At 42.7% G+C, this 484223-nt stretch overlaps 7 protein-coding genes across 16 annotated transcripts; 4 read left to right on the plus strand and 3 right to left on the minus strand.

Annotated features, from left to right (window-relative positions):
* Nucleotides 1-88206: 88206 nt before the first annotated feature.
* LOC118790244 (transmembrane protein 121) lies at nt 88207-90060 on the minus strand. Its single transcript, XM_036547147.1, has 2 exons — nt 89714-90060; nt 88207-89400 (listed from the first exon to the last, which is right to left on the minus strand). The coding sequence occupies exon 2, from the start codon at nt 89257-89259 to the stop codon at nt 88309-88311; it is 951 nt and encodes a 316-aa protein (XP_036403040.1). The 5' UTR covers nt 89260-89400; nt 89714-90060; the 3' UTR covers nt 88207-88308.
* A 94926-nt stretch (nt 90061-184986) lies between these two features.
* LOC118790188 (phosphofurin acidic cluster sorting protein 2-like) lies at nt 184987-259155 on the plus strand. Of its 4 annotated transcripts, none has more exons than XM_036547061.1 (24): nt 184987-185288; nt 223766-223853; nt 233170-233259; nt 233814-233939; nt 236819-236981; nt 237996-238087; nt 238255-238335; nt 239298-239357; nt 244161-244312; nt 244660-244753; nt 245958-246044; nt 246923-247047; nt 247697-247829; nt 248450-248554; nt 248803-248909; nt 249693-249847; nt 251283-251393; nt 251715-251817; nt 254484-254526; nt 255316-255358; nt 256992-257130; nt 257616-257839; nt 258509-258622; nt 258970-259155. In XM_036547061.1, exons 1-24 carry the CDS (start codon nt 185068-185070, stop codon nt 259083-259085), a joined length of 2772 nt encoding a protein of 923 aa, XP_036402954.1. In that variant the 5' UTR covers nt 184987-185067; the 3' UTR covers nt 259086-259155. The 4 variants fall into 4 exon arrangements, with proteins under 4 accessions (XP_036402954.1, XP_036402956.1, XP_036402955.1 ...); XM_036547063.1 differs by having other exon boundaries at nt 247700-247829; XM_036547062.1 differs by having other exon boundaries at nt 245961-246044.
* Nucleotides 259156-264218: 5063 nt separating this feature from the next.
* Nucleotides 264219-267670, minus strand: mrpl2 (mitochondrial ribosomal protein L2). Its single transcript, XM_036547111.1, has 8 exons — nt 267595-267670; nt 267016-267143; nt 266718-266922; nt 265979-266120; nt 265633-265748; nt 265031-265141; nt 264859-264932; nt 264219-264608 (listed from the first exon to the last, which is right to left on the minus strand). Exons 2-8 carry the CDS (start codon nt 267115-267117, stop codon nt 264396-264398), a joined length of 963 nt encoding a protein of 320 aa, XP_036403004.1. The 5' UTR covers nt 267118-267143; nt 267595-267670; the 3' UTR covers nt 264219-264395.
* Nucleotides 267671-269008: 1338 nt separating this feature from the next.
* On the plus strand, nt 269009-309300 carry klc1b (kinesin light chain 1b). Of its 4 annotated transcripts, none has more exons than XM_036546115.1 (17): nt 269009-269078; nt 284221-284486; nt 285012-285242; nt 286889-286967; nt 287509-287737; nt 288324-288411; nt 289038-289139; nt 290604-290777; nt 291680-291779; nt 293758-293810; nt 293973-294040; nt 294514-294622; nt 295104-295112; nt 295477-295617; nt 306733-306857; nt 307914-307971; nt 308472-309300. In XM_036546115.1, exons 2-17 carry the CDS (start codon nt 284238-284240, stop codon nt 308544-308546), a joined length of 1890 nt encoding a protein of 629 aa, XP_036402008.1. In that variant the 5' UTR covers nt 269009-269078; nt 284221-284237; the 3' UTR covers nt 308547-309300. The 4 variants fall into 4 exon arrangements, with proteins under 4 accessions (XP_036402008.1, XP_036402007.1, XP_036402009.1 ...); XM_036546114.1 differs by lacking the exon at nt 269009-269078 and adding an exon at nt 269086-269410; XM_036546116.1 differs by lacking the exons at nt 269009-269078; nt 295104-295112 and adding an exon at nt 269086-269410.
* Nucleotides 309301-315901: 6601 nt separating this feature from the next.
* Nucleotides 315902-406089, plus strand: ptk7b (protein tyrosine kinase 7b). The gene is made up of 20 exons (XM_036547411.1): nt 315902-316443; nt 374155-374451; nt 382553-382655; nt 382804-382988; nt 385194-385341; nt 389692-389822; nt 391525-391791; nt 392062-392198; nt 393253-393388; nt 393999-394118; nt 394605-394754; nt 396069-396213; nt 396693-396820; nt 398586-398786; nt 400070-400225; nt 400661-400893; nt 401377-401457; nt 401980-402131; nt 402550-402728; nt 404656-406089. Exons 1-20 carry the CDS (start codon nt 316311-316313, stop codon nt 404814-404816), a joined length of 3243 nt encoding a protein of 1080 aa, XP_036403304.1. The 5' UTR covers nt 315902-316310; the 3' UTR covers nt 404817-406089.
* An 8822-nt stretch (nt 406090-414911) lies between these two features.
* On the plus strand, nt 414912-444665 carry LOC118789951 (serum response factor-like). Of its 2 annotated transcripts, XM_036546702.1 has the most exons (8): nt 414912-415902; nt 426285-426551; nt 436815-437064; nt 438554-438718; nt 439485-439601; nt 441977-442168; nt 442748-442824; nt 443139-444665. In XM_036546702.1, exons 1-8 carry the CDS (start codon nt 415249-415251, stop codon nt 443235-443237), a joined length of 1821 nt encoding a protein of 606 aa, XP_036402595.1. In that variant the 5' UTR covers nt 414912-415248; the 3' UTR covers nt 443238-444665. The 2 variants fall into 2 exon arrangements, with proteins under 2 accessions (XP_036402595.1, XP_036402594.1); XM_036546701.1 differs by lacking the exon at nt 443139-444665 and having other exon boundaries at nt 442748-442970.
* A 3964-nt stretch (nt 444666-448629) lies between these two features.
* On the minus strand, nt 448630-469306 carry atl2 (atlastin GTPase 2). Of its 3 annotated transcripts, XM_036546557.1 has the most exons (14): nt 469221-469306; nt 459640-459917; nt 456589-456723; nt 455816-455920; nt 455261-455311; nt 454621-454677; nt 453945-454037; nt 453390-453528; nt 452907-453034; nt 452744-452800; nt 451428-451499; nt 450636-451067; nt 450355-450369; nt 449651-450242 (listed from the first exon to the last, which is right to left on the minus strand). In XM_036546557.1, the coding sequence occupies exons 1-14, from the start codon at nt 469291-469293 to the stop codon at nt 450132-450134; spliced, it is 1746 nt and encodes a 581-aa protein (XP_036402450.1). In that variant the 5' UTR covers nt 469294-469306; the 3' UTR covers nt 449651-450131. The 3 variants fall into 3 exon arrangements, with proteins under 3 accessions (XP_036402451.1, XP_036402450.1, XP_036402452.1); XM_036546558.1 differs by lacking the exon at nt 450355-450369 and having other exon boundaries at nt 448630-449731; XM_036546559.1 differs by lacking the exon at nt 450355-450369.
* Between the last annotated feature and the right edge of the window lie 14917 nt (nt 469307-484223).

Below are 484223 nucleotides of genomic sequence, written 5' to 3' on the forward strand. Positions count from 1 at the left end.
CAAACTTGTATGCCAGCTGAATATATTTAGCCATTAAGTATTGTATTTTGTAGTATTTTTTACTTACTGTGTTGTGTTTATCTGTACTGATGTTGTATGCTTCATTTATAGATGTTTATAAATTGGAACTAATCCACACTATCACTGAATTTTATGTATTACATGCTGAATATCCAATAGCTACTACTGAGCGCTTAGTCTGATGTGCTGCTTTAAGTAAAGCTATAAAAGACTACTTCTTAAACTACAACTCAAGACAGCAAATTCTTTGGGTTAACATTACAGGAAATATCAACTAAAACAATCACCTACCTCTTTGACACATTTAGTATCTTAAAAACGAATCCACTATGTTGCATATTTCTTTATTGTGAGCATTGTGTTTATTTATTAAAGTAATTTACTGTGTTGACTGTATGTCTTTGTGAAGACTTTATCATTTGTGCCTTTTTGGACACATCTCTCCTTTGGAATAAGAATAATCGCCCTGCTGTTGGCAATAACAAAACTGGGCAGTGTTCTCTCTACTCCAACAACAGATTTTGGTTTTTAAAAATGATTGTGGCCAAAAGTGTACGTCTCCCATGGTTAGATGTATGTAGAAACTATAGTATTATTTTGTAAATATTTTGTATCCTATTTTGTATTTTTCTATACAAAAAAATAAAATCAACTGGGAATAAACTGAATTTTTTGTCAAGACCATTATTATAAAATTGCATAAATAAACTCAACACATATCAAGTTACATATAATATTACAGCGCATAAGGCTTGAATAGAGTTAATTGAAGCAATTACTGGTGTATGGAAAGATATTATCAATGATCAAGATGTATTCTGAAATTTATAATTTGTATTTTTTCCTCAAATAGGCATTAAAGGACTATAGAGCGCCGTATGAATTTTCTCTTTAGAGCAGCGCCACCTCGTGGTTTAGTTATTTAATACTATGTGTGCTGTGGCATGAAGCTATAAATACAACTGGGTTTAAAAATAAATACATAAAATCTTAAATTTTTTCCATTATCTTTCATGTCAGTCACACTTAGTGAACTCAGTTTGCTCGCTGAACCCTCAGCCTTGCAATCTACAGTTATAAACATCTGGTGAAACACAGAAGTCTTCATACAGCAAACTGGGGGTTGTCGCATGAAATGCCGGAGTGTGAGGAATTGCACGTCTTCAAAAAATATATAAATTACCCTCTTTAAAGTCTTTATGAATTTTTATCTAGCCTGCCTTTGTTCCATCAACTTCGAGGGCTGGTTGCGTGAATAAACAGCCCCATGTTACAAAGCCCATGGGAGGGAGATCAGAAGTGAAGAACAGCCGTCAGAGTCGGTGTACAGAGAAGAAGAAGGTGGAGAGACTGAGGATAGAGAGAGAGGAAGAGGAGTGGATGGTAAAGCGGGTGGGGATAAAGGCAGATGGTGCTGAATATAGAAGGGGGAGGGGGGGGAGTCCCAGTTACCTGAAAACTGCAGAGGAAAGAGAGGAAAAGCTTAGGAGAAGAGAGGCTTTTGAGTTAGTTTAAAGACAGGGTTGTGGGGGAAACAAACACCGGTAAGGGAACAGAAACGGCTGCCAGATTTTATGAATGACGTTTTACAAGTTCAGTGTATTGCAGCTTAATTTGTAGTTTGCCACCAATCTCTTCCAATTAAGTGGGTATGATTATTTCAGCTTGGCATGGCTCACTCTAAATGCATTTCTGCAATCAGCAAGAATACTAATGAGAGGCATTACTGGAGACACATTTGGCCAATATATTAGTACTGTAGAAAAGCATACTGAGTGTGGACACAGTACATTTTCCACCAGTCTAAAGTCAGTGAGTGGCAGGTCAAGTGTGGATTCATGGATGGTGCTATTGGATGCTACTGCACTGGTCAGTAAAGCTACATGCTGTAGTTAAGTATTCTGCTCCAGTACAAAAAATTAAAGTGGTAAGAAAATGTTACCTTCTTCAAAGCTTCATCTTATGAAAGCCTCATCACAAAATCATGATTTAATGGATACTCAGCTCAGCAAACACATATGAGAGCAAAATTAAGCACAAAGCTGTGGGATTTCTCCTGGCTTCTTTGCAGTGTCTTCAGTGCAATGGTTGGTCTGACCTGTTACTGGAACCCTGTTAAAAAGAATATCTAAACTGAAGTGGAGTTCAGTTAGAACCAGCGGGCATCTGAGGCAAGTGTGAGCACAGATGCAACAGCATCCCAGAAACTGGAATGCATGAAGTGTAGCAAGAGGGAAACAAGAAAGCTGTGGCATTTTTAACCTCACGGTCTTACGCTCCGAGTCTCTTTGCAGTCAATTAGTTTTATTGTTGCTCTGTATATTTCCCTCATGTCCGGAGAGAACTTAAAGCCGGCAGAAGGGTTATGCAAGGTCAACGCTGCGCCTGTCAAACCTCTATAGGGAATTTATTAATTTTCGCACTCTGAGGTTAAACTCCGAATCCAATATAATTTCAAGGCTAGTGAAAACTGCTTGATATATCTCTCTGGACACACACGTACACACGTACAGTCCAGAATGGTGCAGAAGAATGTTATTATTTCTGCCCCAAACAATTCAAGTGCAAATGTATACCAGTATGAATGTGAAGTAGCAAATGACTGCAGTGAGTCAGGAGTGGACTGTAAAAATATAGTAATCATCTCATTGACAATATGTTGCCAGGAATACTATTTAAACCATTGGGTATTTATTTTGTACAGTATTTTGTACAGATAATATTATTATCCTGATATGTGCATGTGTCTAAACATTTTTGCATGGGACAATTGAACATGTTTATGGTCTATCTTGAAAACAAAATCAAAAATGCAAGCAAAACAAAAACAGCAACAGCTGCAACAGTAAACTATATATTCTCTATGTATTCTTGTCTTGCTGAATCTTCATCTACCTGGCTGACTAATTTCACTGGATTTAACTGCCTTTGTTGTATAGAAGCACCACGCTACTGTAGTAAGCAACAAAACATCCAGTCGAATTGCTTCTGTGTTTCACGCGGTCACATCTTGTGAACGTGAATTCTTCTTCTGACAATGCCCCTCCAGCGAATTGATCGCTTTAACATAATGAAACAGGCTCCCCAGCGGTGTTGGGACCATGTATTCATAACAGTACATTCTCTTCAAATCACTGCAACAGCTTGGGCACAACACCCTTTGCACTCTGGCTTTATCTAAAGTCGGTGAAAACGTGTCATATAACAAGGCACAGAATATGAGGCTGTTCAGTGCAGTATTGATTTTCACATATTACCTTCACGGAGAGAGCAGGGACCCGTAAAAGCCTGTAAGGGGCAGTTCTTGATTTTCTCTTGAAACAGAATTTCTGGGGATGAACGTGCGGGCACATGGATAGCCCCGAGCCTTACCAGGTACAAGTGAAGTACACCTTTGCATTTTTAAATTGCCTGGTGCTTTTACTGGGGTGTCTAATCTTGAGGTCAGGATATTAGAAAGCAAGGACGTAGGTAGTATCGCAACACAGGCTGGACCTGTAGGAGGAAGCAGCGGGTCTCCAACAACTCGAGAGAGCGATACAGCTCTTCCACCAGATGGGGCAATAGGCTAAATCTGTGGGGATTTTGTTTTCAGCAACAGCCGGTGTATATGGCAAACGAACATGGTAAAGACAGTTTTAAAGTTTGAAAGTTCGTAGGTATTTTTAGAAACGGTACGGATGATGTTTATTCGTTGGTATCACATATGTTTGGTAAGTGGATGCATTTACATCAATTAATTGAAATCATGCAGGCTATACTACTGTCTGGCAGCGGCGCCAGAAACGTGGTCTTGAAAACCTGTGCTATGGCTGCAGAGTTTATAGTATTTTTCAGCATTAATGTAACCTCTGCGGATGAATCGGACCATCTCTCAAAGGAAAAGTGCGTGAGACAGCACCGGTAATGAGTTTTCAGCTACACCCTAAATGGGGATCTGTATTGATTTTAAAGTAGCTTTAAATTACTCAGGTTAACTGCTACAACGCAACTTGGCCGGGGGGGAGGTGGGGGGGATTCGGTTTTGGAGTATGAAGGATGCTGTAACCCCATGTATCAAAGGCTGTATATCCCGGCACATCCTCCGTCTAAAACTCAAACTTTTATATGGTAGTTGTTGTTACATGCTGCTCGATTATAACGTCTTTGGATCGATTGATGTGTAATTCACGTGTTGAATTACTGACAGGAGCTGGGCCAAAATCATATAAGGCAGAGGGCTCAGTTTATACCGCCGAAGTTGGGAATCGCTTAAAGTGGTAGTAAATTACTTAGCGATTCGGAGTTTCTGAATTCCGCCCACCCTAAACGAAACAGGGGCAGTGATTTAGAGAGGAAAGATGGAACTCCAAATAATGATGATATTAACCAGAACGTTTTGATGGCTAACTTATGGATATAATTTATACTAAGGTGGCAAAATATAGGGGTTTAATTAGGAATCATAATCGCTAAGGGTGGAAACTGTAAGTAAGACGTCTGGCATCTTCTCGGCGATAAATCAGTTGAAGCAGCTGTTGCACTGAAATCTGAAAAATCTCCGGCTGTCGCCCGTAGTAGCGATAATTTCCCCGGGGTGCAGCCACAGACAGTGACAAATCCATCAACTGAGGGAAGGGATCAGGGTGTTCGTAATTGTTTGCATGCAGAGCTTTCGGACTTAATTGAAAGCAGCGGTGCTAACCTGAGGGCTGCATTCCCCCTAATTGGCTGGTGTTATCTCCCAAGTGGTCGGTTCAGCAGCGCAGCAGGTCAGCAACATAAGTAATGATACATGCGGACTCTTGGGTTCCTCGGTAACACTCGTAGGGTCTGGCCTCCATACCAGCAACATCACACAAATACGTACTCAGCTGGCTGTACAACGCCCTGTTACTCAGAGTTGTTATTTTATGCTCAACCACACCATGTGTGAAACATAAATTCTATAATGAGGCAATGAAATAAACTTTGTTTCTCTATAGGATTTTCCCTGAGTGAATGAGAAAAGGGAAGTGATGAAGGATGCACCTTGTATTAGATTAGAAAAGGCCCCTAGACTTCCAAAGGATCATCTACATAATTATATATGATTGAGTAGTTGGCAGCTTGACCATATAGAGAATGTATAGAGAATGTAACTCTCAAAATATGTTAAAAATATGGACATTTTGAATTTAAGAGGTGTATTCTTTTTACTGCCACTTTTGGCTAGTTTGGTCTCAGCATGAAAGCAAGAGTCTATGAAATCCAATCTGCACTATACTGAACAAGGAAACAAGTACATCAGCTAATGAGCTTATATTAGTGATACTGTATGAAGTATTAATAATATTGCTGTGTCTGGGCATTCTGAGTTGCGGAGTCAGGCAAAAGACATTGTCTTGTAGGAAGATATATTTTGTGTCATGTGAGAAGGCAAGCCCGGGTTTTAGTTAAAGCTGAAAAACCTCTCCTCTGTCACTTTCTCTTCTGGCTTTTCCTCCTTCACCTCTGTCAAATGCTTGTGAGTGCAGCACATGTTCACTCTATTCTTTCGCCTTATTTGCCCATCACCCACGTGAAATCAGTATGTGTGCTCTCTGCCTTCTCTTCCTGTGTTATGTTGTCCATGTAAATTACAACACAAGACACAAACTTGCTGTGCTGAAACGTGATAATTGTGTTTTCAGGGTCTTCAAAACAGAAACATTCATGTGCCATTTCCAATTTACTTCACTCAGATTACATTTTCTGTGTCCTCTTGTTGATTATTCCCACATTATAGCTAGATTTTAGCTGCCAGCATCCTTCTTTGCATACAAAATGGTTTTAATGTACGCTCATGTTTGTATGCCCTTGCATGAACTACTCCATATTGAATTATGATTTGTAAATAATGACAAGTTTTGCAAGTGAATAATCTTTAAAAACATCCTGAAATGTGTCAATCCAAGTAAAGCAGCCTTATATATTTATTCTGTCGATATGAAATTTGCAAGATGATAGGCTTCATGTCACATTTACCCCCTTTATTTATGATTAGTTGAAAACAGACCTGTAGTATATGAGTAAGTTTAAACTTATGGACACCCTTCCATTTCTTGGATTCTGATTGCAGGGAATAAGCGTATCTGTTAATTCATTCCCTACCCATACATGCTGCTCGGAAGAGATGAAACTGTAATAACCAAACAGAAGCTGTCATTAGCATCGTCCAGTTAAAATGAGTGCATTAGGTTTGCTTGAGTGTGAATATGTGAATAAGCTTTCTGTGGTTGCCATAACCCCACTGTGTAGAGTACAATCAGGGCTGAACCCAAAAGGGCATTTTAAAAGAATCCCCTCACACTCGCTTACCTTTTTTCTGACAGTGTTCTTTTACAAAAAATTGCTGGAAGGTAATATCTGAAGGAAAAGATGGCATCAGTGAAATTAAACCAAGCCCCTCTCTCCCTCACCTGCTCAGCTCAAGAGAGCCAGATTGAGTCTTCGATATTCAGTCATATGGTGGTATTTTTTTTTTCTTTTCAGAAAATCCTTTTTTTGTTAGCGCAAGAAAGTATTTGAAATTGAATTGGATATTACCGATTTGAGACAGTAGGGCCTCAGGTGTGAGTGCAGTGTTTTCGTTTTTTATTATTTGGACAATTTATTCCTGACGTATGAGATCGTGTGCGGTTTTCCCAGTGTTTTTGTGGGGTGAACTTTGAAGAAGGTGAGGCGTCCCGTAGGTATTGAGTTCTGTATTCATTTATTTATTTGTTCTCCAAATAGAAGGAAGACAGGTCCACCTGCAAGGAAATGATGGTTAACCTCAAAGACACTCATTCCTGAACATTCCTGTGAAGAGATCTGCATGTTGCTTTGCTCCATTCCGTATGCTGTTTCCCTTTAAACTCTACCAAATGATCTCTGTGCTGGGATTCAGGGCTCATTGTCTCTGTTAATGATGAGCCTTTGTTTTGAAGGGATCATATTTTCCTGCTGAAATGTGCATTTGTGTCCCAGATTGTAAAAAAGGCAGCGCCTTATGCTCACAGCATAATTGGGTTACACAAACAGACCTAAAATAGACAAACCCCTTCTTTCAAAACTCTCCAGAAAGGCTTGTCAATTTTGCAGCCAGCTCTGATTCCATATTGAATTAGTCATGCTGTTACTCTTGCAGAAATGGTTTGGGAACGAATGCAAATGATGATCTTCGGGTCTGCAAGAGAAGCTGAAGTGCATCTAATTTGAGAATTTCCTTTTTGTTTCTTTTGCCACTTTCCTGCAGTTAAGGTTCCCGGCAATGATGTAACCTACAAATTGTTGCGAAGTCCCTGCCATGACAATGCAATAATTTATAACTTTGCAAGTCTTACTGTATATGGAGATATAACACACGGTTGGAAATGCGTACCTTTTCAACCACAGTTTGAAGGGCTTTGAAATGTTATGCTTTGTCAACACCTTAGATCCTTACATTTTACTCAGTCAGTATTGCGCAATTCAATATGCTGTTTCATACTTGCCTCCCTGTGTTCATAATTGTTTCTCTGACTGACTGGTTTCACAGCCATTCTCTTCACAAGTACACACTGAATGACATCTGCTGGGTTGAAAGGGATTTTTTTTGTATTAGGCAGGAATAGTTTGTGTTTTTTTCTGTTTGGTGGAACCTTAACTATGGTGGAGTGTCTACATGTTTGTATGTTACACTTAGGGGTACTGAATCTGTTTCTGTTGTACTAATATGTTACGTAAGTAGAGGATGGTTACTGTGTAAAATTTGAAGAGCCTTTTTGAACATTCTCTGCTCAAAGATGGACTCAAGGGAGTCAAACGTATGAGTAATTGTAGCACTAGCTGCCTTGATAATTGTGATTGACTTACATGACTCTGCCTTAATCGGGCCGCCCCACCAGCAAACAATCACATACTGTAGATAAGCACACTTGAAACAACACTTGAACACGTGTAAAACTTTTTGTTACAAACATTATAAGACCTGGTTTTCTCATAAAGTCGAGTGGTGACCAGCCTTTCTTAAACAGATCTCTAGACTTCTCGTTCCAATTAAGATCAGCAAGGACTCCCAGGTATTTGTGAGAATTCATTGCCTCAGTCTCTATTTTCTTGATCTAAGAAGGTTTGACTACCTCCTCCTTCCATCTAAAATCAAACGATGATGCTGTATATATTAAGTCATCCCCTTCAGATATATGACTGACTGTAGTGGTGTCATCTGAGAGCCTTTTAAGATGGCTTCACTCCTGACTGTAGAGGTTAAAAGGAAAGGAGACAGTACTACCCTGAGGTACACTAGTCTGAGTAAGGGTAACTCTTGTGGCAGGCTGGCTTTTCAATGTAACAGAGACCTCCTGGTGACACAGCACCTGATCCATCTAATAACCAGAGAGGGGACATTCATATCTATAAGTTTGTAAATTGAAATGATATTGCATAAGAGCTCTAAAGAAATTGGAACAAAGAAAATAAAGTGTTCCTCCAGATCTCCAGGGTACTTGTGTAATGTATACACTAATGCGGGATCAACCCCTAGATTAGGCTGGTTGGCAAACTTATCTAGTGTTCAACAGCTAGATTTCTCAGGTACTGCTCTACAACTTTCATACTCTGAAAAAATGAGAGCAACGAAGATGAAAACCATCATGTCTTTTGCCCCAGGCTTTTTTTTTTTTGGGACAGATACAATCCCAGAGGCTTTCTGTTTAGCTGGAATCGGGGAGGTGGATATGGGCATCGAAAAGAGGAGGCATAAGATAAAGCTCAGCTGGTCAGTCTCTGATTTGAGAACGTGTGGTCTAATGCCAACTGGCCCGGAAGCTTTACTAGGGCTGATACCCTTCCACTGCGCATTGCTTCATCAGTGTCTGGGAGATTATTACATACCTCAAGGCATTCAGAACAGAAACCATATTTATCAAAACAAGTTAAAACAAAAAAAATGGTTGACTTCATCTGGACACTCAGTACCCTCACCTGAAAATGTCCACTGCCCTAGTTGTAATTATTTTAATAAAATAATTTATGATAATAATCATTTTCTTAATTTTTACTTGTTACTTTGTAGCTGCTGCTCAATTCTCTGTTCATATTTATATTTCTCTAATTAACATTTTAGGCTCTTTCTGGACAACTTTCAAGGATTCTCTGTCACTCCCCTGACATGGCCATTTCTTGCTGTTCAAGGCCTCTTTGCTTTCCTTTGTTACCCAGCTTAGTCTTTTTGGGCACTGCATTGTCTAAACAGAAACTGTCATAGCTCGTCACACAGTCAGACAGGCTGTTGAAGTCATTTCCCCACTCACTGATAAACAGAATCTAGTCCATACATTTCAAGCAACCCCTCTCTTCCTCATATGCTTAGGATGGTAATTCCTGTACTGTTGATTGGGTGGGACATTGACATTGTACGAGGGGGCAGTACCTAGGTGACAGGTGAATGAGAATGTGATTGGATTGGCTCAGGGGAGGCCAAGCAGAAGATGCGTGGGCATCCTTAATGTTGGAGTACAGTAAATCAATAGTTTTCTCATTCCGGGGAGGGCATTTCACATATTGATGAAATGTGGGTAGAACAGACAAGAGGGAGCAATTGTTGAAATCCCCAGAGGTAATGGTAAATGTCTCTGCGATTAGTCACCTTGCATATTGTTTCGGTAGTGGATTTAGCGTTTGCTGAAGGAGGGACATAAACTAAAATCACCAATAACCTGGAAAATTGTTGGAGAGGTAGTAGGCCCTACACCCACCAGCTCGATGTGAGGAGAGCATATTCTTACTTCACAGAAGTATGGCTGGCATGATCACTGTTAATTATTCATTTAAAAGCAAAGTTTCACATGTTGCTCATAATTCCTGTCCAGTCTATCCAGTAAGAATGCTGCACTGGAGGTATAAGATTTTGGCATGATACTGTGTAATGTTTCCATGCAACAGAATAGGCTACATTGACAAAAGGATATGGTGTATTTGACAGCTGCTGGTATCGGCTTTGTTACAGAGTGAATGAACATTACCCGACAATGAGGATTGATAGATCGACTGTGGCACTCTGTAATTTGTTTTGCTGTGTCCCACTACCTCCGCAGCCCCTTCTGTGTGACTTCATCTTGGGCGGTAAGTCCAGGGTTGTTCGGATCACCTGACTCAGTCAAAGGTCATCGAGTTCATTGTGTAAGTGCGAACGGCAGAGCCAGGGGGAAGCTGAGAGATTGTGACAGTCCCCAAGCGCAGAAAGGCCAATGTGAGAATAAAGAATTTATTCTTGTCACTGTTCGTACTGCTTTCACACCACGGTGCATGAATGTCAATGCAGCGCACAAAAATAATATTATAATATTGTTATCTTATTTGTAATTAGTCTGGCTTTCAGCTAAAATTTATTTGTAGTGAATGCTTGGACATCAATTGCTTAACAAACTTTGGATGCATAATAAGTCTGCATAAGGCAAGCATAAGTCTGTTTTGTGGTGCAGTTGACAAAGCGTTGTCTTTGCAATCACAAGATCGACAGCACAAATCCATGTTGAATTTTAAGTGTTTTCAATTGTGGCATAATGTAGTATAAGAATACATGGAAATATAGGCCCATGTGTGTTTCTTTTTTTTTTCTTGTGCTTGGTCCCCATGATAGCTGCTTGATGTTATATTTTATCATTATCAGTGGCTTGGAATCTTGACTGCTTTATTTAATGAACTATCTATCACAACAGTCTTCTGCAATTTTCATTTTTAATTGTCGAGTTGGTGGAAGACATTTGACTGAAAAATGGTATGTTTTTATTAAATACATTGTCATAATTTTTTTTAATCAAACCAACAGTAGGAGATGGACTGTTTATCCAGCCCATTTCTGCCTTGTGCACTTAAAATCTCAGGCTAGTTTGTGTTTTCCTTGAGAAACACAAGTGCCAGCTCACAGAAAATCAATACATTAGACTAATATTCCAATACAAGGAAGTGGACTGCAGAGCTTCTGTAGAAAACAAGTTTGATTTATGAAACCGGGATTTGAGAGAATGATTACAGTAATAATCAATGGATTCCATTGACATGGCTTTCAGCATTTTCTTTATTAAAGAGAAGGGGCAGATTTTTGTATTGTTATGACCAACAACAATTAAGTGAGACAGATCTGCATTTATGATGGGTGCTAAGCCAGCACATCCACTGGAATGACACAATGAGTTCCAGCCAAAAAAATTACCATTCCACCCATAAAAGGCATTTATGATTTGTTTGAACCTCTGAGAGTATGGTTATGGTCTTTTATGTGACTAAATTCCCAGTGTTGGATACTTTATAGCTTTGGCCGCTTTATTATTGATCTTAATAATGTCTGTCTTTATGAGTGTAATTTATCTGAATGGATTTTGTGACATCACTGGACATCATAGAATGTTTTTGTGTCTCCCCCATTTTTTAAATGGAATAAACAATATAGTTAACAGAGTAAATATCATTTAAAACATACTCTCAAGGGCCAAATCTAGAAGATGGGAGTGATTTTCTGTGATGATTTAAGATTTTGACTCTATTCAAAGAATAATCTAGCATTAAATTCTTAGTTGAATTTTACAGATTGTTTCTATGTGCAATTTTCCATATGTTCAAACATGGTCAAATAAATCATCCTTCAGAAAAAATATGATAAATAATTTCATATTCATTATAAATTATTAATGAATTCATAATATTCCTTGAAATTGGAGCATCCTGTTTATTCTCCTTTGAGAAATCCAGAAATAATCCTATGTAAGTTTTACAGTGATTACGTGTGTATGTAGGTCCATTAATATGTACAGCACTATTCTAGTTGTCCTTGAATTGATATACATGTCATTTCTGTTTGGGGATGGCAGTGTAGCGTGGTGGTAAGGAGCAGGACTCATAACCGAAAGGTTGCCGGTTCGAGTCCCCACTAGGGCACTGCTGCTGTATGAATATCCAGCTGTATGAATGGATAACATGTAAAAATTGTAACCTATGTAAGTTGTTCTGGATAAGTGCATCTGCTAAATGGCGATAATGTAATGTAATAATGCAAGCGCTTCCAAATTCATGGATCGCTTCCAGTATTAACCACACCCACACCCCACCCATGGTTTAACAGATAAGTAAATGAATACAAATAATACACTGGCAGGGACAGATACAGATACAGATAATGTATCCTGTAAAGACACCTGCTTGCTACAACATGAATCTGACTGGGATGTAAGGGGAGTCATGAATAGTCAATACACCGTCACCATCATCCATGAAGCTATTGTGTAGACCGATGACAAGGGGGCTTGCTTGTGAAATAAGATCATCTTGAATATGTCACCTCAGCGGCAATGTGTGTTTAAAATGGCTCCCGATATTGTGAGCCGCTCTGCCCTTTCATAATTTCTATTGCTTCGCTTTACTGCCATCAATAATCCTGACAGGGCGCACCCTTTAAAAGAGCTCGAAACCCTGGCTCATGCATTTAAGATCCTCCCATTTAAAAGTTTTCGCTCTGAAGTTCACAGATGTGTTCCGGGCCGTTAGTGACCCTGCTGAAGAACAGGCTCTGTATTCACAGTGCTATTTCCAAAATGTCCTTGCTCTCACAACTGGAAGACTCCAAGAGCACAACCATCCATAATAACAGGGGGGGGGGATCTTTTGCCCTGTCCGCAAGGCCACTGTTTTTAACTCTCAAAGAATGCTTCCCTTTTTTTTTTTAAGTTGCCTCATGTGGCCCGAAAAGCCCAGCATAGCAGAAGCGTTTTGCACAGAGTGATCAATCCCCTGCCTGTTGTGACCGTCTGCCCTGTCTGAGGTGCAGTAGCAATGTGCAAACCTCTGTGCATAGGCAGTGCCACCCCAAAGGGGATTAAATGCAGCAGGGGCATTATTACCTGAAAGCAAAAACTATACAGATCAGCGCTTGTGGGTGTGGCGGGCAGTTTGGGAGTGTCCCTTGGCACATGTGGATGGTGGCTGAAAGAACAATAACCTTTTTAACTAGTGTAAGGAAAGTTTTGTTAAAATTCATTGTGTGCCATTTTTTTATTCTGTTCATAGTAAAATGTTATTTATGGTTGTTCCATGAGCTGGTTTTATACCTGGATGCACACTGTTATTTTTCATCTCTCTGAGGACGCTGTGGTGCATTATTGTAAAGGCAAAGTGCTAGAGCAATCATTTCCTGTAGCGAGTATACAAATATTTCCACCTCATAGACCAGGTATCTGCTTGAAGTGGGGTCTGTGCACTAAACCACTTGTCTTTGTTGAAGAGGTCCCAGAAGGGTTAGGGATTTTCTGTTTGTTGTAAGTAAGCACAAGATATAAAAAGGGACCTTGCTGAAGAAATTACAGAATAAAACGTGATAGACTTACTATGTTGGAAATGTCACAATGTAATGAATGAAGTCTTGTGATTGCTGAACTCCAGTTCTGCTGTTACAAGCACCCCCCACCTATTTCAGTACATGTTCCTCTCCCTTTGATTGAATAACAACCACAACTCTACTCAAGATGACCATAACCTTTAGATTGGGTGGCTGGTTAGGGTTTTGTCTGTTCCTGCCTATCTTCACTCATTGTTCATGTTTTATACAGCCTGCTTCAGCCTGCCTCAGATGCCTTGTGATAGAGAGAGGGGCAGATGACCAATTATCCACTGTACTGCCGGAGCTGGGAACCCTTGATACATGCAGTCCTTCAGAGTTAGTTATGCAAAACACTGCTTCAAAAGGCTTTATGTCCCATCAGAAATGGAATTACAGTGTAATGACTAATACTCACATTGAAGCTGTATTTTTATTTTGTTTTACATGAAATTTAAAAGATGTCCTAGTTGTCTGGGTTTCTCCATAGAATTAGTCACCAAGTTCAGTCATCAGAACGATCTTATGAAATTTTAATGGAGCAGTGAACATGAATTGGCTAAACATGTCAGTTGTTGTTCTGCTCACAAAATTAGGGTATTTTTGCATGGCGTTAAAAATGAACTCTACACTCACAGTAGTTTGAGAACAGTCAAATGTCAGGGCAACAGAGCTGTATCCCAGTCCGATCTTTCAGCCCGAATTTAGTGGAGAAACAGACATGCGAAAAAAGCTAGAGGATTATGGGATGTAACTTTGGGAACTTAAGTATAAAGGCACACATACAGTGCTGGTCAAAAGTGTGGACACACCTGATTAAGGTAATGGGAAATATGCATTTGAAGACACTTTGATCTAAGGACTTATGGTTAAATGCTTGAATTTTTTTCTTAGACAAAATTATTTCGTCAAGTTGATGCCCATGTACGTATTTCTTTCCAAAACAAAATTCTTTTTTTTGGGCTATTTTGAAGAATCTAAAATTCTTCAATCTAAGAGTTTTGGTTTGGTTCTAAGAGTTTTGATTTGGTTCTAACACTTTTTGGTAATTGCATAATTCCATTTGTTTTGTTTCATAGTTTTGTTCTTCACTATTATTCTAAGATGTTGAAAATGGTAAAAATATAGAAAGAAAGGTATGTCCAAACCTTTGACCGGTACTGTATACATATATATGTTATGTTCTGTTAAGTGAATGACTAAAAATGCCTGTGACATAATGGAGGGCTCAGTTAGCAGCAAGAGCATCTTTTGCCATGTAATTACATTACATTACATTACTTTTGCAAACACTTTTATCCAGAGCGATTTCCAGCACAATAGAACATAAGTGCATCCATTCAAGTTGAATGAACAACAGCAAACGGCAATTACTTCATGGGATTTTGCATAAAACTCTTGCGACCAACACCGTGGTGAACCGCTTGAAAGGAGCTGTTTATGAAAGGTTCTATAGGAGTTGTCTATTTTCAACGTCTCCCTTCCCTACATCCCATGCCTTTAAATAGAGTTTGAATGTGAACACAGGCTGGTGAAAGAGGTCACCTCAGACAGGCAGTGTCTGAATTTTAGTAGTATTTCTGTGGGTGGCATAGCCCTTGCAGTGAAGACAGCTGAATTCCGGCACAGCCCTAGGCTAATAAAACTAGGGGTGTTCCAGCTGATTGCTGTTGACAGTGCAACCATTTATTTATGTAATGAGCAAATGAATCATCACTGTTGTGCTGGTTTTATAGCCTTTTAAATTTGGGGGGCACTTTTTTTGGGCCCTTCCACTGGGAATGAATGTGATGGCCACTGGGCAGCGAGATGAGGAAGATTTATTGTTACGTAGTCGCACAGTGCAGCCCCTCACACCGCGTAGCCCACTGTACGATCTCTCAAACGCCTCTCATTAGCATGCAGTGACACACCTGGCCCGGCGGTGAGTCATATGCCGCTAATGAAGCAGAACGTCACTGCTGGGGGAAATGTATGCATTTTCCTTTGAGTATCCACGTGCAATGCAAAGCAGCTTGCTCTTTTTCCCTTACACATAGTACAGTCACCATCCCAACCCCTTGCGTGCTGTAGGTGGCAAAGTTTTAGTGTTTAATCCTGGCGTTAGCATCCTCGAACTGCTGGAGGAATGAGGAATAATGCTGTAAAATAATGAAAAGAAAGATCCCCTGGACATCTGAGATGCAGCTTCATTTACTGCTGCCCTGCAGTGTCATTCTCCCAGGTTTATCTGCAGGGAGTTGCAGAGACAGTGTCTAATGCTCATGAATTTGCATAATAACCAATAGCCAGTCAAAGACTCAGCCCCTTTAGCCCTTCAACATGAATACATTTAACCCCCCAATGCTTCGAATTAGTACAATCCTATTAAATTTCAGTCCAGGGTCTTTACATTGCTAAGAGAAGACCTTTGGGAATTCAAAAATACATTATGCGTTTGAGGATTACATTTGAACAAAACGAAAGCGTTTTAGCCTCTAATTTTCTTGTTTTGCAATTCTTTTTTTCATAGTGTCTTGTGTCTTTAGGGAACAGTTCACCCTAGTGATGTATAAGGCACTCTGTGATGAAGTTATTGAGTACTGTTGCAAAATGCTGAACATTTCTGTTGGGACACACTGCAGTATCTCAGATATTGTCACTGTTTGAGTTATTTTAGACACAAAAGTGGTGTACTTTTTTAGGAAGTCTTGGAACTCGTTGCCTCTTTGCCTTTTTTTGAACTGCTTTATGGCCACTTGGGGGAATGAATTAATGCACATTTTTTTTCTCCCTGTCTTGAAGCACAGGAACATTCATCTTCTGTCCTCATGATCCCCCAATATTGCAATTGGGGACTAGTGAATGACACTGTCAAAATATGATGAGAAACGCTGCTTGGAATCCCTGAGCTCCTCAGTTCCTCAGTTCAAGCTCCAGATAATTTTGGGATTGATACAGCTCGTCTTGTAGCTAACTTTGTTAGGAAGTGGGAGGGTCTGGTGGCCCTCGGTGCCGAAGACCACAGAGAGGGGGAGGAGGGCGGTCACTGAGGACTAGGGCTGCTGCGAGTGCTGTGTGGAGCGCATCAGTCACTGAAGGTAGGGCTGTCACCGAGCAGTGAGCAATGTGAATTCCAAATTCACGTGAGTCTAGAAGGAGACAGTTGTTGAAATGGTTGTTTATGAATACCGCATTCAAGTTTTTTTTTTTTTTTTGGGAGAAAGGAGAGTAGAGATTGAGTGGTGATTTTAGGACAGTTCTTGGTCTGTGGTTGCAGTGTTGAGAATATTTTATGCTGGAGATGCGATTGTTTGCTTCTTGATTTTATTTGTGCACCTTTGTATCTTAACTGCTGGTTTTTTCAAAAAATAAATGGCTCTTGGGTATTCACTTATTGCTGGGTAGTTTTTAACAACAAAACATTTCTTTGTTGTTTTGTCTGTTTACTCGCCTGGTAGATGGATAATGCCTGTGTTGGAAAAGTGCCACATACAGCTGTATTTTCACTGACAGTGAACCTGAGAGTAAGGCTGGTCTCAGAATTACACTTTGGCTGTTTGTTTTGGCGAAGTATCTAGAAAACTACTCTTTTTCCATTCAGAATGACTGGGCATGACCTTTAAAGCTCCAACTTTGTTGACAGGGAAGCAAAAGTTCTGGTCATAAATTCTGTTTGTATAGCACTATTCGTGGGTCTGAGCCTAACAGTGCGGGAGTGTGACACCTCTTCCAGCCCCAGTGTATCACACCCACATGAGCCATTTTGGACTAGAGCCCCCATTGCATGTCATCAGAGGTGCAGAGGAACAGCTTTACCTGGCCAGTTTACATGGGGTATGATTACATGGTCAGATTGAGAGATCCAGTAAAGTTAGCCATGAGAGAGACAAGCTGCCTGTATCAGATGCCTTACCCACACAGACTCTTCAGAGATCCTGCCACGCTGCTCGCTCTGTGAGACACGTGTATGAGAATTTCCACTGAGGTGTGCTGGAATTAGGAGAGAAAATGGCAGGGGTAGAGACTCAGGGGAAATGACAGTGATCATTAAAAATGGCAATGCATGAAAGAATTCCAGTGTGTGTAATTCGTTACATTAGCCGCTTGCTGTGATGGAGTGCCAGCTTTGTGCATTAGTACACCTGAAGCCAGGGAGCAAATACCCACTCAGTTCTTGACCAATGCCAGCCCTCACGACATGCACCAGTCACCTTTTAGCTTTGCAGGGTATGGTTTAACTGCCAAGTAGCGTTTTGCTGAGTGTAGGACTTTAATGTATTAGCAAGTTATTAAGTCGGTTAAAATGGAAATCCTGCCTCTTGAATTCAAATGAGGTGAGAGAGCTGTAAGGTGATAATGGGAGACCATTATTCTTGTTTTTAATAATAGCATTTCATTCCACACTTCACAATGATCACATGTTTTTGATCCCCTTTAACGGCCTTGGCGGATTTTTGCTGAAGTAAATGAGCTTAAATGAGCAGTGTCCTGCAATTTTGGATTGAGAATACAATATCTCAATGCCTTTATCTTATTTTTTAAAGTCCTCCTGATTTAAAACTGCTCTTTCATGACAACGGCTCACAAAATCAGTGTAATATAGGCCCTATAATAGGGTGTGCAATTTGTTTTGTCTCTTTTTTTTTTGCTCAGGTTTTCGTCAGTTGTCAGAATGGGTCAAACAGAGGTTATGGTCAGGTTTTACGCATGGGAATTAAAATTAGGTTTATCATCTTGGTAGTAATGTTTATCACCTGTTGGTATATAATTGCCTAATTATTATTATAATTACTCAGCGATTACTCAGTAATTGTGGTTGAGGAAAGCATCAGTTATTCAAATGTTAAGCTGTGATAATCATGTAATGCCATGTTTGACCTTATTAAAAATGAAAACAGATTTCAGGCTTGTAGCCCGTCTTCATTTTATTTCAGTCTAGCAACAGATTGACTGGTTCCACCCTTGATTCAGACTGGACCTGTTATTGTCTCTGTCTTTAATTGTGCTTTGTGATGTGTTTCCTTTCCTTTCTTTTCTCCCTCTTCTCATCCCCCTTCTTCCTACATGGAGATCAAAGACTCATACATGTACCCAGCAGAATGGCAGCCTTCCTGTAAAAGTGGTGGTGAAAAATGACTATGTTCTCAAAATGTTGTACCGTGTGTGTGTGTATGTGTATGTATATGTGTGTGTGTGTGTGTGTGTGTGTGTGTGTGTGTGTGTGTGTGTGTCCTCCTTTTTACAGTGCTATTTTTAATGTCTGAGCATTAGTCAAACCCGCAAGTGTAGAAAAGGAGATAGTAGTATTGTTGTGGAGTTTTGTGCTTTTTAATCCGTCCTTTCCATGGCATGTTTCTCCATCAGGCAGCATGTTTCTCTTTTTGTTGAAGCTGGAGCCACTGGGATATGTCATTTTACAAAATTTAAAGTGAGGGGATGAGGGTGAATTGCCTGGACAGGTAAAGTGCTGTTCTGCCTGTGCTTATGTACTTTTTTAGAGGGGTTCAAAAATTTCCATTGACAGATCCACTTTCCTGAAGCAGTCTTTTGAGGTCAGACAAATGTTGAGGCACCAGTGCTGATCCGGGATCAGGTTAAGCTTGATGGTTAGTGGTTAGAATTTTTATTGAGAAAGGGAAAACAGATCCCAGAACAGTGTTATTGCAGACTGCTGGTGTGGTGGTTGCACTGATGTCACCACTGTACCAGACTATGTCAGCTTGCAGTTTGTGGTATTTACATAAACACACTCCCTGAAGTGTGGGTACTTTTCTTTAGAAGCCTGTGTTATCCTAAAAGTAACTTCTTATCAAAAGCGCAACTCATCCACTTGATCTGAGGTTCATATGTCATAGATCAGCCTGTGCATCCTGTAGGTTTAGGGTTATATCATAGTGTGCATCACTAATTGTGCTGTAGGATGTAAAAATACTGGTATCAACCACAGGTGAAAGGATAGCTAAGGTGAGCACAAAAATATGTACCTGGACAAAAAGACAACACAAAAGCACCGTAATTATATTAGAGGAGAATTGTGGGATAGGGATGGGGGTTGAGGATCTGAAAGAGAGGCCTGGGATATCGAATTTCATCTCCCCTGCAACAGATGACGATGTGTGAAAAGATTAATCAAGCTCATGTAAAATCAATGCAACTGTGACTTGAATTAAGCTCTCCTTTTTGGCATAAATTGACTCTAAACAATGACATGGGTACAAGCACATAATTAACCATTGTAAACTTGTTGTGTAAATGAGAAAAAAATGTGTCAACACTATTTCACATTGAATCTGCAATTTGACCATTGGCAAATGAAGTGTGTGAACATTACAAGGCAGAGAATAAACAATCAGTGTTGATTAACAGTGACAGACTCAACAAAAGAGAAATAATTGCAGGATATGTTGTCCTCCCACTGTGTGTGGTATTGTGGGGATCTGGATTGCTGAAAACTCTTAAATCCTCAATGGGTCTTACCCTTATACCTAGCATTAAAACCTGCTTTTGTTGCCTGGCTTTGTAGAAAGCTAGAGAGCTAAAACATCAGGATACAAATTACAGAAGGCCGCTCTGTATTTTGCAATATCCATGTTTTTATTGGTTGGTTGTCCCACTTCTATACCAGTAAGGGTGTGTCAGGTTTCTGGAGTGATTGTATTTCATGGAGTGGTTCTCCATTTCTTGATGACTCTCACGGATCTTTTCAATGTGAGGCGAGTTGCCGAAAGAGCAGGCTCCGCTTTTTGTTCGGCTGGAAAATGAAATGGTCACCATTCACAACCTGTACATTGATACGCTCACAAGATAATTTTCTCCACCATTCTTGGTGCCTTTAAATGACTGCACATGTTGTCTATGGATATATGCAAGCGGATCGTGTTTCCCTATTCACTCAAATGGAAAGCTCTTTCTTATGTTGACGGCACAATGAGGGCTGGCTTGTACCTTTGTAGGAGGAAGTTACAAATGCTGAATTATGCATGTAAATGCTTGGTTCATATGAATTCTGAAAAAAAAAAGCCTAAATTACATTTTTTAGTCTTTTTCCTGAAGAGGATTTGTATTATTCGTGACATTGATTGTCATTGTCAGTCACTGACCTGCTGCAGTACTGTTGTGTAGCATGCAGGGGCTACAAAGGTAATCTGCTCTCCCTTTGGCACAGACTCTTCCCTAGAAAAGTGCTCTTACCTTTGCTTTGTTTTGCTGTCATGCTTCCTGTGTCCCTTCTCTTCACTTGCCATGTTCACTCCGGGCACTGCAGCTCGCCTCCTATGAGACTGTCTTTCCAAGTAGCACTTCAGGGCTGGATTTATGTCTGCTTTTTCCCCCCAGTAGCTTCTCTTTGTACCTACGCTTTTAGACTCTTAAGGGGTAATTTAATGAAAATACACAGTGGTTTTGTATGAGACCGTATGCTTGGGTGCTTTACATTAGAACAATATTAATACTTATCAATAATTCATTTCCTAAACTTTGTCTTGTTGGAAACCATGAACATTAATTTAATAAAATAACATCTTGCTGCAGTCAAGCAGTCCTTGATATTCTACAATGGCAGTTGTGTCTGTAAACTTCCTTCTGAAATGGATTTGATGGAGTGAATTTGTTTATTAATATTTATTATTTGATCATTTATTCTGTCTCTTTGTGGTGAGTTGCCAAGGGAACGCTGTGTGAGGAAATCGTTTCAGTATCCCAAGTTTCTCACTTCTGTTCTATCTCTTGAAATCTGCATTGTCGATCTGCTGCAAAGCTGTGTGACAGACACATCGTTTATCGACTGTTCTTGGTTTGTGGAGGTGGAGTGGAAGTGTGCTGGAGCTTTTAAATGAATGAAGCAGTGTTACCTTTATTGGTGCTAACACTCAGGGTGACATAAAATGAAATTTTCCTAAGTCATAACAAAAAAAGGCCCTGCTTTATCTGCTTAACGCAGATTGCATTTGTGATTGTAAGTTCCAGGAAAACTGCTTTCCCATTTCATTGAATAGCCTACCTTATTCCCAGTAAACTTTTACAAGCCCCCTATGAATCCTGCTCTGAGCAGGAGAATCTGACCTGCGGCACATGTTGCCGGGGGGGGGGGGGGGGGGGGGGGGGGGTTGATGGCCACATCAGTGCCTTAGTGACTCCTCTCATTAATTTTGTATTGTCCTCCCTGAAGGAAACTGCAGTTTGCAGGACCAGTGATAATCACTGAAATGATCATTTTCAATGATTGCCTGTTTTTTGTGTAAAACATAATGAAACATGATTATGAAATGATTGGATATATGTATACAAAATTACTTGCTATTGTGTCTTTTTATGACAGTTGTAAGCCAAGTTAATTGCAGGTGAGCAAGACTTAAAGGCTTTGTAAATCAGTTAACTGCAATTAACTGGAAGGACAATTGATGCACTTGATCTTGCTGACCTTTTTCTCCATGCTGAATTACAACACTAATGGTTCATTCTAGACGAAACTGATGTCTTCCTGCTGCACATAAATATATGTGCATATGCCACATCTAATGCGTAAATTGCATCCAGAATGTTATTGGTAATACTATTGCACATGGCAAGATTTGGCTATTTGCTGGAGCATTACAACTGTATCACTGCCAAGTCTGCTCAAAGAACAAAGTGTTCTCACATGTGGCAGCAAAGAGTACCAACCTATAACTGTTTCTTTAATGATGCTTCCTGTCTGTGGGTGAGTGTAGCTGATCTTTGCTACTCACATGTGAACAAAAATGCCAAGCTAATTTTATTGCTCAGAGCTCTCAAAAAAGGTGAAATCATGCTTCTGTCTTAGTGGCATTCTTCAGCACCCATGATTGAATTTCAATTTCTATCTGTGCTGGATGGAACGCTCTGCCTTTTGCCAGTTGACGGTGAGAGGTTTCCGTTGGCGGTTCAGATAGCCTTGATATGAAGGATTCATTTCCTGTGCCTTTTTGGGTGGTGGAAAGAAGGAGATTGCAGTGTGAGTGGCTGGATTATAGGGAGGGAAGTGGGGCTCAGCTCCACCTGCAGTATTGGAATTCTGAAGCAGAAGTCTGTTTTGGGCAAATATTTATTCGCCCTGCAGACTGTGGTCATGTTGAAAGTTGAGCCACAAAAGGGAAGATTTAGTTACCCGCTACCATTCTTGCCAGACTATCATAACACTGGACCAATGAGTCAGTGGCCAGCAGCAGGCAAGGATTTGGCTCCAGTGTGCCTTGTGCCAGCCTTGTGTTTTTGGACATGTGAATTTGAAGTTTACTATAACATTTACAGTGGGGGGGGAAAGGTTTAAATGGACACTTTCAGCCATATGAGTGATATGCTGTGGAGATTTGCTGCTGTAGACAGCACTGGTCTTGCTGAATATGTTTGTTAATCCAATTATGTTAGCTATACTGGAATGGTGATTAGTATACCTCTCTGGCATACTGCATGTACATAAAGGCCATAGGCATTTACATAATAACATTTACATTACAATGGTCATGTGACTCTATAATTACATATTATGGTGCTATGGCAGCATGGTTGTAGTATTAACTGACTGTATGGAAAACTAGTCTTGGGCCATAACTGAAGTTTGACACAGAAAAATAACAAACAAATCAAAATAACCTTGATTGACAGCGTAACCGGGAATGGGAGGTCAAACATGGATCTTGCATATCAGTTTGACATCAGCGATATGCAACCATGATGGTTTTGTGTCAATTAATATAAATGTCTGACAGCCAAAACGGTCGCTATGGCAGTTAACGTCAGTTGACACCCATGTCATTTGGCATTAATGATAATGTCACGCTGACATGGAAAGTGACACTCTGCGCGACACACTCAGTGAATCTCTGAGGCCTTATGACAAATGGAAGGAATTTTGACGAATGGCAGTGGATGTTTGTCAAATGTCATGCAGTTTATCAGTGTAAGACTTATTTAGACCTTAAGCACATGCTACCCCTGATACAGTCCTTGCAGATAAAATTTGAAAGCCAATGTAATATTAAGTGCAACCAAATATTCAAATTGAAATTTTTTATTCAGTTTCATCCCTATCATTTCATGAATGACAGATGAAGCAAGCTTGCTGCATCAGGACAAGCTGACTTAGATGAAGGGTCATTTCTTCTCATTAAATTATTTCACTGGGAGTCACGTAGAACATTTTAGTTTTTGATGTTGTTATTATTCAGTGTAATGTGACAGGGCACTTCACCAGTCAGTGTCGTTCCATAGTAAGACAAAGTCAAAGTCAAAATGTTAGATGACATTATCCGATATTTTTCCCCAAACCCTCATCCAAAAATGCAGGTGGTGGAGAGGAAGCATTCATCAAATACCGTATAGCATTAAATTGGAAGGAAAGAGAAAAGTTTCCGGCTGCATTTGCACCCCCCACCATTTTTCACTGTGTGCAGCACTGCCTCATACTCTCTGAATATTAAAACATTCCCCTGATTAAATTGTCTTGGCTTTGTGCACTCGAATCTCCGCATGAGAGCTGCGAACGATATTAAGCAGTGACCTTTGGCATTCCTGAAATATTGCTTACATCCATCTGCCTCTCTCTAACATAACTGCTATAGCTGATTTACCAGCCCAATATGAGGGTGAGTATACAGGGTTATTTGGAATAGCCCTACCCCGGCTGAGAAGAGGCGGTGATCACACACCCTTCACATTGTTCACTTTATCTGCCACTTTCAGACTCCGTTGTGGTAACTTAACGCTGTAGCTGTGTGTGCTTGGTAAAACATGCACAGTCTCATGTCACAGGGAAGCACAGTGAAGCACAGACATATGCACATGCATAAAGACAAGCAGGCATGTACATAAAGACAAACCCATAAAAAAAACACTTTGTCAAGACAAAACCCTCACAAACACACTAATGCAAACAAGACGACAGCTGTCCTCCCCCACACTCAAACAGCAATGCAGATAAACAGGCACACGCACACACACGCACGCATGTGCACACACACACACACACACACACACACACACACACACACAGTCCTCTGACCCTCAGACAGTGCTGCAGATTGAAGAGCCGTAAGGTTACAGGGGCAATACAGAGAGTAATCACATGGGCCTCCTGGATGCACACACATGTCTCAAGGACAGCCGAGGGCTTTCACTTGGGGAAAAATGCCCCGACTTAAATAGATGAAAAAAGAAAGTGGAGCATATGCCTGCTGGTACCTTGAGCACCTTAATGCCAATAACAAATCAAGCCAGCTGGAAGGAATTAAATATCTACAGTTCATATTAGCTGTAATGAACAGGAATTTTTCAGAAAGTTTTTATGTCCTGAAATTGCTTTATAAGTTTGTAGCATGCTTTTTTCTGTAGCTGAAAGCTATTTCAACAAAATACTGTAGATCGACCTATTGTAGCAGATGATGTGTTTAAGATAAGCCATACATTATATGGAGGACATTGTGATAAAAAGAACAGCAAAAGTTTTATGTTATTTTAAAACACATCATTTGAAAAATCTGAACACCCCCCCCCCCCAAAAAAAAAACACTTTATGAATATATACAGTTGCAAGAAAAAGTATGTGAACCCTTTGGGATTACTTGGATTTCTGCATAAATTGGTCATAAAATATGTTCTGATCTTCATCTAAGTCACATCACTGCACCGTGCACCGTCCACCCTGCACTGTGAATGTTTACATGTTGTGTTCAATAAAAACATGGAAACTTATAATTTTTTGTGCGGTATTAGTTTAAGCAGACTGTGTTTGTCTAGTGATGTGACTTAGATGAAGATCAGAACATATTTTATGACCAATTTATGCAGAAATCCAAGTAATCCCAAAGGGTTCACATACTTTTTCTTGCAACTGTAGTTACATTAAATTACATTATTTTCATTTAACACTCAAAGGAACAGCAGCAGTTCCCTAGCAGGGAATCAAACCTGAAACCTTTCAGTTATGAAACCTGCTTCTTGCTCTTTGCCACTGTGCTACACTGCTGCCACATATATTTATATATCTTTTGGTGTAAATGTTACATTGTAAAAGGAGACTAGTTGGCAACTTAAAAATTTGTGAATAGTTACATATGGGCAATATAAAATGGAAAAAAAGAATTGCAAAGTGAACAAAAACAAATGAATTAATTTTATGCAAAGTAGCCTATGGCCTATTGTACAAGTGACGTACTTATGTACTTCCACTGTGCATTTACCACAGAATTGTCTTGTTCATTTGCATGTTTGCTTTTTAAGTGGCGCAATGGAGTTAAATATACACATTTATGAAAATTCACACACAGTCATCGTAGTGGCTGATTTGTGGCCAAGATCACCATTGACACTGAGGCCAGTTTCTGTGGGGCAGTCTCCTCCTCATTTGCATAATTTAGAAAATAATTTCTGGAATAGTTAGTATTTTATTTTGCAAGGTAGAAGCTTTTAGGCAGTGTATTATTGGCTAGAATATGGTGATTTTAGATTTTTATCCACTCATCTACAATTAAATCTTTTCAATCTTTTTTTTAAAATCAATTTCCAAATAAAATGGATTGCCACTCAAAGCTTAATGTTACTAATAGATTGAGTACTAAAAGCCATTTTTGTAAAATATTTGTAATTTTTCACTGGCAGTTCTGTCTGAAAAGCATAGCAGCATACTTTTCTTTGTGCCATTACTGCTTTCAGAATTTGCTCTACCAACTGTTACTTCACTAACACTTCTGTGCGCTCTGTGCTTCTGGGTGTGCCCAGGCAGTGCTGATCAAAGGCTCTGTCCCATCTTCCCTTGCAGCAGGTCTTCTGAGGCAGGCATTCATCCAACCAGCAGCCTTTTCATCACCGCTGGCCATAACTTTTCACACATTTCCCCAACTCACCAAGTGCAGAGAGGTCTGTTCTGACAGAAAACTTGATGTATCAATTGATGGCAGGCTGGACTTTAAGCAAAAGGCATTGTAAACTGGAAGAAGTAGCATGTAGTAATGTTTCCGTGTGGCTTTGGAATCTGTAGCCTTGGAAAATCACTCTATCTGTGAGACGTATTTCATTATGAACTGTAGCAAAATACCCCTATCTCTGTGTAAACTCCCTCAGGATGGAACTCGAAGGAATTGCTAAGATAAGAACACAAAGTACAGGTTAAATCCTGCTTTATAAACTAAAATCTCCAGAGAGAGTGAAACATATTTACAAGCACTGTTTGCCATATAAAATGTGTGCATGCCTAAAAATAAAAAATCAAATGTGGTTGGCAACCCACGGCACGCTCTGCAGGAAACCAGAAGCGTTTGAAATGGTGCCTGTATCTCGTAAATGCCAGCTCAGTGACTCTCTCTGGATCGGTTGCATTGGCACCAAAAGCAACCTTATTAAGGTTCAGCCTGAATATTTTCTGCATAAAATCAGGCTGAATGTGTCTTGACTTATATTCTTGTGCGTTGAATACTGGTGTGCCTTGCTTGTCGCACAGCCACACACATTTCTCTGCATGTTTATACAGGCAGGATTATTTCCTCTGGACTGTACTAAAACATAGTATGTTGTGGGAAGTGGTGATTTTTTATGTTAAGCATGTACCTGTTTCACTTTGATAGCAGTTTCATTTTTTGTGCGCATGCATGTGTGAGTTCTTTATTTCCAGCTTTTAAAAGCTGCAATCCTCCATCCATTGATGGGCATCTAATAATCATCTGTGTATAAAGTAGTGCTCAGAATGTGAAGTGTCTGCTTTCACACATCCATAAATACATTAGTATTTGGTTAACAATCGATACCCTGCAGACAGACCTAGCTGTCAGCTGTGGCTGGGGTAATAATACAAGGCTGTAATCGTCTCCCTCACAAATTAAAATTCTGAACTTTTCACCTCCTGATCAGTAGCTGACCTTACAATTATTAGACATTCAGAGGAGAAATAGGATTCGAACCACTCCACGCTACAAGAACCACAATCACTGCAGGGTTTGACTCAGGCTTACAGAAAAGAATGTTGATAAACAAAATCAATGGTGCTTTAAGATTCAGTGTCTAAATTCATTGCCTGTATGGGTGGATATCATTAAACACTTTAGGGAAAAAACATTTTGATCTTGATTTAATCAAGGGGTTTCATCATAGATTCATAAACTTAAAAAGCACTGATTTTCTTGTTTTAAAATAGAAAAAGCATTCATTAAGCAAAGCCATGAATCACGCGGTTACTTGTTCTGTCTGATGCTGCTTTTTGATTGTCTGTTTATTTCTTGATTACTAAACCACTTTATAGTCTGTATGTAATGAAATCAAATGTGAATTAGTCGCAAATGCACCTCAGTTTGAGGGCTACAGAGTCCTTTTCAGTCAAATGATAATTATAGTTTTTTTCTTCCCTTATTTGCTATATTACCTTCTATGGTCAACGAGCACACAGCAGCAATTCAAAGTTGAGAAATCAGCTTTGCTAGCAGTCCTCTCCACTTATTTATCCATTGCATCTGAAGTCAGTATTGAGAGGCAGCGCTTGGGTGTCATGGAAATGACAATATGAAATGAAAAAAAAAATCTGCAGTGACAATTTCCTCTTCAGCTGTGAGCAAACAAATTGGATGAATTGATACTACAGAGAGGGCTGTGAAATGTCAGAAAATAATTGCAGCAAGTTCAAGCCATCTACATTAACTCCCTGTGGCATTTAATTTCCAGTAAAGAGCGGCAGCCACCAAGCCAAAGCATACTGTTCTGACTGCGTTTCTGGAACAAAGCCTGCACGATTTTAGCAGCGGGAAAGATACTGTAGCAGCAGTACAGCATGAATCAGTTAGGTAGGCCCTCGGTGGGATGTGTCAGAGGTCTCTGTGTACACATGCATTCTAAGCAGCTTGGGACCATGGAGACCTGGCAGCATTCTCTGCCAAGTTTGACACTGTTATTCTGGGAATCAACAGTAACATGGAACAGAAGAGGGCAATCTATCTGACAGGGGTATCGTGCATTACACAGCCCTTAAAGTATGAGACGGCTATGCCAAGACTGAAGCAGGTGGTCTGGATTAGTGTTTACTTATTTATTTATTTAGTCGCTAACATGACAGATCGAAAGTGACTTACAAAGCCAACATGACTGTATACATTAAGTGCATACTGCAGGCCAGAACAGAACAATGTCATTGAATGAACAATTTGAAAAGTGAACTGTCAAACCGAAAAACAACACCGAGTATAAATGTATGACAGTAACTGCTGTAGCGAACAGAAAATGGCAAGCGATTATCCTTAAGAGCAGCATACACCTTTTAAAGAACTTGTATTTGATGCTTGCAGACATTTTCTTGATGAGCTGGGACTCATTGTGCTCTGTCATTGTACCCTCTAGCAAGGAGAGGTTTTACCTTTACATCTTCTGTAGATATTGTTGCTTATTTGCTCAGAGGAGTCCTTTATCCAGAACAACGCATATTGATTGCATTCTTACATATTATCCATGTTATTATATTATCCAGCTGGATATTTACTGCAGCAATTTAAGTTCAGCGGCTTGCCCAAGGTTACACAACTCTGTCTCACCTTGCAGCTGAACTTGCAGCTTCCATGCAAGAATCCCAGGCAAGCCTAACTAGTCACACACACTTTCTCCATGAGGCTCTGTGTAAATACACTGCACAGGGTTTAAATGGTATGGTCTGTAAACCGAAGAAACAATATTGTGACCCTCTTATCACATGGAATATCCCTATCTCTGGACCATCAGAATTTATCTTAGAAGAGCAAATGAGAGTTTTTTTTTTTTGTCTCAATAAGGGAGGGGGTTGGGGTTGGTGAGTAGAATCACCTGGCCTAAATTGCACACTCTAATGGTTCTGCTGGCAGCCCTGAGCACACGGGAGAGATGGTGGAGTGCAATCAGGATTATGTGCCGTTAATGAACTCAAACTGCACATTCTCTGCTGGGAGACTGATGGAAGGGGGGGCCGGCATGCTGTGACGGATACTCCTCGGCAGGGCTCTATTTTAAGCAGGGCTGTGAGTGAGTGCTGCTTCAAGGGGCTTCATCAATCCTCCCTGTACAATGCTACATCCATTAGCCATCTATTTTGCACACTTAGGAACATGGGGGTGGAAAAAAAGCTCAGTGAAAAGATCAAATATCGAGTAAGGGAAGACCGAGCCATAAGTGTCCAGAGCTCTGCTGGCAGGCCAAGATGGAGAAAACAAAATCGAGATATGACAAACCTGCCTACCGTAAGTAGGCGGCAGCACGCAGTTACATCTTTGAAGGTTGAACCTGCTCGCTTGCTTTTGGCTTCCTTCAGCATAGAGATATCACATATATCAGAATGTAAGAATAAATGGTAACAGGATTGCATTCTGGATTGGCAGGATTGAATTGCATTGGACTGAAATGGCAGCATCACATCAGTTGCTCTGCAGTAGCATTGAGTAATTGTATTTTTTTAATGAAGGAAAACAGGTCAAGCCATGAGAATCTAAAATGTCTTCTTTATTTTGTTCCTCAAGTGAAACCTTTTGGGATGTGCTACAGTGAAATATGCCCTGTATAAAATTGTTACTTTGTTATGTGCTGCAGTATGTAGGAGGCAAATTCATAATCATTAGAGTACTTCCTTCTGTGCAGGGGCTCTGGATCATGAGAAAAATAACAATGTTTGCAAGCATGCATGTGTGTTTGTTGTTGTAGTAGTAGTAGTGTGGCATACCATACCAGCCTTTCATAATATATAACTTGTACCAAAATGACTTCCCTAACACTGTTTATTAATTTTACGCTGGCTGTGTCAGGCAGAGGACTGCATAAATATTCATAGAGGTTGGAAGATAAAAACCAACCACAGTGGGGTTTAAGGTAAGAGAAGCCATGAAAATTGCTCATATATGAAGATGAATCTTCAGAACTCTTCATAAGGTGGGTCTGAGTGCTTGCCGTAAGCCTCTGGTGAAGGACGGCAGAGTTGGGATGTTCTGACACAAATGGTGGATATTATTAATGGCTCCATAATGGTTCCATTTTCGTAGCACCGAAGCAGTTAGTAACATTGGTTAGAATGCTAAGCAAATTCCTCTGAATTAATATGTATGTATTGCTTTTTTGCCATTATATTGTGCTTTGCACTTGCTCCATGAAATGTGGAATAGTTGCAAGCAGCTTACATTTGATGTAAGGGAAATGGATTCACCAATATTCAGTCACTGGTTTTCAAATAACTGCCAGCACATTTTCCATATCTTGTCATTGCATGTAAATTAAATGACAGGGACAAATTTTGCTTACATTCCAACATTTAGTAGTTTCGGTTTGTCTGAAACTCTGTTGAATGATTCCTGTAGCCTTTTTTCCCCAATTACTTAATATTTATTCTATTTGTTCATCTTTATTATATTTTCATATATTTTTTTCTATTATATTTATTATCTTGTGTGCTTGTGTGTACATGTCTGGAATGTTAATGTACTGTCTCAGGGGCTGCACAGCAAATTTCGTTGTACATTAATGTGCAGTGACAATAAAGGCATTCTATTCTATTCTATTTTCTTTCCTTAATAGAAACTATTTGTGTACACCTTATAATAAGGAAGCAAAAGTATGCATTTTGTAGGAGTAAACTAAGTAAATACAGAAGTAAGAAAGTGTAAACAACTAGATTATCATGTAACTAAAAGGATAGCTATGTGAAAGGATGGCATTGATATAGGGTTTGGCCGCTGATTCTCAGTTTAACAGTTGTGCTTTATGTTGAGGAGAGATTTGAGATTTATAAAAGGGGTTGTCACAGTGTTATACCTGTAAATTGCCTCAAAACAGGATTTTTGTACAGTTTTTTTTCACAAGCCTGAATTTAAAAAGGAGCTTCAGCTTTAGAAGACTATGTATTTAAAATGTTTTGATCTCCCCAAAGTGGTTATAATGTACAGCATTCCACAGGCGGTTCTGTGCAGATTGACCTTCCACATTGGAATGTCTTTAGAACACATTAGTCTGATTTATTTTGCTAGTGTGAAATGATAAAAGATATATATATACGTATACATAATAAAGTTGATCATTTTCCGTGATTCTGATCTCTGCCTGGAGATGAAGGGTTTATAATGGCTACGCTTATGAGAAAGCTCCTTTTCTCCAGGCATTTGAGGTGCCTGTGTCACTATTACATAATTGCAGTGGCAGGCATGGGTTCATCCTGTTAGATTTTTTCCCCAGTGTTCAGTGCAAATGAGGACATTCTCTGTGAGGTTGATGAGAACTGGTGACCACAGATGAATTTGTTGTCTAAACTGTTCTTTGACTAATGTGCCTTGAGCTTTTACTCATCTGTTTACTGGTTGTTGAAATTCTTTTCACAATGATGCAGTTGTTTTGCCTTTTTGATTAAATTTTTAAAGATTAAATAATTTATTGGATTGCTTATTTCAAAACAAAAAGCGTTGCATGGCTTGAAGGCATTTGCTGCTAGATTGGATGATTTTATGTTTTATGCCAAAAAACGAGCATGTCATGTAAAAAGTGTGGTAGTTTAGTCCTTCTAAACACATCTGTACGTAGACCAAATAATCATGTATGTTAAGAGAATCTGCATTCTTTTTCACTTCCAATATTTCCAGCTAATGATCCACTTTTAATTCCCCTCAAAGAAACACAAGAAATGAAGTATTACCTTTGCATTTCTGGCACTTTTTTTTTCCAAATCCATGAATGGATTCTTGGAATACTGTTGGATATATAAATGTATTACCCTGAAAGGTAATTTAAGCTGAATTGCAAAATGAATCTGGAAGACTCTTCACTTTCTGTTCAGTCAGCGTAAGTCTTTCAAGCACCTGTTCATATGGTTAACTGTAGAAGATGAAACCATATGTCCTGGGGGAGAAGGGAGCTCTGTGTGAGGAAGCACCTCCAGCCCCAGTTTGTGGCTCCTACTTCCTAATAAGTTAGTGCAGCATATCCTGGATCTCTCTAAGCCTCTTAATATTTAGGGCTGATTCTGGGAGTAGTCCATTCCCTGCACCCCTTATTTTAATGCCTGCAATTTGACTCTGTGTCCTCAGTGTCCTGTGACCTTACATTATTTCTCCTGTCAGGCCAGCCACAGTGTTTTTTGTTGCATGACCTTGTCTGTGAAGCCAAATGAATTGCATATATCACACACCGGAGGGGACAGCCAGGAGACTTGTTAAAATGTCGTCTCACCCACAGTGACAAGAAGCTCAGTGAAGCATCCGTCGAATACCCATAGGGCTTTTGAGATTCTTTTTTTTGTCTTTGGGAAGAACCAATTTGGGGTAAGTGAAGTTATCAATTCATGTATAAACACAAGATAAAGGGGTGAGCTGAGGGAGCCATTTGGGGGCAAGAATCTCACCAAATTGTCAGTTTTCTTTTCCAGTCTGTTTTCCCCTGCCACATTTCTGCAGGGTCTCATCCTATGGAACTGCCTGAGACTAAGGCATCCCTTAGTCTCCTACCCGGAGCTCTCCGTGGTGCTGAACCCCTCTATTATAGATTAAATAAAACCTAATTTGCCAAATGCTGCTGGGCCCTAATTCAATACAAGATAAATTACCCCAGTAATAGAAAATGCAGTTATGCAGTTATGCAGTTATGCTTATCTGCTGACATGCTACGTGGCATGAACAACAACGGTGTCCACAACAGGATAGCCACACTTATGGCTAAATGGGGAAGTGCTTCACAGTGGACACCTCAGTTTTAAGTCTCTGGGAGACTGCTTTTAGAGCACATCTGTGTTTTTAATATACCCTGTATTTTTCATGTATACAGCTCAGATTCTGTGTCCTGTGTTCTTTCGTCTGTCTGGAGAGTACACTGTAATTGTATGTCTAATTGTGCATGATTACGGTCCGTGGTGTTGCTGCCTCTTTTTGAGGAAGATTATGGGACATTGGATCACACTCAAGGAGCACTGTAACTGCTCTCCCACTGAAATGAATACTGCTTTTATTCTGAGTGTGCCTGCAAAACCTGTCAGGTTTTTTTTTGGCAAATTTGTTTTGCAAAGTGCTCTACTGTGTCTGAGAGGTCTTTCATATTATTTCATGTGTAAAGGAACAACTTGTGCTGAGGTCAGAGGCACCTAGAAAAAGTAAAGTAAAGTTAGAAATCACAGTTATTGAATACACACGTATTAACAATGTTGCGTCTGGAATTGGCCTTTGGCTTCCTTCTACATCCAGGAGTGCTGGGTGACTCTAAAACCTGGCTGATTTTTTTTTGGGGGGGGGGCTTGGGTTCAGTGCAAAGCCTCTTGGATGACTGTAAACAGAGATGATCAATAGCAGTGACACAGTTTGCCTGGCAAACCAATGAGTTGTGTATTGCTCATATTGGTAATGCACAGAACATGGGAGTCCATGTATAGAGCACATACAATGTCTACTCCTGCTTCTTAGGTGAATATTTTTTTGAGGAAAAGTTAATACAGAGAATAATACTTCTCTGCACTAAAGGTCACCCTTGTGTTAACAACATACCCAACCAATTACCTTGTAGACTGTATGTATAAGATCCAAATTCCTCTTGGACCCTCAGATAGTCATAGTGGAGGCATCATTCCGTATATAATGCATGAGTGCTTTCAGGGAAGCGTGTGGAAACAGGCCTGCAATGAAATAAAATGAGCTCCCCTTCCACCCAGAGATTGCTCATGGGTCCACTCAACCAAGGAAAGCTGCTCTTCTGCTTATTAGCTCCCTTTGTAGTGCTCATTCCACTGCAGGCAGGTATCCCAGAGGGAATCCCTGACCCCTGATTGGTCATGGTAATGCATATGACTGTGTCATTCAGCTGCTCAGTCTTAGCCCACATCTGCCTGTCCCAGACTGCCCCCATTGAGTGACACGCCCACAAGTGACATCACTGCTGGAAGACCACGCTCAGGCACCCAGGAGAAAAACACCCACATAATCATCTCCAGTTTTATTCACCATTTTGTATTTATAGGCTGCCTCTATCTGATGCACCATTTTGCTGCTATGCGTCTACATGACATTTACTTTAAAAAGCTGTCCTTAATTGCATTACAACTCAAAATCCTGATCTGTACAGCTAAAATCTCCAACTTATGTTAGCAACAAGATGCAAACATTCACACCATTTTAAAAAGAAATGCAAATAGTATTTGATGCCACTCCCCTTAATCAGTACATGTAGATTTAAATGCATCAGCTTTTAAAGTTACAGTGTTGATGCCAAGGAAAGCTTTCTTGTATGTATATAGATAATGAAAAATGAATTTTAATGTCCTTGGTGGAGGATTTTTGTACAAAATCTCAGAACTTAATTCTGAATATTGCCTGAGTTCCAATTGAGATTCTCTTTTTAATTTGATGGGAATTAAGCCTTTGAAGAAGAGCTTTACAGGAAAATGGTTGGCAACCTCTCTTACTTTTTGCGCATAGATAGCTTGCCTTTGTTTCTCCTTACTCACTCACTTACTGTTGTATTGGAACCTTCTTTCATAATATGCAGGCAAGTGACAAATTTTGTATATAAATAAAAGTAAATAAATGCACCATCATTGATATGACTCTTCCTTAGCAGAGCTGAAAGCGACAGCGTCATGGAATATAATGGTAAACAATGACATCTTTTGGACTCTTACGCTGAAGTGGTGACTGAATTGAATTATTGTAAGCAATTCTGCCTGTCATTTTGCTGCATCTCCTGACACAGCGATGCTGATTAAGGCTGTTGGAGGGGTGGGGCCCAGGAACTCTCCGTGCTGAAGCCACCTATTGGCTGCCATCTGTATCTTTGGAATTAGAAACGTGTCAGCTTAATATGACAGGCCATTTATTAAAGGAAACGTGCGACCCGCTGGACTGCTTCCAGCAGCACTTTTACACCACGCCTCCCTTTGCTGATACACGCTAGCTAAATGGCAGAGTTTTACTGCCTAAATGACAGTTTCCGATGCAAATAATTCCACTGCAATAAACGTTAAAGGACTGTAGTGTTACGATTGTAGTAAAATAAAATCCATTTTACGTTAATTGAAGGCGCTTGGTTATCGACGACAAATCTGTATACTCCCGCAATCACTTGTGCTGTCGACCCGGCTGGTTATTATGCAGATTCAGTAATGTGGCGTGAAGAGCGTGGGCTTAGAAAGGGCATTACTAACGTTACATTACAGTGTAACATAACCAATGTGACATGACTAGGAGGAGGGCATCATCTTTCTCCCTGCTTGGGCTGTGTTAGGTCCTCTGAGAGGATTGCAGGGCAGGTGCTGAGCTGGTGGATGAGATTATGCTGGTGGAACTGCTCAGCTGCACTGAGAGTGAGGCTGAGCACGGGCTTTGTTTTAGCCAAGCTCCTGTATCTCGGCTACTCCCCCAGACCCTCGGCCACATTGTCCTTTAGAGTGGGCTGTCAGCACCGAAAGACCCCATCCTCTCTGTCTTTTCTCACCATTTCTAATTGTATGAAAAAAGTGCATTTTTTCTGCCTCCCTCCACCACCTGCTCGCTCTTCACTGTATGAGATATCACACTGTTGCAAAATTTTCCCATTAAACAGTGTTGTTGTCCTGGAAAAATGAGTGTGAAGGGCATAGGAAAGATAATGGTGATGGAGGATGCCTCCGCTTAGTATTATGAGTACATTATGAGGCGTCCACTGTTTTTATTAAATTAGAGTGCAAATTTGTTTTTCTCCCTTCTGATACCTCACACAGCATCTTTGAAATATGCTTCTGTGTGTTAATAAGCATCATTTCAAGACAGAGTGGAAGTTGAATGTTATCCAGCTCTCCATATTTATTCATTTGTATCTATTTTATGCTCTAGTGGGGAACTGGTTCCTGATAATAACAGAAAGTGTAAGTGATCTGAAGATAATTCTACACAATAAAAGCAGAATGTTGTAATGTTGTTTCATACATATATATATATATATATATATATATATATATATATATATATATATATATATATATACGTGTGTATAAATGGTATACATACAATACACACAATATTGTGTACATACCATAGTAATAAGAGAGGTAGTCATTAGCACGGTGAAGCAAAATCTCATTTTACAGTGAAGCAGAAATATTGACTGTTTTGCACAAGGCTTCAGAAAAAAATAAGAAAAACTTCAGAAAATTCAGAAAAACTCAGGGAAAATTATAATAAAAATTATAATTTAGTCTTGTAAGGTACATTTATACTGCATATGTGTGTGTGTGTGTGTGTTTATATATATATATATATATATATATATATATATATATATATATATAATATGTAATATTTATATTTATATATGTGTGTGTGTTTCCCCCTGGTTTAATATAAAATCATTTCATTCAGGTATGTGTATTGAACTGTTCCCCCGAGCAATCCAAGCCATTCAAATCTGATTCCCCAGGAAAGAGTTCTCTGTAGTTCTAGCTCATTAATGGTGGAGTTAGGCGATCGCAGGTCTGCCAGACCAGAAATCCCCTTGCTTCCTTGCTTTTTCATTTGCTTTTGTTTATTCATCAGGTTAATCAGTCATATCTTTGAGAAGTAGAGATAGATAATTCTTGGTTCTCTCACTTGCAAAAGAGGTTTTCTCTGATTAATTCTCTGTAATTCTGCATTCTGCCAAGTGTACAAATGAGGCCGTTTGGTGGCTTTCATAGTGTTTTCCTCAGAGTGTCCTTATTTTTTCTCCCTCCATTTTCTGAGGGATTGCTCGTTTGGTGCTTTTGGGACTAAGTATGTTCCATGATGAATATTGTAGCACCAGCTTCTTTATATTATTATGACTATACTATTACTAATATTTATTTTGTTTCTTGGAAAAATGTTTTCTGAATATATAAGAAAAGCAGCTAATTGTACCTTTGTGACCATGCATTTGAAAAGCAAAGTTGCAAGAATTAGTAAAATGTTTCCCACTACAAGGCAAAGTCCTCAGTCAAAAATGCAAAGCATGAGTTTGTGTGCCAGAAATGTGTCTTCAATGTGTTCATTTCAATGGGAAAGGAAGTTTGAACGTTTGATGCAGATGCAGATACTCTCTATAACATGTTCCGCCATATTTACCTTCTCAGCAGAGAGAAACCTTGTTATGTAATATCATGTTGGAGTTCAAAACTCTATTTTGCATGTTACCTGTTCATAAACAGCACGCTATCATTTTAAATGTAAATAAAATATAAATAATTTGCAATAGCACTTAACACTGAAGATTTGTATAGGTTGCATTATTGTTCTGGTAGGGGAGTTTGATGCAGATGCAGATACTCTCTATAACATGTTCTGTTTTATTAGTCAAAATTCTGCCATATTTACCTTCTCAGCAGACAGAAACCTTGTTATGTAATATCATGTTGGAGTTCAAAACTCTATTGACGTAACATCTCTATTGACAAAGGTTAGTCTGTAGACACCCGACATTTGTACATTGTCTTCCAGCTCATAAGAGAAAGGTAAGAAATTAATTTGGTGTTCAAAATAGCCAAAACAAATATTAACAATGTCATAATTATGTGTTCTTAGTGTTTGGTTTACCACACAAAGCCTGAGTGTGATGAAATGCAGGGATAAATACCTGCATTATAATTGGATTCTGTAACCTTTTTCACCAGCTTGTGAGTCCGCAAAGCAAATAAGATTTGCCCTCGCTGAAAGGTAAAGAGTTTAGAATTTGATTAAATGTCATCCTTCAGAGGTTTGTTTCATAAATTTTAATTATGAAAGACAGAATTTACAGCATGTCAGGGGGTGGAGTGAGGGGGACACACCATGCTTGTTAGAAAAAAACAAAACAGGGTGCAGGAAAAACAGCACCAAGCAAATGGGAAAATGTCACCCTGCAATGTAGGTTTCCACTTTTAATTTCTACAGCTGAGTGCAAACAAGAAGTGACAAGGTGCCAGGCTCTTTATTGACCGGCTGACATTTAAACCAGTAGTGGAATTCTTGTTGTATCAAATCATGCTATGCACAAATTAATGCAGTACAATGCAGTTTTTGACAGTGACACTGCACCTCTGTAACAGGCATGAGTACAAATTAGCCTGTATCACCACACTGTATGGACAGTGAATTTTTGCTCCTAAAACTTAATCTCTAAAGGCAAGTGCAACCATTCAATATATTGTTCTTTACCATTTTAAGTGTATTTAATAGTATGAGATCTTGCCATTTTATACTATTTGAGGAGAGTTCAATGACCAAAGAGCATAGGAACAAAAGGACCTTTTTTCATAATATATCTGTTTTGTCTACTGAAAAGGGTAAAGTAGGCTGAGAACAAAGATTGTGTCCACTTTTATATCTCGTTAAAATGGAACTCAAGTAAATTTGCACTTTCCCAATAATAGTCTTGTATACCACAGTGAACCACTTCTTAATCCTACAGGGAAGCAAGAGATGTTCACTCTATAAAAGCTGTATAAAATTTGCAGTGGTATATCAATGTTTTTTAATTTGTGATAAACCTAGTTGCTGGAAATCTGATACCCTCAAAGTGAAAGTAATGAGGCTTGCATATAGATTACATCCCCAAAGCACAAAACAGATAAAAATTGTTTGAGCCATGGAGTTTTGATTGGTTGATTTGGCAAGGAGTTCGTTTTGAGTGCAAGTGGGAGCCCTATGGCCCGAGTGTGAAATTGGCTGTGTCAAAAATGACAAGGGTCCTACAGCGATGGATAGGGGTTGGCTTCGTTGTGTCACTGCTCTGAGGAACCTTGCAGTTCTTCAAGCGCCTACAAGTTGCTGGGATGTCGTCAGTGGAGTGCTGCCTATCCTCCAATGAGCATCCACTTCTCTCTTGTAGTTTTGAAGGAGTATTGAAATTTTCAGTGTTTCGCTTTGATATATAGATTTCATTTCATATTTTGTAATTAACAAGGTAACACTTTGCTAGTAGATGGACTGCTTTCAGGTGCCTTATAAATCAGAGTTGGATTTCCTAGCCTTTTCCCCATTACATTTCTGTTTCTTATGACTTCTTGCAGTACATATATCAACCAAGAATTGACCCTCCCTTTAATTGGGCCAATTATGTGTCCATCAACAATATTTGCAAAGACATCAGGTGTTATGTATTTATGAGGGGTATTTGTTAAAATTAAATCAATTAATGTGTGTTTTAGCAGACACGTTGAATCATGTATTACCTTTAATGATCTGGAACAGACTGGGGAATTACATAGCTCCTTGAGTTGATCTGACCCAGAGGATTGCCAGCCCCAGTTTAAATCACCCAATATCAATAAATGAGATTGCTTAAGCCTGGGTGCTGAATTCAATGCAATTTACATTTCTGGTCTTTAATATAAATTGAAAAACCTGCATCCTTCCTAACATGTTCTGTACAGAAAACATCATAACCTTCTATACAAATACATTCATCAGTAACAGTATTTTTTCAGCTAGGTGTCTGTAAACATAATTGTGTCAGAGTCTGCTGTTTTCACCAATGCCTTGATAAAATCAAGTTTAATCCATGGCCTGATCCGAAAGCTAATGGAGAAGTAATATCTTGAGGCTCTGCTAAGGGACCAGGATTAGGTTGGATATTCCCAGAAAGTAGTAACAGAATAACAATTAAGACTATTGATTTTATATTTCTGTTTTTTTTTTCATTCTTGTTAGCATGTTATCTGTTCATAAACAGCACACTATCATTTTAAATGTAAATAAAATATAAATAATTTGCAATAGCACTTAAGACTGAAGATGTGTATAGGTTACATTATTGTTCTGTTGGGGGAGTGTACATGGAAGAACAATGCGATGGATTTCCATTGCCTAAAAAGGACTGAGAAAAGTGTTGTAAAGAAGTCATGTTTGTTTACAAAGGACAATGTCTTCAAATGTAATAGTCAGTTTTTATTGTTTTTTGGGAGTAGGAGTATATGACATATTATAACATTGTCCAGACCAATTGAAGGTGAATCTGACTATAATTCAAACATCTCCATGGCCGTTGTGCCCTAATCCACACACATTCCTTCATTTTGCCCTTAGAAGTTAGCATCACGGGAGCTTTCTCTCTGTGAACCGATTTCAAGGAAAGGACGATGAGTCATCCAAGCAAATGAACAGCCAGACGAGGTCACCTGTGTCCGCGACGGTGAGAGGAGCTCGAGCAAATTCCAAATCAATCCACCCTCGACTCGGGCTTATGGGAAAAACAGACCGTAAAGGCGCGGCAGGGAGTTCTCTCTGCCCCACATCGGGTTCTCTCATGCTGATAGCTTTCTTTGCAGAGCGAACAGGTGCTCCTCACTGCAGATTAGTGGCTGCCTGCACACACCCCTATGCTTAATATCCAAGACAGGGAAAAAAATTCCTTCAGTTGCAACCTTGGATTATACAAAGTCTACAATTTTGATGTATCCAACAGGGAATTAATCTTCTTCACAATTTAGATTTATAATCTGCAAAAGTAAAGCACAAAAGGTAAGCTTTTAAAATGATCAGGACCATGTTAAACATGTAACTGTTGTTCAGCGAGTAGTGGCATCTTGGATGTCAAAAAAGAAATGGCATATGTAACCCTCATGTACAAACTGCAAATTGAGACTATATACTCAGAAGGAGTTTTCTGCATAATTCTTCATACTGGTCTGAAACGCTCAATGAAATGCCAAAAAGTACACATAGGCAGATGTTCTGTGGAATGAAAATGATTTGCATTGGATGATGGGACTTGATAGGAGACAGTCTGTGATTAGTGCCACTTTGAGCTGATTGGAACGAGCCACTTATGTACAAGTTCTAATCAGTGAGTGCAAAGTCAGCTTTGTTCAGTGCAAAAATTTCCCCTGACTAATTGTTTGCACTTCAGTTGGAACAAACTTCCAACTTCCTCTGAAGGAGTTTGCAGTTTAATGACCCTGAAGAAGAGTCAAGTGCCGTGTCCTCAGAATAATAACCCTTTTAAATTGAAATAAATGTGCAACATGTGTTTATCTTCCTTGGTTTCAGGCTGTTCACAGAACAGTGAGACCCATCGAATCAGCTGGGACCTAATCAGCCCTGAACAGGCAGATGCTTTTTATTGTTAATGAACATTCAGAGAGAGAAATCTTAATTGGTATCTACCAAATTGCTCTTTCCGTTTCTTACACAATATTATGCTGTTTGAATATGTAAAAATGGCAATCCATGTTGCTAATGTCTGATTGTAATAGTACCTCTGCAAAAGGGTCCGGTAGATGTACCTGAACTCATTTTGTACCTGGTGACTGAAAAGGGTTTAGCCAGCGTTCTGTAATGCTGTCCTAATCCTTCATTCTAATGTGAAGGTAGAGTTTATTATTCTCAGTCACACTGGAAGTTTTTACATCATTTTGTCACTTTTTCAATGGAAAAAAAATAACAAAACCAAAAAAAACAAGCCTAGAGGCATTAATTGTGAAAGTATTTTTGTATGCAATTATCATTTAACATGTATGTTTCTTCTGACTTTAATCATAATTTTTCATTTTTCAGGAAAAAAGTCAGAATTGCATTAATGTAGTTCCTTTCAAAGATCTCCGTATGTCTCACAGTGAGTTGGTTGTGTAGCACCCATCTGGGTGATGTGCAGCAGCCATTTTGCACCAGAGCACTTACCAAAATCAGCTTTGGTAGAGAGGAGGGGAATTATTTACTTTGGGTAGGAAATGATTCAGAATTATTGGCTGCATTTCTCAGCAGCTGACACTTTAGCCCAGGAGAAAACAATTTGTGTCCCCACACATAGTTGGTTTGTTGTCATGGAGGCTCATGCTGCTCTTGTCTAACAAAATACAGCTGGATGCGGATAAATTTGTCAGTTTAGTGTACATATTTACTTATTCAGACATTTTTTTTGGTGTGCTGTTCAAAGAGAAGTCTGTAAGATGATGCAATGAATTGGACCTCAGAGAGCAGTGATGGAGAAGCTGGATTCAAAGGGGAAATGAACAAAACCACAACAACAAAAATACTAATAAACCAATTGGGGCAACAAATAAGAATGTTTAACTTTACCCCTGAGCAACATGTCCTTGAAGGATTCCAGCTTTGCCTTTCCTTGCACCAGAGTCTTTGACAGACAAAGGAGAGGTAAAAGGGAGAACAGGCAGTGTGCTGGCCTCTGGCTTCCCCTTATCAAGTGCTTTAAAAAAAAAAAAACACTGCAGATATGAGCGATCTTCCCAGCAACATTCACATTGAGCAAGTCAGCCCCCCCCAAAATGGGTCTGTACTGGCCAGGAGCAGAAAAAAACTTGTCTTGTCTATGTCGTGTGGCACATACATTACCTGCACTGCGACTTCTCGTGCAGCTGCTGTCACACAGAGTGCCCTTGAGAATTAGATGTGCTGGAAATCTCTGATTTTTTTTTTTTTTTTTTATCATCCACAGAATGGGGGGGGCAGGGGGGGGGTCCACCTCAACTTCTGTCAGTTGTACACATAACGTTGGGGAAGGAAATTACTGTCGCATAGCTAAGCTCAATAAATATGCTGTACTTTTTTTTTTTTTTCATCAGCCTCATTCCTTTTGCGTCAACCATTAAAAAAAAAAAAAAAAAACCATGCCTCCCACTGCTTCCTCTGGCTCAGGCTGCTTTAACCATGAATGATCAAACATCCTTGTCCCAAAATCCACAGCTGAAACTGAAAGAGGGCTCTCTCTCCTGTTCCCAGTTAGTGCAAGGCTGAGTTCATTTTGTTGAAGTGAAAACCTTCAGCCAGCAGTTCTCTGTGATTTAACACCATAAACCCAGTCTGTGTACAGCCCCACCTTTGTAATAAATAAGCGGTGTTACATATAAAACCTGCGGGTAACATAAAGACTACAGGGACACAACATATAACAGAGCCATAAAGAGGAGCACATTTTGCAGTACACTTAATAGGGAGGAGGGCGACTGTGAATATTGGGAGTTGGCGTGTGTCAGACCAGCTGATGACCTGGGCAGTCCTGACAGCCCCGGGCCTCTGGTTCATCCTGTACCTTCTGTCACAGATAAACCCTGCATTTTGTACCCCAGCAGTGGTCAGCTTTATGCAGACCGTCAAGCCCTTTCTGCTCTGAGAAAACAATCTCACTGCTCTGTAGAACTCATTGCTGGTGGATAAGGAGAGAAAGTTTAAGTGTTTCATTATTTATTTTGATCTTGGTTTTTTCCTTTTTTTGTTACCATTCCTCTTCACTCCCACAGAGTACAAGAAAGAAAAAAGCATATACCCATATCTCTTTCTATCTATTTAATAATGAATAATATGCTCCCTATATATAAGATTGAATAATATATTCATAATGTAGTTAAGATAATATATTTCTTATCCTCTTGTCTCAGGGTATTAGGAATGCATTTTCTCATCTTTTTTTCTTTTTAGTGAATTGTCACAATCCCGATATTTGAGATTTTTTCCAATAGTCACATTTAGATGCATTAATGATTACATTATCTCTGGGGACGGAATGAAATACACAAGCATTCCCTACTATCATCTTTCTCCAAAATTTCTCTTCATTATTGCCATTATGGTAATGGTGCTGTTAATAGTTATAAAACAGTGTAGCTGGCTCCCACATTCAGCTCTAATTTTTTCTGTTACACAGCTGTATTTGTAATGACCAGAGAGGGTGGAGGAAGAGGTTTTTCAAATTATTTTAATATTTCACTTCTTTAGGAAACATTGCTGAGCGTCAGGGATTTCATGTGTAGTTTGTGGGTAGCCAATCCTGTGCTTTTATTTGGCTTCCAAGCAGAATTAACCAGCTCCAAAATGGTGCATAATGCCGCATTCAAGGCCTCCATCGAAAGGCCATAACAATGACCCTGATCACATGAGGTGAATGTGTTTAGAATCTTCTGCATGGGGGATGGTGGTACACATTCAATGTGCTTTGTTTGTCTTGTCATTGGCTTTCGTTTACTTTACTGCTCCTGGTAAACTGCCACAAGAACAATTTAATCCGTGTGGACAGATAGTGATTTAAACAGATGGATGCTAGCATTTGTATCACCAACAGGCTGTCATTTCTCTGCTCTGAAGTTCCAGCCATGATCAGTCCCCCCACCCAGTCTGGTCAAAAACCACTGATTCATGCTGGCCCACATTGCCCTGGTTTCAGTTTCACCTTTTCTCTCCTTTGTGAGAAAAATGGCCACATCATGAGGTTGTTTCTGCCGTCGGCTACTGGCCCCACCATCTGTCAAATCCAGCAGAGGCATCACTCTGTGTAAAAACGTTTGACACGAACATGGATAATCCAATCTAACAATCTGGCTTGCAGAGGGAACTGCTACATCATTATTCAAACTGGTTCTGACAAATTTCATTTCCCATGCATTGAATTCTCTGATCAAGGCAATGTAGCCACGGTGCAAAAGCTTAGCATAAGGGGAGTGTGTTGTAGGTGTTTCTTTTTGTGGCTGGTGTTCTTTTATTGATGGTTCACTCTGTTTGCAAATACTGTCTATTTCCAAACCTGTTGTCATTTGGTGTGGAAGGAGAGACTGATGGCATGCATTTTCAGCTCTTGTTGAGTTGTCATCGCTCACAGTAACCGGGAGACTCTACTGACTCAGAATCGCTCAGCCAGGGAATCAATCTAACTCTGCACCATATTTTTTTTTATTGTTCAAAGAAATGTTATAACGACAGCTGCAAGGTGGGATATATCAGTCATATCTACGTAAACTGCCTTTTCCTCAGCCTAAAATTATAAGAAAATGTGACCATGTCGTAAGCTTTCAAGGAACTGTTCCTTTTATTTTACCTCCTACCAACCAGTCCCATTCTTTTCTGTCTCTCCTCTTGAGCACATGATTGGCCTGAGGCTAGCACAGAACAGTATGTATTATATGTAGAGAGTCTATAGTTTTGCAAATACATAAAATAGCTGGACTTGTCTCCGTGCGACATTTTCCACTTTTGTTGATGGGTTTTGAAATCAGTGGCTAGGTATTTCCAGTTTTTGTGGTCTGAAAGGACACCTCTTGGTTGAAAATGAACAGAACAAGAAAAAATGAGGAGAATGTGGAAAGAGCACATTACAATTATAGTATGTGAGTATGAAACTGTACGTTTTTGTAATCATTTCATCACAGTGCTTCAGGTTCAGAGCTTTGATTACAGTGCTATGGTAGATTGTAATCTTTTACTGTCTGTAAAAGATTTCAATATATAGTGTGGGGTCAGAATAGCTCTTGTCTGAGGAGGCAATAGTACCTGTGTCCTTCAGATGTGTTTGCATGTAATGCCATCCCTTTCAAATCAAGGTCCAGAGGATATGAGGCAGAAGTGCACAGCAGAGAAGTGTCTCTGGGTAGCCAAGTGTTCTTTATATGAGATTGACAGTCTAACTGGAACAGAAGCTACCCTGTGGAGCATGTTTGAATTTAGTGTTTTTCCCCTACTTTTTGTTCCAAACACTTGCATTGTTTGCAAGACCTGTCTCATCCTACCGTGATCACAAAGAGGGACCTTAAGAGGGCGTGGCCCATCGGGACTACCATGTACTGGCACACCTCATGCTTTAAAGCATATCTTGTGATTCTCATACACAGATGTGTATTGGGCTGTCAGCCGTTCTTTTTAATGTACCCAGATGCACAGTGGAAAGTGCAGAAATAAGTCAAGACACAACTTGGGCTAATTATTTTGACATTGCAGGGTGCCGCAAAAATAAGACCTGAAAGTTTGTGTGTAACTTTGTACTTTCATTTTTTTTAACACAGAAACTGTCATATCTGGAGATGGTGCTATTTCAGTTGCAGGCAAACTTATCTGGGACAGGTAATAGCATTAACTTTCTAAGGCACCTCGTTTCTCTCACATTATTTATGCCTATACTATTATATAAATAGTTGCATTTGTTTAACCATAGGCCTAGTTGTTTGCTGACAGGAGCAATCTAGGTTTAGTACAGATGTGGGATACTGTATATCCACTTTTTGTTAAGAAGACCGAATCAGCACATGTCAAGGGCCCAAACCTTACAACTGCAGAACTCACTGATATAAAAATATTTTCACTGAAATCTTACTTGGATCTGAATATTGCAGGGGTATATTGCATGACTGCATCCTGAATCACTTTTATTCACTTTCATCTAGGAGAAGACTTTTTTCCCCCTTTTTTATACTTTAAATACACAGGCCCCATTACAGGCAATGGAAATGTCTGATTTTTTGTTTGCCTGAAGGTTATAGTTGCTCTGGTCTGTCGCTGAAATATGAATGACTGCTCCAGTTAAGTGTTAATATAAAAGCTCCATGAAACTAATTTGATGTGTTGTGAATAATGAAACATACATGGGTATCAGGCAGAACCATAAAAATGTTTAAGTAAGTGTTACCTTAGCCATTTGTAATGGAGCTTCTTTATTTAATATGTGAAAAGGAAGCAGCCCTGAAGAGGCTTGAAAAATGTCCATGAGAGTGCTAAGAACTGAGGAACTAAAGTGAAACAGAAGATGTACTATAATGTGACATTTTAAAGCTTGCGAAGTTTTATTCTCAGCGTAAAAGTTTACAAGGTTAAAAATTCAGTTTGACTGTTTCGAAATGCCTTCATGAATAAAACAAGGAGCTGAGAATTGAGATCAGATGGAGCATTCTTAGAGTTCCAGCTCTGAGCTTCAGCTCAGCCTGCAAGAGCTTTCGCTCTCCTGCATCCCCTTCTGTGCGTTGTGTCCAGAGAGCTCTACTCCTCTAGATTAAAAAGATGATGATGTCATGAGCATGATTAAGAGGGCGCATGGTGTGCCTCTGAGGGAACAGGAGCCCCCTGCAGACCAGGCGGGATTGATTAAACATGCTGCCTCAGCTTGAGGAATGGAGCAAGTCACTATGGCAGTTAGGACCCTTGTCATATCCTAAAGTGACTCTGTGTGACTTGGGTATACCTGTGCAAGGTCGTAACCTTCTGGACTCATTAGGGTGAAAACGAGAATATCAATCACTCCATTTGTCAGCCACCCAGGGCTGTTTTTTGTTTCATACTCAGTTTTTACATAGATATTATTTTTCCCCAGTGATTTCAATTGACCACAACTGTGTGATCAGAGGAGTTAGTCCATTTAAAACACCTGGGGGTTGAATTTACTAATATATTTCATGATGTTTAATGATTCATTTTGCTTTCCTCTCACTCTTTGACCTATATACTCATTCCCTCACCTGTGTGTACTTATATGTGTCTGTCTGTGTTTGTGTATGTTCATGCATGCGTACATGTCTTGTTCTTTATAAACTAATATTTTTCATTTCATGATTTCATGATCATTTCTATAAAATTGTCTTCAGTGGGTCTAATCTATTTATGGTACATTTCTGTTAATTTTTAGAGGAGATTTATTCACATCGGTTTCTGACCAGCGTTACTGAATTAAATATAATACACCACTTTCATGCCCTGAAATTCCTGGTTCTCACCCTCCTTTTGGGCACTATTTCATGCAGAGTCTCTCTATCAGACAGAATTCTGCAAGTACATTCTTGTTCTCTTCACCTGCAGTTTCTGGGAGATAAGTCAGCCATGGCCTCTCAGAGAACTCTCTTACCTGGAATCCACATGAGGGGGATGGAAGGGATGTTGCCATGGGAGCAAGGCTCAATAAGAAGAAAAAAATTAAATATGCTAATTTTCCCAAGAACTACCCTTGGTGCACTTTATCTTAGATTCAGCCTATGCTTATGATAAATGCTAATTTTTTTGAACAGCGTGAAACTCAGGGAAGGTGTTTGTTCAGATGTACCAAGTTCACCTTCTCACAAGCTTGCATTTTTATTTTTATATGAAGTATATGCCCTTACACATTTGAAGCTAGTGTTTCCTTTTTAGAACAGTCCTAGATGTCCTTGAAGTTTTACAATGATAAGAAGCCAGGGATTACTTTAAGACATAGCATTGTGCCCTGGTGCAAGGGAAGTAATTACTAATAAATGAAATGTTACACAGCCATACAGGAGAAATGGTTGTGGTCCCCATGGTTGTGACAGAAATTAATTTGACCAAGATAAGTATGTTCTTGGTCATAGAAAGACTGGTCTATATAAATAACAGCAATATAGCTGATGCTAACGTGCACATGTGTGTGCAATCACAACAAGGTGTCACAAATCCTATAAAGGACTCTGCACACACAAGTATTCCTTGTTTGCTTCTCACGTTGCTCTGTGTCTGATTAATCTACAGAATATGTAGCAAAATGACAAATCCCTCAGTTTCTCTTATGATGCCTTCGATTTTTGCTGTTACAGTGCACAGTTCTACAGTAGCTGAAGTGCAGGTCTGTTGGACTAAAGGTAATAGGTTCACTGTGGGAGGGGGCTCTGGCGTCAGGAGTCCATTCTGGGGCACCTGTGTCCTGCCCAGTCTAGATTACTCTGTGGATAAGGTGGCTCTGATGGCTTCCCTGCAGAGACACTCTGGGAAGAATTCAAACAAACTGGGACAAGCGTTCCCCTAAGGAAGGACTCCCCTTTGGCACCAGGCTGATTGGAAACAGGTGAACTCATGGAGGAAGCCCAGGGACCCCATATTATTTCCTTTGCATACTTATTAATTATAACTACAATGAGCTCTGATGTCATTAAGATATTTTAGTATAATAAAGAGATAATAGACCATTGATTCCCTGTCTCTCCTGTAGCTCATAGTCGGTCACTGATTTGGCTGAGTTGGGTTGTGTATGTAAGCATGTGAAGAATAAGTTTATATTTTCTTTGTCATTCTTTTCTTCTGTGGTGATGACTGTCTGTGTTTCATTATTTGTTCCTCATTAAAACAGATGGTATTTACCTGTTCCTTACTTCACAGTGGAGGTACTGTACAGTACAGTTATTTTCTGGCAATTACAATGGAACAGCTTTTATCTTTTTAACTACAGCTGATGAACACACCTCGGCCTGAATGTTAAGAGGGCTCATCAAGACCAAAAACAGTGATTTGCCATCTCCCAGACAGAGAGCTGTGTGTTTGGTAATCATACAGGAATGGAATGAAAAAGTGGCAATTCAAAAAGGTGTTTTATAATCAAAAATGGATTTATTTTATTTTCACTCACCTAGATTTTCTACAAATATATTAAATCTGGCTTCTCTGGTGATATATTTTGAATATTTTCATTTTCAAAATGGAGGAACGATCCTCCATAACGATCCTCTGTTGTTGTCTTGACAAAGATAATGATAAAGATAATGGTGATTTACATAGTACTTTTACTAGTAGGCACTTGTGCCTTAGATATACTGTGACATGATTGGCATGGCTCTCAGTGCAGTTAAGGAAAGTGAAAATGGTATGCAGAATAATTTCATTACAGCTTCACTGGAAAAATAATTCATTTCAAAACGTACATTGAAAACCCATTCTGTCAGGACCAAATTTATATAAATGTGAAGGTGCAGCCATTTGATTTAAAGGGACTATCTTAACAAGCATCGATTCTATTCTGATTCCAGTCTCTGTCCTCCCTCCTCATTGAAGGTCATTAGTGGGGGCTCTGATCATGATGCTGAGCACAGATTATCAAGGGAGGCTGGGTAATTAGCGCTAATCAGGCTATCTGACCTGAGGTCAATGATTTCAATACCGAACATTTGTTTAATAAGCTGTCATTTAGCTCTCAATTGACCTTAAATATAACATGTAATTCAGAAGTTGATTGGTAAGGAGGAGTGGCACTCCATCTTTGCTCCCACAACATTGAGTCTAATAAAAAATGTGCCTCGTCAGTCTCATTTCTTCCCAGTCTCCTGCTGTAAGGTATTATTTATTGCACATTGCATATCTGTGGACTTTTAATTTACAAGAAAACGGCTGTTGATTTATGGAATAATTAAATCTCCATATTACTCTTGTTTACTCTGCTCAAAAGAAAGCATACACCTATTGTCTTTTAGCTGGCAGTTACATGGGAGTGGCAGATAATAAATAAAGACTGAATTAAGGTATGAAAACTGCAGTCTCATGGGTAGTGATGGACTGCCAATGAGAGCAAGACTAAGAAGAAGTAAAAACTACTATGAAACTCAATCTTGCCGGTAGTGGCTTGGAGCCCTGTAACTGAACTTACCTTAGAATTGATGTTAATTTCAAACTGGGGAGTTGCTGAATCAAGGCATGCTAATCCCTCAAAGCAGATTTAGTTTTATAGTGGCAATGTTTCCTTTGGCGGTATCTACATGAACAGACTTGGGGAAAAAAACAAGCTCTGTAAAAACAGGTATAGTTTACTTTTTAACCTGAGAACAACAATCTAAATTCTAGTCGCCAACAGTAATTAGACAGACAAAATGCTGAAGGAATGCACATTTGCGTGCTTCCATGAGTAATTTGTATAGTGGAAACATTGCCAACAAGGGACTGTTTGGGCATATATATGATGTAGGTGAGGTGTAGACTACAGATTTGTGGGGTAAGGTTTTTCCATTTGAACAAGAAACTCCACCTTAATTTGCTCAGTGAAAACCCAGAGGTAAAACTGACTTCATCTTACAGTTTTATATCCTAAACATTCTCCATCCAAGTTTCACTGGGTAAGAGCCACCGCTAAGCTAATAAATAATAATGATGCTTCCGGCACATGTGTGGGTGCGTACCATATATATACATCAAAGAGCCCTAAGCCAATTAGGAAAACTGATCATTATGGAGAACACAGCCTCGTGAGGGAGAAAACATGCCTTCTCCTCTTCTGTTCAGAGCAAGTCTTGAACATTTAGAACCCCCCACACCGGAGCTGGAGGAATCGATTCTGCTCGGTGTGGCCCGAGAGAACCTCCCTCCCACCTCGCCCCTACAACGCCAGCTCCCTTAATTTAATGAAAAGGACAACATGATTTCATTACGGAACGAAATGCCATAAGTTATCTGCTCCGCTTATTCATGAGCTTTATCCCGTTCTCATTGCAGCCGCCCTTGTGTTAAGAGCGGGGGGGGGGGTCATAAATAACCCATTTCTTTTTGGGTCTGTACACTGAACGTAGCAATTTATTTTTGATCTTTTGCAATTGTGTTATTGACCTTTAAGCGACGGGTTTCAGCCCAGGCTTTGCCACGCAGCAGAATTGTTCCTTTGCTTTTCTGTCCCCTCTGGCTGTTGTTAACGCCGTTGCTTTGTGTGTGTGTGTGTGTGTGTGTGTGTGTGTGTGTGTGTGTGTGTGTGTGTGTGGTTGTGTGTGTATGTGTGTGTGTGTGTGTGTGCGCGCGTGTGTGTGTGTGCGCGCGTGTGTGTGTGTGCGCGCGTGTGTGTGTGTGTGTGCGCGCGTGTGTGTGCTCGCACGCACGTGGGGTACAGGGATAGGGATTTAAATTGAATATGTTGAATACCTCTAGTTGCCATATATTTTATGATCCTTTTTTGCTCTTTTATGTAAAGGTTTGGTAGAATCTAGCCTCAGAAACAGAATCAAGAAGTGTAACCCCTGTGGCCTTAGCCTTGAGCAGCACATATAAATAAAAAGGGTTAAATTTTTTTCAGCACTTATGCAATAATGTTGATATGTTTCAGAGATAACCAAACATGATTAATCAGAGAAGTAAGAATCAGAGAAATGTAATACTCATTTAAATTCATTGATCAAAATTTTAAAAAGCGCAGTTGTGGTTATATTGAATGTCTCCTTAATATACAAACAAGAGAAGCACAATAATTGGTTAAAACTGTATCCATCTAAAATCAGAGATGACATGCACATCAAGAAAACAAACAGAAGAAAAGATTTCCTCTTCTACATCTTTAATGTAAGAAACAAGATGACAAATGGAATGAGGCTCTTTCAGGCAGGGAGCTTTGAGTTGCATTGTCACTCTTGGCTGATTGCCTATCCTTCCGATGGCATGAAGTCAAGCATTTCTATATTCCAGTGGGACTATATGGCGGCCTGTTTAAATAGATCAAAATAAATACACCAAGCTAGGTAAACACCAAGGTGATCTAGCAGGACACATCACTGAATGCTGTGTGTCCATGGGAGAGTGGGAGCAGAGGGGGCTGCTTCGATGTATACAACATAACCCAACAGACCAGGAGTGCTGTGGTATGCTGGCTAAGTCACCCTTATTCATAGAAGTGTTACAGGACCCTGGCCACTGCCAGCCCTTCTCACAGGATTGTTGCAGGACCCTGGATAGGGCCAGTCCTTCATACAGGCATAGCAGTAGCTGCAGCTCATCAGTAACCACAGCAGGTTTGCTTGTTGCCCGATTTATGGGTTTATATGAAAGCCATTGTTCTCCCTTTGAGGGACAGCAGTTGATAGTATATGTTGTAACGGCCAAATCATTTGCTTGTAGTGTTAAAATGCCCATGTGGAATTTTCTTCTTTACGTGTAGTGTCATTACTTACTGGTTAGTTGAGTAGATTTTTGTGTTGAAAAACTTGCTTGATGAAGTTGCCCAGACAAAAGCCTCAGCAACTGCACTGAAAACAGGCTTTCCTTTGCTTGGCCTGGTTTCTCCTCTCTTCTGCCCACAGACTGACCACACCTGGCACTCCGTGACAGACCATCTCGTAGGAGGGCATGATTCATACAGTATCGAATCCCTCCGAGAGAGCATCTTAGAAGTTGAGTTACAGCAGCAATATAACTTTCTCAATTCTTTTCAGTAGAGACCGGTGAGGCATGTTATTGACTGCTGCTCTGTTGTGCGCTTTATAAATTCTCAAGTATATTTATAAGAAAGAAATCTTTCAGTTGGTTGCTGTACTCTTTCCTTAAAAAAGCCAAAATCCAAGTTTCTTCTCTCTCATTAACTGCCAGAGACAAAGTGTGTTCTTAAGTGTACCTGTTTATACAAGCGAAAAAGAGAACCTGGCACACACAGTGCTAGACTCCTAAAGTTGTCTAATGTGTTATGTCAGTTTTTGATTATGTATTTATATGGTAAATTGTTGCTTACAGCAAAATAAAGCATTCAGCAACTACGTGTACACTAATAGGGAAAAATGGTATTGAAATGTCTGCGTGGAGGAGAATTTTTTAACAGATAATGAAGACTTTTTTTTGGACTGAGGAGCAGAGAGAGAGTGAACTTCTTTTTAAGAAGACATGCAAAGGGTTTTTCTGAGGATTAAGCCATGTCTACTAAAAGGACACAAAGGCACTTTGATTTAGATCCATGTGCTAAAATTACATCGTTATAGATAAATCATTAATTTTAAGGATTCAGATAGTTGTACTTCCTTTTCATCTGTTGTGCCACCACAAATACAGAACTAAAGCTATAATCCAAGGCAGGATCATTGCTTATGTCACTGAACTTTTCACATGATTTATGTTCCTTTTTCTTTTTTAGTTTTCCTCTGAAATGAAAAAATGCCACTGTTTGACATTAGAAATTCTGCCTGGCTTAAGGCTGCAGTAATGTTACTAGCAGTACCTGGTTGGCTGTTCAATATCATGTTTGCCACTGCTTGAGTAGGCACACAGTAAATTGTGATTATGTGAAGATTGGTTTCACACAAAGCAATGGTCCAGATATAACCTGACTGAGGCAATCACTTCAGGTCCATTTAAGGGAGGATTTTTATTTCCCTTCCCTCTTAGACTTGTTACGTTTTCCGTTTTATAGAAACATACAGTTAATAAGGAGATTTAAGTCAATTGCTATTAAATATGGTTGGTTTCCACTGATATGAATGAGATGTTCATGCCATTTAGACATTTTTTGCATGGGGTGATGAATGTGTCTGCGGAAAGCATGGGGCATGGTGTTTCATTCCCCAGTGATGTGGCGTTAAATGAAATTCCACTGCTTATTAAAGGGACATGTGAGGTCATAATGCGGCAGAATTTGTTTTCTTATTGGAGGCAAATCTGCGCACTTGTATAGATTTCCTCCTCAGGCATAACCACACGCATACACCTTGCAAACAAGCACACGTACACATACACACACACACACACAGATAGAGCTTAAGGGAGGTACAATCCCTGGGAGCAGAAAGCACCTGATGATGTGTTTTTGCGCGTTGAATGGAGGAAACAAATTATGTGTTTGGGGATGTGCCTCCAAAATTGACTTTGAGCTATAGGGACCATTGTTACTCCCCAGGGTTTGTAAATGGTCGTCATAATGCAATGCATTCAGGGAGGAGAGGATCACCTGGCAGCCATTTGATTGATAGCAGCTCTGCAGGCTGTATTATATCAGTGTGATGGATTTATCCATCACTTATATTTGGATTTCCTAAGCTGGTTTGTATGAAAAAGCCATTATGACCTTCATGGCTGCGGCTTGGGTGGCACGTTGAGGGGAGGGAGCGGAAAATGAAAAGGGGAAAAAAAAAAAACTTAAATGAGGTGGGAGGTTTATTAAGAATGGCTGAAATTAATAACGTTTCAGGTGGGAGAGAGAGGAAGTGAGGACACCTGTGCTGCCGAGGGTAAAACGTTCTGAGTGTGTGGCCGCTGAAGACCTGTTACCGGAGCAGGGTAGCAGGGTAAAAAAAAGAAGAAAAGGCTTTATTTCGCTCAGTTTATTCAGCCCCCCCCCCCCCCCCCCTTTAGACTCATAGTGTCGATTGCAAGTTCCTTTTCAGCTTGAATCAGGTTGAGATGCAATTCTTGGCTCTACCAGAGTGAACATGACAGGCATGTTCCTCAGTCATATTCTCAGATTGTGTTGCAACATTGACAGAAGTCTGCTTTGTTTACAGAAAGCTGTTGAGTTTACCTGGCAAGGAGTCCGTTCACTTGGAAGGGAGACCATGTAAACATCTTCTTTTCTCTTGATAGCGGACCTGACAAAGCTGATATATCACATTCAGCTGCTTTCCTGGTCAGAATCCCTTTTTAGGAATGTTTTTTTTTCTTTGTTGAGGGGATTGAAGGGTATTAGTTTGTTGTTTTTGTGTGGGCCATTGTTTGTGTTTGTCCAGATTTTCAGTTTTACTCACATTTCAGAGCATACTCTGCTGCCCCAAGCTTGTATTGTTGTGTTGTGTTACTGGTTATTGAGCAGCCCAGCTAGTGGAAAACTCAAGTGCTGTGATGATGAACTACACACAAACACTTCTGAAGTGCTAAAGAAATAAAGATGGCTTGAAACATTCTCTGCAGTTTTGGCTAAATTTCAAATGATTGAATTAATTTTCCTGTCAGTATCAACCACAGTGCTGATAACATTAACCACAAATCATTTCACTTTTCTTTCAAACCCATCACTGGGAAGGGGGCACAAAGGGAGATGGTTTCGGCAGCTGTACACTCATGGGGGAACACCAGACCGCAGTTGTGACAGATATCCCTGTCTGCATCCACCTATTAGGTAGCATACACTAGTATTTGGGACTCATTAACATATCAGATACTCCAGTGTGGCTCTGCCTGGTTCTGGGAGTCCACCCCCTATGCTGGCTTTAGTTCCAATTGAGTTCTTAATAAAGTTTGACTGAGCTGTTTAACCAGGTATTGACCTTTGACATCTCTAGATTTAAACTGCTCTTTAGTGGTGTCCCCAGGATTTCCCTTCAGGGTATTCATTGATGGTGCAAAGACTCATTTAGCTGAGGCAGAGAATGGGTGTAACTTACCTGTGCCTCATTTCCCAACAGTATTTTAAGGCTAAGCTCATCATTAAAAAACTTCCCACAAATAATCTTTCATTTACGTAGTGTTTGCCAGAAGGATCTTAAATAACAATGTTCTTCAGGGATGATATTCATAGATTAATGAGCGCGTTGTTAGGCAATAAATTCTTCCTACCATGTCACAGAGCACCTGGAGGAGTCATCGCAAACTACAGATTCAACGCTTTAGTCTTGTAATGACTGCTGATATTCAGTGCTTGAAATGATCGTGAGTGTTTCTATTCCCTTTACAGTCATTTTTCATTGTTTGTTTTTGACCGAGGGTGGCTAAGCATAAACAATAGACCACCAATAGATATTTTTTTCCTCATATCAGTTAGCCAGCACTCATTTTTACCTAAAATTAAATAACTAAGATGCAAAATCAGTCGAGTTTCAGTTCGTGGTTCTAGAGAAGGTATACCTGGGTATTCATTAAACTAAAGGTGCTTTGTAGACCACACAAAAGGTAAAGTTGCTATAATGTTCCCAGTTCTCTCATTTCAATGATCTGGGTTCAAGGCATTCGTTGTGTGTGTACCTGTGTGTATTGACTATACATATGGATGTGAATGTGACTTGTATGGGCATATCCATAAAGAAGATTACAAGAAAAATACAGCTATACTCTGTATATTCTGCTGCGTTAGTCTTCTTCAGGCTACAGTTGGTCTACCAGTGTTCTAGAGTGTTCTATTTGTATATACTGTAGCTGTACGCTCCCAGAAATAGAAACGACTTTGACACCCATTAATACAATTATCAAAGTGGGGAAAAGTAAAATATGAGCAAACAAGATGGAGGATAACATAATTAATAATTTATTTCCTGTGGAAAAAAATCTCAGTGAGTGTGTATTATCTCTGAGTGGTTATTCCATGTAATTAAGTTGTCGTAAGAATAGTGAAAAATGTATTTCTGCATTTAAGATTGGATAAATGTAAAAATGCTTTAATCCACTATTTTTACAGATTAATGAATTCAATTGAAATCTGTTTTCACATGGAATTCATAGAAGGGTCACATGCAGTGGCTCCTACACTAAGCAGGAGTGCTTTGTTCATTTTTATCCTCCGTGGATGTAAATCTGGTTATCGGTATCAGTCTGAGTCACGCAGGAAGCGACACTTAAAATAGCTGCTCCCGTGGTGACATTCATAGTTTCTTATTAAACATTGAAGCTGGTGCCAAAGCGAGTTCACGGACCACGCGTACCTGGAAGTGACGCTCGTCACAATACAGTAATTTTTCATCCATCGCCAGCACCCGCAAAAGAAGACATTAATAAAAGAATAAGGTTGGGGGAGAAAAGTCAGGGAAGAGAAACGGAAAAATAAAAGTTTCACTTTGAGCAGAATGCCAGAGGACAGGCAGTCGCAGTCTCCATATTCCAGGGGAGTCAGGGCTGACAGCAGAGTTCACACTCTCTTACATGACAAATCAGGCAGGGTTCAGCTGCCAGCAGAGAAACTCTGTGCCTGTTGTGCTGCCTCTTTGCAATTTTCCTAAATCTCTTACTATTCAGGTCAAATACATTTTACTGCCCTCCCCTGGCATCTGGGTTAACCCGTTAGCTCCCCTTGGAAGAACAGTGTTAGGGGAAACTGAATATGTAGAAGAGCTACACTAAATAATAAATTACTATTTCTTGCATGCATGTATGAAATAACTATAGTGCGGTATATGAGTGAGGCATAAGCAATTCCACATAGTCATGCATTTCCTATGCATATGTTATGTAGTCCCCCCTGTACTGTACTTCTTCAGCAGCTCTCCTCACTGTCTGTTTCATTTTATTCTCCTAAATAGAGAGAGAATTCAGTCTTTAGTTGTAGCTTTAAGAATCCATATACAAAATAGATTGTTTTTTTAACATGTTTTTGGGATTCTGGTCAGCATATAAGACTAATAATCCACTGGCAGAGTTATTGCTTCTCCAGTCAAATGATTCATGATAATCCATATCCATAGTAGAATTAATACATTTTCAAAAGTTCATTAATTATTCAAACTGAATTGGACAGGGAAATAACAGTCATACCATCTCATTAGGTAAAGAAGAATGATCATTCTGTTGTCTGACCTGTATGTACCTGGGCACATTCTCCATTGTAACTGCAGTGCTTCCACCTGACTTCCTCTCTCTGTCTACTTTCTTTCCAAAATAAAAGTGTGTGTGTGTGTGTGTGTGTGTGTGTGTGTGTGTGTGTGTGTGTGTGTGTGTGGTGGGGGGAGGGTCATATAATCTTTTTAAGGGCATCAGAATCAAAGGTGCCTTCTGTGCACTAGGCAAGCTGCTACTTCATACGAGGGAAAAAATAACAAACCCTGTATTTCAAAGTTCAATCGTGAAGCAATTTCATGAAGTAATCGTGATGTAATTGGAATCTTTCTTCTTCATTTTCTTGGGAAGCAAAAGGTTGATTCTTTTCCCTGGGTCTAGGGCAGGGGAATGCATTTATTAATTTTTTTCTGAGGGCATGTCCAGATAACCAGTATTGTCCCCAGATTAATGTTGTGCTGCAGATCATTCCCCTTTTTTGGTACTTCCAATATTATTTCTATCATCAGCTCCTGGTCTCTGCTTTCAACAAGGCCAGATACGTGCAATGACTAGTATTATCCCATAATCACTTCTGATTCAGCAAAGTCATCAGCAGTCTGATGACAAGCTCCATATTAAACACAAGATTTCGACATGTTATCAATTATTACGTGCAGCATTAATATTTTTGGTGATAATTTTATGTTAGTCCTGCCTCAAGAAAATGTATTTTTTTCCTTTTGGAACTTCTGTGAAGCAACATGTGCATAAAATATATGTTATGTAATGTATATATTTTTTTTAACATTGTCAATGTAAGAAACCGTCAGGACAGCAGAGCAGCAAAGGCCCAAATAATGCATTTCTTATCATGAACCTCCAGAGTCATAGGAGCCCTTTGCAGTTATCTAGTCAATCCTATCTGATCCTGCTACCTGCTCTCCTGGCTGGCCTGTGGTATTAATTATTCAGGTTAGCTGTGTTATTTAATAAATCTATGCCAAACTAAGTGGAAACTTCAGAAAGGCTTATGTGGTTTAATGAATGAAGGTATGGATTTTATATGCAGGCGGTGACAGCTGAGAGCCAGCCTCACGTATCGCGAGGCATTAATTATTCTGATCTGACTGCTTTTAAAGTACATTAGTGGGCTTTATTACCATACTCAATTTTAATGGCACTCCGAATTTAAAAAACGTATACATCGAATGCACTTCCGCCGCGAGCCAGCGCACACTTGAGGCCACTTTTAAGGTTTAATTTAGACGGCGGAATTGTTTTTTTTTTTTTTCTCTTTTTTTATGTACATCAAAGGGTGGAGAAGGTGCCGTGCAATTAACATTATTACGTATTGCGAGTGTTGGAGGTGTCCAATTTTCCAAGAGGAGCCAGGGAGCCCAGGGTGGCCCTAGGGTAGTCTTCCTGAGTGCTCGGCACACATCCCAAATTAATTCTCGCTGGCAAATTATCTGTAGATAACGCAGCTTAACAGCTCTGTGCCTTCGAGCTGTCTCTCACGCCGTTGTTCCTCTCGGATGCATCTCCTCACCTGCCCGTAAGACCTCAGGGTAAAGTATTTGTGCATATGAGCAGCTGTCACAGCAATTCACAACTCCGAACTTGTGAATGAAATTATTTTAAAAATAAATGAAATAAAATTTTGTTTGTTTTTGTTTAATTACATAATGGTGCTTTACTGATACTGTTTTAGCATTATTTATGTGGAAGAAGTGGTGTTAAAAAAAAAGTGTGGACAGTGTTGCATTGGTTACTGTAAAAGGGCTTTTTCACCCAGCATGCATTACTGTTATGCTCTTATAAGAATTTTACAGGTATTCGGTTTCCCCTCCACTGGTTTTGAGCAGGGACAGAGACGTACTGTATAATACAGTGCATTAGCATGAGGCAAAGCTGTGAAAATAAGTCTATTACTTTTTGAAAGGAAGAATGTCGAATGTTGAAAATGAGAGTGTTCTTGTTGGGAGGATCTGCCTTGGGAACGAACTGAAGGACCCTGCGTGAAGGATTTATCCTCCTTTGTGCTGTTCATCATAATGGGATAATGTTGAGAAAGAGAAATGGCCCTCTGCCGAACGGCCATCATAATTAGCGATGCTCCGCTCCTTTGCAGCGTAGAGACTCGAAATGGGGGTGAGGTCAAAGCGCTCCTTTCACTCATTCATTCAGAGTGACGCCCAACCTGACAGATAACAAATTCCGCTCCCTCCTACATTTCGGTCTGCTCAGAGCTGAGCTGCTCAATCAAGATATCGCCCACTTTTGATGTGCCAGTGGATCTGCTATGCCGAGAGACAAACATTTTTGTTTTTTTTCCCCTTTGAAATTGACCCTTTTCTTGCCAGGGAATTGATTCCTTTGAAAATCTGTTTTTGTTTTTTTTTTTTTTCCCCCCACATTGGGAGAATCTCTTGGGAGACTCAGCTTTGTAAAATACATGAAGGAATGCCTCAAATGAAATGGCTACATTTTCTATGAAAGGTCTTTTTAAAATGATTTATTTCTTTTTTTAAGTCTTGGCTGGTAAGCTCTCCTGCTCTCTGTGCACACTGGGAAAGTGTGTACAAGAAAGACAAAACATTAAACAACTACAATACAACAATGCACAAAACACATCAAGGTGCAAGTAAGATTTGTCTCCAGGTGATGCCATTTTAGCCTGTGCCTAGCATTCTAGCATTCTAACCATCCCTGGGCCCCTGCCTCTCCCCGGCGGGGGTCAGAATGTCAGACTGTGCTTCAGCAAGTGTTCTTGTTTAATCTGACCCTCGCTGCAAGGCCTGTTTGACAACCTGGAACACGCCACAGACCGAATCCCAAAAGGATGCCTCAAACATTGCAACCTTTCAGGTTGATGTATTCCAGCGAGGAGACGTGGCGCTGAGGGGTGTATTTGGTTAGAGCCCTGCTGAGTCTCACCAAGGCTGCTCACAATGCAGGCCCACGTGTTATGTTTAGCAGGGGGTTTTTTGGGCAGTTACTCCGCCAGAACCACATTCTTACCATTTACACCAATTCAAGCTAATACAGTGCATCCGATTCAGTGCAGAATCACCCTGTGGTGTGTACTGGGCTGTTTGTATGCAGTACACATAAGAACATAATATTTGTATATTACATTATAATCCCCAGTAGCATGTACATTTTTATGCTTAATTAATTCATCCCTGATTTTCAGAGTTGCCGGTATAATGCATCTGAGAAATAACATGGAATTATGTATTCTTTTATTAATTCATGAATCCTGACTGCATCCATCCTGCATTACACTTATTGCATGGGTGCTTGGCATTTATAATTTGTTCACATTTTTTACAGGGCATGATCCAGGAATTTTGGAATCATATGTTGTAAATGGTGATATTCCTTTTGTTCTGTAACACCCATGCATTTGGAGAAAGGGGCAGGGGGCCTCGTGCCCTCTGGAATCCTTGGAGCCTGGCTGTTCAATGGCAGTTGCCACTATATAGCGCATCAAAGTTTGCTCTGCCACTGGCATCATCATTTCATAAGCATATACAGCACTGAAGGTAACATGGCAAGTGTCCTGCATTTTTAATGGAGTTACTTAAAAGTACATTTTCCTTTAATGTTCTTTTATACTTTCAGGAAGTTCTGAGAAGAAAAAAAAATCAGCAATGCCATTCCTGGAAAAGCGCCATTGTCATTTGATATATCTCAGTTCACCCCTCGCTGTGAGTTTCAGTAGACTTGGCAGTATTTTGATGAGAATGAACAATGGGCTAAATAAATCTGCAGAAAGTAGGGGGAAGCAGCCGTATATGTAAAGGCTGTATTTTCCGGAAAAAGGGTTTATTTAAACCTGTTGTTATCGAAGTACAATGCAGTCATTTTTCTGCACCCTCTTGCCTCTGTATCATCTAAACTCCAATCTTTTTTTTTTTTTTTTAAATAAATAAAAATCCCAGCAGCAATTAAATTGCAGTTACATTCATTGTGCAGTGCTGACAAGCTAATGCTGTCCACTAGCTGCAGGTCTGTACTGTGGAGCACTTGTAGAAACAGGGATTTAAATATTCTTCTCAAAATTAATTACAGACTCAACCTGCTAGAAAGAGAATTTCTGAAAAAGCAGATGCACAATATCAAATGCATATCTGCATCAACATTGCTAAATCATCTGAGATTTGTGAACTGCATAAATTTTCAAACCAGGAAGCTGCAACAAACACTATCATCGAACACTAAACCATTGTAAAAACATTATTAGTTGTTGTAGTCATTTAAGCTGTTCTAATGCTTGGCACACAGTGGGATAGATGTTTTCTTTTTCTGCATAACGAAAGCAAAAGGAGCATCAGCCATGCATTCCTCTAATGTTTCTTTTGCCGCCAGTTCAGCCCGCGGTGTAATTATGAAATATATTCTGCAGTTTCAGTGCTTCGCTGCTGGGGCCTGATGGTATTTGACATCACATTATTTATAGGCTTGGTAATGGAAATATTCTTTATTTATTTGTTTGCGTTGGTTTCCTCAGACTCACTGGATGATGTAATTAATACCACTGTGAAGTGTAAAAGGATACAAAAAAAAAAAACAGAACAGCTAAGCTGCAGGCAATTCTTGAAGGAGAGATGCGCCAAGAGACAAATGTTCCGGTGTTTGTCTCTGTCAGAGGTCTGTTGGCTGGAGCCATTGAGTGAGGATGTACAACCTGGAAAAGAGCCGGCGTCATCAGCCAGGTGCGAACAACCTCATTTGCCTCTGTCGGGACTGCAGATTATCCAGCTGATATCCCTGGCGGCTGACGGGGGAAGGGAGCAGAATGCTGACACACAGGGTAATGAGGTGCTTTGGCCCACACGCCTGTTTTTCACACATTGCAGCCTCGCCAGGAACAAGGCCACACAGCAGCCCTATAACCCCTTCACTGTGGGAGACCTTGTGCCTACTGCAGCCTCACCAGGTCAGATGGACTGCAACACAACTAGCCACTATGTAAACTTCACCAGTATTACTAAGCATTACTATATGTTGTGTAAAACTGCAAAACTTTTTGTCTAGTTAGAGGCAAAACTGTGTTTCCACTTTTTTAATTGGTTTGACACAAATTGCTGTATCCTGGATGGGGAATGGGAATGAGGAAATCCATTTTGCTGCTTTCCACAGGGAATTTCCACATTTGTTATTTTAGCTCACTGTTATTATTTACCATTACAATCAGTTTTTGCTTTGTCATTTATGCATTTAAACAAAGACAGATTTGGTGATGCTTCTTATATGGACATGATGCAGGTCAGTAGTTATGGTCGGTAATCATTGTTTGTGTTTTCACCAATCTTAAGAGAGCTCTCTCTGTTTTTTTGTGACACTTTTTTTCCACCATCTGGGGAAAAATCTTTTCTTATAAACTTTTAATGAAATAACCAGAATACATTCTGATTCCATCAGATTTGCAAACAGTTCGTCACCACACTCATGTTTTATTCATCAGTGCTCCCTGTCAGCTGTCAGCTTCCGTTCTCCACTTTTCTGACATCTTTTATTGAAGGCATCTCTCCCTTGAAGCGCCTCCAAAACCGCCATCCACAGAGCAATAGAGCTTTTCCTGGAAAGTGGAAAGCGGGGGAAGTTCCATAGGCAACTGAAATCAATCTCGTAATTCTGCAAACAACAGGTGGCATTGTTGATCCTTCGAACCATGCAACCTGTTGAGTATTGTCCCGAATCTTTGATCAATAAAACACAAACAGTCTGCGCCTTCCAGGGCTGTTTCGTGGCCTTCAGCTGCACTCTGCTGTTTTAATAGTTAATGGCTTGGCTCTGTCTCCATCAGTTCTGGATATGGATTGTTTTGCTTTGCAGAAACTGAACATAAATGGACCTTATTGACTCATTAATTTCCATATCGTCACCCACAATGCTCTGGGATATAGCTGCAATAATGTACTCGTAACACAGACAGTTTAGGAAGTGTCTGTATTTGTATTCATTGGATATTTATAGTCATTCTTGGGACAACACATGCCAATAGCCCACAGTGATAATTATATCCTGCAGTAATCAGTGTTTTTTCCCATATTGTACAGCAGACACATTAACAGAATGCAAAAGTAATTGTTTTTCTAATATGTCTAAGACACTGTCCTATTCTACTGCTTTGAATAGCTTTATTGCACAATAGTCCCTTAAGTAAATGCATTGGTTTACTCCTAATAATCACCTTTTTGTGAAATTACATTTATGTAACTCTAGAATGCATCAAGATGTTCTCCTCCTGAAATCATTCTTGCTATCTCTGGCTCCGTTCATTACTTGTGTGCGCACAGTGGGTGCTGGCTTTCATTCCAGCCAGATCCACAGTTAATTACCTTTAATTGAGCTGTTAATTGAAAGCAGATTTTTATTTGACATTTCTGTAAATTCATTGTGATAGAAATATATGGTTAGAGGTGCGCTTGTGCTCATATAAAATATTTATTTTTGATATATTTGTCAATTTCTACCCCTTCATTCAGCACAGCTGTCTCAAGCTTAATGAATGGTTAAATTACTTGTTCTATTCTCCACTAAAGAAATAATTACTCCTAATAAAGTTAAAGGATAAAATCAAACAAAAATAACTGAGAAACACCTTGTACCCCTGTGTTTCCAAACATGTTTCCAACATACAGTTTTTATTTTTGTTGTGAATATCTTATTGTTGTATTTTGATACTGTCTGCAACTGCTGTTAACTTTTAGCTACTTCTTCAACCAAGCCTCTTTTGTAAAAGCTAAATCATAGCAGTTAATGAACAACTGATTCAAAGTAGTTAAGTGCCTAACTGGAAAAAAAACCAGCATACAGAATGTACCATGATGACTGAGAGTGTCACTTCACTAGCTGTCTATTCCGTCTATACTGGGCTCCCTGTGGGGTGGTAAATAGAGTCAAAGGGATTAAGCTTTGAGGACCTTTATCTCCAGCCATTCAAAATTAAAAAGGAATCTCAAACACAGTCTTGGAGGAGCAGGGAGATTCTTTCTGCTACTCTTAGCATACAGTACAAGAAATACAGGCATTAATAAAATATGAACAAATGGTAGTGTGTACGAAAGTGCTGTCTCTCTCTCATAGGTTTGAATCATGTTTCAGTCATTAATAATGCAGTGTGTAGTTATAAGAAAATAATTACTCCGTGACAGGACGCTGTGTTTGACATCGTGTTTTGCTTTAGTTCGCAATACATCAGAATTAAACCCCACAGAGTGCTCCACAATGCAGCCTACACACATGTGGTCAGAGTGCGGAGGACAGGGTCCACCTCTCTGCCAGGCTGGCTCTGGCCAGACTCTGCAGGCTCGGAGGGTCTGAGGCTCCCCTGGGCACCAGCAGGACATGATCCATCCCAGGACCCCTCCTCACCACTGTCTGCCTAGCCCTGGCATACGTGCAAGGATTCACTACCATGGGCATTTTTTTCCTGTGGAGGCTTCACAGCAGCTGCCATTTACAATGTCCCACTCAGGCAGCAGATCAGAAGAGGCCTTTTCCCAAGGCATGTCATGAAGGCACCAGAGATCTGGTCTGACTCACTTCTGCCATTTGGGCATGTTTGAGCTTCTGGACATCCGGCTGGAAGTCAGGAGTAAGAAGCTGGTGGAGGCTGCTGTTTCCTTACCAGTCCTGGACTGGACCCCCTTAGGCTCTTGCTTATGACATCCAAATCAACAGTCTGCATGCCAGACGATAAATGAGGGTGGGCATAATGTCTGACAATTTGCTTATGTAGAATTATTTTTTACAATGATGTGTTTAGCCTTACAGTATGAGGGGGTGGTGTTGACAGTTATAATTCTGTGACACTGTGAGCATGAACAGAAGTTGTACCTGAATGCAGGGAATGTTAACAGTAGAATATTGTAACAATGAGTGGCATCTCTGTGATGCAATAAGGTATCCCAAGTTTGGAGAAAAAGGGGAAAAAGTCATTGGCCGTTCCAAAATTTTAAAAAGGAGTAAAGTAAGATGTTGAGTGCATGATAAATGGAAATGACTGTGAGCATGAGGAATGTTAACCTTAGATGACTATCAATATAAGGAATGTGAAGCGTAGGTGACTATCATTGTGAGGGATGTGAACCGCAGATGACCATCAGTGTGAAAAATGTTACCTGTGGATGTGTGAGGAATATAAATGGTAGATGAACACATGCCCTGAATGTCCTCACAAAAGAACTGCCTGTACAAAGAAGAGTTGAGGATTACTCCTTAAAAAAAAACACTCCTCAATCCTCAAATTTTACATTTTTCCTCATTTTCTTATGATTGAATCAGTCTTTGAGATGTCAGTGGTAACGTGGGGTCACATATTTAGCCACAAACAGGGCCATCCATTTTACAATCTTTTTTTTTAGTTTATATCCTTTTTTCATTTGTTTTGGGTTTGTTTGGGTTTTTCCAGGCTATGATGTATTCATTTCTGCTTTTAACTGAAATAACAATTCAAATTATCTGTGCTTTCCATGGTGTCCATTTATCACTTATTTTCTCCTAATGGAACAACTGCATTGTATTGACAGAGACACAGTCTGACTGAATGTCTATCAGCTTAGCTGCAATGTAAGTGCTCTCAAAAGCAATCTGGGAAAGCAATCATTGTATATCAGCTTGTTCAGCTTGATATGCCTCAGAGACTGGGTTAACACAGTTTACTCCATAGGAAGCAAACCATATCAAGACAGACTTGAAAACATGAAGCCTTCTTTTCAAGTCATTACAATATTGACACTTTTTTTGAGAAATTATGGAGATGGAGATCCCATTATGTACCAACAGCTCAAACTGAATTATGTTTTTGAAAATAATAATGAAGAAGGCTTTACAGAGGCATTTGATTAAATATTGAGGGATTTTATGCCCATTTTGAAAATACCAAGTGATAAAGTCACTCATCTTGGGCCCAACCTGTTTTGATCCATCTGTCTGCCCCTCCATCTATCTTTGACTAAGAGACAACCATGTCTAACACATGATATATGTCAAAAGAAAAAGTACCTTGCACTTTACAGCTCAGAGTAAAAGGGTAACAGTATAAAAATACGGTTGAATTGCAATGTTAACTTGCAAGTACCTGAACGTACTCAGTGTATGTGAAGTAGCAATGAAGACTGACACTAAGTGGTGTCAGACCTGTAAAGAGCTGCTGTAAGGTCTATCGTGTGGAAGTAAAAGCATTTCCTTCTCTGATCTCGGTGGAAGACACTACACAACATCTCCACAACCTTCCCATTGGATGCATTTGTTTATTGTTGTGGTCACTGGCGAATAATGGATCATTGTGACATACCTGAATTATGTTCAATGACCAGATTTGTCCAGTACAGTAGCAGTACAATATAGTTGCGTGTATAGTTGCGAAATGAAATTTGATGGGAATTCAAATACCTGTGTTCAGTGCTGATCAGTTCAAACACCTTGACTGCATATTGCGGTGATGGATTCATGGACCCAGTAGCTTTTTGCTATATTACTAAAACACAAAGCTCTACTCCATTACAGCTAGCTGGCAAAGAATCCTGTTAAGAATACTAAAACACCAAAAAAAACTATACGGTGGCTTTTTTTTTTTCTTCAATCCCTTATTTTACTGTCATCATCATTCCTGCCCATCAGAGACAAGGTGACTCCTTCCCACAGAGATGTTTTAATAATAGTGTGTGTCCTCAGCTTACAGATGTGGAATAAAGGACCCTTTATTCCTTCACTTCTGATGTGTTTGCTCTTGAAAAGGCAAAGTTTGCTCACATCAAAACCACCTCCGCTCGTCTCCATACACAGGTGACATTTTAAACAAACCGTGAAACCAGCAGCAGGTCACAACACTGCTAAGGGGCTGGGCTGCCTAACTGAAGGTTGCAGGTTTGATTCCTGGATGTGGCACAGGCATTGCATCCTTCAGCAGGGCAATCAGTCTGGAATTTCATCAGAAAATCCCCAGAAGTAAAAGCACTTGCTCCATGGTCAGGCTGAGCCCTACATAGCCGTATGGGCCAAGGCCATGTCATTTATCAGCAATGACCAATGCCTTAGTTCCACCAGGGATAGAGTGTAATGTAAGAAAAATGCATATATAATATGTAGAGGCACTAGTCATAACTTAAAAATATTTGATAAAGCTCACTGACAAGCCACATCAGAGTGATTCTGAGGATTAAAAGTCCATAGCAAAAACCATAAAAAGTGACACCTACGGTGCAGTTACGTTAAAAATGGATGTGATGAGCAAAGGTTGCAGTTTTGGTATTGACAGAGTCAGAGCTGTGAGGAAGTTCCCGCTGAGTTAATAGCTTTCAAGCTAGCTTCAGATGTCCTTATGTGATCTGTCACATCTGTGTGAGTGACCCTCCCGTCAGGTCGAATGACTTCTTCACCAGAGAACTGAATTAATCTGTTTGTATTGAAACGTCACTCCTTTGCTTCCTGGCAGTGAGTCAGTACTACAGGACTATCTACCACTCTGCTGTCTGAGAGAGATATGCTAAACTCAGTGTCTCAAAAAAAAAGTTCATTTCTGAGGCTTTAAAATATTCAAACCTTCTTTTAATGTAGTTGATACATCACAGAGATCTGGGATATAAATATGTCTTAATTAAACACTTTCCTAAAAATACTATAACTCTGTAAGGCTCTCAGATGTATTGGCATGAGCATGATGCCAGATTGCACGGAATATACTCGAAGGGGCATCAAACCAACACCCTGCATGTGTGATGGGTAAATATGGATGTCAGGTCGCAGCTTCTCTGCCCAGCTAAATGAATGACTGAGATTAGGGTGAGCCAGAGGGTGTGATTAGTTTGGTGTATTTGTACAGTTATGTGGAGTGATTTGTACAGAGATTGAAATGAACCTGGCAAAGTGCGGTCACATCCATAGTGCCAGCCCCTCCTCCCACAAAGATCCAAGCCACTCACACCTCGGGGCCCCTGCTACAGCCTAAAGCTGTCTAATGGTGTTGTGGGGATTGTGAGTTGAACATGTGACTCACGTTTCTGGTGCCCTACCAACTTCTGTTCAGAGTGACAGCCTCCTGTTCTTCAGTGTCTTCCCTTTGCTCCCTCACTATTTTAAGCCACATATTACTCCCGTGAATACACGACTCAGTGTGATAGCAAATGAATGTTCTGCCTTTTAGCTATTTGGAGGCAGGGCTGTGGTGTGATGTTTTCTCTCCAAGTTCTTATAAAGTGTGCCTGCCTTAGGTGCGTGACGGCGTGCTGGAGAATTGGTTTGAAGTTGCGGGGGCAGGAAGGATAGCTTCATGAGTCATGGTTTAAATTTTACGACAATGGAAATCTTCTTCTGTTGGCTGCACATATAATTGATTCTTATGACGTCAGAGGAAAGCAGTTGCACTGAGGAACCAGTAATTATGAAGTTTCTTGATTCTCTGTGCTTCATAGCATTTAAGCACATAAATGTGTTTCATTTTAGTTGAAAGAGCAGCACGTCTCAAAATAAAAACAGAACTGTTTTATGTTTTCATTTGGGTTTTATTAAAATTTTATGGCTAGAAAATGCTAGTCTGTTTTTGGAGGGGTAAATGTTTAATTCAAACAGTGAGGAATGGATGGGCATACATGTGATCTAGATAGTGTCAGTAAATTGTGTCAAGTCAATGTACCTCATAAATTACAAAATGATTAATGATTTGACCATTCATTATATTCATTTTTTTGGCAAGTGGGCTGAATATTGGAGCTGTTCCTACTCTTGATATTCAATAATTGTTAAAAAAAAATCATTTTATTTCAGAGAAGCCAGTCATCATTATTATAAGCCTGGTGTCTGCATATCAGTGCATATCAGTGGATATCAGTGCATATCAGTGGATATTTCAAACCAGCTTTGAGCCATACTAATTGGAGGTCTGAGTTCCTGTTGCCCTCTTGCTTTGGAAATGGGTCAGGTGTGTCCAGGAAAGAGAAAGGGTGTCACCTTAGCTAAAGCGCTGAGGAAACTGTGGGCATACAGATAGACTGGCAGCTTAAACTGCGAACCAGACGTTTACAAGCGGCACACAAGGACCAAGGCTTTGAAAAGAAAATGGGGACACAGACAGAAATCTCCAAAGACTTAATTGCAGCAGGAGAAGAAATCAAAATGCAGTTTTTCTAGGCTCCCTTCCCCAATCATACAGTTTATTAGTCAAGGGAGTGTTTGTTTGGTTCAGGCAGTAAACCTTTAGTGATAGCTGACCTACTGCTAGTACAGGTGTCCAAGAATGTAACCTTTCTTAAATTGAGCAAGTGTTCACAATGTCAGTGTATGTTATTTTGAAAATATTTTTTATTTTTAGATTAGGAAAGATTGTTATTGCTTTTCTGGCCACTGCTCTTTGATCCATGAAACTATGGCAACTCTAATGAATTACTAGGTTACATGATGGGCAACTGTTTGAAGGTAACTGTCTATTGAGGTTTAAATGAACACAAAAATGATTTCAACAAAAATCCTGCATCTCACAAGTCTGTTGTTAGGGAAGCAGACGACCGGTCGACAAATACAACAATGAGAGCAATAATGAAAACAATGATGAAAAGCCTGAGAGCTTGGATGCCATGAATCGATAAATTGCATTTCAGAGCAAGATGTGTGTATCACAGTTGATGGTATTTAATGTTCTCTGAAGCTTACTGTATCAGTGTAGATTATTGCTTATATAGAGTTCATCAGTCCGTGGACCACTAACTGTCTTTGGCTACTTTTCTGGAACACTTGGTTTAAGAAAATGGCATAAGTTCGCTTGCTTCTTCACCTCAGCTTGGCATCCCAGAGCGCCTTTTGCCCTGACTCACTGAAACTCTGTGCAGGATCCAGGTTACTGAAAGCAGGATATAGACATAGACATCATAGAGACGTTAAAGTTCAAAGTGAAGATGAAAGTGATTATTCATTTATTCATACTGTCAGTAGTATTTCAAACTTTTTGCCCTTCCACATAAAATGTGTCAGTATTTTTGAATGAGATGGGACGAGAGATGAACACCATAGAATATGACTCCGGCGTCTTCAGTGTGTCAGCCAACAGCTTTGTGTGTCAGTCAACAGCATACTGTGTCAGCCAATAGCGCAGTGTGTCAGCCAACAGCTCTGTGTGTCAGCCCAAAGCTCAGTGTGTCAGCCAACAGTTCACCGTGTCAGCTAACAGCTCAGTATGTCAGTCAACAGCTCACATTGTCAGCCAACAGCTTACTGTGTCAGCCAATGGCTGACTGTGGCAGCCAACAACTCGGTGTGTCAGTTGACAGCACAGTGTCTCAGTCAACAGCTCAGTGTGTCCACATGTCAGTTTTAGATTACCATTATATATGTAATGGGAACTGAAACAGTTACAGAAACTGAAAAAAATGCAAGCATATACTTCATCACTGTCTTCCCGCCAGTGCGAGATAGTGGCTCTTTTGTATCCTTCTCTCTTCCATTGCTCATATACAGTTTCAAACTGTTGATCTCAGAGGGTCTTGGAGTGAGCATCACCTGCAACTCTTGACTCACACAAAATCATATCTTGGTAACACTGAGTCAGCTGTTTCAGTTCCTCAAGGGCTTAGCTAGGCAAGGGTATGCTTTAGATGTTAACTGTATCCTGGTAATTGTATCCAGAATGGTACAGGTTCAATTCCCATTTGAACTTCTTTTAGGGGGTTACTAATAGGATTTGATTGATTACATACCAAAATAGAATGTAGGATAACCACCTGCCTCAATTGAAATAGAATGATATTGGACTAGTAGAAATGGGGTTGATGTATAACAGGCTTCTCTGAAGCACTGAGACGTATGTTGCCTCATTTTGTTACTGTATTTGTGAAAATTAATGTGTCTTCATGCTCCTTTATTTGGAGTTTCCATGGGTGTTTGCTCCAGAAAAAAAATTGACCCTAATAATGAGAGCGTTAGAGGAATGAGTAATTGTAATTGCTCTTGGAAACAATTTTGTACTATTTGGATATATTCAACATTTATATGATTGTACTTTGTGTAAAATATGAATGCCTCACACCATCCTCCAGTGTGTCAGAATTGCATTTTATGGATTTTAGTAGCAGCTCAATAAGAGTACAAAAATTGAATTTGAACAAGTCTTCTGTAACACCCAAAGGAAAAGAAATTCTTGTAAGAAAAATGTATCTCATGCTGAAAAACCAGCATGAGATACACTGTATCTTCTAAATGCTTCGTGTGCAGTATTGTTGGTGTTAGTAGCCTGTCTTCTGTTAGATTTAACAAATTGCACAGTATTTTGAAAACCATCTAATAGATGTCCTGTTTATTTACACCAGACAGGAATATTAATAGCCCATATGCTTGTTTTGAAATGGCTGGGATGAGAAATAATACACCTGGTGTAAAAATCAATAACTAAAAGCAAATGTGCATACATCATGCTTTAACCAGAAAGGCAAGTATGTCTCAACAATCCTGAAAGCAAAGGTCATCCTCTAATGAATTTCAGGCTGCAGGGTTCTCGCTGCTGTCATGATCAAATTATCTACCTAGCCTTTTACTTCTACATTCAGCCTTATTGTCACGGTTTATTTTTCAGAAACATCCTCACACACTAGCTGGTTAATCTACTGATCAGCAAGTTTTATGTTAGTTTGCACCTCAGATAGATATATTTTGCTCACTCAAGCACCCAGATTAAATATAGTAGCTGCTATACTAAGTATAGTAAGTACAGTAGCTAACTAGCGAACAAGATAGCATTCTGTGATTGCAGTGGCCACTGATAACTAGCACAGCTAGTTAAACATTCTTTCTATCAATGTTGCTGGCTTACCTTAATTAGAAACTATTAGAATTATGTACTTAGTGTACATAAGGTGTTCATAATTTATGTATACACTTGTCCCTTCATGTATCTTTTTAGGAATGCATAATGATTATAGTTATGAGTTGTGATGAATATTGATATTGTTGATCTGAAAGAGTATGACAGCTTCTTGTGAGACTGCCAATTCTAGAATTCTGGGGGAAACGCTAAAACATCACCATAGCAACAGACTCTGTTGGGTGGTTCAAATCCAATTGTTATGCATCCCAGGCAAGTCTTGAAACAGACTGGTTTTGCATGACAGTCTCACCTCCACTCAGTACCTAGAGGCCACGTAATATATCCATGTTTAAGGGTCCCTCTGAAGTGTATGACAGAGTGCTTTCTGTAATCTCACTGAGAAGGTGGCAGGGACAAGGTCAATGAGAAGGTCATCCGCTATAAAACCTAAATATCATGGCCTTCCTGGGTCACAGTTTTTTTAATAAGGGTTGATTTTTGTTCTGTTTTGACACATATTTGAATTATTTCATATGTGTTTTCCCCACTGATGCCACTTTCCCCAGGTCTTTCCCTCTGAACAAAATGCTCTTTATAAAACAGCACAGGGTGTCTGGAGTAAATTGTACCCAGGCTATAATTACCAAGTGTCATGTCTGATCATTTTTTATATGCCTGATCATTTCAGATCATAAAATACAGCAGATTAGAACAAGCACAATGGATGAGTGTTGCATCAACCCTGTTGTCATTTGATGGTTAAGTAACACACAGTCACAGTAAGTCATCATTTGATGGATCACATAGCTCTTGCTAAAGCATGTACTGCATTCTGATGTACAGATGATTCCTCTACACATGTGTTCTCAGTCTACAGTTAAAAGCCAAATTGACACATTTTTCAAACAAAATCATTTTGATTGAAGCACATCATAGGAATGTTCAAGTCAAGCCCACACAGTTTCTCTCTCTCTAATTTACACTTGTCAGACACATGTTCCATGTTATTTCACCAAATAAGTAGACTTGATTCCCATGATTTCTTTCCCACAGTTAAGTGGTTTTTCTGTCTTTAAAGTAGTGTTTCATCACTATTTCCGTACAACAGCCAGTGGGAATTTACAACTTTGAGAGCTAGGCAGAGATTTTACCAAATCCCCAGCGGTACGAAAAAAGGATGTAGGCACTGCTGGGGGTAACAGTTGACACAGTACAGTATGACTTTCTTTGTTGGTGGTTCTGTAATGCAAGGCACTGCTTAGAGATCAGTGCCTTACATTACAGTCAGTTTAGTGTTGATCACTGTGGTATCTCTCTACCAAATAATTTTCCAGTTTTTTCCAATGGGCCAGAGTTGTGCCAGAGACGTTTTTTCATTCCCTCTGGAATATGCACTATGCTGTATGTATAGCACTCTGTGAAAATCTTGACTGTAAAAATGCTGTATAACACATAAAATTTGATTGATTAAATGATTGATTAATATTTAATGACCCCTTCCTGATGGTCTATCATTGTAATAGCAGCCGACGCCTTGTACTTCCTTCTGGGGCCACAGCTCTAGATCAAAGTCTCCAATCTGTTACACCCCCCCCCCCCCCCCCCCCCCCCCCCACCCCCTGTGAGAGATTCCCCTCACCAACCATCCGCTTCCCATAATGCATTGCACTCTTGCTCAATACCACACTGTGCCTCTCCCCAGGAAATATTTTGTCTGCTAAGGAACAGAGCAGAAGCCCAGCACTATATATTACCCACATTTACAACATGCTGATGCATCTTTTGCCATTATGCTTTATATTAATAAAGGTTGTAATGGTCTCTTGGGGCCTCTTGAAAGATAACTGTTAGGGGTCAGAAGTGTTCCATGCAATTGATCGTCTCTGAAGCATGTTTAACCCTTTCTGGGTTTTTGATTCTGCTTTGTCTTTGTCTGGCAGGAAATGAAGCCTTGTCTAGCAATGCAGCAGGGAAGCAAGGGCACCTACTTTTCTTTCCTAGTAGATTAAAGCTCAGGTCTCGCCAAGGAGAATGTGTTACATATTTTGAGTAAAAAAAAATGACCCTGATAATGAATGTGATTTTTAGAATAATGTAGTAGGAAAAAATGGTAAGCATACATATGCACAGACTGACGACCCACCTCTTCAGACTGCATCTCACTTCCACCTCAGTCCCTGTGCTGTATAATACATGCTCTTGTTGTATTTGCTGATTATTTGCTGTGTAGTATTGTGATTTTTGGATTCTGTAATCTAGTTACTGATGTATGGTAGTATACCTGGCTTTCCTTATCTGGTCAGATTGCAGAAGTTAACTTATGGTAGGGTTTTAACAGTGCTCACACTCGCTCGTCTAGGAGTGTTGTCTGACAGTGTCACTCATTCAACTTGAATGGATATACTTCTGTTCTTTTGTGCTGGAAGTCGCTGTAGATAAGATTGTCTGCTAAATGAATGTAATGTAATATAATATAGTTTTACGGTTTTATTCCTGTGATGAGAATTAAATACATCCAGAAAATGCAACAAATGCAACAAATTAGGCAATCATTCCTTACACTGCATTCCAGCTGTTCAGAGCCACATAGGTTCATTACATTGATATTTGTTGTACTGTGTCAGGTGTTTACTACATGTGGGTGGTATTTAAAATGTGGGTTTATCTGAAGAAAATGAGTTTTTGTGAGGTATTGCAGGAAGCAACTAGCTAATGTATAACAATGGCCACAGACCCAATTAGGTAACTGACAAAAGCGAGGAAGATGGAAAAGCAAGGTAAAAATATATTTAAGGGCTGCTACTGGACATTTCACACTGTCTCTGCATTCCTATAGGCTGTTTACCTCATCATAAGGATTTGTAATATTAGAGATATGATGGATCAAAGCTGAAATTGTCCTGTCGCATGCAACATCCCCGGGGTTGAGGAGGGAGATTTTAGTGGGTGTAGAGTGTCCCTGTGAACAAACTATTCAAACCCATCACAGCATTTACTGTGTCCCTGTGAAATGGCCTCTGGCAGACTGTCTGAGAGCTTTCCTGGAGTATTTACCGAAGGGCTCTCAAACACTTTGGCAGGAGAGGGCAGGACTCTTTGTGTTAAGGCAACACACCTCAATGTGTCACTTTAGTGCTGACAGAACTGGCCTCATTCGAGCCCTGCTGGAAGCATCTGCCGATAAAGATAATTAACACTGAGGAAGGTCTCTGAGGAAAAAAGTACTGTGGTTTACAGCTATTTTTGTAGCTTGAGAAACATTACCACTAAGGGCATGTATGCGTACATACTTCAACATGTTTAATTCAGAGACACATATGGATGCCATGGATATATTATGTGGCTTCTGGCTAAGGAATTACTGTGATACTAAGTATCAGAAGTTACAGGCCTAATGCGGTTTGCTTAAATGCACCTCATTTTAAACTGTGCGTCAAAACAGTACTGTATGTCATTAATTCAGTGAAAAGGCCACTCATTGCTGCAGTTGCATATATTCATACATTTGTTCATTTCCACCGGAGAAACTGCCACTGGTCTAAAAATAAATATAAAAGATTAATGTCCCTCCATCTCTTCTGGTAGCTAAGCAATAATAGGCTGAGTGCTGGCTGGGTAGCTCACCTTCACTAGACCTGCTGGGCTTCTCCACAGCATGCAATCTACAGCGCACAAATGCTGGAGCTGCACTGCCTGAAGTGATTCCAACCCAGCACATAACTTTAACAGACAAAAAGGAGGTACACAACCCCCCCCCCCCCACCCCCCACCCCCCCCCCACACACACACACACACACACACACACACACATACACACACACGTGTGCACACACACACTATATATATATATGCATAGCAAACAAAACTAGAAATTGCACTTTCTGTGTCTATATCATTTTCATTTTGGTTGGAACAGAGTAGAAAATTTGGAGGCTTGTTTGCTGCACAGCAGGAAGTCCTTTTTTCCCCACAGTGGCACACATCGAGTGGGTGCCGTGATTTTGTGCAGGTCGGACACAGTGTTCCAAAGAAAACATCAGCAGGAATCAAAGTCAAGGCAGAGCTCATGGTATACAGAGTAGCTCACTGGTGTTCACAGCTTGCATCAGGTGACATCGATCCTGTATGCTAATCCCCCATTGTAATCAAACAGAAATATTTAGTGTTGCTGTTTGCTTTTGGCTTTTTTGGCTATAGCTGTGGTGCAGAGATGGGATTATACAGTATAGCTTTAACATACAGAATCGTTGTGTCAAGAAAAATTTAGAGAAACATTTTCATAATTTTGATGAGAATTTAAAATAAGACGTGTGTAGTTAACAGCTGAGTTGAACACACTATTTTTCTGTTTCAGTAAATAATCAGCTGTTATAAACATTTTGTGATTTGAGTATATATGTAATGCTTATTACAAGGAGTAGAGCTGCCCAAGTAAGTAAAACCACAAGATTTGAAATTGATTTCTGTCTTATGGTGTGCAGAGGTGTCTGACCTTGTTCCATCCTTGTTTTTTGCCCACTTTAGACTGAGAGAAATTAAGAGGCATGATTGCTTTTTATCTCATTATATCAATGTCTATATTAATTTGGGCTGTTTCTCTATGATGGCCAATTTAAGAAACCCATACATTTCCACTGTCTTACTTTTCATTTTGCATAAACAGCAAATTAAAAGCATTTTTGTTTAATTTGCATATGCTGTAAGAGAAAAGGGAAAGGGAAAAGGACCTTGGACAGCAGAAATCAATGGCTTTAAGCAATTAGTAGAGCCAGCGAGATGGTTAGCTAGGCAACAGCAGTGTGCTGGCAGGCTGTCCCATGCCTGGATCTCCATTGATGTATGGCTTATTTCTTTTTACTTTAATTCTATAAATCTGCTGGGTTTGGGCTTGTTACAAATGATAAATTCTTTCCCTTGTATTTATCATTTATCCAGAGTTGTCTTAATGCCACGGTCCCCATCTAGTGCTGGCCTTTTTCGGCTGTTAATGCAGGGCTTTTTTATAAACCTGAGTTGGGTTCACAACGAATACCGTTGTCTCTCTGTACAGACATAAAGCAACTGGTGAACCTTGGATGAGTGGTCATATCCATTTAGCGGACTGCGCTGAAGAGTCTGACCGATTTAAAAAATATAAACATGCTCTTGTACATTGTGTGATTATTCCAAATGGGATTTTCATGGATTTGTTGTGTGGATGCTCTGCTTTAAAGTGTACTCACAGATTATTGATAAGTTGAGCAACATGCCCGCTATGAGCTAGCCATTTTGTGAAATGTTTATTGTATAACATGAAAATATTACTCCTATTTATGAAGTAGGCTCTATTTCCTGATTTTCTTCTTCAACATACTGAACAAAATGTCCTGTACCTAATTGCAGCTACTTACAGACTTTTTTTTCAGTCTATGGGTTAAAACAGGTGTATAGATCATTTAAGTATATTAGGGTGACCATACGTCCTCTTTTTCCCAGACATGTCCTCGTTTTGGGACCTAAAACATGTGTCTTTATACAAGGACATGTCCGGGAAAAAGAGGATGTATGGTCACCCTAAAGTAAATACACTCATTAAAGTTACACGCTTTTTCAGAAAAAATTAGGCAGAATATTCAAGTGTTTCAGCATACTGACTCATTCAGTGAAATGGTTTTATTCTGCTGACAAAATCTTCACACCTAAATCTAAAATGTACAGTATAATTGGACAGGAATTGCCAATCAGTGCCTCTCTTCAGTAAGGCTATTAACGTGTCACCACATCAGGACCTGGTACTAATCACTGATGCTGCCCTGTAAGCTTGTAATCTCGTATCATAACTCCAGGACACACATAGTTAGTGTTTCTATTCTGCTACATGGTTATTTCTCTTTGCTCACTGGGCCTTCCATTACTTTCATTTGTACCTGTTAGTGAAAGTATTAAATAAACCCATATTTTCTCATCACAGCTTGAAGTGTAATTTTAAATGTATAATTTTATAATTGTCATGTATGCTTTTAGCTCCTAAGGGGAGCTTATTTCAATAAGCTTATTTCAGTGTGAGTTCCATAGCCCAGGTCTGAGCTCAGCTGTGTCATTAGCCCACAGTGACTGTGAGCCCACAGTGGCCCTGCCCAAAGGTATCCTGCAACTTGTCAGCATCTTTGAGCTGCTCAAATGCTGTCATTTGGGGATGGGCCTATCCTTCAATTGGCATTTGCTTCACTGGGGTGCATGGCGACATAGTATGAAAAATAGCTGCTGCGCGCTTATAAGTGTATTGGAGCATTGTGTTCAATATCCCCAATTTTCTTGTGCTAGAGCAGAGGCTGTCACAGTCAGATGAGCCTAATATGCAATCGCCATTTCCAAAATGGCAGTAAAAAAGAGGAGCAAATGTATGTGCATGAGGTACAACGTAGGTGGAATACACCCAGAAAAGGCGATGCTTTCTTATAAAGGAGCAAAACAGGCTAATTTGAAATTCTCATCTGTTTCCATAAATAACTCTGCTGCTATCAAAGTCTCAGACTGGTCTGAGAATTCAGTTTTCCATCTCTCTCTCTCTCCCTGACTCTTTGAACTGAGCAACCTCACTGTGCAGTGTTGAATGCTGGAGGGGTACTTGGAGGCACTGTTTGTTTCAACTCAAATCTTGGGGAATGATTGCATCCCCTCAAAATATATACATTGATTAATACGCCCAGTCAGCGACATTCACATTTTCGGTGCTCACGGTGAGATGGTGAAAATGACTGGTTTATTTCAGGCAGTCTAAGATCAAGTATTCACTCGCAAGTGTGTAATTCACTAGGGAAGGGTGATGCAGTAGTGTCAGAGTGAGTCAGTTTGAGAAATGAAAGGGCAAGTTCTCTGTCAATGATATGGTTTTGTCCACTTCATTTGGATCCCCACTAAATTGTAAGGTTGGGAACAATTTAATGCATTTGTTTGGAAGTTTAGTGGTGCTTTAATAACATTCTTATCTTCTGTGTGTATTGACTTCCAGCTGCTGTCTCTCTCTCTGTATTTTATGTCTCTCACTAGTTAATTTTTCTGGGATTCAACAGCAGACATCAACAGCTTATGGAAAATGGTTAGTTTTTGCCACCTTCTGTTACTGAATGGATATTTTTCATTGGCTGTGGGCAGTTATGCACTGCTACTGAGATCCTGCAGGAAGAGGAATCAGTTAAAATATCAAGGCTGATTGATATCTGCTCGCAGCTTGTGAGTTGCGCAGAAGAGCAATTATCATCACTCTTATGACCTGACACACCACACAGTCATGGGTATGAAGAAACAACAGCATCTCCATGCAATGGTCATTTGAACCTGCTAGGAAAAACAAGTTTAAACAAATGTAGCACCATGTATGGCTATAACACCTTTGATTAAGCTGATGTATGGGGAGGCATCAACAAACATACTACTACATAAACAACATAATGGTTAAATATATTGAAAGAAAATAACGACTTTCTATATATTAATAAATAACATACATGTAAGTTACCATGCCACCTAACTAGTTAAAAATGTATACCTTTTATTGTTCTCAAAACTACAGGATAGGCTTATAGCTTCAAACCTGCCTGTCCTCAGTGTTACATGGAAAGAGGGACATGAATGCGGAATAGGTGGAGCTGAACTGTGCTATACATAACCACACTCCTAATGTTATAATATTACAGTGCAATACATAACCACACTCCTAATGTTAGAATATCACAGTGCAATATATAACCACACTCCTAATGTTCTAATATTACAGTGCAATACATAACCATCCTCCTAATGTTAGAATGTCACAGAAGGTAAAGCCTTAAAAATCTAAAGATGAAACACAAGTAACCAAGACAACACTGCAGTGTCTAAAAGCAAGTGTGTTATTGGAATGGAGCAGCACTCAAAAAAAAAAAGAATTACACTAACGCTTTTTAATCTGCAAGCACTTATATTTAATGCTGTCTTTGAAAAGAAGAAAGAGCTGCTGGAGCACTGGATAATATCATTAGAAGTAGATGTAGAAATAATAAATATATTATTTAAATATGTATTATTTTTCGATGAAGTTATTGTTGGCTTTTTTCTAGCAAACAACCAAATCATGAGCAAATCTTCAAAAGGCATAGGATTTTAAATAATAAAAATGAAATGATCCTCATCATTTTGCTGTGTGAATAGTTGAATATTGTAATATTGTTGAATATATGTAATTCACAATGGTCTGTTTGTGAAAAGGTAAACTTAAAGATAACCTTTATAATTGCATTGTTTTGGGAAGGGAATGACATGTAGCCCCATTACTTTTAGACAAGTTTTGCAAAGATTCTAACATCACTTGCAATCTTTGTGACAACCCACCAAGATCTTTATCTACAGGTATAGAGCTTCTCTTGATAAGTCTTGCCAGAAAAAGTATTTGTAACCTTTATGATTCATATATAGGAGACAACCTAGCTACTGAAGGAAAATAAGTAAGTATATTTTTTTCTCTGTGGCTCTTTGCAGAAGTCTAGCACAAACTGGCACATATCACCACAACTCACATTTACGGTCACCGTATATGAACATCTGTCCAATGCAACGGTTCCTTCAGGAAACGAGGAGGTGTAGAAGTATGTTTCACACATAAATCCTCGTGCTGGTAAGAGTGTGTTCCCACCGTGGTTCGCCATGATATTTATTCAATAGAACGCAATACGGTGCACAATTTCTCCGTGTGACCGTTTCCACGTTGGATGTGAAATTTTACGTAATTACTTACATGCAAATGCAAAATTTAGAAGGGCCTTGCCAGGCAAGAAGTGTAAAATTATTTAAAGGTGTTGTGAATAATTCACATTTTCACCCGGATAAACTGGGATTAAAGCACCAAGTGGTGAGAGAAGAACTGCAGTGAAAGTGCAATATTGCAGTGGGGTTGGAACAGTGCCAAGTGCTAATGTAGAAAAATTTAACAAAAAGCTGTTCAGGGAGGTTTTGTAGATTTGAAGCAGTCTTTGAAAAGTATACATGCACATTGCTTGCTGCTTAGCCTGTAAAAAAAAAATGTTCAGAATCAATTTCAGGGTGAAGAAATTTTTTAAACAGTACTTTGAGCAGGTGAGGCTGTGTTTTCAAGTCACCGTTCTGAAAGCCATTTCCTGTACAGAGCTTTTTTCTTCCCTAAGAATGGCTTCCCTATTGACACACACATAAAAATCCATCCTTTAACTCAGTGAGTAGGAGTCACATTCATCCTGGTGTAGAATTAAAGATTGAATCTAGCTGCAGACCTACAGTTATCTGGGGTCAGGGGGGCCAGGCACCCATTTAATTTGACTCAATGTGTTCTATCTCCAGGAAATACAAATGGGGATTTTACATCACCAAAGAGATTTATTAAAGGAGAGTACAGTGTTGACGCCCCGGTGCGTTCTTTTGTTGCTGCCTGTGGCATCTTATTGTTCCCACCATGTGATAGCCTGCCTTTGATTGGTATGTTTCGTTTCAGTCTTTCCTGTGAAAATTTATACTGGCTCAATGAAACTCCAATTTAATTTAACAACCACGTAATGCCTGAGATGCTCTTTCTGGTCTACAAGCGCGCCTGTGCACATTTAGAGACTCTTCCTGTTTAATTTTTTAAAATGTGACCTGCAAAGAAAACTATAAAACTGTTACTGTCTTAAGATCCGTGTCAGCCCATGTGCAGAAAATAGGGGACCCCAATGCCCTAGTGCAGTTTACAGGACACCATGTTTCAGATTTAATGTTAAACGAATATCTAGACTTACTGTAGTCTTAAAAGATCCATTAAAGAGCAAATGGAAAACTGTAGGGGATTCCTTGGTGTCCTGCTAAAATTCCTGTTCCGGGTCCTTCAATCTGACCATCTAATCAGTCCCCAGTTTAATTGCCTAAATCAAACCCTGCCTCAGCACCTCACCTGATGTGTGGTGTGTGTGTACGTCACCTCAATGAGTGCTACATTGGTGTTAGCCCCACTTCCACCTTACGGTAAAGTGCCTCTGAGGTGCATCAAAGGCACTATGAAAGCATTCCATTGTTATCATTACCATCGTTTCCCATTGCCAGTCCTTACACCTATTAAAATATATCTGTAGCCTGGCCTGCCATCAGGAGAGTACTGCAAAGGTCAGATCTTGAATTTACAATGGGGCAGTTATCTAGCTCTTTGGCTCTCGCACTTTGTTAATGCCTTAAGTGCCTTAAGTGAGGTGAATTGAAACTGTATTCCTTATTGGCATAACGGTAAAAGGAGAATAACTCCTTTTGGTTGTATGGTAAATGGAGTGTATGTGGTGTTTACTGTGCCCTGATTCCTGTAGCCTTCTCTGAGCTGTGAGCAGCAGGGAAAGGGCCTGCTTCCAGTGCCCTTATTGTACCATTGATCTCAATCAGATCTGCTTTAATAATGGAGGAGCCCAGGAGGGACAAAGAGGGGAATCTTTGGCAATCGGCACGCAGAGGGGACAAGAACGCAATCAGCAATGTGCTGACAGACGCAATTTCCTACCTCCTCACCAAGCCGTGCATGTGTGTGAGTATGTATGTGTGTGCTTGTGTATATGTGCAATGTCCCATCTTTTTATCAAGCTTTGCATGCGTGTGTGTGTGTGTGTGTGTGTGTGTGTGTGTGTGTGTGTGTGTGTGTGTGTGTGTGTGCGTGCGTGCGTGTGCTTGCACATGTACATGTATGTGTATGTGTTTTTGTGTTAGCATTTGTGTATAATTTTCCTCCTCTTTACCAAACCTTGCTCAGGTGTGTGTGTGTGTGTGTGTGTGGGTGCGTACATGTACATGTATGTGTATGTGTTTTTGTGTTAGCATTTGTGTATAATTTTCCTCCTCTTTACCAAGCCTTGCTCAGGTGTGTGTGTGTGTGTGTGTGTGTGTGTGTGTGTGTGTGTGTGGGCGCGCACATGCTCATGCGTACATGTGTACAGTGTGTGTGTGTGTTCGTCTTTAAATTTTGGTGCAGTAGCTGGGAAGATAATTGCTTTTCCCAATGCGTTTGTCTGTCTCCTTTTGGAACTCCATGTTCAGAACCCATTGCATTCTAAAACTCAAGATCATTAGCAAGATTATGGAGTCGCATGGTATTGGTAAACCGATAAGGATGTACACATAATGCTTGCAGAACTAATTCCAAAATAATGATACTTCACATGACATTAAATTACCTGGAGTAACACAGTGAAAGTTATATTCTGATTTAAATGACAATGACAATCACAGTGATGACATTTACTATATTCACCAGATACTGTATATTAAACAGATTTTCTGACATTTTGACATGAGATGGTGTGTGTGATTCGTTCATGCTTATGAATAATTCTAAAGAATATAAACTTCCTCTCGCAAGTGGTTGGTATGATTGTGTTATCCTTTGAAAACAGTTTTAAAACAGACTTTAATTCCATGTTACAGTAAAAGTTTCACATGAAAAGTACAACTTTCAACATCTCAGTTGCAGAATTAAAAGAAAAAAAAACAGTCCCCACTGAGCAACAGGCAGAAAAATATTTCATTCATATTCATATATCATCATATATGATTTCATCGTTCATCATGTCAATATAACTCTCTGATCTCAGAGGCAGTCATTTTATAAAATTTCATCCAAATTCATAGATTTATTCTTACTTTAAGCTGTTTACAGGCATACAGACAGCCATGTGGGCAGGGAAGATCACATAATCTCCTCTTGTGCTGTCAATTGCTGAAATAACCATAAAAGATGGAAAAAAATGGAATTGCTTGTCTTTATACAACACACCTGTAATCTTTTTCTCAAATGGCTTCTTTTATTGGTCCATTGCAATCAAACTATAAGCAGTTGCAGATCCTTCCTTTGTGGTATTTTTACATTCAGGTTTAAGTTCTATGTTTTAATGTCCTCTGAATCACAGGAATTTTGACATGCTCATTTTTGCTCATGTCCTCTGTTTTTTTTCACAGTGTGTTATTAAAGTACACTTGCTGATGTCAAATTTTCTCGATGTACTTCTACACAGCACTAGTTTGTTTTGAAGTTCTGGATGTCTTGGTAATATACCTCTATGTGTGTGTCTTGAATTACTTTAAGGTGTCAAACCATTTTCAGATAGTGCTGACATGTTGACCCCAAATGAGAGTGGCAACCCGTATGTCTGTGCCTGCTAGTGTTATTTTATTGCACTGCAAGGACAGCCATTAACTGCATCTAATGAGCAGCACACTCAGTTCAAACAAGCTGCTATACAGCAGAGTTATTACAAGGTGTCGATTTCTTTGGCTAAGGTGTCACTTTGGCTATGGCCAAAAAAAGAATGTGAAGTTGAGCTCACCTCGACACCTGATGTTATTGACTTTGACAACAAGACAAATGTGTTGTCCATGCATCACTGGATAGTGCCTTCCAGTGCCATAGTTACAAGCACTATGACGACCAGCCTGCGTGACAGCCAGCGCCAGAGTCCTCCTCTGACCACTGCGACTTTCTGCTTTATTCTCAGTCATGCTAACGTTTTCTCAAAAGCTCTCTGGAATTGCTGTAACTCCTTTTTTAAAATATTAAAAATTGACATTGAAGTGACACCAAATTTCAGTCATATAAGATAAGTAAGGCTCAAAAAAGCCAAAGAACTTCATAAGAAGAACTACATACGGCTGGATAAAAAGGTCATGGGCAATGTATGTACGACTGCATGATCCTTAGATATCTAAATCATTACTTACCATCACCTTATGAAATAGTGATTATAAAAAATATAGCTTTCAGTTTTGCCGTAGGCAAAGGATGCCTGATGGGAGCAACGATGATCACAGTAATCCATCCAGTGAAATTCAGCATGTAAAGGATGGTCAGTGGTAAATGCTGTAACATGAGTAACAGTGCTCGTATGGGATGTTTACTAGCACGTCTTACCCCCTAGCTTCATTAAAGCAGCAGTGACAGACATCCAGACAAGCCACAACAGTATTGTCGTTTTTTGCTTTGTTTATGATCATTTTCATGTTGTTTTATTTCAAATATTAATCATCCATCTTCAACGCAGTTGCAATCAGTAAACGTGCAACTCCTGTTCAGATGTGGCAAATGATATATTTATTACAGGCACTACAGACTTCCCATGTGCTTAAGGCTAGGCATTGCCAAGGGTGAAATTTTAATTGTAATAGCATGGTAGTGTTGTTTTCTGTGTTACTTTAAGTATGTGCATTTTTGTTAGGTATATTGATATGCCTGTCTTTGTCTTTAATGCAACTTTTCCGAAGCAGCCAGCAAAACTCCTGAAATATGTTTCCATTGCTCACTAAACAGTGATATCTGTATTTTTATACAACTTAGCACCATTGTAATTTTTTATGTGTATATCCCATTATCTTCTAAGGAAAGAAAAATGGAATATATTAGTTATGGTAAACAAAGTTGCTTTTGATGATGCAAAAGCGGGCAATGCACAGAAAGATTGGCTGGAAACAGAGTAACTCTTGTTATCACTTAGTCAACATGTTAAAATCATTCATAAAAATTAGAAGTATAATTTCAGAATTCAAAAATGGATCAATCAAACTTCAGAATCTACTTTGATTTGATGTTGGATTTTACATTAACGCTACGAACTTATGAGCAACTCATGATGTAGTTCATCAAATTAAAGAGGTTTATTAAAAATTACAAAACAAAGAGCAGTTGTCTAAGAATTTAAAATCTTTTGCCCTCAAAATCATTTTTGAGCTGTGGGCTATCTGTATTTAAAATAAAATATAGTAATGATAATTGAAAGATTTAAAAATGAATTAGATTCATTAGAGTGGGATGATTTCACCACAGCAGAAGATGATGTATACCTAGTGAAATGAACCCAGTTGGCCAGTGTAAAAAAATACATAGTAACATTCAGCCAAAAATATAGGTTGAAAGGCATCACATATACATAGGTGTTGTTCTTAGCAATCTAGCATTCCCATCTCTTTGTACAGCCATCTTTTCCCATAGTTTCATGGAACTAACAGAAAAAGAGTAATGAAAAGCTGTTTTTGTAGGGGGAATTACTTAACCACATGCATGGAAGTAGTGATGCGATGTTGCTAAAGGGAGGAAGGTAGAAAAAGCCTTAAATTTTAATCAGATCTTGCATTATTTTGCTGTTCCTACATGGCAATTGACTTTAATACACTTCGGTAAAAGCAGCCAGCTAACCCCAATGTGCAAGAAAGTCATTTACATTGTAATGTAATGACCAATAACTGCCCAACATATATATGTGTGTGTGTTTGTGTGCGTACATACATGTGTGTATGTTTATCTAGTTCCTGGGGAAGTTTTTTTCATGTTTTTCATGTTCCATTTTGTTTAAATCCATTTTTTTCCTGCATCCTTCTTAAGCCAATGCATGAGTTTGATGGCTCTTTCCTAAGCATTTGATCTTGAGCAGGAAATGTATCTGTTTACATACTCCAAGGCCCTCTTAACACAAACCTACTTGATGCAAAGTGTGTATAGTTCTGCCAGTGAAAAAGAAAAGAAAGTGGGCAGTTAAAGCTGGATTCACTTTGAGTTTTTGCAACAGTGTTTAGCAGTGAAACCCTTCACTGCTGATATGCAGTAGAATTCAGCCCTGTGGGAAAATGAGTAGCTCTACTCTTCAAAAGCCTCCCTTGTGCAGGACCCCTGTGGAATTCACCAGACAGTGGGTTGCGGGTTTGAGTCTGACCTGTGCCACTGTGTGATCAAGGAAACCTTGCTGTGCTGCAGGCGGTGTCAGGGCAGAGCTGGCAAGTCAGTCGGCTGCAGGATTGCTCTGTTCGCTGTGTGTGTCTGGCTGGCAGTTCCCTGGTATCACTCTCCCTTATGCAAACATCATCCACAATATTTAGCAATGCTTCAAATTGATCTCAGAGATGCCTTTCCTTTCTTTTGACATTCATCGAACTACAAATTAGTCAGGCTGGACAGGATGTTTGAAGATCACACTTGAGATTAATACTGGTATAAAGGGCTGCATTCACAATTAAATAGCTGCTAACTGGAGATTAAAACAGGGCGAAAAAACACTGGCTATTTTCTTTTGATATTGGTTAATTAGACGCCCACAGCTGAATTCTAATTAGAACATAAAACACTGTCTGTCTGTTGAATAATCAGTAAATTAACATGTATGAGAAAGACCCAGTAACTCATAGTACACACAAACACATTCAAACAAACAATCTGATATGTACACAATACTTTATCTAAGAATTACATATGAAACACTCTCATTTAAAAAAGCCTTATTTTAGTCAGATATTCATTTTGATTTTATGATAAGCTGTCTTACTTTATTCTTCCAGTTACAGAAACAGAACTTTTAGTCACATAAAATAGAAAATCTGAGAAAAGTAAAATTACACTACAGCACTACAATCCATTTTGTTTTGTTTGCAATGTCATAATGCACCACACACTGTTTAAAAATATATTTATATACCTGTTTGCATTTTTTTCACAGTATAGTTTAAAAAAAATACATTGTTCGCTCCGAATTGCAGAAAAGCTGCCCTGTTACAACGGCCCTTAACAGACATATTTGGCGCCATACTAGGTTGAGACACATCACCCTCCGAACTGGTTTACTAAGGGTGCAAATCGCAACTTGTTGATGTCATGTGTGCTCACACGCAGTCACCTCCGGCAGGGGTGTCTGGTCCTGAATCATCACCTGGGGAGGGGTGGGCATGGGTCGGGCGTGGGGGACCGAGTTCTTCTGGAGCTCCATGCCGAAGGCAGGAGGGGCGTTTTGCAACTGCCTCCTGTACTGCACGAAGCTGCATGTCTTTAGAATGATGGCCAGGACGTTTTTTCCCATCAGGATCCCGGACACTCTGACGTCCTTGTAGAAGATCAGGTTTCCGCCCCTGATGAAGAGGGTGATGATGTTGATGGTGACCAGGCTGAGGATGGGGTACAGCATCATTTTGTGGGGCACGATGTTGATGCCCTGCATGCTGATCTCGCTCAGGGACACACAGGGCAGCACGAGCAGCAGGATGTAGCAGTAGAAGAACATCAGGCCCTCCGCCCACAGGGGGAGCCCTTTCTTCTGTGGCTCCCACAGGTTAGCCTGGATGTCCAGGATGTCCAGGAGGTCCACCACCACCCAGAACAGCCGGTTGCGGATCTCCTCCCTCTTCTTGAAGGCGCGCACGTACTCCATGTGGTCGATGGCCACCAGGATGATGAAGAGCACGGGCAGGCAGATGGACAGCAGCAACGTGAGGGCCTTGCGGGCGATGGTGTCCAGGCTGGAGCGGTCCGCCTTGTAGTTCTGGTAGATGAAGTAGACCTTGATCTCCAGCACAAAGACGTAGAGGAACCAGAGGATCATGGCATAGCCGCGCTTGGCCGTGCGCACCTCGGCGCCCACCCACACCGCCACGTAGCGCAGAATTATGAGGAAGCAGATGTCCCCCACCATTACCATGATGCAGATTCCGATCTTGCGCGGGCCGTGGTTCTGCTCCACCAGGTAGGCGTCCATCAGCGCCATGCTGCTCATGATCAGGATGGTGGACAGGCACACGTGGGGCTTGTTAGTCGGAGGGGGCGGAACCATTCTGACCCGGAGGGGAGAGCCGCAATAAAGAACGGTCTGAAGGGGATGGTTAGATGGAAGTCTCTCTCACGGTTGCCCTCATGGCTGGTCACCGGTTCTTACAGGAGGCACAAGGAGAGCCCTCTCGATCACACAAAGCCGCTGAAAAGCAAAAAAAAAAAAAAAAAAAAAAGCAAAATGCGCTGAGAGGAACACGGATTTAGTGATTGAACTGCACGGATGGGGAAGCACAACCTGCACAAAGCACCTCCAAACGCAAAAGCTATGACTGAGTACTCGTGGATTCAAAGTGCATCCATTTCATCCAGTCAATTAAATTTAAAGTAGTATTAATCACAGACAGTGATGTAAATGTTTAATATTCCAGACAAGTCGCTGCATCTCATATTCTTATGCATTACACATGGAACTGAAGAGCATGAAGAAAAACCGGAGATGCCACTCGTGTACTTACTTTTTTCCTCTCTTTGTAATTTAACATTATGATTGGCAGTGCACAATTTCCCATGAGCCGTTAATCTTAAACTGTAAAGCCCAGATGTAATCCATTAGAGGGAACTTGGAGAAATTGCAAAGGATCCTTCTCTGTGTGGGGGTGTTAAATCCAAGAATGAAAATTTATTCATGCCGCAAAAAAACACCATAGACCATAATCCACTTACGGTCCAGACAGCACTGGAAAAAAAGTGTTAGTGATTAGTTAGGCTGGTTCAGATATTCTTACAGGGAGAATATGAGTTTTCTTCCTCATCAGACTGAAGCAGTCCCTTGCTGTCCTTAACACTGGAACAAAGAAAGGAACTCAGCTCAAACTGAGAACAACAACAGAAAAAAAAAGTGAAGTGCAATTCCAGCAGATCGAAGAGCCTTTTGCTTCAAAGACCTGCTCGCCTCAGACAACAAGGACCATTATCCATGTGGAAACAGGGGTGTGTGTGTGTGCGTCTGTGTGTGCGGATATATCCTATGAATGCAGATGCCAGCGGAGTTTTGTGTGTGTGCGTGTGTGTGTGCGTGTGCTCCCCTGAGGTCCCCTCAGTGCCGAGCGAGGTGCTGTCCGCTGTCTCCGTAGCTCCCTCTCTCTGAGGATCGGCCTCCCATGACAAACATCACCGGCGTGGCTGGCGGCGGGGGCACCGTGCGGCTGGAGCGCTGGCTCCTCTCCCCGCTCAGCATCCTCTGCTGGAGTCAGTCGGACCGCAGTGTGAGCCTTACCCTCCCCTGTGCGCTTGTGGCTCTGGGCATGCCCCGCTGGGAAAGAGAGAAGGGGAGAGAGAGAGAGAGAGAGGGGCTGCCTGTGGGGTTTCAACTGAGTCTCTCTTATTTAACTCTCCTCCTCTTCCCTCTCCTCCTCTCTCCGCTCCCGTGTGCCGAGCAGTCCACAGCTGCAGAGAGAGTGAGAGAGAGAAAGAGAGAGTGAGAGAGAGAAAGAGAGAGGGAGAGGGAGAGGGAGAGCAAGAGAGGGAGAGAGAGAAAGAGAGAGAGGGGGAGAGAGAGAGAGAGAGAGGGAGAGAGAGAGAGAGAGAGAGAGAGAGAGAGGGAGAGAGAGAGAGAGAGAGGGAGGCTGGTGCGAACACTTGTGCGGGAAGCAGAGAAGAAAAACAGCCAGCCTTGTGTGGCTTTCAATGAATGCACAACTTCAGCCTCTTTCTCCTTCTCTCTTTGTAAATCAGCTTTCTTATTTCCCTCTGCCTGATTTGTGAATGTTTTGATTTCCTTTTTTCTTGGGAACGCCTTGGTAATGCTTAATCTTTTTTTTGTTTCTGTTTCTTATGTGCAGCCTGAACAGACTTCAGAGGTACAAATAAATTTAAAAAAAAAAGATCTTGAAAGAAAAGGAACTCCAGAGTAGAGGAGAAATGAAGCGTTCCAACAGGCTGGCTTGTGCACCGTCCTGCAGTCCAGGGAGGAATGGGGGTGAGGCACTTTGCTTCTGCCGGAGCCTCCGTATTGATTGTGTGACAGAGCAGTGAATCAGGATACTGAGAAAGCTTTGGAGAGAGGGAGCAACAGAGGAGGAGAAAGAGCAATGGAAAGAGGGGGGGGGGGGGTAAAAAAAAAAAAAAAGGGGGGAGGGCAGTTTCCTCACTGGCTGTTGCTGCAGGAGAGAAAGTTAATTAGTGCAGGGGTCTCTGGAAGGGAACCAACCAAAGTAGCACATCTAGGAGAAGCTTTGTTGGTGCATCACATCAGGCGAGTATTAGCACATGTTTGAAGTGGCATTTGGCACCAGTAAATATGACAATAAGTTTTTTCTATTTTTCTCAGATGAAAAAAGGTGACTCTATTGTATAAATTGAATTTAATCTAGTATTTTTTAAAAACCCAGCTGTAATCCAAAGGATATTGATTTAGGCTTGCTGCCTTGATAGTTTTTCATTAACTGAAATGAAGAATAAAGATCAGGTTGCGATGGACATGTTGTTTTAGATCTTGCCTTTTTTCTTCATTTACGTTCTGATACCATCTTACAGTTATTCTATTAAAAATCAACCCCCCCCTTTATATACACACACAATTAAGTGTTGGCTATTTGTGAGGGGAAAAAACATACAAGTAAAACACTTTTAGAGTACAGCATGTTAAGAGAAGATTAATGCTCATCTGCTTCAGTTCAATTTCCTTGCAGCCAGTGGGAGAGTTTGGATGGTAAGTTAATGATTTTGGAATGTGGCATTGACATTATCCTAAGCTCCTCAGGCAGTCAAGGCACTCTTATGTAGAATGCAGTTTACTCTGCTAGCACAATTTGAGGTCATTTGAAATATTGGGCAATGATATGTGCATACTTATGATATGTGCATATATTTTTTAGTAAATTGCTTTTAGACTTGACATACTAGGCTGTTTTCATTGTTAGAACAGTCTCTGTAGATATTATGGGTCTGATTGAGACTTAAGGGGGCTGAATATTTTTTGTGCACACCGATTACTCATTTTTTAGTTTTTGGGATTCAGACCTAACCTACACACTCACATATCTCTTAAAATGAGTGGTACAAAGTTATGTGAATAAATATAAATTCCCCAGAAAAACCACACCTTCATGCTTGGAACCTGGTGGCCAATTAGTTATTGGTCCTTATTGGTCCTTATTGCAAAATGCAGTTGCAAGGCACTCACTTTAATTATGGAAGCTAAGCAGATACTTCCAAGAAAATAAATCAGGTCTGGAACTGAAATCAGCTTTTTCAATATTTCTGCATAAAAAAGTTAAAAACATCAGTAGGCTGTCATATATTTCTAATGTTAAAAAGGAATGCCACTGCTTACTTTCTTTGAAGTTCTCACATTAGTCATCAGGTAGATAACACAGGAAAAGCAACAGACAATGTAATTTTCCAGCTGTATGAATTACAATATTTCTATTCTCAAATTAACATTGAGCATAGGGGAATTTTACAATAGTATCTGTGAGCCGTACTGTCCCACACAGGAACTGGTTGAAGCATCTGGACACTGATGGAGAGGAGGTTGTCTGAACTAGAGAGTAGTTCAGACTAGCTAGCTAGCTTGCAAAGCGGTCCTCAATGCTTGCTTTTGTAGGACAGTTCATTGCACTGTCATGGTACTGTGTACTGTCTGGTAGCCATTTTTGTTTGTTTGTTTGCAAAAGTAATTATATGGTGGTCCTGTTACGATCTTCAGCGTGAATAAACATAGAAAATTCATTGAAATCAAAAATTCATCAAGTGTAAAGAAACTGGTAACCCTGTCACAGGCCCTGTCTATTGAAAAGGAATCACATGCTAATGTGTGTTTCTTATTGGAATGCTTGTTAATCAAGAAAAACAATCAAAATGGCTATCACTGTATTTACAGACACTAGAGCACGATTGGGTTGCTGCTCAGCGTACACTTCAAAGCAACATATTTTCTGTGGATGCTGGGATTTACCAGGGAGACAGAAGAAATCACTCTTGTATTTCACAATATCTAAAGATCATGCAGGGCTTATGGGGTTAGTTCATTTTTATCTCTATGGCTACAGTGCTGTCATTTTAATAAGGGCTTCATCTTAAATGTAATTTTTCCTGAGACTTAGACACTGGAAGGTGATTATGTGTGTATTTGTGTATGGTAAAGTTCTTTTCACACGTATAAGAAAATGTGGCTTTCGGAACACTCATTTCCTCATTGCAAGCTGTTCAGGAAGGAAGAATTATGTAGTTAAAATAACACATTTATTTTTCAGTTGATTTATTTTTTGTGTGTTTTTTATCATTAATTATAATCATAATGTGCACCTAAGAGAGCTGCTTAAAAGGTCAATACATTGTAGAATTCAGAAGAAGAAAGATGCTGTTTTTTTCAGCCACACTGCTGAGATGGGTAGGTGTTGTTGCTGCTAGGTAGCCACATAAACAGCCACCAAGTCTTTAAAATGTATTTTTTTCAGAATTATTCACTTTTATTAGGGTTCTTTCATTTGCTTTGAAAGCTAGGATGACTGTGCATGGTCTGCAGTGGGTGCAATCAGAGGGATGTATATCCCTGACACTCTGTCTTTATGCAAACCAACCAAGCCACACCAGTTAATATGCAGGGGCTTTCATTTAAAAAGGGGGTTAAAAGACACTGTGGTCATATAGACAGAATCTTCTCCATATGTTAAGGTTGATATGAAGTGTTTTCAGCAATGGGTGTGAGAGGTAAATGAATGTGCTCATTTTGCTGATTTGAATTCATAAGACTTCACTGGCTAGGGGAAACGGCAGTCCCTCTCAATGAAGTATTAATGACTCTATCCCGTTTCAATCTTGGTAATGATAAATTAGACATGTCATAATTCCCAGTCAAGAAAACTAGTGTGTGTGAGAGCAGACTTGTTTGAATGAAATGGAAATCAAAGTGGTGGCCAAGAACACGTCATAATTAATTAAAAGGTTAACATACCTTAGAATACATTAATACAATAAAATATGTAATGTAACCTATTAATTATGAATAAAGAAACATTCTGTAGGAGGAATAAAAGATGAGGGTTAAATGAATATGGTTTATAAGCGATTTTCAAGTGCAAACATTTTCTGAATGTTTTAATGAAGAATAATATTTCTTGATACACCATCTCAATATTTATCCAAATAAAGATCTATCATAAATAAATGGAGTACAGTTTTGTGGATTATGTGTCATATTACTATTTTGGTATTCATTGCGCTCAAACCTTTTCTTTCAAATAGTGTGTGTGTCTGCCAGGTTTTGGTTGCTTCCTATCCAAAATGCATGTAATCCAGAATAATCTGCCATTGAATAACTGTAGTGATGATTAAAAACCTGCAGTGTCTACGTGTTACAGGTTGTTGGAGTTAAAGGGGGTGCACTTATTAATTTTGCCCATGGTATCTAAATTAAATAAAATGTACTTTCAAAGTATGGGCAAATTTCATCCCTCTAGTTTTAATTACAGTTTGATTTAAAATTGCTTGGGTAAAAACAATGAAATTCACATAACAAATGTATAAATGAATATTTGATGTCCGTTTGCACAGCCACTGAAGACCGCCCCAAACCCCATGACGTGGTCCTGTAGTCTAATTATTTTTCAGGTAGAGTCTTCATTTCTGAGTCTTCATTTTATACATCTAAAGCATATGAATGCAAATTATAGTAACTCATCTAGTTAACTTTAATAGGCAGCATTATTAATCATGTCTGTCTTGTGCTTGTTCACAGAATTTGTGTATCGATTCAAACTGTGTTGTTGTTTTACCCAGATGTGAAGCAGGAGGTTATGTGACTAAGGCACCACAGCCAAAGCTACTGGCTTGGGTTCATTGGTTCATTGTTTTATGAGATCTTATCGTATGTGCAAAGATACCGTAACCAGATAGGAGATGCTAAGAGAGAGAAAACTGGGAGAGAGAGAGTCAGCATCTAGCTGTTTTTTTTTTTTTGTAAAGCTCTGCAGTTTACTAACATGCATATCATATGTATTCATGTCAAATTATAATGTTCTGATGAAGTGTTCCTTTCAAGCAGCTAGAAGTTTCCCTTATATAATAAACATCATTCCTAATGCATGTAGTTTCCTGGTGTTACATCATGAGGCTGGGTATGCTCAATAACATCCTTTACTGTAGTCATGCTCATCATCATCTGTTTAAATTGTGCTTGCTACAGCATTTATCCGCTTAGCTAAAATATTTCAATAGAATGTGGCACACAATGCAACACATAAAGATTTCATTTTTTGTCCTATGCATGTTCATTTGTATTGAGAGTTTGAATAGGACCATGATCTGGTGTAGTCTTTAATTTCTATTGCCTATGTGAATGTTCAGCCTGTGTTTGTAGTGAAATTGAGATGTGGAGGGCAGTTTCGGTGGAAAAGGTGATTTTCCGTTCTGAGTCCAGGCTCCAAAAGCCTCGAATGAGAGCCTACCAGGACTGGCTGAAGACATGGTGGGGGACACATTAATCTGACCTCTCCTCATGTTTATTTCTGTGTGAATGTGATGCCTCATGTGTCACACAGACTGCAGTCGAATGGAACCGCAGTCCGGCACATGTGCTCTTGAAAAGGATGAGCTGAGAATTCACACCTTGGTGTTAACTTCAGTGTCCAAGAGTGGTGGTAGATTTTTGTATGAACCGGAGGCAACAAACTGTCTCATCAACATGACAGCTCCTTTGAGTAGCGCTCAGAGTTCTGTTGTTTTTGTTTTTGTTGTTATTATTATTGTTATTGCTTTATTAAAGATGTTTTCAAGGTTATTGTGGTAGGATATATACAGTGCATTAAAAATCTAATTTATTTAGATTAGGGTTTCGGCTGATGTCTGAAAAATCAAACAAGGAAAGAAAGAACTGAATAGTAATTTATTTTAGGGTTATACATATACATGAATATTATTTATAAATATACATAAATATTAATTGAGAGTAGAGCACACAGTCCAGCGAATGGGTTTCAATGTTTTGTTGTTGTATATCACATAGTTTCACACAAGCAGGGTAAAAGAGAATTGCGAATCAATATTTTAAATGGAGAACTGTTGATTTTCTAAATGGAAGTGGCAGTGGCTGCATCGTAAAATATGAAATGGGAACAGGGGAGGCATTTACTTATTGAGAGTAAGGTGTATGTGAATCATTGACTGGTTGGCTGTCCAGAGTGGAGGGAAAGAGGCCTCTAGCTGGAGATGAAAGGGCAAATCACAGCGTGATAATCTCAGCCAGCCAATGATGTGCTGTCATTTGACGGCCAGTGGCAGTGCAACTGGATTACAAGGGATTCCTGAGGCAGTCAGAGGTGGGATGCCCAGCTGTTCTCCCCGGGGGGGGGGTTAATGACAGTTAATGAGTCAATCATGCAGTCTTCATTCATAGAATTGGTTAGAGTGGACCCCAGTCTTTCTTTCATTTCCACTGTCTGTAAGCATTTGTCATAGCCACAACCTGTTGATTAATGAATCAAATTTTATTTGTTATAGCACATGGAATACACAATGTAAATGATCACAACACACTGAATATAGTACATTTTCCAAAGGTAATCAAAAAATGCCAAAATCTGCTGGCCAATTGGGGGAAAAAAATCCCCTTGATGCTGGGAAAAGGCATTCGAGTGACTCCTGGAAAAGAGTGAAACATTGATTTCTCACCTCATTCTACCATTAATCAGTTAATTTCAGCCCTGAGTAAATTTGGCAGCTGAGGGATGGCATGATGGGCTCCGATGAACCATGAGGGGGTCCTTCTAGTGGCCAGAGTAGGGACATCAGCAGTTTTACAATGCAGTGACAGTTCAGGCATATTGTCTGTTGACATAAATACCAACCAACAGGGAGCAGGAGCGCTTGTGGCTTGGATGGCATGAGGGCCAGAGAGAGGAGAGTGGCATGACACTTTGGCACACTCAGCAGGGTAAACTGTGGCAACATACCAAAAAAAAGAGGTGAGCAGTAAGGTGAGGACCAGTGGCCGTGAAGGTGATCCAAGACCCATTCATTGACTCAGAGTCTCTGATCCATGTCCTGTTCCATTGTCGAGTGAGTCGAAGTCCTAAGCTCTTTTGTCTTGTTCAGGATAAGTTGTAAAGATTTTGGACGTGTGGCAAGTATGTCAGTAGCATCTGTTTATTACTGTAAGGTTACTGGTATTTAATCTTCCCCCTCTTATGTCAACAATGCCTCTTAAGACATATTAGGTGTGGATGTTAGTATAGACATGGAGAGAGGACACATCCTTGTCAGATTCCACATTTGGTTTTGTCGACAGTTCCTGGCTGTGTGTTCCCAATACAAATTATTGTCTCTACCATATAGGTCAAACTTGTGCATATTCTACAGTATGCAAAGGTTGTGTTTGCCCTGTCTTTCCATAGTGTATGCAAGATGTTTATATTTCTTTGTCTTATTTCATGTATCTTTCACAATGTGTTCACATGATAATGAGAGCTTCTTTGATTGTGCAATTAGGTCTTAATTCACATTTTTTTTTCCACTCCAACCTCTTTGTTCATTTTATGTCGGATTTTTTGATGAATAATGTGCAGGCCTTTTTGCAACATGAGGACTCTTTGTAACATGATGACAAGACTGATGGTTCTGAAAACCGGCCATTCATCTGCTTTTGAATTGGTATGAAAAAGGATTATTTGAAATCAGTTGGAATGTTGCCAGCGTTGTATATTATAATGCATAATTCCTAAAGAACTTCAATGTTATGAGAAAATAGAGGGAGAATGAAGATAAAGTAAACTGTCTCTTAGCATCCGACTTGGTTTGATTTGCAGACGTCTGGAGTGAAAATAGTCTCTTGGGGAGGGGGGGAGGGGGGAATGGGGGATGAAGGGGGGTTGGGGGGGTTGAAAACATAAATAAATTACATCAGTTTTGTGGACCAGATTTCGAGTCAGCAAGTCGCGAAAAGATGGCGAGTTTACATCACCAAAGACAATTTGTACGTGAAGCATAACAGAGGAAATAGGACGCATAAATCACATTAGCTGTAACCCTGAGCCTCCATCGATTACCCACAGGAAAATGAATGGGGACATTAAAGCCTCCAGTCCCTGAGCAATTCACAACGAGGGCCTAACAACCGTGGGGAGGAATGTAGGAGCAGGATGGCATTGTTTCCCTAGGGGAGAGGCCGCATCTAGAGGACAGCCCAGAGGCCACACTTCCAGACCATTCACAAAACAGGAACAGCCAAGAAAAGGCCCAGAAGCAGTTCCCAGCCGCTGGCTCTGTGGGGCTGATACACATTGTGAATGGGACATTTTCAGTATGAAGTGCCCCTTTTCCCCCCTCTCCTCACCTTCTGCAGTTCACTAAAACTACATAACGAAACATTTGTTTCCATCAGATGTAGCAGGCGGGAGGCATGGATATAGGCAGTCCGTGAAGCAGGTAGATGTCACTGGGAATACGTGCGTTGTTACATAATTCAGAAATGAGTTATTAACCAGCCAGCAGGGAGTGTATTTTTTAAATAAGTTTTTTGCAGTACATTTGACATGCACAACTTCATCTGTCTTGGGGACTGCAGATGCAGTGTGTATTTTATTGTCTGTTTGTTTATGGCTAACTGTGGTACTCAGTGGAGCTCATTTGCCATGAAAGCACGACTAACTGGGGAGAGTATGAAATTTGGTAGGCTTACTTTATTTCTTTCGACTCCAGAGTGTTGCATTTCCAACCCTCAGAACTTTACTGTCTCGTTTGGCCATGGAAAGTACGCTGAAAAACTGACCTCCAGGCAACCCTAAGACCAACAAACAAAGAAAATGAACACATTGGAGGTTATTACTGTGTCTATTACTGTGGTACTTCAAAGTATCTCATGCTGAACAGTGTGAGGTTTACGGCAGTGGCGAGTCCTCTGTTTGCAAAGACCTCCTTATGTGTTCCCGTAATTTTCAAATCTGCGCCAGTGTCTGATTTGTTCAATGCAACACAGTGACGATCTGGCCATTAACACTTAAAACATTAACATGGCCCTGGAGAAGAATAATTTGCTCAGAGATGCACAGCGTTAATTAAAAAGCATTAAATTATCACTGAAGTAACTATAAAAATATGAGTTGCTCCAACAGACATTTTTTATTAAGCACTGCTCACTCTAAGAACAACAATAACAAAAATAGATGACTTTAGCTGCTTCATTTTTATTTTAAATGAATAGAGCTGGTTGTACTATGATCGTAACTATTAAAAGGACTCTGAATAATAACAATAGCTACTGTATGATTGGGAACACTTTCAGATAAAGTATCATTGTTGTAGTTGTAATTAAAGGAATAAAAAAGATTATGATTACAAATAAACAAATCCATTTGGGCCCTGGCTTCAAGTATTACTAAAGAAGTCAATCCACCCACCTCCTTAAAAGACAATTATAATTTATTACGAGGGTCTAATTGAGAATAACATCAATTATTAAAAGCCATTGAGTATGTTAATGCCATGAAAAACTTATAGCTCTGAGTGTTTCAAGCTTCATAATGTGCCAGAAGCCATTCCACAAATAATGTGATGGCACTCTGTACAAATATCAATAATCTTCAACAGGAAAAGAATCAAAGTCATTAAATGTCACCACAGCCATTTTATTGCACCATTTTATACACAAGGAACAATAATCCAATGCAATGCTAAAGGAACTTTCTGAATAGTAAGTATGTTCATTCTTTTTCTGTGCAGGTTCAGAGGACGTGTAATGCAAATTTCAGTGGCACTCTTCCAAATACCATCTCTTAAGGGGCGGGTCAATTTAAGTGCAGTAGTTAATATAAGGAACTGAGACGTCCCACATACTCCCTTTTTTTTACCACAATCACACAGTAATTCTAATGACACTGTGGAGAGATTCAGCATTTGCTTCCAGAAGACAGGGAGTGGAAATTGCTTTTGTAGGTATTTTTCATTGGTGCTGTTTTTTCTTTTAAAATCCTATAGATAAGTAATGAAGAAAGAAGAATGCATTTCTTTTTTCCCCTCTCTGAACAATAATTGATAGCATTTGTCAGTTGGCAGAAAAATAAACTATGGCAAATAACTTTCCTTTATTTCTATGTCAATTTACATTTCTGCCAACCGGGATGCCTTTGTTGGTGCCTGTCATCATATGATGAGTAGAATTTTCATTTCTGATTTACTTAATATGTTCTCCGACATTTTTTTTCTTTTTCACTGTTGTCATCAGTTTGTATTTGCTGACAGCATGCTGACTGAACTCTGAATATGCAAACTGGATTCCTACACTATCAGTTGATGGTGCCTTCAAAGGTTTCCTCAGTCCCATTTTAAAATTACTTTTCCCAAGGTTTTTCACCCACTGATGATTAGAGTCCCGTGGCATTTATTTGCTGCCTCTCACATTCTGGTGGTAAATGTTCAAATAAATGGGATTGACGCTGCCTCACCTTGTGTGCACCCAAACCTTGTTCTTTTAGAACTAACAAGCTTGTGTAACATGCTAATGTAACTGCCAAGCACAGCACCACAGGGAAAGTGATGATGGCGATGCACAGTACCTGACAATGAACATTTATCAGCTGCCAGCAGGAAACAGACTGCTTGTACAATGACTGCTCTTAATGTCTCATTAGAAACAGTATGCCGGATAATAAATACATCCAGTAATAAATAATAAACCGAAATGGTTATGTGCTGTAAATCATCTCCAATGCTAAAATCTGAGATTGTCACCTAAGCTTTGCCATCTGTACAATACACACACCTTTCTGTGATTATCATTGTCGTAAATAATTATGTAAACCTGATTTTTACTTTCCTCAATATGATTACGAGACCCATCACACTGAAGAGAAGTGTACTATGCCTATTCTGTGCCTCTGTAAGAACAGGACCTAGCTTCATAGGTTGCATTCCTAGGTGGGGAACTACTGTTGTACCCCCGAGAACGGTGCTTAGCCTAAATCGCTGCATTAAATATCCAGTTGTATAAAAGAGTAGCATAAAAATCTAGTTATTTAAGCCACCCTGGAGAACACCATCTCCCAATCAAATGAATAATAAAGAATAATAAAATGAACACAAAATAGGAGACAAGAATCCTCCCAGTGGTGGTATTTTGTTTCAGATATGGATGGAAGTCCTGGGCTTTAGCATAATTTCTCGCTCTCTAAAGCAAGAGACTTCAAAATGTGTTAGCAGACAGACCCGCAGAGATGGCCGAATTAATAAAGGGAAAAAGGTGCAGATAAGGTATTATTTATTTTTTTTTTTTATTTTAACATAAAATTGAGGCCCTAGATATCTGCACTCCCTGTCCTCTGTCATTTCAGTCAACATCCCACAACGCAGGGAACAGGCAGAGCCAGTGCAGAAACTCTGTTCGTAAAGACTTCACTAATCAAGTGCTTTAATAAAACATCTCTACCAAACTAAATGTCTTACAGACCATTACTGCCTCAAATTAGGAGTATGAGCTCTGTCTCCCAGTACAGTATGTAGGTCAGGGCCCTCTTGGTCGTCCTCTGAAAAAAAAATTCTCTGCAAAAAAAAAGTAGAAACACTTGGCTGGTTGTACCCTGAAGATTTTACATTTTTCCCAAATGCTTTTACCAGCTGGGACTCATCAGCTTCACTTATTGTCAAAGTCCTGGTGACAAGACATGGGAATATTAATACACCAGGAGAATATAATTATCAGCATTACATCAGAATACTCAAATGTGAAAACTTTATTAAATGGCGAAACCAAGCACCGTTTCCACTATGGAGGTCTTTGTCTTCCCATCTTAAAAAAAAGACCTGTGTAGGACACATGAGCATCAGTTTGGGAATCAATAAGTAAAAAACAAAAACTCATTCAGTTATGAATAATTATTCGATCATTTATAGGGTTATCCTATTTGTCATGAATACACTTAAAATACTCAGAAATTATATCTCATATAATTTCATATATAAGTATCTCATCATTTCTTGACTATGGAAGGCTTTTACCCACCAGTAGAACATCTGTAAATTGTTGGTATGGATAAATGCAGCATTAAAAACTGATTTTATGTCAGGAACTTCAGGACACTAAAATGAAAACAATTCCAGGGATAACATTATCGTTATTGTACTGTATATGCGGTTTTCTCACTTATCCAGACGGTCTTGTAAAACAAGGGTACCAAAGTGCATCTAATAAAGTCAGAAGAACAACAGCACATACAGAAAATAACAGCCCACACTAAGGGAAAGCTTGATAACTATATAGAATAACCATTCACAGTGACAACTGGGGGACAGTCTGCACTTTTCTTACTGGAGCTAAAATTGCATGGAGCTGCTGTTAGATGGCATTTGATTGCTATGTGATGTTTGATAGCTATAGCTGTGCATAGAGAGCAACTCCAGTTGTAATGATTTTCAGATCAATGGCATATACAGCATTTATTATTTATTAATGTTTCACTTATTTTCATATTCATTTGGGGTAGATGGGAACATTCCTCAATAAGTCAGTGTAGACTGTGAAACTCCCAAAGATCAATTTACAAACTGAAAATTTAGTGAAAAGGATTGGGAACAAGATCATAACGAGTGAATAGGATCTATTGCAATGCAGTAGACCATACAACATGAAGAGTGTGCTGGAATGATAATCCTTATTCATCCATAACCTTTTTTTTTCCTTTATTCACTTACTGTATGTGATGTGTTGTCTTTGCAAAAAAGAATCAAATGCAAGTTGATGAATGTTTGGAGAAGGAAATAAATTTCATTCGTGCCCCACCTGACCTGTCCAAAGGTCTGTATTATGAGTATTTAACGCTAGCCCCTTGCAGTGTCCCTAATGGTCACACTGCCGTAACACCCAGTTAGCACAAGCGCTCAGAAAAGCAAGGTGAAAAATAGCAAATATGGGGTGGCTGACATTTTTCACATTCACACGGTCCCATAGTAACAATATAGTGCTAGCCTGGTGCTTTAGGTTATTGCACTAGCTGTTACCACCCTTTAGGTAGACACCAGTGCATTAAACGTGCAGATCCAATATGCCAGGACATGGCTCAACTTCGCACGCTTGCCTCCGGGGCTGGTGCCGGAGGCGTCTGCAGATTGGCTGTGAGGAGCGGTCGGTGGAAATAAATGCAGCAGAACACGCAGCCATTAGCCAATAGCTCAATCCAGAGAGAAGCTCAGCGGTCCTGCATCACACACGGCCAGAGCTGGGGATCAGTTCCCTGGAATCACTGAGAAATTGATCAGTTAGTCAAATTTTTATTTTATAAACCGTTCTTTGCAAGGGCATTGTCACAGAGCATTCATGTCATAGCAAATATAATGTGTATTGTATGCTTGGGTGTGTGAAAAAGGAAAATAAATTAAAGGGAAGAAATATCCTGCTCATTTCATGTTAGGTGTAATGATGTGTTAAAAAAATGTCCTAGTCTGTGGTTAGAGATGTCATGATGAAACAAATGGAACTTATGGTTGCACGTCGTAAGGTATTGTGTTTTCAGTTTGCTCTTGAAAGAAGACAAAAATCTAGAATTTGTTAGAGAGGAGAACGGTAAAAGAGTTATCCTTGGGGAAATGTGAGAGGGGTGAGCCTGAGCAGAGACTGAATCCACTGTCAATACCAAGTTTCTCAAGGTTCCCAATCCAATATATGTCTTGATTATGACAGCTGCAGTTTCTTGCATAAAAATTATGTGTCCATACCAGAAATGGGCAGAGCAACTGATTTTGGGGTAGCCAGGAGGCCATAGATGGATTTTTACCCCAGGTGTGATGAGACAGAAATGAAACAAAGCTGGACAATTTTGCTGTGGGAAAACTACCATTCACTGTAATGTAATTCAAACCTATTGAAGAACTGCCCTTGGTGTGGTGGCATGCACCGACCTATAGACAGACCACGGGGCTGATCCGTTTTCACAGCCATTTGTTCCCAAATGACACCTGCATGTAAGAGAGGCATCTTACATGATCTGGGTGAAGTATTTAATCCCAGTGTGTTGCGGTGGACGATACAATTTTCCACACTGTACAAGCTGTGTAAACGCACATATACCCATGTGTAACGGGTTCAACAAAGCGCTGTGAGAGTCCTTTGGACTTGGCAAAAAAAAAAAGCTTTAAAAACATCCAACATCTTCAGAGAGTGATTCTTGTATCTCCAAGCCAGATTGAAGGCAGACAGCAGCAAACAGAACATTTGAAGTATTCCATTACTGTCTCCTCATCCACAAAATTCCAATTATAGTGGCAATTAAAACTGCCTGAACTAATTCAGGCTACTTGAGTGTTTTAATTAAACACCCTTTCGTGCAATTATAGTATGTGATTGTTTCTAGCTATAAATTAGCTAAATGAAGCTATCACGGGGTAGATTTCAGAATCCCAGAGATATTTTACTCATCTGAAGTGATTTCAATCTATGGTGAAACATGAAATCCAAAACAGAGCAAATATATTTTTTTTAGTATGCCAGAATGCCTTTTGCATATGCAGAACACATTTTTCAATATTTGCCACTTCATTGTACATTATGTAATATTAACATAAACAAACATGACATTTCGAAAACGACAAGTGATAGAACTGTGTACTTTGTTCACAAGAATTACTGAGGTAAGACTAAACCTCATATAATGATCATACAACATGTAATACAGTACTCAGTCGAGTGCAAAGGCACATAATAAGCCATTTGGAATTAGAATACAGATATGCTGTCTCACATAATTATCTTAGAACCTAGCACAGAAAATGTTTTGAGAAACAATGATGTGCAATTTAGCTGTGCCTGAATGCCATTGCATTGACATGGCTGGAAAACCAGACACTGTCTAGTGGTGATAAACTTTACCTTCCTCAGTCTGACGGTAGTCCTCTTAAGACCAACCAATGAGATGCAGATGAAACATTGGGCATTGTACAATATGCACTGTCTGCGATCCTTCTGAAAGTGTCTAGAGAAAAAAAGAAGATAATGAATGAATATGAACCCCTGATACTAATGACTGAGGCCATGCTATCAATTTGCATAGTGAGACTCCAAAGTAATTAACACCAGTCATATTATCATTATTATATTATTGTTATAATATACAGATGCTGTACATACATTCAAGCATGCTTTAGTTAATGTTTGAAGAATTTTTCATTTCATTCTTTTATTTATAATTTCTTTCTTTTATTTGTAATTTCTTTCTTTTATTTGTAATTCTTCTTTTCGAATGAACTACTTACAAGGATCAAATGAACTTGGATGGATGTAATTCTTACTAGTGGAGTGAACAGTATTTTCAAATATATGTGTTCCATTTTGTCATGCATTAAAGAAGTGCCTTACATTTTGGAATTTCTGTTTATGGTGCATTACATTACAGTTGCTGGATTACATTACATTACAGCTGGATATTCACGGAGACACTTCTGATTAAGCAGATTGCCTAAGGGTGCGACAGGACTGCTGCATCAGGGAATTAATCCAGCCACCTTAGGGTTACAAGCCCTGCTCCTTACCACTACACCACACATGACTTTTTTGAATAGACAGGGGGGATTACAGCTTGCTCTGTCCTCCAGAAAGGTTTCCATTTGTAAGAATATATTTAAGATGAAGAACACTGAATATCTGTTTGAAAACAGCGCGCATGAAGAGAATGACATGAACTAGCTTTAGTGCGTAGTACTGCATTTCTCGACAGAAGACATCAAAAGTTCCTACACAATATTTGTCCATCTCTTCTTAGAATGGCACAATCTCAAGGAAGATGATTGTATTGAGTGAGCGTTTCACTATTGTGAAATTTCAGATGAAACAGATGATGACCTGGAGAGTCTTTTCAATTTCTGATAATACTGATAAAACCAGTGCCTGGTCTGAGGCCTTTTCTCATATTGTTTAACACCTTTACAGATTCCATTCTGTAAAATGTCTCTGCTATTCTGTGCCAATTTCATAATTCCATGCAAGGTGAAGAAAGGGTAAATTTACCCGTACAAGACAAACTTGATCACTGCAGCCCTTTGCTGAATCTGATTGTAGTGAGGTTTGTCCTGTACTTGGACTAACAAATTCAGACTTTTGTTTTTTAAATCAATACAACAGGCAAAAAATGGTGGGCAGTTAAAAAAAAAAAGCTGTTCATAATGTTGCTGAAAGTTAAGGTCAAAAGATATTGCAGTGAAGCTGAATCTTTGCTCTTGTGTTTTTGTTTTTGTAAAAGCACTTGTTAAGATGTCAGATACTGTCAGGGACTGTGTGTGTAAGATTTTGAAACACCCTTATGTGGGTAGTGTGAAAGTTCTCAGCTGTGTCTCACCCTTTGCACTCCCTCTTGGTATTTGGGTTGTAATAAAAAGAAAATAATTTACATTGAAAAAAACATATTTGCAGCTTCATATGACACAGTGCTACTTTGGGTAGTAATGAGATAGAAGACTGGCCATTAGGGCCATTGGGCAGGGCTATCATGTGTTTTTAATAATTGACCAATGAACCAATGAGATGATATTGCTCTCCATAGCAAAACACTGTGATCTGATGTTTAAATGAGCCATTGAGAGCATATGATGACTATCCATTTTGGAGTTCAAGCAGCTTCACATACTATCGTGTCTGCTCTTTGCAGTGGTAACTTTTGGTTGAGCTTCACACCAAAGGAAGTGTGACAAAGTGATTCTGGACAGAGCTCAAAGGTTAGGCTGATCCACAGTAGATGAACTGCGCCCCCATGCCAGCATACCCTCAACGATCTCCATGTGTATTTTAAACTTGCACTAAAAGGCTGACCTCCCATAGTCTGGTACCAGCCATATCAGCCGCTAAGCCGCTCTGTCTCCGGTACTCCAACCTCTCCTCCTGCTGTTACTGTAGTTGATTTGGTACAGTACAATCAACATGTCTATCCAGGGCTCCCAAAGCTTTAAGTCTCCTCTGCCCAGTGTGTCTTTCTGTTACTAGCTAACAGCTCATTTACAGAGCTGTTTGGCCCCACAACAAATATCAGATTGAAAGCTCCACAGAAAAGGCAAGTCGGAGCTCTTACCTTTGCAGCATACAGATAACTATGAGAACTTCAGTATACTCTAGTTCTCTGACACAATTTCTCTTTCTATTTATGACTGTTTCCACAAACTACTATGCTACTTTACGAATTATATTGCATTTAAAAATTGTGCTATTGAAACTATGTTGCTAAGAAGGTTGCATGAAAGGTTCAAATATTTTTATTCCATTTTTTTGTCTTTATTTTTCAAAAGCATTGTCATAAAATAATATGTTGAATGCTTTGTATTTGTAAAGTACTGCCAGTACATATTAGTACAAATATGTGTATTCAAAATTTATCATAGGTGTGAAGTTTAACATGTTGAGAGCATGATATTTGCTTCTCCCTTTTTCTGTGGAAAATTAAATTCTTCAAGAAAAACATTGTGTTATTGGACCGAATGTGGAGATTCTTTGGTTTTCTCAAGTATAAGTTAGTCGTTTGTTTGCATTTGGAGCAATAGTATCTGCTAAATCTTGCTGGTTATGAGGAAAATGTAATAGTTTCTTGTGTTATTTCTTAAAGTGTTAGATAGGAGAACTGACATTATTAAAATTTTTGCACCTGCAATAACATTTTATTCTGCACAATAAAACACCATCCGATTATGCCATTATATCTCTAATCAGGTATATATAAATCACATTTATGTCTTTGTTGAGCTTTCAAAAATCTTCACGCCAAACTATCGGCTTTCACTCAAATGTTACATTTTTATGCATTATCATCTTTGGCAAACTAGCATTTTCTGAAACCATAATCTATTTTAATCTGTTCATTTTATGCCAGGGGCTATGTGGTGAGGGCACAGTCCACTGTCCTCATTAGAGGTATGACCTATTATGATAAATAGGCACATCTGTGGGTATGATTGGTTTTAAGACTGACTTAATCAGTAATATTGTAGTAACACTGACAAATGAAAGGGAGAAAAGACTGACATTTTGAGTCAAGGACCTGTAGTGCCTCTGTATAGAGAATGTTGCTGTGCAACGGAGGAATGTTAACTCTTAACAAGAAAACCATGAAACCAGATGAATAGTGATAGCTGATTTCATACTGAGGATGACTTTGATACACACGGATGCTTTGAAATGCTATTGCCTGCAAACCTGATCTGAATCGGATTGTAAGCATTCTGCAGGTTCCAGTTGCCTGTGTCCTGAGGAATTTTGAGAGCTGTAAGTATGTTATTCTTACTTGCAAATCTGTCAATCAGTGTGTAATGACACCATTATACACTAGAGCAGGAAGATGTGACGTTTCATTTTATTAAATAATAAAAAAAGCTTTTACATTTCAGTATACCTGCACATAAATAGAGGTAGGTACATGAAATGTCACATGAAATTGTGGAATAGGGCCTGTTTTGAACCAGATATGTAAGGGGAGTCTGAGAGTGGGTACTGTAAATAAGGGCCATTTTCTGTCCAGATACTGTGACCTACTTTCATGCCAGTGGGAACAGTTTTTTTGGTGTCGTCTTTAGTGTCTTTCTTAAACAGTTTAGGATGGATGATGATCCCTTTTGCATGTTTATTTTGTATGTTGTTTTTAATGCTTGTTCCTTTCAATCCAACAGTGTTTGAAATGACTAATTTCACATAAGATATGTCTCACTGCGACAACATATCTGCAGCCATATAGGAGCACTGAAGGGAGACAAATGCAATCACCAAGCATCCAATTTGACATCTTTGATTCTGCAAGTACCCACAGTGCACCAAAGTGAAGCTGGGGCTAATTGGATGATAGGAGGCACTCCACTGACCTCATCCGGGCAATGTTGAATTACAGTGCAATCTGGGAATGCTGAATTCCAGGGTGCCTAAGATCAATGAGACAAGGAAACCATGGCCAACCTCCCCACACTTATCTCTTGTGCAATGAAGTCAGTTTGTTCCACCAGTGTGGGCAACTCTGAGTTATCTTCGGCTGATGACACATATGGAGCCAGTGATTTTTCAAATGCATTGCTCCTGAAATTTTCTAAAGCTGTGAAATAAAAAAACATGTTGTAAGGACATGGAATCTCAAAGGAAATTAATGACACAAACACACCATAAGGTGTTAAATTCTGCAGTGTTTTTAATACAGTACCCTGTATACAGTAACAAACCCTAAGCGATTTTTGTATTCCAAACACACTGTCCAATAAACAATTACAGCACTTATATCCATATCCTTGTACTCTTAGATAAGATGCTCTGGATAAGGTGCTTATCCAAAGTGCACATAGATGCAGTTGGATATGTTTTAGACTTGAGTTCCCCCTGAAAAAGGAGTGTTTGAATGGAAGTAAATTTAGCTATGCTGCTTCTGCTGAGATGGATGACTTACAGTAGGTTTTTAAAAAAAATGAATACTAAACATGAAAAGGGCCTAACACAAAGGGTAGATGGAAACAAGGGTCAAAGCTAAGCATTAACATTTTCAAGAATTTTAAGCCTTTTCACTGAGGGAAATGTAATGTGAAGAGAGCTGTTTCTCTGTGGAGAAACTTCACCAAGTACAAAATACAAGAATATGTCTCCAGTAAGCAAAAATCTATCTCTCTCTCTCTTTATCTGTATACTGTTATACTGTTTTTATACTATCACTGTTTGAACTGATGATCACAATGTTATTAAGTGATGCCCAGCCTCATCATTTTTTCATCATCATAATGTCTTCAGCATTCATGATCTCTATTTTGATGACCTGTCACAGAAAAATCAATAATGATCATCTGTGTATCTTACAATGTACACATGTTCTCTATTGCCTTACACCACTGCATTTGTGTGATTCGCTTAGGAATCTAAGAAAACAACCTCTTTAGATGATTGGTGTTACCAGGATGACCAATTATATCATTCCCAATTAGAGCTTATTTTAGATCTTTGCTTATGTAATGACTGAAATGAGTCCCAACAGAATTGGTGCTCACGAAAAAATAGTCCCTGTTTCCATGGAAAGTTTAATTAATCATGTTTAGACAGTTGCTTCGATTCAGCACAAACGTGGGTCCTTTTCAAAGACGTGGCTCAGTAAATTCCCCTCAGTGAATTCTAAGTAGATGCAAGAGCATCAAGACAAAACACAATAAACACTCCCAGCAGAGAGTGACTTTATCCCAAAGCCCGTAAATGTTTCAAGCCGTTAAGTCTACAGTATTTTTAGCATGGTTAGTGCGCTCACTCCCTAAGCCAGACACCCAAATGCATTGATTCCAAAAAGGGGTCAGAAGGCGGGGCCACTAGCGCTCCCAAAATCCCCATGGCCCCAGCCTCCTTATTCCACCTCTCTGTATAGCAGGAAGCTGTCTGCATGAAGCTTTGACTCTGGAATCAATTTCTCAACTAGCGGTGGGTCGATCTACATTTTCCAATTCATTTATACTCAATACCAAGAGAGCAGCAGGCACAGCAGCTGTGGATATTCCTGGAATTCAAAAATAATTTTCCCCCAGGGGTTTCTGTTTAAGTGGGTAATCAAAGCAAAACCTGTTTCTTCAGTAGCATCACAGCCCAAAACCCCTTTCCCAGTGACGCTTAATTGATCCTTTATTATGTCCATTTGTTTAATTCATAACAGGAATCAGATCTTAATTTCACGAAGGGGGCTGAGGCGACTGTAGGGCTGGAGAAATTCTGACCCCATTTCTGAATCGATGCATTTGGGTGTCTGGCTTAGAGAGCAAGCACGCTAACCGCACTAAAAATACTGCGGATTTAAAGGCCTGATACATTTACACGCTTTGGGATAAAACCACTTTTTCTGCAAGGAGTGTTTATTTCATTTTGTCACCGTAGTTTTTCCGTGCATCAGCAGCTGCCTTTACAAAGAAAGACTCCAGAGGTGAGAATCGGAGGTCAGCTTGTCATTAATGTGATGGGAAGAGTGACACAGGAAAAGTTACTTATCTCTCTAATGAGGGATCCTGGTTAAAATTTGCGAGGTCTGACTTTTTTCAGAGGGATAGATGACTCACATTCATTTTCTGTGTTGTGCTTAGCTGAGCTACATTCACACGGCAAAGCCACCCAGGCGCCTCTGACAATAAAAGCCATTACCACCAGTGATTGGCACAGGCTTTATTTGGGTTTATCTGACTGATGTATCTGCCACTGCAGATATAATTATTTTCGACTCGAATCAATAGGTTCCTCTCTGATGCAGCAACCTAAATCGAGCTTATTGACGATAGATGTTAAAGACAGCCTTTAGAGTGTATGTGTGTGAGGGAACAGGGTATTTTGAGATAACGAATAGCAGGCTTCTGAATTGGGGATGGAAGAAATTAAACAGGAAAGATGAGAGTAAAGCAAGAAAAGAAGGAAAAAACACATTGTGATGGAAGATTAGTTGCGAAGCCGAAAGCAGCAACCTGTCAACTGAGTGCGGGAATGTTGACGATGATTAGAGAAAGTTTTCTAATGCTGGCTTTTCTTTCTCCTCCAAAGAGCTCTGCAGAGACAATGTTCCTGTTTTCTCATTCCCTCATTAGCGGGTGAGAAAGTGACCTCACTTGACTGCAGTCCTGGCATCTCAAGGCTGGAATGGTGTTTAAACTCTCACCCACCCAGTTATCACTAATAGTGTCTAACCATATGATTAACATTAGGAGAGTACAGTGGTGAGCTGTGCCTACCAGAACTGGACCTTCTGTACCTCCCCAAAAGATAAATCACTAATGAAAAATACGGGGTGTCACTGGCCATTTTTCCACTTTAGACAAAATATAATTTTACTGCTCTTTGAAAATTGCATTGTTCTAGTTACGCGCGCACGCACACACACACACACACACACACACACACACACACACACACACACACATTTAAGTTTTCATTTAATCTGGCATCAAGTCTGATCGCTCCCTTCTGTTAAAACCAGGCCCAGTTAACCAGTATGAATTTCATGTTATTTTCATTTATTTAAAACATGTCAGTCTTTGCTATGTCCTGATCTTCCTTCACTGGCTACTGGTGACAGCTTGCACCTGCTTCAAACTGCTGTTGTTAGCCTACCAAGCAGTGAAGGGAATGGCTTCCTCTTATATTCAATGGCTCGGTCAACCATACATATTGGCCAAACCACTCCACTTAGTTTCTTCAGGACTCTTGGCTATTCTCTCTCATGTAACTTTTCATCATGGTTGCACCCACTGCTTGCCTCTGTCCCTATATGTTGGGGAAAGCTTCCTGTTATAATCAGAACAGTTGGAACACTAGCCATCTTTCATCACAGAATGAAGACCTCTTCAGGCTACTCCTCAACCCCCCCGTCCCCCAAATACCCAACACCCAATTATGTTCTTTTGTCCCTCTAATGTGCAATTATGTGTGTGAAAGTGTATTTGTGGTGATATGTAATTGGGTATGCAAAGGTTTACTTTCATGCACGTGGTATTTATAGAATTATAATTGGAATGGTCTAGCCCTTACTTTACACTTAGATTGCTGCACACTCATATCTCTAGGTTCTGTGTTTGGCACTGACACCCATTCATGTGTGGTTACTGGTGTCCTGTCTGTGGAACTTTTCATGGCACTTTATTAGACACACTGTGTAAGTTGCTCTGGATAAGAGCTTCTGCTAAATGATAATATTGTAGGGTAATGTGATGTAATGCCGTTTGAATTGCAAGAAGTCCCTCTATTGTGGCCTTGATTCCCTGCAGGAAGGGAAATACTTAAAAGAAACTCCATGAGAGCCCGCAATTCTTGTTCTGTTATCTTCGACAACAGCAGCACATCCTATAAATGGTAGCTATTTATCAGGCAATTTGTGAATGTGTTCCTTGCAGCAAAATCACCCTGAAAGCTGGATGCTATTACACCATTCAAGTCAAAATTCATTGACAAACTGGGCTCTACAAATCCCCTTCATATTCACCACAACAGAAACAAAAGTCAGGCGAGCGTGCATTATAAAATGATCAGAGGCTCAAATGCACAGTGTATTGTGTCTTTTTTTCCCACCAAGTTTCCCTTTCTGTCAAAAATGCGCTGCCACAGATGAAACGAAGAAGATAAGAAGCCTTCCCTTTGATCTGCTCCGCCTGCCTTCCGCTTCAACTAATATCAGAGCTCTGCATGAAAGCGTCCATGGAAGCAACCTCCTTGGCCATTGTCATTGCCAGTTACTTTTAATTGATAACGGATATTCATCAATTGAGGTTTAATTCATTCATTTTCGCCTTCGCTTGAAAGTCGGTTCTGTGATGGAGCTCGCAGCTGTAATCTCCTGGAACTGAACCGATAAAGGAGCCGGGGAGAAACGGAGAAGAAGACAAGTATTTAATCTGTCTCAGCTCCAGGTGCTCTTTAACACCAAACACTGCTGCTATACTTTGAAGGTGAAAAATGTTTTGGGCTGTTTGCTAAACTGAATGATAGCCCGCTTCACTTTTCTGTTACAGGTAAAAGAACCAGTTTCTGTAAATAACTCAAATGTGTGTGTACCCATCTTGCCTGTTACTGCAGCATCTGCCATGCATATTTTTTTCACAGATCTACGGTAATTTTTTAAAAAAATGGATGTTTGTTTGTTCGTTTTGTTTGTTTGGCATTGGATGTCCTTTACCTCATTACGTAACGATTTTCTACTAAACAGGGAGGACTCGTGGTACAGCTCAATTATATAATGCGCAGAAGTTTTTCAGCATCTTCTTGCGGGGAGGATCAAAGCTGTAACTGCGCATGCCATGTGTGGCACTGGAGATTGCGTAATAAGAGCTGCATTGGTTTGCAGGTTATCTAATGTGCACACTGTTGTACCTTTGCCTTAGGAAGCAGGGGCGTATCCTTTAATATTAGCTCTGCCCTATTTCTTCCTCGCTCTGGTACATCCGTCCCCTGGCAAGAAACCTGTTTTCAGCGCCTCGGTACTCGTCACTGTGGCTTAGTCTTAGCCCCCAGCCAAAAAACACATTTTCTCGCTGATAATAATCCAGAATGGCTACTCAGTAGGCACTGCATTGCAGATAATAGCCATTGTCATGGTCCGTCAGGCAGCAGGTAATGCCCTATGCCATGGAAACAGCTTGCACTAGATGTGGTGTACACATGCAAATGAATTTCTTGTGTGTGTGTGTGTAGCGGGGGTGGGGGGTGCTAAACATTTTTTTAACAGGCTGTAATGGGAAAATCATAAGTATTTATGACCAAAGTAAAGCCTTTGTTTTTCTCTTTTGGACAAAAACTGAATGTGTAATAGTGAGGAGTTTACTATAATTTTTTTCTCCATAGCAGGACAAGATATTGTATTTAGGGCAGGTCAGATTTCACTTTCTCCTCTCAACTCACAAGCTTCTTACTAGACCGCAGTGGGAATTTGTCTGTAATGTTAGCTTCCTATATACTACAAGCCTGGTGATACTAGTTGGGCTCAGGTGCCCCAAGCTATAGCAATGACAGCCCCAACAAGCTATATGGCTCAAATACTTTTTCACCTCAAGTAACCTCAAATTCATGTAAGCACCGGTCTGAAAGTGGAAAGCGAAAATTGTACATGTATTTTGTGAGAGGGGCAGCAAGGAGTTCACAGCTGACCTATTGTTCACACAATTGCTTTCTGTACAGACAGGGTAAGTGTATATTGTTTGTTTGCCGGCGGGCTGTAGTTATTCTCTGGTTGATGCAGCACCATGTGTCTGCATCCTGTTGCGCAGGACTGCGCAGACCCTGGCATATGCAGCTGGTTGCTTTCTTGTGGGTCATACTGTATGTGAGAGCAGATCAGGCAGGGTAGCACGTGTCTCCTATACAATCACTGCTGTCACCCCTCCAAGCAAGTAATCCAGCAAGTAACAGTGTCTTGTGTTTTGCTGTTTTGATCTTCAACTCTAACAGTGACAGTAAGGTAAAAAAAGGCCGCCTTTGGGCTCCTTGTGACAATGTAGTGGCTACCTGAATGCATAAACATGCCCATGTGCTATGCTTCTGTTGAAACGGCCTTTTTGAAGGTGAGGGCTGAGGTGACTTTCACTCTGATTGTAGCTTTGCAGTGGTTTAAAAGGTTTGGCAATGCTTTACAATCAAATGCAACAATCTGTATGTCACTGCAGAACGTCTGTGCATTATTCCTAAACCATCACCCCTGTGACTCATCACTTCTCAAACACCAATCAGATCAGCCAGTATCTTTTTCGCATTCTTCGAGTGGGAAAGTGAACTAACATATGAAGACATAATACGCATCTGCTTCCCCTGTGGTTATATGTGTAGCTTGTTGGAAGGGCAACAAAGTGAGGAAAATCTGTTCACCTCACGATGAGATATGACAGCAGCTCTGACAGCACACGACAAACCCAGAGAGTGTGATTTTGGCCCATTCTGCGGGGCTGCAGGGAAAATGCCAGCAGCCAGCCTGCGCTCCCCTGAGGGGAAGGGGGAATATCCCCTGCTGGAGTGAAAAGGTCAATTTTCACCGCCTCTTTCCATCCAACTCTAATTCTCTCACCGATGATGAGGTGTCATAAATGGGATTTCATTATATGTGTATTATTTGTAAAAAAACGGCAACCTGCCTGTATTTTTTTTATCCTGCCCGGTACCACTCTGAGTTGAGCTAAATGACTGGCAGAAGTGGTTCAGAATTTAAATTGGGTCAATTAAATATTGTGCACCCTAAGGGACAAGGGGAAGTAAAACTTAATTTATGTGCTAGCGAGGAGTCATATTTACCCTGTTTCAAAAAATTTCACTTGGGTGAGCCTTTATTGGAAATATTGATTGCAAATGGCCATGTTTTTATGGGGGGGACACTCAGAGTCATGGTTAATCATCAGTCACACACACATGAAAATGTGATACAGAATATGTTGACCCTATAATATATGCAATCTAAGGTTTCTTAATAGTTCATACATCCCTCATATATGTAGAAATTCATTCCATGTATTAGAAAGCATATAGATTAGTGTCATGTAGCTTCAGAGAGAGCTACAGAGAATGTTAGGGTAATATTTGGGTCATTTTGGGACAGTCAGCAGATTTCAGACGTTCAGCACAAAGCAGAATTCTTCCGTATCGCTTCTAAATAACTGGGCATATTTTAGACTCCTACTCAAATAACAGCTTTTTTCAAGGAGTTACATAAGCTGTTTTAATTACTTTTCCAAGTGCCACAAAATATTTTGTGCGTTTTTCTATCCAACTCTTTAGAATTCACTATACTTCCATATGTCAGATCAAGTATAAAAATTGAATTATTTCAGTGGGGCTGACAGTGGGCATGCAGAGGCCAATCTATAAAGCAAAGTCATTACCATTTATATATCTAGTGGAATTAAACGTCAGAACACTAATAAGCAGGCCCACTTGCCCCAACCACTCACTGTCAATAGCTGATGTGTTCTATGCTATTGTGTTCCAAACTATTAAATCCTTTCATGCTTCCAGTGACACTAAGAACTTTGATGAAATTCTTACACATGCTTCACCAAAAAAAAAAAAAAAAACACTGAGCAGAGCGATGGCCCTGTTTTTATCTAAACAGTTTCATTACAGTCTTCATTTGCTATCGACCGCCTCGTAATGACAGGCCTGCAAGCAGGCCAGACTCCCCGGTGTGGAGTGCGGGGTTTCGATTGACGTGAGACGAAGGCAGATAATGCATTCCCGCGCAGTGCTTTGGCTGGCCCGGAATCCGGCAGGTTCAATTTGAAAGCCTGATTTGATTTCATTCTGTTTGGCATGGCCCTTCAGTCGCAGCAAAATGTATTAAAGGTAAATTTACGGCAGCTGCAATAAAGCGGGAGCGCAAGTGCTCCATTCGTCCGTATGGAGTTTTATTTCAGGAAGACACAACCAGACGAGGAAAGAGAACATGTCTATTAAGAATAAACAATATGTTTCCTTACTATTCAAAACAGTGACATTATATTTTTTTTCCTGACATTTTTCATTTGCCACTGCTTTGTAAACTCTGTGCTGTAAGATTCTTGACTTGTTCCAGGGAAATTTTGTAGCCATTCTCCAAGTGCTTTACACAAAGGTTCTGCGTGTAACTGCCAGAGGATATTCAAGACTGCTTTCATCCGTCTTTTACCTTCCAGTATGAGTGTAAGGTTTCCTCAAAGCAATCCGACCTGGGTCAAAGAGAAACCTAAGTTTATAGCCAAAATCATTACAAATTGACCATATGAGAGTAGTCACCTTTCTTTACGTGTGATGTCTTCCACCAGAGCAGCTGCCTAAAGATTTATTTGATAGAGACAGCATACAGTTTGGCGTTTTGAAGCAGGATTTCCATAGGGGTAGCTGAAGTGAGGCAGAGATGAGTATGGAGGTAGGGCTTTAACTGTCAGAGGGCAGAGCGCCTCAAAAGAGGGTCCATCATTAAAAACCTTGTTTGTTTTCCATTATTAACCCCATTTATCAATTTGTCGTCTTCCTGTGAGGGGCTTATACTTTTTTAACAGGGGTTTTAGTAAACCTAACAGAGACTTGTGTGGCCCCAATGAGGAAGGCCCCAGGGTCTCATAAAGCTGCCACAGAAGCATGACATCTTTCAGCTCCATGTGAGCTAGATGCCAGATCACTGTATTCTATATGTCACATAGTGCCAAGCTCTTTCCTTTATTAAATGAACAAATCCAAGTGAAGATTTACTGAGGAGTGTGTAACGGGGGATCATGTGGATTTGTAAAAGAACAATATATGATTTAAAAACAAATCCCACTCCAGAGCATAAAACGAACAAGGTTTGTTAATGTGAGTGATTCTCAGTGCACTGCACATGGCCACAGAACAAAGCAGAGTTATCTCTGAATGCACTTAGTTGTAACTCTCTGCTGAAGCAGTTAAGGCAAGGTTACTTATTTGTATCTCAAGTCTGAATCGGCCCAAAAGCGTAGGACAATCTACTGGTAAAAAAAAAATCGGAGCAGAAAATAGCTATTTTTTGGAAAACATCTGTTCTTCAGTGGATGATAGTTAGGAGCATCCCCTGATTCATTCTTCAGCCAGCTGTCACTTAGCTAGAAGGCTAGCTATCCCCATCCAGCCAGACCACCCACCATTCTGCATTGCAGGTACTTACTTAAACTTTTATCTCCTGCCATAGTGACTATAGTGCCATTTTAGCCAAGTTATGGGTAAAGAGTTTTTTAAATTAGATCTTCAAAGTGTGTGTGTTTGATATAATTTATTGAAAAAATGAAAAATTATTTGAAAATAAGTTCAGAATGATAGCAATAATAGGCACATTGTTCAATATGCTAAATTGATATTCTAAAATCCCAGTAACAAAATGTCAAAATTGATAAATGGAGCAGTTTTATATCTGTTTCAGAACATTTTTTTCATTAGAGAGCTCAAAAATGTTTTCAAATAGTGTCCTGTGTACAGCACTACAGCACTAAGGAATATGCAATGGTCTGATAGCTAGTGCTGCCAATAAATATACAATTTTAAAATATGCATACATCTCAGCACGAAAAAATTGTTTAACAACATTTTGTTTGGGTCAAAGTGGGGTCAGTGATTACTGTTACACTTTCCATGCCATCCTGCCAGTGTTAAAATTATATTAAAAATAATCGTCTTTCAGAACATAGTTCTCAGGCAGTTTAGCTGAATTTGCATATGCTGCTGAGTGGGTGGTTGCTGTCAAATGCATAATTTCCTGAAATTTGCATATTACCCAGCATAGGCTGCTGGAGGGTGTTTAGTTTTATGTAATATGTTAATTCCAGCATGTTTAAATTTTTGGTTAAATAGCCATCATTGTAGCTGTATCACAGTTTTTGAGCGAGGAATGCCATGAATATACTTGCTTTGCTTTCATTCTGATGTTATTACATCTAATCAACAAAATATTCCCCCCAAAACAATATATTGATAAAATTCAGTCTCATTTATCATTATTATTAAAATTTAACATCACAATAAAACACTCAATGGAAAGTGTATATGAAAGCAAGATTATTGCTGTTCAAACCAAGTAGAAAGTACTTATCATGAGCTTTTTCACTTTCTTTTTAGTAATAAATTCTTGTATCTCTTTTTTCTATATAGAAGTGCTTGTCTGGCAATGTGCTGACTTTCAAAGTATTCAGCTTTTAACAAAGTATCATCAGAATAGTATGCATCTGAAACATATGCAGATCTGCAGACCCTGATAAGTGTTTCTGGTATGCCCTACTCTGATTTCATTTTCATTTGTGCTCAAGTTTTTCAATACTTTATCAAAGATATACACTTTCTTTAAACACTTTCCTGAGTTCCACAGTGATAATACTTTTTCATGTGTGTTTTAGATTCAGACATAAAACCTCAAAAGGTCTGATTTAAGATGTTTTTCTTAGAAATTGTACAAAATGCTTATTGTGTATCATCTTTGTCGTCAGAAGTGCATTATCATTAGGCTTTTAAGCCATAATGGCTGAAAGCACATTTGCTTCTGTTTTTTTTTTCTTCCTCTTTATTCTTCTATTCTTTCCTCCTGTTTTTATTGCACACTGTAACTGAAATGAAACCATAACCTGATCTCACTCAACTTTGGCACACTTATACTTGTCAACCAGTTGTCCATAGAAATACTTTCTAGTTCACTAGTCTACGGCCATCAAAATAAAATTTTCACACAACAAAAGTGTTTGACAGCATTCACTCATTCATCTCACGTTCAACAGGCATGGGCTTTTGTTCTGTAGCTATTTACAGCTTGTCCTTGGCCATGCATTATGTCTGATTGTAAAATGTATGTTTTATATGTACATAGCTAATATGTTACAAATGCTCTCAGGATGGTCACAGACTTTCCACATGTCAACAGCTTCTTACAGCATTCATTTATTCATCTCACACTTTGGACACTCACCAAGCTTTGCCTGTAGATGTATGCAAACTGCCCACCATGGCTCTAGGTCACATGGCATGCCAATAATGGCAAATGCAAGTCTCAGGATGTGAAATCTTTAAACTATATCTAACATTAGCTCACCAAAGCTCACCATTCACTATAGCTCAAAGTCAGTAACCTTTTGTCTCAACAGCCTTGTGGTTGCCTGTTTCATTTAATAATTCTAAGAGAAAGCCAAGCACAGAGACAGAAGTGATGATTAATTTGCACCAGTCAACTCTTCATTTGCAAAAGTGCAGAACTAGACAAACACATAATCATGCTATAAATCAGAACAGCACCAGAGCAAAAGTGTGGGTATGGGAGTAAATAGAGGGATGGTTATAAATTGCTTAAATGGCAGTTATGTTTTTTACTGGAACACATCTGTCCCGATGATTTAACCTCAGTAGGTTTTCATTACACTATGTGAGTTGCCATTAGAAATATAAGGAGTTTATGTTCAACGCTGTAAGTGGTGGAGGTTTATGAATCACGATTTGGGGCTGTGTAAACAGCATGTTCCAATGGAACTGAACTTTTTTAAGTGACAAAAGAAGAATTTTCTGTGATGTGTCTTCTGTTTTCTCAGGGTTGGCCCACGGCACAACCACTTTACTGGAATGGCCACAGTAACTCCTATAAGTTCTCTAAAAATGCTGCAGTGCTACAATAATGAGTCTCAGCATGGTGGATATGGCTTCCCTTCGCTTTGTAAGTCATTAGCTCCGATTATAAATCTGCTTATAGCTCCTCTGACACACTGACTGCTGTGTGGTTCTGGCCCTCCAGCTTGTTACCCCAGTATACCTCTATTCTCACTTTTTTCTGCTCTTCCTCCCTCCCTCCCTCTCCAGCTTCTCTGGTGGTTCTTTCGCCCACCTGCTTTGAGCTACAGCTTGAGAGTGTCTCTCATGCTGTTTATCTGTTCAGTTGCACAGAGCTCTCACTGCTGTTTCTACTCTTTGGTCCTCAGCAAGGGAACAGATTTCCACACATTCTGAACAAACAGGGGCTAAAACAGAATGTGTATGAAATTCAGTTCATACTTTTCAACCAACTCCGAACTCTGAAGAAGTGGTTTTATGCATTTACTTTAGCTTTGTCGGTGGCTCCTTTAAAGTGTGTATAAAATGTTTGCGGTTTCCAGTTTGGTGACATGATAAATGTCACTGATGAGAGAAGGGAGAGAAGGACAGGATTTTGTTTGTTTAATTTACCATAGCCAGGGTAGGGCAGCTGCACTTTATAGGGCAATTCATCCATATCTCAGAAATGATTTTAAAAACATCTCAGTTTGAGTAACCAATTAAGTACTATTTAAAGTAATTTCCATCGGCAGGAAGGAGCACATAATACAGTATGTCTATTTTCAAATATTGTCTGAGGCAGATTCTTGACCTTGATATGAAATAATTGGGGGATTGATGGCCAGTTGTAAATGGTAGCTCACATACCTACAGACAGCAGTAGCAAAGTAGGTTCCTGAATAAACCTAAAAACTGTGTGGCGATTTCTCAAATATTTCTGTTTTTTGTTTTCTTTTGTTTGAATGCTATTGAAATTTAAATTGTATGATTCAATTCATTGCCACCTGCTTCACAGTATATAGTGCTCGCGAACATTTGTTGAACCAGTTTAAAGTGTGAGGCTAAAATCTGTGTATCTAGCTTTCTGCCATACATTCCTTGGCTCTAATCTAAAATGTACACTGTGTGCTTGTGTGTCATAGATTATTTTGCCTCTTGCTCTAAACATATACAGGTCATGAACTACATATGCTGGGCCGGTACAGATACCTGAAATTGCTGAGACTGCAAGGGGGACATGATAAGGGACAATAAAGTTTAATCCTATTAAAGTGCAAAGCTAACACATTGGTGGGGAAAGAAATTTGAAGCCCTTCAGCCGGGTGCCCAGGAACTGGCTGCATGATCACGTGATTAAGCCATTTTTATCAGGCTGAAGAGTGACCTTCAAATACTGCCATGGGATTTACAGAGGTTGGACCGAGATATCGGAATAAATTACAACCCAGTCAAAGCAACTGTTGTTGGGGGCAGAGGAATGGGAAGCCACAGCATAAACAGCATTCATGCACAAGAACTACATATAAATAGAAGGCATAATCTAGGTGTAAATATGACTGAGTGATACCAGTTTCATTCTTTTGTACACACAAATGATTGAGGGAGGAAAATCCATGTGAAGATATCCCAATAGGCCAATCGGCATATCCGGCATCACCGCAATTTTATGTACCTTGGAGCCAGTGTCTTGCTGAATATGATTGTAGAAATGTCAGGGCAAATCAAACGTTTGGGGCTGTAGGATTTATTAATATGTAAGTACACAGAGGCCTGGAGGAGCCAGAAAATAGGAAAATGTCTTAAGTGTGTTCGAAAGGTTCTTAGACTTATGGCAGCAATTAGCAGCAATGATTGTCACTCTTGGCCATATGCTCAAGCCAGTTTATTTTTTAATGGTAAGTATAGACACTTTATTTTATAGAATGTTAATATTTTCTTTCTTAAAGATCACCTTAAATTTATTGCTGATGACAACCATACTGTTATGCAAAGAAATAATTTTCTCTTCTGCTTTATTGAATGTTGTTTATATTATAATAAGAGTGCATTTTTCCAAATAAATACAAAATAAAAGTGCATGCATGTTTCCAGAACATCTCGTACCACTGGAACACTGGAGGTGGTCATTTTCTCCTTGCTTTGCCCATTCACTCCAGGGAGGAAAGTTGGCATACTGTCACTAATTTAATAGAACATTTCAGTGCTTTTTAAAATTCTCTCCCAGCTACTGTTTTGAATTTAATACACATCACTTTATTCACATCACTGTGGCATAATAATGCTTGGCTATCTAATCCAAGGAAGCTTGGTGTTCAATTCAATTTCATTTGAAGCAGCAGTGGGTTTAAGATATTGGTGTGTGTGTGTGTGTGTGCGTGTGTGTGTGTGTGTGTGTGTGTGTGTGTGTGTGTTTATGTTTGTGTACTTGGCTTGGAAATGTAACAGATTGCTTCACTGACCTCAATATCCATGCTCAGATTCAGGGCAGGTTATCTGTCAAAGGCTGAGGTACTTTTTTTTCTTTGTCCTCTATATGAGAGATCATCTGTGGACATTACTGAAACACCTTCAAAGGGGAGGCTCTTCTGGAAAAAAAAAATGGGGGTCTGTTTGGATTGACCTCATAAAAGCATCATAGGTATTAAATAAATAGAACAGAAAATAATCCTGCTGGCTATAAATTAAAACTCCATATATGCTTTACATTGTGTTATCTTGTATTCACGCTATGTGATATTCCTAGCACAAAGAGTACTCATTGAGAGAAATGTATTTTTGAAAATGTAGATGACTCCATCATTTTAGTATACACATGGCTGCCCATTCATAAACATATGGAACACATCTGCTGACGCTATAGTAATTGTATTTTGTACCAAAAGTGTTAAAGGTATCATTAATCAATGTACATGTTTGAATTCTAAACTTTTTTTTATTGCAGCACACATTTCATGCTTATGTTATTGAAGAAAATGGTCATAGTATCTCATCTCTCATAGGCACCTGCTTTGATGGACAGATGGAGAGAAGCGGAAGGGTGGCTGGCTAGATGTTTATCTTTCCATGTTCTGAGTTTGTCTGACTCCCAGCAAGCAATGGCAGTAGAGCTCTGTAAACGGCATCTCTATAAACACTGCCTTACCATTTACACAGAAGGAAAGCAAGCCGTTTTTTTACAAAGCCTTAATAATGTAGGCTTGTTCTTGTTGGTTCTGGTATAATTTCTCTCATCCATATTTATTTCAGGAGACACTGATTACACCACGTAGAGGTTGGCTAGTGAATATCCACATGTAGCTGGATGGTGTTTAGACAAAATATAATCACCTCAAAAGCACTTTAAATTGGATCTCAGCCTTTGAATGTTTCCTGTATAGAGTGAGAGGCAGCAAGCAAAAAAATAATGCAGGTCTGATAAAACCAACAAGCAGCACCTGGGTTGATGAACAGCGGAGTTCAGTCTGACACCAGGCTTTGTTACTCCTGAAACAGTCTGGGAAAAATGGGAGGCAGCACCCAAACTGCTCAAAAACGGTCATTGAAACCAGACTGTTAGGCTGTTGCAGCCATAAAGATTTTGGTGACACTGCACTGAGTTTTACAGCCACTCTCTGTCACTGATATCCTTAGGGAAAAAAAAAATCACTTGCAGTTGAGTTGCAGTTTTCACCCTCAGCTTTATTAAGAGTGTCTATTTTTTTCAAGTGTAGGTTTGCTTAGCTGCAGACCAGGAAAAGAAAATTGCATAATTCATTAAGAAACAACCTCAAGTTTGTGTTCTTAGTCCACTTGATGCTTTCAAGAACTCAGCTGGTTTCACATTAGTACTTTTCAAACAAGTTCTGCCAGCCTGCCCATGACCTGAAGCAGAAGTTCTCTGGCATGCTGTGCTGTTGCTTTCCCTCTGTGTTATTCAGTGCTTTTACCAATGAACTGCAGTCGACATGAAACACGGTGAAAAAAGATGAGGTCTGTCTGCGGAAGACCCAGGTCCTTTTGGAAATAAAATAAAATCAGCATCATGTGAAGCAGGCGATTGAAGTGCAAACAAGGGCATCACTTCTGGAGACCACAGCGTGGTACTCTTTTTGAGCCCTTTGTTTCCATTTGACCAAAATCACAGTGCGCCCAACCTGTTTCCAAAGTGCCCGCGACCACCACTTTGACTTGCGTCGCTGCCCGGTTTTCACATGCGGCTTCAAAGGAGGTGAACCCACGCTTCTCTTGGAATCAGTCAATCAAGCGAACGAGGTGTGAAGGTACCCCGTGGCTCCTCTGCCGCTGTGGCTGCGGCATGCTGATGAGCCGGCAGGCTGCAGCTGCAGCCGAGGCGCCCGCTGACTGACGTGCGCCCGGCAGCTGTCCGTGGTGCTGAGGGGGGCTCGGCGCCGCTCATGATCCGGGGCTGACAGCCATTGCCACCTCTCCCAAGCGCCACGCATCTTCCCTGAACCTTTACTCGATCTTCAGTTTAGTTTGCATAGCCTGTTGCTTGCGATTCAGAACAAGTTTCTATAACAAGACAGATTCACAGCCTCATTTTGTGCCTTTAGATATTTGTCTGCAGGAAATTGTCTGAGACTGTCAAATTCCTCAGTGCAGAAGGAAACCAAATGTGAACATTCATTCACCCATATTACACCATGTGTGATATAATAATAATAATAATAATAAGGTAAGATAATCTCAAAGTAGTACATGTCTACAAGGTACTGCCTATTAAACTAAGCTCAGATATTCATCTGTAAGAGGTACTCTGCCACCTCATTAACTTCACTTGATTTCCTCTTTAAAAAATGATTGTAGTGCATTTCTGTCACAAACAACTACTGTCATGAATTATCTTGAATTGCTAAAAAAAACAGTAGAAGAAACTCTGACAGAGAGCTTGTGATAAGGGTATTTATTAAGACATGATACAAAAATCAGGGCGAGTGTTGCATTAGGATAATCTTCTCAGGTAGGAACTGGGAGAAGAATGGAGATGTGTGGGGTTTTATACATATACAAAAATAAAACAGTTTAGCCAACCAAGGTTCATTGCTGAGGTATTGTTCTTGCTCTTCAAAACTGCAAATGCTTTGATTGCTATTTGCAATTATGTAGCACATATATGTTTTTTATATGTAAATTATAAATTCTGATTATATTTCTTCAACACTTGCAGTGAGCCAAATATGGATTTGAGATTTAGAGATGCTCAGGATGTTGAGGCTTTTGGGTTTTTATCAGGTCGAATCTTCAGAGGTCACCTGCAACCCTCGCCATAGCAACGCTCAGCCTGAGGCGGCTGTCTTTCCTCCAGAATGGGATCAAGTGTGTCCTGGGGCTCCTCTCAGCTGAGCACAAAGTGCACTGTTGAAACCATTTTACCCAAGTGCAGTGCTTCCAGAATAACAAACCTTTCACTTTTGAGCACGGCGCTGTAAGTGGTTAATATATTATGTCAAGGCCTCTCCATAGCCGTGGACCCTGCAGACAGGGCCATGGGATAACTCTTGAGGAGAACATAGCGTCGTCCAGCAGGACCTGCAGACTTTTTCGGTTTAAAGCTAGAGGAACTCAGACCTTTCATATTACTGCCTACTACCTAGTACCATTTATAAATATTTGCCTCTACTGATCTTGCACTGGCTACAGGCAGCATCTCAGACTTGTTTCAATATGCAGGCACTGGCCTACCAGGCAGCAAGGAGAAGGGTTCCTCCATATCCACAAACAGTTATCAGAACATACCGGCAAGAATCTGCTTTTCAACCTCTGGTTACCTGGACATGCCACCCCTGTATAATCACCATTAAGTCTTGCTTCTTTGTATTGCATTTTAGGGGTATTATGACACAGCAGTATATTAGCACTTAAGTAATATTAATGAAATTTCATTGTGGCAAGTGGATGGGTCTGTTTCAATTGTTTCACTGTGTTGCATTGACACCATGTGTTTACTAATGCCATGTTTACTGTTCTTCACATGGCTATATTATGTGCACTTATGTACATTGCCTTGTAAGTCACCTTGTATAAGAGGGTCTGCCAAATGAATACCTAGTTTAGTGTATTCAGTGTAAATAATCAAATTGTTCTGAGCAGCTGCAGAGATCATTTTTGTCAAAAGAGTCTCTCTTGACTCTTGCCATTTATTTTTTCTGAGTTCTTTGCTCCTGTGTACAACCTGCAGACATTTCTCACAGCTGAGAGCTATTTAGCACGCAATAAGCCGAGAGCCGTGTGCAGAGCTATTACGAGACAAGTGATGATTTACGCAAAAGGTGTGGATCAAGCAATCAGAAAAACAAGTCCAGCGTGTCTCAAGGACTGGGTTTATTGGCTAGCATCCCTCTTAAGCAGAAATACTTCCTGCAGCTGCACTGGTGTAAATCTGTTCACCCGAATCTTTAAAGTCTGTAGGCTTCTCTCTGCTGTCATTTCCTCTCTTGTCACCCCTTCAGATAATGTCCCTGTTGAATGACATTTGAAGGCCTTGTTGGTAGATCTTGGCCAAGTGCAAATCCCTTTCAAGATGTTATTTTCTCATTTAAGATATTTTGCTCAAGTCCTGGAATATACAGTGCTTGCATCCCAGGAGAAGCAAAAAAAAAAAAATCTTTGTGTTAACGTCTCTTTGATGGTCTTTTTATCTTCTTCTGATATAAATGTCAGTAATGTGAAAGAAACACGAGTGAAAAAGTTGCATTTTCTCTGAGATAAAAGGGAGTCAGAATCTCTGTTTGTATATGCTTTCATACAGATGAAATCAAAGATATCATGGTTATGTATCTGTTTTTTATTGATCTTGTTTTGGACATAATGCTTATAAGGTGACCAAAAGGATAGGTAGCATGGGAAAGCCATCTAATTCCCTTGTTCCAGGCTTAGGAATCTAACACCTTGGTGTGTGTCTGTTTATGTTAAGCTGAGGCTCAACTTCCTCTATAGTCTTCTCTTCAGCAGCAGCTCCAGTAATGGCATAGAGTACGCTGAATATGCATTTCACATTGTGGGCTTTTAATTGCTTGCACAATATATTTATTTCTTCAATTTTGCTGATGGCAGATGAAAACAGATGTAATTACTCATTCAGATGACATGCAGTGGTCTAATTTGCAGGACAGCCAAGGGGCAAGAGGCAAATGAAAGGCCACTTCATTGTATTGGGAAATAAAAAGGCAATATGGCTCTCTGTTATGAACCTGTGAATCATAACCTTGGGAGGAAATCATTTAAACAACAGCAACAACAGAACGAATCGTGTTGTCTTTTTTTGTCACAAGTTAATTGACTCAGTTTGCCATTTGTTGTTTCCAATGGCTTGCTCACCACCGAGAAAAAGAAACCTGACTGTAAGTGCATTTGAACCGATCAACTCTTTCAGTGCCATTGATTCAGTCTTGTGAAGGATGCACTATGCCGCCGATTCATGTACATGGAACTCATGCATATTTCATAGCTGAGCCGGTGACCCCTACAGACCTTAACGGTAGAGTGTACAGCAAGTGTGAGTGTTTCTCCATGCGCATATACATGTCATTAAAAGGTAATGTGAGGTAATCCTCCATGGCTTTTAATGATGGAAAGACCTAAATGGCTAACCCCTTGTTGCTCTCATGAGCTCCGAAATAAGAGTGGTATTGAATTTTCTTCAATAGGTCCCAGGCTTGGTATTTGTCTTTCTTTCCCTGTAAACCCCTCAGGGACCCGCTGAAGCCTCCCAGCTGTGAGGGCCCTGGAGGTTTTCCTTTCACTGCTCAGTGGAGGAGAGTCATTCCCAAGGTGCACATTAAAGAGCTCTTTCTCTCAGTGTTCACAATCATTACTGAAAGGGTTTAATGGCACGGTGCTTATGGGGGCCCTCTGGTTCAAAATTGGATGAGTTGCAAGTATAGTGACAGAATGGAATGTGAGTATTCCAGTCTTGGAATTGAATATGCAGGTGTGTGATATTCACAGCATGTGTTTATTTCTATGTGTGTGTTGGGGGTGTGAGGGTGTGGTTTTGCCTGTGTATACATGACTATGAGTATGAGTTTGAGTATGAGTACAGTCACAGACACTGACACAGTCACTAGGTTTTTGGTTGACCGTGACACTACTCATATTTGTAGTCACGTGCAGTTTATCTTAGTGTAAGTTAAAGATTCTGTAAATTAATAACATTCCAACAAGATTCTAAATTGTGATTACAGTGAGAAGTCAGATAACAAGATGATAAACTGTCAGAACAGCCCTTGCAGATAGGAGGGAAAAGACAGAGTCAGTCCAGGAAACAGACGGCCTTATTATGCCAAGTTTATTTTGTTAACATGAGACCAGGTGCACCCAGCTACAGATTTACTGAAGCTTGCTACATTTTGTTGTAGAGTATGTTGTAGAAATGTTTTATGGGCACTTTCAATGTTGCATTCTTGTTGGCTAGAACAGTATCAGTCACAGTAGCTAGTTAAATAATTTTTTTTAGTTTATGTCAAAGGTTGCTAGTTTAATTAGAGATCAAAATTAACTTCAAATCTAAAGCAGCAATTAATCATTTCTCTACATATTTACTATGTACCATATCCATCAATGTGTATTAGCTACTGTATTTATTGCTAGCTAGGTATAAGTGTACTTTTTAGTTCACTCTTTCTGAAATGTTTTCAGAACATCTATCCTATATGCAAATTCTTACGTGGTGTTATGTCCCAGATGTGTAATGGAGTCCAGGGGTATGGGTGAGCAACGCTCAGAGCAACAGAAAATGATCCGAAAATGAAGCAAAGTCAAACACGGTACAGGCAAGTTTGTAAATAGTAAATTGCAAAACCACGAATGATCAAAATAGTGAGATCTCCACTCTGGCATCTTTAAAAAGGGGTGCTCCGTCTCTGGTTGGCCGGGCCAGAACAAAGAGGCGGGACGCAGCGCAGCGGGATACCTGCGTCAGGAGAGTAGCAAGAGAGGAAAGATAGAGGAAAACCAAGGCGCAGGTGGCCCAGACCCCACAAACGCACAGCACGCTGCACGTAACGTGATAAAATAAACATGTATGTATAAACAAAATTAATGTTAGGTTAGGTTGTCTGTGACACTCCCCATTGATTACCCTTGTCTTATAATCATATAATATAATGCTCACAGGTATAATATATTTCTACTCTTTACTTCCAGGAGAATTTAAGTCACTAGAGTTCAGTTGTTTGTAGCTGTTGTTATTGTTGTTGTTTCAATGGATGTCAAAGACAATCTGAACAAATCGCTGCAGAGGTACAGAGCTGAACTTATCAGCTGTAGATAAGCGATTATGTGTGTCTTTCACTGAAGCAGGTAATCCTTCACCCAAAGGGGGTGTTGTAATTTAGTGTTCTGCTTCGATGTAGGAACCATTTCTCAAGGGCAGAAGTGTAGGGGTGTACCTTCTAAGATCTTCAGCAGCCCCTGCAAACACAAACATCATGAACAATGCCTCGCTTTCATCGACAAACATATCTGCAAAGTGATACGATCAGTGCATCTGTCAGCAACAAAGCAAAGAGTTCACCACACTGTAAAAACAGATAGCCTGGGGTAAACAAGCAGATCATCGAGAACTGCAAAAAAAAAAATGAATAAAGAATTACTGTTGACAATCCTGGGAGCTATAGCAATAATAGGGATTTGTTACCAACTCCAATGTGACGTTGATGTGTGTATTTATTTCCACATTGCTTCAAAGCTCAAAGCATCCTCCTTTTTAAATACATTCATATTTTCATCATGTAGAGGGAGGCCAAAGTCTGTTTCTTGCTTGTGGTGATAATGTAGGCTACAGACATTTCATGCAAAAATCTGTTAACAAACAGTGTTTGGTTTATTCTTCCTGAGTACATTTTGTGCTTTTGTGTGAGATGAACACTTTTTTAAACACTGTATTTGTTATGGGGGCTGGGAGGCCTGCAAGTTTCAAAGCAGTTTTACAGGAGTGCAACAAATAGCGCAAATTGCAGATAAATATCCACAGCACTGATAGTGTATATCAATAATAAAAAGAGGCTTGTTAATATTTAACATTAACTCATCATAGGGGATTTCTGTCTCTTGCACTTATTTAAAAAATCATTAACTTCGACTTAGGACACTTTCTATAGACTTAAAGTAAATTCCTGTAAGTTGTGGGCATGTGTTTCTTACATGTGGGAGGACCAGCGAGATCTTCATGCGCAAAAAAGTTATTCTTCATGCAAGCTTGCAATGCCTGTTCTCTGGTGATCGGAGATGAGCCATATAGCCCCTGCCCTCAGGGCTGTGTGGGAGTTGAATCACAGATAGTGTATTTACTGAACAGATGTTCAGCTCTGTATGCTTAACGGTGAGAATTCTTTACCTACCTCATAGTTGAAGCTAAAAGTCCCTAGTTGCTCTCAAGTCATGAATAGTCATAAAGGAGCTCGGCGAAAAAAAAAAAAAAAACAGACCATAGCTAAAATTATGCTTACAGAACCGCATGGCACACTCATTTATGCTCTTCTCTGGGTGCATGTCTGCTGAATACAGTACATTATTTCAAGGTGTCAGACCATCAATACTGCCAGATGCAATCTAGATAAGTGATACTGTACATGTATAAAAAATAGGGGTGGAATTTATCTTATGCAAGTTCATCTGCCTCCGATGATTTTTTCATTCTGATATTCTTTTCTTCATCAATTTTCATGGCCTCTGGGCTTTTAAAATGTGGTTCTGTTCAGAATTGTATAAGATTGTGGATTTCCTGCAGATATATATGTTCATCAGCATGTATCAGAGGGAACTGTTGAAATGAAGCCAAGGTCTTACAATTCATCCTGCTGATTTCATGCTGTCATCATTATACAGGTTTGATGAGAATCTAAAATGAAAAGCTCTGTGGGATCATTTGTGCGTAGTATACTAATGTAAAATGTGTATACTAAATTGATATGTTTGTTAACGTTAATATGGTCCAGTTAGTGCGTGATTTTGACTTTGCATTGCTTAGGTACAGTATTACTTGTGTTACTATAAATTTTTTCAACAGATGTGCAAATAGTGGTACTGTGGATAGTGCTACTTAGACTTAAGAAAGTAAAAATACCCATCAAATTTCTCAAACTGTGGCCTAAACTTCCTGTTTTATATTGAAACGGATGAACAGTTTCAGAGGTGAGATGTCTTCTGGAAGGACCTGGGGAGATATCAGTACCAGTAAAAGCCTGATGTAATGTGGCATTTTATCACATCTTTCTCATCATCTTGGAGAATTACAACACAGCACATAATAAAAAAATGAAATGAAAGCTTGTCCTCAGCCACTGTGCCTCCAGTTCAAGCTTGGAAAACACATCCAGTGAGCAGATAACTAACACAGGCAGATTTTCATGGGAGGAGTGGGGCAAGTCCTCTGAGCTGACCTCATAAGAAGAGGAGTGTTTACAATCTACAGCCAGTTCACCATTATGCTTGTTATAGTAATATTAATAATACATAAATAATGCAAGGGTCAACATATCAACAATATATATTTGCTTGGCGGGTGCTTTTGTCCAAGGTGATCTGCGCTACATATATTTTTTTAACACATTATTCATTCACACAGCTTAAAATTTACTGAATCAATTGAAGTGTAATTAGCTCACTTAAGGGTACAACAGTGGTGTCCCACCTGGGAGTCATACATGCAAGCCTTCAGTGTTGTAAGCAACATTTATTAACTGCCTCATAACATAGCCACCATATCCATCTAGTAGAGTCTGGCACTGTGAGATATCTACTGCTGAATGAACCCAAAATGACTGATCATTTTGTGAATGTATTTATATATAATGCCACAGGCAAAGTGGTGGAGAGGCATACAGTAGTCTGCTCAACGATTGGCGAAAGAGTCACAAACCAGAGAGAAGAGACGTGATATTTGTATGAATAATTGGCAATTATTATTAAATTCAATAGCAGCACTCAAAACAGTCTGACAAGGAAACTACTACAGACTACTATTTGTAGTCTGAGAATTATGTAGCAGTGGGTTTCAGCAGGTCAGGTCTTAATCAAGCAATACAGATACTGTTCATGTTCAGCCATTTGGTTTTATTTTGAAAAAAAAACTGTGTTAATTCATGTCACATTGGGTTTTTAGATGACTGAGAGGACAGTGTGCATTGCATGTGAAGAGAAACATGCCCATTTGCTGCATGCTTTTATTACCAATATCTGTGATGTGAACCGTTTCAAATTTCCGTGGCAGCACGTGAACTGAGAACAGTATAAGGTACTGTGTTTGGAGCCCAAGTTGATTGTCAGTTCCTGTCCTCCTGCTTATGCATCACATGGTGTTAAGACTGACATCTGGCCTAGTCTGGGCCCCTGTGGGATTTCTGCTGACATTTTCATGGAAAGCAGGGCGAACCTTTCTTATAACCTGGGATTACTTTAGACACGTCGGCTGCCGAAAGCAGTCAGTCTATCTCCTGTCTATCTCCCTGGAGCTCACTCGCCGTAAATGGGCACACGGGGCCGGTGATGTTTTTCCAGACTGAACTGACCAGCCATTTTTTATTTCTTTCTACACTTCGTAGGGGTTGTGACAAGGGTACTAGAAGGCCCCCTTGAGGTATTCTAGTACCCTCATGATAAACACGGAATAAACATATTGGGTAAGGCAGCACACCTGAGTTCTTGACTGCTCAGACTGCCTCCTTTCAATCCTGTGCCTTTCACGGCTCTACCTGCAACATAATGAGTCTCTAAACTAGGAGGGCGAATCTCTCAGTCTGAACCTTTTGACGGCTGAGCTACATTTCACTATGAAAGAGACATGTCCAGGAGGAAAGGGGGGCTTTGATAAGGCACAGAGGAACTGAGCGGACATCTCTATTTCCACAGTGACCTTGAATCACACATTCTTTTCATTTTCAAGATTGCCCAATTTATACAGAACGAAAAAAGAAACGGTTTCACATTTTCCAACTCCATGGGGTAGTCATTTAGGAAGATATTGTTTCTCATTACTGAGCATTAGTATCGCTGAAAGAACTGTCTGAGGCACTTACCTTGTGCATTTAAATGTGTAACCAAAAAGGTCATTACTTTCTCACCAAGTTTTTTCTCCCATTCTTTGTGGTTTAATTGTGCATGAAAGTGAATGAGAAAATGTATCCCTATTAAAATATGTAAGTCTTAATCCCTTGAGAGTTGGTCAAGAGTTTTCTTTTACATTTCGCAGATGCAACTGATGCCTGATTATGACAGCTTCAAGTTGATACAGCTGTTAGTGCTAGAATTAGTTCTAAAAGGTGCACTTTAAAGCAACACGTAGTTACAAAATGGTTGCCTAAGCAGCAGCTGAGGTGCTGTGATGTGATATGTGTGACTGTTGCATCAGACATCACTTTACACTCGATGTCACATTTCCTTGAAAAAAAAAAGATTTTTTTTTTTATTTTGCACCTTGATTCACATACCATGCTTGTCAGTCAGCTCTGACATATTGATTTGTTTTATTTATCTGTTGACTCAAGACAAAGTAGGTATTTTACCCATCATGCATTTCTGCATTCACACAACTTCACTTTCTCATGAATGGTGCCTGGGTGCGGTTTGCTTTTTATTTGTAAAATACCTTTTTCTCCTGCCTTAATTTCTTTGCCAGTTGTGGCAGCTGATAACAAGCGGGCACAATGGTTTAAAACAGTCCTACCCACAGGCCTTAAATAATATGAAGATATATTGAGCTGCCTTTGCCTCCATATGGTAGGGGTGCTGGATAATTGCTGTGTAATTGCCACAAATGTTTGCACTCTAGACCGTTTACACCGGCAGCTGTCAGCGCCAGTTTCTGTGCCGCCTCGTCGCTCACCAGAGCGCTTTTCCTGTCAGACGCTCCGTGGTCTCCGCTCTGTCTGCTCCTCCTGCTGCCGCAGGGAGGCCTCCCCTCATTAAATAATGTTTACAGCAGCAAAATAACTCGCCAGCCTTTGGAATGCTCTCCTGTCAGCAGTTGGCTTGCTCACTTCCCGACCTGAGGGGGGTCTATGTGAAAATGACACGTATTTATTTTGAAATGAAATCTTTTGTCCCACTTTAATACCACACGCACAGACATACACGCACACACACACACACACACACACACATCCTAGTGCATTTGCTCTGATAGGCAACAAGATTTGTCTTCACTCAAGAAGGCTGAGACACACAGAGCACAGACAAAGGTACAGACTTAGATTTTGTTGTAGGAAGGGAGCACAGGTGCCAGTGGCAGAGGTATGGGCACAAGTCTGACCCATCATGCTCCCCTTTTCCCCTAAAATCAGTGACACATACTCACACATGCAGACATGCGGATACACACACACACACACACACACACTCATGATCACTGACCTAGTTCTAACTGTTCAGTCTCCTCTAGTGTGAAGGCATGATCTCCCTATTGAAGAGATGAGCCCTAGAAACAGGATGCAGGATGCTGCCCTTATAGTTTATTTAAATGTGCTATTGGTTCCTTCATAATGCCTGTCTAGAGTATGCTTGATCAAATTTTTCACTTGAAATGTGAGGATTTAATGCAACTGAGAGCAATAGATATTATTTGGTTTTGAATTTTCACCCTCAGGAATTGACAAAGAGGCAAAATCTACTTTATCACCATGATTTTCTATATTTACGGTGATAAAAAAAAATGGATCTCTGGGAAACCTGTAGCAACAGCTCTCTTGTTTTATAGAATTTTGGTAAATTGTGTCACTGCTGGTCTTGTGAAGTTTCAGACTGTTCTTATTCGATGAAACATTTTAGTGACCATATTTGCATGCACGTTAATAATAAGATTTTAATGAATTTAGGCAATACTCTAAGTTATGCAGAAGTCATATAGACACTTTACTCAGATTATTTTAATGCGATTATTTTAATGCGCTTAAGCTCTCTGTAAATATAATTGGCAGTAATACATGTGGAGTCCAGTCTTATTTGAACACGTAAATACCTTAATCACACTTCTTGGTTTCTTTTAAAAGGTGTGATGTCTGAGAGAAGAGAAAGGATATATTTTTGGTTAACAAAGTTACTGATGGTGTTACTGATGCTAGCTAGCAAGTAAGCTACACCTATGAGAAAGGTTAATAACAAAAACCAACACTCTTAGAGTGGTCAAGAGATGGATTTCATGTTACATGTCTTGAACTACATGAACATAACGAGACATGTTCTAATGATGCAGCTGCTCCTTGTGGCTATAACTAGCTAATTTACCTTAATGAATGTAGTTTGACAGGACAGGGAACAGAAGCAAGCCAGTTTGCAGTGTTACCTGGAGACAAATGCCTCTGGCCCTTTTTGGACTCTTTAATCAAATTATCTATTATAATATGTAAATGAGAATATTTGAGAAATACCCCTCTTTTAAGAGACATATAAGTGGAACTATTGTGGAATTAATGTGACAATAGTCACATTATTCTGTGCATGTAAACATATTCATTTTTTTCTGAAGGGGCAAATTGGTAGACATTTACATTTAAGACATGAGGGAGAGCTCAACTGAAAGGCAATTAAGATGTCTATTCTGTTTTTATTACATTTTTTTAAAGTCACATCTCTCCATTTAGCTTCCGGGATCAACCATCTACTGACATAAAAGGACATCTGACAAAAGAGGAATAAAATATTCTGCTTGGGATCTGCAGAAAGAGCTTTCCCTCAGTGACTTCTAAAGTAATTGCCTGCATTGAAATATATCCAAGGGAATGGTAAGAAATAAGGGCTGCAAATACCAAAGCACGGTTTTTTATTTATACAGGAAAAAATATTCTGCTTTGTCAAAACATGAATACCGCATTCCGTACATTAAATATTTAATTCTGCAGGCAGTCACACCCTAACTATGGTTGTGAGATTATATCCGGTATCAATACTTTTGCCCTCACTTGCTGAATAGGTGTCACAATAAAAATTTCATACTTGATGGCGTGGATTTGGATTGTATAAAACAGATCTGTTGACAAGGGAGGAAATCAGTCATTACAAGCTAAGCTTGTAATGGGCTTTTCTTCAAAGAGACCCTCCCTCTTCACTTTCTCTCTGTCTCTTTCTGTCTCTCTCTGTACACAATCTGTCTTGTTATGCTCCAGACCACACCACAAAGAAAGAAGTACAGTCACCAAGCCATCTCAGCAGAAGATTTCTTGGTCAGGGGAAATAGGGTAAAAGACCAGGAAACAAATAGAATTGTTGACACTGCAGCGATTTTCTAAAATATAAGTTGTCATAACAAATGTTTTTAGTCCCCACTTTTGCTAGCATTTTTACCTTTCCCACCTCTCCCAAAAGACTTTGCATTGTTTGAACAGTTTCTAGACATTTTTGCATTCAGCAAGCATTCACATTGTCCACAGTGATGGCTGTCAACATTTGCCTTTCACACTACCCATTTCCCCGCTGAAGGTGCTATCTTAAAGTCATTGTGTTTTTTTCAATGCTCATGCCACTCAGGTCAGATAATTAAGGTTTCATAATTCATAGTCATCATTATTACTATAATCACTAATAGAAAGATTGGGTAAAGATTTTAGCTCAGAGAAGGCACCCCTGTCCTCTAAAATAACCTTTTAAATCTAATAGTGCTTTGTATAAACCAATTATCTGCTCTTTAAAGGAAAGGAGACAATGAAGAATTTAATAGTTATAAACTTTTTTGCACTGACTTTTGCACTTGCTTGTTCTCAACAAGCAAGTGAGGGAGTTATATAATCTTTCTGTTTTCAGGCTTGTCTACAAATTGTCTACCTTGATGACAAATTTAATGAACTGTTATTTTCTTGTTATGAGCACAACAAAAGTTCAGCACACGTGGACATTAACAAAGAAGTTGTATAAGTAATTTAAAAAGTAATACTATCTTAAATCTGTTACAGACAAACTGCAGCATAAAGTGGGAGGATTTAATAGCCTCCTGAGATTCACTGGTAATTGTTTTGAACAGCTTTATTAATCACTTTAAATTACAGTCCAAACAAGAAGACGAGAACATTCTTTTTGTAATTATGATTTGTAATTATTGTTTTCACAGTTAGAATTGTTTTGTTTTTTAATTGTTCCAGAATATCTGAAGGAAATAATACAGCTTTATTAATTGTTCTGATTGCATGTCCAAAATGATTTGCATGTGCTTTGTGTTATTGTATTCCAGAAAGGTTGACATTGTCATATTCCCATGTTACCATTCAGCTTTCCGTCAAAAGACCAAATGCAACTGAAAATACACAATTAGTTATGTAACAGTTAGTTATGTAACAAATACACAATTAGTTGTTGATTACTTAAATAACAAAATAACATGTAAAATAGGAGCATTCAAACAATCAGCAAACAATGGTATCAATGGCTCATTCATATCCATCCTGTTTTCTGTGAGCTAAGTGACAGAGGGCCCTCATGCTTATACTATCAGTCAAATGATTATAGCATCATGTCATCCATAGCTCCCTTCTAATGAGGAAAAGGCCATTCAGTCCCTATCCCTTCCCTTCTGCATGCATATCAGATGGTAAGTGTTGCCCAGGGAATAGAGGGGATTCTCTGACACACATATTAGGGCACTGAATTGAGAAAATAGCCTATGATGGGCACATGAGATCAGTGTTTACACTGGTGCAAAATCAAATTTAACACCTAAATAGCATTCAGCAGGATGCATTATTCGAGGCAGGTGGCAAAGGGCTTACTGAGAAAATGACTATTTAGGACAGTCTGGCATTAAATCAGCCAGATCTGGCAGCAGAGTCTGTCCGTCAGGAGCCTTTCTTTCAAGATGAGTCATTCACTGGTGTTGCCTGGTTCTATAATTTCCATTTCTGTAATAGTCTGGGAGACACACATTCCTGTATTCATATGATGTCCACCAACTCTAAGGTGTACATCTGATCTGTACACTACAATAGTGTGACACATTGTATTCTGTCGCAGCTCCTGTGTTCTCCAGAAAAATCGCTCAGTTGCCAAAAAACTGGCAGCTTAACTTTACCTCTGTAGCCCCAAGCACTACATCCAAACAAATAGCTGCAAGTCTGAGCATTTTCCAGTGTGTTCGTAATCGATTTGGAGCAGAGTTCCTTTAGTGGTAGTGGAATGTAAACCACTAGTGGCACTGTTTATGCCCACATCCTTCACAGAGCTGCTGATAAAAAGTGTACCTCCAAGGTTTAGGGTAGAGCGCTGTATTGCACTCAGTGGAACCCTCATGTGTACTGTGCTGCAGTAGAAAGCTTTTAGAAAGCTATTCATGCCTCTAGGACCACAGTCTGTTTTCCTCCACTCCCTCCAAACTAATGTTTTCCGTTTTGCTGTGTGGGTGTGTGGGGAATGAGCTTTCAGATGAGGGTACAGTTCATGACTCTCGTGTGCCATGACACTCTGTACTGTTAAATATGCATCTTCACCACCATGATTTCGACTCCTTCTTGTCCTTCATTTCCTTCTTGTCTGAACATCTTCTGTTAGAGCGTACTGTGCTAAGCCTTTTCTGATTAATACTTATGAACAGCTATTTTTATGTATTCATCGACTTACCTCAAGAGAGCCTTGAAAAGTACTTTTATTCAGTACCAAAAAAAGGTCATTCTCTTCTTATGTATTGCACCTCAACCCAACCCAGATTCTGTCCTGAGACAAAGCTTAGATGAGTCTTTGTGGTATATTTGATTTTAAGGGTGAAATTAAAATTCTAAAGCAAACTTACTGTGATAACACTTTATAGCAGGGCCACATTAATTAACCATTAGCAAAATTATTGGCATTAATTAACAGTTTCATATTGCCTTGTCTAGTCTAGGCACTACCCCTCTCTAATAACAGTTCCTCATGAATGTTAATTGGAAGTCAATCAACACTTTAAAGCATGACTTGCTTTGTAGTACACGTCCCAGACTCATTTGTAAGGGGTGAGCGATGTTTACTTCAGCCATGCACTGCAATAAATATGAATAATTTAAAAAAAATAATGCGTTAATTCATGGTTAATTAATGGGATCTTTATGTGAAGCTTTACTGTGACTGTCATTCGCCATGACCTCTCAAGGAAACAGGCTACGTGGAGATGTTATTGGGACTCTGCAAAATGAGTAATTATTGCTGCAATCAGCATTTTTCTGCCATTGATTAATACTTTCATAGAGTGAAACTGCATTCATGCATTTTGATCACAACTCTGCCCACACTGTAAGAAAACACGGGCAATTTCTTAAATTCCTAATATATGTTAATGATGGCTTTATAATGGGATTTGGGGAAATGAAGGATTTTATGAGGGTGAAATGAGGGTATTTATTTTCGGTATCTGATTTAAAAAAGAAAAACATGCCTCTTAATCTCTGCAGGATAATTTGTTTTATTAGTACATATTTATTTTTAATTAACAGCTCTGCCTGTAATCAAGCACACATACCACTAATTAATGGTTACATTTGTCACCTGTACACCTGGCTCGTATTCCTTCCGGAAACGTTTATTATAACAATCCTCCAGCAGATGTATTCTGTCCCTAAAGGTCAAACTCTCCACAAGTCATTGTCAGCCTTACTTAAAAGCCATTAGGATAGGCATTCTGAACATTATCATATTTTTGCATGCCCATTAATAAGGACAGTTGGTGATTTAAGTGATTTTCATTCAGAGATGGGAGAGGCCATAGGAGTGGTCTACACTTTGCCTTGACTTTGCTTTGTTTAAACAGGCTGCTCCCCTGTTTCCAGAAGACCCTGATTTAAGCTGTCTTCTGTGAAGGACCACACAGGACTGTATATTACCACACAGTTCATTCAGCTAGCAACTCAACTGTTTTGGTCTGGGTTCATTCTTTTCATTTCATTTGTACAGGTATCATACTGATTTCACTCTTACATTATTTTCAATAAAAGTATCTATATGAGCCAGTAATTGTTCTTTGTACTGTGATATTCTGTTTGACCAAAACATTAGCTAGTTTTCCAGGAAAAAACATTGATGTCTCTTGCACAATATCGAGTAGAGTTCTTCATAGAGCATAGATTGGTGAATTTCCATTCCAAGTGTGCCCATATTTAGCTGTAGAGTGCTGCCTGATGTTGCTTCTTTATAACAAAGCTCCTCTGTTGTTACAGTCTAAGTAATTACCTTATCTCTGACCTGCTGGGAGAACTGACTATCTCTTTGACCAATGAGAGGAATTTGGTATCAGCCAGCTCTTTTTCCAATATGTATTTCATTTTGGTTAAATCAATGTTTGATATCAGCCAGCATATCCTGAAAGTGTGACTAACCACAATTCACACAACCACATTTGCTATCTTTGTTATGCTGAGGTGTCTGCTTCTTTAGACTTCATTGTGCTCTTATGAGTGCAGTGATAGACATTTAAATGTGCAGTCATTGTAAGATGACATTCCAAAAGTACAGTATGTCTGCCTGCAATTCATAAATTGTGTCATGAGTAGATCTGGTCCATAGAGAAACATTGATCACACTTTATAGGAATAAGAAGTTATTGCTTATGGGTGAGTGAGATGGATGTATGATTAGATACACCCTCCATAAGTGAGCTTAGTACTCCTCCATTGCACTACACTTTCACAAACATTTCCATTCTAAAGGTTAATGTACAGTACCTGAATTCCAATTTAATTCCCATTGTCTGGTTCATTAGCAGTACATACAATACAATTTATCAATAGACAGACAGACTTGCAGACAGATAGACACATTTTATTAGCCTGTTACACTCAAAATGAACACATATTAGTATAGATTTATAATATATCTGTGGTGTGGTCCATATGTTGCAAATCTTGTTGATTCAGCAAATATCATTAAGGCATACAGTGAAGTGCTTGGCTACCTTGGGTTTGCAGGGCTGAAAGATAATTAAGGCTAATTATAAAATGCACTTTAATACCATCCCTCTGCTGATTCTCAAGGCACAGTCAAGCTCCAGAGAGCAGAGGCTGACCAGCTATTTATTATAATTGATAATAGGTTTAACAGATGAATTCTCCTTTTTGAAGCAACTTTAAAACAGCGACTTATGTTCTTTAAGTGTGTATCCAACAGTATGGGTCACAACTGGAGCCATTTGAACCAGTTGATTATCTTTGAGAAGATAAACCCATTCCCATAATTTCACATTTTTTTTCTTCTTGGATGCAATGATAAAACCCCTTATCCAAAGCACCTGTGTACTGTACCTTCACAAAACACCAGCAGTCCCAATGGCTGGGGTCGTAATTTATTTGTAGCTGCTCTAATTTAATTTTGTGCCATTTAATTTAAAATGATTTTTGATGCATCTCTAAGCAGACAAACTTACTGCTTCTACATTTTGTGATGTTTATTGTTGGACAGCAGGATGAGAGCCTGTTTGTGTGTTGCATGGTGTATTGTTGTATCAGTTGAATCATTGAATACTGAAAACAGTGAGGAAATAAATGCTGTTCTCCTTTTCAGCTCAATAACCTGTCCCTTCCCGAATATATTTCCTTGAAATTCCTGATAATATAGTAAAATGAAATCCAAAAGAACTGCAGAAGTTCATTTTAATTGTGCTTTGTCCAGAGTGGTGGAAAAATAGCATTATCACTGTGCACAGTGCCAGTGAAAGGGTAAACCTTCAGTGACTGTCACAAAATAAATCTGTCCTAACTCCCCCTTTTTATGAACATCCACAATTTTACAAGAGATTCTCCCTCACCATGAGGCACACTTAAAAAAGATCATAAAACAAATATAAGGTGATTAAGCTACAGTGCATGCTGGGAAGGACAAAAAAAATCCAGTTAAAGCCGGTATTGAATATTAATAGACCGGCACAGAATTTGTGGAGGTAGCAGAAAAGCTAATGCCCAATTAGTGTCATTGCAGAGGTGCTAGACAGGAAGGGCCCTCAGAGCAGATGGGTAACCATTCAGAAGCCTCTCACCTATACACTGGAACAGAGAAGTCTTAATGATGTCCTCCTGTTAAAGGATCCCCCCCCCCCCCCTCCTCCTCCTCCTCCTCCTCTGTGGAAAAACAGCATGATGCCTTTGTTGTACAAAACAGCCTTTATTGTACATAACATATTCAGAGATCTGTGATCCTCAGAGCCAGATATCCAGACTCGCTGTGTCATATCTCCCTTCCTCAGTTATTTAAAGGAGACATATATACCAAGTCATCTAGTATCTCTCCCCGCCGGTGACCTGGAGCAAGTGCTGGTTGAAGCAGTAAAGTACAAAAGCATTTCCTTTGCATTAGCAGCAACCAGAGCTGAATATACATATGACCTTACACTGAGGACTGGCATCTGTCCAGACCCAAATGACAGCCGGGACTTCATCTGTAGATTAAGACTGAAGTCTAATAAAAAAAATTTTAAAAATTAAAAAAAAAAAAAAACTACACTCCATCCTTTCTACCCCTGTAATTGCTGTGATCAGCAATGAAGACATGCTTCTTTTTCCATTCCCTGTTTGTCTTCTCAGTTTTTAGAGCTGACACTGATGAAACATAGATATTTAGCTTGCTGACTCTGCCCCAAGCTTGCTTGTAAGTGGGCCAACACCACTAACACAATTCACTTGAGCTGACATGGGTTAGCACAACAACAGCAACAAGAATAAAATGAAATGTAAACCCACCTGGAACCTGAACTTACCATAGCTGCCAGAGTCCTACAGTAGGGGAAAGATTGTCACATTCAAAGGACATGAAATATGAAATATGAAAGAATAGGTACAGTGCAGTAGATATACCAATATGTAGTAATTCAGTACATATGAGTTTCCGTACAGTCAAAGTGTGAAGACTGTGCTTGACGTGGTAGCAATGCTTTATTTGGCTTGTCCGACAAAGGTATTGCACCTGGCTGTTGGCCATGGTAATTGACCCCCTGTGTGGACATCATAAACAGGGAAAAGGGCAGGGGAGATGTGGGGAGGGGGAACTTCAATTCAATAGTGTATCAAGTGAGAAAACAACATTTCAATCAGGTTCACAAAAAATTCAGCTGAAAACCATATTATAGGTATGACCTTGTGAACTATTAGCTCACTCAACTTTATATATTTACATTTACATTTACATGTATTCATTTGGCAGGCACTTCTATCCAAAGCGACAATTTATACTAGTCATTGGAGGCTTGGGAGCTTCAAATAGGACAATAGATAATCTCCCTTTTAGGTGCTCTGTCAAATGGTGGTAATGGTTTAAAAAAAGATTTGTATAAGGTTAAGAACAACCTATAATTGGCTTTAAAATCATAATGAATTACTGCAATGAAACCTCTTTGTTATAACTGAAACTAATGTGATCCCATTGGGTGCAATGAAGTGAAAGGGAAGCAGCTGCAGGTGCCTTCATCTGATGGGCTTTTCTGAATTCACACAACAGCTATTGGCACAAAACAAAACTAAAAATCTAAAACAAACCTAAAACAGGGTCAGAAAAAAAATAGCAGTTGATATATAAAAATAGCAGTCTTTTGCCTCTCCTGTTTCAGACTCACTAGCTAACACTGATGTCAGCGTGCAGGTACAGTTTTCCTTTGTATATTAGAGTGTCACCCTTGAGGTCTAGGAATACAACAATAACTCTTCTAATACATGTTGTCCCCAAAGCCTGTCACAGCGAGGAACAAAGGCCCCGGCCTGGGGGCCTCCGTGTTTCAAAGTGCTCCCTCTCAGCTCTTCCTCTCTTCTCCTCTCCGCGCTTCCATCACGATTGGGCTGGCGTTGGGGCGCAATGGCGACACAGGAAATGATGAAATAAAAGAGCAAGTGATGAAAAGACGAAAGAGACAGCCGCGGGGCAAGATCAGCGTGATGTGTGGGACGACCGATGTCAGGGAGGGAGCGCGCTCGGTCCACGTCTCAGTGTCACGCCGCGGTCCGTAGATGGCCGGATGCAGGGCCAGAGGCAGAAGGAAACGAGGCCTCCCAGGGGTTCATGTGCTGTCTTTCCCCAGCCCTCATTGGCACACACTGTGCACCGCTCCTTTGCCCTTGGCTAGAGTCACTCTGGGAGCTCATTTTTCAAGCTCCAGCTCAGCGCTTGTAGTCTGTGGTCTGTTTATTGTTGATTTTGTTCTTAATAATTCAATTCATGGAGCTTTTTGGGCAGCAGTGTTGATGTGCTACTTGTTTTGTGCATGTCTTGTTTCATTTGACATGTCAAGATAAGGACACAGTGAGTGGTGCCCAACAACAGTGCAGGAGCCTTTTCTTTTACACAATGGCTGTTTGGGTCTTTTGTTTCAGCAGTAATTGTTCATAGGATTTTCCCTGTGATCTGATAGCCTGTCAGAGCAGAATATTTCTGTTCAGCTTTTTTTGTAAGATTTCATTTTATTGTAGTTTATCTAACATTATGTATTGTAAGACAGAGCCTTACAAGCATGCTTTCATTAAGATAAATCAGATGTTTACATTTCTGTGAAATGCAAGGATTGTGTCCATGCGTGACAATAATATTCTTTTGAAATATCTTCAAAATTAAATTACGTTTGTAACTTCAGTCACATTTGTAATTTTCCAGCTGTAAAATAATTTCATTTGAAGTGAACACCGTGTTCCAGCATTTACATATAAAATGTATGCGTAATATTTACATTCCATTTTGAAGAGAGATCTTTCCAAATGTGATTCATTATCAATTAACGTATATCCTGAAAGAGCAGTAGAAGTGGATGGGACAATCCCAAACTGCAGTAACTCCCACCATCTCATTTAGACTGCTTATCAACCATTACAGAGATGCTTTAATTAGTTTAATACCATGTTACCCCTGTCTCTTAATTACTCAGAGCACTTAAAAAACCGAACAGCATCTTGGAATGTCAGTTTGTTTCTAATAGTCCCATAGATCACCGAAATGAAGACACTCAGATCTAAACTGCATTTCATTACTGTTATATTTTTGAATGTCAGCGATACAGCAGTCCAAATAGCCCACTCATCAAAGCAGACAATTGTTTGTGTGACTGGGCCACTCTGTTATCGGCTGAAATTTGCTCCGCAGTGATATTGTTTAAAAGCTGTTTGGCCAAAGGAATAGCTGAATTGTGGGATTCTTTCCAAAGTAACATCATATCGATTTGATCTCCTTAATACAGATTTTTTTGGATCGTTACAATATGTTTGCAATTTACTTAACCTCAGACATTAGGATGTCTCAGATATAGAAGATTAATGTTTTTTTGATGTTTTTGATGCAGAATGCATGCACGTTGTACGATGATATAGAGACAGAGCCTGAATTTGTATAGATTTTTCTGTCATAATCTTGTTGTGGATGTGTTTGTTTTACTACTTGATGGAGCTGGACGAAGCTGCTGTCATTTCAGGCCAATTGAGGAGTCCAAGCCAAGTGCCCTGTTGCAAATGTCTGGGTGGTTTGGTGTGCTGGAGTCAAGATGAGTTCACCAAACCTTTGCCAGGCTACGCATGTAAATGTATGCACTGGATGGCATTGCAGTGTAGCAGGGCTCACAACCAAAAGTTTGCTGGTTGCATTCACTGCTGGACAACTGCTGCTGTACTTAACACAGACTTGCCCCAGTAAATATCCAACTGTATAAATGGATAACAGGTAAAAACTGTAAGCTATGTAAGTCACTCTGAATAAGCGCATACACTAAATTGTATTAATGTAATGTAAAACCCAGTTTTAAACATGAAACTACTTCATTTTCATTTGGTGTTTAAAACAGAAGCGGCAGCTAAAATCACAATACCTCCCTGAACAGCATCAGTAGATACACACATTACTTGCATACTGTAGGCTTCATGATTATATTCCCCCAAGGACTTTTGTAAAGTAGTCAAGGAGAGAGGGGAGTCAGTCTAGAACAGGTCAAGAGGAAAAACTGTTTGGCCTAAAATAATTGCAGCCAAATAAAGTTTTCACAAGGAAGCCACATCCTTGTCATGCTTAGTTGATTTCACTGCATTGAGTGCCTCTGGCAGATGCTCAAGTGAGTGTGTGGTGTGTGGTCCCTACAGTGTCGATAAAGAGCCATGTAGAATGAACTGTATTACAACGCCTGCAGAGAAGCCAGCCCAGACGCATAGATAGGGGCAGCTGAAATCTCCCCCCCCCCAGCTATTGTAGAGAAGTGCCTGCTTTTTTCACAGCTGTGTCCTTTGCATGTCCTCCTGCGGCATGCTGGGTCCTCTCACGCATTCTGCCACAGCTGGTCAGCGAAGCAAACTGTCAACTCTCTAATCTCTTCATACATTTTGCGTGCGCACACACACACACATATACTCATGCACACATGCACACACATACAAATGTACATGCACTCACATGCACACACTCACCCACACTTATTGACCAACATATGCACAGACGCACACGCTGGTGTTAACAAAATACCCACATGCTGTGCACAGACATATACATATGTATGCACTCTCACACAAAGACACACTCACACACATATTGTGTGCAGACACATGCACAGGTGTCCACACACAGATGTTCAGGCATGCACACATACCAGGTTTTTTCACCACCAGTATGCCAGCAAGAGGCAGGAGAGATGACACTCAAAGTCTGACCCCAATCTAGGGGACACAAGTTCTCATAATTTAGGAGGCCAGTGTGATCAGCTGATGAGTGATTGTGTGCATATCAGAAGCAAAAAGATTCTTCTGATTTTGTAATGAAGAAGAGTTTGGTGCAAGTCAGTTCACACCGTGTTCTCGGAAAAGTTGCATTGTCAGATGTGTCTCTCAGGTTCTTGGAACTCTGGGAGGGGATCAAGTTTCATTTCTCTGGGAGATGGTGAAATCTAGAGCTGAGCCAAAATTTCATATGTTTCAGAGAGGGCCAGCTGGAGTGTATGAGCGGACTTCAGAAATGTGGTATAACAACCCATGCATGGGTAGCAATGCCCCCATTCATTTGGTGTAGAAAGACAGGGATAGTGTTCCAAGGACTGAACCTTGTGGTATACCTACTGAAAGTATTTGGGGGACAGACATGTAATACATTCGAGGTTCAGAAAGAGAGCTATGAGGAGCAGTCTACCAGCAAGGAAGTACCAAAATGTAAATCCCTTTCACTGCAACTTTTGGTGTACTCTAATCCAGCCTAGTCCTCAGGCAAAAACATAGCTATGATACAAATGTCCAGGACCCTACTATTCATTGTAATGGTTACAAAAATGTTGTACAAACTAATTGAGACAAGGAGGTGCAGAATGGCAGTATTGTTTTATCTTTGATTACAACTGATTTGGGGCTCCTGGAAATTTGTCTTGCAGCTATATTTTTGCCCAAATATTGGGTTGTCTGATCTCTGCATGAATACAGCTTTTGGGAGTATGGGGGTGGAAGGGGGAGGGGGGTCGAACCTTTAACACAGTGTCCCATATGGAGTGGATAGACAGCATACCTGTAGTTAATGAGCTGTGTCATTGCATCACAGGAGAGTAGCCCCAGTTCTGTCAGTCCTCCAGAGAGAGGAGAGCGGGCTGGAGCTGGCGATATACCCTGTAACACACAACAGCACACTTTAAAGTAGTGCACATGTAACTTCACTTTATATACATACATGTATGTATGTGTGTGTGTGTGTGACTGTGACTGTGACTGGGCACTGCACTGTTAGATTCAGGGGTAACATAACAGTAACAGTGTGAGAGAGGGTTGATTCGGCAGGAGATACTGCTAAAAATTGTAACAATGTCAAGCTTCTAGCATTACTGAGATGAATTTTAGTAAAGTCAGATACAGGGTTTAATACATAAGCTACATGAGGGAATTTACATAAGGTATAGTCTGCTCTGCTAAGGAAATAAATGGAGTCAGATATTAGCAAGGCCCACAGCCCCCAGAAGCAGATGGCTTAAAATGGTTGTTTGAAAAGGCATGCACATTTAATAATATTCCTCCTTTGCACCACAGTCTACCTGGATTTCACATCTGGTATGGGCTAAAGTGTAGTTCAGACTACAAATGAACAGCCTTGCGTTTGGAGCCTATTCAAGTTGGCCACAGATGAAACTGTTGAGGAGGTTTATCCCTCAGTCAACAATGGCCAGGCTATGTTGGGAGCTATGACAGGGATAATCTAATTTTAATAGATATTTCAAGGAGTCCTCCATCACGCAAATGAGACTTGGGAAAGTGCTGACCCACATAGTTATTAGGCAAGTTCATGAATCTGCTGCACTGCATAGATTACATCTTTTATATCTTAGGAGAAGGGGAAAAATGGCTGTCAACTTTGCCAAACGTAAAATGGATACTTAGGGCATGTGATATATGGCTTTGACTCAAACAGTTCGATACTCGTGATTATTAAATAGCCGGTGGCAATAATCGTTCAGATTGCAAGCTTCAGGATCCGAGGGTATGACAGGGAAAATTCAATGTTAAATTTGTCGACTTTCCCCATTCATCAGCCCTGGATCCATTGGTGCAATTTCAACAAGCACACCACATCATCATTTTGTAGATTATTTGGCAAATCTACTTACATCTTTTATTCTAATTGGAAGTTTAATATTCATTTTTTGAAATATGTTTTTAAAGGAGGAAATTGCCTGCACCTGCAGTTTTGCTCCGATCAGAGAGGAGGTAGCTGTACTCCAGCAGTCATGTCCTTGTCTGTACAGGAACTGCAGCGGAGCAGCCCAAGGACGGGCACTGAGTGGAGATCAAGGTTTATTTGTGCCACAACACAACCTGCTGCAGCTCTCATGCATGACAGAAAAGTAATGCAAAGCTTGTTTCACTTACCCATGTTAAACAGAGGCAGCCCAGAAATACCACATCATCAAAAAGTGCATGTAGTTACGGGTCATATCATTGGTCATATCATCACGAGAGCCCCAAGTAGATTTTTTTGTTTTGTATTAGTCACCGTAAACCAGAGTGACCAATACAGCTTTTGTCTTACATGTTATCTATTCAAATACCTGGATATTTACTAACGCAGCTCATGTTAAGTCTTCAGTTAAATTTCAGTTTCAGTTATATTTGTTGAATATAAAAGGCAGTCATCCCAGCCCAGCGTTCATGAAACCATCTGTGCAGGTGCAGGTTTCTAACCTCTACACCAAACTGCCTCCCTGAAGTGTGAGAAAAGAAATTGTCGGCCTGCTCATGAAGTGCACACAGCAACCAAGGATGATCTTTTTTTTCATATTGGCATTTTCAAAATGTGCGCAAATGTGTTTAATTTATGCCTCTTTATTGCGCTGACCAAAACCAGTTGCAGGTTATAGGTGATTGAAACCTTCATGAATATAATTTCCATACAGCTGACAGTGGGTGAAGGGAGACTGACAGAGTCGGAATAATGAATGACATAACGGAAAAGCTGCAATTTAGAGGAGACTGAAACTCACATCCAAACTCAGTGCCTGGAGGATCAGCATGCTGGTTTTTATTTCAGTTAATTCAATTTTATTTCAGTTTGTTTTCATTTTCAATTTATTCTAATTACTGTGCCTTAATTGATTTGGCTTAAGGTAATTAGAAGTGCAGATTTACCTTGATGTGTTTCCCAAAATGCACAGTAGTAAAGTATTTGAACGTTTCATTTATGTGATATCTTATGCTGTAGTGTGTCATTATATCAAAGAACACCAACTGGAGTAAACAATTGATCCAACTGAGAAGTTAAGAGAAGAGGCTCTTAAGAAGAAGAGCCCCCCACTATCTCAGGAAGTTGGAACACCCATGGTGGCAACTCTTTACAAACTGCAGAAGAGTTTTGGCTGCAGGTTCAACACATTGTATTTGCGAGGGCTACATTTATGTATGCCTAACAGGCACTCTTGTCTTAGTTTGTGAATTTTATGTTATCTATTTATACAGTTGGATATTTGCTGAGACAATTCCGGTCAAGTACTTTGCCCAAGGGTGCAATAGCAGTGGCCCACCTGGGAATTTAACTGGCAACCTTTGGGTTGCAAACCCTGCTCTTTACCACCACACCACACTACTTCCTGTTCTCAGTACTGTGTGGCCCAGGCTCTGCTGCTTGTCATCGTGAGTGCAGCCAACTCTGTCTGAGTATTTTCTGTGTTTAGCCTCACGCTTATCAAACTCAGACAAGCTGTACAGCCATCAATTTTCTCATTACCTGTCCTGAAGGATTTATTTAATATTTGCACCATTTAAAAAAAAGCTACCAGAGCCATCTTCTGTCCCACAGTAGGTTGGGTTGTGTATGCAGTGGCTCAAGAGACCCCCTCAATAATATAGAGAAATTATGTAGTATTCTGTACGTTATGTTCTATACTGATACTCTGTGCATTATGCAACTAAAAGAGATATGAACCGTGTTCTCCCTCTTGGCCATGAATTTAATTTCAAGGTTTACAATTTCAATTACAGTATTACTAAATTATATGTACTGTATGTAATTTGTGGTCTTACCTAGGAAATCGGACACAGGGTCTTCTCACAGGTCACATTTTCCTTGTGATTCAACAGAAATCTTGGTTGTTATTATCATCATTATTCCTCTCATTGTGGTAAATCCCACAAGTGCACGTCACCTGACCTGAGTATGCAGGTCATGGTTCCCCTGTGGTAGAACGAGCCACCTACAGTAGTCAGAACAGCAGATCATCTGGACATCTGTGGACCAACCTTTTCAGCCTGTGTCTTGGCTGTAGAGGACTCATGGAAGTTATTTCTAGACTCTCTTCCCATCTAGCACTAACACCAATGGCTCCATAGGTTCTTGGTCACTGGTGCAGTTTCTCTCTCTGTGCTTTTTTTCCTTGATTGTTTTATATGGCGCCCTTCTCTAGGCACTTGTCAGTGACTGCGTGTTCACTGTAGCACTGATTTTTTCAATGACAGTTCATTCCAATTGCTTTATAGATATTTTGTACTTACACTATTGTTCATCTAGCCTGATTGTATGTATTAATTGGTAAATTGCAATGTATGAGAGCATTTACTAAACCAATAAATGTAAATGTGTAAATGTCTCAATCCCCAGTCACACAGAGCTATAACAATAGCTATAAACTACAGTAATCTATTGTTTTGCCAGCTGTCACATCACATCAACACACCTGTCAAGCTTTTTTTCCAAGTGTGGGGACTGTGGGGACCTCTGCATAATGCTGCCTAAAAAGTCTCTTAAATCAGTCCCAATGATAGCTGTCATTATTGTTCAGGGTCATTTTTATAGTTATCATAATGGCATGACCGCCTTCATTTGATTGTGAGTGAATGACATGTTTTAGCATCATGACTGTTGTTATTGTAACTGCTCTCAGTATGACTGGGGTTTCACTGGAGACTTCCCTAATTTCGCTGAGCCCCCGTCTGTGTGTGCATTCCTCACCCCCATCATTTCTGTTTCTAATGGCCTCCTTTTTTCTGCAGTTCACACTAAATTAAATCCTGTTTGAAGTGTGCATCTCAGGCAGGCTGTGTGATTGGTTTTGAGGAGGTCAGTGCACAGACACAGAGGCTATCATATTGGCAGCCAGTCATACTTGTTTCTCTCAAGACAACCAAAGCTCAAATCCAAAAGAAGATAAGGAATGCAGTAAGATATGAGGCTTGCTCATTTTGAAGCACTGGCAAGACTTTTTTGTCCATTAATACATAATTAACTAAGATTTAATTACTTCAATAATAAATAATGTATCATTCATAATTGCATAGTTACAAACATTAACACTTAGAGTTATACATTAATAATGATAATTACACATTAATAAAGGTTAATAGTGATTGTTCTAAGATTGTTCTAGTGCCAATCATTGTTAACATGTATCAATAATATTGTAAATGTTCATTAATATGATATATGATTGACAATTTATTAATGCTACAAATAATATTCATTTAATTCTTAATCTTCTAATTCTTAATAATCAGCATGAATGAATATTCCTATAAAGTCATACAGAAGTTTTAATGTACTGATGCTTACCTACTGTATTCTGAGTTGTCAATGTACACTGACAGTATTAATTTAGGCCTAATGTCCTCTTTAATCCCTTCTCATCGATTTGAAAACTAGTCTGCCTGCTTTCCCTTGCCTTTAGAAGCAAACAGCTGTGGGTGATTTAGCAGAATCTTTTTGTGTTTTAGAGCCATTGGCAAAAAAGGCTCCGTAAATATTGTGTTTTCTGCAGACATTAAATCTGGCAGGTGTGGAGAGTGGGTCTTTCAGGGCTGTTACATTGTGTTACAATGGGAAATCTGAGAAGTACATGTAGTCCATTAATAAGGAGGGCCTTATTATCCCCTCCTGACACAGACAAACTGTCTGGACTGGGTTATACTTCATCAGAATAGTGAATGAATAGTGTCTGTCTGTGTGTGGGTGGATGGAGGGGGGGGGGGGGGGGGGGGGTAGTGGCAACACAGACCTTGTACCTGGGTGTTAATTGGTATTAATATGCAGTTTGTTAAGGACTAAAGTAACATTCAATGAATGTTAATCATAAGTAATCATAATTCCCATTGAGACAAAGTTTGAAAATTTACACTGATAGTAGTAAAGTAGTAAAAAATTGACACATCAGACACTGATGATGAAGGGCACAGTGTTATGCAGTTCTGCAGACATTTTTTTAGTATTTCTCATATGGATTGTGTATTTTTTGTCTCTGAATAATTCAAAGAACAATAATATTTAATTAAATTATATGCCAGCTTGGAATCTGAGCTTGAAAGAACCTTTGGAAAAAATATTGATAGCTTGTATAGAAAGAGAAGCAAAGCATTGGTCTGAGTGGATTCAAGCTGTTCACCCTACTTGTATTTAGGATTGATGGTGATCACACAATATGGAAGACAGATGAGGTCTATCACTGGCCAACTCTCCTAATCGTTCCTCTCGAAAATGGAATTTCTGGGGAAAAAGGTATTACTTCTCTCAGCACCTGTTTAACAGATTCAGCTCCAAATGTGCTTTTCTGTAACCAAGATCAATGAGTGGCCTACAATATGCTATGCTGATATATGTACTAATTGATATAATGTACTGATTGGATAAGCAGAATGCATACAGTTAGCAGTGTGTTTGTCAGTACACATTAATTACATTTTTTGACTTGAGGATGGCGGAATTGATCCAACCTGTGTATGTAAGATCTTAAGTTGCAAACGTCTTTACAAGTATACTCAGTTACTCTCTCCCAAAGTGATGTAGAAAGTAATAGTTCAGAAATGCATCAGATAGATTCACCGGAATAATGGTGCATGCATAAGACAACATATTACGTATGAACATGCGTCAGTCCATCACAGTGTAACTGGTCCCATCGTAAAGACAAAGCGCTACAGTCAATTCACAAGTGCAATACAGCATACCTTAGAGCCAGAATAAATCTGTTTTCTCAGTTTTGACTTGTTCGGTATTCTCTTTCAAGTTAAGCAAGATCAAAGATATGATAAGAAAGAGAGGCTGCCCCAAGGGGCTTTGTTAAAGTACACTCAGGTGTTTGAATGCTTACTTAAGAGCCTCTTCTCTTACCTACTGAATCATAGCAAATATTTTACTGTTCAGGCATTCCTGCTATTTATTTCATTCTTTCAACGTTTCTCTCTAAAAGTAAAGAAACATTCTGAGGTACCTGGTGGAGTCCTCATCAAGTAGCTCATTTGGGTTAAAATTTACTATTGTTTTGAAGCTTCCTCTGAAATGATAGCTATTTGACTCCGTTCACATCATATCGTCACACATTTATGATTTAACAAAGGACAGTATAAATAGTTATGCTGTATATATTAATATTTGTATTTGCTGTTACCAATTATTTGACATAAATTATTGCATATAGACAGACAGATAGATGCTTTCATTGTGGTGTGACTTGCCAAAATTATGTTTATGTCTACAATTGATCAACTGCATCATGAACAGAACTGGTCCCTGGAGAGACACTCATCACATTTTATAGGAATAAGGAGATACTGCCTATGGATGAGTGGGATGGATGTATAATTCGAGAGATAGACAGGTTGATAGATAGACAGACAGCTAGACAGATAAATAGATAGACACATAACGATATGGTGTATGAGAAACAGACAAGGCGCATCAGTGCATGAAATAGACGTAAGTCTGGGCAGCAGTTGAAGTGTCTCCTGTGTCCCACGCCATCTCTGATGTGTGCCCCAACCTTCGTCATGCTGTGTGGGTGTACACACTCCTTTCTTTACTTCCTGAGTCATGCATATCACACGGCGGAGTGAACGAGCGGCGATGATTTGTTTGGGTCTGAGACATGAAAAGGGCTGTCTTATTAGATTAACTGTGGAGAGTTCAGGCGACGAGCCGCCTAGAATGTTGAGCAAATATTCTTTTTGTGTCTTTTTCTTCTGTGCCAAGACTCTTCTGCCAGAACATTTTTATGAACTTTAGGAATTGAATCGCCTCATAAGGTTGTCCAATGCCTGATGCAAAATTTATAAGCTTTTACGCTGTACAAGATGAGTCCATATTCTGAAGATATCTTAGGATGTTTGTGATTTTCTGACTGCGCAGACCCAAAGAAAAACCCTTTTTTGTTCTGATCTGTCGGTGGTCTTTGATCTATGGTCCATCTCTCCAAATATGAGAAGCCCTTCAAAAGTAATACTTTATTTGAATTACTTATTAGTAATACTTTCAATTCAAAGTTCAGTGACATTGAGAATTACGTGGAATATACAAGTATGCGTGCATCAATATAAAGCAAACTTTACTATTATACGTACGTTTATCACTTCTGTTATCTGTAGTTGTAAAACTCTTCATCTCAACTTTTACTACAGCCATAAATAATCATCATGATATTCATCACCCTTAGGGATGCATGCAATGGATGGTGGGAGTTAGGGTTGGATGAGGAAAAGACGGCCTCAGTCCCCTGAGCACAGGTAAGTACACAGCTGAGTGCTGTCAAAGAGGAGGAAATCTTGATCATGCTGTAGTTAAGATGAGCTGTGAGCTCAACCAGTGTCTGGTTTGTTATTATTAATATTGTAATTAACCACCAACCAGGGTGACCTAGGTGGATTCCATTTTTCATACTGTCCTCTCATACAGCTGGTTATTTACTGAAGCCATTTAGACATTTTGTAAATGAGATGCAATACTAGATCATTTAGAGCAACACCACTCCAGAACTCTGTTTTGTTATGAGATTGAATATCACAGCCAACACTGTTGTCTCAACTTCTGTATAAGTATCAGATGAAGGTTCCACATTACTGCTTTGAGGAAAATAAACATCATTTTTATTACGGTCCATAGAAAAGGCTTGGAATTTATGTACTGTGATAAAATGTGGCACCGATTTGCCTGAAACCTCTGCAAATTGCTAATCTAACCAAGACGAATGCCTTAATGTGTGGAAAAGATGACTTTGCTAGGTTCAGTGTGCTATTAGTTTGCTACCACTCAGGCTATTAGTGTGTTCAGTATGCAATTGCATGGGGCATAATTGTTTCGTTTGATTTAACCTAATTTAATTACAATGTGTACATATTCTGTTGTGAGATTAAAGAAAGGCCCAGGCAGAGCTGTGTGTATGGGAATGAGTTGTAGAGATGCATTATGCCTTCATAAATTCACTCTGACACTCTTATTAAGTATCAAAATACTGTCATCCAGCCATGCAAAGGCACAAAAGTAATTTTGCAAGAGGGTGACACTAGCCCTGTATACAAGTCCTGCAACTTTGTATACAAATCAGCTTTCAAGTATATCAGAAAATAAAAGTGCATGTATGTGGCAGTACATGCAACATAATATCCATAATAATAATATCCAAGTCCACCTTACCACAGCCACTGTGGTAAGCCACTACACATAGCCATTATTTCACTGGCTGTTTTGAAATGAGAATTCTCTCATTTCATTCTTCTGACTGTTTTGTTAGTGTTTCCAAGGTGCGCTGTGAGTACTCAATGAACAGCACTCTGAATGAGCAGCTTAGCTAGTTCTCATCGTTTACAAAGGAGCAGAGAATGCTTAGGCACTCTAAGGGTGAATTTATGACCACACTTCCATAGAGCAAAGCACAGACAGGCAGTACATTGTATTTTGTATATAGCATATATACTGTATGCCCTGTAGATTGGAGCTGTTTTTTTTTTCTTGGAGCTGTGTTCAGCCCAATATATCCACTGTATAGGAGGCGTTTCAGCAGTGCCAGGTATGTCAATGATGCTTGTGGACATGTCAGCATGCACTGATAATGATATAACTATTTGCTCTCTTAAATGCAAACCTTAATGATCACATTAAGAAAGGTAGCTGCAGACTCCTAGCAACTTCCCCCTGTGTCCATTGACATGTGCAGTAATCATGATACAGATGTGGAATCCTCTAATTGGTTTGTAATCAAGAGGTGATGATATATTCTGTGAACATGCTGTCAGTCTTCCCTAGGTAAGAAGTGAGTAAGATCTCTGTTCATCTCTGAGCCAAATGGGCTGTGATTTAACTGGAGATTAGCATTCAGTGTGGAGGTATTGATGGCGATAGCATGCCCCATCTTAATTCCTTGAGGAACTGACCTCTTCTTCTCTCAGCATTACTTTAACAGATTGAAGCTCAGACCCAGAATTTCCTGCAATAGTACTTTTCTTTCTCTTCCTCTGTCTCTTTGTCTAATTCAAATTCAATGTTTATTGGTGGGACAGGGTACCTTGTGTTGCAAAAGCTGTGGACACATGAAAAAAATTGAGACAGAAAATAAAGTACAAAATAACAATACAACATGAGCAAAGTCCAACTAAAATGTGCACATACTGCAAATCCCAAAAGACATGCAAGTAGTTGAATTTAGTTCTATTATGGTAATTATGAAATTCCTCTCCTCTGAGGTATGAGAGAAAGACACAAACTGAGTTGCCGTTTTTAGATCTTCCACTAACAGGATTTTAACTTATCTTGACCAGAAATAAAAAGTATTTTATGTTTGGAGAATTTGGGGGAAAAGATGAGGAAGTATTTGGGGTGGGAATGTAGATCCACCTCAGCCTCTGCCAAGTCACAGTGGGTACACAGCGTTTTCTCTTTAGTTTGCCAGGTCTTTTTGTGGTGGCCCTCAATAGTCAGACTGTGATTGGCCATTCTGTATCTGGTTACCTCCCTGTTTCCTGGGAACTTTGTGCCTCCCAAGGTGCCCCTGTAGAGAGCAGTCTCTACTGACAGCCCAGTAACAATGTAGTTAATTATTTAATTTTATTCTTTGTGCCAATTGGCTATGTATATGCTTTTGAGGTTTGAGGCAAGTCCTTTATTATGTTATGTTTGTTATTTTTTTATTTACCATAAATTATGTTTGATTCAGTTGTTTCTGCATAAAGTTGATTTGTCTGATAGGTATCTATAGCATTTGTCTGCAGCTGGTAAGAGTGTGGATCAGACTGATTTAGACACTGCCCATACTAAGTTTAAGTTAATTCAATTTAAATTAGCTTTAGGGGCATGAACCATTTCAAAACAAACCACACTTAAAAAATCATAATAGCATGCAATAACATACAATACAAATGACAGCAGTCCTCTCTGTTCAACCTGAGGAAAAAGTACAACTACCTCTCCTTCACTATTGTGGCGTTTCAGCAAGAAAAGTGGTGCATTCAGACTAACTGGCTGCCACCCATCTCTCAGACAGGAGGATGTATCGCTCTCTGATGACCGAATGGGTACCTGGAGAGCGGCCACGCTGTTTTTATTTATCATTGTTGTCATCTGCATTTTATTTGCATTTCATGCTGTCTCAGAACAGAGTGATGCTTTAAAAGGGCCTCTGCCATCTGTGCACGTCCGATGATGTCCCTGAGCAGAGAGCAAGGAGCTCAGTTTGACATGGGGAGACATCAGCCTCTTCCATTTTATCGCCCCACAAGTCTGACGCCGTCTGCCCGGCAGCCAGGACTTCAGATAAGGACTGAAAAAGCTTCCCTTTATCTCAGAGTTGCATCCTCTGGTTCTAAGTTATGAACATTCTGCTTGGAAAAAAAAACATCAGATACTTGCTTTGCTTCATTATAACAACAGCATTTTAATGGAATTAAAGGAAAGGACTTTTTTTTCAGGCAGAGAAAGTCTGAAATGAATGAAAGCTGTTCAGCGGCGCAGATGCATTGTTGAGTGTTTCGATGATTCTTGTGCTCAGATTGCTGCAAGTCCCCGAATACACCGTGGCCACTTTAATAGGACTCCGTCTGTATTGATCTTCCTTCTTTTGTCATTGCGACTCAGACGTGTGCATTGAAGTGGGCCCCAGCTACTGCCCCCAGAGAGAGGGCGGGAGGAAGAGGGTCTCCAATCCAATTATCAGACTCTTACGGCCGGATTGAGATCACCGATCAGCACACCGCACGGTTCATCCCTGGGGCCCGAAGGCCATTACAGAGGTCTGCTCAAAGCACGGCATCCATCATTTAGTCTTCACCTTTCAATGCTCTCCCTCCACACTTTGCTCTGCAGATTGCATAAGTGTGGTCTCACGGCAAGTGTCTGTTGAGCGTCGCAACAAGCGCCTCTTCACGCCTTGCAGGGTATGTGAATTAGTGGCCCTCTTTGTGTGAGCATGGATGTTAACAGCTGTTGGATGATTGAATTTAACTTGCCTCCCTAATGAGGCACTGTTGTCTGCATGACAGAGAAGGACGCCTTGCTTTTGTTTTTAGGTAATGGATGGTGTTGGTCTGTGAGCTGGAAGACCAATGTGTCAGCAACTAGTGTGGAACCATCAGTAGGAATGACAGAGAGGGGAGGGAAGGAGAGGGCAAGGGTACTAACTGCAGATCCCCCCCATATAAGTACTGTGTATCTCTGTGATGTGTGATTATATGATACTATCTATCTATCTACATGGCATGTATATAGCACAACATCACTACCTTTTTCTTTATTTTTCCATCAAATATTATGGAATGGTAGAGTAAGAAAACGTGTCTTTTACTTTTTTGTTGTTGGGGCGCACTTCCCTGATTTTAATTTGTCACCTGTAATCTGTAGTAGTATCATTAATGCACCTGTAATGCATTAAGAAAGACAAGCTGACTGAGTGGATCCAGCTGATTTATAGTATTAAAACTTGTTTGCAGACGCAGAGATGAAGAAAAAGCAGAACAACCAGTTCCAGGAAAATGTCCGCATGAGACCTCAGTGTGAGCTTATTTTTTGTCATTCAGGCTGGGAACTCCTACAGCTATGTCCTTTTTAAAAATCCAGCATATTTTCAGGCTCGGTTGGTTCTCTTTGATTTTCACTCTTTGTATGCACATTTGTGCATGTGCATACGCTTTTCAGTTTTTTTTCCAAGGCATAGTTCCCTGGGAACTGGAGACAAAGTTTTATAGGTGGGTGTTACTTTAGGTTCCTGTGGTCCTGCCAAAGCAAGGCAGGCATTTCAGCAGAGCAGCTTTAGGATGGTGCGCAGTACAGCTGGACGGATGCAGGTGTCCCTTCACCTCCTTCAGCCAAGTACCTGTGAAAAGCTCCCAGAGGAGAAAGCGAGGTGAAAGGGCTGGACGTGTTGTCCCAGTGCGTGGCTCCACAAGGAACTGGTAGCGTGTTGGCGGGGCGCCCTCACCTCCTTCAGCCGAGTACCTGTGAAAAGCTCCCAGAGGAGAAAGCGAGGTGAAAGGGCTGGACATGTTGTCCCAGTGCATGGCTCCACAAGGAACTGGGAGCGTGTTGGCAGGGCAGGCAGATTCAAGGGCACAGATGAAGAAGTTCCATCCTATATTAGCTTCCATTTCTGCAGCATATTTCCCCTCTCTCCCTCCCTCACACGATGCAGTGAGTACCTGCCGTGGGGGAAATATGTTCATGTCTCTCAACCAAAGAGCACAGCACCTCACTGTGCTACAGGTCAGTTTAAGCTGCGATTATACTATTATACCATTACTCATTTGTATTTTTCTGAGGTGACTTAAGGTTAGGGGCTCATTTTCAAAACTGTTTTCAAAGTTCAAACAAATACTGAACCAACACTAAAGATTCAGACGAATACCTAACCAATATCCACTACCCACCTACACAGTTTTTACTGTAAATGCAAAAAATCTTCTGCAGTGTGTGTTGCTTTATGCCGGTAGTGAAAGGTCTCAGATTGTAAAATTACACTTCAGCAATTGTAATAGCCATCAGTTCATTATGAACATATAGACAGGTGTAAAACTGTCTATATGTCATATATGTTTGCTAATGGTGTCCATTTAACAATAGTATACTTGTATATATGAGATACCCTATTGTTTGATAAATAAACCGAGGAACAGCAGTCATAGGCTGAAGCCGTAGTAGCAGTTCTGGTATATAAGTATCCTCCACAGCAGAGTAAGGCTGTATATCCATTACCATCATCTTGCCATTAGCTGCATGAAACATTTGAGCACAAGAATTGTTTGAGTCGACTTCCCTTTCAGTGACTGAAAATTCTTTGAAATATGCGTCAAATGGTCAGTGAAAATCACTGTTTATGGCTGACTGTAGTGGAACTGACAAAATACTGTACTCTACAATGTTGCAGACTCAGTGTTTTGCAAAAGGTGAAATCATGTGCTCCTTCCCCTCCTTTCCATAATAAGAATGTTTGTTACCTTGCTTAGATCACCCTGGTTCAGTGTGAAATATTGTCACGCTAGGCATTTTTTCAAGCTACTTTTTTCTATTACACAAATCACTGTGGCAGGCAACAATCAAAAGGCTTGCCGGTGTGGTTCACACAAGCTTTTGCAAAATTTAAACTGAGGTACATTAGATTCAGGTTTGGCTCACTGAATCCTAAAAAAACTAAATCTAAAAACAGGAATTATGCTGAAGTCAAAACCAAATCCTTGATACAGTACATCAGTCTAGAACAAGGTATAATTTTACCCAGATTCAGACTCAGTAACAGCCCCAGTAACAGCCAGTTTGCTATGTCTGATACTGAACCTCTTTCAAACATGAAATCATACATCATCTTAATGGTGTTAGTGGAAGTATGTTCAGTCCATACAAGCTACTAATTGCTCTTACGTACATATGTGAGCCATGAATCACGTTCAGTTTTGGATTTCATGAGCAGAGCTTACAAGAAGGACTGCCAACTGGCAGTGAAAATTGGCCGTTTGTGAGGTGCATGGATAAAGTTTATTGTGATGCTAAATGTGATGGACACACAGATGTTGTTAAGAATGTATAGAGGGCATATACCTGAACGTTCGCAGCCCCAGATTTCTGACCTGTGTGATATTAACATAATGTCTTAAGGGATATTTCTGTGGTATTGCTGCTGCAATGTAACACCTTGTATGGTCTGTGGCAGGTGGATTTTATTAATTGGTAAATTTGTTATCTGGTGCAAGTAAGTGTGATCTGTGCGTTATTAATTAAATTTCAAGATGACAGGACATTTGAAGAAACACTGCATGAAAATAATTGTTGTTTTGCATTGCTGGTGTTACCCCATTGGATGCAAAAATTGATGTCATTCTGCCCTTTTTGGTCAGGAGTATGACACTGTCAGCAGCATATCCAACAGAATTCTGCTTCCACAGAAAGAAATGCATCCAGTGTGACAGCAGCATGTCTTTGCATACAATTAGCATTTTTTTTCCCACATAATGCATGTCCAAGGCTTACTACTGTGTTTTCATTTCCACACATAAAAGCAGAAATACTCCTGCATAATCAAGGATATATATGTTTGTTTGTATATTGGTTTGGTTGTTTGTTTCATGAACCATACTTTGTTCTCTGTGCATCAATTCACTGAGCTCATAGACACTATTTTAATTTATCACAGATAGTAGCACAGTACTGGTTAAGGAAAATGTATTTTCCATCTATTTTACTATGAAGAACACCATAATGAAGGCAATGACGATGATAACAAGAAGTAGGAAATTATGATGGAAAAGGAAGAGGATAAATTATAATCAGAGATTTGATTAAACTTGCCTGGAGAAAAACCATCCCCTTCTCCTCGGGCAAAAAAATCAAACATCAAAGTGGAGCATGAGCGTATGGACGAGGAATCTGGCCATTGAATTTATTCTTATAGATTTTTGTGGTATCTTCAGACAGCTGCACAAGTCTTAAGCATCCATCTAGATTAGTGGTCGTGTCACTTCATTTCACTTGGACCTGAAACTTTGATTAAGATGGACACATGTGCTGTAATTAACATGTGAGCAGGTGTGGACAGACTGACACATCCCCCTCTGACACAAGCGCATAGCCTACATGGTGAAGTGACCCTCCCTGGATTAGTGACAGGCTGGAGGGGGGGTGCATATTATCATGACAGGGGAGTGACAGATAGCCTACAGGGGGTTGTCAGGGCTGGAAGATGGGTGCATGACATGTAAGGGACATGAAGAGGAGGGGGCCTTCTACATTAATCAGGTGGGAAGAACACTAAAGATTCATACAGCTGGGAAGGAGGGCTATTGATCAGAGCTTTGAACTTGGGAGAGAACAGAGAACACCGGGACTGTTAGAGGCAACGGTTAGCATGTGCATGGCAAAGCTGCTGTGTGATGTAGTCAACACTCACATTTTACCATACATTGATTTTAGATTCCAAAAACAGATGTTTTATTAACCTAAAATTAGACTGCAGCTGGAAGTATTTTCTGCTCTCTTTCCATTATGGATAGTCCTTAAAAAACCTTCAATCTGCAACTATCCTTGAAAGGATGCTTGTGGGTGAATCTACTCGATACTGAAGCTATTAAGCCCATGAAATGTTTGGCCTTGCCAACGAAAGGCTTTTTCTTTGACCACCAAGATAATATGCATGTGCAGACATCTACCAAAGACATGAGCATATGTGCTGTACATCTGGAGTGTGTCTGAGTGCCACTGTATTCCTGAGGTATGCTGACCCTGAAAATTCAAACATAAATGGGTGTAAATAGGGTGCGACTCTCTGCTCGTTAAGCATCAGTCTAAGCTCTGTTATAGCTTCCTGGTAAACTGCACCGGAATTGCTGAGTCATCTCAGCAACAGTGTTTGATGGGATAATGAGTCCTTCTTCAATAACATTTTAGGGAAGGGGAAAACGGTAATCTCTGTCTGCAGACAGGATTGCCTATTACTGATGCCCAGATAACATCTGTCCACTTTTTTCTTTTTTCTTTTATTTATTTATTTATTTATTTATTTTTTTTGGGGGGGGGGGGGTGGGTGTAAATGTTTTTACATTGCTTTTATGCAACTTAGACTCAGCAGCCACCAAAGCCAAGATTCACACCCTTATTCACAAAATAGTCAAGCTCCTCACCCCCTAAATTCCATTTCTTGAGGAGACCAAAAGTGCCACCCCCCAAGTAGTAAAATCAGTGACATCACTATAAATCCTATTTTGTGATTGTTAAGGCTTCATAGTTCTGTGTGCATGTGTAACTTGCACAAAATACTAAACATTTTACTGATGCCTGGCACAAGTCATTCTCTCTGAGCTATGCCCTGAAAGGTTTTTAAGGACATCCCTTGTCTTGATTTTTAAGCAAATTCTATAAGTGTTGAAGCCACTATAAACAATAATTTGGCTGCTGGGATTGTAAGCACACAGCTCTGATTCCAGAACATATTAGCAGAGGATTGACTGGCCTCCTTTTGACTGTTTTCTGTAAAATTATTTTCTCTCTTTCCTATTTTCTGCTTCTCAAACAATATTTGGTGCTCTGGAGGCACGCAACGTCAGTCATGTGGAATGGAAACATCAGGGCAAATTGACAGTGTCTCTCTATTTTCTCTGAGAAAATTGAAACACAGATACCAGAGAAAAGACCAAGCACATTCGTAATGAAAACACCTCCCTCTAGGCATCCGAATGAGTCAAATCTGGAGGAATTTTCCGTGTATAAACACACTGTACATTGATACCCCATAATTTACCTCAGGATGTGTAACATTTTATAAAGTAAACCTTGATTTGTGAAATTCTGTATTTTGTACTGATACATAGAGACAGATACTTTTTCCCTTGTTGGGGAAAAATCCAGCAGCATCCACATTTACATATATGACCTGCTGTACTGTATGTTAGGGGTATAATATGGAAGAGTAGCAGAAAAAAAAACAGACCAAACAAGGCTGTAGGGGGTGTGGAGTTGTTGCACACTGCCGTCCCTTCCCCTAAGGGTGTCTGGTGCTTGTCCATGATAGTGCAATTGAGTAAGTAAATATCCTGGAACCTGCTGCGAGATGACCAATTTGCTTCTTTCAGGGCTGTAACTGATTGTGCCAGCTGATTAAAAGCTCATATGCTCATATGAACACCTCCCAGACAGCAGTTACCCAGTTTCAGGGCCTGTCTTGCGGATATTTTGGATGATTATCAACAATGATTTCATATTGATTGATGGCTTTTTCCTCATTTTCATCACCAGTGCGGTGTCTTGCTGCCCATTTGTTTCCAAGGGAGAACATCGTGACCTTTAAGCGCAGACAAGCTGGAGCCAAACCAACACTACAGAGCAGATAAATACAGACCCACTGCTCTGAGAATTAACCCCCCGGCCCAGGAAGTTAAATGTGTGCAATCCGATGTCAGAGAGTAAAAAGCAGACAAGACATGCCAAGCCAGCCCCCTGAAAAAAGCTCAGCTGGGGCCTCTCACGGAGCTTATCTGATGGATTTTTTTTTTTTTTTTTTTGGAAAATTCTGCCTAGGAAGCGAAGAAGACTGTGCCCCAAGCGCTGGCTTCAAAGGAGCTGATGCTCATTCGCAACCCGTCCCTGCCTGCTTGATGCTAACATGCACCTCTCTGCCGATTCCCCTTCAATGACCCTCCTTCAGGTCTGCTTCTGCACACTTTTTCCCCCTATATGTGAAGTAAGGGGGAGATTTTGCAACACCGTTTTTACGTGAAAGGAATTTCCGTGTTCTTTCAAAATATGATCATATATGTGAGGCACGATTTCTCACACATTCCTCTGTTCTTTAATAATACCCCAGTAACATCTACTACTGAGGAGACGTGCATCTATGAAAGTTTAAGGCATAAAAAGTATGCACTCAGAGTTCTTCCAGCCACTTTGACAAACGTAATGTTGACAAAACCACTCTTATTTATGATGTTTATGTACTGAAGGTGATGAATAAAAGGGCATTGCCACTGTGCTGCTGCTAACATCTAATACCCGGCTATGTTTACTCTTAAGGGGAGACTGTAGTCCAATGAGAGAACCATTGATAAGTCTTGTTGATTTAATACTGTGTTTACTGATTGTAGATTTTCAGGATGATTGTCAAGTCATTTGAAATAACCCTATATGAAAACAATTTTTCAGTTATGAATAATGGCCAGTAATGAGTAACAGCTCAGAATGCAAGATTTTTAGGCTTTCTCCGGCTCCCCTTAATTATTATAATGACTAGTCATTTACTGTGTATACTCACTTTCTGTAGATATATTACAGAGATTAGTGTCTCTGTTATGTCTCCTCCCTCTGATTTCTGAAAAGCAAGGGATATGTGCTCATATTTTTATGTTATTTTGTATATATTACTCTAAACCACCAGTAAATAGTGATGGCAAATAATTATTTAAATGATTAGATGAAAGGCATTCCCACAGGAGAACACCACAAAGAAAAACTACACTGGGCATCACAAGGAAAACAAAACTAACATAAAAATGTGGGAGTTCATAAATTTCATATCAGAACAACGAGACCATGAATTATATTACCCCAGTCCCTTAAACAGTAGAATTATGGTATAAATAAATAATTTGGCTGCTATTATTGCATTTACCCAACACAGAAACAGTTCATAACATTGCTAAAGCTCTGTATTTACAGTATAAGCTTCTAAAGAGATTTAGCTTCCCCTTTTGACATGTCTGTTATATCAAGGAATTATATCTGAAAAATCAAGGAACAAGAGTATTTTTTTTCCACAAGACATTGTCCTCATGAACACAGAGCGATAGATGTGCCGGGAGCATCATTCATGTGTTACGTATAATTACTTCAGAAATGAAGGTAAGCATTAGTAAATTACATCTGGTGAAGTCTGATAAGCATTCCAAATGCAAATGTAATAAGGTCATAAATGCTTATCACGCCGTCCAAGAACAATGTTGCTTAAGGTGTCCTCTTCTATCAACATTAGGACCAAGCCGCAGCTCCGGAAACCTGTGGTAAAAGTCTGCGTAGTGAAACAGGTGGGTGGTAACGCCGTGCTCTGCATTTCCTTTACAGGATCCTGACCTTTAATGATAATATTGACAAACAAACGGAATCTTCCCTGGGTAAGCCCTGGGATTTACTCAGCAGTAGGCTGTCATTCAGGCTATTCAGTTTCCTCGCATGGTTGTTCTGTTTGTGTGTGGAGACTGAGACAATCCGAACACCCCGCTCTCTCTCTCTCTCTCTTGCTATGCAGAGACACATTTTCCCCTACAGCAGAATTCAATTAAAAGGAACCAGCATTTAGACAAATTTCTCTGAGAATTAGAAATCACAGCCATATTAACTGCCATTTATTGAGGTGTTTTTTGCTGAATGATTAATGAAGACTTCATTCTCTGTGCAGTGTGGCAGAACATTACAGTGAATCAATTCAACATTTTAAATGTGTTTTTCTTTCTCGTCTAGGCAGGCATTATGCATTCTCTGACACCTGCTTAATCTGCTATGAGTCTCACCAAATGTTCATAAATATCCAGACTGCAGAGGTCTATTTGTACTGTTGTTGTTGTTTATATATCCACTGGGTATACTTTAATTGGGTTTTTTATATTGCTAAATTCTAGGAAAATGAGAGTAATTTGCAGATTTATGAGTGTTTTGACTTCATCTTAAGGCTCTTAAGGTCTATTTCATCTTAGGATTTAAAGATTTAAAGAAAAACATTCTGTCTCCCAGACAGAGATCTCAGTAGGGTTTGCGTAAGACTGGAGTAAGAGATGAGTGAAATTTCAGAAATGTGCACAACTTATAAAAAGCTTGACTTGGGTGAATCTTGTTTGGTTCTACAGCTAAACAATGAATCATATATCAACAAAAAGAAGACAGGACAGACTCAGAATTCACAAAAATGTAGTTTTTTTATTATTCTTATATACTTAGTTCTACTAAATGTGCAAAGGGAAGCATTTTGGCACATGCTGTCCTCAGCAGGTAAAAGGCATGTGTACAGCTAACTTAAATAAAGAGTAAAAAAATGATAGCAACTCTGAAATCAAAAGAAAAACACAAAACAAAAAAGCAGTCTCTCTCACCGTCCCTCTCTCCCTCTCTCTACACCTGTCCCTTGATAGAGATCATGTACTATTGCGACGAAAAGCTTGACAGATATATTGAAGCTCCTAGAAGTTTAAATGAGAAGCTGTCTCTGGCTTATTGTCTTTAATTTAATTACACGCTGCTTTTTCATTGGGATTTTTTTTTTCTTTTAGTTTTCTTTTTCATTATCTTTTCACTGTGTGTATTTAAGTTAAATATTTAAGTTTAAATGTTTAACTTCTATGTATACATTTGGAGTTAAAAGAATGTGTAAATGTTAAGTATCTAGAACCATAATATATATTGGTTGTTAAATTGAATCAGTTTGTGTTTGGTGTTAGCAGTGGTATCATGTGATTGTTAAGTTCGCTACATCCACGTCTTGTTAAAAGTAAGAATTTTGTATGGTTTGAGAAGGATGAATGAGAAAGGATGAAACCGAGCTCTTAGTTGATTACATTAAGCTGTTTAACACTAATTTAACACTGATCTTTATTCGACAGTTCATTTGACAGTGTTCAGTATGAATTCCTTGTGTAAGGAAGATGCTGTGGAAATTGTTTTTGTGCTACTATAACAGTCAAGTTTTTACTCAACACATTTTGTTAATACCTGCCCCATGGACACACTAACTGCTTTCAATCAATACATTAGCATGCCTGTCAGTACAATTATTTAATTTGTCAGATGAATAGAAGTAACTCACAGAAACACCTTTTACTTTTCTTTGATTGCTTAGAAAACTTCCAACAGCCCATTTATGTAGCAAATAATTAACAGATTTAACTCGGATATCAAATCCAGATTGGTACTAAATTCACAGCTCAGTGAAACCTAATTAACAGGGCTGGAATGGAACAAAAGACGGCACGTACAATGCGCCCCCAGCACTAGGGCAGGGGAAACATGGCCTTCGGTTTAACTGCAAAATCTCCCACAAAGTTTTTCTGTCTATTTCTCACCCAGCTATCACCACCCCCAGGCAAACATAAAACCCCAAAATGGAGAGATGTTTTCACTGCACATACAGTCAACTCTCAAAACTAGACCCCTCTCAGTATTGTATTGAACATACTATCAGTGTTGTTTCTGGATGCATGTTAGGCACAAAGCACAAGCAACAGGGAACTGAGATATTACCAGAATCATTCTGTGAAAGAAACTGTTTAATGTCTTCTCATATTTTCTTCAGCAACCTTTAGGCCCTCCAGGTAAACAGCTTAGACGTTGTTCTCCGTCAGGGTTCAGGTGGTTATCTCATTGAAACGTAAGGTCATTGGTTCTGTCTGATATTTTTTTGGCAGCCTTCTCAAAGCATAGCATAATTGAATTGCCAAAGGGGGAATAGAAATAGCGCTCTAGCTGCCGTGAATGCTGCAGTCTCCCTGCCGGAGATCTGTTAAATTAACAGGATCAATGAAACATAAATTGGAGAGCGTTGAGACTTTGGTTTTAAGAACAGGGCAATATTCCATTCGTAAATTCACACTGATTTCTGTAGAAGTACAGTGTACTCTTTTTTTGGTTATTAATGGTATCACAAAAATGTTGGCATAAAGGTGGCAGGAGAGCTGTCTCCCTTCAGCTTTCTAACGCATGCATTATTCCCACTCAGATAAACTATTTTGATGTTCCTGTGCTGGGAAAAGGCAAAACTGCAAGAGGGAATTCAGATTAGATGTTTTTAGATGCTAATTGTACTGTACTGTACTGTAACTGTAATTTCCTGACAAAATTCTCTGTCAGTAAATGACTTGATTTAACAGTTATGTGATTGATTTCCTCGCGGTATATTGTTTTCTCTTTGCATTCCCTCCATTTTCTTTGGGTGTCTAGCTTGATAAAAACAGGGAACTAACCCACCAAAGGCACAGGGGTTCTGTAGCTGGCTAGCTGGCAAATTGACCTGCCATACTACAGCTCAACAAAATCCATAAAAACACCAATATATCTTGGACAAAACCCTCTATAGTACATAACTGCTGCCATTTTCCTGTGCTGTATCCGCACTGATCAATTATTGTGCCTTTTAGAGCTGGTAAACCAACTGAATGCATTGTACAGCCATTCATGTCAGTGGCTGCCATCTCTGTTGGTGCAGTTCCAGCATCATTTTCAGTTCATTACAGGCTGCCAATGAGAATAAGGTTAATTGGGGCAGTGGCTTTGACTTCAACTGACTGTGACATCATAAAACAAGCAATACTCTGCACCATGTATTCTAATCAGCGGTGTTTGATCTAATTGAATTTCATGTCTGTGCCGATACTGCTTTAATAATATGCATATCTGTCAGAAAATCAGTGTGATAATATTGAAGCAGATACAGTTTGTGAGAGATCAGTTTATGTTTGATTGATGTCCTAGCTCATTTGTAAAAGGGCACTTCCATTAATTAACAGATGGTTTATATAGCTGCATGTATGAGGAAAACAAGGTCATGTATTCCAAGACAAACTTTTTTGCAGATATGAAAACTGTTCATGTTTTTTTTCACTTGAATGACTCCCACATCCATTTTTATCAAATTTACACTGGTTATTTTTCAAAGAGCAGGGCACTCCACTGAAGCCGTGCCTCTATATTTCTTACCCAGAAAAGCGGAAAAGGAGATAAAAATAACTGTCTGACATTTACAATGTGAGTGCAAGACACATTGGGAGTCAAGGCTTCAGTATTATCATGCCCGTTGGCAGGGTTCTTTCGGTGTGGTGACTGAGGTCTGAGCTAACCAGTAAAAACCTGTGTTGCTCAACCCTTGTCCTGGGGTGGACATGCCTTACAATCAACTAGGTTTAATTGAGCTCTTAACTGAATGCTGATTTGTACTAAATATCCCTTCATGTTACATAAAGTAAGAAAAAGGTCTCACAGTTAACCAGCTCTGTGGAAGAAATGTGTTGTTGGAGGTGTGTTTGTGGGAATAAAGATATACAAATCAAGGGATTTATTTTTGACTTGTTTTTGTTAATATCTGCCTTTCAAACAAATTTGCCACAACTGCGAAGCTTTCTTCAGTGATGTTTTATGAGATGCTTAAGGAAATAATCTTATCTGAGTTGAATACTAATACAAATATCTTTACCTGTATCATTGTTATCATAATCTCCCTTCCATATTTCTGCTTCTTTAACAAAAGACTAGCTATAAATACCTATGAAATGTTACCAAACCCTGATAAATAATCCAACTGCTCAACCAGCCACAAATAGTTAAGAGCACAGCTGGAGCCAAAAAAAAAAAAAAACAGCAAATACAGAGCATCCTCAGGACCAAGGTTTCTGAACACTGCTTCGAGCCAAAGCGAGTCAACGTGGCTGCAGGGGACACCTGTGATCCACAGGGGGGACAGGTGGTATGAATACAGCATGGCATCTCTGCACCTGCCGCTAGCGTTCATGACATTGTCCACCCCATCACATCTTACCCAAGCCAGCGGCCTTACCACCCTGTAGCCTTCACCTGCCTGATGGCTGAAGATTAGTGAGGCTGGTAAATACTTGGCTGGGAAAAAAACATATTGCTGCTGGAGGTGGTGTTAGTGGGCCATTAAGGGACAGTGTTCCCCCTAAGTACAGAACCAATGAACCCATGCACTATAGGGACACTGTGCTGTAGGAGTTAAGACAGACATTAAAGCAATGTTCTGACTCACTGTGAAAATTAAAGATCCCATGACAGTGTCCTGGCAAAATTTCCTCCATCCATCTGGCCCTCAGTTTAATCGAATAAATGAATACTTTCCTCATAACCTTACATAATTTGTGATGAGTGTTTGTGAGCAAGATGGCTGCTCTGTATCATCCAAGTGGGTGCTATCCATTGGTAGTAGTTAAGCCCCCCCCCCTTCCCCCTGCTCCCTGCCATTGTAAAGTGCTCTGAGATCCATGAAAATTGCTATATGAATGTAGACGTCTTCATCTTAATCAGTCGTCTTCGTCAAGCACTGCTTGCCCTGCTGTTAAACAGGTCAGCAGTATCATAGTATTACAGTATTATCGCCGCATAAAATGCAACCTAACCTTTCACCATCTCACCAGAGGCAATGTTGCTACAGGTTACATAGCCTCATGTACATCCAGGTTGAAGTTTGTCCGCCAATCCCCCAAATCCCCATTTTCTTGATTATTGTAAATCATAGCATTGTTGTCTTGTAAAGGAATGCCTCTCCTCTCCAGGCATTTATAAATTATAGACCAAGAACAAAATCTCAAGGACTGTGCTGGAGTAAATGAAAGGTTTTGAGGGCATTTACCAGAACACCCAGCCAGCATCATACAGAGCAACAGCTTTTCCCCACAGGCTTTTCAACAGGTGAAGGACTGTATCACTGGGATGGCTGAGTAAACAGTAATACAGCATTAAATAAATAAATATGAAATTAAATATTTGAATGCAAAATGATAGTAATGGATCCAACAGTGTGGCCAAAACAGAGCAAATCTTCACACTGTGGGTACTCAATGAGTGTCTTGATTGCAGGGTAGTGACCCACACCTTCACCTTTAGCGCCTGGAGCATTGAGTAACATTGTGTGTCTTGTCCTGGACGTTTGCAAATATGAAATAAGGGAGACTACAAATTTGCCCATAAACTGCTAATTGTTCTGAACCTCTTTTTGACTGTTTCACAAGATTAATAAGTTTGTCATTTTACACAATGATCCTCCATACACAGCTGATTCATTTTAACATGATTACATCTAATGTGATAGCATGATGATTCTCTATGGACATTACATTAAGTGATTTCCATTTTAATAAAGCAATTGGGTTATATTAAATTGTTGATATAAGAAAGAGACTGGAGATACAGCTTTATGCAAATATTTTTTGTAATAATTAAAATATTCATGTTAAGTGCACAACGGTTACAAATCATATTAGATGTAATTAAGTAAGAAGTAATAAGGTGCTGATGTGTGACCCTTACTTAAATTGGCACGCTTGTTAATCCTGAAAAACAATCAAAAACAGAATCAGAACAAGGTAGCAATTGTATTCAAGTTTTTAGCCTAACCTATTTCAAGATCAAAGACACAGCAGGTAATTATGTATAAATGTATTCATGCATTGAGCACCCGCAATAAATACACACAAACACACACACACACACTGGATCTGGGTAGCTGTGGAGGGAAAAGTGTGGCTTTATCAGACTTCACAATGAGTATCTGCTCTTGGTTTATTTATCAAAGGTATCCATCCCCTTGAAGTGCACTACTCCTCTTCTCTGTTTGTAGTAAATTCTCTCTGACAGAAGAGCTGGAGGCCTTCACGAGGTTAATTTAGCATCTCCCTTCAGCCTACTGCCCCTGTTTGAGCTAATTTGTCTGAGTGAGAACTCAAAAGTTACTCCTCACTGGCCCACCTGTCTGTTTCGGACTATAGGCTGAAATTCTGGGAGGCTAGACCTATCGGAATGAAGGCCACAACACCTATACAGATATCTTTGGTAATTCAAGCATCCACAGTTCATCAATGCATAGTACAAAACGTGTATTTTTACTTTTACAATAGGAACATGGTTTCTCAGCTTTGTTTCTGTGTTATTTTGTCATCCCAATTGCCAACTGTTCCCTCATTTGTATGCCTCAAGAGCCCGGCACGTCAAGGCAAATCAACTTCTCTCCTCCGGACTGCCTTTAAGATTTCATCCTTTCTTGTAACTGAGAAGCAGCACAGATAAATCTCTCAAAGTCGCAGACAATACAAAACCTTGGCTCTTCTTCAGTTTCTCCTGTCTGTCCCTGGGCCCTAACGCTTGCCTGTCTCACAGAGTCAGTACAGTACATACAATACCTTCTACCAGAGTGAACAGTCTAAGCAGTGACTGCATGAATAAGCGGCATCATTTATCCTCCCAACGGCTCCCAGAGTCAAGCAGAAAGGTTCAGAAAGTGGATTCTGACTGTACATTTGAGTTCAGCTACTGACAGTTTTTTTTTAAACTGTCACCAAAAAGGAAATAATAATAATTCACCAGTACAGAGGATGTCTTTAGATGCACTCAAGAGTCTCAGGAAAGAGTGAAAGAAAGATCTGCTTTTGGAATGATCTTCAGCCCTATAAATGAGTGGGCGTGAGAGCTTCGATTGCCCCCTCGGGATTAGTGAGGACAGATGGGTTTGAGAGGGATTCTGTACACACCTCCTCAGGCCAGGCATGAAACGGCCACCCTTATTATGCTGAAGCGTGGAGACACAAGTCCCTGTCTCCTACATTACTGCCGAACATCACTTCTCACTCAACGCTTCGCTCCTGCACTGCCTCGGTACAGCCAGCTGTCTCTGTGACTCATTTGAATCTAACCCAAAGACAACGTAAACTCTCAGTCGATTCACTGGCTTCTTCTGCTGGCCTCGCAGAAGCAACACATGTAAAATGAAAATGAATAGAACAAGGTCCATTGCGTCTCTGGTGACCCCATGAGACATTGCAAAGCAGTACGGCTTCATGCCTCTTCAAGTGAAGTTTGCTGTGCCTCTGAAAAATGGATTTCAGTAGGATTTAGAAATTATGTATTATTCTGACCACTCTTTGATCCTCTTTTTATTATATGATACAATTCCTCACCTTAAATTTCCTCGATTTTGAGCAAAGTCTTGTTGTTGCTTTCTGAGACTTATGGATGTCTTAGTTGAGGGATGGAATGCATTTCCACTCCAGTGAATATTAAACCCAAAAGGACTGTGGTTTCAGCAAAAAGAGGAGTGAGCTTCAAGTTCAAAATTCAAACAAGAGCCCTGCAGCTGACGCTCTCACAAGAATTGATTTACACATAAAACTTTGATAACTGGTATCATACTGTACGTGGGCGTTCAGACACATTGTAGCAAATGCTGGACAGGTCAGTGGGTTGATGAGGGTTCTACCACACTGTTGAACTGAAGAGTTACATGAGAACATTTTTTTTAATTTGTTTGCATAACTAAAAAAACTTTTGTTTTTTCAGAAACATTCTTTCTCAAAGGGTATTGGATGGATTGGTGTTGAAACAGGGAAATATGCCGCTGAAAAGACCCGCAAATCTGAATTACATGATGCATGACCACACTATCACACACAATTTTTTTACCTACTTGTCTTGACAGCAGTCTCCAGCAACAGATGAGACTTCATTCAGCATTGCAACTCGAAATACTTTAACACTACGCTAAGAATTGTGGACATGAGAGGGTCCCTCAGGGTGGTCATTGTGGAGGGTAAGGGGGGGTCTTTTTTCAAGCTGTGTGTACTGTCCAGTCTCATACAGATGGAATGTCAGTAGAAAGGGAAACAGGGCAAAAATTCTGTCACAGACAAGAGTTGTCATGGATACAGTTTAACACCTCATACAAGCACTTGTTGTGCCTCTAACACTCTCTGCTTCTGTTTGCCTCTCTGCCGCCGTCTACCACTCTCTGTCTCTGTTTTTGTCTCTCGCTTTACCTCTACGTCTCACCCTCTCACAATCTCTCTGTCTGTCTCTGTCCCTCTATCCCACTCTCTCACCCTCTCACATTCTCTCTGTCTCTGTCTCTGTCCCTCTATCCCACTCTCTCACCCTCTCACATTCTCTCTGTCTCTGTCTGTGTCCCTCTACCCCACTCTCTCACTCTCTGTTTCTGTGTCGGTCTCTGTTTGAGAGGCAGGCAGGCAAGGAGAGCAGGCATCTCAGAAGACAATGCTGGCATTTCTGCTGGCAAAGGAAATCCTCGAGAAAATTAGAAAGAAACGATGACACGAATGCTAAAAAAAGTGAGCTAATCTCCATTTGGCTGGAGCAGGTGTGCTGCTGTAGGCGCTGGGCTCTCACAGGAAGTTGTCTGTGGACAGGAAATTGAAGTGTCTTTCAACTGTTTCTTTTCTTGCTGCATGCTCACCTTTTATGTTCACATTTACATCTAGCCCTGAGAGAGATGAATCCAAAAGAAGACTACCATGAACACACTGTATGGACCTGGTCATGCAGCTGCAACTCTCTGACGTTATCAGAAAGTGTGAATGACACGCATCACAAATATTATCTTCTGTCCTGTGTCATGTAAGCCATCATACTTTAGCTTGAGTGACAATTGACACATCAGACTCTGTAAACAAGTTGCTGTTAAATGGTGATTGGAGCTCTCTTTTCTTGCACTCAAACACTTTTGTGCGTGAGAAGTGGAGCTGAAGTTGCTTGTCACATATTTTATACTTGTACTATATTTAAACACACTTTACATGATTCCTGATAAGTGCAGTGCAATGACTAATTGCACCAGATAGCAACGTGTATCATATTAGCACAAGAGGATTGAAAATCGTTAGATATCAGTAGACTTGGAGGACATGGTGCATTGATTGTATAGTCCTCTGTGATCCATAGGGAGCAACCTTAATTACATCAGCAATTTAGTGTGCCTGCTAGGTGTTTATCTGTAATTAACATTTAGCATGAGGGAGATATGTCTTATCTCCTGGCATTGAATGTGCATGGAGTCAATCTTGAGTGCTGGAGCATGTGCCAGTCAGTTCAGGGGATTACAAGCAGAAACCAGTTTCAACTGTATATTAACTGACTCTGCACTGGGGAAATAGTTGTTCCGCAAATATTGTTAATATCATGCTGCTACTGAAGATCAGACCCAGAGATGGAATTTATATGCATTCTGCTCTGTCTTGTGTACCTTAAGGCTTTACAAAACTGCATCCTTTCCTTGTTAGAGGAAAAATGTGACCACTATTAACAAGCATGTCTTGATGTTAACACAGTGGGAGAGCAAAAACATGCTATTTCAATGCTATTTTAAATATGTCTGTTAATGCATTTATAGGTAAATAAAGACAACTTAAATGTGCATTTTCAACATGTTTTATTGCCATGCTTTACTATTAGTGTACATGACCATTATGTCTAGGTCTGCGGTTCTGGAGTGAAGCTAGCAGTGCAGCCAACAGAACAGTATAGTAGTATTAGCAAGCTAGCTAGTAATATTTGCACCAGCATAGTAATATTACACCCTTACAGGGGCAAATTTATGTTGGTATGTGTTACAATGATGTACATAGCTGGCTATTTACTTAGACAAGTCTGTTGACCAAACATAAAGCTGGTTCTTCCATACATTACAGGGCATTCAGACAGCAATGATTACGTTGCAATGTATAAAAGGAACACACCAAAGAGTGGAAACATTCATGTCAGGTGGTGCAGGACCTTGACTTTGGAAGGTAAATCTTCAGGGAGAGAGGGAACATCTCTGAGCAGCAGCTCTGAGGCATAATCTGATTTCAGGGAAGAGGAAACTGCCTATGAATGACTATAAACTAACTCTGAAAGCCAGAGTCATTTAAGGTGACGGTGCAATTGATATCGTCAAGCTGATATGACAAATTGGCATCTTCCTCCTCTGCTTGAGAGGTGCACTTTTATTCCTCACCAGCGGAGCCGCAGCAAACATTATGACAGAGGGAAAGAGAGGCAAAGCAGATGTTCTCACTGCCCCCAGAGAGGCATGCGCAGATTAATTGAGTTTCTCGCTTTGTTTCTCGCAGGTATCAGAGAACTCCCACGGAGACTTACGGGCTCATATTCAGCGTACCTTCAATCGACTCCCTGGGAAATGGCATATGGCTAGTTACTGTTGTTTATTTGCCTTCTAGACACTCCCATCCAGGAGGACTTACAGTGCTCATGTATTTTGATAGCCTGATTTTAATTGGAGAAACCCGGAGGCAAAGAACGCAGATTGCTTTAGATTTGCGCCAGGGTCCAGTAGTATTGTCCCATCTGAGATGCGTTCCCACAATGCTCTCGCCTATAGACCACTACACAGCCCACAGCCCACAGAGAGGGGTCTCTGCTCCCTCCTCCCCTCTCTCCTCTTGCTCTCACATTCCCTTTTGTGTTTGGGTATGGCGATGCTATCTCGTGGCACTTAAAGATTGCAGAGGCACAATAGATGCCCTTTCAATCTCCCTTTGATCTTGCCGCTTCTCCTGTTATCACACATCCACCTTGGGGCCAGAGGAATGCTTTGTGCTTTTCCTCAAAATGTTTTTTTCCCCTTTACTCATGTTTTTTAAGAGAAGAGAAGACGCAGCCTGCCAGAGCACTGGGAAATCTCCACGGCGGCGCCTCATTTTAGCTGAGTCTGAGGCACTGTCCCACATTCCAATTAATTCCTCGAGACAATAGGAAATCAAGCCCAATTGACAACTCGCAGTATGAAATCAATGGGCGACAGCGAAAGTGCAATCAAAAAGTCACTCCCCGTGTAAAACATCACTTTCTAATTGGTGTAGGTTGTTAATGGCTGTGTCTCTGTGTGCAAGCATCCATCTTGGCAAAGCCAAACTGATGTCAAGGTGCCACTACTAATACTGTTAACTCTTACAGCCTGGGAATACCTTTTACAAAGCTCTGTCTCTCATGCCACATTCACACTGTAGAAAGAAATGCAGGTTTCAGGAAAATGTCTTTGGTAAGGTGTTCCGATCCATCATATGCAACTTTAATTATACAGAAGAAGCCTTAAATATGTGTCAGCTTCTGTTCTCCTGCCTGAAAGCTCTTCCATTTTGCCGACTACACTCTGAAACCCACGCAAAGAAACTCTTGAGTTCACAGCAGGACGGTTAATGACCAGCTAATGCTATGCAGCAATCCTTGGCCTTCTGTACCTGAGCATCGGACTTGACTTTTAATTTGACTTTTTATTCATCATTGAAGTGGCAGCCATATCTCCAAAAACAAAACAAGACAGGAACACCCTGACAAATGGATGCTGAGATACTTTTATTCTCTGTATCTGCAAAGATCATTGAACATTTGAACATATTTATCTTTGCAATTCAGATGCAATGGAGTAAATTCTTCTCCCAAGGCAGCAGCTGAGTTTAAAGCACAGCCAGTGGCGGAAAGACACTGAGAAAGAGAAAGTGCGCCATCTTTGGGCACTTTGGTAAATACTGTAAGTCCCAAATGTGATCAGGTACAGAAAATGATCGAGTTGTAATAAACAGAGAAATCCTGCCATCTGCTGGATTGATTTTGAGTTGTTTAGTTATAATTTATTTAATTAACATGAGACCTTTAAGTAAAATCAAACAGCACAAATTCCTCATTATATTAATAAAAAATACATATATATGTATATTTTTCATACTTATCAATTATAGATAACTGTACACATATGTATTATAATTAGAATTAAATGAATGTGTTCAGTAGAATGTCTGTTGTTCAAAAGATGGTAAATTCTAAATTGAATTCTAAAGTGAAGTGAACTCTGAGGTCCTGATTAAGAGTCTTTGTAGAATATTGTGCTGTTGAGAGGTAGGCACCGGGCGCTTTATGAGACATGACGTAAGGCGTGGAGGGCTCGCCAGCGGTTGATGGATGGAGCCGTGCTCGTGGCGGCTGTAAATGCTCTCGGGGGTGGCAGGAGGCAGAGGCTGAAAGTAAGAGGAGGCCATCACGGTTCCCCTCCGCCTCGGGTGATTTGTCACCTCTGCACCCCCAGCCAGACCGGGCTCCCATGCGCTCGCTGTAAATCTCTGTAATGAACCATTACCGGTGACGTATCTCCCATAATTCACAGCTGCATTTGATCAGAACAGGCTGTCTTCGGAGGACCGTAGGCTACATATTACTGTTCTGCAGTGTGTTTAATGAATGTTTCATCGCTTATGTGTATTACCGTCACCTATGCCGTCAATGGCTTTCAAGACTCATGTTAAACTCACACTACTAACCAGTCGTTGGTTGAACATAAGGACCGTGCAAAAGAGGGGGAATGTGTCTTACAATGGTAGATAAATGTAGAGGTGATGGTTCTCTTTTAGCCTGATCTAGGAGCTCATCTGCAGTTTTGAGCTTTGATGTGTGTCTACGCTGTTTGTATTCAAGTAAATGTGTGTTTTCCATTGGTCATTGATCACTGTTACATTTTGTTGAGACTTTCACAGCAATATAATCATTGTAATCTTCTGTCAGTTTCATTCCTTTACCATTTATCTATATTTTCTCATGAGCCAAGCCTCTGAATAAATGATTTCAAAATGATAAGAAAAACATCATTGACAGAATATAGCACAAACACTAACAATTCCAGACACATTTTGGGATGGAATGACTTGCCACTCTTGCTGAAATTGCTTCCATTTTCTCAAAGTGTAGATAACACAGGAAGAAAGAAAACTTGAACATGGCATTTCCTTTGGGTCCCTTGAGAGTAACACATCGTACAGAAGTCTTGGTGCATTAGGAGATTGCCCTTTATCTCAGTGCAGAATTCTGTCAGAGAGCAGGTATTCTGGAATGACACAGGAACAAGAATTGACAGCAATGACCCCACTCATATAGAGGTTAAATGAAACCACAGGCAGTGCATCTAACAATGCTCAGCATCTCAGACGTGTAGTGCATCATGCACACTTGACAAGGGGCCTCAAAGTAATGCTGTAGTCCCAGACCCCCCAGTGATTATTATATGACATATTCACCCACCACCTCTTTCACATGCACTGCATCAAATGGATCATCAGTATTACTAGGATGTTTACAACACAGCAAAGTAACCACTCTCTAGCAGTGTTAATTGTGGGGATTTTGATATGAAAGCATGATAATTATGCAAAATGTCATATTGGTAAGAAAACTAGTGCTTTTATCATGTCACCACTAGATGTCACCACACGACAAGATGGTAACAGAGTATTAGAAATGGAGTCAGTAAAGTCTTATCAGAGTAGTGATTATCTTTTATGTTCTTTAATGATTCCTTGTCTTTATCTTTTTAATATTTTATTAGAATTCCAAATATCAAATTTAATACCCATGACTTTTTATCACATCACTGAAATGGTAAAACAGAAAAAATCTAAACACATTGTTCATATTTGACTTTAAGTGTTAACGATAGTGTGTATTCAGAAGAGGTTTAATGTTGCAAATTGGTACAACTCTTGACTCAACAATCACATACAATGTCTTCTGATTATGTTGTCTTGCAATGCTGCCATAGTATGATATTTACAGTGCAGTTCAGATGAAGCTGGGTATTATTGTAATGATGTTGTTGGATCTATTTAGTAATTGAGAAAGGGCTTTAATTTTTAATTTTTCAATCTTGCACTTCTAATTTTTCTATTTCATTCAAAATGTCGATCTAGCTGGCTTTGCCCTTTGACTTTTTGCCTAATCCAACCCTGAAGTGTAAACAAAGGAAAAATGCACTTGGGAATTGCATTTCATAGACATGCATACAATTAATTTTTCTAGTCATAAAAACAAATGTAATCACAATCCACAATAATCACTTCAAATGTAGATTAGGTTACTACATCATAACTATTACTCTTGTCTCAGGAGGATAAGATTTGGCAGGACTTGACTGGGTGTTGGGCTGCTGTGTTGGTGAATATGGGTCTGCTGCCAGCAGGGTTCTAGAAATGGTTGAAAACAGAGGCCCATGCATCTGCATGATCTTATTGCATGATCAGTCTGGTTCAAACACAGCCAGAGTATAGATTTCTGAGAAAATCTCAAGCCATGTGACTAAGCTATAGCTGCAGAAACTTCTATAGTTGCCTGCGTATGGTGTTCTCTGGAATGGCTCCATACAGTGTTGGTGCTATAGTTTATGTCTTTGCAACATTATGTCTGTAAATCTTTGTTTTAAATTCCAATAAATAGTTCTTAACAAGAAAAAATAATTTGCAGACTAATCTACAAGCTGAGTGTTCCAGCAGAAACCACAGAATCCCACTGAATCTGTCAGCTCAAATGATGCATTACCCTGCCTATAGATAACTGCCTCCAGCAACCTGAGGGATCACATAGACATAGTTTCAACAGGAAATCGGTGTCTTGGCTGTTTTCTGTTTGATTTTTAACAAAAGCTTAAGAAATCAAAGTAGAAGAAAGTAAAGTAAAAAATGCACTTGTATGCCTGTCAGTGAATTCAAGGTTTTTGGAAAGTTTATCTATTTCATTTTTAAAAAATGAGTGTGAGAAATCAAGTGTGCCAGAGAGGAAATGAATTCCATGACACAATGTGCATGTCACTCTCTTCTGATGTTTCCTGATTTGGTTGTTCTTGTTTCAGGTCAGCAGTATTGAGGAAAAAGATTCACATTGCTTTGATCACAGTGATGTATGCCTAAGCAGAACTGGGTTACATTTGTGACAGCGTGTGTGGCTGACAGTAGTGACAGTCACTGTTAGAACCAGTATGTTTATGTCTTTATAATACTGTGCTGATATTGCTATGTGCCATAACTGATGGCTTGATCCCCAGCTGTTTCATGTAGGAAGCTGGATCTCTGTCTAACTGAAATGGAGCGTGTGATTGCTGCATAGGTGCAGTCCAGTGTCTAAATATACATCTTATTGTACACAGGGGAGGATAAAAAATGAGGTCTGACTCATTCAAATAGGACATACCTGCCCTGATCAATGAAGATACAAACACTCATATAAAATCATTCATAACTGTGCAGCAATGATAACTCCTCCCCCCAGCATACCCCCCCCCCCCCCCCCCAGCACCACCAGCACACAATCACATACACAAACACACACACACACTTCTTCTGCATGGGTTTGTGTGTACATTGTGTGTACATGTACTGTACTGTGTACATTGGCAGAGCCACAGTGCAAGGTGCACACACATTAGACAAAAGCAGAGGAAGATGCTACACAAAACCCAACAACATTCCACACACTCATGAGCATGCTTGTGCTGGTGCTGACAGTTGGTACACTCTGTCTCCTGCTCCATCCTTCAGCCCTCCTGCCTGCGTGAGGTGCAGACAGGTTCAAGCAGGCGTCATCAGCAGAATGTGCTATGCCAAATCAGTCGTGTGAGAGGCAGAGAGACAACAGGATATTGAGTAAGCCACCATTTCTTGTGTAAAGGTAGGGACCTTACTCACTTGCTGGGTTTCACACCTTACACGTGTACATCTGGTATTTCTGTAGTCATTTGTAATCCGTGTTGTTTATTCATACATAGACCCATAAACCAGTAATAAATCCCGCAATACATTCTGCTCACACTTCAAGCTAATTCCTCCCAGTTTGTCCCCCAATTACAACCTCAAGTGGGCTATCAAACATTCAGCAAGGCATGGCAGAGACTGAGCCATTATCTTTTCTTTAATGTCAATTAGTATTCATCCCCAGGCAGTGCTTGTTTTAATTGCAGTCATTTGAAGATTGAATTACCAAGACAAGCTGACAGCGTTGTATTGTGCTTTGTTTTCATGATTAGGTTGAGTGATTTGTTTTAGTGGGATGCTTAAATGCTCTTCAGTAGCAGAGCAGCAGTCTGGTATTGTGGGCTTTGAAGGTCATTTCAATACCAGCAATTCTAGCAGTTTGCCAACAAAAACATTTCTAAATAACAATTTAGTTAAAGGCATCTGTGTACTGTGCGTATGTCATAATGTTCAATGCGGCCCTCATCAAAAATCTTGCTAATATTATCTGCTATATGCAAACATGGCTTAATGCATGGGAAACCAAACCAAAATAGCTTTACATTTTTTTTATTTTGACTTTGGCACATTCAAAGCCCAAGTTTCCTGATGCAGCTAGCGTATGGACTCGCAGCTGGAACATATCAGTTGAAAAATTTGGTATGCCCTTGTACACGTTGTTCCAAAGGAGCACAGAGATTCTATTTCATTCTTTTGATGCAATCTGAAAGGCATGGGTTATGTTGAAACTAGTTCTATATGTTGCCTGTTTATGTAATGCACCAAGAAAAATGTAAGATGCAAGGGCAAAGGGCATTTCTCTACCTATTAATAACTATTATCCTCCCTCAATAAGCCAGGGTATATTTTTCCTCATCAGTCATCGTGAATACAGAGGTTGTGCATCAATGGAACAGAGGATGTCCCTATGCTCATACAGCATTCATTTATCATTTAGATTACAGCTACACTTGGACAATGATGTCATGCCATAAAAACCATGCACAGCAAGCAGATGTAATCATTTTTACTGTTACTGTTATGCATACTCTCATACTTCATGTTGCCCAACACCTCTGCACAAGAAGGTATAGGTTTATTGGCAAAGGGGGAAAAGGCTCTGATTGTTGTGAAAGACAAGTAAGGGCTCCTTCATTTCCTCTGCATACTGTCAGCACCCCTCGATGAACAAATTTGGAGGAATGCTTTTATGATGGGTGCTGTTAATGAAAGAAAGCTCAAAGCCTGACTGAGTTTGGTCTTTTTTTAAGGGATAAAAAGTGGCTTGGGAGAAAGCAGTCTGAGGTGGACAGTAGCCAGACAGCAGTTCCTCCAGCGTTCTAGAGACGAGAGGAGCTACCGTAAGACTATTCACACATACAGACTCCATACTTCAGCTGTGTTGCTTATGTGTGCAAATAAGCAAACAAATATCTATAAGCACGCTATATAAAGCTGTTTTTTTTTAAATTGCCTGACGGTGATGTAATCATAAGAAGAAAATCTTCCATTACATTAATCATCTCTCAAAGAAAATTGCCCTACATGTGATTTTAAAAAGAGTTCCTCCTCCTGGTATGTCTTGATCTGATGTCACGTGATAATGTCTGGGGCTTTCTTGACATGCGGTGAGTGGGAGTCTTGTCATCTGTTTTCTATGCATATGCACAGAATGTGTCATCCTTTTTTGTTCGCCCACTTACTGCATATATAAGCTAGAAAGGGCATTATTTATCAAGAAAAGATTGTCTTTAATAGCTGTCATTTTTCAATATGTCAGTGACGATTTTGTGTATAAAAATATGATAATGCATAAAGATGTGTCTATTAAAAAGAGTTTTTACTGGAATAGTAAATAGGTTAATAATTTCAGTTCGTATTTTGTCCACAAAGCAATTTAAACATTGGATGAAACCATAACCAATATTTACAACATTTTATATTTATAACTGCTTATACAGTATTCATAAATGTAATTAAATGCAATTCGAACATCTAATACGAGTAAAAGAAAGTGCACAAACAGAGGGGTGACATAAATAAATAAACGTGAATGAACAGATAAAGGTGAATGAATAAACAAATAAATAAATAAGAAAGCTCCCCCTAGCGCTCAGAGATGTAACGTTCCGTTTCTGAATGGCGAAGCCCCGCCTTATGAGCTCGGATGCCTCGGCTCTCCGGTCCATGATGTGTTGTGTTTCAGTGAGAGTCACTGGGAAAGCGGGGAAGGAGTGTGTGCGACCGAGTTAGAGAGCGGCAGTGCCAGACAGTCAGCTTGAGCTGCAACCCGGGAGAGGCGATGATGGCGGCGGCTATAGAGAGAGGAGGGGTTCGGGCCGCCTTCCTAAATCCAGGCAGCGGCGGTGGCGGTGGACCAGCACCGGCAGCCAGCCCGGTTGGACCCGGAGCGGGAGCTGGAGTGGTTGGCTTCGGTTCGGGGGGCTCCGGTCCGATGCCCGTCCCGATGAACCTTTTTGCCACTTGGGAAATAGACCGCACTTCACCAAGCTGTGTTCCAAGGTAACACATTTAATTTTCTTTAGCTCGCTAATAGCTACCTATCTAGCTATCTATCTAGTTATAAAGAAGATAGCTAGTCAGCTAGCTAGGTAAGTTACCGTTACTTCTGTTGAGAGCCAAACTGCTACATTTAAAGCGTCTGCTACTCGTGTACAAGCGGTTTACAAACCAACGAGGATCGATCTGCTCTCTGTCACATCTGTAATCGGGCTGTCATTTGATTTTTGCGTTTACACTCATATGCAGCCACACAGAAGTGTAAGCTGTCTAAGAAACCGATTATTCTCCCGTGTGCGGGAAGCATACGTACGTTACAAACAAACTTTTAATTTTTCGGACAATTCTTTTATATATGCGTATGCGCAACGATATTAGGCTGTCTGTTAATGCGTAAGATAGGTGACGTTAGTAGGTTAGCGAGAAATCACTGGGAATGTTGAACTGTTATAAAGCCAGTTGAGACACTGCTTTGTAAACAGTACCATACAGCATGACAGTGGACCGTCACCAAGTGTTAGCTAACTAGCTAGCCAGCTACACCTCACACCCTTTCTCCTCTTCTCGCTAGCGAGAGTGAGTAAAAATGAAGACTGATGAAGACTTTAAAAGCTTTTTGTGTCTTTGCACGATATCCATCGCTTGCTGTCGAGATTTCGCTGCACTTGGTGGCATTGAGAAGCCATTGTTAAGACAGATTTTAACAAACAAGATTGTAAAGATGATGTTCTTGCATACTTGAAATTGTTGTGATTAAAAAAAGTTTATGTAACGTTAGGCCTGTTTGAGAGTGCTAGACAATAATCAGTCTTTACAAGTAGGTATGAGGGTCTTGGTTATTGGTAGAGTAGCTAGCTAGCTATGTGTGAAACTATAGCATTTCTGGGGAATTCATCTCCAAACAATAACTCCTTGCTAGTAACGCCCGAACATCTCTAGTCTGACAACTTCTAGCCAGTTTAGCTCCTTTTCCTCCCATACCATTTTAAGATGTCTATTTTATTTATCTAGTTCAGTCCCAACGCGTCAGGGTTTTGCCTCCCAACGTATTCCCTGACGGCATGGTCCATCTAGTGAGGAAGCAGACAGTTGTTCGAAAGGTTTAAGTTGCTGTGGCATGGTTTGAAATCTCAATGAATCGCTGCGTATCCCAGCTGTTACACCAGTGTTGCGTGTTGTTGGAATGCAGGTCAGAGGGATACGCTTTGCTGTACGTTTTGCGCTGCACTACGTACACTGTGTTCAAATGTTTTGAACGAACTGCAAAAAATCCGCATGTCATTTCATTGCAGAACGCCAGTCCTTGTGGATCTTTTTACTCAATTTGTATGCATCATAGATGAGGTTTTCCTTGCATCTTCACTTACAGATTTTCTCTGTAAATCGTGTTGTTTCCATTTTTAAAGAGTTGGGAAATCTTTCAGTTCAAAGCAGCGCACTGAGTCTTGGGTTGTCCTGTGGTTCAGAGCTAATGCAGAATTCAGAGATGATATTGTAGAAAACATAGCCTTACTATCTTTTTCTCACCTGAATGCTGACACAATGAAATAAACAGGTTAGCACGTGATGGGGTTTTTAATCTTTTATATGGTTTAAGAGCCCACAAAGCATGGTGTCAAAGCAAATGTTAAAGGTGAAAGTTAATGTAAGATTTCAGATGCTCTACTGTATAAATGTCCTCAGCATTGTTGTGTGTTCTATCTCCCACCTCTGAAGTTTGCCTGAAGTAAAGTGGCTGTGCTTTGACAAACACAAGCACAACACTGTGAGGTTAACTGGGGGGCCATGCTAGCTTGTAGACTGAGGGCTGCCAATGTCTTTTCTCAGTTAAATGTAAGCTGTACGCTTCATTTTGGTTGCAGAGTCAATGCCAGTTCAGTTAATTCAGTTCAGGAAGTGAACTGAAATTCAATTCATCAATTCAAAATGACCCATCATTTGTATTGAATAGAATTACGTTTCTGAGATTGGTCAAGATTTTGATTCATTACTTGAATTGACTAAACTGAAATGGGATTGATCCAAAGTCTTGCCAGCGATGATCCAGGAAAATAACATGCCGCTGGGGCACAGTCTTCTGCATATTGCTATTACATCATGGGTTTTCTGGAAGTTGTTTTACTCTTCAATATACTGAAATATTAATCATTAATGTATGACCATTAAATCCATAGGATCACATCCATGACTCTACAGGTGTCCTGCACAGCAGCTTGTGGCTAGCACCATGATCTTTCATAGAGGAACTTGAGGGCATTCACAATGGTGAAAAGGAACTATATAAAATTGCCTCAGACATGTTCGTAGTCGTAGTATGAAAGTGCAAGTGTTCACCTGATGCTCTCCTCACCTGATGTAGCTAGACCTGCAGGAGGTGGTCTGGGATCAGGATATATGTTGTGCACTGAGACTAGCTGTTAATAATGCCTCATACTACTCTTTAGAAATGGTTCTGTTTTTTTTATTCCACGAGAAAATGTTTGACTACCTTGCAGTTTTCATTGTCTAATACATATTTTCAAGTTCATCAAACAAACTGTTCAGTGAAAAATTGTATCAGAAATCAGCAGTACTACTCTGACTTACTTACTTGGCTGCTCTTGTCTGCAAAGAGTTGTCATTTAGTTTAACTCACTTTTGCAACCTAATTTCCATGTTAGAGGTCAATAATGTATATTCAATTCACCTCCGTTCAGTGAGCTAAATTTTGTTGTCTGGCCTAGAGAAATCTCCATTTAGCTTGTGTAACAGCAAATGTAAATAAAGGTCCCTGTTGTTACAACTCATTTACTGGCCCACATTGGTCTTGATCTTAGATGATCTGTGACAGGGAACAGCTCCCCAAGCATAAAGTTGTGCCATTTATAGCCAGGCATGTTTTCAATAGTTAAGCGCACAAACGCCTGCCATTCTATTATTGTGTGAATATTCCCAGACATCACTTTTCAAGGAACACTTAGTGTTGCCCATCATAAGAAATGGGCGCTTTCAATTAAAGAACCCATTGAATGGCCCGAAATCAGGAAATGTCAGTGCCCTTAACAATTTCCCTGTCAATTTGTCTCTTGACCTTAAATTTAAGTACGTGGTAAGAATTCGTCTCCCATTTCCTTTTGATTCATCTCAGTAATTGGTTGAACCACCCCCTCTGCTGATCCATCCAGCGCCAGGATGTTAGGATTTTAATTAAAGGTACAGTTACTGGACCCGGAGGCCAATTAAAAAGTGTGTAAAATTATAGTACTCAGTAACTCCTGACTCCCTCTTTCATGGATTTTTTTTTTTTTTTTACTGCAGATCGTAGTTTTTTAAATTGCCTTTGCCTGGCACCTGTTATTCATGCACAGAGTCATCTGACTTTTTTGTTCCAGCAGTGAGAAATCCTTGCATATTGAGGCAGTGTTAATTGAGCTCAAGCTTTAGTCTTGAGGGGCTGTGCTTTTCAAAATGTATGCACCAACATCCTCTTCTTTGCGAGTTAGTGCCTTCAATTATCCCTCTCCCCCTCTTTATGTTTGATTCTGCTGTTTCTTTAGCTTGGTTCCTAAGGAGGAAGTCTGCTTTAGTGAAAGAGAAAGTAGACAAAGCTTGTCCCTTGTGTGCTGCTGTGTTTGTGTCCACAGTCCATTTGCACAACAAGCTGTTATGCAGCGAAACCCGTGGGTGCCTGGATGGCCAGCCGAAACCCCTTATGGGTGATCAACCCTGATCTTTCCCAGCCAACTCCTGCTGGCACAACCCAGTGGAGCATGCTGTGTGGGAAATGGGTTAAATAAAAGCTGAGTACCCTTGACTGGGTTCACACCCATGCATTCGGTGTACAAGAGGAGCACTTTATGGATGTGTGTTTTTTTTTTTTAATGCTGTCAACATTTGCAGTCCGGACAAATGACAGCGCAAATGTTTTCACACCTCCAGTAGCATTCCCTCCTTCATTTTGACGTTGCCTTACTTTTTTTATTACCACATAAGATGCTGCCTGCTCTCATTAACTTTACAGTTCCTTTTTTACAGACTCTTAACATTAATTTCACCATTAGCTTGCTTGTTGCGATGGTTAGTGAGTATTCTGATCGCGGCAGGCAGGAGCAGTGAGCTCTGCTGTGGCAGCACTGGCAAACACTGAGTGCCGTCTGTATCGTAGCTGGGCTGACATGGGAGTGCTGGCGGCACAATTCGTTGCCCAGATGTGTCCTTTGCACTGAGTGGAGGCGGAAGATGTCCTGAGTGGGGTCTGTGGGGTGGGCCATGCATCCTAGTGGTTCCAGGCAGGTGGGTGTATATGTCCTCAGTGGGATCTCTGGGCAAGGTGTACATCCCGAATGGAGTTGAGGGGTGGTGACATTTGGGATTAGGGTCAGGGCTGATGTGCAAACACATTCTATCACATATATCTTAGTCACATATATTATATCATAGTCTGCATATATTTGCAGTGGTTAGACATTTTTAGGAAAAGGTAGATAATATTTCACAAGAGCTTTGGTGCTAACTAATAGAGTGTTCACAATGAAAGTTCTTGCTCTCTGACAAAATGACCGTGCCAGAACATCCAGAGATAAATCTTGACACCGTAATTGATTGTGTGCTTGATTAAACCGGGGAGGCAATTCAAAATCAATTATTCATGTGGTCTAATTGGAGAGTAATTGATGTGGGATCGGCACAGCCCATTAATTGTAATGAAGCAGTGACTCGGTGCTCGCTGTGTGTAGAGGACATGGTGGTGTGTTGGAAGCTCGGGAGAGAGGGACAGAGAGGGAGGACAAGACTGTGACAGAGAAAGGGAGAGAAGGGGAGACGTTTGATTTTGTGGCTTCTTCCGGATTCTGCTAAGAAAGTGCTATTTTGCTTCACAAATAATCAATAATGTCAACTGCTGTAACTGGCTAAAGCTCCTGTTAGCATGTACTAATATGAATACCAACTTTACTATTACAAAAATGATTAATACATACGTACCCTCAATTACCGCAAGCTAATGGCAGGTTGGAAGCCTTTGTGAGCTACTTCGGTGCAACGGAGGGTCTTTGGATGGGCTTGGAAGGAGGCTGCGCCCCCAAAGAGAGAAAACAGATAAACACTGCCAGGCCCGAGGGCTGCATTTGCAAGGTCTTCCAGTGAACAATGTCACAGACCCTGTCTGCACAGTAGCTGGAAGATAAGCAATTGGTTTTGCTCTGTCATCAGAAGGCTTAATTTCCTCTTTAAATTTCTCAACTGAGGGACTTCCACTGTCCATAGAACTGATCAGTGCTCAGCTGAAACAATATTCAGAACCTCACTCTGGTCTTACAACCTTGAGTTCCTATATTATTATTACATGGGTAGAGTTTAAGAAATAGTCAGTTTTCTTTTGATCTGTGATTCTGATGCTGTCAGGAACATCTTACTTTTGGAAAGCCAGCATTTTAATGGCTGTCGCTTGGTCTTTTGGGCAATCAGACTACTTCATTTGATGCTTTTGCCCGTTATAAATGTGAATTGGCTAGACTGAAATCCTTTGAAATTGATTAAAATAGCAAGCCCTTACAGGCACAGACATAGACGGCACTGCATTCATACACACAAAAGTGCTCTGCACCAGCTTTAGAGCAGATAACCAGGTCCAGGATTTAGGGGAAGGCTACTCCTCTGTCATCTCCTGTGTCAGCTTATGTGTGCTCCCAGTTGGGAAGTAAATTTTGTTCTGGCAACCAGCCAAACCCCTTGCCCCCTGCTGCTAACCCAATTTCTCACAGCAGTTTGGAGGAGGGAGGGTATGTGGAATGCATTAATGTGAAGCCTCCTTTTATAAGCACAAAACCTTGTTACAGTAGTTTTAATAATGCTGTTATTCCCTATTTTCCAGTTAAAGGTTTGGGCTTGAAAGGAAAGTAAAGTGGAAGAGGAAGCAAATGGTATTTTGTCATGTCCCTTTTTCCTCTTAACAAGTCTTCAGGATTTGATGTTTAAAATGTGACTTTCAAAACAGCGCAGTGGTCCAAACTGAGCAAGTCACAGGCCTTTCCCTGCTGAAAAATGAGACCTTACAACTCCATTGAGTTTTTATGGTTGGAAAGAAAACACAATTGCCTTGATGTTGATGAACATCTTCTCCTTGGAATAGAAAAAATGTAAATATAAATACAGTAAAAGTATTTTTCCCCCCTCACAAGACTTGCAATGATACAAGCTGCATGTATTTCTGTTTATTTAATTTGGGTCCCTTTCACAAAATGTTCTTGATTTTATATTTAGATCATTTCTGCTTATATAATGTTCAGCTTAGGTGCCTTTAAGTAGGTAAGGGTATGATATTAATTTCATGGCCGTCTCTTAGTAGTAACATGAGTGCAGTTTCCCTTGGTTTTTATGTGTTTTTAATTGTGTTTATTTTATTTCCAGGTGTTAAACCTGTGCATACTCTATTGCTTTGCCCACTTAGTTTGATTGAATTATGATTTAATACGTATTACAGCATGGACTTCAGGTCAGCATTCCAACGTTGTATGATCTGTTATTACTTTAGACTGTTTTGCAAGTCTAAGAGAAAGATACTTTTAAGGTATGTCTGAGGTATCTAACCTTCTTAAAAAGTCTCAAAAAGATCAAGAAATAATAAATTAACCATTAAGAGGTAGGGCTCTTAAAAATGAATGCCACAGAATGGATTTCATCCAAACATTTCAAGGGATAGAAGAAATCATAAAAGCAACACTGCTTCTGCAGCATGAATGGCCTAGAATTATTATTATCAGTCAATGAGATGTGGTCTCACTGTGAACAACATGCAGGAAAACTTTCTTTGAGGCAGAGAGACATTTTTCCCAGTGGAACACCTTATGGCTGCAAACGTATATTTAGTGTAATGTATAGAATGTAACACAAATGTATTGTGTTGCTCTTAAGATGATGAAACGGGAAAATAAAAATACAACTGAATGGTGAGTAATACTGTCTTCCTTTGGTGCAGGGGTTGATCAGCTTCTTTCCTGTCTCAGGAATTCTTGTTGACACATTGGTTGTCCAGGTGGTCCTGTGAAAGCAGCGGCTTTGTCTCTGCAGAAGCCAGGGGACAAGAATTAAAGTTTGGTTTGTGCTGTGGCTTGAACTGCCCTTTTCGGCGGTGCTCAGAAACCACCTGGAGTGGATCCCACTGGAAGAATTATGAGAGGAGTGCAGAGCCAGCACAGACCATTGCACCATCTGCTGCTCTTACTGCAGCCATTCAAACATGGCCTCTGTAGACCCAGACAAGCCGAAAGAGAACAGGGCCCGTGAGCTCTGTTAGTGCAATTACATATAGCCACTACACAATGTAAGTGGGATGGGCAGAGTTTCACTGCTGGTTCCTGTTTGACTCAGGGAAAATACAGTGGGAGAAGTGGGTGGAACTGTACTTGGGCCAGCATATGTGACAGTGTAACAGGGGCATCTGATGTTGAGGGCCAGGGACCAACACCATGGAAAAAAATAGTCTTTGCTTTTTTGACAAAGCACACAATTATGTATTTTTTTTTGTGTAGAACATATATGCCCTCTCTCCTGTATACTGTAGGATCCGTACCAGTGGACTGATCCTCGTGGTTTCAGGGTTCAAGGTGTGGGAAGTAATATTTGTGGACAGCTTAGACTTTAATGCCAAGGAGCGGCTGGAGGGGGTTGGGGTGGCTCAAATCCCAAATCAGAACCACATGTTCACACTTGGCGGTGGGAGGAATGGAGATTGGGGCCCAAATGCACGGCCTAAAGGGTCTCAGCTGAACTCAAACAGTAATGCCAAGAGGAAGCAAAAGCTGGATATCGCCTGATGCAGTTTAACTGTGGAGCCGGAGTGGAAGCTCCGCCTACCTCAGTAAGTATAAGCTGGGGTGATGCATTTGACACATTAAGGGCTGGGTTTCTTTGTACAGCTGCTAGAATGAGTTATGCAGCACACCTCTGTGAATTGAGAGGCCACTCCCTCAACACAGCTAAACTTTAGCACATTACATTACATTACATGCATTTAGTAGACGCTCTTATCTAGAGCAGCTGCCAGCACAATATAACATAACTGTATTCGGTCAAGTTAAATGAGCAACGGTGTCAGACCAGGCAAACACTTCCAGAACCAGTACTGAGGGAGACTTCAGCCTAGTCAAAGCTTTGTTTGCATTTTAAACTGAATGCAGCTTTGCTGTACTGACGCAGGTAGTCCCAGAGAACAAGGTGTTTGCAGTTTCCTGCGAATCTGTTTGATTTCTGTGTTGATGAATCATTCCTCTGCTTCCTCTGCGGTATTTGTGCCTCTGTCTCCACATTGCCTTATATGAGACTGTCTCTGGGATAAAAGCCTGTTGTTTGATACTTTGTAATAACTGTTTGACACATGGCTGCTTTGGTCCTTTGTTTACTCTGAAAAAGAATTCTTGTTCTTCTGTTTCAAAGTGTAGGAGAAATAGCCAGTCTGCTTAGGAGATTTCTGCCTCACTGGGTGAGTGTTGATTTGAATGTCAGCTTGATGTAAAGGCACGCTAGCGCACCCCTGGTCACACATTTTTCTGGATCTTTGGAAGAGGCGCGTTGCATTGCACCTGGGAAGTTAGGATGTGTGGTTCCTATCAAGTTCCTTCAGAGTAATGTGGTCCCCAGCTGAGAGGTGAAACATCACAGACAGAACTCCACCTGAGGACCCGGTGTTGGCGTGCGGCGGAGAGGAGCTGGCCTGTCACAGAGCGGCGGCCAGGGCGGCTTCGCTGGCACAGTTTGACAGAGCGCTCCTCCTGGAGCCCGCAGCTGTCTGCAAGACATTTTGACATTGTTTTCATTCCAGCGATCGGCCTGCTCCGGCCTCGCTTGTTATTGGGTCGAACAGAATGTAAACAAACCACCGCGGAGGGGATGGCCTGGAATCGCTCACTGTGGGCCTCCTCCTGTCGCAGACGGGTCTTTCCTCGTCCTCTCTCTGATCCTCTGGAAAAATGGGAAATTATGTTAGACACTCGAGACATTCACAATCATGGTGTGGTTCCTCTCTTGCTCGAGATACTTTTTTATGGTGTTTTGTTATGAAAGGCCTGTTTTTGTGACAAGATCACCAGTGCCTAATTACAGATGCTGAGGCCTGCTTTTCCTCAAGCTTGAGTACTATGGTTCCAACTCAAGCTCATGTCATTCAAACCGGAATTTCAGCAGGCAATTTAAATCTGTTTGAGAGCAGACGTTTATACTATTTCAGACATATTGAGAGGGTTGCTGGCGCTATGTTTGTTACTAGTGTTGTTCGGTGGACCTGGTTCATTCTAGAGTGACATGATTCTAACCTCTAACCGAAGTCTGAATGGTCCGAAAAATATCAACAATCATGAGCACTTAAAACATGCAGAGAGCACTGTGGTTATTATGAATTTCCAGAATGTATTCTGAGAATACAGTACATGTACTCCTTCAAAGCTGGCCAAGAACCACAGGCACCTCTGCAGTGAAACCGGTGGCTAGCTGCTCTCTGAAGCTTGTGGGGTTAGGGATTTGTCTTCATATGTTAGCAGATTTTATGTCATCCTTTGTGCCCTCAATGTACAATGTTATCACCTGTTCCCATCATGTTGCTCTAGCCAGCTGAATCTGAAGGCCTCTGTTTCTGGGCTTCTGTGTTGTAGTCCTGAGGCAGTCTTCTTTTTCTACCTGTCAGGAGTTAATTTCTGACAAATGCATTATAAATGTCATTGAGGAGACCTACTCAGAAGAGACATCAGAGGGATGAAGAGAAATTTCTTTTCTAAATTGCAAATTCAGCACCGTCTGGAGAAAATGAAGCCCAGCTTGCTGAAGAGAGGGGTTGTCTCTTTCTCTCCGTCCTTTGAGGCCTCTGGTGAGTTTGTGCAGCTATAAGTCTTTGCAGGGTTTTGGCACGTGATATTAAATGGGGGTTATCTTCCACTGACAGGCTAGCAGTTTATGCTAATAAAGTATGACCAGGAAGAGGGTTATTTTGCTAGAGTTGCCTGTCCAGGCCCTATTTTCACATCTTGTTTAAGTATGCTTTTTTTCTCAGAAAAGGCAACAGTAAAGACAAAAAAGACAGGAAAAAAACACAAATTTCTGAACAGTGTAATATGGAAACTCTTTTGGACATAAAAAAGGAAGTGCTAAGCATTCTTGGTTCCTGTTACATGTCCTCTTACAAATACATGTGCTCTGTTTTTGATTGTTGTTGCTGTTTTTCACATAGCTGGGCAGGGAATCTGACAGCATAGGTAAAGAGGTTTGATGAGATTTTGATGGATTTCCTTGATGGATAAAGCTGCGGGCCCTGACCTTTACCTGGCTCCCTCCTCTGAGTGTGGAGAGACGTTGCTGCTTTCATCTCCTGGCTTATCCTGGAGAGCAGCGCTGTCATCCTGAATCCTTTTCACACAGAGGTGTAGCACACTCCATAAAAGCACTTCAAAAGCAGGCTGTCGAAGGGGCGCACCCCCCCCTCCCCAAGCCAAACCTCACTGAGATCCCCATTTGACAGTGTGGAACCTTGACTGTAGGTTTTTGACTGTAGGTTATTTCTGCCAGGTGAGGGATTGAAGTGTGCTTTGACTATATGGGAGCTGCCCCTTTACGGTGACAGTGGTTCGACATACATAGGGTTTAACAGCTCCCTAAAGGGCTAAAGAACTAGCAAAATAACAAAAAGGGAAGTAGCAAATGAGCTAGCTAGCCTCTAAAATACAGGACTGTGCAGAGGCATAGCATCCCATGTTTAATCCAAATCAACACAGTGAATTTAGAATTTCACAGAATGGATAGACTGTTACACTGGAGGCAGAAATTTAGTCAACCACTTCTCTGTCTGTCATTTTCATGAATATGTTTTTTTTTGGCAGAAAATGATTTGCAGTTGGCTATTATGAGAAGATGTGGCAATTGGTTAAATATGAGGATACCAGTGGTGAGAACTGTATATTGTAGATGATGTAATAAGGCAGGAAAAATAGGAGAGGAATAAGAAGATAAAGGGGAAGGTGAAAAAGGTTGGGTGTTTATTGTGTGGCCATTTAAGATTGTGTGCCAATTCTGTATGTTCAGGTGAGGTTATATGGTACAGAAGTTAATGTGTCTAATAAGCCGTATGTCAGGAACATTGTAGTTATTCTTATAGGAGACCCCAAACAGGGCCTGCGTCTCATGTTGTATAGGTATGGGGCATATCCTGGCAACGTTATAGCTTGGCAGACGGCATACCTGCCATCCCATTATGATGAACTATGTTGACATACAGCAACTTGTCTGAATTGTGTGACATTATGGTCCACACAAGGTATCCAGATTCTTTTCCTTGACTGGTAGGTCAGTGTATGTTGAACAACTTCCTTTGCAGCAGTAATTGAATTTTGCTTGGCAAAGCTGCAGACCTCATCAGTTCTGACCTGTAATGGAGTAGAGAGTTGGCATCATGGAAGTGAGGTGGGGTGTGTGCCCTCCATTTTAGGAAAAAAGACGTATGTATCCTTGCAGGAGCTGGCTTTGGAGTCTGCCGTTCGTTTTGAGTTACAGAGTGGGAGTGATGTGTGCTACCTCACATCCCCTCTGCTGCCGTGCTTTGTGGAGGTGATAAGGCCAACTTGCTCTCATTTTTGTCGTAAGGTGTGCTGTCCGCCTGGTATCGAATTTTTCTTGCCTTGTAGCTCCAAATCCCAGGACAGGAAGGCATCTGGATTTTCAGTGAACAGTAAACCTGAAGGCTGCTCCAGTATCCCAGCATGCAGTGCATGGTCCATGTTACTGAATAAGCATGAATCACTGCTCTGTCACCAGTGCAGGTGGCCCTTTGGTTGTGCTCCGTGCTGTAAACGACACCGTTGATTCTTTCCAGGTTCACTGGGTTCAGCTGTGAGCCAGGAGGGATTTCACATGTGACGCCCATGCAAGCCTCTGGTTTTTCTTCTATGAAATTCTTGTTTAATTATGATTCACTTGAATGATCTCAACGCCCCCGCCCCCTTGATTGCTCTCCTCCTTTGTCGGTATCTCAGCGAGTCACTCAGCCTGCAGGTAGAGAGTGTGAGTCAGTGCCACCAGTTCTTGAGTTTCTTACTGACCAACACTGAAATACACAGGTGTGTTTTTGCATATTTCACAAATGTTCACTTATCAGCTATTTACACAGGTGTATCTGAAGTGATTCAGGATCGAAGTATACAAGCAAAACTAGGTGTCCCAAACTTTGAATTGAACGTATAGCTGTCTTTTTGCAAGCCCTTACTCCTTAACCATTGCACCACAGTGTCACCCTGTGTCATATGTATGGAATTAGAGGTTGCTTCAAAGTTTACAAGCTGGAATAAACGATCATCCCACATATACAGTGGAAGATTTCAGAGGCTGGGCCGGCTCTGTGCTCCATTCAGTGTTCCCTAGAGAACTGCAGTCGATATTAAACACGGGAAGTGCATTTCTGTTCAGCAAGTACACCCATCATCTCAGTGGTTTATGCTTAATTTGCTCTCGGCGGATGTGTTTCTCCTTCACAGCACTTTGTGCGGCCTGTCTCCGGAGAGCCCACGTTATTGCAGGAGTTTAGCAATCACTTCATGTGAGGGTTTTTAGCATATTAAAATGGGGGGCCTGGGCAGCTAGTAGCACTTCAGAGAGCAAAGAACAAACCGCCCTGATTGCCCCAGTGATTTAACAACCACCTCCGATTGATTTCCTTTTAACATGCGTTAGATCTATGCTTTTTTTTTGAGGGCTGTGCTTAGCACCCCCCACCTCCCTGACCCCGTATAACACACTCATCCCCTCACACACCTGTACAAGCACAGACACACACACACACACACTTCAGCTTAATTAAATGTTTTATTTAATGTTTGGGATGTTTAGAAGACCATTCAAAAGGCGGCAGCTTGATTGCGGCCAATGAAATGCAAAATGCTGGACTGTGGCTGCTGATTTGTGTAAACAAGAGGTTCTGTAAAACAAAGAAACCAGCAAGGTGAATAAGGAGGAGAGTGGCCCTCTCTTTTCCAAGATGGTTTGAGAGTAATCCCCTGGACCAGCATGGAAGCTGTGCTAATCAGAATTCTTATCTCCTAAATAGGATGGCATAATCTCTTGGAAGTACTCCTGAATGGGGTAATCTGGAATTTGTGCTTGGGATGGCAAGTACTGAGTAGGTGTGGGAGGGTTTGGTGGGGTGGAGGGGTTTATTAGTAGCACCTGGTTGAAGTTCCCAGCTACAAAACATACACTGTAGGTCTGGTCCCTGCATTACTGTAGTTAGTAGGAATTACAGTATTTTACATGCTTACTTCACAAAGGGGATTCCAAAGATCAAAATCCAACATGCAGGTTAGACACATTCTAGTCATGGTGGTCACTGTTTGTCTTTTTATCCAGGACTTCATGCTGAGAAAAAGAAAAAAAATTACTAATGTTGCTTATTGAATGTGTGCTCTCATCGTTTCCAGGGACTGATAAGTTTGGGAGAGACCCACACCCCTCCCCATGATGTCCTCTTTCAGGCTCATGTCATTAGCCATGCTTTTGAGGCCTATATTTTAGTCTTTTAAAGTTTTTTTTCACATCTCCTATGTTTATTACATGATCGATTCGCTAGGATTTTTTTAAACGTCAGCTGTATAGCAACACCATCTGCATGAGTTTCTCTTTGGCAGGGGCTGGTCTTTTGAGTATGCATAAAATGCGCAACTTGCTGAACAAGTGCAGAGCTAAATTGGTTCGTTCTGGATGTTCTGGGGCATGTCTCATTCTTCAGATGGGATGATACAGATGGATGGGTTTTGGTGGGAGATTAGAGGGAATGCTTAGACTGGGTGAGGGTTTAAAAACGTAGTTGAAGATGTTGCATATAAAATATGGGCTAGTACTTTTGTTTTTACTTGTACCGTGGCTTACATATAAGTGTTAATGTAATATTGTACTGTTTCATTGTCTGCACACTGTGTACAGTCTATTTTATTGATTTTATTTTTTTAACTGCTCTTATGAGACATTTGAAGGAATTTGTTAAATTTGCATCCCTCAGTTGCCTAGTTGCTTTTTGATAATTTGTTTCACTATAGGTATCACGTAATTTCTGGGCTTTTTTTTTTAGTTTGGTTGGTGTGTCCGTTCTGGACTTGCCCCTTTGCAGGAAAGAGGCAGCCAGAATGTGAGGCAGAGATAGGCTGAAGTGGAAGGGAGGCAAGCAGGTCGAATAAGTCACTGGAGACAGGATTGTAGCAAGCTATATAGGACAGCGTGGGAATTTTATGCTCATTAGATTAGTAACTGCATTGTTCAGCACAGCATTCTTTGTCATGGTTAATTATATTCTACGATGCATTTTCTCATCTGTCCAAATGACAGATGGCTTTTCTTTTATCTGAGAACGATTCCAAAATTCTGTAAATGACGGACAAGTGACGATAAATATGAACCATGGGTCAATTTTGAAATTCAGAAATTAAGGAGTATATTTTAAATGCATGAAGTTTTGAAATATATGAAAGTGGAAATTATTTTCATTTGTTTATATACGCAGTACATTGTGTGAAGTATTCTTCATCTTTTTGAATTTTTGGTAATGGTTTATTTTGTCAGCAAGGATGCTCTTGCAGGAAGTAGGACCCTGCACCCTTAATAATGAAGGATTCCCCAAAATGTCGCTGTGATGTGCTATTTTTAATGTTTTATCCCCAGTCTCTCTGAGCACTGGAGGTAGGGTCTCTCCTCCATAATATTTATGGTATTGTGCGCCGGCCCTTTCCATTCCAGGCTAGTGTGGTTTCCTGTACAATCCTGTGGTTGGACTGAATTTCCCCCCTCGGTTTTAGATGTCCATGTCGTGACGGTCTTCTGGTCAGGCATTTTCCACAGCCGTGTTCAGACAAAGCTCTTGCTTAGAGCTCACAGCTTTCAGCTTTGCTGTTCTCAGCCTTGCTGTTCTCAGCCATGCACGCTCTGACCTCTGACCGGCAGATGAACGTTTTTGTTTTGCTTTGGGTTTCTCCGTACTCAAGCCCTGGCTTGGCGCCAGCAGGGCCTGCCAGAGTGTCGACCCGCGATGGAGGGACACACCTCAGTGATGGCTCTGCGCCCTGGCCCGGTCCCCTCCCCTCACCCAACATCCCCCCCCCCCCCCCCCCCCCCCCCACTGCCCCAAACCCCCCCCTGTCAGCAGAGGGGTTTCTCTGTTCGCTTCCTGGAGCGGGAGAACGAATGATTTCCCTGGGAAACGTCTGACATTCCTTGGATCGTGAACAGGATTGCTGGCAGCGCTGCCTGAAGCCTCCACTGCTTCCTGAAGGCTTTGCGTTGTTTTTTTGGGGTGGCAGTGTGTAGACCTGGCTCGTGCATTGTAATCTCACTGCCGCAGCGTCGGTAGGGAGAAACTGGTGGTGGGGGGGTTGGGGGGGGGGGGGGGGGGGGGGATCACAGAAAAATAGGTCTGATAAATTCCTGAAAGAAGGGAAGGAGGCCTCCTTTTCCCCAGACCGAGCCTCTGTGTGGGAGCTCTCCAGATTCAGGCCAGGGTGAGGGTGGGGACTGGAAGAGTGCGCAATCCCTTTGGGATGAGCCAAGTGCAGAGAGCCATAGAGCTGCCTGAGCTAGGGAGGACCCTGCAAAAATAAGCGCCGCGTCAACAGAAACAATATTTTTAAATGTTTTTCTTCCCCTTCTTTTTCTCTTTGGGTCTCTGCTCAGGCATTTCCTGAACACTGTGTGAGTGCCAGCAGCAACAGAGAGGCTGCTTATTTCATGGACAGCTGCAGCATAGCACTGCTGTCTTAGGTGTCCATGGTGTGCCTGACCAGACATTTGAGGTTAAAACCTTTAAGATTTCGCAGCAGTACTCATAAAGCAGAATTACTTTGTTGCAGCACTTGTTTTCGTATGCGCTATGCTAATGCATGACAGTACACACAGGAATCATCTACCTCGTGTTTAAATCATCATATGCTCTTTTGTAGGAGGAATCTAATTTGATTCAAAAGAAGATTATAGTTTGATCCCATCCAATTTGTCTGTACCACACCCACAGACGTTGTTTAAGATGCTTTTCATTTTTCAGACTGTAGTCAATACGCTGCAGTTGTCTTAAAGTGGCATGACTCACTCGTGCCCAGGAACGTTTATGCTGAGCCCTGCTGTGAGTCTGGCTATGAGGACTCTGCACTCAGTCTGAAAGGTGATGCCCTGAGTGACCCACTTCTCCTGTGAGACTCTTAAGTGAGGGACTGAATCATTGGCTAGCTCGATAACTGGGCATAACACTAGCTGGAACATGCTCTGTCCAGGTACCCTGCAAGTAAGGAGCACTTCGTAAATGTCATCTCCAGTGCTTAATAGGGGCTGTTCGCCAGTCAACGCCACAGACACCCCGTTTGGGATCTTTGATGGCCCTGTAAAAGTACATTTCTCCCTCCGGCTTTGCCCTCAAATGGAGCCCTTGTCAGACAGAGACAGGCTTTCTTCGGGGCACATGATGTACATTTGTGAGATTTCATGCTACATTTCTGTGGGGGAGTTATAAACAACGGATGGTGACATTTTAAATCCCCCACCTTGAGACCTCTTTCATGCAGTCTTCACGAAAAAGTGCCTGTCTCTTTCTTAGATGAACTCTTCGTCATTCCCCACCCCCCCACCGTTAAACTAAAAACAACAATTGAGGTTGGCGGGACGTTAATGACACATTGAGCATTGACTGTTGTCCTGGCCTGCCGGAGCCAATCGATTCCTCTCAGGTTTATTGGCCAAGTGGGTTGTGACCTCTCTTAAAACAAAGCTGTCAGGCTGTGTTTGGTTGGACAAGTGCTACCGAGCCACCGCTAGAGCGTGAAGTCTATGTTTGTACTTGTGTTTCGATGCAGGAGTGGACAGGCTGTACGCTCCTCTCTCCTCCGCACCTCTCTCTGCATGTAAATACTATGGCCTGAGAAGTGAGAGACTCGGGCCATAGTATATGTGAGACAGAGTGCTTTTGAAGCCCCTCTGCAGGTCCTCTCATTTGTAGATTTTTGGGCCACAGCACATGCTATGCTGAATTCAGCGGCTTTTATTGATTGGAGTGCATCGAGTTTAAATTTTTTTTCCTTGAGAACATTGCTTACATGGCCCAAAATGAACTGACTCAGAAGGGGGTTTAAAGGACCTCTGTCAGCACCATTGGAGCGCCGTCATCACCTTCACTTTTCATTTCTCTTTTTCCTGTGTGGCTCTTGCTTTGTGTTTTGAGTGGCTAACGCGGTGGTCTGTCGATTGTCTGGACCACTTGTCGTGGTGATGCTTTATGAAGCACTTCTGAAGGAGCTACCTTCACTGTTGATGTCCTGGAGACCATCCTTCATTGCCAGGATGCTGGATGAAAGAGTGGGTATAGCAGTTAGTTTGACTGATATGCAATGGAGTATTGCAGAGTCATATTCAGCCTGTAGCCTGCATCAGGTGTACCTGCCATACTCCTGTGATGGATGAGGAGTTTGCCTTCAGCTGAGAACTCATCACACTCCCAGCCACACACTCCCTCCGTGCTGTGTAACGTGGGTCCTCCTTAGACCACACCTACTGAACACATTGGTAGCATTCAAGCCCTTTTTGCTATCGGAATTCTAACTAGAACTTGACTCAACTAACACCATAAGCAACAACCTAAAATGCTGGCCAGGTTCTGGTTTGTGTTGAAATGTCATCTCCTCCCCCAGTTCTACTTCCACCCATTGGCAGGTACAGCCAATGAGATTTCTGTAAGATGATGATGAAAGTCTATGGCTACAAAAAGCAGAAAGGCAAATTTCTCAGCTCTGACATTACAGAATTATCTTTCACCTGTCCTGTACCCAGCTGAAATTGATGGAAATGTAAACTAGAACTTATTCTTGTTCAATGAAAGTGTGTACAAACTGTCAGTGCCTGCCAAAAAGGTGAGATTTTTTTTATTGTGAAACACAGTGCGGCAAGAGCAATGTGGTGGCGCAGATTGTAACCTCCTTCCTGATTCCAGTCATCGTTACTGAACAGTGGGAAAGCACCCGCAACAGAACTCCCCAGAATTTGTCTGGTTGTGGTTCTATTAGTAAAAAATGTTGCTATTGTAATATTGTTGTATGATTTTAATTTCACTGGGTTCAATCTGTGTAAATGTGTTCAAGCCAGTAAGTGCAAAGGGCTCTTGTCCTTCACGCACATAAGTAAATCGCATTGACCTGGTTGGGACAGGTCTATCCCATTGTTTGGCAACTGTGCACCTGTTTTTCAGAGTAACAGTCCCCTTACCTGATTTGATACAGGCAGCTTAGGAATGATCCATTCCTGTTTGTTGGCAATGAAGTGGAGCCAGTCACAGGGTGTAATCCTCTTAAGACCAGCAAATATTTCTGGTGGCAGCTGTTAGTATGATGGAGATTGGATGTGAGATTGCGGAACCATGCGGTATCCGGCGCTTGCTTTGACCCAGGGCAAACACTATGACAGCTAGGCTAAAAAGCATGTGTGAATAGACAGATTTTATGTTGTTATGTTGTTGTAGACCTGCCAATGTATATGCATTTTGCACTCCACATTTTTAGGGCAAAATATGTAGATGTCAGTGCAAATCGAATATAATATGATAAAATATCATAGAGAAGATAAGCTGCTTGACTGTTTTCTCATTTCGACAGATGCAGACAGTATATAACTCACAGCTCCGTTTATAGCCATGTGAAAAAGAGACTCCTTTGACGGACTCTATCCCTGAGACTCACTTAACTAACATCAGCACTCAGGACTCCTTGGCTATTAGAGAGGGCAAAAGAAACAAACACCAGTGCTACAGTGGCGCTTTCTGTTCTTTTACAACTTATCTAGGATCAGTTTGCTCACCCCGAGTCCTTACTCCCAGTCATTTAGAGTACAAGATACTGTGGGTCCAGCATTGGTTGCTCAGAGCATAATGTTCCCTCAGCAGAGCTCAGTAAGACTACAGTTTCTGAAGAAAAAAAATCACATTTGGGAAAGAAATGACATTTATTTAACTTGAAAATTGAATAAATTTCCACTCTGGAAAATCATTTCAAGAAGTGTTGTCTTATTTCTGGTAAGTATATGTGTAGATATACATTTTATTTTATTTATGCATTTATTTATACATTATTTATTTATAGATTTTATTTCATTAAGCAGCTGCTTAGTTCTGCCAGGTATGTTGTTTTGAATGTAGTGTTTCTTTATTTGCCATTTTGAGTTGATGTCACTTATTTCTGTGCCAAAATCCTAAGAAGATTTATATTGTCAAATCATACAATCATACCATACATAATTACGAAAATAGATTCAAGCACGGTTAACTTAAGACCTTCGGTCTGTGTTTCCATAGCTCCATTGGATATACATCTAATATCGTGAACACACTTATCCAGGGTACATTGCATAGCTTATATTTTACGCATTATGCTTAGTCTTATTTACACAGCTGGGCATTTGCTGAAGCAGCGTAGGTTAAGTATCTGGCTCGTATCTGGCTCAGTGATACAGCTGCAGTGCTCCACCTGCTATCACACTACACCACACACTGCACTCTAAAGTCATGCTGCCAGCGTTGTTATCAGCACAGTAATTATGTCCCATCTGTTAGATAGATATTTGTCTTTAATTAATCCTGAACTCATTGAATTGGCCATGTTGAATGAGCTTAATATTATCATTGAAACTCCACTTCTCACATGTCAGTTTTGGCAGGTCTGACGTGGCCTTCCGCTAAAATTCATTAATGACGATAGCTGCAATTTGTCACATTGTGTGTCTGTAACACTGTGGTGTAACTTGAGCAACTTTAGGGTAGGGTTGTGGGTTGGACCATGAGAACTTCATTGATTTCTACCCTATAAAGCTAGAAATCACTAATTTACACATCAGACATCCTCCCATACTGGGTATATAAGAGGCTGAATGTCATCTTTACAGCAGCCATGGTGTGGAAAACACCAATAAAATGTGTTTTTTTTTATTAATTCTGTGAAAATGGCCCCTTGGTATAGAAAATCCTCTCTTACCTATGAGACCCCGGTCTTCACCAGCAGGTGAAGGTTCAGATTCAGTCTCACGTCCACTGCTCAGGCAAACCCAATTACACACAAGCTTTCTTTCATTCAGCTGTATCACAACTATTGGCAATAATTGCCTCAAGAGAACGTACAGAGGACTGGAGCCATAAAGATTAGATCAGACTGTATCTGTTGCCCTTAATGTATAGTACAGAATATAGAGTTTGTATAGATGTTTATTCCAATGCAGGTGTATGTGTTTCCTTCCTTATCTCTCTGATTCTCTCCCAGCTCTGTCGACCTGCAGAGGACACTTCCACTGTCCTGAGGTTTTCCTGTCTATTGCGGATAAGTCCCGCAGGGAATAGAGAATTAAGAATGAGACAATCCTTCATGGAGTCACAGCAGACGTGATCATCCATAAGCAGACGGGTGACCCCAAGGGTCAAGTCTGTTTTCCATCGGGGGCCCGCCCGGCATGTGTGTACTCAGCTTGATTTGTCTGTCACTTAGTTTATTCATTTAGAAAAGTGCTTCAGACCAGTACAGTAGCATCGCCTTACGTAACTGTACCAACTATATAAATGAAACTGAAGTGAGTGGTCATATCATTTATGTAGTTTTAAGAAGTCTAGCCGTTTAATTCAGCATCCGGATTCTCCCGTACTGTAGGAAAAAAAGAAGTATAAAGAACCTTACTCATTACCTATGTTCAAGCTCAGGTGTGGCATTATGGTTTAAGGCTGACAGACAGTTTCAGGGTACGCTGGCGCTGAGAGATGAGCTTGTTAAAATGGGCAAAGGGTGATTAGGCCGGGGGGTTTCTTCAGCACAGACGGCTTGTCTTAATTGGATTAGAGTGTTGGTCTCTCCTCTCTCGCCCCTTACGACCAAAGCGACCTGCTGTCAGATTACCAAAAAAACCAGTTAGACAAAAAAGGGGGTGTCACAGGGGTATTCACATACTCAGACACACATATACGCAAGCGCACAGATGCACATGCACACACAGCTACTGCCCTGCCTGCAGCTGCCTGTACGTGTGGCTTGTAATCGGCTCCAAGAGGAGACACAGGGTTCGGCACCACAGAGCAAAGTCAGACGTGTGTAGCAGGTAAATAAGTGATGACAACTGTCAGCAAATGAGAACCATGCAGTTGTAAGGCAGAGGGCTGCCGTTGACTCGGCAGTAACTGGAGAGCTTGGGTTTACCATAATTAAACCCTAAATGGCGGATCCTCTGACTCTGTCTCGGCTGCTGTACTGGTCAAGGGGGCTTTTAGCCTTTTAACCGGTAATGCAAAACATTTAGCACTGCATAGACAAAGGGCTGCTGGTTTACGTAGCTGAGCAGGAGGTTATTGGGGCTTACTTTCCAGCTAGTGATAGGGGCTGGGAGTGGCTTGGCAGTTATGTGTTAAATGTAGCGAAGGGCTGCTTCAGGCTTGGTTATTTGATCTACAACATAACTCTAAACAAAGGTGTGAAATATTAGGCTCCTGCAGCAGTATGCACTTTGTGGAATCATTACTTTTAAATGAGTGTGACTTTTTGACTTTAACCAGGTGTCTCCTTGTGTCACAGCATGGCATTTTTCCAGGGCTCTAAGCACTCAGATAAGGGAGATTGCTGTGTGTCACCCTTAAGAATTTCTCAGGTTTTCTCCTCCGCACATTAAAACTAGCTTGAAATCAGTAAGACAAAATTATTACCATCATGCTCTCTGTATAATAGATTTTAGCTACAAGCAGGAATATAGAGATTTCAAAATTGAAAGGCAGTTTTATACAGAGCAATAACAACATGCACATAAATGCAAAGCAGCTTTTATCTGTACTCCTCTTTCGTAGTAAAGGGATTAAAATGGGGGAAATGGAAAATGATAGTCTTTTGACTGCACAGGGAATTTAAAATCTAATTAGCGAAATGTAAAACGGTATCATTTATACAAGACGGATAGGTGGAACACTTGTCACGCTGTCATTCCCTCACTACCAGTGCCCAATTGTGTGCTGTTTTCTCACTGTTTATCCACACTATTGAAACATGAGAGCTCATCGAAAATGAACTGCAAACAGACCCGGTCCTGGATTATCTGTCAGCGCCAAACAGAGACCAGGCGACATCATAAAATAGTGATCAGGGCCGTACAAAAGGGCTCGTTTACCCAACGCGAAGAGGGGCCGTAACACGATGTGCCACGAGCCGTCTCTGCAAACCATTCTGAGTTAGCGCGCGCTGCAGGGACGCAATCCGAGGCGCAAATGCAACACAATCCCGGTGCCATGGGTGCCAGCGAAGATGCGAGGACAAACGTGTCTAAAAATAGAAGGATGACATGGGAGCTTTGCGTGTTAGGCGCTCCCTGTCATGCATTCCCAGGCCGTAACGCTCCAGCAAAACCAGGGATCTGTCAGAACAGGCTTATAACAGTCAGGTAGAAAGCTAAATGGTGTTTCACACTGTCAAGGCTGTGCAGTATTGCTGTTTCCCAGATGTATGTGTATGGCTTTGAAACAGGAAGTGCTGAAATGATAAGTCACAGTCTGGTTAGCCCTGAATACGGACGGAATATTGAACTCCATGAATGTGTGAAGGTTTTGTGAAATTGAAGTGAGCTGGTAGATTTTGTGCTTTAATGTTCATCGTTGTGGAAAAGACCGAGGTGTTGTTGCTTTGGGAAGTGTCCTGGTGCCATTTTGAAATCTTAGGCAGCGTAACGTCTAGCACACATAACACACAGGCACCTGAAGGAAACCAGGAGGTGTTGCAGAGCATTGATCTAATTACATATTTCATATTGAAGATAAAACAGTATAACACAAAGCAGACTGTGACTAGAATAGAAGTACTAATAACCAACCTTGACCAGCCTTCATTTTCAAATTCCTTCAAAGTCTATTTACATTAGTATGTTCCTTATTCTACATCCCAAATTGCCTCCTCTCCCCTGTATTCACCGGAGACCCCCTCAACATGAACATTTTGTGACCTTACCAGGTTGGGCAGCAGTGTAGCATAGTGGTAAGGAGCAGGAGTTGTAACCGAAAGGTTCCCTGTTTGATTCCCCATTAGGGCACTGCTGTTGCACCCTTAGGCAAGGTACTTAACCCAGAATTGCTTCAGTAAATATCCAGCTGTATAAATGGGCAACATTGTAAAATTGTAACCTATGTAAGTTGCTCTGGATAAGAGCATATGCTAAGTGCCAACAATGTAATAATAATCATGTAAAGTGGGCCACTGAGTCAGTGAATAGCAAGGAGTGGGGGTTTAAAATGTTCACTTCTTGACACCCACAGTCCTGACTCAGCGTCTAGCAAGAACAACGTGCTGTGATAGAATTGCGCAAGAGGAAGCCTGCCCTGCTTAGGAAGTTTACTTGTTTGGTTTTCAGTCCCTAAAAGAATTTTTAGAGAGAAAAATATTAGCACTCAATAACAGGCAACCTGTTGGCAAGCCAACACCCAATTACCATATATTTCTGTTAAGCAATGTCCTGATTGTGTTGATATAAACAAGTTTAACAAGTGTATAGCAGCCAGCTCGAGTAGTAGGTTGATATGTGTTAGCCTATAGCAACTTAACTACACTTGGTTGATTAGTGTATATCATACGCTATACAATTTGTAAAGGTGAATTTATACGAATGAGAGTGATTATGGATTTCTTGGCCTCTTTAACTCCAGATCAGTGGTCTGAGCTGTCTGTGCTTACAACACTGACTTATCAGCTTCACCCGTTCTCTGCAAAGGGCGCTTTCACAGACTTGCTGGGAACAGGCAGCTGAAGGTGTGACAAACCCTCTACACTTGTTTCCTAAAGAACTTGTAAACACTCAGTATGGTGGGTGGTGTGCTTGCAAGTGAGGGGCGCTAGTTATGTCATCTGTCAGAAATGATGCCCATAGGACCACTATATTAATGACAATGCCAGACAAAGGGCTTGTTCAGAAATTCAGTCACTCCTATTAACAGAGGGGCCATGAAAGCAGCGGCTGGATCAGTGGGAATGCTCAAACATCATCAGTCACTCATCCTCAGAAGATATATGTGTATTGCTCCTCACTCTGTGTGGTTGTGCTTAATGGTTAATGGGCTTAGGGCTGAGCCGTATTTGAGCTTTTCTAGGCTGTTTGAGCTCCATCCATACATGTAGATGCTGTATATATGAAATAAAAATCATACAGATTATAATAAAGAGATTTTTGGATTAAATATTTATGAAAATATGGGTATACTGTGCTGTACTTTAGTAGACATATGGCTGTGAATATGAGTGGATATACTGTGAAACTCAGGATCCCTGCTTGTTTTAATGCTTCAGGGTGCTTCTCATTCCCAGCTGTGTTTGTGAGCTCTGTTCGGAATTGTACATAGGTGGACTGAAGGAACTGTGAGTACCCTGGATAGGAGCCTGCTCTGCTAGCCCCTTGCAGTGGACAGATGCAGATGGTTCTGCTGAGCCCTATCCCAGATGACGCCAGATAGCTGAGATGTAGCATCTGGCTCGGAGGGTGTTTACCGTGGAGTCTTATTGCAGGCCAGCCTGGCCGGGGCTCGGGGTATGGCAAACAAATTGCTTCCTGTTCCCCCTTTTTCTTCATTACCCTCCCTCCTTTTTAAACATGGCGTGGATAGGATTTCACCCAGAATTAAACCCACTGGATGTGAGAGTATCTGGCCCAGCTGAAAGGGTCTCAATCAGAAAATCACACTCGGCGTTTTAAAAGTGCACCTGCTGTAGTAATCTTTTTTTGCCTCCCGCTGTGAAAACTTGTTAAGACTGACCTCTTAGGTCTGTACAGATTATTACTTTTTGGGGGGGTTGGTGCTGACTGTAATTATTTATTGAATATAAAATGAATGAGCATCTCTTCCTCTCTCAGAATCTCTTGTATTAATCCCCTCTCTGGTCTGACTCTTTGGCTGGTTTTTCAGTGGCATAGGCTGCGTGTTCCTCTGACTCTGTGTTGTAGACACACAGGCTTTAAGCACTGTTGCATTTACAGAATAGACAAATGAGCATAACCTTTAATAGACTGTTTCCCTTTTGGGATTTTATGTTTCTATGAAATATTCAGTAGCACTTAAACAGCGAGGCTCTTTATTTGGAGTCAGTAATGCGTTGAACGGGGACCAGTGAGCAGGTAATGCCATTGCTCAAAAGCGGAGTGCAGCGGCTTTTTCCAGGTTTAAAAAAAAAAAAAAAAAAAAAAAAGCAACGACCACATGCACAAGTTATGCGGCTTAAAGTAGCTCCCGTTTTGTCCCTGCATGTAATGTTTTATGCTTCGGGTGGAATGGGGTTTTCACAAGGCGAGATGAGGAGGAAGTGAACCTGAAAGCCTTTGAACTGTGCGTTTCCATTGTACGCCACGAAAAGATGAAAAGCAAAGGATGAAAGCAATGTAGATAATGTCATCTTCCTGCCCACTTGCTTGGGTTTATTCCCTCATCCACCCTGTTGACACAGAGCTGCTCGCTTCTGTCAGAAAATGGCTACCTCAGCCTCCTGCTTCTGAACCTCAGGTGAGCACAGCGAGCTGGGAACGCCGGTCTGGCTTGCTGACCAGGAGAAATTCCAAAGTGTGTTTTCATTTAACGAGCATTTCCCTGATGTGGCACTTCAGCTTTCTGAGCTGTGCGGGTTAATATCTAACATCTGAGCCTCGGACAGCTCATCTGGTGTTTTGTGACCGTTCCTGGCGCTTTTGATTGGTCCCAGCTGAGGCCTGAGAGAAGGTGTGATGTGAATGCAACTTCCTGTCCGGCTTTTTGTCTGTGCCAACTCCAGTAAGCAGCCAAGCTCCTCGCTGATCCGCTGTAGAAATATCTTCTTGAGTTGGTCTCTAGCCCTATCCAAAGTTTTCACCGGACTCAAACCTTTCTGTTTTTTTTTTTTTTGCTTGTGTCCAGCTTTTTCTGCCTGCCCTACCTCGCTGGCCCCTCGTGTGAAGCTTTCACACCAGCCGGACAGATGTTTTGTGGCTACTTTCCATTCCAGACACACAGAAGTGAAAAATAACTTGGCATACACTGCAAAATTTAGATGGGGACCTTGTAATTCACCCCAAATGCATTACAAAAACATTCTGTGCAACGGAAGGACCTCCTATAAGAGAAAGGGAAGAAGAGAACAAGGCTATTCCGTTTTTATTATGCAAAGTTATCTCCCATAGGTCAAGCGAACATAACTGACATGATAATTAATTCTCTGCCTGACTCATCCTCATACTGTAAAGTCCCCTTATGACAAGGGAGCTAAGAGAGCTAATAATTCCATTTCAGTGTCATTTCTCATCCTTAGTTAAAAATAAATGTTCCCCACTAATAACAATGGACGTGGAAATGAAGGAGACTTCTGTTGCATATTGGATTACTTCAGATTGAAGCTTTCAAGAACAAGTGATATGTTTTCCAACGTGGATAACCTGATTATAGAAGATTATATAAAATTATGAGTCCTTTTTCCTAGTAGAAATGGTAATAATTGCAACATTGCATAATAATACTTTAAATTTCAGGTTTTGCAACTCCTATAGCAAGTGGTATTTACATATTTGAATAGACCCATAAAATGTGATACAGATGGAAAAACTGTTGATGCCACAATGCAGGTTTTCACTTTGACTGTCACGTTATTATTATAGCAACAGTGGATTCTGTAAATCGGTTTGACATTATCCACCTCCATCTCTAAGGATCCAGCTCTGTGCTCCCTTGTGATAAGCATCTTATGGAAGATCTAATGAAAGAGATTAGCCGGGGAGTCTGCTATCTTCCCAGTGTTAGCTTCATCAAAATTCACACAAACCACAGACAACATCCTACTAGTTTTAACAAGTTGTAGATTCGCAAGGATATTACTTGTGAAAGAAAGACAAAGTTGACACTCTTGCAAAGGGAAAGATTAAAGTGGAAGATGCACATTTGCTTATAACTCATTTATTAAACTTGTTGAAGTGTCTGATGTACTTCGATGAATTCCAGTCCTTGGCTTTACCAATAACTTGGTATCAGTGTAGTGTGGTGGTAAGGAGCAGGGCTTTTAACTCCAAGGTTGCCTGTTTGATTCCTGGTGGGCCACTGCTGTTCTACCCTTGTGTAAAGTACTTAACCAGAATTGCCTCAGTAAATATCCAGCTGTATAAATGGAAAACATGTAAAAATGTAGGCTGTGTAAGTTGGTCTGAATAAGAGCATCTGGTAAGCAAATGAAAAAAAAAAAAATTCTTTTAAAATTTTCAACAGATTTACCACCCAGCTGCAGTAATACACATTAAGGTCTGTCTCCACCTCCACCTCCTGCACAACTTTGCTGTGGCCTTAAGTCACCTGGGGAGGGTCTGTCATTTGCATTCCACTCCCTGCTCCACCTTCTCTATTCCTCCACCCACCTGGCATGCTTGACTGGCCCAGCTGAGTGTCTGTGCCTGGGAGGGCGGGGAGGGGGAGAGATGCAGAGACACAGGTGGCTCCAACGACAGCCTGATTAGCCCGCAGCCAGAGACAGTAGGTGGTGAACATAGCTCACACAAACTGAAGCGTGACCAGGCGCTACCCACCCAAAAGACGCAGACTTTTTTTTTTGTGTAGCAGCACACTGGCAGCATGGATATCTGGCATGAGCATACAGCAAGCACAGTCTTTTGAGCTATGGATGTTGTGAGCAGCTCCACTGGTCAGTCCTGTCTAGTGTGGGGGGCTGTGTGGTGTAGCTGTTAAAGCTGTATTATGAGATGCTCTAGAGCCACACATGATATACAGACACACGCTGTTCACCCCCTACATCACAGCAGCAGCCTGGGCTTGCAGGGACAGAACTGCAGCAGTTCAGGCTGGTGTCGTAGGCCTGGTGTTAGCTACCATTCGACTGCATGGGCTGAGTACTGAACCATTACTGTACCTAGTGCAGTGTTGTTGTTGCCCTCTTTCACAGTGAGAAACTCAGAAAGCCCAGAGAGTATGGAGTAATGGAGCTTCTCTCTTATTCCTCACAGAGTTCAGAGCATGCAGAGAGATACAGACTATCCCTCCTTATCACCCTCACATTTCATTCCTGTCCTAACAGGAACATTCCCTGGAATTCAAGAGGCTGTCTTATTTTTCATCTGTTGGGTGAGGGACACATTATTCAGAGGGACTCACACAGCTTACATTTCTTTCCCTGTTATCCATTTGGACAGTGGTTTTATTTAAAAGCAATTCAGGTGACGGCAAAATCTATCCAAGATGGCACAATGTGCACTTTTTGGCTAAAGGGGCAAAACAGTGGTGCCCATCTGAGATCAAACCTTTGGGACAGAAGACAGGCTGCTTGTCCACTATGCCAGCGTTGTGGGTGTCATGTTCCAAACTGCACTGGTGTAGTGTGGAGGGGTAGGAAGCAGCCGGCGCTGTAAGAGGTAGAGAGGCAGCCTTTTGTTGCATTGGGCAACGGCAGACGGCTCCAGCAGGACAGGAAAGCCCTCCGCAGATGAGCGCAGCAGAGTGGTGACCGGCACCTGCCACCGTGTGACGAGCAGCGAGAACAGGAGTGTGTGAGTGTGTGCGTCCCCAGTGGCTCTGAGAGCAGATCACACGCCAGGGACGGGGCGGCAGCAGCACAGGAACATGCGGACTGGAATCCGGCACAGGTGGGCCTGAATGGATCTGAGTGCTGAATCTCCTAAACATTAGCTCGCTCATACAGTAATTAAGCTGGCCTTTTATCGTGCCATTAACAAACCGGCTGTCTTACGTCTGTGCACATTCTGCTAATGGACGGAAGACGGTGAATATCCTAATGTGTCCAGTCTCTTCTTTTCCTCTTTACAGATAAGATGCACTCTCTCTGATGCGCTCTTCAGCTGCAGGCTGTTAGTTTTGTTAGTGCACAGTGGCTGTCTGTATTGCTACTTGTTTATGTATGGAATAATAGCACTTTTGTCTGCTGAACCCATGCATACAAGCATAACTTCCTGTACATTAGCCTCCCTGCATTTAGTCCCCTTTTGATAATTCTGTTAGCAGCACCCACATAGGGCAGCCTCAGGATAATTGTAAGGTAAGACATTTCATTCACTGAAAATGTATGAAACAGGTGTATAAGCTCAGGGGCAGGAGGCATGTAACAGCAGAGTGAATCCTACAATCCACAGTGGTCGTGGGCAGGTTTCAGTTTTGCAGCACCTCTTCTCTTGCAGAATACAACAGAGGCCCTCTGTTACTGCAGTTCCTGTAAGGTCCCAAAACTGAGAGCGTACCCAGGGGGCACATGAAGGAAATGCTTGCAAAAATGTGATGCCAGTACCACAGAGTATTTCCCTTCAAAGCTGCATCCCTTTGAAATAGTGGCAGAGGATGTTTTAGTGGTGAAAACGACACAAGAAGTTGTCCCAGTGAAGTCGTGCCTCATGCCGCGGATCAAAAGCGTTGAAAGGGGGTCTGGGTGGCAGAGGGGTGGGTTCTTCCTGTATGTGAAGTCCCCGGAAACTGAGGTTCAAGGTGGTGTAATTAAATGATGTTCGGATCAAATTGGGAATAACATCAATGAAAAAACACCATACGCTAAAAGGCTTTGAGTATTTGATTGGTGGGTCGGCGGGGGAGACATCAAAAAACAAATGTGGTAATGTCCCATTCTAAGAAGGGAAAAATGACTTCATTATGCCTCATTATTGTATTCCTTTTGATGACAGACAAATAAAGGAAAAGAGCAGTGTCTGTTCTGCAGCCAGCCCTGATGTCCTCATTGCAGTAGGGTTGGAACAGGTGATGTACAATGATGAAAGATGTGGGAGATAATTGTCTCTTTTTTCATTTGAAGCAAAGACCCTTGTACAGCAGCTCTCTGCTTCTCTGTGCTACATTCCCAGAGATGCCAACCCTCATGAATTTGGCATTGTTTTTTATTTTTAGTTTTTTTTTCTCATTTTCCTTTGTTCTGTATAAGATGGCATTTTAATGGAAATGTAATTAATGGTCATAGTAAGTCCGAAATAGTTTCAGAACAACTCTGACAACTCTTACCACAATTCCCCATCCCTGGAGGCTGCCGTTTCTGCATTGCACTCTTGTATGCACCTGTCATGATTCCAGCACCTCTTTCCCATCCCCTGAGCTGGGGGGAGCTGAACCTCTCTCACCAAAGCTGAGAACCCCTGAGTAATTCAGCAGCGGCATTGATTTATGCAGCCACATGACTGACACTTTTTCCTCCACTTCATATATCAGTGAGTAGATGTGCAAAGTTCCGTTTATGACATTGACACCTTACCTTTGAGACCTCCTACAGTGCAGAATATGTCACTACAGCCTTTTAAACATCTCCCACATGCAGTGATTAGGTGGAGTATATGTGTTCTGTTTTTGTTATCAGGACTAAGTATAAAGTATAAGGACTAAGTATGAAGTTTACTAAAAATAGTTCTCCTGACAACTGTGGATACCCTGTGGAGTTTTGTGATTTGGCAGGTGACAACTAGTGTCACTCAAACACGATTGTGGCATTAATGTTCTTTCCCTTCTGTGGTGGTCCTGGGGGGAGGTGGAGACCTGTCATCTGTAAATATTGTGGAGTCGTTTCCATCCTGATGGTTTAAGTGGATTGAAAGAACGGGTTTGAACATAGATAATGCTTTTGTAAAAGGCTGTCAGCTCTACATTAACTAAAGGGCAATGTGTGGGTTATTCTGTCTCTCCTTGACATTTTAAGTATCAATATCGGAGTTCAGCAGTGCCCTTTGGTTCAAGATGGGTTTTTTGTTTGAGACTGTCGGTCCCATTTTAAGTGGGACTGCCTGGAGCTGACAAGCAGCCCTTCCAGGAGTTGAACTTTAAAATTTGAGGAGATGTAACTCGATTGGTCCTCTAGGGGACTCTATAAAGTTGAACCTTCCTGAGGTTAAAAATTTCTTGTTGGAAGCGTCGCTGCTCAGCCGCCTGCAGTCCAGTGAGACGTTTTGTGGGAGCGTGAGAGCCCTGTTGTTATCCCTCACTTTCCCAGCTACATAAACAAGTACACAGAAGCCAGAAGAGGCTGGCTGACCCTCTGTGTGCACCCAAACCACCTGCCCTGTGCAAGTCCCCAGCTACAGCTTCACCTGGTCGCATCTCAAAACAGGACAGGAGAATGATGCTGTAGCCTCTCACAGGGCCGTCAGCAGGCCGAGTATGACCAGCCCAGCTCTGTCTGTCTGAGGGAGCAGGACAGGAGGGCGTGGCTGAGCTCAGTCATAGACAGTACCTCTGCCCCTACTGCATCTCACTCTGGCCCCTGGGGAGCGGGGAAAGTAGGGCTATTTCTGCCTTAGTGGCTCTCTGTGGCCGCCTGCCTCACTGAATGAGAGATGAGGTCAGCTTTGAAACTGTTCTCCGAGATGACACGCCATGCTTTCTGCCTTCACGCTCCATTTCTGCTCCTAATCTTATCTGGAGAAAGGTGTTGCAGTTCTCTGGAAGAGACACTTGTCTGTTTTATACTGTTTTATATGCGCTGTTTTCACAACAGCTATAGCAGAAACTCGAGTGTTAAGCCCGGTTCTGCAGTTAACAAGTAGGATATGAGTCAAATATTAAGTGCATAAATTAAAGCGCTGGCAAGCCTCATATCCAGTACATTTGTAGAGCCCAACCGAGAGTGGAACTGCTTGATATTGTATGAAATTACAGCTCTTGTGGTTTTCTCCCTGTCATCAAAAGCTTGTCAAAGCAAGTTGTCTGGGATCATGGCCAAAAAACACTCTGAGATAGTGCAGCGCAAAAACCAGGGACTGTTGTTGTTTTTCTAAATAATCAAATATTTGTCTATGGTTACTAGAGTGCTTTGTAAATGGGTAGTGTGTGTTTGAGGAGAGGAAATCATTTTAAAGAATTTATGAGCCTTTCTACAGACAGCAGTGCATTGAATAGGTATTTTTGATGTCAGTTCATGGAGTCTGTTGCTGTACTCAGTTGTTCTGAGATAACAACAACAATACATTATATTAAATATGCCAGTGATTTCCTCTGTAAAAGAATCATTGTAAATTAGAAAGCAGATACAAAGACCTGTCTGAATGCTGTGCACTGTTTCAGCATGTGGGATTGAGGTGGCATGATGAGGGGTGCTTTGTTTAATGTATTCATCAGTGTTTACCATGCGTCCAACCAAGCAGTGTTCCCCGGGTTATCATTATGGGAGGGTGGAAAGAGAACTTTAAATGGAGTGAGCTCCTGTTGAGCACACAGCACATGTTGAATGAGGTCCGTAAATGTAGCGGTATCGATCGTTTTCGGAGAACAGCTCACCTCAGGCCGGACCATTCAGTACAGCAGCCTGCATTGATCAGCCCGGCCATCAGGCTGGAACTCCACTGACCTCTCTGATCCATCAGGGGACGGCGATGGGCAGCAGAAAATATCTGTGTCACTCTGAACACTACCCATCTGAGTCACACAGAGCATCAGCTGTCAGCGCCCCAAGCGACTTCCTCATACTGCCAGCTCCTCATTGTCAGACCTCCACTCAGGCAACGTTAATATTGCAGCCCTAATGCAAGCAATGATTTGTCTTTTGGGTATGACCAAGCACTGGAGATAGTAGTGTCCTTTGCACGCTCACTCTTTCACTGACTGACTGAGTAAGTGGGCCCCCTAATAGCAATGACAGTACCTTCATTTTATAACTTGACAGCACAATGACAGTACCTTCATTTTATAACTTGACAGTATAATGACAGTACCTTCATTGTATAGCTGTGGGTTAAAGGCATTAATAAGGGGCCCTCCACAGTGCTGGTTCTTGTTTAAAAGTTACGGACTGTCAGGACTGCAGCGTCTTAGCTGGTTGTTTTGTTTTCCCTGTCCATGTGCTTTTGTTTTTCCCTGTGTTCCAGCCCTGCCCTGCTCTCCGCCCTGTCACCGCCCACCTGATTGCCTGACTGTCTTCACCTGCATCCCGTCTTCTCATCAGCCTTTGCCCCATTTTAGTCCTGCTTGTGTCTTGTCTCGTTGCTGGTTCGTCCCGGTTCACTGTGTCGTACTCGCCGTTTGTCTTTTCATCGTGTCTGCCTGCCGGTTCTGTTTTCTTGCCTGTTTTCCTGGCTTCACTCCTCGTTCCTGCCCTGTGGTTTTGGTCGCCATGTCTGTTCTGGTTTTTTGACTCTGCCTGCCTTGACTTCGTTTCTGGATTGCCCACTGGACTTAATAAACCTGTGTGCCCAGTTTTCTCTGTCTGCACTTGAGTCCTTGCCTGAGTTCTGACACGGACAGAGGGGGAGGAATTTGAGCATCACACACTCTCTGTCCCTGTCACTTTATTCCCTCAAATCCATACAGCTCTGAAGAGATGTGTCTCATTGAAACATACAATTCCTGTGGCCTCTTTCACAGAGCACCTGAATGCGAGTCCCTCTTCCAGCTCATAATATGATGAAGCTCGCACAGTCTGGTTACAAACAGTGGCAACAACAGCAGCCGTCAGTCTTGCTGTAAGCACATATTGACAAGAGTCAGGCCTGTACACCACTGTATAAGTGTGGCTGGGAACAGCAGCCCAATGCCTGTTGTAGTTGTAACCGCCAAAGGTGTCTTTTATCTAGGGAATAAATTTGAGAGACCAAGTCTGTTTTGTAAAGACAGATTAAGGAGAAAAAACTGTAAAGTTTATTTATAACGGCAACCTTAAGGTGAGCTGCTAAAAGCTTATTTGGAAAGCAGCATATAAGGATAAAGCTGTTTCCTCCTGTTTTTTCATTTCTTGCAGATCCGTCTTTATCGAATACATTCCGAATCAGTGACATTGTAAACAAGCTGACAGGGAAATCTCTTCCATAGTCCAACTCTGGACTCGCATTAGCACAAGAATAAAGACAATACAAGAAAGCAAGACAGTACAAGAATAAAAATTCTATTTTCTTGAATTCTCGCAGATCCGTCTTTATGGAATGTGTTCAGAGTGAACGACATCGTAAGCAAGCTGACACATCTCTTCCACAGTCCAACTCTTCCACAGTCTCGTCAATCTCTTCCATAGTTGGGTTAGCACACCTTGGACGGCTGTCTGACATGAAAGTGAGTTTCATTCCTTGTGCACTTGCATACCATTGTGACTCCAGTCATACACACACGTGTGAACAAACAGCACCACCGAGTGCTGCTTGCTGCTGCTGTTGTCAGGCCAAAGGAGCTGTGTGTGAACGGGGGCATAATTGTCAGAATGGCAAGAATGGGCAGAATGGATCTAATAGCCTGGAAAAGAAGGGCTCGTAGCGAGCTCAGTGATAAATCACTCAGAGATTAACCAAATTGATTAGACAGGCAGGGGAAAGAGGAAAAAGCTGCCCCTTTTAAGGATTTTCAGAAGGTTAATGTGTTTATCAGTGATGCTAGAAAGACCAGCTTTATCGAACTGTTTGGACCCCAGATATGAGGGTTACACTTCCTTAGCTTTGATGTATGCTTTTTTTCCCAGCAGTGCCCATCTTTTTGTTGTGGTCAAGTTTATGGAACGACCTCATTCACCACATATCCAGCATGTCAATAACTCAGAGGAGAGGGGGAAAGGGTACAGAGTACTGCATTTGAAGCACCTTAATTCTGCGATTTGTTATTGATCTGACTGAATTGGCTCCTTTGTGTATGCTGAATACCAACCCGTAATAACCACAAACACTCCAGCTCTTCCTTCCTCCTTTCTAGGTAGGAAAGCAGTAAACACAGGGCTGAGAGGGCCGAAGAGAGGCGAAGAGGAATTGCCTTGAAATATAAACATGTAAACAACAATTTGGATCGATACAGTCAGGCTGTAACAGTCATGCCCCGGCCTCTCGGCTTTAGCAGTGTCAGTATAAGCGAATGCGATGCGAATGCCCACAGAAAGAGGCTAATTGTTTTTAGTTTTTTTTGTTTTTTGTCAAGCTCTTATCAACTAGGAAACAGACTGCAAACTTATTATGAACAATGTGTTATTGCAAACGCGCAGTTCCCTGAAATGCGGAATTGGACGAAGATATACAGGTTTAGGGGGTTTTTCCTCCTGGCAAAATTGCACCTTTGCCAAAGTTCTCACTCTGACTGAGAGCTACCCCCCCCCCGGAGTGGCATGCCAAATGACGATTTGCATCTTTTAGGAAGCCGGTGTTAACCTCTCTCTCTTCCTGTGTGAGGGTGCTGGCGGCGTTGTGTGGAAGCGTCCCTGTGAGGGGCGAAGGCAGCCGATTTGGAGGAGGCCCAGGGCTCGCTGGGCTGATCCGACTGCTACTGTGGATCAGCGTCTGACTTCAGGGGATATCCTTCCCCCCTCTGTCTCACTGCCTAACTTCCCCCCCATCCTCCTCCTGCATCCTCACCTGTCCTACCCCTAGAGGAGCCCTGGATGGACCTCTGGAAGAGCTGACAGGCAGGGGTTGCCAAAGCATCAGGGCCAGCCAGCGCTGCACCGCACTGTTATCTGCACATGCTCAGAGCGCTGCGAGTCGGTGTTTCCCCCGGCCTTTGCCGCGAGCCTCCAGCAGCGGCTGAGGTGGGGAGGTGAGGCAGATGGTCGGTGGGGTGATAACGCCTTCGTTAGCCACCTTCCCTTGAGTGATCCTCCCCTGCCTGGAGCTTTTTTTAATGAGCTCTGAATCATCCCCACAGACCGCGGTGATGAACCCGAACAGGGTGCCAGACTCCTGGTGAGGCTCAAGGGCTCAGTGAGATATAGTGACCGTATCAGCCAGGCTCAGCTCCTGGAAGCATGTATGCGAAAATCAGCCTGTGTTTCTGGGAAGAATTTGTCTTGGGAACACAAAGCTCCTTTCGCAGATTCCATAAAAAACCCATCCTGGTAATGTTCCCCCCTGCGGAATTCCGAAGGGCTGTTGGGGTCTGAGATGTAGTGTCTGTCAGTATCTGTGTGCTGTGTGTGTGTGATTGTGTGTGTTTGTGATGGCAGGAGGTGGGGGAGTGAGCTGTAATGTATTGATGTTGTCAGTAAGATAAAGAATCATGAATCAGATGGGCTGCTGAGAGGCCCTCAGACTCCAGCTTCAAACACACGACTGTACTGATGTTTGTACTTCAGCACTTGCTATCTGCTAACACCACACACACACCAAACACAGTGTCACTGGCTTCTCTGCAGCCAAAGCACGTTTTCTGAGCTGCTGTTAAGTCACCCAGCTCTGCTCCTTTAGCCCCTCTAACCAGAGTGGAGTTTGTTTACTTTAGTGAGGGGAGACTTTCTCTCGCCTGTTGCCTGTGATTTAATGCAAAGGGAATGGTGAAAAAGTGGGTCAGGGAAAGTAAGGTAAACACGCGTGTGGCCGCTGACATCGCTGGAAACATTCTGCGGGAGTGGCGTGTTCAGCAGTGCAGAATGCTCACAGACTCTGTGCAGTGGTCCTCAAGCAGGAAGGCAGTGTGAAATTGTGTGTATGTGTGTGTGTGTGTGTGTGTGTGTGTGTGTATGTGTATGTGTATGTGTATGTGTATGTGTATGTGTATGTGTATGTGTACGTGTACGTGTATGTGCGTGTGCATTAGTGCCCAGAGACACTTTCATTTGCCCACACAGTATGACGTTTCTCTGTGCGCATTACATTCTCACAGTGTGGCCGGAAGTGTGTAGGTGTGATGGCATGCTTCAGTGTTAGTGGGACATTGGGAGAATGCTTTGTGTGAACTGGAGGAAAGTGCCGTTGTGTGTGTCTCAAGCTCTGCCCCGTGTGTGACCCTGCTGCTGTGGTGACCTTCAGGGTAACCCTCCAGGACAGCAGGCCTGACTGAGGATACGCCTTCTAACAGCGTGCTATAACCACAGCGGAAAATGGAATTCGTTTTGAAATAAGCACAGATTTGTTTCATACACCTGTTCTGTTAATGAAGAGCAGATGGCTCATGAATCGCAGTGATTCAAAGCTTTAATATATTCCAGCGTTTAAAGTCTGTGTACAAAGTCAAATGAGACCGAGGACATGCAGTGGAACTATCTCCTCTTAGAGCAAGGGCACCAAGTCGCACTATTCAGTACAGAGTTCCATAAACATCTCTGAGCGGGATCACTTTGAAAAATGAAAACAACAGTGCATAGAGTCTGTGCCATTTGCAGATCAGACCAAATTGTTTAGAAGTGCTTGTGTCGATAGTCGAAACCCATCACAGTTTCCTAGAAAGGATTTGAATATGCGAGTGATTTCTTCATTAGTTTGATATTAGATTGCATTGGAGTCTGGCTCTTTGTAAGGGTTTTTCTGTCCGGCGTCAGCGTTTGCTCAGGGCTCCTTCTTTAATGTGGAGGCCCTTCCAGCAGTGCTGCATGGTGAATGGCCTTTGAGAATGTGTGCAGTCAGGTGGTGTGGGGGGTTTTTCAGCTGAGAAAGCAGAATGTTTTCTTTACCTCAGCTTCGAATTCTGTTGCTCTTTATGTGTGATTGAGCAAGTGTTCAATTTCTCTCTGTTGGAAACCGGACGATTTCGGTATACAGGGGGGCTGGAACCCCAGCATAGCTAATAGTGTGTGTGGGTGTGTGTGTGTGTGTGTGTGTGTGTGTGTGTGTGTGTGTGGGTGCACACGTCTCTCTGTGAGACAATGAGCACTCCCACTCCCCAGCTTGTCTCTTTCTCTGCTGCAATATTTGTCAGAATTGATTAAAATCTGAAGTACTTGCTTGGAGAACGGTTCAGCACTTCTGTGACTCCAGCACTGCCTTGGCCTATGTGTCCGAACCACTATGATGACACACTGGTGACTTATGACACAGACAGAATGGAGGACAAGTGCAATTTCCTGTTGTGGACAGATCTCTGATTATCCTGCCCTCGCCTGGGCTCTCTCTGCTGAGGTCGGGGGTAATGGAAGGAGGGGCATGCTCTGTGACGGCTGACCCGGCCATCCGCCGCTTGTTTTTGGACACACACACACTCACTATGTGACATTGCAATCGGTTAGTCTCAGCCCCCTTCCCCTGGGGGAGCAGCCGATATTGCAGGACCTGAGGGGGCGGGAAGGCAGACCTTTATCTCCTGCCAGCTTGTCTGCCCCATTTCCATTTTCCCTCTCTCCTCTGCATATAAAGAAGACTCTACTGCTTAATTTGAAATGTCAAATAAGAGAAAAATTGAGAAAAGGAGCCCTTATCCTACTCAAGCATACCTTGAAAGTGTGTCAGATAATAAGAGTGCCCCGCAGGGGCACAGGGAACAATGGAAGAGGCCCACCTGAATACACAGCATCCCCATAAACATTTTTTATTACTTAGTAAATGGTATGAAGGTGTTAGCACTAGCGAAAGTTAGCGAAAAGTTAATGATGCACACAATGTAAGGTAGCAGTGTGGTGGTAGTGCTCAAGGTACTGTGCAAGGCCTGAAAACAGGCAGAGAATTACAGCTAATTGCATCCCAGAACAAAACGCTGCACTTAGCCTACATTTCTTTAGTAAATATCCAGTCGTATAATGGAATCATATGTAAAAATGTAAACTACAAGTACACTTTGGATCAGTGTTTCTATGAAACTTTATGAGCAAACATTTCCCTGTCTTTCGCAGGCTATGCAGCCTCACCTTGAAGAAACTGATTGTCCTGAAGGAACTGGATAAAGACCTCAACTCCGTTGTAATTGCTGTTAAAATACAGGTGAGGCATTCTTTCTTGTCACCTTAGAAATGATGTACTGATTGCTGAATCATAGTGTGTCTCATCTAGAAGAATCACAAGATGCAGTTAGTCGCAGGGATTTTTTTTCTGCACTTCACACCTTTATTTTCACTCAGCTTGTTTAATAGCTCCTCAGATCTGCTTTTGTGCCTGCCCGATAATTAGCAGAAAAAAATGTTTGTTTTATCTTTACCAGGAATCAGAACCACTTTGGTTTCAGGAATGGAGATTATCATCTTAATCAGCATTAAGTGGTAGCATCAGTGCCCCGATGGGGATTTGTGCATGAGTGCGTTTTTTCCATCTTGGTAAACACGGGCATCAGTTTGGATCAACTTGCGTTTTTGTTTCTCTGAGCTATAAACCCACATCAATTTATTCAAGCTCTGCACCCAGTTGCAACCAAAGTGTCCAGATCCAGGAAGTGGAATCAGTCTCCACAGCCCTAGAAAATCCATAAAAATATTTTCATCCAGGAAAGTTGCAGAAAAGTTCCTTGGGATCCTTGGGGACCCTTAAACTGAATTAGGGAAGGAAACTTTAGGTTCATCTTTTTTTGTTCCAAACAGTTCTTATTAAAACATATCCATTATTATGACATTCACATTGGTATATTAATTTCCTAGAAGCTTTCTCTCCTCTTCTTCCTTTAAGAAATGCTTCCTTTAAGAACAGCTGTCGGCTCTAAATAGGCAGTCGTCCATGCTTTCTGGCTGCTGTCAATGCGTCTCCTGTCTGTTGTTATATATTCATTTTATTCTGACTGTCAATGCATATAGCCAGCCTTGTCATATCGGGAATGAATTCTGATGGAGATCAGCGTGTGACAGTGCAGTAATATGGAGGGTTCTGCCAGCTTTGCATGGGCCTGGGAGCCAAATTTGCAGAAACTTACTTAAAGAAGGGGACACGATCGGCTGTGTCGTGACCCAGGCTGGCCCAATCCGGATGCAAAGCTGGCTGTCCCAGCGTAGCACAATTGCTTTTCTGCTGCATTACCCACACCGTGACTTGTAGTCTATGAAGTTACACTGAGCGCTTCCTCAACTCTCTGGACATCTGTGGTCCAAGGCGAATCGTCTCCCCAAAAAGGGGTTGTTCTCCCCTCAGTTTTTTTTTTTCTGTAATCATTTATTTTCCTTCTTCCCTTCCTTTTTTACGTAATCAGTTTTTAGGGTATATTAGTGAGCCAGACTAGTTCTAGCTTTACAGTGATAAAGTGGTATGTTATTCGGCCAGACTAGCTCTAGCTCTTCAGTGGTAAAGGAATATATTAGTGAGCCAGACCATTTCCAGCTCTGAGATCTACAGAACTGGAGAATGATTCTCCTGAGTGAGAATGAGAAGCTGGCTGGTGAATCTCATGTGAAAGAAAATACCTGCTTGATCTATCAGTATTCACTGGAAATGTCTGAAGTGTGTTAAAATCTACCTTGGATCACTGTACTTTAAATGTCAGACTTCCTAAGAACCTGTACATCTTCACAGCATTAAAGTCAGGCTCTGTAGGATGCAGTCATTGCTGATTTTATTTATTTCAGAGATCATTAAGTGAAATCTGACCAGTTTATCCTCTGTGGTTGTCAACCAAAAGCCATCTGTTGCAGTGCCTCCCATCCACAACATTTAAAACACCTCCACCCTGTCATTCAAAGCATGGCATGCTGTAATTCAGCAGATAATACAGGGTTGGAGGACATGCTAGTAGTCACAGAAAAGTTTTAACACATGAAGGGACAAACCTCAGGCAATTACCTACAAAACCCCATGGCTTTCTGTCATTCAAATTACACTTTTTATCAGGTCGTTGCTGTTATAGTAAAAAAGCGTTTTCCTCATTCAAACTGCTGCGCACACTGAATAGAGACAATTTTTCGTCTTCCTTCCATTATTGAATGTCTTCCGTAGCCACCATCCTTGCCCTGATAAGCCGTCAGTAGAAATCCAATTCCACACAATAATTGGGCTGCCAAAATGTCTGCAGTTGCCCATCTGTTCCAGACAAAAGTTTACATTGACTACCTTGGACAGAGAGCGCCAGAAAGGTCTGAAATGCTTATACCAGGTGATATCTACACTCTTAATTTTATTTTCTTTCTGTCACTTGTAGATTTTTTTCCCTCCCTGTGTTGCTTTCTCCCTCTCTCCCTCTCTCCCTCTCTCTCTCCTCCTCCCTCTCCTGTCACCCTCTCTCAGGGAGGCTGTTGATTTCCTCCTCAGACAGAGAGACCCACTTTATTGCGTAAACACTGATCCATAAACAGCAGACATGGGCTGGGTGACGGTCTGTGTCGCTTTGAAGGGCAGAGGCGGCTTCGGCTGCTCTGTCAGCCTGTGTTTAGCCAATCATTTTGCACCTGCTACTTCCTGATGCCTCATTTAGAACTGATATGCCTTTAGAATAGATGCCCTGGAGTGAATGGAACCTGCCTGTTGTTTGTGAGATTATTGTTTTTTTTTTTTAAATAAACATATTTTTGTGAATTCCTGTTGAATACACACATACATTTTGTCTGTGAAGTCATCTTTTGTGATATACATATGGGGGCCTCATTACAGATATGTACCACTCTGCTTCTGCTGACCTCACAGTGAACAGCAAATGAAAAATGGAAAATAGGCCCACTGTATAGAAAGTCTGTGCTAAAAATGAAGAAGGAGCTGTATGAATAGGTCAGACTACAGGAATACACGATTTAGGTTTTTGACTGGAGCAAATGCATTATTAAAGAAGCTTTGTTGAATAAATTGTAGTTGTCCACGCTTCACTGAGCACATTCTTTAATTGGGACTTTATATAATTCCAGGCAAATTTTGTTGCTGCTGCTGCTTCCTCCTTTTCCTGAATCATTGAGACTTTTCCTCTTAATGGGGAAGTGAAGTGGCTGAGTGTGTTCATCCGTGAGCCGGGTTTGGAAGTTGTTGTTGTTCTGTCCAGGACGTGAAAACTCTACCACTCTGCTGAGCAGAATTAAAGCACAATTTCTCTGATCTCAATGCTCTGTGCAAAGCCCTCACTCAGAGAGACAGGTTTCATTGTTGCAGGATTATGGCCAGAATGATATCATTGAGGGGTTTCTTCGTAGTCTCAATAGAGGACTTGAACCTGATAAAGGCAATCGCAGCCTTCAAAGGTCTCACGTTCATCTGTGGTACCATTCCTCTGAATCTAAATAAGGTGCCCATCAAAATTTGCTAATCTGAATCAGTGTCTGCATCTTAAATTTAACCAATGCCCTTATGAGAATAACCTGTAGACCCAGAATAGAGTACAGTACCTGCAAATATACACTAGATTCCTACCATAACCTGCCATACAATAATTATGGCTCACCCATGTAAATATAAATTAAATACTTATCAGAATAACCTGAATCAAGGCGTAAGATTGTTTGGCTAGATTAGATGTTTGTCAAAACTTCCTAAACCAGAATAAAGGCCACACCTAGTACTAATTCAGACTTACTGTTTGCTGTCTGCTGCCCTGATCCTTAAGGGTTATGTTTATGTATCTGACTTAACCAAATTCCCGACAAGCCCCAAGGTATTATCCAGTTGTATATGTATTCTTGCACTTACCGGTAAAGCCAACACCCTTATACATTAGCAGAAACGCACAGCCCCTGCTAAATCCATTTAATGCCACTGTATATATAACACTTGACCCTGGAGTTTCCTTTCTTAATCATAAAAGTACAGGTTGGCCTCAGCTGAGAATCAGCAACAAAAAAAAGTGGAAAAAAAGAGGTACAGTGTTATACCATGCTGTCCTTGCTACCCAGGAATGAAAAGCTTTCCACACGCTGTGTGGCCAGGCACTTTCCTGACCGCCTGTGGCTGCACAGGCCCCCGGAATCAGTCTGTTCGGATGCATAACACCAGCAGAGGAAGTGGAGGCAACAGTCTGTGAGCAGAGAGGAGACACGTGTCAGACATCCCTTGACTTTCCCTGCACAGATCAGCAGGAGTAGCAGGGAGAGAGTCATTCACCGTTCAGCTTGGACCGTTTCTTCACAGATGTGCAGAGCGCCTCGAACGCAAGCTGTGCGTTTGCACCTCGCTGCGCTGCTCAGCTCCTTCCCGTCACGAATCATCTAGCAGCCCACATCCCCATCATAGCTCTTAAAAAGAAACTGCGCATACAGTATGCTGCATCTCATGTGTTACCCTCTGAGCTGTTCCTCAAGTCTTCCTGGACTCCTCAGAACCTGTGTGGTTTTACTGTGTGGGTTACTGTGTGGGCAGCAGTGTAGCATAGTGGTTAAGGAGCAGGACTCGTAACTGAAAGGTTGCCGGTTCAATCCCCGCTGGGACACTGCTGCTGTACCCTTGGGCAAGGTACTTAACCCACAGTTGCCTCAGTAAATATCCAGCTGTATAAATGGATAACATTGTAAAGAACTGTAACCTATGTAAGTCGCTTTGGATAAAAGCGTCTGCCAAATGAATAAATGTAAATGTAATGTTATTATTTATTGTCCATTATCATGCAGTCCAGGCGGTTGGCCAATGCCAAAGGCAATGTCATTGTGCCATCAGGGACCCTATTAATGGGTTTAAATAGTTTGGAGTTAGATAGTATTTTTCCAGTTGAGAGTGTTAAGAGAGGATAGGATTTTACCCATAGGAGAGTATAACAGCATAGTATTACCTAAATGAGAGTATGGGAGAAGATAGTATTTTACACATTGGATAGTATAAGAGACGATAGTGTTTTGCTGTTAAGAAAAAAAGAGGGCCTTGTGTTGGCTTTTTCTTGCATATCCTCTTACCATATTCTCAGTTTAACTCCTGAAAACAGTTATCCTAAACATGTTTTCAATATTACAGCTGCGTTTCTGCTGCTGCCTGCATAGCAAATGGAAAAGCCCTTTATTGTTCTCTCTTCTGTCTTCTGTGGGCAGCGTGGAGAAAGGAGAAACAAAAGAAGTGATCGAGCAGCCCAGGCAGACGGCTATGGCTTATTTGAAGCAGTCCGTGGAGATAATTTATGGTGTGGCATTAGGGGCCCAGTGGTTACAACCCCGTGTCTCTGCAACAGAAATGAGAGTAGAGGGACAGGCCGTGGAATTAAGCGGGCATGTGTGCCGCATGCTTCCGTCAGTATGTAATGCTAAACCCTCCCAATGGCCTTTTCATAGGATCACAGCGAGAGAGGCGGTTTGCAGAGTCATCACCATTAAACTAGAAGGAAGAAACTAAAGCCTTCCATCTTTAACTGCTCGGTTTCTGTGGTTGATGACTTACTGTTGAACCTCACCTAAAACTGACCGCAGCCATCTGTCATCGGCGAGCCACGGTTGTTCAAAGCATAAACGTTTTTAGCCTCCCAAGTCAACATTCCTACAGAAACGCTAATTAAAGAACAGCCGTTACATTTTGGTTTGCTGAGTCACTCCAGAGGGAATGCAGATGTGATGCATGGAGTTTTGATTTTGCTCTATTTTTAAACCCCTCTCTCTGGCGCAATTTGTGTATTTTTGGTATCTGAGGGTATTTATTTAAACACGTCTGTCTTGGTCAGTGCAGCACTGTGGAACATGACGCTCGTCAGTGTAATAGGTTGTTAAAGCTGTCATGTCAATAGTGACCTCTGTTGTCTTGTTAGTTGGGCAGTTTTAACCTACTGACAGTGATGCAGATGTGGTCGCAGAGCGCAGTGCTGTTGGGGGGGTAGGGGCAAGGCCTGGAGATGGATTTCAGAGGCAGAGTTAATGAGTGGTATCCTTGCAGGTGCAGATGAACAGGCAGCTGTTTGTCCGGGCAGACAGGCAGAGATCTGTCTCTTTTCATGAGGGAGCAGAGGGCCTCGTACAGTAGGCTGCATGGTGAGGAGCCCCCATGGAACAGTGTCCATGCAGCGTTCTCCCAGGAAATCAGCTTTCAAGCTACTTCTTTGTGTCACAAGCAAAAGAGAGGGAGAGAGAAACTGGAGAGAATGAGGAACCAGCAAAATAGGGAACACATATATGTTACATTACATTATGTTATTGGTATTTGGCAGACACTTTTATCCAGAGCAACTTGCAGAGTGCATCATATATAATAACATCAATGTAAAACATCACTTTAAAATCCTGACACAGTTTAAGTGGAATGTAACTTTCTCACAGGCCAGGTATTGACAGCTGTACTTGCTAGGAGACTGATTCAGGTGGGCAAGGGCCAGCTTACTCTGCAGTCTAATTATGTCTGAGAAGGCACTGCCAGGCAGATTACCCCAATCCTGCATCCTCAAGGGTGGCCTGGAAATCCAGGGCCACATGGCATGCCAGAGCTCTGGCAGCTGATTGGTCTTCTGGCACCTTCATGGCAGGACAGCCAAAATGCAGCTATGACTCATAATTTTCTTAAAAAAACTTTTATTTTAGCAGGTATAGGCCCAAGATGTGGGCCAGTCTGATTACAATAACACCCCTGGCGTCAAAGAAACATTTAGTGCAAAACTTGTCCTTTTATGTGTTGTATAACATGTATAAAACATTATCTTGATGACTAAGAAGCATTTTTCAAAGTGCTCTTATTTGAGCTGAAACCCCCTGACCTGACAGCTGACAATGTTGTTGTTATGAGAGGAATCATAAAGTTATCTACAGAAACAAGTATTTTTGAAGAAAAATATTCACTATGCACAGATCAGTTAAAGGGAAATTTTAGAGTTGGTAGGTTCCTTTTATGCTTCCTTTTATTCCTTTTATGCTTCACTGTACAAGAGAAAAAACTTAACAACAGCAATAATTGAGATGGAGCTGTTGAAAAGGGCTTGCGGTCTTTTGTGAGCGTGTCGAAGCTCCAGGAGCGCTTTGAATTTAATTTATGAATGAGGACAGAGCCGTAGTTGTTGGTACGTGAAAGTGGGCCAATCGCTACAATATTGATCATAAAGTTGTAAAGCTCAAAAGAAACGGCACTGCATCGGGGAGGCAGTTGTGTCCCAGCGTGACACCGGTATGTGCGGTAACTGCATCGAGCATGACTGTATGGGCTATTTGTGTCGTGGTCTGGTCTCAGCTCATGGAGGGTTTGGGATTAATCCCCTACGGATGGATTCCTCCCCCATTATTCAACTCCTAAGCTGCGGGCAAAGATGAACCTTCGGGGTGCAAGAGTCACTGCGTCCCATATGGTGGAAAGATGATTAACAGTAATCCTGTCATTCTGTCCCCCCCCCCCTCAAGTGGCAGGTATTAGCCATTACATCACATGATTTATTTGCTGAGCAGACGCCCTTATCCGGGGTGACTTATGTAGCTCACATATGTACGTGTCATCCTTTTGTACGCAGCTGTTGACTTCCAGATTTTAGCACACCACCACCAATTTGCTTGGCAACTTGGCTCACCACAGAACATTGTGGGTCTTGTTGGGATACCATTAACCTGTGAGAAAGGCTTGAGAAAGAAGAATGTATGTTTGTAGACATGTCATGATATTTAATCACATTTTGTAACATCTCTCTTGCCAACCCTGGGTTGGGGGGAGGTGTGGAAGACACTATTGAATGACTATTAAATGACTATTGACTTGAAATTGACTTTTGACTATATATTAAATTACTATTGGCTGCAATGGAGAGCAACTTTATTTTTTAAAAATCAGCACGTCGGTGTAAAAGACGTAACAGATCGTCAGTTTGTAGTACTCCACAGTAATGTGGCTATCAACAGTAGTAGTCGGATTGATTCAAAAGCACTTCACCGAGCAGCGCACCCCCCGAGTGTATGCCATCCCCAGTCAGTGATGTAATGTGCCTAAAGAGTTCAGTTGAGGCTGCACCTCCACTTAGGACATAAATACAAGCAGATCTCCCTGGAGTAAGAGGTGTTCAATTATTTTCTTTTGTGAATTTTAAGGTGTTAATCCCTCTCTCCCCCCTGCTGTCAATGAAAGCCACAGGAACCCTGAGTCCTCCCTCAGACTTGCTTTGTTTAATGAAAAAAGCTTCTAGCTGCAAAGTTCACAGCTTCAGGTAGAGAAGGATTTCCTGCGGCAATCGATCCTGCTTTGAACAGGAGCCCGCTCCTGGTAAACAAACAAATCCAAACCCATTGTACTGACGGTTGTTTGCTTGGTTGGCATTGTGGCTTAAGGAAGGAGAGGGTTTGTGGCTGTTTCACCTCTGTGTGCTCCTAAAACAAAAAACACTTCTTTAAGGAAAGGATTGAGCTTCCAAAGTGTCTGTGCCCTGTCACCAAAATCCCGTCTACACAGGTGCAGCCAAAGTCCATTCTGGCATCCTCTGTGGCACCTGAACACAGTGTACTTGTCTTATAAGAAGCTCATTGGTCCAGTGTGATTTGTGCCAATGTGATTATGCGCATGAGTGTTTTGGCTGGCACATTTAATGTGGTTATGCATTGGTTTGTTCCTTATTGAAGATTTATTCTTTTGTCGGTGCTTTAATAAGGTGAGTGTGCTGTAATTATGAGAGTGATTAAAAGGTGAGCACTAGTTAAAATAAGTAAGCCATTCCTACGTAAGGTCCTAAGTAAACATTTAAGGTCAGTCCTATGGAAGAGCTCTGTGGAGCAGAGACCGTCCCTTCAATTGGCTTTGCGCAGTGCTGTTGGCCGTGCAGCTGAGACAATACATCAGCTCTTTATTTGAGCATCTCAGGAAGAGCGGTGATCTGCAGTGGTGTGTGATGCTCTGTGGCCAGTCTGCCTTACGGATTCCAGCTTTGTGGTTGGCCCACAGAGTGTTGCATTACAGTATTTATTTGCCTGGCTCACCAGGGTGACCTGCGTGGTTTACCTTGTACAGGTTATCTGTCTACAGCTGCAAATTGCACTGAAGATATTCAGGCATTGTGCTCAAGGGAGCAACATCACTGTTCCAAGTGGGAGTTAAACCTCTAACCTTATGGTCACAAGTCCACAGGTCATTGATGATTGTGCCACATTGCCACCTCTTAGGGGTCTGCCCCTCTCAAGTCAATAGAGAATGGCTAAGCCACTTCAGTACATCCTATCAGGAGTAACATTTATGCTATTGTTGTGATCATTATAATCATCATTCCCATTAGAGTATTGTTAATTATTTCCTTATCTGGCAGATTGTCTTGTCCAGAGCTACTTACGAGACTAATCTGGCATGGTGCACTAACTACATATCACAGGAGCAGCAGGAACAAGAGTAACCACAATTTTAAGCACAGCTGTCACAACGAACAAGGACCATCTCAAATCGCTCATCAGGAACAGGGGGTCTCTGTGGAAATCCTATCCCTACCAGTGCGACCTTGCTGTGAGTGTTTCCAGGCCAGGTCACTGATTGCTTCCCCCTGTATTTGCAGGGCTCCAAACGGGTCCTAAGGTCTAATGAGTACGTCCTCCCTCCCAGCGGCCTGATGGAGACCGACCTAGAGCTCACCTTTTCGCTACAGGTAAATGTGCGGCCATCAGAGAGGCCTTTCCCATGCTTTCACACTGTGTTTATTAGGTGTTCTGTGGAGAAGCTGGAGGAGTACTCAGTGCACCGTGGTGGGTGGAAAATGGACTGCTGCAGAGCCCAGGGAAATCCATTAAACCAGACATTTCACACGTCGGGAATAGCTTTCACAACAAAGACACGTAGTTAATCACAACCTTGATTGCAAAGTGATGTAGTTTATATTGCACTAAGAAAAAAATCAGCAAAGCGACTTGAATACCTGACTCTTAACTGACAACCTGTCAGTTTCTGTGCTTAAAAAATCCCTCTCTGAATTATTTACATTGTTTTAATTACCTGTCAGTCTCATAGAGAGAAAAATTGAAGGGATCTCTCTTGTTCATAAATATTTTAGTAACAATGAAAAGCAGTGTTGTGGTTTGTATTACCACTGAGTTCGTTGTATCCTTGCTTCAGCAATCCTGTGTGTTTTGAATTGTAATAACTGCACATGGCACAACACGAGCTGACGGTAATCACTGTGTGGTGCGTTTGCGCTGTTGATAGTATCCACATTTCCTCAAGAGGGACGCCAACCGGCTACAGATCATGCTTCAGAGGAGGAAACGCTACAAGAACCGCACCATCCTGGGCTACAAGACGCTCGCGCTGGGGGTCATCAACATGGCGGAGGTAAGGCATCTGTGGACTTTACACAGACTCCGCTTTTGTGTGGTTGTTTCTTTCCCCAGTCCTTAGGTGTCTTCTAAGCGTGCGGACATGGAAAGTAAATATCTCATACATGTTCAGACCACTTGCTTCAGTCAGACAAACAGCTGTACCGCATGACCGTAGGGTCTGTGGTCAGTCAGGATCTGGGTACTATGTGTCTAGTGTAGACACTGGCCAGCCTTCGTAAACATGCAAGCCTTGTTTATGAGATGAAAGGAGCACGTCTCCTCTGTCACTTTTGCGCCGCAGATGAATCATGTCCACAGAGCTAACACAAAAGGGAAGTTGAGATTATGCTCGGACCATCTGGAGCAGTTTGGTGGCCCTGCCGCCTGGAAGCCCGCCCGCTCCCTGTGACGCAGGAGGCTGGTGCAAGGCTCTTGTGTCTGTCGGATCTGCACTCTCACTGTGTGTATGAGAGTCAGTCGCTGTCTCCCTGTGTGTGTGTGTGTGTGTCCCTGTCAGTTGCTCTGTCTCTGTGTGTCAGTGTGTCTGTGTGTGTGTGTCAGTCTCTCTTATTCTGTGTATCTGTCAGACTCTCTTTCTGTGTGTATATGTGCGTCTCTGTCAGTCTCTCTTTCTCTGTGTATATGTCCATACCTTTATGTCTGTATATCTGCCTGTATTTGTCTGTGCGTGTTTGTTCATGTTTGTGTGTGTGTGTGTGTGTTTTCAGTTGTGTCTTGTGTGTCATTAATGCTTTGTGCTGTTCCAACAGATACCCTGCAGCACTGGAAAGTCCTGATTGTCCCTGTTTGAGTCCTACGGCATAATTATGTTGTCTTCATTTATGGAGGAGAAAGCTTTTAGTGGTTTTTCTTTGACATTTTCCACAAAACCGGGCCATGCTGGTTTTCACTAGAGAAGAAGTGTCCTTATGTACTCCTTGTTGGCATTTGAGGAGGTAGAGCTTCAAGCTGAAGATGCTAGACATCCTACTCTCACTGTGATAGGCTACATGATGCACTACTCAATTTATTTGCAATTTACTTGCCTATTGGGAGTGTATTTGTTGTACTTAGCATTGATACAGGAAAAAGCATATAGAATAAATGAATTTATCTTGTAAAGGTACAGGAATAAGTAGTCTGTTGCACAAAGTTGGAAAAGAATCAGCAGTGATTTGCAGTGGGGAAAAGCTAAGTTATTTTATCAGTTGTAGGTATTCAAGCCTTTGATTGGTATCTAGTGTCTGAAACATCAGTTTTTAGAATGACAGTTGTAGCAGTTAGGATTGTAGGGTAGAGTATATAAAAATACACAAGCCAGCATACTAAATCAATGAACAGTAACTACCGCGAGTATAAAGCCAGTGGCCAACTCACTGTACCATTAAAAAGTTACTTGTTTTTTCAATAATCATCACCTTAATTAAGACTAATTGTGTCTTTACGTCAAGGAGTATAACAAGGCATAATAAGGATAAAGTCCACCAAACAAAGACAGCTACTATACATTATCGTGCAGAGTAGACCACCAGCCCTCCCGCAAATCTTACAGTCTGACATTGAGTGTCTTTCACAACAGACAACAGAGTCAACTTTTACATTAACTTGTAAGCATAACAATACACTATACCTAACAATGACAGTGTACTTACTTTGTAAGGGCTTTTAGTTACAATTCTATTACTTATTTATAGTGTGTAAGTAACATGTTCTACTCTCTAAATAGTAGTTACAAATTACTTAATGTTATGGTGGGCAGCTACACTCTTGTCACCAAGTTACAGTGTAACTACACTGGTATATGTGCAACCTAATGTAAGGTTATCAACAACAGTTTTGAGTTGATTGCTTGTATTTTTGATGCCAAATCATTAAATTGAAATATATTAGTTGTAAGGCGTTTTATACAATTCTTGTGTAGCAGTAAATAAATGCATAGAAATAAATAAAGAAAGCATATAAATACAAGAATCTCTGTAATGGTGCAGGACACACTGAAGCAGAAAATATCTGTTCCTGGCCTCGTCTCTCACCACAGACATTTTCCCGCTCTCCATTCAAGTGAAGGGAGGGTTTTGCTGAACAAGAGATTTTTACTGTTTCTGTTACAGAGCGCTGACATTTTAAAACATTCCCCATAAGTGCTGACCGCTTTGAATTCATTGTGCTAATTCAGTCCCTGCAGATTAAGTCACCCCAACATGAGCTGTCACCCGTTCGTTGTGCAAGCTCAGAATACCGCACAGCCAGTGTTTTCAGAATTTCAGTGGGCACGCAATGCACAATGAACATATAAGAACAAAATTGTTACCCACGCCTCATGTGAAGTCCCTCACTTGAGAAAGTAGTGTTAGTGTGATGAGAAGTTCTGTTTCAGCTCACTCTCCGGGTTGATTGATGGGCAGAAGGATCAGCGGCACAATTGAGGCCACTGCCCAAGCGGAAAGACACTATATTAAAACCAACGCCAGCCTGATATGAAGTTATCCTGACTCTGAAATATGATTTTCACCTCTGAGAAATTTCATAAACTGGAATTAAAAGGAAATAAAAGTTTTGCCTGGCTCCGTGCAGTTTTCAACACAACAGGTTTTCCATTATTTTCAAAGCACCAAAAAAGGTTCTCAGAATATTTGTTTACAGCAGCATTGAACTCCATGGGTTCTAACTCCTGACACAGCAATATGACTGGCTGTATTCCCTGGGCATTCCAAAAACACTCAGCATTAATTAAATTCTCTTCAGTATGTGCAAACCCTTTCATCTGTGATTTTGGAGCAATGTAGAAACCCATTCTTAATATTATTTGAAAAAAAGGTGAATAGAAGGAATGCATGCAGACAGAGTTCTGGGCTCATGTAGGTGCTATTCTGTGCGTGTGTCCCCGTGCAGGTGATGCAGCACCCGACAGACGGAGGCCAGATCCTTGGTCTCCATAGCAACGTGAAAGAGGCCCCTGTCCGTGCGGCAGAGATTAGCGTGTTCTCACTGTCCAGCCAGCCCATCGACCACGAGGACGGAAGCCTGCAGGCCGGGCCCAAGACCAAAACCTCAGGTGGCTCATCAGGCAATCTAATGTGCACATTGTTCCTGGAGAGCTGAGCGCTAGTCTTTCCAGCAGTCATTTCGACCCATGGAAGGGGTTTCAGCTAGAGGTGCATAGGCTTTTTAAAAACCACACCCAGAACCACTGTCTCTCACTAGCTGTGTGACACATGAGGAAGGAATGCACATTTGTACGTATGCATCTTTCCCAAGTGTAGACCGTTAATAACAAGCCTACACTGTTGGCTTGTCCCCAGCTCTCCCACCCTTATGCAACTTCTCCTCAAACATAGCGGGTGATCATAGTGGGATCTCAGCCAGGGGGTGTTGAGATAGAAACCTTGATGTGGACTGGAGGATCCCAGCCTGTCCCTCCTTCCACACAAAATATCTTTCACTTTTGAAAACCAATCATAAGAACTATGTGATATCATTCTGCTATACAGAATGAACAATGAACAGATGACAAGCAGAGCTGTTTGGGTTCTCCTCATGAAAATCAGTTCATTCAACCATGCTTACCTCTGAATCTCCAAGCCAGCTGAAAAACGAAATCAGACATGGGGGTTATGACATTTAGCAGTGTACACTGATTTGAGTTTTATTGATTAAAATTACAGTAAAAAGTAAAGTTCTAAAAGTAAGGTTTCAAAAAAGGATGTGTAAATATGGAATATTTCATGGACTGCTTTTAAAATCAACCCTGCATTCTACCTTTTAAATTTTAAAATGAGCCTTCTTTGCAAGCTCAAATCAACACATCAAAACAAATCACCAGAATGTGTCTGAGAATTAAATATATTTATATATTTGTTTAGCAGATGTCCCCCCTCCAGTGGGACACAGTGTACAGTTTTACATGTTATGTTCAGGTGGAGTATGCTGTTCCAGGTGACAGCAGCATAAAAGGAACCTGTAATGCTCTGGTGGCAAACTGCAGTGAGGAGCAGTATCAGCTAAACAATAACCTGAGCAGTGATGCAGAATGAGCTCATGGGGTGTTCTGTGATGTCATCTTCCTTAGACCGTTCTCCTGACATCGATAACTACTCTGAAGAGGATGAGGACAGCTACTCCTCAGAACAGGAAGCAAGCGATGATGCAGTTCACGGGCAGGTGAGGATCACTCTCACTTCATGCATACGTTATATATCATTATACGATATAACAATATGTTTTAACAAAATGTATAAAACCATATTACAGTATACTGTATGACTAGAGATGTGCATTTTTTGGATTTTTTTATTCAACCGGCATGTGCTGTTTCTGTGTCTTTTTAGGACCTGTATTACGAGGAAGATGAAGTCAGAAAGCCAAAGAAGTCCCGGAGGAAAATGACCCGAACTACATCCATGACAAGGGTAGGAGAAGTGTTTCCACAATGACAGCATTTGGAAAACCTCTCCTCAGCCATCCCAATCCTTACACACAACCCCCCAGCCCTTACCCCCCAACTCCAACCCCTATGCTCCACTCCCTCAGCCCTTAATTCCCCCTCCAGTCCTTACACCCCACCACCACTTCTGGAAAAAAACTGAGCTTTTGCATGATTGAAATCATGAGGAAGACTGTAAGTGACCCTAAGTGTCAATCACCACTTCCTGGTTGTTTCCTAAAGGAAAAGGCAGCCATGTTTTAACTGCCTTTCTGGTATCCAGGACAAGCAAGAGCGGTGAAGGGACTGTAGCTGTTTGACACAACTTCTGAAGAAGGCAGGCTCACGCGTTTATACAGGCCTCTGAGCTCATGCTGATTTGTGCAGCCCGAAGAGATGTCCAGAATTGAATTTACTGTCAGCACCTCCACTTCACCCCCTCTTGTATAGTTTCGGGAACTGGATGTTTATTCCTGTACAGCCGCAGTGAATCTCGCTTTGTTCTTTCTGGATGACCTGGTTAGCTGCTTGTAAAGCGGGCGGGTGCAGTGTAGTGCCTTCACCGTCTCCTGCAGCTCTAAAACGTACATCCGTGGGAACTGAGAGTCATCTTTAATGTAGAGCTCTGATGCATGGCTTTTAAACTGTCAGGGAATAGAAAAGTACATCGTCCTGTAGAGTGTATACATTGTCCCTATAATTACATCCCGATAGCATGCTCATGTGCTTTCTGTAGATCTGAGGAATTGGAGTGTTTCATGCAAAGACTGAGAGGGACTGCAGTGTTTCAGATACAGAGTAACCCACAGTTTTCATGACATCAGTCAAATGTAAGCCATGAGTATGATGTGAGGACCAACTGCAAGGAAGGAGTATTGTCTCAGTTACATTTGATGGTGGAATTAGTCTTCCTCTCTCATTTTAATCTCTGCCATCTTGTCTCAAAAGCAACCCAACTTCAAGCAGAAGTTTGTGGCCTTACTGAAGAGGTTCAAAGTGACGGACGAGGTAAGCCATCGACATTTGAGGCACATGTTTAATACACTGATGAGATTTGCACAGGGGATGCAAATAAGAGCAGAGCTGTGCTGGAGATGATACCTTTCCCCCTCGACTTTCATCTTGTAATATTATGTGACTCTCGGCCAGCTGTGAAATCTATAGCTTTTATTAAATTGCCTTGGGGCCTTTGAAATAAAATCTCTAGATACTGACTCTACACACAGCGTATTGGAGCATTTTTAAATGTATATGAGACTGAGAGAAAAACATAAAGGAAAAAAATCATTACTTTAATAATGTTCCTGCAAGATTGTGTGCCGTGGGACATGTTCTAAACCATGTAGTACAGATGAGACACATGCCCTCAGAGCTCCAGTTTCCAGAAGATAAATGATACCATTACGATTGCTTTCTGTGTGCCAGCTAATCTAGTTAGCGTAAGTTCATTAGCCAGCCACCATTACCTTTCAAAGAGGGTCCTGTGGCCCCAGCAGTGCCTGATCACTGTGCTGTAATCGCATTACGCTTTAGTGAGGCAGGAAGGGAACGGGAAGACCGCAGAGTCACCTGAGGTGCTGTGCTGTCTGGGGGACCTTGTGCACCCAGGCAGCATCATCAGCACTTCCAGCGTATTTGTGTTGTAACTGAAAGTGACTCACTGCCCTCCTGGAACCAGGCTGTTCCTGGCACGTGATTATTGGCGGGGTCGACTGATTTGGGGCAGTGCGTTTTCCAGAAAGCCTGATCTCGCAGCTCGAGAGAAGCTGTGACCAAGCAAACAGAGCTGCTCATCAGCTGATTCAATCAGAGAGGCTTTGTTTGAAATCGCTGCGGGAATTGAAAACACTTTCAGGAAAATGGGGGGATGCTGTCATGCTTTCCGCTTTGCCACAGGGTGATGAATGTCCTTGTTTTTTTCTCTTTTGCTTTTCTCGTCGCATACATCAGGTGTAGGGGTCCTGTTGTCTTTCCCATAGTTGGTGCAGAAAAGGAGCTCGTGAAACTTCTACAGTGTTCCTTAAAAAACAAGTTCAGTGTGTGAAAGGTTTCAAAACTGCATTCTGTCATTTCTTGATTCTCTGCGTGATGGAACCTTCCTCTAAGCCAGCTGTGTGTCATTGTCAGATAACTGAAATGCCTTTGCCTGTGCATCATTCTTAGACAGCAGTCAGCGCTGTTTTGTTATTTCAATTTTTCATAGAGACAGATGTTTACTGTTCAGCCATTTTAAGGAGATGTCAAGCCTTGGTTTAAACACCTCCATTGTCTCAGGAAGTTTGTGGGGAAATTGTTTTGGAATATGCTTATTTTGGAGGAAAGTGTATTTCATCCCAGGAAACAGAGGCAGGGAGTATCTGGAGCTCTGCAGTTTGACTGACAGGTCAGATAAGTACCTGGGGAACCCAGACGCAAAAACAAATTTTTAGCTGTCAGTCATCGGCAGCTCATGAAAATCTAATCACTGGTTTATACTGAAATGCACCTATAACTCTATAGAAGGATTTTATTAAAAATGGAATTAGTCTCTGAAGAATATAGCTTTAAGTATTATCTTTCTTTAGCAGAAATGCTCATTACAGGCTGTAGACTGAAACTTGCTCTTATCATTACTAGTATGCTAGTACTGCCTCTGTTAGTAGATTCTTTGCTGTGGTTTCAAACCTCTGTTATCATAACTGCCTATTAAAGACTTCAATGATTAATCACAGGAAGCTAGATGGTGTTTCCTCAGGATATAATTACATAATATTAAGACCCTTGATTGCCAGTGTTTAAGTAATGTTTTAGAAGCTGCTCTGATATTTGTGTCAGTGTGTGATCTGTGTCAAAGCGGATAGAAGCGAAATAGTGTTGAACCTACAGCTAGTGTATTGGAAACACAGTTGTCATTGTGCCAGACTGGTTTCAAAATGGTTACTTCAGTGAACAGATTTGGACAGCCTCTAGATTGCAGCCTTTCTCAGCACATGCAGGATATGAAAATCGGAGTGCCATTCAGCCTGTAATTTACAGCTCTTTGAATATTCACTGCAGTCAGGACTGTCTAGCTACAAAGCCCTTGTGTTGAATCTGGGCGGTAGTGTCATATACTGTTTCCCCATCTGCGGAAAGGTCCCCAGGGCCTCCGTGTCCACTGCCATCAGGAAAACACTGAGAAGTCACCCTTCAGATGTGATGCCAGCGAACAGAAGGGGGACCAGCTAACAGAAAATGAGTGAGGCGGCCCTCTGGCTCTACCAGGGTTGTTTGTTGCCTCTTTTTGCAATTTCCCTTTGATATCAGAGCTGCCAAAATCCACTTTCTGTCCTGTCAGCCAGTCCAAAGACATTTGAGTGAAGGGATGGGGCCTGTCCCAGCTCAGCCGCTGGCCCTCCCAGCCTTCAGTGTTATCAGCTGGCAACTCAGGAGCCTCACTTTTAACAGGCAGGGAAGGTCTTGAGTCATTTCTTATGGTTCATTGAACAAGAGTAAAATACGGCCTTGAGCACTTAGGGTTAAAATGACTGTTCACTGGCTCCTTACTTGTTCAGCAAGGCACTTATCCCGAGCGCAGGCTGAGCCCTATGACCAGGGTTTGATCGCAGCTATGTCCTGAGCTGACAGTGATTGGCAGCTGGGTTAGGGGTAGGTATGTTGGAAAGGTTTCCTCATCACGCCACTCTTAAGCACCCTACGAATTGTCAGGCGCCTGTGAGTTGCTCAGATGATGTCACTCTGGTGCACTGTGGTACTCGTGGTGTGAAAAATAGCCGTTGGCTGCGTCACATTCGCCTTGCTTCAGCGCCTTGCATGAGAGTAGTTTGTTGTAGTGAGATAAACCTCATGTGCAGTTGCCGATTCCAGAAAAGGGTTGGGTAAAAAAAAACAGCTGATGACAACACTAGCCGCTAGTCCCAAGTGCACTAAATCAAGTCAAATCACACATTAAATCAGTCAAAGGAGACGTCGCTGTCCCCGCAGAATCCCAGTCTCTTGTTCGCTCCCCTCCGCACTCAGCGTGTGCTCTCCCATAATGCCAGTGGGCGCCTGGAGGCTCTTTAAACCGTCAATTAACATGTCTGTAATCCTTTCATTTGGGCCAGGCGATAAATCTGTGTTATAAATCTGTGTCCTGGCAACTGATTTGGGTTTGTTTATGTCCCTGGTGCCAAGTTTTAGCCTTATGCATTAGCCCTAATCACTTGATTAGTTAACTCCTATAGTGCAGGGACTGTTGTTTACTGCCATGGGCTAAACTGCAGATCAGGGGTCCTTCAATACGCTTCTGGCCCCATTAGGTCTCTTACAATTTGTTAGGTGGAGTTAGGACGTTTATCTGTGGTATTGATTTGACTTATTTCACGCCCTCTGCGTATCACTGCCATTAACCATGCTTCATTGGCACCGTAATTACAATCAGTTGTTCATTTTCTGAGTCTTCCCAGCTTGTTTGTAATGCTGTGTTCACAAAATGGAAAGTCAAATGGAGCAGGGATTGTTTTCAGGTCTTAGAACTGTGTAGCATTTGTGAAAATAATCCCATGGCATTCATGGTGCAGAGAAAGCTGCTTTGCTCCAAAAGGTGGTTCTACATACAAATTCAGGGCTTTACATACTGAGCAGTAAACCCCCCCCCCCCCCTCCGCAAGTCAACAGTAAAGACATGTTGTCTCTGACATTTAAGGCTGCTGTTAGCATGAGATTATCACACTGCTGAAATGGATATAAATTCAATTACCTCTCACTAGCACACAAACTAGATTACTGCACATAGAGTAGAATGTATCTGCAGCTTAGCTAAGATTAGGCAGCCTGTAATTATATGTGTTGCTAACATGAAGGAGAAACCAGAAGCATGTGTACTTACATCTAAAGGAATGACATCTCGTGTCACATGGGCTGCAAATAGCAGATAGTTAATACATGAGCAATACAAGAGACAAAGTCCAACCGTGGTGTTACTCTCAAAAAATGGTTCCCAAGAATCATTACAACTGCAGTCAAAAACATGCCATATCCTCAGACAATTGAACCCCCCCCCCCCGTTGGCTGGATTAAAATACTTGTGATGGCTGTGTAATATTCTCCATTGTGTGACATCATTGCCAGGGAATGAATTGACTCAGAGCATTTGCCATTAAGCTCTGTGTGACTGCTTGATTGTAATAAATTTCTTGTTGTGCTTTGAACATTTAAAAAGTCAGTTTTGCGTTCATGCTGAATCTGTATTATACCCTGTGTGCAATTATATCATGTTACATATAAAATCTTAGCAAGATGAGCAGCATTTAAGACGTACCCCCCCCCCCCCCCACCCCCCTCCACTGGCAGGCAGGGCAGGAAGGCGCATGTGAGTCTGAATGGGATATCAGATGTATATCAGAACAGCTGTGCAGCACCTGTGACTCTGAGTGAACAACAACAGCATGAGCCCAGCACATGGCCTGAGAGTGTATGGCCACTGTGGAATCCCTCATAGAGAGACACCACTATGGTGACCTTTCCCTGAATTATCCAGAAAAGCTGAATTTCAGCTAAATTGCTGCAGAGTACTGACTCTTTACCATTGACGGTGAGCTCCACCAACCTATCAGCTGTATCTGTTCCAGGTTGCAGCTGGGGATAGTGGAGTCTAAAAGAGCATGCCCTACCATGCAGAAGAGTGGACTTGTGGCACACCTACTTTTATTCAGAATATATTTGATTTAGTCAAGATTGTCTGCCAGTTTGTTGTCAATGGAAGATAATGAAAAAAAAAACATGTTTGCCCAAATATAATCCTTAGCTTTTTTATAAGGATCAATGTGCACTTGCAATTTTCCATGACAGGTTCTGGACTCTGACCCAGTGGATCAGACCCAGGAGGTGGAGGAGGATTTGGACCTGCTCTACAACAGCCTGGAGGAGTACAACCAGAGCGACAGTGCGCCAGAGATCGAAGACAACGAGAGTGTCCTCAGTACCCCCAAACCTAAACTCAAGTACGCTCCCCCTGCCATTCCCAGCCCCCAGTGCATCACTTTTTAGTCCTTTTAGTGCTGTGTTTGTTCATTGCACAGGCCACCACATCATTTTAATTCATCTCCAAGAACTAATTGAAATCGTCTGGATTTTGGATGAAATTATGACCTGTTGATGACAGTGTTTTGACTTAGCAAGTGAGTGGGGAGGCAGTGTGAAATCTAGCATCAGTTTCTAACATGACATCAACAGATGTGTTAAGTCTTACAGGTTGTTTAATCAAGCACTCACATCCCTGGAGAGGAGAGCAGCATGTCCTTTCATTCATTAAGTCACTCACTCAACAGACTCCTCATTTTATTTCCAGGCCATTTTTTGAAGGAATGTCCCACTCCGGCTCGCAGACGGAAATTGGGAGTTTGCACAGCCAGAAGAGCCAGCCCAGAGACATCGCCAGTCCTGTGAGTGACGGCTCCGCCCTCACACTGCCCCACCTCCCACTCACCCCAGTCCCACCTGCAACGCTTTGTTCTGAAAATTTGATGAATGCTCTTTATGGGCCCCCCCTCCCCCCCCGGGCGCAGGTGGCAGTGTGAATCATGTACCGCAGCGCAGGAGAGGGGTGCGTGCCAGCGCAGCCGTGTGGCACGCCTGGCATGCGAGGCCAGGGATTCCCCTGTCCATGCAGGATGATGTCAGCCAGGCATCTGACCTGAGCCCCGTGCCAGAGACTCCACAGAGCAAGGGGGCGCAGGCGGGGGGGGGGGGAGGCCGCACACCCCAGACTCCCCGTTCCCTCACGCTATTTTTAGAGCTTGAAACATCAGACGCTTCTGGTGATGGAATCAGCCAGCGAACTCGCATCAATCCCCTCCGTCCACAAGCGTGTATTTATAGGGCTTTTAAGGAACGCAATGCCGGGAGGCTCCATTTGCAGACACCCGTCTTCAAAAGCAGAGCCGGGGGCATCTGCTGCCCGTCTGAGTGAGGGACGCAGCGCGGTCCGGTCAGAGGCATCTGCGGATTACACAAGGACAAAGAGGAGGATGATGGCCATGGTGGTGGTGATGGTGAAGCTGAAAAAGCTCCCTGTGCTACAGGAGTGCAGTGTTCTCCCATTCCCGCCGGGCACATGGGGCTTTGCTGTTTGGATTAACAGGCTTGCAGTGTCACAGAGCGAAAGAATGACAAGCCCTGGCTTTTTCCAGTCCCCCCCCCCCCCCCCCACCTCTAGAAGTTATTTATATCTCCTCTCCGTTCAAAAGAGAACCACCAACTATTCACAGACGCTGCTCTGCTTCTATGTGTGAAGACAATCCCATGAAATTCCTACCCTTCATTCCAAAAGGGCAGGTCAAACAAGGGTCGTGGGAGGAATGAATTGCATTGCATGTTTCCACACTCTAATGTCCTTATTTTCATAATTAATGGAGCCGTTTAATCGGTAGTTCCCCTAGTTCAGAAAGCGGAGGGAAAATGAGGCACGGAGAAATGACATGCCTGTGTGCCTTTAATGATTCCTGCACAGATATGTGGAATTCTCTGGGACACTAAAGTGATGTTTGCTATTCAGTGAAGCATGTGTGTCAGCAGCGCCCCCTGGTTGGAGAGAGGACTGAAAATGTTTTTTTTGTGTGTGTGTGTGTGTGTGTGTGTGTTTTCCAGCAGGGTGGAAGCTTCCTTTCCACAGAGAAGAGCAGATTGCCTGGGGCCAGGTATCTAAATGATGCTGTCATGGAGACCACCCCTGGGGTCAGTGTCCAGCTAGAACTAAGCTCAGTTTATTTTGTTCTCTTATTTGCTGTTTCTCTTTCTCTCTCCCTCCTGCTCCTTTTCCCTTTTTTCTTAACTCTCTCTCTGTTCCTCTTTCCCTCTATGTCTCCCCATATCCCTCTCTGATCACGTATTTCCCATTCTCTCTCTATAGTTCTCTTTCCCCCTGCCTTCCCATTTAAACTGTTTCTCTGTGATTCTCTCATCTTCTTTTGCCTTGTCTGTGCAGTTGCTGGACGGTCTGATTTTTGTATCTGTGAGAGGAAAATGGCACGTGCTGAGTACAGGAGGTTTTCACCCAGCATCCATTCGATAGGCACAGCCCCAGCTGGCCGCGGAGCTCGGTGGGAGGCTCAGTGCTCTCGGCTGAGAGGGGGCCGTGTTTGCGTTTGCTCTCACCTGTGTGTTGTTTACCGGCTTCGTCTGCACTCAGCCCAGTGTGTGTCTTCTGCACTGCTTCCGTGGTGCCTGGCAATTACAGCACGCCTCTTTCATAAGAACATTAAAGGCAGATGGGCCTGAAAGTCCAAGACTCTGGGCTGGGACTCTAGCCTGGGACTCTGGGTTGGGACTCTTGGCTAAGACTTTAGGTTGTGACTCTCGGCTAAGACTCTGGGCTAGGACTCAGGGCTGACACTGGCGGGCTCTTCCTTCATGGGCTGTGTTGACCACCCAGCAAACCTGCTCTCTGTGTACTTGAAGGAACGCTGTTTAACAGCGCTTAATGAGGCAGTCCTGAATTCACATTTACTTCCATACCAGCAGTGGTCTATGTTCTTGTCGCCAGTGTTAGGGTCCTGCGGTGGATTGATGCAGCTGCTGGCATGATTTCACCCTGCTCCTGTCACTTCTTGCAGGAGGTGGAGGAAGAGGACGCGGGGACGGGAGAGATCACTGGCAGCCGGGAGAGCAACACTGACAGGCTGGTCAGCTCGGTGGGGAAACTCTGCAAGACGGAGTCCCAGAACCATATGTCACCCAGGTATACCCTTGCTGGGCTGAGTCAGGCTGAGAGAAACCATCTCTGCCACTGTGCGCTGTGTTTTTATTTATGTCATATGGGCCTCTTATATTTTCCAGTAGTTTAGTTTATTATTTTTAAAACATTATTTTTGAAGGTTTTTTTTTCTTTTTCTGTCATATTCATTATGTCATCTGCCATATTGAGTGTGCTTTCTTGTCAGGTATGTGGTGTTTACCATGCATGGTGGGGTTGATGAGTCCAGGTTAGTTGATGAAAGCACAGCCTGTCTTGCTCACAGCACCATCTAGAAATCACAAACTGTAGGTAGTGTTTGGATTTCAGCAATACTTGTCTGAGAGGCAAAGCCCTGGTGCCTCTGAGGCAGACACTACTGGCGTCACTTGGGTCCGGAGGGACTCCGGCGCTCCATCTGACAAACCCTGTTAAAACCCTCTCAGACTGCGCGGAGGCACGTCTCTGTCATCGCCCAGATGCGCTCGGCCCCACCGTCCCCAGGGACTGGCGGCTCTCCGCTCGCGCCACGCCTCGCCAGCCTAGCTGACGCGTAACACTCCCAGGCCTTTGCTGTGATGCTGCTGCAGGGTTTTTTGGGGGGCTGTGCCTCGTCTCCCTGTACTGAGGCTCCTCCTCTGGCTCGCCCCCCCAGCAGGGCGGAGAGCAAGCTGCACCGGCGGCCGCGCAGCACCTCCATGAAGGACCGGCAGAACTCCAAGGCCCAGAGCGACCGCACCAACAGCATGGACAGCGAGAGCTCCCCAGACTCCCGGCACACAGCGCAGGTAGGGCTTCAGAGGCGCGCCCCCTGCTGGCCTCGTTTCACCTATTGCAAAACCTGTGACTTCACAGAGAAAATCAGAAAATCAGCTACACAGCTGTATGAGGCATGAAGCATGTCTAAAATACAATTCATAATATAGTGAGTATTAGAAAAATCTATATAAGAAATTCATTACAGGTGATCCCTGATTTTGTCATCATTGAAAATTGGGGAAAAAAACACTCAAAGCAAAATCTGCTTTTGCTGCTGAGTGAAAAAAGTGCTTTGATTTCCTAATAAATCAGTATTCACGTTTGCACATCAATTCAGACATGAGTGTATGTGAATCAATGATTTCTGTCAGGATTGTTACAGCATATGGCATCATGCTACCTTGTACCACAGTCTTGTTTATTTTTATTTTCAGTCTTAGAAGCAGAATCAGGTTCCATTGATTTCTGCCTGCAAACTCCTGTAGGAGACTTTTGATTTGCCTCAGGCTGTTTGAAAAGAAAGCCTGTAGCTGTTAAGCACTGCGCAATGGAAAAGACCCAGCCGGAAGTGTGAAAGAAAAAGCACGCGGCCGCTGCCGAGTTGAGAGAGCCGCGCCTTCGCTTACCGCTGCTCTCCTGTGTCTTCCAGCTGCCCAGGAAGTCTGTGTACGACCAGCTGAACCAGATCCTGATCTCTGACGAGCGGCTGCCGGAGAGCATCATCCTCATCAACACCACGGACTGGCAGGGCCAGGTGGGCCTGCACCCTGCGGCCCGGGGCACTGCCCTCCGCAGAGACGCGCTCATAGCTGGCGTCCTTCTCTGCGGCTGAAACAGCAGCTGGCAGAGGCTCTGACATCGGGCCGAAGTAGTTATTTAAGGCTACTGCTCATATGGGCATAACAGTAATCCAATGCCTTGCCGCTCCCTCTGTGGTCTTGACAGAGACGGCTCTCCTGTGGTCTCACCTCTCTCCCTCTCTCTGTTTCTCTATCTTCTCAGTACCTGTCGGAGATCCTCCATGAGAAGAATCAACCCATCGTGTCCACATGCTCTATGGCAGACGTGCAGGCTGCCTTCAATACCATCGTCACCCGGATACAGAGATTGTGAGCACATGGCTGTATAATGAGCACATTGTAAACATGTACTTAGAACATGCCGTTGGTGTAAATGCATATTATCAACACATAGGGGTAATGGATACATTGCAATTACGCAAGCATAATTTAACACATGGATGCATTACAAAGATATGGGGTAATGGATACATCGTAACCAAACTGTGCTAATGGATACATCACACAGTTTTCAAGTGTCTGTTCTTTTTCTCTAATTAATTCTTAATCTCTCAGATCACCACTGACATTTCCAAGAATACTTTTCAAACCAGCATTTTCCTCTAGGCAGTGTGCAGTTTGCTTTGACTTTACAGGAACAATGTCTCTCCTTCCATTGTGCTTTTGTGTCAGAAAGTGGCTCTCAGACCTCAACCCTCTTGCTTTGTGTTGTGTTGTTTTCATGCGCCCATCCATTTCTTTTTAGATTTCTCTCACCTCAGTGTTATCTCTTTACCAGGGTGTCAGGTTCAGTCTGAGAAAGCTTCCTTTGTCTGACTTCTTCTCCCTGGCAAGAGCGCTGCTGCCGTTTTAATTTAATGGGTCTGGAGACCTTTCCCTCACACCTGCTGCTTAGACAGGCAGCACTGTTGTGCACAGTGCTGTCCATCAGCATATCTGATACAGTGCTGTTACATGTCATCGGCACAGCTGAAACACTAACCCCATTCCTCAAAAGAACTCATTATCTGCGCAGCTGAAACTCTGATTCTACTCACGATCTCCGCAGCTGAAATGAGGATGATGCCCGATCTTTCCATTTTTTTCCCACAGCTGTAACTGCAATGCCCAGACGCCTCCCACGATCAAGGTGGCAGTGGCAGGGGACCAGAGCTACCTCAGCACCATCCTGAGGTTCTTTGTGGAGCAGTTAGCCAACAAGACGCCTGATTGGCTGAGTTACATTCGCTTCCTGGTCATACCCATCGGTAAGGCAGCTGAGGGAGATCCCGGGGCTTTCAGAATTCTTTAATCAGGGATGTTATGCATTCATGAATGCTTTGTTTAGGATATTGAGGCTGAAGGGAGGACTGAACAGACTTAACAGGACTCTCAAAATGATATTTTCAAAGCATTTTGACATACAGTGGACACTGTAATCTACAGTGACTTGCAAAGAAAAAGTAAAAAGTGCGTCTAATGTAGCAGAATGAACAATGGTATATACAGGACACAGCAGACTATGTCTGAACATGCATTAGCCCCTAACAGTGATGAGACAACTAGCAGATACAGGCTTGGACACATAAGCGCATTGCAACACACCATACTGCAACATTACAACAAACCAAACAGGAAAGAGAAGGTAGAGTAGAAGACCGATCTGTACAACAGATGTCTACGGTTGGTTTCTTGAGCAGGGGTGTGGCATAAGCCTGCTTCAGGGCAGAGGGGGACACAACCAGAGAGGTATTGATCAGGGAATTTATGAATGGGATACGGTCAGATGAGATTTTGTAGAGAAAATGAAAGGTAGATAAGGCGATGGTTGAACGATGAGACGTTTTTAAGTCTCTGTGTTTGTCTGAGCAGAGGATCCAGACGATGAGAGTAGGCAAGCAAGGGGGGCAGCATCAGTAGGCTGCTGGCTGACTTACCGGGTTGTGCATTGGCCGAAGGAGTAGCGAATGGCGGCAGCTTTCTCGTCAAAATACAATACACAGTCATCTGCAGTGAGACAACAGGGAGGTAGAGGTGGGGGAGGGTTGAGAAGGGAATGTGGAGAACTGTTTGTGGGGGTTAGAGGAATGAATGAATTTTGTTATGGTAATAAGATACCTCAGCAGATGAGAGAATAGATGAAAAGGCAGGTGGAAGAGTCTAGTGGGCGGAGAGGTCTGCAGGGTTGTTGGATTTCTTTCTTTTTGCCGCCTGCAGTTTGGCTCTGTTGGCACAGTGTCTCACACTGCCATGGACTGGGGGAAGATGGCTGCATAGGGCTTCAGTAGAAATGTGAAGAGTGAAGGACATGAAATGGTGATCGGAAAGATGGAGGGAGAGTGACCATGAGCCCGGAGGTGGTACGGTTCCTGAGGGAAATAAGGTCCTGCTTTGTGTGTGGAGGCTGGCTGCTGGAGTTCTAAGGCCTGGAGCAGGTGGAAGAAGCCAGAAATGTAGGATTTCTTAATTTGGGTGTTGAAGTTTCCTGGAAGAATCAGTGCAGCTGAGCATGATGCCTAGCTCATCCAAAAAGCTCCCCAGGGAACCTGGTTGGCAGTCAAGGACAATAATTTGACAGCACAGTTGGGGTAGTGACATTAGATAGAGAGGAGGTAGAAATATGAAAGAGAGAGAAACCTCTTCCATTATTTCTTGTTGTGTTGTTTTTTTTTTATTGTCTTTTAATTTTTTTTTATTTTACAGGTTCGCATCCATTGGCGAAGTATGTGGCGTCCTTTGACAGCAGGTTCAACAGCATCTTCATGGACACGGCGTGGAGGGACCTGTTTTGCCGATCAGAGCCCCCTGCCTCAGGTACGGCACCCCAGCCTCCTGCGTGCAAATCTGCACAAATCATGGGAAAGTAAATAATACATGTAGTGGGGTTCCCTGAGATGTGTTGAAACATAGAAGGTAAAATGGCAAGCACACTGCTGTGGGATACTGGTGAACTGGGGCTGGACTTACCACAGTGAGTCAAAAATCAGTAAATACATTGTGGTCATCCCCCAATTGTTATTATTATAATTATTATTACTATGTTTTAGGCAGTGTTTATACTGTGTGATAATGTATAATGTGTTGCAATGCATCTTGGGCCGCCGTGTAACTGAGTCTCCCTCCCTGTCTCTGCAGACAGCATAGATGTGGCGGGGCGGATCATCCAGTACATTGCAGGGGCCAGCGTGTCCCATCAGTTCCCCATCTCCGAGGCCATGCTGACCTACAAACAGAAGAGGTGAGGCCTCTGCCCATGTGCGCGCGCGTATATGTGTCTGTGTGTGCTGCATGGTGCAGGCACTGTGACGGAATGGCCCCCTGACTGCAGAGCTCCCCCCCCCCCCCCCTCCCCAGGCAGCATGAGCAGCAGTTTATCCCTACCTCTCTTTCTTTCTGTGTGATCATCTTGTATTTTAACTTTGGTGTAGCCAGTAGGTCCACCGTACTGCTTCACAGGCGATTACGATTGCTGTAAACGTTGATCTAAAATGCTTTCTGGTTCCTTGCATCCTTATGAAGCATTAGTCAAAACATCTGTTATTCAAGCAAAGCCTCAGTGAGTGTTATCCCTTTTATGAAGCAATGCTTGTGGTTTAGGATCAGTGCTGACAGTAGCTTAATCTCATGAAATGTGTAAATTCTCTGTTGGAGTTCATACTCCACCTTTGTGCATTTAGAATGTTTTTCTTTATGGAAAGTGGGATGTGGAGAGCACAAAATATAACACTTCTGCACTTTCCCTTTGCTTTTGCCTTCAAGGAAGAGAAGTTTGTATTTTGATTTTTATATCAGGTATCTGATTGTAGTTTTCATTTATATCCTTCTTTTTTCCCCTGTCTGATTTGCCCTTCTCCGTGTCCAACACCTTGTTCACCCTCAGTACTCACTGTCTCCAGAACGCTGTCGTCTACATTGGTCTTGGCATTTTGGGGGGGGGTTTTGTGTGGTTTCGACCTTAACCATCTGTCTTGTGCGTTTTTGCTGCGTGGAAATGCCTAACAACCATGACAAAGCCCCCCTATTTTTGTTTTTGTATACAGTCTTCTCATTCAGGGGAAGTGTTGAAGAAACAAAACAACAAGCACTGGGAATGTTTTACTGTGTTAAAGATGAATCAGCTTTAAGCACTGACAGTCAGTTTGGATAGTCATCCTAGCTGCTATTGATCAGGCAGACAATGTTATCGACCTAACAGGAACTGTGACGTTATTGAGTTTCTGGTTATTTCATGCCTTACTAAATGCTTAGTGCTGTGTGTTCCTGACAGGAGTGGGACACTCTCCAGACTATGTGTGCCTAGCAGTGAGCCATCAGTAGAAGTGAAAAGAAATAATATCAAAATTTGATATGTTTTTATGTGTATTATGACCATGTTCCTTCATGCCAGCAAATATAATCTATTCATATTTTTTATGGGAAAGTTATTTATTAAGATTTTATGTTCAATGGTACAGTCAAGATTTGCTCTCTGCCAGCATTTGTATATCAAGGTACTTTAAGCCTCTCAGTTGTGAAATGCAATATATTCTGGCTTTGTGTAGCACTTAAATGACAATGGTGTCGGTCAAGAAACCAGGAAAAAAAATAATTTGACTGCTTCTATTGCTGAGTAAAAAAAATCGTTTTGATTCTTACTGTAGTAAATATAGCAAAGAACACATATGTTTATTAAATTGAGTCTGCATTATACTTTAAGACACCAAAGATCATGTAGAAAAACTTTTTCAGAACTTTATTATTGCAGTTTGGACAGGGTGACAGTTTACAGAGTGAGATGTTAATTGAATTAGAACTAAAATAACACTAGGATAGAGATTATAGAGGGTGGGCTACAATCACATGCGAATCTGTGTGCCCCCACATGTCTGTCAGTCAGAGACACACCCTGTGAAAGTGCTCATGTGGCTGTGTCCCTTTAACTGGAGCAGGGTGATTCTATCTGCTGTAGAGTCACACCCTCACACTGGGGACAGAGCAGCCCGTTCCCACTGGAGGGCAGGTGGATCAGCGCATGCTTCAGAGCAGCCCTGACAGGGGCTTTGGTGGAGAGCAAGAAGAAGAGAGGAGAGATTCCCATCCTTCCTATCCTACACTTTTCAGAATACCCTGGGTAGATCATGGTCAGTGTTCTGCTGGAGGGTGGAGCTAGATCTGGGTCCAAGAGGGAGGGCTGGGGGGGTGGAAGGGGGGGCTGGAGAGTCTGCTTACTGTCATCACCATCCCCCAGGCATATAAATATGAAGGTCACACCCTAGCAACTTTGCTGGCAACAGCTTTCAAATGAAAAAAAAGAATCATTGAGTGTGTGGGTGAGACAGAAGGGAGAGAGAAAGTGGGTGCAGCCAGCGAGTGACAGTGAACTGAAATCACAAGGCGTCTGTGTGCATCCCTTCCTTAGTTGAGTTATACCTGAGTTCAGGATGATGTTGGCTTCGTTAGGGCATGAATGTTACCCTGTGGAGATTAAAGGCTGCTGACATTTGATCTTTGGCCCTTGGTCCTGTAAGCTTTGGGTTTTCGAAAGGTCACCTGCCACAGAGGATCATCTAAAAAAAGGTCCATTGCAGACAATGATTAAGACAGGAGAGGTCATGGGCACTGTCTCTGGACCTGATGCATTCATCTCAACATGCCTTGCAATGCCCCACCTGTATTGGTTGTAAGGAGTGGCGCCGGATCCATCTCATTGTGGCGTGAACCCAGAACGACCTCATCTCACCCGGCCGCTATGTCCCATAGCCACTGATGGACACGCCTTTGTCTCCAGCGCATTGCTCCCAGGGGCTCATTGACTGTATGTGTCTGACTCCCGATCTCTCCCCGTCCCCGAGCGTTGTCATCAGACAGTCCACACGCAAGCACGCAGCTCGAGCCAGACTCACACTGTCCCCTCTCTTTCCGCAGCCCTGACGAGGACTCCTGTCAGAAGTTTGTGCCATTCATCGGGGTAAGAGCTCTGATTGGAGACTGTCTGAGCATGCTCCCTGCAGGGTGCAGAATCCTGGTGTCACAGCCATGCGGTTGCTAAGGGAGACAGGATAGGGCTGGAAAATGTGGATCACAACCTAATATCTGAGGCCTTATATCTTATAATGATAGTAACAACATGTTGGATCAAGGGTGACTCATGTTACACCATGAGAGGGCTTTTTGCGATAGCAGATGCAGAATTTAATATCAGAAAATCCATACAAATTATGGATTTTAGCTGAGTTTTACCAACACCAGCAGGTAAACATTACATTAAAACAGAGCACTCAACACATACGTAAATGTTTATAAATTTTGCATCTTGCATCTTTCTGGATCACAACATGAAAAATATACACCTTTGATGGCATGGGAATTGTTACATTTACCTATCATGCCAATATATTCTAGCTGTTTAGCTGGCATCATTTTTTTGTATACACAAATTATACTGTATATTGTGCATATCTGTGTCGCAGCGTACTTGTGTGGGCTTTATGTGGGCTATCCGTAGGAGACATCAGGCCAGCGTGGCCTGGCTCACAGCCAGTCCCAGTGCAGCTGCTGCGGGCCTCGGTGGCCTGCCCTCTGACACACTGTGCCGGAGAGCAGCAGGGCGTGTGGCTGCGTGACTGCAGGCCAAACACTGACCTCAATTTAACAGCTTCAGATAGATGGCAGGAAGGCAGGCTGCGCTCTGCTTGTGTCTGCCCGGATCTGCCGTCCCAGCGCCCATAAGCTCATCTGTCTTTTCCCTCCTTTACAGGTTGTGAAAGTAGGCATAGTGGAGCACAGTCTCTCCACCTCAGGTAAGGGGCTGCCATCTGTTTCGCCGTCCGCCATGTCTCTGTGCAGTCAACATGAGCTGCTTTACTGCAAGTGACATAACTGGGAAGCAGACAGTGGGTGCAGCAGGGGGCGAATGATGGGGGGGGTCAAGCCAGCTCACAGCGAAGCTCCCCAATTAGAAATCCCTCTGTTGTAACCCCGGGGGGGGGGGGGGGGGGGGGGGGCAAACCTCTCTTCCTGCCGTCCGGCCCCCTGCCTGGACTGACACGACATAAATGAATCAATAGCTTCATGCGAGCAGCCAAACTGGAGCAATGAGTGTTCACATGCCTGTCAGGATCAGTGATGGGGGATGAATAAGAGGCCACATTAGTCATCACTGCTGCCCCACGAGTCATGTGCCCCTTTCCACGTCTCGCTGCGCTGACCTTTCAGCCGAGCGCCCGCCATCTCCCCGTACAGCGCCGGCTCAGTGCTACAAAACAGCTGAAGTCTGCTTTACAAGGCATCTCCAGGCCTTATATGGCACTTTTATTCCTCGGAGAAATTGTCTCATGCCTCTTCGTTACTGTCAGGCTTCATCTAAGGGGGGAATCCATTGTTCGCCACAAAGACGCAGACTGATTGAAGTTATTAGCGTTCGCTTCTGCCCGCCATGGGAGGAAAAAGAGATCTCTTGTGATGAACTGGGTCCCTGCCTGAAAAGCAGGCTTTCATAGCTTAGCTGGAAAACCATCTTTGACTCTCTTTGGCCCTGAAGAAATGTTTTAATTTGCATCAGGAGGATACACCGGATTGGGCTCCACATTGTAACACATAAGCAGACAGGGCCCCAACTGCTGACCTCGGATCAGTCACAAAATACTTCACTGAATTGACTGCATTATGATTTAAATAAGCTGACACTGAGCACATCAGAGTCCAGGGAAAGGAGCTGTCTGGAACTTACTCCGCTGCTCACTTTCCAAGGTCAGACTCCTGCAACGTCCTCGCCCTGTTTTCAGTAAATATTGACAGAGATCTTATCAAGATGCCTAGATTGACATTGTTCACACCAGCCCTGCAGTATTGCAGTTCTTCCATATGTTTTGTATTGTGATGTTATAGTCTTCCACTGAGCATTCCTCTGGTTATCAGTATCATGGTCGTGCTCTATACTGATGGGGCGGTAGTGTAGCATAGTAGTTAAGGAGCAGGACTTGTAACCAAAAGGTTGTCAGTTCAATTCCCCTCTGGGGTCCTACTGCTGTATCCATGGGCAAGGTACCTAACCCACAATTGCCTCGGTAAAATATCTGTAACTGATGTAAGTCGCTCTGGATAAGAGTGTCTGCTAAATGCCAATAAGGTAATGTAATAAAGATGTTACCCCTTCATGTTAGCACTTGCTGGACTCTCATTGCAATGACTTCACCTACTGGATATTTTAGTCGATTAAAAATGAGTATCTTTGAAATGGTCCATGAAAAAGAAACCCCAAACACAGCTGAACTTGGACGCCCTGGCTGTGCACCCCCATCCCTTCTCCCTCACAAGAAAAGTGAGGAAAGAATGAGGAAGCACAAAGGCAAAGTTAAGAGTTAGCAGAGTGGCACGCTCCAGCCTGGCTCCACCTCTGAGCTCTGACCTTTCCCCACGTGTCCTCCCCTGCAGTGGACTCTGACGATGCCATGGGTGGGAGTTTGGGCTTGCTGGCCTCCCCCACTCCTCAGTCAGCCTTGCCATATGGGAAGGAGATAGCGGGCACGCCCCCACAGTCCCCATCTGTTTCTACCGCCCTCTCTGGGGCTGGGTATGTACACACACTCACACACACTCATACACATACGCACACTAGTTTCACTGACATTTGAACTGCACACAAAAAAACTGAAAGCTCCAGCTACATGTAGCCTGTTTGAATAAGGGAGCTTGATTAAGATCACAAGGCAAATAAGCCTTAAACAGGAAATAAGCTCATAGCATTGACAACTCAGAGAACTGCTACTACACATGAAGCACTGAGGCTGTACACCCAGTGCTATACACACACACACCATTTACATTGATTTTAACTGCTATCAGTGGACCTTAAATAAGAAAGATTGAATAAGCCCTAGAGACAAATGTGCTTGCAGGAAATCAGAATAGAGAATGTATGATAATGCTATTAACGCATCTATGGGGAGAATCGCTTTAAAACCTGTTCCTGCGCGTGTGTGTGTGTGCGCACGTGTGTGTGCGTGCGTGTGTGTGCGTGCGTGTGTGTGTGCGCGTGTGTGTGTGTCTGTGAGACAGCTCTCCGTGCTCAGGTGGTGAGGTGATGGGGCTGCAGGTGGATTACTGGTCGTGGCAGGGCCCAGAGAAGAAGAAGGACGGGGAGAAGAGGGACGTGGGCCTCAAGAATACCCTGAAGAGCAACTTTCGCTCCCTGCAGGTCAGCCGGATCCCCAACGGGGGCGAGCTCACGCCCCCACCCTGCATGTCCATGACCGTGGTCACCAAGGAGAAGAACAAGAAGGGTGAGTCACTGTATAGAGACACCAGGGGCTGTTTGGGAGCATAAAGAAGGGCTTTAAACAGATAATCACCAACTCATTTTTACCTGCGTTATAATTTTAATTTGAAGAGATTTGATTACATGATATAATTTTAGTTATATTGATGTGGACAATGAGTTTGGAGATGCTTTAGTTTTAACTTCAAAACATTTTTAACTAAAATGATTTCATGTGGAGTGCACAAAGCATACCAACTACAGTTCCAATCATGTAAAAAGAGGTCAGTTGATCATTGAACTCTCATGCTTTTCTTCGTGCAGAACAATCAAAAACACATTCAGCTATGAAAAAACGCAAGCTCTCATGCCATTTCTGTTATAGCTCAGCAGCCATCAGTGGTAAATACACAGACACTCAGAGTCAGGAATGAGGCAATACAAACCAGATTGGGTTATCCAGCAAGAACCAGACAACTTGGTGTTGACATTTCTTCAGAGGCACGTACATGTTGACACCTGCGCAATCATGATGTCCTCCTGTAGGGATCGCAGAAAGTATCTCGGCAAAGACAAAAGATACAGAGGAACGCATTAAGGGCCCCTCCGAAGTATGTAAGCACAGGTTTGGTGTTAAGCAGGTTTGTACTGTTGGTTTATATGTTGCTTATGGTGTCATTCCTGTTTATGATAGTGATATTCCTCAGCAAGAAACCCAAGGAGAAAGAGCTGGACTCGAAAAGCCAGGTGATCGACGGTATCAGCAGGCTGATCTGCACCGCCAAACACCAGCACACTATGTTGAGAGGTAACCACCCTGCATAGTGCACACTATTGTTGGTGCCAATGAGAAGCATTTGAGCACCACCCAGTGGCTGAGGAAGTAATATAGAAAACTAAGAGTCTGGGCCTCCGTACCTCCCTTCACCATTCTAGAATTTGCAAGGATACAGCCGGTGACTGAGCTCAGAGTAATATAGCAATGTTCAAGATGACTAGATGTTGCTGTATACATTCGTACATAGCATGTGCAGATCTGGTACAGAAATTGTTGTAAATTATCTGTTCCGTTTCCTGGTAGATGATGGTTGAAATGACATTTGTCATTTGAAGGTCTAGCACACCATGAGCGTTGTCCCCGGTGTTTCTCCACAGTTTCAATCGATGGGGTGGAGTGGAACGATGTCAAGTTTTTCCAGCTGGCTGCCCAGTGGCCCACTCACGTCAAGCACTTCCCTGTGGGGATCTTCGGCTATACCAAGCCAGTGTGACGTCCGCTGCCACGAGGGCCCTTTCTCCAGAGCTCGTCTTTCAGAGAGGGGAGGGATGGGAGATAGGCCAGCCGAGCAAAGCAGTAATCCTTTTCCTGTGGAAACTTTTACTATCTCAAAGCAGTGTTCTCAAAATTCAGTTTTGTCATTATTTTTTATACTTACAAAAGGAATTAGTAATCTTTTTTTGGGAGAATTGTGCTGCCTCTGAAACTTATTTGGCATTTAGACAAAATGCCACCGTTCAACGATGGCAGCTGCGTTTGCACTTTTTTTTGTTACCTTTTTATTATTTCTGTGAAATCCTGTGTGGATAATTGTACCATACAAAGTGTAATACAGGACTCAGCTCCTGAAGGGCAAAGTGTCCATGCTGGGTTTTGCTCCATCCTTTGTACTTCATTCACATTTAGTCCTCCGTAGTAATCATTTACTCAGTTTGGCATTTTTGATTAAGTGATATTTTATACCTAAATTGCACAGGTACAGAACGCTCACTTATTTTATTGTATTGTATTTGGGAGATGCATCAGTGTAAATTGTCAGTAGCTAAATTAACTATTTGAACTATTTTAGCTAGTGCAACTGGTTGGAGCAAACTCCAGAATACAGACTGGCCTTCCAGGACCTGAGCTTGATACCCCTGATATAAGAGAAGGGGGTGGGGTTGGGGTATGCAGATGTTTATTTGTTTGTTTGTTTTGGTGCTGAAAGAAAGGAATATTGCTGTGAAATGACCTGAGGACTCCCAGATCTCTAAGAGTTGCGCTGTTTCTTTTTACTTTGTTTTTTATGAAATGTTATTTTTTATACAGGATAACTATTAATGCATTATCTTGCCTTTTAATTTTCAAGTACACTGTGTACTGGATCCGAACAGCAAAAAAACCCCAGGAAATGAATTTGTATTTAAACAAATTGGTTCACAAAGGAGTAATACATTTACTAACATAAGTTCGAATTTGGTAAGAGCTAAAACTAGAGCTCATAGCCACCATCCCAAAGACAACCATGATACAAGGTGTAATTTCTGGACAGTCAGTTCTGAGCTCCAAGTCCAGCTTTCACCAAATTCTTATTCTTTATATTGGGTCAATTTTTCTCTGGTACACTTCGAGCAATTGTCGTCTGGCTTTTTAGGTGGTACTCAGTGTTTCAGACCTCTCATTGGCTTGTAACCACATTTTTGTGATGTGTATCTCCCTCCTGTATATGCCTTTGGTTATTGCAGCTGGAGACCAAATGTTGCAACCTCATTAGCCGTTGTTGGATCCTATATGTAGTGGCGTATTGTGAAAGAGCTGGATATAAGTCAGCAAGCTCCACTCACTGTAACATTATATATTGGTGTAACATGTCCCTATCACATTAAATCTAGGGATGAGAGTTTGAGGCCTCTTGAACCTCGTGATGGATGGAGCTTGAATGTATTGTCAGTCACTGACTTGTTTTAACCAATCAAAATACTCTCCACAGCAAAACACTATGATTGGTTCAAATCAGTTCATCACAGCTCCACCTGTTTGGGGGTTTATGATGCCTCACTCTTCCATCACTAATACCTGAAAGCCAGAAGAGAAGGATCTTAGTTTCAAATCTGTGGTGTAGTACGACATCTCTAATCAGTGACGCCATGACCTTCTTTCTTAGAATAGCTGGTTTCAGAAGCCCTGCCTCCTAACCCAGAATCTTTTCCTCTCATGGAGTGTCATGGAGTGTGGATGTGGCATTTTGTGGAGTTACTGTATTAGCCAGCTCAGTAGTTACTGGTGCAGTGAGCGAGTATTTTTTGTTGTTGAAATGCAAGATATTTCACACCAGTTTCCTTGTTTGAATTTGGGGGAGGTGACAACAGATGTCGTCGGAGAGGAGACAGGTGATACCATCGCTGTGGGGGTGAGACTACTCGGACAAGCCCACGCCAGTTCCCACATTGACAGGGTCAGTAGCTGACCTCTGAGTTAGCCCCTGTATTGGGCTAAACTGATTCCCTTGCTCTGTCACTTAACCACTGTCCCTCAGTGTGTCTGACTAGCGGTTTGGAATATGGCTAGTGAGAGGGATTGTCCTTGGGAGAGACCTTGTGTCACACAGAGATGTGTACGTAGCAGTGTTTTTCTGGGTCACTGCATGCAGCTTTTTCTGAGGGCATGAGAGCCATGCTCATCCATCTTAGTAATGAGCAGCCACAGGGGTCAGGTCCCATTTGGAGTTTGGAGTACCACTGTCGGTTTCATCAGTGTCATTATTAGTATTAAACCTTTGCCTAGCACAGTCTTATCAGGGCAACTTAACTTAGAGAGCTTGCAGCACAGTAATTGAGCTTAAAGTACCTTGCTCAAAGGTACAACAGCAAAAAAGGACAGAGCACTCATATCTAGAAGTCATTGCCCAAACCACTACAAGGTATAATGGCCCTTATTGCTTGCCTGAGGGAAAGCCATAATATGTTTATACTTGGAGTGTGGTGCAGTGTTTAAGATGAATATTGCAGATGGAGTCTCCAGCTGAGGTACTGCGCTTGTACCCTACAGCAAAGTAATCAACAAGGTCCATTCATACAGATATCCATTTGTACAAATGGATAATACAGAAAATGTGAAGTATAACTCTTGTATGCAAGTCACCTTAGATAGGGGTGTCTGCTAAGCAAACTGTAATGTGAATGTCAGGACATGTAGTATGTACATATTGTGGGAGGAGCTGTGGTTTGGGCACTGGAATTTTGCCCTTGTGTTCACAGAGCACACCCACTCTGTCCTCTGCAGAGCTGGAAGGACAGATGTTGAAAGTGACACATAGCTAATACCAGGTGGTCATTCAATTAAAAAAAAATTCAGCCAGTTAAATGACACAATAGCATAACTGTCTGTTACAAATTAATGCTGCATGTATCAAATGCTGGCCAGTACTACTGGTCCTTTTGGGAGGCTTAACCCCCTTTGTTCGCCCTGAATGGCTCTTGTTTTTCAGCTCTCATTGTGTCTGTGTCTCACAAAACACAGTGGAGTAAGCTGCCATAAACTACAAACAGGGTTTGGCCTAAAAGCACTGCCTTTGCTGTTGGGGTTATGCTAGCTAAAAATGGTGGTTCCCTGCACTGTACTTTTAATGAAACTTATTCTCTCTATTCGCTCTATTCTCTTTTTTGTTTCGGTAATAGTCCCATCATAAATTGTTGGGTTGTACACCGCAATGGGGAAATGCTCTTGTTAGGAGGAGAGCAACTACCTTTATTATTGTGTGCACTTATGCTTTTGCAGGGTTCTCCAGAAATGTGTGAGCCATTGCAGTGCATTCTAGGACACTAAGTTTTTTGGGGGGTTCTTCCACAAGAGTATAGCAAGGGGCAATTGAACTTTAACTTGACATAGCTATGTTTTCCAGGACACAAAACCTCTGGATGAGTGAAGAATCGGAAAGGAATCTACCACACAGAAAAACATTACGTTTTTTTTTCCTTATTTCGACTTCTAACCTTTACATATGGTTCCATGTCTTTTGTAAGGAGCTGTTTATAGTAGCTGTGTTTTTAAAGACACTTGTTTGCCAATTTTATTTGAAAGTGTTGGGGATGGGACTTTGAAGGGGCATGGTTTGAGAGGCAATTTTGCAGTTGGTTATGTTCAAAAGCATTTGTTTTTGTAAAAACGAAAAACAACATTGTTGTTGGTGTTGACGTTGAGTGACAGTTGTACGTTGAGTGGAAGGTCATATGTATATTCAGTTGCGTTGGTTTGAATAGTTTTGTCTGTGTGAACTCTTGTGATTCAAACTTTCTCCTGGTAGCTGGAGTGCTTGGCTCTGGCTATGCTTTGTCATATTTCTTGGTGACGATAACACCCCTTGTCTTTACCTCCATACTCTGGGGCCTTCTGAATTCCTGACAAATTCTGAGTGGCAAATGTGTCATGGGATCTATGTTAAATTAAGCACAATTGACATTACTTGTCAAAAGGCCTAAGAAACACAGGCCTAATGTTTAAGGTTTAAGCCATACAAAATGAAGAAAACGCCCACTTGTAGCCAAAGGCAGTGTCATTTGGGGACAGTCAAAGTATTATGAGCTGAGGTGCTACTTCATACTTAGATCTTTCAGTTGTTACTCTTCAGTGAGGTTACTGTCACAAGAACACTTTAATGGAAAACATTTTTTGTTTTCATAAATTATGCACTTTTGGAACGTCAGGACACATTTTCCAACCTGAAACAACAGAAATGTAATTCTGTTTTCCCAGCCCATTTTTACAAAATCCCGGAGTAAAGCATTGTACAACAGTGGCTGAGTGGATTTGCCCTTAGGGTGGAAATAGCTGAATGTAAACCACTGACTGCAGCCCCACTGTTCAGGAGCTGTGGATCCCACTCCAGCACTCATTTTTGAAACAGCTTTCAGCATCAAAATCCAAGCTGGACACTGTCTTCTTTCTCTGGTGGAAAAGAAGAGACCTGCCAGTCCTAAACACCCATAGTTACTTATCTTCCTTATTTATACTTGGTTGTCGATTGGCACCTTCATGTTGCAATGTTCCGTTAACTACTTGTTCCAGAATATTCTGCTCTTGTGTGTCTTGTCTGAGTCTAGGGAAGTGTTCTGGTGTCCCACCTCCTCTGCTGCAGGCAGAGAGACCTGTACTCATTCTCCTTGCTTGACAATTTAAATCCTTGGCTTTAAAGCACTAAGTTGGGGGATCACAGTAGACGACCCTTTTGGATACAAAGGGCAAATTTCAAGTGAAGCAAGATTGTTGTAGTTCAATCTATTAAACGTTTTTTGGGCTTGTCTGCTCTTAAAATCTAGAGGTAGCAGGCATCTTTGCACAAACCTTGTTTTAAATTATATGACAGTATTTTTAAATTCACCACTAAAAGAAAACGGTTGAATCTTTGCATGTTTTATGATGATGTAAATATGTATTGTAATTTTATATTATTTTGTTTCTTTCCATGCTCTCACAAGCAGCTGTGTTTATTAAAATATTTTTAACCTTCTGTAAATGTCGCTCATGACTGGTCATGTTTTCTTTTCTCAGAGATCTGTTCTCTACTGCCTGAGTAAACTTTGAATTTTGCTCAAGCTGCTAAATTTTTACAGATGACACAAATAGTTAAAAGGGCAGCACCTCAGTTGGTTTAAACATTTAATTTTGCAGTCAAACACACAGTTTCACAAAATTACATAGTTATACATCACACAGCTCCCCAAACAGTACTGAAGAGCCTGCTGATGAATTCAAATACAGGTCTGCAGACATGAAAGTCCCTCAATCTGAGGTTCGTCAGAGCTGGGTGTCCCTTCTAAAGCTGATGCTATGAGGCGCTCCCCACAGAGGGCAGGTTGATGTAGCTTTTCATGGGGGGCAGGGGCTTGATCTTGCGCCCTGCCCATCCTCCCTTCCTCTTCCACAGCCCACTGGAAGGCCGAATGCCCAGCCAGCGATTGCGACCGGCTTTCCCAATAATGCGCTTGTTGTGATCGATGTTGGATACACGCCCCACGGTTGCCATGCATGTTTCCATCACCTGGGGCACCAGAGAGATGCAACTGTCAGGTAAAGTGTGGATGCTGTGTCACACATTCTACAACTGACTTAATGCAAGACAAAGGTGTAGGTGTGAACCCAGGAGAAATAATTTCTACAAATGTATCTGCCGTAAATGGGTTTTGAGAAGTTGTAGAAAGAAAGACACTGGTGTAAACTCATTGGTCATGTGGTTTACGATTATGAAGCTGAATCTTTCAGTGAATGCTGGTGGGGCACATTTCTCTCACCTGAATCTGCTGTTTGGATGGCAGCTGTACAATGGCAGTTCCATTCACTTTTCTGAGCAACACTCCACATGTTCCTGAATGAGCCGCAATCCAGGGTTAATGTCCACAAAGCAGAAGTTGCTTACTTACAGTAGGTACTTCAGAGATTATGATAAGGTGGAGCTGTGTTTACCTGCAGCGCGGATGTACTGAGCTCCTTTCCCTGGGTAGAGCTCCACGTTGTTCACCAGTGTGCCCACAGGCAGGGCACCCAGTGGGTATGAGTCACCCTCATTGGCTGCAACTGGAAAATGACATCACACTTTAGAATACTGTCACTGACTTTCTGTGCTATTGTCATCATAGTTTAAGGGCTTTGGGAAGATAAAAAGGCAATAAGCATAAGAGACACTGCTGTTGTGAATGCTGAATGTTGAAATTACATACAAATGGGGGGACATCACATCAGGTGGGGTAAGCAAAGAGACACATGCGGTACAGCATATAGTGAGCAGGGGAATGTGGATCAAGGGCCACAATTTATTTCAAATGACATAAATGACCATTTTTCATGCAGGACATGGAAAAGGAGATTAGAGTCTATGCTCAGAAAACCAACCTTATGGTCTTCATAGGTTTGATATATACATCCCTGCTCTAAACCCCTAGGTGATCAAATCAAATCAAGCCACAATGAATTCAAGATGTACCGAGTTCTTCTGAAACAGTGTGCCTTGGGGTTCCTGGGAGTTTGTGAGCATGTGGTACTGAGTGCTTACACTCCATAGGTCTTACCTGCCATACGACCAATAACACCAGAGGTTTTGATGATGTCACCAGCTCGCATGTTTTCAGTCGCAATGAGCCAGCGCTTTCGGTTTCCTCCCGCCACCAGAGCAATATTTGCAGATCTGTCAAGAAGAAGAGCACGGTTGCAGAAACTATACTCTCAGCTCTCTCTTTAACTATGTCCTAAATGATGATATTCACCACCTGCTATACCTTTACCAGTGGTCCTTATACGCAAGGACACACAGGGAGCTGAACAGCTCTTCTCAATGGTCTTGACAATGCACCTGTCAGTTAAAACGTTCCCAGCAGAACAACAACGAGCAAGGCTTTTAAGTGTCCCAGGCCTCACCTGCAAGGGTCATATCGGACCTCGACAACCCTCTCCTCGAAGCTCTGGTCCTCTTTGCCTGGTTCAAAGTTCAGCCGCTTGAAGTCCACTATGCGGTACCGCTGCTTGTGACCTCCACCAATGCCATGCCTCCGGATCTTTCCTGCATAGTTGGGGGAAAAAAAATGATGAAACAACAATTTGAGGTTGGAAGCACAAAACTCCCAGCACAGTATGGCTGTGCTTGTCATAACTGTGGATTGAAATTATTAATAAAAATGGTTTCTGGAAGAACAGATGTATCGAAAGGTTGAGGATATGATCTACATCCCATTAGTGTCTACCTGGACATATAGTAATGTAGAAAGAAACTGACCCAACTCTCAGTAATCAATGTATTCCACAACCATCTGGGAACAGCCTTCAGTCCTGCTTAAAAACACAGGGACTCTATTTTTGTGCTGGCTTCCATAATACTACATTATCAATTTATTTTAGAACTGAAACTAGCACCCTCATAGTGGCTTTTTACAATGAATACTGTAGAATTTCATTTTCAAATCAGACTTTGTCTCGAGCAGCATCTTTTTAATTTGTGGGCATGTTGACATAGCATATCATTCCTACTACCATATGTGATTCCTGCAGGAAGACTAAGTTAGTTTATTTTGCGTTAAATACGATGGTGTGTATATGTGTGTTTTGGTCTGGATTCCTCATTCACTGACAATCAGTGAAACCTATGATACCGCCATCACACCTGTGTAATCCCTGCCTCCAGTCTTCTTCATGCCAATGGGTCTGATGGTGTATTTAGCCCTCTGCTTCCACAGGGTGCTTCTCTGAGCCAGCAGGTTTGCTGTGTGGAACCCCCGCCATTGCACGAACGCTGTGCTGAACGTTGGGGGCACAGGTGTGAGAGGATCGGCACTGACTGGAGACCCCAAAGCCGCGTGGCACCATGTCTGCGAAGACGTGTCTGAATCAGACTGTCACAACATCTTGAATATGAATACATTAAGAATTTGGTGAACGTAGACGTGCCTGGAAGCGCCTACCTGTGAGGCGAGAGGGGCAGATCGGCAGGAGATCTGTGCAACACCGCAGAGGGGAGAGAGTGACAAAGAGCGCAAAGCCCGAGAGAGAGCCGACACTGCCATGCTGCTCGTCTCAGACGAACCTGTGGCTAGTAAATGTACACAGAGGACACGCTGTTAGGTGTTTAATTGTAGCTGATATGTATAAGTTACGGATGAACATTTTTAATATTCAGGTTAATTATGAAAACTGCAGACAAGCTAGTCTACCTAAGTTTAGAAAGTCAGCATCGACTATGCCAGCATACTTTGGTACAGAGCTTGGTGAAGAGCTTCTAGGGCTCGATGCTAACACAACCCTTCCATATTAGCTATAGCATAACTAGCTATACAGATTTTATGAACACAAACTCATTTCCGTTGCAGGTAAACCTTAGCCTTAGCATAAAATCCAAAACTACCAACACTAGCTAGCTCCGTTAGTTCCCCTTCGATCACAAAATTGATGCAGTTAACGTTACTTTTTAAACACCGTCATAACGTGTCTCTTCTCGTTTAATTTTAAGCTTAACGTTAAAATAATGTACGACGAATTCTCACTTGAAAATCCTGAGTTTCTGTGTTCGACCGACTATTCTTGCTGTAACATTGGGTCACGGATCCTCATCGCGCACATTCTGTCTCACAATGATGACGATTATTCTACTTATTGAGTTCACGTCCAAACGCGCTGCTGTCCCCCACTGTACTGGAGGTGGAAAAACGTGCAGAAATAAAATCACCTGTAAGTGCCATTCAGTGAAATAATGGAAATTAATTGTCACTAAATGTTTTTACTAATGCTCACAAGTTTGAATTTTAAAGCAAAATGTCTGTATTTAGCGTCGTTCTTGAATATCTGACTAAGGTATCTGCGTTGGCTATGTACAGATTGCAATGCAGCTGAAAATAATGAGGAGGATCTTGGAATGAAAGTGCTGAAAAATAAAATCTTGACAGTACACAAAGTTACGGATAACACTCACACACACACATCATATGGAGTTGGTCTATGATAAAGCTGTCATCAGTTGTGGACAGTTAATTGGCTAGCACCAGACTCACCTTAGTAAACATGTTCAACTCAGTTAATCAGTGTTGTCATCAGATGCTTATACACTCTATGATTAATTACAGGCTGTGCTACCAGGCCATGCCAAAAGGGAAAACGCTAAATACGCATGTACAAGTACATTCACAAAACCGCTATATACATCCTGAAGAAAACCCAACCAAAACATTTACCTGCAGTTTATAAACATTTTTTATCATTAACCATTTTTATCCTTGGATGTTTCTGTTCAACCTTTTCTGTTCACGGTTTTCATTACTTTAATTTTGATAGAAAGCACTCAGAGGCAACTGAGAAAGTGGCTGTGATCCCCAGGTCCCCATGTTACCAAGACAAACTTATGCTAACACTGCACATACTTCAAAGCCATGTCAAAGGTCATGGTTAAGAACATGTAGTGGCAAGTAAAAAATCAATTTTCCTCTCGGACTTCGAGATACTCAGATACGTTCTGGCCGTCAGAGATAGCACACATAAGTGTGGCAATCTTATTGGTGTAATCAATAGAGCAAAAGGAGAAACTTTGATGTCAGGCTGATGTGATGGTGAAAAACACAGCATGTGCCATAGCATGTACCATAGCCGTAAATTTATTAATTTAGCTAGGCATGTATGTGTATATGTACGCTTACACAAGACTTATATTGAGTAGGATGTGAAACCCGACAAGCTACAAAATCCTAGGGAATCTAGTTTTGATGGAGCATGTCTACTGACGTCCTTGACGCTTACATATCTGCCGATAACAAATAGTTATTACACGTGTTACTAGGTATATCACAGCTACGTGGCATGTTTAGGCAATCAAATTATCCTTTTTCATCATTTATAAGCGTGTGGTGCCGTCCGCTGAGAAGTGACAGAACATAGACGTCATTCTCGGCAAAGGCTGCTGGGAGTGCACAACGTTACAAGGGCCGCCATCTTGGATTTAAAGGGGCTGGAGCGGCCGTAGGGCTCGACAAAGCCAAAGGTTCGGATTTTGTTGTCATTGTTTCAAGTTTCGTTTTAACCATTTTATTTTTTGGGGAATGTGCATGACGTCTCCTGTAACATTAACGCCACTTGTTTCATAACTGGCGTGTACGTGCTCGGGGAAATAAACTCTGCATCCCCCGTTTTAAAATTAAATTGCTAGGAACGGCCACACCAGCTGTGCCGGCGGTGCTCGGAAGTGGAAGTTGCCGTTTTGCGAGGGAGTGACCAGATCGTGATGTGATATTTTCCATTTCAGTGTGTTTCATCACGAAAAAGACCGCAACAAAAAAATTATAATATCCATATCAAGAGAGGATACTTGCTAAGGTAACATATATTTATAATGTTATCGTACCGGCTGCCTGGTTATCTGGCTGTATAGCTAGCATTATTTATATTGATTGCAATGTTAGCGAGATAGCTAGTTATAGTTAGTTAGCCAAAGGGACTCTCATTATGCAGCTAATTAACTAATGTTAGCCAGACTTCTCAACGAGCTAGCGAGCTAGAGATAGTTGTTTGTTGGTAGTTAGTGTTACGTGGAGTGAATTTAACTGATCTGGCAAGTTTATTATGAGAAGCTCAATTAACGTGAACGCTCGCTCGCTAGCTATCCATTTATGAAGTCATATAGTGAACATCAGTGTACCACCTCAGTCTTTGAATCTGCAAAAGCATATTTGTAAGATAATTTCCGAGTTAGGTAACGTTAATGTTACTGGTAGCTAGACTAAGCACATCACTCGAACATAGTATAAAGAGTAGAGTAGAGTATAAAGCAGATTTTACAGTTGACGTAGAGAGAATAATGAGATTTAGAGATGGTAGCGAGGAAATAATGTGCTCGCTAGTATAAACATAGCAAGGAATTCAACATATAATTAACATTTACAATGCTATAAGGATGAAGACGCATTAACTTCAGTGAGCAGTAAAATGCGTCGTGTAATGTGGTAGGGCAGAGTCCTGAAGATGTACTTTCTTCTTTTGATTCCTTCACGTTTGTTTTATCAGATATTGAAGGGGATAAGAATAAACTTAAATGGATTTTATGTAATGAGGCTTAGGTCGGACTCTGTGCCCGTTGGTCAGTAGGAAAGTGGTCTTCCTGGGTGCCGTGGTAACACTACTGTTTATTTTAATTAATACAACCTTGCGTCTTTGTCGTCTGTACTGTGTAATTATACAACTTTAAACGCGGAGCCCAGTCGGGTTTGCGTTTGTTTCCGCGCTGTTCCATTTGCAGGCATTCTTTCTTTTGATTTTAGTTTTATGGTTGTCTGTTTCATGTAGTAACAAACGCTTTGTTTTCCCCGTGCATTCAGCTTGAACTTTGCTCTTTCATTTGCATATCATCACATGACAGTTTATTTAACATGCACAGTATTTTCCGGAATCGTTTAACCTGCCACAGACCCAAAGTTTGTTGATATGATCTATATTTAAAGAAAACGTCACGTTTGTGGCTGTTGAAGATTGCAGAAGGTTGTAGTATTTCTCTTCAGACATAGAAAGGATCAAGAGTGACATTGATTTTGTCAGAGCATGTTCTGTGATCGAGAGGAGAGAACTTGAATGAAGTCATTTTTACAAAGACGCTGTGTCTCGGTAAACTCTGGCTGCTGGCTCCATGAAAGATTACTGTAGCCAAGTCAGATGAAATGTGTATCTTGGGGGCAAAGTCTTTCCAACACATTTAAGGCGCCCTCTCAGTGTGAGATCACAAATGGATCAATCTTTGCTGGTTTCGTTCACAGTCCACTTCTAGCAGCGATAATAAATTGACCTGGGAATCAAGATGACTTACCTGACCCTAAGCCAGACCACCAACACCCTTAGGTCATTATATATTGCAGTGAGATGAACAGATTGTTCATTCAGTCATAGCCAGCCTCCAACGTTAACATCACTTGCATCCTTTGTTTCCAGCTAGGCTGTGTCCATGTGTAATAATTCAGATTTTTGCATGGGCATTATGCAAAAAAAAAAAAAAACAAAACAGTTTAAACTGAGTTGGTTAGCTGCACTACATAAACACATCTTCAGTAGCAGCAAGCTTGCAAAAAATTCTAACAAGCAATGTCATTAATGTTATTTGTAATATACAAAGGTCTACTACTGAAGATCTAAATCTGCATTTTAAACTGTGTAAGCCTGTGCTCTTGTTATGTAAATGCGCATTTATAGAAGCTGTGTGAAATTATGTGTTGGAGTATTTATTATCCTAACAAATTTGGTCATCATTATACTAATGGGATGTTCAGCAGTTTTGTTGGCATGGAACCATGCAGTTTATTTTCTGGCTTTTGGCTGAAATACATTTGAATTGTCTCATCTGAGCTGCTAACATGCCTCTACATTACTATGTAGTGTTTTTTATGTTTTCACAATGAAATACTTAAATCTGTGTTTGCCTTCTGAAAAGTGTCCCTTGTAAATGTGAGGCAGAAAAGGTTCTGCCAAACTACTCTGTCAGGTCATTTAATTTGCAGATGTATTCAATTAAATATTAAATTTGATTTACTCTGCCAAGTTTGAGGGGAACAGCTGCTTACCAAATATAATTGAGCCTTTAAACAAATCATTCACTCCTCTGATATGTTAGTTATGTGGTCCAGAAAATGGTCTGGCTCAAGTGTCAAGAAAATCAAACTACTGTCTTAGGTTTTGGGTGCCTGCCCCAGTGCTACTAGGTTTTTATTCCATAATTTCAAATGGGTTGCAGTGTTAACATTTCAAATATAAAGAATCTGTGTTCTGGTACTGTAATATCAGATGAAAGCCAGTATTTTAATATCAGTTGAAAACCAAAGTCAGTAGGGGTATTGATTCACCAATGGTATGTATTAATAGTGTGTATTAAGGAAGGAATTTCTGAGAGTCCATTATTTCAAAAGGAGTACCTCAGTGTTTTGATGCAGTCCAGTCACGTGTGATGCCATGTAGATGTCAGGTCTGACCTGAGCTAATGCAGCCTGTGCTGCTGGCGGCTTGCTTCCAGCTGACCTGCATGTGGCATTTGCTCTGCACTGATTCCATAGAGGATTTCCTATGATTACCAGAGACTGTCGGCAAAGACAAGGACAGGCCTCGGATAGCACTGGGCTCAGGGCAAAGGAGAACTCTTTGACTCATCGGTGCTTCTGAAACTTGGTGCTCTGGGGTGTTTTCAAGTCTTTCAGTTCACACTTCCTCCAAGTGAATGTCTGGAGAAGAATAAACATCCATAGATATGGGTGATATACTGTATCCCAGGAAGCAACACAACAAATGGCGATTTGTGCAGAGCGTTTTCATTGCCACATCAGCTGTTTGATCTTGCCTTCTGGGAACCATACAGACGATACAAACATTACCTTGTGGTTCAAATGATGGAAAGAAATCCACTCCCATCCACATCTTTTCCGCGGCTCTCACACATGCCCTCTCCTTGGAAGAGTGCACAAAATCCGTCCTACATGCGTAATGAGCCCTGGCGGGGCGTACAGGGGCTGGCTGGTTGAGGACGGCCCCGTCGCAGTCACTCTCTCTCTCAGGGCTCCGTCCGGCCACACTCTCAGCTGGGTTGCTTTTGTTGCTGTGTGTGTGTGTGGGGGGGAGGGGGTCAGCAGGCAGAGGAAGCCTGCAGCTGCTGCTGTGTGAGGGGAAGCGGGGCAGGGATGCGCATTCAGAGAGGACGCCTGCAGGAAAGACAGAGGTGCGGACGACACGAGCGCTGCCGAGGTCCCTGATTGCAGTGTTGACAGCGTCGTCTGTAATGCTGTCGTGATTACGGACAGCAGTGTTGGTGAGGCAGGAAGTTCTGGGACTTGCTGTTTTGTCCGCTTGCCTCGTTTTTTTGCCTGGCTGTACAAAGCTCTGAGGTTATGTCACCAAGCCCCATTTACACAGTGTGACAAATCCAGTCGTCATGGCAGCACGATGCCTTGAATGCAAAACAATAACAGGTGATTATTCATCAATCTGTTTTTGTGTAGGTGCTTTTCTTTCTCCTTGTCCTTTACTAACCTGTGTCTTATATTGTAGACATAATTGAAGCAATCTCCACAACCAGCTCTCACCTAAGTCTGAGGTCGCTGTCTGTCATTATCTTGCTTGTTTCATAGTTAAGCGCCCTGATTGATATTCAGGTTGATTAAGAAATCAGAATATCAATCCCGCACTTATCAAATGATTCAACATCAATCACTCCTCTTATATTACATTGCAGATTTGAACAGCCGTAAATCTCACAGATGAAACCCTCATGATGAAATCTTCATGAAGGCAGATGGTCTATCATAAAAAAATGATTAATTAAATAAAAAAGTAGTTCATATTAGGTATGGGGAAAATGAGCTACAGTGCCCTGCGCTAGCATGTCCGCAGAGGAACAGCTGGCTGAAACAGGCCCTGTGAGTTGGAGCTTGTGCAGGGAAAGCTTTATCCCCAGGCCACCAGCTCAATACTGGTGTTGTTTTAATAATGAAAACAGTGGGCAGACAGGCAGGGCTTCCACACCAAGGGGGTGTTTTTAATTGTAAAAAAGAGGTGTGTTCATTTATGGTCAGTGGTATTTTCCATGTTATCAGCACTTGACTTTTGACTAGCATGTGTCAGTGACTGCTACCAAGCTAACATAGTAATTCCCATTAATACTAATGGACCAACCCATTTATCAATACTTACAACTATTGCACTCTCCTGGATGCAGACTGCAAGTTTTTTTTAAGATGTGGAGGCTCCATGGACACGTTATGAAGCAGTGATGCCGTATACATGTAACTAAGAATGCGCTTTTATTAACTCTGAATGGCAGCTGTAGCTGCAGCTGGTAGAAAATGCAGGACCGACAGAAAGTGCAAGTTGGAACTGGTCTGACACAGCGTTCTCTGATCACTGTAGGATATAGTTTCTTTTTGTAATAAGAGATGTATATAGTGCTTTATTTTGGACTGCAGCCTTCAGTTTTCTCAAACAACACCGCATAGGTCTGACAAGAAGTGAAAATTGTTGTATAACGTAGGTGGTAAACCAATATTGCAAAGGAATAGGGAGTTGGTAACTTGTTGGAATTTTCTCTTCTTAAAATTGTCAACTTGAATGTTATTGTTCATCATCACAGGCCTCCGTCACATGCAAAATCTCTCAGCTTGTGTTGTGTAAAGACCGTGTCTCTGGAGGTCTCGCTTAAATGTTTCTGTTTGATGCACACGTTGAACAGTTGAGCAGTGGTCCCCATTTGCTTAATCCTTCCATCTTTTTGCTGAAATGCAAGACGAGTTTGTCAAACTTTTGAAATTTCTTATCTTTGCTGTTTCCTTGAGTACAGCATTGGCACGGGCCGTCTGGAAAAAGCATGGCAGAGGTTGCAAACCTGGGGAACCGGTTCTCTCTGTAGCCTGTTTGTTTTTCTTCGTGATTTGTTTATCTTTTATCCAAGGTGAGATTAGCAGCCCTGAAATGTTTTGCTGCTTTGGCTATTTTTGCATGACTCTGAAGTGACGATCTCCCTGAATGCTCGGTTAGTGGTATAGGCACAGGAGATGAGAGGCAGTTATCCATGACAGTGCAGGCATTAATAAGTGAAGGGCGTGTGCCACAGCAGAGCAACAAGACTGGCTTTCAGCTGAATATTGTATGCTTCTCCCCTGGGAGTGTGTGTGTGCGTGCGTGCGTGTGCATATGGTGCATATGAGGATGAGAGCGCTGTTTCCAGTGCCTTTGTGTGAGGTGCCTGCAAAGACCGAGACTGTCAGCATCACTCCCAACTCCCCCTCCCCCGGCCGAGCGTTGGGCTGTTCCCTCATGGCAGTCCTGCGCTGATACAGCCTGTTCTGAGTACAGCGGGAAGGTCAGAGAGCTGCAGCAGGAGCCCGTCCTGTTCTCCATGCAGAGAGCGCCATCACTGCTCCTGCTGTTTTCCCCTTCGCATTCAGTTCCTGACTCCGGGTGAATCACCCGTTTCTCTAAGATCCTGTCTTTTTGGATGCCCATCCGTGATGCAGTTGCCAGGGTAACTGTTCGGTAAGGGCTGGTGGTGCAGTCACCATTGTATCAGCCTCGGGAAGGGAGAATCACTTTTTTTGCTTACGTGGAGTGATGAGAGTCTTCTGCTGAAGCTCAGGTAAATTCCATCCTCCTTACTGTCCTTACTCATTATTCAGAGGGCTGTAGTGGTGTAGTGGCTTTGGGTTTCCCAGAGGTAATATCTGCATTTGCTCTCCATGTATATAGCCTAATCATGTTTTCTGCAAGATAACTGTGATGCTGTTTCCCAATGCTTTTGAGCTCATTTGGGGAGTTTTTAGCTATTAGAAATGTCCAAGATTAGGCCTGTGTTTTTTGTGGCACTTGTATACATTGATGTAAATGTGAAGTATTACTGCATTCCCGGAGATGGTTGTTTACTCATTAAATCAGTCAAGTAATGACACTGTTTACACTGAGAGTAGAAAATGGAAAATGTGACAGCTATACAGACCTATTCTCTCTGCATGAAATGCACCAGGGTTGCATGCTGTCAGTGTGATTTTGTATCGATAAAGTAATTTTTGGAAAACCACCAAACCCTTATTCATTTTCTAACTGTGTTAAACACTAGAGTAATGCCTTGAAATGAAATATCTTGGGGTGTTGTGCTATTTATCTGAGACATTTATGTAAAAGGTTTGGTCTGTCATTTCCAATGACGATGCAGTCACAGCTAACGTAAGATGTGGATCACAGTATAGACTGTTTTGTTGTGAGGGAGTCCAGCAGCGCTCGGGATGTAGTTGATCTTATCTGAAGTGCTTTCATCAGAAGTGCTTTCAGCTAAAGTGCTCGTGTTTATTTTAAAAGCAACACAGCAGGGTGGGGGCCCACACACTGCCCCTCACAGTAAGAGATTTCAGTCAGGTGGAACCACAGAAATGCCCATGTGGTGGATTTGTCTCCTCGTTTCTCAGTACCCCCTTTTTAGTGGCATTCTTATTTGTGTTAAACTTACTTCAAGTTAACTCGTCTGAGTAAAAAAAAAAAAATGTTTCTACCTGGCCCTGTTCTCCTATTAATTTTATTGCTGTTCCATAAATGATGGTACACTTAACCTTGCTCCCTGATGTGGCAGTGTGTGGCAGCACGAGTGGGGCTGTTGGGTGTTTTAGACTTTGCACCTGTGGAAATCCCAAACCTATTAATGCTGCTCTTTTCATTTTGTAATAAACAGTTGGCTGTTTGTAGTAAGTGCTTTAGCGCATTTAACTGAAAGCTCTCACTTCTCAGATGCAGACATGCATGACTGTAGGTACATTGAACCGGAAAGGGTAAAAAAAGCATCGTTCTCTCATGGGAGCTCCGTGGATTTAGCATGCTTAGACAGGAGAGGAATGTGGAGCGCCGTCCAGGCCTGAATCATTAACGCTACAGGGAATGCATGGCTCTGTCTGCCTGCTGTGTGGGTTAATGTCTTAATCTGATTTATGTTTGTTGAGGTTAGTTAAATATTGCTTTGTGTATCTGTTTTCACAGTGCTCAGATGCTATCTCTGTTCATAAAATGTGTAATTGTCTATGTCTACATAATTCATGACTTTAGTGTGAACTTCCTGAAACTCTTCAGGGAGGGTTTAAGGGCATAGAATCTCAATTAACACTGCTCCAGGTCATAACCCCAGCTCCTGTGCTGATGTTTGGTGAATTGACTCTTAGGGAAGGACAAAGAATCCTTTTCAAAAAGAAGCTATTAAATCCATATTAGCTCTCTGAACGGGTAGCCAACAGGGCAAAGTTTTGATTTAGCTGAGGCCATAGAAGGACTTCTGTGTTCCTGTTATGCACACAGGCCCAAATTCATTAACCTTTATTTGATATGGAGTCTGGGTCCTCTGACGAAGGAGATGTATGATATGATATAATGAAAGAGGTTTTCTCTCACCAAAATGTCTCCATGGATATGCCAATTTAATAAGGAATTGTTCTCTAATCTGACTAAATCCTGTAGTGAATCATTGCCCGTTTAAAAGTAATTTTTTGAGGTGAGTCATCTCTGATTATCTGACCCTTTCTAGACCTGAATCCAGGGGAGATATTAAATGTGGTCAACTACATAAATTGTGTCAGTTTTCTGATTTGTCATGTGGCTTTTGAGGTCAGGATTTGTTGGCTGTCTACACAAAGCCAGGAAACCACATCTGAAAAGATGCAGCCTGAGTGGAATGGCAGCCTCCAGGTCTGCCTGTTTGAATGGGCTGAATCCTCACACGCTCACCCCAACACCCCTCAGACTGCATCAACGACACAAAGCCTTCCTCTGATTTAACTGGCAACGCTGGACACACTGACAATTTTTTTACTTCCACAAACTTATACTTAAAGTATCAATAGCAGAGACCAGGCAGGGAAGATGTTGCATGAAAAAAGACAGCGCAAATATTGTAAAGGAAAAGATGAAAATATGCACTACTACGGTTTGAGGAATGTTTCACTCAGTGTGAATGGTAATTGTATGAGTGTCACCAAACCAGGGGACTGTTGTAAGAGGCTTTTCTTATCTCCTCTCCCCATACTCTCTCTACTGTCTTTCTATTGTTTGGATTAAGACTGTATTGTATCTGTCAGTTCAGATGCTGCCTGCATCACTCATATTCTTCACTTCCATTGATATATATTGCATTTGGACTGAGTCAGGGTATTTACAGAAAAAGAGCACTTGCTTCGTATCTTTGTGGCTCTAGTACATTATCATTTTTAATTGACAGGTTGGTATGCTAACCATTTACTTGGATCTATGATCCAGTTTTCATTTATCTTAATTTGGCATGGAGAATGGATCATTCTGGATATTGCAGGTGAAGGTAAGTTTCCTTCAGGCAGAGGCTGCACCATTTGTCTGTCACATTTACTAACTTCACCTGAATTGCCCCAGTTGTACAATCTGTCACCGAGTTATATGAGTATAAAATAGGGCAGACCTTGTTGAGCGTGTTTCTCAGGTTTCAAGCCTGCTCAGTGGTGTTGGGGCAAAGGCTGTGTGAAAGGCTACTCTGGCTTTTGTTTTTATCGTCTATGTCTTTAAAGCCCGTTTTCCTCTTAGATACTTGCCATTCTGAAAGTGTCTTGCATTTCCACACGACCGGACAACACTCTGCAGTTGGAGCGCAGTCATGCGTGACTGCATACCATGAATTTTAACACGGCTTTATTAATTCATGATTGGTTTGAGAGCTTCATGATTTCTGCGCAGAGCAGAGATACAGTCCTTTTACCTCTTCACACAGTCTTCACACACAAGTCTTCATTCAGGTTTTAACATCAGTCAGATAGGCGGCTGTACGAATGAGTGTGAGGCAGCCAGTCAGGTTCTCAGTGCCTTGTCTGTAGCTCTACATGACTCCTTCCTGTTTTGCTGCCTCTTTTGGTAATTTGACGTTCTTAGTACATGACTTAAAGGATGCTCTGCAATGTGACCTGGTCTTTGGAATGTTGGTGGAGCGGTGACATCACCATTTTGGTGACAATGGTCAAAACAATGCTGCTATCTCTCCTTTGTAACTACAGACTTTTCTCCCTCTTTTTAATGGTTGATTCCATGAGAATCTTTGAATAGAATCATCTCTTTCCCTCTCTAATTTTTTTATTACGCCAAATGCAAAAGCACTGCAAGTCAAATAAAGAACCAGTTCACTGAAACCCAGACAGGCAATTATATAAAAACTAACCCGTCTGCCGGCCTGCCATCCCCTCATGGAGAGAACTGTGGCACGGCATTAACTATGGGTTGCATGGGCAGCGTGACTCATCAGACCAGATCTGCACAAAATGTCAGTACGGTGTCATTATCCCGGACCAGCTGTTTACAAAAGCATCCGTCACTTCAGCCCATAGAGCTCAGAATAACTCGGCCATGCAAATGGAACAGACTTTGGACTCAAGTGCACAAATCAATAACCTTCTCAATGCTTGACATTTTGCCTTGTTACACCACAAGCGCAGCCTCACCCTCCTATTAACTTCCTGCGAAAACAGGCACTAGAAGAGGTGGCAGCAAGGCTGAAGCTGGATTTACAATATTGCAGACTCCTAAGTAATAAGACTCCAAAATTCTGTAAGAGGCTATGAGGCTCTAGTATAACAAGGCAGTCTTACAGACTGTAGGGCTTTGATAAAGACATTTGTAAGGTTTTAGTCCTCCCTAGACTCGAATTACTGTCACTGTATTTCTACATCTCTTTGAGAAATAATCTCTTTAAAAAGGTCACCTTGGCAGTGAGTTTCCATTACCATAATTTGGTTGATGTTTGCCCACATGCTGCAATTGGAACAGGCATGGCAATGTAGTGCTTAAGAAATTAGACACAAAATTGCTGTCTGTGACATTAAAGAATAGCACTGCAGGCTCTCGCTATTGCAGTTTGGTGTCTAATAGAATTCAAGAGAGAGACTGATGGGTAATTACAGTAGTGCTTGTAGAAAGTAGACCATAATATTGTACTGGCACTGTGTCTTGCTGCTATTTAATATACCAGTGGTTATCATGCATATATCATGGAAAATCTTTCCTCTGGTCCCTCCCCCATTAATTGGCAGGTTTTTTCCCAGATCTCTGCCTCTCTAGACCTTATCATCAGACTGCCTTCCCTCTTTCTCTAAAGAAGCCTCACGCTAGCAAATGTCTTCCCCTTCTCTTATTAGCTGTAGTGCACTGCAGGCACTTCACAAGGGTGTTTTAAATGATTAAGCTCATGTGAGCTGACTGCCCAGGCTCTTCCTGTGCAGAGACCAGGAGCTCATAAATAAATCCATACCTAAATTGTGCCTTGCATGTTAGAGGCCTGAGGTTATGGCGCTGTTGTGAAACGTGTCTAGGCTGCGTATTGCAGACCTGGTTCTGCCGTACCAAAGACGGGCAACTGTGTGGAGTATCGGCACAGAACTAAGCTTGTTTCTCCTTTGCAAATCGATCCTATAAAAGCCACCAGAAAAGCAAAAAAGAAATACTGTTACAGCCTGACTGGCATTTTTGAGATGAGCATGCTGCATTTTATGGAGCAGCACGAAGAGCAGTTTATATTCTGTACCTGCCTTATGCTGGCAGGCAAACTGTAAGGGATCTATATATCCGCCACAGCCTGCCACAGCTGAAATTCAAATTAAGCAATAAAGGGAAAGCACAGCTGTTTGTGTCCAGAGAGATCTCTCTCAATCAGGGCAGCATCCCATTGATGTACACCGGGAAAGTATGGTGCGTAACAGGGCGATGCTGTTATAAGACAGCCCAGAAGGGGGCGCTGGGCAGTGGCACACTGCAGTCTCTGCTGGGCACAGTGAGGGTGGCCACAGATGGCTCTCAGCTGGCATCCTGCAGACAGCCATGGCCTCATTCCAGCCCTGCAGTGCCACAAAGATAAATCACAGTCCCCACGTCCTTCTTCTAAAAGTTTGGCCTCCTATGAAAGAGAGGAAGCGATTATGTGGAGTGCAGGAAAGAGCAGCTATGATTTGATGATGTTGTGTCATGTAAATTAGCAGTGGGGTGGAAAAACATATTTCGTGCAAGCACACTTTTTCTGTCTCTCTCTCTCTCTCTCCTGAAAAGGAAAGGACATCTGTCGGTCTTTTGATCAAGCATAGTTTGGTTCCATCATTACTGCTCACTCCAAGTAATGTCTGCTGCCCAGGCATCATTGCTCCTAATTCAGAGTTATTCATTAGCTTGCATGTTCTCTATAAAATCTGACCTGTGCAAGATTCTGACATAAGTACTGATATTATAAGTATTAATCAATCAAATTTTATCTGAGTATAGATGTGCGCTGATGCATGAGTGGTCTCCAGCCTGCTGTCATGTGACCCACTGGCCCTCTATGCTGCCCTCTGCTACTGTAGAGCTGTCTGCTGCATCTGACCCTAATGTGACATGATCCGAGCAGAGGCAGGCAGGCAGGCCGGCCTCTTCCTGTTACCTCAGCAATGCAGAGCAGAGGACATTTTCCATATGGCCACATCTGGCTGCTCTCTGTCTGATCCAAGCATGATGGTAATTACACATGAGCCATGGCATGCCTGCCTGTCCACCCCAATCCAGCGCTCTCCTGTTCCTCTTCCTCCAGCACAGAGTCGCACACGAACACACACACACACACACACACACACACACAGCAGGCGCTGCTGAAGACCAAACACACGACACGCGGTTCAGTCTGGGCTCCTCATCTTGCTGCAGGGGTGTCTTCAGTGTTGCCCGTTTTTGTTTTAGTTTGTTTGTTTACAGATAATGAGCTTTAATGAGCTCATCGTTAACCATTGGCATAAACAGAAAATCAAACCCGCTTAACATGGTAAGAATGTTTCCACATCTCCGGTCAGGTTTATTCTGAAGCGGCCCTTTCAGTAAAGCACAATGAGGAGAGATTGCGAGAGTGCTTGGTTGGGCTTCTGGCACAGCATTTCCCTGAAATATCCAGAATGCAGTCTGTACTGATCCAAGCGTGTGTCAGAGATTAGCCATTTTGTTGATGCCACGTCATGTTCAGCTATCTGTCTGGATTTTTTTTTCTTTTTAGCTTCATGCTGACTGAATGCAGAATAGATTTACTATTCACCAAGCTCAGCTACCTAGTGATTGAATTGAACAGCTGTGGGAACCGGTGATCACAAGAGGCTGAAGATCATTTGATTTCAGATATTCCACAGATTTATTTAATCAAGGTGTGTGTGCATGTTTGTTTATGCACACATCTGTGTGTACAGGACTGTTGCCTTGCTTTTTGTGTGCAGAATGCTTTACTCATTCTAAGACTACAATTTTTACATCTCCCTACTAATTTGTCTGTAGCATCCCTAGAGGTATATCAGCTGTCTGGACTGATACCGTTAGTCCAAGGCTAAGTTTTTCCCAGGAAATATTAGACCCTATATAGCTGTCTCTGGTTTGATCACTGTGAGGGTGGCGGTTTCCTTTCTTCCTTTTGCAGGTTTTGGGCAAAAACAGTTTTTGGCCGCAGTGGCGATTGGCTGTGTTTCTTCACTCAGCTGTCTGACCCCTCCCACATCATGATAGTAAGTAGGTCATCACTGGTAATCCCAGTGAGCAGAGCGGACATTGGTCAGCATAATAAAAAAAGATCATGGAAAACCACCTGGAACATGAGCTGTTGGGGTCATCCTCTTTCCACCTCTGCAGTGGAAAGGGCTCCTGGTGGTCGTGGGTGTTTCTTTGGGCGAGGTTACAGTGAACATCTGAGGGCTCTTGGGCACAACCCCAGACTTGCCCACATGCATCATGGACCGGGAGTCATGGTGAGGGGTGTTGAAAATGATTCAGCCCAGAGATTGAGGCTTCAGATGTCTTCTTTCAGAGTGAAAAATCTATTGCGTATAAGGAGGTGACTCAGCCCAGACTGAACAAAATCTCCCCCTTCCTGAACTCGGTTCAAGCATAATCAGTTTAAATGAGGCGGATCATGTATAAATACAGGCTAGCTCCATGCCTGTGCTGAAGGGCAGGGATATCACCAGCTGCGTCCTTTGTTCTTGGAATGGAATTCATTGTACAGGACGCAGTAGCCGTGTCTTTTTGGCTTGTTTTTGTAATCCTCACACAGTCTGTCATTTCAAAGAAGAATTGGTTTGAAATTTTTATTTCTGCTTCTGGTCATTACTTGATTAATTCCTGTTAACATGACTGTCTGCTTTGCACAAAGCCCACTTCAGTAACCCCTTCCCAGTCAACGTTATGTCTTATATGACAGCAGGGATAAGAAAAATATAAGCTATTTTTACATATTACGTATTATTTTTATGTATTAAAAGAATTGGTGAAATTATTTATGTTCCAATATGGCAGTAAATGGTATCTCATAGCTTCTCATGAAAATGTCATTTTAAGAGGATTCATTGTGATATTCACTGTAGTTATGTTTCGGTAAAGAACTAAATAGGTAAATGCATCTGGATGATATGGGGTAAACATTTACTCTTAAACAAGAGTTCATTGTAATTTCCGTTCAGTAAGGGTGTTGAAAAAGAAAAATAAGGGAAATGTTTATAGTCAACCAGCTTTGAAGTTGTCACTGTTGTGTGCAAGGCTAAAAAAGACGGTGCCAGGGACGAGCTGCTACTCTTGAATATTTAGGCTTTCTCTGTCGTTAACCATTCTTCTGTTCCCATGGCTGCAGGAAAATGTTTAGTGTTAGCATGTTCTTGGTGCTGTGTGATTGTAAATGCTCAGAATCCAGGGTGTGTTTATTCCAAGAAGATTCCTGTATGTGTTTTGCTTTGTTTGCGTAATAGTATACCAGAAAACTACCTTCTCTTCCTTGTTGACTTTCTCCTGTTCTTTTTTTAGAGGGGGTGCTCATTAGTCTTGCAGGACGAAATGTTTTCAGAGTGTTCAGTATGTGCTTTCCACATCTCTGTATTCCTTGACTTTACTGTAATTCCTTGTCTTTACATTCCACTACACTAATGCAGAGGTCCAGCTCTGCCTAATTTACACTCTGAAATTGGTTGTGTTTCACAAGATTCAAAAGACACGTTGTTCTAAAATCATGGTAAATCAAGTGTCCTGTCCAGTTTATAAGCAAGTAAACATCCATCTGTTTGGTCTTGGATTCCTTTTAATTAAATCCAGGTTTGTGACAGTGGTTGTTTAATTTCAGTCGTACAGCTTCTTGTTACGGTGTTATTGTAGCCAAGCTAAAGGCAATCATGTGACAGTCTGGTGGTAGTACTTAGTGTGGGGATTCCTCTTGCCTTGACAAGGAATGTAAGTTATTAACTTGCTTCAGATTTCCTTTTTCCTGCCAGTCTCTTGCAGTTGAACTAGGGGTATGTTAAGATATTAGAAGCTTTTTAGATTAAAAGGCCTTAATGACTTAAACCAGTGTTCCCTTGTAATGGCAGACACGGTGGTAGACCAGCCCTTCACCTGGACTCCTACAAGTTACAAATTAGTGTTTGCTTTGGCCCTGGAAGGCAGGGGGTCAATACAAATCAGAATACTTAGTTACGTAGACAACAGTGTTAAAATAGATTTGTAAAGAGGCACCCTCTAAAGGGTGTACTTGTACATTAGCCACTTCTGCTGACAGTAAGAAAGATTAGCTCTGACCCTGTGAGCGAACTGGCTGGAGTGTGGCTCCATGCTCACTCTGTTATTTTCCTGCCCGCTCCCAGGTTCCCTACGGTAGAAGATGTCCACCATGGTTTACCCAAGGGAAGAGAAGCTGGAGAAGCTTTCGCAGGAGGAGATCATATCCAACACCAAGCTGGTGATCCAGGGCCTGGAGGCCCTGAAGAACGAGCACAACTCCATCCTTCACAGCCTGCTGGAGACCATCAAGTGCCTGAAGAAGGATGAGGAGGCCAACCTGGTCCACGAGAAGTCCAACCTGCTGCGAAAGTCTGTGGAAATGATCGAGCTGGGGTTGGGGGAGGCACAGGTAGGCCCGGGACCATATCTCATCAGCTGGGTATGGCTTTTGTTGTCTGTCTGTGGTCAAGAAACTTCAGAAAGAAATCCAGTAGTGGGAGTAATAGACAGATTTGTGCACAACTGCTGTCCAAAATTCATTTTAGCTTTTGATCTGACACTTGACATTTCTTTCTGTGCATCATGTCAAAGTTTAGCCTCTTTTTATTAAAAACTGGTTCATGAGTTGAGAGGGTTTGTGCCTAATTATTTACTTGGAAATCACCTGATACCAAACCATGCCATTATATGACAGATAAGGTTTCCTAAGGATATGCTGTTTTATTTGTATAAAAATTGTTGTGTTCTATCACGGGTTATTTTTGATCCACAACGAATATAGTGTGAGGAAGTTCCTCTGGAAAATGGCGCAAGGCTCATGAATCACTCTGACCACAGGACAGATTTCCTGTCTTCTCGATCCATCGCGTGAGTCATCGGCCGTGTGACCGCAGCCGGGGGCAGTCAGTCAGTCACTTTGCTTGTGTGTGTCCAGGTGATGATGGCCCTGTCCAACCACCTGAACGCGGTGGAGTCGGAGAAGCAGAAGCTGCGGGCGCAGGTGCGCCGGCTGTGCCAAGAGAACCAGTGGCTGCGGGACGAGCTGGCCAACACGCAGCAGAAGCTGCAGAAGAGCGAGCAGAGCGTGGCCCAGCTGGAGGAGGAGAAGAAGCACCTGGAGTTCATGAACCAGCTCAAGAAGTACGACGAGGACGTGTCCCCCTCGGTGAGAGCCCTTCGCCTCCGTCTGTAGACCAGGAAGTCAGTGGAAGCTGTAGAGCACCATGTGTCATTTTGTAGTCAATTTTAAGCGCCCTGCGCCTTCTTTCCATTTTTTGCCATTTATATTAACATGTCAAGCCGTGGGAGTCCACTAATTTTCAAATAGTCAAATTTGTGATTCCAGCCAGTTGAGGAGATTTTCTGCCTAGATGTATCAGATTTCCCTGAATTCCTCACATACCCTTTGTTTCCCTTTGCCCGATTCTGATTGGCTGATTGGCTTGGGCTGCCAAGCTTATTAAAAATTATGAATTGGTTTGTCGAGCACTTCATTTCCAGCGTGCACATTTAAACTGATTAATGAGTGGTTAATAAGAAGCAAAGCCCTCTTTCTTAGGCTTTTCATTAGCAATTAATAAAGATGTTAACATGTCTCATACATAAAACATGTAATATTTAATTAATGTGATTAATATCAGTAATCCACTATTGAGGGAGTGAGCACTTTAGGCACTGCAAATTCAGACCTGTAAATGGTTAGGAAAATGTGCTTAGATATATAAAAAAGAAGCTCATCTGCATAAAAGCCAGTAAAAAAAATCTGTGTTAGTATGAACATTGCAATTTGAGAAGGCAGAAGAAGCAGAGAGTGGAGCAGTGAAAAGGACCTGTAGTGATGAGTGATGATGCTCTCCTGCCTTTACTGGAAATGAGGGCCCGTGCCCTTTTACAGTAATGTAGGAAGTGACATATGAGGGCCTTATTGATCGTGAGCACGGCAAGAATCCCCCACTGATTTCCACCGGCCTTCCCATTACTCACCCCAGCTGCTGTTATGAGGATCAAGAATTATTCACTTAAAGGCTACTGAGCTCAGAAGAAATCCAGTAAGACCAAATCCTCCTGCATCAGTCTCCCGCCTCAGCCCACAGATTTTTCCATTTTCAGGTCTTAACACATCTCTGCAAAGAGAATGTTAATGCATACGGCCACATAACAGCTCCAAGAGATGCTTCAGAGCAAACCACCTTTGAAAACCTCATCCATATCAGACTGGTGTGACGTGTGCTTCAGTGTAGCCCATGCTCTGTAAAGGTTTGCTATTAAATAAAAATGTCAGGTCTCTGCTGTTTTAAATGTAATATAGGTTCAGAAGGTCTGAGCTGGAAAGGTGACGCAGAACCTCAATAGCCAGCCTGTCAATCAGGCTTTTAAAGTGTAAAATGTGTTAGCATTGATGTGTGGCTTGGACAGCAGCTCGGTGCTTTTAGATTTTGGCATGGATTACATTGATTGGCATTTTTCTTTAGCCTTATACAGTATTTCAGTCTGTCAAACGAGCACAGAGAGCATCGTTAGGACCACACCTTAAGACAGCTGCATAAGAACGCCACTGCACTCTAATATGTCCTACTGTATTTTTCCTTCTTGTTCTTTATTGCTTCTGTAAATCGTAACACTGCAGCTAAGAAAGGAGAGCACCACACACACATTTCAGAATACAGGCAGCATATATACAGTGGCCTACTTAATTTGACTCTCAGTATGGCCATCTGGTGCCAGGGTTCATCTCTGTGGGTTATGTGCCTCTTATGGCTCACAGTGTATTTCCAGAGGCCACTGGTTTTGATGTGTACTGTATTGTTGCAGGAGGAGAAAGATGGGGAACCGCCCAAAGACACTCTAGATGATTTATTCCCCAATGACGAGGAGGAGCATGGCCAAGGAAGTAAGCCAATCTGTGGGACCGCGTATTCGTTCTTTTGTAGCAAAACTTCTTCAGCATATGTATGCCTTTGGGTCTGCCCATGACTTATTAATACCAACTTGAAGTTGATGCGGGTTAAGGCATTCAGAGTTGAAGTTCATGACTAAGCTCTTTTTTTGTGCACAAAGCGCTTTTGGGCATCTGTCGTGGAACACATCTGAAAGTCTTGTCACAGCACTTTATCTAATAATGAGAAGCAGGGCATTTGGAGGTGACTGTTTTTCTCTTTTTCTCTCTCCCCCTCCTTCTCTCTTTCCTCATCTCCCCTCCACCTGTCTTTCCTCTCTCCCCCTCCCTCTCTCTTCCTTCTTTCTCCCTTCCTCCATTTCTCCCCTGCCTCTCTCCCTCTTCTCCCTCTCTTCGCTCTGTCCATCTCTCCCCTTTCACTCCCTCCCTCCCTCTCTCTCCCTCTATCTCTCCCCTTTTTCTCCGTTCCTTCTTGTCTCTTCCCTCTCCCCCCTTCCCTCTCCCCCCTCTCCCCCCTCTCCCTTACCCCCTGCAGTGCAGCACCAGCACAACAGCGCAGCGGTGGCTGCAGCCCAGCAGGGTGGGTATGAGATCCCGGCCCGGCTGCGCACCCTCCACAACCTGGTGATCCAGTACGCGTCCCAGGGCCGCTACGAGGTGGCCGTGCCGCTCTGCAAGCAGGCCCTGGAGGACCTGGAGAAGACCTCCGGCCACGATCACCCCGACGTGGCCACCATGCTCAACATCCTCGCTCTGGTCTACAGGTGCGTCTACCTGCCACTGATACTTATGTCCAACTTGAAACCTGGGGATTGATTCACTGATTGTTGTATGTGAATCAGGTGATGTGGAGTTATGTTAAGCTGTCAGTGAATCTGGACAGAGTCTGCTTACTGTTGATATGAGAACACTACGGTCTTATCTGAGGCAGTGTGCTGAAATGCCCTTCACCCGTGCAATATTTTCCATATTTCTTTACACACTAACCCATTTAAAATACAGGATTTATAGTGTATGTGTGCGGGATGGGGGCAATGTTCACAAGGCATAAACTTAAAAATTACTCGGCCTCTTTTCATAGTGTGAGAAAACAAATGCCTGAAGTCCCCACTCAATAGCAGTTATGAGAACATGTAGATGAATGTAGCACATACGTGCTAGCATTGGTCTGTGCCTTAAATGAAATTTATAAAGCAGGATTTAAGTATTTATCAGCCATTGTTGACTAGGGAGTGTAGATCTTTGGCATCTTACTGTGGTGCATTATTGAATAAGACCCCCAGGTTCAGAGAGTGGTGCTTGTGTATCTGTATGCATATGAACATCAGCCGTTGTCTGTCTTGTGTTCAGGGATCAGAACAAATACAAGGAGGCTGCCCATCTGCTGAACGATGCTCTGTCCATCCGAGAGAAAACTCTGGGCAAAGACCACCCAGCGGTAAGCAGCAGTGCCCCACAGAGAGGAGGCACTGCATCACGCATCAAATATGAGGGGAAAATGGCAGCAGCACGTCACAGCAGTTTTATTTTGTATTCTTTACTAATTTACTCGTTTGAGTTTATTCCAACCGTGACATATTGATGTTTTCACTGATTTTATTGGTTTGAACATTAGTCAGCATAGGCACAGAACGTCTTACAATCTTTTTTGTAGAAGTAATTAAATGCTTGTTTTTTTCTGAAAGGATCGTATGGGTACAATTACTTTGTTGTTTTTGTTATTTTTTTGCAAAAGATAAACCCTTTAGCGGAGTCTACCATGCAGTCCTGGGAGTTGAAGCGACAGGCACATTAAAAGAAGGGCTGTTAGAGGCGATAAACAAACTGCAGAGCCTCTGAGCTGCCCGGCTGTGGGCTATGCAGTCTAATTAAACCTGATGCATGATGCGTCTGTCAGTCTAACCTCTGTGGGGTTGTGTGTCTGTGTTTGTCGCTGAAACCTCTGCAGGGCTGTGTTTCTCAATAACCTCTAGGGCTGTGTCACAGTAACCTCTGTTGGGCTGTGTGCTGTATTTGTCTCAGTAACTTCTATAGGACCGACCGCTATATTTATCTTTATTCCAGGTTGCTGCCACACTGAACAACTTGGCTGTGCTGTATGGGAAGAGGGGAAAGTACAAGGAGGCAGAGCCACTGTGCAAGAGAGCCCTGGAGATCAGAGAAAAGGTAGGCCATGCGGACGTCTCCCTGCAGGGTCAGAGAACAGAAAGGTCACGGCCCGTCTCTGCCTGTTTTTCCACCCACCTTTCCCAGCTGAGCACGTGACTCAGTATAGCTGTGTGCACTCCAGCTAATGGGGGTCTTGCATGCTGCTGAAATTCTGCTGACCCTGCAGTATCTTAGGTGTTGGACCAGGCTACACAGAATGTTTGTGAATAAATGGAAAAGGTTCCTTGTTAGCTTGCATTGGATGAAAAAATCCTGATGCATGTGTATTTCTTTATCCCTGTTTCAGAGAGTCTGCTGAAAGTATTGCATCCAATGATGCATACAGTGATTATGTGGGGATGTGTACTGCAGGGAGCTGAATGTTTGCCTTCCAGCATGAATAAATGGACACGTGAAAAGGGCTGCAATACTTACCAAGGACTGAGCAGTAATAAAGTTGTTTTATGGTTATGGTGTTTTAGACATGTTCCTGATCTGCATAAACTGGGGCAAAACTGTTATATAGTGAATTAGCCTACACACTGGCAGCCATAGAAACCTACCTTTGGTATAGCTGACCTACAGCTGTGGCAAGTCAGTGAAAAAATGGCTATTAATATCCCATGAATGGCATCTATGTATCCATGATCAGCTACACACGTGCATTGTGGCTTGCCAGTAATTTAAAGAATCACAGTATTAGAAAGTTTTTTTTCGAGTGGTGTGAACTATAGTAATTGTGGTAAAATTCTAATTATGCTCTTCTGAAGGTTCCATCCAGAGCATGTGTCAAAAGGAATTAAGAAAAGCAATTGGAAACTTATGAAAATGGATAAGTCCTGTCTCCTGCAAATGGAGAGGATAATTGGGATGCTCAGTGGACCAGAACAGAAGGGAATATAAACATGACTGGCCTGTGCCTTAGAATCCAGTTCATCTCTGCTTGGCATTGATTATAGCTTTGTAAGATCAGGTCAGGTTTTTAGCAAAGTGTGGAAATTGTATGCACAAATCAAAGCTATTCACTACTGAAAGCTCAAAGAAAGGTGGTGGAAGAGATCAAACAAACACAGATCATTTGTGCTCCTCCTCACTGAATAGGTTTTAAGGAATGTCACATTACCAGGCAGCCCAAGGTTACTGTAGAAGAAGCGTCTATATGAAATATGCCAGCAATCAAAAGCTGCAGGCATTGCCCTGCCAGAAATTTTGCATTGCAGTGGGTGTCCCATCCTGAAGAGTGAAGAAAAGATTACCTCATAGGAAGGGAGGAGGGTGGAGAGCTGCAGCGACCCTTTCTGCTACCTGAAACAGAGATGCTGCTACAGATGCTAGTCAACTGTGGAATGGATGTGGGGAAAACGGTGTATTTAACTCAGTTCATATTTAACTGTGTGGGCACTGACTTCCTGAATTGTCTTCACTGAGAGAAGGTGATGAGCAGTCGATGAGAGCACAGCCTTTGGTGGTTGTCCCTTCCAGGTTCTGGGTAAGGACCATCCTGACGTTGCCAAGCAGTTGAACAACCTGGCGCTATTGTGCCAGAACCAGGGCAAGTATGAGGAGGTGGAGTACTACTACTGCCGTGCCCTGGAGATCTACGAGTGCAGGCTGGGGCCTGACGACCCCAACGTGGCCAAGACCAAGAACAACCTGGTGAGAGAGGGCGCCAGCGTAGTTATCTCCACATGCAGTACTGAGCATGTGTGTTACATGCAAAGTGTCCCTGTTTCTCTCAGCAAGAAGGGTGGATATTAACATGGCCCCCCACCTGTCCCGTCTACAGGTGCATTTCATTTGAATCTAACTCATCTCTGTTTGCAATCGGGAAGGGTTTAGCTTATAGCTCTAGCCAACTAAAACCACACCCTGGGTTATTCTAATCATAAGTAACTGAGGATGAAAGGGGGGGTAAGGGAGCATTGCATAATTTCACATCGTTAGCAGTTATGTCATTTTTCTTTCAGTCATAGGGTCAAGGTTGTGTTATTGTCCAAAGATTGATATTTATATGGGCCTGTATAGTGTGTTTGATGAAAATTCCAAAGCAAGGTTGACTGCCATTGATTTTTATTTAGAAGCCTAGAACATGCCCTGAAAGGCATCATTTTGAATAGATGTATGGTCACTTTTAGTGCTCTGAAAAGTGGGTTATCTGATATTTTCACTTAATTTCTCAATATGAAGAATGTTGTCTGCCCTCATTTAAATTGACAGTGACCTTCTTACAACAGGACATTTGTAGGAAAATAGTTTCTCTACTTATCTACAGTTCAGTGCTGTGTGTGTGGGTACAACAAGCTTGGTATATACACACTGACAGGCTTAGTAATAGTGGTGTTTACTTGAAAAAAGGTATGACACACATATATTTCTTTCCCAGCATATGATTGAGGGGTTCTATTCAGCCTAAACACAAGGTTATGTGTTATTGTTCCTGAGTACAGTGTGCTAGAAAAATGTATGTCTCTAACCCCTACACTGTGCCAGGCTGAAGGTATGATCGAATAGACCTGTCCAGATTGAACATTATTACATTTTTTTTCTCTTGTCTGCAGGCTTCTTGCTTCCTGAAACAGGGGAAGTACAAAGAGGCAGAGATTCTGTACAAGGAGATTCTAACCCGCGCCCACGAGAAGGAGTTTGGATCTGTGGATGGTAAGACTTAAACACTTGGGTGCATACTTGACCTAAGGGAGGATTCTGTATCATTGACTCCTTCATTGATACCTGCACTTGAGTGATTGTACTATGCTCTCTTGGTCCTAAGTATTTCACTTAAATCAGGGGTGGTCCATAATGCCAGCCATGTTGTGTGCATTGTTGAGGCACACAAAATGGTGTCACTAATACAATGTTGATCCAGGGCTGCAGATCTTGGCCAGAGCTGGTCAGAAGCTGAATGTTGATTCTTCGATTTAGCTGGTGGTGGTGGGAAAAGTTGCATTTTGGTTGTGGTGTAAAGAAAACAGCCATGTCTGCCTCCAGTAACCTCTGGTGTTTAGTCTTTCTCAAGAAGATTAACCTTTCCTTTTAAACCAGCAAGCAGGACTACAGGTGGACGCAGGAGTAAAAAATGGACAATATTCTAAGAAGCCACAGGCAGAATTTGAAGAGCTGAGAGAGTGACCAAATCGAGAGGTTGCAGCAACCAAGTCTGAAGAAATAAAACATTTTTCCCATGTAAATGAAACGAGACCAGTCTGCTTTGATTCATTTGAAAATGCATTCATTTTTCTCCCATGGTGAAACCCACTCCTTAAACCTAATGCCTCATGGTATCTACTGTACATTATAACAGTTGAGACTAAGAAGCAGACGGTTGTGAGAGTAATATTCCACTGTGCTTCTGTGCAGAGTGGATGAAAGCAGTGTTAGAAACAAGCTGCCATTACTCTCATGTAAGAAACTGTCTTTGGAGGGTGTGGTTTGGTTGGAGGAATGGAATGTTGTTCTCCATGTCTTTTAATTAGTCTGCAGGTCTGCACCTGTTCTGCGGAAGTGTTTGACACTAAGCCTTTCTCTTTAGCTGCAAGGCAAAACTAGGGTGGGCACTTCAATCTATCACCCTATTATTTTAATATAAATGAAGTGTATTTTGCCTTCATTCATCATCCGCAGTGTTTACATACATTTACATTTTCGTTTACACAAGTTCAGAATTTATTGATTATGTTATGTATCGGTTATGATATATCCTTGTATCCTGGGCTTGTAGCTGTATTCTTTCTATTTGATTTTTTTTCTGGGTTGGCTTTCTGGAAGTTTTTGTTTAATTTGCTTTAATTTTTATCAAACAGCTTTTCCAATTTCATCACAAAGTAAGGAAATGTATATAAGATGCAAATAACACAATCATTGGACTAAGTCTCATGTATTTTTCCTAAATAAAGAGATACACAAGACCCTTGGCTATAATTACTAAAAATGATGTAACATTTCGGGCCAGACTTGAAGAAGTGTTTTATGAGTATTTTTCATGTATGTGAGTGTCTTTTTACACTGTTATACAAAGAATATGGGCCTTAATCTGTTTTATTTAATTTTTTCGTTTTTGATTTTGTGGTACAATATGTTCAGTTTTATTCACCATTAAAAGCCAAGTATCACCTCACTCGCCCTTTTCTCTTTCTCATGCAATTCCCAGCTGTGTTTCAGTGTTAAAGCTTTATGCATTTATGCTTACCTTTATGGATTGTTATTTAACGATGTCAGATATGGGTTTTAGCTTAACCCATATGTTTGTGTTGATTTTGGCCTATAGCTTTTGCAGTCTGTACTTTCTGGATAAATATTTCAAAGATCAGTTTCATCTGATGGAAGATGAAACCAATATCATTTCAACATCAATCCACCTTAAGTGAAAAGGGGGGAATTTCACAGCAATTTTTATGAGAAGTGTAATTTTTAAAGTGTCATTTTTCTTTCTTTTGTCTAATACAACATGAACAAAGAAGACACAAAGAAATTGTATGTGTCCAAATCCTTTCAATAATTTGGCATGAACATGACAACTTAGAAGAAACCGAGGGGAGACTTCTGCAATGCTGATAAAGTCCTGGTGTATTTTTGGAAGTTTTTGGCCTGCCCATGTACTTCTTGTGGTACAGTACCTCTGTCTTGTTTTTGTTTGCAGCTGAAAACAAGCCTATCTGGATGCACGCGGAGGAGAGGGAGGAAATGAGCAAAGTAAGTGCTGCCGCTGCTCCCCTTAAGCAGCCTGCTGCATCTCCCGGTGCTGAAACCTGCATGCGTGTGGAGTGATGTCATGGCTCTGTGACACCTGGAATTTGCTGGTTTCGCTCAGATAACCCCTGTTCACCCGCCCTTCCTCCTCTGATTTACTTCCAGGGCAAGCACAGAGACAACACGCCCTATGGAGAGTATGGCGGCTGGTACAAGGCCTGTAAAGTCAACAGGTGAGACGGCAGCTCAGCAATGAGGCCAAGTACAAAGACACACCGGAGTGTATGAGTCAGTTGTTCGACCGATGCAGTTAAGATAAAACGAGCCCTACTTGTTTCTGTGAAGATCTGAGGAAGCATTTACATGTGCGGTGCGCTGGATGGGTTTATGGGGTAAATCCCTGTTCTCTAGCAAGTTCTTTGTATCTTCTGCTGGTGTACATACCATTTTCATTGGTTGACAGATTAAGGGGTGCAAGTCAGTTAGGATGAAGGGGGAAAAAAGACTGCATGTCGTAAGAAATTACAGCAAGGATTGATACACTGCTAGATGTCTGTGGTATCCTGTTCATATTAACTTAATTTTGTGTGGTGCAGTGAAATTGTGAAACCAGTCCCACAGAGGAAGGTCAGATAATTGAGAGAACAGCTTTCCCTTCCTTTGCAGACTAGCTCACATGCATGTGTGTGTCTCTGTTTCCCTGCAGCCCCACTGTTAACACCACCCTGCGGAACCTAGGAGCCCTGTACCGCCGCCAGGGTAAGATGGAGGCAGCAGAGACCCTGGAGGAGTGTGCCATGAGGTCCCGCAAACAAGTAAGTGCCCCGTTCTCTCGCAGATACACACATGCTCACGCACCCTCTCATACTCTCACTCACGAGCATCCTCACTCGCTCACTTACATACTCAGTCTAACCTGGTCACACACACTTATTACCCTAACACTCACTCTTCCATTCATATGGTTAATCACCTGACACACACACACATACACACAATAACAAATAACAAAGTGGACTATCCCATTTTTTGAACAACAGCAGAGCTGATGGCAGTAAACTACAATTAGTGTGGACCTTAAAATATGTCATTCCTTTCATTTTAAAGTGGAAGAATCGTGCCACATCTGTTTATTCCTCTGATCTGAGTTCTGAATTCTAGTAGCTCCATTTTAGTTACCACAGCGGTGGTGTTATACCAGAGTATGTTGGTGAAGATTTACTTCAACATGCTGCTTGCATGAAGGCTCTTGATCTCATGTTGCTTTTCTCTCTCTCTCACTTGCTTGGGATCCAGAGCACCACAGTAAGTTGTTTCATTCACACAGGTAGCGCTGTTATCCTTAGAGCTACAGTCAGTAGTAACCCTTCCTACCATTGCTGCCATTGTCATTGCTCTGCCTTCCATCTGGAGGATGGACGGCTGGTTCCATTGCCTTGATGCTTCTTAGAAGTGACTGTGTTAAGGGAAACATGCTGCTTTATGACCCACCTCCCTGCTCTCTCTATGTATGTGCAGTTGTGCTAGTTTGAACACCTATAAAGAGCTTTTGAACGCTTTTGTGGTGCTGGTGATGCTCACTGTATATGTGCGTGCGTGTGTGTCTGTGCGTCCATGTGTGTGTGTGTGTGTGTGTGTGTGTATGTGTGCGCGCGCGCCTGTGCCTCAGGGCATCGACCCCATCAACCAGACGCGGGTGGTGGAGATCCTGAAGGACGGGGAGGCGGAGCGCAGGAGGAGCAGCAGTGTGAAGTATGAGAGCGGCTCGGAGGCCGGGGAGGAAGTGAGTATGGGCGTCGAGTGGAACGGGGTGAGTACAATTCCACTTCACTTCCAGTGCCCCTTACAGCGGGCTGGGGGAGGGACCGTGCAGCCCGCACACTCCTGAGCTGGTGGACTGGGGCAGGTCTCCTGCGTGTCACTGCTCAGCCGTTTCACACGTGCTCTCCTTGGATAGATACGTTACATTACGTTATTATCATTTAGCAGACGCTTTTATCCAGAGCAATTTACATAGCTTACAGTTTGGAATGTTATCCATTTATACTGCTGGATATTTACTGAGGCAGTTAAGTACTTTGCCCAAAGGTACACCAGCAGTGACTCGGTGGGGAATTGAACCAGCAACCTTGTCGTTACCTTTTGGCCCTGCTCCTTACCACTGTGCTACACAGCTGCCCCGTAGATGTACCATAGGTAACACATCATAGGCAAGACCTCACCAAGTGCCACACTGGACGAGGTTTTGAGTGGGCTGTGGCATTACACTACATTCATTTGCTTTAAATAAAGACGTTGCTGTCTTTTTTCGCCTTGAGAACAGCATGTAGATTACGGAAATGAGGTGGCCCGAGCCAGTGTGATGCGGTGTGAGTGACAGACACAGAGTGTTTCACAGAGTTTCACAGAGTGCCCAGTCCACCTGTCCCGCTGTATGAGTGCTGCACTGTCCTCTCTGAGCTGCAGCTGCAAATATATTGGAAAGTTCAGAGCTGATTGAATGTCCTGGCATTCTCTGTTGGTATTTATTTTATTGCTTGTTGTAGCTGCTTGCTTTTTTTGTTAAATAATTCTGTAATATTGCTTGTGGAGCCAGACAGTTGTATTAGATGTTGCTGACATGCTGTCAAGAGGAAAAAAAAATACAGTTTGCTACAGTCTTATAGGTGGGCATCTTGGAAACCCTCTCAGACCCCTGAAAAGTTATTACTTCACAGAGCTTAAATGTGTATTTAAACATGCAGTTCTGTTGGTTTATAGTACACCAGTATGTTGGGCAAACCATTGGACGCATTACTTTTCAGTAATCTAAAAACCTTTCAGAAGAATAATCTCTGTATAGTCTCTCTTCCACACAAACATTCAGGCACATTCTTTTAGAGACATTTCTTTCAGCCTTCAGTCTTGGAGCAGGCACATTTTATTCAGCACTTTACTATCTATATTAATAAACTGTGCTTTTTTCTGTGCTGAAATTGTGCCTGCCTTGGATACAGTGCCTATGATGTCATCTGCAGCTCAGCAGGAGCTGAAAGCCTCAGAAGCACGGCATCTCTCACCTGCAGTGAGGTGCATCTGGGGCTCCTGCTGCTGTGTAGAGTTAAGCCCTGCTTCCCTTTTAACTGCATGGGTAAGCAGGCTTTACAGCGTGAGGTCAGCCCCACAGCTCCAACATGCAGGGGTACTGAGCTGTGATTCAGGGCCACGGTTGAATTCTGCCACAGACCCCAAAGAAGGGTCACCATCTTTCCCAAGATGCCCAGCTTGAGCACGTAGGCCACCCAACCCCCACACCCCCCTGCTTCCCAGAAGCATGTGCTGCCTCACTGTGACTTATTTATATGCTGCTTGCTCAGTTCTGGTCTGAGTGCCATGGTTTCTTTTTAACTTATGCACTACATCACCCATTAACCTTCACTGCAGATGCTGCCTGTTTTGACTTCAGTGTCGAATGCGGTATTGTTTAGCTGATGCTCACTGAATGGACTGAATGTCATTTAGGTGAATACCAGACTCTGAACCCAGTGCTTGATTAGAGAATGCACTTGCTTATGAACAAAATTTAATTATTGTGGTTGTGCAGCCTATAACAGTGATGGGAATCAGTATATTATTTTTAGTTAAGCCCTAGTAATCCTGTAATACTTTCTGAATCTCTGATAATTGCATGTTAATGCAGTCTCCTCCCTATATATTGGATATTGGATGCATATTGGATAATTGAATCTCTTTTAGTGCATAGCATGCATCTGATCCTGTTAAGTCCACTGACTTTACTTACTCCTGTTTTGCCCATACTGTTGTGAGTGCATTATGTCACAACATTTCAAAGCATATGCATTAGTGTGGAGTTTATTAAATGAATGTAGCCATTTTTAAGACCCCAACCTTGTGTGTTTAAAAGCCTCTTAAAATGAGATTTTAGACTCATGACTTTTGGTTGTGTTTTTTCTCCTAATTATTGTTCTCATGGAAGGTTTGAATGTAACAATTGAGTTATGCAGACTCTGCAAATCACCCACCAGTGGTAGGGTAAAAAAAATAACTGGACATCCACATTGCAGTTAAATGTTAATCATGATGCTTGTGAGTGCAAAAAAATCAATCATTAATCAAGTGCTTTCATTCTTAAAATAATCCTTCTTCCTTTATTTCTTAAAGAAAACTGTGCAGTCACAGTATAGACTCCGATGGTCCAAACAGATACAAATCATTGCATAGTTACTCAGAGGCATAGTTACTTAAACACCCCTGGCTGTCCTTGTTTGAAGGACATTTGCATTGTGCATTTTCTCCAGTGTGCGCTCAAGGTTGTCTGATGTAGTTTCACTTTGTAGATGTCAGTGTAAGTATGGGGTGTGTTGACAAGATAAAGACGGAAGTGTCAGTCAGTATAAATGGCATTGTTCGTCTTTCAGAGTAAGCATCTTTCTCTCTGAAGCAATCATAATGTGGCTGCTACGCTAAGATAAGGAGCACTTTCGTGTTTTAGTTTGACTGTAGTGAGAGATTTGAAATTCAGTGTTTTGTGGAAGGAGCAGATCATTGACTCAAATGAAATGAGGAGGATTTGACGCTGCAGTAAAGTTAAAGTTCCTGTCCACAGTGTACAGTATTTTGACTATGCGGAATTTATTTGAACCTATATGGCTCTTTTAAGGTCAAAGTGATCAATTCTACTTATCTTACATTAGTTATCTTATATTTTGGGTTTCTTTTTTTCACCTAATGACCTACTATTCAAATGTTTGACATATGAATACTATTTGCATTATGCTACGTATAATTTTGCTGTGGGTGATAGGATTACTGAATCGCCTCTCTTGTAGACGCTCTGATGATCCCCCACTGCAAATCATAGACTAAAACCTTGGCTCTGTGTGCTTCTCTTTTTACCGGGTCAGTACTGCCGCTGAGCTGGATTGTAATGTACCACTGAGTTTTGATTCAGTCATTTTCTCAGGCGTGTTGTGTCTGTGTTTTCTGTCAGCGTGAAAGGCCCTGGCCTACATGCCCAGTTAGATAAGAGTTTACAGATAAAAATGGAAATAGATAGTAAACAGTCACCCAGCTCGGCACATATGTGTTGCCACTGCACAGCACCACTACATGTCATCTTTTGGCCTACTACTCTGTTCTCCTCTTAGTTGCTGGGTTTGACTTTCCTTCAGTGCAAGGCTGCAGTCTCATTTCCTGTGCAGCTAAAGAAAAATTGTGATAAGAGTTTCAGACTTCTGCCTTCTGTTTGGTACATGTGTCATGTTGAATCGGCCAATAGGCCCTGCCTCAACAGTTCTGACATTTCTGTCTGTTCGTGATAAGATGATATCGGTGCAGTCAACCATACGTTACACCCATATCTCAGGTAGCCATGGTGATATACATACGTCCAGTTCTAAAATCAAGGCCTTCTGCCACCATCAGTCATGACTTACTGCATCATAATGCATTTCCTTAGCATGCATGACCCTTACCTACAGTAACTCACCCGTTTATACAGGAGTGTGTTTACACAAGCAACCATGTACGTGGGCACAACAGCTGTTCTCCACATGGGAATCAAACCTACAAACCTTAGGTTAGAGTTCCAGCACTCAAAGCACGTGCACTGCACTGCATTGTGTCCATATGGTACCCTCATTCCGGGCGTCTTGCTGTTTGACACACAGACTGCAGTGAGAGAGAAGTACAAGCTGTTATTGGTGGTAATGGAGAAAAGGTCATTGTTTGACTGTGATAGGGTTCAGCTGGTGGTTTTGTGCAGTACTGTGTATGCTGCAGTTCTGTAGAACTGCTTCAGCTGACTGTGACTTGTGTCTAGTAACCCTACTGACTGATTAACACTCCCACCTAAAACCCCTTGTCCATCTTGTATTACCTGAATCTTCGCTGCAACACACTAATTGATGTATTGTTTTAAAGTAGATAAGCCAAAAATGCAGAGTAGCACTGCTCATTTTTAATAGTTTATCATTTATGAAGCTCAGCACTATTTTCCATGCACTATACTCTGCTTTTGTTCCTGGTCTGATTAAAACGGTCCAGTCACCGCTGAAGTTGTTGAGGTGAAGGACTTGAGGTGGGGGAAGGTTTGGAGGCAGGGATAGAATTTTCAGTGTAAAACATCAAACGTGGACCAAAGAAAATCTTTACCGCTGTGGAGAATCAAGAACTACTGTTGGCTACCAGACCAGGTGGCTCGATCAGAGGCTTAGAGCCTTGTTACATCAGCATCACAGTAAAGAGCTTTTGAACCAAGCTAGGTTGTCAGCTGCCATCCACGAATGTTTTGTAGAGTTTTGAGAAACGCTTGCAGTTTCTGTGCCAGTTCAGTTGCATGGATTGTGTGTGTAATGTGTGTGCCTTTGAAAGTCTAATATGCATGTCTTTGCTGTCCTGTATTTTTTCATTTTTCTGTGTTTGTGCTACTAACCTACTGTGATGATTACTCTTTGTGTCGCCATGACAGCCAATCAGCAAATCAAATTTCCTCTTCCCCTTATGTGGATTGTACTCACTCCAAGTACTTTCTGCCCTTGACAACAGATCCAAGATCAGTTTACCCACTCCTGATCATAGCCTCAACAAGTTAGTGTGCAACTTTGATTCTGATCCAGGATCAGGTGTTAAGGGCATAAAGTTCCTACACCATTGTACTCTCCCCTTATGTGCTGTCCCTGACCCTAGCTGAAAGCTGTTGGGTGTGGGCCTAGCGGTATACACAGGCTATAGGAGAGGGGACTTGAACACTGCCTCTTTATTTGATTTACTTATTTGCTGCCTGGGGGAGAGAAATGTGAGCCATTTCCCGTGTAAAAGTAATATGACATTAGTAAGCGGTCATTAACAGTCTTTATACAATGCTTATTCTTTAGCAGATTCCCCTTTATAAATCATAGCATATAATTTTCAAAATGAAAAATACAAGCATGTTTTTTGTACGTATATGTATACATAGATATTTAAGAATATACATTACCTCTGTTAACTAAGTAGATGCGTTCCATAATGCTTTTGTGTTTTCATAAATTTTGTTACTAGAGATAAAAATAGCATAAAACAGGAATTCATTTCTAGAACCTCAGAAAAGAGAAGTAACCAGAGTTAAAGAAATTTGTAAAATGTGCCTTAAACATTAAATGCACATTTATTTCACAAACATATGCTGAACAGTCATGAATTAAAATGTATTAATATTCACATTTCACTTAGAGCTTTTTTGGATGTTCCCCCTGTGCAGCAAATAAAATGTCAATCAAATGTAAATAAGATGTCAATCAAGAAGGCTCCTAAAATCAACTGTTGACAGACACTGTTTATCACATGAGATCAGATATTGTAGGTGGGTTTTGTAATTTTCTGCCCTCTTTGCTAGGATCAACATTGGTAATAGAAATAATCCAAAAGGTCATTCATCCCAGCCCTACGAAAATCACTAGGTTTTCATTAATTGCCCTTTTAAAAGCAGGCCTACTCTGAGACCTCATGTGTTAAACAGTGCCTTAACCTTCTGTGTGGTTTTGTCTCTTTTTTTGTCTCTTTCTCTCTGTATTAGGCTTAAGCCATCGAGATTTCCCTCCACCCCTCTCTCCCTCCCCTACAAAATAGCAAATCAAAAAGGATGTCTTTGCCGTTCCTTCTGGCTTTTTTTCCTCCAAAAAGAAACCTTCCTCTACCATTCCTGGTGTCTTCAGCAAGACCGTTCCTCATTGCTACTGGAGACTCTAACAGAGAACCATTGGGATGTGTGTTCTCTCCTCTTTCACTGCTGTGCTGTCTCTCACCCCGTGTCACTCACCCTCTCTCTCTCTCTCCCTCTCTCTCCGCCTTTTCTGTCACTTCAGCTGTATGAAGCGTTGTATATATTTCTCAGTGTGTGTGGTGTTGAAAGGCTTAAGACTGGGCAGGGCGTGGGGGTGGGGAGTGGAGCACCAGGGTTAAGACAGCGCTGAGATGGTATCTTCCTGGACCCGCTGCTTCATCTGCCTCCTCTTCCTACCAGGCTGTGCCCCCGTGACACTAAGACCTATGGTTGCAGTAGACCTGTGGCAACTTCCAAAATGACTTTACTGACCTTAAGGATTATGGTGTAATTCGTCATCCATGGTCTTTCATTCATTAATCATTGTATGGGTAACCAACTTTGAAGGTCACAATCACTTTCACTGCATGTAGCTGGTGTGGATATATCAAGGAAATGACTTTGAGTTGTAAATAAAATCTTGGGTGCCTGCTATCAATATTTTTTAAAAAATAATTTTTAGTATAGATTTGCTGTTTTTTGTTTTTTTTTTTAATTTGCGTCCTTTAGAAATGATATGCCATGACATGTCATTGGATACATTTACAAAGTCAGAACACTGACTAAGCAATTTAAAAAGTGTGTGCCCTACCACACTTTCACATAAGGGTCAGTGACACAAATCTACACTCACACCCATCTTTCCCTTCATATACTGCAAGTTTTTTTTTTTTTTTGAGGACGCACTGTCGGCTTGAATATTGTTTCCTCTGGATTTTTACATTTGTTTCTTACTTAGTGTTTCTTTTATATTTTATTTGATCGAGACTTCATTTTTGTAGTACCTTTCATTTTTCTTACATTTTTCAAAACCAAATAATGTGCCCTTATAATGATAAATGTGCCCAGGTTTTCACTTGAAATTGGATTAATATATGTAGGTGAAACTCTGCGCATGTGTGTGTGTGTGCCCATGCGCGTGCTTGTGTGTGTGTACGCACGTGCATGTGTCATTGGGGGGAAAAAAGGCAATAGTCGTGTTCATGTAAAAAGAATAGATAAACACCACATTAAACACAGACTAATTGACATGTTTCGAGGATTTTCAGTCTGAGCTGTTGTGTTCAAGTGTCACACCCAAGGCCTTCTGACTGTGCTTTCTGTATTAAAACAGCCCCTGAGCCACAAACAATCGTCCCTTTGGTTGGACTTCACTCCTTTTGGTTAGCTTTTAACCTTCATGTTTACCAGGTACATCACAGCCATTAAAAAGGGAACATGTGACTTGAGGGTGTAACCTACAACAACCAGGGATTACAGTCTCCAGACAGGTCTCTCTGAAGAACTTGTACTCACAAATGTCTTCAAAATGAGATTTTTAATGTTAGGTAGTGGGGTATGGTTAGGACTAAATAGGGTTTGTCCTGCAGAAAATTGCCTTTAACAGATATGAGGTGGACTCCTTGTCAAAAAATTGAATTGCGGTTGTCACAGATTGGATGGCCATGAAATAGTGAAATGGGCAGTAAGATTTGAAATACTCAACATTCAACACGCTTCCAATTGTTAACACTGACTTCAAAGTATCACCTTGAATTTATATAGTTTAATGTGGCTGAACATGTGCCTCTAGTTGGCTTTACTTTGGGCTCTCTCAAACAGTAAAAGAACAATATATTTATTCTTGGTCATCATTTTTAAGTGTTAAATGAACTGAATGTAACCATGTTTAAATAATATGCTTAAGAATATGTATCATTATGGGTTTAAGTGTAAGCCGTTTTTTTTTAGGTTATTGGATTATTGTGTCCAATGATATAGTATTGGATTACAACACTAAAAAGGAGGGTGTGGAAGCTCTGGGGAACCTGCAGTTCTTTTAGCCAGATGCAGGTACGTGTAGTCAAATGCCAATTATTTATTGAACTAGCTATTATTATTATCATACTGTAAACTTCATTTTCATTAGAGTAAAGAAATGACAAACTGTAGGCACGATGTTAGTTCAGTGGTAGCACTCCATATATTTGCTGTTTGGCATTGTGGTGAATGTTGATATGACACTGTTGATGTTCTTAAATAAAGACTTTCATTGGTGAAGCTCACGGCTGCTTTCTTAAAGATGTACCATTATAATGTTAAGTTATTTAAATACTCAACCACTGGATTGCTTTATGATTGCTTCTTGACAAAAAAATGAAGAAGAAAAGTTTTTATTCTTTCTCAGCCGTAGTCCTGGAAGAAAGCTTAAGAATTCTGTCTAAAATCTCGGATGATTTAGCTTGCTTCAGTCAGCTAAAGCATGTCCCAAGTGCGGACTGAACCCCACATCCCATGTTTGATCAGCTCTGCTGCACATCGGCCGACAATGACCAGAGGGCGACAAATTGGCTTTGTTCACCAAATTGGCTTTGTTCCGCTTGGGGGTGGGAATGGGTATGTGGGCAGATCTCCTTTGTCTGTCTGCTACAGCACCTTCTACTGGATAGTAAGGCTCCTGCACGCAGTTTTGGAATTAGTCAAAGAATTAGTGAAATATCAAACTGACCCACATGGTTATCCCTAGTATCATTTCTATCAGAGGTAAGTTCGTGTACCGTGTCTTTCTGAGCCTGTCTCAGTTTCCCTCTCTGTTGCCATGGCAGTGTCACTGCAGGCAGAATTGCTCAGCACATTGCTTTTGCCATTCTGATGTTTGTGGGGGTATCATTTTATTGCCTAGATTGTATTAAATTGTATTTCAGTTTGTAGAAAATTCATCTTTTAACTTTTTTCTTGTATCACATTGATGGTTGTTGAAATCAGTGTGCGTTAGTCCTTGAACTGACTCATTGCAGTCTTTTCAACCAGTTGTTATGCAAGGAAGAGATGAATGAAGGCTGTTTGACATCAATTAATTTAATCAGTCTGAGCTGGATCTGGATGGAGCTGAATGTATGAGAAGATGCCATTGTCCATTGCTCCTGAGCCATTCATAGTGGCCTTGAGCCCCTGTAGTGTTCTGTGCCGATGAAACTGAATGAAGTGTATGTTTTGCTTGCAATATACGGTACTTACGAAGGTTTGTGTGTGTTGTGTGTTTTGATGTCAGTAGTAATAAGAGCTTTTTAAACGGCTTTATTGAAATTCCCATTTTTTAAAGTATGAACCAGTTTTTGTTTACCCATGGATTTCACTGATTGATTTCATTCATCTGTTGGGCTGACTAATTTCTGACTTAAAGTTACTAAATGTCTTATGTGATGACTTGAGAGAATCATATTGAGCTGTGACATCTTACAATATTCAAATTGTTAGTGCCGATGTTCTGTTATGACTAGATATTCAGCCGCTGACTCCCATCTGTCCTTCATCGTGCAGGTTTTGGTTGGTAACGGGAGTTTCTGCTGCTGTTTTGTGTTTGGTTGTTTACAATGGGATGTTCCATTTTTTTCCTAGTCCCATCAATTATCAGTCAGCAAGTTAGCAAAGCAGAAAGCGTATGGCTTCAGCAGTGGCAAAGACATTATTTTAATGTGGAACACGCTGAACTGTCTGTTTCATATCTCACAGATCTCTGGTGTTACTCAGGACTCTTCACTAGATTTTGTCATAGAGACTGTTGCCATAGTACCTAGCTGGAGAACTTGTTGCTTCATGGAGACCAATTACAAATGAGACTTCTGACTGGCTGTCATGTATTAGAACATAAGAATACACCAGCTGTAAAAGACCACACACCATATTCCCGTTCAGTTGTCTAATACTGTATTTGCCATTTAGCAGTTGTTTGATCTCATCTGTTTATTTACAAAATATTTTTATGATGAAATCTGAGCAAGGACATGTTGAGGCTGGGGAGCACTGCAGTTGTGTCCCTAAGGTCATTGTTATAATTACTGGTATCTTGAGAGCACACCTTACATCATGTCCATTGCATTTCATCACTGTCAACGACAGCTGATGTTTTCAGTGGTCTGATGTGCCCCCTGCTGGACATATTGGTGCACTGCAGTGCTGATGGTAAAAGCAAGCACTGGAAGCCAGATATCTGGGATAAAGGTTGTAGGCTGTAAATCTTACTGTGGTGCTGAGTGTTCTAACAGCAGCCATGCAAATGAGAAAATTGCTGTACAAAACAAACTATCCATGTGTGGAGGAGCTGGACATACATTAAAAACCATCAACTTGAAGTTCACTTATTTCCACAAGATGTGAAGTGTAGCTGGCTAGAAAAAAAATCTGAAGAAATGGGCAGTAGACTGCTTTTTCTGCTCTGAGCTTTGACAAAGACATGCCAGCAGGTAGCTAAATCAGTTATGTGTTAAATGGTATTTTGTGAAATCTACTGTATGTTCAAACTGTGCCAGTTATGTTAAGTGAGGGCAACATGGTGTCATGGCTACACTATAGGCTTATTACCCTTCGTTACTAATATGACAAGGAAGACAAACATTACATTATTTCTATGTGATGCAAACTTAATTTATCCAGGATGACTTGCATAGCTTTTATTTTTACATATCATACTTTTCAGCAGCTGGATATTTAGCAGGGAATCAAATCTGCAAATCTGCTTTTATGTTACAGCTACCGTTCACACGGCTCTCCACACTGAACTCGTGCAGCTGAAATGAAAGCGCGTAACAGAGAGAGTAGATAAATACAGGCAGCAGCAGTGGCAACAGACTGTATAGAGACACTGCATCACCCACCTGCCACGCGCTAGTCCAGCCTGTCTAACATATAACTGGTGACAACTGTGCACTTAACTGAGGGGAACATTGTCTCTTACCCACTTGCCCCTGTAATGAGAAATGCCCTGTGATTAAGTATGTTACATTCCTACTTTACTTTTTTTTTATAATGCACTAAAAATCACCCCTTAGTAAAGAGGTGTTGTCCATTATATTCGTTATGTATATTTCTATAGCACTGCTTGCCAATTGCCAGGATAGGAACACATTACTCATGCATTACCCCACCCAAAGTCAGCTGAGCTGTGCTGATCCTGGTAGGGCACATAATAAACATTGCCACTGCTGGCTTTAGCGCTTGGTTTTTGGACCTTCGTTAATCAGCTGTTGCTTTTGAGCGCTCAGCTTGTACACATACATTATCTCAGTTTAATGCATGGAGGTCAGCAGCAGGCTGGTTGCGTGCGGTCACTGGGAGCAGGGCGCTGACCCGCGGCTGTGTCTGCAGGACGGCAGCGGGGCCCTACGCCGCAGCGGCTCCCTGGGGAAGCTGCGGGACGTCCTGCGCCGCAGCAGCGAGATGCTGGTGAAGAAGCTGCAGGGCAACGTGCCCCCGGAGCCCCGCAGCACCAGGTGGGAGCAGGAGTCTGGGGTACCAGACACCTTACCTCAGTGTGGAGTCTGGTATACAAAACACCTCCCAAGCAGTGTTATTTAACCTCATATAGAGCCTGGAATGCCAAACACTTCACCAGCAACATTACTTTACCCTCATATAGAGCCTGGGTTACCAGCAGCATTACTATACCCTTATACAGAGCCTTAGATATCAGACACCACAGCATACCAACAGCAGCACTGTTATACCCTTACATAGAGCCTTCCCAGTAACATTGGTATACCAGTCTCCATATTAGGGTATAGTAAACACCTCACCAGCGGTATTTTCTATACCCATATATGGAGCCTTCTATACACCAAACACCACCTCAGTAGTATTACTATACCCTCATATGGAATCTGGTATACCAAACACCTTCCTAGTAACATTACTATACCATAATATGGAGACGGTATACTAAACACCTCGTCAGCGGTATTACTATACCCTCATATGCAGCCTGGGATACCTCCCATCAAACAGCACACCAGCAGCATTATGCTCTGCTCTGCTCTATTTACTGACTGCTCAAGTGCTTTTCCACATCTGAACAGCCACCGTTGGTGTTTTGCAGCTTGTCCTTTTCAGGAAATGAATACATATGAATTCATACACTTATGAATACATTTATATGAACACTAAACCACAGTCTGCTGTTCTTAAGCAGGTCTTTACAATCTAATCAAGAAAACATCAACAAACCCCTGCGTCATTCAGTGACTAATAGACAGGTGGCATTGGCTGAAATAACCAACCTCCAACCTAATTACACCACAATTTTTCCATTCCAATCCTCACTTTACACACTACCTTAAAGTTACTCTAATGCTTTTGATGACATTAAGATATTTTTTCTTAGCAAGCCTCTTAGCTGATAGCAGAGCAGGTACAACTAAAGCATCCCATCTTTGCTCTTCATGTCTTTGTTTTCGTGGTTCAGATCACCACTCTCATCAGGAAGGATCTAAGGATTTGTTTCTCCTCAATTAATTGAAATTGATCAGTACGGCTTTGTTTTTGTTCCCCAGCATGAAGAGAGCAGCCTCTCTTAACTACTTGAATAAGACCAGCGATGAATCTTTCCAGGTAAGACAGCCCCTAGTGGCCGGCTTTGAAAGTGTAATCGGAAACACAGCCTGGATTTTCAACCTGGGCCTTGTTCTGAAACATAGGTTCAGACGTTTATACATTCAGTGCAGGGGGAATTTTTTTTGTTTTGTTTCTTACAATTACAAGTGTTACAGTTTCTTACTGAAACATCACTACCCCCGAATTTATCTCTGTGGGGTCACCCTGCTCCTCTGTCTCTGGTAAAAAGGGCAGGTCAAACATTTGATGGCAGTATAATCTCTACATTGGTGAATGTAAGCATTTTGCTCTCTATATCCTTTTACAATGAGACTGACATAAGCAGAAACGGCTGTAATCAAAGCAGACAGGGGGCTGGCTGTGCTGGAGCAGGTCATGCGCTTGGGTCATGACTGTGGAGCAAAGAGGCCAGTCAGTGTTTATCCCTTGAGGGGGGGACTGTCTCACTTCCCAGGCTGTCGATGACCCTCCCTGTCTGCCCCCTCTTCCCTCTGCAGGGTCCTGGTGGAGGGAGTCTGAGGGAGACCCGCGGCCTGAGTTCCAGCACGGTAGACCTGTACAGCGGGAACTGAGCATGCTCAGTTTAACCCGCACCCTCAGCCCCGCCCCTTACCCCCTGCCCCAGCGACATCATCCAGTGCGCTCCCACTTTTCTTTTTACCTCCAGCTCAGCTCACAGAGCCACTGCCCCGAGATACACCCCCATACACCCCAGCATCGTCAGCATCACATCTCAGCCGCTGATTCCTCGTGCTTCAGTCTCTCTGCCGCTGCTCTCTGAGCGCACAGTGGAAGTGGGGTATGTCCTCTGCTGAACTGCATGGGGCTGCGCGGGCAGTGGACTGTGGTGAAACGCTCTCTCAGCCAGTCAGGACGGAGCTGCAGGAGAGGCGAGCGGTGCAGGAACGTGGCCCTCGGACGGCTCATTTGTGTGGCATTCACAGATGGCCTGTTCATGCACAGGAAAGGGCCCATCCCTGCAGCCACAAGGACACTTTGGGGACAGCAGACCAAGCAGGGGTCACGTGGATGACTGTAGGGACTGGCGATCCTAACATAACTGCTCTCCTCACACATGTAGATGTGCATGCTTTTTCTGGCAGGGTGTTTACATTGTAATTGATTCAGCACCACATCTTGATGTAATTTCACTAAGTTGCAGTGATTTGCCCTTCGCTTCCTACCCAAACTGTGGTTGTACATTTCTCAACATTGAGAACAGCTTTACCGTTTAGCTGGGCTGTCTGGGCTTTTGCTGTGTTGTGTTGCTTCTGATAAGAGTTTTATCACACAGTAGAATAGCCTCTCCTGTGCCATCTCAACACTTGTTTTAACATTTTTGCTACTTCCTTTGCCTTTTATCTCCTTGTTTTAACGATGATACAAACAGTATTAGATATAATTTATTCAATGGATTGCATGTTTGTGATTAGGAAACGCAATGTTCTTTTTCTCCCATGAGAATATGCTGAGAATAAGCTTTGTGATTTGCAACCATTTTCAGTAGTTTCCTTGCCCAGATGTACCTGCTCCAGATCACTCTTCTTAGAGACGAAGTACAGTACTGGCATACAGCTTCGGGGGTGTGATGTCACGTTTCAGTGGTTCTCTGCAGACAGATATGTAAATGTTATCAAATCTGAATATTTCTCCTCCTTAGCACAGCATGCCAATGATCTGTGGCCTGTCATTTTGAAGCACAGGTGTTGCCGGTCTGAGGTGAAAACAGCCTTGTGTGTTTTGCTGTTGCTGGGTTTTTCACACTCAGGGTCTCTACTCCTATGACTCATAAAGCAGAAGGACAGACATTCTAGGGAAATCTGTGCTCCACTCACCTCCAGGAACCAAATAGAAGCTTCATTTTCATGATATCCAAATTAGACTCAGAAACAGTTCAATATTTTTTTAATGGACAGGAAAAAAATTGTACATGATTAATATGATGTACGAAAGCCAAAGGCATAGTCAGATTTACTGTTGATTACGCGTTACATGCCTCCATCAACACTTTTGGAGTGTTACAGTTCCCAGTCTTTCTAGTATGTTCAGCTGTTAGAGCATGGCAGTGTGGTGTCGTGGTCAGGGAACTGGCGTGTGACCTCAAGGTTGCAGGTTCAATTCCCAGGTGGACTGCTGATGTTGTACCGAGGTACTGGAACCTGAATGGCCTCACATGTGTATACGCATGAAATGTACAATGTAAGTTATGCAAGTGGCCCAGGAATTTTAAGCAAATGAGATTAATGTTGTTGAGATTTTCTCCGCTGTGCTGAACCTCCTTCCACGGCCCTACTTTTGTGCTCAAGGAAGCTTCCGTGTTCCCACCCAAAGAACAGAAGAAGAGATGCCAAATATCCGGACAGATCAGGGAGGGGGCCCACTGCTGTCACACGCTGGTGTTACAGAGGTGCTTCTAGTAGTGGGAGCACAAGGATGTGGGCCCTGTGTCCTAGCCCTGTGTCACATGATCATCTCTCTGACATACAAAGGAGGAATGTAGCATAGTAATCCACTGTTACACACAAACACACACACATACATACGGACACAGACACACACAGTTTAAACTGTTGCATACCTAAAACTGGAACCATGAATGTAGAAATGTACAGCTTGCTATGTTTGAATGTTATTTTTGCACAGCTCTAACAAGGTAAAACAAATGGAGGAGAGGACACAGAACTGCATTCTCTTTTTAATCATGTTTTTATTGTACCTCTGAGAACGGTGCAGATGTGAGCTTTGAATGTCAATGTGCCAGTGCCTCTCCCTATTGCCACTGAAATGTGCTGCCGTTCTGTGATGGCTCCTAGGTGTCTGATGCCCATTGTCTGATAAATCAAATTTCCGTTGATTGTTCCTTCCAATCGAATAATTTTGAGTTCAGTGCAAGTTCTTTCATGTTCATAGGAAGCGTTAATCAAGGAGGAAACTGGATAGGGCCAGTGTTTATGTTCAGTATCGATGGGCAAACAGAGCCATTGTTTTCCAGTTTGAACTCTCTGCTCCTCAGGTGTTGGGTACAGTAACCATGGTGGCCATCCAAGTGATTGCATTCTATCAGTGTGTTTTACTTTGTCCAGTTTTGATCTCCTCTGTGGTACAGGGAAAAAAAAACCTTGGTAAGATTGTTTACCCTCAATAAATGATGAATTTCCAGTCTCCTGACCTGCACATTGTCTCTCTGTGTGGTGTTAATACAGTGGAGTGGACAAGCTTATTGGCTGATGCAAATTCAGTAAGATAAAAGCCCTACCACTCACATGACATGGACTACTATTTGACCTAGTTGTTGAATTTTATTCCGTTGCCATACATTTATAAAATAGGCCCTCTATAAAAACATGAGCTTTGAAGTATGCTATTGGTATAGATATTGGGCCACTTCCTTTATGGTGCTTAATTTACATTTTGATTATGTTTCCATTTTGGATGACCATCGACAGTTTCATCATTGTAATTGCAGATGTCTTTGATGCACTCCAGTGTAGGTGACCACTTTGCATGCATCATGTTTTGTTTGTGCAGATTCCAGGTCTGAGGGTTTTTTGTAACCTTGGTTTGGCTGTGTATTGCGTTTTTCTCAGGTCATGCTGTGAATGTTCCCTATAATTTCTCTAATGAAAGGATTCAGTGGGCTCTGCTTGTGGATGACCCAAATGCATATTGATAAAATGTAATGATTTACTTTTCACAGTACACTGGAAAATTAGGCCTATTTTATAATCAGAATATGATTATATGATTATAATAAATTGAATTAGCATATTTGCAGCATAATTTACTTTATAGGTAGTATTACTTGGTAGGTCAACACCATTAATGTTAGAAGATAAAGACTGTCCAAAAAGTAGGTACTTGGGGAAAAAAATAATTTGATGTCATACCATATTGTGTATGAATTTTCGTAAGTGATTTAAATGCATCCCTGTTAAATAAATCAGTTGTCTGGGAAAAGGGCAAGCATTGAACAATTATAAAACCCCTTCAGGCCAGGTTGGATGTCAGGGTTACAAGCTACTGTGAGTAACTCAGACCATGAATGAGAGCATTTCTGAAACTTTGTCAGTTTAGCTCACACTTCAATTCCGTTCAAAATCAGTCAGCTCCCCCTTGTCACGGGAGAACCTGTCAAACAGAATCCCAGGGGATTAACTGAAGCTTTTGGCTTCCAGAGTACAGATTTTGCCATGGTAACATGTCTCCCTGGGCTCTCACTTTGTGAACGGTTACACCTGCGTGTGTGTGTGTGTGTGTGTGTGTGTTTTTGGGTTTGCTCTCAGGTACATTTTGGTTCACTGTGGCTCATTGATATAATTATGCATGATTGAGCCCACATGTGCAGGGTGAACAGCTGTCCTCCTTACCTGGTCAGGGCTAATTCTCAGGCTTTTGCACTGACAGGTCCCACATGGTCTCTTCCTTTGTAATGGGAGGCCCGGTGGGATTCTCAGCCTGTGATCCTCAGTCCCTCCCGGAGCCATTAGCCAACAAGGCAGCCCTCGCTTCACAGGGCCCTCGCAAAAGCGCATCCTCTGATATTCCCCCCACAGGGGGGGGAGGGTTCACGCAGAGCTGTGTCACACTCGATTGCAGATCCGGCATCAGAAACACTCATCTTCATCCTGCCCCCGACAGCTACGAGAGGGGAAGCGAGCGGCATTCGTCAGCGGACGAGTTCATTAGCGAAGGCGTTTTGACAGAATGTGTGAGTTGCTGGAAGTCTGAAAGCGAGATTTTTTCTCTGTGCTCTCCCCCTTTTAACTGTTCAGTATTTCACTTTGATTTCCAGAACTGAGATCCCCAGTGCTTGCGTGATGCGATTCCTTTTTTCTATGTATTTAAAGGGGTATCCCACAAGGCTGGCTTTTTAAATGTGATAACTTAATTTGCTGTGCTTTTGCATTTGTTACAATGACCTTATGCCAGATATGAGATTGACTGGCAAGAGCTATGATGCCTGTTAACGTCCTTTACAAACACCAGAGTTTTTGTTTACCATGACAAAATGCTCTAATTAATGCAACACTTGCTGCAGCCTGTTTCCTGACCTTCAGTTCCACACAATGGTTCTCATCTGTTCCGAGGACCTCTGCGGATTGGGCAATGAACAGCAGGATAATGACATCTCGGAGTGCTGAACTGGTGGATGAATCGTGAAAGACGGCATTCATCAGTGGGCAGTACACAGAGCACAGCGCAACTCTGCATGGTACGAGATCTGCTTTGGAGAGACATTTTAAGGAAAAGGAAATAAAACCATCAAAGACACTAGTGGCTGGTGAATGAGCATAACTAGAAGCAGTCCCACTGTGCCCAATCCTTTATGACCAGCTCTCTCCCCAAAGAATGCCTGTGTGCACCCTCGTCCTGCCTGATATTATGTCTACAAGATGTTGGGCGAAGGTAGATCTTGACTATTTTAATTATGTGCGAATTCTGCCATGGAACGTGGATTAATGGAGGTCAGTAATAACAGCAGAGCTGGCAACATCTTCAAATAACTATTCAACAGCATATCTATCATCTAGCTGAGCCCGCGCCGTTCTTCAAGAGAGACAGCACCCCCATGTGGCCACCACACCCTACAGTGCCGCTCCAAAAAAAAGCATTGCCTGCCTGTCCTTTCCCCAGGGGCGCTGTCCTTCCGAGCGGGCTTCTTCACGCCATCAGACTGTTTTAAATCAAACCAAGCTCAGCGTCCGTCTTGGGAAAACTGGCTCAGTGACTGAGCTTAATCGACTTGAAGATGCCAGCTGGTCCAGACCAAACGGATTCCCTGTGCGTGGTTTTCACGCGGCGAGCCAAGCTGCAAGAGACAGCGTTATATCCGCAAATTGATCAAGTCAAAGAGCTGCAGATAATTGGGCATGAGGGGAACGTGTGAGACCTTGATTTTTAGTAAAACAAGATTAAATATAAGTGCGGTCATTCTCTTCTCTTGTGTTTTTGTGTTTTATCTTGCATACCCCTTTGTCCGAGGAAGGCCACCAGGATGCAAAGAAAATTGAACTTATTTGTTTTTGATGACATCAACCCGATTACTTAAATTAGATTTCAAAAAACGTACCCTGTTGGGGTAAATTATTACGATATTTGAAAAGTAATCTTTATGGCTACTGTTCGTTGTGCACGCTTGATATCACTCTTCCATTTCCCCAAAATTCGTCCATTCTTAGGTTGTCTGCGCTGTGTGAGGAAGCAAGGGTCTACTCTAAACAGATCAAAGCTGGTCTTCTGTTTATAGGTAGCGTGTTCACCCACTTTAAGTACACTGACACCTGCTGAACTGGAGTGTGGATCAGAGCTGTTGAGAAGCCTATGCCTTAGCCATTGACCCAGTGAAACCTAGAAAAGGAAAAAAATACATTTAAATACTAATTAGGAGTCATTTCCCGAGTTCTGTCACCATTCGAAATAAAACCATACACCCAGGAATATGAATACTAGCCTTCTCTTTAATTGCTCTCACTCTATAGACAGAAAGTTGTCTTGCATTCACCATTGTGTAATAAGGTTATTATTATTAAGCCTTTGGCACAGAAAACACAGAATCTTGGCGATAACATAATTCAATTCGTGTAATTCGTCCAGACTGCACCCTAAACTGCATAAAGTGATAAAATCGTATCTGGACCACTATTAAGAAATCCGTCATAAAAAAGAATAGAGTATGCTGTGAAGATGTCGCTGCACCCGCTTAAATTGAATGGAATGGTTCTGTTAGACAAAAAAGACCAATTACACATGTATTCTCTCCAATCGATTCCATTTAATAAGAGGACCCTCTCTCCGCTCCGCTGTGTCTGTCACAGGCTTTTTTCTTCATGAAAGAACACAGCTGTGGAGTACATCAAATCATTAGTCTCGTTATTAAACCACTAATTATTCACATGGTGGAATTGCTTAATTAGTACTTAGCTAATTCATCTACGATGAGTACAGAGGTGGCTGGTGGACAATCATCAAAGAACATGGTGAAAATCAAGGTTACAGAAAGGTCATAGCCCTCATTATCACATAGTACTTAAGACTGGGCAGAGGACAGACACAGTCTATCACCACCTTTATATCGCACCTCGTAGTCCGATCCTTCTTACGTCCCCAGTCTGTATGTGGAATTGCGCTGTCAGCTGACGCTGACCGCAACTCTTCTGTCCCCGATTCACTGCGAGCCTGTGGCGATGCGTTACTATCCGATAGACTGCTCGGACCTGACGCAATGTCTTCAAGAAAAAAGAAACGAACATAACAGAACAAAAATTTCACAGCGCTGTATCAAAAGTAGCATACTTATTAGCAGCACCAAATCACTACGATGTTAAAATGAGGTTTGTTTGTTTGTTTAAAAAAAACTGCTACGCACAGTATCTTTCTTTGTGTTAACAATTGTGTTAAATCAAGAGTTTTCGGTTTGGGCCAAAACAGAGGACAGCTTGCTCCCAATATCAACGGCTGTGAAAATATTTGGAAAAACAACAGACCCCAATCAAAAAAGTGTAAATACACCGCGAACTGTTAGCATTTGAAAATGTTTATTTGTGGGTATTTAAGATCACATAGCCTATTCTTCTCACAGAAGAGGACATCCTCAAATTAGTATTTTAATATAATTTGTTACATTTTGTTTGCAAATTGGGTAACATTATTCGGCAAAACGATGGATGTCGAGTTAAAAAAAATCCTTTAAAATCCTAATTTAATCCAGAAAACGAATACTGTAAAATGCATACAGTATTTCGTTCAATTTTGCTCCTTTAATTGCCGGAGTGTGGCAGCATCGACCCTTCTTTTTTTCCCCACAGGTTGTCCTGAAAACCGGAAGCGGCTCCGCTCAGGAGTGCGTGAGTGAGCAACGCGGGGAGGAGGGAGGGAGGAAAAAAGGCAGGGAGCGAGGGATCGGTGTGTGAAACTCGTGCGGTGGTTTGTGGGACTGAGCTGGTCGGCAGGGTCTGTTTGGGGAAGGGGGTTTCAAAGTGGAAGGAGGAGGAATTCGCACAACACTGGAACTATTATTGTCACCATTTCACATCACGGTATATGTTTCTTGGCAAACTGGGGATGGAAAAGAACTTATTTCCCATTTATTTTTATTAACTTTGAGTCGCAAGATTCCTACGCAAACCGGCATTTTTTTTCTATCAAAGGACGAAGGTGCATAATTTGTTGGTCTTTAAAACCCAACACAGAAGAACATTTCAGTTTTTCTTGAGTGCGCTACTTCGAGGTTGACGCGCATAGTTCTTTTCCTTCTTTCATTCGCTCCCTGTTTTACCAGGTCCCTGTGCCCGGTCTCGCCCTTTTAATAGTTGATACGACTTGGTTAAAATACCACCATGGAGCTATCACCACGGGCGAAACTACAGCGGCGGGAGAGCAACAGAAACTTGATGGCCCGAAACAACAGCAAAAGGCTTGCGCTTCTGTCGGCGGCTGCCGTGCAAACTATCGGCATACTCTGCGCGCAAGGTAAGAAGCGAGCGAGCTAGCTAACTGCATAGCTAGCTAGCGTTGCCTAGCTGACATGTTTACGAGGAAGTCTGTAGTGGTGGACACCGTTTACGGTTTCAGATTCGACCGGTGCGGGACCAAATGCTCTAGTAAACCAGATTGGAAATCGCATCTATCTGCTCGCCAGCGCTGTGAACACCCAGTGGACGAGTTATCTGGCTGTGTGTTGGAGAGGTCCTTTGCAGAGTTTCAGAAACTGCAATTTCAGAGTTACGTCTTGTGGGGAATTACAGTGTGACACGAACGCAATGCCAGGTTAAGTAGGTAATACTGTGGTTTTCAAAAGTGTGATACGGAAGAGCTAGTCCTAATTAGCTAATCCGGCCATAATTTCACTTTTGGAAACTTTGATGCCCAGATAGCTCACCAATCCAAAGATACTTTACCTGACGGTAGCTTTTAAGCCATCAAAACTATTTGGCAAGGCAGCCATTGCATGGATTTTCTATGCGTCTCTTTTTAAGGAAGATAAGCGTGACCGTAATAAATGAATGTCCGAAACTAGCATAAAGTCAGTCTACGGTGCTGTACTAGCTGTTTCATATTATTATTGATCTGTGTAGGTTATTACGTTTATTTCATTCATTTCCAGACAGCGACTTGGTTTCAAGCTGACATAGATAGTTTGCTTGCAAAGTGTGTGATGCGCACTGTGCTAGCAATGTTTAAAACAACCAGGTAGCTGTTTGTCAAGATACATAGGGAAAAAAATGCAGAATCGACTGACCCGGTTTACACTTGCACTGTGTATCTACACCTATGTATCAAAGATTTGCAACGCTAGCCAATGTTTTATGACTCTGAGCTAAGATATCAAATTTTCTGGATAAAGTGCACACAGGTCAATGGGCCTCGCACAGAAAAGGGGTTTTAATGACGAGAACTGGAAGATTTAAACGTTTTAAATTCCACCACAGTCTCTGATCATTGTTATATGTACACTGTATACAGCAAACATTACCCTTCTTTCAAAGAAGGTTGTAATCCTTTTCCAGTTGAGGTTCATACTCTTTTTCAGGAATTACCTGCAGACTTTGTTTTAGGGAGGCCCGGGGATCCCATGGGCATGGAATATGTCCCAAAGGGTGCTGACACTCAAAACCTTCCATCTCATATCTGTGGTCTCTCTTATGGTTTCCTCCCTCCACCACCATTTTATCAACACATATGTGACCTCATCTCTTAGGTTTTAGTTTAGGTCCAATGTATGCTAAGACAGCTCATATCAAGACAAATATTACCACTGGGGGTTAAATGCTGTCTCTCTGCTGCCAAATCCCAAAAGTAGAAGTATTTGCAGTGAGGTCATGCTTTCTGCTCGCTCTTGGTGGGAGGGCCTGTCTGGAGAGTTTGGTTAATATGTACATCCCCACTGAACCCGAAATGCTGATTTGTCCTAATGTTTTGGCTATCTGTCCGGTTTCCACAAATTAGCTTGGTGCTCTACCGGTCAAACTTCATCGGCATGATGGATGCACACATGGCACACTGTACGGAGGACTGAGTCAGACTTGACCAACATAACGGGCAGAGGCAGGGGACATTGGAGTGTATAACATTCTGCAGATCTTTGTGGCAGCGCCTCTCATTAATGCTGTAACAACCGAAAAGAAGGCCTTGAAGTGCTGAGATATGGCTAGAGAGGGACATCTCTCGTTTGTGTGCTGTTTAATGTGTTTTTCATAATATTTAGCTGTAAGCTGCATTTAGGTTTCAGATCAGCATAAACATAAACAGGCTTGATGTGTCTTGAAACCTGAGATGTGATTGAATCTATCCATTACGTTGCATTACCGGCATTTAGCTGATGCTCTTATCCAGAGTGACTTACATAGGTTACAGTTTTTAGATGTTATCCATTTATACCGCTGGATATTTACTGAGGCAATTCTGGGTTAAGTACTTTGCCTAAGGGTACAGCGGCAGTGCCCCAGCGGGGAATCGAACCGGCAACCTTTTAGTTACGAGTCTTGCTCCTTACCACTATGTTACACTGCTGCTCCATCCATTTGTTTGAATCAGAATATGTTTAAACCCCCCTGTAAAAAGAAAGAGGTCACAGTGTCACACGTACTTCAGAGGCTTCATCCTCAGATGAATATGGATTATAAACTGCCATCAGATCCAAAACAATCCCTCACTTTAATTTCTGTGAGAAGTGCCACGTGGGCCCAGGTATTAAATATTTACTCAGTGTTCTGATGGTGGGTGATTAATAAGGCAGCCTGGGTTTGTGCATGTCGGTAAGGCCTGGTCCTGCTTTCTTTTTGTTACATTCATTCCATTGGGAAGGGCGGTTTATGTCACACACTGGAGTGTGGATGGGAGTAAGAAGTTAATACAAGCAGTTTAAGAGCACACATAATCCAGAATAAACACTCAGTGCGCAAACAGCAATGGCGTTAGTTTGTTTTTTAGTCGTGTGACTGTAGAAGCGATTTTGCTTTGTTGTCTGTCCGTTAAACAGTGTTTATTTTCACAGCTGTGTTATCCTTGTTCCTGATTGGGATCTGAGAAAAACTTTGAGATCAGCCTGGTTTTCATCCTCTCAGATATTATCCCTACTGACATCTGATAACTCCCTGGCTCCCTTTTGATCTTTAAAGGAGTCGCGTTTGTTAGGATCTGGTATTTATAAAATGTTAATTTCAGATTAAATGGAAGAGCATGCCAGTAATCAGCAGCAGAAGATTCTTTAGGTTTCCTTTAAAGGGGTTGTTTAGATTGTTTAGTTTATCCATGCTGTCAACAATGCAAGCTATTTACTTGCCCTTGGGGCATAAAGGAAGCAGGCATAATGACGGCAGTTGAATTTCATGAGAAACATATTTTGAATGCAGAATTTGCAATGAAGCTGTCTATGGTTGTGATTAGACCCTCTACTGACTAATCCAGAACATCCTCTTCAGATTCTGGGGACTGTTACCAATTTGGTTCTACCCTGTTCTTTCTAGACGGACCTCAGTTCATTGCAAAAATTCTTGAGACATACTCAAGTTACTCATACATTATTACTGTATTGCTGTGACCCTTCATCACTCGTGTCCTGACAGACAGCATCATGTGAACTTCTGCAAAGCTTATAAAGAGTGTACAGTTTTGCCCACCACAGACGCAGTCTTGTGAACAGACAGTTTGGGTATATTGTGGTTTTTTTTTTAGTTGATTCCCTGCACCTGGTATTTCCATTAATTCAGTCTTCAGGAATAATTTCAGATCATTTTCTTGGCCTTCTCCCCCCTCTGTCACCGCGTAATCCTAGAGACTCCATTAATCACAACTCGGTGATGGCTGGGGCTGGTCTGTGTTACAGCATGGGTGCCTTTCCGCTGCATTACTGACAAGCAGAACTGTAACGCACGGGATCAGAACTAAGCAAGGCAATGCGGTCCCAGCTCTGTAGTGAAAAGGGGTTAAAATGCCATGGAATTCAGAGAAAGTCTTGGTTCACATGTGGTTTCACGTTTGTGTTCTCAGAAGGAATGTGCCATGGTCCTTTACCTTTTCTGGTACTGTTTCACTGGCACAGAGATGGTGGACAGAGATAGTGAAGTGCGTACTCCACAGTAACTATGATGCAGTCGTCTGATGCACTTCACTTCACAAATGAAACCAAGCTTGCATTCACACTTTTGTGATACTTAGCTTGTCTGAAATGGGGGGGGGGTTCATGTCCCCTTCTCCACAATCAATTTTCTGCATTTTCCTGTCCGGAACAGTTGACATGTATCTACGGTGTACTAGTCACCAGACAAAAATGGCCTTACTGCAGAAATCATCTCCAGTTTCCAGTGCAGTGCTGTGGCAGTCCCTGCATTTATCTGCAGAAGCAGCAGTGTCTTCTCAAGCCTTGTAAGTCTCCTGTTTGGTGATGCACATTAGACAGACGTTCTGCTAGCTAAGCAGGAACCACTCCTTGACCCCCAGTCCAAGGTTCCGTGGTGGAGGTGTATGTCATACTGAACAGAGATTCCTCTTTAAATAGGTTGAGTGTGCCACGGCATGATGATGGAGACAGGGTATTAGTGCAGCTGAATCACCCTTTAAAGCGGGGTAAAGGCATCAATGGCCCCCTGATGAAGAAGCACTCTCCCAGTAATGAGCTGCTGCCCTGTCGTTAGTGCTCCCTTGGCTTCCTGTTGGCTGAAGCACTGCACAAAATCTTTTCATTGCTCTTGGTAAGATTTCCTTTTCTGGGAACTTGACCGTCAGTTCTACCTCCGGCAAGCCTTTCAGCATATTTCCTGAACATTATGTCTTCATTTTGTCTGGTTGCGTTTCGCACGGAAGGGTGCTCTTTGTAAAATTTGAGAAGAACACCGTCTGAAGTCCTTAACTGAAAGGGCTTTTTGGTATAGAAATCTGATTTAGCACATAATGAGGAAGAAGCCTTAATAAATGGGAAAAGAATGTCTCCTCTGTTTGAATTTGATCAGTGGTTTCCTGTTGGATGTCGTTTCATTCCAAAAGATGTCATGGGTTGCTGTGGAACAACTCTGTCTGACTGAAGTCAGAGTCTACTAAACACCCAGCCCATATTATATAGGTAAGAGTACCCTCACATTGAAGTTTGAAATTTAAACCCAACCCCAGCCCGATGACTGCAGTCCAGACCCTACTAGAGCCAAACATGCACATGGATTCATATGCCTGAGTCTGATTCTGCCCAGACAGTTATTGTTGATAATCATAATCATGCATATTTTTACCTACAAACAAACAAATTAGAGCAATGCTGTGCAGAAGTATTGCACTTCTCAGAGCAAATGGGACAGCCCAGATGACTGTGAACTTAAAATATGCAATTCAGTATGCTGAGTATAAAACCACACTTTACTGTGGAATACATCTGCACAGAATGTTGTTGTAGAGAATAATTCCCTGGAATGTTATACTCTTGTGTACTCCATGAATATTTTACACAGTGTTCTGTACAAATCCACAGGGACATTTGTCATTATTTATAACCACCAAATCAGTTTTTTTTGTCCAGACTACAGGTTTTCCCTTTGAGGCATTTGCTATCACAACACATTCTCTTCATAAGTTTTTGTTTGGTCCTATTTAGCAGCCAGTAACCATCACATTTCACTGTGCTCATTTAACCTGACAACCTCCAGGAGTGAGTTTATGTATGCACTTTTGCCTCAAAACAAATTTCACTTCGTCTCTTTCCTCAAACTGTATGGCATATGTGAACAACAACCATTGTTTGCTTGGGAAAGGTAGTGGTTGGACTCCAAAATGACTTAGTACTACTACTAGCTAACTTCTAATTGTAGTGTGTCCTTCATTGAACATACTGATGGGGCTCCCAAGTGGCTCAGTTAGAAATGCGCTTGTCACAAGTGCAGGCTGAGCTCTATGGCCCGGGGTTGATGCCAGCCTTTATCATTGTGTCATCAGCCTTCAATGACTAGGTGTTCACAGCAGTAGAACAGACTGGCTTCATTTGGGTAGGTGTGGGTATGTCAGCCTGGGCTTGCTTATCTCACGGCTCCCAGGAACCCTGCAGTTCATCAGGCAAGTTACTCCAATACTGTCAGTCGAATAGGGCATATCCTCCAGTTTGCCTGCCTGCTTCACTATGGCACAGTGTGGGTCTTGTAGTTCAATAGAATAGCTGTTGGCGGTGTGTGAGCATTATCGGAGGATTGCATTAGCCTCACTTCAGCGCTCCTGCAGGACTCCAAAGATTGCCCTGGTGAGAGGGGCGAGATGTGCAATCAGCATTTCCAAAAATAGGGTCACATAACGGAAAAACAGCATAAAAAAGTACAGGCAGTGCGGCAATATGATTCCATGTGACAGATGGTTTACAAATTAGTCCTTTCATTCAAGCTTCTTTTATTGTCAGAATTGTTACAATTGACTTTTCCCTCTAGGTCTTCCCAAATTGCTTCAGTTCTGTATGTGAACATATGCCAGTGTAAGTGCACTTGGGGGCTTCTATCAATAAAGTCATTTTCCTACTAGCCTGAAGTACACACATGCATTCGAAAAAATGAGGCTGAGAGCTTAATAATAACTTCAGCCTGTTTCTAAAAATCATTTTCCCTTGTGCTGTACCTCCTGGATTTCTTAAGCTTCTTACTCTTACGGATGTGATACCATATGAGTGATTTGCCCTTTGTGTCATCCCTCATGGTTTTACTCCTGAAAAATGTACATCTGCCTGCAATTTAGCTGTCAGTTTGAGGTTTCTGTTCCAGCCAAGGTAAGTCCAGGGTGGTCACACGAATTTTACGATAGTGTGCTCAGTAGTGAACTTGCACTTGATTACACCTTCAGAGAGGACATACTGTTTCCACTCAGGGTGAAAATCATTGTTGCAAAGAGTGCTGCGATATCTCACTGTCCTCCTTTTTGTAAAGGCGTTGTCTGCCCCTGTCCTCCCCAGCGTGCTGTTCGCCTCATACATACTTGCTTGATGAGAGGACTCAGGATCAAAAGAGAGAGGGGGTATTGTTCTACTGTAGTTTAGCTTGTCTGCGGTGTCCTGGATGAGCTCATGTGCTTCCTGGGAAAGGCAGGTCTATGGTGTCGCTCGTTCTGAGGAGGTCAGGAGCACAGACGCTTTTGAGATCTCACAAAACTCCGGCTCCGCACTCTATCTCCACTTCGGTTTCCTGGCTGCCAGCATTACGGGGAAACTTAAGTGCACAAGACTGAACTTCGACATTCCGCTTAAGCCTCCTGCTTAATTGCTTTAGGAAGGGGGGGGGAGAATCCTCTCTTAAACGGATAGCTCTCAGGTCTTTATTTTTCCACGCTGTACATTGGTGTTTGTGCAGATTTCCTTGCCCCTAAGTGGCAAAAGAGGCCCTAATGTTTTCACTTAGCAGCATTAGCCTTTGATGGGGGGCATGGAGCTGGACTGAGAGCAGCCAAGTTGAAAACCTTGGCCGGTGGCCACCACAGCCACAGAGGAGCAGAGCTACAAACTTTCAGAAGACAAAAAAATAGCAGACTTATTAGGTTACTCATTTATTTTTCTATTTGCGTATTTGTCCTAGATTTGCCGATTGGAGGCGTTTGAAGTCCCGGATAAGTGGCGGTTCAAAAACAGTTCTGTGGCAAAAGGGCAACTTTAGGGAAAGGGGGAGACTATCAGAGGAGGGGGGGGAATCGCATCAAACGGGACAGTGGTGGAGTTCATTCATTAGCTGAAGTTTGCTTTGGAAACATGTGGATTCGAAGGTGGAGCACTGGCGAGCAGTGCATTCTGGGAGCAGGCGGAGAGATGGCTCTTTGCATTCAGTAAATGGGGAATCTTGTGTTTTTAATTGGCACGCTGAGGCATATAATAAAGTCAGTTTCCTTCTTTTCTTTTTTTTTCTCGACGCCCTGCAAGTGGCGTGGGAGATTACGCGCAGAGAAGGCCCCGGAATCTCCGGAGGATTTGGGCGAAGTGGTTTTTCAGCTGCGGTGTTTGTTCGACCGGTTGCGTGATGACAGCGTTGAGCCTGGTTGAGGGTATATGCACTGACAGGTAGTTAAAAGAGCATAACCTTGGGACCGGAGAAGGTCAGCCTCCCAACCCCGCTGCTGTTCGCTCAGGCCTGCGGGACTCCGTGTTGATGGAGATTGCGGTATTTGCTCCCGGCTGTCTGCAGCTATTTCAGGCCCATTACCTGCAATCTGGAGCCCTGTCAGTTTGACTGGCAGCCTTCCCAAGGGCCGGCGTGACTCACTCAACCGTTCCAGCGTGACGTTATGTGTCTCTGGCTCTGTTGACTGATTTACAGGTTCCAACAAACATGCGTGTTGTTTCACCACATTGACGGGAAAAAGCATGTTATTCTGCCGTGTGCATCATTGGCTACAGCAGCTCTTGTTTTAATCTGTGCTGCGATCTTGTTTAGGCTACCTTTTAATCAGAGACTGTGTTTTAAGTTATGTGTACCTGATAGAGTAGTTGGAGTGGGTCGACTTGCAGATGTGTGCAGATACTTGAGCCAAGGTTAAAAATGATCTCTTGAAGAATTTGGGACAAATAGTGGACTATACATAAGGCAACATGGAAGATCACTTCTTTTGAGGTGTTTTTCACCAATGAGGTCTTCAGATGTGGCTGGCAGGTTCCTGTTCCTAAACACTGGGCAAGCTGCCAAGGCATTTCTTCATACTGCCTAGTTGGAAAAATATCAAATGATCCCATAATTCCCTCATTATCTTAAATTGCAAGTGATAAATTATCGTTGTACATGACCTGCATTACTGTTACAAATGTCTCTGACCAGAGGGGAAGTACGTAAAAAAACACTGGACTAGGATTTCTCCGTTTAGAGCTCACCTTACCTTAAACATAAGATACTGTCCAGCAAGTTTGACCTGTCCCTCCACTGTGGGGTGGTACATCCAGGTCCCCTTGCTGGTGTGGTATGAGGTGGAAGCCTGCAACACTGTTGCCCCCCCCGATCATCCAAGGGTTTCTCCATCAGGACCCTGGCCACTGACCAGCACAACAGAAACAATGTTTCTTCTGCACTGTAGATGTAACATGACTGTTCTTTTCTGGAGTTTTGCCCCATGGTGTTCTCCTAAAGGAAGTAAACAACTTATTTAATTAGGAGAGAGGACGTGTGCTGCAGCTGCAGCTGTGATCCAGAGGTCCCGCATGAGCCGGGCGGGTGATTAAGAGACCAGCCGCGTCCTGCTATACTGCACATTCTCACAAGGTACAGTGGTGGCAGCCTCCTGGTTTCCATAATTACCCTAATTAATGAAAGGGGCGTAATGTTGTCCTGTAATGTTCATTATGATGTGGAGCCAGGAGTAGGTCTGATAGCTGTGTCTAGAAATGATGTCTTAGATCTGTGATTGTGGGAGCCAGGGGAGGCTAATGCTGTCAGTGTGGTCTGGAGGCCCGTGACTTTTCTGAACCTTGCTATTATTTATTATTTTAAAAACAAAATGACTGAAATGTATGTGCATCAGATTTTTTAAATCACCTCCAAAGCTGTCGTACAAGACAGTGATGCCACAAGACATTGATGCCATGTAAAAATGAAACAAAATGTTAAAAATAAACCTTCAAATATATACTTCTCAGTAGGCAGCACTGAAATTAAGGACACCAGCTACTGTGGCTGCCTCATCTGGTAATAACCGTGATTAACAATTCGTACACACCAGTGCACATGTAAAAGATTTTATTGCCTTGTTTTGTTCGTGTGTTTAGTGTAGGCGTAGCATAATGTGTGTAACTTGTAAATGGATGGAAACCTTATGTACCCAGTCCTGATGAGAATGCTGATGGCCGTGCTGAATGTGTTACAGGACTGTGATGAATGGCTAGCGTAAAGAGAGCCTTTGAGAGGCAGGTTGTCGGACTGAGGGAGGTGAGGGACTCCCTGCTGACCAGCCTCTGCTCTGGCCAGCTGTATCCACAGGCATCTCAGATCAGCTGCCGCTCAGTCCCCACATGTGGTCTTGCGAAAGTTGCTGCTTGACTTCATGTCATTGCCTCCGCAAAAGGAAAAAAAAATATGTTGAGGTGCACATAGTGAAGGAGTGAGGGGGGTTGGACTGGCATGTGTTCTGGCAGATGTGAAGGACTGTACTTTTCTAATTTGTATTTGCATTTCAATTCAAGGTAATCTACTGTACTTAGAATAAAAAATGTGCTGGCATGTAGTGACTGTGTGGGAGTGTGTGCAATATATCCAGTTCAAGTGTCACTATCGTAATCTCTAATATTTTTGTGGTTTGAGTTTCACTCTTCGTTTTGTTGAAGAAAGGGATTTGAAAATTTTCTGGTGTTCATCCACACACAGCTGTGCTGCTGAACATGTTGGAATAGGCTTCTTAGCCTTAACTGTCTGACATGGTTGAGCTCACCATTCATACAGAATTTAAAACTAACTCTTACGTCTTGGCAGCATGTCAACAGCGCTTCTACTTTTTAGGAAGAATTCTCGAATATAATTTGCTTGTGAAAGGATTAAATGTGAAAATGTTTTCCTCTGCCTTTGTGTCAGACATAGGCCTAGATTAAATTAAAACATTTGTCTGCAGGCGAGTACCAAAGGATACAAACCCAGTGCAAACAGCAGTTTGTTTTGTGTTGGCGTTCTGCCCCAGAAGGTCCTGGACTGTGATGGGTAATTAGTGCTTGGCTTTTTAATTAGCCTTAACTCCCGCCTTAGTGACGGCCAGAGGATATTCAGGAATTCCCCTTCATGAACGCACCAAATCCTACCACAGGCCAGGGCAGTGTCCCTGCGGCCCAGGTGTGAGCGGGGCAGATGCAGCATGCCGTGCCGTGGAAAGCCCTGCTTTGTTCCCGCAGTGGCGGTGAAGCATGCGCCGTGCCCATGCCGCATTCAGACGCTGATGATTAAAGCACACAGAGTGCCTCGGTTGGCACGGCACACCATATGAACAGATTAGAGATCTAGCTGGCACGCTGTTGCGTAACAGTGCACGGCGTTAACTCCCGCTCCCGTAGCAACCACCGGTGGCGTGCTGTACACTGCGTGTTGCTATGTACAGGGTCCATGCTCCGGCTTCCTGTACCTGTGTCCTTGGGGAAATGTGAGGAGGAGGTGTGGAGTATTGCTGCGAACATGCTCGTTTCTCGGGCTCAGTGCTGTACGTAGGTGGGAGGCTTTCAGATAATGGAGGGTTCCTACAGGCAGCCTGTAAGGAAAAAACATAAAGTCAGCCATTTTCTCTTGGTGTTGGGAGATTCTGCAAAACTGAAATGTCAACACCAGTCCAGTCATCTGCTGATGCTGGGTATTTTGGAGGCGTGAAGAAAAATTTCACTCGAAGATGTTCCTACCACAATGTGTCAGATTACCGAACTGAGGGGTGTTCAGCACGGTACCTTGAAATGACTGTGCAGTTGCACAGTACAGTAAAAGTGGGCAGCAGTGGTGTAGCTGTTAATCATTTTGACTTTGTTGCCCAGGTGGAGCACAGCTTTGTGTAAGTTACTTAACCTGAATTGCTTCATGTAAAGCATTTGAAATAAATAAATAAAGGTAAGCTGCCTGGCCCGGTTTTCCCTCCTCTTTGAATGGCGCTGTATCTGGTTCCCTGAATGTTGGAGAAATAAACAGAGCACGCTCAATGCCTCAGTTTTGGGCCTTCTCGCTGGAGCGCTAGCTGTGTCTTTTGGCCGCGGTTTTGACGGCTCTGCTTCAAAATTCGATTTGCTGATTCAGCCACCCCGTAAACCAAGAACACGGACTGCCTGCAGACTGCACACTCTCGGCGTCGGCTGACCCAGGAGGCCAGAGCTGCTGGACTCCGATACTAACGGGCAGACATCTCACCGAGTCAGGCTTGTGGCAGGAAACATGGTAAATGGGCTTAACGGCTCCTTGGCAGAGCCTGATTCTGAGGTGAGCACTGAAAGGAGTGATGTGGAGCTCATTTTGGCAGCCCCACAGATCGCGTGTGAAGCGTCTTCTGGGTCTTCCCCCCCGGTAGTGATTGCTTCTCACACACTCCCGTGCCTCGCTGCTGTCAGGCTGTCTGTACGCTTCACAAAGCCCTGCTTCAACATTTTTTATCTTTTAACAGCTCTGTTCGCTTAAAAGAAGGGTGAGCTGTGAGTCAGAGGCATTGTATGCCTTATCTTTGTTGATCCCCTCCCTGTTTTTCAAAACATCGATTCCCCAGTTTAACATTAGCCGTCCACCATTCAAAACTAAACGACCAACAACCGCAGAGATTGTAATGTAACTGCCCTCTGATAACCAACCTGTGGATTTCTGTATGGAAAGTGAATCCCGGTTTTGATGAACCCTCCGAAGCACCGTTGGAATTTTACGACTGACTGTCTCTGACTGCATAGATCTGAGGTCTATTATCTGATGTCAGTGGCCAGTAATTATACTCACAGCGAGTGACTGCACTTCATAGAGAAGGAGTGAATTGGCTCGCCGGTAGACTATTCCTGCTGCTTTAATTGCTTTAATTAAATGAGCCAGCTTCTTTCACTCTCGCCTGGTCCTTTCCCTTCTGCTAACACCTCCCCATTCCCCACACAGGGCACTACTGGTTTTGTCCCGAAGGCCAGCCGGGGTCATGGAGGTTAACCGTATAAACAGACAGCATGACAGGTTTCTTGTTTCTTTTTTTAAAGAACACCGTCCAAGTCATTATTCAACATTAGGAAATAAAGCTCCCTGCGTGATCTGTGCTGAAATGACCCATTGTCGGTAATTAAAGTCAGCAGAGTCCAGCTACCTTTGCCAGTGTCCGCTGTGCAAAAACAGTCTCATGCTTTCCCTAATTTCAGAGTGGAGCCTCTGACTTTGTTCAGTGTGGGTTTTGGACTGCTCGCCCTGTCTGGTACAGTCTAGGTTCTTGTTCAACAGTAAATAGATCCGACTTCTGGCCTAATAAAAGGCGCATAGGGTGCTTCCTTGAGCAAATAAAACCAAGGGAGAATGTTTGGTTGGTTGTATAATGCATGAACTGCGCATTGTAAGGGCACTTAGTATGTGCTTTTTTTTTTTTTGTTCGAAGATTTGACTTTTTTCCCCTCAGAAGTCTTGTCCGGATGGATGTATGTGTGAAATCATGCCTTTGTTACTGTTCAGTGATGCAGAAAACAGCCTCCAGTTGCTGTTTGGGGATGGACCAAAAGTGCCATAGTGACAGTGAGTGGGCACCCACAGTAAATGAAACACCTGTTTTCTTTGCTCTGATCAGTTTACTCCTCTGGGCTGATAAGTTAGGCATGCAGCATCTGCAGTAGAAGTCCTTACTTTTGTTATTACATGGGGCAGCTGTGCTTTGTCTCCTTGGCCCCTCTGCCTGAAAATCTCATAAACCCTCCGGTCATCAGGAAAAGCTCAGGAAAACCTTTTCCCACCTGGAGTGATTCTTCCTTGCTGCTACAGGTAACCTGAGCTGTGTAGACCCACCCCAGTCGTTGCACTCAGTGCATTGTTTGTGTTGCCTTCAGTAAAGCTCAGAACCCTTCTAGGCTGGATAAGGGCTTTTTTCAGCTCTCTTTGGTGTGGTCTCAGACGGAAAGCAGTTTAGCAGCTCACTCTTGATTGTCGACGCCATTCCCTACCGGAACAGAAGCAAAGCCCAGTCACCTTGACAGGGTCCCGGGGTCAAACCCCAATTTCCTGCCGAGTCGGATAAACAGATGTTCTCCCCTGCTGCACATCGGAAGGAGGCGGCAACCGGTAGGAAGCTGTCGGCTGCTTTGCTGTTCGTTTTAGAAAACGGGTGGTCCTGGAGCCCCATCCCCGATCACCTCCTGGGGGTTGTTCCGTGTGCGCAACAGGAGGTGGAAGCAGCGACCTCAGGGCGGGCTGCCTTCTGTCCGTGATGCCCCGGCTGCCGTAACGGCGGAAGTGTTGTGAAAAAGAGAAACAAAACAAGGATGAGATGTCAAGGTAATGGCACCGTAGTCTGCTGGTGCTGTTCTTTTTCAGGGTCCAACCTTACGGTGTTGATTTCAGTACCATTTCCCAAGCGTGCCTTTCCGTGATTTCCGAAAGAGACCATCTAAACAGTTCTCATGTTTGTGGACTTTGGCCCTGTATCTCTTCTGGCTGTCCATGTGATTCTCAGATGTGTGTGCTGGTCTTTCTATTGCTTTCGCCTTTAGTCCTTTGAGAACTCTTCGATTTAATTACGGGGGTACTGAAAGGATGTACATTACATTACCTAGAGTTCCCCTGGGGGCGTGAAGCTAACTGATCAGTTTGGTGAGGTCACAGAAAACATTGCTCCGCATGGAGTTGCTGACCATTTCGATCGTCTTCCTCTGCCAGTGCTGAAGGAGTGTGGCGTTCTGGGATGGAGGGAATCAACGTCGATACAGATATGCTTGCTGTGATGCTGAAACCATGATCTCAGCATAGCGTTTAATGTTGAGCTTGACTTCTCGTCTCTTGGACAACCTTGAGAAGAATCTCAGTCCTGAAATAAGAATAAACAGTGCGTGTGAGAGTGCTGACTTACCTGTTTAAAGGGGCTGGTTTCTAATGGCTTTGATTATTGCTCAGTAAAGCGTGGCCTTGTCTTTTCTTTCTGTTATAATGGGACTGATTATTAGTTTTAGATGTAGTATTTAAAAGGTGCGTGACTAGCCATGGTGCTGGTGTGGATTGTTAATTTCAGGAAAGTCACACCTATGCTGATATATCAAGCTAGGAGAGTTTCCATTGCAAGTCTCTACAGACCCTTTTTTCAAATGGGAAGCTGTGAGCAGTCATGATTTGCAAATCATTATTTGCTAAGCAGACACCCTATTTGAGAACAATTATATAGTTTACGTTTATCTGTTTAGAGAGAATATATAGTGTAGAAATCCAAGTTAAGTAACTTCTGAAGGGCACATCCATAAGTGTCCACTTTGGGATTTTGAACCTGCCGTCTTCAGGTTACCCACTGAATAATCTAACCACTGCTCCACACTGCTGCCTTTAATAACACTCTTGTTCATTAATAGTTGCAAAAAAATTAATTGGTTTGACTTTTCTATAAGCGTCAAGTTTAAAACCTGCTCTGAATAGGTCATTTGCAAAGTGTGTAAGCACAGTACATTTTACAGTGAATTATTCAATGCGGCCTCTCACTTTCAGTGCTTTCATAACCATGCAAATGGTTTCCAGGCAGACGTCTCGCTCGCTTTGTTTGGACCTTTTCACCGCTGGAGGAAGGCAAGTGAAGCGTAGCCTGCATCCCTGTCATTTCCGCTGGCACAGCCATGTCAGAAAGCGGTCAGACGGCGTCTGATTCCGACCAGGTTCCTGAAAACCTTTTCGGCGCGAGAGCAGGAAGAGCCTCCACCCTTTCAGGCACAGGCGGTGTTCACTCTGCTGCTCGTCTGAACCCACAGAAGCCCAGTAACCTGCTTAGAGTGAGGCGCTGAGCCCCAAACTGCTTCTGCTCTTTTTTTCTTCTTTTTTTTCATGGGAACTGAGCATATTCGCTTTGATGTCCCCCAGAGTAGATGACTGGTGAGCTATCTCTATTGCTGGATCTTCAGCAGGCACTTCATATTTAATTCAAACTCAACTGCTACGTGTCTGGGATGACAATAATATATTATGCTGCAGCTATTTTTGAAAAGAGTCATTTTTGCAGTGAGTGCTAGTCCTCTAAAATGCATTTTGCGATCATAAGAACTCCCAACTTAAAAATCCAACAGCGACAGCAACTATTATGTCCTTAACTTGAACCTGTCGTTATATGTAAAATGCCAACTTCCTTTTGCCGCTGATTTTTGTTCTCATGGTTTAAAGTGGCTCAGAGGTGTTTTTATTTTAAAATATGGAATCTTCCTGATTTCTGTTTCACTTGTAGCTAGGCTGATAAAATAGTCCTGAGCTTGACTTGCTTTAACATCTCGATATAGACATTCTCCCATGGTCACAAAAGTATAAACTGTTCGGTAGATGGTTAAAAAAGTAACGAAGCCTGCAGAAAATGTGTCCTAAATTAAACAGGTCTTGCTATGAATAGCAACAAACACACAAGTGGCACATTTCAACTTTTTTTTCAGCTCATCCGACTTGAAAGGTCTGTGTGTCTTCTGCAGTGGTTGTTTGATCAGCTCTAATGCTGTAGTTCAGAGAAATGGTGCAACTTCAAATGGCATTAAACATGAGCGTTCACTTCCAATAAGTGCCAGAAGGAAATGCCCAGAAACGTGTGTAGTACATCCCAGACACATGCAGCGCGGCTCTGCAACGAATCAAACCACAAAACGCCCCTCGGCTTCCCACCAGCTGTAGACCCCTCGCACTGTGCTCCAGTTCCTTATTCCAGTTCCAGTTCTCTCTCTTACATTCTGGTTGATCTGCTTCAGTGAAGATTTCTCTATAGAGGGAATCCATTTGGGTTTCCATAAGCACTTTACTCAAGCATTCCATGTTTTTTTTTCCACAGCTCATTAAAGCATAATGGTATAAACTTACGGTCAATGATATTCCTAGTAAAATATACTGGATCCCCTGGACTTCCATATCCCTGGAAGTACATCCATATAGATGTTGTGGGAAGGGGCTCTGCTTTCCCCGTGTACACACTTCACTGTCTCTACGTCATCAATATATTCTACATTCTGCAAACCAGTGTCTGCTCAGGTACTGTTGCATGATGTTGGTGGCTGTGGAATGAGTCATGACCTAATATGTTTCTGTATGAAGCAGGAAGCGCCAGACTTATTACATAAATCTGTGACTCAGACCTGATAGTGTAGCCTAGCTGGCAAGATTAGAAGTAATTGCTGCACTTGTTTGACTTAGAGATGATGTCTTCCCTAACAGAAGCCCAACTGTGTATCTTCACAACCACCATGCCCATACATCTCCACCAAAGAGCCTCCCCTTAAGTTGTGGTGGTGTAGTCTTGATCAAAGGACCGACTTTCTTATTCCATGCCTGGGCTGAAGCCAGGGTCACTGAAAACCCACAGCCCACAACAACAGTAAAATTGGTGTGATGCTCTTAAGTGGTGAATTACCTCCCAGATCACTAACTCAAGTCAAAGAACCATCTGTGGAAATCATCTTGTTAATATCTGCTCCTGCAGGGTGTCACATGCCTTGCTTGAGATGGTCTCTATTTCTGTCTTGTCCATTTGAACAACAGGATCATCCAGAGATGAAAAAATGAATGTGTAATATTGTGCATGTTTTTTGTGTGTGTCTGTGTGTGTGTGTTTGTACCCACATGGAGTCAATAGACAGTGGTTTGCTGGAGCAGCTTAGTCCTTATAGCAGGCCACAGTGTAACGTCACAGGCCGACATGCCATCTGAGAACAGCTTAGGGCTTGCCCTGTCAGCTGGCTCCGTTCCTCATGGCGACTGAATGAAGGGGATTAGCGTGAGCAGGGAAGAGAACTCACGCTATGGGAGGTGTGGATCTGGGCCCAAGGACCTGCCCTTATTTCCGCCAGATGGCCCCTGTCAGGCATCGGCCTTAATAAATAGTGTGAAAGTGAGACGTTTCGTGCCTCTGCTGCCAACACGGGCAGATTACTGCTTAGTCAAATGATCTGGAGAAGAGGATTATGGGGGAAACCAAAAGGCGCTCTGCGCTGCTCATAGTCACAACGCCCAAATGGCAGATGAAGTAGCAGAAGGAGGAAAGTGCTCTTTTGGGAAATGGGTGCTTTGCGACTCTCCCAGTTCCCCCATTTTTGTTCTGGTTTTCAGGCTTTCTCAAGGATTTATGCAATTGTTTTCTGCACTTTTCCCCCAACAGATATGCTCAGTATAATTTCCTAGACCTCTTCTTTTCAGTGAATCTCATGCTGGTGGTGTAAACTTCTTTTAGAACATTTGAATCAACATGTCTAACATGACTGCTGAAAACTAAGTTTGAAATCCCAATTTCATTTGGCAACACCGAAGGTGAAGTTCCATGAAAAGCCTCCACAAACTACTTTTCATACTTGAGGGACGTTCAGCAGCTGCTGTCACAGACTCTCAGAATCAGGGCTGGAATGCACTAGTGCTTTTAGCACTGCTTAGACATGGTCATTGTCAGCTCTCAGAGTTCAGAGAGAGGGAGACCCCAGGCTTCCACATGAGGGGGGGGGGGGGGGGGGTGAGCAAGTCTGTGCCTAATGTAAGCACTGATGTGGAACTATCTCCCAGCGGTGCAAGTTCCTGCAATACGACAGGCCTTTGATCAGGGTTTCTGGCACTCTTAATCCCGAGTAGAGACTAAAAGCATTTCATCAGGGCCCTGTCTTCGTCAGGACAGTGACAACAGCTCAGTGTCAGTCAGTTACTCCCTGTCTCCCATTTACACAGCCCTCCCTGAGTGAAACCTAGGACAAGGTCTTCATCGACTGCAGATGATTTGTGATGCAAATAACTCACCGTGACCCAGGCCTCTCCCCTGGATCCAGACTCCCACCAGCAACACTCTCCTTCTGAGGCCTACGAAGACCCCAGTCGTCCCAGGCTTTTAAGGGCCAGTATCCAGCCCACCTTGGCTCTGAGCCAGTGGTTAAGGTTGCGGTGTAACAGAGTGGCCCTCTCAGAGGACCCTGTTTTCCCAGGCTTTCTGCCACCATGCAGCCTTAAAGAGGCCCGCTGCAGGCACCCATCCAGGATTGACCCCCCTCTCTGGCTCCGGCCCGCTGGGGGAGCGGCGGTTCCACTTCGCTGCCGCAGGAAAGTGTTGTCTGTTTGGTGGGAATCCAAGCAAAATCTTGGCTCCTGCGACCAGGTCTAGCTTTCTGCGCCCACAGCTGGGCAGCCTTGGTCAAGCAGAGGGGATTGTGACAGGCTGTGTCACTCTCTGATTTGGAGACTTAAGTGGCAGTTTTGGAGTCCGTTTAAAGATTTTGGTAGGACCACCTTGTGGAGAGGCCCCAGTATTTGCCTAGGGAGGAATTTTACGATTGTGTCTCAGAAATCACAACCGGGAAACACAAAATGCAAAATGTTAAACCTGAATGGACAAAATTGACTCATTAAACCAATTGCCACAGGCAGTGTATAAATTGGGATACTTAAAGAAATTACATGAGCAAATCTGTCAAGGCTCCCTACTGTAATAGACTTCTTCCTGTAATCTGTGCTTCTGTGTAGGAGTTGTCATGTCCTGTTATGTATTATACAGAGAGGGAAAAAATGCTTTTCACTGAGTTATTTCAGGTCTACTCAAGGGAATGCTGAATTAAGGGGGCTTTCTGGTCAAAAGTTAAATAGGATTTATGCTCTTCCCTAATCTCTACAGTGTAGCTAAATTGGTTGATTGTTGAGTATCACATTTTGTTGGCAGCATGCAATGCTATTTTCAGCATGCATAGTTGGAGGAAAAAGGGCAAACCTTTGAACACATTTGATTTAAGATTAATTTTCTCCTCTGAAGCCACAAAAAGCCAGGACCTTGGGAACTTCACAAACAGATCATCGTAAGTTTTTATATATATATAAAATACAGTCCAGTGAAAGGTTGTTTTTAGTGGCAAGGTCCTGAAATCGTGCTAGCCTATGTGGAGAGATTTAAAACTCCTCTGTAAGACCTGGAGCAGAGAACAAGTGGCTCTTGTTTGTAATGAGATCAGAATGGGGCTGGAACTAAATTGGACTCCATATGCTTTTCATTTGCTTTGATTTTTTTCTAAAGGTACTTTTTGCAAAACCAACATACCATCCACAAGCAAGAAAGAATAGGGTTTTTATATAGTTAACTATAGAATAGTTATGGGTGTTAGACTGAAATATAAAAAGGAAAATCCCCAAAAACAATTGAAATAAAATTCCCAAGAGTCTTGAACTTCTAAGGACTACTGTCCTCCCCTTTTGGTTTCAGGAATGAGTTGCATATCATGCCAAGAGCAGCAGATTTGTTCGTAAGGTTGGGGAAAGTCCTCACTCTTCTCACAGCATGGATGTGTTGATCTTGTTGATCAGACTGGATTTGTCAAAAAATATCGTACTGCAAGCTTGTTTTATGTGTTGATTGGTCTCACCCTTACTGTGGTTGTGTTGCTCTTGATGGAGCTTGTATGATTGTGGAGCTCCACGTCATCTGTATGGTACAGGCCAGGTACCAGTAAATTGCCCTGCTATTCCAGGCTCTGTGCAGCCAGTGAAAGTGGGTGTAGGGAAGAAGGTTAACTTACAATGGCAGCATGAATCTCTCCTGCTTGCCATTCAGAGGGCACCTTATCTCCATCTGCCAAGTGGCCTTGTAATGTCACACCCTGGAATGGCAAGTCTGGTGAACAGAAACTACTGTATGCTGCCCAGACAGTGCGAAAGGAGTCCATCCAGCACAGGGCCTCCTCTGAGCCTCCCCCATCCCTCCCCCATCCCCGCCAACCCTGCCAGAGATCGCACTCTCCCAGCAGTCTCCTTGGAACTCCAGCCCAATCTCTGTCACTGTATTTCACACTATGGTACCTTGGCATATTCAGCAGAAAGAAGTCAAATGAGTAACATGGACATGTCAATCATTTATAATTCAGTCCCACTGAGTGGACCTAGTGTTTTTTTTTTTTTTTTTCTTTTTGTACGTCCATCTACCAAAAACACACTAGGTCCATAGGACTCAGACTGAATTAATTATAAATGACTGACATGTGCAACCAAACCCTGTTCCTGGGTTTACTTGTTACTCGTTTGACTTCTTTCTGCAAGTCCCAGTTAGATACAGATCTCCATATTAAGTGATAATCATACAGTGAGGTACTGATGATCTTTCAGATAAAAAAATAGGTGTAATCTGAGAACCTAAACTCATTACCTTCCACTTCAGAAAATAGGGGATTTTGTTCCATGGACCGAAAGAGTCATTTGGTTGTGGTAAATTGATTGTAGGAGCAGCAGGTATCTGGGATGATTAACTCTGGAAATGAGGTCTGTGTGGCTGAGGTTTAATTTGGCTGCACTTCAGTGAAAGACGTGTACACTTCTCCCTGTAAAAAACGTCCTCCTCAAATTCACTTTTTTCTTTCTCTTTTCTGTCCGGGCTGTTGTTTTTAGATTGTTGTCTGGGTCAGAAAGCTTTGGGCTGGGCACAGGAGTCAGGCCCATTCATTGAGGGGGAGGGTAGAGCACTAAAACAGGGAGGAGTCAGGAAAGAAGGAATTTGTTTACCTTGTTTGCCCATGATCTTCAGTTGAAAGAAGCGGGACGGGGATCGGGGATCTGCAGTTATTTGCGGCTGTGACGAGACGGTAGCCACATTGATTCAGGGGCGGCGGGCTGCCTCAGTGGCTCATTAAAGATTCATGCTGGCGGGTCGAGGTCACTTCCTCCAAGGGCAGACCTTTCACAGCCATGTTTAAACACGCAGGGTGCTGGCTCTGGGCTTGCCCAGCGCTCTGTCTGCCACCAGGGGCAGCAGGCGGGCCCAGGCTGCCGGCACCAGTGGACACGCTCCCTCTGTCTGCTGCCAACCTTCAGTCTCCCTAATTTTCCTTCCCTTCAATCCCTCACTGCGTCAGGCTCTGCTGTCAGGAACACCTTTCCCTTTCAGTTATTTCATACTTCGTTTATCCCTTAGTCAAAGCGTTGCTCACTTGTCATGATGAGATTATTCTGTCGCCACATTTGTCTTTGATTTCTGGGATGCGTCCTTAACATTGTCATGGATGGTCCTAATCATTCTGTCCTGATATGTCCTCCTGTTGATGCAGTTTGTGGCAGAAACCACAGATAAGACATTATTTTGCTTGCATTTGAGGTAAATAAATGTCTTCGTCATCAGGCATTCTTTTTGATGCATCTTGCTCTGGCTACTTTCACTGTTTTTCCTGTGTTGTCTCACTGATTCTTTAAGCACCAGGATTTGGATGTGCACATTGAACCACAGCTGGGTTAGCAGTCTTCATCACTGCTGTGAAGTGTGAAGCAAATTTACTTCCTTTACAAATACCATTGGGTAGTTGTTTTAAAGTGGCAGATGTTAACATCAGTTCAAAGTTAGAGCTTTTCACTCCTTGGTTTAAAAATATAGGGGTTAATCCATTGCCACTTTCTCTTAAGCAGTGATAATCTGCTTGTTGCAAAGTCATTATCTTTGTAATGCTGTCCATTGGTCCAGTCTTGCACTTACTTTGCTGGGTTAAAAACACTAACAAAATGGCACAAAAAACCAATGGACCTCCTTTCTCAGTGTCAGCCTTTTTGGTGTTGTTGCAGTCTTGAAAAAGGGACAGTCCAGCCTCACATATTCTATCTGTCCCATCAGGCGGTTACCTGCAGTTGAGTCTGCTGTTGTCAGGAGGGTAAAATTGAGGCATGGTTGACTGCCTGGCAACAGGCCTCCATTCAGTGGCTGAGGAAACCAAACTCTGCTTCTCCTGACTGCCGGCACCCCATTCCTCCTGAGTAATTAAGTCTAATAAGGACGTCGGCCAGCTCAGAGAGTCTTTGTGCACAGAGGCTGCTGCAGATGTTGATGGTGCTCCAGCAATTAGCTCAGTGGTCATACGTTTCCCAAAACTTAACAAGAGTCGGCTCTCCTCTCAGTGGGCTCTGGCTGGGGCAGCACGTCCCTGCTCACCCAGGCTGAGTGAGTCTGCCCCACTGGGCTGTGAGGGGTTGGGTTGTGGGGTGGCACTTTCCTCTCCCTGCTGTCATTATTTCCAGTTAAAGTCTGAGTTCTTTCTGTGCAGGTCACACCACAGACAAAGGTCACACTTTCTTTTACAGCTCTGGTGCCACTGAAATTCAGTGTTGTTGCCCCTCCACTCTGTTTATGTATAACGTCCTGCATGCTCTGAGAGAAGTTCAAGTAATTGCAACTTTAGAATGCAACATTACAATGCAGCATTGCAGTGCTACCACCTATTCACCATACTGTTAACCCAGAGCTGGAAAATGTGGTGCTACCAAAGAGTATGCTTATCATAAGTCTGTGTGTGCATTGTTGCACTATTGTGCCATTTAGTTCCTGTTTTTTTATTGTCAATTGTAGGCTTCGACATTGGAAAATGCGTTTGGCACAAGGAGTAGCGATGCCTAGGCTGAGAGTTGTTTCAGGAGAGTTGTTTTGTTTAAGTTATGTTGTGCCCTTGACCTGAAAGTTTCTCTCAGAACAAACTGACACTCGTGAAAAGCTCTGGGGGCACAACAGCGGATGTATTTTTGTCTGAGCTCGCAGTCACGCAAGCACTGTTGCTGCATTTTCAGTTTTATCATGTTATTCCAGTAATAAAATGCTCAACAGGATGCTGTAAAGCTCAGATGGAAAGGACTGAAATTAAAAGGTCCTTTACTCAAAAATCAAAACAGCAGATTGCTTTTTGTTCTGTTGATAACCAAATCAAAAAGTAATAAGAAAAGTTCCAGAAGTGTACCTCATATCAGAGGGCAATAATTGATGTAAGTGTATGTGTGTGTGTGTGTGTGTGTGTGTGTGTGTGTGCGCGCGCTTACCTCACAGCTGCACACTGGCATGAATTTTTCCCCCATGGTACAAAGTACTGTATCAGTTACATGCTCCCGGCTGCCTGAACATAAACCTCATCTTCTAAGAATCCCAACTGCTAACTGCTGTGGGAATCCTACATCGATCGGTTGTGAGAGCAAAAGTAGACTATTACCTGTGTATAATATTGCAGATACTACTGTTTTTGGCCTAATGTATTCGATATCAGGTGGGCTTCCTGGCTGCACTTCAGCAACAGTGTGGCATAGTGGTTAGAAGCAAACCTCTTAGCCAAAGGTTAGCCGAATTTCCCTCCCTGCATGCAGAGTATAACCTTGTCTTGTCAGGGCCGTGCTGCCTGTGTGCCAGGGAGAGTTCACTCTGCTCACCAGCACTAGCTAACTGCTGCAGATTTGAATCAATACATCATTTAATTTTATTGATACATACAGTACCTATACTTCTGTGATTTGGGTTGGCCTTGCTCAAAATGTGTTCTTGGCTTGTAGCTGTATAAAGTGTTCCAAAGTGCTTCAATACACCACTACCTGTGAGTAATGCACAACGGACTGCTTTTGTCTTGCTAGAGTCAATATCAATGACCCGAGCAGGCCGCTGAAGGCTGTAGGCGATCGATGTAGCTACAGCAGAGATCAAAAGGCTAGTGGATTATGGAGAGTAAAAGCCCGCTGTTCACTGCTGCGTCAGTGGGGAGGTTGGCACTGGGGTTCCCAGAACTGCAGATGCATGGAAATGTTGTGGGAAATCACTGTGCTTGTCCATTTCAAAATAACCATTGGCTCACACAATCTTGTCTTCAGCCGTTCCTCAAAAGAAGAAGAGCATTTTATATTTGCTATTAGACAAATGTTCATGTATTCCCTGTTGGTCATCATGACTTTTCAGAGAGAAAATACTCTGGAAACATAATGTATTTTAGTACAAGTGTGGCTATGACTTTTACTTGTACATACACCATAGGAAATATTCCTCAAACATATGAACAAGTCTTTAGTTCAGGCTTTGTATTCCAAGTAATTTTCCAAATAAATAGAGCCCTGAATTTGACGTGTGTCCATGTTGGATGCCATAAACAATTTAGACCTCTAGGCTATATACGTTATGTCCCAAGAGATTGATAACAAAAAAGACTGAAGATACAGCCTGTTTGAATGCTGGGGACAGACTAGCTACAGCATAACTGTTCCCTATTTTGGGAGTTTGAAAATACCCCTACCCCCCTCCCCACCACGCCACTCTACACAGCAGGGTGTAAGGAGACGGCAGAGAACAGAAGAAGAAAGGAGAGAGTGTAAACAGACACTTCCTGGCTGCTGTCCCTGCAGACCCTGGTACTATAAACATTACCATGATGGGAGGGAGCCACAAGAAAGCTCATAAGCACATCAAACAGTCCACAAAACTGAAATAACCAGGCTGCTGAAGATGTGAGAGCCATGGACTATGCCCTGCTCCTTTGGCCACAGTTAGGGCTTCCATTTCTTACCTAGGGGCATTCTCCCATGAGGCAGTTTGCCTGGAGAGAAGACCCCACAAAGCTCTCAGATGTTGACTGAAGGATGTTTCACATCATGTTGTTGTCAAAGGCTTAAGATGAATTTGTGTTTCTTATTAAACACCACTGCTGCTTCACTCCAGGGGTTTTGTTGGCAATGAATGTTTTCCTGTTCAGTTCTGCTAACTACAGTAGAAAGCATCTGAAGTTAAATCACTTGTTTTGTCACTTAATGTATAGTAAATCAGCCTCCATTGATTTGATATATTGAAAATGGTTTGTCTCCTTTAATACCTTTAATTTAGCATTTTTATTCTTTTCTATTTTGCTGGTATCTTCCCTTCTGCTTTTTTGTGAAAGAGCCCCCAGAGATCTAGTATAAAAGTATATTATACAATATCAATGCATCAGTCCCATACCCTGTTCATGTGTGCTGTGTGTTCTTGTAGGGCACTGCCGGGCGAAAGAGCTGCATACTCCTCTGCATTTCTCCAAATTACGAAATGAGCACCACCTCCACAGCAGTTCCCCCACGCAATCAAAAAGAAAATCAAAAAAAGAAATCAAAAAGCCACTACATGGAAAACATAATTGAATAAGTAATACAGGTCGCCTGTTTAGCTTTTATGTAGCTAGTGAACAGCAAGTGCCTAGCAGGCTAGCTAAAGTTGTTGACCATGATGTTAGTTGCAAACTACCTAAGTAGCAAGATCTACGTTGCTAGGCAAGCATTAATTAAAGCTAAAATTAGCTTAGCATTATGTTTCTTACCAACTAGTTAATAAGTACATGGCGAAACTTCCACTGGGTCCGCACAACTGCCTCATAATGGATGTAAGGGACCACGTTTCTTTGAACGAGGCAGCAACACAAAGCAGTATGTTGGTTGAATGTGTCATTTGCATGAGCAGCATTGTGAAAACGTGTGAATGCCATCGCCTTCGTTCAACATGGAGCAACCCTTAGCTGGCTCCTGTTCATTAGCGCTAATCACGCTCCTTGCTGACAGTAAGCAAGAGAACATAATGTGCCAGGAATCGCAGACTAGCACTCAGCATGAGCCAGTATGTCGATCTGATTATGTATCCAACTCTCCCTGTTAGACTTCGAGGCTCAGCTAAACTCGCAGGGAGGGTATGCAGATCTACCGGTGGTGTCACACTGTCATGCCTTGCATACAAATGCTGAAATTATTGGCATTAAATAGCCACTAATAAAGGGGCGTCAAACAGCAAAGCCAGTTGTGAGAGTGGTGTAGTGGGCTGAGGTGAAAGGGTGGAGGTTTCATTTTCAAAGGTAGCAGAGATCTGGCATCTGGCTGAGGTTGCGATCAGGGATGGAGGGTTGGGGCAGGGCCTCGGGGCCTGGAAGGGGTAATGGTAAACCACACGTGGTTAAACAGGCAGTGAAACTAAACCCGGGGTCCATGCCTGATTTAAAAGGCATGCCTTAGTGCCCTAGTGGCAGTGTACTTAGCCTTGCTGTCTCAGGGGCTCCATCACTGCCGGCCGTCTGAGATCCTCTGCCACTCTGGAGGGATTGGAAGTCTCTTCAGTAATGGCTGCCGAATGGTCATTTCACTCGAAGAACAGTCTGTCTGTTATACTCTTTCTAGTGTATAATTGGGCCTTGGTTGGCTCACTACAATAGCACATTTATGCTTTCGAGTTGGAACTAGTAATCCCATGATTATTTTGTTTTCTATGACAGGTTGTACTGTGATCTGTCTGTGGGAGCATCAGGGCCTTTCTGCCTGTTCACTGTGCTCACCATCGTTACCTAACTGTTGCAGAATTTAATCAATATATCATTTAATTCCATTGATACATACAGTGCCTGCATTCTTCTGTGATTTGGGTTATCCTTGCTTAAATATATTCTTGGCATGTAGCTGGGTGAAGTGTTCCAAAGTGGTACAAGCTTGTACTTCTCCTCCCCTGGACTTCTGTGGCATCTGGCCTCTCAGCTGTTCACAGACGCTGTTGCTGAGGGCAATTCAGATGAGAGCCATGCCATGTGGGTGCTGGTGGCTGGCTGGGGGCCTCCATAGCAGCTCAGTGCACACACAGCGATCCTATCACAGCACGCACTGCGGCAGCAGGAACCACAGGAAGGCCCCCAACAGCACTTGATCCCGCCCCAGCATTTAATGGTCACATCAACACTTGAGGGGAATACAGGTAGGTCACAGGCGAAATAATAATAATTCATGACATTTATATAGTGCCTTTCAAATATATCCTCAAAGCACTTAATTTATTTTGCCAAACATGCTATGTGATGGTTTTAAAATACTAGTGGAGTAAAATATGTTTCAAAGCCTATGGTATTCGTCAGTTGTGGCATAGGCTTTGAAACGATCATTAAGACTCCCTTTTTTTTTTTTTTTAAAGTTTGGTACCATGTTGTTCCACAGATCTGTTTGTGAACCAAAAGAACAAGAATTCCATGGGCAATTGCCTTCATTCCCAGATTTGGACATCTTAGGGTTAACTGCAATGGAAGGCTGAGAAACAAGTCTGGAGTGGTATTTCTGGCCCTGGATGGAAAGTGTTTTCATTCTTTCTGAAGATCAGGCGTTTTGCAGTGAAACATGAGATCGTCCAACCTTTCAGTGGCATTGTGTATCTGCGGGGAGGGAGGGAGATGGAGTAACAAAGCGTGAAGTGCATTTTGGGGATAAGTGAAGGAAAGCGGGTGGAGCTGTGAAGGTAGGAGAGTACCGATGTCCCAGGTCGACCCTCCCTCTACCTTATTCTGTATCATCTGAAATGAACTTTCTTGCAGTATCCTAATTCTGTGTGCCTTTGTTGTGTTTTTTATGGTGTAGCTTTGTGACATGTTGCTCTCCGCACTTGGCGTGAAACACTTCCTTGTTGTTGTTCCTGTTTTTTGGTGTCAAAATCTTAAGAGTTAAATGGCTTAAAGCCTACGTGCTGAGCATAGATTGGCGACATTGAAGCCCTCTGTAGTTCATGGCACAGAGGCATCATACTCAAGCATCATGATCTGTACAGCTCAACACCAAGGGATGCTGATGAAACAAGCATTTATCAGAGCTCCTCCTCTGCTGTGCTGAGCCACACAAGGAAATAAAGAATCAGACATAAAGCGTGCTATGATAGTTAAACTGTAAAAGGCATTATCCCTCTCCAACTCCATCTCTAATTCTAATGTTCCTCCCATAGTGTGACACTGGTGCCATGGACCTCTGTATCTCCTCCATAAGTCATTATTCTAGAAAACCTGAGGTGCATGGTAAAACAGCCCCTCTGGACCCTGTTTACTAGTGGTTCTTGTTGGAGCTGTTTTGGGTAGACTATACAACAGCCAGCCTAGGGGTGCCAACTGCCCCCCTCGGCATCATCTTTCACAAGCTGTAGGGCAGCCACCTGTGCAGGGTTGTCCGGTCTGGACCGGCCCCGCCGGGAGAACAGCTGCTCTAACAGCCCCCCCTCCCAATCTCTGATCCTTCCCTGGCTCCAGTCAGGGCCACTGATTACCTCTAATGGCTTGCTGGATGTTCCCAGGTTCTCTCAGCGACTCCCCCCCTCCTCCCCCCCACCATCACCAGAACTCTCCTTGGAGATGTCACACGAAAGGCTGGCACCCACACGCAGTTCTCCCTCCGTGGCTACCTGCAGCAGTTAGCTTGAGTGACAGGCGTGTTTTCAGCACGATCGGTCAGTGCGTCCTGCAGCTCGCCGCCTGAATGAGCTCTAATGCGTCAGTTGTTACGGCAGCCTCCGCTGTGTGGCTTTGAGAGATGATGAGGAGCATAACAAGGAAAGGGGACACATTGACGTGGTTGCAGAGGGCTCTCTGCCTCCTCGCTCCTCATGTCATATCGATCAGACGACACCTGGAAATGAAGCAGGACCGTGCAAGATGACTGGTTTTCCATTGTGCTGTCATGAAAACAGGTCACAGAACAATTTGTCAAAAAGCCATTTTGAAATGTCAGTTCAGCCACATAACATGAGGCTTGAAGGCTAGAAGTAGTTCTAGAGTTGGTTTCTTACGCACGTTATACAATTTACTGTTTTAAAACCTGGCTGAACTATCAAGAAGCAAGACGTTCTTATTTCTTGGTTTGACTTGTAGCCTCAAGTTTCTGCCTAATATCACAGAGTGTGTTAATCATCATTTTCATGATGCTCAGAGACCTACACAAAAGAACACTCATTACACAAACTGCAGTGAATCCAGTCAGGTTGGTTGCGTTAGGATCACCCACCATTCCTGAGTGAAGATAAGAAAATAACCCCTTCGCCTCCGCAGTGTGTTGCTACAGAATCTCCCCTCGTGGGCCCTCCTTTTGTGCAGCCAGCGTGCGCAGCGGACCCAGCAGCTCATGCTAATGCGGCAGGGTCTCTGCGCTGCCGTGCCGGGGGAGCTGCATCAATGGCTTCATCTCGGGGAGGGCCGGTCCCTTACATTCATGCGGCTGGGGAGGGGGAGTGGGGGGGAGCTGCGTCCTAGCATATCTTCTGATTTCAACACAAAGCTGGGCTGTGATGTACATACAAATTAGCTGATAATAGGTGTTTTTGTCAGCCAGTCGCAGGGGTTTAATCTTTAGAACAAACTCCCTTACTGTGGCCCGGGGTGCTGGGTGGAAACTCCAGCCCTTTTATATTGTTTTGCTTTCTCTCTGTGCTGGAAGCCTGGGAGAAATTATTTGTTTTCAACTGTGCGTGACCCATTCGGGATGGTCACAGGGAAGAAGTAGCAATTAGACTTAATTGCAGGCCACTAATCATAGAAGCTGCGTTTTTCTCTCAGTTTTGTTGTGCATGTCCGTCAGCCTCTGTGTATAGAACGCTTACATCACTGTAAATACTGTACACAAAAGGAGCTTTGTTATTGATGCAGAGAATAAAAAGGGGGGGGGGGGGGGCATAGGGAAACCTGCCCCCCCCCCCAACTCCCAACTTTATGCAAGCTTCCCTGTGAATGGGAAATTTATGAAGAGGAGTAAAAGTTTCCCCAGTGAAAGAGACTTTGCCTTGGTCTCTATGGGAATGTACCGGACAGGGGGTGGCGTGGGATGGCGTCTTTAATCCCCTCTTTCCAGTCCCGCCACAGCCAGATATCTGCGGGTGTGAATGGGCTTGCCTCGACCCACGGTTTTCATCACGTTTGATGGGCCGTTTCCACCGAGCTTTGTCATGGGGATGCCCTCACGGTCAGGCACGGCCTGGCTCGAACCCGGAGCACACTGAATGGCTCTTTAGAAGAAGAGGCCTGGCATGCGTTCTGCCTTTCTAAGTCCCAGAAAGGAGGGGTCTTACAAGACCCATGGACACTGGCTAACTATGGTTCTGTAATTAATCTGACTCATTCAGATGCTTCAGTTTTATCTACAGACAGAGCTGAATCCTAGGCAACCAGCTTGTACATGTACTGCCTCTCTCCCACTTTCCTAACCAGCTATAACTGGTACAATGTGTAGGATTCTGCTGGTTCCATCACCCGATGACAGGTGGAAAATTACACTCAGGGCTCATTGTGAAGGGAGGCTGTGTCTGTGAGGAATGGCTGTGGGCTTCACTCAGGAGTTTATCTAAATTAACTCTCACATTATTAATGGCCGCCTCTCTTTTGGGTACGGTCACATCGCATTGTTCACGCACCCGCCCCGCCAGCAGCCTCCCCCATTGTGTGATGAGGATCTACAGTGATGGCTTGAATCCGGGGCCGTGGTCTCATGGAGCTGCTTTGTGTTCATCCCCCTGGGCTTTGGTGATGGATGTGATGTGTGCGGAAGTCTGGTAATCGTGGCCCGGTTTTTAATCATTGTTTATCACAAGGCTGCTACTAGGTCCAGGAATTGTAAAGGAGCAAGGGGCGGCAATACAGCAGGCAGGTAGTTTTGGGGGAGGTGGATAAACCACAGCTAAACCATCAGCATGTCGGGGGTTTATTGGATTTGATAGATGTACTCCGCCCTTGACCCTCAATGGTGGAATGAACTTCCACACTTCGAGTCCCTCTCTGTCTTCAAGAAACGTTTGAAGACACAGCTCTTCTGCTCTCACCTGAGCACCTGAAACACTACCACCTAAAGGATTTTCTCATGTCTCAAAACTGTTTCCCTATTAAAAGGAAAAAAATGTAATCTAATGGTTTAATGCACTCGTTATCTGTACCAGCTAGCTTGTACTTTGTCTGGCCAACCACTGAAACCTGGTCATGCAGTGCTTCTAATATTGCTGACTCCTTATGGTTCTTTGCTTGTGTTGTACTCTGCCTCACTTGTAAGTTGCTTTGGGTAAAAGCTTCTGCCAAATGAATAAATGTAAATGTACACACTTTGGTTGTGGTCATTTCTGTCTCTCTGAGACAGACTCTCATCATTTCCCTAGTCAGTATTAACAGTAATGAAAGTGCAGTGGTATCTCCTACTTGCGCCCTGGTAAAAAGTGATACCGACTGTTGTCAACGTTGAAGAATCATTGTAACCGGTGCACACAGACCAAAGCATGTTAGACGACAAAAATCTCCAGCACACAAATGCTGCTCTACAGGGACACGTTTGTAGTGAGTGACTCATATAGCTGTTTCTCTTTCTTCCTGTAAGATTGTTAGTAGTTTCTCTCTGATGAAATGGGCTGAAACCTCTTTCTCCACTCCTGCTGCGGGGGGTACGGCAAACTTACTTACTTTGCTGCTGGCAAGTCAGGGGGAAGGCAGCTGGTTGGGCCGGCGCTTGCAGGCCCAAGAGGACCCGGAAACGGAGGCTCTAATCGCCTGGGGAAACGGGCCAGCCGGACTGGGAGGTTCCTTTTGTTGGCAGCAGAATTAACTTCTTCCAGTGCTGGCTGTGAAAAGAGACATTGTGTTCGGCGGGCCCCGGAGCACCCTGACTCGGGGGGAATCGTTAGCCGCTCTGCATTGTTGTTGCGGGGCTACGGCTGACCGGTGGGTCTGTGGTGGCTGCTCCCGCTCAGCGAAGCAGCGCTCTCCCAGCTGGGGTGCTGTCACAACCCATCGCCGCTGACGCAGCCCGCGCCTGCTAGCGTGTGAACAAACAGCATGGGGCAAAATAAATTGCTGTGGGGCAGCGCTCCCTGGCTCCGGTCAGCGCCAGCCAGAACGGTGATATAGTGAGAAGGCATCCTGTGCGTGCCTGTTTGGTCACAGCATGCAGGGCTGATTTTTGAGATTCAGTCCCCTACCCCCTGTGTCCTGGCCCTCAGGAGTGCTTAAACACACCCACTTGCCTCAGCATGCAAAGAGGCCACCGGTGTCAGTGTGATTTTTTTTCTGGCGGTGAAATTCAGATGAAGTATCAGTTCACTTGGGTCTCTACTACAGAGCAGTCATACTGAGGAACAAACTGAAATTTAGCCCTAAAACTCATCTGATGTGATTTCATGTGAACTGTGAACACAGTTGGAAAAGTGCATGCTCTGTCGCAGGTATGACTTAATGACGTTACATACAATAAGCAAATGCATGTTGTTGTCATTGTAAGGTGGGGTTCCAAAAAATGGTCCTGCACAAGGACTGAAACTGAGGGATTCTTTGTGGACTCTGTTTGGATGGTTGAGTAAAGCTGATGCCTCTACCAGCTGTCCAGCATAAACCTTTAATTTTCCAGCCGGATCTTTTGGGTCCAGTTGCTTCAGTCAGGGCTTTGCCCTGATGGACAGGTGGTCCGCCTCAGTGAAAGACCCAGTTAACTGCAGGCCAGCTCATATATCCCCCCATTCACCTCTCTGAACCCACTGTAATATGAGTACCGGAGACCCATACCATTTGTGGGACTGACATTTTGAAATCCATGTGCATTGAGAAATGTGTTAACTACTGTACTGTTCTGTGCAGATTCTAAACTGCTATTTGCCAAAGGGGAGAGAAGTACAGGGCTGGGTTTGGTCCTGACCTGAGAAAGGGGAAAAATGACTTGGGGGGTGGAGGGTGGATGTGGCTCATCAGACGAGTCTCCGTGTCAGCTCCTCCCGCAGAGCATGTGGCTGTGCAGACTGCCTGTCTATATTTTATTTTTTACTGAAGTTGAAAGGATCAGGCGGGAGGGGGCTGTGGAGGTTACTTTTGGGTGGAGAAGGGGGGTGGTGCAAGACCTGGCCCGACATGCTGTGAAAGAGGAACTGACAGACGCACAAATGACTTCAACATGTGAATGAACCATCACTTTATTTGGCAGAACTAAATCCCCCATCCCTCCCTGTGTCCCCCCCACCCCCTTCATCCCACATCCCCTGGATCCATAGCCCACTTCTCTGCAGACCATGCCAAAACTTCTATTACAAGCTGCGCAGCCAACTGGCCTGACTGCATAGCTGAAAGGAATTTCTGCAGCCTGCCCATTCAGATCTATCCTGTTTCCTCCCCCCTCAAACCAATTTCATTTAATTAAAACATCATAAAGGAGTGGAACGAAGTAAAGGAGCTTGCTCACTGCTCAAGTCTTTGTTGAGCGAATTAAGGCTCTTCTGCTGTAGTCCCGTAGTTTTCATGACCCATTTCTTTTTATACCAACTCTCCCCTGGGGAATCCACATTATCTCCAATTACGACTGGGTGGAAAATAACGAAAGCGTTTCCCCACTTTAAACATTAAAGCTTCGCTGAGATTTCGGCCCTTCGGTCCTTTACAGGAAGTGTGTATTTTGTCTCTCTGTTTGTTCGTTTCTTCCTCTTGGTTTTAGAAATAGGCTTGTGCACGATCAGTGTCTGAAACAAATCGGCCTATTCAGTTTCTCTCTTTGGCCGTTGAGGAGGTTGTTGCATGTTCCCATATGCTGATGGCCATTGGCTTCACTGCATCCTCACAGCACAGCCTGGTGTGTAACTGAGGCCGGTGCAGCCCCCGACGCCTGATTCGTTCAGCTTCCCCAGCTATTGTTTCTGTGGGTCTGCCTGAAGAAGATCTCCCACTTCGGCAACATGCACATTCCCTCAACCCACATGAGTTCTGAGGTAGCTGGTGTTGTAGACCGTGCTTCACGCCTCTGATCCTCCTCAGATCCAGGCTCTGGGGTGACGAGTGTGCTCTGGAGGCTGTGTCCCGGCCTGCTGCGTGTAGCAACAGGTTTTTTTGCAGGTAGTTTACTTTTCCCCTCACTGAGCATGCTCAGTCCAGAGGGCGGAGGCTCAGCGCGCCTCTGCCTTTCAGCGGCGGTGAATGCCACCTTTGTCGTCCCCACCTGAGGAACGCTGACACTGGAATTCTGGACAGCATTCAGAAAACTGAGCGAGGCCAGAGATTAGCAGGGGCACATGGCAAGATACCCCTGATAAGTGACACCTCTCCCTGTCTGCCCGCCTGTCAGCGAGGTTTTACGGGGAATCTGCCTTTTCCTGCCTCTCGGAGAAACAGAAGATGAGAGGGTGTTTACCATGAAGACTCCTGTGTGACTCTCAGAATGACATGCAGCTTACACTGGAACTATTATATTCACCAAGTGTACATTGCCTTGCGGTGCATCTAGACATATTTTTGATCACTTGGTGCCTTTGAAAGTGACGTGTAATAGCAGGGGTCTCCCTACAAAAGTAAAGAAAATAGCACACTTACTCACACTTGAGTGAAAGTGGGGGGAGTAGAAAGCTTTAGAAGGAAAAACCATACCTCACTGAGCAATGAAGAAAAAGTGATTGTAATTGTTAATGAGATTAAATTACAGTATAGCTGAAAAAATGTCTCACCCCATCCACAGTGAGTCATTAACCAAATAAACAAGGTGAAGTACTTGCACCTTTTTGATCATATTTTGGCGTTCATCCAGTTTTTGGGGAGACCAAAATTTCACAATTTTTACAATTATGTTGTGCTTGCACAATGACAATAAAGTTCTTGAATCTTACATCTTGACTGCTGTAAGGCTGGGGGGAGATTATCCTCAGCACAGCTCTGAAGCCCGCTGGCTGTTGATTCTCAGTGTTAGGGTATTTTGTGTGAAGAGGTTTCTTGTTCAGTGCTGGAGGAGAGATTCCAGGGATGGTCTCTGCTGCATATGGTCAGGCTGACTGGACCTGCTCTGGTCTCTTGATTAGATTAGCATGGATGTTTCCCACTTACTGAAAGTGACCTTTTGTTTTTTGATGGCTGGAATTGTAAATGTGGTGTAAAAATGAGCGTGACGATGAAGCCTTCCTCTAGCTTTCCGTGAGAGCCCTAGTCCCTATGTGGGCCCACAGGGAGACATCTGGCCCGAGGCGGGTGATCGCTAAAGAACAAAAGCTGAGAGGAAGCCAAGGCTAGAAAGGGAGAGATGGAGGGAAGGATCGAAGGATGAGTCTCAGTCCAGAGGGGCAGACAGGTGTTGTTTTCTTATTTGTAAGCATTCTTTTTTACTTTTTAATAGCCAACTAGAGAAGGTATTACATCTGTTCCTTTGAAAATAGGTCACCATGAAATCATTTCATTATAATCATATTCACTGCAAATGTAAACCATATTTAGGCACATCTCTTTCAAGAGAAGGGCAATTATTTTACATGCCGCTGAAAAAGAAATTACCCAATTGACCTTTGACCCCTGACTCCTGTCTCCATTCCCCAGAGTTGGCTGATCTTCACTGGTCACCTTGGAAACGCTGCGGCTGCATAAGTTCTATCAGGAGAAGCTTCCATTTGCATCCCCCCCATCCCTGTCCTGTCTGCTGCCTCCCTCCCCCATCCCCACTTCCACTTCCACCCCCACCTCTGTCCTGTCTCCACCCCCCTCCCCCATCCACACTCAGTTCTCTGTCTTTCGGGGATTGTCCCTAGTGCAGGCCAACTGCACATTCTTACACAGATGCTAGTGAAAATAAGCCAGTGTAAAATGGGAGGATTTGACATGGTCTTAAAACACAGGATTTACTCAGTTGAAACCCTAATGTAAAGGCACAGGCACTTGTGCTAAAGCTTATGTTGCACCATGTGTCAAAGGGAATCCAACTTTCATGTAAGGCAGTGCCAAGATTTTTATATCTAAATTGTACCAAAATTAACCTGCGGCTTCTCCCGACACAACCACACACCCCCCTCCCCCGCACTGTAACCCTACCTACTTTTTGCACATTGTCTCACAGACAGGGACTCTCCCCTGTGTGGCGCCGTGAAAAAAGGCGTCTCTGACGTGTTCATCTTTCCTTCAGTTTTACAAAGCTGACTGCTGCGCTGGATAACACGTTGTCGGGATTGTGAGACGGAAAGCACAGGCACTCCCAAGTCTTCTAATCAAAAAAGACCCCAAACTGCCAGCGTTCTGAGGAGCAGCTTTTTTGTCAGACCGGTTGAGGGAGGAGTGTGTTATTTATTCATCACCTTATCCAGGGTGACTTACACAGCTTACGTTTTCCATATTATCCGTTCATTCCACCAGATATTTACCAGAGAAGACCAGGTTAAAAAACCAGGCCTGATTCTTTAATCACCACCGCTCTCTTCTGCCCTATTTCAGACTCAGAGTGTGTTTTTGGTCCTTTGCAAAAGTGTTGAACGGATGTGAACCGAGCACAAGGAAAAGCCTCGCCGACTAAGGCCTGACATGCATTACGTTTTTAGGTGCCCATTTTGAACATGCCAAATATGCCTGCATTTTTATGAGAGAGTGAATTGCAATCGTTTCCTTAATCCAGTGTAATGATCTGTCTGTAAGTCTCTCTTTTGTGCCTCTTTAAATGACAATTATTTACATATGGTCTACTCCCAAGTTCCATGTATACAGATGTTTATGGTAAGCTATAATAGGTAGATTAATAGAGCTTAGTTTATGATTACAGTCATGGCAAGCTTCAACAAATAATTAGAGAAAGATCCAAAATTTTGTGTTAAGGAACAATATATCAGTTTGGTTAGCTCATTCTGAAGTGGAAACATGGTTACTTCAGTTAATTACACTTTAATAGTGCCAATAATTGGTTGACTGATCCGCGTTGTTAGGTCAACACAGGTGTTGGTTGTTTGATTATATCACGTGATGTCACTATCTTGTAACAACAGGTGATAATGTTTATATACACACACACACATACTCCATTTTTTTGCCATTTGGGACTTTATTTCTTTTGCAATCTTTGATCCCTTTTTCCCTTTAGTGTTAGTCAGATTTGCCAACCATAATGCCAAATACAATCTACCAAACGTCAGTAAACAAATGGTTGCAGAATTTAACAATGGTCTTTATGCCTGTGCATCAGTGCTGTTTAGAAAACTAGATAAGCTGCAATTAGGCAAACCAAACTATCCACCCAGTATTACCCAGCGTCATATAGATCAAAATTTTAAGTAAGTTTACCAAAAACAACAGCTGTGCACCAATCGAAAGACAAAAAGCCAGGTACAGTGTCCACTTTACTGTCTTCTTATACAGTCTATCTGAGAAGAGAGAGATGGGAAAATATATATATATATATATATATTTTTTTATATTATATATTTTTATATGGTTTTGTTCTTTCTTTTGATGAACTGGTGCTTTCTTAAAGCCTCAATGTACAGACAGTGTGATGGAGACAGTGTATTAATCTTGGTAAATGGTTGCTACGCCTCTCTTCTGGCTGTTAAATTACTGCGTTCACCGGAAAGTAGCCCTGACAGCGAGCATCCCTGACATAGTCTTGTGTTGACAGAGTGGGGGATTCTATTTAAAAAAGGCCTCATGGCTTCCATCCAACGGACAGATTTCAGCTGCTTCCCTTAATCAGTGGAGCTCTGTTTGAATGGGGGGTTGATCATGTCCTTGAGGCTCTCAGTCTGTTCTCCCCTGTATGACCCGGTTTCCCTGTAAGGAAGGATGAGCTCCTTGATTGTTGAGGACAGCCATAGAACTGAGCATGATCCACTGCCTTTGCCTTGCACTCATTTGCCCAGAGAGCTCAGGCATGCAGAGACGGGTATAACCTCGATGCCCTCAAAACACACTTAGGAAAATGAGCGGTAGACTCATGCAATTGTGCATTGACTGTATACCTTTGTTTCACTATCATAACGACCTCTGCCTAAGGCAAAAGACCTGGCAGAAAGAGGCCTTTGTCATCCTCTTTCTTGTCATGACATCTTAATAAGTCCATTTTACAGGCAATAAAAGAATATTTGGGGTAGCAGTGTAGCATGGTGGTAAGGAGCAGGGCTTGTAACCAAAAGGTTGCCGGTTCAGTTCTCTGCTTGGGCACTGTTGTTGTACCCTTGGACAAGGTACTTAACTCACAGCTGCCTCCGTAAATATCCAGTTGTATTAACACACAGCAAGTAAAAATTGTAAAGCATGTAAGCTGCTCTGGATAAGAGCATCTACTAAATGGGAATAATGCAATATAATGTCAGTGAAGAGTAGGTATCATATGAGGAGGAGTCTCACTTTGGTTAAGGTGTGGTCTCTCAGTTACTGGCACTTTCTGATTGTTATAGCATCTTTTCTTTTTGCCTGCATCATACGCAGACTGAACAACAGCTTACACAGTTCAGGGCAAAGTGATTCATGTCTCGCAGCTACGAGGCTCTGCAGAGACCACCAGGCTTTGACCTTTTCCTGGAGCTCTGCCTTTAAAGACAGCGAGACAGAGAGAGAAGCTAAGAGAGTGGGTGACCTTGACTGCACTGAGGCCAAGTCCTCCCAGAAGCCTCCCCAGGGCAGTACGTGTGTGATCAGCACAACCATCGCTAGCAAACACACACGCACACACAGCAGCCACAGCCAACACATTGGTCATAAATCTGTCACAGACGTCCAGCCTGGAGGAGCTTGTACAAGTAGAGAGGTGCGAAACTTGTCTGTATGTGGATTGATTTATACTCTGCTCCTTTTCCTGTGTCTCACCCCTTAGCGGTGCAGACGCTGGCAAGGAGCCGCTAAGACAAGCTGTGAAATTGTGGAGATAGCTATGAAATGTCACTGTATTGTGTGAGCACTATATATAATACCCTTGGTTCTAGAGGTATGATTCTCTTGGGCTGATATAAATTCTATGGCACCCAAGGGTCTGATGTGATCTTCCATGTTCACTTGTCCAGTAGCCATGTAGGACAGTGAATGTGTTTCTGTGCACTCAATGTTATAACTAATCATCTTCTCATTCTTTTTTTTTCCTTTCTATGTGGTCCTTCATGGTGGCGATGCTGCTCTATTCCAATCCAGGTAAGCAATTAAATGTTGTTACTTTAACGTTAATGTCCTGAGAGGAAGTGTGGCCTTGTCTCTCCTGAATAGCAATGAGACATTGATTGATTTCAGACAATGCGGGACAAAGCTGATTGTAAATGAGTTGTTAACAGCAAACTTTGCTTTGGGAGTCTTGATGTTTTGTAGCTGTTGTTATATAGAGTCAGATGTGTTTTAGTGGTCTTGGTCTGGGGGCAAATAATTGACAGTCTGCATGGGAGGGACACAGCAGGGGGGACAGGCCTTAAAAGTCCCTGACCCTTTCTCTTCAGCTTTCCGAGGGATCTTACTGACAGCAGCTGCACTCCTGCCCTCGTCAGGATCCATCCTTAACGAGCAGCGGCAATTAGTGCCCACGGCAGCCCCCAGGGATGTTTGGAAATGGCTCATGTGGGGAGGCGGTGTGACTAGTGCCATTTCATTAACACTTTGGGGCTCGGGGCGCCCCATACTGAGAGGTCGTCTCCTGGCTATTGAGGGGTGCTGTGCTTTGGTGGGATCTTTTCACGTCTGTCATGACTGGCTGGCTAACGATATCGTTTTCTCTGGGGCCATGAAGCGGGCAATTAGTTGAGTTTTGTTTGGAGACCTCCCTGAATTTGAAAACCCAGACTTGTGAAAAATGGAGGCTTAGTTAACAGTAACTGCATCAATGCAAGAAAGGGGCTGTGGTTCTTTTAGTGACTCACAAACGTTCTTTTTTGTGCACATTTCAGTGAGTAAATCTCTGGGTTATATTAGTGAAATATTTTCTTTCTTTGGATGAGGAACTGCTGGTGATATGAGTAATCACTGAATAGATCTGTGTGTGTGTGTGTGTGTGTGTGGGGGGGGGGGGGGGGTTCATAAAGTGCCACATTCCTCTTTTTTCTTTCCAACTCTTTCATTTCTCAGGAAGTGTGGGCTGAAATTATCAATCATGCAATCTGAGTGATTTAATTGGTTTAGTATTGTTTATCGTGCAAGAACTGGCACAATACTCCTCCCAAGACAGGAAGTCATTGTTAATCTCCCACTTCCTGTGCTGGAGTGGAGTGAGCGTGGCTCTGCTTCCTGAGCAGCCACAGGGCTTGGCCGGTCCTGGCTGGCCCCCCACGCAATGATGCTGACCTACTTTCTGTGCACAGTTTGTGGGGGAAACAGTGCTGACCCCCAGTCACCCTTGCATGAGAGGATGTTCTAAGGGGCAAGGACATTAGACACACATACTGACCAAATGCACGCCCACACACTCTTGCAGGTCACCGTTGAATGGTAACGCCCTGGGCAAATGAGAGTGTGCCAGACCCAGGGTCAGTGTAATTAATTTATTTGCTTTACAAATTCATATTTTCTTTTCAGTAATGGCTGTGGTGTGTTTACTTTGAGCAAAGATTCCCTTGTAAGGGGAAAATGAATAGTGAGAGAACCTTTTTAGCTGTAGCCATACACTTAATTTGACCAATCAATTTGGATTAATCTGCAGTGAAACCTAGGGCTGGGGTGCAGTTGTTACATTGCTCTGGGGGATTTCACATGCATGCTCAATGTGCGGCACTCAAACACAGGCCTTTCAAGTTCACAGGAAAGCCCTTTGGACTTTGACCTGTGACCTGTCTCTACCCCTTTGTTGAGTCATCATGTCACTCCTCTTAAGTGTTACACAGTGATCTGGGCTCTGCCCACTGTGGAGTTCCCATATTAAAATCTATACTTTTCCTCAGATTCTGAAGTAAATGGTCAGATGTTAATTCTCAACTCGCTGTTCTCAAATGAGTCCAAAAACAAAACCACCACAACACAAGGATGCAATACCTTGCTAATCCAGTAAAGTTACCATTTTATTTTTGTGTCTCAACACCATTTCCTTCCCTGTATTTTCCGATTTGTGACACAGATAATTCCATTAATGTAAACATATGGCATAAAGACGAGAGGGTCTGCACTGCAGAGAAGCATCCCTTGTACCTCAGTGTAGAGCCCTGAGCCTCACTGTATTACCTTGTCTGGAGTATCCCCCAGCTTCAGGGTCCACAGTAATCCTCATTAATCTGGACTTCAGTATGAGCTGCGCCTGATGGGTGCAGTGTAAGACTTGCCATTGATAGGAGCATCCACAGAAGCTCCCGTGTAACAAAACCTCAGGCCTGGAGCATAGTATGTGGTCCTTTTGAAGGACGTTGAGACAGATGTGAAGAATGAAGGAGTCTTGTTCATTTCCTGTGCCTATAGAAAGATTGTGTCAGCAGGGAGGATGTCACGTTCTCTACAGCATTCCTCAAAGGGCATATTTTTCTTTCAGTCCAAGCAAGACAAAAAAATCTGACAGACTTTCATTAGAGCAGAGGGGTCACGCCTTTGGGAATCTTGCTTCCTTCTTTGGTTTGATGCTGAGGGGTTATGTTGAGCAGACATTGATTGCCCGAAAGTCTGAAGAGACTGTGTGTCTGATTTTGCTCCCTAGCTGTACGAACGGATGCAGCTTTATTGGTGTTGGGAGCTCTGACACCCACAAAGCAAGTGCTCCTTCTTCACCATGATGCCACATCTCCCGGTCTGGAGCTAAGGGTTCGTGTCCCCAACGGCCTGTCACAGAATGCGCTGGAATGAAATGAGAGGGAAACTATTCCCTGGCTTCAACTCAGTCGCACAAAGCAGAGCCGTTATCCAGACGTCTGGTTCCCAGTGGTCTGTTCCACAGCTGAGCGGCATAAATCTCACTTGTTTTTCCTTTGAACTAATGAGCTTCATCAAGCCCGTTTCCTATGAGGGTCTGGCATGCTACGCAAGTCAGTTCTTGCAAAGTATAACAGCTTTGCTAAGAAATCACCAATCAATTCAACTCATTGAATTGTCATTGTCTTTCATGCAGAAAAGCTTCCAAATTTTTTCATATAATACATGGGGGCATCCACACTTGCAGTAAACCTCCAGTAGGCTCAGGAACAGCTGTAAGAAAGAGTGAAAGAGTGAGACAACCCTGTGATTTGTCACTCACAGTTCCATTCAAACCCTGAATTGCCCTGGACTCTACACAGTGCCACTTGCTGTGTGGCATAGCTTATCTCAACACTGTGTGCTTTAGCAGAGGCATAGTGACAGGTACCCATCTACACATTTTCACTTCTGCTTTGAAGTATTCCTTGGTTCAGGCAGCTTACTTTGTGTCACAGCCTCACTCCCTATATCCCTGTCTGAGGTGCATGTAGGCATCAAGCTCATCTGAAAATGCTTAGTCACAAAGCCTGTCCCAAAGAAAGTAATTAAATGATCATGTTGGACAGTGAAAGTAAGATTTGGATTCCTGGATTAGCCCATGGAAAGGTTTTAAATATTCTTTTATGACCTCACTGGCATAGCAATTTGGGCTCAATTTGTTCTTTTTGTCAGGCTCACACAGTTCATATCCGTGATTATGTTGCCAGTCCCAACCTGGGTGGAAAGCTTAGAGTGAAGTGTCCTGGTCTGTGGTGGAAAGGTGTTTCTGGAGATCAAGACTGGACTTCAGAGCAGGTCTCTTGGTCAGAAGCCCCAGGGTTGATGGTTGAGTTTTAAACTGCTCGTGTCATGGGTTTAATTTCAAATGAGCAGCCTGGCATCTGAAGGGTCAGCCAACATTTGAGGACATTTGAAGTGACCTCAACTGTGCTGAACTATGCTGATATTGATCTGTGGGATGGAAGATATTTATGACCGTAAAGGTGAGGTCCTATTTGTTGACCCCTCTGCATGCCTTCATCTGACATTCAGACTATTGTTATGGGCATTTCCTCCTTCCTGTTGTTCAATTAGTATTGATTGACTAATAAATGTCACAGAGATTATAAAGGGAAAACTATCAAATATTCATGGAGAATACTTAGAGGGGATGTAAGTGTTTTCCTACTAACGTCACCTCTGTCCCCTCCTCCCTCCTTCTCCAACCTCCAGCTGCCAATCAAGCTATAGACAGAATGAGACCATGGAGAGGTTAACACAGAGGTGACAGTGGTCAAGTTCCTGCCCCTTCAGTCATTTTAAGATGGTGGTGATACTCCACTGTGTGTTTCTGTCTGTGCTATATATTGAATGGCATGCTGCTTTTTCAAGCTCTTTTCTGTGTGCCTTACATTTCACACACATATTCAGGCCCCCCTCTTAAAAACAAATTCCCACATCTACAGTGGGAGTCAAGCCATGTCAGAATCTAACAGGGCTGCTTGGTTTTCCATTGCAGGACCTGGGCTATAATGTGATTTGGATGTGCAGTCTCTCAATAGCTGAAGCTTCCCCATTCTTTGTTTACTGAATATCAGAAACAGATTTGGAAGCATTCTGTTCTTCCTGACAGCTTTGGCCTTCACTGACTCTACATGACCTATGTAGCATGCTATCCCTGCCCCTTGCCCCAGGCCCACACGTAAGCATGAAAGCACCAATTATGTGGGGCCAGGGCTTCAGGTTTGGTTCTTACTCAGCTTAGCCAAAGAAATACAATGGAATATGGTTTAGAGCTGTACCTAGGCTAGGACGCTTGGTATGACAGTGGGAATGGCCTGGGACAGTCTCCGCCTGGCTCTCGTTAAGGGGCTAGCTGTGGCTTTCTGCAGCGTAAACAGACCACCTGCCAGGCAATGAAAATAAAAATGTGAACGCACAGAGCCAACCAAGTTAATTAAAAGTTAATGCTATCTAATTAAAATCTTTTTCTGCTATAGGAAAACGTGTGTGTGTGTCTGTGTTTGGGGGATGGGGGAAGGGAACAAAAAGAAATTCTTGGCAGTTGGGTTCAGCAGCGCTCCATGAATTTCCATGGTCATGCCTTGGCTGGTTTTTATAATCTTAGATTGATTGATTGACTGTGTAGGACAGCGTAGAAAGTTTCAGTCTGGGATGAGTGGCCTGCCTCCCCAGCGCCGTCTGCTCAATTAAAATGTGGATGGAATGGAACATACTCCCCTCCCCTGTTCAAACGTGTGGAGAACAGCTCTGATGGGAGGACGCCTTCCTGCACATGGTGTTATCTGCAAGGCATGAGTCCCCACTGCCACCCATCTCTATACCCGCAGGGGTGAATGCAGAGGAAAAGTAAAAGTACAAACCCCATTCAGACCTGTGTGGTGCTGGGAAAAAGGCCAAACTCATGAGTTGAGCCACTTATGGTGCCCTGTGTTTGTGTGAGTAATATCACCCGCCAGTCAATCTAATAATAACCACAGTGCTAGAGATTACTGAGGTCAAGGGCCAGCCAGACTTTGAACAGTGGGCTCTGTGTACCAGTGGAGGGGGTGGGCTGTGGAGGGAGATGGGCCAGCAGTTTCACATGGATAGTTACCATGGCAATGTTCACAGTGAATTAGGGGAAGAGGGAGGTCTGGACCTCTCTGACCTCACCCACAAGGTGGATGGCTTTGCAGGTGATTGTATTTTTCAGGCACAGTGTGTGTGTCAGGTAGACCGACATTCGTGTCAATGTTAGAAATAATTTCCCAGTGGAGCAGAGAAACCCCTCTTAGTGAAGATCCTCATTGTAATGCATCCCTCTATGGGGTTGACTGACAGAGATGGAGGAATAGATGGGAAACAAGATATTCAGCCTTCTGCAGATGCTTGTATGTCTTCTATGTAGTTTAATTTGCCATGTGCAGGCTGCTGGTGCCAATCATATCATTTGGCAGAAGGGGGAGGAGAGTGTCAGGATAATCAGCCAAGCATTAGAGGACTGTATAGCGTGGAAATTCCCTTAGTGTCCTTAAAGTGAAAAGCATCCCTGCAGTTCTTCAGATTTTTTTATTTGACTGCATGATTTCTACAGTCCTCCAGATCTTTTTTTTTTCTCATTTTGAGTTGAAACCAGGCCACAGGCTTTTGGAAGGCTCCTCCAGCTCCCCCAGCCCAATAAGCCAAGTGGAATTTTTCAGGCAAGACTGCTGAATCCATTGATGGTGCAATTTCTGCCCATACAGTTATTTTTCTCTCCCTATGTACCCCACCTTACCCTGCTGTTGGGGTTTATCTCCTTTCAGTCATATGACTTACACCAGGTTCCACCAGGTTGACATCTGCAGATGGATGTATTTTATTGTGGCACCAGCTTTAGTTTTTCCATGAGAGTCTGACCTACTGAGTTTATAGAATCCATCAGTGTTCTAAGTACTGCATCAGGCCCGAGCCATGACTTGCTAAAGCCCTGTTTTTTATGGATTCCTAATCTGGGGACGTGAATCGAAGTTGGCTTGGACAGCAGGGAGATGAAGTAAAAGTGCTTATCGCTGCCGATCATGCTGTCTTTTTCATTTTGTGAGATATCCTTGACAAAGGTATGCCGCTGTTACCGTTTTCTAAACTGTTTTAACACCTTTCTCGTACAAACACGTACATGTTTGCATTGGAAGGCGCACAGTCTCCCGTGTGCGACCTCTAAGATAAAATCATCAGATTGTCGTGATTGAAAAGTAAACGAAGGGAAGCGTTCCTCCTGCTCACAATGGCATGGCCTCCTTATCAAAGATGGGTTGATCTTGGATTCGTGCCTAAAGGCGATAGAGGCTCGTTTCTCCTGCACTTTTTTATCTTTTACTAGAGCATGGGGAAAAAAACAGCTTGGGTTGAGTAAATGCATTTTTACATGTGATATTAACTGCTGGTATGTATATAAAAGTCACCTTTCTAAGATGAAAGATTAATGTTGAAATGGCACTTCCATCTTGAGGATCTGATTCATTGCAAAGATCCAAAGCAAATATGTTTTCCCTCTCACCCCACTGGATCATGTAAACTCCTGACTCACCATAATGGATCATATAAACTCTGCCCTGTTGCCTCCTTGAGTATTTTGTGTGTTTTTTCCAAGCTGGCACAGAGAGGAATAGGGGACCGGCAAGGCTGGCATTAGGACGTATGTCAGCACCCTGGTTATGAGAGGCCATTGAGGAGCGTGCCTTCTCTCAACATCTTTTAGCTGTGGTATGTAGCTCCGTGTACTTTCCGCCCTTGACAATGGAGATAATATCAGTTTGCCCACCCTCAGCCCTGACCCAATCCATGTAGTATGAAATTTTGATTCTGATCCAGGTACAGTTGCCAAGGGACAAAATCTCTTCACCAGAAATAGCAACAGAGGGCTTGGGGATTCTCATTGTGTGAAATCAAAAAGCGGCACCGCACAATAAGGATCCCTCTCACACTCAAGCAACACCAGTGGTGTCCTCCTGCTGGTCATTACAAGAGCTGCTGCCACCAGGAGGAAGGGAGGAGAGTAGCAGGCAAGATTAGCTGTGAGGAATCCTGCTCTTCTTAATGCTTTGCTGCCTGTTGGGAACCATAAAACGCATCAGGGAAGTTACACTACCATAAAAAAGTTGAATCTGCTTGTTGCCACAAGAATGGTACTGCTTCTATTTCATCCTTGAATTCCATCCTGTTTTTCTTGCTCTAAACCTACCGTGATAGTTTCCATGCCTTTTACCCATATTACAAGAGAGAAAGATGTGTATCTTGGTAATGAGGTGGTAATGGAATACTCTGGGTGGCCCATTAGGGCTTAGGCAGTGACGTGTGGGCGTGGCATGCAGAACTCCTCCCTCTCAGATTTGCCCTTTGAAGCGGTTTTCCCTCCAGACAATGAGGTCCCCTCTCTGCTCATTACAAGATTTATGATCGACGTCTCTGCTTCTCCCCCTTCCTTTTTAGTGTTTTGGAACCGTATGTGACAAAGCACAGGTATTAATTACTGTGGCTGTAGCACTGCCAGATCAGCCCGCTCCCCTCTTCCTCCATAATAACAATCCCACATGCGCGTCGCAGCTGCCAGTCTGGTGAATATGCAGCAAACATCGAGTGAATTTCTAGCAAAAGTGACCTGCAGTCCTGGGTGTGAAGCTGTTCAGTGTGGGAATATTGCTGTCTCTGACAGTAGCCTGGTGTTGAGTTGCAGAGAAGAAAAGAAAATCTTTAAAAACTTGAAAGTAGCTCGACTGGCCCCACTCCTCGTCCCCTGACCGGTTTCAGCCTTCTGGCACCAGTTTCCTTTTCTTTTACGCTGGAGTCAAATCCACAGCAGCTTGCGTATTGGGGAAGGCCCCACCTCTACAAGAGGTGTCTGGCAGTCACTTGAGCTTGAGCACACAGTTGTGAGCTTGTGGGATCTCAAGCTTCTTACTTCCTGGAGGTCTCCTCTCTCATCCTCAGTACGTTTGAGAGGGGACAAACTCCGGGAGAGTGAAAGAGAGCACCCAGAACATTGCAACGGGACTTAGGTGGTCACTCTTCCATCTCTTTTTGCACTGTGGTTTTATGGGACCCCAGGAGCTGGAGAGAGGACGGGTCCCGGAGAGATGGATAGTGATTGATGGGGAGAGAAGGCAGTTGCCATGGCAGCACTGGAGTGCAAATAGTACTCAGTCCCCCCCACCACCACACATACATACATACCCAAGGGAGAAGTGTGAGCCTACAGTGGGACTATGAGCAAATTGATGGGGAGCTCGGTGGAGGAGGGGGCGCATTAGTAGGGGCCTGGTGCCTTAATACAGGGAAGGAAAAGGTTCACCCACAGCTACTCAAGCAGAATTGATGAGGGGAATTTTGTCCAATCAGGGGAGGGCACGGCTATTGGTCACATTCATCAAAGTCCAGTTCAGTGCATGTATGGAACATCAAAGGTAAAGGCCGCTCCCTGTGCTGGCTGAAAATGCTGAAGTGACCACAAAAGGTCGTTGACTGTACTTCCAGGGCAATTTGAATCCTGGAGGAATGGGATGTGTAGGAGATGAAAGGACCATTGGTGTTTGAGGGATTGAGGGATTCCCCTGGTTTAACAGCTGTTTGAACTCTGAGGTGTGTCACTGGATGCAGGTTTTAGTCAACTGCCACAGACTGTCATCAACCGCCCACAGTGTTGTGTAACTACCCCACTCTAATTTACATCAGTGCTCCAAAGCCAAGAGAAAATGGTCTTTATCACCCAAGCTTCTTGAATAAATGCCCTTCAGAGAATGTCTGGAAACTGTGTTTCAAGTTTCCATCTGCTCCAGATCATAGCTGCTCGTGGACGGCTGCATCAGCACCAGCTACAGTACCACAGTGAAAATGCTTTCAAATATCTTTGTAACAGGGAAAACATGACCTTTACAAGTGCAATACAAGCGCAACATAACTATTGGATGATCACAGTTTGGTTTTCCTGACATGACATCAAAATTTGTTGATTATTATTCTCCTCGTTAGCCAGAAAAGACTTATCTGCCCTCCCAGCTTGTATTAAGGAGACATGTGTTGATCAGGATCCAAGTCTGATAAGAACATCAGAGGACCTGAGCCCCTTTATGGCAGAATGTTCCCTCCTCAGCCTCAACAGCCAACTTTAATACAGCTGTTGTAGCCCACCATAGAGAGCCCTGGTGTCAGGGCAAATCACTGTGTCAAAAAGTTGCACCAATGTCACACTGAAAAGCTAAAGTTCCATTGGCTAACGCTATACAACTGTAAGCACTGTAAAGAAGGTAATGCTTACAAACCAATGCATTTGCTTAGGCTGTTACAAGAAGTTGTGTGACTAAGTTGGGTTCAAAGTGTTTGTTTATTTTAAATCATGCAAGCTAGTCTGCTTTCATCAGTACAGTAGCTTCTAAAGGACATTGTTTAGTACTTAAGCAGTACTGTTTGGGTATTAAGAATTAAGCAGTTTTAAGTATTAACTTGAGAAAATACAAAGAACAAAGGTTGAAACAACAGTCTGCCACCCTAATGTGCTCTAGTAACTTCACAGAAAGAAAGCCCTGTTTTGTTTGGGGTGTTATGTTGGAGGGTGGTACCTCCCACACATACACAGAGGGTTCAGGGCTGCCAGTATCCCCTGCTGTGGGCAGGAGTCATTTTCCTCGTGGGCCACAGACAGGGCAGCAGTGTAGCATAGAGGTGAAGGAGACACTGTTGACTGTGACCAGCAGGTTTCAGATTTCAATCAGAGACGTGCCAGAGAGTCATTCCCATCACTTTAACTAACGTGGTTTTGTATGTATCCACGTGCATACGGTAAACGGATGACATGTCAAATGTAAGCTGCATAAGCTCCCCTGGATAATGGCATCTGTTAAGCAAATTTGTACAGTCAGGAAGGAAGAGAAATCCTGTGCTTTTAGGAGAATGAGAGCCTTCCTCAAAAGCTCTGCTGCGACCAAACCTTCTACAGCTTCCTGTTGCAGTGGTCTGGAACCTGCAGCTGCCTAGGTGTCCTTTATTGAACTTAAGTTGCTGCTTCATGGTCACTTTGGTTTTTTGTTTGTGTGTTTTTTTTGGTTTTTAAAGAGAACCAGTGGGGTGTTTTTGAGTTGTGGTCAACTTAATGAATTCTTGATTGGATACTGTCCAACTCTTTTCTTTTGCAATCGTGGAAAAAAACATGCAGTTGGAAAGTAGTGTTGATACTGACCAGAACTGCTCTTTTTTATGAACAGTTTCTCAGTAGGGCAGTTGTAATTGGGGAATGCATGCAGCTACAAGATTACAGAAAATGTTTGTGTAAACTTTTTAAGAACACTTTTTCCCTCTTATGGAAATTATTGCCTCAAATGTGTGTCTTTTGGGGTTTGTCTTTTTTTGATTTTTAAGTATAACAAATCAATTGGGCTGCACTTTGGCTGTGCTTCTGCATTTGGGTTCTGGACTGCATGATCAGAGGGGAATCCCTGCCAGTCCAGTATCCCAAGAGCCTTTGCCTTGGGTACAGCCAAACGGCAGGAAACCGAGAGCAGCCAATGGAAAGCTGGAGACTTGCTGGTCTAACCTCTGTGTGACAAGAGCGCTAATGTTGTTGTAATGGGTTTCCTTAATGACTGCATGGCTGCAGGCCATCTCTGCTGTACCTGTAAGATGGGGGCAGAGTGCGGTGTCAGGAAATTGTGTTGATCCACTGACTCACTCAGGGCCTGCAGGGCCTCTCCAGCAGCTGGGAACAGAAGCTACATTTACAAGTCTGGTCATTGACTACAGGCCAAGAGCATCTTAATGGTCTGCACCATATCCTCCATATTAAACTCCACTCTGATAAAGTGCCGACTCATCATCTGTGTCTGTGATTGAAAGGGAGGGTTACCTCCTGCACTGTTCATGCTCGTTTTATCCTCTGCATCCTGATTATTTCTAAGGTATTATGATCTTTTTAGTCAGCCGGCTTAAGGTATGAAAAGTAGTTACTAAAGTGCTTGGGACATGTTAACAATTAAAATTTTTTTTTATTTGTTTCACAATTTTCCTAGAAATTCGTGAGTGCAGGGCGTTTGCACCATTGCTGCCCCACAGCAAATATCAGTGTTGGGCTGGTGTGCTTTCCTTTTCGTCTTTGTTGGTTTTTCTCTGGAGCCCTGATTCTGTTCTCCTGATTCAACGTTTAGTCAGAATTTGTTGGTGTTGCTGAAATTTGGTGTTGAGTATTTCAGTCCAGCAAGTTTTAGCAAAGAGGTCATTCCTTAGCAACTCCATAGCAATGCAGCAACTCCTGCTTTAAAATTAGGCAAAGGTCAGCAGGATGGGACTGTTGAATTTACATGTGTTAATAAGTGAGAGAAACTTGCTTCAACAGTTGCAGTAACCACTGCTGCTCCATTCTTTGCCTCTGTGAAATCCATAGTCATGCATGAAAGTGATGATGTTATGATGATTCTAATACTTATTTTAGCAATAACTCTCAATTATGACTGATGATCTCAGAATAAAACCGTCTCTCGGTCCTTATTTTTCATGAAGGTCTTTTTATATTCACTGCCGCAAACCACAGCGTGCCGCTCTGTGAAGCCTGCAGTACATTTTCTCCGTCTGGGAAAGAGTGAGCTCATCCTGCAGTTGCTGTCAAAGCCCTGCCGCACTCACAGGGGAGAGCTGCACTTTAATTAACCTCCCCGAAACGCAGCGTCATCACCCTCGCCATCATCATCATCATCATCATCATCCGCCGACACATGTAGGTCAGCCTCTGAAAGTTTAATCGACTTGTCTGAGAGAAGTGGCGTGCCATACTAATCAGGACAGTGAAAAACGCTTAAAATGCCTCTCCACGCTCCGCTGCCCCGCTGCATGCGGCGGGCTGGCCGCTGAGGGGGTGGAGCCGGGCCCTTGCGATGAGCGGTGCGGCTGCCGTCTGGGCCAGGGTCACTGAGGCGTGTTAGTCACAGCCTGAAGGTTTCCCCCCTTTGATGGGACACAGCCTTTAATAACAGGGTTCTCCAAGAGGAGCCCCAGACACCTGTGATGAGAAGCACAGGAATGAGGGCTTTCCAAGGGCAGAGCAGAGAAGAATCCATCTGCCCACTGGTCTCTGCAGAGGCTGAGTGTTTTACTTGATGTGCTTATGTGTAGCAGCTACATCACCCACAAATCCATGACTGAAAAAGTCTGCTCCTTGTTTGAGGTTCAGCAGTAATCCTCCTTCACGCGTTCTTCTGTGTTCAAAAGCACTGAAAAGACACTCCTTTCAGGCAGCTTGCTAGGATGCTCTCTTGTGAGAATGAAATGCAATTATAGCAGTGTTTTTTTCAGGTACTGTGCATCAAAACAAACTTTCAAAAGAAGCCTCAAAAGAAACCTTTCATTCCATGTAGTTATATAGAAATTGACAAAATCTCTTTCTGGCGGTTGCACTGACATTGTATTAAATGGACACGACATGGGTAACTTTATTCTGCTGATTAATATTTGTCATTAATGGAATTGATTGACAGGGGTTTTCCTGCAAAATTCACTGCCAGCGAGTGTGGCCCCTATGGCAAGCTGCACATCTGTGAAGCATGCTGTGAAGGGTGCTGTGAAGCATGCTGGGATGCATGCAGTAACCCCTAAGTGCCCTATATATTTCCCAGCCCATTCCACAACATTGAGGCGCAGGTCCGATGAGTAGGGCATCCATGGTATAACTGTCTCGTTCCTGTCTGGCAGGACAGCCGTTGTAACACACACAGTGTGAGGGCCTGCCTTGTTGGGCTACAGTGTTGTGTAGTGCGTTGTAGGCGGAGAGCCCTTTTTCCCACCTCCCCGCTTGAGCAATGGGGCAGGGGGATGGGCGGGGGGGGGGGGTAGGAGATGGGGGTGGGGATGTTTTCAGAGAGAACATCACCTCTTGGTCCTCACTGCGTTGGCGCATGTGTCGTAACTGGAGGAGCTGTGTCTCCTTAACTGCTGACAGCCTGATTAAAAACCCGTCATTCCGTGGCGTCCCTCTCCAGACATCCACGTCACCAGCCATAGGGGTGGGAGGAGACTAATGGCATGGTTTCAGAGTTTTTCCTGTGTGTGCTTTGTGCCAAGATGTCTGTTTACAGTTAAAAGGGAAAGTGCTCTTTAAAGATCAAATAGCCCCACACTTATGTATGGTATTGATCTTTTCCCTCTCGCCAAGGATGGTTTGTGGATTTGTGGTCCTTTATCTCTTGCTGGTTCTGCAGGCGGGGCCCTTTGTGTGGGGGCTCAGTCCGCCTCTTCCCTAGCGAGGGAGTGGGGGAGTCGCAGGAGGGCTCCCTGATGAATCCCATCACTCCACATCCCTGCGCACCTCCGTCACGGCGGCTCACTGCCTGCCATTCAGATGCAAAGCGGTGCATTACACGTAGATTGAATTTACCTGACAATGGATCAATGGGCTGGACCGTGAATGGCCGAGATGGATTTTCTATCTGTGTGGAGACTTGGGTTTCGTGGGCTGCAGTCCACCTATGAAATGTCTCCTTTCTTTTCTTCCTCTTTTGTGGGGCTGTAATTGAAAAATGTAGAATGTCAGTCAGTATCACTGAATCTCTCCATCCATTCATGTAGTTTCCGTATTTTCAAAACATAAACACATTTTGTATCTCTCCTTTGATGGATGGTGGAAACTGTATGTGTTAACATAGACATGGACTTTTCCTTACAGGGGAAACTTCTCTGAGCTCTAGACTGTAATGTGCCTTCTACACAATAGAATGATCCTTACAGGGTTAAAAAGTCTTATTTCTCTATATGCAGTTGCATCTTCTACATTGCCCACACTTTTACCATATGACTTTTTCCTCTTCTTTGTGATAGGCATCTGGTTGTGATCTCTGTCCTGTTCTTTGGTGATCTCTCTCCTACCAGGGCAGGAATCTGTCAGTTATGTCTCAGAACAACCCACAGACCCACCCCAAAGCACATATGCTACATGTTTCTGGTGTAGAAATGCCACAACATTTGCTAGATGTCACGAGCAAACTTTGGTTTGGGAGACATATGAAGTGTAGGGAGGTCATCCAGCACATGGAGCCAAAATGGGGGTACAGTCAGGAGCACTGGCCAAACCAGCAGAGCTCACATCTATAACTCACAGTTAGAATGAGTTATGGAGATTTTACCTCTGGTTTACTTAAGCATTCATGTATTCCTCACCCTCCTGACGTGAACGCTGCCTTGTGGGGGGTCGTCAGAGCTGTCTCCCCAGCTGCTGTGTTAGGGAAAGGTTCTGGTTGGCCAGGCAGCTGACTGTCTGTCTGTAGGTCAGCTGAAGGGGGAGCAGGGTCCCCAGAGTCTGCCTAAGTCAGCAGCACAGGGCTGTGTGCATCTGAACGTGTCTCCACGTGTGTGTATACCTTGTGTCCCTGTGTATGTGTCTGTGTAGCTGAGAGACTCACTCTGTGTGTGTGTGTGTGTGTGTGTGTGTGTGTGTGTGTGTGTGTGTGTGTGTGTGTGTGTGTGTCTGTGTGTGTGTGTCTGTGTTTGCAGCTAAGAGAGTCACTGTGTGTGTCTCTCTATATCTGTGTATGTGTGTGCGTGTGCGTGTGCGCATGCAGCTGAGAGAGACATCGTGTGTGTGTGTGTGTGTGTGTGTCAGTGTGTTTGACAGGAATCTGAAGGAATTGACCTTCAGAATAGATGGGGACAGAGGGAATGTTGCACCAGGGACTATGTAGTCTCGTTATCTGCTGGCCAATAGGTTACAGACTGGTGTTTGTCACAGTGGCACGTGGTTGGTTTCAGCTGTAGGCTGTCTTGGTATCTTATCAAAGCTCTGAGAATGTTTAAAGTGTGAATTGAGCACAGCGGGGTAGGGGACAACTGGACCTTGTGTTTTCTATCGGACCCTCCAAGTGAAGACGCATACCTGACTCTCCTTGTTCCCCGCCCTTCAGGTTTTCTGAGCAGGAAGTGGGTCTCTCCTCTATCTCTCCAGAGCTTTGAAGCATCCATTCACCCTGTATAAATAGCTTTCAGTTCTCAACAACCTCACTAATTAAAGTGTCACAGTGATGGAAGACAGCCACAGCTCTGGATCCCTGTCCTCTCTGTACATGAGAACATGTCCGCTGACAAGATCAGAAAGTGCATAAGAGATACACAATGGCACTCCTGTTGCAAATGACATTATTGATCATGTCTGAACTTGAGAAAACCCTTCTTTTCCCTGTGGTAGAGAGACAGACTTGGCTCTGCTATGACATTTCACTGTGGTGTGTATGTGTGTTTGTGTCTGCGTGTGCATGCGTGTGTATGGATGTGATGTGGGTTGTGGTGCCTTCAGTGTTTGAACAGAGCTGACAGTTTGGCAGACATCCACATGCTTGATGTGGGCTGCACTCGCCCTCCCTCCATCTTTCTTGTCGTTTCTCTCCCTCTTCCTTCCATGTCACTCTCCACTCTATCTATATTTGCCTTTCACTCTCTCCCAGCCTCTCTTCCTGTCTCTCTGTCTCTCTCGCTGTCTCTCTCAATCTCTCTCCCTCTCTCCCTGTCTCTCTGTCTCTCTCAATCTCTCTCCCTCTCTCGCTGTCTCTCCTGTCTGCTGTCCTTAGCAGGCGCCTGCCCAGAAGAGCTCCTCTTCACAGGGTGACATTTGGAAGTGGCTGCCTACATGCTCCACTTACACCCCAAATCCCCGGGAGCATTTCCTCAGCTCAGATCAAGCAGGCAAACGCAGGGAAACACAGCTCATTCCAGGGAAATAGACCAATGCGTGCATTTTTGGAAGTAAATTACTGCACTTTTTGTATCATTGGAAATAATTGGAATCAGTAAAGTATCATTAACATGGCTTCTCTGACACTTACACTGAAGCTGACTCAAAAATGCATAAGTACACACACACATATAATATGCGAGGGCTTCTCAGCATTATTTATGCTGTCTTTGTAGTTCGGTGTGAAGATCCATAAGGGGGATGGCTTTCTCTCTGTTGTGGGCTTGGGGTGGTTCCAGCTCGCTCCTGCTCCTTCTGTCCGTCCCCTCTAGGCCTGAACCTGCACAGAGGGGGGCTCCTGTTCTGTTCACCTGTGTACTGCACTTCACCTGTCATTTCAGTGGGATGATCAGAGAGGTTGGAGCTCACCCTGTAAAGACAGTACGAACATGGGCACTGGGCTCGGTATGGGGGCTTGGCCATGCCCACCTCCTTGTCTTTGTCCTTGTCCTTGACAACCTTCTGACGCCGCATAAACCAATGAGAGCCTATGTGGCTGAAGCCTGGTTCTAAATTCTTATGAATGATTGCATACAACTGAGATCATCATGGGCACAATAAAGATATTTAGCTGCCACCATCTGAATATCACCACCTAGCTGCCAGGCTGTTGAAGGAGCCTTTCTCTAGTTTGTATTTCTGCTGGTAGGGCATGACTGCTGATCATGTGAGGACCCAGTGAATGTCAGAAGTGAACAGAATACACTTCTGTTCTTTTGTGCCGGAGGTCACTCTGGATAAAAGCGTCTGCTAAATGAATGTAACGTGATGAATGGGATGGCTGTCCGAGGTGCAGCGGCAGAGTGCGTGATCTGAGCCCGTGTATGCATGCGCTTGTGTTTGGACATGCATGTTGGAAATGGCGGATGAGTGAAGGAAAGGAAGAAACATGAGCATTCCAGCCTCAGTGGGCTGCATTTATGTGCCACAACACTGTCTTCTCACCCTTTATTTATTACTGTTGGATTAAGGAAATAAAATGCACAGCAATTTATGCAGAGGGTAGCGAGAATTAGACCCTATCTGCCTCAGTGGTGAAACTCCAGACACAAGAGTAGGACATTTTCTTCCTCTCCCCTGGTGCAGTCACCCCATGTAAGTTCAGCATGCTTACCTGTCACTCATGACTTGGCAGCTACGACAACTGGTGCACCTGCACCAAGGGGCAGGGCGCAGCAGCCATTTGTAGAGCCCCTGGGTCTCTGTTGCTGGCAACAAGGACAAAAAGGCAAGATGCCCAGCCTCATCCTTCCTCTCTGTTTAAAACTCTTCATTCAACATTCTTGAAAGCCTTGCTTTGGCTTGGGCCTTGGAGAAACAAAACGATGAAGCAGCCCAGGCTAAACCTAGAGACCTCAAGCCGTCCCTCATTAAGTACACACAGTTTGTCGGACACAAATCCTCTCAGCCTCTTTCTCTAACTGACAGAACCACATTGTTTTTAGAGTGAAACAGAAACTGACAAAACTGCATCATTTTTGCTGTATGAAAAACTGACAGAATGTTCTTCAGAGAGCGGAACATAACTGACAAATCTGAAGTGTTTTTAGTGTATGAATAGGACCTGACAGGACTGCAGTTTGCAGTCTATGAAACAGACCTGACAAATGCAGTTTTCCTGGGCTGAAACAGAGCTGGTGGGATGTTTTGGAAAATGTGTGGGCTCCCAGTTTCTTGCCACCTTTTCATCTGCACCCTGTGGCTCCACTTGAATTTTGGCCGCTCATGCATTTCACTAGCATTCCTGCTGTCCTGTCAGAATCCACCTGGAGGACAAACAAGCGGTGCCTCTTTTATGTTTCAGACTTCCAAGGAAGACTCATTCAGTTTGTTATTTACAAGTGAGAACTGATTGATGATTCTCTGAGGACATAAAATGAGAGCCAGAAGAACTTTGAATTTTGACTGAAACTGAAAAACATTGTTCATTTACAAACCAGTATATCATTTGCAGGGCCCCGGGGGTGGGGAGCAGGTTGTTGGGTGGGGTACCTTTCAGTATTTGATGATGGAAGCTCTGCCCAGAGCTGCATTAGGTCACTGGTTCTTCGTGGGGGCTCTACTGTAGCATCATCTGGCTTTGCCAGTGTCCCTATTGTCACTGTTATATAATTGTGTCCCTGCAAGCGGACAGTGTCAGGTGGGAACGAAGCTACCGAAGAGTGACATGCCCCCAGTGTGAGACAGCAGTTTGACCTCGCCTCTGTTGCCTGTCCCCGGGGAAGCTGTTAGGTGAAGTTGGGAGGAGGGGGCTCTCCAGCCATGACAGTAATGTAGACAGATGTCTCTCGCTGTCTCTCTGCTATGAAACGTATGGATTATTTTCTGCACAAATCAATATTACACTGTCTGTTTGCAGACAGCCTTTTCCAAGGTGACCGACATAGCTTACATATATTTTGACATATTAGATACTTAATGATCCGACAGCAGTGCCACACCTCTGATTTAAACCTGCAGTCATCTTCTCCTTACTGTAATCTTATTCTTAAATCCAGTTCCTGCACACTCTCTGATTTGCTGGTTTTATCTCTCCCCGGGGGTCTGAGGCAGAGAGGGGACTCATTGCAAACCCCCCCCCAGCTCCCAACAGGGGACTAGCCCCCTCTCACCAGGTCCTGTTGTCTCTGCTAAACCGCTCCAACAGCGTGCGCGGAAAGTGAGCGAAAGGTTGTATACATGCCACTGCGTCCCTGGGGGGGGCTGCGTCTCGGAGTCAGCAGAGCGTAAGGGCGCAGCGCTGTGACAGGACGTGGTCTGTCACTCCCTTCTCTTGGTTCCACTTCGTCTCCCGTGCTAATAGAACTAAATCAACCCGGGGACTGAATCTGTTATTTATGGATAATGCCAAGCAGTCAAGGGTGAACAAACAGTAAGAGGGTATTGATTCACGTGCAGTGTGTTGAGTTTTGAAAGGAAAACGGTGGGAAAGTAACAGTGAACAGTCCTTGATTGCTCTACAATAGGAGGAATCCTTAATGCTTTGCTAGGTGTGTAAAAAACTGAGCATGTTCTCTTACAGTACTCATACAGGTGACCCTCTGTGCAATGGTTTTGGTACCAGCCACAAAACTTGAGCATGGTGGATTTAATCTTGGGTTACAGATCTACTGCTAACCTTCTATTTGCATCCTAAATGTGGAAATAATTGGTGCAATTTGTGGTAACATGGCTGCATTAGGTCACGGTTGATGCAGCTCAGCTTGGTAATCCTGTTGCATTAAGAGTGGGAAGTAACATTTTAGTGTGGTTTGTGGAGTGATGACCTTTTTCCCCTCTCCTCGCCTTGCAGTGGTGTGTGCCCAGGCTGCCTCCCTCTACTTCACCAAAGAGCCCAAATCCCAAGATGCACTGCACGGGCGGAGCGCCATGCTGCGGTGCGAGGTGGGTGACCCTGCCGACGTCACCTACAGCTGGCTGCACAACGGCGAGGTGGTGACCGACTCGGACCGCCGCTTCCGGGAGGGCAGCAACCTCAAGTTTGCTGCCGTCGACCGGCAGCTGGATGCCGGAAACTTCCAGTGCGTGGCCTCCAACAGCGTCAGTGGCGAGGAGATCCGCTCCACCAACGCCTCCTTCAACATCAAATGTGAGTATGGGCTTCAGTATAGTATAGTAGTAAGGAACAGAGCTCATAACTGAAAGGCTGCTGGTTGGATTCACCACTGGGGCACTGCTGCTGTATCCTTGAGCAAGGTACTTAACCCAGAATTGCTTCAATAAATATCCAGCTGTATAAATGGATAACATGTATAAATTGTAACTCATGTAAGTCATTATAGATGATGCTTGCTAAATGATAATGTAATGAATATGGCCCACCACATCAGGGGAACCAGAACATTTCCAGCCCACGTTCCTCTTTATGAAACATAACCCCTTACACACATCAAGCTGCATTGAATATGCTTATGATTTGAAGCCTGCCTTATCCCTTTGGTTACCTTTCATACCAGAGATTGATATTGCCTAAATTGTGTGGTACAATTGATATTTCCCAGAAAACTTGGCCTTGACATGTTTTCAGTATGTTCATGGACTGTGAAATTGAATGCATGTTACATTCATAATCACAGACAGTCCTGTTACATTACTTTACAGGGGAAGGAGGTTTAAGTAAGGTTTCATGGAAAATTCCCTCTTTTGTTTAAGACATATAATACTGGTAGAAGAAAGTGCCATTGAGCAGTTATGTAAATGCAACACACACTTGCAAGAAGATCCACACCTCAATTCTGTCTACAGTATGGGATTTCACTCAATCCGGCAGGCTTACATCAAAAGTTTTGGTAATTACCTTTTGTGGAAATTTCCTATCATTGTTGGCACCTATGTTTTTCCTTTCTTTAGTTTCATTTATGAGAAAATGATAGGATAAAGATATGAAGTGTCCATTCATGCAGTTTGATTTGTGATTGCTCCTCTCATTTTGTGGCATTCTATTGTGTGTGTTGGGGGTGGGGGAGGTTGTTCCCATATATTTTGTCAAAGTAACTGAGGAGTGCAATTTTACCCACCAGCTATATAATTTACTCCTGGAGCATCAGTGTCCCAGTTTACATTTTATTCAGGATGATTTTATTTTCCCAGAATCCTTTGTCCTTTTCATCGCCCCACGGTGCTTTGGTTATCTGTCCCGCTCTGAAATGACTGCGGTTTTCTCCTGCCTCTGAAGTGGAGGAATCCCGTGTTACTCTATCTAGCTCCGCCTCTGACATAAATAACTTCCTTGTTTTGTGTGGGAGTGAGGCCCTCCAGGTAGAACGCATTAGCGAGGCTTTGTGCTGCGGCACCAGATTCAGCAGCGGCCTCTAGACCTGCACTCGCACCTGAGAGAGCTGGGCTATCTGTGCAGGGTCAGGCTGGGCTGTGCCATCCTATCCTCTGAGCTCTGCTGCCACTGCTTGTTTTGGCAAGGTGGCCATTTGAGCAGCGCGGCAACGTTCGTAAATGTTTAGCTAAAGTTTGCCTCAGATCGGTCCCTTTGATCTCCGTCCATGCGGAGTGGCTTTGGTATCCCACATGTTGGTGAGCTTTCTATTAATAAGGGACAAGCTGTAATCCCGGAGAACGCTTTTGTTTTTTAAAAAAATATTTCCTGCTGAGCCCTCCAGATGACCTGAAAGAAGTCATACTTCAATGCCCTGTAATTAAGAATGATTTATCTCATCAATAAAATCAGAATCGATGGCACAGAAAAGGAAACAATTTGAGCGTGAACCACAAGGCTCTAAGATGCTGAAATGAATTAAGACAAAGAACAAAGTGGCTTGATCTCAGGAAAACGAACACTCACACGAATAGGTGTTTTCCTTTTACAGAAACAAGATGGAGTAGAGAAAGCCCTCCTTTATATCAGTTGCCAGGATTAATTGCTTGTAAATTAGCGCCTGGCTGCGAGCGTCAGATAATGAGGCGAGCTCGCTCAAAGGGGCTTGTTTTTGGTGCCTCTGTGAAGCCCGGCCAGGAGGCTGAATGAGTGTGGCCTGATTTTTGTAATGATGGGTGGGGCTTTTGACAGCTTGGACTGGGAAAGTAACACAATGAAGTGTCAGTGAAGTGTTGCATGTGGGAAACTTGAGCTTGTTGGGTCAGGCTGCTTAATGGGGGCTCATTAGGAGCTGGCTCTGCCACCCAGTTGACCATCGTCATGGACCAGTGAAGCCCCTTAGAATAGCAAAGTGTCCCAGCTAAGGTGCTTCTGATAGGCTGCATCAACTCCCGAGACGCTCGGTCACTTTCTGTCTTAGGAGAGGAGTCCTGAGTAGTTTGAGTTTGGTTCTGTCCCTCTCCCTCTCCCATTTCAGCCTTAAGGACAGTAACAGGGAGTAACTGGGAGAGATTGTGGTGATTGCTCTGATGTCTGAATTGTCCTCATGAAAATGGGCAGGATTGTAGCCTTAGCTATTTTTCTTTGAGCTCATATTTAGATGATTGGAGGTTAGCTATTGCCTTTGGATTCTCAGCAGAGAGAAAATAAATTGAAAAGTGATTTCTGAAGCCTAGAAAGCGTTCTTCCTTGAACCTCTTAAGTTCAGTAAATAAAGAACAAAGTGGAGAAGTCACCCCAGCTTGCCACACTTCATTTAGAGCTGACGAGTGATTATGGGTGCACAGTGTTCTCCCTCTTCCAGAGTGAAAAGTCCACACTTTCACAGCATTCTGTGTATATTTTTGCACGCTGTGTGCAGGTGTGTGTGTCTTACATGCTGTTTGCATGTGTGCTTACGTATGAATGCATGTGTATATGACCACGTGTGCATGCATCCCACATATGTGTGCATATGTAGGCGTGCTTGATGCATGTATGTGCATGTTACGTGTGTGCATTTGGTGTTTGTGTGATTATGTGTGTGTGCTTGTGTGCATGTGGGACTACAGCATGTGTACGTGTGTGTGTGCATATGTATGTGTGCATCATGCATCTGTGTGTATATGTATGCATGCATGCAGGTCTGTATATGTGCATACTAAGTGCATGAGTGCAATCTGAGATCTCTCCCCTCCCTGGGTAATCTCCCCTGGCCTCTCAGGCAGGTTTGAAAGAGGGGCTTCTTGACAGCTGGGATTTCCAGCCGGAGACTCGCGGTGCCAGGGCTTAAGTGGCAGAGCCTGGTGGGGATCTTCCGCTTTCCAGCTGCTGACACGCACCCTGCGTAGCTCGCGTGTTTCCGTCTCGCCTGACACCAAGCCCAGTGAGGGCCCTGTCTGCCCTGCCACAGCTACACTCAAAAACGTGTCTGCTAATGTGCTCTTCTAACCCCCGGGGGGAGTGGGAACAACAGCGCGGATCCCCTGGTTTGCCCTTAAACTTGGACACGAGCCCTGGATCTCGCCCAGGCTCCTGGTCTCTGCCTGGGGCTTCTCATGCCCCATCTAGCTAATGTACAGCAGAGTCCAATACAAACAATATAGTGCTGCACTTTATTTAGCCTCTAAGGGCCAATTTAGGCTTATACAACAGTGCACACATGTAAACACACATTAACAAAAATATAAAGCATACATGAAATTGAGGGTAAAGACGGACAAACCCACTAAAAAGCGTTCCGTGAGGCCTGCCTCCCTCAGTGCGGCCTGTCAGCTAGCCTGCAGAACACTGAGGCTGACAGCACAGAGACAGATTGGGCCAATTATTTAAATCCCTTTTTACATCTTCCACGTCACTATAGGATCTCCATTGGCCCATGTTCACTTTAATTAAGTGTCTCTGACAGACGTTTGGGCTGAAAGTTGATCTTTCTTTTAAAAACAAAACAAAAAAATGCTCTGGAGTTGTGTGGTAGCATTTGTTTAAAATAGGCAACAACTGCCTTTTCCCCCCTGCTCTGACATTGATGGAAACACTTCTTTAAGAATCCCTTTAAAATGAATCTTACTGGCAAGTCAGGGCTATTCCTCAGCAGCTGATTGGATGTGTGGGTCCTTGTACTGGTTGTTGGTGTTGGTGATGGAGATTTCTCCTCCAGGCTTCACTTCCTAGGTGAGCCCCTGTTGGGTCGCTTGGGGATTGTGAGCTGTCTACCTCAGAATAGCATCCTTTACTTTTGTTTTTGTTTGTGTGAAAGGAAACATAAAAGAAACATTCAAACACATACACCACACCTTGTGAGGATGTATATCTCGTGTAGGTGGTGGCCACGCTGGGCAGAAGTCATCACATTATATAAGACTTTGCAAACAACTTTGCAGCCCAAAGATGCAGGAACGGTGATTAGTAGACAATGATAATTATAAGGTAAGAAAAGTAATATTTCACCAAACATACACATTGCAGTCTCTGCCATGAATTGGTGTTGCGGTGCTCCATCTCTAAGCAAGGGGTTTTGTGGAGAAGATGATATGATGCAATCGGTTGTTAAGATTTTTGGTATTCATACAAATTCACAAAAGAAGACTTGTGCTGTGGTCATTTATGGAGGTACTGCCTCTCCTTGTTTTCATCTGTCATGAGCGTAAAGTCCAGCAGGAAACAGTATGCAATGCTAAGATGTCTTTGCGGTTACTATAAGGAGGTGGGAGGAGGGCCTTGATTCGCATGCCCTGATTAAGAGAAAATAACCACAACCCCCCTCACCCCACCCCACATCATTAAAGATGCATTTATGCACCATGCTGAGCCAGTGGGAAATACAAATTCATTTCTCACTCAATGGCCTGTGCCCTAATCCCATTGATCCAGCGCAGTCATTTAGTATAATTATTGTGGTATAATTAATACATTTTTACACCATGTCAGGCTCTGTAGTTTTCCTCTTTATTCCCAGCCGGGCACCTGTGGTCGTCTGCTTGGTTAATCTAGCTGTGTCTGTTTGCCATGAAGAGGATGGCAGCCACAGGCTGTTAAAACGTGAGCTGGGTGGAGAGGAGTGGAGGGGGGCTTGGTGGAGCGGTCAGGGGTTCAGGGGGAAGGCAGGCAGCTTTTTGATGACCTGGCCCTCCCACTCCTCACCCCTATCCACTTAATTGGCAGTGAAAGCGAGGCTTCACAAACACCAGAATGGGTGGAGCTACTGTGTGCTGGCAATCACTGATTGATTTGAACTAGTCGGCATTTTTTTTTTGTGGAGAGAAGATTCTTTTGATTGGTTCATACACATCATTGACTGTGAGCACATGGTGACGTCGCCCTCTATGGGGTTCATCACTACTAATGTCTAGTGACATGCATGCCTGGATTTCTGGCTATACATTGTCACAGGGCCAGTCCTGTGCAACTCCAGCACAGTCTTTTAAAAACTGTTTAAAAAGTGTTACTCATCCCCGCTCTCTGTCCTGCTTTATGTTATTGATTCCTGCTCTCTGTGTCCCGGTGCTCTGTGTTACTGATCCCCTCTGTCCTGGTACTCTGCGTTACTGATCCCCTCTGTCCTGGTACTCTGCATTACTGATCCCCTCTGTCCTGGTGCTCTGTGTTACTGATCCTCTCTCTGTCCTGGTGCTCTGTGTTACTGATCCCCTCTGTCCTGGTGCTCTGTGTTACTGATCCTCTCTTTCCCAGTGCTCTGTGTTACTGATTCCTGCTCTGTCACAATGCTCTGTGTTACTGATCCTCTCTATGTCACAATGCTCTGTGTTACTGATCCTCTCTATGTCACAATACTCCGTGTTACAAATCCACGCTCTCTGTCCCAATGCTCCGTGTTACTGATCCACGCTCTGTCCCAATGCTCTGTGTTACTGATCCTCTCTATGTCACAATGCTCTGTGATACTGATCCATGCTCTCTGTCCCAATGCTCTGTGTTACTGATCCTCTCTATGTCACAATGCTCCGTGTTACTGATCCACGCTCTCTGTCCCAATGCTCTGTGTTACCGCTCCCTGCTCCCTATCCGGATGCTTTGTGCTACTAATCCCTGCTCTTTGCCCCATGCTCTGTGTTACTGATCTGGCAGCATGATTTAGGATTTGTTTTTAAAGCCTCCTCTCATTGTGGCCTCAGTGCCTTTATCATCCGGATGAGAAGAGTTTGGACGCGTTGCTGCAAAACAGAGATGATTTCCTCAGAGTGCCGTTTTAGTGAAATGCAAATCTCCTTTGTGCTCATCCTTTCACTGTTATTATCTTCCTTTAATTAGCATAATTCCCCCTGTACTGTAGTTATAGCAATGGGTATGAATGTTTGGGTGGTGCAGTGGCACTTCTGTTGGAATCCACGAATGCCACACATGTGAAACCCCTTTTTTTATAAATCTGTCTACAATGGTCTCTTTCTTCACATACTTGGCCATTTGGGGGTGGGGTGGTGATTGAATTCTTCTTTCAGTATAAAGGGAAATATTCACCATGGCAACTGATAAGCTCACTGGGTCCTTACACGATGTAGCGTGAATCTCCTCGAAACCCCTGCCACTGTGCTAATATTAATCTCTGGTCTGACAGGCCGCAGGCTAATCTCTGGACACGATTCTAACTGTGGCGTGGTTTAGACCGCAAAGGCTTGTGTGTGTGTGCGTGTGTGCTTGTGTGCGTGTGTGCGTGTGATGGTCTTCCTGCGGGTTACCATGTGCTTTTCCCATGCAGAGGTAAGCAGTGAGCTAACTAATGCGTCCGGAGGTACAACGCTGAGGTGGGTAAGGTGAAATGATTGGCACTGCAGATTTGCATTGTTGGCAGGTGTCAGCAAAGACATTGATTAAACAAGACTGCAGTTGTGCCAGAGGCCCGGTTGCTACTGTTTACTTGGCTCACTGTAGTCTTCACGAGCGGCTGCAGCAATTTTCTAAATTTGGCGAGATTCAGTTCAGCGGCGGTGGGATGACAGAGCATGGGCTGCAGTTACCTTTCTCCCTCAGTCGCTAATGACTCCTGGGCTGCGTTTGCCCCAGGTCAGCGTGAGAGGCTGGCGTCTCATTAAATTTGCTTGTCTCCTAGCCTGTCCTTAACTGACAGCCAACTGACAGACAGCGGATGCTAATAGCTGAGCGAACCCTGTTTATAAAAACGAACACAGAAAGAGCACAGGAGTGATGATCCTGGATGACTTTGCTGTGCCCACTTGGGTCGGGGTTCACTGCCAGTAATGGTGGGAAAGTGAAGGGGAGGTTGTTCATTTCTGTAGCCTCACAGGTTTGACCTCACGGAGCCTCTGTGCTTCCCTCCTCTATCCCAGGCAACATCATTCAATGCATGTTTTATAGCCCATACAGACATGTCAGGCCTAGCGGGACCTGCAGCACACTACATGCGAGGGCCGTGACACGCAGCCCACCCAGGGCTGTTCAAGCGGCCATTCACATGCACCGCCCCCAGCCTGGACGGGTATAACCGCTACTCCACTCTCAGCAACACCAGCTCTGATCTGCTGCTTTAGTTCTGCCGGTAGGGAGAAAATTGCACAGTCTGGCTTGAGCCTGCTTTCATAACCCTGGAACACTGCGGTGAGGAAATGATATCTCACACCCAAAGGCAGCACCTGGTTTTCCACTCCTGATGTTGCACATGATCACCATGCCAAACACCTTTGATGTGTGTTTCTGCAGGAAACCTGCTTACAATTGACATAGTATTTTGGCTCTGAAGCATGTGAGGCATAATGCACTAAAGGCAAAGAAATGCTGTTTTTTATGCTGCTGTTCAATTAATGAACGTCACAGGAAGCAGGTGATGAACGAACCTACCCTGGAAGGTCGTTACTTTAAATAATTTAGAATAATTTGTGTTTCTGCAATCGTGACACTTATTGCTGTTATTTTAATTAATGGAAATAATAATAAAACAATGTGACAAGAGAGACTGGGCCCTACCGGAGGAGGCGGGCAGCACTGGGTTTGACCTCTCTCTTTACGGGCCTCCAGCCAATCCATCGGGAAGTGGCCGTGTTTAAGCCAGGTCTGCCGCAGTCAGAGCACTGCCTTGTTAATCCCCCAAGAACAGATGACATACAGTCAAGAGGCACGCTAATCCCAGCCAGATTGAGTTGGTCTTTCTGCGGTCTCCCCCTGCTGTCCCTCAGTGCTGTGACAGTACACAGTGCACCTGTGTCTGACGGATGTTTTGTGTCTGAGTCAGGCCTCTCTGCTTTGAGTGTCCGTGAGGAGGTGAAAAGGGATTTCCGCATAACTCCACTGACTTCCTGTCTCTTTCCTGCCTACCTTTCCTATTTCTCCCTCTTTCATGTCTCTTTCCTGTCTTTCATTTTCTCTCTCTCACTGGTGTGCTCTCTCTCTCTCTCTCTCTCTCTCTCAGGGCTGGAGAGTGGGAGGGTGACCCTGAAGGAGCCTGCCTCGGAGGCGGAGATTGAAAGCTCTGCACCAGTGACGTTGCGCTGCCATATTGACGGGCACCCACGGTAAGCCCCACCCAGCGACCGCAGATCTCTGAACTTGAGATTTCCCAATGATACGCCAATAGTGGTCAGCCACCATTACTGAAACCTCTCCACGCCCCCCCCCCCCCCCCCCCTCCCCCCCGCCCCTCCTCCCCTATCCCCTAACCAGGCCGACCTGCCAGTGGTTCCGGGACGGCACGCGGCTGACGGAGAAGACTCACCAGATCAACAACAAGGAGCGCACGCTCACACTGAAGAGCGCCAGTCCCGATGACAACGGCCTGTACTACTGCTGTGCCAAAAACGCCGCCGGCCAAGTCTGCAGCAGCGACAACTTCACCCTCAACATCATAGGTGTGTGCCTGTCTGTCTCGTTCGCTGCGATCAGCCTGGCTACGAACTCAGTTTCAGAACTATGATTAGCACATTTTGTGAATCTCCTTTCAATCCTTCGATCGCCAAATTTCATTTAGTTTGTGTAACACATTTCACAACATATATTATCACTTTCTTTTCAAGAGTAGTTACTAATTTCCAGCTTTGCAACCCAACACCATGAATCCTGGGAGGTGTTCTCTGCCCATACACCTCCGTCAGACAGCTGTGATAAATGAATTTGGGAGAAAAGCATCACTTTGGCACCATAGCAGCATCACCCCCTCCTATTGCAACCATTTTATTCCTTTTTGTCCTGCCACCTGATAGTTGTGTTTGGGCAGGGCAAACAGGCGAAATAAGATTTGTAACGCTAAGTGTTGGCCATCACTAGTGTGAAGGGAGAGCCGCCTAACATGATTACTGCTGGTGCTTCATGGTGGTATTCCCTTCCCTGCCCTCCCTTCCCTGGAACACTTCTGTCCAATCAGCAGGAAGTATGCCTGACTGTGTGGGTGGCTTTAAGCTCCTGTTACATGGGCTCTGTGTTCTGTGAGGATGGGGTTACCTGTGGATGCAGGGTTGGCTGGGCCCATAGATAGGCTGGGACACCAATATCTCCAACTCCCTGAGTGTGAGAACACACTGTGACCCATTCTAGAGGACAAAACCCACATTCCATCTGTGATTGTGCCCATGGACTGGTGTGTGTTGTGTGTTGTGTGTTGTGTGTGTGTTGTGTGGTGTGTTGTGTGGTGTGTTGTGTGGTGTGTTGTGTGGTGTGTTGTGTGGTGTGTTGTGTGGTGTGGTGTGTGGTGTGGTGTGTGGTGTGGTGTGTGGTGTGGTGTGTTGTGTGGTGTGTTGTGTGGTGTGTTGTGTGGTGTGTTGTGTGTGTGTTGTTTGTGTGTGTGTGTGTGTGTGTGTGTGTGTGTATGTGTGCGCGGTGTTTTTCATGTGATGTGTTTCACACATCAGATGGCACTCTGTATGTAACAGCTCTGCAGGTTAACTCTGGATTGCATTCTCACCGTCAGTAATCACCTGAGCTGCCACACACCTGTTTAGCACATGGCTAGGAGGTGCCACAGAAGGCTTTTCCCATTTGTTACTGGAATCATTTGCCCTGTTAATTTGCATACCATCCGTTTTTAATTGGATGCGCCTTCGTTTTGGATTCCGTCATCATACGATTCTCCTCCAGAAGTCTGCTCTTCGCTGCAGGCCACCCCAGAGCTGTTCATTGCGGATCCCATCCAAACCCACAGAAGGAGGGGCCCAGGTGGGCGGCTGGGCTGTTCCAGGTCACCTGTGCTCTCGTACGGCCCGGCCCATCTGCCTGGGTGGCCCATGGGTGGTGTCTGGGGGGGGATCTCATCTCTCCAAACTTCTATCCCAAGGCTCTAAGCCACAAGGCAGCCTCAGTAGTGTGACTGAGCTGTAAAATGCGGTACATTCCTGTGTCACTGTTGGCACCTGCATCTCCCTCATCGCTGTTATCTGCGGGCGTTGAGAATTGAGCTATCTCGGATTCAGAGTGTCAAACATGCAGGTAACCGCAAACCACAAAGCTGTGCCGAAGCGCTGCTGTGATTGAGGGCTGGCTGATCTCGGCCGTGTTTTAGCACAGATTAGCGCCCCGCTTTGAAGCCGGGTAGGTGGCGGCTCAGCTGCGGGGGCCAGGCTGGATGTGGACGGGGAGGCGCTCTGTCAGGCCCTGGCTGATGCTTTTGATAAGCCTTTGGGGCCACGATTAGGAATGCGTTTACTGACCTCATTAAGTCACGCAGGGGCCCCCCGGGGATTGCTGATGCGCTGTACCACCTGAAGGCTGTCTCTGAGCCTGGTTAGCAGCCTTTAATAAAGCCTGGTATGTGTTGTGTGTGTGCATGTGTGCACTGGAGTGGAGAAATGACAAAGATCGCATCCTTTTCTGTACTTTCACAGTAGAACAAAAGAACTCTCTACCTGGCTGTGCACCCCTGTACATGAGTGTGCACCCCTCTACTTGGGCCTGCGTATTTATAGACGTAATTCTATACTCAAGCTTTTGTTTTTCAAACAGTGTGTTTGCTAGCTACCTGGAGGGGGCCTGCAAGCATAGTTTGGTGCTACATGCAGGACAATGTGCAGAAGGAAGGGTCCGTTGTCCTTTCGGGTTTGTGACCATCCTTCTCTCCTCCCCAGATAAGAGCTACCCTCGCCCCGTCATCACCCCCGAGGACCAGGTGGTCCTGAAGAATGAGGAGGCCGTGTTCCACTGCGAGTTCACTGCCGAGCCCGCTCCAATGGTTGAATGGTACCACGACAATGAACTCATCACCAACAAGTCCCGGTATGTACCCACTCCCTCCTCCTCTCCCTCTTCCTCCTTTTCCTCCTCCTCCTCCTCCTTTCAGGAGTTGTTCACTGCACATCGTGGGAGAGGAGAGAAATGTAATTACAGCTCTTTAGAGCCAGTCAGGTGGAACGCCTGAGGCACTTCTGCGCTTTGTTGTCTCAGCACCGGTCCGGATGAGTGGGAAGGATAATGTGGCACGCAAGCCATCTTTCATTTCTCTGAGAGTTTTCCTGCAGTTTCACTGTACCCTGTGTGAAAGCAACCTCTTCTGTGCTCCTGTCACAAAGCATTGGAACAGACTGAGTCAGATGCTTCTCACCAGATACCCATCAAGGCTTAAATGTGGCTGTGTAAACAATATATTAATTATTAATCTGACAAATTAAACTACAAATTTCCTCTGGACTGAAGTCAAAAAACCTGCCCTGAGGTCAGACTTAGAGTCTTAGTTCCTGCTTACTCTATGATGGTTGTCATTATTCTGATGCTAATTTTTAATGAGCGTGCTGGAATCATTGTTTGCTGAAGGCATTGAGTCCGGCCCATGCCCATCAGTGGACCCCCCCCCAGACTGTTTCCATTAACTTCTAGGGAGTGAGTGGTTGGGAGAGACAGGGAAAATCGAAGAGCAGAACAAATATGTAATAAATCTCGAGCATGTGGGTGCAGACTCAGACAGTGCTGACAGAACACTTTGGCTTTAAAGAACTAGCTTAATTTGCAGGCTTTCATATGTAACACCAGAATGTTTGTTCAGCCATGCTTTGCAAGTCACCGTTGGTGTGAACACCCCACTAATAACACACGATGATGTTTGTGGCTGAAGTGTGGCACACTTAAACATTAGACTTAGACAACGCCTACTGAACAATTTGGCTTTAAAGAACTAGCTTAATTTGAAGGCCTTCCTCCCTAAAACCAGACTGTTTGTTCAGCCATGCTCTGCAAGTCACCGTTGGTGTGAACACGCTGCTAATAACACATGGTGAAGTTTGTGGCTGAAGTGTGGTAGACTTAAACAAGCAGATTAGCGAGGATTGCCATAATGGGCGGTGTGTTCATATTTCCTATAATGAATGAGACTTTTCAAAGGGCCATGACTCTTGCCTGCGTACCTGGATTGTATAAACAGCGCTTTTAGGATTTTGTGAAATGTTCCTGGCAGGATTACTCCCTGTTAAATCTTTCCTTTTTTAACACCATTCTTTGATTAAGTTCTCCATGAGCAGACACCAACATACACATGCAAACTTGATTACTTAAAACCGGTGCATATATTTCCTTTAGAGGTGTGATAGCAACATTTACACTGTGTGTTCTGGTGGCCTGAACCTGCAGATATGAATAAGTAGTAAAAGTTTTAGCCTAATGACTGAAACCATCAAACCTTCAACCTTCTTGCACAGAACAAGAACTTGTTTTTCAGTGGAAGCCCTGCAGGTGTCTGGGTAGAGCACTGACAGAGGTCTCCAGGGTCTGTCAGGAGGCTCACCTTTTCCTACATCCTACTCAGGGTTTTACTTTGAGAGCAGACGTGTTTGGCTGAATATGCGCGTCTCTCCTGCAGAACATGCATGTGGGCGGAAATGGGGCGCTGCTGCAGCTGCAGCCGTCTCAGCAGATCAGCTCAGGGCCCCAACTCTGGAAAGCCATGATTCTCTCATAATCACCAGCAGTGACGGGCCAGACGTTGCAGTTTGCACAGTAGCTGTGGGACATTTCCAGTGTTTTGCTACACAAGTGCAACCATTGCGCTATACAGCACATGTCATTCTTATAATTGTTTTACACCGCTGTTGTACGGTCAGAATCAGAATTGACTCTGCGAGGCTTATTCATACTGCTGGGCTTGTACCTGCTGACTAATTGAACAGAGAGTGACTAATTGAATATAATCGCTTGGTGTTGATAACGTGGAAGAGCATCTGGCATCAGGCATACACAGCAGGACCAGGCATGACACAGCGGCCAGTCATGGAGCCAGATTCCCAGCAGTCACTTCTCCTGTGAAGCACCGCCCCCACGGTTGTTTACACCCTTTTTACAGCCTCATTAAAGTGGCCTGTGGACCCTTTCTGCCAGCCAGCAGCTCTTCTCCTGCGATGCCCTCAGCCAGACCTGGTGTGTGGATGTGACCGGCTGTGGCCAGATGTGGCCTGTCCCATCAGGTGGCTCAGTATCTCCAGGGGGTTTAGGGACTGGGGAATGAGGGTGACTGTCTCTGCAGGCAGGGACTTTAGTAGGGCCAGCCACCAGATCACCGCAGGGTGTATAGGAAAGGCTCCAATCACACCTCATTCTGCTAACAGCTGACCCATAAGGAGATGCATTCCTCAACCACCCATCAGAATCAATTCTGAGACTGAGTCAGATTTTAATCAAGCACCTGGATCTTTGACAGGATTATTGAGGCGGTTTGGTGATGAAATTGTCTGCTTTTACTCCGGTGGTTTGCATGTCAGGAAAATGGGTCAGTCCTGATCACCCTGGAAATTGATCTCTTATGGAATCTGTTTAGAGGTGATTAAGAAGGCTGTGACTGCCTGTGATTTGTCGTACCCCCCTGCTCTGGATTGAAGTTCTGCGCCGAGCAAGTGAGTCTGACAGTCCTGTTTTTGTTATTATTATTCTTTTAATTTTTCTTCCATTGTAGCCTGCAGTTACCTGAGGCTTTCCAATTCTGGCTTCCTGAAAGAGAGCTGGATGTTAATAAGATCCAACATGTGTACGCCATTCAACCCCACACTTGTCCAATATGATGATTCTCTCTTCACTGACTGTCTGTTTTGGAAAAGCTGACAAGCTGAAGTTCCTCGCTCTGCGGAAACAGATGGGCTCCTGGCAGCATCTGCGATGCTGTTTGACTGCGTGAGCGGGGGCTGTGCTGTCACAGCGACGGTGTGTGATTGACAGGCATTCCAGATTAATGGAGTGTGTGGAAAAGGCTGCGTGTCTGCTGGGCTGCGTGAGCAGAGCCTGTTAAATGAAGCGCAATGAGCACAAAGGCAGTGGATGCTAAAAGGGAATAGGGGAGAGTTGCTTTTCTCCTGACACACAAAGCATGCCGTGCTCCGATTGGCTCAGACGCCCTGTGTCATGGATCTAGGCCAATCTGAGGTGAGAGAGCATCGTGTGCAAAGAGAAAAGGAACTTGTTTGTTGTGGTGGAATATATTGACTGTTGGGTATATCATGCTCTCACTTAGAATGTGGTTTATTCTCAGGCCTTTTCATCTGTAAGTAGTTAATAGTTTAGTTTTGTGTTTTTTGCAACATTTCTCAGTATAATTGCGACATAATTGGTCATATATATATTTGATTTAATTACTCTATTGTTTGGTTATTGCAATTGAAGTGCACATGAGAAATACAGACTTGGCATTTGCACCAGGAAATGAGAGTAGTGTCATGCATTTCCAAGCTGTTAGTCTTCAGCATTAAAGCAGCATTGAGCCCATTTGTGCAGTTTACTGTTCTGAGGCCCAGAGTAATTAACTGCTGGTAGGAATCAGCTCTCAGTGAAGGCTTTCAGAATGCTTCCCACTGGAGCGAAGGCAGCAAATCACTTCTGGTGGAATTGCTTTTTGGAGCAAATAAAGGCATTGAGAAAACAAGGCAGGAGTACAATACAGGTGATTTAAATCACTTGGATTATATTAGATGTTGTAACCTGGAGGTGTCCATACCTGGGGTGTACCAGGAGTCTTGACATTCTGAACCAACAGTGAAGCAGCACCGTGAGTACTGCAGGCCTGTTTTACTGTCTGTGACTCATGGAGACTTTTTTACGAAGTGTCCCAAGATTGGGTTCACCCCAATTAAATTTACCATTGTATTTCAGAAAATTGCCAATGCAATTTTTAACACAGTTAAAAAGGCAGTGTTTTTTCCTGTCCTTTGGTCAGAGCAATTGCATAATCTCCACCTTCTCTGATCTGGTGGGCTACCAGAAGGAGTGTAAATTGAAACTGACAAGTCTTGCCTTTGAAAAATGGAGGAATGGCAGGCTGTCTCCGAGGTGTGCTCCGCACGGCCATGATGAGGCAGGTACCGTCGCTGGTTGCTATGTGCTTCTGCCTCAGATCCACTTCTTCCAGCTCCCTGGCTGTCAATCAGCCAATCAGCTCCCTCCTGGCACCCTCACAGCACCACAGGGATTTGACAGCTCATTACTGCCTGTCGGTTACCATGTGACCGGGGTCCTGAGGCGCATTTATACTGGGTCAATTCCAGGTAAAACACCTTTATCGGTGGATAGAGCTGTGAGAGGTGGCCTGGGTAGGATGTGTGTGTTCTGTGAGTGGTCCTCATGACCCACACTGTTTTTTGCCCCCTCTCTCTGCAGTGTGGTCCTGTTAAACAACGGCACCCTCCTCATCACCCAGGTGAAGCCCCGCAACACAGGTGTCTATAGATGCGTGGCCAGGGGGCCTCGGGGCCCTGAGGTCACTCTGCAGGCTACCCTGAGACTCGCAGGTAAGAGCCAGCAAATGCACACGCACGCACGTACGCACACACACACACACACACACACACACACACACACACACACACACACACACACACACACAAACTCATACTGAAATGGCAGGTGACACCTCATCCATGCATAAAAGAGCCATAAAGACATTATTATTAAGTTTGACCAAGTACTGTCAGCTCTCAAAGACAGAGCCATCCTCTCACAGAAACAATTTAGTGAAGGGTTCAGTGATAGATTATTCATTTGCTTGTGCGCATAAAAAAAATCTAGTGAACAGCCATTTCCTTGTTTACACATTTTTAAAAGGACATAAATGTGCAACTTTTGTGTCCTTTTGTGAAAACAAAGGCACCATTTATGTGCTATCATTTTCAGTCTAATTACAGAATCCAGTTGGAGAAAAAAAGCAGGTATGACTGGCAGGAGTATCTGTTGAAACTCTCTAAGCCTAATGATGAATTGTTTATCTGTTTGGCAGACACCCTTGTACAGTGAAGCTGACAGAGCGTTTGAGAACGCTGTCCAGAATACACATGCCAAATGTGCGAGTGCAACACAGCCTGTAGCATTTAACTACCTAAACGGCAGCACGGGGGGCATCCAATTAAGACACAAATCCCTAATTGTATCACGTACCTCTTTGCATGCACTAAGAGTCTAAACCCCACTCCAATCCCGCACCTTGATCCTACCCACTCCCCTGGGACCGCATTCACCAGTGAAACAATCACTAAAATTTGTCGAAAAATCTGATCCAGGGCACAATGGAGCATAATCCGTGCCCTGATGTGACCCCTGGAAACCAAGCTCAAATCTCTATATCACTGTCTTGCATTAGGATTCTCTCGGCCCTGTCCCTGAGTATGCTCTCTCTCTCTCTGTCTCTCTCAGCCGGTATCTCCACCGGTAAACTCATTGATTTATTGACATCTGCCCCAGTGGCCGCAGCCCCTACACCGCTCCTCTCGTGTGCTGTGTTTCTAATGAACGTCGCTCCTTTCCTTCTTGCGCGGGGTGGAATGAGTGGTTTTGGGAAACGGGGAACCTAGACTTCCACAGTACCTGTCATTGGTGTGACATTAGTGTCATTGTCAATGTGACTCTATAGTTCCTCTGGTCTGGACCCCCTCACATCTGAGGTCTTAACCCTCTGACCCACAGCCCCATTTAATTGCATTAATTCACCTAATCTGTTGCTAATCCATTACAGCATTAAATGGGATTGTGTTGTGTCGGGGTTGAGCGTTTAGGACAAGTTAAGTAGTTCTTCTATTTTAGCTCGCCCCCCTCTACCCCACCGCCTGAATCCCTGCTGGTTCAAGCAGTGCTCTCTTTCATGTGGGATAACAACATGCAGTTCTTGTCGACTTTGTTTCCCAGCCCCTGAGGGAAAGGGTTACTGATCTGCTTGTAAAAGTCAGTGGGTTATGTTTTTCTCTCTCCGCCCTCTGTAAAAGAAGGTGTTCCCATCTCTCTTCCTACTCTAATGACTTCAATAATAGCGACTAATGACCTTCATGTTGGAGTAGCTCTGTGGTAATACAATCTCTCATGAGCGTTGCACAGTAGCTATTGGTCCTCAATCCTGACATCAGCTTGACCAGAATCTTCTCTGATTCTTGCTCCTTGCTGCTGACAGACATAGTCAGGGTCAGTTGTGGTCCCGATTGCTGACCGCTGTCTCTCCCCCTGCAGAGATTGAGGACATGGGGCCTCCCATGTCACGGGTCTTCACAGTGGACACCATGCAGCGTGTGACTTGCCGGCCCCCCAGGGGGCACCCAGAGCCCGTGGTGTGGTGGGAGCGGGGTGGGGAGCAGGTCCCAGCAGAGGGCAGGGTCTACCAGGAGGGCACGGAGCTGGTCTTCAGCCCCACGGAAGGCGGGGACTCCGGCTCCTACACCTGCATGGCCCAGAATAAGGCCGGGCAGAGGAAGCAGGAGCTGACCGTCACCGTGGCCAGTGAGTTCATACCTTTGTCCTCTCCCCTGTCAGCAGAGGCACACTGCCCAGTGCACACCCACAACTTCAGCTTCGTGTACCTTTAGTTATGTACTTTGATTGAGTAGAGATTACATTACAGTTTACAGGGACACCTGGAGATTACAGAGGTTACAGATTGCATACCTGTGTATCAGTCTGTCAGAATCATTTTGAGGTTTGCTCCTGTGAGAGCCTGCCTGGGCGCCTCTCGGAGGTGATGTAACGGCGGGTTTTTGTTCTGTGTGCCAGCGGCCCCTGAGTGGGTGACCCAGCCGGAGGACAGCCAGCTGGAGGAGAGCCGGCCAGGGTACCTCCACTGCCACACCCGCGCCACCCCCGACCCCGAGGTCACCTGGTCACGCAACAACCAGCCCATCAGTGCGGAGGTCAGTGACACGCTACCTCATGTGCACCCACATTTAAGTAATGCCAGCACCTTATTCTTCTGAATCCCCTCACATTACACCCTCACACCTTAGTCCTGGGCAGCGCTTTTTCACAATACGACCTTGAGAATTTCCTTCAGCTGCAGTGACATGTTTGCTCTATCATGAAAACAAACAACTCTGATGATTGGAATCACAGTTCAGCCACACTGCTGCACACACAATCCGTCTCCCTCTCCCCACATACAATGCCCCGCTTGAGAGCCACACAATGGAAACAAGCGCGCCACGCTCGGCTCTGATCCTACAAGGGCTACGATAATATTTTGCCTCTGTCTTGGCTGGCGGGAGCGAGGATCCAGGTGTCCCAGACCAGCTGCACAAACACAGGCAGAGGGCCCCCTCCCGTGGGAGGCCTCGTCTTGTGCTCACAGCTATTGAGGTTAAGTGCCTCGTTACAAAAAAACCCACAGCCCTCAGGTCCAGCGCTCTGAGCCCATTCTCCGTATAGCTACACTCAGTGCAGAGTCCAGTGCTTTAACCACTGCCCTCAAGTCCACAGCACAGGTCTTTAAAGACTGCACCACTCCTAACTACTGCTTTCCCCTGCTGTTTCTCTCAGCCACCACTGAATGCAGCCATGTGCTGCTATTTATACATTACATTACATTATGTTACATTATTGCCTCTTATCCAGAGCAACTTACATAGGTTACAATTTTATCCTTTTATAAAGCTGGATATTTACTGAGGGAATTCTGGGTACCTTGCTTGGGGAATCGAACCAGAAACCTTTCAGTTATGAGTCCTGCTCCTTACTACTATGCTACACTGCTCCCCCAGGGCTGTATTACATATATAGGATTATATTGAATGCACATGTTTGGGGCTGTGAGTGAAGGTACCCTCTAAACCTGCAGCTTGTGTATGGGTGTTTTGTCCTTGTATCTGATTTGGCTGTGGTGATTGGGGTCAGAGGTTGGTTTCTGCGCTGTCTTCATTCCTTGGTCCCTGGACCCTCACCCCTCCCCCACGCCTCTATCTCCCTTCCAAGGACGGGCGCTTCAAGCTGTTTCCCAACGGGACACTGCGCATCAACAGCGTGGAGGTGTACGATGGCGTGATGTTCTCCTGCCAGAGCAGGACAGAGGCGGGGTTCCTGAATGGCCAGGCGCGCGTCTTTGTGCTGGGTAAGGGCTCTGACACGCTCCACAGGTGCTGCTGTTCCCCTGCAGCTGGCTTTCATGTTTCACACATTTTGTGACTCTGTTTTATCGCATAGTTTTGTTGTGTGTCTGCGTATCTGCGTGTCTGTGCCGCTACGTGATTTAGTCTCTCCTTGTGTTCTTGCATTATATAAATTTGTCGTTTCTCTTTGTCTGTGTTTTCCTGTCTGCCTGCCTTTCTTTTGGTTCATGTTTCTGTGTGCATTTGTGGATTATTGATTCAGACTCTGATTTCACATTGTTGTCCTCTCAAGAAGCAATTGGTCCTACAGCTCAATAAAATGAGACATGTACCTGCATGCATATAAACACAAAAACAATGGCTGATGCATACCAACAACATAGAGAACCGTTTTTAAGAATGGCAGTGGAATGTGTGGATACATGCAATGAAAGAGTCTGAATCTTATGCCTGTGAATATGTCTGTTTCTGTGTTTGTGTGGGTCTGGGTCTTTGTTCACATGTGTTTGTATGTATGCATGTTTAAGTGTGAGTGTGTGTGGGGGGGATTTTTGTGTATGTTCTCTTATGTCCGTGCATCTGTCTGAGTAAGCATCTAACGGTACGTTTCAGAGAAGCTGAAGTTCACCCCCACCCCCCAGCCGGCGCAGTGCCTGGAGCTGGATAAAGACATGAGTGTGCAGTGCTCCGCCACAGGCCGCCAGGCCCCCGCCATCCTGTGGGTAAAAACAGGTGGGTGAGGGGGCTGCAGTGGGGACCCTCTCTCCCCCTCTCTGGGGCTGCACAATTGGGCCATTGTCAGACGACAGGCCCAGAAAGTGCACATTCCTCGGGAATTAAGACACATTGACACCTTCCTGCTCTCAGTCTAAGAAAATGAAAGCAACGGCCAAGAAAAACATTAACCCCTTGTATTTCAGCAGGGCAACCTTGGGAATTTACGATCAGATTGTGCATCCCCTACATGACTTAAATTTTAAATAACTCATTTAGTTTCAAATTCAGGGTCTCCACTTATGTATTCATACATAATCATACATAATTCATGCACTAATGATTGTGTGAGTCAGCTGAATAATAATTTAATCAAACTGAATTTGTGCATGAATGTGCACAGTAGATTGCACAGATAAGCTGTCTTTCCCATAACTGAGCTTTAATGTAGAGTCTTAAACTGCCGTAGAGGTCAGATTTCCCAAACTCTGTCGTTCCCTGCAGATGGCAGTGAGATCCCTCCCCACGTGGAGCAGAAGAATGGAGTGCTGCATTTCTTCAAGGTGACGCGCAGCGATGGAGGCAACTACACCTGCCTGGCCTCCAACGACCAGCAGGGGGAGATCCGTGCTGCGGTCTACCTCACTGTGGCAGGTATGGCAGCCTGTAAGGGCCAAACAGAGCACCATGTGATCAGCCTGCCTCAGCCCAGTGTCATTGGACACCGCGTGAGGCCTTGTCCAGCTCCCCCGCCTTCCGCTTCCGTGGTAACTGCTGAAAATCATGTGACAAATACAGCCAGCACAGTACAGTGTTCAGAAAACCTTGGGGGAATGTTGGAGAATCTGGCTTCTGAGAATTCCTCTGTCCTTCTGATGTATCTGATACACCCTGCTTCTGACATCTGAGACTGGTGTAAGCTCACACCATTCAAGGTGATGGTGTGGTGCCTGCAGTTGTCAGGATCACAAAGGGAAGCACAAATGCCCCTAGAGGCAGTGTTAGTCATTGCACAATTTGTGAGCATTTCTTGATGTGGCAGGTGCGGGGTTTCCTGTAACCACACTTGCATCTTCGATCGCATATCTGGTGACCTAGCCACTAACAGGGAGGCAGTGATATGGAAATTTTCACAACTCAACAACATGTCAATCATACAAATTAGTCCTTGAAAGTCCTATTCTTAAATCACAGATTACAAAGCAAGATGAGTTTGCACACAAGAGCTATTAAAAAGACAAACGATGTGGCCTTAAAATCCAGTTGTTTTAATGGCATGCTCACTGATGTGCATAATGAAGGAACAGTTACCCAGACTACATAAAAATGTAATTGATGCCATATATACTGGAGAAACAGGAAATACACCAAAAAATTGCTGAAAGGGTTTTCACAGTTGTTCATTGATCTCTAAAGGTTGCTACTGCCCTGGACACCTAAATGGTATAGCTGTACATAACTACCTAGCTAGCAAGCCATTAATCAAAATGATTAGGGTTGCTGCTTTCGTGTAGTCCTACTGTATGATTTAAAAAAAAGTTAGTTTGTTGGTAATAAGAAACTTTTCACCTGCAAGTGAGGACCATCCCAGTGATTTATTTATGTAATGCACAGGGGTGTCACCAAGACTAAGGCCATTCATGGTGTACACCAGGTAAATGAAGTTCGGTCCCCTGCAAGGTTGGAGTCCCTTTTTAATTAGCAATTAATAAATGCCAAAGCTAATCTTGCCTCAGCAGGGGCAAGCGTTTCACTGCTTCCGCCTCCAAGCTTAGACTTCCTTACCCCCGCAGACTCAGGACTGTCAGCTTGAATTCTACACTGTCTGCCTGACGTGCTGTTGTCCTGATGGTTTTATTCTGCCTCATGGCTTTATGTGCAGTGACCTTGGTACAGATGCAATGGAAATAAAAGGTGATAAATCTAATACCACAGTGTATTTTCCCTCCTCCTCCCTCCTCCTACCAGTGTACGTCCTGTTCCGCCTGGAGCCGGAGAACACCACGGTGTACCAGGGCCACACGGCCATTCTGCACTGCCAGGCCACGGGAGACCCCCAGCCCTCCATCCAGTGGATGATCAAAGACAAGGTCCTGGACCCCAACAGGAGCAGGTCAGAGCCACGCCCGCTGATGTCTGTGTGATGGAGAGAGGATGGGAGAGATGGCAGAGGAGAGCAGGAGGGAGCGAGAGAGTGAGCGCTAGTTCTAAATAAAAAAACAAGGAGCGGCCCAGGTATCATGCAGCTGTCCTCTGTTCCTGTAGAAGTGCTTATTTCCTCACACTCAAGCTAGAAGTAATGCTGCCTGCTGATGTTTGCTCTAATGGACATCACCCAGCACAGCGTGGATATTTGAAGAGAAGCTTCATCAGATGTATAATTTAAAAGCGCTGATGGTAGGCAGCGTTCGACTGCGTGTGTCAGACTCATTTCTCGGTGAATGTTGCCGAGCGGCGCACTCGAACACGTCTCAGCTCTACTGGTATTGGTTGAGTGGGGCTTGAGTGCACTCACAGTTGCGGCCTGATGTAGGTGTTTAGTGCTCCACCCACCAGCGCTGGCTCAGTGCAACGTTCTCTTCTCTGGCCCAGGTTCCAAAAGATGCCCAATGGCTCCCTGGTCATCCATGATGTCAACACAGAGGACACGGGGAAATACACTTGTATCGCCGGGAACAGCTGCAATATCCGCTCTAGTGCCGCACAGCTCTATGTTGTGGGTAAGTCATGCCACTCCTCCCTCACAAAACATCATCACACAGTATATAACACCCTCGCAGAACAACATCATACAGTATAACACACAGATACGGACCTACAGTACATTACCCACATTAACGATCTGGTCCCATTTAGTCCCTTAACTGCTAAGCCACACCCCAGCTAACACGGATAACTTTGGAGCACTGGTGATTAACGTATCCAGCTCTCCTCCCCGGTCATGTGATTTAGCAGACATACCGTGTGAAAGTTCTGCTGCTGGGCAGGAAGTAGGATCATGTGCCATTAATTGCATTTGGCTGTTGAGTCGCCAGAAGTGTTTGAGCTTGGAGCATGGTATTAGCAGTGAGTGAGTGGTCTGGTCTCTGTGGAAAGGACATGAAAAGTAGAGGCACTTGCCCTCTGTAACTGCAAGAGTACACTGACATACTCCTTTGATACTACTACTAGTACGTGCATGATGTCCCATAAAATCTGTGTACTGAACATATATTCAGAGACGTGTGCTTAACGCTAAGTGTTCTGTGTCTCATTGGCAAGGCTGTTGTTTAAGCTTGAAGTCTTCCCTTTTGCTGGCTCATTAATATTCATAACAGGGTGAGACCAAACACAGGTCATCCATAGTTATCCCACCAGTACAGACAGCACTGGGTTTTCATCACCTCAAAACTACAGAGGACAAAAGAAAAACACCATTTAACAGAGAATATCCCAACTGGCAATCTCTGGTTACTCTTCCTCCTCACCACCTCGAATGAGCCCAGTTTTGGGTGCTCCACAGAAGTGCCCCTAAGCAGCGATCACAAGGGGCAGACGGGAGCATCTAATCAAAGTCGCCCCATCAATTACGCAGCAGGGCATAAATATGTGAGCAGAGAAAGCCACTCTGACGTCAGTCCTTTCAGGTGGCCCTTTTACAGGAAGATTTTAACTCGATAGAGTCTTAACGCAATAAGGCCGCCCAAACCAGTCCTTCTGTGTCGGCTTGCGTTTGAAGATTTTTATAGCGCTCACACCCAGGGGAAGAAAGGGTCCCTTGTCACTGGAGTTGTCCTCGGGGCTACAGAGTATAAAGGATCCATGCTTTGAATCCCTGGATTGGTTTATTGAGTGAGAGAAAGTCACTCTGCCAAGCAGAGTTTATTTCGGGATAATGGTGCGGTGCCATGGCAACAAGATGCCCAATAATGGCAGCAAGTGCCCATGGTAAAAAATGCCCTAATCCACACATCCTATGCATTGAGCATGAGTGCTTTCATCAGTGTGGAGCGCCAGGCAAAACAGGCTGCTAAAGAATGCTGGGAGAGCCATCTCATCTACAGAGGGCTACACAGTCTTCCCCTGTGTCATACTGTGCTCTCACTCCGTTATACCATCACACTGTTATACTGTCACACTGCTGCGCTGTCACATGACTGTGCTTTCATACTGGTGCTCTCTTATCCTGACCACTTCACATCAGTTTTGGCCAAATTTAGATTTACCAATTTCGTAACTGAAATTTCCTCTAATGTGTAAACATGAGAAGACCATAGCTGTGTGAACCCAAAACATTATGGACTGTGAGGGACACCCGAAGTTGGGTGTGATCGTGGTTTCTATTCTTCTTAATGGGTAGCAGTGTAGTGGACTAGTTAGGAACAGGACTTGTAACTGAAGGGTTGCTCTGGAAAAGAACGTCTGCTAAATGACGATAACGCAATGTAATGTGATGCAATTGTCCTCATTTGTGTGTGTGTGTGTGTGTGTGTGTGTGTGTAACAGAGAAACCAGTACAGCCGATGGTGGACGGCGAGGACAAGGCCCCCTATAAGATGATCCAGACTATCGGGCTGTCGGTGGGGGCAGCTGTGGCCTACATCATCATCGTGCTGGGCCTCATGTTCTACTGCAAGAAGAGGCGCAACGCCAAGAGGCTGCAGAAGGGCACAGAGGGAGAGGAGCCCGAGATGGAGTGCCTCAACGGTCAGTGCGTGTCCTGTGTCTTTGCACCTGTGGCGGTGTGAAAAGGTGAAAGTGTGAATTCCGTGGAAGTTCAGACTAGCATCTCCGAGACTGTGTGAGGCTGAACCTTAAATGATGATCTATGAGAACGTTTAATGATGATGCTGCCCTCTAGTGTCAGGCATGTGTTTTGCAAGGAGAGCTTGTGCCGTTAGTTTGAAAGGGCGTTTATTGAAACCACAGTACTCATACACACTTCTGTGGAGCATACGGCTCCATTAGTACTAGTTTTTAGCAGCAGACGTAGCATATTGTGACAATCCAGCTGGCTGATTATGCGTCTGTTACTGTACTATACTGAGGGGAAACCCCGTTACATAAACTAAAGAGTCTTATTGTTTGCGTGGATAATCCACATATAATGGCCACTTGTTGCCTTTGAGCTGTGTACCCTTTCCAAATCCCGGCTTTACCGTTAGATTCTCATGAGCGATTGCGTGATCCAGCCTGGGAACTGGAGCGCTGTGACGTCAAAAGGTCAATATTAGCATGACCCTCAACACAAGTTTTTATCGATTTTCCTTTCTCACTCTATGAAAGTATTGTAGTGTTGTCGATCTTGCCCTTGATGTGGGGCATTTTACTAGTTATGTAGCATGTGTAACACATCCCTAAGAGGAGAAATTATTTTAGATGTAACACTCCATGAAAGTTTTGCTTAACAGTGCAACTAAAAGGGCAACATATGTTCATTAGGTCAAGAGTTCAGCAGCACCAGTAATGTGGAGATCAGTACAGTTAAATCCTGCTCTTGCTGTAGGTAATGCACTCGAGCAAGCAGGTCTGCACTTAACTTGGTTATATTCTAAGTGATTTAATGCTGCTGTGATGTGATAGATCTGTCTTTGTCACTTATATTTTGTTCAACACATATTTGAAGAGAATTAGAATAAGATGTTGGAGGTTTAAGAGTGCACCAGTGGTGGCAAAAAGGAAGGAATGTAAATATTGAAGGAAAGAATGATTAAACACGGGTTACATCATACTCAGTCCTCCGTATTTTCTTGGTTTCTGTTCTAACTTAAATTGCAGCTCTCGAAATATAACAAGCGTTTAATCCGTTGTCTGAATTCATCATAATTTTTTAAGAATATAATGCATTCTATTTAGCACTAGAGATTTGCAATTTGTGAATGAAAAGCTGTTTGTTCAGAATAGTGTAAATGATTCCAATGAATTGAACGATGGGCCGTGGGTGATGTTTATCGATTCATGGCCTGATGCGCTATGGTGGCATCTCACAGGGGGAACCGTGCAGCATAACGGCCAGACGACAGCAGAGATTCAGGAGGAAGTGGCCTTGACCAACTTGGGCACTACGGCAACCACCAACAAGCGTCACAGCAACAATGACAAGCTGCACTTCCCCCGTGCCGACCTGCACACCATCACCACACTGGGTAAGAGCACAGACATCTCACACACAACCTGTATGTCCCCTGCCTATCACCCTGGCCATCACCTGGTGTGTCTGCATGACACTTTTCAAGTGGGTCTGTGTGCGTGGCCTCATAACAAGGCCCTGCCTGAACTTACTGTCTGTGTAGCAGACGCCTGTTTGTGAGGACTTGCAAGCTAGTGTTTTTAATTAATATTTGCTACTTGTTTGTTTAAGAATCTACAGTTCAGAGTCACTCATTTAGACAAAGGCCAAGGGAAATTGTGGTTTTGCCAGTCCATAAGACAGAAACAAGACAAGGAGGGCAGCACACTGCCTGTCCCTGTCCAGTACAGTGAGCATGTACCTTCCATTGATTGGCTGTGTGTCTGTGTCTGTGTGTTTTCTGTGTACGTGTATGTGGGTGTGGTTGTGTGCATGTGTGTGTCTGCTTCAGGGAAGGGCGAGTTTGGGGAGGTGCTACTGGCCAAGGCCAAGGGCATCGAGGAGGGCGAGGAGGAGACGGTGGTGCTGGTGAAGAGCCTGCAGACGCGGAACGAGCAGCTGCAGCTGGACTTCCGCCGCGAGTTCGAGATGTTCGGCAAGCTGAACCACGCCAACGTGGTGCGGCTCCTGGGGCTGTGCCGCGAGGCCGAGCCGCACTACATCATCCTGGAATACGTGGACCTGGTAAACACACACGGCGCCGTGGCGATGCACGAGCACACACGCTCACTCCAAACCGAGTGCTGTGCGAACGCCTCACATGCAGTGTTTTTATTTACTTAACTTGAGACCTGAACTGAACAGAGACTAGAGACTTCAGCACTGTCCGGAGTCTTTACAGTGTCTTTAAAGTGGGGTCTCATTTGGAGAGGTTTTGTCTTTGTCCATTTCTATAGATCAGTGTTGGTACCTTTGGTTAAAAGACGCTTTTCTGGTTGTTGGTTTCACAGTGTTACCCAGCTGTTGGTCAACAAAAACCCTCACAGAGTTGTTTACAGTTGATTAGTAGAAGTCTTCATAGAGATGTGGACAGGTAGTTGATAGAAACCTTCACAGAGGAGGTGAACAGCTAGATTCTGTTAACGGATGCCTTCATAGAATTTTGTACAGTTTGCTTGACAGAAGCCTTCAGAAGCCTAACAGAATCTCTCTCTCCCTTCACATCAGGGGGATTTGAAACAGTTCCTGAGAATCTCCAAAAGCAAAGAGGACAAGACAAAGCCACAGCCAATCAGCACCAAGCAAAAAGTGAGTGGAGTGCCACAGCTCAGTGTGTTTCTTGGCAGCGCTTTGCCGTGTGCCTGGGGATCAGCACCTCCCATAATCCTCGGGATAAGTCCACTGTTATCTCCAGGAATAAGAGTGTGTGTCAGGTCAGCGTGGGCAACGATCTGAAGACATAATCCAGCAGTGACATCAGCGAGTGATTCAGTGCATTTCCGCCTTTCTGGCCCATCTGTGCAGGATGCAAGACGTCAGTAACGCTGAGCATTGAGCACAGAGTGTGCACAGAGGACCTCAGATTCGGTAATCTGAGGATGTACACGTGTGTTGGTTTCTTTATGGCAGTTTGACAAACGAGCAGCTACCAGTTGCATTACATCACATCACATCACATTAAATAACATTACATTAGCTCAGCAAAATGTGATCAGACTCCTACCCATGATACATTTACAGGCACACTCACTCACATATACACTTTCTATCGTGCACTCTCTCTCGCTTTCTCTGTGAATGGTCCCCTCCACTTTCATCTCTTTCTACCAGGTGTCCATCTGCGCCCAGGTGGCCCAGGGCATGGAGCACCTGTCCAACCACCGCTTCGTCCACAAGGACCTCGCCACCCGCAACTGCCTGATCAGCGCCCAGCGGCACATCAAGGTGTCCGCCCTCAGCCTCAGTAAAGACGTCTACAGCAGGTAGGGGGCGCTGTGTATGGAAGAGGAGAAGCTCCTGTCTGCATGATTCTTGCTTGAATGAGGCAAGTTTGATAAAAAGTGTAAGTGTTGTCAAATAATGTATGGTAATGTCCTGATGGAACACCTTCGAGTGGCACGTAAGATTTGCTGTTGAGAGGCAAACAATAATGAGGAGAAAATACACACACTTTTTACTTTTAAGGATGGAAAATAAGCTTGGTTTGAAAAGCATCCAAGGAAAGGTGACTATCGCACCACCAGGAGTTACAAAAGTTTCTCACTTTGTTTTCACCACAACTAGGTAGCTATATCAGGACTTTGCTGCCACCTTTTGGCCAAATAATCAAATGACACCCAAGTGTGGTGAAGTCAGTGGGACGGATTAGACATGCTGTTCACAAAGTCGGTCTGTCTGCAGCGAGTACTACAGCTACCGGCAAGCCAGGATCCCGCTGCGATGGCTGCCGGCTGAGTCTGTCTTTGAAGATGACTTCTCAACCAAGACGGATGTGTGGTCGTTTGGGGTGCTCATGTGGGAAGTGTTCAGCCACGGGGAGCTTCCCTACACCAAACTCAGTGATGAAGAGGTCCTGGAAGGTGAGAACGCTCGAAACACTGCACTCCCTCATCCTGTGCTACAGCCTCACTCTTTCAGGTTTTCAGTGTTTTTATCTTGTCCAATCCAGCAGGACCATGTGTCATACCTCTTAATGTAATTGAGATGATACTGGTAAGCCTTAGAATCTTTGTTGAAAATGTCCTTACATTACATTCCATTATTGTCATGTAGCAGACACTCTTATCCACAGTGACTTAGATAAGTTACAATTTTACCCATTTATACAGCTGAACATTTATTGGGGAAATTGTGGGTTAAGTACCTTGCCCAAGGGTGCAACAGCAGTGCCACAGCAGGGAATCATACCAGCAACCTTTTAGTTGCAAGCCCTGCTTCATTCCAGTACACCTCCTGCTGCCCTTACTCCTTATCGCCCAAATGAGTATACATTATCTGTCTAGCTGGTAATGTACAAAGCAGAGTGTAAAATTCTGCAATAGTAATGATAAAGATTAAGGTTGCACACTGATGTGTCCCTCCATTTCAAAACCTCATGATGGCGCTGTTTTCAAGTGGTGTCCCCATAGTTGAAAGCAGAATTGGCTCAGAAGCTAGAGGAGTGGTGTACCTCAGTGTTTATGAAAGGAGCCTAAAGGAAATCTCAAGACTCCAAAACCCAGCGAACCACAAGAAATCAGCAGCGAAGCCCCGTTTAACATGTTCCAGATGGAGGTACCCGTGACCGTCACAGCGACTGGAACACGGCGACCGCGCTCTGTTTTAACACTCAGAATCACAGACCTCATCGAGACAGTCCACGGGTGGAGAGATTTAGGATGCACGTTTGGTTTAAAATAAACGACCCCGCTCAGCGGCTAGATCACAGAGAGCTGCGAGGGTTTTCTGTGTGGACGTCTGGCGGATGTCTTGCAGGACTTGGGCGGGATCCGGCCCGTTTGGAGCTGTCTGCACAGGGATGTTTCCAGGAAAGCTCTTGATCTTTTAGAAGCCCCATGTGTGTGGGACTGAAAGGGTTGAGGAAATGAAAGCCATGTTAGAGATGAGCTGTATCCTGCTGTGCTGCAGCCTTTCTCTGGCCTCCCTGCTCTACCCTCCAGCTCGAAGTCTCCCGCCAGCGTTCCCACCTCATCCTCCATCCATTTCCTCCCTCTGTACTTTCCTCTGCACCACCAGGAATCGTATTCTTCAATATTTTATTTATCAGTTTTAAAAATGTCATCAAATTTGTATAACCCTTTCGCGCGTACAGTCACACCGGTTGTGATTAGCCCTTTCGCACGTAGGGTCAAGCTGGTTGTGATTAGAGCACTGAATTACGTTACTAGGAGCAAACGGTGATTTAACATTATAAAGTATAGCAAATGCGGCGGCGAAAACTCTGAGAAGCTCAGTAACGCTAATGAAAACATAACGAACCAAGGAGACGAGCAGCACACAAATCCCAACATTTCTGTAAAAAGCTTCTGTCCTGCCTGCTGATTATTCCCTCTCTTGAATCATTTGTTTCCTTCACTTCTCTCTTTCTGTTCTGTCTATGCCTACCTCTGCCCTCTGTCACTCTGTACTCTCTGGGTCTTTGAGTGTCTCACAGAGTCTTTCTCTGTACTCCCTGTATCTCTGAGAGTCTCAGAGGCTTGCTCTTTACCCCCTGCGTCTCTGTCTCACCAAGTCTCACTCTTTACCCCCTGTGTCTCTGATTGTCTCACCAAGTCTCACTGTTTACCCCCTGTGTCTCTGATTGTCTCACCAAGTCTCACTCTGCACCCTCTGTCTGTCAGTGTCTTATGTAGCCTTGCTCTTTACCCCTTGTGTCTCTGAGTGTCTTATGTAGCCTTGCTCTTTACCCCTTGTGTCTCTCAGTGTCTTATGTAGCCGTGCTCTTTACCCCTTGTGTCTCTGAGTGTCTCACGGAGTTTCACTTTGTTCTCTTTATGTTTCCTACAGGTCTACAGGGAGGGAAGATGAAGCTGCCGGTGCCAGAGAACTGCCCCTCCAAAGTCTACAAGCTGATGGTGCGCTGCTGGGGTTCCAGCCCCAAGGACCGCCCCTCCTTCAGTGAGCTGGTCAACGCCCTGGGAGAGCTACCCTCCAACAGCAAGGTCTGAGTGTGGCTGGGGGGCAGCTGGCCCAATGGACAGAGTGTCCACCTGCGTCCCCACAATCCCCCGCCCCCATGGACCAGAAACTGGGGTCACTGATAAGTCTACGTCATTTCATGGGGTGAAAAAAAAGACCATTTTATACTAAAGGAGACGGTGTGTTGAGTTTTATGTTGATACAAATGGTGGGCAGTTGCTTGCCTTAATTGCAGCCTGGCAACTAAGCCCCGCTGCCTGACTTGGCCCTTTTCAGATTGTTGATCAGCTGCACCTCTAGGGGTGAACTCATGCCCCCAGGACATTTTCTGCCCTAGTGCAAAGGACTTTGGGAACTACCTCTGCCGATTACTATTGTGGGCCTCATACCACCTGATCAAGGAAAACCCTGAAGGAGCCAACAGTGGAACAAGCCAGGAGGGGGCGCTATGAATGCTGGATCTTTCGAAAGCTGTGCTTGTCTGGGGTTGTAAATTGTGGTGTATGTTTTAACGAGTGCAAGAGAACACTTTTTTCTTAAAGGTGTACAAATTAGCATTACCTTTAGTTTGTTGTATGGGTGGCAGCGAAGACCAAGGAACAAGCACAAAAAAGGAAAAGGGCTTTCCTGGAAGGCTTCTTGGGGTCCCACTCTAGCTCCTTTGTTTGAGAAAGCCAATTCCTCAGGATATCTAAAGAGTCTCCCTTCATCAAAGAGTCGCTGCTTGTTTAAAGTACCGTCGACCGTGGCTCAGAGGGAAACAAACTGTTTTTGAGTTGCAAGAAGTAATTACACAAACTATGGAAAGTGTGTGTGTGTGTGTGTGTGTGTGTATGTGCGTGCGTGCGTGTGCCCGCATGTGCTTGAGAATGTGTGGGACAGCATTCTTGTGTGGGATTGTTGGTTTTTTTGAACTCTGTAGCGCTCAATGTGGACCTGCGATTCAGGTGGCAATATTATATAATGGTTTAGGAAGGGGGTTTCAGTGACCTAGCAAGTTCAGTGTACGAAAGCAAGCATTACATTCACCGTAGTAAATATATATGTATATTACTATCAATACTATCAGCATAGCAGCCTATCACAATTACAGCAGTGCAACACCCCCCAGCCCCCCAATCCCATGTGTCTAATCACAATTCCTCTCCTTGCTCAGAGCCAGCGATGCAGAATTCTGGACCATCCTACCTGGTGATGTGTACATAATTTAGAAACCATGCACTAACTATACTTAATTTTTTTATTGTATTCTAGAAGGAAGTGCAGGAACCTGTTTATTTATTACCAAGGCTCCTGTCTCATCTGTTTTTGTTTTTCAGAATGGTACTGTTTGTTTTTTATGTATGGTCAAATGTGTATTCACCATTTTATAATACAGCTCAATGTTCATTCAGTATGGTAATAGCCAGACTGTATATTAACCAGATGGCTAAGGTGGAAGAATTGGTACGACTGTGGGTCGCCATCACACTAAAGACTTAAAGTGCCTGGTAAATGAAGGATTTTTTTTTTCCAGTTTTTATCAAACCTTATAAAATGCAAATGCCTCTTGTTTTTTAATGGATATTTGTTTTCTATTGGAATTTTTCAAAGCCTTTTTATTTTTTTCTTTTTTATATGCTCAAAATATACATATTTAGCTGTTTTACTTTATCTGAGTACTAGGCACCTACACCTAGATCTCTTTTAATCTGCTTCTGCGAATGGTCACAGTAGCCAAGATGTATACACAATGCTTTCAATAAACGTTCTTTTTTAATCAATGTCTGTTGATGTCTGACTTCTGAGGAAATGGTGCTTGGGTCTGCTAAAGGAGAGCGTGACTTTGAGTTTCTAGCAGCAGTACAGTAGGTATGGCTGAAGTCCATGTACTGCTTAATAAATAAAAATTGTCTCTTTTTATTAGATATGTCTGTCATGACAGGTAATCAAACTCAAATGAACAGATGAGTTTTACTCTCAAGGGAAATGTATGGTAAATGGCCACTAGGTGGCTCTTATCTCAGAACTGCTGAGTAAAGGGTGGTCTTCAATAGAAATCTGTGGTTTCCACAGTGATGCTGTCGACCTGTAGGCCTAATCTTGAAGAGATTTACATTACTTAACTTGCTTGACAGATGCCCTCATCCAGGATGAGTTACATCTTACATGTTTATTCATACTACCAAATATTCATTGAAACAATTCAGTTAACAGCAACAGCAACCCATCTGGAAAGCAAATCTGTATTTTTCAGGGTACTGGTCTGGCACCCTAGCCTGTCTCATCTGCTGCTCTCTAGATCACCTGCAAAGATCCATGGATCCTAAGACAATTTCTATACAGACCAAGGAGACTTGCAGTGATTTCATTCCCTCGTGGGTCGAAAGCGCCCAGATGCCGAGTTCATTCTTGTGTGAGAGAAAAGAGGAAGAGGAAACGGCGGTCTCCCATGAGCTGATACGACACTGTGAATGCAGCGGCATGCATTATTTACAGGAGTTCGTGTCGAAGTACCAGTGTCATCTTTCTGTCTCCCAAACGGTTCCCGTGTGAGACTCACACAGGCATGGTAGTGTCCCACATTACCCTGTCACCCATTATTTTCCCTGTCTCCTGCATTTAACAGTGCAGGATGATACTGAAAAACATCTTGAGGCATTCTTTAAATGTGCAACTCCCAGTAACTGTATTTTAACATGAATTCTCATGATTACCATGTATTACATATCGTGCCCTTAGTTCTCCAGTTGTTTTCTTGCATGTATTTGAATCCTCCAGTACCAAAGCTTCATTTCAAGCACCTGTTAATTATCGCAATACAGTTCCTCAATTATTTAAGTAATTTAATTACCACAAATTGAGTGCATGGTAATGAAAATTGACAGAGATGTTTTCATGTGTTGACATCACGTCAGTCTTATTGTTTAGCAGTGCAGACAATGTGGCAATAAATTAACATTGTTACCAGAAACATGTATACAGAATAGTTTTTCTTAGTCTACAGGGATGGGAAAAGATTGGCTCGAGCTAAGGAGCTCAGTAACATGTTAACCTGCACTAGCATGTAAAAAACAGTGTAAAACAAAAAATAGACACATTGTTCATATCAGGAAATGTAAGTAAACAAACTAAACAAAAGGCGCATATGAATGTAACCTTTACAGTTCAGTTAAAGTCTAATGTTCTAAATTTTGTGGTTACATATAATAATCCTCAGCTGATTTGCAGTCTCTTCTTTCATTGACAGAATTGGTAACAATCATAATTGTTCATCTCTAGCTGTTAGACTGATTTTTTAATCCTATTTTTCATCCAAAGACATTCTGTTACCATTTTCTTTTGTGCAGTTTATATAGGTCCAGTTAAGAGTTGCAGCCTAGGAACAGAATCTAACAGTAGCATTTCAATGTCCAAACCGCAAATTTGTTAAGGAGTAAAAATTCTGACAGCTGATTTACTGAAACATGTTTCTTCTGTTGGTAAGGATTGTAATATGCCATGAGCTTTTTGCAACCTCTTTGAATGTTTAAAAAAAATGGTGGCTTAATGTTTTGTGTTTACAGTGCATCACCCATGTCTGTTCAATATTCATTTGTTAATGTTAATCTCCTTGGGTTTATGGATCCTGAGATCAGTCTGGCATCAGGGCCTCCAAGGATGTCACTGTAAGCCTTGAACATACAGTGCGTATTGTCCAACACAAATTCTGTCATGTTTTCAAAGTGGACTTTAAAATGGCATCTGCCGCTGAGGAGTGTTTCACATTTTAGATACAGTGTATTAGGCAAAATAATGCACAAGCGTGTTGTAATTGTCCTTGGAAAACAAACAAAATATGCAGAACATGATGATCTTTCGCATCTGTTCATTCACCAGAGACCACAGCTACTCTAGCTGTGAGATGTTATGATAAAGTTTTTCATTATTATTTTGAAGTCAGTAAATCTGCATCAAATGCACCTCCAAGGTTGACTGGCTGACAGAATGTCTCTTTATTACATGCCCGTCTGTTGTTATTTGTGTGTGGTTTAAAGATACATTGCAAGTAGTGCAAAATAAATAATACCCATTAGGAGGCAGCGTACCAGGTAGACGTGAAGTGCTGCTTTTTTATGCCGTATGTGCATATGTTTCACTACCTTACCTCCGCTTAACCATAACTTTTTAATTTTCACCAAGAAACCCCTAACTGTTACAATTACACAAGTACTAATTATATAATTTCTTATGTGCCTGTGCTGATTGCTCCAGGATTGCTGAAATTAGAGTGACTGGAGGGTACTGATTGAAATACAGGTTGAAAGCCCTGCATATCACTTTGTGGAGGAAAAACCCCAGGCCATAAATACGTATTTTAAAAGGCATGCTGTCCCAAACACTTTCTACATCTCCTCTGCCTTGGAGCTGTACACCCAATGTGATTAGGAAGACCTGGTTTCATGGATATCTAATAATATAGCTTTGGTTTTAAATGGTTGCATGTGAAAGACGTTTCGTAAGCTTTGTGTTGCTTCATTGGCAAATAACTTTAAGAGGTAAACAAACCACCTTTAGCATGTTGTTGTGAGAACCTTATGCAGGCTTAATGCACAACATTAATAAATCTTGAATCCTTCATGGAAGCATGTGGCGAGTAAAAGCTCTGTCCTGCAGTGCAGATGTCTGTCTCTGAGATGATGTGCACTTAATTTAAAACCCGGTAGAAACTGGCCTTCAAAATCTGGATGAGCCAATCTCAGTTTTAAAGGACACAGCTCATTCACATACTTTTCTGCTTTACTGTCTCTGCTTCAAAATGTGAAGCTTCTGTTGAATGGGATGTAGTGAGGTGCCCATTACATTAACATTTCACATTAGCATGTGAAACTTGGCTTTGATGGAATGGCAGACAATTACAATCCCTGTACAGCGCAGTCACTCTAGCACTCTTGCTTCACACTAGGTGAAGCACAAAGTACATGGTGTTCATTTTGGGTTCCATCGTTGATAATGCTGCTTTCAAACTGAGTGCATTCCTGGGTGCTGAGGTGAAACCCTTCCCCTGTTAACGACTGGTAGCATGTCGCTGCATTGAGTGAAAAACAGCGCTTAGCACAGGAAATGGAAGATTTGCATTCTTCTGCGTGCTGCACAACAGAGGGTCTGAAGCAGTCAGCCCATGATTATTAAGTCCTCCGCAAGGTACTCTACATGTATTGTAGAGTGCAACTCAGAATTCAGTTAGGCAGAGGCTTCGGCTTTGGGTCAGATAAGAGTCTGTGCATGGGATGATGGGACTTGAGGGAAACTTGATGTACTTGAATGTCACCATGCTGGAACCACAAACCACACTTGCTTATGGGAAACCATGCTCTCAGCTATGGAATTAACCTATTAGTCATTTCAGCCTGAGAAAAGTACTGTTGTGGAATATTCCATCTGTCACATTCACATAATCACAATCATTTATATTGATGAGCCAGTGCTTTCTATACGGGCAGGAATGCAACTGATCTGAACTGAATACCAAGTCATCTAGAACATTTTCACCATATGATGATAATTTTTGAACATACTCAGTAGGGATTTTAAAGTTTCAGCGTAACTCTAGCATTTCCAGATTGTTTCCCCTGCCCCTCTGACATCTGTGGGTGTTTGGCTTTTCAGCAAAGACACACAAACACATAATAAACCTGATGCACCGTTTTTTACATAATTAATTGTACTGATGAGGATAATAGCATAGCAGACATCCCTAAACAACTGCAAGTGTATCAGATTGGGGTTTGATTATTCCCTTTTTAAGAACTGTGCACTTTTTCACTAACTGTGGTCTTCTGTTGGCGGGAGTGGCGATGCCTAAACTATAGAACTGTTGACAGAGCAGGAGTCATTTTCAGAAAGTGATGCGTGCCATTATGGTTAACCTTTAAATGTTCAAAAAAGTAAAACGTATCCATATCTCAGCATGTGATATGGGATTAGGCCTACAGCTGTGAGCTGTGTTGTTATGGGGAGACTTTTTTTTTTTTTTTGTAAGTTTGGAATGGTTATTTTTAACTTTGACGTCTATGTTGTAGGAATTTATGTTAGTCTCACAAGGATCATTCCTCTAAACCCATTATTTCCCATAGACTCAACCCCTCTCCAAACGTGAGCTTATTTAGGAACATAACCCCCGTGTTTGTCAAGGGACAACTGTTTTATTAATGATAGTGCTTATTTATGCATTCAGTGGTGATAATATGCTTCCTCTCAAATGCATTTAGCAAATTAGGCTAAACACACATTTTCAACAGGTGGCTAATTTTATCAGATGCATTAAGATTCTAGTTTAAATATTTGCAAGTAGAAACAGTGAAGCTCACAAACATTAGCAGATACCAGAATAGCTTCATAAACAGCTCCCTGTTGAACTAACTTCTTGTGCACCAATGAGTTCGAAGGAGCTCGAGCTGTTTCTTTTTCTAATATAAACACGGCACATTGGAAACAGCCAAAACAATCATCAGTATGCATTAATACTGAGGATTTGAAGAAAAGAGGTACACTAATATACTGACACAACTTCAGTGTCACACAGACACTGTCACAAACTGTCATCTGTATCTCTGTGCTCCTGGAGATACATTTTCATTCTGGCACCTTCTAAGATGGATCTTCTTCCTCACGTTTGGTCTCCATGGAGAGGCAGTCCTGGGTGACTCATCCATACTGATGTAGAGGTTCACTATCAAGAGATCTTTTTGGCATGCAAATGTGGCCCCTCTTCATCCCACAGTTCTCCTCACCGCTTTCTCTTCTCAAGGGTACTCCACGCAATCTCAGACCTCTGGTGATACGGCCCTTGCCTGACCCTGAAGGCCATCTGCACGCTCCCCCTATTGAAAGGCAGGCGCCGCGGTCCGGGCGAGCTGGGCACTTCACTCCCACGTGTCCCCCACCTCCTCTCCGCTCCCCTCCCCTCCCTCAGAGATGGTCAGGGAAGCATCCAGGGTACAAAGGGATCTGAACCTGCGTTTCACGTTCTGAAGGGTGTTGACAGCCACACAGCACAACTCTCCGAGCAGCCGATGTGACAAGAAACATGTTGCACTTCGGGAGCAAAGTTCTTTGACGCGACCCTCAGCAAACACCAGTCTAACACAAGAGCAGACAGAATGCTACCCACGGACCCATCTCGGAGGAGCTGTCGTGAAGCAACAGGAGAGGGAAAAAAAACGACTTCTCCAGTTGTTCCATTATGTTAGGGCTGATGAGAGAGATACCTTTTCTGTCCACAATGTTCTGTATTTAAATTACAAATGATTACACTAACAAAGTTATTACTCCAGCAGCTTTGAATGCACTTTCACCATGCATGTATGCTCTGTAGTCTGTTTGGATTTTACTGATGATAACACGCTTCAGGCATGAATGTCTTATTTAATTTGTCTGTATTAGTCAAAGAAGGCCTACTCTTCAGACAGAACCATCTGAACTGTATTTAATCAGTCCTGACATTCTTCATTTAAATTTAACTCTAACATATCAACTCAGCCAAAACTGCAAATGTCCTGCCACATCCCTGCTCATGACGTCCTATACCGAGTTGCTGATCTGAGCGCGCCATCTCCATAAATGGTTAATATGTTCCATTGCTTCCATGTTACTCTAGCTTGCATATGTGATGGCCTAATCTAATTTTATGTTGCTGCCACTTAAAAATGTTTCCATGGCAACCAGACAACCTGGCTCAGTCTACTGTACCGAAAAGTGGGAGGGATGTAAGAAATCCTGACGGCTTTATTTCAGATTGCTGCGCGCCTGCCAAAAATACACTTTCAATTGTTTTACTGTTCAAAGAGTACTGCTCTGCTGAAATGGTCAATGCAACACAATAAAACACAGTGGGAAAAATGAGCAATTGTATCATTAGCATCAATGTTGTTGAACATTGTAGTAATGCAGGTGGGGTTAGCGGGACTTGGAGACAGCATAATATGTTTGGACTGTGAATCAGCATATTTTTCCTTGTGGTTTACCTCCAACACCCATTGACCAAACGCCCTTGGGAATCATCAACTGCCACCAGGGCTCACCTGTTGCAGACTTCTGCCAGCTCCTACTCAAGACCCCCTTTTGTGGCTTCAGCCTTCGGTGCTTACAATCCTGTCATCAACTTGCCTGAGTTGTGCAATTCTTTGCTGAAGCTCTCCCTATGCACCAGTACAACATCACGACATAAAAGGCAATTATCAACAACTATGAGCACTTTCTCCATAAAATGTTTGAAGGCCATTTTGTGTAACTGACTCACCACCTTAAGGCAGAGAGTCATGCTGTCCTCAGTGGGGGTGATTCGTCCTGCTGTAGGGGCGGTTTAAATGCCTGCATGGTGTATTCAGTCACGAAGTAGGAGAGGTGCTGTCCAGCTCTGCAGCATTGTGAGTCTGTGGAAGACTATGACGGGACATTGAGGCTCTAGTGGCGATGGTGCGGTCACAATATTTAGCGGTGGTTGTAGAGTCACATTTATTGGCTGAAGACGATACTAGTGCCTCAGCAAGTGTCCCTTTCTTCTGAGGGGAAGGAACTGAGGCACAGGGTGGTGTCACACCAGCTGGGGGAAATATTCTCTGCACCCTGAGCTTTCACTGTGGGAAAAGGTTAACTGGAACCTCAGGGTGTCAGAATTCATTAGAATGAATGATAGGGAACAGACCTCTGATTAGACAGGCCCTGTAGCCTTGTTAAATTCAGAGAAGTCTTTTGAACTTCAGCAGGAAAGACCCTTAGCAGGAAAAACCCTTAGTCTATGCTGAATCCAGCAATATTCCTCTGGCCTCCACTCCAGCCCCCATTCCAGTCACTGGGAAAGCATTAAGACCTCTCCTCCTGTACCATCGCAAATGCTAACAGTGTAAAATTCCATGGTCAAACAGGAGCCTCTGAAGGAATATGCAGAGCAAACAGGATCACGGCTTTTCTAGCCTCTGTGTCCATCATTTTGTCTAGTCTGACCAATGTAGCTACTTCACAGGGCTAAGGCAAGGTGCAAGGCTAATACCACTCTGGCATCAACTGTGGCCTTCACAGTTACCTGATGTGAGTTAGGTAAAAATGACCAATATACACTGGAATTCCTCTGAACATTAACATGGTGATTACTGTTAATTTACAGTGTTGTAAGGGATTGCCGAATACAGTAAAAACAGGCTAAATGTTGCCAGCTTGTTAAATACAGGTCTCACCACTCCCATGTGAAGTGAGACCACCACCACCACCAAACAGTGCTGGGTTGATACACAATTACACAGATCCATAATTAAGAATTTGACTGACCTGACCTGATTTTAGCTGACCTTAATGTTTCAAACGCATTCTTTTTTTGATCACGCTGTTTTACACTTTGCTCTGAAAACCAGTTAGAATTTCACCAATAACTTCAGTTCGATCTAACCTCTGAGAAACACCCGCTTTTCTCATTGTTGTTTCAGTGAAGTCCTGTATATTATCTGTCTCCCTCTGTTTTTCTCATGTTACTTAACGGATACTGCTTAGACACCTATACAGACTACAGAGTTTATATGCAGTCATTACTCGGGCGGATAACATCAACTATGCAAGCAAACGATACCGTTTTATTATATTTAATCTAAAAGTTGTGCCAAGTGCGCTTACCATTTCCCGTTGACTGTTTTGGAAATTAAAATTTCTGTACATGCTTAGTGCTTACAGCTGCCCAATAAATTTATCAAACTTGGTAATTAATCTTTTACGCAACTAGTTGCTACTATCACTTCGTGTGAACAGTATGCATTGTACGTACCCCGAGCCCCTCGGTGACGTTTATATGAACTCAACCATTTTGGTATTTATTTTAATAAACATGTAGTTTTGACCAATGGCGATCTTGCTCATGTCCTCAGTGGCCAATGGAGGCGCGACGCTGTGACTCACCAAATAAGGCGATACAACACCATAAAAGGAAACATTGTATCGCTTTATAAGGAGGAAAGTAGATCTTGACTTGATATGTTCGTCCACGTTCGGATTGCTCAGAAAAAATATATATATTTGATAAAATATATTTAGATTTTTTTTCCCGCAAATCTAAAACAATATACGGGAAACGCTAGCACAGTGTTACCGTCAGGGTGCCTTTGAGGCGGAAACCGACATCTTAAATGTTTATGGAGTGAACTACATAACATGGCGGAGTGATCAGAAGGGCGTCATATGTGTTTTCCTTTTGGAGAAAGTGCAGCGAGTTTTGGAATAAAGGAGGTAGAGCTAAACTGAGCTGGGGTGAAGGGTCTTGGGGGCAGCGTTTCTCCTGAAACTCGTTTTGCTATTTATAACGATATCGTGGACCCTCTTCGATCAGTGTTGCTCGTAGTTTTCCCCGTTTGTTTACATTTTGCTGATTGCTTTATGTGCCTTGTAGCAATTACACGAACATTCACACGCGCCGGGGGTCGGCTGGCATTTCAGTAATACAGCTGTCCTCCCAATATAATGTTACCTAGCCAGGCTGGGTCGACACCAACTGGAAACGGGTCCGCGTCCGGCAGGGGTAACACGGGTGAAGGCTCTGGAGTGATCGGAAGCGGGATTCGTCCCGGCTTGGTCAGAGCAGAATTAACCGCGACAGCGATCAGTGATAGCGGCGCTGGGGTTGGGCGACTGGGGGACGGGTCCGGGATGTTGGGGGGAAACGGGACGGGAGTGGGACCCAGAGGCGGAGCCAGGCCGGGAAACGGGGCAGGACTGTCCAATTTACAGGGCACCGGCCAAGGTGGTATCGCTTGTATGAACACCGGAGGTGGTATTGCTGGGGGTGGACGATTTGACCCGGACAGGGAAAATGCAACACAGGTGTATAGTGGTTCGGACGCTGATTCAGACTCGGGGGACGAAGAAGACCCCTTAAGTTCGGTAGGCGATAGCAGAAAAGGGGTAAAGCGGGAGAGAGCAGAGATGGAAGCCGCTGCAGCGGGACAGGAGGCCGGAGCGCAACCCGGCGGCTATGGTGTAGTCTCCGGCGTTGTTGCCGGAGCAAAGCCAGGAAAGAAGACCCGTGGCCGAGTGAAGATTAAAATGGAGTTTATCGACAATAAACTGAGACGATACACAACTTTCAGCAAGAGGAAGACTGGCATAATGAAAAAGGTGGGTGAATCCCGTAGGCGCATGTAAACTAGGAAAGTTAAGTGACACACAGCTGCCCTCTCTCAAGCCGTCGCATGTGTGTTGTCGGTGTTAAACTACTGCATACCTGCACTCGGCGCTTTCACGAAGTAACAGCGAGCTATCTGACGGTCGTGTATCCAAATTCATTTCACATGTGGACCAGCTCGACTGGCCAGTATCAATTTACTATCCGGCAAATAGAAACACTGTAACATCTTCAACTACACTCAAATGTGAAAATTTCGAAAACAAACATCAGCAAGTTGAGGCTGTTAATTTACTAATTCATTTCAGTGCTGCTAACCTGTCAGATTTTCACAGCAACCGATGCCTTTTATTTTAGTGTTTGAGATTGGTTCAAGAAAAAGTAGCCACAGGCCACATGTCTTTTATGTTTACACAAACAGCTAGAGCAGCCTCCACGTGTGGGCCTTGGGTATAATGGAGAACTCTGATGCACATACCATCTTCGCTGGCATCAAATAACCGAGAGCCACAATAGACTCTGGCCTTTCGCTGTAAATAGAAAGCAGCAACTGGCATAGTCTTATACTCTTTCACCCCAAGCCCCCGCCCCCCTCCTCCATCCAGGATCAACATACACCTCATCTGTGGGAATCTAAGAATACATCCCCTGTGTCAGATTATAAACATGTTTGAAATAATGAAGGACAGAGTGTATGGCTCAGGGTTGTTGTGTCAGTCTGTAAGTGCTTAGTCTCGCCAAGTCTCAGGTCAGATTGGTCAGAGGAAGTTTTTTTTCAGTGATCAAGAAAGCGCGACCTGTGGCTACACAAAGAGGAGCGGCTTCAGTATGCTTTCTAGATGTCTGTGACCCTCGTTCTTCACAAACTGAGGAAGAGTAGCATTTTTGGAATTAATAACTGCAGTTGCAATTGCAGTAATTGTCTCTTATATGATACAGTAGTTTGTGCTGAAGTGTTAAAGGTCATGGAGTCCACTGTCGTATCATTATTGCCATCTGCCTCTTTCTTTGTAAGTATTTGTGGCAGTGATGCATTTCAGTCACCTCGCAATCAGGGGTACGGGTTTGCACAGCCCTCCAGTTGTTTGCATATGTGCCATACTGTGTCTGTTCAGCAGTGTGATGACGCTGCATTGCCCAGATAATGTTTGAGCGGTCGCTATTATCCCGTTTCACGAAATTTCAAAGGCTTGTTTTGTTTCCAAGCAACAGTCTCCTCTGCTAATTGAGCCTGCGTTTATCCTTGAGGTGATCTGCATTACCCCAGGCAAGCCTCTGCACCTGCATGAAGTCCGCTGCTGCATCTCCAAATCAAGCAAGCGACGTAATAACGCCCGAACTCCAGAGAGGCCGCGCGTCTTTTTCGTGCCCCTCGTCATTAGCTTGCACGCCGGATTTTACAGGGTTTTGTTGGTGTCCACTGGGGCTTGATGGCGCCCCTGCAGGACTCTGCAAAACTTTATTATAATTCTGCATGCGCTGCAGTGTTACTGCTGTAAAGGATGTGCTTTGCATGTTTGAAGTGAAAGGGAGACGGTGGAGACGCGGGGCTGAAAACCGCTCATGTCAGTTCTTGGGTTACTGGGCACAGTGACAGCAGAGGCATTTTAGGCCAGACAGCCCAGTCGACACACAGCCCAGTCCCCGCCCTCCCCTCGTACTGAGCCTGTCTCTTTTCCCCGGTTTCCTTGCCCCTGTGATTTTTGTCTGCAGTGAGGTGTCAGGTCTGTGTGTACCATGCGCCGTGCGTTTTGCCGAGCCTCCTCCGGCCCTGCCTGGGATGCACCCAGGTGGTGATGCTGGCACGAGCCCCAGGTGGGGCCCTGCTCCGGGTCTTCTGGTCGAGCGGGCAGAGGTGATGCGCCAGGGTCCGGGACGCCCCCACCATATACACACACACACCTCTCATAGCTGATGTGCTCATCTGGCTGGCAGGCACGCTGGGATGCCTGTCAGGATGGGTCTCGTCCTGTCCTCTGCTTCGGCGCACTGTGTCCGCCCGGTACTGCTGATGCTGCATACAACTGAGGCTGTCAGTCCTGGCAGTCTGGGAATGGCCCCTCTGCAAGGCTGTATGGTGTGCTGCCACACAGACTGCTAGTGTTTAAAAAGGTAGCGTTTTGCATGTTTTAGAGATGATCTCATGCAAGTTTCATACATGCAGAGACGCTCTTGTAATGCTCTCTAGAAATCCACATTCAGAGGCCCAGCAAAAGATGATCGTGAGTAATAAGAGAGGGAGCTATTGTTTTCACATCTCTAATACATTAAGCTGTGGTTCCCATCCCACATTATAATAAATTTTACACTGCAATACATGTGCTTGCTCACATGCTTAATCTTTAATTGGACAGTGGGCTGTTTTACCTTTGTCATCTGCAAAAACAAGTACTTTATTATGGAAAAAGAAAAATGCTGTGTGATATGAAAAACGCCAGCATTACAAAGCATTTAAATGAGCACTGCAGAACCAGACCCTGTTTCGGATAGTCAGGTCATGTGACACAGTATGCTTGGGTTATGTAACAGCCAGTCCAGCGTGATCATTATTATTTGTATGTCACATCCCCGCATGGCTGGTAATTGGTGGGAGGGCTAAGTTCAGATTGTGAATTTGGGCCCCCCACCAGTCACTGGCCTTGAGAACCTCTTCTCAAGTCTGTCAGCACAGTATTCTGCCCAGTGCCATGCCTTTCAGTGTGCCACCATCACTGTGGCAACCTCTAACTCCACTGTAGGGAGAGGGAGTCTGGTTGTGGAGTGGAAGGTGATCACATGGCTTCACTTTGACCTTCGGTTGCACAGTAAGAATATGTTGGTGTGTTCACCATACCAGCAGTGTTAGTTACGTGCATGCGGCTCCTCGAGCCGTGCCACCTAGAGCCATGTTTCTGTATTTAGATACATTTTAGAGCAAGTGGTGCTCGGAGTCTCAAGTTTTTCCTTTTTATGGATGCAATAATATGATCATCTTTCTCTGTTATTTGGAAAATTCAGACAAGGAAGTGACATCAGCATACAAAATAAAGTGATTTTTTGGCAGGATTTGTGAACAATGGTTCACCTCAGTGAAGTCTCAGGAGTTCCACCATGGTTACTCACTTTAACGATGATGATGTGTCACGCATCACTTGAACTGCATTGTAATGGAACAGCTGTCTGGTCAATGAACATAACAAGGAAAGAATTCTCACCTTGATACTAGAGTGCCAAAAGCCCTGTGATATGGGACTACTTTGTTGTTTGACATACTGTTAGATCATGCAGTGAAGTTGTTTTTGATGTTGCCTGATCAACCTTATCAAAACAGGATAGGGTTTTGATGGCATTATCTCCAGTTATAAACTATGTTTAAGTGGATTGGCTATTTTGAATATGTTATGAAAACACATGTTTAGTACATCACACTGTGTCAGTTAAGAATGCTCACAAAATCTTTTTTAAGGACTTGATTTTTTTCATGAAGTTTGGAGTCTCTCTGCCAGAAACAGACTAGCATTTCCTGGGAATCGCCACAGCGGGGCTGGGTGTCTGGGTCATGATTGGCTGTTGAGGAGAATCAGATGTCTGTTTCGTTTTCAGTTTAGCACGTGTCAGAGGTGGGCCACTCTTGCCCTTTGACTGTTACACATAGCCTGTCTATTTACTAGGCTGACAGTGTGTACCCACTTCAAATTGCACTCAGTGGTTTTTTTTTCCTTGAAAAAGGGCTGTTGAAGTTTATCCCTCCCAACTAATGGAAGCCCAAATATCTGTCACTCTGTCTGGGTAAAGGAGTATTTTCAGGATGTTTTAGGACATATAGTTTACATCTCAACAGGTCCTGACAGTCCCCACTGAGTCTGTGCAAGAGGAACAAAGTTAACACTGTAATAGGAGGATTAATTTTTAACATTAATAACGCTTTCTTTTGTTTTTGAATAGCAGACGAACGTGTGTCTGCCACAGTTCTGTTCTGTTAACTTTTTTGCAGCATTTGTTGTATAACACTGGAGTTTCACATGGTGTTTGTCAGAATCACCATCAGCTTTGGGATTTATTGTTTGGAGAGGTTTTTTCAGTTTGTTGGGCTCCATACAGGGATATCATTTAGGTTCCCCCATTGACTTGGTTGTAAATCACTGGTGTTTCAGGTTTCAGTGAGGTTCTTCTTGTCAGTTAAAACATTTCTTTTTTACAAAATAAAGCAGAGTCAAACTAAGGACTTTGTGAAATAAATATCTCAGTACAATGCTATTGTGTTTTCTTCTGGTGTGCTAACCTCCCAGTTCTGAGACCCCAAATATAATATACTCCTTCGTGTCTCTGATTGACTCAGGGATGCCCAGTGAATCATCAGTACTCTGCATGCCGAATCTGGTTAGGACTGGTGTTGTAATATCTCAGCATCTCTCATCCACTCCCAGCTACTGGCCTTTAGGATGGCCAGGCTGTAAAAGTTCCTTCTTCAGGGCACAGTGTTCCAGGGAGGGGTAGCAGCTATGGACAGCCCACTGGCTCTGTTCCCTCTCCACCAATGGAAATTAGTGATCACAGGTTCACCCTTGTGGAATAGAGTACATGTTCCAGACATGTCTAATAAGCTATAGAGGCAGAGGACTTACCTTACACTGAGAGTGGCACTGAATGTGTTTTTGATTTGTTATTAATGAACTGAGGATCACCTAGTGGCAGCTGATTTCATTTTTGACTTGATCAAATGTGGTGTTTCTGACTTTGTGCAGTTGAGATGAAGTCATTTTAGTTGTAACAGAGGTAAACGACTGGGTTTTAAACAATCTGTCATCTCTGTTAAAATCGTAAGCCTTTCTGTTTGTTACAATAAAGACTTGCTTGTGTTTCAGTGTTGATCATCACCAAGACTTCCCTTAAGATGCAGTGGCTCTGGAGCTGCCATGTATTACTCACTTCCTTTTGTCAGAGGTGCGCTCATCTTGTAGATAAATTGTGATTGTTCTGCATTACCTTTTTGAGAGGGGAGGTCTTCAGCAGTGCTTATCTGCAGAATGCACTTTAGTTAGTGATCTGTCTAACGGACAGATAGATCTGATCTCCAGTTAGGCTTACGAGAGGAACGGAAGTGTTGTAGCATGAACTTAATCTTGATAGCAAATGTGATCCAGGTTAGGTCATGTGCTATTCAAAACTCACATGGGTATTATGCAGGTTTCCTGATATGATGATGGGTGAAACACAAGAGTTAACAGTTGTTCAGGACTGTACAGATTTCATTCCAGCAAAGCCAATGACCCACTGATGACGTAATCACTTTAGATCAAGAAATTATTTGGCTTTGTCATTAATTTAGCTTGTGCGGCATGGGATCAAAAGTAAACGCCAAAATGCAGGCCCTTGTCGTAATTTTAAAATGATTTATTTTGAAGGCAATGCTACAGCACCACCTTAGGCACAGTTAAGTGAAAAGCAATCAGCTGCTGATGGGTGATCCTTGCTAACACTGGCAAGCTCGTTAATCGTGAGGAGCGAGGTATGGGCTGTTGCCAGTGTGCAGGTTTTCTGCCTTGCCTGGGTTTGCAGCCCTCTGGCTGTGGGAGTGCACTGCTGGATATTCATGGGGCCCCATCCCTTCGGTATGCAGCTCAGGAGCTGCGCGCTCGCGGGTCTGGAGGGAGTTTGGATAAACCCGGAACTCTGCTGGGGCTTAAGCACGGCAGAATTTCATCATTTATTGATTTTTCTTGCTGAGCTCGTATTTGCGGTGATGCTGTTGTGCGTTGGGTTATGACGGCAGCGAGGCAGTCTGGTGTGCTGTGTTAGTTGGGCTGGCTTCAGACAGCAGGGCCAGGTTGTACAGGGGAGTGGGAAGGTGGGCAGCCACTGTGTTGCAGTGAAGAGGTGGGCATCTGCGCTGTGGCTTCCCAGAGAGGCAGCTGGCCGTGTTTTACATTCATTCACAGCAGCAGCTCTATCTTGCCAGTCTGAGGGAGTGTGAACTGTACTGAGAGATATCTCCAGAGCCATACACAGCATCACTCTCTGAAACTGCTCGTCTTGTCCACATAATGAGGTCATCAGACAAAGAAGAATTAAACCGCCCTTATTCCTGTCATATTCAGTCACTTCCTTTTTCCTTTGTAAGAAGCTAAGTGTTTTTATGTGATGAAACCGTTGCGTACAGAGTCAGATGTAGCCACAAGCATAACTGGCAGCCAGACCTACAGTCTGTGCAACACAGGTGGGAAATTGATTTTTTTCATTCCGAAGGTTAAAAGCGTTTAGACAACAGCCAAATGATTCTCCGTTTAAGAGTATAAAACAACGGTGAAATACAGTATGACAAAGTCACGTTCTAGTGAAAAAGGAATTTATTATAATCTCAAATTTATCATCTCATACATGTACGGATTGGGTATTCTGTAACCTGTGGGGTTGCCATGGAAATGGATTGGTGTCCTTAAGCAGGTGACATTATGTATTACTTTGCACAGGCATTTGGAACCCCTAACAAAAATGAGATCAAACATCTTTTTTGAATAAAGGGTCTTTGCTGAGGACTACACCAATGACGTTTTGATGCAGGTGATAAAGGTCGGCTTCACTGGAATTCCTGAGCTTGCACTCACAGTTCCCCCTGAAACTAACTTGGAGAGAAGTTGCTCCGTGCTAATTAATCAGTCGTATTTATTTAGGCTCTGTTTGTGCTGCCTGTTTGTATAACCCACATACGTGACCCACCCACCTGTTTCCTGGGGAGGGCCCTGCTGGCCCTGGTGAGGAGGCAGAGTGAGGTGGGCATGGCTGGGAATAAGGAGGCCTTGCCAGCCACGCTCTCATCATCTCCTCCTCCTCCTCCTCCGTGATCTCTGGTCTCCCCCTCTCTGGCTTGGTGAAACAATTTGATTCTCCCTAAATACAGATTTTTCCCAGTTATGTCACTCCCCTGTGACAGATTGAAAATGATTGCAACAGGAACCTACCTGGATATGGGGTCATCAGTGTAGCACAGTGGTAAGGAGCAGGGCTCATAACCAACAGGTTGCCAGTTCAATTCCCCGCTGGGGCACTCCTGCTGTACCCTTGGGCAAGGTACTGAACCCAGAACTGCCTCAGTAAATATCCAGCTGTATAAATGGGTAACATGTAAAAATGTACACATGTATGTTGCTATGGATAAGAGCATCTGCTTATTGAATAATGTAATGTAATGATGCTGAAGATGTCTGCACACAAATCACAAAGCTCTTCACGTTATCCACATAAAACGTAAGCATCAGGCCTGAGCTATGACAGGAGTGAGAGACGTGCATGTGAGCACGTGCATGTGCCCAGGGCAGCTGGCCCGTCCGGCTGACGGTCACAGGGGACAAGCAGCGGTGAATGATAGGCCGCGCGGTCCATCGCTCAGCTGGGAAACACGCAGACGCTTGGCCCTGATGTGGAATAATGAGCCAGTATGTCAAAGCGACCACAGTGTCCCCTTCTGACCCATCACGGCTGTGTATGGGTGACCGCTTGGGCCGCTCTTTGCTGCCGCTGGGAGACCAGTGCCAGGGACAGTGTTTGGGCCAGCAGTGTGCAGCACAGTGCAAAATAATGTCTCTTCCTCCGTAAAACATGCAGTAATGCCTCTGTGTTTGTATGAACTGTACATCAAATATCCTATGAAGGATTCTGCACCCCCTAATATCCCTCTTTTGCTTCACACACACATTGGTTGAAATATTCTGCATCTGTTATGCAGAAATGCATAGCTAAAGAACACTTCCACCGGATTCTTGGGTGAAGCAATGCTTTTGCAAGCCCCGGGTTATTTTAAACAGTTTATCTTAAATAAGGAGATGGTGTTTTTTACTTTTTAGTAGCTAGCAGAGTGCAGGCCTCTGGGGTATCTCATCGCTCTGAGTAGGTGCATTCAGACAAATCCAGTAAGGCTTGTGTGTGCAGTATCCTTTATCTGATGTGTGATGCAGAGGCATGTGTACCTACACACACGCACATTAGCTAGTCTTAAAGAAAAGGATTCTCACGCAGTGTTGCTGAGGAAACAACATTACACAACATTGTACAGCCCAGCTCAGCAGTTCTCTTTCGCTCGGGGAACAAAGTCAGCACACCTTACTTCTCAAACAGTGACTGGGGACAACGAAAGGAGAGGAGGTGGCTTATTAGAATATTATTCATCCACAGAGTATTCAAGTCTCAGGTTTCTGGGAATGTGCATGTTTGTAACTGGCCCACGTTTCATATTTCAGATTTCTCTAGACATTCGTAGCTTTCAGTCTGATGCTTCACATGTGATGTTACTTCCTATTATGTACACTTCCCATACCCTTAGGACATGCACTGATGTCTTTTATTTTCTGTGTATATATCTTCTAATGCTGCTGTACTAGCCCTGTAACCCACTCTTGTTAAGAGTGTCTGCCTAATAATGGTAATAGTACTACTACTAATAAAAACCAATTACCAGTGTGTCATGGAGTGTAGGGAGAAAGGATCATGACACTGGTCTGCTGCTTTAATAACATATAGTCCTGGTGCCTGGTGTCATGTCCTTGTTGGCTGAGTGTGGATGAGGAATTACAGCCTCACTGTGGGGTCCTATAAAAAAAGACCCACACAAACTGCACCTCACCAGGTCCTGTTTGGGGACTCTCTCCCCCTGCTTCCATCCCTCCTAATCAAAGACCTTTCTCCCCTTAGTCCAGCCTCAGCCTGTCCAGCCTGTGAAAGCTCCTTAGCCTGATGCTGACATCTCTTTTAAAAGGGTTGCCCTGACAAATCGTCAGTTGCCTTGTTAGGAATGAGTCCGTGCTGCAGACTCTCCAACAGCAACTCGCAAAAAACAGAACTGGACGAGGTCATTGCATCACATTACATCAGAACTGCAGAATCCTTTTGAGCCTTTATTGCAAGCCGCATGGCATCATGTTGCAAATGTTTATTCTAATAAATATTAGAACATTTGTGTGCCGTGCACGTTGGTCTCAAGTAAAGTCAATTGATGGAAAGCCTCAGCTGCAAAGGCTTTCATTGTTCATGCATTTTTTTTTGCAGTAAAATCCACCCATTGATTTCCAGAGACAAATTGGCTTGCAAATCACATGGACACACATCCATCTGGAACATTTATAGAAATAGTATGTGTAAACATACCAGTCTCCTCTGTGCTTTTTTTCTGTAACATTACTTATTTTAATGGCCACTTTCCCTCCCCCTTCCCCCACCTTCTGTTAATGTGACTTCATGCTGTCTGCCACATAAATGGCATTTGTTTAGTGTGACCAGACTGTGTTGTGTCACCAAGGCAATAAGACAGCCAATCAGCCAACTTTTTTTTTTTTTTTTAACAGTACTTATTCAGGGCATAAATCCGGTGCTGAAGCCGCGGTTGTGAATGCAGGACTCCAGTGGAGGGGCTTTGTAGACTGCCACAGATGAGACGCAGGCGTAAAGAGGCTGTGCTGCTTAGTGGACGATGCTCGTGTGCCTGCCTCTGCGCCGGTGCTGCCTTCCTCCTGCTGAGGGTCTGCTGGCTGATGATGGCACCATTTATCAGCTGCCTTAATTGTCCTCGCAGGGGGGATCCTAATGACACTGCACCCCCTCCTCCTGGCCTGGGAAACGTGTGTCCAAGCATCCCCTACACAGACACACACACACACACACACACACACACACACACGGCTTGATAAATCCAGTGTCTCCACGGAGGGGCATTACAGACCTGCCGCCAGCGCTGGGGTGTAGCCTCATAGAAGCTGATCCGTCCATCAGTGCGGCTCTCTGGAGATGTGGGACAGGTTGCAAGGGTAGGACTGGCCAAAGCACGCCATCCCCCCGCAGACCTGGCCTCTCTTCCTGCTGCAGTGCTCTCCTGTCTCACCCTCTCCTTATGGGGGGTCTTGGTGCTTGGAAGTAATCAGTCTGCATACGCCGCATTAAATCGCATCGCAACTTATTAGCCCCGCATCGCTCTCTCGCAGCTTCTCCCAGAGGAACGTAATTAGTCATACAATCCCATGCAGTCGTGTTTGTGCTATTTTTGGAATTTTATCTTCTGTTGTTTTAGTTATGTTGATATTGTGCGTCAGAGTTCACGAACATAATGTATTTTCTTTTTTTTTTTTGGCTGATATTTTCTTTTGAGAGTTCTTGGCTCCGCTGTTGAGGAAAGTCCCCGTCATTGTAGCACTGTCTTTGAAGGAGTGATTAAAGCTGTTGAATGCTGTAATTGTGAGCGATCCAGTGCTGAACTGTGCCCTTTTCAATGGGAGTCATCAGCAAAGGGAGGCTTGTAGATTTCTCTGCATTCTTTGCGGGAGAGCAGCACTCAATGAAAGAGTGCGGTTGTGAGTGGCACTCCATCTCTGACTCCTCATCCCTGTACCCCCCCCCCCCCCCCCCCCGGCAGGCGTACGAGCTCTCTACACTGACGGGGACCCAGGTACTCCTGCTGGTGGCCAGCGAGACGGGCCACGTGTACACCTTCGCCACGCGCAAGCTGCAGCCCATGATCACCAGCGAGACGGGCAAGGCCCTGATCCAGACCTGCCTCAACTCGCCCGACTCACCGCCCCGCTCCGACCCCACCACCGACCAGCGCATGAGCGCCACCGGGTTCGAGGAGACGGACCTCACCTACCAGGTCTCCGAGTCAGACAGCTGCGGGGAGACTAAGGTGAGCCGTTGTGTGGACTGGCAGTTCACTTCCTGTTTTTTTAACAACCAATAGTTTTCAAAACCTTGCATTCACACTGTGCTGTTTCTGTTGAGATGCATTGCACGGATGTTATTGTAAGAGAAATGTACAGAAGATGGAGTTTTGAAACTTGAGGGGTGTCTGTAAAACTTCCCCACTTTTTTGAGACCAAGAGAGGAATACCTGTGATGTATTTTAGTCATTTCGATGTGAGGTGGTGGTGTTTTGAGCAAAGACAAGACATTTTTTCATAGAAGCTTAACTCTTAGGCTTTTCCCAACTTTCACTGTGAAAAGGGAAGAAGGGCAAGAGAAAAAAATTCTTTTTAAATTGAATATGAAAACTTTGAAATCAAGGAAAGTAATTATTCAGTTGTCAGGGTCATAGTTACCATGGTTTTCCAGTTTACTTGTGCTCTAGAGAAGCTGTGTTTTATAAAATGAGTGATTTTTCGTCACTGTTATGAAGAGACGTATTGGCATTGTCCTTGACATTAGCTAGTGTAATTACAATAATATATTTTCAGTAGTGGCGCTTAAGATATTTTGATTAAAAATTGCATGTTTTGCCGTGGTGCTCACCCTGCTGAAATGTGAATGTGGCGGTAAAGTTTGTCTTGAAGGCAGTTTTTTTCATTACATGTTACTTGCAAAAGGAACAGAGGAAAGGGTTGCCATGGCTACCCTGAAGTCTATGTGGTAAACTGATGGGATGTGACACAGTTTCATTGAGTGAGCCTAGCTTGATCTGGCAGGGCCATAATATTTCTACATTGAGCCCTTGGAAGTGCACAACCCTGCCATTTTGGATCGTGCTGTCTCGGATTGATAAGCGGACCTGACTTTTCAGCTGTGACTAAGACTGACCATAGTTCACCTGCAAGCTTTGGTGGCAAAAAAGCATCTTACGTACCAGAAAATACATTATCAGCTTCAACGTTCTTAAATGTAACAGATGATGGAACTGTTACCTGTCATTCATAGGTGAACTGCAAATATCTGCTGCCATTCTCTGTCCTCTGTAGGTTTCCCTCACTATCACTCATGCAAACTTTGCATGACATGCAGTTGTAGAAGTAGTCCATTCACCCATTTATTGATAGACTGAGCTGCTCCCCCAAAATAATTACCTGTGTCATCACAAGATGATGAAAACATCCACAGCTCCTTTTCAGTTGTAGTTCTTTTTTTTTTTTTTATCCTCGCTAAGATTGGAAGAAGCAAAGCTAGAAACTGAGGGTTTGTAACAAGGAGACTGCAAGTTCAACTCCCAGATGTGCCACAGCTATTGTACCCTTGGGCGAGGTATCTAACCTGAGTTGCCTTAGTAAATATCCAGCTGTATAAACTGATAACATGTAAATATTGTAAACCATGTGAGTCACTGTGGAAAAGGGCATCTGCAAAGCACACATAATGAAGTCATTACCTGATGGACCCAGTGAGTGACTGAGTGCCACCACACAATAACGATGTTTTAAAGCTTTGGGCATTACAGGTGGATACAGTCAGCATGGCACTCGCAGACAATATGAACAAGACCTATTCGCCACCCACCTGCCTGTCTAAAACTGACAGGGGCTTATTTAACAAAACACTCATCAAAGGAAATGAGACCCAGAACATACTGTGCAGTCCTGAAGGAACAGCCTCTGCACCAAATTCAGTGTTGTTCAGTGACAAGCTTTTGCCATCATCTCGCCCAGTGTACACATTGCAGTGATGACCTTCTCTACCATTCGTATTCTCTGCAATTTGCTGAATGTACGATCGTCATCACGATTAGCTCCATTTTAGCTCTGGTATTTGTCTTAAATGACCAGATTGCCTTCCTCTGTCTTGGTACATGTATATGGCTTTGTTTCTTGGGATTTAATGGGGTCAGCCTAAGTTTAACATGGATTTTTTTTAACCAACAGCCTTTATTTTTTCTTTATATATTTTATTGTTTTTTCGTGACATGGTGTTTCAACACTAATACACTAAAGGTAGTCCGTGCCTCACGATTTAAACATAAATTACCACGAGAGTGCTAATGGACGCACTGGAAATCCCTCAGGGACCCTGAGAGATTAAAACTAATTCATTAGGTTAGGTTGTGGAAAAGCGCGAAGAAAAACACGGTGATCTAAAACACTGTGTCGTCGAGTGTGTGTTTGCGAACGGGTTGCGTTGCATTAAACTTGAACTTCGTGTAACCGCTCTACCCTGCTGTTCAAGGTTTGGCCTAATCATGTTGTATATCATTTTTAATTTGCCTAAGTAGCCTCTCTTGTCTTTTCATGTGGGGGTAGTGAAAAGGAGAGAGCAGATGACATGGTGGAAGGATGTTTAGGTCTGTCTAAATTAGGAGCACTGCAACTTGTCAATGCTGACATGAGTCAAGGTGAACACAGACAAAGGGAATAAAAGCTTTGGGAGAGCCAAACATGCTTTGCATCAGTTTGCTGAGGGCACACGAAGAAAATATACCTTAGTGCCTCGACTATTCAGTACCAGTACTTTGCAGTTTGTTTCTAACTTTGGTAATTTAGGAAAGAGGCCTGCTTTTTCAAGGTTTTTTTTTTTTGCAGAATGTCCCACATAGAATTCACAATGTGTAAGTAACCAGAAAAGAATTCAAAGTTAAGAACAATCAGTAACACATGAGTGCTGAACAGCCAGTGTTATTTATACACGTCAGTTGGTGGCTGCCAAGAAAGAAAAATAAACATGCTTTTTAGCTGGTATGGCTTTATGACTCTATGATTGTAGGTCAGTGCCCAGTGAATCCGTGAAACATCGTTTGAGTAAAACTGTGTATGTCACATCTTAGGTTTTGCTAGTATGAGTGGTTTCCCTCTTTGGTGTTTCTCTTGCTTTTGAGTAAATTCCCTTTTCTTGTATTCTTAATGGTGTGCATGCACATAGTTATAAAAGTCTTCACCCTTGATAAAGGGATCTTAAACTGCATTTGCTTCTGTGTCCAGCCCTGCCTGGTCTTAAAGCTCTTGATGCCTTCCACCCCCCCTTTAGCTGCAGAGTATGCATCGGCAGTGAAGCTGTTAATGTTCTTTAGCGTTCAGACAGGGGTTATTAGTGCAGATTGTATAATCCCTTATGCTTCAGCTGTCCTGCCATTGCCACACTACACAAAGCAGGTGTCGGCTGCCTTCATTTCCTCCACCGCTTATTTCTTTTAAACCTGCTGTCAGAGACGGCGACTGTTCCCACATTTTTATTTTTTGGCCATCTCTGTATAAACATACATTTCTGGGGTGGCCTCAGCTATAGCATGTAATGGCACATCAGCACAGGCACACTGGGCTGTGCTCTCCTCATTGATAAAAATTTGATTCTGCCTCCATGCCCATATATAGTATTGTTTCCCTGCCTGCTCTCTTGGCTGAGGTCCCTCACATTCCTTATAAGCTGCAGCTGTCTCTCTTTGGAGTCCTGATTTTTTTTTTAATTTAGTGATATGGGGGAGTATGGTAAGTTGGGGTGGGGGGGGGGCAGGCAGTGATGGGGAGGGTGTACATTAGAGGACAAATGGAATGGAAACATTTGGCAGAAATGTTCCGTTAGATGTGTTCTCTTTTTTTCACTGACCTCTCCTGGCTCAGTCACAAAGCCATGTTTCCCAGCCCCTCTCTGTCACAGGAATTGGGGGCTGTTTTTTTTTTTTTGGGGGGGGGGGGGGTATCCATTTAGTCTCCTACATAAACTTCTATAAACAAGCAAAATGGTTGGTTGTGGTTTGGCCTCTGTGAACTTACGTACAGTGTTAAAACGTGCAAAGCTCAGATCTCCTAGGAGTTAATGGTACTGCGGCATGTGGGCCTCTGTTCAAACTGCTGCTCTGTCAGCCTGCCATGCCTGGGACCCTTTTAGTGGCAGTAGTGTGCGCTGCTTCACCTGGACGTAGTGCCTTACAGATAAAGGGAATCAGCCAGTGGTGGCCAGTGAGCAGAGGATGGCAGAGAATTCACCTTTAAATTGGTTACCATCCTGCACTTGCTTTAGGGTGTGAAAGATTTATCAGTTTCAGGTGTCCAAAGCTGGCTTCTTTACACTTGATTGTGTCAAGTCTGTTAGCATTATAAAACCTTTGTGGACTTCACGTTGAACTGTTTTTATGGCAGTTTTCATATACATTCATTGAAAATTGGGGTGCATGGAATAATTTTGATTATGACGAAGAGGCCAGGGTTTGGATTTTAACTTTTCAGTTTTTTGTTTAAACTACCTTTATCTCATCTGTGGTCACATCTTTCTGCACCGCCATGAACCAAAGTAGAAATAAGTCATCTTAGAGTAGGTGATCTTTTATATATTGGTATGCTTGTTAAGCAATCAAGTGCATGTTCAGGATCGTCGTCAAATAAATGGAAGCCCTCTGCCTCCTTTGATTGTAGCTCACCAGCCACCTCTGTTAGAAGGTGAGGTGAAAATGGAAATTCCACAACCCTGTCATGCAATTATGTAGCACATCATATTCATCTAAGCAGTCCTTCCAAGATTCTGTTCCTGGAAAAGTCCAAGCGTGTCCAATATCACAAATCACTTCAGGTCCCCAGCGTAGTCTGATAACACTGATCGAGACAGCGTAAGAACAGAAAATGTATCATTTGTTCTCTACCACACAGTCTGCGATGCTTATAAACAGCACATTCTACAGCCCTGTTTGTTGATAATTATGACGAGCTCTTCCCTCGAATTTTGCGGGTGATATTCCGGAGGGCGTGAGTCAGAGGTGAGCCAGAGGGGGCTGTGGGGGTAAGAAGCGCCCGGCCCTTCTTGGCCAGGCATTTCCTGCTTCTCCACGCCCGACATCGCACTCTGCCTTTTGAATTACTGTCCAGTGTTGACAGCTAATATCATAACGGACTTCCCTTCCCCCCCGAACCACCGGCTGAGCGAGATCGCAGATGCGGAGTCTCCGAGCAGCGGGCTGCACCGTCTCCCGCTGCCAAAGGGAGCCCCTCTTTAACGAGCACATCCCTACCCCCCCCCCCCTTCGTCACCGTCTTGGGGCGGCTGGTGCAGATTGATTGAGCGTCAGATCTGTATCGGCGCATTAATGCACGCCTGCAGAGCGTTTCCAAAAGAAGATTGCAGCTTTTCCTAAGCATGGGTAAATAAATTCAAATGAGTTTGCTCCCTGCTGTATTGTACCAGCCCCATTCTTAGGCTCTCATCCATTTATCTCACTGAGTGGTTAGTGGTTTTCTTTTTACGCCCAACCGCAAGTTAACTGCCGCTAATACTGCAGTCTGGGGATTTGGTCTTTATCCATTCCTGTTGTGCAGGGCTCTCCAGCGGTGTTCCATGCGGGATCTGAAGTCTTGATAATCGTAATTACTGGCCCATTTACTGTTCCTTGCGCTCACTAAAGCAGATCACGTTTCGTGAGCGCCGCATTCCGACGCGTAAAGTTCAAGCAGGGGGCGGCCATGAAACCACGGCTTTTTCAGCCCTGTTTCGGGTGATTGGGGTGGGTGGTGGGGTTAAGCTGTATTAGGCATCCTTTGTGTTGGACCACTGGAGTCTGGGGTAGGCCACAGTGGAGGGGTGGGGGGTAGTTTTGTGATACACTGGATGTTTTTTCTTGAGGAGAAACTGAAACAGCTGTGTTAATGAAAAGATAATGGCTGAAATGGTGCTCTTTACTTAAAGGGTAAATTAATGGTTACAGACTCTCATACTGAAAATTCTAGTCTTGTGTTTTACAATGCAGTCGAAATTTTGCTGTATTTGCTGTGGCTATTCTTCTTTTTCCTTATACTGCGATTTCTAAAAATGTCTCTATGTTTATGTTTGAGTTAGCTACTGAACCCCCATGGCAGGGAGGTGAACAATATACCTAAACCCAAGTGTGGCAGCCATGTGTCTTTTATCCCTCATTGTGGTAAATCTGGTGAGTCTGAACACTCATGAGGAAAAAGGTATTAGTGACCTTGGGCAACATACTACATACATGGTCTTAAAGTGATCTCCGTAAGCAAGGGGAGCTGTAGCTTTAAGTGCCGGGGGGGGAGGGGTGACAGAAGAGTGTCATTGAGATAATGGAAAGTTAATTTACTCAGTTATGCACCCTTATCACAAGGCTGCTCCTAAATCGGGCGTCCGGGCGAAGTGACAAGCAGAGCAGAGAGAGGGAGTGTCAGATATTGGGGGGGGTTATGGGTAAGGCAACGCCCCTCTTGTCAGTGAGGGATTTAACGGGGCACCAGCCATTGGCTGCACCTCTTCAAATTGGGCTGCCTTGCCTTTTTTAGCAGTCCCAAATGGAGCTGTGAATTCCATATGGTTGGCAGCGTGACAGGCTGGGGGATGAGAGCCAGCAAATGGAAGATTAGGGCCAGGACAGAGACCAGCAGGATGCACAATGGACCCCCTGCCTAGGGCACAGTAGGGCGCCGGTTGTCCCCCTCAGTGGTTTTAACCCCTCGTTATGTAGAATCCTGCTCTGTCCGATTGATACAGCCAGTGTTCTTTATTGCAAGTATATGATCCTGTTGAAGTCAAGGGTTTTTATTGTTGTACTTTTGAACTTTGACATTTTAACCCCAAATTTGGACAAAAACAGAAGTGGAGATTTGTTTGAATTTTTCTTCACAATTTTTCACTTTAATAGACTGCATAACCAGTTTTGGGCTTGTTGTTTCTTTTTTAATTATAATGCTGCTCTGATGTTAGAGGGTTTAAAATGAGGACTCCATTAGATTGAGGGCCCGTTCTTTACCTAATGTTGCAATCAATAATTGAATACAATCAAAGCTCTTGAGATGTGAAGCATTTTCCCCCCCTTAAATTTGGCTGCATGGTAATTTGGACTACTTGAATGTTGGAAGTGGTCTGTGGCATTGTGTGATGGTGTTTTTTTTAAAGCCGCAGAACCTCTGGGCGTAGCTCCAGACAGATCACTGCTTAGAGCCTGAAGGTGGAGGTGGGATGATGGATGGATGGGTTGTGGAGGTCATCTGTCAGTGCATTATGTCCACTCAGAGATCTGCGTAAACACAGGCAGAGCGGCTTGAGATTGCAGGGGCGTCTGTGTCAAGGAAGTGTCTTAAACCAATCAGTGAGATGGGATCCAGGTGCCAAGGCATGGAGTCAAACCACTGACTGAGACTCTACTTTTGTGGGAAAGAAAATGAACCTGGAAACCACTGTTGTGGGGTTTTTCTTTTTCTCAGATACAGCATTCACTTTGACTGTAGTCTATAAGTCATGTAGCAGCATTTTTCAAAGAATGAAGTAGGTGGGGACTTTAGAGGGATTGCAAAACAAATGGGAAGAAAGGGAAAGACCAAAGATCCTGACGGGTGGGAGTGGAGAACAGGCCGGAGGTTGTGTCTAGCAATAGCAAGCCTGTTCCATGTCTGCAGTGTATGCATTGGGTTTGGCCTCAGGAAGGGAGCTACAGAGTGTAAGCTGTGCACCAGGGTGCTGCGTCTGGCATTGAACTGGCCGCTCACAGTGTGGAGGCCCTCAGTGTGTCTCAGTGAGAGTATGTCTCAGTGTAGGGCTGAGGATGAGGCAAGGCAAGGCTGCCACTGGACATGCTATCTGTTAGAGGCAGTAGATGGGTGCCTTGTTAGCGCTGTAGCCTTGCTCATGCGTACCCCCTGCCTCCGTAAGCGTGGAGAGGGTTAAACGTGCTCCTGAGCCACTCGGGTTTCCTCACAGCTGTCTGTGTCCTCAGCTGTTCCCACATTTACCCGCCACAGCTCCACCCTGTCATGCAGCCAGCCTGCTGCAGACACCCCAGAGTCACGCTCCCCGCATGCCCATGCTGCCTCACGCTGCCTCTCATGGATCCAGGCTGCCTCGTGCTGCCTCTCCTAGGTCCAGGCTGCCTCGTGCTGCCTCAAACAGTGTCCAGACTAAAGTTTCCCTGCGAAAAAAGCTTTTATGATAGGGCTAGTTATTGCTTTGTGTGCCAATCCAGAATTACATAAAGCTGGGCTTTGCTTGATTGCTTTGGTTTGATCAGATGCTATGCGATTGAGTATCTTCCAGGCCCACTCTGGGGCTGCTCTGCTGCTGGGAACCGGTGACCTTGGTGGGGCAGGCCGTTTCTCCCCTCCCCTCGTCCTCTCCCCCCGCTGTGGAAGGGCAGGCCGTGCACGTGTCTCCCCACAGCGGCTCTGTGACGGGGGGCCTTGGCCTCCGCGGGGCTGCGGGATCAGCGGTCGGCCCTCTGCGTCTGCGCCGGCAGACTGCGGCGGCTCGGCGCTCGTGCTGTCTGTCTGCCGCGGCTCTGGCAGACTGTCGCACCTCCCCGCCGGCGACAGGGGATTGTCAGCGGATAGCGGAGACACTAGCGCCGCTGTGCCGCGGGGCTGCTCGCGGACAGACGCCCAGCGGAGAGGTGGTCACGGGAACAGTCATGCGGCTGCTTTCCATTAGCTCAAAATAACCCCCAACCTCCAAGCATTAAATCCCTCTGAGCCCCATTATTTGCCTGTTGCATTTTGGATGATGACCTGGAAAGCCCGCCCCAGTAATGTGCAGATGTGACTTTTTGACCCCCGGCAAATGGTGGAGTTTTGGGGGCCCCTTCAGAGCCGTCTCCCCGCTTCCTGTGTGATACGTAGGAGGGCGCAGGGGAGGCCGGAGGGTCGGGGGGGAGGGCGGCGTGGGGCCGTTATCTGTGAAACGCTCTGTGTGTTCTTGGAACGGGGGAAGCCTCCCAGGCCTGGCGGGCGGGCCCATCTGCAGCTCTTTTATTACCTCTCACCCACTGAATTGGTTACGTATAAAAAGCAGCAGCGGCTGGTTGTTAAACATGACCGCGCAGACAGACTGCACTGTTCACTCTTATTTACGACTGGCAGGCTTCGTGCTTCTCCCTCGCTGTATCTGTCTGCTGAGAGCTTTGGGAACGCTGTCCGTATCACAGCGCACGCATATACAGTTTGCTGCAGGCTTTGGTGGCTAAAGACAGGACGGCAGCTTTGCATTCACACGCTTTTAACTTATTTGCTATTGGAACAATTTGGATGTCATGTGACAAAGGTTTTTGTGAAAGTGCAACATGCAGTTTGACTTCAGCGTGGTTTGCTGTTGGTAGTTGGGAAGTCTGTGGGAGGCAGGGCTTACCTGTAGCCTGCAGTGTTGTACACACTGTAGTAACCAGTCTCACCGATAGCCTACAGGGATATATATATACAGGGGATATATTTATATATACATATATATGTACAGGGGAGATGCAGAATGCAAACACTGCCCTGTTGAGGAGGGAATTGTAGCTGCCCTACTGGCACAGTGTGAGAGCCCAGAGGAACACCCCTCTGCAGCTGTATCTCCTGTACAGGAATCACATCTTTAGACCCTCCCCTGGCTGTAGAACACAAAAGCCAGGATTTCATCTCCTGCATTCTTTCCACTCCTGACAGACTGGCTGTGTTTCTTGGATGTCCGTGCTGAAAGGGGAACTATCTTTTGTGTTGGCAGCAGCTGATGGTTTTCTGCTCATTATCAAGGCATGGCCTTTAGATTTACATCAGCTTATTGCACAGGGCCACATGTTTGCATTTTCAGGTCAACCTCCCACTAACCTACATGTGGAGGTGGTAGTGTGGTGTAGTGGTAAGGAGCAGGGCTTATAACCGAAAGGTTGCTGGTTCCTCGCTTGGCCGCTGCTGCTGTACCTTGTACTTAACCCAGAATTGCCTTAGTAAATATCCAGCTGTATAAATGGGTAACGTGTAAAGTTGTAAACTCTGTAAGTCACTCTGGAGAAGAGCATCTGCTAAATGACAGTAATGTAATGTATAATTCCTGGCTGTGAGATGGTTAGGAGAGATACAGTAATGCAGATTTTGTTTAGTTTTTACACACTGTGTACTGTGTGTGGGGTAGCTAATTCACTGGCTCTAAGCAAATTGTTGCCATGCAAGTCTTTAGGTTATCCAGGACCTTTCAGTGCAGAAAGCAGTTTTCATAGGGATTTGCGTTCCTCATTTCCTCTAATGAAAATCTGTGGTTGGTGGGAAGTGTGCCTTGATCACTGAGTGGAGAAGGAGGTTTGTTTCCTAAGCTTGGCAGAATGCAGGGCAGAGTGAGCAATGATGCATGTAAGTACTTGATACCTGCCACAGAGCGTATTCAATTTTAAGTTTGCCTAGGGCTCGTATCCTTTAAAATCACCTCAAATAACAGAGTGCACTTGTTTTCTCTGGAGTAAATTCCAAAACCGTTGTCCAACACCACCGCTGAGCGCTGGGTCTTCTCCCTGCCCAATCCGCAGGACACACTGAAGCCGGCCTTCACGGTGGCCAGCCTGCCCGGCACCACCAGTGCGCAGTCCACGGCCCCCACCACCTCCACCACCATGCAGGTCAGCAGCGGGCCCTCCTTCCCCATCACCAACTACCTGGCGCCCGTCTCCGCCAGCGCCAGCACCAACAGCATGGCCAGCGCCAACGGCACCGTGCTTAAGGCTGGCGGCGCCTCGGCCGGCGTCATGCAGCTGCCCAGTGGATTCACCTTCATGTCAGGTAAGGAGGGCGCCCAGCGGAGTCCTACACTGAGTCTGAGCTAGGGGCAAGCCCTCTGCTTCATCTCAGAGAGATGTTATCTGGATCGGTCTCTAATTTTATTATTACCATGGAAGATTACATGCGTACCCAAAACTGTGACCCAAGGACTTGTAACCATGCTTGAGGTTTTAGATATGAGGCTTCATTTGCTGTTCCTTAACAGGATATCAGATATGCAGAGGTTATGGCGGTTTCTCAACCTTGTGCATGTTTTGCATTGTGACAACCTGCCAGCAGCCTGGCTGGGTTAGTATTACAAAGCAAAATGCAAGGGCGGGAAGGCTGCATGGATCCAGGAGAAAGAGCTCCTGCCTTTGAGTATCATTGGCAGGGCAGAATAATCAGGAAGACCAAAGCAGTGCAGAGGACCCTGCCAAGCATGATCTGTAATTGGTCATGAATATTCAATGAAGACTTCTGGCTCGCGCTGAAATTATCATTAAGACGTTTTTCACGGGCCCCCAGCTCGGGCGACGAATACAAACCCATGCATGACACTTTGTCAGGGAAGCACCGTCCTCTGTGAAAATTCACATCTCAGAGGAACAGGCTGGGTTTAATCTTGGTGGCTGTGATGTGGTCGGAAGTTTCCGCTACAGCTTGATGAGCTTAATGCGTGGAAGGTTTCAGACTATCCACATCCCCAGCAGCTGCGGATGTGTCAGACATGTGTACGTACACACACACATACACACACAAAAATGTCTAACATGCAGAAGATTACAGTGCATACCTGCACATACCCTCTCACTCATTCTTTCTGACCACCTCTTTCTCTCTCTTTCCGTGAGAGCCCTTACTCTTTGTGATGTCACAGTACCTGTGGAATTCCTTCCTGCTCATAATGCTGCACACTGGAACCAATGAGACCATTAAAGAAAAGATGTCAAGGCAGACATAATGTGGCATAATCCTACAATACCCAGAGCCTCCAACCAATCAAATTCCTTAGCTGTATTCATCTAGCCATCAATGGCAGTGTGGTCATGGTAACGAATGTGATAATAAGCAGCTCAAACCCAAGTGTGCTGAGAAAGCAGAGGGTTCCATAGAGAAATGTCTTCATTGACAGAGGGATACTGAGTAACGTGTCAGTATTCAGACTAATCTGTTTGGTCATGGAGGCTGGTTCTGAGGGCATTGTTTGTGGTGTTCTGGTGCTGTAGTAGGCGTGACAGCAGTCATGGAGTTGTGGATGGAGAGGGAGAGAGGGAGAGCATTGTGACACTTTTCCATGGTGTCAGTACATTCCAAACCCCCCCTATCTACAGCAGAGTCTGGCACATGACAGCAGGCCACAGCCAAATGCACCACACTCACGTATCCCAAGAGCAGCCAGACAGCTTCACTCTGTCACATCAATATCTACACAATGCAGTTGTGGTCAACAGGGTGATGCGCTTTGGTGTCGCCTAACCTCCTCAAACCTCCCCAACCCCCCCCACAGGCGCTCCGCTCCCCCCCGGCACCCCCACCATTCCACTCACCCAGTTGCAGCAGCACTCTCTGGCCATCCAGGGCCAGCCTGGCCAGACCATCACCGCCGCGGCTGCCCAGACACAGCAGAACCAACAAGCTGTCTTCCGCTTCCCCGCGGCCGTCTCGCTCACAGGTCAGCGCACGCGTGTGTGCTAGTGTGTTGGTGTGTGTGCGTGCGTGTATGCATGCGTGCCTGTGTGTCTGCTGCAGAAGGGAGAGGGGGGGGAAGGGCAGTGAAACAGAGTGAAAGAGGGGAAGGCAGGCAGAAAGAAGAGAGAGTGGAGGGATTAACGGGAGAAGGGATGGAAGGAGTCTGGCTTAGAGAGACAGATGGTGGGAGTGTGGGGTTGGATGGTTTGGATGGGTGGAGTAGAAGAAGGAGTAAGGAAGGTATGTTTAGGCAGAATGGAAGGAGGGAGGCCGCCCTGAAGGATTGGGTATTGGGGGCAGAGTGTGGTTTTGCCCGGTCTGAACACTGCAGCTGTCCAAGCAGATGAAGAGAGCTGGCTTTATCCACAGATACGCTCTTCCACCAACACCCCGCATTTGTAACTGGGTTTAAAATACTTGGAAGGATTATCCCGTGTCTCCGCCAGAGCAAGAGGGACTTCAGTGGAAGTGATTCTGGATCAGTGGTTTGGGCCTGTCAGTGAGATTGGCTCAGCCTCTGCTACAAACCATTTTTTAATAGAATGGAGTAGGTGTAGCGGTACAGAGTACGTAAACTGAGAATCTCAAATGCAGTGGAGGCCGGTTGAGTGATGAGACTTAAAGATAAATTGCAGCCCCGACAGGGCCCGCTGCTTTCAGCTGATTCAGTGTTCGCAGCCTTGCTGTAGAGCTGCCGCAGATCCGTGTGGGTGTTATTGTTCACTGCCAGTCTCGTCCTTGTGTCACAGGCGGAGGGATGCCACAGCAGCTCCAGGCCATCCAGGTGCACCCCACCACACAGCAGGCCTCCATCAACTCCAGCGACAGCAGCCCCGAGGTCTCCCAGGCCCCCACCAGCTCCACCGGTAAAGGCCTCGCATCCATGCAAATTCTCCTTGCTCTGATTATCTACGTCGTCTTTAGTAATTGAAACGGATACGTCCATATGCCTGAATGATTATTCCAACTGCAGACGGTAAGTGCAACAGCAACATTGAGAGAAAGGTACTTGGACCCCCTTTGGAACAGAGCATAGTGTTACCAGACTGTGTACTTGAACTGTGCCCTATGCATCTGGTGAGAAGAAAGTGATAATAGGGAACATGCAAACAGGGCCATTTCCATAACCCTTGTAGGATGGCTCTTTTATTGAGATAACATTCACTTGGTTGTAGATGTAGCAGCTCATGGAATGGTGGTAAAGGGCAGAGCTCATTGCCCAAAAGGTTGCCAGTTATATTGTCAGGTGGGGCACTGCAGTTGTACACATGGGCAAGGGTATACCTGGCTGTGTAAATGGATATCATATAAAAATGTAAGCATTGTAAATCGCTCTGGATAAACACAACTGCGAAGCGAGTGCACTGTATCAGGGGGCTTTATTTTTGCCAGAGGAGAATAGAGCACCCATTTTGTGAGTCCCGTAATGAGATTATCAGGCAAGAATATGCTTTGTAAGTACGTAGAACTCCCAGAGCCCAGACACATGCAAATCCTGCTGTGTGCGCCCATCCGTTTCACTGGGACTCGTTTGCAGGCAGGGTTTCAGCATGAGCCCTGGCCCAGGCACACTTTCACTGTATTCATCTTTGCCAGGTACCCGTCTCACATTCAGAATCCTCTTTTCACATCCTTCAAAATGTAATGACACCACATGTACGCCGCATGTGCTCCAACAGTATGTGGGATTCGAGTATACTAGTGTACATCTTGCTGCAGTGTACTTTCAGTACAGTGACATGTCAGTAACAGTAACATGTAAAACTGTTACATGAGCAGCTGCGTGGATAAGCAAATGCTGATCAAAATGAGGGAGGGAGAAGGATGTCAGAACGTGGCAGCAGTGAGTAGAGCAATGCTGATGTGAATGGCTCTCTGTTGTGAGAAATGATTGTTCAATGACCTGTGCAGAGGCAGGTTGCTGTAGCATCCTCACATCGTCTCACACAGACTCCTGTCACAGCTTGGCTTCACAACTCACAGGGGTACAGGCAGGGCGCGGACCCAAACTCACAGGGGCGTAGGGAGGCATTAGAAGGGTTGTCTGTGCCTGTGATGCAATTTGAAACACTGGGGAGAAAACAAACCATATTTCCAAAATTCGCATGGTTCCCAAACCAAACTTTGCCTGTGACAGTTCATTTATGGCATTGTGGGCATGTTGTGTCCTTACCAATATTGTATATCTAAGAGTACTGTATGGATTTCCGCCCCAGTAAGGTAGCAGTGCTAAAACTGATGACCATGTTGTATTGTTCAACAGATGAGTCCTTTGCTTGAAACTAGCCCAGCCTCCTGACTTTCACTTCTGTTGCACAAACTTGGTGAATATGGTATACCATTGAAAATGGAGCATTGAAGGGGTGAAGCTTTTTGGTCAACCACTTTTAGGTCTTTTAATATGTACGGTAAAAACAAGAGTCCTTTTTTCCGTGTTTCAGTGCAGAAGCAGTGTCATGGGTGATTCCGTGACGCCTCTCCCTGTTACTTTCTGATACTGTTAGAACAGACTTGGCTTGGTGTAAGGAGGGTTAGTCTTACTCCTTCAACTGATTACATGTATTTTTCACGCATATACGCTCTCACACCATATCCAGGCATTATTACAGATTAAATTCGAATACTGACGTGCAAATTCCACCGGAGGCTCTCGATGCTGGTTGAGTGTAGAGCAGGATTCTTCTGTTCGATCTGCTCTGAAAAGAGGAGCTGAGTGGGGAAGTGGTGCAGGCAATCTAGCACTACTGGAATGTACAATGTTACAGTACTTAGCTTCAGTCTGTCACAAGGGGGATAATGGTGGAGTTAAGTTAGTAGATGCTTTTCAGTGCAGACTTTCCCTGAGCTTTAACAAATGCTCTATTGCCACCTAGAGTATGGTGCTGGAAATGCACACATAGGCACACTCACGCATTACTGAAGATGAACAGTTCCTTGTTTTATTTTTTGACCCCATCAAGAATCTGGCACTTTGGCTATTCATCAGCCAAAGTGTCAGATCAATAGCAGTGATGTGCCCTTTGAAAGATGATCCTCAACCATTCAGTCAGTTCACTGTGTGTAACCTTTTATGAATTAAGAAATGTAGAGAAGACCAATACAATGTAGTAATAAGGATAAGACTGATGTGTTCAACTGATCAAGGTAGGCAGGGCATGCTATCTCTGATGTGTGCTAACGGGGAGGTCTCCCTTTTCCCTTATGTTATCTTTATTTCCCTCCTCTTCCTTCCTTCCCACAGTGAGTGTACCAGCCACCATCGTCACCTCCTCAGTGCCCACCTCCATGGCAGGTCACATGATGTACCCCAGCCCCCACACAGTGATGTACGCCTCCACACCCACGCTCCCTGACGGCAGCTTGGCCGTGCTCAACGCCTTCTCCCAGGCACCTGCCGCCATGCAGGTCTCCCACTCACAGGGCCAGGACACGGGTGAGCCAATCACAGAGCAGCTGTGCTCATTCCCCACCAATAGGAGAGGGGGGGCAGTTAGGTCAAAGCAGTTAACTGTGGGCATAGCTAAGGTCAGAAAAATGAGTAGTGTAGCACTCTTCTGTTTTTAACAATGTGGGAAGTAACAAAGGACTGAGGGAGTCTGGAAATGAAGGTCTTCAGACTCAGATGAGATGAAATACAATATGCATGTAGGACATTTTCATGATTGTTAGTTGCTAAGCAATTTCATAGAGAAATCAAATAAACTCCTCTAAGTTGTTGGGTTAAGAGGTATTTCATGATGACTCATTTCTTTGAAAAATGGTGCAACTTAGGACTGATTACACCATAATTCAACACATCAAGTTCCCGAATCAAGTAACCTCAACAGGGAACAAGTAATAGAATATACTACGAAGAGGCCGCGAATCGCCCACCTGACATCTGACAGAGGTTAAGTGCATTTGCAAGAACTTCTGAGCAGTTGATGGATGGTGGCTCTGGACAGTCATTGTGTAGAAACAAGTGGAGTGGCCTCTGACTGTGCAAAGTGCTGTTTTTGCCTCCCTCCCACAGGTGCTGTTTCTCAGGTGTTCCTCACAGCGCCCCCGGGAACGGTCCAGATCCCCGTCTCTGCAGTACAGCTGCACCCAGTACGTCCACATCTCCACCTCTCAAGTGTCAGCATTCTCTCTACAATTTGCATGCTGTTGACTTCACAGATGCACAGAAATGTTAAAAACCCACTCTCGCTTTCTCCTTGCACTGTTTGTTTTTGGTTGCTTTGACAACAGACCTAGGTGGCACTGAACACGCATTTTAACCGTCTTTGTAAGTGTTCTGTTCTCCTCGAGTCCTCTCTGTGATCGTACACTGGGGAGGCCTCTGTCTCATGATAAATCCTGGTTATGTAACGAGTGCTGGTTGCCCATGCAGTCCATGCTAACGCATCTCTCTCTCGTCTCAGATGGTGATTGGCCAGCAGTCCAGCAGCGGCAGCAGCAGTAACCTGACAGAGCTGCAGGTGGTCAACCTGGACGCCGCCCACAACGCAAAGAGCGACTGACGGACAGATGCACAAACGCCGACCCAAGGACACACAGACGCTGTATGAATACAGACTGCCACAGTTATTTATTGATGCCTTTCACAGTGTTTCTTTTGTAAACATCTTCTACAAATCTATGTGTAAACATTGAAGCATAGGAAGGAGGTGAAGTTTTGACTTTGCGTCTTTTGGACCCATTCTCGTTAACCTGAGAATGTCTTTTTGTGTGTGCTTTAAAAAAAAAAAAAAATAAATTCTTGAGACTTGCACACACTGCAGGTGCTGTGGCTTCACACTTCTGCCAAAGAGACATTGGTGTGTGAGTGTGTGTGTGGGCGTGTGTGTACGTGGGTGCGCATGTGTGTATGAGAGGAGAGTGTAAATGGGCCAGAATTGGAAGGTGTGAGATATAACAAAATATGGAAATGTATATAATTCTTTTTTAAATTGAAACAAAAATGATATTTTTAGCCTGTTTGTGCAATGGCATGTGGCCGGGTTTTTTAATGTATTGGTTTTATATGTATGTATGTATATGTGACTGACTTGCAGAAATGGGTTATTTACGCGTTATGTATGTGAACGAATGTAAAATAGGTGTATATTATGTTGATTTATATATGCTACTAGGGAATAAGAGCCAGGACATTTTTCTTAAATCGGGAGCCAAAGCTCTGTCGTCTTCTGTTCTATTTCGACAGAATATTGTGCCAAATAACCGATGGTTCTGGACACATCATAAATTCTGAGGGCGGTATCTTAGAACAGAGCTCATGCAGAGCCTTTCGCTGTTGGCAGTGCAAACAGGTGTGAGAGGACAGGAGGGTGTGGTATTATAATCCAGCCTCCCTGTCTTGATTTCTCAAGGGATTTAATAACATTAATCCAATGTCTTTATTTACTTGCCAGTTTCTGGGGAACTTCGATGAAGTTTGCTTCACATGGTCAGTATAAACCAATTAAGTAAAAAAATTAACATACACCATGACATTAGTGCATGTATTCCTGACCTTCCTGTTTTTAAAAAAAGAAGGAAAGACCCATGGTATGGAACTTTTGTGTAGGAGATGTAGGTTTAGCACTATGGTGCACTGTAATGTTTTCCCCATTGACATGGTTGCTGTCCTGGTGATAAGGAAAGAGCTTACTGAAGTCACTTATTTGGAGCTCTGGTTCAAATCATTGCGGTGAAGGGACAGAAATCAGTCCTCATTGGTTGCAGGAGACTGTCAGACTGGGCCTGTCCCAGATCAAACTCCTCTTACTATACCCAAATCCCATCAGTGCCCAGTTGCAAGAAAGAGGACCAAAGCTGGTTCTGAAATTCAGACAGGGAAAACTCAGTGATGCATTGCCTGTACTAATTATGTACCCATCAAATATGCAAGAGTGCTTGCAAACACCCTCTTTGGAACTGTTTTTGTGATTTGTAAAATTATTGTAAATACAGGGTTTTGCTGTATTTTATTGGAAAACACTATGAGCTGTTTTGGCTCCCTAAACCTGTGACTTGGAGTCTTTTAAATGTTCATTTGATTTAACTTTAAGGGTACACTTGTTTAAGTCTATGTGAAAGAGAGTCCCGGATCAGGTACTGCTTTTTCACATAATGGTTGAGTTTTTGATTAGGGTTGGGTGAGATGATTCTGGTGTCAGTTTTTGGGGAAGTACCTGTGGAGGAATTACCTATTTGGTTCGGTATAGGAGCAGGATTATACTGAGTGACATGAGTCATGGCCTCTCAGAGTTGAAACCTATTCAGTGCATGATATTGCTGTACCATTGAACAGATATTGCTAGACTGTAGCCATTTGTCATATATTTCAGCTCCACATTGCTGTCCTCGCCCCTCATACCAGCCTTGTGCCTCTATAATTCTACAGAAAAGGGACTGTGTTGACTGTTAAACATGGTTGGGCTGTCTTTTTTGTTTGTTTAGTTTTAAACCTCCTATGTTAACGGTTAAGTTCATGATTTCAGTAATTTTCCACAGTATATTTATGCCATCATGTTATTTTACAATGTGAAGTACAGCCTAAGAGAAATGGAAGAATGCATTGGAAGAGTACAATTATTCTGTAACTTCTCTGTTCAAATCAGCGTAGCTGACTTTAGCATAACGCTGGGGCATTTCACAGATCCTGGTTTGGGCATTGGTAGTCCCTGTCTACTGCCAGAACTAGAGCCATGCACAATTGTGAAGGTCTGGTTCTGTATTTTGAACCATGTGATTGCTTAGGATGTGTAGGGTAAGCAATGAACATTGCAAATTTTCTGATACTTGGACATTTTACTTTTTAAACAAGGTAGCATATATCTTTCCTGGCTACTTTCAGGAGAACTCAAAGAAAAACACGTAATACCGCTAGCATCATAAGAGCAGACGTTTCTCCGATAGTGTAGCCATTTAACAATGTGCTCCTTGTGCCAGTGGATTGTCAGTTGTCTTGTGAGAGAAATGCGATGCTTCTCAATGTCCCCTGATTGGCTGATCCAGACAGCAAATAGTTTGTAAAAGCAAATTAAAAGTAAGCAAGCCAGAACCCTACCAGTTTCTCTCTCTTTCATTTTTGGTTGTTTCAAGCTCAGTGTGGTTCCAGTGCTGATGGTAGAACAGGGGCTGGTGTCTCCTTTGCCATCTGAGTGACTTGTTTTCATGTCTCACGTACTACCTCCTTGTTTTCCTCCATTCTACCTCTCCCTTGGGTATCAGGAGTGCTGGGGGGGACCATCTATCAACACTGTGTGTGCGAGTAGCCGTTTAAGGGAACGAGGTTGAAACGCAGAAATTCCTTCTGTGATTCTGATGTCAGTTTCTGTGTTATAAATCAAGGAAATTGATCAAAATGAAGGGCTTTTTCTCTTGCAAGTTCATGAACTTGTACCTTGAAATTCAGACCTTTTGAGTCCATTATCATATCAGTTTTGGTTTTTGGTGTGGAGACTGCTTAGCTTGGCCCCCCATTACTAAAATTATTAATGTACTGTTTTTACAGGAGGATTGTGCAGAAATGCATTTTTACAAGTATCACTTGGAAACAAATCAACTACCTGGTCACTACAGGAGCCTCGTACCTATCATCTGAACAGTACAGATTGATTAGGCTGTTTTAAATTATCAGTATGAAAATTATGCATGTGGAAACGCTGGAGTATTGTTGAGACCTTGTCAGGTGCATTGCTGGTAAACTCGGTTTCTTTGAATGTTTCTGAGTCTAAGGGTCAAAGCAATTCTGTACTGGCTTCAAGTCACATTTTCATCCTGGCAACCAGTTGGCATGCTCTTTGTTTTTTTACATTCAGTTTAAAACTTTGAGTTGCACTTGAGCGAATACAATTTTATTACAATCATTGCAGTTTTGTTCCCCAGCTATAAGATAGCGCCAGTTAACCTTCTTGTGTGTAACATTATATAGTAACAAAAGTGGGATAATGTACAAATGTTGCACATTTATGTGGAAGTGCTTCAAAATTGGATTTTGGTACTTCAAAACATCCAGTAAAGCAGCAGGTGTATAAACCTCATGTTCCACTAAATTGGCTAATATACCTTTGACAGTGTGAATGTGCCCAGGCTTTTCTTTCTTTTTACAAAATTTCACAGACATATTTTAGTATTTATATCCATATATAAAACTTTATAACTATGTCCACTCTAGCACAGAGAAGTCACTTGCTTATTAAGCCAACGCAGTATAAACCTTTGTTGTTTGTTAAAGATGAAAAGAAATGGAATGTATTCTGGCTATTATGCGGTTCCATGAGAAAAGTGGTTTTGTGTTGATTTTGTCTGTTACCTTTCAGTTTGTCTGAGGAGACTGTATGTGTAGCTAAATGTACAGAGCTTTCTTTTGTAATAAAGCACAAAAATCAATCGTTTGTTGACTTTTGACTATTTTATCAGATGATTTTTGGTTTAGGTTGTCTGCAAGTCAAAGTTCTGTTCATTTGCATGAGATTTTCAAGGCATAGTAGAGATCGACAATGCAGACCTCTGGTGGTGAAGCTATGTAACCTAACTGCTTGAAACTGATCCCCTTTGAATTATTTTTGTCTATCCTCTGAATACTGCAGCTGAATGCCAAACACTTTTACAGAATACCTTTGTCATTATTCATTTTGATGGATACATCTGTTGATGCAGCTGTTATTTTACCATATATTACCTTTTAAAGGACTGTACTTTTGGCATAACTATTTAACATCTTTTATTAATACTGATGCTATCCAAAATCAGATCTATTTACACTTGTCTTTCACAGACCAGTCACAGAACACCAAAAAGTACTGGGCTTTTCACTTGTGCAAAATTTTGCATCTTGCACCTTCTCTTCTTGCCTTAATTATGACATTTGTGTTTTGGGTTTTAGATGCTTGAACGTTCTCAATGACCCATGTAAGGACCGAATTAGTAAATTCAGTCAATTAGGCCAAGTACCTGATTGAAGCTTCTTCAGCCTCACTTAACCTGACTTCAGACTACATGTCCAGTAACATTGCCACTGACACATCAGTACAGGTACTGCACTTTGTGCTTTAGGAAGCACCATTTAGAGAGCAGAACAACTACATCCCACTTCAAACATTTCAGACTAGATTTGCAAGTAAAAAAAAAAAAAGACTGGGAGGTCACAGTCAACTTGAGCCTACACATTGAGCTGAAGCGGTGAAGTGTGCAAATAAGATGCTGGGATATATAGTAAAATGCATTCATAAATATGTCCTTTTTTATGTGTAATGACAAAATGCTTTTGAGAGAAACACACAGAATGACGCGCACTGCAGCCAACCCGCCCAAGCCAATATCAGCATATAGCTGAAGAAAGGACACTAAATGCAGTGAAGCGTGTTACTCCCATTTATGATGCAGACTACCTGCCTGCAGTCAATGAAGGTAAGCAATTTCAAATCATATTTGAAATTTAAATAAAAGCACACTATAGGAGAATTTTCAACAGAACAAACTGGTGTGAAGATTCTCATTTGCACTCATGGATGGAGGATGAAAATTGCTTTAACTGAGAAACTCATGAGTCTCACATTTAATAAAAAAAAAAAAAAAAAAAAACTATGCAAATACCATCATGTCAAAAGTGAGCATAGACAGACATATTTACCATAAGCCAGTCCAAATCAGCTCACTTTAGCATTTTCTTTAACTGGCTAAAACTGGACAATTGGAAGTGTTACCATTTTTAAAAGGCATCCAAGGTAATCTATTAACTACCATGAACTCAATCATCCCCTTCAAAATGCAATCCTGTGCATTTTTTTCCATCTGAAATGAAATGCAGCACACATTAATATATAGTAGTTTTAATCATGTATTGAAAAATAAATTACAGGATATAACTTTAAAATGCAGACAGACGGACATGCCAAGATCCACTCCTTACATTCTGAAGTGCTTTTCCAGAAAGGGGTGGAATCTTAGTAATCCATGTCAGTTACTTTATAGAGTCTTACATTTACAACAATCACAAAAACATTCCTTTACTTAAACCACACCCAAGCCTTCCATCAAACCGTTTTTCATCAGCTACAAAATTGATACAAAACTGGTATTATATTCATATACATGCTCTATTTATATCTGGATTCAAAAACAAAATGAAACTGTACAAATGATGCTTGGAAGGCAATAGTTTGGATGGGATTCTTACTGAAACATTGGCATGACCAGTATTGATATTAGTGCTATATTACAGCACAAATAAGTCACATTTTGAATAGCTTTAATTAATCCCATAGGGAAAGTCGGTAGATTTAAAGGAAAGGCAATGCAGAGTTGAACTCCTCCTTGCTAACTACATTAGCTTTACCTCTATGGTATGCTATGTAGATCTGACAACATGCAGAGTTTAATACTGGTAGACAGACAATATAGCAACATCAAATGATCATGTTAATATTCAATGGCTTGAAGCTTCATAAGTGCTTCAGTAGATGTTCCATTGATAACCATTACAATTCTGCATACAGGACAATCAAAAAAAATTAAAACTTGGGACAGATTCTCATGGGCACAGTATGATCACTGCAGACGGCTAGGAGTTGCTCAAGTTAAACGTAGCGGCAATGAAGCCGCGTTTCCCTGAAATACCCTTGAAACCTGACCAGTGCAATCTGCTTAAAATGTGATAAAGACGCAATCATGACTTTTAAACTGTGGCGACAGAAATAAGTGGATTGTAGGTTTCAAGAAGAAAGCATATTTAAAACAATGGGCTGATTAGAGAGAAGGGGAAGGCATACGCCCTAGTGAACCTCTTGCAGTGTCTTCCAGAGGGGCAGCGGTATTCGGCGAAGAGAAGCCAGCTGGACTAACTAGAGCAGAAAGGTGTAAACTTTGGTTCCGCAGTCTACTGACTAAGTACGCTCAGTACGTGAAGTCAGTGCGCCTTTAACTTGCTGTGCTGCGAGCTCTGCTCGGTCAGACTGGCTTTGATGGAGTTTGCCACAGTCTGTCTAATGTTATCCTCCATATAGTGATCGCTCAACGGCTTCAGCACCTGGTGTGAGAATGTGGGAGAAAGAAAAGAGCAGACGGAGACGTGAGACAAAAACGAGACCGATAAGAACTGAAGGACAGAAGGTCTGGAAAGGAAACAAAAAATGCGAATGGTGATTAAGCTCCAATTAATGACCATGTAAAATGTAAAAGATGGCAAAATAATGTTTCTGGTTATGGGTACATACAACTAGCCAATGGAATCACTCAAATCCAGCCACCCCGCCCCCCTCCCAAATTAAAAACAAACACTTTGATGGAGGTGCCAACCTGTATCATACATGTGGCGTTTACCAGGCACATCGGTTTTAACTGGATAACCACGGCACAAAAGGGAGAGCCAAAAAAAAAAAACAAACCACACAGCAAATGAACTGGAGGTACAGAGGGAGGAATGAGTGCTAGTTTTTCTTCTTGTAATTGTTGTTTGAGGACAGCCTTTTTCTTTGTGCTGGTACAAAAGAGCGCCCCGTGATTCGACTTCTCGCTGATGCAAATAGTTTGGAAAACACCTAAAAACAGGGAATTCGGCAAGTCAGCAGCTGAGAGACTTTGGTTGAACATGAAAACAAGCAGCTACAGACAGACGAGGAAGCCTGACATGACTGCGCCATCAGCCCTCACCTTTCTTGGAGTCCTCTGTGTAGCAAAAGTGAAGAGAGAAGCGAGAAGAAGATTAGCAAGTGAAAGACAGGATTAGAGAACAGGTTTGTGCAGATCAGCAGTGCCACTGACGGTGGAGCAACAGCTCTGTGATTGGTGGAACAGGAACCGGAATCTGGAAGGAGGGAAACCGATTCCCAGGAAAGCTATCACACTTCACCCTTGTCTACATTAACGTGGGAAAGGGGGAGAAAAAGTCAAGAGGAGAGGAGAGGCAGGACAGAAACGGGGGCCGCACCCACCTGTTCCCATAGGGTTTCCGCCACTAGATCGACGAGGCTGCCCAGTTCTCGGTACTCCCCTGAGTATTTAACGTAGGCCCAGGTGCAGAGGGACAGCAGCGCCACGCCCATGACAAAGTTGCAGAGGCCGGCTATAGAAGTCAGGCCAATGAAGCCGGTCACTCCGGCGACGATGTACATGGCGAACATGACGGCGAAGAGGGTGGCTGGCGTGCGGGCGGCATAGAAAATGTTCTTGCCGTCGTTGTGCTTGACGAAGTTTGCATAGGCCTCGTCCAGCTCCTCCTCCAGCTGCTCCTCGTAGCGGCGGCAGAACTCCTCCCCGCCCATCTTCTTGACGGCGCGGAACTGGCGGACGGAGCACTGCTTCAGTTCCTCGTGGCAGCGCTCCAGGTCCGAGGGGGCGATGTAAGGCTTGTCTCCTCCGCACACCTGAGACGTAACCAAACCACGCAGGACGTCAGCATCCGGGGGGAGCAAATACTCTTTCGGGCATGCTTAGCACCATCGTAAGACAGACTGCTGCATACGCAAACGGATTTATACAATATTCAGAACGGAACAAACATAGGTATCGATTAGATGATTAGGTCTAACATTACTTTCTCTAATGGGTGATGTCAGCCATAGCTCAACCAATTACATTTTTGCATGTATGCCTGTGGAACTGACATGATCCCATGTCATTTAACTTGTTACATTTCTGATTAGGTTTCATGACAAATCAGATGTCTCAAACTATACCCAACAGCGGACAGGTATATCCAACGATCTAAGCCTGTCAGTGCCCACCTGCTCCATGCTTTTGCTGTACGAGTCTTTCGCTCCTGCAACAGCAGTGAGGTTGTTGGCTTCAGCGGTTGCCTGGGTAACAGAGGAAACCGAGTACCACAGTCAGATGCATTGAGAATAAGTTTGTTTGAAGACAGTCAAAAAAGTGCTTCCTGTCAGCAATATTACCATATCAAGGAAGGGCCAGATTAAATGCAGAGCTGCATATCACACTGTACTGGGGATACTGGTCCATGCGATATCTTTAAGGTACAATATTCAATTATAATTTCACAGACGCACACAAGGCCCCTCTGCGTGCTTAGAAGTAAACCGATCAGAGAAGCCTTACTCTCACTCACCCACGAATGCTTACTGTATATATAAACAAGAAGTTACAAACGCAATAAAGCATTTACATTTTTTGCCTTATGAATATTTAGCTTTCTAAGGAACAAATACTCCAATTCTATTTTTCCCCTGAACCTGTCAGATAACAGCACTATACTGAAGGCAGCAGCCAGCTACACAGTACAGGATTCCAACTCCCAATCAATGTGTCACTGGCTCAAGTTAAACACCTTACCATCCCCTGGGCTACAGACAGGTAACAAGGGGCCATGACAAGCACACAATTTTTAGCAGGGCAATCATGATGACGTAGCAAGCCAACAGCAAGCTGGTCTTTACTTTTCTAGGATGTTAATGCACTTATTAATGATCTTCTGTAAACACAGTCTCTTCAGTGAACAGTTAAGAGTAATGGATGTGCTCCAGAATATTGTAATCTTTAGTCAACTTAAAGGATCATGTTTTCTACAAGTTTGTGGGTACCATTTTCATTGCACGTGTTAATGTTCTTCCACATTAATGGGAGATGCTTCATTTACATATTACTTGCATTCATTTCAACTGCGAGTCCCCATGAGGCAAATACCCAGTGAATACGTCCTACTATAAACACAAAAAATGCACATTATGGCAAAACTACTACTTCACACTGAATCTGACTTCCCCAAACCCCCCTCACACACGCACATTTTTTTTTTTTTTTTTTTTTAAAGGAATGTGAGCAGGGGAAAGAGCCTCTCTGTATATATATACAATATTTAAATTTGTTTACTAATAAAACCTGTCTAACAAGCCCTGATTCTGCATATGCAGCCCTGATGAAGGGCACTGGAATACGAATCTCTCCCTTATTCCCCTTCCAACAATAAGGTGCTGTGCATTGACAACACAAGCTTCTGACCCTAGATGAAGTGCATGACATGTGCTCTACCCTTGAATGTGAAGCACACACATAAAGGCCACAAGACCTTCCAAACAGATCATACCTGTAGCATAGACTTGGGGTGAGGTAGCTCCTCTCCTTGATATATTTTTATATAGGCCTAGAGGAGAGAAAGAAACGTATGGTTTTGTTACCATAATGTCTTTGGCATTCTCCCCCCTCTCCCCCTACCCCCTTAGAGGAAAAAGAGAAGGAGAGAGGCGAACTTTGAAGTACTCCACGAGATCTCTGCAGGTCACTTTGGAGCCACCGATTTCCTTCTCCACCAGGTTCTCAGGGGACAGAAGCAAAGGCACAAGATTCTCCAGCTCCTTCTTGAATTCATCATCAATGTCTGAATGGGGGGAAATGGAATTACAAAGATTACACAGCTGAATATAATGGAAGTGCCTTAAAAACATTCATTTTATTATAGTGAAATGCTATTTTCCCCTAATTCCAGAGAAATCATGAAAAATATTTAGTGATCACTGTACTAAAGAGTTTGAGGCAGCAGGGTCTGAAATAGAAATTTAAAATTAAATTGAAAAAGGCCGTCAAGTTAATGTATCCAGCTACCCAGTTCATTACATAACGTGTTTCATTTCATGGTGTACTTGTTCATTAAAAATGTAATAGATAAAAAAGGCTCCCCGCCAACCCCCAGCCGAGACTAGAACTGACTCAGGGACAGAAAAGGTAAGCAGTACCTTTCAATCTCCCGTCAAAGTTGGGGTTGGTGGCGACTTTGAGGCCGGGGTGCGGCAGCAGGAAGCAGCCGATGCTGGAGAAGCAGGAGTGGATGTGCTTCCTGACGTTCTGCAGCTCCTCGTGCTGGTTCTGCTTCACCTGCACCCGCACCCGGAGAGAACGGCTTAATGCACCCGGGTCTGTTCAACATCACAACCATCTCCAAACACCAGAGGAAACAATCCGAGCAGTGCCACCCTTTTATTGCCTTCCGTGTGTGCACAAGATCTCAGGCCTCAATGGCCCCTCTGATAAGGCAGAGGTGAAAACAGAAGTGGGTAAACACCAAAATAAGTATGACTCAACATTGACTTTTGGAGTGCTGCTTAAGTGTTTAATTGTATGGCTGGCGCTCCACTTGTGTTCAGAGTCCAACTTAACCATTTTAATTGCCCCATCATGACTTCTGTGCAAACTCCTTTCCCTGCAGCTGCAGCAGTTTTTATTCACCACTGTCCAGAATGATTGCAATGATGAATATTTTCTGCTTTAGTGTCCCCACTGAACAGACTCACCTGCAGCCTCCTCTCCAGGAACCTGTTGCCCCCCTCTATGCCGTAACGATGCTCGTAGGGGTAGCTCCAGTCTCTGATTAGAAACATGAGCGTCTGTATGGAAAACACATCAAGCCACATGTAATACAAGTCTTGTTCATCAAAATGAGCTGTAATCTCTGACCAAAGGCAGCATAAATGCATTATCACAAGGATCTGCAGACATCCTTACAAAGGACAACTTAAATAGATTACATTTTACAGGCCAACCATGTATACAGCTTGATATATACAGACACTTAAGCACCACGCTCAATGGCATAACAGTGTCTCACAGAGAGAATGTACGCTCAGACAGCAAAGGTTGTTAACTTCAGCACCATGACTCTAAAAAGAATGTTACAGGTCATATTCCCATAAAGCACTGCTGTTGTGTAAAGCCATACCGTGACCAAGGGTACATTATCCCTTTATACAGCAAGACATGTACTGAAACAACTGAGGTTTATGGGCAAAACAGACCAGATAAACTGTGATCCATTCCTGCAGCAACATGCAACAGGAACAGGGAAGAAGACATACAATTGACAGCCACAGGCAACAAACACAGCCCTCATTGACAAACCGTCCCTGTGGCTCCTTGTTAAACCTGATTAAACCAAGATCCACAAATCAATGAGGTCTGCAGGCCACATACCTGGAAGGGCTTGCGATAGATTTCCTCCATGGCGAGTCGGCCGTATTCTGTGAAGAGCTACAGGGAGAAAAGAGCAAAGAAAAAGGGTTACTGGGGGGACTCCATCACAGAGTCTGAACTGCCCGTTTGGAGCTCAGCATGGACAGACAGTTGTGGACAGGGTCAGGGGGGTGACAGCTCTGTCACAGATTGATGTGCTGTCCAGGTGCTGTGGCCACGCAGCAGCTGGATAAGCTCAGACCATGAGCCACACTGGCTCTGCCGATTCAACACCTCCGCTGTGTGAAGAGTGTGAAGTGGGTCTGTCACTTACACGCCACAGTGCCATGGACCCACTCCGCTACTGACAGATGGGTGAGAGCTCTCAGACACCAGGGTTTGAAATGAACTAACACACACACACACACACACACACACACACACACACACACACACACACACACACAGCTTAGCAGTGCCTTGCAAATTCAGACAAATTCAAAGAGGCAGCACAATTTTAAGACTTTTTCCAAAGTGTGGGCTTCCACATATCCTCCCTCTGAAATGCATTCCAAATTTACAATTCACTTCAAAATTTAAATTTCATTGTGTGCAAGGGAGTATTAGTTCAGTATCACAAATACTTTCAAATACTGCATACCTGAAGGTGCTGAAGATCATCCTCCTGTATGTTCTGAGACAAATTATACACCTGAAAGGCATCAGACACCACTGTTTGAATAAATGACCACAGTACCAGGTAATTGTAACAGTATATTGAAACTAGCCACATTTTACCAACTAGTAAAAAGTAATTGTTTGTGGTTCATAGATGTTTATTAAATTAACACTAAGTTAGAGGCACACAACAGCTAACACTTTGCGGTGGGAGATCGAAGCTACTGCAGCTAGTCAGGAATTCTTAAGACTGCAACAAGCAATTTCTTTGTAAGTGGGCAACAAAAAAAAAAAAAAAAAAAAATCAATTTGCTTCTTTTTATTTCCATGTTTACCTTCTCCTCAAAGCAAAGGGAGTGAGAAATTGGGACCCGACAGATGAAAAGGTATAGGATTGGGAATAAGGCCAAGCAATGGCTTTAAATATGCAGAAATAAGCCTGCAGCACCACAATTTTGAATGATTGTCATTTGGAGAGACAGAGGACAGAACAGCTTTGCTTTCAGTCACACGGTTCACAGCAGTGCTGTCGGCTCACCTGTACAGAACTGGTCATGGTGCTCAGTGCGAACACAGTCGCACAGTCTTTGATGGTTGACTGACTGTCAAAGGCCCCCTGAGTATCAATTAAAAGAACCGCAACCTGTCGAGAAGCAGAGACCATGAATCACACACGTCAGTGCACAGCATCACAGAGGCAGATTTTCACCAAACCCACCCAACCAGAGAGCACTGCTGCTTAATAAAATACCTGCAGAATGCCAGGGGTCAAAAGGTATGAAGAGCAAGACTGTGAATGATGGAGATGGGTCAGGCAGCAGGGAAAGGTATCAGGGAAAGGTGTGTGCGTGCGCAGGATATTGTTTAATTCATGGTTGAGGGTTCACACTGGCATGGCTGACAGTGCAATAATGCCCTATCATACATATTCATTCATCCTGTCGGACGAGTCCATCCACCTCACTGCCAGGCAGCAATTCACACACATTCGTGAAGAACGGGCTAGAAGTGTTCAGACTGCATGCTCTTGATAGCAAATGTCTTTGGTATGATGGAAGGGGACAGGGTAAAAGACTCCTGTGGTGGAGCAGGTTGGGGTTATGCATGTGTCAAATGTAGGGAGGGCTGTGACAATGACTGCAGGAGTCAGGGGTTAAGGGAGGACTCCTGTGATGGTGCAGCTTACTGTAAATGGTGTGAGTGTGTATGAGAGTGTGTGTGTGTGAGTGTGTGTGTGAGTGTGAGAGAGACACGGGAGGGCTGTGTAAAAGTTCACAGCAGTGCGAGTCTGTGCGATTAAGGGGCACTCACCTTGCTCCCGTCGGGCTTGTCCACCACAAACACGTCACTCCACACCTGTATCCCCGTGGTCTCCCTCTCACAGCCCCCTCTCCATGTGAAGCCAGTCAGGGGTTCCTCATTCCCCCCCAGCCATGACTCAGAGTTCTGCATGTGTCAGGGGGAGGTACAGAGACAGCCACAACCGCTGTGATGTTAAACCACCACTTGGGGGCACTGTGCAGTCATTTTTCCCCCCAAATTAGCAACAGCAGACCTGACCATAAGCAGTCTTTTCACATACACATCTGACAACCATTTCAATCAAACGGAACATTTTCTAAAATGACTGATAAGCACCACCTGTGGGTAGTAGACTAGATAGGAAACTGAACAGAAATTCACTTGGATGGGCAACAACAAAATGAAATCAATGCTTTTTATTGAGTATGTACATCCAGCAGCAAGGGAAATAAATGTTAAAAGCAGCTATGCAATTCTAAATGGTTGTTTTCTAACAGTGTGCCCTACATAGCCAACATGGGTTAGAGGGCATTCCATGAAAGGACTGAGTGAATTTCAGTGCCTGAACCATCAGTGCCACCCAAATACATTATAATGACAGAGCCACATTCCCCAGTATGATCATGTGGGTGGCGGTGTGGGACTGACAGCCACAATGGCCACACAGGAGACCACAGCAGTGCACCTGTGTGCAAGTCTTAGGCCTCATTGGAACATCACGAGCTGGCTCTGCCTGCGGTATCGGCATGCTTTGATGGCATTCTGGACATCAATCCCAAGATAACGCTCTTTAAACCTCTAAGAGAAAACAAACAAGCTCTTTATGAGTGGAATAACAGGCTGCATTATTGGGAGTGCATACTACAGCCCAGTTGTTCTACCGACCACATCGGTGTTAGGCTCTGAAAAATGAGAGATTGGAAAAAAAATTCTCTCCTGTACGCAGCCAGGAACGCTGGGTGACAGCCTTGCCACCATGCCAACATGTCACCATGTCACCATACTGCCATGCAGTCACACAGTCATGCAACCACGCAGCTATGCAGCCTGATGTGGAATAAGATGCAACTTTCATGCCTGTAATTACTACTGGAAAAAAATTCTGAAACGAAACGTCAATTTCAGACCCAAATGGATGTGTAAAGGTTTTGTTGGGGGGGGGGTGTCTTTTCAAATAATAATAATAAAAACACACTTACAGACAGAGACAGACAGTGACAGAGACCTGTTGAACTGCAATGAAGCAAAATCAATTGAGACTACATCCTCGTCACAGCCTGAAAGCACAACGGGAGTTAAAACTCCAGGCATCCTGCGAAGGCAGAAGGTGCCACTCAAACCCCCTGACGAAGGCAATTCAATATCTCAGGGTTATGGATATTAACATATGTAAGGAGAGCTGGAAGTCGTAACAGTTACTACCTCACCGCAATACACCATCCTGCAGTCTTGTATATAATCCAAGCACAGCAGATAAAGTAGAGCTTGGCACTTTATAGGGCCGTTCAAAGCCATATTGCGAAATATAGATGGATATAAATCATCCTTTCGATAATCTCTCCAAGAAGATGGAACAGCTGCGGAGAGAGAGACAAGGGTACCGACCGTTGCAATGGCAGAAAAAGCAATCGTTCTAGTGGGGAGACGTGACTGGAATTATTCAGGCCGCAGCGCAGACGGCAAAAAAAAGCCCCACAGACTCGTAGACACTGGTGCCAAATGAGGCGCTTACAAAGAGGCAAAGCGCCCCCAAACTATGACCTGCGTACCCCAGCCGCACACTCCCCAGCCTTGCATCTGTGATGTTACCATCCCTGCCCTTCGCCTTCACCTTTGTTTCGCCTTGTTGAGTCCTACGCAGTTATAAATATCAGGGCCTGGGTGATACAGGAGATCTTCCCTTTGACAGGAAGGAAGAAACCGTTCTATAAAACAAATCGATGGTTTAGCAAACTCCCCGTGACCCTTGAGGGCCTGAACCAGCTGCAGATTGTGGGTCCGCACAGAGGCCCAGCTGGGGAATGCCAGTCTAGGAAGTTCCGCTGGAATGCAAGGTCAGAGGCAAAGGCAGCACAGGCGGGCACAACTCGCAGAAACTGAAAAACCACGATCTCAGCAATCCTTCACAGCCTTGGCAGAGGTCTTCATATTCAAAAAAAAAAAAAAAAAAAAAAAAGTGATGGGGAGGGTGACAATTAAGCAGAAACTAATTTCAGTTGCCCTTCACAGCATTAACACACATGTAAAAATACCTCTTCCCAAGCTACCTGACCTATAATGAGAAATTGCAGGGTGTAAAGTGATCCACCTCCCGCTCTGCAGTGTACAGTGGTGTTACTGGGAGCAGAGGCTGGCACTCCCAGCCTGCAGCCTGCAGCCTGCACCCTTCACCCCCTCCCCCCCCCCCCCCCCCCCCCCCCCCTTCCCAAACAGCACGCCTCTTCCCCTCCATCCTACAGCCTGAGCTTCTGCTCGAAGGCATTTCCACCAGGTGGCAGCTAGAGACAATCCCGCGTGACGGGGCGAAATGAGGGGAGGTGACATGGGGGATTTGCACAGGAAATGTGAGCTGCAGTAATGTGCGTTGATGGCCGTCAGTACGCCCTTGAACAGCTTTTGTCAGAGGAAAAATTCCCAAAGAAATTCAATTTAAAAATTGAATATAAATGTGCCAAATCACCAAGTATCTTAAATGACAATAATAATGATCATCTAGTGCAGCTCAGGAATGTAAAATGTCACAAGAGAGAAACCACGCAAGAACAGGACCAGTTGCATCAGTCCTGAAACGCAAATCGGCAAGAAGAATGTGTTCACATCAACAGTGTGGAGCTCAATTTCTGTTAGCAATTCTTGTGTGGAATGTCCTGCTCCCAACCCTGCCCTTTCTATAAAATGACCCACTAGACCAAGACTCCACATATACCTTAAACGCTTTACTGCTATGCATTTGGAACATAAAGTATCATACGCACTGCCATGCAGGAATTGAGTTCTCTGCCACTGCAGTCCAGCCGAAGGCATAGGCTGCACAGGGTCCGAGTCCGTGTGCCGGCTCACCTTGTTGTACATGTATCTGAGCATGAAGTCCAGCAGGAAGGATTTGCCCTTCCGGAAGGCCCCGGCCACGGACACCACCACCACGTTGAGGTCACGCACGTGATCCTGCAGGAGGACCCGCTCTAGGGCCTCCTCGTCCAGCTCAAAGTTGTGCTCGTCCTCGTGGGCCAGCACGATCTGGACGGGCCGGGCCGGGGCCTCCATGGGCTCGTCCGTGCCGTTCAGCAGCGGCTCCTCCTCCGTCCGGGACAGGGGGACATCCTGCACACCGCTCACACCTGCGACAGAGTGCGAGTGTTGTTAATGGCCTGCTATGCACAGAGAGTCAGAGAGAGTCAGGGAGAGTCAAAGAGGCAACATCTGAAACAGACCAAGAATCCACATACCTTCCCCCTACTCAGAGGACATGCATGTGTCTGTCACTGACATGCTGTCTGCTATCAGGCATGCTCCTCACCAAGTCTCTTATTAGCCTCACAAATGGGGCAAGAGAGGAAAAAAAGCACATGAATGGTTTGTACTGCAAATCCTAAAACCAACTCTGGCCCTACAAAACTAACAGAGGCTAACTGTTTATGTAAGCCTTGAATAAACCAACTCCATGGATCAGAAAAGGAGTGCAAGTTAAAATATCACCCACACAAGACATTCTGCATGACTTTTCACGACAAGAGGAAAACTATACTGCTGACTCCAGAACCACAATCAAGAAAGCACATCTACTGTGTTATCTAACTTAGGCGGGCCTCGACCGTACGCTTTTAAAAATACACCCATTACGTAAAAGGAGCCAAAGGCCTGAGGGTATAACTGTCTCTAGTCCTCAGCAAACCCTCCCTTTCTAGCATGAAATAGTACAAGCCAACAAGCTGCCCACTGCTAATACCAGACACACATTTATCACGGCGACTTAAGAGCCACATGCACTCCCTTTCCATTCACTTCCCTAACGTGTGACCTTCTGAAGCTGACAGTGCCTTGCTGGCAGCTTAGTATCAATGACACCTCCCATTCCTCTCGGACTCGCTCGGCCTCAATGGAAAAGGAGAGGGAGCCACAGGTACTTTCACTTTTTCTCCATTAAATATCCCTCCACAAAAGCAAAATGAAGCCACTTTATGTTCTTACCTGGATGGTAATATTTTAATATGCCTGTGTGCAACTAAAAGCATGTACTATAAATTTTAAACACCATGGCTATGCATTAACTCCCACCCCGCACTATGCGAAACTCCACTGTTCTTCATAAATAACTTGCCGTATGGCAAGAACCTGCATTGAAATTTTCAGGCAGTAAAATCAAACAGGCAGTATTTTTTTAAATACTATGTGTGACTTAAGTGAATGTCAGTTTCAGAGCATGAGTTATGGAAGCCACACACAATGCTCTCAGGGGGCACACATGGCTTGTGTGCTACACTTTATCGCAGTCGGGGACAGACGCAGCTTGCAAGACTGCTGTCTGCTGTCTAACACACTCAAACAAACAGCAGCTAAAGTGTTCCAAACATCGAAACAGCAGTTAACTCAGGAAGTTACTACACAGCAGGCAAAGAAACTGGTTTTGAGCTGAGCATTCTTTTATAACTGACTTTTAACACAGCATTTTTCCAGCCTGTCATCCAAGTTCAGAGTGAAGTTCTAAGGAACAATCACAGAATGCAGACTGAGGTCTACTGCACGTACTGTACGATGTTGTCTGAAGGTTTTTTTTTTTTTTTTTTTTAAGGCTTAGCATTTTTCCTGAAGGTGAAAAACAACAGTCTGGACATTAAGATGAGATTAATTAAGTGAAACAGCCTCACAGCCAAGGTTCTGCTGGCACATTGTACAGGGTTCGAGGGGACAAAGGCAGAGAGAGTGGAGCTGAGGATGGGGGTAGAAGACAGGGTCCTAGCAGAGTGACTGGCGCTCAGATGGTGGCATCTGCATTCTTTCATTAATAAGCACATAAGCCTGCCTCTGCTGTGCCAAGGACAGCCTATTCCAGGAGTAATCAGGACTGTACCAAGGTTTCACTGAATTACAGCAAATGATGACTTTGCAGGTGTTGTAAGCTTGGCTATAGAACGCGATACTGAAATAACCACTGCACTACAGATGGCATCCCTGTCATTGTAAACTCTAAGGGTCACACATCGCAGGGGGAAAATAATCATGTTCAGCCTTGTACCAATCTACACGTCTGTAGATTGAAATGGATGGGTTAACTGAACGCGCTACTCAGCTGTTGTGGCCAAGCTTGAATTACACATAGTATTACTTACAGCTAAGAGCTTCAACAACATACAGGCCTTCATGGAACATCGTACATGGTACATGACTGTCCACAGAAAAATCATCACTTTCAATAAATGGACAGAGCGTCAACCAATCAGGGCGACCCACTGATAGAAGTTCTGAAAATACCGACTCCCTAACCACCAATACAAACTCACTAGGGGTCAGTATAAATACGTTTGTAACAGTATATTAATCCTTGTGGGGCTTCTGATGCAAGCAAATCAGTCTTCCCAGAGCAGCACTCCTTTCACTGGTAAGGGACATCCATCTATATATATTTGGCCATGTGGTCTTGCTTAAGACAGACCTGATTTGCTCCCTTTCCCCTACTCACAAGACCTCTTCTGTGATGTAAAAACAGTTCACTTGATTTAAGGCTAGGAATGTTGCAGGATTTTGAGAAGGGGGGGAGATCAACAGCCAGGTATCTGATAGAGAGCTGCAATGCAACAAAAACTGTAAACCAGAACTGCCACTCAGTATTCTGAAGAAAGTGCCCAAAACCAATCAGCTATATTGCTCCACACAGCAGATTCTGTTCCTCTGCCAGTATGAATGCATTCATTCAAAACAAGTTCAGTCTATTTTCAGTTCAGTTTTTTTGTCAGTGTAAATCAACCTTATGCCAGGTTCAGCCATGAACTAATGGCTACAGAATAAGAAGTGCAGAACCTGAGCAAAAGAAACTGTCTGACCTTATGTCATTATTGTTCACAAATGTAACATTTGAATAAGAATATTCATGAATACCCTCTTACATAAGACAACAGACAGTGGAAGAGAATAGCTGAATAGTATATAGAGCCACAGTAATGGCAGCTGCTGCTCAGGCAGCTTGGTGGTTTCTCTACCAGATCTGTCGTCTTTTTTCTGTCTCCAACCTAAACTATTTTCTTTGTAAAGGTCCATTTTCTGCATGAGATCAAAATTACCCATAAGACATAGCATCAATATAAAACTACTCCAGAGAGTAAATGGAAGAATGCCTTTGTTTCACTACCAAACAGGCCTTGATGTTCAAATAGCTGTCAATTGTACTTGTACAATGGCTCTCAGCACATTGCAGAACAGACTTTGAGAATTACAGTATTTGAGATGGCAAACACTGATTGTTGAGGACCCTTTGCTACCAGTAAGTGAGCCTTTGAAGCACAGTAACAACCAGACAAATCTATGCAAATGGAAAACAGATCATCTCAAAGAAAGGAAAATGGGAAAAAAAATTCCGGCAAAAAAAAAAAAAAAAAAAAAAACTGCAGAGCTCACATATCATTTTAAAACAAACCTACCAAATGAGAGAACAGGACCAACCTGTGGATTAGGAGGCAATCTCAGTTCCTATAACCCTGGGTTTATAGGTCTAATAACTGACATCTTTTTAAAAACATACACACTTCTGCATTTCACAAAATGTAGTGTAGTAAAATCACTACATGTCCTTTTCTATATAGGGCATTTGTCTCCATATAGGGTACGTGTCCAAAAATTATTCTCTCATTTAAGGATTTTAAATACATGTTTTACGGATGGATGGATGGAGGCTGCACAGTGGTGGCTTGCACTAGGTTGACAATCCTACCCATTTTCAACTGGGGCCATTGATTGTTCATCTCTCTTTGGCAGACAAGACATGATATAATGACAAGAACTCTCTTATGGGAGTAGTAAGGGCACTTCCATACCAACACTACATTAAATCCAAAAAAAAAAAAAGGTTCATTCAATTTTTCAGAAGCAACTGAATTAAAAGTGGCTTTTTTCTATCGGTGTAAAAGGGTTACTCAGCTTAGGGCTTGCTGGGCTTAATAGAAACAGCAGCAGTTAGTGACAGAAAAGAACTTAAAATAGTCTCAAGACGAAATAAGGAAACATGACATGGGTTATAAGAGATGGCATTCTACAAGATTATGCAAAGTTAACGCAGAACATAATATGAAATACATTTTAGTTTACATATTACAGTGTCTGCATGGTTTATAGGGGTACCATATTTTTTAAGCACATGCAAGAAAACAATGAATATAAAATGTAGAGCTGTTCTGATGGACGATGACACTGGACATCAATGATATGGTACTCCATCAGCAATATTACATTCACATCAATGATTTTAAGAAAACATTTCTTTCAAGAAGTTACCAACTTTGTTTATGATGTTGGTTTACTGACTATATTATACAATCATTTCCACTGCTCCAATGTACCTCCATCGTTCTGTTTGAGAAAACTGAGGTCTGCAATTCAAAGGAAAGTGCTATGCTATATAAATTGTTATTACTGTTATTTATTCCTGTCATTACATTACCTAATGAAATATGCATTATTGCACACAGTCTTGATAAAATAAAAAAGACATGCAATAGGCAAAGTGATATTGCTATAACAAACGTAACAAGTGTGGCTAACTGAATGTGCCATTACTGAAAACGAGAAGGGAAACTTTCACCAATTTAAACTGCCTATAGTTACTTTAACATACAATTTCTGAATGCTCAAAGATCAGAGTCTGTCAGTCTTTCAAAATAGCCAACAGTAAGTGCTGATACATGGCCATTGAAAACTTACAACAACATATGATTTAATACAAAAAGACACTTCAAGAACAAGTTAACATACATATTGAGATAATCAACAGGATTTTTCTTTTTTTGAAATTTATGGTTGTGTAGGTGAGTAATGGGCGTCACAAAACTTCTGCACAAGTCCATACTACCTCTTTAAATCTTAGGATTTTATTAACTTTTTAGGAACCACAAAGCAGGCAACTTCCTTATGCACATTAATTTTTATTTCCAACTGGGGTCTATGCTTGCAAGTTCAGACTCAGACGTTTTCCAGCATCACCCATTCTATAACTAATAATCAAGTAAATCAGATTTGGATAATTAAATTGATAAATTTGACCGTGTGAAGGAAAGTAAGTCCAATTCTAAACCAACTCCCAATTCCCGACTGAGCACACACAACGTGGAACTGAGCACACAATTCAATTTTAAAGTTGGAGTTGACCCCACAGCTGCCCGATAGGGGCACAGGCCCTCTGCAATAGGCTTAGATAACTGTTACAAATTCCACACCTATGATAAAATATTTATCAAGGTCCAATAAAAGTATATATTCCACACAAAAAAGAATGAAACTGAACGCTGTGTGGTAAAACTAAGCTTACAGAAAACCTATCCTCAAAAGCCTCAGAGACTTAGCTTAAAAGTAAGAACTGTGACCAGGGCAGTCTCTCAGACTGTGGGAAAATCTAAAAAGCAGGGTTTGAAAAAAGGCACTCCCATTCCCAGGAACCAACTCAAAAAGGTCTCTTTCAACTGGCAATGTGAGGCAAGTAACTAGATCTCTTCAAACCATGAAGACCATCCAGGAGCACGGGGAAAGCAAAGCTATGCATTGCAAGAAACTGCTAAAGTTTCCAACAGCATCCATTATTGTGACGGGGCAGTCCCTTCAGCAGGCATGCCACACCATTTCAATGAGAAAGTTTCCATAGGCTTTTGTGATGGAAAGAGGCTACACCTGCAGTCTAACAGCTGATTGGAATTCAACAGATAATGAGCAAATTGAAAATAAACCTGATTCCATTATGACAATGATGGCAAACAGCATCACTCCTTGTCTGTTGCCAAGTGCAAAGTAATTGAACAGAAGGTATGAGAACATGCCTGCAGTTCGCATTGCCTCCAACTGTGCAAAGATACACAGGTGATCTTTTCTTTAATTCCCCACTCTACCACCCACAGCAATTCCCATCACTTTGCATTTTCGCATTTTAAAAGTACTTCAACCATGCATTTAATATCTAGCAAAATGGAAGAGCCACAAACAAAAACAAACAAATGCATAAAAAAACTATTAAACACACAGGAGACCCTGACCATGTGTACTGTAGTCACAAAGGTAGTGTAGATACATGTACACTGTCATGTTAGCAACTATGCCCTTACCATTTTAGAGATTACACACTTTGCATTATTACATAAGTGGACATACTAAGCACTCATTTACTGCATTATATTACATTATATTATCACGTAGGCATTGTGCCTGACTCGTGATAACTTCCTTGACTTTTAATATTTTAATCTGGGGGAAAAAAATGGTGTGTACTATCTAAAGGCAAATGCAACAAGTGTCAAAATATCCAAATATAAATCCAATATAATCCAATATAATACAATTATAAATGATATATTCTTGCATGATTTTGAGAGCTTATAACCATATACTGCAATGTGGGTAAGAAATCACTCTTAGAAATTATAGCTTTGCTTTTAACATTTTTGTCCAGAAGAATTAATGTCACCGATATCATCCTGTGTAACCAATATGAATACAGTTATTGCATGCTACCAGAAATTCCAGTTACACCACCACGATGTCAGTTACACCAAATGATAATCCATTAGTCTTTATTGGGTTAGATATTTTGTTTTTAAAAAAAACTTTATACCTCTGTAAGTACAGAACATGTAGGATTATGTGATAAAAATTAGCCTGTAGTTCTTCAATTAATGTTAACCATTTTACTCCAAAGGAAATTTTTACTTTGAGTACCACTCAATGTCCCATAGAAATTATGAATTACACAAGTTTTATCTTTACAGATGCATTTATGAAACCGGATTAATGATGATCCAGTGCAAAATAAGATTATTGCCAAAAGATGGGCAAGGTATTGTTTTTCATGGACTGATTAATTATTGAAAAACAAAATACTTAACACCACTCACGCACAAAGTGACTGCAACTAACTACATACCTAAAGTGTAAAAGTATCAAAACTGATTAATGCAGTCAATGGGAAATCCATAATTTTTGTTAATTTGGACCTATTTTATCAGACATTTAATTCATTTTATTAAGGCGCTGCTTCAAAGTGCTTGATTAAAAGTCATGTAATTCTGGGACACAAGTTAATTTTTGAATTTAGAAATCAAAGGCAGGTGAATGGGCACACTGAACGTCCTCCCACCAAGGACAAGAGCATCACAGCTGGAGATGGAGGGTGGACATGGAGGCTGGCTCAACAGAGACAGACGGGGGAAAGGAAAGAGGAGACTGCACACTACTGCCCTGTTATGCATATGTAGGCCTCACAGCAGCTCTTCAATGGCTGCCTAAATCTGCACATCTACCCATGTGAATGCAGCCAACTGTTAATATTCATTTTTCACAGCTGGAAAAGCAACCAGGCCAGGCCTGGGCCAAGGTACATATGGAAGCCAGTAATGTAGCCAAGGGATAATATGAAGGTGAAACAACAAAAACAGACTGAGGTATAATAAACATGAAATTCATTCCTAAATTTTCATACACTGTCAAACACCATGAGCAAATAAGAAATGAGAATCCATTCCTCCATGAGAGTTGATGGCAACCTGACCTGCTGCTCTTTGCAAATAAATCTGCTGGAACAGCGGGACTAAGCATCTTTTCTTTATAGTTTCCCCTCTTTGTTCAGGCCCTTCTGCATTACTCCTGCACAGACTTTTCTCCATCTAAGGCAGGGTTTCCACTCCGATAACCTCCGCAGCTTCCGCCCCGTGACACCAGATCAGTGTCCCCAACACACAGGCCTAAGCAGAGACTAAATTTGGGAACTTTCTCTACTGTCCGAGCTGCTGAAACACAAGCCAAAACATCCTTCCTTTCCCTCCCCCAGCCTATCTGGGGATGGCTGCAAACCACAGGAGAGAGACAGTGGACTGGCACACTGGGCAAAGTCAAACTGGGCCAATGTTCAAAATGCACCACAATTGATATTTGCTCCAAGGACAAAAGTGCAGGGCTGTTTTCTAATCTACTGCCCCATAAGTGATGCAACATTTTGCAACCCCCTAATGTTTTACTTTTCCATTTTAGTAACTTGAGTGGGAAAGTCAATGACTGACAGCGCTGCAGTTTTAATTTAGCAATGCATAATCAAGTCTGTATCGAGTCATTTGGCCAACGTGTGCAATTAGTGAAATTGTCTGAAATACTAAAAATAGTTTCACACAGAATTTAAGGGGGTGGGGGTGGGGGGTGGGGGGGCACTGGAGGCAGCGGTGTAGCATAGTGGTAAGGAGCAAGGCTCGTAACTGAAAGGTTGCTGGTTTGATTTGGTTTGAAAGGATGCTGGGGCACTGCCGTTGTACCCTTGGGCAGGGTACTGAACCCAGAACTGCCTCAGTAAATATCCAACTGTATAAATGGGTAACATGTTAAAAATCCTGACTGATGCAAGTGTCTCTAGACAAGAGTATCTGCTTAATGACAATAATGTAATTTAGTTTGAGTTCCTAAATAATATGCAAATGTGGAAAATGGCAACTCCTACTCACTGCAATGCTGACAGATAATATTTATGACCATAAACAATGGAACATCATCTTCCTGTGACATGAGAAAAATTCAGTTCCTCTGACTGGGAAATTCTATTCAAGATGAGCTTATAGAGGCCGAGATTTTGTTGAGCACCATGTGCATTTTAATTATACACACACCAAGCTATATCTTCCTTCACAGAGGTGTATTTTCAATCACCTGCATAACAAAAATATCTGCTTGCTACACATGCAGGATATCAGCACAGCTTGTGTTCCTTCCTTGGCTGTGGGGCACACATTTAGGGGGTAAAGCACAATTCAGACAACAGCAGGGGGTATAATCACTGCCTGAAGCATGGCAGTAGAACCGCCACACAAAAACAAACATCTGTCCTCGCTAGCCAACTTTGAATATCAAAACGATATACCTCAGAAAACTAGGGGCAGCTGCAGAATCAAATCAAATTGGACCACATCGGTGACAGAACTTAGGTCCATTCACACTGTAAGCATACTGTAGGCAATTACCCACATAACATTATCTAGTTAGAATTCTTGCTATCTAGGCAGCTGGCCAACCTATTACTGCGGTGTGAATCGCTGTAGTGCCTAAATTAGCTGGCTACTTGCCCACTTCTTCATTGGAAGGGACTTGGATTCAGTTAACTTAAAAGTTAACTATAATCACTGAGGGAGAAGTCAGGTGGCATCGACGCTGGTCAATCCATTTAGATCAGTCCAAACACACAGCACAGTTAACCGGAGAGCAGGCCAGTCAGATGACACTGAGGGCTCCGACACGCGAGAGAGCACTAAGAGACTCACTTCCCACCGGGGTACAGTAAAACACACATGTCGACACACACATAAGCACAACAAAACATACAGCTCAATTCGAGCCAATCCGGCCGGTGATCATCAAAACTTTTAAAACACCACGAGCCAACTTCGAAAAAAAAAACTATTTGGACAAACCGTTACCTTCGTCAGACACGTTGCTAGTGCAATTTTGTCCGAAATGATTCCGTTTCTTCAGACCGCTCTCCTCCGCCATCTTGTTCTGTTTAAAATCATTAAATCCTCCTGACGTCACGAGCCCTGATTCCCTCCTCTTGCCTTTATCAAGTTCAGTCAGCAGAGAGCGCTTCCGCGGGGTCCTAAACTTAGGAAATGTTTTTCAACCTTGGTCCTGAGCTCACAACGTCTTTTCCCACCTGACCTCTCAATCAGTTTGGTCATAACTCTTAATTGGACATAACTTTACAGGTTTCAACTATTACTTGTATGCCACACATATGGTTATTGGGTGTGCGTGTTTGTTCTAACGGAAGGATGATACTGAATGTCTTCTACTTTGTATTAATTTCATCCGCCTTAAAAATATCAATAATACAAACGAGCCGTCACCTTTATTGAATTAGAGTAATTAATTGTTCAATAGGCCCTAGAACGATTAGCTGCCAAGCTGATTAATCTTAATATAGACAGCTGTGCTGAATTTGCTCAAGGAGCAGATATTATTAACACAATTATGATCAATAAAAAACTATATTTTATTGACACTTCTAGCACCACATTTCATTTATACAGATAAATAAACACATATCTCTAAATACAGATCGGTATTAAGTGTTTTTTATTTGTTCAATGAAGACTATTTGGTAGATTGATTATTGTTGTTCCTACAGAGGGTAAAATTAACTAGACAATGGTACGAGCTATGCAAGGCAAGTAATTTCTATTTTGTTTTCTTTTTCATGGTCTTCTTGCATTTTGTTTGGATTTTTACACATTTTGTTTTTTCAATGGTCAGTACCCTCATTGTAAGTTTTAATTATGTTAATTAAGTGTTGGTGCTCAATAGCAGATTCTGTTCTGCCATATCTCTCATAGTTTCAATTGTCATTATCTTTAATCAGACAGTCTCCTTTGGGGTAGACACTGTGCCAGACATTCTGGTAGATTTCAGGTGGCAAACCCCCAAATGCAAATATGTCTGCTGCATGGTAAAAATATCAGCAGTACCCAAATATTTACAACCAAATATTTTTTGACCTAGTGCTAGCTATCTGGATGAAAATGACAAATTCAGCACTGTAGGCACTTTTGATGACCGTGCTCACATCAAATCACCGAAATCAACTACATCAAGCCCTGGACTTGCTTCTTATGCTTGTAGTGCAATCTACAAAGGCTACACACTTGGATTGCATTTTTGGCAGAATGAAAATAATGTGCAAATCCACTCATCCCTTTGGTTTGAAAAGGGTGCGAGGATAATATGAAAGATCTACTGAAATGGGAAAAACAACAACAGAAAAACAGATAATGAAAGGAGAGCAGTAAGGCTGACTGATCAGACTCAACAGTCTTGAACGAATGACTGAGCATGATGCACAACAATGCTTTTTTTGTTTTATTTGTTCTCCCACCCACTCATTTCTTTCATGAGGAACAGCCCGTGTGCTCCTAAAAAGACTGAGCAAAGCTTTTGATATGTATGTGCATTTCCTCTATCCTCTCTCCATACAGGCATCACAAAAACCTTCCAACGAGTTATTCTATGAAGCCTGACGTGAAAAAGAAGCTTTTGTTTATAGGAGCATTACAACAGAGAATTTCTGGTATTATGAGCCAGGATTGTGTGCATGACATGAAAACCAAGCAGTGGAACAGTGGAAGCAGATTTAAAAGGCATCCATAATGTTTAATGATTGCAGGCCATTTTCCTTTCTTCACTGGAGATCAGTAGTGCAGAAGGTTATTGTAAATAGATCAAGATTCTTTGGATGCATGTCATCACAGACAACTATGGACTTTTGTCGTCACACAATGTGGAGAGATTATGGAAAGGAAACTAAGCTTCTTTCTGTTTCCTGGTGCCTCTCTCTGTTTTCTCTGTCCATTGCTTATGGTGGCAGAAAAAACACTGGCGCCAGAGCTGTCATGGGTCAGTGTTAATATACCCTCACGTGACTGGATTCACCTACAGAACACTGTAACCTTGAACCTGCAAAGTTCAATTTCAAAGTTTTTTAAGGCTACTGACATTTTGACACAGAAGCAATGTAAATATGAAGGGCTTAGAATTTCTCCTGTGAAGAATAAATTATGTAATTGTTATAATTACCGAAAACTTAAATCTCTTATCGCTTCCTCCCTCATAATATCCTATTGTTATGCTTACCACATGTTTATACCAATTCAGTACACTCTGCTTGCTTCATGTTCATAAAGTCAACTAACAACTTCCTGTCACTTCCTTCCTGTGCAACCTCACCCACTTTCACTGATGTCTCTCTCTCGCAGTGTATACATGCAAAATATATGTATACATATGTGAGAAAGGGAGATATCACTGACGTTTGAGGTAGTTTAGCAGAACACAAAATAGCCAATATGTTTGCAAATACTTTTGAGATTCTGTAATCGTGGGGGGTGGGGGTGGGGGGGTGCGGTGGGGGGTGCTCTTCAAAGACCTAGATTGCAAACTGATATGTTTGAGACTTAGCTAGATATATATAGGTACAGGAAGCTAACCCCTGTAGATTAGCATCACCTGAAAGACTCTTTGTGACAACACACTTGCCAATGAGTTCATACATTGGCTCGAACAATGCTCTCTTAATAACAGGAAGGAGGGTTATTGATATTCACATGCAGTAACACAAAGTTACCATCCTCTCACTGCTCAAGTTCATTGGAACTTGAACAAAATAATTGTTACCTGAACAATTATTTCCCAAAACCCACACATTTTCCTGTGCACCTGTTGCTGCTCTCATGCTCTTACTAATGCATACACTCACAAAGGCAACCAATCAACCAATCAAAAACCTTGAACACCAAAAACTGAATTACATAAATTCATTATTTAATCAGTGACTCAGGGGTACAGTTATATCCAATTACGGGGGAGAAATGTTTTTCTGCAGCTACGTTTGATTAGCTTTCAGATGCAAACCGTTAATGCAGTCTAAAAACCTCCGTAAAATACCTTTCAATTTGTGCCTCGGATATAAGGCAGTTACACAATTTCATTAAGTTTCCAGATGCCACACACCTATACATTTACATAAGATAGAGGCATTCTAGGAAAGTGTTGCGGATAGAACAGGGACAGCTTTGTCAGAGAGACACGGCACACACAGTAGTCAATGTACAAATTCTGGGTGGGGGTGGGGAAGTCAAAACAACCCACAAAGTGTTGAGACAGAGCAGGAAGGTATTTTTCCTCCTGTAGGAAAATCGGCAGGACAAAGTGTTCTAAGCCTGCCTGTCTGGAGGTCTTTTTTCACTTTGTGCCTGAGTGTAGAATCGAGGACCCTTTCCTCCCCCCGAAATGTATTTTCTACTAAGATACCTCCCAAAAAGTCAATCACTTTTCATTCAAATGATAAGATGATTATGATGCAAAATGTATGTATGTACATGTGTTACCTTAGTATCATTTGTATTTTCCATTCTGTTGTCTACATTTTTTTTTCCACAATCTTCCATAAATACTTGAAAGAAGCACATTCAGTCTGTATGAGCAAACAGATATTATAATATACATTATGATTATCCAAATTCAGTTTGGGTTTACTAAACAGACAGAGCAATAATGCATATTCAGTAGCTCAGATGGCAGATCTTACATAATTCTGAAATATGATGTTCTTCTATCAGTCCTGCTTATTTTCATGAGGTCACCTGAGAATACTGAAATGTCTGGGTTTGCAGCTGTTCTATTTGCCAGATTTTTCCAGTGGAGATCAAATAAAATCCTACCGTGCAATAGGTATAAGCTGAAGGTATATGGTGTTGCTGAGAAATTTTAAGGGAGAAGTTTATATTTTAGAGCTTTTTTTGCCCTGATGTAACAATTTATCAATTTATCAATTTATGTTGTAAGCCTACAGAACGAGACTTTCCTCACCTGAAAAAAACATGAAAGTCAGAAGAAGTATACAACTGTGTGCAGATATTGAAACATTTCTGCTGTCTGCCGGAGAGACCGTGAACAGTACAGACACCTCCAATGATGGCTTGCAGCCCTGTGACTGAACGTCTGTGAGTGCGAAAGCTTGTTACATCACAAGTCTCTTTTTTTCAGTGCTTCAACAAATAAACAAGGTCATAGGAAACAAAGTGTAAGACTGGGTCCCTCTTGAAGGAACAGTGAAATGGACTGTCAGAATCACATGAGCTATAGCTGGAGAAAGGGTCAGTATGTTCTCCTACACGTGTGGAGCACATCTGTTTTTCCTTCAGTCCACTCATAAAGGGTAGTTTTTTCTTAGCAGTCGACTTAGCAGACAGCCTTAACTGAGGCAATTTATATTCCATTAATTCTACGTATGATCCACTCACAAAGCTGTAAATTTAATGGAGAAATTCAGGTTAAGTAACTTGCCGGTGAAACTTGAAACGTTGTGATTGTAAACCTGTTTCCTCCAGCACCATACTGTATAAACTGCTGCCCTTATGACGGCACCCTATAAGCAACCAGCAGTGTAGTGGAGCACCAAATGTCTCCAGCCAGGCTGAGTGAGCAAATACATTCTTTGTGTAATGCACAGAACAAATGTTGTAAGATGTTGAGGATTCTAGTGCTAAAGAAAAATGAGGCCTGCCGTATTATATTATCGATCAACTTCAGTTCCAAGGTTCAGGGATTCCACGATAAGACCTGATTAGTTGCACTTTGCTGCCAAAGTCTGGTTACCTTCATGGTGATGTCATAAGAATTGGTTATTACTATTTATTACCTGCACACAAGCATAAAATTTCATCCTGAACTGTATGTAGCATCACTAGTACACATACAATATGGTTTATTAAAAAGGTTTCCTGATAAATGTTGCCAATAATATTTAAATACAAATGAATGTGTATGTGTCAGTCTGCTGAGACAGAAAGAACTGTGTTGATTGCTAAGAATCAAGTAATGTCATCAGTGTGCAACTGTTGAAATATGCTAAGCTGGACCAAAGTAATTTCAGTCTTGTGTGTTTGGAACACATGGGTAATGTGGCATTCAGGCGAGAGAGAGTCTTCAAAGATTGTTTTGATTTCTTGGCCGAGAGCACGGAATGACAAATATGTCAATACTGTTTACCAGGAGTAATTATCTTACATCTGTGCAGTGACTCAGCTCCTCAATGAACAAGATGCGCTTAGCGCAGCTATGCTAATCCTGCACACATACAGGTAGAATAAAAAGTCTGATTTTTGGACATGGGCATCTCTCAACAGCTTGGAGATAGCCTTCTTTATGTCGTACAATGCTGTGTCCTTCATAACATGGCCCAGAAATATGGGATTCTTCTGTGGCCAAAGGGCAACAGCAGAGATGGCCCACTGTCTGAGGTGTCACCTGCACAGCCTTCAAATTAGGCTGCCATCCACAGGCAGCATGACACTATACAGGTACTAAGTACTACTACAGGTACCTTTTCAGTTTTCGAAATAATGTATCATACCTTTCTGTGATTCTTTTACAGTGGAATGTACAATACTAATCACATGTCTGCAGTTCCCATGAAACCCCTCAAGGAGACGGAACACAACAAAGTGCCCTCTCAGCCTTTTATTTTTTGTGGAGCTGTGTTTCATAGTGACACTAAGCGAGCTAAGACTGTGTGAATCCCCCGAAGCTCAGCTGTCATGTCACTTACAGAGGCTGCAGTCACAGCATTGGCAATTTGCCGCCTAGCACAATTTTTTACCTCTGCTTCACAAAACCCCTTGGTTTGATGCGGCATGTCTGAGAGGTTCAGACAACATTTTACTTTTTGAACTCAACCTCAGACATTTACATTTCTGTGGCAGTTTCAGTTTTTTTTTTTATTATTTGCAAGTTGCTATGCAGCCATTGTATTACACTCTACATCAAGAGTTTGTACCTCAGATTGCTACATATAGTGAAGTTGGATGCATTTTTCATGCAACATTGATCACTTGAACTTGAACATGCCAGAATTTAGAACACTATATCATCAATATTGCACAAATTGTATTGTATGCATGTTCTATATGCATATTCTGCATTTTACATTTTGTCCCTAAAACAAATTTAGTAGTAATTTTACATACGTTTTGGTAAATAAGGCCCCAGGACCCGCACGTTAAGAAGGAATTTACAATGGCACTGATTATTTTTTTCTGTTGGGGCTCATTGCGTATATGATTTCAGTTTGTAAATTGATTTTCTGTAATGATGTGTAGATGCCCCGAAAACAGGGCATTTTGCTGTTACAAGTCATGTAGGCATATTGACACTGTTAAAGACGTCTTATTCAGACGCTTGAGCCAATGTTTTTCCTGTTATGGGCAGTCTCTTGTGGATTCTAGGCAAGTTTGTTGGAAAAATTCCTGGAGCTGTCATGAAAAAGACCCCAGTGGCCCAGCGCCATATCTCAGAAAGCCTGGCAGTTGCAGTTCGGGTCAGCCTGGTCCGGGGCTGCACCAGGGGGACAGGGATCCTATGGTGGCAGGGTGTCCTTGGAGGACCTCAGCAGAAACAATGACCTGTACTCTGCTGCTCCAATCTGTGGGGAAGAAATCAACAAACTAATATATCATTCACTGTGTATGAGTTTGAATTATTTTTGGTCTTAGACTTAATCTTAGACTGCATCCTCAGTTCAAAGAATGTAAATGTAAAACCTTAAAATAAAATGAGGAATATCAGAATATTGTTGTAACAAAAGAGTCAGAAGACCCAAGTGCAGAGCTCCAGTACTTTTAATACAGAGTCCACAAATCCAAAACGGAATCTTCTAGAATGGTCCAAACACAAGCCAGGGTCAAAAAACTTGGAGGGCAAACAGTAATACCAAACAAACAATCCAAACTGCCAGACAATAAGCAGGGTCAAAAGACAGGCAAACAGGTCAAAACAGGAACAGAGCTAAGCACAAACACCAAGAAACCGGTTCAGTATGCAAGTGCAATACCTCACAAAGAGGTGCCTGAATTGCAGTCCTTAAATCCCCCAGTGGTGATTAACTGACTTTGATACAGGTGTGGTTAAAACTCAGGCGACTCAGAGCGTGGGTGTGGCTGAACAGGGAGTTGGCTGGAGGCGGGTCTGACAATCGTCCTTTTGATGCAGGATGCAGAACCTAAAACCACTAAAACAGTTAATCTTCATTAATGATTCTTATGGCCATTTGAGTGACAGCTTGACTCAAGCCCACACACACATTTCAGTAGGCAGTAATACGCAAGGCTTCACTGCCTTTATGTGATCATGTCTGTTTGTATGCTCTTGTTGACCATTAATATGTCAGTCAGATGATATTTGGAATGGCACTTTCAACCCTTTTTTCTTTCGGGCCATTCTATGGAGAGCGGTTTGGATTCCCAGAACTGCGTGTTAACTGAACAAGAATAGCTCACTGCTTTGACAGAATCCCCCTTTAGGCGTATAATGAGAAGGTAAGAGGTTATGGATGTGTTCATAAATTTTATCAAAGCAGTCTTATAATATAAGGGTGTCATCTAGAGGAAAAATTGTATTTTTGGAACATGAGTGGGCTGAATAGAAAACTTAACAGTATTAAATGGAGTTTGGTATAAAGTAAACTATATAGCAAAGTAATATAGTATAAATCAAATAAATCAAAACATAAAGAGTGTATATTTTAATATATGTCACATGTTATGCATAAATAATAGTATTTATTATGCAATACATACAATTTTCTCTTTCAAAATCTTGTGAAATGTTAAAGAGTTCATAATTTAAAGAATTACAGAATTGTTATATATCTGGTTTCTTTTCAAATCTGACACCAAAATCTATTCCATTTTGGTTTTTATATTTGAACGTGTACTGGTTTAAAATGTGAGTTTTGTTGCATCAGTGGTATAATGTTGCACACGGTATAACCACAATTCATCTGGAGTCTTCCTTCAGACACGTAGTCAAAGAGAACTTTCCCCTCCTTTTATTCAAACTTGTTTGTAGATGACATTGCCATATTGACCCCAGTGGCCCCACTTCTGGGCAGATAGTTTCGACATTAACCTGGTTTTGAACAACCTTTAGAATACTCCCTTTTTTCAAATATGGCACAAAAACTAGTATACCATTATGTACCTTTGCATATTACTGTATCATAAACAGTCATGGCTGCTTAGTGAATACTGTTTTTAGTGAAATCCCTGTCAATTGATGTCATATTTGATGACCGAGAAGAAGCCTTGATGATTTCTTTTTCATTAAGCATCTTATAAACAGATATTTTCTGATATACAGTAGTAGTAGTTTTCTGATATAGTAGTAGTTTTTACTACTATAACAGCTACCTGTCTCTACTCTTATTACCTGTGTATTGCATATCTTATTTAACATCATTATTAATTAGATATTTACTGTTTGCACATAATAACAGGGCAGTTATTACTAACGTATAAAGAATAAAAAGCCTTAAACAAACCTTTCAATGTCCTTAAAATAGAATGTGACTAAAATGTACTCATAGGCACTAACTAGACATGATCATTTTTAATCAGGAAAAAACATTCTTGTTTGTTGTTTCTTCTTTTTTCCCATGGTGCACCCCATAATGCATGCAAATGTGTGTTTTAATATAAACATTATAAACAACAGAAAAAGCTATGACACAAATTCATATTTGAACATTTCATGAATAATAAATCGTGATGATTATATGTGAGCTAGGGTTATATATTACAATATACATATTTCAATGCACTTCTCAAGGGCAATTCATGGTTTAGACACCATTTTTAAGATCTGAGGTTTTTTCCTCTGCTGATGTGTGTGTATATACACAGTATGTATAAAGCTGCAGTCATTTTTGTACAGTGAGACCAGGGAGATATAATCTTTTAGTTACACCAAAAAATTATATTTTAATGTGTAGATTTGTAATATGATCTCTCAGCGAAAGACATACAGTAAGAAAGATTATTCCTTTTCAGACTGTAAGACCTTCTGACTTTGGCTGTGATTCAGATTGAATCCCAAACCCCAGTATTGATCGGATCTGTGGTGTGTGACGGAGTTCATTAGAAAGTGATATGTGATGATGGCATTGCGGGGACTGTAAGGAGATCGATACCTCCCATGTCGAAGCGTTCAAGGCCACAATGAGTGGCATGCAGGGAATTCTCCTGTTCAGCACATGGGCAGTAAATCATGATTATCTCATTCTCTGCTATGTGCCATTTCCAAGAGCCATATTGATCAGATGGACTATTGACTTCCTGGCTGGTTGCTCTAGCAATAGCTCTGCTCCAGCCTTTATAAAATAGGACTTGACATTACAATAATGCTATTATGGCAAAACACTCCTTTTACGCACAGTTGTCTCCACAAAGCAGTGTTTTCTGTTAAACAGGATGCTTCTGGACTTACAACGGCACTAGAGGTTATTCTTTGAACACAGTAATTCAGTTTTAGTGTTCTTTGTTAGCACTTAAACACAGTGTTTTATGAGACCTGGCAAGGCCATGCAGATGCCCGGGTATCGGTGCCTGGTGCCAAGGTTTGTGCATGACTGCAGTAAATAGGTCAGTGGAGTGTGATTTGGCCACAGCTCTGCTCGGAGCAGATCAGTAAAGCCTGTTTCCACTGGGCTAAGTCCAGTTCCAGAAGAAGCATTTTCACCTATCTCAGGTACACCCGAGCATGCCCAGTAGTCAGTCTGGCTAGTTCTGCCCCATGGATGTAGGAGTGTTTTTTTGGGGAACCATACACTTGTTTCCACCCTGTAACAGCCATTGTGGAGTGTATACCTAATCCAAAAGATTTGCAGTATACATTTCTGTTATTTATATTCATTTTTTTAATCAAGACTTTAATCTTATGGCAAGAAACTGATGTTTTTTTCCTAATGGAGAATAATTAAATTTGGAATAAAGATTTCTATCATCATCTAATTATAATTTCCCTGATGCAAAGTAACAATTCACCTGTAGTTGTTGGGACATTACCAGGGTCAAGAAAGGGCTTCACATAAAGGTAATGAAATGCACGTGGATATTTGAATGGTACAGCACTAGCACTGCTCCGGTATAACTAAGCAAGGTTATTGGACACAAGCCCCATGTCACATAAATCACACATATGGGACCGCTGCAGCAAAATGACTCCCCAGGTGAGGCTCCAGAACCAGCCAATCAGAAGGAAGGTGACAGTAAAGAGTTGAGACAGCCCCACCCCCAGGTTCATACAGACCAACACCAGCCAATCAGCGTCTTGGTCCCGCTCCCTCCTTGCGCTCTGAGGACAGCACAGCAAAGCAAGGCCTGACAGCATGGTGCCTGCAGGGGAGAAAATGAACAGCCTTAGCGGGACTCGAAACACAGCACTGCCCTGCTGTGAACAGAGATGACACGGAGCGGATTAGGAAGCTACGGTGTTGCAAAAACACGTTTGATCTGAGAGCGGATCTGGCTTCGTCTCCACTCACCAAGATTGCGTTTCCATGGTGTAAGACCACAATAAAGGTTTTTTTTGCAGCTCAGCACTTCAGAGATGTTGCAGTGTATTAGCTCTTCTTTTCCTATTCCCCCCACATCACCACTTCACCCGGGGATCACCTCCCTCCAGGCACCACTTCGGCCTCACATGGCGCTGTCTGGAAAAACACTTGAAGAGTTGCACTCAGCAAGCACTTCACAAAAGCTCATCTTCCTCTGTCTGTGGTCAACCACAGTTCTGCCATCGCCTGGGTAACAGCCTTGGTGATAGTGTGGAAACCACCGTTCACTGTGGCTCCCAAGGAGCACAATTTGGAAACACTGCTTTAGAGAGTTTTCTGTTCCAATATTACTGTATCACTAGCCATAACAATAACACAAAGAACACCAGATTACACTGAGTAGACTAACTGCGACTGTACAAAAGAACACCAGCATCTACAATGCCCACTACATGGCTGCCTAAGGGATTCAGATGGACTGTTAACCCAGAGGCTTGTCCAGGATTATGCCAACAGGGCATTACTGGACCTTGGAAGGACAAAGCTATCAAATGTCAGGGGTGGCCCTGGATAAACATTCACAAGTCCAGTAGAAGTTAGCCAGAGGATTCCATACATACCAGGATTAAGGATGACATTCTGATGATCTTGAAGGCTCTTTTCTGTGGGGTCAGTTTGTAATATAAAACGCTAAGGATTAGGTGCATTGCCTAAAAAATCCATTTTGAACACATTTCCTGTAGAGAGGGGACATATTTTGCAAGTTGCTAATGTCACAGTGAATTCAGCTCATCAGAATTCAGAATTCATCCAATAAAAAGGAAGAGCAGATGGCTTCCTTTGAGACTGGGCCACTTTAAACTTTTTTTTTTTTTTTGCTGCTACAGTCAGGAATAACTCCACAACTGTGTGCAGGAAATCTGGCAGACAGATGGTGTCAGAAATGACATCTTCTCCATGTCAAGTCAAATCTACTGTCTGAGTGGAAGCAGATTGACCCCTTTAGTATCTCACCTGTCAGAGAAACGAGCTGCCATCCTCCCCTGAATCGGGGATGACTATAGTATCAGCTCTGACAAAATTAGGCCACAGAGTTCAGCAGACAGTGGCAGCATGTATGGCTGAGGGAAAGAATCTGTCTCTCTGGTTTCGTGTGGAAGTAACTCTTATGGACCTCCTGAGATCATTTTCTTCTCATTCAACATGCATTTGCCTGTAAAGCATTTGCATTAAAAAGCCAAGAAGATGTATCGTGTCTGAGTTTCTCAGGCGTCATTACTGCTATATGTATATCATGTTCAAATATATTCTAAACCTCTGATATCCTTTTTATTATTTGAACTTTGATGATGTGATTTAAATTACCAGGCAAAAAAAAACAGTAAAATAAACTAAATATGTGAATTTGTCCTATAAGATGTGTTAACCTGTAACCTGTCCTGTAAACCCGTCTTAATAAGGTTGAGGAATAAAGCCAGTAAATTGAGAAAATTCTCAAGGCAGACAGAGAAAAAATCAAACAGTCACAGCAACAACGGGGGACTGAGGTAGCCAAGCTAATGTGCACCACAGCACTTCTATTTTTAGCCTTGCTCAGCTGCGGGGAGGCGAAACGCGAGAGATGCACTGACGGCAGCAATCAGGGCTGGGTAAATTTAGCACTGGTTCCCCCACGAGCTCAGCGCCTCGCTAATGAAAACCAGGGGTCTGCGGAGGGGCGAGGGGGTCGAACAGCCACCTGCGCCCCTTAACAAGGCTGCCGCCACACAGAGCCGTCCCTTCCCCCCCTTCATATCACAGGTTTCGTCCTCTCACGAGCTCTCATCAATACAGCAGAAGCGAGGGGCAGAGATACAGGGAGATGTCACACAAAAGAAAATCAACCAATTACATTAGGGGAAAAAAAGTTATCAAAGTTTAATTGTAAATAGAGATGTGCATTTTATGACCTAAAATGCTGGAGTCCTGCAGTTTTAATAGCAGCTCTGGGTTCTCACCACAATTTATTTACTCCCTCACTGTCTGTGAATCCCTATGCAAATGACTACTGAGAATATGTGTCAAAGGTGGAGTTAAAATGAAAACCAACAGACTCAGCAATGCAAAGTAATGAATTCTAAATTATTCAGAATAAATGAGTAAATAAAGTCTGTTTGTCTAATAAAGATGGGCTGTTTATGTAAATCATAATGAAGTTTGAGTGATGCAATGTAATGAATTATCATCAAAACACTACTTGAAAAAAACTGTTGACAATAGTTTGAAAAGTGCATAAACACCTGCTCTTACATGTACACCACAAGTAGGACATAACTGCAGTGTCGAAGTGCAGAATGTATTTGAAGTCTTGGGACACGTTCACTTAACAGTAACAGGTGTTTAAAACACACCATTTCAAATGTTTCATGTTTTTGGTTACTACCTATACAGTGATATCACAGCCAATTAATCTGTGAGATGTGTCTGTTGAATAAGCTGAGGCACAGGCCATTAGCACGGGTCACAGAGTGCATGAGCGAGGGCCCCTGCATCACAACAGTACTTTACTCACTTTGCAGGTTTGGCAGCACAGTCATGTGAGGGTTCTGAGCCCCAGAGGTCAGACCACTTTTACAACCTCCTCCTCTGGCTCACATATGCACACATTCAGGGGCACGGGGAGAAGGAGAAAGACAGACTTTGTCCAACATTGGTAAATGCTGGTATTGACCCTTGCTGACATTTATTTATTGAAAATAATGAAAGTCCCCTGGTTACTCAGGGCCCTGAAAATCGAAAGTGAGATGAGGCAGAGGTCTGCTCAGAGCAAAGAATGGATTCAATGAGAGTGTGAGGAAATTGATGTTTATACAGTGTCACAGGTCAGAATGGCCTCCTCACATAGCCACGACATTCTGAAACACAGAGGGAATTATGGGAAAGAAACTCTGTATCACTTCCAACACATACACACACACATACCTCTATCCACAACCCTAAGACCCCAGAGACCCACAGGCTCCATCTCACTACTTCCCCACAGCAAATGGGCCAAGCACAGCCAAGTTCCATAAGGGTCTAAACTGGCGCACCACACTGTCTCTGGTGGCAGCTCAAATGGACAATGTTATAAATAAAATCATCTATGACATTTTTGAGAATTATTTCAAGTCAACTGAGGGCATAATCCTTCATAATTCCAGTTCATAATCAAACACTGCTGAGAATAACATGAGGAAGAATGGAATTTGTTCAAACATATGACTGTTATACACTCTGTTGACCTCAGGGGTTTCAGAAGGCTTTCTGCATACTTCAGTCTAACTATGTATTGACATCAAAGCAAGCTAAGTGTAAAGCTGAATTTATCTCATGTTTGTATAATCAGATCCTTGAGATTTGGGGCTCACTTTGGCAAATATAAAATTCTCTTTAGGAGTAGTTAATTTCTTCCTGTCAGCTCTGACAGTCTAAAGCTAAGGGTAGCTTCCTAGTGTGTAAAAAATAGTAGACATTTTACTGAATACCTGCATGTGTGCAGTTAACACACACACACACATTAAAAGCATTTTAGAAATAAACATTAAACATGTCCAGCCAGCAGGCATCATTCAGTGCATGGGCAGAGGAAGATTTGTTTTAATGTCATCGGTGACTTTTCTGTGCACTTTGGAAGCACCTAGTGTTCCAAACAGTGCAGGTTCAGTAATGGCAGGGAGGCAAAAAGCAGTTGACATTTGACATCCTTCTCAAGCTAACCTAAAGATAATGTAGTGGCGTTTATTTTTAAGATGGACATGTGTCCTCTTGCACCATGAAGCTAGAGGTAATTATGCAATAGAATTGGAATTACTGGACAACAACATGTGATGTATGTAATGTGATACTGTGTGTTCTTGAAACATTCACCCTGATGCACATTTTCACTCCTGATTTAAACAGGCAAACACAGATGAATAACACACGGAAAGTAGCCACTTGATGTTTTAAAAACCATCAGCTCCTTTTGTATATTAAAATTTAATTTGGAACAAAATAATTTTTATTGGAATGATTTCTGCCCATTAATTGTGGCTGCCATGACCTGGCACACATCTGACCACCATTCTCAAGTAAAACTAGATCTGTAGTTGCACAATCAAGATGTGTCAGTAACATGCTGACTGAGCTATCATGTGTGGGATCTGTTTATTAAGGAAAACAAACTATTATGTCCATCAAAAACAAGAAAACAGGGGGTTTTACAACACTAGAAGAAATCAGATCAACGGGAGCAGTGGATCACAGCTGAACTATGACCATGAACAGCTTAATCATGATTGCATCTTTCCTTCTCAGTTGCTCTGATCCAAACTTCTGACAGGAAAACAAATAAAGGGGCTGTTGCCTTTGGCAAAGGCACAGCAGTCATCATTGCAGGTCACTTGACAAGACAGTTTCCAGCACACATTATTTTGTGAGCTGGTGATCAGGCTGCTGACGAACAGCACCATGTGTTGACCTCCTCTCCTATATCACCAGACAACCAGATGCTTTGAGGTGACCTAATGCAAAGCATCAC

This window comes from Megalops cyprinoides, chromosome 15 (assembly GCF_013368585.1).
Source record: "Megalops cyprinoides isolate fMegCyp1 chromosome 15, fMegCyp1.pri, whole genome shotgun sequence".
Taxonomy (NCBI): domain Eukaryota; kingdom Metazoa; phylum Chordata; class Actinopteri; order Elopiformes; family Megalopidae; genus Megalops; species Megalops cyprinoides.

Excerpts from the sequence above, each read along its gene's own strand:
- LOC118789951 (XM_036546701.1), top strand. The coding sequence starts at position 415,249 with ATGTTACCTAGCCAGGCTGGGTCGACACCAACTGGAAACGGGTCCGCG. Across the intron at positions 437,065-438,553 it reads TGGATTCACCTTCATGTCAG|GCGCTCCGCTCCCCCCCGGC; the intron begins GTAAGGAGGGCG and ends CCCCCCCCACAG. Across the intron at positions 442,169-442,747 it reads CTCACAGGGCCAGGACACGG|GTGCTGTTTCTCAGGTGTTC; the intron begins GTGAGCCAATCA and ends TCCCTCCCACAG.
- klc1b (XM_036546115.1), top strand. The coding sequence starts at position 284,238 with ATGTCCACCATGGTTTACCCAAGGGAAGAGAAGCTGGAGAAGCTTTCG. Across the intron at positions 285,243-286,888 it reads ACGAGGACGTGTCCCCCTCG|GAGGAGAAAGATGGGGAACC; the intron begins GTGAGAGCCCTT and ends GTATTGTTGCAG. Across the intron at positions 288,412-289,037 it reads TGGGCAAAGACCACCCAGCG|GTTGCTGCCACACTGAACAA; the intron begins GTAAGCAGCAGT and ends TCTTTATTCCAG.
- atl2 (XM_036546557.1), bottom strand. The coding sequence starts at position 469,293 with ATGGCGGAGGAGAGCGGTCTGAAGAAACGGAATCATTTCGGACAAAAT. Across the intron at positions 452,801-452,906 it reads ATCTCGTGGAGTACTTCAAA|GCCTATATAAAAATATATCA; the intron begins GTTCGCCTCTCT and ends TCTCTCCTCTAG. Across the intron at positions 451,068-451,427 it reads ACAGCAAAAGCATGGAGCAG|GTGTGCGGAGGAGACAAGCC; the intron begins GTGGGCACTGAC and ends GTTACGTCTCAG.
- ptk7b (XM_036547411.1), top strand. The coding sequence starts at position 316,311 with ATGGAGCTATCACCACGGGCGAAACTACAGCGGCGGGAGAGCAACAGA. Across the intron at positions 391,792-392,061 it reads GCTGACCGTCACCGTGGCCA|CGGCCCCTGAGTGGGTGACC; the intron begins GTGAGTTCATAC and ends TCTGTGTGCCAG. Across the intron at positions 392,199-393,252 it reads ACCAGCCCATCAGTGCGGAG|GACGGGCGCTTCAAGCTGTT; the intron begins GTCAGTGACACG and ends CTCCCTTCCAAG.
- LOC118790244 (XM_036547147.1), bottom strand. The coding sequence starts at position 89,259 with ATGGTTCCGCCCCCTCCGACTAACAAGCCCCACGTGTGCCTGTCCACC.
- mrpl2 (XM_036547111.1), bottom strand. The coding sequence starts at position 267,117 with ATGGCAGTGTCGGCTCTCTCTCGGGCTTTGCGCTCTTTGTCACTCTCT. Across the intron at positions 266,923-267,015 it reads CTGCCCCTCTCGCCTCACAG|ACATGGTGCCACGCGGCTTT; the intron begins GTAGGCGCTTCC and ends ACGTCTTCGCAG. Across the intron at positions 265,142-265,632 it reads TGTTATTGGTCGTATGGCAG|TTGCAGCCAATGAGGGTGAC; the intron begins GTAAGACCTATG and ends GTCATTTTCCAG.
- LOC118790188 (XM_036547061.1), top strand. The coding sequence starts at position 185,068 with ATGATGGCGGCGGCTATAGAGAGAGGAGGGGTTCGGGCCGCCTTCCTA. Across the intron at positions 247,048-247,696 it reads CAGAACCATATGTCACCCAG|CAGGGCGGAGAGCAAGCTGC; the intron begins GTATACCCTTGC and ends TCGCCCCCCCAG. Across the intron at positions 248,555-248,802 it reads CCACGGACTGGCAGGGCCAG|TACCTGTCGGAGATCCTCCA; the intron begins GTGGGCCTGCAC and ends CTATCTTCTCAG.